General features: G+C 39.2%; 2 protein-coding genes across 3 annotated transcripts; one reads left to right on the top strand and one right to left on the bottom strand.

The window, feature by feature from the left end:
* The first annotated feature begins 105,155 nt into the window (after nucleotides 1-105,155).
* DOK6 (docking protein 6) lies at nucleotides 105,156-477,915 on the top strand. Of its 2 annotated transcripts, XM_044242827.1 has the most exons (8): nucleotides 105,156-105,373; nucleotides 214,048-214,155; nucleotides 238,288-238,402; nucleotides 305,943-306,062; nucleotides 327,293-327,482; nucleotides 393,335-393,473; nucleotides 410,896-411,013; nucleotides 477,461-477,915. In XM_044242827.1, exons 1-8 carry the CDS (start codon nucleotides 105,308-105,310, stop codon nucleotides 477,595-477,597), a joined length of 993 nt encoding a protein of 330 aa, XP_044098762.1. In that variant the 5' UTR covers nucleotides 105,156-105,307; the 3' UTR covers nucleotides 477,598-477,915. The 2 variants fall into 2 exon arrangements, with proteins under 2 accessions (XP_044098762.1, XP_044098763.1); XM_044242828.1 differs by lacking the exons at nucleotides 410,896-411,013; nucleotides 477,461-477,915 and adding an exon at nucleotides 395,953-396,207.
* Nucleotides 477,916-495,120: 17,205 nt separating this feature from the next.
* Nucleotides 495,121-574,226, bottom strand: CD226 (CD226 molecule). The gene is made up of 7 exons (XM_044240966.1): nucleotides 574,220-574,226; nucleotides 560,863-560,934; nucleotides 560,218-560,556; nucleotides 519,255-519,611; nucleotides 502,515-502,617; nucleotides 498,343-498,394; nucleotides 495,121-496,590 (listed from the first exon to the last, which is right to left on the bottom strand). The coding sequence occupies exons 2-7, from the start codon at nucleotides 560,906-560,908 to the stop codon at nucleotides 496,477-496,479; spliced, it is 1,011 nt and encodes a 336-aa protein (XP_044096901.1). The 5' UTR covers nucleotides 560,909-560,934; nucleotides 574,220-574,226; the 3' UTR covers nucleotides 495,121-496,476.
* Between the last annotated feature and the right edge of the window lie 2,490 nt (nucleotides 574,227-576,716).

The raw sequence follows: 576,716 nt of genomic DNA, 5'->3' as shown, positions 1-576,716 counted from the left end.
AAACTTAACAGGGACAAGAAGAGCATTATATAATGCTGAAATGCCTAATTCTCTAAGAAGACATAACAATCCTTAATGTATGCACCTAACAATAGCATCAAACTACATGAGGTAAAACAAAAAATACAATGAAAATAAATATATCCATCGTCATAGTTGAAGACTTCAACACCCCTCTCTTAGACATGAACAATTCTAGCAGGCAGAAAATCAGCATGGAGGTAGATTAACTCAAGCACCATAACTCAATCAAACTGGATACAACTGACACCTTTGGACTACTTCATTCAACAACAGCAGATAATTTAATGGTGAGAAACTCATCACATTCCCAGTAATAGCAGGTAAAAGATAAGGCTATCCCCTCTTACCACTCCTTTTCAACATCATACTAGAAGTTCTAGCTAATGCAATAAGGTAAGAAAAGAAATAAAGTATGCAGATTGTGAAAGAAGATCTAAAATTGTCTTTGTTCACAAATGACATGTAGAAAATCTGAAAGAATTGACAAAAAAAAAAAAAAAACCCTAGAACTAATAAATGATTCCAGCAAGGTTACAGGATACAGTGTTAATATACAAAAGGCAACTACTTTTTATATAAGCAATGAATAAATGGAATTTGAAAATTAAGACACAATACTATATATTAGCATCCCCCAGAATGAAATACTTAGATATACATCTAAAAAATACAAGATTTGAAGAAAATTGTAATACTCTGATGAGTGAAATCAAAGAAGAACTAAATAAATGGGGAGCTATTCCACATTATGCACAGAAAGACTCAATGTTGTCAAGATGCTAGTTCTTCCCAATTTGATCTATAGTCAGTGTAACTACAATAAAAAACCCAGCAAGTTATTTTATGGATATCAAAAAAATGATTCTAAAATTTACAGGGAAAGAAAAAAAATTCAGAATACGCAAAACAATACTGAAGGAGAAGAACAAAGTTGGAAAACTGTCACTTTCTGACTTCAACACTTACTAAAAAGTTATAGTAAACAAGACAAATAAGTCAATGAAACAGAACAGAGAGCCCAGAAATAGACCCAAATAAATACAGCCAATTGAACTTGGGCAAAGAAGCAAAGGCAATCAAATGGAGAAAAGATAGTCTCTTCAACAAATAGTGGTGGGACATCTGAACAACTACATGAAAAAAAAAAAAAGAGTCTAGACACTCCACAAAAATTAACTCAAAATGGATCATAGATTTAAATATAAAAGAGGAACCTTAAGACTCTAGAAAACAGCATAGGAGAAAACATGGATAACCCTGGGTATGGTGATGACTTTTTAGATAGAACACCAAAGAACAATCCATGAAAGAAATAATTGTTAAACTGGATTTCGTTAAAATTAAAAACTGCTCTGTGAAAGACAATGTCAATAGAATGAGAAGGCAAGCTACAGACTGGGAGAAAATATTTGCAAAAGACATATCTGAAAAAAAGACTGTTTCCAAAGCATACAAAAGAAAAATCTTAAAACTCAACCAAGAAAGAATAAAGAACCTGATTAAATATACAGATGGCAAATAAGCATGTGAAAAATGCTCCCAACCTCATCAAACATCTCCAAGCAAATGCAAATCAAAACAGCAATGAGATGCCACTACAAACCTACTAGAATGGCCAAAATCCAGAACACTGACATCATCAAATGCTGACAAGGACCTGAAGCAACAAGAACTGTCATTGATTGCTGGAGGAAATGCAAAGCAGTGTAGCCGCTTTGGAAGACAGTTGCAAATTCTTACAGAAATCAACATAATCTTACTATGGGATCCAGCAATTGCACTTCTTGGTATTTACCCAAACAGCCGAAAATGCATGTCCACACAAAAACCTGACACAGGATGTTTATTTATATTTACCAAAATTTGGGAGCAACCAAGATGTCTTTTCATAGTAAATGAATGAATAAACTGTGATACATCCAGACAACGGAATACGGTTCAGCCCTAAGAAGAAATGAGCTATCAAGCCATGAAAAAACACAGAAGAACCGGAAACGCACATTATTGAGAGAAGCCATACTGAAAATGCTACATATTGTATGCCCTGAAGTATGTGGCATTCTGGAAAAGGCAAAACTATGGAGACTGAATAAATCAGTGGTTTTTTGGGGGGTTAGGGGAGGGATGAATAGGCAGAGCTTAGAGAATTTTTTGAGAGCAGTTAAACTATTCTGTATGATACTGTAATAATGGGTATATGTCATCATACAGTTGCCCAAACCCATAGGATACATGGTACCAAGAGTGAATCTTAATGTAAATTATGGACTTCAAGTGATCATAATGGATTAACACAGGTATATCAACGATAACAAGTGTACCATTCTGATGGGTACGTGATGGTAACAAGGCAGGCTGTTGTGTGTACGTGAGGGCAAGGGGGTCTATGGGAAATCTTTGTACTTTCTCCTTAATTTTGCTGTAAATTTAAAACAGCTCTAAAAGATTATTAAAACTATTAAAAATATGGGAAAAAATTTATATGAAGCAAAAACAAGTATGGCCTAATCAGGGAAATCTTGAGGGAGAAAATACCTAATCTGATACTTGAAGGATAAGTATGCATTACAGTTATTTAAAACCTGGTTCATAAATGTGAGAAAAGCATTCTGCACAGAGTTCATCTGTAGTGATTAAAGCGTTTTTGGTAAATCATCATTTACTTAAACCATAAAAGTCGAAGTTGTGAGTGATAAGACAGTTAAGTAAGGAGGGTAGATTTCAGTACAGAGAATGAATTGCAGAGGAACAAGAGTGGGTGTTGTCATGTAGGAGGCAATAATAATAATGAAGGATTATCCTTCATATAAATCCTATGGAAGGATTTATCAAGACCAAGGTCTGAGAACACAGTTAGGGATCGTTGGAAGTTTCACATGTGTAACTGACAGTTTTAGTTTTGATTATATACTTGGGATCATTCTGAGGACCACCTTATGCCCAAGCACTGACTTATCATTTCAGCAGTTGCAACTAGGATTTTGATTAAAATAACAAAAATCTCCAAGTAGTACTACTTTAATTGCCACAAGCTATGGAGAAAGTAAGATGCACAAAACAGGCAAAATAATGTATTTGTAACAAATGAATGTACCAGTGAAGATTTCAAGGAAATTTCAATTAAATGAGACAAGGGGAATAAGAATTAAATCAGCCCTCCCATATGGGAAAATGGATGTGGTCAGTCCTAGAGAACCAGTTGATCGCAGTAAAACATAAACCTCACAATGGTGAGTTAATTTCATCTAGACATCACTCTTCACGGTATTAAAATACTACCTTGAATTTCAATTGTAATTGACTTTTTGACTTGATTTTTACTTAAATTACAATTACATTTATAAATTTTGGCTTTATATAAGTCACATCCATAAAGTGTTCTTACCTAGATTTATGTTTTCATGTATTTACATAACATAGTAAAATAATTTCATTCAATCCTTGAGTTCTACAAGAATTTATTTTCCTTTAAAAAGGATTTGCAGCTTGTTGCTTTCTAGGTAGGTTAACCCTGTAACTTCCCAGTAGGAGGTCACAGCTCAGAGTGGAAATCTTTGTTCATCAGTGTGACAAAAGAGTAACTTTGTAAATTATTGACTAGGTACCCTGCCCATTTGATCCTTTGGGATGGTCTTTTTCATTCCTCTCTTCAAGCCAGGCTGCAGAGTTGGTTACATTCTGAGTCTATCTCAATTGTAAGTGTTTTGTTGTTATTGCTAATCTATAAATCTACAGATGTGGGCAATTCACACATTTTCCAAAACCCTGCCAACTTTTTACAATACTGGTTTCTGGTCTTTAGTTATCGATACCACTGGGAGATGATGAAAGAAAGCTGCTCTGATACCTACATCCTCCTCTAAAAAAATATTCTTAAGACTATAACTTAACAGGGGTGCCTGGTGGCTTAGTCCGTTAAGCAGCCAACTCTTGATTTCAGCTCAGTTCATGATCTAGGGTTATGAGATCCAACCCCACATAGGGCTCTCTGCTCAGCAGGGAGTCTGCTTCAGGATTCTCTCTTCCACTCCCTCTCTCTCTGCCCCTCCACCCCTGTGCTCCTGCTCTCACTCTCTCTCAAATAAATAAATAAATCTTTAAAAAGAAATTTTTTTAAAGAATATAACTCGACAAGCATCCTCTCTGTTCCATGGTTAGCATCACCGTTCACAAAGGCCACATGGAAATCATCCTCAAAGATAAACTTACTGTCCCAAGAAGTAGACTTAAAGATAGAATTAAAGGCTAAGAGAGCCTCAGTTTCAGTAACTGTTTCTGACAAAACTGTGATCACATGTGCGTTTCTCCCCGACCCAGTTTATAGCATCCAACCAGAGACACCCCAGTACCTGCTTTCTACTGATGTCCCTCTTGAGTCAACAGGAACGGCTTGCTTCTCTGCGCCCAGATGAAATCACCTCCCCACAGACAAAGTTACTCATCCTATAATCTGGTTAAACCTAGAAAGTTGGAGTCTCCAATCCTTTAAAGATCTTTGAAACCTTAGCACTTTGCAAATTTATATACCTAGTGTCAATTAATGTAGCACTTTGAACTTTTTTTTTTTAAAGATTTTATTTATTTATTTGTCAGAGAGAGAGGGAGAGAGAGCGAGCACAGGCAGACAGAGAGGCAGGCAGAGGCAGAGGGAGAAGCAGGCTCCCTGCCGAGCAAGGAGCCCGATGCGGGACTCGATCCCAGGACGCCGGGATCATGACCCGAGCCAAAGGCAGCTGCTTAACCAACTGAGCCGAGCACAGAATCTCTACACCCTTTCCTTCACAATCATGGGAGTTCCCCCCCGCCCCCTGCCTGAATAAGCACAATATAGTCCTTTCTCTGTTGAGTATGGTGGACTTAGGTTGAGCTCAAAGAGCAAAGAAATCCCCTGGGAGTGGATTTTCCTGGGAGTGGGAGTGGAGCCTTATAGACTCTGTAGCCAAAAGTGCCTCCAAGCAAACCTCGAACAAGTTACTTTGTATTTCAATCCTAAATAGGGGATGAAAAAAATAGCACCTGTTTTTTCGACTTATGAATCAAGCTGAACATATTAGAGATCTTGCTAAAATAGAAGACATTCTCTAATACATGGTGTTAGGTCCTCTATCATTGTCCCAAGGTTTCAGCGGAAAGTGAGTCTCACGAAACAAATTTATTTGTTAAATAAAAAAATAAAAACTCTAACTTACAAAAAAAGCAAAAGACCAATCCTTCCCAACTTAGAAGTGCAGGCCCCACCCCCTTACTGCTGACTGCAAGAAATGTTGCTAATTTTAGAAGTTAAAAGAGAAAACACCTAGCTCATGGAATACAGTATGTTGCTTCCAAACATAAACCAGGGCTAACTGTGTACTTTCTTCCCCCAACATTGGGCAAGACTTAGTGATCTTTTAGATCACTGACTTCTGGAGCGCCTGGATGGCTCAGTCATTAAGTGTCTGCCTTCTGCTCAGGTCCTGATCCCTGGGATAGGGAGCTCCCTGCTCAGCGGGAGGCCTGCTTCTCCCTCTCCCGCTCCCCCTGCTTGTGTTCCTTCTCTTGCTGCATCTCTGTCAAATAAAATCTTTAAAAAAAAAAAAAATCACTGACTTCTAACTCCTACTCTGCCCCAAGATCACTTAAAATAAGAAGAAATGCCAACAATTCTCCCACCATTATTTTCTCAATATAAGATCAAGCCCAGGAGGCATGATAGTGAAAATTCTCAAACCAGTAGGAGGGATCCCTGGGGAGGTAGGGAGATAGATGTGCTCTGGGAACACCAGTGAGGTTTGGTGGGTGGAGGCTAGAGCCAACAGTCACGAAAGAATTCTTATGACACCTCAGGTGCAAAATGCTGGTTTTATTAAAGAACAGTGACACAGCACCCATGGGCAGAAAGAGTGGCTAGACCAGGGTCTCGAGAAGCGGTGATTATATACTCAGGAGTTGGGGGAAGTAAGGAAAAAGGAGGTTTCAAAAGAACTTTCATATGCTAAAGAGGACCGACCTAAGGAATACCTAAAAAATACCCAACAACAGCCATGGTCAAGGTCGTTTTCCCCTTCAACAAGGTATTAAGACAGTTGGGAGATTCTGGGAAGAATGTCACGCATGTCCCATCCAGGAATGGGGGTTGGGGGGAGGTTGCAGAGTATCCCCTTCTGTTTTGCCTTCTGCTCCCTCATGGTGGGGGGGACCTTAAATTCTGCAAAACTCACCATATAAAGTAAGTTCTGTAATCCAAAGAAGGGCACTGCACTTTCATTTTAAAAATACAGAACAATCCTGGGCACCTGGGGGTGCAGTCAGTTTCGGCTCAGGTCGGTTGTGATCTCAGTGCAGTGGGACTGAGCTCCTGCTCAGTTGTGCCCTCTGGGTAAGGTTCTAAACTGGAAACTCAAGCTATTTGTATTTATATTAAATCCTTAAGAGAGTGAACATTAAATCTGAGAACTTGGAAACAGCAAAAAATGGAGAAACTTCCCTTTAAAAAAGAAAAGCCCAGATGATTAAAATAAAAGGCTAAAGAAATTGTTTGCATTTGAAACAAGTGTACACCAATCAAGGAGCACTGGCTAGAAACCAAACTAAAAGAATTACAAAGATAAGCAGCTATGTTTTAATATCTGAAGTGCTCATTTATCTTTCGCCTCCAAAAGTAACTTAGAAGATTTGTAATTCATACAAACATAAGTTTATTATATTAAAAAGAGAGAGAGAGAGGAGGAGGAATAAGGAATTCTTTTTAAAGAAGGAATCTCTTGGAGGGGCGCCTGGGTAGCACAGTCGGTTAAGCACCTGCCCTCGGTTCAGGGTCATGAGATCGAGCCCCACATCCGGCTTCCTGCTCAGTGGAGAGCCTGCTTCTCCCTCTCCCTCTGCCTGCCGCTCTGCCTACCTGTGCTCTCTCTCTCTGTCAAATAAATTAATACAATTTTAAAAAGAAAAAGAAAAGAATAGTCAGAGACTTAACAGTGGTGCTGCAATCAAAGTCGTGTAAGAAAAGTGAAATTTACCAAGTTGTGATCAGCGAGCGCAGGGACGTTGCAGGAACCTGGGAGGAGCCGCGTGGGCACCGACCAGCCCTAACAGGAAGAGGAAAAGGGAATGTCACAGAGAGAAGGTCTTGAGGAGGCTTCTAGCCTGAGGTGACTTTGATAGGACGGGGGAGATAACAGCCCTCATCTCAAGCTCCTTCCTTCCTGACCATCTGCTGGAGTTTCCATGGGCCAACAGCAAGGGAGAGAGCCCGGTTGCTGGGGCTCACATCCGAGTCCTGAGGAGAGACAAGGTGGAGAAAGGCAGACTCGACAAGGAATGCCAAACCCAGATAGCACAGCTGCTTCTGCAAACAGTTTTTAACAAATGGAAAACAAGACATTCTGTTGGTAGAAATAGGAAGACTGGTGTTTATGTTCTTTGCTCAAATGTCTGTGTTTCTAGCTAAAAAGAACGGCTGTGAATCGTTTTTATGAGGCTAAAAATGATAGGAATTCAACTTAACTAAAAATGCTCTCTCTTTTTGAAAGAAAAAAAGTAGAATTAATTTTAAAGTAGAATCTAAGGTTTGGAAAGAAATTTAACTAATGGGATGATAGGAGGAGGCCACAAGCCAAGAAAATGATAAAAGGATTAACTAAGGCTAAAAGGTCTTCACTTGTTCAAGAGCCAGTTGTAAATTTTCTAATAGCAAAAGCCCAGATTTTGAAAGGGAGCAACATCTCCAACCTCCATCTTTTGGTAACAAAATTATTTTCTGAATCTCTGGTTTTTCAATAACACATTTTTTTAATTTTGAAGGTAGAGATATCAAATTCTCCTTAAATTTGACAATGTGATTGAAAAGACGTGTTATATAACAAAACCAAAAAGTTTAATGTTTCATCTTACTTGTTTTAGAAGAATATTTTGTGTTTCTTGGTGGAAATGAACACAATTGCTTGGAATATAAAAATTGAACATTTGGGACAAAATATACTTTACTGTCTTTCAAGGATTTTCAATTTCTGGACTAAAACAAAGTACATAAATTTTTATATAAATGTAATGGGAATTTAGGGTTGTCCTTAGAATGTTTTTAAAGTTTGGGGCGCCTGGGTGGCTCAGTGGGTTAAAGCCTCTGCCTCTGGCTCAGATCTTGATCCCAGGGTCCTGGGATCGAGCCCCATATCAGGCTCTCTGCCCAGCGGGGAGCCTGCTTCCCTCCTTCTCTCTCTGTCTGCCTGCCTCTCTGCCTATTTGTGTTCTATCTTCAAATAAATAATTTTTTTTTTAAAAAAAAGAATGTTTTAAAGTTTACCGGACTTAGAATTTTACAGATTGATAATAGTTTAAAAATGTGAATGAACAGGAGTGCCTGGGTGGCTCAGTGGGTTAAAGCCTCTGCCTTCAGCTCAGGTCAAGATCCCAGGGTCCTGGGATCGAGCCCCACATTGGGCTCTCTGCTCAGCAGGGAGCCTGCTTCCTCCTCTCTCTCTGCCTGCCTTTCTGCCCACTTGGCTTGTGATCTCCGTCTGTCAAATAAATAAATAAATAAATAAATAATGAATAAAACGTTTTAAAAAATGTGAATGAAAAGAATCTATAGAATCCAGAAAATAAAAATTAAACCATACTATGTTTATATATATACTTTGATTTTTCCTAACATTACTGACAAATTTGTGGAAGTAAGAACTTATCACAGAAACGTATATGTGTATTTGTCCAATGTCTGTGATGTTGAATTTTATACTAGGGATTCCTGTAGCTAATGTAAGAATGTTTTAAAAAAGGAAAGAAGCATGCAATGATATTCAGTTTTGTCATGTTATTCAAAAGGAGACTTTTGAGGTTTTGTCAAAAATCTCCACAGCATAGGTTTCCATGTACTGTGATCTGTAGTCATGGAGAATTCCAAGAGAAGAGTCATCTCCCTAATTTCTCCAGAATAAATTTAAGGACTTTGTTATTGGATCTAAATAATATCACCTAAGAGAATCATTTGGGGTGATACCTAGCAAGCATTGGAACAACAGATATAGTGTAATAATAAATAGTATAATACATTAAATGTGATAGTAAAGGGATGTTTATATCATAATATAAAGTAAAGCTTGTGGTTCTGACACAATCAATTTAAAAGCTTTAATATAGACCGACTTTAGTGAAGAAAAAAATTAACTGAATATTGAAAAACATGTAAAATCTGGTATTACTAGGAATTAGAGTTTGAGGCCAATTGGTTTGTTTAATCAAACTCTCATACATGAACATTGTAAAACAACTGTATTTAAAAAAATTGTAGATGAAGTTAATCGACAGAATTAAAGTCTTGTTTAGAACTTTCTTTTCTTCCAGTTGTCCCAAAGGTTACTCACAGAGAGATTCACCTCCCTCCTCCAATAGTTTAATAAACTTACAAGAACCTAAAACAAAAGAAAAAATAACACAAAAGAATAAGCATACAAGTGTCATCTTGTAAGAGTTTAGAGCTGGATTCTTTTGGAATATTAACCAAAACTGAAAGAAATTAAAAATGATAGACAAACTGAACAGAACTAGCCATCATAAGATATTGTTGATAGTCAATAGAAAAAAGTCACTGAAATGCTCGGTCTTAAGGACAAAATGAACCTCAGAGAAAATTACAAACTCCCTAAATAATTTTCTCAAATTATCATTTTGAAACTTCTCAAGAATATTTCTAACTGAGAAATGAAGGTCACTTATGGAATCAAACATTTTAAAAGGAATAACTATTGTATTGAAACGGAATTAATTTGAGATCCTGTCGTTGGAAGAATACGATTCTCAGGACGCCTGGGTGGCTCAGTTAGTTATGCATCTAACTCTTGGTTTTGGCCTAGGTCGTGATCTCAGGGTCCTAAGATTGAGCCCTACATTGGGCTTCACACTGGGTGTGGAGCCTGCTTGGGGTTCTCTCTCCCTCTTCTTCTGTCTCTCCGCCACTCACGGTCTCTCTCTCAACAATAAATTAATTAATTAAATAAAAAATAAATAAGAGAATACGGTTCTTATGACTCTTCCATCTACCAAAATGGCCTAGGGACAATGTCATCCTAAGGCTTATACTATTGTACACAAAAAAGAACAAGAGCTCCTTGAAGACAGAGATAATTCCATCTGTCCAAGGTGAACCTGTAACATGTTCTGGTGCTAGAGAGAAAGATACATTTCCAAGGTCAATGGAATCACATCAAAAGTAGCCATAAAGGGTCTCCCAATGAAAAAAGTGTTGACAATTTCAACATCTAAAGATGAATAAAGATGTCAGTTAATTGTGAAAACATTGAATTTATGAGTTCATAATGATACACACAAGAAAGGTACTATAAAGTATTCTACATTGTAGGATGTATAACCTTTGAGACTTTGCTTAATCATCTCATATTGCCAACCCATTTAATGTGTTCCTTAAGATACATTTATAATTTCTAATGTGTTTATATTGGAAGTTGTTTTATATATTTTTAGGCTCATTTCCTACAAAGATACTAGCATATACATTTTGAAATATACTAGTGGCAGGTCTTTTTTACTTTAATCTGTATATTGCTATAATAAAAAACACAAAAGTGAATTTTAATTCTAAGGTTTTTTTGTTTTGTTTTGTTTAAATCTGCCTCATTATTCTAGGTAAATATCAGCAACTCTGGGTCTGCTAAACCTTCTCCCTTACTTGAGTCTACCTTTCAGACTAATCTTGTTTCTATTTCATTTTTTCCATGTATTTAATTACTTTTATTCTTTCTTTTTTGTTACAAATCAAATCCATACCCTTCATCCCACCGTTTGATGATCCATGGTCCCTCCTGTTTAATTGTATACAACTCCAAATCTAATTTCTAATACTGTTTTTAATGGCCTTGCATATACTTTCAGTCTTTGGCTCATATGGTTCCTTTCCTCTCTCCCTTTCTTCAGGTATAACTTATTTCAAATTCTTTCAGTATGAGGACCCTGCTGTGGCCATTTCTCCACATCCAATAAATCCTTCTCTATTATTCCAAAAAGTCCTGGACTCTTTCTTTATGAATATCTCTATTTTGGTTTGTGTCAAACACTAAACACTTACTATTGTATTTCATATTGTTTTGTATGTTTATCATCTCGCCTATAGAGAATAGGGTTGCCAAAGCATCTAACACATTATTGACCACATGCTGGATATTTAATCAATACTTGTTAGTTTCTTTCTTTCACTCATTCATGGCTATTGTTTGTATACATGCCAATACAAGCTTTGTTTTTGTCATCTGGGCTATTATACTTACTTCCTGCTTTGCCTCTAATCCACTTAACGCATACCTGCAGATTCATTCAATCCCATTAAACATCAATCACCTTCATTATTATATTACTAGATGCATAAACAGAATCTACATCAATAATTTTCTCATTTACTGACTATATTTTGGTTTAATATTCATAAATTCACTTTTTCCAGCCATCTACCAATAGTCGACATTTGTCCTATCCCATTGCTCATCTGAAATGCTGCTGATATGATCGCCCTGGCTTTCTAGAGGTAAATAGCACTTCTCTCCTGGTGCTCCATGTTCCAATTATAATGGATTTTTTTCACTGTGTAAGCAAACTTTAAGTAGAAAGTAGACCTCATTTCTCTTGACCAATTCTGCTCTTCCAGTTGCCTAGCAAAATATTAGTGGACACAAAATAAATGTCCACTAAACAATTTAGTTAAAGCTTTGCTTGTATTTGCACTAGGGCTTTTCTATCATTTTGTTTTTGTTTTTTGGCTTGCACTAATTACAGTCTTCATTATCTACCTGAACAGACTTGGATTTTGATTTGATCTTGTTTAGGAACTTATTAACAGCAGTTGCCTACAGCCTGTTCTCTCCCCCAGTAAATACCTTGCACTTGACTTTCTTCAGTGTCCATGACTTTCAAAAAATAGTTCATCCCATTGTTAATTGAGTCTAATGCAGATACTAGCCTCAGTGAGCAAGTGAAGGCAGCTGTAGCATAAATGCAAAATTGAACTAGAGCTATTTTAGCACATTTGCTATCTAAAAATTATATTCCTAGCCTAACCTTTGAGCAAAAGTTAGTTCACATGTGAATTTTGATAATCCATTATTACAGCAAAACTGCTCACATCATAGATCTCCTCGTAGTAAAATTTGTTTGAAATTTACAAATATATCTCAACTGTACCTTGATCCTAGACTACCTAAGAATTTCAGGTTAATATGTTCTCAGATCAAGGTATCTCACATGATTATCAGTGTTTTTACGTAATCCTTTTCCATTTTTTTTTAAGATGAAGATGGTATTTGTACAAATATATTCAATTCTAAAAAGTTCTTCCTGTTTGAGTTTCTTTATGCACAATGGGAAACAATCACATTTTCCAAGAACGAATTCAAAAGGTGAAGAACAGATTTCAGCAATGGCATTTTCTCTTTTACTTCTTGAATCTTCTAAGCCCAAAGCATGCACAACAGTAGAGTCAGGGTTTTAAAGTGCTATTATTTGGGGGGAAATGTTAAATTAATTTACATGCTTTTTATGCTTCATTTTATCTTTGGCTACAAAGATATTTCTAAAAGGTTTATGTTCTAAGAAGTGCATTCCATGCCATTATGACAGGCTTTGCATTATAGATGATTTGGAGAGAAAGAAAGCAGAACAAGCCAAAACAAATAAAAACAAGGGATTTTAAATGCAGGGGGGAGGTGGGGAAGGAAAGTATATGTAATCTGGGTGTTTCTTTTTAAAAGAAATGTAACTTGTTAGTACAAGTAGTACTAACAGAATAGAGAAACTATTCAAAAAACTATTAAAAAAAATAAGGACTTAAAATTATATTATACTATCTTATCCTCGAGACCCTTTTGGCCTCCTTTTTGGTATAAAAGGGAAGATTAACTAAATGTTTAAATCATTCATTTAACATTAAGCAGCTAAGGAGCTAACAGTACCATTTTGGGACGTTAACACAATTTTTAAAATGATGTTTGTGCATATATTGTGATATCTTTAAAAACCTGTCAGAAAACAGGCATTAGTCTATCCCTTACTTTTTAAATACTGAGCCAAGTAGTTTCATACAAAAATTGTCATTCATAATATTTAATAACACACATCTTGTGGGCCAATTCAATGTGTTTATATAGACTGATATCTCTTTAAGATAAAACCTTATGACTATCACTTACCAAATTCTAAATCTCCTGGTACACAAATTTTTAAAGCATGGCAAACATTTTAATTACTAAGGAGTTAACTATGATATGAGGAGAAATATAACGTCTAATTTTTTTCTCTCATTGGAAAAATTTTTTAAATGATGAAAACATACAAAGTCTGTCATTCCCTACTCCCTGATGGCATTACTACTTTCTGAAGTTTCTGCCTCACTTAAGACTTTCGTCTATGATGGCACGTACAAAGAATAATTTGTAGTTTCTCTCATTTAATTGTTCCCTAGAAAAAGGAACTAAAAGAATGCTTTTTGCACCAGTGAAAGTAGTAATTGCAAATATCTTTAGACTCTGTGATTAGTGATTTTTACTCATTTAATCATTTTTATTAACAGAATAATAGAACCCATTCTGCCATGGAAAGAGCTTTAATTATTTGGAGGTCAATTGTTTGAAAGTCAACTTTGTGTGTGTAAAACTGGTTTTGTATTTTGGTCTTTACCAAATTGAAAACTGTGGGTAATCATTAAGGTTTTTATGTGTTTAGTTTGTCTTTTTATACAACTTTGTTAAGATATAACTTATATTCCATGAAGTTCACCCATTATGATACAAAAAATCATTTAACCCCATGCCTACTGTTCAGTAAGACTACTGTGTTCTGTGAAGGAACCAAAGAAGTGTTACAAAAATATCATAATTCAGAAAATGGCATTTGGACCACATTCTACAAATGTGTAGCACTATGACTTTTCACTGAGTAGGCTACCAACTAGGACAATGTTGGTCTATTTTTAAACAAAAGTATTCACCACTACAAACACCATAAAATCCTGACTCTTTACAAAGTTCCCAAACAGTGTCAGACCAAATTTTTATCCAGTTCTTCAGCCTTATCAATATATTTTATATTCCAGTCTTACTCAATTACATTTTATCCTGAATGCACCATATGTTTTCTCTTTTCTATAACTTGGCTTAAGCTATTTCTTCATTCTTAAATGCCTGGCATACATTTTATCTGTCTTCAGTTTTCCAAAGCTTATAGCATTCAAATAAAATTCCTTCTATAATTTCTATATTCCATATCAAAATTCATTTCTTTTTTTTTTCTTAAATTTCCTAGGACTTTGGGTACCTTTGCTGTTTTTTTTTTTAATTTAATATGGCCTATTGATTATAATTGACTACCTTACTATTCTTTAAGTATCTTGATGGCACTAAAGACCTAGTCCCCTGTACCCTAGCTCTGATATCTTGAACATATTATGTGCTTAATTAATGTCAATATGTGGGGAAAAGGGGAAAAAATGAATGAAGATATTTAATAGTCAAATGTAATGTTATATTCACCATTAATGATTGAATAAGTTAAGACATTACAGACCCTGAAAGAGGAGTATCATAAAGCAGCATGTAATTAAATCAATGAGCAGACACTTCAGAAGACCCATCAAACAGCTCTGTGTAGAGTGATGATTTTTACAACGTAAATGAAAAACAATCCTTTAAATACTATGCAAGAGGAAAAAGGTACTAGAAGAATTCTGTGAGATTTTTAATATTGTTTTTCAGGCAGACTTAGGTTGAGTAGAACAAGCATAACTGTCCCATCTCTATAGCTCAATATAGTAATATCACCTCAACTAATTAAAAAGTTGTTATTCATCAGAAAGATGAATGGATACCCATTGAAAAAAGATACATAGAATTCAACAAATAGCTCCTTTTAGATTTTAATTGCCTTTAGTTATTTTATATGTATTTATTTTATATCCTATTAGAACACATTTCATATAAAATATGTGAAAAATTTTATACTTACATTTAAGCATATAATAGAATGTGTATATTATCATTAACCATTGTCAAAACACATATTGGTAAATTTAAAAGTTTTACCTTTTATCAAATCGTAACCTAAATACTTTAAGACATTCATTACAAAAAGGAAAATAATAATCCCAAAGTAATTTTCCTAAAAAAAATTGTGATCCAAGTTTTAACCCAAATACATTCTTCCCAATATTGTTTTCTTCCCTTCTTAAAATGCTACCTCAAAAAAAGAAAAAAAAAAAACTACCTCAATAACCCTATATAGAGAGAATATAGTCAATAATATTATAATATTATTGTATGTTAATAGATGGTGATTACACTTATAGTAAGCATTGAATAATGTTTGAAATTATCAAATCAATATCTTGCACACCTGAAACTATTGAACATTATGTTAGTTATTCTTCAATAAAAACAAAAATAAATAAAATACAAGACCTGGTGCAACTGACTAATAAGAAATTATTTAACTTTTGCTTTTCTTTCATTTAGTTGAATAGTTATTGCCATGGATTCAGTTTTAGTAAGAGGTTAAAGTAGTAATGATATCAATTCCATGCCTGATGAAAAGCTTGATTCCTCCCAGAGTCTACTTTGCCATTGACCTGAACGCTCTGGGCTCTCCTCAAGGCCCCATGTTCCAGAGGTCTCAGCTGTCGAGGGCCAAAACCATTGACATCTTCTAGTCTCTAACATATCTCGTATTGTATATCCATTCAAGACTTCTCTTCATCTGAAACAACGCACTGAAGACACCATATTGACATTTTCATTCTATACTACTTCATCGTCATAGGGATTCTTCTCTGAAACACCAACCATTGTTTGTCTATACCATGGGACACAAAGAACTATTTCTGTTCCTCTCAGATTCCTCAACACTTCAAGATCCATATTACTATGTCTCTTCATTTCCAGACTCAACTCACATGGTAAGGTACAGGGTAAAACTTCACACATACCTCTTCTATGTGTCAGGATAATAATCCTTCTCCCTTTATTTTCCAAGATTTAGCCTAAAATTGGAGGAAAAGGAAACCTGACATCATTCTTAAAATTACTATACATTTAGGGACGCCTGGGTGACTCAGTTGGTTGGGCCACTGCCTTCAGCTCAGGTCATGATCCCAGGGTCCCGGGATCGAGTCCCACATCAGGCTTTTTGCTCAGCAGGGAGCCTACTTCTCTCTCTGCCTCTGCCTCTGCCTGACACTCTGCCTGCATGCGCTCTCTTTCTCTGACAAATAAATAAATAGAATCTTTTTTTAAAAATTACTGTACATTTAGTTGCTAGAAGTGTGTTACAGTAATTGCTGATATGCCTGGCAGCTCCCCTAGGTCTAATGATAGCTCCACCTTTTGCAGATGTAACGTCTATATTAGCAGGGTTGAAGAAAGTGACACAAGTTTCTACTTCAGCTTTTCAAGTTAGATTATTTTGTGTTGAAAAGCAAAGACATAACTCATATTATCTGAACTGCCATAGGATTTCTTATTTATTATAAGGATATGTCAGAAAGTATGAAATCATAAGACACCATCTCATGACCTGTAAAATTCAAAGACGAACCATAAAGAGCTGAGTGGAACAATCAGGCATTGTCACTGGGAAGTTACCTTTTCCCTGAGCATTTAAGTGGAAAAATGCCATTCATAATCAACTCCTTGTTTACAAGTCACCCAGGACTGGGCTATAAAAGAATTCATCATTAACCAAGAGACAGAAGTCTTCGCCGCACTGGAGGCAGGCATCTACCGTGCGCCAAGCACTGTGCCTCTTCCTATTCTTCCCACCTCTCTTCAACCATATTTATGGACCTTCACAGTGGGTGGGTTTCGTTCCTGACTGCATACTAACTCACCTTCCAGACAAATTGGACAATAAACATTCCGCTCAAGTGCATGTCCAAAGGTCATGAACTTTTCTGAGGTCATGCCTGTGGATGACCGGTACTAAAATATTTCTTTGTGAAGATGCCTATGAACAAAAGAAAAGCATTGTTATTTTATTTCAGGTCTTGTAAGAGACCTCTTTTGAAACTCCTGAATGTGTCTATTTGATGAACTCAGATTTTTAGAACAACTGGTTTATTACATGGAGTGTTTGAGGAATTCTCTAATTTAAGAAATGTGTTTTCAGTGACCCTGGGCACCACATGTTTTTATACAGCTTCCATTTAACAAGGAGATTGTTTAAAAAAGATTTTATTTGAGAGAGAGAGAAAACACAGAGGGAGAGAGAAAGAGGGAGAAGCAGACACCCTGCTGAGCAGAGAGCCCTATTTGAGGCTTGATCCCAGGACCCCGGGACCATGACCTGAGCCGAAGGCAGACACTTAACCGACTGAGCTACCCAGGTGCCCCAATAAGAAGTTATTTTGAGGGCACACATCACTCTGGTAGGATAAATCAACTTTGCTGTAAGACATGTAATTATCTGCCAGTTTAATGTGTAATTGGGGTTGAAAAATTACCTAGTAACCCATGGTTTCAACTATTTAGACTCTAGTAGAATTTTACAGTAAGCGAAATTCTCTTTTCCTAAGAGAGAATTATTTATACATATGAAGAAAATGGCTTTGCTCCAAATCCCTGAGGTTTTTCTTACAGTTTCTCTATTAATCTTGGCACAGGTCTCAACATGCATTCCCTCTGTTTTAGACACTTCAAGAACCATCGAACTTGTAAAAGATTTCCCTTTATGGGAGTAAACTGCTTTTCTGGTCATATGATGAATGAGTTGGAGAGGGTCACCTATTTGGCGGGTTATATGTGTTCAAAACCTAAAATGTGACACTGATTCCTCTATTGTCTTCTTAGTGATATGGTGTTCAAGATGCAGCTCCTTGCCCTTCCCTTTCCCGAGGCTTTCCCTCTGCACCCTAAGTCCCTGGATGCACAGAAACTTTAAAAATGTAATGGATCTTCATGAAGTTTAGCTCTCTTCCTTTTCCCTGCATAAAGGACTTGTCACTTCATACTTGATATTATAAATTTAACAGACAAGGACAATGTCCTAGAACAGAGTAAATCCATCAAGTTGTTGGTGGACAACTTTGGAGTACAGGACTACAGGAATTTTACATGACCTTGAGGCAGAATTCTGAAAGTGTGTTGCTGTTATTTCAGATAAAAATAAAACACTTGGTCATTCAAGTGAAAAATCACAGAAAAGGAATGGCTTCACTATATCCATAACCCTGTACGAATACTAGGGGAAATATGTTTCAATAATAAGGTAACATTCAGAGTAGGTCTGAGTGGAGCCGCTCTTGGCCAGCTCTTTGGCCATATGTATATATTTCTCAAAGATCAAGCTAGGAAACTGAATGAGAAATTCAAAGAAATCGCCCTATTTGCATGTTGCATGTCTTTAAACGTGTTGTTTATTGAGGTGATTTAAGAAAGAGATTGAAAGATTCCTCAGGAAGAGTTCAGTGAGTTAAATTCAGCTACTGAATTTTTCTTCCATTAGGAAACATGGAGCCAGAGAAATTTATAAAGAGGTGAGCTTTCAAACCTGTGTAAATAAAAAGAAAATAATAACCACCATCATCCCCATCCCCAACAAATGGATCTATTAGAGTGACTGTCACTATTCTGCTGAGATGGAATTTATGGTGATCGTTGGTAGTGGAACTGAGAGATGATCCGAGAAGTAATTGTTCCTCCATACAGTCACTGGGATATTTCCTTTTCTCAAGTTAATATGGTATAATATGTGTAAAATGAAGCACTGATTAATTGAAAAGTCAAGACTGGTCAAAAACGGAACAGACATGGGGCACCTGGGTGGCTGAGTGGGTTAGACCTCTGCCTTGGGTCATGATCTCAGGGTCCTGAAATCGAGCCCCGCATCGGCCTCCCTGCTCGAAGGAGAACCTGCTTCCCCCTCTCTCTCTGTCTGCCTCTCTGCCTACTTGTGATCCCTCTCTGTCAAATAAATAAATAAAAATCTTATAAAAAAACGGAACAGACACAATTGTGTATCCTCTGGAAGAGTGTATTCAAGTTGGTCTAACTTCACTTGATAGACTAAAATAAATTTCCACATGTATTAAAAAGCAGTGAGTTAAGCATGAAAAATTTTTCACTCATTTGGTATCATTTAAACTTCATGGCATCAAAATTTCAAAATACAATTATATTTTATTTCTTATTTATATCATATAATTCTGATCCATCCATCCAATGTCTACTTTCAGGTTTAATTATAAATAAAAAACAAAAAATATTCCTACCTTCAGATTAGTTTAATGTAAACAGAAGTAGTCACAACCTAATCAACCTTGCCCCACTTAAGATGGCCTTTTCCTTAGTACTTAGATTACCAAAACGAACAGGGGCACCTGGGTGGCTCAGTCGGTGAGCATCTGCTTTCAGCTCAGGTCATCTCAGAGTCCTGGGATCACGTTCTGCATTGGGCTCCCTGCTCAGCATCTCCTTCTGCCTCTGCCCCAGGCTTGTGCTCCCTCTCTCTCTCTCTCTCAAATAAATAAATAAAGTATATATTTTTAAAAAGTCCCAAAAAAGTCATTGTACAGTTTTATCTATTTATTTTTATTGTGGTAAGAATGCTTACCATGAGATCTGCCTTCTTAAGAAAATGTTAAGTGCACAGTACAGTATTGTTCACTTGCACAGTGTCGTATGGTACCTCTTGCAAATTTATTCATCTTGCATAATGGAAACTTTACAGCTGCTGAATGGCAACTCCCACTTTCACCTTCCCCTAGTCTCTGTCAGTGACCATTCTATTCTCTGATTCTATGGATTTGCCTACTTTTAGTACCTTACATAAATGGAATCATGCAGTATTTGCTTTTGTGACTGGCTCATTTCACAATGTCTTTCCAGGCTCATCTATGGTTGTCCTAATATCAGGATTCAACCCCCCCCCCTTTTCTTTTCCTTAAGGATTTAAATGTAAGACCTGAAATTGTAAAACTTCTAGAAGAAATAAATAAAGGGAAAACTTTATGGCATTGGTCTAGACAGTAAAATTTTTGGCTATGACAACAAAAGAACATGCAACAAAAGTTAAGACAGACAAATGGGAGTGCATCCAACTGAAAAGCTCCACACAGTAAAGGAAACAGGCCACACGGTGAAAAGCAGCCCATAGAATGGGAGAAAATATGCAAACCATTTGTAAACCATATATCTGACAAAGGGTCAATATTCAAAAAATACAAGGGCCTCCTACAATTGGATAGCAAAAAACTATACAGCACATTTAGAAAATGCGTACAGGACTATAACAGAAATTTTTCCAAAAAGGACATGCAAATAGCCAACAGGTATATGAAAAGATACTCAATATCACTAATTATCAAGGAAATGCCCATCAAAATAACAACGAAATATCACTTCACACCTATCAGGAAGTATATTATTATTATTTTTTTTTTTAAAGAGAAGTACTGGTAAGGATGTTGAGAGAATGGGACTGTCACACACTATTAGTGGGAATGTCAATTGATGCAACCACTCTGAAAACAGTGTTCAAAGTTCCACCAAAAATGTAAAAATAGAACTACCATTTGTGTCCAGCAATCTCACTACTGGATATATATACTACAAAATAACTGAAAGCAGAGGACCATAGGGGAAGGGAGGGAAAACTGAATGGGAAGAAACCAGAGAGGGAGACAAACCATAGGAGACTCTTGACTCCAGAAAACAAACAGAGTTGTGGAAGGGGAGGCAGGTGGGGGATGGGGTAACTGGGGGATGGGCATTAAGGAGGGCACGTGATGTGAGGAGCACTGGGTGTTATATGCAACTGATGAATCATTAAACATTGAATCAGAAATAATGATTGAATTTAAATTTTTAAAAAAATTTTTAAAAATGTCAATAACCAACAATAAAAAAGAATGTCAATGAAATATCAGTACTTCCATGATCACTGCAGCATTATTCATAATAGTCAAGATATAGAAGCAACCTAATGTCCATGAATGCATGAAAACATGGAGTAAATATGGTATATACAGATAAAAATCATCATTTTTAAAAGGACAATTAACTCAGTACTTAATTCCCAGAGAGTAACATTTCAAAATATTATATGCAACCCTTAAATTAAGCAATTTCTTACCCTCATTCTCAAGAAGTTCCCAAAACACATTGCTACTCATTAACCTTATCACAACTGGCCAACCTTTTCCAAGAAGACTTACATAAAAATAACACACACAAAAATCCAGAGCTATTCTTTTCCCACTAAAAACCTTCAAGTCATTTTCGGAAGAAAAGAACACATTATACCATTTTTGAATTTCTTGTCATTTGGTCAGGAGCTTATTTTTCTACCTATTTCATGTCCATACCTATCCAGTGGCATTTCATCTTTGCAATTAAACTCTCTGATGTGGAACACAGTTGAATTCATTCTAGAAAAATCAAAATACATCTCCATCGTTTGAACTTCCTTTACTGATCACGACAGTACTATGTCCTAAAACTTCCCTCAGACAGTTAGGTTTGACCCCTAAGCAGCCTGGAGTTTCTGAGACTGGTCCTCATCAAAATTTCCTGTAAGTTGTTTTCTCACTCTCTTCTCTTCTATTTCATTGCTGACCGACAGACCTGGTCTCTCTACAGCATGCCCCGTGTCTTTTACACTTTGTAATTTTCTAACAATATAATAACTCTCAACTATCTCTTAAGTCTTCCAAAGCAGTTTGGCTAGAATTTGTGCTTCTTGAAGCACAAAGTCAATTCCTTGATTTTGCACTTCTCATCTCCAGCACGTCATCAGGGCGTGACTGCACGACGGGATTTCCCAACGATGATTCGCAATGACATCAGATGAAGTATCTACGTCAGTTTGGTTGCTATAACAAAATTCCCACAGACTCAGTGCCTTACACAAACCAAGTTCTATTTCTCACAGTTCTGGAGGCTGGAAGTCTGAGATCGGCGTGCCAGGATGCCTGGGGTCTTCGTGAGTCCCTCTCCCTGCTTCACTGACGACTGTCATCTCCTTGCAGTTTCATTTGACACAGAGCAGATCACAACCTGAGCTGAAGCCGAGACGGGGATGCTTAACCAACTGCACCACCCAGGCACCCCGTTCATCTTTATTTTAAACACACATTTTCAATCATAGTGCTTATTCAGTAGCTATGTGGCGGGTTAACCAGACAGCTAAACACATCATTTTGGTCATTTCCAATTCAGATCCATTTTGTTTAAGTGACCAGCTTGAATTTTAAAGAAACCTGGGGTTCCTAGGTGACTTGGTTAAGTGGCTACCTTCGGCTCAGGTCATGATCTTGGGGTCCGGGGACTGAGTCCCACAACAGGCTCCCTGTTCAGCAGGAATCTGCTTCTCCCTCTGCTCCTAGCCCTGCTTGTGTGTGCTCTCTGTCTATCTCTCTCTGTAATAAATAAATAAAATCTTTAAAAAAAAATCTGTATTATGGTCCTTTGATAATGACCACATGGCCTTTGTATGTGAGAGGGAAAGTGAGTCTAAGAGAAAAAAAGCATTGAATTTAAAATATACATATGGAAAGCAAGCAGGATTTGGCAGGAATCCAAAAAACGAATATGAACACTAACAAGTGAACCTAATTCTAGTACAAATTGATAACATAATCATCCTGAAAGTGATGGGCAAGAAAAGTACTGAGCTAAGTAATTTTTTAAAACAGTCCCTCAACTGGATACCGCAAGGCTAAAAACAACAGCTGTACCTAAATGCTGTGGTCTAGTTAGTAAATCTATTTTATGTGTATAAGAGGATTGAAAATACTTTCTCTGCAGGAGGAAGAAGTTACAAGTAAGCAAAGAAGGAAGAACAAATTACCTGTGGCATTGCACTGAAATCAGAGGGATTAGAGGGATCACAGATAGATAGACAGATAGACAGATGGATGTACATAAACTGTCAGACAGTTTTGGCACGCTTGCATGTATCCCCTAGGTTTTTATGTTGAAAATACTAGAAGACTTGACAATGGGGTAATGAATGATTGAGCCCTAGCACTGCCTGTGACAGTGTGACCATAGGGAGAGGGTAGGTAACCATCACTGGTGTTCAAGTTCAACGTGAGTGCAGGATACGGCTCCCCAGTTGAAAATGGAATCCATCATAGAATTTAATGCCACTTAAGTTTCATCTAAGACTTTAAATCATTTATATGTCTCATGTAACTATAACAAGACAAACATATGAAAAACCATTATGGAAATTTTGATTATTACAAGTTTCCTCTAATTATACAACTTGATACTACATAGACTCAAAATCTTTTTTTAAGAAATTAATAAGAACCAGAAGAAACAGACCCTAGTCTGAAGAAATGTCCAGTAGAAGATGCAAAGTAAAAGTTTCAGAAAAACAGGCTATAACTGAGAGGTTAACATAAAGAGCGAAAAGAGTCTAGCGGTAAAGGAAACTGGATTCAGAAAAAGTGCTTATTATTTGCTTTTGCTTATTTCATTTACTTATTCACTCACTCATTCGTTCATTCACTTATTCATCCATTTTTAACTCTGAATGTGCTCTGTTAAGTTTAAAAACAGGGCCACACAAGGTAGAATTTTAATATCAATGCATTTTGTCTCCCCCTCCTGCCATGGTCCTTAGTAACTCATTTTAGAAGGCTAGGTCTTTCCTGCTGTTGGACAATAAATAAAATAGTTGCCCGTGATTCCTCTAGCTCTTTTCAGATGATAAAAAGGCCTTCAGTTACTTCTAGTAACAAAAGCAGTCCCAGGTGAATAATATTTCTGTTTCCAGGTGTAAGTAAATCTTCGGACTGCATTCAGAGAGAACTCCACCCAGCTCTGGTCTGTTAGAAGCCAGTTGTGAAGGGGCTGAGGTCGTTACCTTCTCCATCTCTCTCCTGGTGTTTCCACTCTGCTTCGCAGATTCTATTTCTGGAAAATTCGGATTTTGGTTTACAAGGAGAATAAGAGAGGCACCCTTGCATAGTCTGGTCTTGTACTTGGCAGTTCCTTACAGCTGCCTCTTCCTCCACAGAACCAATTCATTTGGGTTTCTTGGAAATTAGCACACTTGCTCTCTCGGTCACCCCTCTACAGGGAGCATCTGAGCATACAGCGGTATGCTTTTAGCTACTGTTTCTTCTCCTTCTTTTCCTCCTCTTCTTTCTCTTTCTCTTCCTTGTCGTAGTTCTCACTGACCTCCACGACGCCATCCTGGACAAGATCCCATTCTGGCACAGAAACTGCTTTCTCAATCTTTTCCCAGTCTCCAACTCTCTTCTTAGCCTTTCTATCCACTTTTGATTGACTGATGATATTTGTGGAAATCACCTTTGCAAGAGTCACAAAGAGGTCTTGAATCCTCCCTTGAAACGTATAATCTGTATTTCCAGGATTCAGCTAACTGAAGACTTAAGTATCTTCATTGTAAAAAAAAGTCACTTGATAACAAATGTATTTATTTAAGGTACCTATTAAGCAGTTTCTTCTGGTGTATGTGTTCATTGATCATTTGTGTACTCTGAACCTAAGAATGGAAAGAAAGGGACTATGTACTGATTAGCGGAATTTATAAAGGTAATAAGCCAAGCAAAAATTGACCCTACCCTCAAAACTCAGTAAGAACATACAGCAGCTTAGGATGCCTGGCTGGCTCGGTGCGTGGGGCACACAACTCTGAACTTCCAGTGTATGAGTTCAAGCCCTGCACCAGGTGTAGGAGAGATTACTTAAAAACAAAATCTTAAAGGGAAAAGAAAATTTGGTAGCTGATTAAGTTAAGTGTTATAAGATTTTCTATCTGTCTGTGTGTCTTAAAATGATGATGAAGTATTTAACCATTATGACTCATACTTGCCAATTATAATTTGGGAAACATTTGGATATAAGTAGCTTTTATTAATGGCTCTGTTTCCTCTCCCTTTTGAGTCTCAAGATGATGAATGACTAATTTGGCTTTCAGAATCAATCTTAGCATGTTTACTTTAAGTAGCCTATAGATTATTTTTCACATATTGGAAGATGTAATTTATAGTAAATAGGCAGAACTTCTACTTTAACTGTTAAATTTAGAAATGATCCAAAATATGAAGTTTCTGTTAGGGTTTCTAGGCAATATAAAATTACCAAGGAAAGTCTTAAGAAATACGAAGATTTTGTTTATGCTATAACATATTCCAGCACTTTTCCTAGGCAGTGAATCACTGCTGCCAAAGAGCAGTATAGAGATTAAAAATTTGAAAAATGACAAAACATTATAGGAGAGAATCAAGAGGCTAAGTGAACTGGCAAATCTAGAGTGAAATCACTTCAATCTAAGTGACAGACACAAATTTGAGAAAATGTGAACATTAATTCTGAACAAGAACTCTTCATCAAGTATAGTTTTTATGACCTGCATTGTAAAATTGCTTACATTTTTGAATTAATTTCATATAGCTGCATTATTCTATCATAAAGCATTTAGCAAGTCCACTCCCATACACACACACACACACACACACACACACACACATACTTCTTCCTTTCAAATATGTCAAAAGGTATGTCTCTCCATGACAGGTAACAGAAAATATTTTTTAGTGGCTAACTGTCATCCTTAAAAGATCTCAACATGTTTTCAAAATATACTGATTAAATCTAACAATAACACTGAAATTAAAGCCCCATAAGAAGGAATTTCATTATAAAATTCATATTTGCAAAGGTATGATATGTTGGAACTTGTCTTCTTTTCTTACAGTCAAAGATATTTCAAGTCTTAAAACGGACATGCTCAGTAGTAGGAATAAGACAGTCGGTTTCAGAAGGACGCAAAATATGCTGCTGCCTAGGTGATGAGATTTTAGAAAATTAGATCCCTGGTTCCAAAATGTGCTTTTCTAACTTGCTCAATGATGGCTGAAATTCTTTCTAACATGGCCAAATCCTTTCATCCCAGAGTTTATTGAAAACCTAAAACTGCAAGTAACCTGGTAAGCTTAAAGGAGTGACATTTTCTCTGGTCTGGATTTCAGCACTGGAGGAAATCAGTGGGAACAGTAAATTCTAGACACCTTGATGGAAGATGGAATTTTCCCAGTAAAGGAAAAGAATTCAGAAAGATACCCTGGGGTGCTCATAGGAGGTCCACATCTTAAACATTTTGCATATCGGCATCAGAACTTTGCCTTCTGTTGCCATAACCCTGACTGAAGGATGCTTAAGAACTTCACGAAAGCACAATGTAGAAATGGACCATATAGCTTTTCAGCGAACATTGTGGATATGGATAATTCAAGCACAAACCTATTTTCTTACTTAGTTGAATAAATCATGTAATTCTATCATTATGTCATTGTCATCATCTATCACTTACCCATATTTTAGAAAGTATTCAGAATAATATTACAGACACTGAAGATGAGAAAGGAACCAAATTTTTAAAATAATCTCAGAGAAGGCAATGAAAGAAGTGGCATTCTGAATAACAATGAAATTTTTTTTAATTTAAATTCAATTTACCACCAGCATCCCAATGTTCATAGCAGCAATGTCCACAATAGCCAAACTGTGGAAGGAGTAAAGATGCCCTTCAACAGATGAATGGATAAATAAGATGTGGTCCATATATATAATGGAATATTACTCTGCCATCAGAAAGGATGAATACTTCCCATTAACAATAAAACTTCTATTCTCACTTTAAGTCATTGTCCTTTCTTTGCTCTAACCCATTTTCACTGCATTTAGTTAAGCTGTTTTAAATATGTAGCTATTTTTAAACAATAAATAAGAAATCTACTTAATGCATGTTGCAGAAGAGATGCAGAGGAATGAGTTAGAATTGGTCTGTATTTTCACGTATTTACCGGACTAGTTGGGAAAAGCTGTGACAGACAGCTAACAGCAACATAAGCTAGATAACTATAACATTTTAGAGATTTTCCAAAAGCACTATAATATTCAAATTCATAGCCTTAAAGAACACAACTTTTATAAATGAGGAAACTGAAAATCAGAGAAACTAAGAATTTCTTCTGTCTCAAAGCTCAGGGTGTTTGTCTTACCTGCTATAAGCACAGTCTTCACTTGATCAGTAACTATTTACTGAGTGCCAAAATGTTGCCAAAATAACAATGTTGCTAACTTAGAATTACAAATGATAATACTTCCTGGCCTCATAGAATTCACAATCCTTAGGGAAAATGTGAATGAACAAATCAGGGCACTATAATAGGAAGGAATGCTATATTAAATATAGACATGGTTTCACATGTATTTGGGGGCACTGTATTAGTTTTCTACGGCTGCTATACCAAATTGCTACAAACTTAGTGTCTTCAAACAACACTAATTGATCAATTAATTTATTTTATTTTTTTAAAGATTTTATTTATTTATTTGACAGAGAGAGGTCACAAGTAGGCAGAGAGGCAGGCAGAGAGAGAGGAAGGGAAGCAGGGTCCCTGCTGAGCAGAGAGCCCTATGTGGGACTCGATCCCAGGACCCTGAGATCATGACCTGAGCCGAAGGCAGTGGCTTAACCCACTGAGCCACCCAGGTGCCCCAATTAATTAATTTTAAAGGTTTTATTTATTTATTTGTGACACAGAGAGCACTAGCCAGGGAGAGAGGCAGAGGGAGGGAGATACGCAGACTCCCCGCTGAGCACGGAGCCAGAGGGTGCTGGAGATCAGGACACCGAGACCGTAATCTGCGCCACAGTCAGAGGTTTAACCATCTGAGCCACCGTACACCACACAAAGTTATCTAACAATTCTGTAGTTCAGAAGTCCAAAATGGGTCAGCAAAGAGCATTCTTTTCTGTAGGTTCAAGGTGGGAATCCATCTTCTATCCTTTTCCCACTTCTGGAGCTCATTCACATTCCTCGGCTCATGTCCCTTTCCCTCATCCTCAAAGCCAGTGGTGTTGAATCTCTCTGAACTTGCTCCCTGTTTTTTGTTGTTGTTTTTTTTAAAGTACCTGCATTTTTTTGAAAGAGGGAGAGACCACATTGAGATATCACCTTACACCAGTTAGAATGGCCAAAATTAACAAAACAGGAAACAACATGTGTTGGAGAGGATGTGGAGAAAGGGGAACCCTCTTACACTGTTGGTGGGAATGCAAGTTGGTGCAGCCTCTTTGGAGAACAGTGTGGAGATTCCTCAAGAAGTTAAAAATAGAGCTTCCCTGCGACCCTGCAATTGCACTCCTGGGTATTTACCCCAAATATACAGATGTCATGAAAAGAAGGGCCATCTGTACCCCAATGTTTATAGCAGCAATGGCCACAGTCGCCAAACTATGGAAAGAACCAAGATGCCCTTCAACGGATGAATGGATAAGGAAGATGTGGTCCATATACACTATGGAGTATTATGCCTCCATCAGAAAGGACGAATACCCAACTTTTGTAGCAACATGGATGGGACTGGAAGAGATTATGCTGAGTGAAATAAGTCAAGCAGAGAGAGTCAATTATCATATGGTTTCACTTATTTGTGGAGCATAACAAATAGCATGGAGGACAAGGGGCGTTAGAGAGGAGAAGGAAATTTGGGTAAATTGGAAGGGGAGGTGAACCATGAGAGACTATGGACTCTGAAAAACAGTCTGAGGGGTTTGAAGTGGCGGGGGGGTGGGAGGTTGGGGTACCAGGTGGTGGGTATTATAGAGGGCACGGCTTGCATGGAGCACTGGGTGTGGTGAAAAAATAATGAATACTGTTTTTCTGAAAATAAATAAATTGGAAAAAAAAAAAGAAAAGAAGGACACAAAAAAAAAAAAAAAGAAAAGAAAGAAAGAGGGAGAGAGGACGCTTGCGCACTAGCAAGGAAGAGGGGCAGAGGGAGAGAGAGACTCTTAAGCAGGTTCCATGCCCAAAGTGGAGCCAGTGTAGGACTCAGTCTCACACCCTGAGGTCATGACTAAGCCAAAACACGTAACCAGCTTAACCACCCAGGCACTCCTGACCTGGCTTCTCTTACCACATCTCACTCGGACTCTCCTCTTTTGCCTCCCTCTCCTACTTTCAAGGACCTTTGTGATTATGTTGGGCCCACTTGGATAACACCGGATCGTATTCTGTCTTTAGGCTGGAGTTGGCAACTTCATTCCATTTGCAACCTCCGTTGTCTTTTTTCATGTAACCTAACATATTTCTAGTTTGTGGGGATTAAGACATGAATATCTTTGGGCGACCCTTTTTCTGCCTACCACAGGTGCAAAGAAGGAAGTGAGGAAGATAGAATTTCTTTTGAAAAGGTCAGCAATGATTACTCTCGAAATATGATTAGAACCAAAGTGCTGTGGGAGTTTTGAAGTGCGAAAGACTTGTGCTGTTGATGTGATGGAACCATAAGTATATTGTAGCCGACAAGCCTTCCCTGAAGGTGATGCTATATATGTTCCTTCAGTTCTCAAAGGGTAGGCAAAGCAGGGAATGTTCAAGACTCAAGAATGAACACGCTAGAAAATAATTTGGAGGTAAATTCTTTTGCCATTAACAAACATTTAAATTGAGTAAGAAGCCCCTAACACGCAAATTTGAAAATCAGCGGGATGTTTCTTAGCAACTTATCAGCAGATAAAACATAACCCTTTATTTTGTAAGTTATGCATTTTAATTAGTGTTTTATCTCCTCAAATCAAGAGGTTTACAGGAAAACATATGACACTGAAAGTTGGGGTTAGATTATCAGTAATTATTTTTCTGTAGAAATCTTACTGGTTATACTAGGTCACGTGTTCAAATGAATTTTGAAAATTATAAATATATACATATATATTTATTATATACATGTTTTAAATATTACTTTGAATAGCCTTTATTTTTAGAAGTTTTGGATTTATAGAAAAATAGAGTAGATAGTACATATACCTTGTCCTCATGTTTCCCTATTATTAACATCTTGCATTACTGAGTTTTGTTTATTACAACTAACAAGTATTGACACATTACTACTATCCAAGGTCTATATGTTATTCAGACCTCCTTGATGTTTACTTAAATGTTCTTTTTCTATTCTAGGATTTTATCCAGGATACCATATAACATTTAGTCATCATGTCTTCCTGGGTCCCTGCTGGCTGGCAGTTTGTCAAACTTCTCTTGTCTTTGATGATCTTGTCAGTTATAAGAAGTACAGGTCGGGTATTTTATAATATGTCCTTTTATTGGAATTTGTCTGATGTCTTTCATCAAACATTTGGGAGGATGACCACAGAGGGAAAGAACCATTTTCATCACAGTGTATCAAGGATACGTACTATCAACATGACATCACTATTGATGTTGACCTTGATTACCTGGCAGAGGAAACATTTGAAAGTTTCTCCACTATGAAGTTACACCTCCCTCTGTCCAGCCACAAAGTCTTTGAAAGGAATTCACTATGTGTAGCTCATATTTAGGAAGTAAAGAGTTATGCTTACCCTCTTCAAGGGCAGAATATCTACATAAATTATTTGAAACTCTTCTGTATGGGAGATTTGGACCTTCCTCCCCAATTTGTTTAGGTATTCAATCATTTATTGATATCAGAATGTACTCATGGATATGTATTTTTAAACTTTGGGTTATAATCCAATACAAGTTCATTTATTTTGTTGGCTCTAATTGTTCTAATAAATTTTTATTAGAAGATAATACTACTTGCAGTTTTGTGATTACCAGGAATACAAAAGTTATATCTGTTCCAATCAAATGCTGTATAAAACTGTTTTTTTTTTAAGTATATAAATTGAATTAGGCATTCTGGGTGTGCAAATTTTTCCTAATCCAAAATTATGGCATTTATGATTATAAATTTACTATTTTAAAATCACAGAGAAATGCATTTCCCAAATAATAGCATAGATAGGATATTTTATTCAGGCCACCTATTTGAATAATAATAAGCATATTTCTTTCCATGTCCTTTATCATTTGACAGTTGAACTGACTAAGTGGATTTAACTAGAGAAGTGTTCTTCATATTTGAACTAAAATACAAGATATTGAGAACAAATAATAACAGAATAATTGCTTCCAGAACTCAAAATTCTCTGCAGGCATATTTTGCAAGATTCAAATGGTATAAAATAAAATTACTCTTACCAAGGAGATATCCCGGGTTCACATCCCAGTTCAGCAGTACTTTGAATATATTATATATATATGGATTGCTGTGAGCAGAAATGCATTTCTCTTTTTGCCTGATCTCATTGGTCAAATGTCTGATTTAACATTCAGTGCAGCTCTGTAAAGAGGGATTGAACTTTCAGTGTTTAATCACTTTAGCCAGTTTCCATCTGTTAAGTTGACTTCAAGCCTTTTCTCCAACTTTACACTACATAGAAATTGCACAAGTGAGCCCATTTCATCATGGATATTTTGTGCTGACAATTCAACAGGCTCATGTTCACCCAAATTCATGGAACCAGCACACTGGCCTTATGTGACCTTTAAGCATATGAAACAGGCATGATTTCTGGACTTCTTAATGTTGCTTTTTCACAGTTGCAATCCTAGCATTTATTTTTATTTTTTTTTCTTTTAAGATTTTATCTATTTGACAGAGAGGGACAGAGAGAGATCACAAGTTGGCAGAGAAAGAGGGGGAAATAGGCTCGCGGCTAAGCAGAGAGCCCGATGAGGGACTCGATCCTAAGACCCTGAGATCATGACCTGAGCTGAAGGCAGAGGCTCACCCCATAAGACACCCAGGCACCCCTGCAAGCCTAGCATTTAAAAAGTACAATGTTAAATTGCTTTTCATGAATTATATAGTTGTTCAAGTAAAATGGATGTTTTTAGGAATGGTTTATGGAGCAGATAAGCAAACTGAGGTTGGCTAAACTCACTTTGTAAATACCCAGCACCAGTTTGATGAAATGGCCCTTCTGTACCTGCTGTTTCTTCCTTTGCAAATGACGAGCCAAAGTCATGGCAATGAAGTTGAATGAAAAAGCGACTGACAATACAACAGTAGGCACCTCTCTGCCAAAATCTTGACTCCTAATGGCCTGAGTCAAGGCCAAGACCCAGTAGCTGAGAAGACTGCTTAAAAGGAATTATTTATTTCCATGAAATTCAAGATGGATTCGGGATTATACAATTTTACATTAGATAAGGTAAAGAGTAAATTGAAGAGGACATTTAGTCCATTCTCTTACTTTCAAATAAGAATGCCCAGGACCGCATTTAATTTTGTCAAAAGACCAGAGAAAATGAAAATCTCCCCTTCAAAGACATTGCTCAGGGTTTCTTAGTGATCTATTCCAGCGTTTAATAATTCTTAGGCAAGTAAGAGTATTATTGGCTTTGAACAAAGGTCATTGTATGACTTCTAAACTGAAGAGTAGACAAAATAGGATCTTCGAAAAATATTATAAAGATAGAAACTTAAAACAGAAAGAAAGAAAGAGGAAAAAGGAAAAGAAAAGAAAAAAGAAAAAGAATTTTTCCGGGCCAATCAGTTTCTGGTGCATAAGGCCTCCATGACAAGATTGCTGTCCCTGCAGATTTGTACCCCACCCCTGTCCCTGCCCATCCTACCCACCCATTGAAAGATGCACTCAGTCATTATATATTCATGAGAACCCTTAGGGTGGGTCACAAACCCATTCCCTGTTGGGGGCGCTGTCCGTGAACACAGTCTCACAGTTATTTTCATCTCTTTCTACCACTGGTACAATAAAAGTGTCATCTCTCAGGACGGTCCCTCACAGGTGGCTGCAAGGGATCTGCCAGGAAAAGGAGCCAACATCTAACTGTCTCACCTAAGGGTCCTAGTATGGTCCCAGAGTGACTCCAGCTTCTGTAATTTTACTGGGGACTCTGTAGCCCCATAGCTTGATAATACACATACGGCAAGCAAGATAAACATATGTATGATTTTATTGTAAATTTCATAAAAGAAATGAGATCAATTGTTTCTCTCCTTTAGAAAGACTTACCCAGAAATAAATAGGAGATCAATACCTTTCCAGCCCCTTTAGAAATGAGTATTGGAACAGTATTGGGAAAAAAAAATCCAAAGTATGAACTTAATTCTGTAGCCAGATAATAGTGATGAAAGTATATGGTTTTGTGAGAAATGTCCAGTTCCTTTGTGCTCTTTTAAGTATTATTTTCAAGTGGATGTGGGTTTTACTTGAGGAAATAGCAGTTATCTTGTTTTAATGTTACCTACCAGGGTCCTACTAGGCAGAGATTGTGTCTGTATATGCATTTGCTCATATGCATATAAAATGCAAATGAAGGAACTCTTGGGTGGCTCAGTAGGTTAAGCAGCTGCCTTCAGCTCAGGTCATGATCCCGGCGTCCTGGGATCGAATCCCACATTGGGCTCTTTGCTCAGCAGGGAGCCTGCTTCTCCCTCTGCCTCTGCCTGCCATTCTGTCTGCCTGTGCTCGCTCTCTCTCCCTCTCTCTCTCTGACAAATAAATAAATAAAATCTAAAAAAAATTAAAGAATAAATAAAATAAAATAAAATGCAAATGCACATCCAAACAGTGTCTTCCTTTTCTCCATTTCCAACAGTATTTAATGAAGGCTTCCATTATTTATTGACAAAACTATTATACAGGCATCTGTATGTCTCTGTTTTTTTCTTTTAAAAAAAATTTATTTATTTGAGAGAGAGAGAGCATGAGAGGGGAGAAGGTCAGAGGGAGAAGCAGACTCCCCATGGAGCCGGAATCCCAATGCAGGCCTTGATCCCAGGATTCCGGGATCATGACCTGAGCCCAAGGCAGTCGCATAACCCACTGAGCCACGCGGGCGCCTGTATGTGTCTGTTTCTAGTCTCCTTGCACTTTGTGTCATGATGGTTCTATAAAACTCTTGCAGGCTACTCCCTTGCTTTAATAACTAGCCATTTCTTGATGATGACATTCAAATTTCTTACCACAACGTGAAGACCTTTGTAGTGACAGCGCTCACCCCTTACACTGTGCTGGACACACTGGACAGTTTGCAGTTTACAAACTGTGACAAACTTTTCTACATCTTGGCTTCTATCCCTACCTTCTCTTCCAGTTTCCTCTGGCCCTTGTCTGACCCCTATATGTCATTCTAAATTTGAGTGGTCCCCTCTTCTCTGCAAGTATCTCCTGACCCTCTCCTAAAACCACGTGTAATTTTCGTTGCCAGAAGATCCATTTTGTCATTACTACTATTTCAGCATTTATCAAATTGTTATAGAATATCCATTTCCTGTTTTTCTGTGTTTGGGGATCACAATTTCTCCGATGGAAGGTTGTTTCAAAAGTTAGCATATTACCTGGCATGGGAAATCGCTCAGGAAGATGTTATGTGCTTGATCAAACAGTCTGAAACTTGTAATCTGTATTATTCTCTTCCCAACCCCAAACCGCAACTACATTATGAATGTGGGTCAACTACGGGGAAGTATATGAGGGCTGACATTTTCAAATAAGACCTATTACAAGAAAATTTCTACATAGATTCTATTATTTTGTTTTCTTTGCCTTCACCCTATTTGTATAACATAATTATTACAATATTTTCCCTAAATTCTCATCTTAGAACTTAAACTTGTTTCTTTGTGCTTTGACCTCATAAGGAATAAAACTTCACCCGTGTTTGGAATAGAAACCCTCTTCTATTTTTCAAGCTTCGTTGCATTTTTCTTCTCTCAGTTAAAGTAAACTTTACTTTTCTGCCTTACTCATTGAGAATCATTATTTTTCCCATTGAAAATTATAAAGTTCCCCCAAATCACGAAGAATCTTTGATAATACTGATTTTATACTCTTGATAAATGTAGGCAAAGAAACTTAACAGTTAGCAGAATTATGTAACTAAGAAAACCTCTCCGTCAATAATTTGTCAGTTTTCAATGGCAAGGTAGACCATTTTCAATAAAGAAAATTTTCCTTTTTCCTCATTAAAATATTGTCAATGGTGTTTAAAACATTATAAGTTCTTTTTTCATATTGTTTTGGAGGACAAGTGGCAATGCCTTTGTGTATAAATATAAATTGATAGATCTTGAGCTGTATAAGGAAGAAGTGTTTATAATACACACATGTCTGCACATAGCATAACGTATGACAAACAGGCTTAGTAAATGTTCCTCCACCATGGCATGAACCCATTAATCATTTGAATACAATGAAATTCAACTCAGCGTTTGACGTTTCCTGTCACTTAAAACATTTTTAAGGAATCCATTACAAGGAGCGTTCTTTGTTTAGAAACCAATAAAAATGAAAAAAAAAAAAAAAAGGCTGAAGATCTTATATAATACCCTGATTCAAAATGTAGCGGTAGTATGAAAGGGAATGCAAATCACTTGGTCTCATGAAATCCTCATTATTTTGAAGAGATGTGAAATAAAATATTTGCTTTACTTCAAGGGGCTTTTATGTGCATGAGTTTTCATACTTATCAGAGATTACTTCAGAATAATGAAATTCAGCTTCTAAAACTCAACTAGAAAAAAAATAATATTAAGTTAATAAAACTCTTGTTTTGAGTCAGATAGGACAATCAAAGAGCAGGACAGGAGTGTATTATGGTCTTCCTGATCTGGGCTCACAAGAGAATGGGTCATGGATACCTCAGACATGGTGTCCTGGGATCGTCACAACTGTCACTGAGGTTCTCCTTTTGATTTTTAAGCTAAAAATCTTTAAAATTTTTAAGATTTTTAAAATAGACTCCATATAGCTTGTGCCTTAGCTGGCATAGTCATTTACTATGTCTTTTTTTCTTTTATTATGGACATTTGACCCAGAAGATGTCACAGGATCTAAGGGAGTTTTGATGGTCTACTATCACAAGGTCACTTGTATAAAACTGGATCCACTGAAGTTGAATTGAATCTCTCCCCACATCTCTTTCATTTACTGTATCTCAACTTTTGGCTCTCACATTACACTGAAAATATTTCTTAGAGATCCGTGTAGAACTTTTCCTTGAGATTTTTACCTTATGGTGGCCAGACATCATAGATAATCATTTCAATTTAAAAGTTCTATTGTGGGGTGCCTGGGTGGCATAGTCATTAAGCAGCTGCCTTCTGCTCAGGTCATGATCCTAGCGTCCTGGGTTCGAGCCCTGCACTGGGCTCCCTGCTCCGGGGGAAGCCTGTTTCTCCCTCTCCCACTCCCCTTGCTTGTGTTCTCTCTCTCGCTATCTCTCTCTCTGTCAAATAAATAAATAAAAATAAATAAAAATAAACAAATAAAAGTTCTATCGGGCAGCTAGTATTACATGGCAAGGTCACACTACGTTATGGAAATCAAGACAAACAATACACAACACTGGCTCTGAAGAATTTTATCATCTTGGCTTTTTTCATGAGGTACAGATATGTCAAAGCTACTATAAAATATAATGTGTCTGAATAAACAAAAGGAGAAGATTCAGCAGTTAGCTCAGCAGAACCTTAGAAAGGAGAAAATACCTCAGTTGAGTGAGATGTCTGGAATGAATCCTAGTGAAACTACATAAACTGAGCAGGTAGACGAGGGAAAAGAAAAGATGTCACCTGGGGTAAAAACCACACAGAGGTATGCAGCGCGTCACGATCTGGTGGCACAGAGAAGGCAACATCCCCTGGGGTCGCACAGACAATGTGTGTCAGTCGGGGCTTGGGATCTAGACTCTTTAAAATTCCGTTTCTATCATTTGTAAGATGGAGGTGTGAATTGTAACCATTGAAAATAGACCATTGAAATGATAACAGATAAAAACAGAGAAAACACCATGTCTAGCACATAATAGGTTCTCAGAGGCTTTCTCGTACTTTTTCACAGTGTTTGTACATGTTGATGGTGTTGGCAGTTCTTTGGACGGTGCCATCAGAAGTTCAATATGTTCTGAGTATAGGACACTTGTTAAGGATACTTAAGCAGCATCTGAGGGGACTCGCTGTCTGCGAGATTTGTTTCAGGATGATTCCTCTAAATGATAAAGTGGAGATACCTACTCAGAAATGCACATTTCAGCAATTATGTCATGTCCTCATTTCCCTCATTAAATTATTAATTTGGCTTTAATCCTGAGAAGTGAATTGCACTTCTTCTCTGCCAGCTATCCCTAAAATGAAAAACCCTTGAAATATCCCCGAGGCTCAAGAAAAGTCGTATGCTCTGCAGTACTATCCTCACTTCCCTAAACATGCTTTGCAAGTTAACCTAATAACTGCAACAAATCTTTGTTATATTTTTAGAGCCAAGTTTTCAGCAACCGCTAAAGTGAAGATTTTAACATCTTATAACAAACATACACTTAAAATAATAGGATTTATTTCATGGGAGGGAAGAGAATGAGAAGTAATTTCAGTATCGGTTTTTAGGATCAATTATGTTAACCTTTTCAAATTTGAAATGTAATCAGCTGAAATCTCTGAGCTAAGACACTGAGGAAATTAGATGAATTAATAAATATTTGTCCCATAATTTATTGAGAGAAAGTTTGAAAGCTGAACTGAAGTCAAAATCAGTGGGAAACATACACAAACGGGACTTTTACAACATGCAAGGCCATGAGTATTGTGAATACTTACTTTGGCATATAGAAGCCAAAGAGAAAAGAAAAATAAGATTTCGTTGCGTTATAAATTCAGAAGGAATTCATCTGGACCAAGAACCAGCGGCACTATTTATAGTGTATGCATGTGTACGTGTGTGTGTCTGTGTGTGTGTCTGTGTGTGTGTCTGTGTGTGTGTGTAGGTTTCTTCCTAATTGGAAAAACTCTCATTTTCTTTCAGTCAAAATCATGAAATCAGAAATGCAACTCCATCCGTCTACCATATTCTTGCAAACCATGTATCACTGCTACGCTAGTAGGTAAGAACAATTTGGCAAGCTATTTCAGATAAATTACTATAAAATGTGTACTGAGAGTATTCTTACTGCACAAATAGTATTTGTAAGTTAAAGTTGTTGGAATTAAAACAAATAAAGCAGCTACTTAGGTCTTTGCAAGAATAGATAACTATATAACTTCAGCTTTAGCTGGGCTTCATTAAAATTAGAAACCATGGGGCACCTGGGTCGCTCAGTTGGCTGGGCAGCCAGATTTTGATTACGGCTCAGGCCATGATGTTGGGGCCCTAAGTTCGAGCCCTCCATGGGGTTATGCACTGAGAAGTGAGCCTGTTCAAGGATTCTCTCTCTCTCCCTCCACTGCCTCTCCCCCTGTTCATACTTGCTCTCTGTCTCTCTCTCTCTCTGAAATCAATCAATCAATAAATCTTTAAAAAATTAAACTAAATTAAAAACTGTGCTCTGCAAAACACAATATCAAAATAAATAGAAGGTAAGCCACAGACTGGGAGAATAATTTTACCAAAGACATATATGATAAAGGACTGTTATCCAAAATATACAAAGAACACTTAAAACTCAACAATATGAAAACAGACCACCTGATTTAAAAATAGAAGATCTAAACAAATGCTCCTCCACACAAGACAGACAGACGGCAAATAAGCATGAGAAGATGTTCCATACCCTACGTCATCAGGGAAATGCAAATTAAAACCACAATGAGATACCACTATACACCTACTGAAACATCCAAAATCCAAAACACTAACAACAACAAATGTTGACAAGGATACTAAACAATGGATACACTCGGTTGCTGGTAGGAATGTAAAATTCTATAACCACTTTAAAAAAACAGTTGGAGGTTTCTAACAAGACTAAATATATGCTTACCATATGATTCTGCAATTAGAGTGTTTACTCAAATGAGGTAAAACTTACGTCCACCAAAAAAGAAAAAAAAAATCACCTGAAAATGAACATTTATATCAGCTTTATTCATAATTGCCAAAACTTGGAAACAACCAAGGTTTTCTTCAAAATGTCTATAGGTAAATAAACTATAGTACATGTGTATAATGGCAGTTTATTCAGAGCAAAAAGGAAATGAACTATCATGCCATAAGAAGACATTGGCGGGGGCGGGCGCCTGGGTGGCTCAGTCATTAAGTGGCTGCCTTCAGCTCAGGTCATGATCCCAGGGTCCTGGGATTGAGCCTCACATCGGGCTCCTTGTTCAGGGGGAGCCTGCTTCTCCCTCTGCCTGCTTCTCCCCATGCTTGCGTGCCCTCTCTGTCTCTCTGCCAAATAAGTAAAAAAAATCTTAAGAAAAAAAAAATTGGGGAAACTTGCATGTATATTACTAAGTGAAAGAACCCATCCTTAAAGAGAACTATATTTATGATTCCAAGTTTATGACATTTTTAAAGAAGACAACTCTTTAGAGACAGAAAGAAAAACCCAAAAAACTAGTGATTGTCATGGATTGGAGGGAGAGGGAGAGGAAAAGGGCAAAGCTCAGAAGATTTTTAGAACGCTGAAACCTAATTATGATACCATAATGAGGTGGATACATAACATTATACATTTGTCAAAAAAAAAAAAAAAGAATGTATAACACCAAGAGTAAACTGTACTATAATCTGTGGGTTTGGGGTTATAGCAACCTGGCAACGTAGGTTCACCAATTTTAAGAAACACACTACTCTGGAATGAGATGTTAATCTTGGGGAAGCTTGTGTACCGAGTAGGGGGAGTGGTAGCCAGACATTACATGGGATCTCTGGGCTTTCTGCTGAAGTTTGCTATAAACCAAAAACCACTCTGAAAACGAAAACCCTATTTTAAAATTTCTATATTTAAAAAAATACAGTGACATTTGGCTAGGTGTATTAAAAATTATACATTTCAATTATAGAGTTGGAAAGAAATTATATAAAGATCATTCAGATTCTTAAATGTGCATATGTTACATGTCTTCAAGTTGAACTGCATTGCTGTTTCAAAATGTTTTTGGTTGAATTATCCAATTTATCTCCATAAAAATTTTTCACAAAAACTGCTTCCTATAAACAGTACCTTATAGGAGCTTTAATTTCATAGCCACAAGATTGGGAAATACAACATAATGTAACATCATTGTATATGAACAATGTGTATCACCATTTTAAAAACTGTGAATGGTTTGTGGTACATGAACTTTTCCCCTTTTAACCATGCCTTTTCCAAATTTACTTAACATGAAACCATTCTCATGAAACACCTGCTTCTTACAGTCCAGTGTTCCATGAGACATAGTTTGGGACAGAGCTGTTCTAAAGAGCCTAAAAAAAGAAAAGCAAATATAGAAAATAGACTATTTTGTGCTAATTTTAGTGGGGAAATTAAGGAATTTTCCCGGTTCTTCCAGTGGAAAAACTGTCTTTTCTAAAAAAAAAAAAAAAAAAAAAGGAGAGTTTTAGCTACAGGTATTAGTGGCATCTACCTCCCAGGAGCAATGAGTGCAATTCACCCCCCTAGAGATTTATTATATCAGGAACCATCAGGGAAGCCGTCTCAATACATAGAAACCTTAATCTGCTGTGTTATGTGGGTGTCCCTCTTATCCTGTGATACTTTTGTGCTTTTAATGAATCTATTACAAATAATAAAAAGAGAGAGTCTCTCTACTTTCAAACCGTAGCAAGGTAAGAAAAAAAAAAAGGAAATTTGCAGCCGCAATACTTGACAAATACTGACGCAATCAGGTGATCGAGGTGCTCATCAGCAGAGATAAACCAAGGTGATGGTAAGCTCTTGATATAATGTGGGGGTCTTCCACCCCTCAAACACACAATCCCTGTCTGATTATGAGAAAGACATTAGACAAAACCAAACAGAAGGGCATTCTACAAAATATCTGGGAATACTCCTCGAGATTGCCAGGGTCATCAAAAATAAAGAAAATCCAAGACATCTTCATAGACCAGAAAAAACTTTAGAAGATATGACAACTAACTGAAATGTGGTGTCCTGGAACAGAAAAAGGCTTCTGGGACAAACTGAGGAAATCTCAATAGAGTTAATAGTAGGGCACCAAAGTTGGTTTCTTTGTCTCAAAAACTGTGTCATAGTAATAGAATGCATTAACAGTAAAGATAGTCGGTGAGAGATACACAGGGACTTTCTGTAATATCTTTGCAACTTTTCTGGAAATTGAAAGCTATTCTGAAATTAAAAGTGTAATTATTTTTAAAATCACTTAGCCCTTTAGATAGAAGCAGCAATATTTCCTCTAGAGATAAATGTGTCATTAAGAGATATTGTATTCCTTGACATTTAGGAGGGAAATAGGCTCTGAAATATCTCCTTTACTGCCATTTTTTCAACTTGTCTGAAATTGCCTGGATTTCATAATTTTTGAACAGTGGGTGAGAGTAACCTTAGCTATTATTTCTTCCTTTTCCTACTGTTTTTATCAACAGGTGTATTCTCCGAATCGCATCTGCTCTTGTCATGGGAAGTGCATCACTCATTGGTTTCCTTCCTGACAAACACACGGCTTGAGTAATTGCCTCACGTTTTCCAGCAAGTTATGAGACAAACACTGAGTAAGGATATACATCAAAAATGGAAGATAGCAAATGCACTTTAGTAAGGTAACCTGAATAAATGGAGGAGCGTCAGGAGTAGTAAGCAGGAATCCCCTTATCTCTGACACTTCACCAAAGGTTATCTTAGGAGTCTGCCCAGCAACATCAGTGACCGAATCTAGCGCCCCAGTTGTGAGTGTCAGAAGGGCACCAGCGATGACTGCGCCACAAGAACGCAGACGATTTCTTGGAAATGGATGGCTTTGATTTCTCTAACCACATTAAAAATCTTGTTTATTTTTATAAGCACTATCTTCATTATCTGAATTTCACTAAATATAGAAGGTAAGTAAGAGTGATAGACACTTGTGAATTTCCCATGAACGACTTCAGAGTACAGTATTCAGTAGTACTCAGAGAATTTTTTAAAAAATGTATACTTGAACAGCACCAAACGTGAACAAAGTCATGTAATATAATCAGCCGGCAGCGCAAGACCTGGGCTTCAGACCGGTTTCCTTCATGTATTAGCTCTTTGGCACATGTCTGTAACTTTCATTTCTCATCCTTTCTCTTTTCATCTAGAACAGGATGGTCATACTCTGCCCGGAATATACCTTACTGCCTCTGTGCGGGTAAAATATTCCAGAACATCTTCGGAGGGGAGAGATGGAGCCTAGAACGCCTACTTGGCAGTTGTCAGCACCAAAGCTCTAGTCAAAGCCATGGCACTGGATGAAATTATTGAGAAAATATGTGTAAATAGAGAAGAGAAGAGTTACAAGAGTCAGTACTTCTTCAGGTCATTTCTTCAAGTCAGGAAGAAGAGAAGCAGTGAGGAAAACAGAAGGAGCATTTTGTGAGGCAGGAGCAGCAGCTGAGAGAAAAAGATCTATGTTAAGCAAAGGCCCGCCTGGGTGGCTCAGTTGGCGAAACATCTGCCTTCGGCTCAGGTCACGATCTCACTCAGGGTGCTGCGATCGAGCCCCGCATCAGGCTCCCTGCTTAGCAGGGAGCATCTTCTCCCACTGCCTCTGCCCCTCTGCCTGCTTGTGCTTGCTTTCTCTCTCAAAGAAATAAAATCTTAAAAAAAAAAATAGTATTAAGAAAGGTTGTGGTTTTGACGTCATAGAGGTTTTGATGATGGCTTACACGTACCGTTTCAGTGAAAAAAATGAAAAAGAGGGTCGTCTGAGAAATGTGTGAGTTGTGGGATTAATGTACCAAGTTTCCACAACTATTTTTAGTTTTGTTGTAAAAAAGAGAGAAGAGTCAGTGGTAAGTGGAAGGGCATGGGATCTACACGGTTTTGATTTTTATTTTCTTTTTTTTTTTTTATAAAAATATAGTTATATTATAACCTGATATATAACTTGTTATATCTATACTTACATCTTTCTATATGCATATGTTCAGGTGTGCATAGATGTATATACCTATATCTTTCTATACCTGGACCTGCACCTGTAACTTGATAGATACATAGATAAATAGGGTTGATAACAGGAGAAAATAGGGGAAATCTTAAGAGAAAATCCTCTGAAAACCAGGGGAACTGATGGTGTAAACCCCAGACCAAAGGTAGGAGATGAAACAAGATGTCCCATTAAAATAGTGAGACAGGAAAAAAGGGATGAATTCCTGTTTCCTCTGCCTTTTGTCCTAGTTAATCCTCCATCTGACTAAATGCTGTTCATCCACACTAAGGAGAGCGAAGCCACCTATTCAACCGCCACTGTTCTAGATGTTCCTCACTCAGACACACCTAGAACTCCCAGCACATTCAGGTCGACGCATATTATTCTTTGCCATGGATCAGTTCCAGGATAAGTGGTCAGGAAAGCAAAGAAAGAGTCAGATAATGTGGTGATTGAAACAAAAAAAAAGTGGGGGGGATGGGAGTGAATGGTTTAGTTACTATAAAATATCAAGGTTAAGGGAGGGCTTAGGAGTAGATGGTAAAGTTGGGTGGAGAAAATACAGTCATAAGCTTGGAAGTAAAGAAACCAAGAAGACAGGTTTATGTTGCCATTTTGTATGTTTGTGTGTTTTTGTACAAATAGGTGCACATGCATTTTCCCTTCTGTCTTCCCTTTCTCTCTCTCCCTCTCTGCCATTGTTTTTAGAGTTTCTGGAGAGAGAAAATATTGAACACAAAGTTTGGAGTATTCTCAAAACAGAGTTGTGAATATCTATCATACCTGAAAGGTGATCCTTTGTATTTGCTTCCCAGAAATTTCCTCAGTTAGCCCTTGAGGGAGGTATTTCACAATAGGAACAGTTAGAAATTAAGCAATAGAAAACTCCCAGTGAATGTACTAATACAAAAAGCATGTAGTCCTAAGGGTCGCTATATTGATAGGAACTTTAGTCTGACTGACTAATTTGTTAAAGACAGAAAAGATTTTGCTATCAGCAACTCATATGTAAGGACTTTATTCCAAAATGAGGCAGTAAATGAGTATAAAATTAACGAATTGGGTTACTCATGTCAGCGGACGGCAGTTGCTGGGCACTAGTGAAGATGTTTAACCTTGACTGTAAGCTTAGCATCTGCCAAACTGCCTGAGGCCACGCGTGGAACTGGATAAAATAATGGGGCTCCTGAGCAGGGAAGGACAGCCTGGGGACGACGAGTCCCCACATAAGACATGACTCATTTCTCTACTCCCATATCCTTTAATGCCTTAGTAATTAACAGTGAGACCATCATATATCATGATACAACGAGCATCTAGGGACTAGAGCACCATTTCAAAGAGAGATGATCTCTTAATTCATATTGAGGCATTAAATGTACTCCTTTTTCTCAAATAAAGACATTATTGATATCATATAGAATGATGTTTTAAAGTTGTATTCTACTATGAGATTAAGCCTCGGCCCTCAGGGATAAATTCCATGATTCTCTAAAATTAATTTATTTTCAAAACCATAATTAACAGTTCACTAAAATCTCCAGCACCATTATAGCGATAGAACAGCTCCTAAAGTTCCAACTACATGCTCATAAAATTTTGATTACTTCTTATAATCGTGCCATCTGGTAGCTTGGTTATAGCTACATCTTAAAACTTACTGGGTACTGCCTGATTTTTGAAGTTTTTTTTTTCCAGTATTCTGATAATTCAATACCTTAGGAATATAAATACAGTTTTTTCATCTTTAAAAATTGAACTACAAATCAGTTGTTCATATGTAAAAATGATAATTTAACTGGTTTTCTTAATATCAAGTACTATAAGTACCGCATTTAACATTTATTAAATCCCTATTGAATTTAAACTTAAACAAAAATTATGCATCTAAAAAGGAAATAAGGCCATTTAGAATATTACATTTTACCTTTCTGTCAAGTAATATAATTGTAAGTAAACTTAAACCTAGATATCTTATTTTTAATTGTGTTACACTCTCAGAAATCTCATGCAATCTCACATATTTTAAAATAATAAGAGAGAAAAGGCGACCTTAAGAGAATCTGGACTCCATCCACCATTCTCATATCGGGATCTTGGTGGAGCTACTTGGCAAACAGGGTTAGATGAATAAAACCCTGGCTACTTCGGGGGGGGGGGGCTGGGTGGCTCAGGTGGTTAAGCTTCTGACTCTTGGTTTGAGCTCAGGTCATGACGTCAGAGTGCTGAGATCAAGCCCTGCATTAGGCTTCACGCTGAGAGTGCAGCCTGTTTGAGATTCTCTCTGCCTCCCTCTGCTCCTTTCCCTGTCCTTTATGTGATCACACATTTTCTCTCTCTCTTTCTCTCTCTCTCTCTCTTAAAAGAACAAACTCTGGCTACCTCTGTAAGGACAACTACAGATGTTTAGCTTGGGCAGGCATCTAGGAAGCAGCATTTGAGGAAAAGAAATGGAATGAGAAAATTGGTGATTGGCCCCCAGAGACCCCTAATAGATACCCTGACCACCACAACTCCTGGGAGGAATCTGACGTTGCTTGATTTTTCTGGTCTTTGTCTACTGTGAGGGAGTCAGACCCTGACCCTCAAGTGCTCCTGATCAACAGAAAGGTAGCCTTGTGTTGTTCCAATTGGCCCTCTGTGAAACCACTGGCACACAAGGAAACCACATCCTCGCCCCACTCATCAGCCTGACTCCTCATTACGGTCCTGACACATAGACCTCAGCTCCAAGGAGCAAACCAAGGAAAATGACCCATCTATGGGCCCATTGCAAGAGAATACAAGACGAGCTCTTAAACAGGTTACTTGTTAAGATAGATGAAAGAGGGACAAGAAAATTTGCCTTTTGGAATTAAAAAAAAGATGACACAATTTCATCCATTAGCTTTTTTGGAGTACAAGAGGGTAACTGTGAAACCCCAAAAGTAAGCTTAGAATATTGACTGAAAAAATGTCTTAAGCAATAGAAAATATGTAGACAAAAAAGGAGAATAAAAAAAAAAAGATATAAAAGATCTATCTGGGAATTGATAGGCATGGCCTGATTACCATTATTATTAAATATTATCTAAGGGAAGGTAAAGTAACCAAGACATTTTTGAGTACTTTTTTTTTCCTCTTCCTCAGGTCTAGCGCCATAAATAATTAGGTTTTTTTTTTGTTTTTTTTTGTTTTTTTTAAGGAGAAACATTTACTATGTCCAGGGTGTGTTAAGATAATGTTCTATTACTCTTTTAGTATGTCTTTTTTTTTTTAAAGGAAGTTAGGTACTTTGAGATCCACAATTAATAAATAGGCACCAGTATCCCAAGGAGATGTGAAACACTTCCCAATAAGTAGAATTAATATCAGCCAAGGTGTGGGTTCTGAATGCATGCAACTCAAGCTATTTAAGTTTTTTCTATTTTCCTACCAAGAGCATCCAGACAGAACAATGGATATAGTTCATAAGGTTAAAAATTCTCTTATTGCATAATTTACTATTAGAATAAATATAGAATGTCTATTTTGGTTTTCAAAGATACTTTAGACAAAATATTAGGAACAGAACAATAATTTTAAAGTAAAAATTCCTGCATGTATACTTAAAATTAATTATAATCCCTTTCATTTCTTACTGAAATCTCAAGAATATTAAAAGAAAAACAATGGAATTATTCAATGAATGACAACGCTATTTAAGGCAAGCCACTGTAGTTTTTGATAGCTTAAAATGTGTACTTAATTTTAAAAAAGATGCTTTTTTTGTTTGGAAATGATAAAAATGCATACTTTTTGTATAAAAGTTATAAATTTTTTAAAGGTTGACTATATTAGTGGAAAGATGTGATAAATCATGATGATAAAAGACTATCATTACAGAGCACCCTAATCCATCATTTTAAATAGATTCTACATTAATCATCTACTTAAATCTGAATGCTCAAGTAATCATAATTTATTATGATAATTGAGACCAAAAATAAACATCAACAATGAGGGCTGTATTTGCAGGACAATACTAATTAGGTACAGAAAATACCCTTCACCCCAAAATGGTAAACCTGGCTTATCAGCTTAACCATATTCAAGGCAAAGCACATATATTCCAAGAAGTCATATGGCTCAAATGGTTGGGCTAAGTTTTGTTAAAACAGATTGACTAATGTCAAATATAAAGACTCATTGAAATCTCAGTGGTGACATGGACAGAGCCTCAATCACATAACATGTATGTCTGTGTTTCAATTTGATATTGCATAATTAAATTTCACAATTTAATTTGGAATATTCTATAGAAAGAATCTATAAACAAGGCATGCAACCAAGATTTCGAAACCTGACTAAATCCGCTGCCACAAATTTACTGCCTTACAGTTTTCGCCCGTATTTTCTAGAGATCTATTATCAGCTACCATACAGAATGTGCTGAGGGTAAAAACAGTAATAGCTTCCCTTTCCCTTCTGGTAAAAGCAATACTGCTATTTAATTTCTTTAATATACAGAGGTTTCATGTAAAATAGTATTTGACAGTTTTGCTGGAAAGTAAATGAAATGATGTAAATTTGTAAAATAATTCCATCATAAAAAATAATAATAAAAATGAAAGAAATATAGAAATAAACTTATTTGTGTGTGTGTGCGTGTGTGTGTGTGTGTGTGTGTGTTAAAGTCACTGCCTCCAGGCAGAATCCCAAGGCAACAATAAAGTGACCTTATTTTATTTCTCATTTCTCGGTGATTATAATCCTAAAGAATTTGTTATCAGTATCTATAGTGTGGGATAAGAAGTTATTTAACTGATTTTGTCCAGTATTTAGTTGCTTGTCGTGGGATAGTTCGACACGTCTCTCTGATCCTATCATGGCCAGAAGTGGAAGTAAAATTAATTTTTGTAAAACACTACATTGGAGGATATTGAGGGATAAGCTTAGCAAACTTTAAAAAACTTTAATCAAATATTACCAAAATTGGATAGGCTATTTATAAGTATATTTCTTATTTAAGAAAAATATAAAGAATTAAGTTATTTTTGCAAAAAAAATTTATATCTGGCTCTGTGATTAATGCTTAGTGAGACATTACAAAAGCTCTTTATTTGTGTTTTATAATATCACTAAAATATGAATAACATACATTCTCATGGAAAATATTTGTACTATGAAATTGTTAAGAGTGGTATAAATATTCTTTTTTGGCATAAAAATGGCATAAAAAAGAATGACATAAATACTCTATGCACACCAATAGCTGGTGGGGTATTTTTAATATAAAGATAATCCACAAAGACCTAACTCAGAGTTAAAAAATATTTACTGTATACTAGTTATATATGTTTAATAACATATTTGTTAATATAACACCTAATGAAGCACTGCAATATTCTCTTCACTATTAAGAAAAAGTCTCACTCTGCTTCTAGTTAGAACTGAGTCCATACTCAAATTTCACTGGATAGTAGCTCATATTCTTATTTCTCAGAATTGCACAGAAAAATTTCCTCCTGTTTCTCAGGTAACTTGTGGTGTAAGAATGTGTATTTCCCAGAAGATCAGACACACCCAAAGCCTCCCATATAGCAGACGTTGCTCTCACCCAGCCTTCATATATATCCTGACGTTAGCACAAAAAGATGGTATGTGTGATAATCGGCTCTACCATGAGCCAGGGAATGAGATTCAAAGTTAAAGAATAATTTAAAATAATTAGGCGTGTACCTATTGAAGATTGAGGAAACTTGATTTCTAATCTGTGCAGTTCAGTGTAATTCTTCCCAGAAAAAAATTCTTGATTTATAGGCTGGCAAAGGGCATGACTCATGGAGAAATTGGACTCCTAAGTCCAAGGTGCATGACTTACAATGGGGAAGAAATACTGCTTGGTTTTAAAAGATCCTTTTGAAATGGTGCAAATAACAAAGCAGGAATAGCTTAGAATGAGTATCCTGTGAAAAGATGGAGAAATTACTATCATGCATTTGTTTAACTTTATTTAATACAGATTAAAGGTTAAAATGACTTATTTGGGGAGATTATCACTTTTCATACAGCCGTTTAATGAAAATGATGTTGGAGTAAATGATCCTGCACTTGACAAAATCTGATTCATTGTGAGAAGAAAGATGATGAACTTGGGAAGAAAGACTCATCTGGGCCCCTTGGATATATGACTCACAGGTAGCTGTGGTGGTGGTCATTGTGTGCCTTTGTGTTGATGAGAAATTTGCTCCTACCAGTGGGTGAGCGCATCTATTTTACGTTTACTGCAGCTTTATTTGCCTGCTGTGTTCATCTTCGGATAAAGCACGTTATAATGGCCGAGTTTAGATATGAAAAACATGGGGGACATCAAGGCTTATTGATCATCTTGACAGCAAGAGTAGTCTTCTGGCACGCTAGAGCTGGACGAAAGTACTCCAGGTTACTGGAATGGGCTCGAAATGTGTGTGCTATGATTCTGGGGTTCATATTCTCATCGCTTCCCTCTCCTACCGTGATGTGCGAAGGAACTGGTTGCGGCTGTCCCTGCAGAGTTCGGCTGTGTTCAGAGGCTGGAATGGCATGGCCGAGGGCAAATCTTTGGGATCCTCTCTGATGTCTTGCATAGGATTTATTCTCCTACCAGAACAATAAAACAGCTCTATAGGTCTGGATTTCTTTTCCTTAATCAAATATGTAAAGAGGGAAAAAAAACCCAGCAGTTTAGTTATGAACTGCCAACTTCTATTCTAATGGCGTTTGAACCAATTAAGATTTAAAAATGTTAGAAAATGAATGATAACATAAAGTCCACATAGAAAAATGTGATCTCAGTCTACCCAGTCGTCGCCTTTTACAGTGTCCTCTACAATGGTTTCGGTTCCGTTTTCTAAAGCATGGTTCTGAATATAGCACTTCCCAGCTCAAAAGTCAGTTGATCTATCTCCCCCCTCCCTTTTTTTCCCCCACCTTTTCTAAGTATTCCCTACACCCAACATCGGGTTTGAACTCACAGCCCTGAGATCAAGCGTCACAAGCTCTACTGACAGAGCCAGCCAGGCACCCCTGATCTAGCCTTTCTTGAATCAAGTCCAAATCCCTAAGACATATAGAAGATGGAGTTCTTCCACAGTCTGATTCCTACCTAAATTGTCAGGTATGTTCTTTATTCCCCTTAATACGTGTTTTCTCTGGGGGCAGGAGTGGCAGGTCAACGTTCTCTATTGTCTGGTTTACTATTTTCCCCATTTTCACATTGGTCTTGGATCAGGTTTCTGTTATCTTAACATTCTTCCACCTTACTGTTTTGAAGAAGTTCAAACATCTCTACAAAGCCTTTTTTTTTTTTGTCATTTATAATTGTTTTTTTTTCCAATTTATTTATTTTCAGAAAAACATTATTCATTATTTTTTCACCACACCCAGTGCTCCATGCAAGCTGTGCCCTCTATAATACCCACCACCTGGTACCCCAACCTCCCACCCCCCGCCACTTCAGCCTTTTTTATCTACTTATCATCAGACTTCACTTATTTTTTTCTAATTTTCCATACTACTTTGTTAATATACTCTTGTAACCCTTATTACTTCACACCTTACACCATCATATAATCAAAATCCTTAATGGGAACAGAATCCACATCTATTTTCCTGTGTATATTCTCCATCCGCCAGCACTGCAAACAGAATGAGTTAAAGAAATGTTGGGAATTCTGGCTGTTACTCCAGGCACAAATCTTTAAGACAAGCATGCGGGAAATTGTCATCTTTTTATAACATGTCCTGTAGTTAGGTACAGCATTCCCTATTGTTATTATATGATTTAGAATTTCCTAGGTTTGATTAAACTAAGCCATCTGAAATGTTTTTGCTGAGAACAGTCATTAAGATGTTCAACTGCGTACCTCTTATAAAGTTTGCACTGAAAGCCCCCGAAGGGAACTTTCAATACTCATTAGTTGGTTCCCCATTCCCTCTGGAATCATTTAAAGATAAGCATTTCTGGACACCAGAAATGTTAATAAGAAGCTGTCGTGAAAAAAATGCAAATTTCCTATGCATAAGAAAAACGGACCTCCTTTCTAAAAATATAAATGACAAAGCCATAATTCTTATAGAATTTTTAGCAGACAAACAAATCTTACTTATGAAAATATGTCATCTGACTGGGGCTCCCAACTTATAATTGGGTTTCTTCTAATTAAAGTGTGTCTTTACCAGGGCATCTGGGTGGCTCAGTCAGTTAAGTGTCAGACTCTTGAATTAGGCTCAGATCCGAACTCCATGAGGTAGAGCTCCCAGCATGGGTCCTGCTTATTCTCTCTCCCTCTCCCTCTGTCGCTCCCCACCCCCACCCCTCACTCTCTCATGCTCCTTCTCCAAAACAAGTAAATGAATGCATGCATGCATGCATGCATGAATGAATGAATGTCTTTACCACTATCCTATCTGAATAAGAATTTCCTTAAAAATGTTATCCAAGGGCACCTGGGTGGCTCAGTGGGTTAAAGCCTCTGCCTTCGGCTAGGGTCATGATCCCAGGGGCCAGGGATCGAGCCCCGCATTGGACTCTCTGCTCCTCGGGGAGCCTGCTTCCTCCTCTCTCTCTGCCTGCCTCTCTGCCTACTTGTGATCTCTGTCAAATAAATAAATAAAATCTTTGAAAACCAAAAATGTTATCCAAACTTTCCCTTCAGAAGATTCTGTGAAAAAAGGAATAACACATTTGTTTTTCTTTTCTTTTATGCTTCTAGTCCTGATGAAACATGCACACTCAGTAAAATTAACAAACCAAAATGTACAGTAAAATACAGAAAAAAAACGCATTTCACACAGCAAGCTTTCAGGGAAAAAAATGTAAATCAAAGATAATTTGTAATTTAAAGTCACAGCCCCTGACTAACAAAGACATATTTAACATGCAGAGGTGAACAAGTGATTTGATAAGCCATTATTACAACAAAAGATTTATGAATGAAGGGCAGCACTTACCAAAATGACCATGAAGGAGAAAAGAGCTGATTCTGCTTGGAGGGTCATAGAAAAGTTGTTTTCGCTGTAGAAAGATTATTTCATGCATATAAAAATCATCTTAGTCCACACCAAAAACTGTATATCTGGTTTGATGTATTTAAAATTTCTTCTAAATGGTCATATTCTAGAAATAAATAAAAGGAATTGTATTTTCTGCACAGTGACAGAGTAATAAAATTTTTATTACAATCATAAGATTATATTTAGTTAGAAGCCACTAAAAATAAGAATAAACAAACAGAAAGCAGTGCTGACATCACTTCCTGTGGGACATCATCCTTTTTGTCAAAAACGGTTTCTTCATTACATCAGTAAATTGGCTTTTTTAAATTCCTCTAGCTGCATATCTAGAGTCTTTGAAATAACATCAGTGTCAACATCCCCAAATCAGCTCTTTCTTCCATGACTCATTGTATGTTTCATTTGAATTTCACTTGCAACATTCTATCACTTTTCATTTCTTTGCTGCACTTCCATCTTTGTTGGCCAATTTCCTCTTGTGATTACCCATTGTTTTAAAATATCAGATAGGTGTATCGCTGGGAGACACTAGGGACAAAACGCACACATTTGTTTTTTCTGTCTGTGTTTGAAATGAGTAACAAACGCACAGTGTCAGCCACCAGCAGAATTTGAAATCCGTGACGTGATTGAACACCAATCATGATGCTGTTATTTACATAGTTACATGTGTATGAAGAAGGAGAAGCAATATTTATACCTTATGTATTACTCACAGTTAGTATATTGTGGTAACTGAAATTTTAAGTGTGTTGTTGAGAGGCATGTTATCTAACCAAACTGCAGTAACTGAAATTCACGCATATACGCAACATTTTTCAGCTACTAGAAGAAAGCTAGAATTGTTAACTTAGAATTCTTTGCCTGGAGGCAATATCTCTCAAAGACATGGGTGAAATAACTTTTCCAGATATACAAAGTCTCTGCAAATCTGAAAACATGGAGAAACATGCTTTAAGTAACGTGAGGAAACATACATGCGCAGTGGTCAACCCCGAATTCTCCTCTCGAAATACATCTTTCAAAAGTTAATGGCAAAATGATTCTTTTTCAGAAAAAAACAATAGCAGAGAGAATTTATTGCCAGCATACTTAAACTTTAATTTAAGTCTGGAGAAATGATAAAGGAATTTCTTCAGGCTGACAGGAAATATCACAGGCAAACTTGCATCTAGAATAGAAGTGAAGAGCAAAGGGACAATATGTGGGTAAATACACACAATGGGGCTTTTTAATTTTTTAAATCACTTTAAAGACCACTGATTAATTGTTCAAAGATAGTATCAATGTATTACAGGGTTTATAACATATAAAGAAAATGCATAAGAAAAACCCATAAAGGACAAGAAGTGGGAAGTAGAAGTACAACTGACATACTATTGGGGGGTTAACTGAGATAATCCGAAAAAAATGGTACAAAACAGCTTATCCTTAAAATTAAGAATCCAGGGAGTCCTGCAAGTCAGGATACTGTGAGTGATCAGAAATGCCCTCTTCTGGTCTTGACCATATTGCTCTTAACTACATTCTGGAAATATCAGGTCAGTAGCAAGTATACAAAAATCATTTATATCTTTATAAACTACTAACAAACAAGTAAAAAATAATTTTAAAATCCGTGATATTTACAACAATATCAAAGCACATGAAACACTGATTAATAAATTAAAGATGTGTGAGATTTATAATTTGCACAGAAAACTATACTGCATTTAAAATTAAGTTACCAATGAGTGAAATGAAAGAAAATCTAAATAAGTGGAGATATATTCCATGTTGGTGGGTTGGAAGACATTATTTTTAAGATGTTAACTTTCTCCCAAATGATCTATAAATTTATCTAAATGCCAATCTATAACTGAACAGGCTTTTTTTTTTTTTTTTAATCAGCTCCATAAGCTGATTAAAGCAAAAAAAAAAAAAACCTAAATAATTAGAGTGATCTATAAAAACTAGAATAAAGCTGAAGGACTCACACTGTGTGACGAGACCTTGCAGAGAGCAACACTGAAAAAGGTTTGCTGTGTTTGTATATAAATATATTGTTCAATCTATCATAGTAGAAACTTGAAAAAAAGATGCCCATATACAGCCATTAGATTTATGATCATGAAAGCAAGACAATTTAATGTGGGAAAGAACAACCTTTCCACAAATGGGGCTGAAAAACTGGATAAACACATGGGAAAAAATGAAGTCCGGACCCATTCTTCCTAACATATAACAAAGTAATTAGAAAATGTAAACTTAAATACTAAAGGTAAATCTATAAAGCTTCTAGAAGACAACACAGAACAAATATCTTCATCAAACCAGGGAAGGCAAAAGGTTATATTAGAGGACAGGTAACTGAGGTAACTGATGACCACAAAAAATAATAAAGCAACAACTTAGACTTTTTTAGAACTTAACATTTCTGCTCATCAAAAGACAAGGAAATGAAAATGCAATCCAGACTGGGAGAAAATATAAAAAATGCATATATATAACAGTAGACATGGATCTAGAATACGTAAAGTTTTGTTTTCAAAAAATGAAGAAGACAAAACAACAAAGGAGAAAATATGTGAATAATTCAAAAAATAAGATATGAATGGAGAGCAAGCACATAAAATATTTCTCAAAATCATCAAATTTTATAGAAATGCAAATTAAAATCAATATAAGATACTACTTCAAAACCACATGAATGATTAACATTTAAAAACCTGACAAAACCAGGGTGCCTGGGTGGTTCAGTGGATTAAAGCCTCTGCCTTCAGCTCAGGTCATGATTCCAAGGTCCTGGGATGGAGCCCCACATGGTGGGGGGGGTGTCTCTGCTCAGCGGGGAGCCTGCTTCCTCCTCACTCTCTGCCTGCTTCTCTGCCTACTTGTGATCTCTGTCTGTCAAATAAATAAATAAAAATCTTTCAAAACCTGACAAAATCATGGGTTGGTTGCAATATTAAAGCAAATGGAAGTTTTATTCTTTTCTTAGAGGAGTATAAAAAGATTAACCTCTTATAAATTTAAACATTTATCCCCCATGACCTCACTGAAAGCATGTGTACATATAAATGTACAAGTAAATGTAAATGTAATTGACCAAAATGTCCATTAACATGGAAATAAATAAACACTAGTATATTTATAAAATGATGTAAATCGAAACAATGACTACTGATATACATGACATTGATAAGTTTCAAAAAACTATGTTGAAAGAAGGAACAATGATGTTGAGGACAATATTATATGATTCCTTCTCTTTTTCTTCCTTTTTTTAATTTTTAGTTTAAGAACAGCTAAAACAAATTTATTGGGATAGAAGTCAGAACAGTGAATAACTGGAAAGGTGAAATTGACTTCTAAGGAAGCCAAGGGAATTTTCTGAGGAGATTGAAATCTGCATATCTGATGGGGTGTCTGTTATGCAAATGTATGTATTTGTGAAGTAATTGAATTATATGTTTATAATCTGTTCATTTTACCATACGTAAGATTTACCTTAAGAAGAAATATAATGGTAAGAAATTGCCTATCTTTTCTTTTTTCTTTAAGATTTTTTTTTTTTTAATTTACTTGACAGAGATCACAAGCAGGCAGAGAGAGAGAGGGAGGAAGCAAGCTCTCTGCCAAGCAGAGAGCCCAATGTGGGGCTCGATCCCAGGACTCTGAGATCATGACCTGAGCCAAAGGCAGAGGATTTAACCCACTGAGCCACCCAGGCGCCCCTGCCTATCTTTTCTTTGATCTTAACTGTAGACCTACTAACTGAAGACCAGGATTTTAAAAGATTTTTCATAGTCTATAAATTTAATGGATTTTCCAGGCAAGAAAGAATAATAAAACTGTTATATATTTCCTTTTTTGTTTTTTTATTTTTAAGTTTTATTTATCTTATTATTATTTTTTAATATTTTTTAAAATTTATTTTCAGCTTAATAGTATTCATTTTTTTGTATCACACCCAGTGCTCCATGCAATCCATGCCCTCTCAAATACCCACCACCTGGTTCCCCCAACCTCCCACCCCCCACCACTTGAAACCCCTCAGATTGTTTTTCAGAGTCCATAGTCTCTCATGGTTCACCTCCCCTTCCAATTTCCCCCAACTCCCTTCTCCTAATTCCCCATGTCCTCCATGTTATTTGTTATGCTCCACAAATAAGTGAAACCATATGATAATTGACTCTCTCTGCTTGACTTATTTCACTCAGCATAATCTCTTCCAGTCCCGTCCATGTTGCTACAAAAGTTGGGTATTCATCCTTTCTGATGGAGGAATAATACTCCACAGTATATATGGACCACATTTTCCTTATCCATTTGTCTGTTGAAGGGCATCTTGGTTCTTTCCACAGTTTGGCGACTGTGGCCATTGCTGTTATAAACATTGGGGTACAGATGGCCCTTCTTTTCACTCCATCTGTATCTTTGGGGTAAATACCCAGTAGTACAATTGCAGGGTCATAGGGAAGTTCTATTTTTAATTTCTTGAGGAATCTCCACACTCTTCTCCAAAGAGGCTGTACCAACTTGCATTCCCACCAACAGTGTAAGAGGGTTCCCCTTTCTCCACATCCTCTCCAACACATGTTGTTTCCTGTCTTGCTAATTTTGGCCATTCTAACTGGTATAAGGTGATATCTCAATGTGGTTTTAATTTGAATCTCCCTGATGGCTTTTTTGTTTTTTTGTGTGTTTTTTTGAGATTTTATTTATTTGAGAGAGAGAGAGAGAACATACAAGCAGGGTGAGGGGCTGAGGGAGAGAGAGAAACAGAGTCCCCCCAGGCAGGGAGCCTCATTAAGTGCCCAATCCCAGGGCCCTGAGATCATGACCTGAGCTGAAGGCAGCTGCTTAACCAACTGAGCCACCCAGTCACCCCTAAATTGTTATTATAGTTTTTTAGAACTTTAAGAAATTCAAGAGGCTTTACTTAAGTCGACTCAGTCATCCATAATACATATTTATAATACACACTCTCCTTATCTAATAGAGATTCAAAAGTCTTGAAATTGGATATAAAACTTAACGAATTATAAAACATACAACAATGTAATGTGAAACTGTTGAATATGTATAGTAATTCAAAATCACCTTGAAATTACTTTTTAATGTTCAATTTATAGATTAAGCTAAAATTACTTATCATTAAAGAAGTAATTAATAATTTCAATAAACGTAGAAGTATTCAGCTATCACATTTAGTACCATTTTATTAGAATCCAAAAGTGACAGTATGAATTTACATATCACTGATGAAGGCATTTTTAATTAGGAATTAAAAATTCATTAGCATTAGCATTGAAATATAACCTATTTATAAGTTTTAACACTAGTGACTATTCATCTCAATCAAAATAAATTTGTTGGATAGTGTCAATTAAGTAGGTCAGTGATATAGTTCCTTTACTAAGAGTATAGGATAACTTTCAGTTGTGATAAAATATCACATTAAAAGTTTTATTAAGCTTCATGATTTTCAAACAACATGAATTATTTTTCAAGCTTTTATTAGGCTCAACAGACTATGAAAAAATATGGTGTATAATCATTAATAAACCCAAGATTTGATGATAAATAATTCCAAATTAATGCTTCATTTCAATGTCTATTACTTAGTTTTTAACTCCAGCTTCTAAATTTAGTACCATTAACAAGAAATAAGCTAGCAATTATGCATTTATCAAAATAATTTTAAAATGTCTGATGCCTCAATTAATTACAAAGGTAGTAGTCTTTTTTTTTCCCCAAAGGTAGTAATCTTTAGCTTGCAGAAAATTAAGTGTGAAAATTGGGTTTTAAATTTTATATATTTATATTAAGTTAATTTCCACAGTTTTTATAGGAGCTATCAATACACTATAAATAGCTTCTGATTAGTCCAGTTGGCAATTGTGGTTTACATGAACAATCAATAGTATGGATGAAATGACAAGAAGTCCAACTAACCATCTTGAGATGGAAGTCAGGAGAGAACTATTTATATTCTCTTTACCCGACCCCAGTAATGGCAAGTGAGGTGGCAATAACAATTGGATATCATTGGTACTAATGCTTGTCATTCTAAGTCTCATGACTGGGATGCATTGGGTACGTGTGTTTGGGGCAGAGTGGACAAGAACCTTGTCATTGGCTGCCATTTTCTGTGTTGGGAGATGCCTTTTCTATATTTAAATCTTACAGGCACCAGGCTAGCAGTAAACTGATTAGCACGGGTATCTTACCAATTCTGTATGAATAGGAACTTTGTTAAACAATCTTTAGTTCTTGGGGCACCTGGCTGGCTCAATCTGTTAAGCTTCTGCCTTCAGCTCTGATCATGATCCCAGAGTCCTGGGATCAAGCCCCACATAGGGCTCCCTGCTCAACAGGGAGCCTGCTTCCGTCTCTCCCCGACTATTCATGCATTCTTTTCTTATCTCTGTCTCCCTCTCTCAAGTAAATAAATAAAATCTTTAAAAAAAAAAAAAGCAGCCTTTACTTCTTAGTATATCGGAATCAAATGCTTGATTGTGGAAATATTCCCCTTTCCCTGAGATCACTGAAACTAGGGCTGTTGAAGTTATCTTAATAACAAGAATCAGTAATAAGGTATCCATGGAAATGAAAAAAAATTCTATAAGAAGATTTTTGAAATAGTATTTCCTTGTTCTTCTTCTGCCTAGTTGTTCTATCAGTCATTGAAAGGTCGGTATTGAAATCTTTATTATTGTTGAATCATCTATTGATCTGTTCAATACTGTCAGTTTTGCTTAATGTATTTTGATGCTGTGTTCTCAGGTGCATATATGTTTGTAAATTTTATGTCTTCCAGATAGACTGGCACTTTAATCATTATAAAATATTCTCCAGTAGCAATTTTCTGTAGTAACAGTTTTGGTATTATAATTTATTTTCCTTATATTAGTACAGCCACTCTAGTTCTCATCTGGGTTTTGTTTGCATGAAATATTGTTTCCCCTCCTTTTACTCTCAACCTATTTGTGCCTTTGAATCTAAAGGGTGTCTCTTGGGGTGTCGGGGTGGCTCCATCTGCCTTCGGCTCATGTCATGATCCTGGGGTTCTGGGACTGAGCCCTGCGTTGTGCTCCCTGCTCAGCGGAGAGTCTGCTTCTCCCTCTCCTTGCCACTCTCCCTGCTTGTGCTTGGGCACAATCCCTCTGTCCGTCAAATAAATAAAATCTTTAAAAAATAAAAAATAAAGTGTGTCTCTTGTGATAGCATGTAACTGGATCACCTATTTTTTTAATCAGTTCTGCCAATTTCTGCCTTCTGTTGGATTGTTTAGTCCATTTACATTTGAATTTTTTAAAGTTATTTTTTGTTATATATTCTAATTAATCTGATACCCATGCGGCCTTTATAGACTATGTGCCTTTTAGCCTATCTGCTCAAGATTCCATGTACCATGGGTTGGTTTTTTATGTATATTTTATTTAAAAAAAAAAAAAACGGTCTTTTAAAACAGTCTATGATTGTTGGTCTACTCCAATGCTTGTTTCTTTCTTTCTTTTGTCCTGCATTTATTATAGATTATATATTACTGTATCTATAGTTCCCCCTGATTGTCTTTACAGACTACATTTAAATCCAATGTAGCTTTTCCCTTAATACTAAACAAATATAAGACATCCTCTCTTATTATCAAGTTTTTGCAAATCATTCTTAGATCCAGCCTTTCAAAATTCATCTAAAGTAAAATCCATCTGTGCTGGACTAGTATGAGATTTCCTTCATTTGAATTGCAGGATTTTCTAACATGGCTAGAAAAACAGATGTGCCCTATAGCTCTTTCTTTGTAATGCCAGCCTAGTACTTCCTTTACGTATATCCCTATAATTTAGATATGGTTTTCATGCAAGAGAAAGCCTATGCCTGATTTTCTGATCTCTGTTGGCTGGACTGTGGATCCTCAGAGACTATAGTTGGGTAATAAAGTATTCTACATATTCCTACTTATTCTTAATTTACTGTTTCAGAGAGGAAAGAATATGTAGAACACAAATGTGTTGCTTCTCCAAATCCCATCAAGACTGGCATTAGTTGGATTGCACTGTGTGTTTCTAGCAAAATCGCTTTGTCCATTCCTCTGCTGACAGACATTTGCGCTATTCCATGCTCATGTATTAGTTTGAGTACTTAAGTTTTTTTGGGAATATATCTAAAACTGAGATAAAGAGTCCCGTTTACTTTTTTGAGGAGCTGCCAAAGTGTTCTCTACAGTAGCTGAACAATTTTGCCCTCCCACCAGCAATGAAGGAGTGTTCTGATTTCTGCACATCATTTCCAACACTTGATATTTTCCTGATATTATTATTATTAGTTGTAGTAGTACCATAGGGGATAATACCTCTTTGAGGTTTTGATTTACACTTGCATTACCCTAATGACTACTGATGATGAGGAGTATCTTTCATGTATGTGTTGGTCATTTGTATATCTTCTAGAAATGTCTATTCAAATACTTTACCTATCATTTATTTAAGTTGTCTTTTTTTTTTTTTTTTTGCTGAGTTCTAAGAGTTCTTTCTATATTCTGGAAACTTGACTCATATCAAATATAAGATTTGCAAATATTTTCCTCATTCTGTAGATGGTCTTTTCAATTTCTTGACAATGTCCATTCATGTACAAAAGTTTTTAATTTTGAGGAAATCCAATTTTACCTATGTTTTCTCTTGTTACTTTTGATTTTGGTATTATATGTAAGAGTCCTAAGAGCCCTTCAATTTTATTTTGCTATTTGTCTTACAGGACTCTAAATTTTCCTTAATTTTTTTTTTCCATTGCTATCCAATTACCAAAGTGTATATTCTTTTCCTTTTATCCCTTTTCTTCCCTAGAAGTTATACCTTTCAAATATTCCTCATTTCATTATCCTTGTCCTTTAAAATCACGTATGTTTTAAAAGTTGTGGCTGGCCCTTTATCTCCCTCTTCCCCTCCCCACTGTTCCTGTTTACTTTCTCTCTCTCACAAAAATAAAAATAAAAATAAAAATAAAATAAAAGTTGTGCGTGGCCCTTTAAATGAGTAGCCTCTTAAACTGAGCACACTTAGAATTATTTCCCTCTGTTCTATGCCTAGATCTTCCTAAACATTTTCTCAGTTTTTGTTTTTTGGTGTTTTTTTCAGATAGATTTCCTCTTAGAGGTGTTTTATTTTCGAGATCACAACGAAATCCCCTCATTAGCCTCCTTCTTCTGTCCTCCCCAGTTGCTCTTAGGTGGCCTTTGTTTCCCACAAGCCTGAGGAATGGATGGAGGTAGCTTTTCAACGTGAGAGAAAGCATGATGGGATGCGGTGATTTTTCGTTGTTGTTTTACTCAAAGTTATTTTGTAGTTTCAGCGTTCTTTGTCTTCATGCTATGCTGAGGATGTAGTTTTGTATAGAATTTACTTTCCTCTTGGTTTTATTTATGGTTTGGGAAAGATATTTTTGGAGAAGTATAGCTATGCTGACACTATTGTCCTCAGCTACCCAGAAGTCTTTCTTCAGATTTATTTTTGTGATATTTTTGCAAATGAGATGGAGAAAATATTAGTCAGGTGATATTGTTGTCATCTGAATTCTTAGCTTTGTAGTCCCTTTATTGTTAAACCTGAAGTTTAGAACTAAACCCTGAAGTATAGAACTAAAAAATCTGAATTGAAATATAAGCTTGGTTTACTCTACCAGGGATCTCCCAAACTAAGGCAAAGCATATGTGGAAGTGTATGAAGGAAAAAAAAAAAAAAAGTTAAAATATCCGCTAGTGTCTCATCACAAGTGATAGAAATACAGAATATAACAGCATATTTTTCTTCTCAAATGCTATGCATGTGACGATCCACTATTTTCTTCTCTTTTCTTCTTCCTGTTATTATCTTTTATAATCTTGTTGTTGTTAACAGTTTAGATTCTAGGCAGCTGAACTGTAAGCTGAGACTGTTACTCGGTTTTAAGAGTAATTAACATAACCTGGAACCAGTGCATCTCTGTCCCAAAGACGGATGGAATGACTAATTGGGACCTCGCATCTCCTCAGTTCAAGGAGAGAACATTTTGATCTGTACAAAAGATGGTATTATATTGGGATCGTGGGGGGCCCAATCGGTTAAGCCTCCCCCTCTTCATCTCAGGTCAGGTCTCTTGATCTCAGGGTCATGAGACTGAGCCCCACAACAGGCCCCAGCACTCTCCAAGGAGTCTGCTTGAGATTCTGTTTCTCTCCCTCTGCTCCTCCCCCGATAGAGTGCATGCTTTGTCTCAGTAAATACATAAAATATTTTTTAAAAGATGGTATCATATTATTAGATGCAGGCATAGAGATGTTTTTGTTGTTTTATGAAAGTTCAGATGCATGTCGATGGCTGATGATGCTCTATAGCTCTGAGTGTACACGGCCCATTTAGTATTTCTAACAAATCCTCTATTCTATGCCCACTTAGTGAACCTTGTGAGTAAACCAGAGTGAGGACAGGAAAAAGAATAGGAACGAGGCCAGTGGGGCACTATGGGCCCAGACTCTGTGGGACTTTTTAGATCACGATAAGGAATCTGGACTTTACTCAAGCGAAATCAGGAACAATAGGGGAGTTTTGGGCAGAAGAGTGGCCTGATGTTAGTCCTAACTGTGCTTTTTATCGTCCACCTGCAAGCAGAAAATTCTGTCCCTAAACCTCCCAACCCCCACCCCTATATTGACAGCTTCCAAGGCATTCCTCCTTCAGCTTGCTCTTTTCTAATTGGCTTTTCCATCACTTTGGCAATGACTCATAGTTTCTCCATGAACCTGACTCAAATGACTTACTTTTTACATCATTATTAAATAATTTATTTTTATTTTTATTTAAGAGATTTTATTTATTTGAGGAGACAGAGAGAGAGAGAGAGAGAAAAAACGAGCAGAGGGAGGGGCAGACTCCCCACTGAGTAGGGAGCCGGATCCTGGTCTCCCTCCTAGGACCCTGGGACCATGACCTGAGCAGAAGGCAGACGCTCAACTTACTGAGCCACCCAGGTGCCTCCCTAAATAATTAATACTCTAAGAAACAACATTTTCTTCTACACCAGCCATCTTCCTTGATGTTATTGCTCTGTTATTTCCCAGGTTATAAGCGCATGGGCAATAGTCCACTGTAAGATTGCCAATATCCTCCCCAGAATTTGTGGATATTCTGGGAAGAATTCATATCTCAGAACAGACACAGAATCAGTGGCCCAGAAAGGCTGTGTTGGAAATGTGGCTTCCAGCTGCAAAAAGAAAATGAAGGGATCCTACCACGTTCCAATCTCCATTTGACCATCATGGAAACATTCACTGCCTTTCACAAGACCTATGTAACATAGTTTCCTTTTTCTCAAATTTTTATTTCATTTATATTTTATTATGTAAAATTAAAACCACAGTGAATTTTAATGCATTGTACTATTATACCCATCCTCATTTTAGATATATTTGGCATGCTTTTTGTGACAGATTAAGGTAAAAGTTAAAATCTTAGCAATCAAAGTGTTTCTTCCATTTCTCTTCACCTACCAGCCTTAGTGTCTCCTTCTTACCACGGGAATTAAGTAATTCATCATTTACAGTTTCCAATTAGCTTTTCTAAACTAATGAAAGAAAGCCTGTCATAAGTCCTCTAGGTAAAAGAGTTCATAAATTTAATTGAAGCAAGCAGAAAATTTCTGTTATAGTCTTTTCCCCTCTACCTTTCAAAATACCTTTATTGTTTCTTCATGTGAATTATTATTAAAGGCAAATGCTGAATTTCTTTGTTGGCATCTTTCTAGTTTATTCATGAGTACTGGACAAAGTGGCCTTTAAATATGCAGGCACTCAGAATAAGAAAAAATATTTCTGAACTTTTCATGTGCATAATTAAATAAGTCTTGAATTTGGAAACAATATTTAAGTAATAATATAATAATAATATAGGTAAATCCTAGTATAGATAAATTTTTTTAAATCTCATTAATTAATTGATAAAATCTCTAATAAGCCATATTCAATGATTTGCAGAAATTTCACTCAATATTTCCTGTTATCACTAGGACAGTTTTTATATGCTGTTTGTAAATTATAAGCTACTATACAAATGTTAATTATTATTTTGTTTTAAGGATACTAGAAAAGAGAACTTTGTAATTTTGTTATTTTTAGAAACTTTGTAAATTTTCTAAAAGAATCTGTATTTTATTAAAGGTGAATATATTTTAAATATTTATTAGTGGTACAATTTTGTATTATAGTGAAACACAATTTCTAGAATATCTTACTGGAACGAGGAATTTCTGTTATAATGAATATTATAAAATATAGCCTTAGATCTTGATGAACATAGAAAAACGAATATGAATTCTCTTCAGAATCTGGGTAGAACAGTGGTCTTTTACTGTGTTATGTGAAATGATTACTCAGATTAAAACAAAAAAATCATCATAAGAACCAGAGAAACATCTGTGCTGCTGTCTTTGAGAGTAAAGAATCTAATTACATCATTTACTAGCTATAATAACACATGACACACATAAAAATAAAAATATTAGAAATCTTACTCAGTATCAAGCTTTTCTAATGATTTAAGAATACAATCAGGAGATAGAGGGGAAACAGGGAGGGTCTGAGAGGTAAAGGGCACTTACTCCTCAGATCAGAGTAAGAGGTGAGATATTTAGGATAGATATTACCTCTTAAACCAGGATACATGTAGATTATCCAACATCTTTATTTTATACCTAGAAATATGCTTAGCTTACATGGCATTTTTCAGGGTACTATGCCTCATAAAGCCACACATTCTAGTTTTGTTTACCAGAAACAAACTCAAACCAGGGACATCCTGATAGAATCATTACAGAGATAGCAAATTTCCCCTCCAGTGGATATCCTGAGAGTATTTTAAGGAGCTCTTATCAGTGGATTCACAAGGAAATTAGATAGATTTACCTGCCTTCATTCTTTCCCTGATTAATCAACCCCTAGTAATCAGGAGAGAAAAGGATCCCAAGCCAACTGCTTTAACTCTTCTTTTTTTAATCTCACTAGAAATGTTAACTGACACTATAATGGCAATCATATTGCAACATAAATGTATCAAATCAACACCTTGTACCCTGTAAACTTATACTTGTTATATGTTAATTATATCTCTAAAAAAGGGGAGAACCCAAATATTTAGGTTAACGGTGTTGAAAATTTACCAGCTAAGTACATAGAAAGCAAGAGAGTTGAGGTTTTCTGGAATGGTGTGTTAATAATCACGAACCATGAACTCTAAGACTGGTAAGGAACAAAGAGAAGGGATCTGGGAAACACATGGATAGGAATAACCCTATGTAGTTCTTATCAAGGTGACTAGTCTCATAAAATGAGTTAGGAAGCTTTCTATTTTCTCCATGCTCTGCATCTATTTAACTAAGCTACAATGTTCTTGACAATGTGTCAGAATACAACCTGTTAAAATGACTGATCTGATGTCCTTTTGGAGGACAGAACTTTCCCTGTCTTTCCAAATTTTTCTTTACTTTATATTTCTGTTGTTCCAATAAGTTTTCTGCCTATTCTTTAAACTCTTTTCCAATCTTTATCTGTCTTAGTCATCCTTTTCATCTATAATTTCAACTGAATTGGTATGAATCAGCTCAAAGTGATTGTCTAGAATTATTTTTCTCTGTAGTTTGTCTCCTTTTTTATTTCTCGTCTTTGCTTATGTTTTTGTCTCTCAGTCCCTCCTCATCAAACCCCCTAAAATTGGTTTTTTCCTTTTTAAAAAATTATCAATGTATTTATTTGTTTAAAATCGAAGTATAATTAACATACAGTTATATTAGCTTCAGGTGTACAAAGCAATGATTCAACAATTTAATTATACATTATTCAGTGCTAACCACAGTAAGTACAGTCACCATCTGTCACCAAACAACATTATTACAATCTGATTGACAACATACCCTATGTTTTTCATCTCCAATACTTATTTATTTAGTAACCACAACTGTGTACCTCTTAATCCTCTTCATCCATTTCCCCCATCCCCCAACCCCTCCCCTATAATTGATCCTTTCAAAGAACAATTTTGTGGTTGTATTCTGAAGTATACTTATTTTTATTTTTTAATTTCTATTTTATATTAATTCCTTCCTAATATTATAAAATTATCTTACTATTTGTCTTCTAAATCTTTCATTTAAAAGTGTTTTAATTATCAATCTGTTTTTTAATTATCATATCTAAATTTTTAATTAGCATCCATAGCTTTAGGGTTCATAGTTCTGATATTTAATGCTTTCATTTACTTTTATGTATAACAGAACTGATAACTCAAAACTATTTAGATTTTATTTTTACTCACAAGTTTAACAACGGAGGGCAAGTTATGATATTCAATTTTTTAATAAATTTTATCCCTTATTCAGAGACTGGACCTGTAGAATTTCATCTCTTTAGACTTTATTCTGTTTCTTTTTGCCATGTCTAGTAAATGGTCAACTGCTTTATTTTAAATTTTTATGGATTAGAAAAATGTGTATTCTCTGCTAAGCAGTAACTTTTTGAAAGTTTGGGTATAGATATCTTGATGGATGGATGGATAGACAGATGTCCCCTGCCTCTTTAAACAATACAGAGTTTCTGTTTTTCTTGTTTTGCATTTGTAAACAAAGTTGGTAAGATCTTTTGTCCTCTAACCAGAAAAAGTTTGTACATTTCTAATTCCTATTTCCATTGTGAGACAATTGCTTTTGTTTCTTGCTTAACATTTCTATTTTTATTTGCATTAAGAAGCTGCTTTTCAATAGTAATTTAGATTTAATGACACGTTTTCCCAATTTTTTATATATCCCAATTGTTCCTCTTTCTTGGACTTATTTTGCATGTTATAAGTCCCCTGTCACTTTTTTCCAGAAATACTACATGATGATAAATTTCTTGATCTTGTACATATAAATAAGTGAATTTCCCTCACCTTCAGATGCTTATTTAGTTACAGAGTATTAAAGTCTACCTTCTTTGCTTTTGGACAACAACATTTTCCTCTGTTTTCTTTTCATATTCTCTTTCACAATAAGAACAGGAAAGATATGCACCGAATATTGAGAAAATACTGAGTTTGTGAACGTGAGCGAATGTGTAACCCTGCTTGCTACAGCCGATCTCAAGCCGTACCTTCATTCTAATATGTATACACATTCCCACCAACTCATATTTCATCCAGATTTCTTAGGGGATTTCAGCACAGAGTGATTTTGAAAACTAAACCCCCAACAGGGATAATATATCACATGTGTCTTAGCGGCTAACAGCGTGGGCAGTTGCCAGGGAGTCCCAGTGTCCTCATCCAAACAACATAATGCCGCGGAGACACCTGGGACCCAAATACCACCCCAATCGCTGTGGTTTAAAAATAACTATTCTTGTCACATTTGCAATAATTTTTATATATTTATTTGTGTTGTTTAATATTGGTGTTCCCTAGCAGACTCTCACACTTCACAAGACATTGATTATGATTATGAATATTTCCTATTATCTTGTTACCCTGGAACACAGTGGGCTCACAGAAAATATCTATGGGCTTTAACTGAATAAATGGAATTGAACATTTTGTGAATGGCTTATTTGGAGAAAGCAGAGTGACACTCAAAAAGCTGGATTCTCTGAATCAGGCAAAATAAATAAATAAATAAATAAATAAATAAATATCTTCCCAAGACCATGGCTGACCAAGGTAAATTTTATAAATGTATTTTCACTGGACAAATTACTGATTTGTTTGTTTGTTTTTACATAATGAGTGTTATAAATAGGCTCTGATTGAAAAGAAGAAAGGTGATCAAGTTTTGTTTTTTGTTTTGTTTTTAATATTTATTTATTTCGGGGAGTGGTGCAGAGGGGAAGTGCACTCCCAGGGCTCCTGAAGACCAGCCCTGGATCTTGCTCCATTATGTTTTCTTGTTTGTTTTTGGCCACAGTTTCAGAAACTGAACTTTTCACTATGGCAATAAAACACAGTTGTTAAGAGCGCAGTCTCTACAGTTAGGGTGGCATGGATTTGGGTCACTATGTATCTACTTCTCTGTGTGATCAAACATCACCATTTGAACTACTCGGTGCTTCCGCTCCTTCTTTAAAATATGGATAATTGAACTTACTGTCCAGAGTTGCCCCAGGAAGATCATACAATAAAATCACCAGATTCTAAACAGTCTGAGTATAAATCACAACTGTGTATGTCAAAACATCAATTTATTACTAAAGGAAAATTGAAGTGTGCAGCTTGATAAAAGACAGGTGTCAACGAAACCTCAGAATTATGAACACTCGCCACCCATTTGGCAGTAAAACAAACAGGTCCTCATGGTGGGCAGCTGATTCCCGAAGGGAAAAGTGAGGACAGAGCTGAGCTATGTGCACCTAGTTATTTTTCCCAAGGTGACCGAATGGCTAAGTCTGTCCACCTGTCTACGGGGGAAGAGACCAAGGGTGCTGTGGCTTTAATTTGCTACTGAGCATCTCTTTACCCGGAAAAGGTGTCTTCCCTGTTGTACTGACTTTGGCATCCATCAGAGACAGTTTTTGTTCTGAGAATTCTTTGTGCCTTATCATTATCTCTGCTGTAAAGAGGAGTGTGTATCTCCCTGAAGTTAGGGGTGAACTGTTTACCAAGAGAGTCCTGTCTCCTCCCTCGAGAGGCTGGTTCCTCTTACATCAAACGTGGGTCCCCAGGCTATCTTTCTGGGTCTCCTGCTATGCAGATTGGATACAGTCCCTCTATGGAGAGAAAAAAATAACTTCTCAGTCATCGCATTTATATTCCATTCCTTTCCTTACCCAAAGTCATGTCCAGCCACAATGTACTGTGAGATTAGCTGCCAACAGTAATATGAAATGCATAAAACACAATACATAAACTCCAGTTTAATGTGTCAACTGAAATAGGCTCCTGATTTTAATCCACGGAATTAAAAATTCCCAGTAAGAACTTAAAGCTCATTAAACTTTCCCAATAAGAAATTAAAGCTCATTCCATCCCAATCAAAAATTTCACCAGCAATTTTTAAAGGTTTTATTTATTTATCTGACTGACAGAGAACACAAGTAGGCAGAGAGGTAGGCAGAGAGAGAGGAAAGGAAGCAGGCCCCCTGCTGAGCAGAGAGTCTGATGCGGGGCTCAATCCCAGGACCCTGCAATCATGACCTGAGCTGAAGGCAGAGGCTTTAACTCACTGAGCCACCCAGGTGCCCCTCACCAGAATTTTTCAAAGAGTTGGAACAAACAATCCTAAAATTTGTATGGAACCAGAAAAGACCCTGAATTGTTAAGGAAATGTTGAAAAAGAAAAACAAAACTGGGAGCATCACATTGCCTGATTTCAAGCTTTACTACACAGCTGTGACCACCAGGGCAGCATGGTACTGGCACAACAACAGATACACAGACCAGTGGAGCAGAGTAGAGAGCCCAGATGTGGACCCTCAACTCTATGGTCAAATAATCTTCAACAAAGCAGGAAAAAATACACAGTGGAAAAAAGTCTCTTCAATAAATGGTGCTGGGAAAATTGGACAGCTATGTGTAGAAGAATGAAACTTGACCATTTTTTTACACCATACACAAAGATAAATTCAAAATGGTTAAAAGACCTCAATGGGAGACAAAAATCTATCAAAATCCTAGAGGAGAACATAGGCAGAACCTCTTAGACATTGGCCACAGCAACTTCTTTCAAAGCATGTCTCCAAAGGCAAAGGAAACAAAAGCAAAAATGAACTTTTGGGACTTCATCAAGATCAAAAGCTTCTGTGTGCAGAAGGAAAGTATGTGCAAAGGAAACAGTCAACAAAACAAAACAACAAAACAAAGAGGCAACCCACAGAATGGGAAAAGATATTCGCAAATGACACTGCAAAGGGCTGATACCCAAGATCTATAAAGCACTCCTCAAATTCAACATTCAAAAAACTGATAATCATGTCAAAAAAAATGGGCAGGAGACATGAACAGACACTTCTCCAATCAAGACATACAAATGGCTATCAGACACATGAAAAAATGTTCATCATCACTAGCCATCAGGGAGATTCAAATCAAAACCACATCGAGACACCACCTTACACCAGATAAAATGGCCAAAATCAACAAGACAGTAAACAAGTGCTGGAGAGGATGTGGAGAAAGGGGAAGCCTCTTACACTGTCAGTAGGAATGCAAGTTGGTGCAGTCACTTTGGAGAACAGTGTGGAGATTCCTTAAGAAATTAAAAATAGAGCTTCTCTATGACCCTGCAATTGCACTACTGGGTATTTACCCCAAAGATACAGATGTAGTGAAAAGAAGGGCCATCTGTACCCCAATGTTCATAGCAGCAATGGCCACAGTCACCAAACCATGAAAAGAACCAAGATGCCCTTCAACAGATGAATGGATAAAGAAGATGTGGTACATATATACAATGGAGTATTATGCCTCCATCAGAAGGAATGAATACCCAGCTTTTGTATTAACATGGATGGTACTTGGGGAGCTGATGCTGAGTGAAATAAGTCAAGCAGAGAAAGTCAATTATCATATGGTTTCACTTACTGTGGAGCATAAGGAATAACATGGAGGACATAGGGAGATGGAGAGGAAAAGGGAGTTTGGGGAAATCAGAGGGGGAGACAAACCATGAGAGACTGTGGACTCTGAGAAACAAACTAAGGGTTTTGGAGAGGAGTTGGGTAGGGAGTTGAGTGAGCATGGTGGTAGGTATTACGGAAGGCATGTATTGCATGGATCACTGGGTGCAGTGCATAAACAATGAATCTTAGAACACTGAAAAAAATTACGAGAAAATATATAATTAAGATGAAAATGAAATTAAGTTTTGAAAAAAGAAATTAAAGCTCAAATATGTTAATGCTTTTAGGTTAAAATTCAAAGCAATTAAAATCAATTATTTTACTCTTATCAGTTAAAAATGTAAAATCCAAAATTCTTAGGTTAAATTTAAGAAAAAAAATTCTCCTAAGTTTCTTATTTGACTTCATTTCATTCAGACATTCTTGAAGGCTCTCTAGAAATTGCTAACAGCAGCCTGAGACAGTTTATGTTGTGTCTCTAATGTGTGTGGTGACTTCAGGGCCTTAATTATACATGTAACAAATCTCCAAAGAGTTTCACTTTTATTGGTTTAAGGGCATTTGCAAAACACCAAATATTATCAATTTCCTGTCTCCACTCCCATAAAAAACATGGAACAACCATTAGGCTTATAACAGTAATCCCAGGTAAACGTACATTCCCAGAAATCAGTATATAGTTCTACCAAATCCATAGCAAGGGCACGTATTGCATGGAGCACTGGGTGTGGTACATGAACAATGAATTTTGGAACATGGAAAAGAAATAAAATAAAATAAAATGGAAAAAAAATAAATAATTAAAACAAACAAACAAACAAACAAACCAGGGAGGGTGCGCACAGAGAATCTTCATGGAGTTACCCTGACGAGAATGACACTCAGTCCATTTTTGTTATGCAGAATCCACGCCCTATAAACTTGCAGTTTGTGGGGAAGCAATAACTCTGCAAAGTATTTCTTTGCTACTAAGCAATTGTTAAGTCTGGAGGAAAGCTTCACTTATGCATCTATAATCTATCACATACACCAGCGGTGAAATACTGCTAGGGTCTTGGATGTCCAGAAAATTCCAATGAAAAATGCAGTCAATAGGTTATTTGAAGTATCTTCCTTTTAAAACCAAAAATAGTCACTGCTGCTTACCCTGACCCAACTCCCATATCTCTCGCCCAATTGTTAGCATCTATGTGAGTCAGTATCTATTAATTCTGAGCAAACTACCGAATTCCTGGGGCATAGTAGCTAATTCTATTGCTTCCTGTTATGGAACAGTTCACAGGATATCATTCCTTTACCTGTTTTAGTTGGAAAATCACCTTCAGATTCATGATCTAGAATTGCTATTTGATGCTTTTGAAACTTCTGCCAAAGGAATCTAATAAGAACTGATGTTTCTGTATGTTCTCTGTAATATGTGCTCCTTTTACCTACTTTTTGATTGTTCCAAGCATTGAAGCAATAATTACTTTATGTGGCTTTTTTTCCTGCAGTTATGGAATGGCTTCTCATGCTTAATTCCCTCTGCCATTGTCTTATCCTTTTCGGGAGTTTTCAGCTGAATGCCAGAGAATTCAACCTTTTTTTTTTTTTTTTAACTTGTGTTTTTAACCCTTCCCTAATGTTTGTAGGATTTGTTTGTATTGCTAGAATTGAGTACTTTTAATCTCTTGATGTTTTCTTCATTTTAGGCCCCAGAAATTTGTTTTCTCAACATAATTCTTCATATTTTGCCCTTGAAGTGAAATGGATCTGGATCTTCCAAAAGTTTGTGAGCAATGAACCTCTGTTCAAAGAAATTCCGTCTTCTTTTTTCCCCCGGAGATGAGATAATCTCTTCACATCATCTTCTATTCATGCCTGGACTCAATTTGACATTACCTGCCATCTTTCCTTTAAGATGTCTCATCTGGTGTGTATTTTATTGAGTATGAATTCCACAAGTTTATTGCTCAGCTTTCTGAAGACAAAACTTCACGTTTGATTTCAATAACCACACCACCTTGAAATTACCTTTACTTATCAATACTTAGACTTTTTAAAAACACAGCTCTATTTAAGGGGACAAATTGGAGCACGCAACGCTAGGCATATGGGGTGGAGACCAACCTGCCCAAGGCATATGGGGCAGGTCATGCAGAGTAGGCGTCTTTATGATAACCACCCATGACCAACAAAAGAATAACCAGAACCTAAAAGGGAAGTCAGTCATTGAAGGTGTTATCAATAGAGCTGTTAAAAAGATTTAAGTTGCCTGGTTAGCTTTCTATAAAAGACCAGCCCTAAAGGCTCTCACTGGCAACGCCGCTGGGACCCCTCAAACTCTTGAGAGCTTTTTCCTGTATCTTCACTTAATGAATTTCTATCGCTTTACTTACAAAACAAAACAAAGGAAAAACAACAACAACAACAAAACAACAGCTCTACTGAGGTGTAATTGATACACAAAGAAACAGCACAATTTTAGTGTCTTTTTTTTTTAAAGATTTTATTTATTTGACCGAGACAGAGAGATCACAAGGAGGCAGAGAGGCAGGCAGAGAGAGAGGGGAAAGCAGGCTTCCCACTCAGCAGAGATCCCGATGCGTGGCTCGATCCCAGGACCCTGGGATCACGACCTGAGCTGAAAGCAGAGACTTTAACCCACTGAGCCACCCAGGTGCCCCACAATTTTAGTGTCTTGATGCATCCGGACATATGCAAACACACTAGGATACTATCACTACAAACAGGTAATAAGCATCTCTTCCAAATGTGTCCCTGTGTGGTTCTTTTTTTATGGTAAAAACACCTAACATGAGATCTACCCTCTGAAAAAAATTTTAAGTGCACAATGCTGTGCTGTTAACTACTGGCACCATGTTGTACAACAGATCTCTAGAGTTTATTCATCTAGTTGAAACTTTATAACGATTGAAGAACAACTCCCTGTATCACCCTTTCTACAGCCCATGAAAACCACCATTTTATTAACTGTTTCTGTAAGTTTAACTGTTTTATATACCTCATGTGAGTCATACAGCATTTGCCCTTTTGAGACTGGCTTATTTGACTTGGTAAAAGTCCTCCAGGTTCTTCCGTGTCATCACAGATGGCGGTCTTTTTTTAAAGGGTGAATAATATTCAACTGTATGGATATGTCATATTTTCTTGAACCATCATCTATCCCAGAAGTAGAAAGCCAGATCATAGGGTAGTTCTGTTTTCATTTTTGTAAGTTTTTATTTTAATTCTAGTTAGTTAACGTACATTGTTATATTAGTTTCAGGCTTACAATATAGTGATTCGATAATTCTAGACATCACCCGGTGATCATCGCAGTAAGAACATTCCTTCATCCCCGTCACTGATTTCACCCACCCTCCTACTCACTGCTCCTCTGGTAACCATCAGTTTTGTTCTCTACAATTAAGAGAATCGGTCTCTCTCTCTCTCTCTTTTTTTTCCCCTTGGCTCATTTTGTTTGCTTCTTAAATTCCATGTATGAGTGAAATCATATTATATTTGTCTTTCTCTGGCTTACTTCTCTTAGCATAATACTTTCTAGCTCCCTCCGTGTCATCGCAAATGGAAGATTGCATTTTCTTATGGGTAAGTAATATCCTGGGTATATACATACCACATCTTCTTTATCTACTCATCAATCACTGGACACTTGGGCCATTTCCATAATTTGGCTATTGTAAATAATGCTGCTATAAACGTAGGGGTGCATGCATTCCTTTCAATTAGTGTTATTTGTATTCTTTGGGTAAAAACCCAGCACTGTCATTGCTGGATCCTAGGGTAGTTCTAACTTTTTAAGGAACCTCCATACTGTTTTCCTCAGTGGCTGCACCAGCTTGCATTCCCACCAACAAGGCACAATGGTTCTTTTTCCTCTATATCCTCACCAACAACTGTTCTTTCTTGTGTTGTTGATTTTCTCTATTTCAAATTTTTTGAGGAAGCTCCGTTTTCCATAGTGACTACACCAGTTTGCACTCCCACAGTGTAAATTGTTCTCTGTTCTCCACATTTTTGCCAGCACTTGCTGTCCTTTGTTTTTTGATAATAGCATGCTAAGAGCTGGGAGGTAATATCTCATTACCGTTTTGATTTGCATTTCCCTGACACTGAGTGAAACTGACTAACTTTTCATATTCTTTACTGGTCACTTGCATGTATTCTTTGGAGAAACATCTATTTGAGTCCTTTGCCCATGTTTTAGTAAGGTTTTTGGTTTATTTTGCTCTATCTGCCACTAAGTTATATGATCTTCTTATATATTTTGAATATTAACCCCTTAAATAAATGATTTTCAAATATCTTCTGATTGTGTAGTTGTTTTTTAATTCAATTGTTTTCTTCCATTATAAGAAATTCTTTTAGTTTAACAAAACTCCACTTACTTATTTTTGCTTTTGTTGCCCATGTTTTTGGTGTCATATCCAAGAAATCACTACCAACACCCATGTTATGAAGTTTTTCCCCTAGATTTTCTTCTAGGAGTTTGATAGTTTCAAGTCTCATGTTTAGGTCTTTAACCACTTTTGAGTTGGTTTTAGTGTAAGGTGTAAAACAGAGGTTCAATTTCATTCTTTTGCATATAAGTATCCAGTTTTCCCAACACTAACTATTGAAGAAACTGACCCTTCCCCACTGTGTATTTCCGGCACCAGTGTCAAAAATCAGTTAGCCATGTATGTGCGGGTTTACTTCTCGATTCTCCCTTCTGTTTCACCGGTTTGTATGTTGGTCTTTATTCCACTACAACACTGTTTTAATTACTGTAGACTGACAATAGCTTTGTTTTTCTTTCTCTTAATTCCTCTGTTTTGGGTCTTTTGTGGTTTTATGTGAATTTTGGATTTTTTTTTTCTGTTTTTGTAATAAATGCCATTGAGATTTTGATAGGTAATGCACTGAATCTGCACATCACTTTGGGGAATATGAACATTTTAACAGTGTTAAGTATTCTAATGCATGAGCATAGGATATCTTTCTCTTTATTTGTATCTTTTAAAATTTCTTTTATCAGTGTTTTACAGTTTTCAGTATACAAGTCTTTTATCTCCTTGGTGAATTTCATTTGTTTTTCTAATGTTATTGTAAAAAGAACTGCTTTCTTAATATCCTTTTCAGGTAGTCTGTATATAGAAACGCAACTGATTTTTGAATGTTAACTTTGTATCCTGCAACATTACTTAATCCGTTATTAGTTTTAATAGCCTCATTTTTTGTGTTTATTTTTGCTTTGTGGAATCTTTAATATTTTCTACACATAAGATTATGTCATCAGCAACCAGAGATAATTTGTTTAACCCAATTAATGCAATTGTCTTCTACTTTTTTTTTTTTAAAGCGTAGATCCTTATGAGTCAAAAAAAAAGCTGGCTCTATTTTCATAATTAGCTACACAATTATTTTGGGGTTTTTAAAACTATGTACATAGAATTCAGTGCTAAAATCCTACTAATGCATTCAATAACATTTCTAATTAAAAGGAAACTTATCATCCTTCCTCTTGAAATTCTAAAAAACAGCCATGAGTAGAGTCTTGTTTTGTTTTGTTAACTGCGTTGAAACCTTGGTTGTGGAATACAGACAGAGATCAGCAAGCATGGACGAGGCTGACTTCTGAAAAGTCTACAGAGAGTTGGATTTTTCCAGCTTAAAAATGAGCAGAAGCCTTAGAAAATTGTCAGAACAAATACTGTCAGAGGCCTCTGGTAGCCTCCAAACAAGCTGACAGAGATCAGTCTTTCTGAGGTACAATTCTGACAGGACTTTCCAGACACTATGCTGAACTCACAAAAATAAGGCCTTCCATACCCTTGCCCTTTATCTTTGGAATTGCTCTGGTAATTTTCTCAACTCTAATTTTAATCTTAGGATAGTCTATCATTATACACATTATCAAATTTGAAGCTGTATAGCCCTCAGCCAGAATCTTTGGCAGAATGCCCAAATGAAACTTCATAACACATATTCAAATCTATGAAGAAAAGAGCAAGTTTACTGGTAAAACACTCACTATCTGGAGCGAAGGACACACTTGTACGTAATCTACCCTATTTTATCTAAACTATAATCCTGGCTTCTTTTTTTCATCTGTGGGTTACCACATAGAGAATTTTAAGCCATTTTTAAACTTTCTTTTTCCTTTTCAGTTTCTTAATGAGAATTATACCTTTAAGCTACTCTAACACATCTTTTTTACCCAACTAATGTCCCTTTTCTGACTCAGGTTATTATTATTATTATTATTTATGATTTCTCTCTTCCTTTCTTTCCTTTCCATGGCTTTTGATTTCTCAGGACCTTTATTCTTTCTTGCCTCAAGACCTCAGTAGCAACTAGCACAAATTATTGATAAAGAATCCAGAATGTGCTTAAGCTTGAATGAATTTCACCCTCACTAACTCACACTCAGCTTGGCTACCAGGAAAACTCTTAGGAAACACTGGAGGAAAAGCATGTTTCTGGTTGATACGGATCAGCAAGAAAGACCTTTTCTCATTCCCAGTGTGCCAATTCCGGTGTACCCTCCAGAACCAGATCTTTGCCCCGATGAGCGCATTCTCAGAGACCCGTAAAAATGTATTCTAAAGTCAATATTTCATTAATTGGCCACAATGGCTTCCTTAAGACAACACGCCAGGATCTTTCACAAACTGATGAACATTAAGACTGTTTTCAGGATTTCTTTTGGTTGGTTGATTTTTAACTACGATAAAGAATTTTTGCAGTAAACATCCATGTACATGGCATTTATTACCAATTCCATCATTTCTACATTTCCATGAATGAAATGGTGGGTCAAAGTGATTCTGTAATTTTCATTTTAAGATAGGCAGCTAAATTACTTTCTCCAAATGTTAATCACATTTCTGCTAGCAGTGTATGAAAAGAAATGGGATGGGATGGTTGGAGAGAGAGAGACGAAATCATACAAGAGATTCTGTAGCCCACAAGGAGGAATTATTCTAAGTTCACAGTAAAGTGTTCAAGGGCTTAAACAGAGGGTGACAGGATTTTTTAAAAAATTACAAAATATTACAAAAAATGCTGTGATTTGACTTGTGAGGAATGGTTTTGGGAAGGCAAGGATAGAATCCGAGAAAAAGCATACTGAAAAATAATGTAAGATTTTTCTCAATTATTTAGATTGTAAAAATATTTTGAAATGAGTTCATAATATCATAGGAGTCCTCTGAAATTTCTATTTGAAGCAGTTACACTAACCGTTCTGTTTAATCTATGTAGAACATAGTCCATATAGTTGTTTTTAACTATGATTTCCAAAATACATGTCCATGAATAAAAGAATGTTAAGTTAAAGTAAATGGACAATTACCAAAAAAAAAAAAAAAAAGTGTTAAACAGTACTTCCTTGGAGAAGACTGTGCTGGTAATCCAGTCTGAAATAATTATTTCTCTCTGTTATTCTCTTTCAGGTCAAGCAACCTGTTTTTAATTTTTTTATTATACTACTTCACTGATTTTATAATTATATATTCATTTGTGTGTGTTTTTTAAAAAGATTTCACCCATTTATTCAACTGAGAGATCACAAGTAGGCAGAGAGAGAGGAGGAAGCAAGCTCCCTGCCAAGCAGAGAGCCCAACATGGGGCTCAATCCCAGGACCCTGAGATCATGACCTGAGCCGAAGGCAGCAGCTTAACCCACTGAGCCACCCAGGCGCCCCAATATTCATTTGTGTTTTTATCAGTGCAGAGTCTGTCTTTCTTTCAGAACTGCCTTCATGTCTGTCTTCCCTGATGTATTCACAGGACAAAGCACAGTACAGGTACAGGACAAACAGATGTTTGTTAAATTAATAAATCAATATTTATATCTTAAAGACAAAGGAGCAATACCTAGTTATCTTCATTTCCATAGCTCATACAGGAATATATTAGTAGACATTTGGGGAAATTAAATTTAAAAATTATAAAATCTATCAGTTTAGGAACATATTTTATGCAAATTAACATATCATTCTACTATTTCATATAGTTCGATACCAACCTTGGGAAATTATGAATGTATATGTATTTTATTCTATTTTATTATGTTTTTATTTTAATTCTAGGTAGTTGCAGTGGTATATATTAGTTTCCAGTGCACAATACAGTGATTCAGCAATGTCATACATCACCCAGCACTCATCATGAGAAGTGCACTTCCTAATCCCCATTACCTCTTTCACCCAAACCCCCACTTCCCCTCACCTCTAGTTAGTAACCATCCGTTTGTTCTTTGTAGTTAAGAGTCTGTTTCTGGGTTTGCCACTCTCTCCCTCTTTCTGTTTTTCCCTCTGCTTTTTTGTTTTGTTTCTTAAATTCCACATAGCAGTGAAATCAAAGGATGTTTGTCTTTCACTGATTGACTCATTTTGCTTATCATTATACTCTCTAGCTCCATCCATATCTTTGCAAATGGCAAGATTTCTTTTTGGGGTGGGGAGCTGAATGATATATACCACCATTTCTTTATCTATTCATCAACTGGTGGACACTTGGGCTACTTCCATATCTTGGCTATTGCAAATACTGCTGCTATAAACTTACAGGGGTCCTTATATCTTATTGAATTAGTCTTTTGTATTCTTTTTTTTTTTAATTTTATTTATTTATTTGACAGAGAGAGATCACAAGTAGGCAGAGAGGCAGGCAGAGAGAGAGAGGAGGAAGCAGGCTCCCTGCTGAGCAGAGAGCCCGATGCGGGACTCAATCCCAGAACCCTGAGATCATGACCTGAGCTGAAGGCAGGGGCTTAACCCACTGAGCCACCCAGGCACCCAGTCTTTTGTATTCTTTTTGTAAATAACCAATAGTGTGATTGCTGGATTGTAAAGTAGTTCCATTTTTAAGTTTTTAAGGAACCTCCATATTGTTTTCCAGAACGGCTGTACCATGTCCACTAACAGTGCACATGGGTTCCTTTTTCTCCACATCCTTGCCACACCTGTTATTTCTTATCTTGTTGATTTTAGCCATTCTGAGAGTTATGAGGTGATAGCTCATAGTGGTTTTGACTTGCATTTCCCTGATGATCAGTGATGATGAACATCTTCAAGTGTATCTGCTGGCCTTCTGTGTGTCTTTTTCAGAGAAATGTCTGTTCATGTCTTCTACCCATTTTTTAATTGGATTATTTGTTCTTTAGATGTTGAGCTTGAAACATTCTTTATGTATTTTGACTACCAACCCTTTATCAGACAGGTCATTTACAAATATCTTCTCCTATTCCATAGATTGCCTTTTAGTTTTCTTGAGCATTTCTTTCACTGAGCAGAAGCTTTTTATTTTGATGTAGATTTTTGCTTCTGTTTCTCTTGCTTCTGGAGACATACCTCGAAAAAAGTTGCTAAGGTCAATGTCACAGAAGCCACTGCCTGTGCACTCTTCTAAGATTTTTATGGTTACAGGTCTCACATTTAGGTCTTTCATCCATTTTGAACTTATTTTTGTGTAAGGTGTAAGAAAGTTGTCCAGTTTCTTTTTCTTTTGCATGTTGCTGTCCAGTTTTCTTAACACCACCTGTTGATGAGACTGTCCTTTCCCCATTGGACATTCCTTCCTGCTTTGTCAAAGACCAACTGGCCACATAGTTGTGCGTCCCTTTCTGGTTTTCTATTCTTTCTACTGATGCATGTATCTGTTTTTGTGCCAGTGCCATACTGTTGTGAATCTTACAGTTTTGTAATGTAATTTTGAAGTCTGCAACTGTGATGCCTCCAGGTCTGGGGAGGATATGTGATAGGTTAGGAGCACCTAAATCTATTTTGTTGAGGGCTTTTATCATGAATGGGTTAATACTTTGTCAAATGCTTTTATTGCATCTATTTAAATGATCATATTGTTTTTATCTTTTCTCTCATTGATATGATGTATCACGTTAATTGATCTGTAAATACTGAACCACATTTGCAACTGAGGAATAAGTCCCACTTGATCCTGGTGAATTATTTTTTAAATGTATTGCTGGATTCGGTTTGCTAGTATTTTATTGAGGATTTTTGCTTCTATGTTCATCAAGGATCTTAGCTTGTAGTTCTCTTTTTTAGTGGGGTCTTTATCTGGCTTTGGTATCAGGATAATGTTGGCCTACAGAATGAATTTGGAAATTTTCCTTCCTTTCCTATTTTTTGGAATTGTTTGAGAAGAATATGTATTAACTCTTCTTTAAATGTTTGATAAAATTTTCTTGTGAAATCATCTGGTCCTGAACTTTTGTTTGTTTAAAGGTTTTTTTGTTATTGTTGTTGTTTTTTAATTATTGTTCCCTTTTTTTGCTCATTACCATTCCATTCAAATTTTCTATTTGCTCCTCTTTCATTTTTGGTAGTTTCTAGGAATTTATCCATTTCTTCTAGGTTATCCAATTTGTTAGCATATAGTTTTTCATAATATTCTCTTATAATTGTGTATCTGTAATGTTGGTTGTTATTTCTCCTCTCTCATCTATGATTTTATTTGGGTCGTTTCTCTTTTTTTCTTGTTAAGTACGGCTAGAGGTTTATTCATTTTACCGATTTTTTTTTTTTTTTTTTCCAAAGAACAGTTCCTGGTCTCATTGATCTGTTCTATTTGTTTTGGGGGAGGTTTGTTTGGTTGGGTTGGTTGGTTGGTTGGTTGGTTTAGTTTCTATATCATTGATTTCTCCTCTAATATTTATTATTTCCTCCCTTCTGCTGGTTTTAGCTTTTGCTTGTTGTTCTTTCTCCAGCTCCTTTAGGTGTAAGTTTAGATTGTTTGAGATTTTTTCTTCTTTCTTGAGGTAGGCTGTAATGATAGAAACTTCTCTATTAGAACCACTATTGCGCTATCCCAAAGGTTTTGGACCATCGTGTTTTGATTTTCGTTTGTTTTCATGTATTTTTTTATTTCTTCTTTTATTCCCTGGTTGACTACTTAACCGCATGTATTTGTGATTTTTCCAGATTTTTCTAGTGGTTAACTTCTAGTTTCACGGCTTTGAGGTTAGAAAAGATGCATGTTATGAGTTAATCTCCTTGAATCTGTTGAATCTTGAATATCTTGGGTCATTTTATGGGCTAAAATGTGATCTGTTTTGGAGAATGTTCCATGTGTACTTAAAAAGACTGTGTATTCTGTTGTTTCAGGATGCAAATGTTCTGAATATATCTGTTAAATCCACTGGCCCAGTGTGTCATTCAAAGTCATTGTTTCCTTGTTGGTTTTCTGTTTTATGATCTGTCCATTGGTGTAAGCAGATGTTAAAGTCCCCTACTATTACTGTATTATTATAGATTAGTTCCTTTATGTTTGTTATTAATTATTTTATGTATTTGGGTCCTCCTATGATGGGTTCATAAATATTTACAATTGCTACATCTTCTTGTTGGATTGTCCCCTTGACTATTATACTGTCTTTTTCTTTTTTTTTTAAAGATTTTATTTATTTATTTGACATCACAAGTAGGCAGAGAGGCAGGCAGAGAGAGAGAGAGAGGAGGAAGCAGGCTCCCTGCTGAGCAGAGAGCCCAATGTGGGACTCGATCCCAGGACCCTGAGATCATGATCTGAGCCAAAGGCAGCGGCTTAACCCACTGAGCCACCCAGGCGCCCTATACTGTCTTTTTCTTTCTTATAGTCTTTATTTTGAAGTTTATCTTATCTAATGGAAGTATTGCTACTCTGGTTTTCTTTATATGTCCATTTGCATCACAGATGTTTTTCCATCCCCTTATTTTCAACCTGTAAATGTCTTTAGATTTAAAATGAGTCTCCTGTGGGCAGCATATAGACAGGTCTCTTTTCCTTAACCATTCTGTCACTCTGTGTCTTATGTTTGGAGCACTTAGTCCATTTACATTCAAAGTAATTACTGAATGATATGTATTTATTGCCATTTCATTATTTGCCTTACAGTTGTTTCTGAAGATATTTTCTGATCTTTTCTTGTCTTTCTCTTTTTCATCGTTTGCTGATTTTCTTTAGAGATATATTTGGATTTCTTTCTTTTTATTCTTGTCATATTTATTAGTGGTTTTACTGTTAGATTTGTATGTGGCTACTATTAGGTTTGTATATAACCTCTTCTGCATATAGCAGTTTATATTAAGTTGATGGTCATTTAATTTAGAACACATTGTTTTCTCCTTTCCTCCCCACATTTTAGGTATATGTTATAATATTTTATATCCTTTTTTTTTTTTGGTGAGTTTCTTGACTGACTTTTTACAGAAATATTCATTTTGATGGCTTTTATGTTTCCTGCCTTTATACTATCACTTTTGGTTTCTCCTTTTCACTCAAGGTATCTCTTAGTATTTCTTGCAGGCATGGTTTAGTGTTTGTGAACTCCTTTAGTTTTTGTCTTTATCTCTTCCTCTATTCTGAATGGTAGTCTTGCTAGATAGGGTGTTCTTGGCCACAGATTTTTCCCATTCAACACTTTGAATGTATCATGGCACTGCCTTCTTACTTGGAGAGTCTGTTGAAAAATCTCCTGCTAGCCTAATGAGTTTCTTTCTAAATTAGTGACTTCTTTTGTCTTGGTGTTTTTAAAACTTACACTTTATTAGTATATTTTGCCAATTTAATTATAAAATGTCTTGGTGTAGATCTGCTTTGTTGTTTTTGATGGGTGTTCTCCATGCCTCCTGGATCCAAATAGCTATGTTCTTCCCCAGATTAGGGAAGTTTTTTGCTATCATTTCTTCAAATAAAATTTCTGTCCCTTTTCTCTTTTTCTTCTGGGACTCCTATAATACAAATGTTATTACATTTGAGGGAGTCACTGTGTTCCTTAAGTCTATTCTTGTTTTGCACAATTCTTTTTTCTCTTTTGTTCAGCTTGATTAGATTCCTTTGCTCTGTCTTCTAGGTCACTAATTCGTTTCTCTGCTTCTTCCATTCTACTGTTTATTTTATCAAGCACATTTCTCATTTTGTTTATTGAGCCCTTTATCTATACTATGTTATTTCTTATCTCTGTGTTAAGGGACTCATCCATGTGTTCCACTCTTTTCTCAAGTCCACGAGTAACCTTATGATTATTGCTCTAAATTCTCTATCAGGTGTGTTACTTATAACTGTTTCACTTAGACCACTGGCCATGGCCTTGTCCTAGTATTTCATTTGACATACATTTCTCTGTGTCCTCATTTTGTCTGCCTCTCTGTATCTGTTTCTGTGTGTTATGAAAGTCAACGTTGTCTTCTGCTCTTGACTTTATGAAGAAGACTTAATGAAGAAGAGGTCCTGGACTTCTTGACAGTGCTGTGTCCCACATTCACCAGAACCTGGCAGTTCAAGAGTATCCTATGTGTGTTGCTCATGCCCTCGTGCTATGTCTTCCAGTGCGTCATCTGCAATGATTCTTTGCCTGTTATGGGTTGTGTTTGCCCTGTGTGGTGTTAGTGGGACCCAGGCAGGCCAGCTCTGAGGGAGTGTGCTGGACAGAGACCTTGGGAGTGTGTGTGTGGTGTGAGGGAGGGGATTGTTAGCAAAATTTATGCAGAAGACTAGTCCTATGTCAGAAAACTTGAAGTGTTGCAGGCCTTGGGGCTGGGGTCCAGACCACTGGAGGTGCCTGGCTAGACACAGCTCATCGAATGTGTGCAGTGCACAGTGGCAGCTGTGCACCCAGTGACTGGGCACAGTGCACATGAGGCTGTAACAAAATTTGCCCTGAGCCCAGGGCCAAAGGGCTTGGAGAGGGAAAGTCCTCCAGAGAACTCTTGGGCACAGCATACTGCTAGCAGTTTAGGGCACAAGTGTTTGTGCAGTACCACCTCCTGCAGGTGTCCTTGTGCTTACGCTGGAGGTAGGGGAGGAAAATGGTATCTTCCAGTTCCCTCATTTTCGATGTCTCCCAGCACACTCCAAAACCAGTATGAACAGATCTGTCTCATACAATGCTTGCCCCCAGCATTGTGTAAACTGCTTTTATTATGTTGCCTCTCCATGCAGGCTGCTGTTGCTTTAAGGGCATCAACCCAGCTATCACTCGCCCTCCAGCTCACCCAGTGCTGAGTCAGCTGACTTTTAAAACTCCAGTTTTTTAGTCCCACTGGTTTTAAAGACTCACAGAATTCAGTCCCTCTAATTTTTAAAACCAAATGGTATGGGGATTCGTCTTCCTGGTGTGAGCTCCAGGTGCAAGGGCCTGTTTCTCTGCCCTCTCTGCATGCACAGCTTCCCTTTGCCTTCCTGACCTTCCTGAGCTTTCAGAGATAGCTTCTTCTCTATATTTCGTTGTGTAGTTTGTCCTGCCAGTCTTCAGATCACTTTCCAGTTTATTGACTTGATGTGGATGACATCTTCTTGTAACTGCAAGATGGGGAGAACACAGGGTCCCTTGACTTCACCATCTTCCCAAGCTTTCAATAATGCAGATGTATTTTAAACTGACAACATATTTGTAATATAGAGTCATTGCTTATTATTTAAATGTAGTTTGTCTAGCAAAAAATAATTTATTTTCTAAGTGTCTTCTGCCTCCTGTAAGCATTCTTCTAAACAGCTTGTCCAAATGGTAATAGGGAGATGGGAAATTATTATTGCATTTGAGAAGTAATTAAAAATTAAAGTATGCTGGACATGGTACACAAAGGGATATGAGGGTGAGCAAAGAGTTCAAATAAATTTCTGATAAACAAAGTTCCATAGAAAATTTGGGCATGGACACATTGCCTAAAAAATCTGTAGATAATAGTTTGGAAGAGTTCACAATATTGATACAACTTGATTGTTTTTTGATGCTTTCAGATACTGAAAAAATGAAAGAATGGAGTTTTACTAAGGAAGCTATCTCTGCTATGGACTGCCATTTAAATTGACTTTAAGTCTAGCAATTTGCAGCTTTACAGGATTGGAAAAGCCAAATGTACATGTAACCTAAGAAACAAGAGAGACTGTTTTCAAACAGTTAGCCCATTTGTACCAATCTGATCAATGGTGTCTCCTTCTTCTGCAAATCTATTATTCCATATGGCTTCAAGGTAATTGCCATTAAATCAAGGGTGAGAGAGATGTGTAAACACAAGCAATAAACAAAAGAGGAGATCATCAGGTTTGAGAACCACATATATGATTAACTTCATGTGGAGCGTACTGAAAGCAAATAGACATGAAGCCTGTCAAAGCTTGAGGAAGTTGTATTTCCATGGAAATTACAAAACTTTCCAAAGACTAACTGTTTAATTCTTAACGTTACCCTCTGACTCATGCCTGTACCAGCCCCCATGAGGTATCTTTCCATCACTGACTGTGTATTAGACCACTGAAATCACAGGTAAGGGAGAATCTCCCAGAGTCTAAGAAAGATGGTGCACAGTAAGTCATTCACATCAAGAGGACAGGAAGTCAGAAGGACGAACCAAGGAAACAGTTACCATGATTATAGGTTCTTACACATTCTTGCGATTTCTAACACCTGACCCCTTCCTATACCCATTGTTTTCCATTTGTTACTCCTAATATCTTGGTCTTTACAAAACTATAGACATTTGCTACTAGAATCACGTTATAATAACTTTTACTTCTCTTTTCATCATTTGTCCAATCAACTTAAATTATGGGGTTGGTTTATTTTTTTGCATATACTTTCTAATCAAAATGTCTCCATATTTTCTTTATTCTCACTACATTCTTTAGAGAAGCCTAAAAATAGCTTATCTTAAAAAATACATTATTTGCTTGATAATATGTATTTTCTGTTGCTTTCCCCACAAAGCTCTTCTCAAAGGCTGAAAGTTATATTAAACACAAAGTAAGTTCAATTTCCTCTTAAATTTTGGACCCAGGACTTTTATTCAAAAGCAGATACCTACTGCATAAAAAATACTTTTTAATGCATTTATAGCACACAAAGATGAGTAAAATTAATGTTTATGGGAGTAATGTTTGTAATCCAATATAATCAAAGACATAATTTAAAGGCGATTATCAGGGGTGCCTGGGTGGCTCAGTAGGTTAAGCCTCTGCCTTCGGCTGAGGTCGTGATCTCAGGATCCTGGGATCCAGTCCCGCATTGGCCTCTCAGTTCAACGCGGAGCCTGCTTCCCCTCTCACTTTGCCTGCCTCTCTGCCTACTTGTGATCTTTCTCTCTGTCAAATAAATAAATAAAATCATTTAAAAAAAGGTGATTATGAGAAATTTCTTGCACTCCAGTATTTGTTCCATTGTTACATTGCCTTTGGGAAAAGAGGTTTGGCTTTTGTTCTGGTGGTTCCCTGATATAAGAGACTTTATATAGGAAGAGCATGGATTTAGGGACATTTGAAATGGCACATAATTTTAATATTGTTGTGAATATAAACACCTACTTCACAATTTACCATGATCTGAAAGAGTATACCTTTCTTTCACAACCTCTGCTGAGCTCTTCGTTCAATAACCCATCCTCTCTCCCATATTCCAGTGTTTTTTATCTTAACATGCTTCAGTCATTTATTGTAGAGCAAGAGTTTCAAGAGAAAGCATATTGTGGAAACAACTTTCGTTTAAAAAAGCAAGGTGGCATTTAGAATTTATCTTCCACATTGACTCTAACCAAAGGACAAATCCTGATCTTCATCATAAACCAATAGATGAAACGCTTTACTACTTTTTATCATATTTTCATTTGGAAGAACAACAAGGCTAAATGCATTCACAATTTACTGCTCTCTTAAAGAAAGCAGTAATAGGCTTTCAGAAACAACCTTCAGAGCACACTTAAATATTTAGCAACATTAAAGCACTCTGTTTTTTCCATTATAATTTAATGCCTCTAGTGTAAGAATTATCCACACACAAATGCATAAATGTTGAATATCTCTATATTAGTCTTTGAATAAAGGTTCGATTAAATAAATGTTTATAGAATCCCTAATAGGGGACATAATATTCTAGGTGATCATTAAAATGTATTGAATTCATTTGTAAATGCCAAAATTTTCAAAAGAATGAAAAATAGAAGGAGGAAGGTGGGTCAACTCTCCTCCAGCACCACCATCCCCAAACTCTCCACTTCTTCTTGCCTTAGCTCATTATTACTACTCTTCACCAACATCTTGGATTCTCTAATCTTCATATTTTGAGAATCTAGAAAGGCCATTTTCCAGCCTCTGCTCTGATCACACAACCTTGACCTGTGAGTTGGTCCCTGTGCCACAATCAATGTCACATTCATTTCTGGGAAGTTTTCCCAGTTGTGCAAATGTTAATGCAATTTCTTTCTTTTGTCTGGTTTCAAATTTCCACGCTACACTTACATTGCTTTTATAATTAAAAATTAAACTTGTTTGAAACAATTAAGTGTTCTGGGAGGTCATATTCAATAAGAATTATGAAAAAGGCAATGAACTTCATGATTCTCACCAAATATAAAGGATATGATAAGCACAGGAACAAATTCTAGTATGTTGGCTTAGAAAGGCATTGTGACATTAAGAAAACCATATCAGTATGCAGTAAGGTAGACAAGTTGAGATCTCAGCCAAGTTACTTAACCCAAACCTAGCTTTCCTACCAATTAGTTTGGAATAATACCGCTTTTCTTTTAAGATTTCACGGATCGTTGAATAAGAAGGCATATGTACAGTCAGTAGGCAATGACTGATGGTTTCTTTCCCTTTCTCACTTCCTTAAGGAAGTAATGTTAATTCCATCTCTTTCTCTGTGGGAATGGACTGAGTTGGCAGCAACAACAATGAAAGGGAAAAGAGGAAGAAAAACACTGAGACATGAAGGCACAGCTTGAGGCATCAGGAAAGGCTGCTGGTTAGATATTTGAGCCTCCAGTTAATGGTACGTGAGCCAAGATGCTGGGAAGCCGGTAGCACATTCACCACAGAGCAACATACTATGGATTAGAAATGTGTGCCGTCCGCTGAGAATTAGCAGTGTTAGCGATACCCTGAGGCATGGTGTCAGCAGTATGCCAACCTCACATTAATAAAGATATAAAGTGAGTATCAGTGCAGGGAGAACAGAGCTGAAACACACAGACATGAGGAGTAAAACATCATCCGACAACAGTAATAAATGTGATCTGTGGTGCAGTTTCTCCAAAAGACCAGATGTGATGGTGTTTGGGGGGGGGGAGTGGCTCCCAAAACCTCTGGACTTGACAGGAGAGTTTTCAATCTTTAAAATGTCTGATGAAACTAACGAAGAGATTCAAGGTCATTCAAAATCACTTAAAAACCATTTTTTTGTGTCACGTTGCCTTTACTCAGGTGAGATTTTTACTTGGGAAAGATTATAAGTACATTTTTGTTTCAAAACTAGATATTTATGTTTCTTCTGCTCATGATTCATCTCCCTATTGTAAGAACATGTCAGTAATTTGGGGGGATTTTTAAAAACTCCCCTTTGTTATATGCAAATCCAAGTGCTTCTCTTCCTTTTTAGAAAATGAATGGTCAGATCTTCCTTAAAGTATGGGAAGGGAAGGAGTCAGGCTGTGTGCTATTTCCACGTATGGCAAAACATTGGAGCTTGACATTGTGTTGTTAAAACCAAAAGAAAGGCACTAATGTGAGAAGAGTCTGAGAAGCCTGTTCTTACTAGAGCAGTCCTATGCTTGGTACTCCCCATTAACCTTGGTTCCTAACCATTACCGGTTTACCCAGATAATGTTTGAAACAATTAAGTGTTCTGGGAGGTCATATTCCATGAGGACTCAAGATCTTTCCAATAAATTACACTATGCTTGAGTTAGCAAGACAGAGTTCATGCTGTTGCCTTCGGTACACCTTATCTGATGTATCATCCAGAACACACAGTGGTGAGAACCCTTACAGAAGCAGATGAACTAAAGAAGGGAGCTTACATACATTACCAGAAACACCAGTGTTAGGAAAATCACTGTCTTATAAGGCAGCCAGTTCTATGTCTGGGTTTATCTAATTTCTAAGTCTCTTCCCAATATTACACTGAATCTCCTGCCTTGTCACATCTTAATCAGTGAGAAATTATACAACTGAAATGAACAGTTCATTTGTGACTGAAGAGAATAGATTCCATTGAACTTCTGAGACACAAATCAAATCACAGAGTTGCGGTGAGTGAGTGGTGTGGATTGAGCAGCAAGCAAAGGGGGTCAGGGAAGGAATGGCGAAATGCTAGCCTGAGGTAGTGGCCCATCACAGAGAAGACTTTCAAAGGTAGTGGAAGCCAATATATTTTTAGGTGGATTAGTAAGAATTGATCGGGTTAAGCTGAAGAACAGCAAGTAGAGGGAGAGATAAAGAGGGTAAATGAGGATGGAGATGGAGAAGGAAATTCTGATAAGGTGGGACCTTGGTTCAGGGGGGAATAATGATGGAGAAGATGAGTAAAGACATAAGATAATCAAAGAGATTTAAGAAACCTATGTGAAATGTCTTTGGTTTTAGGAAGATGTTTCATAAATTCACAGGCTGTAAGGGTTCTTAGAAACATCTAAAACAACCTCCTGATAAATGTTTGCATTTCTTCCAAATTCAGGAGAAAGAGTCAGACAATTTCTTCTTGAAACTTCTTGTGGTAGGAAAATACTATCTCATGACACATTATAGGCTGTTTCTGAATAGCTCAAACTGTAAATGACTGTAGTAAATTGAGAAGAAAAACCCTTTCCTTCTACCTTTCATCTATCTATGCCAGTTTTATCCTCTAAGACCACAAAAATTCCAATCTCTTTTCAAACACTCACTTCAAATACTTACTTGGGGATAATTATAATTCTTACTTCAGCAGAGGAACTCATCCACACATATCTTTAAAAATATAGCCTTCCCTATCACAATCTGTTATCAGAGACACATCATCTGTTCATATCATTTATTCTTTTCCATTTTTCCATCTGATTGGAATAGCTTTTGCCTCTCCCTCCCTCCCTCCCTGATTCCTTTCTTTCCTCTCCCTCCCTCCTTCCCTGCTTTTTCTCCTCCCAGTCTTTCTCTTTTCCTTTCTGTCCCCGCCTCCTCTCCTTTTCTTTCTCCTCCTCTGCTCCTCTCTTTCTCCTTTTCTCTCTCAGATCTACAATGTCTCTCCCCCTCTCTTTCCAATTTTTTTCTTTTTTTAAAATTTATTTATTCATTTGACAGAGAGAGAGAGAGATCACAAGTAGGCAGAGCAGCAGGCAGAGAGAGAGGGGGGAAGCAGGCTCCCTGTTGAGCAGAGAGCCCGATGCGGGACTCGATCCCAGGACCCTGAGATCATGACCTGAGCTGAAGGCAGCGGCTTTAACCCACTGAGCCACCCAGGTGCCCCTCCAATTCTTTCTTTATGTCTCTTCATTTCTCTTTTCTCCTTTCACATGTACTCTACCAAGATTACATTTTCAAGTAGACGAATGTATGCCTTCTTAGTTGCCTTCCTAGACATGGCTGTTGATAACTGGCACATTTGCTGTCAGACATGTTCCTTTTGAACCATGTACATTTGTTACATGCATAGATTTTAGGTCTCAGGACTTTGCGATACCTTTGCAATTGTGTTTTTCTATGTGGATTTGAATCCCAAGGTCATGTTATCTCTGGTCCATATGTTGTGCCACCCAAAGTCATGAACATGATTTCTGACACACTTTATAATAATTTCTCCTGGGAACTGCTGAGACTTCCTTCTATTGATTTTCTTTATCCCTTGACAGACAAGATTTCCTGCATTCTACATTATAACAGATATATCACACCTTTCTTTCTCCCTTTCTTTTTAAGCTTAAATTTCTTGTCATGAAATCAATGAAACTCAAGGAAAATATATCTTTTTTTATAATCTTCACAGGGCTCATCTGGCCCTGGAGCAGAATCCATGTTTTCTACACTAAACTATGTACCAGAAAGCGAAGTCCTATTGTTCACTTTATTTTGAAAACTTTGTCAAATCTCAGCTTCACATGAAAACAAGAAATTAAAGCTCAGTGTTTATCCTCAGAACTTTTTGGTTCTTATAAGGATTTCACAGTCATATGTGATACTTCTTTTTTATTGTTTAATCTCTTGACTATAAAACTGGTTACTAAATTGATTCATTCTATACATTTTTATTGAGCATTTATCATCTTCAAGTTACTATGATAAATTATATATATGAAAAGGCAAATAGGACTGTCATTATTCTACTGGAATGCTCAGTTTATTACATTGGACATGTAAGCCAATGATTACATTAGAAAATATTCAATCTATGCATTTTTAAGAATATTATTTACTTTTATTCTAAAGGATAAAGAAATTACTGATTTTTGTCCAAAGGCATAGAGACATTAGAATCAGCCTCAAGAAGATATATCATTTTATTTGAGATCCCAGGAGGAGGCTGTAGGTATATATATATATAGATAGATAGATATATCTATAATATTATAGATATATAGATATATCTATATAGATATATAGATTATATAGATATAATATTATAGGTATCTATCTATATAGATAGATACCTATAATATTATAGACATATCTATAATATTATAGATAGGTCATCTGGAAAGAAAGCATATCTTTGAATTGGTTAGGACATGTTGATACAAAACTACTTTCCATACCTTCAATAGTGATTCTCCAACCATCACAATATATGGTATTTCATGATCTTAGAGACAGGGGCACAATGTCTTCATAATTCCTAAGACCTGCTGTTCCTCCTTGTCCTATATGAATCTGTTCCTTGAGAACGTCAAATTCATCCTATATGAGGAAATACCGAGTTTGGTATAATGCAAATACAGCATACTTTGGGCTTTGCTCTCAGATCCTGAGTGTTGAATCCTGCAACACGTCTTACTCCTGACAAGCAGGATGTCCTGTGGGAGCAACTTAACCTCTGGGTCTAACGTCTCATCTCTCACCTAATAACGGTACCTACTGCATGTCTCCAGCAAGGACCACCCAACATACACTATAAGAATATTGAAGAGATGTTTCCAATACTTTCCCTCCTCCTGTTTAAAGTTAAAGTTAGGGTTTTCATAGTGTAAAGCACTACCTATCTGAAGTTCTTGTTTGTTTTGTTTTCTCACTAAAGTCTCAGTTCAATGAGAGTAGAAAATTTTGTCTTGTCTACTCATTACCATTTCCCCAGTGTCTAGAACAGCCTGCCCCATTAAAAACACTCCATAACTATTTGTTGAATGAATAACTGAGTGATTGGAGAAAATAATGAACAAGGAGATGGAGTGGGCCAGCAAGAGACTAAGGGAGTCTCTTTGTACGAACACTATGGGGAATGAGGTATCAAATAGTTCATCATATCAATAGACTGACTCTCCCATAGTATTTTGGATGCAGTTAAAATTAAAAGTGTAGTTGGGAACTGCAACAGTGGTCGTCCTCCCTACAGTCAGTAGTCCTACGTTCAGATTTAGGATCCTTGGGACTTGCACTGTGATGCTTTCATGACCTTCATACACTTAAGGGATTATCCTTTAAGCAGACATTACTGTAAATATTTTCCAACTGTTTATAAAGGTTTAGGTAAATTAATCTTCTGATAATTTTCTATTTGTTTTCTGGATTTTCTACAATAAGTATGGATTGCATTTATTATAAAAATAGGTGAAAATTAAAACAACTCACAAGAAGAGACTTTGTTGTGTAAAAAAAATAATAACCCTCCTTTTATAAAGGATTGTTTATTAAATGCATACACACTGAATTTTTACCAAATAGATTTCATGACCTATTGAAGTACCTATGTACATATTCTATTTTGACGGAATGAGAAGAATATCCTAATAACCTATGCTAAATTTCTTGGATAAAAAGAAGTATGTTCAATATCTGAATTTGTAATTCAATTTTTAATTTGTTAAGAGTTTATTTAGGAATTTTATATTTCATTAGTTGGTATTCTTATTTGCAAGTAACAAAGCCCAACTCTAGATAACTTGAGTTATGGGGAACTTGTCAGACCATTGGGAACATACAGAGTGCTCAGTAGGTTGAAATCAGACCATAAACAGAAACCAAAGGGATTCCAGTGGTGAGATAGCAAGTCATAGCCAACTGCACACAAAGCAGCAATCTTGTCCTTCAGCCAGAGAGCTCTCTTCCTCAAGATTCTCCCTCAAGATGCAAAGTCCCTATAGAGAATATCTCACTAGCCCAGATCTAGCATATGGCTGTCCTTCTGAGGACAAAGTCTAGTAGACTGGAAGGTGGGTCTGGGAACCTTGACTTTTCATTGAGAGGCATCTCCTGGGAATATCAAGTTTATTAAAATGATTTACAATGAAGAATATCCCTAAAGGAACATGGCTGGAGACAGGATATCCATTCTCACTGTGGGTTTCTGTTTAATTACCTTTCTTACTATTTTTTCCCAGATTGGCATATAAGTTATGTTATCTACATAAAATTAATTTGAACACTTCTTATATTTATTTTATCTGGTGTGTTATAGAATATGTAAATAATCTGTTCTTTAACATGAAAGAATTTATCAACAGATTATCTGGTCTTAGAAATCTGTTGGTCTCATCAAGAAATTATTAGTAAGTCATTCCAGGGTAACTTTCTCTTTTCTTTCTTTTCTCTTTCTTTTTCTTTCTTTCTCTTTTTTTTTTTTTTTTTAGCTTTTTTTCTTTTCCTTTTTTAAAAAAAATTTATTTAAATTCAATTAGCTAACATATAGTACATCATTAGTTTTTGATGTAGTGTTCAATGATTCATTAGTTGCCTATAACACCCAGCTGCTCATCAAATCACGTGCACCCCTGAATTCCCATACCCAGTTACCCCATACCATCACACACTTTCTGAAACCCTCAGTTTGTTTCCCAGAGTCAAGAGTTTGTCATGGTTTGTCTCCCTCTCTGATTTCCTCCAAGGGTAACTTTCTCAGTTTTATCCATGATGGTTGGTTTATTCACTCAGATTGTGTGTTAAAAAAATGAGGGTTGGAACCATGTCTGTATTTTTTTACAGCTGTAGTCCTGCCTAAAAGAGTGGCCAGGGTATAATTGCTGTGCTAATTAACAATTTAAGTGAATGAATAACCTTGAGGCAGTTTTAATCACCTATTTTTAAGGATATAGTTCCATTCATTAAATTGTTGAGCATAACTTTTTATTTAATACTATTTTCTTTTCATTAAAAATTATGTATTTTGCTTTTTCTCATTTCCAATTTTATTTATAATTTATCTCTTTCTGATAATTACATCAGTGTTTCAGAAAATGAACTCTTGAACTTAACCAATTTTACTATTTAGTTATTTTCAGTTTACAAGTACTTTCCTTATATCTGGTATAATGATCCTTCTATTTTCCTTAACTTAAAATGGTATTTTCGTTGGACAGTTTATTTCTATTCTTAAAGAAGAAACTTACAATAGTCAAAATTGCGAGTTCCAAAACCAGATGGCTAAGGTATATGACAACTTTGTATTCAAAGCAGGTGGCTTAAACTCTCTTTGTTTTAGTTTCTTCCCGGATAGAATGGTGATAATGGCTTCGCAGGGCTACTGTGAGGATTAAATTAGTTAGTTCAGACACAGCTCTTAGACTAGTTCCTGACACATAAAGTACACTCAACTTGTTACATACGGAAGGCTTAATATGCTATATACCTTTTATTATCTTCTATTTTTTTTAACTATGATGTCATTTACAACCATGGATTTATATCTCAGTAAATCTTTGAGTATATGACTCATAATATTTTTATTCAGTGTCCTTTCATTATCTATTTTAAATAGTGTGTTGAAATCTAATCAGTTCTTTGACCAAAACAGTCTTTCATTATTGTAGTTGTTAAAAAAAAAAAAAGAGAGAGAGAGAGAATGAATTAGTGGAATTTGTTTGGTATTTTTCTATAAATGTAAGTGTGTATTACAGTATTGTTATCATAAAATGTTATTTATTTTTGTTTGCTTTTGCAGGTTTATTGAAATTGGATAGTTTCACATCATGTTATACATTTTTTTGCTTTTAAAAAATTTATTGACACATTTACTATTACCTAGAATATAATTACATTTATTATATTATAGAATATAATTACAAATGTCTCATGGTTTTATTGTGGGTTTGCAAGATTTAAACTATGACTCACTATGAGTTTTCCTTTAATTATAAATAAGTACATTTTATTTAGTGAAACATTTTCACTTTTAAAGTCATCATTTTGGGCTTTAATACTTTCTTTTAGAAATGATTCTTCTTTTTGTGACTCCTTGATATTTATTTTATCTTCTACCTTTGCTGTATAGACTAGGGGTTTTTTTTTTAAAGATTTTATTTATTTTGAGAGAGAGAGCACGAGCATGCATGTGAGCAGGGAGAAGGGCAGAGGGTAAGGGAGAGAGAATCCCAAGCAGACTCCTTGCTGACCTACGAGCTTGATGGTGGGGCCAGACGCAGGGCTGGATGCCAGGGCTCAATCTCACGACCCTGAGATCTTGACCTCAACTTACTGAGGCACCCAGGCACCCCCTGCATAGACTAGTTTTAACCTCTTAACACACTCAGAGAACTGATACGATGAAGACCTAAAATTAATCTCAAGGAAATTTAATATTTAAGTTGCACTGAAGTGAATTCAAGAAAGCAGAAAAATTTGAGTTTTTTCTTTCCCTAATTATCTCTCATGAATCTGATATTACAGCATAAGTGTACAATATTTTTGAATGGTCAGATAGTCTCTTAGACATTTTCCACTTATGCTGTTTTCCTTGATGTTGCCTAAATTAAATATCACAGAATACACCTTATATTTACCTGTGTTCTGACAGAAACCTGCTTGAACTGATATTTAAAATTCAGGGAATAGGAGCAAGATAATCTCTGACACCTTTTCTGACTCTCTCTCAGTGGGCTGAATTGCCGTGGTAATGAGAAGGGACAGAAGAAGGAAGACATTGATGAATCATTGGGGTTTGTGAAACTGGTGAGAAATTGCCTCTCTGAGTCATGACTGACCCAGGCGCTTGTCCGGTCCCCGTGTGGGGTCTATAAAATCTATGACTCAAGAAGCCAGATAGCCTGTCATTCAGCCTTAGGGAACGTTGGGATATCCTCAGAGGAAAAACAAAACAAAACAAAAACAAAAACCTCTGACCATTTTCTTTTTCCTATCCATTCTTCGAATGTTCCACAGGTATAAATTTGTCACTGATTTGAGTCCCTTTTTTGATGATACTAACTACTCTTTCAGAAGAATGGGTTAGGTTCTGATCTTGTTCCTATATTTTCCCTTAATTTATCCAGTTCTCTCTTAAGACAATAGATCTTTTCTTTATTTAGAACCAATTATTCTTTTTATTTTAAAATTCTGTGCAGATATAAGACCCTAAATGAAGCATTGGACTTCAAATCCTATAGTCTTTATTTAGTTTGAATACATTGTCATTTTAAGCATAAGGTAGCTCCATAGTAAACTATGTTATTGGAAGTTTTATTTCTTATACTGCTGGTGGTAAATGTTGTATACATGATATTAAAAGACCCGAGTATAAAATATCTGTGAGTTAGCTAAAACACCATTTGACTGCCCTTAATAAGTCATACACTTTGCCTATCCAATTATACTTAGACTCGTCATTGGATTGAAGTCAATAAAGCCACTTAAATTAACCAGTTTATTTCTCTGAGTTAAATAATTACTATAGCAGAAATATATGTAGATGGCATTGATTGTGATTGAAGATATAATATTCCTAGAAGTATGGACAGGATCAACCCTTATGCCAAATGGTCCTTTAAGACAGAGGAAGACAATGGATACTCATTTTATAAAAACTATGTGACGGGCACTACGTCAGAGATGTCCTATCACCTAATATTAATAGGTATCTCTAAGTTCTTGATATTCACCTTTGTAGACTGGGAAAAACTGAGGCTCATGGAAGTTACATCTGTCTTGCCTGATGCTCGTGCTATTTCTGCAAGAAATAAAATTTCAGAAATAAAACATGAGGGGCAGAGATGAATGATGATTTTGAGACAGAAAAGAAGCTGAACATCATAGGTAAGAGTTAGCATCAGAGATCTTTAAAAGAAGCTACTAGAGACAGAACAAGAGTGCTAAATAGAATGTTTATAGTGGACAAGACAGATCTGTAAATACAGTGTCTCCCCAGTCCTAATGGGAAGTCAGCTCTCAGGGGTTGTGGGACTCCAGGGTAAGAGCTTCCCATCTATCCGTCCTGTCCATGTTTTCTGTTCTAGCCTACTCTCTGAGAAATAATTTTCCCTGATTTAGGTTCCCTTATATCTGCTACACTGGAAGCTATAATTGTCGGGGCGCCTGGGTGGTTCAGTTGGTTAAGCATCTGCCTGCAGCTGAGGTCGCAATCCCAGGGTCCAGGAATCAATCCCTGCATCCAGCTCCCTGCTCAGCCTCTCCCTTTCCTTCTGCCCCTCCCCTGCTCATTTTTTTCTCTCTCTCTCTCAAATAAATAAATAAAATCTTAAAAAAAAAAAAAAAGAAACTATCATTCCATTATAGAAAAATCTCTGGGTTAAAATAAAAGTTTCTGGAGAGTTAAACATAAATGACCGGTTTTATGAAACTGAATAGGTCTCACTAAAATCCAAGGAGCGGTTTCTGCAATTCCAACTGACTGAATAGTTTTATCTCTTGAATTATGTGTCTTGTAAGTATGCCAGTCAGTATTGCATATTAATAAGTATGCCAACTAATTGAGATCTTAAACTTCCAAATTATTTAAATTATAATATATAATAAATATAATATATATAAATATATAAATATAATATTAAATTATAATAAATGTAATAAATTAATTACTCAGTAACTAAATATCACCATTTAATTCCTTGAACCTACTTACTTGTTTTAATGGGAACTAGAAATGAGATTTCCAAATGTTTCTTTCTACCATTTAAGAAAGATGGATTATTTAATTTATGCTTAAATAATATCTCAGATAATAAATTTGAATAAAAAGTTAAATATATATTTGAAATAGAAAAAAATATGTTAGAAATAACTAGTTCCTCACAATGGATATTTAAAGCCCTATTTGGGAGAGGGCAAAAATTAGTAAAAAGTTACTCAAACTCTATGTTAAGTAGGAGAAAATTATAAGGTAGCATTTTAGTTCATCTCCTTTGTTATTAAAATACACACCAACATGCTTTTGAAGCAGTTTTTTTAAATTAAATTATTTGACAGACAGAGACACAGGAAGAGAGGGAACACAACAGGGGGGGTGGGACAGGAAGAAGGGGCTCGATCCCAGGACGCTGGGATCATAACCTGAGCTGAAGGCAGATGCTTAATGACTGAGCCACACAGGCACCCCGCTTTTGAAGTATTTGAAATAAACTGCTTCTGCATATCTAGCTTACAGGGGAGAGGACACTCTGCTTTCTGTTAGAACAAGAGTCTTACCACTTATCAATCTCCAATATCTAGAAAGGAGTCATTTAAAAAACATGAAAGTGTCCAAAAGTCAATGAGATCAGGGGAAGCAATGAAAACAGAAAAATGAAGCACAACTATTAGAGGATACTCATGGATATGAGTAAATTAGCACAAAGAATGCTTGAGAATATCCAAGTGACAACCTTTTGAACTCAGACAAAAGACTTTCAAGAGATATAAACTTGATATCCCAATTTAATATTTAGAAGATGACTTAAAGAGTGCAAAATATTCATTATATATGAATTTATAGTCTGAAAGATCAAGTTCAAGGAATGTCACAGAGAAGAGCGCAAAAACTGAAGAAATACATAAGGGGGAAAAAAAAGAAAAAGAACCAGAGCCTAGGTCCAGGATATAACAGAAATTCCAGAAGAAGAAGTCATATAATATATAAGCAAAGAAGTTAAACAAATAATAGATATATTAATAGAAAATATTTCTGTTATATTAATAACAAAATAACAGTATTCACAAATTCTAGGTCATCTTAATGAGAAAGTACATAAGGCATGATCCTAGTATATTATACTGAAATTTAAGGATGAAGGGAAAGTTCTATAAGCTTCAGGTAGAAAGAAAAACTTACACACCAAGAGAAGTTCAGATTGGCCTTAAATATCTTAACTGCACAAAGTAAACTGAGGACTATGGAATGATGTATACAGACCACGGAGATCCAGGGCTCAGATCCAAGAATCTGTACTATCATCAGTGCAGAATATATCATCCACATACTTACTTCAGGAAAATAAGAAGAGCTTCTATCCAAAAGCAAGAACAGGAGACCAAGAGCAGGAAGTTATCGAAATACTAGGGGAGTTGGTGTCATTGACCACTCTCCAATGTCCAGTTTTAGGAAGTTTTCAACTGTGAGTCTTGTTCTTAAACTGTACACTGTTGAATCTAAAGAGACAATCTGCCTACCACAATTCCAACACGCAATGCTGACACAAGCAGAGTACAAGTAATATACACATTCTGGCTCAAAGATGGACTCAAGAAGACACACAAAATCAGGAGTCCTCAACAATTCTGAAACCCAAATGGGAAATTTGGGGCATTCCTGGATTAGTTCTCAAGGTCAAGGAATGTTTCTCTATGACTCTTGGTTCTTCTCTCTAGACTCTTGGTCCCTCCCTGAGATACAAAATAATCATCTTTACTTTTAAAGGCAACAAGTTTTCTTGCAGCTGGGTTGTTCTCTCGGTCTTCCACTGCTTCCTGCTGGTAGAAGGCTGGGAGTCCAAACACATCTCCTCCTTCTCAGTCTTTGCCTGATAGGGCTTTTCACCTATGCTTCTTTTGAAAACCTTGTGGGTTTCCTATGAATCTTTTTATTAGATCAAATCCAGAGCACTGCCATGAAAATTTGGTCTAAGGATACAGACAAAGATGTGACCATAAAATAATTGATTTCCTGAAATCTTAAAAAAAAAAAAATACATGTCTTAGAGTCACACCTTTGGCTTTTATCTTTAGACCAAATGTCCACAGCAGTGCCCAGGAATTACCTTTGTTCAGAAGTCATTCCTTCATTATGGCATTGTTAGAGTTTGGAGAAGCTGGAGATGTTTAAAGCCATCAAATCTTGGGTCCCCTGGTGGCTCTGTAGTTTAAGCATCTGACTCTTCATTTTGGCTCAGGTCATGATCTCAGGATTGGAAGACTGAACCCTGTGGTGGGTTTCTAGCTCAGTGTGGAGTCTGCTTGAGATTCTTTCCCTCCCTTTGCCCCTCCCCCTGTGCATGTACCCCACAACCCCAAAATAAATAAATAAATAAATAAATAAATAAAATCTTTAAAAAATCTATCAGTTCTTGGCTCCTTTTTGTTTAATGATCCTCTGCTCGGTTTATCCCTCTCTGCTCTCATTTTTCTAAGTATCAAGAAGAAGGCTACAACACCAACACTTTGCTTGGAAATCTTATCTAGATGACACAGTTTAGTGGATAAATATTTTAATTTCCACCGAGGTACAGAAACAGTTCAGCTAAGTTTCCTGCTTCCACATATAATAGGGCTCCTTCCTCCAATTTCCAGTAATATTTTCCTCGCTTTATTGTAAGATCTCACTCAGTGTCCTCAGCGTCCAACGTTTTGCAATTTGTCTGCAAGGTTGCAAGCCTTGAAACCCTCACTAACATCTTTCTCATGGCCACTGGTGGATGTAAAGCCATACACCTTATTTCCACAAACCAAAATAGATTTCAGTTACCCATTTAAACATTTAAAAAATGCCCTCAAAAAAAAAAATAAATAAATAAAAAATGCCCTCAAAGTCAGCATATGGAAAGATGAAAAGAAACTTTTGGTGTCTTACAGCATTCATTATTTAGGAACAACCAGTAGAAGCTTAGATGGCTGGTTCTGGCTCAGGGTTTCTCAGTGTTGGGTAAGGTGTGGTCACCTGAAGGCTTCCCTGGGGAGGGTCCCTCACAGGGCTGTTGGAAAGCCTTGGATGATCTACCCCTAAGCTGACTCACAAAGGTCTCTGCACAGGATTGCTTCATATTGCGACAGCTAGCTTCCTCCAGGGCCAGCAATCCAATAAAGATCACCCAAATTGAAGTTACAGTCTTTTTATAACCTAATTTAGAAAAGGCACTCCATCACTTCTGCCATTCTAGTCACTAGAAGTTAGTCAAGAGGTTCAGCCCACACTCAGAAGGAGAGATTCTATGGGGCATTATATTAAAACCTGGGGATCTTTGGGGGCCTAGTTTAGAGGCTATCTACTATAATGATAAGATTATGAGTAGTATGCCATTTTTTTGTGTGTGAGAAAAACAGAAATAGAAACACATATATCTTTTCTATATCATCAAAATGATACAATGTAAGGATAAAACAAAAACTAATAAAAATGGTTTCCTAAAAAGAGAGCTAGAAAATAGGAAGGGACAAAAATCAGAATTATATCTCTCTACGTGCCTTGTTTGGTAGGTTTGATTGTTGGAAATATGTTAACTATTTCACATAATGAAAATCTCAAAAGAAAAGAAGCAATCCTTAAATATGAGATCTTTGCTTACATACTTCAACAGTAGTATCAACAACAATTGAATTGGAGCCATCCATAAAACAGAATTTTTCTCTTTTGAAATATATTTCTAAAATAAAAGTATTTCATGTTCCTGCAGCTGAAAAGTTTAGAATCAGTAGCAAAAATAACACCCTTGTAACCAGATTATGGGAACTGAATTTTATTTCCCATTAAGACAAACAAAGTTTCCTAGGGAAAAGAATGGATTCCAGGTCTAGAGTTGGAAATGTACAAGATGAATGGGGATATCTTGTGATTGATCACAACAAAGCTATTAAGGTCCATGGGTACCTGATAAGAACACAAAAATGTCAAATGAAGCAGCTCCATCTGGTTAAAGACCAGGCAATTAAAATCCCCCAAAGAATAAGGACTCTGGTGGGTTGAAATGTATTACATATACAAAACTCCATTTTTTCTTTTTTTTTTTTTTTTAAGATTTTATTTATTTATTTGACAGACAGAGATCACAAGTAGGCAGAGAGAGGCAGGCAGAGAGAGAGAGAGGAGGAAGCAAGCTCCCTGCTGAGCAGAGAGCCCGATGTGGGACTCGATCCTGGGACCCTGGGACCCCGAGATCATGACCTGAGCCGAAGGCAGCGGCTCAACCCACTGAGCCACCCAGGCGCCCCACAAAACTCCATTTTTATAGATATTTCTAAGGGAGGAGGGTATTCTTTTGTGTTTGCTAGAACATATTCAATATTTCTGAAAAATGGTTGATAAGGGTTAAGAATCAAGCATATTCTCTATAAGGAATTGATTTCAAGACAATCCTATAGTTTTAAAAGATAATAGTTTATAAATTCAGGAATAAAATTAAATCAGAAAATGACAATTTTACAAACCCTAACGACATAATGTATCAATGCAAAGATCACCCAAGGCTGAAAAGCTATTAGGTAGACATTTGGTGGAGAATTTTCTAATGGATGTATTGGGCTGACAACTCTTGAGCCCTCTAATCAATGGAGCAGTCAAACTTTTTGGTTTTTTTTTCTCGATGTGATTTAGTTGAATACATATAGCACTTCTTATGAATTACTCTGGAAAAAAACCACATTTCTAAGTCACATTACTACATAACAGAAGTTTGAGACTTAGATGACTACAATAAATGAGGCCATGAGGACACAATCAATTGTATATACACACACAATACACACACACACACACACACACTCTATCAGAAATTTAAGAATCTAAAGTAACCGTAGGGGAATATTTAAATCATCTTAGGGTGTTATAAAGACCTATATAGGTATGTGAGCAAAAGTATAATCATTATATAATTATTAAAAGCAAGTTTATAAAAGGTATCTCACCTTTAAGTACACACTGCGATTATTATTGAGAAAATTAATCTTTGACTTAAAGACCTCGCAACTGATTTGTAGAAACAGATTATTCTATAAATGATGGGGAAAGTTAGGAGTCATAGAAATTATTATAGACCCCAAACCAGTCTCAAAACAGTATCTCTACAACTGAATGTCTGTCTCAGAGCCTCTGTATCCTCCTCTATTAAATGGCAAGTTTTCGTTCTGTTTTGCTTTTTGCTTAACACATGGCATTGCAAGAGGACTGAATGAAATAATGTATTTAAAGCATCTGCAAATCAGTCTTCACATAAAGAAATTACAACCAGGTAGTATACATAATAGCAACAAGTGATTGGAACAGACAACATAGCCCCAGGTATTTCAGGGCGGGAATCACACCAAACCAAGAGGGAGTTTATGTAAATTTTCTGGAAGGTCAGAGCTTGAGTTTCTTCCCGAGTTACAGCCTAAGAGATCTTGCCTTTGATTCGAAATAACTGCCTCAGCATCTGGTATTGTTCCTGGTGCATAGTCCAAACCAACGTTTGTTGCATAAATGAAGACGGCGGAATAATAAGCTGTTAAGGCACGTTAGAGTGTCCGCTGAGTTGGATGGGTTCCAGATGAGGCTCTTGCTAACGATGGTGCAAAAATCAACTTTTTTTAGGGGTGCCTATTTGGTTGGGGCAAGGGACATGCTATTGTTCCTTAAGCTTTCAGATTTTTCCTCCCTTCAATTAAGTAGTTTTTTCTCTCTTTAAATGATTATGTTCTCAATAGGGCAGAAAGAAATTTTAACTGAAAACATGGGAAGATACTGCTCGCTATGGTAAATGAGAAAAGAAACATAATCTTCTGAACTTTTATCAAATATAGACTCTATAAATGAATGAGTCATTTATAAAATTTTCAATCTTCACACAGTCTATATTTTTTTCTTAAAGAATACCATCCTGAGCTTCTAGGTACTAAACAGTCTTGCCTATAGCAAAAACCCATACATTGCCTCCAGTTAGAATTCAATACTCTCTATTTTTTCCTTGCATCTTATAAAAATGATATAATTTTTAAATTAAAATTTCTTTACACTCGGGAATAGCCTACTTTTGAATGTTATGAGTTCGTACGTAATGGGGGGTTTGTTCTCCATTGTTTTCATTTAACAAGTTGCACATTTCCATAAATCATTTGCATCCACCAGTAATAGTAACGGTCTCCATTTCCTCCAGAAGATGAAAAGCCACGAGGCACTTTGAGTCATAGTTAACTGAAACGCGTGCATAAATCAGCCCACTCCGGGGCTCCTCGCCGCTGCTGGGCGAGAGGACGTCGGCGAAGGGCTGCCGCGCCTGACTGCTCCGGTCTCCCCAGCAGCAGAGGGATTAGACACATGCGCACGGTTGGTCTCTTTGTGTGCACCAGGAAGGGCTCGGCGTCGGTTTGCACTTCCTAATGGGGCAAAGACCTGGAAGGCGAGCGTGTGCTTGGGAACAAAAATGCACGTACACAAGGCCACCGAAATAAACAATCGTCTCGCTCCCCTTTGCCTTCTCCTCTTTGCGAGCATCCCCGCCGCCCTTTCCCCGGTGTCCAGCTGGGGAGTGGACTCTGAGAGCCCCGGAATGAGGAGCCGTGTCCTCAGGAATCCCGCACCCGGGAGAGCAATGCGGGCAGAGGGAGCCGGGTGGGGGGCGGAGGGTGCGACCCCGGGCGCGGGGAGGGCAGGAGCTCCCCGCCCGAGTTGCGAGGGATGAAGCGAGTCTTGCGAGCATCTCCGAGCGCAGCCACCCCGCGGGCCAGGGGGAGGGAGCCGGGCGGGCGACTCGGCCCGCCTCCCCCGCCCCGCACCCCCCGCGCGCCCCTCCCCCCGCGCCGGGGAGCCGCGCGGGTGCGCTCCGGCCAGCTGTGCGCCGCCGAGTGAGGCGCCAGCCCGTGGGTGCTGCCGGGGGCGGCGGCGCGGTGGGGGCGCCCGCAGCTGGCGGCGGCGCGGGCCCGGCGCTCGGCTCGCGGCGGGGGGCGGAGGTGAGGACCGGAACGAGGAGGGCGGGCGCTGCTCGCGGCGCCGGGCCGCGTTCCCCGTCCGCGGCCGCCCTGCCACCAGCCCGCGTCCCCGCCGGCGGGAGCTCGGGGAAGCCGGCGGCGGCGCGGCTGTGGCGGCGGCTGGCTGGATGCGAGACCTGCGCGGACCCGGCGGCGGACGGCGGCTCTCGACTCCGGGAAGCCGATCGCGGAGGGGACGAGCCCGAACGCGCTGGCCATGGCCTCCAACTTTAACGACATAGTCAAGCAGGGATACGTGAAAATCCGCAGCAGGAAGCTGGGGGTGAGTTGCTCGCGTCGGCGCGGCCGGCTGTGGTGGGGGGCGGGGGCGGCGGGGAGAGGTGACCCGCGCGGGGACGGGGGCACAGAGGGACCCGGCCCGAAGAGCTGACAGCCCGCTTGTTGCTCGGCGGGTGTGGGGACCCGCACCTGCCTCGGGGGGCTCGAGGATTCCGGGAGCGCCCGGGTCCCCATCCTCATGTGCACGGCGCTGGTGGGGACCAGACTGGGAAGTCGTGTAGACGAAAGGGACTGTCCGTTTTAAGATGAATTTGCCTCGGCGGGGCCTTCTGTATATACAGTGCAGCCCACAGCGCTCTGTTCTCAAAGTGTGCGCCTTCGCGGAGGCTTGCGCGGTGTGCAGGACGTGCACGGACGCGCCTGTGTGTGTATCTAGAATCACCATTTTCCAGTCCCCGCTTCCCGAGCCCATTTCGAAAATCTCTTTCGACGCCCTACCCGCGCCGCGCGTCCCCGCCGTAGACGGCCAGCGACTTGACTGCGCCCTGAGCGGCTGCCCAGTGGCCGGCTCCTTGGCCCTTTGCGCGCCCGGACAGGTGTACCTGCGCCCGTGTGCAGGCAGGTGTGTGCTCACGGCCGCTGACACGGCAGCGTTCGCGACGGCAAAGTTTATGGAGACCTTGTAGTTTTTTCGTGAAACATGTTCCGCCTGACTTGGGAGAGGAACAGTGCAGAGCCCCCCGGGGGTTCAGAAGTTCTCTAGTGTCCAGACGGGGAGGTAAGAGGGACGCGCCGACGGTCTCCGAGGACCCGGTGTGGAGCCGCGAGGCGGGAGGGGCGGGGCGGGCGCGGGGAGCGGAGGCGCGACGCTCGCGGGTCGCGGTGGGGGCCGTGGGGCCCGCGCGCGCCACGGGAGGTGGCCGACCCGGAACGACCTTGGCAGGCCGGACCAGGGCAGGAAGGAAAGCTCGGTGTTGGGGGGCGAAAGGGCCCCTTACCCGGATTCCCTGGGCTGTTTCTGTACCTCCCTGTTCTCAAAGTTCCAGTTCTGCGAAGCTCCGGCATGCTGGGGCCGAGCGGCCTTGAACGAGAACATTCCCCGCGTTCTCTGCTGACTGGGTGAATCCTCCAACTTGGAAGGAAAAGGAGCGAGAAGTTCGTTTATTTCCTCACTCAGAAAGAAAGAAAGAAAAATAAGGCTAAATATATCTCTGGAGAATTGAACTAACATAGGGCAGAACCCCCCAAAGAGGACGGATCACTACGCACCCAGGAGTCGCCTCGTCAGGAGTCGGTGGACGCAGGTGTGGGGGAGCGGGCGGGGGGAGGGGGAAAGGCAGACTTGGCTTTGGGGGCTGCCCCTTCCGGGGTTCACCCTGAAGATGCAGACTGTACCCCGAGGAGACGAGAGACCCGCTCTCGAACTTGGGCAGCTCTGCGGGAGCGGGGAGTGCCCCACGCGGGGACCGCGCCGCCGCCCACCCCGCCGCCTGGCGCCTCCGTGCGCAGCTGCGCGCCCCGGCAGGGTCGGGGAGCGGCGCGCGCTGCAGCCCCTGGGCCGGGGTGGCCGGGGCTGCTCCTGCGCAGGCGGTTGCGCCTCGCTCCTCTCCAGCGAGATAAGGAGGAGCCCGCGTGTGAAACTGCGGGTGTCCCGGAGGCTGACGGCTTCTCTCGGCCGGGACGCAGTGCTCCAATCTGTCACCCGCACCGGCCGAGCAAGAAAGAGCTGGAGGGGAGAAGCATTTCAGGAACTTGACCTTTGAAGCCTTTTGCTCTCCCGCAGGGTGCTTGCTCTTCGTTCTCGCTCTTTCCGTCTTCTCGGAATCTCAATTGTGTCTGACACCTCAAACGTTATAAACTGAGGGATGATCAGGGGAGAAGTGTATCTGCTTTCACAGAGTCACTAAGGACGTGAGAATGAATAAGGAGCGGAACCCTGAGAACCCCGCCCCTGGCCCCGGGGTCTGTAGGATTCCTCTCCCACTCCCAGCTTTCCAGGATTTCCTACAACAAAAACCGAATATGCCACCTAATTAAAATATAGGATCCAAGGAAAGAGCTTTGACTGCTTCTTGGGTAACCATGGTGTTAACAGCCTTTGAAATGTCCTCTTAAAATACCATTCCTCCTAAAGCTGTGTGCAAATACATTTGCAATCCCAAGTCCTCTCTTTCCATACTCACTGTTGAGAGAGACACCTTTGTAAAGGACACCCTTCAGAGAAAACAATAAAAAAAAATACGTTTATATATAAATTAATTTTGTCTTCCATTTTTGCTTGAAAAAGGTGAACTTCAGAGTTTGGTGTTGAAATAGTTTTGTTTTAATATTAAATCGAAATATTAAGTTAAATTAACCTCGGTTATTTTGAAGAACATTATGTATTTTAAAAACTTTAGACTTTCTATTCAGAATATTCTAGTATTCAGAAGGGTGACTTCAGATGACACAACTTCATCTACATGTTTCTGTGAACCTTAGTAAGTTAAGTGGGTCTCATAAGCTAGTGAAACTCTAAGCAGATAATGAGTCCCTTACACATGAAAATTCCTATCCCAAATCATAGAAACAGGATTTATCTAAATATTAAAATTTCATTTTCATAGTTAATAGTACATATTACTTCTTTTATGGACTCCGAACTATAGATTTTTCCGAATAAAATAATCTTAACTCAGAAGTTACATAATGATTCTCTTATGATATTTAAATATCAAAATAAAAATTCCAATGAAATATGCATAGCTATTTGATTTATGATGTACAGAACTCATGCTTTCAAAAATCAAATTTTATAATATTCTAAGGGGAAAAAAAAAACCCTTGGCATGAAGGCAGTGGCATCAGAGATTATTATGACATGAAAATATATTTTGAGGTGAAGTGTTCTACTGTAACCTTTACTCCTCATAAGTTAGTGTTCCCTGTTGTGCAGAAGGAGGGCAGAGAAGTGCTACTTGCCCTCTAGGCTGGGGGACAACCCTGATGCAGGTGCTTCCAGTTCCAAGTAGTTGAAAGAGCCCTTACCATGTGTCTTCTTAGAGAATCTAGTGCTACCTGTTGAGGCCACTTCCCTAGCCAGTTATTTGGGTGAAGTAGTAAGTATTAAACAATTTTTTAGAATGTTTGCTTTGAAACTTGTCTTGACTCATTAATCAGCCCATCTTCCATTCAGGAAAATAATTTTGAAAAAAAAATGGTATTATCCTGGATTTTACCCATGTCCTTTAAAAATATGTTTATTTGATAATTAAATTTTTATTTATTTATTTTTTAAAGATTTTATTTATTAATTTCATAGCGAGAGATCACATTTAGGCAGAGAGGCAGGCAGAGTGAGAGGGAGAAACAGGCTCCCTGCTGACCCGAGCTGAAGGCAGAGGCTTAACCCACTGAGCCACCCAGGTGCCCCAATCAAGTTTTTAAAGGCATTAAGTCATTAAACATATAACGACATGACTCTTACAGTCATTTGTTCATAGTGTGTGTTGATTTTTCATTATAACATATCACTGTTTCTAAGGATGTATTGTTTTCCTTTTCATGATTTAAAAGCACTTATAATAGTTCGATTCCTTTTGCTCTCTTAACGTTGCATGGTTAGTTTTAAAATTCACAAGATACCATGCTGGTCAGTATTTTGTATCTAAGAAAAGGTTACTGAAAACACTAAATAAAAGAAAAAAAAAGCAAAAGCATTTTGGTCAAAATTGTTTATCTCTTAGCCTTTATTACCTGTTTCCTTCTGAACACTGATAGGTTAAATTAAGTCAGCAAGGCATATACTATAAAATATCCAACCCATTCTTGGCTTGCAGATAAACTAGGAACTCAACCCAGAAACCATTAATACAACTTTACGCATGACTTATTGACTCTATAATGTAGCAAAGTTAAATGCAGCATTATGGAGGGAAATCATCATCCCTACCATTAAGTTCACTGTACACATTCACGGTACACATAGTTTGACTAATTCTGGACTCAGGCCTCACATCATTGTTTTCAAGGAATTCTGTTCAAATACATCAGTGTGAACCGTCAAGGCACATTGTACACAGACAAATAGCATTTTACAGAAATTGTTTTCTATTGCTTTTTCAAAGTCAGGTTAAGGATTTGTATTGGTGCGTGTGGGTATCAAAGGAACATCTCGAGACACAGTTGGGCGTTGCATATTCAACACATGATCAATAATTATGGAGCGTCTACTGTTTATTAGCTGGTGTGCGTGTATGTGTGTGTGTGAAAGAGAGAGAGATACTGTGAATGTCCCACTGCGAGTGTCATATTGTATTATCAGGGTTAGTAACAGTAAATACCTCCTACATCACTACTACTCATAGTACATTAGGCCAGTAATAGTCACTTTACCCCAACCTGGCTATAAGGGAAGCAGGGAAATGTAGAGGAACACATTTGGAGTGTGTGGTGAGCCCCAGTTTTATGAGCTGAACATCTATGCAGGATTTTCCCTTTTGCCTAGTCTCCATTTGCTTCAACAACTTACTATGGATTCATTTACATCTTGTCCTCTCTCCCTCCTTTGTTTTTGTTTTTGTTTTTTCTCCATCCTTGATTAGAACCTTGAGATACTTCCATCCCTGGCTTGATGATTATTGATCTTCTTTCTATAAATTCTTTGGATTTTCCTGTCCTTCCACAAAAAGTTTTCTTCTGATGATGGAAGAGAGTAGTTTTTCATGAAACATGTTTATGAAAATTTACCCCTTTACAGAAGTTCATTCACTAATATAAATGGGAATTTTCGTGGGTGCATTTGCATTTTTTTGGTTGGTTAGGCAATTAAAAATTCCTCTGGTTTTCCAAATATCTATAAAGTATTTTATGAAGAGAAATTCTATCTTGTATGACACGCATTACCAATTTTCCAGGAAGTAGATGCATTAAATATATTTAAGATAAAATATATAAATAACTTACTGATTTTGACCATTCAAAAGTTCAAAAAAACTCTCATGATCATTACTTCAGATACATATTCTCAGTCTATGGATTTAAGACATGGACATTGTATTGGGTATACTTAACCTTTTCTCTTTCTAGAATATTCTGTATCCTGGACATTGCTTTCTAAAAAGGATCATTATAGCCATGGTTATTATTTATCTCTTTCTCATTCAATATAGAATTTAGAAGGTTTGAAAAGTCTAATTATTTGAGCTATTTTTATTTTTGGTGAGTATAATTAGGAATTTATTTATTTATTTATTTATTTATTAAAAGATTTTATTTGTCAGAGAGAGAGGGGGAGAGAGCGAGCACAGGCAGACAGAGAGGCAGGCAGAGGCAGAAGCAGGCTCCCCGCCGAGCAAGGAGCCCGATGTGGGACTCGATCCCAGGACGCTGGGATCATGACCTGAGCCGAAGGCAGCTGCTTAACCAACTGAGCCACCCAGGCGTCCCTAATTAGGAATTTAATACTGTATACATTCCACTTAATTTCTTTATCTCTGTCTGTACCTATTTATATATATATATATCTGTCTGTCTATATATCTGTCTATATATATCTAATCACACAGTAGTCAAATATTTGCAAGATTTACATTGCCAGTTTCTATATCTATCTATCTATCTATCTATATATCTATATCTATATATCTCTACAAGAGTTACTGGATCTTAGAATTTTAGAGTTGAAAAAAGTGTTGTATATGTTCTGTAGAATCCCTAATATTAATTTGTTTGCAGTTGCGTGTGTGTGCACGTGATGTTTCAGGTATTTTCAGAAATTAGGGAGTTTTTTTGTCTTTTTAAAAAATCCTTATGCGTGCACATGGGCATGCCTGATGTTCTTTGAACTTTCGAGACTTAGAGCCAAAAACAAGGAAAATAAAAGTAAGCCTAACTGTAAAAATACTTTGCTGGATTTTGATATTAAATGATTATGTCTGTGCACTACCTGGGGCAAGCCGTTAAATCAGGAGTGAGATGCAAAAGTTCACATCTCAGTTTTTATCTTATGTATTTACACATGACTGCTGGCAAGGTGAATCTCAAAAGATGGCATTTCTTCAGATAACAAAGATTATACTCAGTACTCAGGGAAATCTTTTAAATGACCAAAATAAATTGTGAGTAATTTATTAGTGGATAATCACACAGTGGTCAAATATTTGCAAGATTTACATTGCCAGTTTCCTTAAATGCCTTTCAGAAGTGCTCAGTAATGGTTGATATTTAGATCAGTTGAAAATAACACACAAAAATAGTTTAATCTGAAGCCCAAGTCTTTGAAATAGGTGTGACCCATTTTTGTTGAAGTATTTTCGTTGTAATATTTTGTTCCGTTTGGATCATAATAACCCATGTGAATAATATTGACTAGGACTAAATAAGTATTCTTGTCTTTGGTCTGTTTCTGTTTACATCCTCTTCATTTTAGAGACTAAGCAAAGATAAAAGGCAAGTAATAGAAACAAAATAAAAATTTACCTGTTTTCCCGCCATCTAATGATCTTTTCTGGATTTCATAACTTTTGAAGTTTTAGCTTTCAGAAAAAAATAAATTCTATCCAATGGGACAAACTAGTTAAAAGAGAAAATAACTCTGATTCCTTTACTTCAGTGTTACTGCTTTTGTCTCATGTGACTCACAGTATTTTCTGTTTTTCTTCAAGCTCTGGTAACTTTGACCAAAGAGCTCAAGAATATAGGTAGAGAGCATTTTCACTAACGTTCTGCATAGATCTCCATTAGTTCTCTTTTACAACACAGAGCAGGATTATCCTTTGAGTACTTCGTTTTCATATTATAACACTATTCCTCAATGAGACTATACACCTGTCAGTCAAATCGAATGGAATAAGAAATGATATATCGTTATTAATGGAGAACGGGAACTCATGTACTAAAGAAATAGTCTCATGTTGTTTGAAATAAATGGTAGTTGTAATATTTGGAACATGCACAAAATATTTCTCCTGTTATTGTACTAAATTCATTGTAAAATCCTGGCTAATATTTTGGCTTACTAGTAAAATGATTGCGAGGACGAACACTTTGAAGTTTGATTTGAGGCTTCATAATAGTAACATCATCATTTTGCATTTTGCTGTATTGTTTTACGGCTTATAAAGAATTTCCACATATATTAGCTTACATAATTTTCCCAGCATGCTTTTGAAAGTATATTTAATTTTACCCTCATTTAATTTAAACTTTTATACATAAATGCAAATCCAAAGGAAGTAAAGTGAATCTGTCTGCGTTAGAGACAGACTGGATTTATCTGTGGATGTGTATACTCAAATCTAGGTATCCTAACTTCAGGTGCAGTGTCGTATCTACAATGCAACAGCTTCCACTTTGTAGTACACGTAGACAGGCAGCGACACAGCTATGTGTACTGTTCAAAGTAAATGTGTTTTCTTCAGTTGGTTGCCTGGTGTAAAGCTAATATTATCACTCACTTGACTCGACTCTGAGTTACTTACATTGCAGATGAAAGTGCTACCGGCAGGTGGGAGGTGGTGGAAATGGCTGAAGGCGATGGAAAGACAGACTTCCCGTTGTAAGCGAAGTAAGTTCTGGAAATGGAGTGCTGAGCATGGTGACTGTAGCTGACAATACAGTATTGTCTTTTTTAAAGTTCCTAGGAGAGTAGATCTTAAAAGTTCTCACGAGAAGAAAAGTTGTAACTAGCTGAGGAGATGGACATGAACTAAACTGACGTGGTGATCATTTCACGACATGTACACAAATCATTGTATTGTACACTGTAAACTTACACGATGTAAGGTATCAATTACATCTCAATAAAACTGGAAAAAATTGCTATTTAGTGAGAGGATTTATGCCACGGTAAGGAGATACTATGCGGATATTTCTCCAGGCCACTTTGAATGGACGTGATTTCATTTTCACTGTACCATTGAAAAACTGGCTAATTCCTGTTTTTGAGTACAGAAAACTGGCTCCAAAATGCAGCTGATAGTGTCTGTGTAGACTTTAAAATGTTTTTAGAAAGATTTAAACCCCTTATTCTAGCATGACCTCTGTTTATGAAAAAGGATCTTTCAAGATGATTATGTAAAAAATTATGTTTAAATTAACTTAATGAAAAATGAGTTCATTTAAAAAAGCATAATTTAAAAATATACATTTTTACTGGGATCTGGCAAATCAAAAGATGTTATGTAGTGATGTAGTCATGCGGCACACAGTGTGACATTGTTACCCAAATCCGGACACACTGGGCAGTGCTGAACCAGACCATGACCTCTGCCTCGGAGACTTGGTTGTTTATTTGTTGTGTTGCTTGCTACTTTTAAGGGGAAAGAATTGAAACAGATATACTTAAATGATATTCTCTTTCTTTTTCAGTTCTCATATTTAAAAAAGAAGTCTATATGCCATTTTGTTACTTATGTGTAGGTATTTATATAAGATATATTACATGAATAAACATGTACAGTTATTTTTCTTCTCATGATTTTTTTCCTTGTAAACATGAAATCAGTTTTCTCTGACCATTCAGTATTCTTTTAAATATGTATGTGTGTCTGTTTATGTGTATGTGTGCATACATACACAGATACATGATACACATACATATGTTATATATTAAATATAATGGTATATATTTCCAAATGACATGTAAGTCCTCATACACACACTGAATTATATACAAATATAATAGGAAGGTTAACAGGAGAAGAAAATGTTCATAAAATGTCTTAATGGCATATAAGCTAAGTTTTTATTATATAAATTCTTACATGTTCACATTATTCTTAGTTTGGATAAAAATTTGATATTAGCTGAAGTTGAAATGTAGCATATCTTTCAAAAACTATGTCTTTTAAAGGTTCTCAACCAGTACGAGAAAATTCTGTATCTCTGTTTACATAACCCTAGTGAAGTTTCTAACACACTATTCAAGAAAAAGAAGGAAAACATACTTCTTACATATTTGAACTTGCTTTGGAAAGTATGACTTCTCATTTAACTTACGAGGAAGTAGGAGTGTATCTCCCTGAATGTGTTAAGGACCTGGGGGCTGTGCTGTAGGAAGCACCTGTGTCATCATTTTCCTGGTGCTTTTATAGACTTCATTACACTTGGGAATCTTTAAGTATGAGCTCTGTTAAGTCTTCTAAACAAAGGCACGTCTAGTGCCAAACCATGCTGTTGAGTTTAACTGGAAGCCACCAAATTATGTATACATGTGAAATGTGTTTTTCCGTACATTTAAAATAACAGCTATTTAAAACTCTGATGGCTGCTTAACACATGTACTGTTGCTTTCTGATATTTTACGTGATTATCTAAATTACTTAGACCTCTGTTTAAAGAGAGTGAGCCTCAGTTATGACCGCATGTTGGAGTTGCTTCGAGAGCTTGTGCCTTTCCTCACTGATTTGGACTGGCTGGGTTGTGAGTAGGGGTACGCTTCTGAAGTCCCCCCAGGGGTTTTGACTGTGGTGCTGTGGCTGATAATCGTTATCACACAGTGAGGATTTGGGGAGAAATAAGGAAAATGTGAGATCTGTTAGAACACTGTAAACTACTAAAAACACCATTATTACTGCTGAGACTAAGGAATTGGCATTCCCAAAATAGAGAGTTATGCAATAAATCAGTCACACAATGCTAATTACTGACAGTCTGTGAGCCTTTATAATGTGAATACAAAAATGATAAAGCAGGAGTATCTTCAAGGGACAGAAATTCACTTCTGAAACAATGTGGTGGACATAACTCAGAATTTTCTAAGGACTCTGGATCATTCTTCCTGTCCGTCGGAGCGATGCCCAGCGTCCGTGGGATGCCATCAATACGGCTACTCACCAAAGACTTCCTTCTTCTCCTTTGTGTATTCTCATCTAAGCAATTACAAAACCATAGCTGTTTAAATTGTACTTCATTTAAAACTCAGTAAGTTCTGAATGATGCTGTAGTGGTTTCCTTATTGGAGAGTCAGTGCTTCAGACTTTATTAAAGGGAAAACCCTGTACCTTGGAGTCCCTTTTGTATTCTTTGTAGGTCTGGGTTTATGGCTCTGCAAGGCAGCCCCGGCTGTGTAGCACTCCTGTTGTCTCCCAGGTTTCTTTTGTTCTGCCTTTTGTTCTTTGTCTCTGAATTGAGGAGATAGAACATGAGTGGATGGGTGTGGAGAGAGAATTGGGACAATATATGGCAAATACCTACTGAGTACACTGAGACAGTGTGTGCTTTGTGGTTTGCATGGAAAGTCACCCCAAGCTGAGAAATCGTGAATAAAGAAGGCTTTGTTGTGAGTTCCGAGCAGAGGAAATAGCATACCTAATTAATAATATGTGTCTAGATGGGTGAGGGGTATTGAGGTAAAGGCCCAGAATAAAGGGTTTACAATGTTCTAAGAACCCAAGAAGTTACTAATGTATTTTATAAGAAGGGTTAATGTTCATTCTCCACCTTGCAACACCCCTGACTGTAGAATTCATTGTAGCGAAGTAGTATTTGGGCAAGAAGACCAATCAAGGGTGAGCTTCAGCGTCCTAGAAAGGCCTGTTTTACTTCTAGAGGCCAGCCAGGATTGAGAATCACTGACATAGAAGGTTGGTTTTCTTTTTTTCCTAGCACTGCAGAGAAGGAAGTCTTCTAACTATCATTGTTTGCATTGAGAAGTTAGCTGTCTTATTGTCACCTTTGGAAAATCATCAGACTTTTCCCCTCTGCCTACATTTAATGCCCTCATTTTCTGGTTTTCAGGAATTTTTCTATGTTATGTGTAAATGTAATTTTTTAAAAAAATATTTTATTTATTTATTTGACAGAGAGAGAGAGATCACAAGTAGGCAGAGAGGCAGGCGGGGGGTGGGGGGAAGCAGGCTCCCCGCTGAGCAGAGAGTCCGATGCGGGGCTCGATCCCAGGACCCTGAGATCATGACCTGAGCCGAAGGCAAAGGCTTAACCCACTGAGCCAGGCGCCCCTAAATGTAATTTTAATTCTGTTTATTATTCTTGGGTTTATAGTGCTTCTGGATTTTATGGCTTGATATGGTTCTTCAGTTCAGAAAAGTTATTTGCTATTCCCCCTCCCGTCATGTCAGTTCTGTCCATTCTTTTCTTTCCTTCCTTATTCATATGCTAAATCATTTATACCATATTTTCTGTACTTCTATGCTTTTTTATTTTTCATTCTTTTGTCACTTGAAGCTTGAGGATATTTTCATCAGATGTATCTCCCATTTCACTAATTTCCTACTCAGCTGAGAATAACCTATTAAATTTATTCATTGTAGTCTGTTTAAGTTATTTTTTCAGGTCTACAGTTTTCAGTTGATTCTGTTTTTTAGACTGTTGTGTAGAAATAAATTCTCAGTTTTGTCTTTGGTAGGCTTCAATACATTCAAGTAGATGATGTTCGTATTTGTGCAGCGTTTCCAATTGTCAACACGCAGGCTTCCCTGAGTTACCTAGCACACTGCTAACCAGAATGGAACATTCTCAGCTGGTTGAATTTTATAGTGATTTCTGTGTAGGGGAACAGAGGCCCTGTGGTCCTTCAGAAATCCACTAAGAGCCAAGAGAGTTGGCTATAGCTCTGCCTTAGTGGTGAACTGCTCTTCCTGTGGTAATTTTGCCTCTGGATGTTTTCAGACAAGTTATCTATCTGTGTAGGAGAACTAGAGTTCTAGTGAAATTGGAAAAAAAAAAAGAAGAAGATACTTGAGTGATAGGACTAAACATGGCTGGTGCAGGTAGTGTGTACGTGTGTGTGTGTGTGTGTGTGTGTGTGTGTGTGTGTAAAAACCTGCCTCTACATAAAAATGAGGGGGCAGTGAGTCAAGAAGCAGTTAGTAGCCTGCTACAGTGTTTGACTTCATGCACAAGGCCAAATATTCCTGTCCCTTTTAGCAGTAGTTTTTAATACTGGATACATATTCCAATCACAGGAGATGGTTTTTGAGGTTTTTGTGTGTTTGTTTGTTTGTTTGTTTTTCCAATGAGGCGTTCTGCTTCCAGAGATTCTTACTGCATTGCCCTCTGGGCAATGGAATTGTTTGCTATTTGTGTTTGTTTCATTTGGTATTAATCTACCCAAGCGATTCTACAATAAATGACATGCTTTTCACCAGAAAAGAATTCAAAACAAGTTGCTTATCACTATGTATTACCACGGAACCTTACTGAACTGGAATAAATTGGCATAGTGCGCCTCTGTAAGTAGTCGAATGAATTGACAACAGGAATTAGATGTTCATCATTTAGTTTTTCAGCCAGCATTTCATTCTTTTTCCATGTATTTGGAGAGCACCCCGCCAACATTGATATTTTGGATGTTGAAGATAAGAAATAATACTTCACATTATAGAAGATGAAATTCCAAAAATATTCTTTCCTCATATCTTTTGCTGCTAGGGCGTGAGAAATGAGCTAGGTATGACCAATTACATGACTGGACATTGAGTTAGTGATGAAAAGGGAAGCCCAGGATAGGAATCCTCACAGGGGACAACAGAGTAATTGTTTCTACTGGATTGATTTATTGATGCAAAAGTATAAGCAATGTAAACTGTTGTACCTACTGTCCAAAGCTAATAGCCTTGTCAAGAAACTTAAAGATTTAAGAGATCACTTATGGTTGTTCAGGCTTGAACCTGGTTGTCCAGCCTTCTACTCCTAATTTGAAGTAATGAAACATTTAATGTATTTCCTTCTATCTAAATCAGCCAGTGTCAACTTCTATTACAACTGATAGCAACTAATACTTCTGACAGATAAAATGGCATTATTGGAAGTCACCCAATTAAATTTTAGAATCACTAAAGTAATTGATTTTTAATGTAGTGCCTATGAAATGCCTTTCCTTACCAAAGTGTAAACACTAGAATTCATTTTCTTTTGTCATCATTGCCAGTTTGGACATTTAGCACACCATTCATGAATTATGCCATTCAGTCATGGAGAAGCATAGCAGCTTTGACAAGGGCAAACATTCAGACCATGTAATTAAGAGAATGTTTGTTTTAAAAGAGGGACCCACACAAACATACCCAGTGAATTTTTGACAGAAGTGCAAAAGCAAATCAGTGAAGGAAGGGTAACCTTTTCAACAAATGTTGCTGAAGCAATTGAACATCCCTGGGCAAAGTAAATGAGCCTCATCATAAACCTTACACCTGTTAACTCAAAATAGTTCAGGAACTTAGGGTAGAAAGTAAAACTATAAACTATGTGACAAAATGCAAAAGAAGATCTTTGGAAACTGGATCTGGATCAAAGAGTTCTTAGACTTGACATCAAAAGCATAAACCATAAAAGGAAAAATTGATCAATTAACCTCATCAAAATAAAAAATGTTTGCTCTGTGTAAAAGTCCATGGGGAGGATGAAAAAAAAGTTACCAAAGACTGGGAGAAAATATTCATAAACTACGTATCTCTAACAAAGAACTAGTATAGAAACTCTTAAAACTCTATGGTAAAAATTAAAAAGCAACAACAATTCAATTCGAAAATGGGCAAAAGACATGAACTGACACTTCACAAAAGTTGCTGTGCAGATGGCAAATAAGCAGAGGAACAGATGTTCAGTGTTATTAGCCATTAGAGAGATGCAAATTAAAACCACCATGAGCTATCAATACACACCTACTGGAAAGGCTAAAATAAAAACCAGTGACAACCCCAAATGCTGGCAAGGAGGCAGAGAAACTGGATCCCTCGTACATCACTGTGGGAATGAGAGGTGAGGGTTCTGATACTCTGGAGAACAATTTGGCAGTTTCTTAAACCACCGTCCTACAGCCCGTCAGCTGCAGTCTTGGACCTCTGTCCCGGAGACGTGACAACTTTCTGTTGACGCACAGATACACAGCTCTGCTGGAAACACCCCCAGACTGAAAACAAACCAGATACCCATCACGGGGTGAGGCCGAGTAAACGGTAGCATATGCGGATCCCGGGATGCTAAGGGATCAAAAGGACGAAACTATTCACTCGCACAACAGTGAGTCTCAGATTATGTTGAGTGTGTGAAGAAAAAAAAAAAAAAAAGAATTCCCAAAGGTTATAAACATGGGATTTCCTTTATGTAGTATTTTTGGGATATGAACTTGCGGAAGTGAAGACGAGGTTGGTAGCAGCCGGAGGGTAGGGACAGGGAGGCCGGAGCGGGCCCCTGTGCGGCTGTGCTGATGACAGGGCCGCGACAGGCTTCCCCGCGCTGCTGGAACCGTCCTGCATCCGACTGTGTTCCTGTGGAGATCCCGCCTGTCTTAGCCGATTAAGAGTTTTATCAGATGTTCCCATCAGGGGGAACGGAGTAACGGCGGTGCGGGGTCACCGTGTGTTACTTCTTACAGCTGCGTGTGCAACTACAAGGATCTCAGAGTGAAAAGGTGTAGTAATTAAAAAACGCAAGAGAGGTCTGGAAATGTAGCCCTATTTTACAAGCAGGATAAGGACCTTTTGGGCCCCGTTATCGTGGGAGTAGTTTAGGAAAATGGCAAGAGCACCGTCTTTACCATCCGTCAGCCTGGCTTTAATGACCGACTCTGCCAGTCAGAGTCCGGTGACCCGTGGGAAATGTCACATACCCTCGAGCCTCACTTTGCTTAATTGTCGAATGGGTGTAAGACCTCATTGTGTTTTGTAACATTACATAGATAATATTTCCCAAGATCTAAAACAGTGCTTGGTTGAGGATGTACAAAACCCTCGAGATGGCTTTTTTTAAACCAATACCGCAGACTTCTTGGGACAGCTCCTTGGAAGGGGACACACATCCCTGCAGCTCTTCTGGACTGGGGTTCCCTGAGCAAAGACAGCTTAACGTGAGTAATGCTGCAGTGAAGGAGCGAGCACAGGTATCTCTATGAGATCCTGATTTTAATTTAATTTAATTTACTGTAATCTATATCCAGAAAGAAGGATTGCTGGAATCATACAGTATATCTATTTTTAATCTCTTGAGGAACCTCCATATTGTTTCCCATCATGACTGCATCTGCATCAACTTGTATTCCAGCCGACCATGCCAAAGGCTTTCTCCCCCCCCCCCACATGTATGTCAGTCCTGGTATCTTGTCTTTTTGATGAGAGCCATTGAACAGGTATGAAGTGTGAGGTGGTATGTCCTCGTAGTTTTGATTTGCATTTCCATGATGATTCAAAGACCTTTTTGTGTACCTTTTGCCGGTTGTATGTCTTTTTTTGAAAACTGTTTAAGTTCTCTGCCCGTTTTTTTTTAAACTGTGTGGTTAGTTTTTTTTTTGCTATTGAGTTGTATGAATCCTTGATGTATTTTGGATATTATCCCCTTATTAGATGTATGCTTCACAAGTATTTTCTCCAGCTCTACAGGTTGCCTTTTGTTTTTTGTTGGTTTCTTATGCTGTGCAGAAGCTTTAGTTTGACGTAGTATTCCTCTCTCTTTGAATCGTGAAGAATATCAATGTTGATCATTTTGCAGCTGCAATTTAGTGTTCTCTGGGAAATGAGGTTTATATAAGCTACATTTGCCCACAGGACACCTTAATTACTAGGAGCCAAGTGGCTTGAACACTCCATTGACTCCAGAAACAAACAGCAGTGCAAAACCTTCTCTGCCTTTGATTCTGAGCTCTAAATGGAGCCACCTTGTCCAAATTTTAAAAAACATCATTACTTAGAAGAAGATAACATTCAGCAATATTTCAGTGAAATTTCATTTTGTGTCTTCTGAAAAGGATCACTTGGCTCCGTTCCCATCCAAAAAGTGTCATTAGGCGTTCTGATGCTCAAGGTGATAACCGGGGTACAGCTCCTTTGGAAATGGCAACAAAACTGTCCAGAGTGTAAAGTAAATAAAGTTCCAAATGAAGCATCTAAGAAGAAGTTTCAGATTTTATGCTTGCTGCTGATAAGTTCATTTCAAAAACTGAATAGAACATGAAGGGAGAGGAGAAAAATGACTTTATAAAAGGTAAGTTAACACCTGAAGTATTTGGACATCCATGAATCATCTAGGATTCAGAATCAGTGATGAAAGAAATAATTCCTTTCCAGGGCAACCGGGTGACTCCGTCGTTAAGCATCTGCCCTCGGTCCAGGTCATAATCCTGGGGTCCTGGGATCGAGCCCTGCAGAGGGCTCCCTGGCCAGTGGGAAATCCGCTTCCTCCTCTTCCATCGCTCCCGCTTCCGTTCCGTCTCTCCCTGTCTCTGTCTCTGGCAAATAAACAAACAAACAAAAAAACTTAAAAAAAAAAAAAGTAAAAGAAATAATTCCTCTGCTTTTCACTTTGAATCTGCAACATACTTGGCAATTTTTTCAATTAAAAATACCAAGAATATATTTATATATAATATGTATTAACTAAGGATAGATTAATAAGAAATTTCTCAAGGAGGAAGTGGTAAAAAGAGCCGAAAGAAAAATTGGTTTGTGCCGTACATCGGGGATACAATGATAAATAAAACCCTGTGCCGGACTAGTTCAGCCTGGCAAGAAAGAGGGAAGTCAATAAGTCTTAGCTAAACTGTTAAATGAGTTCACATTCAGAACTGTGCTGCCGTGGTTCTGATTGGCGTGTACAGGACTATGGGCAGTGCCTTCCTAAGCACTTGTAATTCCCCCCTCTGTAATTAGCTTTAGCAACCAATCAAATTGCAATACGAAGGCTGTAATTGGAAATATACCACCCAAAAGATGTCTTTATGCTATTCAGTGCCTCATTTTTACAAAATATATTTAACTTCCCTGAAAATATTTTCTGAAAATTCTTTGGTAAAGCACTAAAATTTAGTTTCCTCTTAAGGAAGAATCCACATAACAAAACAACAGCAGCAACAAAAAACCCCAAAGTACGTTAGTTTTTTGGAGGAAACAAGTTTTGGTGTAAAGGTTACCAAAATTTAAAAAACAAAAAATAAAGCTCTACAACATTATCTTTAAATGGATTTCTCATGTTGTCATGTTATATTTCATTTGCCATTTTGACTCTCTTTTCTGTATATATTTATTTTTAATATTGGTTGTGAACTTTCAAAGAGTGCAGAATTAGGACCCGTGGTAAGTGTTTTCCAGTTTCCATGATGAATCCTACCAAGAGCTTGTGTTTTATAGTATTTTTCAGTTAAAACTGCGTTTACATGTAATTCTCCATTGAAGGAGCTCACTCCTCAGTGTGCGGGGCACATGCCATCTTCACTCTATATAGGAAGACTGTGATATAACGGACTGTAGGGGGAGGTGCCTGGGTGGCTCAGTGGGTTAAGCCTCTGCCTTAGGCTTCGGTCATGGTCTCAGGGTCCTCGGATCGAGCCCTGAATTGGGCTCTCTGCTCAGCGGGGAGCCTGCTTCCCTCTCTCTCTGCCTACTTGTGATCTCTGTCTAGCAAATAAATTAATAAAATCTTTAAAGGGCTATGGGATAACACAGCCTAAGTCTGCAAGCTCAGTTCTTCCCAACAGTGTCTAGTGCCTTCTCTGACTACCTGTTCGAATATGGCGATGTATTCCTCTGGTATGGCATCCCTGACCAGGACATGGTATACTTTTTCTTAATGACCATAATAATTATGAAGCTCCTATTCTCCCAGTTTAATATCTCTGTTCCTGTGCTTAGTTTCTGCTGAGTGTTGCAATTCCTAATCCCAGAGGTAATGCGTGAATGGTTCTTAGAACTCTTTATCACTTTCCCCGTGATGTGTGCAATCTGCCAGCCTTGAAACCTTAAGATATATGCATGACTTTAAATGCTGTTGAGAATTAAGAGATTTTCTCACCTGCCTTTATTCTTTTAACATAAAGAAACGTTGTGGAAGTCGTCCTAAATGCAAAAGGACACACGCTCTGTAATGGGTTTTCTTCCATCTCATTGATGTTGATTTTTATGACGTGTGATTTTGTGACCTACAGGGAGTTGATGGGTTCCCCACTTTCACCTATAATTACATTGTTTTTGTCTCTGAAACAACTCTGCACAGACCTCTGCCTCAGGAAAACCAAGGACTTCAGATGATTAACGTGATTTAAGCTTCATCTCAAGGGTTCCAAGCTCTGAGCATCTGTACAATATAGTGGAGAGAACCACCTTTGGTTGAGTCCATTGACTTTCCAGCTCTGTACCTCATCTAAAAATTGACTGTTAGGTGCCAAAAGACTATCCCATAGGATTATTGTAAGCTGTAAATAAGATGAAATATGTCACCTGGCTGGCATATGGTAGACCCCACACTCTTTTACCTATTGGCACTGGTATTTCTAAACCACAAGCACCGATTTGACTTGGCAAATTAAGAAGTATCATCATTTTTGAGTATTTTATTTTTAACCTCAGATCCTGGATATACTTCTATCTTCCTTGGGCAAAACACTTCTCTGGATTTTATTTTTGATACAAAGTGAAGAGGCATGGTAGGACTTTAATCCAGAGCAATGAGTTGATTAAAGGTGTTTTAGACATATTCTCCTGTACAGTGACGTGCATGGATTCATGCCAGTGAAGGCACGAGGACCAGTGTGGAGGTTGCTGGGGGGATCATAGTTGGCCACACCTGCACTGGGGCTGCTCTGCTTCCTCACCTCCAGTGCTGGGCCTTCTGGTCTTTTGCCTGACTAGCTCTACTCTGACATTCGAAAAAAAAATTTTTTTTAAGATTGATTTATTTATTTTTAAAGAGTGGGGAGAGGCAGAGAGAGAGAGAGAATTTCAAGCAGACTCCCCGTGGAGCACAGAGCCTGATGTCAATCCTGAGACCATGACTTGAGCCCAAACCAAGAGTCCACCATTCAACTGACTGGGCCACTAGGGCGCCTCATCATTGAAAAAGATTTTAAATGTGACTTCAGTTTGTGTCAGCTACCAGAAGAGCAGATGGGAAGCCTACCTTCTAGACCTTCCATTATATATATTTTAGCAATTCCCAGCCCTATTGCACAGCCTCTGCTCCTAATATCTGCTGTTGTATCTGTGAGGAAGGCAAGGGATCCCTGCACCGGTGCCGCCCTCTACATTTCCTGTGCTGACTCTTTCCTTGGCTTCCCTTCTACCTCAGGCCCTCCCACTGCCTACCATTGCAAGAATTCTCTCAGTGGTCTGTTTTTAAAATCCATCTTCTTTCCCTTAGAATTGTTAGTGCTGAACACTACAGTTTTATCTTCACTTTTCATAAGACTTCTGTAAAGTAGATATTTTAAACTTTAATCCCACTTCCAATCTCCAGATTTATGTGACCAATTAAAAAAAATTTGTTTATTTATTTATTTATTTTAGAGAGAGAGGAGAGAGCACAGGAGCAAGCTTGCATGTGAGCTGGGAGAGGGCAGAGGAGAGGGAGAGAGGCAGACTCCCCCCGCTGAGTGTGGAGCTCAATGAGGGGCTGGATCTCAGGACCCTGAAGTCATGTCCTGAGCAGAGATCAAGAGTTAGGGGTGCCTGGGTGGCTCATTCGGTTAAGCAGCTACCTTTGGCTCAGGTCATGATCCCACAGTCCTGGGATCAAACCCTGCGTCGGGCTCTCTCCTCAGCGGGAAGCCTGCTTCTCCCTCTCCCACTGCCCTGCTTGTATTCCCTCTCTCACTGTCTCTCTTTCTGTTAAATAAATAAAAAATAAAATTAAAAAAAAAAAAAAGAAAGAAAGAAAGGAAGAAGAAAGAAATCAAGAGTTAGGTGCTTAACCAGCTGAGCCACCAAGGTGTCCCTGCATGCCCAAATTTTTACAACTCATTTCCTGCTTGATATCTTTATCATACCCCAAAACAATGAGTCTATGTAGAATATACTATTTTCCTCCCAAAACAGTCACTTTGCCACATATAAACATATTTAAGTAGATATTTCTATTAGCACTGCTGCTTTTTGAAAATAATTCAGTATCAGATCTGAGAATCAATACTGGCTCCTCCCCGTCTCTGATTCACTACAAACAACCAAATGTCTTGTCTTTTTGGTGCTGCCTAGGAATGTCTGCCATCTGTGGTCTCTTTTAGTTGAAATTCTGCTTCTATAACTATTCTAAAGTATTGGTGAGACTTTCCAATGGTTCTTTTTACTGCCTGCTCAATTATCCTAGTAGTCCCGCCACACTGATTTTCTGAATTTCAGTTTGAAACATATAATTCCCCTTCTTAAATTTTCCCAGGGCTTTTCATTAGGTAGAGTAATAATTAATTTTAAACTTGCAATTCAAAGCTATCCACAATACCTACCATTGTTTCATTTCGGTATTTTTTTATTATGTAGTATTTCAAGTGTACTGAAAATTACATAGTATCATGTTACAAATCATATATGGACTACACATATTTTACCAACGTTATCATAGTAGTTTTTCTTTCTGCTTTAAATTTTCTAAGATAGGAAAATGTTGAGAGTTGAAGACCCATTTAAACCTCTTGACATTAAAACACTCAACAGTCCTATTCAGTAATTAACCATGTTGCTACATAGATCTAGCTTGTTCATTTCAATGGTTGTATTGTTTTCTATTGCATAAATAAGCTTCTCTTCCTCTGTTAATGGGCACTTATGAGGTTTTTCTGGTTTTGCTATTATAAACCGTGCTTCAGCAAATACTTAACATACATTCTCCTTGATCACGTGTATCCAGGTTTCCCTAGGATTTGTAAGTAGAAGTAGAGTTGCTGCTTTTTGACATGTACAGCTTCCCTTTACTAGATGTTTTCAGATTGCTCACAATAAATTGTTTAAATCCATATGCCTGGAACAATGAAACAAGAGAACTTTTCTTACATCCTCGGCAGCACTTGATACTGCCGTATTTCCTTAAATTATGAAATATTTCAAGCATGCAGAGAATATATGTGCTTTCTTTAAAAACAACATTTTGCAGTATTTTCTCCAGATTTTTAGAAAAGAAATAAAATGGAGTAGGTTGAAACTTTTGTGTATTCTAAACACTAACTTCAGACATCAACTTATCTCTATTATTCTATGCATTTTCCCCAAGTTTATTACATATTTACATTTAAATAATATTTACTGTTGCTTTGCTGTTTCAACTTTATATAATTAGAATCATGTACTTTGTTGGGAGCCTGGTTGGCTTGGTGGGTTAAGAGTCTGCCCTTGGCTCAGGTTGTGACCCTGGGATCAAACTCCCTGTCCAGCTCCCTGCTCCGCGGGGAGCCTGCCTCTCCCTCTCCCTCTGCTTGCTGCTCCCCCTGCTTGTGTGTTCTCTCTCTCTCTCTCTGTTGTCAAATAAATAAACTCTTACAAAAAAAAATCATAAACTTTGTGACTTCCTGCAACATACTTGTTTTTGCTCAAGATTTTTTTTGAGATTTAAGCATTTTGGTAGAGTTCCAGTTTATGGATTTGACTTCTCTATATGATTATTTTGTAGAAATACTCCACAGTTTGTATTTCCTAATACATATGTTCAAGAGATTTCTTGGTTGGTATGTTTGTTTAGGTTACATGCTTAGAGGTATTTGCTGGGCATAGGTTGCCACATACTTACTAGGTACTGCCAAGTTGTTTCCAGATGGTGTATCCAAATGCACCCTTCACTGAATTCCCGCAGCTTTTTCCTCTGTTTCCTCTCCAACAGCTGATGTTTTCAGGTGAGAATTTTTTCTTCTTTGGGTAAATGGGTGTTTAAGTTATATTTCTCTGCAGTTTGAACATATTTTCATATGTTTATTGACCAGCTGATTTTCCTGGTTTGTGAATTTTCTCTTTAGTTCCAGTGATCACTTTTTAATGTAATATATCTTCTTAATCATTTATAGGAGTTCCATCTATACTTTGATTACTACTCCTTTGTAATTATAAATCATACAACTATCTTCTCTCTTGCTATGGTTCTCCTTTTAATTTGTTTATGGTCTCTGGTGTCTTACTGACATTTTAAATTTTAATGAAATCAAACTTATTTCTTTTATGGCTTACACTTTTTTTGTCTTATTTAAGAAGTCACTCCGTACTGTAACATAAAACTGCTGTTTTCTATTTCATGATATTGTTTTCATGTATTTCTATATATGCTTAGATCTTTAATCAACCTGTAATTAATCCTTATTTTAAGATTTAAGCTTGGAATCTTAGTTTCCACATGGATACCCAAATTTCAGCTCCATTTAGTAAATATTCTTTTTTTTAAAAAATATTTTATTTATTTATTTGACAAAGAGAGATCACAAGTAGATGGAGAGGCAGGCAGAGAGAGAGAGATAGAGGGAAGCAGGCTCCCCGCCGAGCAGAGAGCCCCATGCGGGACTCGATCCTAGGACCCCGGGATCATGACCTGAGCCGAAGGCAGCGGCTTAATCCACTGAGCCACCCAGGTGCCCCCATTTAGTAAATATTCTTATCCATGAGCTTGTTAAAGTCAGCTTTTCAGATTTCATGTACGTGGTTCCAATATTTTGTTATATTTACTCTAATATTTTAACATTTTTGCTGTTGTTTTGAATGCCTTTTTTTTGTTTTAAATTAGATTTTCTCATTGGTTGTTATTTGTTTATAAGAAAGCTGTTCTTTTTTGTATATCTTGTATCTCACACTGATTTACTCATTGAAGATTGAATATATGGAGGGCTTCTTCGGTGCAGGCACTGTGTAGGTGGGCACGATACATCCAGCTGAATGCATGAAACCTGCCTGCAAAGACTGCTTGCAAGGGTCCAAGTAAACGCACAGTTGCAATGTAGAGGCATACGTGCCTTTGGCAAGGGAAGATGATGAGAAAATATGAAGGAATTGTAACACCGAGAACCAAGAAGTGTCCAGAGAAGTGAAGGTGTTTGAATTAGTTCTGATGGAGGAGCAGAGGCTGATTGGGTGGGTACGCGGGAGGGGGTGGGGGGATAAGAGGAGTGACCAGGGCAGGGTAGAGGTAGGGTAGAGGGTAGAGGGTAGAGGTAGAGGGTAGAGGGTCATGGAGTATCTGTGGCCGTGAACAAGAATGCCAGTGAGCCAGCCAGGGGAGGGTCAGAGTTTAGAAGACATTTAAAGTTACAAGAAGTTATGACCTTGATGCATAGTCACAGGGTTTTCAGAAGAGTTTTAAGCAAGGGAGTAAGAAAGACAGTCACAATGATGCATGTGAGGTTGGGACTGGCACCGGCGGGGCTGGCAACAGGGATGTTGGATGGAAGTTATCCAGAAAGCGCAAGAAAGAGTCGGCACAGACAGAAAGAGAAAGATGCTTTACTGTCACATCCAGAGGAGTGTCTTTTGCGTATTGTACCATTATATAAAAATGGATGAATTATTGTCCCTCTTCTGGTCCTTTGAAGATATATACTGACTTTACACAATATTATTTCTTCTGCTCCCAGTATCATGGCTTATCACAGGCTGCACATCATTTAAGACCATTAAAAAAGTCACCTCACTTTCAAAGCTTTTCTAGAATGTCTAAAAGATATGTGACTCTCTTCCTCCCCCCTTTCAATTATTTACAGTCCTTTGCTTGGACTCTCTTTACCTTTATTCCTGCATTGCATGTTATTATTGGTTCATGAAATTAATTTTTTTAATTATCCCACAATCATATTTATTATATAAGAGCTCCCTAAAATATATTAAGGGACTCCTGGGTGGCTTAGTCAGCTAAGTGTCCGACTCTTTGATTTCTGCTCGGGCCATGGTTTCATGGGTCATAGGGTCAAGCCCTGCCCAAGGCACCACACTCAGCCAAGAGTCTGCCTGAAGATTCCTTCCCCACCACTACCCCTAGTCACGTGCACTGGTGCACCTGCTCTCTCTGACTCTCTCTCAAATAAATAAATATTTAAAATTTTTTTTTTTTAATTTATTTGAGAGAAAGAGCATGAGAGGCGGGACGGTCAGAGGGAGAAGCAGACTCCCCATGGAGCTGGGAGCCTGATGCGGGACTCGATCCCGGGACTCCGGGACCGTGACCTGAGCCGAAGGCGGTTGCTTAACCAACTGAGCCCCTCAGGCGCCCCTCAAATAAATAAATCTTTAAAAAAATTCTTTAAAAATAAAAAATTGCATTAATAATGAGGCAATGAATAGTTTGAAAATAAATTCAAATTTTAATTGAATGTATTATTTTTTAAGATTTATTTATTTATTTGAGAGAGAGAGCAAGAGTGGGGAGGGGGGCAGAAGGAGAGGGAGAGAGAGAATCTCAAGCAGACTGTGTGTGCTGACCGGGGAGTTGGCTGAAGCAGGGTCAGTCTCATGGCCTTGAGATCATGACCTGAGCTGACACCAAAAATCGGATGCTTAGCGAGCTGAGCCACCCAGGCGTCCAAAGAAAAATATTTTTATTTAAAAAAAATTTTAAAGATATTTATTTATTTGAGAGAGATAGAGAGAGAGAGCACATGAGCAGAGGGAGGGGCAAAAGGAGAAGCAGGCTCCCCGCTGAACAGGGCGACCAGTTTGGGGCTTGATCACAAGAACCCCGGGATCATAACTTGAGCCTAAGGCAGCTGCTTAATGGACTGAGTGACTCAGGTGCCCCCAAAATATCTTTAAATGCAATATTTCAAGCAATCTCAAATCAGATATTTGTAGTTTTTAGTCAAAATGATTCTGATTTAAAATGTTGAAAACTGTGTATGCATTAAAATTAAGGAAGTCACGTAACTAGTAAACCTATACTTAATTTTCAGATTCTGTGTCCCCCTTGACTTTATTTCTCTATCCCTATATTAAGGAGCTAGGCAAGACTATCTGATTATTTTAACTGTACCATATTATAAATAGATACATTTATTTATGGGTTTTTAAAAAAATCTCTGAAGAAATTCTTCCTGACCTAATACCATGAATTTGCTCTCCATTTTATTCTGATAGTTCAAATTTCAATTTTCCTGCATGGGTTTTCAGTTCACCTGGAATAATTCTTTGTTAGTGTGAGATGTAATGATCAGATTAATTTTCTAATTATCTTTAGCCAATTTTCTCATCACTATTTGCTAAATAGTGTATCCTTTTCTGTTCATGTTCAAAGTTACTTTCTTCATAAACCAAGTTCCTGTGTGTGTATGGATTATATCTGGGTTCTCTAATCTGCCCAATTGTTCCTTTGCATATAATAAGTCTTGGTACCTGCTCCCACCCCCAAGTACTTTATCTTTCTTCTCAAAATTGTCTGGGATCTCTTAATGCTTTATTTGTTATCTGATTTTAAGATTTGTTTTTAAGCTGCATCAAAAACTTTGCTGAAGTTGTAATTCAAATTCAAATTTTAAATTAGAAACACAATTATAAATGAGTTTTAGACATTAGATGATTCAACATCTTGTTACAGATATGGAAATGGAAACCCAATGGAGTGAATTCAGATAACCCATAAAAACCATTTTGAGTCTAAATTTCTTGGGAAAATTAAATGACTAAAATTTGGACTGTGCTGCTAAACACTATAGATCATGATAATACTTTTAAAAAATAATAAGATGGAAAATCTATGAAAATTAAATAGGCAGTGAAAACAGTGAATTATAAAAAATGTCAAAGATTACCATTTTAATAAACGTCTATACCAATGTATCCACTTTGTAAGTACAGTATATTTCACATTTTGACTACTAATGCTCTTTTCTAAAACCAGTTATTCTTAATTCCTTCCAGTCTAATGTATTTACCCTTCTTCTAAACTTGTCTTCACTTTGTTCATAACTCTTTATGGCCTTTAGCTTAGTCTGCTTTGTATTGTACTCGTGATTAGATTATATAAAATATAGAAACCACAATGTACATATAGAAGGGAATATAGATTATAAAATATAGAGCAGACCAGTTGATATTTACACTCCAGGATAATTTTTACTTTCTTACAATAAGATTTGGGCACCCTCCATTTTCAGTGGGCATGACTTATGGTTATTATATAATTTGTCTAATGAATCTCCTACTGTTTGATTCCCCTTACCCTTTAGATAATGTCTTAGAAGGGTAACTGTTGGGTCAAAGTTCTATATTTAGTAATTTTAAAATCTGAGATAATTACATGAAAGACTTATATAGAAGTTATAAAATAATGCAGAGAATTCTGTATACCCTCATCCAGCTCTCTCTTATGTCGATATCTTACATAGCATAGAATAAGTCTCTCTTAATCTTTTTTGTGTCACTACTTGTATTAAAAATAGCAAGCCATGTTTAAACATTCTGTTTCTTTAAAGCCCAAGCCATTTATGATAACAACCAAAGAAAATGAAACAAAGAGAACTTGAAAATATGTTACAGTTAAACACTGAGGTATTCCATAATACAGCTTATAATTAGTGAACACTTCCAATAAAAATTATTAAACTAACCAACTTTATCAATATAACTCTTCTAAAATGGATTGAAAGATACCAAAGCTATAGACAAACTGAATGAAAAGCGAAAATTAGTGTAAGCTGATTGTTCACGCATAATACTATTTTGAGGAAAGAGAAGGGACAGATACGCTTATTTCTGATTTCAACAAGGTTTCAATGTGTAAAATTAACCTTATTCACAGTTCAGCAGATTTAATTAATTAACTACCGAGTACTGGCAACAATCATGCATTTGTTGGTGTTAATGACTATGTATTAATGTTCAAAGTTTACAGGCTTGGATTCTGTCTTCCAAAAGAAAAGAAAGACCAAAAAAAAAAAAAAAAGGTCTCTAATGCTCTAATGGAAGAAATTAAGATTTTATTTGAAACAAATTAATATAATTTTTAAAATATTTCCTTAAGAAACACTTGTTTGCGTTTATGCTTACAGTGTATAAAATGAATTAAGCTAAAGAGTAGTTCTTTAGGATTTCATGATTCAAGATGAAGTGGGTGGGCATTATGTGTTCTGGCCAAAGGAGTGCTATTAAATCAGGCTTTAAGGCTGTGGACATGTCTACTTGACCTCAAAACACAGCGCTTTGCTTGCTTTCATGATTCTGATTATGGCAAAATCTTAGGTATGCCAGTTCGCGGAACTATGGTATTGAGTAAAATCATAGTTGCTGTCCTCACGGAGTTTTATTTAAAGAGCCTGATGCTTGTGCATCCCAGTGGGTTTGGATCCAGTTTGTCAATATGTTGATAAAATTTAAATTCCTTTTTAAATTGAAATAGAATGCATCCAGGGTTTCTAGGAGATTTGCTAGCACTACATTTACTAATGCTAATTGAATACAGCCTCTGCTTGATGGACAGGTAGTGAAACACTCTTAGAAAGCAGGTTTCAGTTTGCCGCCTTGATTTTTTTTCTTTTTTTGGAGACTCACTAAGGTACTTTTAAATATTTTATTGTGTAATTGAACGGCAAGAACATAATAGCTTTGACATCTGAGATTCCACTCAGATTTTTTGCAAGACTGTGATAGAAATGTCAGGGAATGTTAGGGACGTCTTCTAAGTGAGCAACTTTTTTTTTTTTTTTAATGCACCAAATTTTGTAAGTTAATTATAATGTAATAAAAATGTATTTTAACCAAAATAGCGGCCAAAAGTTACCCCAGAGAGAGATAAACCTCATATACATGCAAGTCTCACGCTGTCCTTGCAAATGTAATGCAGTGAGTCACATTTACTGGGACGAGTTCCCTTGCTGGGCTCTTACACTGTGAATAGGACTGAGCAACGCTCCCTATGCTCACAGTTTTTGAGGTTTTGCTCTGTCTGTATACTCTGTATACACGGGAGAGAAGAAAACCAGATACTCTTTCCTTTTTAAAGACCTGGATGTAGCAAGTTTGGAAAGAAATGGGAGTGTTTCTTTTCAGTAACTAGTTAAATATACAGCGCTTATGTGACATTAAAATAACTAAAAAGAACACAGAGATGGAAAGAACTGCAGGAATTTCACATCTGGGATTTTGTCACTTATATTCCTGTAGACTTTCTCATCTCAGGTTTCCTGTACCCTGTGAGGTCGTACCAGAATGTGACGGACATCAGCAGAATGCTCTGTGCCCTGGCTTTATCACCCGCACCAGAGAAACCTTTTCTCTTTGCACATGGTTTTTCCGCTGGGGTTAGTCAGTCTCACTTTTCATTGCGACTTTTAAGTGTTTTGTACGGACTTTCGAACTTCTTTTCTGAGCAGAAGCGTGCGAGGCTGTGTCTGCTTGGTGTGGAAATTTTGAAGGGTCTGAGAGTCTTCCTGGAACCAGAGGAGAAATAAGGTTCACAACCAGGTAAAGCTGTTTGATACAGGTTTTCCAGTTTCATTCATTCCTCTAATACTTGCTGACTTCTGGCCCTCCCAGCATTCTTCTTCAGTAACGTTGCTGTCAAGTACTGCCTGTACGATCTTTGGCAAACTATGAAACACTGCACTTGAAACTCCTCGTGGGAAAAACAGAATTCCCACCCTTGCGACAGTGGTGAGGCTCATGTAAAAGGGAGGGAAATCGCATGAACCTCTCAAGATGAGTGTGCACTGAGGTTCGTGTGCAGCATGTTTCCTGCGGATGCTCTTGGGAGAGACACCTGGAAAGCAGCGAAGAAGGTAGGACTGGGAGAGGGAGAAGCGGACCGCCGTGGGCTCCGACACTGCATCGCTCCAGAGAACTACTGCAGATTCATGCGGAGGAACCAGCCTTCCCAGCCCGCGTCAGCCAGTCACGGGCCTCAGCTTGTCTCTCTCCTTGGTAGCTGGTGATTTTTAAGTCTGCTTAATCGTGCATTTATCAAATATTTGTATCTGCACACTCTGGGAGAGAGACAAACAGGACATGGACCCTTCCATTAAGATCACATTGAACTGGTAGAGGTGGTCTTTTGTGGGCTCTTGTAGCACTCAGAACAATAATAATAATAATAATAGTAATAATAATATGTTCCATGTTTGTGGGACATAGGAAAAAAGTGTAATAGATTGTGGACATGGAGTGAGAAAGGATTCCTTGAAGATTGGATCTTGCACTGTGGAGCTTATATCTGGATTAATGATGAATGGTCAGAAGTTCAAGTTGCAGAAGAGCATTAAGTATTATTTTTTGCACTTCAATGAATGTATTTAAAATAAAATATAAATAAAATATTTTAAATACATTTATTTTAAATACTGAACCTGCGTGGCTCAGTGGGTAAGTGACTGCCTTCAGCTCAGGTTATGACCCCAGGGTGCTGGGATCGAGTCCCTCATGGGACCCAGTCCCACATCCTGCTTCCTGCTCAGCAGGGAGTCTGCTTCTCCCTCCGCCCTTCCCCCATTCTGATCTCTCTCTTTCTCTCTTACTCTCTCGCTCTCTCAAATAAAGAAATAATATCTTTTAAAAAATCAATAAAAATAAAATATTTTATTTGCTTATCTTTCTCCTACAGTATTTCCAATCTATCTTTTTTTTTTAAATTTTCAAAGAACATGCCATTTGCTTACAAGGAAAGCTATATAGATAAATTTTCAAATGAGTATTTTCCTCTCTTTCAGTTTTATCCCCCTGAAGTATACCTACTCTTAACTTTTTTTATGTGTGCTTTTCTTTAGATACATAGAGATACTATTTAAGATCATATTTTTTCCTTTGCTATGAAAGTTGATGAAGTTAGCACACTTATAATTCTTCTAGGAAGAAGACATGCATACATGCATGCTACTGTAACTTCTTCAGGTTTTTAATATTTACGTTCTGTCTTGTACTTACAGTTCTTATACCTTTGGAAACCTTAGTTCCATATTTAAATATGTGTGAGAGTCACCACCGCAGCCGCTTGCTTCCTAAATGCTTTGTTTTGATACCCATCTGGATTAGCTCGCTTTCATCATTAAATAGTTGTTTTCAGGAAGATATTAAGAAGAATCACGACATGGGGAACCTGGGTGGCTCAGTGGGCTTAGCATCCAGCTCTTGATATTGGCTCAGGTCATGATCTGAGGGTTGTGAGATCGAGCCCGGTGATGGGCTCCCTGCTAGCAAGGCATCTGCTTGAGATTCTCTCCCTCTTTCTCTACCCCTCCCCCTGCTGGCTCTCTCTCTCTCTCTCTCAAATAAGTAAATCTTAAAAAATTTTTAAAAAAGTAGTTATGACATGTTTTCTGGCTTATGGCACACCTACAATATCTGCCTGGTCCTCTTACACTTGGAAGATAACTTGACCTTGAATATATTTCTTGGGTTAGTGTTCACTGAGATCCTTGTAGAGACTGGGTCCACTGTATTTCAGTGCTGATGATGTGGAGAATTTTGATCTTTTGATTATCTAACTTTCTACAAATGGCTTTTTCTTCTTGGGTTTCCACTCTTACTAAAAATATATATTTTGGGGTGCCTGGGTGACTGTTGGTTAACTGTGAGACTCTTACTTTTGGCTCAAGGTCATAATCACAGGGTCATGAGACGGAGCCCTGAGTGGGGCTCTGCATTCAGTGGGGAGTCTGCTTGGGATTCTCTCTCTCCCTCTCACCCTCTGCCTCTGTCCTGGCTCATGCTCTGGCTCTCTCAAATAAATAAGTCCTCAAAAAAGAAAGAAAGAAAGAAAGAAAGAAAGAAAGAAAGAAAGAAAGAAAGAAGAAAGAAAGAAAGAAGTGTGTTTGCCTTGATTCTTAAAAACATCAAACATGAAACAAGAAAGATGGACTTTATGTAAGGTTGCAGTCCTAGAGTAGAAAAAAATCTGCATATTGTCTAACTGAAACTTGAATACATGTACTGAGTGAGTGGGTAGTGAAATTCAGCAGTTTCTTGAAGTATTTCATATCTTGCTCTTGAATTCTCAACAGGCTAATTAAAAAAGTAGTTGACTACTTTAAGCTTTGATATAACAATAGAAGACAAAAATACTAAAATAAAACTTTTCAAATTAATTCTGTATACTTCCTTATTCCTGGTATATTTTGTGTGTATTTTTAATTTGTATTAAATCAGTCTTAATAGCCAACAAAAAAGCACCTTTATATCAATAACAGATGAAATTACAGTGATATTTCACTGTAGTTATTATCATACTATGTTACTGTCAAAACGGCATAAAAGGATGACAAAGATTCTATTATGAGTGTTTAACTTTTGAAATTCAATAATTACATTGTTCCTTTTCAGTCCATCTTTCTGTTTCATGGTAAGTACTTCCCTTTCAAGATTTCAATTCTTTTCTGCTTTTTGAAACATTTTTGCAATGGAAGACAAGGAAAAATAAATGTAATAGGACATCTTTGTACATAACGTCTGTGGCTGTATGTAGTTTAATAAGAACTAGTTTGAACTTTGTTTCTTATACAGAAAAATTTTCAAAGCCATACCACACCTACCCCTAGGGACTCATGCAAACATGGCTAGCATAGATAACTTAAATTTACAAGTTATTTCTGAAGTAGAGAAGTATATTTTTTGGCCCAGCAGAACATGTTGGACAATGTAACGATAAATGTACATACAAATCCACTATTCTTTTTTAATAGTAGAACTATCAATAGCCAAGGGATGCACAGAATGATTATTCATTCCACAGCTGTTGTACCTGAAAAGCCCCACAGGTGTTCTGTGATATGAAGTCATGGCCAGGTAGAAGTAAAATACCAACATGCATGATGTAGTATGAAATGTTTTGAGTGCCTTAGAAAGACACAATGAAATATTTTGGATATTAAGAGAAGAGAACAAATTGTCTGGCTCGTAAGGGGGCAGAGTTCAAGAAAAATACTTTAGAAAAAAGATAACATTTAAGCTGCAGATTAAAATATGGTTACCCTGGGATATGCTGAGATGGAGTCAGAGAACAAAATCAGAATCCTAAGGATTTTTATAATCCGAAATAGTGTACAATCCCTGCATAATTAGTCTTTCTTCTGCCTTGTGTTGTATTTTTAAAAATTTCACCTTTAATGTTATTTTTTACTTGTTTTACTCCATTTTTAAAATAGGGTAAATTTGCTCATCTTATGAATATTAAAAAAAGTTATTTGGAATTATCTTTTATGTGCTTTTTCTTTTTAAGTATCTTTAAGAATTCTTAATATGCTTTGAAAGTTATTTTTTAGCAATAGAGGTTTAATATCTGCTTGATACTTTCTATATGCTGATTATCGTCTTGAAGCCACTTGTGTTTTCCCCTCAACAGATATCACAATTTCAAATTAGGTCTCTCTGTCATTACGATATTCGTGTTGTTCTTTCCCACTAACTGTGAGTTGCATAAGGTCAGGGACCGCTTCCATTTTTCCTCACTGCATTCTCATGGCACAAGGCTGACCCCTAGCAAGTACTCAACAAATACCCCTTGAATCAATAACACAAATAAGTGGGGGGAAGGGGATGAATGATGCTTCACACTCATTTTATCTAAAAATAATGAAGTGACTTTCATTTGGTATAAAAAGGATATATATGGGGTAGGAGTCTACCTCACAATAAATGCATCAGTAGATTCAGGGCCTGAATTAATTTTATAAAGTCAAAAACTGTATTCAGAATGGAGCCGTAGTGTTTTGAACATGGATCTCCCTTGTTGATTTTAAAAGATCTCCATATTTATGGTAAGATTTTAGTGCCCGGACATGAAATTTAACTACCTGTTGAAGGCATAGCTACTTTCTCAGCAGACAACTAGAGACCGACGTCCCGAGAGATCCTGGGAAAGCACCACAGCTTGGCGGTTAATTGTATGGATTCTAGAGCATCATAGTCTCAGGAGGAAACCCAGAGTCATCACTTAGCACAGCGCAGCCTGGGGAAATATATCTCTTCCTTGTTCCCCACTTTATCCTCAGCCAACTGGTGTTGGCAGATGATTAAATCAGTTAAATCATTTAGAAAAATGATGCAAGTCCTATGACAGTACAAGTATTATATGATTATAGGTAACAGGGACCCTGCTCTTCGGTTATGTCTGGGGAGGACAGAGGTTAAGCTGGAGAGATCTGAATCCGTATCTGCTTTGTCCATAGTGCAAGAGAGTAACTCACGGAGGGCCATATATGTTCCATTTCTTTTCGAATTCTGTTGTCTGACTTGACTGTGCTGGGCATAGTCTGAACTCCATAGTGTGACTTGAGGACCATTCAGGATCCTTCACTGCTTTATTCTCCAGCATTTTACTGGGCCACTTTCTGTCTCTTGTACTACTTGCTCCCACCACACCCCGGACTCTCTCTTGCTTCAGATACTGCTCGCTAGACAGAGACCGCAGCATTCTTAGTACTGCATTCTGCCAGTTTCCGAATCTCAGATATCGCCTCCTCTAGGTGGTGATCCCAAGTCCATGCGGAGGTCATGTCTGTGCGCTCCCATAGCCTCCTGTGTACATCCCATATTGTGCTTAGTTTATTCTACATGTAATCTTGCTTTACAATGCTATATCCAGATGGTTTAGTTCCTCCCTTTTTGTCTTTCTCTCCACACACACACACACACACACACACACACACGTGTACATATGCATACATGTGCACAGAGACACCAATTTTATAATATTTACATTTATATTAAAATTATATATGTGTATGTATGTATGTTTGTATATATATATAATTTCTGGCTGAATAGTGTTTCATGTATAAATATGCCACATCATGTTTTCCCATTTATCAGCTAATGGACATTTGATCTGTTTTTACCTTTTGGTGATAGTGAATCATGCTTCTTTGAACATTCTTATGTAAGTTTTTAATGATGCCTTTTTAAAAAATATATATTAATTTTAGAGAGAGAGAGAGTGTATGAGTGTCGGCAGGGGCAGAGGGAGAGGACGAGAATCTCAGGCAGACTCCATGCCCAGGGCAGAGCCCAACATGGGGCTCTGTCCCCGACCCTGAGCCGAAACCAAGAGTTAGACGCTCAACTGACTGAGCAACCTAGGCACCCAAATGGTACCTTTCAGAATCCTTTTGAATATGTATGTATGGGTGGAATCATTGTCTCCTATGGTAATTTTCTGTTTCACATCTGGAGGAAACTCAAAACTGTGCTTTGCACAGTGGCTGCTCTGTTTTACATTCCACCAGCAATGCGAAAAGATTCGAATTCATCCATATCCTCACAACACTTGATAGTTTCTGTGTTGTGCTGATGGTGATGATTAATGGGCATAAAGTGGTATCTCACTGTAGTTTTGATTTAATTTCTCTGATGAATAATATGCTGAACATCATTTCATGGGCATGTTGGCCATTTTTACATCTTTGGAGAAACGCTTAAGTCACTTGTCCATTTGAGGGGAGTTAGTTGTTTTGTTGTTGTTGACTTGTGAAGTTTCTTTATATATTCTGAACACTAGACCTTTGTCATTTATATGCTCCAGTATGTTCCTCTCTTGGTAATGTACCACTCTCTTGGTAATATGCTTTGATGCACAAATAATTTAATTCTTATGAAATCTAATTTTACCTATTTTCTTCTTTTGTTGCTTGTGCTTTCAGTCAGATCCAAGAACCCTTTGCCAAATCTAATGTTATTTACCTGTATGTTTTCTTTTAATAGTTTTATAGTTTTAACTCTTACATTTAGGTCTTTGATTCATCTTAAGTTAATTTCTTCATGTGGTATGAACTTCGTTTTTTTTTTTTAATGTGGATTGCCCATTGTCACAGCACTATTTATCGAAGAAATTATTTTTTCTTCATTGAATGGTCTTGGCACCCTAGTTGAACGTGAGGTGGCCATAGATGTATGGTCTTATTTCTAGGCTCTTTGCTCTGTTTTATTGATCCACATGTCTAGCTATTCTTATGACAGCATTGCACTGTTAAGATTATTGTAGCTTTCTATTAAGTTTTAAAATTGGGAAATGAGTCCTTCAGCTTTCTTCTTCTTTGGCTTTTTGAGGTTAATTATAATTCCATATGAATGTTTAAGCATATGAATGTTTTGTCAGAGGCTAATGGGATTTTGATAGGAATTGCACTGGATATGTAGATCACTTGCAGGGGTGGGATATTGCTATTTTAACACTATTATGTCTTCTGAATGATGAGCCTGGGATGTCTTTCCATTTATTTAGGTTCTTTATTTTTGAGATTTATTGTCATTTCAGCATCCAAGTCTTGCAGTTCCTTGGTTACATTTACTCTCAAGTATTCCATTTTTATGCTATCATATAGGGAGCTGTTTTCTTTTTTTAAGATTTACTTATTTATTTAGAGAAAGAGAGAGCGGAGGGGAATGGGAGAGAGGATTTTGAGCAGACTCCGCACTAAATGTGGAACCCCACGGGGACCTCCATCTCACAACCCTGAGATCATAGCCTGAGCCAAAACCAAGAGTCAGACACTTAACCAACTGAGCCACCCAGGTGCCCCTAAGTGGAATTGTTTTTTTAATTTCCTTATTAGGTTATTCATTGCTAGTGTATAGAAATACATGTAAATATACAGACATCCCATGTCCATGGATGGTTAAAATGTCCATACTACCCCAAGCAATCTACAGATTCATTGCAATCTCTATCAAAATCCAGAGGACAATTTTTACAGAAATAGAAAAAAAAAAATCCTGCCATTCATGTGGAACCAGAAGGACCACAAATGGCCAAATCAATCCTGAGAAAGAAGAGCTAAGATGGAGACATAACATGTCTTTATTTCAAAATATATTATGAGGTTGCAGTAATCGAAACAACATGGTACCAGCATAAAGACTGACATACTGACCGGATGGACCAGAATAGAAGGCACAGAAATAAATCCACACATATGTGGTCAGTTCATCTTCAACGGTGATGTAAGGAATACACAACGGAGAGAAGATGGTCCCTGACAGTGATGTTGGGGAAACTAGTACTCATGCTTTTAACAATCATTGTAATGCTTCACAGGATCCCAGCAGATCCTTGAACTCCATGCTTGGTGGGTCAAAATTCACTTGATCTACTTTCTCCCTTAAGTCAGCAGAAAACCTTTGCTACATTGAGGGTCTGTAAAATAATTGTGTGTGTGTGTGTGTTTTAATATATAGAATGAACATATCTTAAACTATTTTAATATAAATATGTATTCATATATATTATATATTTATACGTGTGTGTATTATTTTCATATGTGAAAAAATCATACTGTAAAACATAGTGGGGTTTTTATCCAGGTTCCTTCTCTCTCCCCCTCCCCTTTTTTTGTAGTGTATGTGGAATATGTGTTTAGAACTGTGTGGAATCACAACTATATGTTGGGATACATTTGATTGATATGTCAGGTTTTTTTTTTTTTTACATAGTGTGTGAAATAACATCCATTGAGACTTGAGATTTTAATGATAGCAGATGAGAAGAATAGAACATTTTGGGGGTAAATACTACAGCATAAAATGTAAAATATTGGCAATCCTTCTCTTTCAGTAAAATTACCTGCAGCTGTATTGGCAAATGACTCGTCATTTAAATTCAAAAAGCTACATTATGGGCAATTTGAACTCATTTATCTTTTAAAAATCCATGAAAATAATGACAGCATTAATCTTTTTCCCCCCAAAGAATTTACAACTAGTTTGAAATGCCAATTCTCTGAAGAGATTTCCACTCATTATAGTGTATCCAGATTAAAAACCAGAATTTAAAGGAGGGATTCAGTTTCAAACAAACTCAAGTTTGTTTGAAATAGAGGAGACACAAGATTTCTACCACATAAAAATAAACTTTTGTCACTCAGGCATTGCAGCCATGAATGATATCGACCATATCAAACATGCTTTAAAAAAAATAATACTGAAGCATTGCTTTTATTCAGGAATACATTTCAAAAATAAATTCTTTTATTAAAGTACCATTGAATTTATTAATTTTCAAACTCAATAAATGAAACTTCAGTAAAACTCAAGTTTGCTTTTTATACTCTCTAGAGCTCATCAGTTTTTCTGAATGGTGTGCACTATTTCTAATTTTCTGTCTCCTCTCCAAGTTTCTTCTTGCTCTCTTATTTGGTACTCATGTTATTGGGTTTATAACACCAATAATAATTAATAATCAATTTTTATTGAACAGTGAACATATGTCATTGTTCTTGCCATTTTACCTCATAAATAATTTAATACTCAACATTTGAGGAGAGTCAGGCATCTGGTTAAGGACTAGAAAATTCTAAAACAAAACTAAAGCCCAGTCAGACTTATCTCCAGAACCTATGCTCGGAACCATTCTGTTTAGTGCTTTTGATGAGGATTTTTGCAGAGGTGCTGTCTTCTATTTCTGGATTTATATTCTCCATGATTAAGCTTCTTCCACTGGTGCTAGAACTTTCCTACCATTAAGCACAATGAATGATATTTCATAACTCACATTCAGGAAAAAAATCTTAATGAGAAATATGAAAGCAGTATACTCATGACTCTAATTCTTGCCTGAAATACATATATAATTGATTTGTAGATTTACATTTCAGGTAATTTTTACTAAAAAATTTAACACCATTTTAGTGTATCTTTGGGTAAAAGTTACTGAATAAAGAAGATGGTTTCCTATTAGTATGTTATTTGTGGTTGAAAATGAGTGTTGCTTATTTCTTCAGTATCACTTCTGGACTCATTTTTTAAAAAAATTATAATAAATTTCTCTTATTACCCTATTTTGATATTTAGATTGCCACTAGTGTGGCCAGTGAAAACCTCTTTCCACTATTTTCCATGTGTCCTCCTGACATTTCCCCATCAGCTCTGAAGCACTTGCTTATTTCCTGGCACAAAATATAAGGGTTGTTGGGGAGGGGAGAAGACTCATCTTTACCAAGGAATGACTAATAAAAATGCAAAATGAGTGATAGAAAAAGAAATATTCTTTTACAATCACTAAAGTAAAAATTGAATCCATCAGGCATCATCAATCATTGGGTGAAAACAGAAAAGCAAACATTCACAACTTAAATGGTAAAAATATCACCAACAGTGGGTGAAATGATATAATTATATCCTGATATGATGTAGTAACAAGGATATATAAGTGGTCATAGTAATACATCAATAACATAATATAATATATTAACATGACAAATATCTTGACATAATAGATGTATATATTATATATATATACGCATCATTCAGAAAAATACCAAAAAGTTTATGCATATATAACTAAATATACTTTTATGCTTTATACAAAGTAATGGATGGACATAATCAATATATGTGTACATAAATATATTAGTGTTTCCATATACATATTACATATTTTGAAGCGGCAATTGAATACGAAGTCATTTATACCTTTCCGTGTGAAAAAATCACAGCGAACTCACAGCTATCTGGCAAACTCATTGGTATGAGAAATTTATATTAACTGACTTTTTTGTGAATTTATTATTTTATTTCTTTCTGAAGTCCGTAAAAATTGTTTTCAAAGCCCACTTCTGTCTGTCTTGAAGTCTCATCTCAAGCCAGACCGTGCTCACTTTTGAATTTCCAGAGCCCCAGCATTTTCTGCTTCACATCTGGTTCTTTCCACTTGCCGTGTGTGTGTGTGTGGGGGTGCACACACGCACACACATGCAGAAAAAGAAATAATCCTATGTTTGAGGAAAGCAAGAAAAAGTCGTCAATGGACTGACACTCCCCAAGCGCCTTCCTCCAAGTGTTGCTGTCATTGTTACTGTTACTGTAGTGACGGTGGAGGATTGCAGGGGCTAGACCTGCTGGGCTTCAGTGAATGCGTGTACTTCTCTCTCTCACTCTCTCTTCCTCTCTTTTTCTCTCTCTCCTTCTCTCTTCCTCTCTCTCTCATACACACACTGCCAATTTATAAATATTTTATTGGAAAAATTTTCAAGCTCCTCTAACCCAGAAATGCCTCCCAGAATTACTTTTATATTTTACTGGTTTGTTTTCTCTTATTTTTTAGTCTTTTATGTCCTTCGTCTTCTCCCGTACTATCTTTCTCATCACCCAAAGCAAATAACCTCACCTCCTATTCCACCCTGAGAACATCGAACAGGGATTTCTCAACATCCCGACTAACACTCTTACTGGGATCGAAATACCTCTTCACCGCTTCCATCGATTACAGTGGAACACATATATCCCTACTCCGGTCTGAATTCTTTCCAGCTGTTCTCTGAATAAAGCCCACTCTTGGGGATCCTGTTTAATCCATTGTTATGCTTTCCCACAATTGTTGTCCTCCCCAAGCTTTAAATTATCTCTGTCCTCAGGGTCCCTGAATGGCTCTGTAGATTGAGCTTCTGACTCTTGACTAAGGCTCAGGTCATGATCTCGGGAGGTGATGTGACATTGAGCCCCAGGTCAGGCTCTGCGCTCAGCAGGGAGTTCGCTTAAGATTCTCCCTCACCCTCTCCCTCTGCCCCTCCCCACCTCAAAAAAATACAAATAAATAAATGATCTCTGTCCTCATTTATATCCTCACAGCCATAAACATCTTTTCAAAACGTTTTAAAAACAAAATTAAAAAACATTTTTGATCTCCTATCCCCCTCCAGTTGTGGTCCTGGTAAGCAGATTTTTTCAAAGGATTTCACATCCGTGCACATGTACAGATGTCCTAAGAATCTGAGGTAGAAGTGGCTAGAAGTCCTCTCTAACCATCTTCCATCTGGCAGACTGCGTCATTCTGTTAAACACAGGTCTGCCTTCTCTTCTAAATCCTTTAGGAAAAGTTCAAAAACCTTAATCCTTACTGTGGCCTCTAAGGTCTTTTCTGATTTGCCTCCCACATAGCTCAGCTCCAGTCACAATGAACTGATTGTTTCCCAAAGGCTTGTTGCTTGCCCTGCCTCATGTCCAGACAACGGTACATGCTCTTCAGTCCATCTAGAGAACTTTTCTCTGCACGCTCTCCTCCTCTTGTCTGGTTAGCTGCTCGTGTTTTATCTGCTAATCATTTTTCATGTAGGTAGGATATCTCTTCTTCCAGACTGTCTCCCTTGACATTCTGAGATATGGTCCTGTCTCCCGTTTGCTCCCGTATCACTGGTGTATTGTACTGTGTGTTATGTAGATGGTAGTATATATCCCATTAATTATTAAATTATTTGTGTACTAACCATAAGGTTTGTGAAAGCAAGTATCATGTGCATTTTTTAACCATGTGTCCTAAAGATCTAGCAGAAATCCTGGCAGATAGAGGTCATTCACTAAGTACCTATAAATAAAATGCTAGTTATTGGTCTTTTTTTTTATAGACGGTTGTGTGTATTTGTGTGTGTGTGTGTGTGTGTGTGTGTGTGTATGTGTCCGCAAATCTCCCTTTGGGCTCTGATGGTTAAAAATATTTACAAAATGTATCCTTAGACATCAGCTTTCCATGAATATTTTTATTACGTTATTGCTTCTTTCCATTTTGGTATTAAAAATTCTAAATGTCATGGGTATTTAAAGGTATATTTATTCAACACATAGAAAGACCCTGTCCTATTTGTGCTAAATTTTTTGGTCTTTATTTTTATTAGAAGCTTCAGTGAATTGGTTTGGCTTTAAAAAATGTTTTTATAGAGCATTCATGTAGGGTATTAACTGATTAATCCTTCTAGAAGATTACAAAACCCTCAAATCTGTGCACAATTCAACAAATCCAGATTAATAGCATTTAAGCATTGGAAAGGTGGTTTCTCTTGGGAGCTTGAGCAATTATTTCAACTTTATGCCCAAGTAACTCAAGCCATTAAGAGTTGTCCTGCCTTTTAAATTCTCTGAGCCAGAAGGGATGACTGGCACCTCTGCCTGTTTTTCATTACCTTCATCCTTGATTTCTTTTTAGCCTGACTCTTGGATGTTCGTCTATGGCTAAATATTATGGAATCCTTGCGGTCATGCCCCCTCTGGCTGGCTTTCCCTCCTTGCGAGATTACAGCAGCACTTGGCATTTGGAAATGGGACAGCCGGACTTGGGGTCTGGCTGCTGACTGTGAGCCCCGCCTGTTCCCTCTGCCCTTGAGGGCTGGGCTCTGTTATTGCAACACTGAAGTTTTATCATCAAAATAACTGAAATATTTAACTAACTTATCCCTGAAGAAGAGCGTGGATAAGAAGTCAACACAGCTCTTTGCAGTTCCATGCGCTACCAGTAAATTGCCTTTCATTGCTTGGATATGTGTGTGTGTGTGTGTGTGTGTGTATGATCTTCATTGTGTCCTCTCTCTTATTCAGATTTCATGCTTCTGTGTCTGTATCAGCAGGGTCGTGCTTAGCATCTATTGACGCCAAATAAAGCTTAAACTGTAATCATTGTAATTACATCTTCTTTTGTTTGAAAATAATATTTGCGATAGACTTTTGTCAGTGTTTTGTTACCTAAATTGCTTCCTCCTGTATTTCTAGCATTCTGAACTCTGGACCTAAAAACATAAGGATCCGGGCCATCTTAAGATTTGGCAATTTTTAAAGTGCACAGTGAGCCCTAGGCTTCAGATGTAATTGTAAATTGTGGCACACTTAATGAGTATAATAACCTAACAGCATGAGTGTTGTTTCCATAAACATGTTTGCATAATGATAGACTCACATCTGAAAAGAAATCATCTAATCAATGTGAATTCCAGTAATTTGTCACATACCCTGATGTGGGATTGACATTCTCTAAAAACCTGTTGAATTGAAAGCTTGTCCCAGGAGATTGTAAACAAGGTGTGTGTTACAGTGGAGGGGTATTTATTTTTGCTGATGACGTCCGGTCCACTTTCCTATTCTGCAAGGAGAAACCTATTCCCAGAGCTGTCGACATCTTCAGCTTTAAATGTGCTGCTGTGGGTTTGGGGACAACAGTTGGAAGTTGGATATTTTGTTTTTAAGTGTGGCTTTATTACGTTGAGAGCCTGAAGTTAATAGATGATGCCTTGATCTCATCATGTCCAGTCTCAAAAATGTTTGGTGAGGAGTTTTTCTAGGACAGATTAATGATGGAAAATGATCTGCAGGGTATCGTAGATACATAATCTATAAAATTATGTAACTAAATACTCCAGATGTCTTATATTTGTTAAAATTTTTACAATTTGGGCTTCTTGTGAGTAAAACCACTGAATCAGTAAACAATGTAAACTGTAGAATGCTATCACACATAATTAATAAGTCCCGAGGGACTTGCTTTTAAGAACAAGAGCAAAAAAACAAAAATACCCTCTATTTTTAAATTTCAGATCACACCTGTTAAATACTCTTCAGATAGTTCAAATTAGCTTTTATTTAAAATTATTTGTTTCCTTGTAGCATCTTTGTATAACTTAGTTGACTCTTAAATACTTTTGCTCACTAAAGAAGTTAAACTTGACTGCATTCACTGTGGCCCCATGTTTACTAAAATCTAAAATTTGTTAAACCCGAATATGGGGGAAAAGATTGTAAATACATACACATATATTTATAACAAAATCAATTCACTGGTCTTACTGTTTGGCCTGTTTTATTTCTATTCTGGATTGGAGGACCTTAATTTTCTAATATTAAAATAGCGGAAAGCAGGTATTGATGGACTTATATCTTCATTTAAGGTAGAAGAAAACAAACACTTGCTTTCTGTATTTTTGAGATATAACTATAAAGGAATAAACAAGATTGGGGCATTTGGATGACTCAGTCTGTTAAGCACTTACCTTCAGCTCAGGTCATGATCCCAGGGTTCTGGGATCCTCCCTGAACCCCTTGTCGAGTCCCACTCAGGGAGGAGTCTGCTTATGCCTCTCTCTCTGTTCCTCCCCACTTGTGCTCTGTCTCTCTTTCTCAAATAAATAAATAAAATCTGTTAAAAAAAAAAAAGAATAAAATTCCTAGTACAAATTATTTATTGGTTCTTAAATTTAATATAAAATTGTACACATTTGTCCTGCCTTGAAAGTTTTTTTTAAAAACAAAGGAAAAAGAACGCAGGGTGAAGGAGGAATCCGTAAATTAATCAATGGTTAGTTAAGAACATACGTAATATAATCATAATCTCAAATGAACAAAGATCTCAAAGATCCAAGGTTGGGGGAGGCAACGACAGAGGGAGGGATGAGAGCAGATGGGGAGAGAGAGAGAGCCAGACAGGAGATCAGGAGGAAGAAAGGCAGGCCCTTTCTCTTCTGTCCATAATGAAATATCCTTTTCTAATGAATAAGGAAGGTATTGATCCAAGTTACTTTTATGTTGATACCAGGGAAATATGGATTTCCTTTGCTTCTGTTCTTAAGTAGGAAGAAGGAAATACCGTGAAGGCATTCAGCGGCTCAGATAGCTAACAACGTCAAAGAGATCATGACTAATTTTAACCTTACTGACTTTTTTGGGGAACAAGGACCCAACCTGTTTGTAAGCTGTAATACAGGCAAAATGTTAGCCAGCTGGTATCTTATTTAATAATGTTGTAAATAAAGAGTAGGGTGAGATTCATAAATGTTTGAAATTATTAAAATACACCATACTCTCTTATAGCCTCTAAAAGAGGCCATGAAGCAGTGAGAATAATTCCTATAGTTACTGATAATTCAGACATGAGATCAGAGGACCATTTTCAAAATAGGAATTGGGTGTAATAAATGAAGTATTTACTTTAATGTGAGTAAAAAATTGCAAATAAGCTGAGCAAAAATGCATTCTGAAGTCGTCCTGTTCTATAAGTAAAATACATTAAAACATGAGTGGTTTTTTTAAACAGTATTTTATTGTTTTTCAAAGGAAATGTAGAGTTTTCTTTCCTAGTCTATATTCAACCAATTTGTATCCAACTCCTAATAGTGTATAGATTTATAATTTCGCGTGTGTTTTCTGTAAAGCTAGACATTCACATCAGTTGATTTCTTATAGCTCTTATGTAATGGCAAAATCGGTGCTTTTTACCAAAGAAATTATTTGGTGTGCCATCAGATAATCAGACACTTGCTATACTAGAATACCCCAAAAGTCTGTATAAATATGCAGTTTTCTGTATCATTTGTGTTAATTATTTTATGAGTTACACATTGACTGTTAGTCTTCGTATTTACTACTATTATTTTTGTTGTAGTATCTGTATCAGAATTGATAGGCCACATGAATAGTTACCAAAAAAATTTAAAGACAATATGATAGTTCCTTAATTGTATTGGGAGTAATAGTATGGAAACACAGCTTGTAGTTCTGAAGAGCACTATGCCATGCAATAGACAATGATTTAATTTTGCAGTTATTTTATTACATTTTCAAATGAAATGAAAATCTGCTTTGTTTCTTACTGTGTGTGTCATTATTAATTCATAAATTATCCTCCTTAGGTGATTCATGTATCATTCCCTTGGCTTGTATTATATACACAGTTGCCATTATATAAAGGTGATAATTCCGTATTTCTCATCACAGTGGAATTACTTTCCTTGTATACAGTACAGGAGGCGTCTATATTTCAGGAGGCAAATTATGAATACTTATTTAACAAATAGAAATGTGTCGCTCAGCATATTCTCCCATTAAATTCTGCTCCGCTTAGAATGCGAAACTCGGTTAAGCTCAACACGCTAATAACACATGCAGTAAATTTCATTGCCTCATATGCATCAGGTCATTTCTTTTGAGAGGTTATAGGCACTGTCTATACCCTTAAGGAACGTATGGCTCCACAGATGGGATTTCTACTGTATTTTGTGTGTGGGTCTGTGTGTCTGTGTGTTTAGTGTGTATGTGGTTGAATGCAATAGACACTATATACTGTGTATATGTTCTATATAATTATTCTGTAGGTATACTTATTTTATGTATATATGTTTATATGTATTATAAGTGCAAATATTGTCAAAATATCTTTATATTTTTTTCTGATACTGTGCTGATTTGACATTTAAAAAAAATGACTGGTTCGGAGATGCTGTTCCAGCTAGCAAAGAGATTTTCAGAGTGAGCGAAGGACTAGCCTGGGGCATCTTACCTTCTCTGTCTGACCTGTGCACCCCAGGAGGCAATATCGCTGTGCTTCATTTCTCTCAGGGCCAGGTGCCAGGCAAATAGGGACCACCCCAAAGCCCAGAGCCCACCAACGTTATTCAGTCTAGCCGGTCCTAAACTGCTCACCCTGCCTGGCCTTGCCTTTCCTGCAGAAACGGCAGTGAAGCCTCTGGCCCGGTGCTTCCCCTCACCCCTACCTTCTGCCTCCTTCCCACCCGGGGGCTTTCCCCTGTAGCTGTGTGTGTGCCATGCCTGCCGCCTCCAGGACGGATGACTTTCATGAATTTATTCTGCCGAGCCTCTCCTCCGTCTTCTCTTGTGCCACACCTGACAGTCTCCTAGAGGAGCACGAAATATCCACAGATGTCTGTCACTTTGTCTGTCCTCCATTTTCTGAGACTTGGGAAGCAGAGATGAAGCTGGAGAGAGAATTAGGAGCTGACTATCTCATGTTCACTCGGAAGGTAATACGATCTGGGGCCCTTTCGGTTTCAGACTTAGATAATGGTATTATATTGTCGTAGGTGGAGAAGTGTGTTCTGGAGTAGTTCCGGAATACCGGACAAGAAAGAAGGTGCAGAACAGACACGAGGGGGAATACAATGAGGCCGACACAGCCCTGAATAAAAATGGGAACTTGGTTTTTCAAAAGAAAAGCCAAGGAATAAGCTGGGTCATGGTTCAGAGCAAAGGCATCGGGCTTCAGTAACTACTTAGGTATTTGGGACAAAGCAAGGTGGGTGACCAGGGGTTTTTGAAGGTGACATCTTTTATATCTGATATGTCTGAGGACAGTGAGAAAGCTGCTGAGGGGAACATGGGTTTGTGTAGGAACTTAATGAGTTGGGTATTGTCTATACTGACCTCAACCGAAAAAAGAAAAGCAGTGCAGATCGGCACCCAGAAACTGTGCGACACCAGCCCGCCGAGTCAGAGTTGAAAAGACAGATGTATAAACCTACCGTGTCTCTAAGTAGTGAGACTTTCATAAAGCAAGTGGATTTTACTTTATTTGCTTTTTTATTAGTTTGCTTATTGGATTCTTAGTTTTATACAGGTCTGAATTATAAAACATTTTGTTATTGTCCTTAGTTTAAGCAATACGATATTCTAAAGTCAAATCGTTTTAATGTGTGTGTTTGCTTTGAAGGATGGGAAGGATAATTAAGAAATGTAGTAGAAATATTCATCTAATTTTGGGGCAGGGTATTTTTCTAAAATACACATAATTTATGGGCTACTCCAGAAAGTTGCATGGTAAGATGTTAGCAAACAAGTAGAAAACAAGGGATAAGACATTTTTCATTCGTTTACTTAATAGTTGTTGATTTTTGACTTAGGTGCTGGGGCTGGAATATTTGAGTTCTGTTCTCCTGGAGCTTTTATTTTTGAGGTTGGAGACACAAATAAATACTTAACAAATGAACAAAGAAATAGATGAAGATGAATGCTATCTAAGGTTCTTTTCTTTTTTTAAGCGTGTTGCCTGAAGGACATTCTGAGTTTGGGGAACAGACTTGGTAGATCTGAGAAACGTAAGTGAGGCCAGAATGGTGGGTAATGGGAACGATTGGCAGGAGGTTGATCAAGGTAAGCCACGGCACGCTGTTGGGATTTTATCTCCTGTTCCCAGAAAAGATGCTGGACAGTTTTATGCAGGAATTTGTCCCCCCACGGCTTATATTTTTTAAAGATCACTCTGGTTGTTATGTTAAAGGAGAATGGTAGATTGAGGGAACAGGAGAGAAAGGAATTAGGAGAGACCATTGAAGATGCTTTTGCAATATTTTCATATCTGAAAGAAAATTCTAATCGATAAATATTGGATGAATGAATGGGCTTTTGCTTCTGGAATCTCAAATAGAGAATAGCTCTTGGCTGAGCAGGAAATATAGAGAAACTTTTAATTTCCTTGTGCTCTTACTGATGAATTTTGTTTTACCCCATTTTCTCGTGGTGGGTTTCATGCAGCCTGGTTTCTTATCCACCTAGTGCTTGGCATTTCATCCCAGACCTTACTTTACAGTGTTGATTATGAAATAATAATAGCAGTCATAGCAATAAAGTTACTAGTTTACATTTACCTACTGAGCAGGGGCTGTGACTGTTGTTTTACTATGTATTATACCATTTTCCCAAAGAACCCTATTAGTCAGGCAACACAAATGCCCCCATTTGACTTGTAGGAAAACTGAGGTAGAACCTCATCTAAGAAATGGTCCCTCCAGTTCCTATTTAGGAAAAGCCAGAAGTCGACATCAGAAAACCCAGCCTTCGCCTGTGGCCCGCGGAACAGAGCAGATGACAGGCGGTGTCTACGTGGGTATTGAGGGTCAGATGCTGGTACACCCAACCCAGGAGAGCGACATACCCACAAGAGGCCACAAGATGCTGTTTCCTTATTCCACTTGAGTGCCGTACCAAGAATATTCCCAGAGATCTGGAGTCCTTAGAAGAAAAGGAGATAGATAATATTCCTGCCTTTGGGTGTGAGAAGAAACCCTAGATTACACTGGTTTGGAATTTACATTCGTTCCTTGGCACCTGGTCCTTCCGCTCATCCCCAATACTCACATATGCCCAGGAGGAGAAGGATTTTCCAATTATTTCTAGAACCTCTTTTTCTTCGTCTTCTATCCCAGTTCCTGCTCAGGAGAAATATTTTGGGGAAGAAAAGCACACATGTCTGATCCCATTATTTCTTCAAAGAAAATTTTTTTTTTCCATTTGTCCACTGTCACAAAGTCTGGCCTAGAGGCAGACAAATTATCCAATTTGAGAATTTCTTCTTCCTCAGAAACAAAGAATTTTAAGCACAGGTTTTTCATACTGTGTTGTTTTCAACCTATTCCTAACTGTGTTGAAGAATTCCATAGTACTTGAAACCTCTTCAAAGTGCTGGCATTTACTTCTTTTATTCCACAGCAAGGTTAACATTTAAATCAGAGGGGAAAGCACATTTTATGTTTACCTCATGTAGAAGAATAAAAATTTAACAAGTACCAACTGAGGTGGGGAAAAAATGCATATTCCTTATTTTATGTAACCAGTACAATCATCCTTCCTAAGTTTGAGAAAAAGTTCCAACTTGCCACTTAATTACAACGAGGCTTGTCCGATGGAATACCGAGTACAAGATTAAATTTGAATTTCAGAGAAACAGTGAGCATTTTTTTAGTATGAGTAAGTCCCATGCAGTATTGTGTGTTTTTATTTGCTAAAGCTGGAGACCCGAATCCTAATCTCAATTATAAAACTACTCTTAGTTAAAAGTTAAAAGGCCAAATGACAAAAAGGCTTTAAAGTGTTCCAGATGACTTCACGTAATCACAATAACGGAATGATAGCCCCAGTCGTTAGAACGATTCCCGTCGTGGCCACAGCCTGGTCCGTATTAACACAGACTCCCCTAAGTTCTGGCACCACTGAGGGCCCCTCCATCTCACCCTGTTTTGCATCTGGCCTCTGGCCTCGACCCACTACTGTAAAATCTCTACTCTGGGGTCGAAGAGCCCCCACGGTGGCTCGTGCTGGGTAAGATACAGAGCTTTGGGGTCCCTTCCCCTTGGCCAGCTTGCTGAGGGAAGGCGCCTCAAGATGACCGTTCAGGGCCCTTTCTCCACCTGAATATTCGCTGAAACTATTTGAAGTTGCTCTGCCCCCCCCCCCCCTGCATCTGTGCGGTCCCGGGGGGGTGCTGCCTCCTCCCGTCACAAGCAGACGCAGGATATGTGCCTCTCTGTCTTGCTTTCAGCTCCTCCTCACCCTTTCTGGCTTTTTCTATACTGCCTTGAAGTACACACTTAATGGAGAATCAGGGAAACAAGACAGAGAACTTCTGGACCCGGCCCCTCTTACTTTTCTCTCTCTGAGTTGTTTCTCGTCCCCCAGCGGGCGGGCAGCCGCTGGCGGTCACCGACCCCTTCCATTTCAGCCTCCCTGCTCCCTGACGTTGGCTTCGTGCTTGGCTCGGGAGTGTAAAATGGGCTTCTAAAAATGAGGAATGGTTTTTCTTTTCCAACACACCCAGGCTTTTAAGACTCAGGAAAGATTCGAGAAAAGCCAGCTTTCAGACCCAACGACCCCTTTATCTCACGTAGCATTATTCTTCCTGCCGAAGGGATGAAAACCATGGAAAAAGCTTCATTACAATAGGATTTTCAGGAATTGAAAGCATATTGCAAAATTATTTTTAAAATCCTCCATAATACAGCCGTCATTATGTGAGTGTGGGTGGTACATCTCCTCCTCTGTCTCCCTCTTTCTCCGTTTTTCTTTCTCTCGTGCGTGTACACGTGCCTTCTCTTCTCTCTCTCCTTTTTTTGAAACTGTGTAATTGTGTGTGCGGAATTAGAAAAGCAGCATGGCCCCCTGAATATTGGAGAAGCAGGCCGTCCTCTGAAAGACTGAACAACCCAGATGCTGAATTCTGAGATTCTAGGCAAATTCAGGATGCTTTATTCTGATATGAATGAGAAACATTCATTTTATTTAGACTCATTGGAAAATATGTGCTGAGATCTTAAAAGTAAGATTTTTACCTACAAGGACTTTGAATTTAACTCTCCTGTAGGATTTAACATATTCCAAGGGCCTCTTCATTCGAAAATGTGTTGAAACTCTTTAGTGACATTTTCCACTTTGGAACCAACGTATATGCAACTCCCTGGGGGAACTGTCTCTGCCTTTTTGGCAAGAAAATCTTTTCGTCATAGCATAGCTAAGGTATTTCCAAAGGCTTCCGGATGCGACATTTTATGGTCAGTGTTTTCAGAATGAGGAATAATTTTTGTCAAAAATAAAATAATAGTATTGTAATTCTTGTCAATAACAGAACTAAAATGATCTCTTCAGAAACATCACTGTCAATAATATTAGTTATTTATTAGTAAAAAAACTTAAACCAAATCAAAAGTTGTGACAAAATGTATGCCTTATTGAACACCAATGAATCCATTCCAGATATTTTAAAAAAATGTTTATCTTAAGTAAAATTTAAATATTGTAAAAATTCCCCAATAAAACCTGAACTAGGTAGATATTTCACTTTTGAGTTCCAGGTGGGAACTGTTGCCATGATTTTTATATATTAAGGAAAAGTTTAGTATATCACCACTGAATACATAATGTGGTTATTAATAAGTGTCAATTATATACTGTAATATTTTAATCTACTTTAGCACAACAGGAAACTTGCTTGTGTAACGTATTATACCATTTTAGAAAAAAGAAACTGGTTAAGTAGAAGACAATATTGGATTTTATTTTTACTGGGAAAGGTAGAAAAACAGAAGTATTGATCTTACCAAGAGTGAGCAGTTTTATAAGGCATAAAGTAGAACTAAGCATTAAGATCAGGGCCTGTGGAAATGCACTTATATTGATTACAAACACCTACTTAGTATTTCACAATTTACCCATAATTAAATGGCAAGAAGTATAAAACAAAGGGAAACATTTATCAGAGAATTGGCAACTAGTTTTATATTTTGAAGAGAGAAATTCCGCATTTTCGGTGCTGCTGAGCATTGCCTTTGACACTGCTCTCAGAAAGCCCTTACCTCAATTGTCCCGGGGTTACCTGAAATTGTGTTCCCGAAAATCAGGAAGCTTGATTCTTATTGGCATTGTGCTGAGCTTTCTATCTGCTTGAAAATTCATTGTTTTCCTTTGAACTTACCAGGTCTTCTAGTAAATATGTAACAGCTACGCCTGTCTTCTTTTCACTTAAAAAACTTGATTTTTCTCCATTCTCTTTTATAAATACTGATCTTTTCATCCTACAAACAAGCACTAAATAATAAGAATGATTTATCATAGTACCTCACATTTTAAATGAAGTTCTCCATTGGCCGTTCTTTGAGACTTTAATATTACTGATTTGATCCATTTTGTCAATTAAAAAAGAGCGTTATCATCTTTTGAACTTTTTTTTTTTTTTAGCACCGAGGAAGAGTTTTTCTTCTAGATAGCCAAACATGCATGAATTTTTGAAATATGAATTATGTGTATAACCAAGAAATCTTCTAAATCTTCCCAAACACTTTGTCTCATAATGAATATAAGTACTTGAAAACTCATGATTTTTGTTTTTATTTTCCCAAGAGTGGGACAGCAATCAGAGGAATTCTTGGAAGACACACATGAACTTTCACTTTGTCAGTCAGGGTTTCAGGAGCAAACAGATGGCCCTCTCAGAAGGAATGACTAGGGAGCTCTGACTGCAGATAAGGCACTTAATGGATGGGTTGAGGGAAACCAGCAAGAGACAGGAGAAAGCAAGGGTCTGTCTCTGCCAGCCCTAGGTCTGAAGGACAGGTGGGGTAAGCTGCCAGGAGAGGTCCCTGCAGAGGCCAGGAAGAGGAAGTGTGGAACCAAGCAATGCAATCCACTTCTCACCCCTCCCATAGCTTGCTGGAATCTTCCTTTGTTAGAACCCAACTGGAACCAGCTGGTGGTCCTTCCAGACAAGCCTCTGGGCCATCGCAGTCAGAGAACAGTGAGTGTGAGGGAATCCGGAGGGGCCAATGGAACAGTGTATCATGATTCCCATTTTTAGAAACACAGTAAGAGATTATTAGATTTACCAGCTGAAGGTTCTGATTATGCAAATTCCATTAAAAACCCTATCACTGAACTTATTTGCATAGCACCCTTCATAAGTAGGCTACTTGTAGCATGGGAATAGTGTTATACTTCAAGTTGGGTTCAGTTTAGTGATAACTCTGTGTATTGTGGGTTTCATGGAGTTCATAATACTCCTTTGGTGACAATACTGTTTGAATATATATTGAAAGTTTGAAAATGAAGTTTCGAAGTTTAGAACTTTCATCTTTTGGAAGTTCCTCTTGCTATAGGCTTTACCATTGAGTGAAGAACTTGGAGGCAATGTCTTAAAATGCATTGGGCTTAATGTTCCCTAAGTTTCCTCCAGATCTAAAATTTTATAGTTCAACTTCCTATTTATCAGGACCACTTCCAGTTATAAGTTAAAAATTTGAGAATGAAGTTCAATAAAGAGTTCCAGAAATGACCAGAGAGGATAGGATAATGTAAGTACGTACACAGTTTAGCAATATATAGTATATTAATAGAATGAAATTAATAGAGTAATAGAATGAATAAATGGAATGAAATTAATAGAATGGAATGTGACTTCCACAGCTTACCCTCAATATATAAGGGATGTTGAGCTGAGATGATGGTAGGTGGCAGTAAATATAGAAGCAAGTTGTAAAGGGTTATGGGATTATAGGAGTCCTTTTTTTCCCCCCACTTATATTTTGCTGCAGATATGTTTTCTGTAATATGGCCACTATAATAAATTTTGGGAGATTTAATTGTGAGCTTTTTGGAATAAAAATGTCCATTAACACAAGTTAATATATGTAAGTTAAAATATTCCTCACCAGGTAACTTTTTCATTGACTTCGGCACATTTTTACAAAAAAAAAAAGGAAATACCCTTTGTCACATAAGGTCTCAGTTAGAATGAAATTATGATTTATTTCCATGAGTAGAAAAAAGTATTTAACACTCTTAAGTAGAAATATAAAAATAATTTAAGGAAATACTTATAATTCATAAAGTATTTTGAATGAAGGAGGACACTAACGTGATTAAACATTTCTTTTGCATCTGTTCAGTCTCCTGTGAGTACGTGGTAGTGACCCTATTTTAATTTAATTACCAAAACCACTAATAAATTTAGACATAAATCAAGAGGGAACAGGTCAATTCCAAGAGTTATTAATAAATTGGTACACTCCAAACTCATTTAATTCTTCTGTATCTAAACTAATGAGATGTTACACTCTATTTGTTGACATATTAACATAGCTGAATGTGTTGCTGTTAATCAGATATGCAACACCTGGAATGGTAAAATATATTTTAATAGTACTGATAATTTACCTCAAAATAATTTTAACTAATTTGAAAATAAATTGTACAGTTCAGTTTTTAAATAATAGCTTATGGACCACATTATTATTTAAAAGATGCTTACTGGTGAGAAATTTATGAGGTTACACCTGATAAATAATACCCATGGGAAACTGTGTCTTTTTTTTTACGCAAGTTTTATCTAACTTTTGAGTTGGCAGAATGAGTGTCAAATATATGAATATTAATAGACTACAATAGTGACAAGAACCTAACACATTTTTCTTTGTTAATTATACATTGTTGACTAGATTATTTTATGGAAAGGAGATAGCTCGTCAAAAAATGTTTCTGTAGCCTTTTCTATAATTAATATAATTCTCTGAGTTTATATCATTGGACTAAAGCTAGTAATATATCTAATACTTTTGAGTTAATTAAAATATATCAGTTTTGCTTACACATGCATGATGTTAGGTACACCTATCAAGGTAAAGAGATAAGAGCTTTACCTTCAAAGGCTTTGCTTTAAAATCTGGGGTGTAAAATATCAGTGCTTATATATAGGCAAATGACATCAAGGAAACTACAGAGCTCAGCAAACAACTTCATTGGCAAACAAGGGCTCTTTTTCCTTTAGATGTTGGCCCTCAGACAGGTTGGACTGGACAGGACTGTGTATTGTTCTGTTTGAGAACAGAAGACGTGTCTTTCACACAAAACACACGTAAGAAGGGAGATGTGACTTTGATGTGACCAAGGTTACGGCACAGTGTGCGGATTTTAAAACAGGTGCAGGATTGGAGACCAAGGGACAGTGATGTTCGGGCAGGCATTCGATGTGGGGAGAGACGGTCCCCGGTCAGGGGACTGTGGTGGGGAAGGCTGCGGGACCCTCTAGAGGACACACTTATGGGCCCAAGATAGTGCAGCGGCCAGTCAGCCTCAGCCAGAGAAGCACAACTTGAGTTCCTGTGAAGTGGGAAGTGGAGGCAAGTGGCCTTCATCCGCTGGTCCTACATCCCCTCCTGACGTTTGGCACCAGAGGGGTGAGTCTGTGGGAGACACCGGGGGGGGGGGGTGGCCCTCACCAGAGCCCGCCTTCACCCAGGAGGCAGCCCCTCCTCCTTCACTTCCCTTGAGGCTCCTGCTTGAGAGGGGAGAAGGCCGGTGAAGATTTCCGCTGTGCCCGACTCCACTTGCCGTGACTGAAAACTATCCAAAATTGGGTGGTCCAGGCAAGTGCCCTCAGTGGAATGGGACATGAAAATTTTAATATACCACATTTAGGGGAAGAGATTGAAGAAAAATTAAATTCATTTATGTGTGTACGCCATGAGATTGACAGCATTCGACACACTCGTTACGTACGTGCATACACACGTACATTGCATGTACATATGTACACGCCTTACGTGCTGGGGAGGAGGACCCCGTTCTTGGGCAGAAGAGCACTTCCATTGCCAAAGAGGGACATGCAGGAGACTGACAAGGACAGAACATAGCGGTATGAAAAGAATCCATTGGAAAGGTTTTGGTTTGCTTAGCATATGCCTATCTCTGTTAGCTAGGATCTTTCTGTTTTAAAAATCATTCTAGAGGATAAGAAACATTATGAAAAAGGATGAAATCAAAGAATTGCGTAAGAAATAGGAATAATTTAAGAGAAGCTTTTAACATCTGCTTGCCAAGCGCTGTAATGATACAACACCGTCAAGCAGGGCCGAGGCCTCCTCTGTCGGAGGGGACTCCTGTCGGCGAGGTGGGGTCTCGGGAGGGCCCCCGGCCGCTGGGACGGAGAGGGCCTCGTCCTTCCGCAGAATCGGAGCGGACCCCGGAGCAGTCAGTTCCCTGCTGACTTCTTCTGATCTTTGCTTCTTTGGGCTGCTCTTGTCTTATGAATCTTTGTACCACGAGGGGCCTTACGGCTCCTTTCTCCTCACTGACTGAGGGTGATGTTCAAACCTTGAGCAGCTCTTCCCTCCAGCCTGAGATCCAGCTTGTGGAGGAGAGAATGGCTTAATACAAATCACCGCTCAGCAGGACTGTGGGCTTGACGCATACTTCACTGAACAGAATTTAGGAAACAAAGACATTAGGAAGATACGGGGCTTCGTGATGTATTCGTACTTATTCCAGAACCTCTTTTCCAAAGTTGATAGCTTTCCTATGATTGAAAATGATTTTGGGGCGCCTGTGTGGCTCCGTTGGTCAGGCAACTGCCCTCGGCTCAGGTCATGATCCTGGAGGCCCGGGACTCGAGGGGCTCCCTGGTCAGGGAGGAGTCTGCTTCTCCCTCCGCCCCTCCCCACTCTCTCTGGCGCTCTCCTTCTCTCTCTTTCAAATAAATAAATAAAATCTTTTTTAAAAAATAAAATAATTTTTCTGTTTAATAATCGCCAAATTGGGTTTGCTTACTTTATTAAATATTTAACTATTTTATTTTTCAAATAAACAAGCATATTTAACTACTTAAGAATTGATCTTTATGTTTTCTCTATCTACAATATGAGAAACATATTGGTTTCTGCTGTTTGCTGACATGCTGTGACCTTAGTCACAGGATGGAATTGTTGTTTCCTTAATTTATAAACCTTAAGACCAGACCCTTACCTCAAAAGGTAATTGAATATCCAGTAGATCCCTAAAACTAGGACTGGCTAAAATAGTATTTTTGTAAAACACTGATGAACTGATTTCTATGTTATATGTGTATGCTTTAAAAAAAAAAATTCATGGAGGACATTGGACGATGGAGAGAAGTGAGTTGGGAGAAATCGGAGGAGGAGATGAACCATGAGAGACTGTGGACTCTGAGAAACAAACTGAGGGTTTTGGAGGGGAGGGGAGTAGGGGGTCGGGTGAGCCTGGTGGTGGGTATTAAGGAGGGCACGGATTGCATGGAGCACTGGGTGTGGGGCATAAACAATGAATCTTGAAACACTGAAAAAAAAAAATTTAAAAAGGAAAAGGAAAAAAATCCATCTCCGCTGTAAGCAACTGAAATATTTATCTTATAGAAGGAATCCAAATAAATGTCCCAGCTTCATAAGTATGCATAGAGATACTCAGTTGATTTATTTTTGGTGACGGGAACAAAGCCTAAATTTAGAAGCTATCTTTCTTTTACAGTACAGCCCTAAAATACTTCCAGACATTTTCGGTTTTTGTATTTTGTTTTTGTTCTATGAATCAAAGAATTAATATAGACAAATCTAGAAGAATTTTAAGCTTTGTCTATCATTGGATAATATATTTTAACATATTTGTGTTTCTTAAAGACTAACCACATAAGAAATGCATTTTTTTAAATACACATTTAAAACAGTTTCTAAGAGGGACGCCTGGGTGGCTCAGTTGGTTAAGCAGCTGCCTTCGGCTCAGGTCATGATCCCAGTGTCCTAGGATCGAGTCCCACATCGGGCTCCTTGCTCAGCAGGGAGCCTGCTTCTCCCTCTGCCTCTGCCTGCCATTCTGTCTGCCTGTGCTCACTCTCTTCCCCCATCTCTCTCTGATAAATTAAAAAAAAAAAAAAAAAAAAAATTAAAAAAAAAAAAAACAGTTTCTAAGATTATTCGAAATGATCTTACCACACTCACATGAGGAAAAAGTTGTATCTATAATTAATTCTCATTATTTGTGGTAATTATATTCTGTGAGGTCACCAAGGATGTTGTAGTAGCTAAAGCGGAACCACCACTCCTAGAAATACAGAGTTGGGTCCTTCCAACCTCATGCTTTGCCAACCCATCAATGCATAAACACATTTGCAGTGTATTTCCGTTTAAAGACTCTGGTTTTAGATCTCTATTATCAGTTCATTAACGCTGAGGTCAAGACCAACATCACTGTAACTCACAACCGAGTGCAGCTTACCTAGCGTGGGTACCCCCTTCCTAAGACATGTCACAGCCTTCCTGCACCTAAGAGCGCTGGACGGCCCTTCAGCATACACTCGGGGCTGTTGGAGCACAAGAATGTGGAACATGGGGCTGATAAATAGACCATAAAGAAGAAAGCTGAAACACGACAGAGGAGTGTCGCCTTGCGGGGCCTCCGCTGCAAGTGTGCGCAGTGACTCCCGCTGACCTTGGGGTTTAAAAGAGCTCTTACTGAGTAGATGAATGCACAAACACAGAATCCGTGAGTGCTGAGGCTCGGCCGTGTCACATGTATCCTGTACACATTCTCCTGAGATTTGTGATGGGACCATGGAATCAGCTGTTCAGCACATGACGTCCAGCATCAGCACATGACGTCCAGCATCAGCACATGACGTCCAGCATCAGCACATGACGTCCAGCAGGACTCTCCAGATTCCCAGTCTAGATGAGCGAGGGCCAAAAGCAAGAATTCCGGCTGTGATTTGATGTGATTTTTGATCTGCTGAATTTCATTAGATTTAAAAAATGGGTTCCTATAGTGTATTGAAGAGATTCATTTTTAATGTACTTTATAAAAGTTCTTAATGGATAGGCAATAAAAAAGAAAAAATTAACCCTTTCCCCAGACAGTTGGGGAGGTAGAGCTTCGTGGTTAACGCTGTCCCCCTGGGTCTGGACTGTGGAGCAAACAGGACAGTAGGTGTCTTGGAGTCTAACTCCCTCATTGTCTGGCAGCCCTAGTGATCCCTCCCCCAAGTCGGTGCCTGTGGCATCATTTGCAAACTAAGATCCTTCCAGAGAGTGAAGAAGGCCTAGTTGGCTACTGGCTCATCTGCTTTATTCGTCTTAGGGAGACGGAACTGGTAATGTTGTGGGAGTGAGAGCATTTTTCTGATCTGGTTTAAGGGACAAGACCGCGTAGTCTGATTCTCCTGAAAATTTTAAATCAAAACATTCTTGCCCCCAACATAGAAGATATCATTATAATTGTTTTCATGCTCCACCTTCTCTACCATAAAAGAAAAAATAATTCTAATAATATAATTTTGAGAAGTAGTCCCATGTACAGTCTCAGACCTGTTCTTTTTCTTGACCTTTAGCATGAAATAATTACAAATATTATTTTATATATATGTGTGTATATATATATATGTTTTGTACATGTTCCTAAGCCCAAGATCATCTCACCAGCACTATTACTAATTAATTTATATGCAGTGACCACATTCTATGTTTCAGGAATTCTCCAGTACATACTTGTTGAATGATTTTGTTAGTCAATGATTCTTCAAAGCTGGTTTTTAAATTTTAAAAGATCGATTTCCATTGAGGTCTATAGTCAAAACATATATATATATATATATATATATATATATATATATATATATTTTTTTTTTTTTTTTTTTGCTTTTCCCTATTGAAAAACAGGGAATTTGTGCAGCATCTGGAGGGGGAAATAGAATGATTCCAGAAATGATTAGGTAAGGCGCATTCTTGAAAAGTGCTACGAGATAGATGGCTGATTATCAATCTACGTGACACATTGTCAAAAAGTACTTAAATAATACAAAAGTGTAATTAGGAGAGAAGGTCATTTTCTGTGTGAAGAACTGAAGCACATATGTAACATAAACATCTGGTTGGTTAGGGGTCCCGCTCCCTACGTTTGTCTGGGAGGCAGCTGGTGAAAGTGCCGCCATGTTGTGAACGCATCATCTGAAAGACGTTGGCTTCTTGGTTGTTATCACAGAATGTTAAGAGATTGCAGGATCTTGCATGGGCTTTTCGCTAACTGAGCTCAAGGTGACATGAGTTGCTGTTACTAATTAGTCATGATTTGGCCCCCCTAAGTGCCAGGGGCCAGAAAATATGGAGATCGGCTGTATCTCTCCCATGTCAAAGGAGAGGTGACAGAGATTAGACACCTTGTAACATAAAAATGTTTGGCAGGCAGTACTTAGATCAGTGTGTGTCCCTGGGACTTGCTTGCAAGCGCTGGGCAAGTATGGATGCCTTTTTTTAGATGACTTTTTCCTTAAACCCATCATTCACTCCATGAAATACATTGATTTTCATCAGTGATCCTAACCGATCCAGTAGTTTTCAAACAGCGTGCTTAGAACCCTGAATGTGTAAAGAAGTGCTTCCGGAGTAATCATGGCAGGAAAGGGAGAGATCCAGTGGGCAGGATTATGGTCAATCCATAGTCTCAATCCCCTAGAAAAGAGATGTTACCATCTGTTCTATCCATTATAAGTGTGAAGAAAGTTTTGTTACAAAAAAAATTTTTTTCTTTTTGCTCTTGAGGAACCACTTAAAAACCAATGATATTTTATAGAAAACCACTCCTACTTATCACTACCTGATTTTAAGATCTGCAGCATAAAAAGATGGAATCTGAGCTTCTTGACCAAAAGCCTCTTTGAAATTTCAACAAAATATAAGGATATATATATTTGAAAGGCTATTCTTAGCAATTAAATCCACTTATGATAAACGTCTTCTTGCTTACTTGAGGTTTTAAGATTTTAATCATACAATTTTTGTCTTAAAACAAGTTTGCTAATTTATAATGTATACTTATACATATATATATATGAGTTGGATTTTTCTTGATGAAATCAATGGTGACAAGATTTAATTACTGGAAAAGCATGAGTTATGATAGTTTAACAATTTCATAGTAATTTATTATAGTGACTATGGAAGATGTAAAATTTTATTATCTAAAATATCATAGTTAATACAGGAATTATAAAAATGTGGAAATGCTTTTCAGCAGCATGGATCAAAGAGTGGAAATAATGAAATCTTATTAAAGCATCCACAATAGATCTTGGACAAGCTCTTAACAAGAATTACCCTTTTGAAAATGCCACTTCATTCGTGCCAGATGCATGATTTTTACTTTCACTAAGCTGTGTTTATGTAAATATTTGACAGTGAAGTCCAGATCACTGACACAAATTACTGATTGTTGCAGCTTCTGACATTTATTTCCCTTGTGAAACACATTTGTTTCTATTCTTTAGTATTTAAGATACGCTGCAGATTAAAAGTCTAAAGATGGCTGAAAATCAGTTGATAAATAAATAAAACTGCCTCTGGCCTTTGAGGAAAATTCTTCTACATTCACCATCTATTAGAATTCTTCTATATTTCTCAAGTCTGCACTGAATACGTGGAACCACAAAAATGTTTAGAAATAAACTCAAAATACATTATTATAAATGGAAATCGTGTGTGAGGAGATAGTATAAATACTCAGATTTTTAAATGTTTTTCCTCTGCATATTGGCTAATAAGCAATTGCCCACTGCCTTTGCTTACCCTACCAGGCTCCTCCGAACGTCAGACAACCTTTTGACTAGCAGGGAAGGGTCATATAGCTGCTAGGCCACATGCCTTGGAAACTTAACCCACATGGAGATGTTTGTAAGAGTTTTATGCCCAGGGGGACCTGGGTGGCTCAGTGGGTTAAACCTCTGCCTTCGGCTCAGGTCATGATCTCAGGGTCCTGGGATCGAGCCCTGCATCAGGGGCTTCCTCCTCTCTCTCTACCTGCCTCTCTGCCTACTTGTGATCTCTCTCTGTCAAATAAATAAATAAAATCTTGGAAAAAAAAAAAAGAATTTTATGCCCAGACAAATCAATCAAGCCTCTGAAAATTAAGATAGCCTCAAATAACATAAAATCGTTAGAAACAAAAAATTAACGTTTGCTTTGCTTATTCATGGGGTAACTTAAATTACCCCATAACTTAGAGGCTAGAAACAGCAACTTTAATTTATTCAGATTTTGCCAAGATTGGCTTTGGTTTTGATGGGTGGCCTGTCCCTGCCCAGTGGGGTGTGTGCGGGAGTGGCTGAGGCTGAAGGATCTTCTTCTAAGATTTCGGTATCTTCGCTCACAGTTCAGGGTTTTCAGAGCTCCTTGATTTCTTGGGTTCTCTTGGTTCTGGCTCGATCTCCAGGGTTTCTCCCTGTGACCCGGGCTCCTCACAGCTTCGTTTCCTGGTATTGTCACACCTTCATGTTCCAGCTGGCTTCCAGGTTACAGGAGCAAGAGTGGTTCTCCGGCCAGTTAATGGCTGTGCCTGGGACTGGGTCCACTTCCTTCCATCCTAAGCGGTTCATCACAGCAGTCTGAGGGTCTGCCCAGATTTGAAGTGAAGAAATAAATTTCTCCCCTTGATGGAAGGCAAGGTCACATTGCAGAAGAGCCTATGAATGGGGGCTGTTACTGCCACCAACATTGTAAAGTAAAATCTGCCACAATTCTTCATCAGAAAAAACAAATATTTTAGAAACTAAAATTTTCCAGAGTGACATATCAAGTCATAGCTACTGAGAAACAAAGAAGCAAATAACCATTAGTAACATTTAATGAAACTTGACTAACTACCATAATACATTTTCAATGTAACATTGAAGAAATGTGTGCTCTTGGTTAAAACTACAGGCATTCCAGAAATAGGCTTAAAGTTAAGATTAGAGGGGTGCCTGGGTCGCTCAGTTGGTTAAGCAACTGCCTTCAGCTCAGGTCATGATCCTGGAGTCCCAGAATCGAGTCCCACATAGAGTTCTGCATGGGGCTCCCTGCTTGGTGGGGAGTCTGCTTCTCCCTCTGACCCTCCCCCATCTGATGCTCTCTCTCCCTCTCTCATCCTCTCACTTAATAAACAAACAAACAAACAAATAAATAAAATCTTTTTAAAAATAAATTAAGATTAGAAAATGAGATTAAAACAGTCAAATACATCGCAGTTTGAGGAGTTGTTATTCAGGTCTAATGACTCTAGAATGAAGTGCACATTAGTAGGAAAGTGTGAGAACAGATTTTCTAGGAGGAATTTCACCGTAGACATTTCCTTTAGTAGAGACAGCTCTCCCTAATAAAAAGAGAAGTCAGCAAACTACTCCACTTCTTGTGGAGTGCTGCCAGGACAGACCTTTGACTTTCCCAATAGCTGGCCATGACTTCCTCATTACTGACCTTCTGATTTCCTGTTGTAACCTAACTGCCTACTCTTAATGACTTGACATCTATTGCTTCAAGTCAGCCATGGTGGTAGAAGTATTTACACCATGCAAATTGGCAAATGCTACACATCTGGGCTTTTTTTTTTTTTTTTTTTCCCCAGAAGCCAGAGTACCAATACTTTTGCCATGACCAATTTTGAGCTTTTAGTCTTTTAACTGATAAAGGAATTTGATAAAATTCCTAAGACTTAAAAACCAGCTTTCACGATCCACAGTTACCGGGCTACAGCATCCCAGTTCTGTTCTCCTCGAGAGATAAGCATCAAAAGCCTGATGGATAACACAGTTTTCTTGGGCTTTATTATTTAATAGGCAGATGTTTGACTGTGTCTAAAGCTAGGGAATTTATGTTTAGGCTTGCAGCATAGAAACAGAACCAACAAAAATTAATGTGGCTGAAAATGTAGTCAGCACATTTCATATTATTCTTTAGCTTATAATTAACTGGATTTTCTTAATTGTTGGTAATTAAGTATAAACTTATGCCACAGCCCATCTGTGAAAAAACAGACTAAAATTTACTTCTATAAAATGCAAAATTTAATTTAACTCACTAATGGCCACTAAGAAAAGTCAAGTAGGAGTGATTACTTTCATGTAGTGCCAGTTTTTGAGAGATCCAGTGAAGTATGAGGACCATGGGGTTTGGAAATCATGAGATCAGCCAGACTGGATCATGAGATCATCCATAATCAGGATGGCGGATGGGAAAGGCTAATGAGAGAAGTGAGTGGAAACGGAAGGGGTAGATTCCTTTTTTCCCCTGAAATTTAGCAATATTAAAAATGAGATAGGATGGAAATTTGAAGGTGAAAGAGGATCAGAGGGTAGTTTTGAGGAGGGGTAAGACAACTCATTCGTTACATTCTATAGGCAGATTGGAAACAGCCAATCAAGAGAAAGTGCAGCAGAAGAATCCAAAAAGTTAGATGAAACAAGACTTGGAGTTCTTGGCAAGAAAAACCAAGTATTTCTCCTTCAAGGCAAAAGGGGAGTGAAGGAAGGATGGATAGAGGTCTGGGAGGTGATTCAGAGAGTTTTGAAAGTAAAAATGGGTTTGCTATTAAGTTATTGTCAGCATTTCTAATATGAGTAAAGGCAGTCACAACATTAAGATTTTGAAGAAAATGGAATGGTTTGTTAGAAAAACTCAAGTAGAAAGTGAAACAACATATCCATTCAAAAAGACTGTTTAATTGGTTAACATAAATTATATTCACCAAGTCATGGCATACACTAAGCACTCAGTAAAGGTTAGCTCATAATAGTAACTGTAAATACAGTGAAATGGAAATTATTTAGACTAAAGAAAGTTATCAGTGCAGAACATCTATAGGGCTTATTCAGATCATTAGTAAATATTTCTCTTGACTGATTTCTAGAGAAAATGCATAATTTTTGTACTTTACTTTCTTGATTGGTTCATATGCCCTTTACAACAGCAAGAAAGCCAGTGATGAAAGAACTGTATTTCTCATCATTTCCTAACCTAACAAATCCATTATACAGTAGGGTTTTTTTAGTGTGATATTAAATTCTTCTTGAAAAAATAGCTGTAGGCATAGAAAGTGTTTTCTAAAAATTCAGTAAAACTGCCTAGACTTAAAGTTCAGATTCTGAAACTTATGTCAATGAGCGCATTATTATGTGTCCTTTGTATGATTTAATTATGAATTGTAAAATGTTTTGTTTGTTATCAGTGCACTTTCTAAAGAAAAACTAAGAATTTGTGCTTGAATATTAACTTTAGCCATGATTGAGGATTTTCTAAATTGCACTCATCATTTAGCAGATTATTATTTTACACAAGACTTTGGACTTGGAGGTTATTTATTGTGTCTCTTAAGTTGGTATTTGTATAGAATAGGTTGCTCAAGCATGATTCGGAAATTTAACCAGGCTATCTAAGTATATAAATCATCCTTTTTATTTTATTTTTTTTCCAACTGGCTAGACAGTACCCCTCAGAAAATAGCAATCAGGGCACAGAGAACCAAGGGAATAATAAGCATGGTCATCTCCAAATTGAGAGCTCGGATGGATTGATTATGGCTATATTGTTAGAAAGTGTTCATTCGCAGATCTGTCTTTCTTTTGCGGAGATAAACATATGCCACCAGCAGACAGAAAACTGAAGAGAAGAATGGTGTGCTTCTGATTCTAATTTTCTGATTTGGAGAAAAATAACAGCATGTATAAAGAATAATACATTTCCTTTATTGAAAATATGCAATAGGAGCTATAAAAATCACAATATTCTTCACATGATACTGTGGTGACGTGCAACTATTGATTTTAAGCTTAGGCTATCATACACAATTGGAAATATTGTTAGACGTGTTTCTTGAAGCCAAGAGCAGCAAGAAATGCCCAGAACAGCAGCATTAACATCCCAATGGGAAGTTGTTACAAATGCAAATTTCCAACCCTACCCAGACCTACTGAATCAGAAACTCTTGGAGTGAAGCACCAGATCTGTGATTCAGGAAGCACTCTAGGTGATTTTCATGCATGCTAACATTTGAGAGCCATTGCACTGGACCAAGCATCCAAGGAGAAATTGTTAAAATATGGCAGCAACATGTTGGTAATGATCGGTTTTGTCAAATGCATGATATAGATCCATTTTACTGGCTCTCAGCTTTCTCACCCTGCTTTATGTGTCCTTCTAGCCATAATAACTACCCGATGAATACCTCCTCTAGAATATACTTGAGAAGAGAGCAAGAACTCTGTCTTCTCTGTTTACTGCTTGTTACCCCCACACCCGAGACAGTGCCTGGAACATAGAAGGTAATTTAATACATAGTTTTAGGATGAATAAATTGCTTGAGAGTTCAGTAATTTAAACATTAAAATATGATAATGGATAAAACCAGCACCATTTAATTTTTAAGATAGATATAGTTATACAGATAGATGCGTTCACCTTTATTAACGATATGTAAATATTAACATCATTCTGGAATGCAAGTTCATTTAGCAAATACAGTTTGATAATATACTTTGATATTTAAAGTCTGTGTAATGGGAAACTTTTGGATGAATAAATTGCTTGAGAGTTCAGTAATTTAAACATTAAAATATGATAATGGATAATACCAGCACCATTTAATTTTTAAGATAGATATAGTTATACAGATAGATGTGTTCACCTTTATTAACGATAGGTAAATATTAACATCATTCTGGAATGCAAGTTCATTTAGCAAATACAGTTTGATAATATACTTTGATATTTAAAGTCTGTGTAATGGGAAACCACCTTGTTCATAAATTTACCAATCACCTTGAAGACATATGATGTGATTATTTTAATACATGTGCTTTGGAATTAGTTTGTAAAATTTGGGAAATGTTATCAAACTTTTGGCTTGCAGGGTCTGTGTTAAAATGTGTGAGAGTGTCACATTCCCTGTATTTTTATGATAAAAAATCCTCAAGAGAGAAAAACAGCTTTAAAAAATGAGATGTTCAACAAAGATGGAAAAAAGAAATTGAAATAGTTGTGGTTAATAGCACTTCTATATGATATCCAAAATGTCATATTTAGTAATAACAGAATTGAACAACACTTTGGACTTGTGTCTGTTTTTTAGAACTAATTTCATAGTAGAGTTTAAGAATCTTCAAATCTATCATTATCAAGCGGTCTTGAAAAAAATGTATATTTCATACTAATGTTACTCTGCTGATTTACCTGGTTAGTGTTCTAATCTGTGAAAATTGTTCACTAGTTGATAGTCAAATTTAGAAGAAAAGCTTGCAATTTTTAAAATGTATATTATGGTGGAAACAAGTACAACATACCAGAATGTAATATCTTCAAATTATTTTCCACCTCAAGGTGTAGTCTCACTGTGAGTTGTCTAATTCAGCGCCCTGGTCAAGACCAAATCTATATTGTATCCTCTCAGGGAATGGTACCTACAGGGAATGGGGAATCCTTCCCCACCATATACTCTTGGGCTCCCACGCACCTGTGTGCCAAATGGATGGTAGTATAATAGCACCCCTTTGAATTGGCATGATTAAAATGTAACAATTTGCTACAAAGTACCTAATTACAGTTAGGACACATAGTACCTCTTTAGCTTTTCTAACAAGTTTGTAGACATGCTCATCACCACAGGATGAAAAACAAATTTATGTCAGTTAATGTTATAACAAATTTTTAAAAATTACCCACTGAAACACAGAATGCTTTATAATTATATTAGATTCTTAAAATGTATTTTTATAAATGTTAGAATATTAGAACTGTAATCCAGACTTTAATAAATCCAAAATTATGAAACTATAGGTCCATTGTTAATATAATCAAATCCCCATTATCTTTATTGTGGGGGGAATGAGAAATAGGAGATTTGAAACAATTATCTAAAACAATAGAATAACATTTTTCCCTTGATATCTTCAAAAGAACCAAGAGAGCTACTATTCGGAAGCAGTTGCTTCTGTTTAGTTTTAAAATAATTTGTTTTACTGAAATTAATGTCATTAGATTGACTTTTCTGGTGGGAAGCTGTGCTTAAAATGGGTTGGTAAAGTACTAAAGAAAAAGCTGTGTCACTGGCTAACTTCTCTGAAGTCATAGCATTGTCATTTGTCACAGCTGTTTTGGTGGGAGAAGATTCCTGCATTAGCAAGATGTTGAATTTGGGACACATAGTGGAACATATCCAGCCTCTGAAGTCTCAGTACTCAATCCAAGAAAACTCTGAGAAAGAGGAGATAATCCAAGGAAAGATGATTGAGAGGGTAATCATGGGCCAGAGGCAGAATGAATGAGTCATTCGCGTTGAAAAAGTTGAGAACAGAGAAGTAATTCCAAAAGAGATAAAATAGCAAAGAAATGCAGAGATTCTCAGAGAGGATGTATTCAGGGATTTCCTTGGGATAGAGTTTCAAGGGATAGAGTTTCAGGAAGTAAGTGGCTAGCAGTGTCAGATGCAAAGGAGAGGCTGTTACACATCTTTAATTCCTACAAAATGCTAAAGCACCCACGGGTGGCACTCTGCCAAGGTTGCTTCAGTCTCCAACCTTCCGAGTGGAACAGTGGTCCCAGCACAACCTCAGATTCCACGTTATTTAGTGGGGAAAGAGGAGTCCCACACTCTGACGACAGCAGCTACCTGTGGTTGACCAGGCCACTTACCAGTCTAGACTTTATAAAGTCCTATTAACAATATTATAAATTGGTTTCATCAGGGAATCTGGTGGTTTTCAAGAGATGTTAGATGGGCTAAAATATTTTAAAGGTACTCCTTCTTCATAGAGTGTAAGAATATAGATAGTTTGGCAGTGTGCAGTATTGTGGGTTGAACCCACGAATTGATTTCTAAAATTGCCCAGTGTCTAGCTGTGAATTTCAAGGATTTGGCTTGCTAGTTAGTCTTAACTAAATCTTGACCAGAGCATATTGTCACTTTTTTCTTAAGTGAACCATTCAAGCAAACTGATGTTTCTGGATTGCTGGAATTCCCTTGAATCTGCAAAATGACTTGTATCATTTTTTGTGTGAATCTGCTTACTAAAAATATCTATATAATAAGTAGCTCTGTATGGGAGAGATTTTGATTTTGAGATATTCTTTCATTTAACCTGAAAGCATGGTTATAGGGACCTCAAACATGAAAGCCGAGGTAATTATCTTCTGCAAAGAAACTAAGAGTTGTACATAACCAAAGGATTCTCGATTCTCAGTGGAGACCCAGGGAGCTGAGGACAAAATTGATCACTGGAATTTTCAGTGTAGAGGCTCTTCTTGTTAATCTGTGCCAGGGAAGTTTCAGTGTTTGGGGAAGCATCAATTTCCTTGCAATCAACTGGGGAGAAAATGAGTAGTCAGAAAGGGCTGAGAACACCTGAACTGGAAAAAAAATCCCCTTTCTTGTGGCCCATTCTCCTATTCTGATAAATATAAGTATGTCTGAATTTTCCTTCGTCTTAAGGTTGAAGAGGGCAACACTATTTAGAATCATAGACTTTAAAACAGTAAAATTGTTAGACTGTGTCTTAAAATGGCACAGTTATTTGTTTTTCAGTTCAATATATATGGTACGTTTAAAAATGAGAATTCATTTTCTCTTGGTTAATGTTCTCTCTGTCCAAATAAAAATGTTATTACTTGAACAAAGAATATAACATTTTAATTCCAACTACAAAAAAAATTTAAAATATCATTTGACAAATGTCATTTTATATTGAATAACATTTGTTAAACCAACGTATTTTTTATTCAAAGAAAGAAAAAAGAGTGAATAATAGAGTCATTATTCTTCCAGAACAATGGAAGAAATGCTGTATTCACACATTGAAAACATTGTTTCAAGAGAAAGACCTTTTGAAAACTAAAGAACTACTAAAGGTTCTCAGTGACTCAGATAATTTTTTATAATAGCATCTTTAGTCATATCCTCCACATGCATTCACAATGGAAAATTATAATACAATAGGTTTCCATGTCATGTATTAAGCTAATTACCAGTCTAGGTGATAGTCACCTGCTTACTCTGAGAGTTAATGGGGTAAGTGTAATACAAAGAACTGTCATTTCCTCTAAGGATCTGGATGAGTAGGTGCTCCCCAGAAAAGTCTTTTAGAAATAGGGAGGTCAAGTCTGCAGCCATACCACCCTGAACGCGCCCGATCTCGTCTGATCTTGGAAGCTAAGCAGGGTCGGGCCTGGTTAGTACTTGGATGGGAGAAATAGGGAGGTCAAAAAGATTATTAAGTAGAAGTTTCTAAGTCTTAATGGAAACTGTCCAAACTACCCTATTTTATCTACCATACCATGAGCAAGGGGATGACATCACAGTTGCTTAAAACAAATGCACCAACTCTTTGATCACAAACACAAATTTTATGAAATTAACATAAAGAAATTATATCCGTAGTTAAATATCGAAATTTGTGCCTGGCATTTTATCTGATCTTACTTTCTGTTTGGTGCTTATTTTAGTGTTTGCTATTATACTGCTATACCTTGAGAAAAGTACTTACTAGACACACTAATACACATTTTGCATTCAATGAGTATTATAAATGGAAAGAGGATATAATGAATAAAATTCAAATATAAAAAATGTATTTATATAGTTAAAGTGAATATTCTTTAATGGCCTACGCAAGAAGATATGTATTTTTCCTTTCTTAAATGAAAGTGACTTATCTTTTCTGTAAGTATGCAGGGCTTGAAGAGAAATATTTAAGTCTTTTACCCATTTTTCCACCAATACCTCAATTTTATTACAATAAAAAGTTGAAGACTTTGAATATAAAATTACATAATGGAGACAGAAACAAAATGTTTTCATATTTTCACCTAGAAATGCTTGATTAAAACATATTTTAATTCTCCTTTTCCCCAATAACACATTATGAAACAAATTGTTCACTTAATAGGTAAACTCATATTTAAATAAAATATGACTGCTCGTTTTGAATAAAACAATCCCTCCAGAATTCTATTCATGGGTGAACACATCCAAATTGCAATTATGCCATTGTTGGGATTCTCAGGGTGCTGTGTATTTATGCAATAGCAAATGTATGTGAAACGCTGACTTTATATCCAATCTCCAAAACAGAAATAGCAACAGAGCAGTTTTTTTGCTAACAGTGTTCAGTTTGATCGAACTGCTCTGTCTGGATGGTGTTTTATTAAATCAGTGTTGCAACACAGAAGTCTAATGAAGAATCGGTGGTTCCTCATGATTACTCTCCTAGGAGATTAAGACTTTAATTTGTGTTTCATGAGCTTATTATTATTTTAGAATCATTTTGGCTAAAATTTGAAAATTCTTTGAGACAAATGAATCCCAGACTTCTTACTAAGCACAGAAAGCAATAAAATGAAAATTTATTACACTGAATCGGAGCTGCTGGGTATTGTCTGTTTATTTCTTTATTACTTGTGTATTTCTTTTTGGTGTTCTTGGAATGGTACAATATTGCCTTTAGGTAATATCAACCATTAAATAATGAAAACATCTTCAATCACTTGACAGAATACCTTTTATCTCACTGATCATACCATCAGTTTTGCTTTCGTGAATATGGACTACTTACTGTTTTTATATTCTTCACTAATTGCTTTTAAAACATTCATGTCAATTTTTTTTTTTAAATGAAATGAAATGAGCTGGAGTTTTGTTGTTAGGCTATTACATGTAAAAGCTAAACCTGAGCTCATTATTTCTACATTTTTCTATGATTTTCTGAATGGAAATTACCAAAGTGAAAGTCACTATTTGTATTCTACCCAAAGTGATTTGTGTATCTGTGTATTGGCCACAATGCAGGACATGACCGTGTTGGATATGGTCTTTACTGGAACATCTAAAAAGTGGTAAGATTCTAAGTCGGCCAAAAAAGAGAAAGGAAATCAGATTTATTCAGTCCATTTGCTCAGTCATTTTGGGAAAATGTGCTTAACAGCTAATTCTGACTCAAGGAATTATAATATTTTAGTAATTTCAAAGATTATTTTAATGTGTTTATTTTTACTTTTTCTTCTCTGACATCTCTCTCCTTTTCCTCTGTCTGCATCTTTTCTCCTTCTTCCCTGCTCCCCGCCCCCCCGCCGGCTAAATTATTGTGTATTTTGACAAAATCATAAATGTCACCAAATGAGAAGAAGTTAAGTAGGTAAGTTGAGGAAGAATCCAAATGATTCTGGCCAATACTATCTTATTTATGAAGAGAAAAGGTAAAAAGTACCCTTTAAACTTGTTATCAAAGAAATGTATTTTGAGAAGAGAGATGATTTGAGTAAAGAGATGGCTCCATCTTTGTTACTTACTTTCTTTTTTTTTTCCTTAAAGATTTTATTTATCTGACACAGAGAGAGGCATCAGCAGTAGGCAGAGAGGCAGGCAGAGGGAGAGGGGGGGAAGCAGGCTCCCCGCTGAGCAGAGGGCCCCATGCAGGGCTTGATCCCATGACTCTGAGACCATGACCCAAGCTGAAGACAGAGGCTTTAACCCACTGAGCTACCCAGGTGCCCTTGTTACTTTCTTTATATTACAATTACTTCCCTCATACCTTCCACATTCTGATATTACACTATTACCTGTTTATAGCTATATAACTCTCTGTAACATTAAACCACCTTTCTCCATATCTCCTGTTTATATCTTGGCAAGTTGCTCTCACACGTTGTGATATTTTTTTTTTTTTTCTTTTTGGAGTGCGTTATATCAAATCAAGAAGAAGGTACAGATTTGTAATATTGTGATGGTATATTTCCTTTCTACTTTCTCTCAACCTTACTTTCATTTGGCAGCAAGGAACTAATAATGACTTGCCTCAGAATTAGGGGCAGATACTTGAAGGATGTGGGTATTACACAAGGAGTAAGCAGTGAGAGAGCTTCAAAACCCACAAACACCTCAATTTTACCAGGTTTATGTAGATGCTCATTAAGCGAGATGAGGTCTTAGGCACATAGGTACATTGTCTTTTTTCTAGCTCATTATTATTATTTTATAGCACAGCAAATAGTAGGTGGATAAAGCACCTGGTAATATTATTGAAATATTAAAGGTTTTTAATTTATTGATCCCGTTAATGGTTACCAAAGACTGATCTCATCAACTTTAACATTACAATTAACAATAAACCTTGCAAAATATTAAACAAATCGTCTTGTTAATTGTAACATACAAGAAGGTACTTTAATATCCCCGCTGAAACTATAGCTCTTTAATTCTAAAGCTCTAGTAGAATCTGGTTCATTTAACTTTAATTCTTATTGACTCTGATCCAGTAGACTATGCTACTGGACCTATAATGACACATACCATATGTTAGATAAACCTGAGAAATGAGTGTTGGTACCAAATGAGTGTGCAGTGGAAGAGAGATATGTTTGATAATAGTAGTTGGATTTAGTTTGGGCACACATGTGGGTTGATCCTGGCAATCATGGTAATGCTGCTTTTAATAGACAGGAGTTGTTTGATCTGTCCCCACCTCCACCCTGCAACACACAACTCACTGTCTTCCAGTTTAAAAAACACTCCTTTTTATGAAAACCACATTCCCTATTTTCAGATAGGTCGCCCTGGCCTCAGTGCTCCCCCACCCCCTCTGCAAACAAAGACCTGAACATGGCCTCCTCACCCTCTGCAAACATGAGTGTCAAGCCTTGCCAATCAGCGTATTCCTTCTCTTGGGCAGAGTGTTTTGTTCTACTGTGATCATTTACTCCTAGCCCACCTATTAGTCTCTCCTTGGGCTTTGCTCCTTAAGCCATCAAGGAAGAGTTTCTCTTGGTAGCTGGGGAAAGGGAACACTGTAATGTAATGATCATAAAACTACCCCTTGTGTTAACAATGGATACATTCTATGACAAGTCAACCAATTTCTCTATGGCTCAGCACCCATCTAGGAAATGGAGAATTTGGTCTAAATCAATAGTTACAATGATTATTATTGCTTAACAATGGCTGTATTGGGGATGCCTGGGTGGCTTAGTTGGTTAAGTGTTAAACTTTTGATTTCGGCTCAGGTCATGATCTTGGGATCCTGAGGTTGATCTCCTTGTGGGGCTTCTCTCTCCCTCTCCCCTTGAGCTTCTCCCTCTCCCTCTCCACCTACTCGAACTTGCTCTAAAATAAATAAATGAATCTTTTTATTTTTTTATAGCTCTGTGTGTGTGTGTGTGTATGTGTGTGTGTGTATGTGTGTGTAAAGAACTGGGTTGTGTATCCCAGCTTTCCAAATTATCTTTTTTTTTTTTTTTAAAGATTTTATTTATTTATTTGACAGAGAGAAATCACAAGTAGATGGAGAGGCAGGCAGAGAGAGAGAGAGGGAAGCAGGCTCCCTGCTGGGCAGAGAGCCCGATGCGGGACTCGATCCCAGGACCCTGAGATCATGACCTGAGCCGAAGGCAGCGGCTTAACCCACTGAGCCACCCAGGCGCCCACCAAATTATCTTTTGCTGTGTTTCATATTTTAGGTGTCATATGTCTTCTTATTTTGAGTGTGAATTTGGGTCCCTAGGGGTAATGCTAGGTATATTTTTAAACTTATTTTCACTAAAAATCACAAATACCTGATTTTGTGATATATGTGAAGTAAAATAATACAGTATTGAATTTAATTTTGAAATCTATTTTTTTCATTTTTATAACTAAAAATACAACAAAAGCTCTTCACAGAATTTAATGCATGATTTAGTGTGAATATTTTATATTTGAGCCTCAGATATACTCGTTTCTTTTCATTTGTCTATATTGAAAAACGATGGCAGAAAATATTTTTGGTTTCATCTAAAAGGAAGAACAGGAATAAGTTCTTACGACTGCATGATCCTTGCCTTGTTTTAGGCAGCAACTATATTTCTTTCCCTCTGTCAAATGTTGACCTCGTTATCAGTTCTTAGCCTAATTGCTAATATGTAATTGTGTCAGACATATACATTTGTATACACATGGACACACACACACACACACACACACACACACACACATCCTAACACCCAGGTACAATCTACCCCAGTATGTCTTGCTATACTGTGCTTATGGGAAGTTCCAGACACCCCAGACAATGGGAATTTCCAGCAAAAAGTAGTCTGTGAAGAAAGAGAAAATCCTTTCTTTTCTTTTCTAACTAACCTATCATTCGTGAGGAATAGCTATTTCCTTTTGAGTTCCAAACTACATTTCACTCTTTGATAAGAAACATAGAGACCTTTATATAATTTATATATATAATTTGAAAATCTTGCTGTAACAGGAGAGATTTTTGGCAATTTATATGTTATGATCAAATTCTGGGGCAGCAAAGAAATGTAAAGGAAGTGTAGAGTTCATTATAATGAGATTTTAGTTGAGCTAAATTGTTTAGCAATGAATAAATGTGATGAATAAATAGTTCTTACTTGTCAAAAGATCAACATATTTCTTGGTATTCTAAAACTGCAGTGTTACAGTTTTATTAAAAAAAAACAAAGTGAAAATAAAATGTATAATTGAAATGTTAATGTGTTATTTCCTAAAAACTAAGCTCTCTTTAATAAAACATATTTCTCATTTCACATGATTATTTGGCAAATTTAAATTCCATAAATACTAAGCTCATTTGAAGATTTAAAATACTTAGACCTCTGGTTAGATTTTTTTTTTTTAAGATTTTATTTATTTATTTAACAGAGAGAAAGAGAGAGATCACACTTAAGCAGAGAGAGAGGGGAAGCAGGCTCCCTGCTGAGCAGAGAGCCCTATGCAGGGCTGGATCCCAGAACCGTGAGATCATGACCTGAGCCAAAGGCAGAGGCTTAACCCACTGAGCCACCCAGGCGCCCCCTCTGGTTAGATTTTATTTCAACTCTGTCAGTGCATGTAACTTACTGAATATATATTTAAAGATATATAAAAGTCACTCAAGTCAATACATCCAAAAGGATGAAATGTAAGATCCTTTTTAGTTTAGATTTTTCCTATTGAAATCTTTTGCAATTATCTGATTATTTCCCCGGCATAACTACTTGAAAAAGGTATGTGTGTATTATTTTGGTATTGATTTATCTATATGCCTTCCATCGATCACTTTGAGATCAAAATATTGATTCAGATACACGGTAAGAATACAAAAGAGTAAATGGGGTGCCTGGATGGCTCAGTCCATTAAGCATCTGATGCTTTGTTTCCATTCAGGTCATGGTCACAGGGTTTTGAAAACAAGCCCCAGGTCAAGCTGGTTCAGCAGGGAGTCTGTTTGAAGAGTCTCTCCCTCTGCCCCTCTCTCCATGTGTGTGCATGTGTGCACTCTGTCTCCCTAAAAATAAATAAATATTTATTTTTTTAAAAGATTTTATTTATTTATTTGACAGGGAGAGAGTGGGAACACAAGCAGGGAGAGTGGGAGAGGGAGAAGCAGGCTCCCTGCTGAGCAAGGAGCCTGATGTGGGGCTTTATCCCAGAACCTTAGGATCATAATCTGAGTTGAAGGCAGAGGCTTAATGACTGAGCCTCCCAGGTGCCCCTAAATCTTTAAAAAAGAGAATACAAAAGAATAAAAAGAACAAGTAAGAAAACAAGAGAGAGGGAGGAATGAAAGAAAAAGGGAATATTTTAAAGCAGCTTCTTCCTTTGCTGTTATCCTGAAAAATTAATAATAATAATTGTCTAATGTGCTGCATCTATTTTCACATCTCTACATGCTAAATTTCCAATGTGGGAGAACATAATGTTTCTGAAAAATTTTAATAGGTTATCATATTGTAAAATGGTTTACTAGCCAAATTAGTTGAGTGAATCTAATAAGCCACGTAACATGCAGAAACTTTAAAGATTTATTTATTTATTTATTTGACAGAGAGAGATTACAAGCAGGCAGAGAGGCAGACAGAGAGAGAGAGAGAGGAGGAAGCAGGCTCCCTGCTGAGCAGAGAGCCCGATGTGGGACTCGATCCCAGGACCCTGAGATCATGACCCATGCAGAAACTTTAAAATGAAAACACAGAATCCATGAAACTCGCATAGGTGTCTTTGTTGATAATAAATAGAATTCAGTTTATGTTGTGAACAAAATCATAATTGACATCATTTGACCAGCAAGTTATATTAATTTAACACACATTTTTCATCTCAAAGAAGTAAAGTAGTGTTTTTTGGAGTCCTTCCTATTTCAAAATCAGGTCATAGCCCTTGTTGGCAAGAAAGACGCCCCAGCCCTGTGTAGTTATGTGATGGGTCTCCTCCTCCTCTGTGAACCACTCATGGCCAGAGATCCCATTTTCTTGGAAGACGCAGATTCTTAGTACTTGCCTTTAGGCTTTGTAAGAAAGGCCATCCAACACACAGTTTTGTCTTTTGTCCGTGATCTCCAGCTTTAGAAGTTCTGCTCAGTTAATAAGGTGACATGGTGGAAAATTGCTAAAATGACTTACAGTGAATCGTTAATGCCCTCAAATCAGCTGTCCACATGTGGGATGCTCTGGTTAAGGTTACGCGGATGTCAGTCTCCCTCCTTTTATTTTTTTTTTTTAAGTGCCTACCCTATTTTCATTATAATATTTAAAACACATGAGACAAGACAGATATTTTTAAATCAGAATTATCTCACCCAGTGGACTTAATCGTGCACAATTTACTGTGTCTGTCATTTCTTCCTAGACTTCTTTTAGACCACAGAGGCAAGAATGGAGACATTGTGTAAATATGTGTAACTGAAGAGACATTTCCCATATGTCTGTGGTCAGATAACCTTTCTAATGCATATAAAAGGAATGGTAAACTTTTTTTTCTGATTCTAAGGTGAACTTGATAATAAATTCAGCAGCCTGTCTGCTTTCAATGCTTTCTGATAGCACTAGATAAACTCCGTTTTTGTTCTTGCTTTGGTCATTCATCTTGTTTCCCTTTGTTTTTGACCCATCTTACAGTGTTGGTACCACAAATCCAGGGACACTGAATAAATGAGGGATCCAGGCATGAACTAAAAAACATAAAAGCTATTTTTAATATTCTTTGTTTCTGCTACAGCTCAGATGAGACAAAAATAGAATGGATTTGAAAAAATAAACACACGCCTCAAAGGAGAGTCAGAGAAATTAGAGAAATCTATGGAGAAATTACTTGGAAGTGGGGAATATACAAATGCCACTATTTTCACTCTTACCCTGATGGAGTAACTTGGCTCTTATGGGGAGAAAATCTCTTTGTATAAGACCATTTTCATAGAATAGTAACAGAGTGTCTCTCTCTCCTTCTTTCAATCTATGATCAAGTTAAGGTCAGGAAGGCTTCCAATGGAGGGGATATTTCATTACTCTAAAGCTTCTTAGAGTCTTCAGCCATAGGAATACAAATTATAAAGTTTGCAAACAGATAAATGGTTCCACATTTCTAAGCTTTTTAGACTGCTGATTAATTCTTACCAGTGCTCACTTTAGCGTACACGGTTTTGGTTTCTTAGAAAATTCGGATCAATTCTTACTCTTCTGTAGTTTTGTAATTCCCCACATGATTTAAGTTTCGATCCCAGAGACGTGTACAAGAAATTTGCAAAGGTACTGAGAGCAGAGAGCAGGGGCTATGTCTCGTACATCTTGGTGTGTCCATAATATTGTATAAAGTACACTTCACCAGAGAAAGTGTTATATTCTGGGCATTGTACAACATGCTGGGAATTAAGAAGTTACCTTTTCTGAATTTAAAATAAGACTGGTCTAGTAAACATGACAGAAATACAAACACATAACTGTCACTTAAGAAATTCGTGATATAACACAGGTACAAATAAAATCCCAAGTATCGATGCAATCAAGTTCTGCGTCTTCCACAATGACGCAGGGTAAACGACAGAAGCGGGATATGGAGAGAGCCAACACCTTGATCTAAAAGAACTATTTTATGAAATATGGGTAAGGAATGAGATAAAGTCATAATAATTGAAATATTTGATTGGAATTTTTATATTGATGCATTTCGAAGTTTATGCTCCATGAGTGGTTCTCATTTATTTTTTAGAAAATAAAACAATAAGCAAAACATAGATCTCATTTGAAAAATAATGTATTGCCTTGTTTCTCATCTGAAGAAACAAGTCTAAATTTAAACTCTCTAAAATTGGTGTAGTGTAATACATGTCATAGAAATGATCTATTGGGTTTATCCAAGCTTTTCTATTTTGATTTCAAAACAAATGCTTTATTTGATGGTTACAAATATTTTTACTTTAATGGCTTTTTTTAGACACTGTAGATACTGATCTGCCACCAAAGAAAAATTTCTCCACATAAAAGTTTTTTTTCCCCCCATCTCTTTGGTTTTATTTACTTCATTTATGTGTTTTTGTAACAGAGCCAGGAAAATACTGCTTTGTCAGCACCAATAACATTTGTGCTGCTGATAACTCCATAAAATCCCTTTTTCTTACAGTAATGGTTATAGTCATCTGACCTACAGAAAACATATGAACATAATCTTCAGATGCATTAAATGAACATGATCTAAAAGCAAAATATTGATTTGGCAATTGATCTCAACTTATTCCCACTTCCTGTGTTTACCATCCCAAGTGTTTTCCCAACATCCATCTTGGTTTTTCAGCAGTTGGGATAGTGAAGAGATGATGTCTACGAATGCAGAAGAGTAGACGCCCAGTCCTATTACAAGAAATTTTATACACGTATGTGTGCCTTCAGAGGTGACTTGTGTGTCCTGGAATGTAGGAAGTTACTTGCGTTTCAGAAACACTTCCATTTTAATCAAATTGGAGAAGTCTGCATAAGAATTGAAGTTATGGAGTGAATTAATTATTGAAAATTGAGAACTTGAAAATTCTGTTAGATTAAGCAAACTAAACATAACCAAAAAAAATTAAACAAGCCATGCTTTCCAACTGTTTGGGTTGTCATGGCCTCTTAATGGAAAGTGTATTTTATTAAACCTTCTCCTCTCATGTGATAGCATCCTTCACTTACAATAATATTTTCAAGGTTCATCAATGCTGTAGCAATATATCTAGATCCCATTTCTTTATATTGCTCAATGGTACTCCATTTCTGGATATCCCACATTTTAATTATCCACTCATCAAGTGATGGGCATGGATTGTTTGATGTTTTTGGCCACTATGAGTAAGGCCACTATCAACACCCATGTACAAATTTTTGTGTGAATATAAGTTTTGATTTTTCTTGGGTATATCCCTAAGAGTGGAACTACTTAGTCATACAGAAATTTGGCGAATTTATTTTGTTAGTGATTTCTAATTTCATTCCACTGTAGTCTTAGGAATACTTTTTATGATTTTAAATCTTTTTATTCTTTTAAACTTATTTTATGACTCCTTATTTGGTCTATCCTGGAGAATGTGTGTAAGTTTCTAACAGAGCACGGAAATATATATATATGTATACTAATCCACATAAATGCCTTTCTATTGATATTTCTATATGTAACCATCTATAGCTGTGTTGAGCTAAGATTGAGTTCCTCCTGATATCTCCTATCTCATCCATCATGACATGGACCATTCTAGCCTCCTAGCTTTGCATATCTGTAAACTTCCCCAAGAAGTAGAAACCTGTCTCCTGCTGTCCACCATCTATCACTTCATTGTTTATTTGCAGTGTCCGTGTAGCGTGGTTTCGGAATTAACCTGTGCTCTGGTGGGAAATGTCCTCATCAGTTAGATTCAGTGCATGTGCTGAGTTATTTCTGTTGTTATTTTTAAGGTCTTCACTCATTTCCAAAGTGACTTAATTCAACACCTATTCCCTCACCTGTCTCAGAGGGGTTGTTCTGCGCATTTGTAATTCAATTAGATTATTCAGTCACATTTTAAATCCCATCTTGGATAGACAGACTTTTGACTGAAAGTCATTTGGCTACTGTCGGTTTTTATAAAAAGTGAGTCTACTTGAAGAAGGCAAATGCTGAGATTTTGTTGATTTGACCTCCTATTTATAAAAACGAGTGATTCTGACTGCTTTTTATACCTAAATAACAGTCATCATTAATGAACCTTGTACTTGGTGGTAAGCATAAACGTTCTCTTCAGGACAAGCACTTCTTCTCACAGGTGCGTAAACTGAGATACGTCAGGGAAGTTATTAGTACCACAGACCGGCATTCAGGCTCCTCTAGGAAGGGTCTTCTTTGGACCATTCTTCCCTATTCTTTCAGTTACAATTATCACAAACATAACTCTGATGTTCTCTAGTCATATTCTTTTCAGAATTTTCTAAGATACTGCATGTTAATATAGGGAGGGAAATAACTTTGAGATAAACAAGTGCTTAACTCCCTGATAGGTTCTAATAGCATCTTAGACTTCGGAATTAAGGTGAATTAGTGCAAGGGGAATGTTGGTTCCTATGTTTTTGGCATTTGTTCAGGTGATTCCCTGACTCTCATGGATGGTTAAGAATACTTCTCCCAAGGAAAGTTCTAATCTCGCCTGTTTTCACAATGCGAAGGACCTCTAAGTAGTCCTCTATTCCAGCAGTTATTTCGTTCTGATTTCTGTTTAAGTGTGAAGTGTAATAAAACCAAATCTCTGTAATGGAAGTGCCCACCATTCATGCTGTAGTTCCGCCGGCGTCTCATTTCATTAATCTTCTGCATGATCGTGACGTATGCAGCATTGCTCAACACAGGTCTCCATTGGAAATTCTTACAGCAGCATCACTCCAGAGCCATGGGCAGTGCTTGCGTTATGGGCAGTGCTGGCTACCACCTCTTCCCAGGAAAGAAGAGGACAAAAGTGAAATTTTGTTACAGGTCCAAACAGCAAAATAGTATGAATGTAGCAGTAGAAAAGGGATCAAGAGTTATATATGTTCACCTGACAGGTATCATCTGCATTTCTGGGTGTTTGGCTCTTTTATAGTCAGGTATTTGTCTCTCTCTCCTTGTGTTTCTGTGTGTGTGTGTGTGTGTGTGTGTGTGTGCACTATCCTGCCATCTGCAACAAAAGATAATTACACATTCAATGAGATTACTGAATCGTGGTAACACATCAGGCATTATTGAAACTCCATAGATCCCATACTAGTCTTTATTTAATAACTGTAATTCTTCCTTGGTTTCATTCTCCATCACTTCTCTATCCAAATAAGCAATGATTGTTTTCATTGCTTTATGACTTTTTGGACTGGCTGCTGCTTTTCAACTCCCTTAGTCAGCACCATTTCATACCTTCATCTCTGACCTTGGTTTTCATGTCTCAGTGACCTCCAAACTGTGTTCTCCAGAGAAGGTTTCCTGTCTGGAGCCTCTGCAGTCTTCATTTATTTATGCAACTAACATTAATTTAAATCATTTGACATCAACTTGGGAAGGAGTACAAATATTTGCTGACTCTCGGCTCCTGCTATAATTGCAAGGGGTCATGTGGAGTACTTGGTGAAGTAAGCACACTCGTGGCCCCAACGGCCCCTTATATTTTCTTCCATTAAATCTCTGCTCAAGTGATTCTTACTAAACAGGAAAGACCCCTCTTTTACCCTACTTAGCTTATTAAAATCCAGCATCTCCGTCCATTCAGGTTTAGCATGGATGTCCCTCTATGCCATGGAATCTTCAGGGACAGTCCAAACCAAAACTCTGATTCTTTAACTTCAATATTATTTCGTTTTGGCACTCCTATGTTTCACCTACCACGGTTCTCTAAAATTTAGTACATTAACAATATGCTAGACTCTTCCAATATATTTTCTCATTTTTGCAGCTTCAGTCCACCAAATTTGTGACCCAGAAGGCTTCAGTCTTGTGTCCTGGCTCTGGTATTTTCTGGCTGAGTAGCTTTGGGCAAGCCTGTTAACCAGGACTCGTTTCTCATGTTAGAATTATGATGTTATTCTGAGGATAAAATATGGTTATGCGTGTGATCATATAAAAGGCTCTCAATCTTTGGATTGTTATTATTAATATGATTGCTACTTTGCAGAACACTAAATTGATGCACAAAAGGTACAGGAAGCTGAACAAGATGACCCTGGTAGTAAACAGCTGAGCTCCGGTCTCTGATCCCAGAGCTCTGCTTCTGAGTATTATGGTCTGCTGCCTCTCGCACATACTGTTTTCTTGTGACTTAAGAGTTATCTTTTGGATTCTAAGAGTTGGGCAGACACCAGCTGAGCCTTTCATAGGAATAACACTGTGTGTGACCAGTAGGCTTTGTTTTCAGTAATATTCCACACCCCCCCAAATGACATCGAAATCTATCTGAATTTGAAACTGTTCTTAAGCTTTGAACGGGTCAAGTGTGGTTGTCAGCAGCATAACCTGGAAGCAGATGCTGCTCTGAGTCACCAAAAGTTGGAGAACCAGGAAGGATGAAAAGCATCAAAGAAAAATTGCACTGGGCAGAGTCAAACAGCAAAGAAGGATGTTTTTCCAGATCATTACAATAGGAGAAAGAGAGAGAACTCTCCTTTGGTACAGAAACAGAAGGATTTTTAAGCACTGGCCTGAGCTAGAAAAAAAGTACTCAGGGTTTTAGAGAGGAAGTTGTGGGTGTGATTCGATCTGTGTTTGCTGATTGGTGTTTATGAAGTTAGACTCCTGCCCTCCCATAGAGTCTGGAGATAGAGGCCCTGCCTTTCTTAAAGACCACCTTTCAGATGGGTGGCCCCCATGTTCTTGAGAAAGATTCCTGGTTGTACAACTGTCAAGAGGCTGAGAGAAAATCTATAAAGAGATTGAGAAAGACATTGCACTTGAAAGTTTTCTAAAGTAAATGCTGTATGACAAAGGAGGTCAGGGGTCAATAGTCAGAAAACCGTCTGAAGTTAAGTCATGATGAGGGGAGTGTTAAGGTCATTTTGGTCAGAAGTCAACCCTAGTCCAAAACACTTCCTTAAAACAGCGCATTCAATTTGCTTCAGAATCAACTGGGGGTCTTGTTGAAACACATGTGGCTGGATCTTCATTCCACAAAGATTGTTATTCCTAATTTGTTCTCAGATGATTCTGAACCTGCTGTTCCCTGCACTGCATTTTGAGAACTACAGCTCTGGAAGGTTGTGGTTCATGAGAGTTGGTACAAAGCTCACATTCACTGGGGGGATCTCAGAGAGACTCCATTTAGACTGGTAGGGCTTACACAGTTCAGACACATTTTCACTGGGGAGCCAAGTTTTGTCAGGCAGTACTTTTGTAGGCTAGTGGTGCTCATCAGGATTCATCTGCTGGTAAGTTCTTTATATATTTTGGGTACTAACCCTTTAACAGATATGTCATTTGCAGATATCTTCTCCCATTCTGAAGGTAGTTTTGTTAATTGTTTCTGTCACTGTACAGAAGCTTTTTATCTTGATGAAGGCCCAGTAGTTCATTTGAGCTTCTGTTTTCCTTGCCTCAAGATATCTGTAGACAGGTATCCTCTTACTAGAGTAAGAAGTTACTATGGCCAATGTTGAAAATGTTGCTGGATCATAAAGTAGTTCTATTATTAACTTTTTAAAAAACCTGCATACTGTTTTCCAGAGTGGCTGCACCAGTTTGCATTCCCATCAACAGTGTAAGAGGGCTCCCTGTTCTCTGCATTCTCACCAACATCTGTTATTTCCTCTGCTATTAATTCTATCCATTCTGACATGTATAAGGTGATATCTCATTGTACTTTTGATTTGTATTTCCCTGATGATGACTGATGTCGAACATCTTTTCATGTCTGTTAGCCATCTGTATATCTTCTTAGGAAAAATTCCTGTGTTCTGCTTATTTCTTAACTGGATTATTTGGCTTCTGGGTGTTGAGTTTGATAAGAGGTGAAACATGCATCCTGATATTTATGGCAGTATTATCAACATTAGCCAAATTAGGGAAAGAGTCCAAATGTCCATCTACTGATGAATGGATAAAGAATGGAGAGATATAAATGTAGAGATAGACACAGACAGATATAGTTATAGATATAGATAGAATGGAATGTTACTCATCCATCAAAAAGGAAATCTTGCCAATTGCAATGATGTGGATGGAACTAGAGGGCATTATGGGAAGGAAAATAAGTCAGTCAGAGAAGGACAAATACCATATTATTTCACTTGTGTGGAATTTAAGAAATATAACAGATGAACATGAGGGGAGAAAAGACAGAGACAAACCATAAAACAGATTCTTAACAATAGATAACAGAGGGTTCTAGAGAGGAAGTGGGCAGGAAGATGGGTTAAATAGGTGATGGGTATTAAGGAGGGCATTTGCAATAAGCACTGGGTGTTGTATGTAAGTGATGAATCACTAAATTCTACTCCTGAAGGAATATTATATTATACTATGTATTACAATATTACACTGCATATTACACTATATATTAACTAACGAATTTAAATAAAAACATGAAATGAACAAACAAAAATGGATTAACTTGCTGATGTTATAGTTTAATATTAATTTAAGCTGAGGCCATTGAAATGTATGCTAAATTTTGTTTCTTAGTTGGCCACTAATGAGCTCATACTTTTGTTCCTACAATAATTAGGTAAGGAAGCAAATTTTTTTTTGTTTGAGATGTAAACATGAAAATTTGTTAACTTTTTTTCAAAGATTTATTTATTTCAGAGGGAGGGCAGGAGCAGAAGGGACAGAGGGAGCATGAGAGAAAGAATTTCAAGTAGACTACATGCAGAGCAGAGCCCGATGTGGGGCTTGACCCCAAAACCATGAGATCATGACCTTAGTCAAAACCAAGAGTCAAGCTTAACTGACTGTGCCACACAGGTGTCCCCAAAATTTGTTAATTTTCTTTGTGATTTGTATCCAGGCCATACTATTTGCCCCCAACTTAAATAGGTTAAACTACAGTATCATCTACCAAGTACATTTAGTCTATAGAAATTACATAGAAATTTATCTTAGATGATTTGAGATTAATCATGTAATCATTTCCAGTTCAGAGTTTTGGCTTATGATAAAATAGAAATGGAGAGTACTACAGAATTTAATTTTGCCTCTGCTTATGCTAGTCACTTTTCTCATTGGTAGAAGAAGAGGTAATCTCTCATCAGGATAATGAGTTATGTCTCTAACTCCCTATTTTGCTTCCTGTATTACATATGTTTCCAATAGCAAATAGACCTCATGATGCATGGCATGCGTAGATCAGTTTGGTTCTCCAACTGCCCCCCGCTTTCCAATGTTATTCTTATTCTTTCTGTTCTCATGGGATCTCTTCATTATTTTATAATTTAAACCCCTGGATATCACCCATATGTGTCCTTTCCCCCACTCTTCTTCACTCATATCATATCATAGTATTTTCATTCTCAATCAAATATTGTCATCATGTTGAACACATTTAGTTGTTTATTAAATTTGTAATACTTGAGAGCACACTTTTTATTTGGCTCCTTCTTCCAGCTTTACAGTCCATGCCATGGGGAAGAAGAACATTTATCCAGACATATTGGATAAATATAATTAATATAATTACATTGAATCATATAATTTAAGTTAATATATTTATTAACTTAATAATATAATTTCAGTCTACTTAGCAATACTTTCATGATTCTGCATGAGACAATATCTGTTAACCAAAAAAGACCGTTTTTTCATTTTATAAAAAAAGTAAAAATAAAATTTTTCCCTGCCAATACTGGTCAGAATGTTTTTAACCATATAAAAATCTAATCTATTAAGTTTAGATAATAGGTTTCTTAACAAATTAGGCAGTATTTTATAAATGAGTACTCCTCATTAATAGCTTTAATAGACTTAGGGAAATAAAATTGTTTTAAAAATTAAGTATCAGGGGACGCCTGGGTGGCTCAGTTGGTTAAGCGGCTGCCTTCGGCTCAGGTCATGATCCCAGAGTCCTGGGATCGAATCCCGCATCGGGCTCCTTGCTTGGCAGGGAGCCTGCTTCTCCCTCTGCCTCTGCCTGCCACTCTGTCTGCCTGTGCTCGCTCTCTCTCCTCTCTCTCTGACAAATAAATAAATAAAATCTTTAAAAAAAAATTAAGTATCAGTGGTGGTTAGATATTCATAAATATATGCATTGTTTTCTCATCAAACAGTTTTATGAGAAACTACCAACTTTAATGTCTGTACTTTGGGGACCAAGTGAACACAGTTATTTTGAAAGGTGACATTTGTGACACTGATGGAAATTAGGAGAAATAACAGTGTACATCTGTTCCTTAAAGAAAAGAGATCTCGTTTTTCTACTTACATTAACTCAATTTTATCCTCCTCCAGAAAAAAATGATCAGTTACTGAAAGAAAACACTCAGTCTTCTACATTATGTAGAAACTGCTTCAGATTTATTGGAAATTTTAAATTACGTTTGTTTAAGTGAATTTCATATGATATTGTTCATTACTAACATAATTCTAATGTTAACTCAAAACGTGTTCTGACAGTTCTTTTTCATCCATTTTTGTTTGTGTCCTCATTGTCTAAAAAATTATTTTTAGTGTAATTTATCATGTCTTCTATATAGAGAGTAAAGCGTGACTAACAGATTTTTTTTTAATTGGTCAAACTGAGTAAAACAAAGGGACTAAGTATTATGTCACAGAAAAGTATAAAAATGAGATAGATTCATATTAAGCAAATATAATCCTTAACCTAATAACTATAGGAAAAGAACTTTAGTAATTGTTTTATTTAAATGATGAATATGGGGGCGCCTGGGTAGCTCAGTGGGTTAAGCCTCTGCCTTCAGGTCAGGTCATGATCTCAGGGTCCTGGGATCTAGCCCCACATCAGACTCTCTGCTCGGCGGGGAGCCTGCTTCCCCTCTCTCTCTGCCTACTTGTGATCTCTCTCTCTGTCAAATAAATAAATAAATAAAAAGAATCTTTAAAAAAATAATAAATGATGAAAATGAAAAGTCCATATTAGAATGCATTCCATGTGGACAAGGTAATTATTTTGTTTTTAGTACCCAGTAGACAAATAAAGGACTTAAATTGAAGCCATAGTGAATTCTGCCCTTCTAACCTAAACTTACAGCTTAGATTCTTATAAAATAAACTGCTTCATTTGCATCATTTATTCCTTGGTTTGAAAGTTAAGGAAAGTATCTTCCTCTTATAATTCATCATTGGTTTTTAGGGCTTGATAGAAATGTTTATTACCAGCAGATACTTGGAGACCCGAGGATGAGGGGACCAGTGAGAGGTTGGAATAAAACCTGGTCTTTAGGTTTCATTTTGTTTTGTTTTTCCTATGAATAACCCATTTCCCCAGTACCATGTACTGAGTAGCTGTATTCCTTTGGTCTGCATCCCAGCTCAGTCACGTATCAGTAGTCTGTGTTCCAGCCTGTGCCCTCCATGATCATTTCTGCTGGTCCCTTGATCTATTACGTCATCGATGCCACAATCTCCATTATTAGACGTCGTCATATCAGAAAGGGAAAAACCCTTCCCTCGCTCTTCTTTAGCATCTACCACAATTTTAGATTTGCAGAGTTGCACAAGATACCACGTAGGTTTTAGGTTGAAATTACATTTATAAATGCGAGGAGAATCAATGCTAATCGCTATATTGCTCATGTATATCATTTCCTTGGGACTTTAATGTCTTTCCAAAAAGTTAGATATTTTCTCCATAGTGGTCTTAATTCCTTTTCTTAGATTTATTCCTTTTTTTATATTTTCAGTGCCATTCTGAAACACATCTTTTACTCTCATATTTTCTCCATCTTGTTGCTGGTGAATTGGAAAGCAGTTGATTACCGTGTATTCATTTTATGGTTGGTTGACCTGCTGCAATCTCTATATTATAATAATTTGATATGATTCACTTGGCTTTTTAAATATAGGCAATAAAATTTCCATAAGTAATGACAGTTTGGGTTTCTTTTACATCTTTCTAACCTTTATAGAGTCTTTCTTATCTTCTTGATTAATGAACTTGCTAGGAATTTTATAGATATCGCTTATACAGTAAACACTCTCATCATGTTCTTGATTTTAAGAATATTACTAAGAATATTACTTCTATGTTTTGCTATTAAATGTAATATTCCAACTTTTCTTAAATATTATTTAAAAATAAATATTTGGAGTGCTTCAGATTTCCAAACAGAAAATAAAATGACTTAGAATCTGATTATTCAGATGAGCCTCAAATACTTTAATAAAACTCTGATTCTGGAAAATAATTTATCAATGCCTACATAGTTCTGAGTGATAAGAAATGCTACCCACAAAAATATCCTGCTTGATCAAATCATCATCCAAATATCAGTGCCACAGACACATCTTCAGAAACATGGAAGATCTTAGGAATTATAACACCTAGAAAGAATTCTTGAAAAATAATATTGAAGTACAAAATTCTGCCAAGAAATAAATGGAGATGACAGAGAAAGGACCAGGGCCAAACTCAATATCTGAATAATCAGCACAGTGTCTACAAGATCTCACAGAATCAAGCATTTACCAAGAAATTTAATTCAGCCAAATAGTCAATGAATATAAAGAAGACACGTGGCCTTATTCAGGGATGTAAGAACTCAAGGATAGACTACAGATGCTTCTTACATTGGTGATGAAATCTGGTCCACTGAAACATGTCTGTCTAATAACTTCAGGAACAGAGAATCTGTGCTAAAAGGACTTGGTAAGTAAGCATCGAATCCTTGATCTTTAGATAATTTAGTCCAGAGCAGAATGAAAACGAAATGCCGTAACAGTTGGTATGTACAAATGCGGCTATTGGAGTACAAACTGCTAAATATATATTGTAAAAATTGGGGAGTAAAATGAGTATTTTGCTCTTATAAAATACAGATTTATTAACTATATCTCATTTTTATAAAATTAACTCTGACTATCCATCCATTTATCTATGCACATGAAGAGAGAATCTATGTAGAATGTTGGTTATTTTAATAATTATAGCTATTTCCAGTTGGTGGAAGACTTTCTGTCTTCTTTGCACCTTGATAACATTTGAAGTTTTTATAGTTAATATAGATGTCATTATGTTTATAAAAATTATCATTATTCTTAATTATTCTTAAATTTGAACAACAAAAGGTAGAGGTGTGGCCTCTATATTCAGATGTACCCAGGATACATCACAATGTTTTTTTGTTGTTGTTTTATAAAGATTCTTAAGGGGCACCTGGGTGGCTCAGTCGTTGAGCTTCTGCCTTCAACCCAGGTCTTGGTCCCGGGGTCCTGAGATCAAGACCCACGTCAAGTTCCCTTTCTCATTGTGTCTCTCTCTCTCTAATAAATAAATAAAATCTTCAAAAAAAAATAAATACTCTTAATAGTGATTTAGTTCAATTCCATTTTACATTTTATAGGAGAGAATAAGAAAGTCCAGTGGTTCAGAAAGCTGTCCAGGATCAGTTAGCTGGTTAGTGATTGAAGAAACAAGGGGTTCATTTCATATACCCGCATTTAATCAATCAAAAATACCTTGCAGACAAAAGAATATACGCACTAATATACAAGAAAGAAGCATTTAAATCCTGTTCAAGTAATGACAGGTAGGGGCACCTGGGTGGCTCAGTGGGTTAAGCCTCTGCCTTCGGCTCAGGTCATGGTCTCAGGGTCCTGGGATCGAGCCCTGCATCGGGCTCTCTGCTCAACAGGCAGTCTGCTTACCCCTCTCTCTCTGCCTGCTTCTCTGCCTACTTGGGATCTCTCTTTCAAATAGATAAATAAAATCTGAAAAAAAAAAAGAAGTAATGACGGGTAAAAAGATTCATAAGGAGTATCCCATCCCACTTTGCGTGTATGGAAGTCTTTGGAATGTTGGACTTGCCTCTGCCTTCTGACTCTGATATTGCCTGGTTAAAGCAATCTCCCTTCCTTTGTTCAGCCTTCCCTCCCAGGCTGTCTCAGGTGCCCCTCTTGGCCACAGACCATCCTGAGAGTGTCGCCATTATGGCGCTGTCTTCAGAGAAATGTATTTTTTTGGCATGCTGGTCTGCCCCACTAGGCTGCAAGGTCTTTCAACCCAGAATTTACTCCTTTGTTGTATTTTCCAACATCTAGCGCACTGACAACTGTCAAGTGTTCTGCTGGTTCAACTGCAATTAGGAATCTATGCAGCCAACTAATTATTGAACACTTACTATAGTGACATATTGAGAAGAGCTGCATTATTCTTTTGTGTCTTGAAGAGTGTGAATTTTACACAGATATGGAAACTTCTACTCCTGATTTTATGCTTTTGAACAAGGAATAATTTATGACCTCTACCTTGTAAACACATTTCAAAGATATCATCAATATTACCTGGCCAAGATGCCAATAAAAATCTCTTTTGCAAAGGAGATGCTCTCTGCTTTTATATGATTTTCACAGCAGTATGTCTTAAAAGCATATTGACAGTAGAGTCCAACGTGTCCAAGATGTATCACAGATATGGCTTCTGGTAAAAATAAGCTCCTTAGAAACCTTTCTGTGTTATTATTTTTTCCAAAGGCATGATTGAAGGATTTTAAAGAAGGACTTGTATCTAAGCAGAGATTTAAAAATAGAACTGTCATGTTCAATTTGATGTTTTATGATTGTGACATATGAGAAGTACTGTAAAGTTACAGGGCTATCATTATTTTATTGAAATACTAGGTAAGCAGTCTTTTTTCCCATGTATCTTCTTGGTTAGAAAAATGCATTTTGAGAATAGAAATGTCATTTTGATATATGAGAACCTACATGAAAGATAAATATGGAAAAGAGTGTGGAAGACAGGAGCTTCATAGCAAGTCCTATGACATCTAGGTGGCAACAGTGACTACTGTGGGCCACGTGTCTCATTTTTACTGGTATTTCTTTTAAGGCGGCTACATATTATCTTTAATTTTCTCCCTTAGGGATAGTTAAAGTCTGCATCCTGGACAATTCATTTGTCCCTTTCCTGGCCATTCTTTGTATTCCTACTCGTAATCACTGGAATGCTTCACTCTGTAGTTACCCTGTTGCCTTTCCTCATTGCCCTCCTCAGAATGCCATCTCTCCTTTTCCCTTATCTATTTTCATTTTCTTAACTTTATAAGATTTTATTTATTTATTTGGGAGAGAGAGATATAGAGTGAGCAAGCATGAGAGGGAGAGGTTAGAGGGAGAAGCAGACTCCCTGCCAAGCAGGGACCCCAATGTGGGACTCGATCCAAGAACTCCAGGATTGATTGTGATCTGAGCTGAAGGCAGTTGCTTAACCAACTGAGCCACCCAGACGCCCTCTCTTCTCCTCCTTCCTTCAGCCCCCACACCCACTTCTCTCCCATACAGTTGCTGTCCTTGGTCCTGCGAGGCTGGTAGACAGGTTTTTTTTTGAGCCCCAGTTTTACCATCTGTAAAAGGGAAATCATAAGAGTAGCCATGACACACTGTGGGTTTGAGATTAAGTGAGAGAGTGCATGGCATTCCAAGTTGTGTAACGTGACTCCACTGTTACAAGAAGCAAAGAGAGCTAAGGGATGACTCACAAATGTGACCATGAATCTTTAATCGCTATCCAAATAAATTTTCTTTTTTTAAGGATTTTTTCTTTTATTTACTTGAGAGAGAGAGAGAGAGCGTGGTTGAGTGGAGTGGGAGAGGGGCAGAAAGAGAGAGAGAAACAAACTCCCCACTGAGCAGGGATCCCAATGCAGTGTTCGATCCCAGGACCCCAAGATCATGACCTGAGCTGAAGGCAGACACTTAACCAACTAAGCCACCCAGGTGCCCCTAAATTTTCTTTTAAAAGCAAAATACCTCTCTAAAACATAAAACACTTGGTCACATTTTAATATTCCTTGCCAGATATGTAAGGAATATTACTGGCACATAATTTGTAAGTTGAGAAGCTTCTCTTCTACCCTCATCATGGTAGACCCTACTCCTCGGTCCTCTAGTAGAAAACAATTTTTAAAATTCTTCTTTGTAGTTCAAGTGTTTCTTAGATCCAGGCTATATGCTTTTAATTTTTTCTTCTCACACAAAATGTATACCTAAGATATTTTCAAGTCATTACCTAGAAAGCTTTCTTACTCCATAGCGTAGACATATAGCTGAACAGTCCCCTTGTCAGTGGGTGTTGGTATTATTTCCAGTATTTTGCTCCTATCAGCAGTTCTCCAATATATAACTTACACACATAACAGTGTTATGAATGTAGATGTGTCTGTGGATTGAACTTTAGAATGTGGGAACGACGGGTCATACTTCTGTAATTTGAAGCCAAGGCATTACGATGAGCAGATCAGGTTGAGGTACCCCAAATTTTCTTCCTTGAAGACTAAGTATTACATTGACAGGTAAAAGGTATCCATTGCCCAGATGTCAGAACATCTGGAAAACACAAAGAAGAGTTTTGAATGTCCAGAATTGCAGCTATAGTTAAGGGTACGGTATTGTGTACTTGATATTTGCTAAGACAGTAGATCTTAAGTATTATCACAACAACAGTACAGAGGAAAGAAATGACTCCTGTGAAGTGATAGATACATTAATTATCTGGGTTATGGTGATCATTTCACAATTTATATATATATATATATATCAAAACACAAAGTTGTACACGTTCAATATATACACTTTTTGTTAGTGATACTTTAATAAAGCTATTTTTAAAAAATGGAAAGCTGGCAAGTCATTGTGAGTCCCTACAGGGTTGGCTCTGAAGAAAAAGTGGCAATAGGGAGGGTATTATGCTTAGCGAAATAAGTCAGTCGGAGAAGGACAACTATCATATGATCTCCCTGATAAGAGGAGGTGGAGATGCAACATGGGGGGTTAAGGGGGTAGGAGAAGAATAAATGAAACAAGATGGGATTGGGAGGGAGACAAACCATAAGTGACTCAATCTCCCAAAACAAACTGAGGGTTGCTGGGGGGAGGGGGGGTTGGGAGAGGGGCGTGGGGTTATGGACATTGGGGAGCGTATGTGCTATGGTGAGTGCTGTGAAATGTGTAAACCTGGCGATTCACAGACCTGTACCCCTGGGGATAAAAATACATTATATGTTTATAAAAAATAAATAAAACAATAATTTAAAAAATTTTTGAGTCCAAACCAAAAAAAAAAAAAAAAAAAGTGACACTTTTTAGGGACGGTGTGGAAGGCTTTGGGTGCTAGCCTCACGTAGTTAGAATTTACCTGTATGCCAACAGAATCTGTCAAATGTGTCATGAAATCAAGACATTGTTAATATGATGATTTTGATGGCAATGTACAGAATAGATTAGAGAGACAGCAGAAGTAGGAAGCCGATTTAGCAAACTATAGCCATAATTCAGCACTGTGCCAAACTTTCAGTAAGTTACTTAACTTTTCCACCTGAGTGTCCCATTCTGTAAGGAAGGTTAATTATATTGCCTACCTCATTGGGTTTGGATGTGTTTTAAATTATGTTAATATTTATAAATCCCTCAGAACAGTGGGGACCAGACTAAGAACTCAAGATGCTATTTATTATTATTCAAAGTGAAGATTGCTGCTGCTACCTGACAGAAACAATGCCCGGAATGCTGACCCAAGAGAAAAGGTCCGGTTCAACCATCAAATTAAGATAATACTACAACAGAGCGCCCAAACTGAATTATGTAGCTCTAAATAGAAAGCCAGTACATTCTTTAAACAGTGGCCAAAATTAAATTGAGGGAAACGATAGGAAAAATGTAAAGTGAATAAGAAACACTGTGTACTTTTTACAAGGAAATTAATTTTCTGAATAAAAACTCCTGCTGAAGATAGAGCATTTCAAGAGAGCTTAGACGTTTGAAAGCAGACATCCTCTAAGCTAGTTTTTCTCTGCCTTTGGAACTCCTGGAGCTTTCAAGTCTTTTTCATGCTAGGAGGTAAGATGCTTCTGTTTTGCTACTGAGTGGGGATTAGGGCCTCAGGCTTCAAGGTGCCCATGCTCACAAATACCATTTAGTTTAGATCTTGACATTTTCTTTTACTCCTGATTTTTTTTTTAATCACTTACAACTGAGCAAGATTTGTGTACTTAAATGAAAGGATACAAAGTTTGTTCAAAAGGGTACTTTGGGGACCCTGTTTTGGATCTGTCTGGGGGCAAGAATTTATTTATACCTAAGCACATGATGGGGGCACCTGGGTGGCTCAGTGGGTAGGTGTTTGTCTTCTGCTAAGGTCATGGTCTCAAGCTCTGGTCATGGGATCAAGCCCTGCATCAGGCTCTCTGCTCGGCGGGGAGCCTGCTTCCTCCTCTCTCTCTGCCTGCCCCTCCACCTACTTGTGATCTCTCTCTCTCTCTCTCTGTCAAATAAATAATTAAATAAATAAATAAAATCTTAAAAAAAAAAACAAAAAAACTAAGCACATGATGAAAGATCTGTTTGTGGGTTTAATCACCACCAAACCCAGGATTGGCCTTAAGTTCCTGAGGTTTCAGAATGAGGGAAGTAAAGTTGCAAACCCTCTCTTTCCTATTTTGGTCTCTTCTGTCTGTTGAGTTTTCAGACTTACAGGTTGCAATGGTGTTGAAATTTTCAGTGTATCAGAATAAATGGGTGATTCTGGTTCACTATCTGGTTTCCAGTTCTTGAGAGCCATGACTTTCTTATAGATACTTGGTATATGTTTCTCTGTGATTTAGGTGAACAAAAAACAAATGGAAACGGGTGCTGAGCCAAGACTGAGAAAAAGGCATTTCCCACACATAGGTGACTTTAAAAATAATAATAATGATGATAATACAGAAACAGACAAACATATGGCACCTCTCTTTTAGCCCTTTTCTTTGTTTTTAACAACACCACCATACACTCCCCCCACTCCAGGCCCCAGTTTTCATCCCTGGAGAAATTCAACCTTTCTTCCTATCTTGGAGTAAGTTTTCCTATCTTCAAAATCAATACATTGATACCTTGCTTGTTTAAGACTCAAAAGGCATGATGCATGAGGAGCTAATGAAGTCATTACAAATACAGGCTCTGAAGCTAGATTATCAGGATTTGGTTCTATATCTGTTAGTGTCTTTTCTTTTTTAACATTTCTGTGCTTCCGTCATGGGTAACTCAATGTAATGGTAGAGTCAAAAAGCATTGTTCTGTGGATGAAATGAGTTAATACATTTTAAATATTTAGACCAATGTGTGGTCTAGAGTAGGTGATCATCTTTGAAACTGTTAAGATTACAGTAGTCCCCCTTAACAGTGGGGGATACACTCCAAGGCCCCCCAGTGGATTCTAAAACCATGGATAATATCTACTCTTATGTATATTTAGTTTTTTTCCAACAGTGAAGTTTAATTTATAAAGAGGCACAGTAAGAGATTAATAACAATAACTATTAATAAACTATAATAATTAGTACACTATAATACAGCTTGTATAATTTGGTCTTTCTCAAAATACCTTGTTGTACTATATTCACCCTTCTTCTTGTGATGACCTGAGATGATAAAATGCTTACCTGTTGAGATGAAGTCAGGGGAATGATGTAGGCTTTGTGACGTAGTTTAGGCGCTGTTGACCTCCATGAAGAGATGTCATAAGGGGGATTATCTACATTTGAACTGCAGTTGGGTAACCCAAATCACAAAAAGCAAAACCAGGGATCAGGGGGACTACTGTGTACACATACAAGGTATTGATTTATTAATCCAACAATTTTAAAGTAGTCACTTTGCTATGACTGAGTTTAGGGATGGGAGGGGAATACAGGGATATATAAGGCATGGTTCCTTCTCTGAAGGACATTATAATCCAGTAAGGGAGATTAATTTTCAAAAGACAGCAGAGAACAAATTATAAAGGAAAACAGGGTAAAGAGACCTCCCTTTTCACTGGTTTGATCAAGGAAAGCTCCATGAAAGTAGTAAGACATAGGATTCAAAATGTAGCTAGGACTCTAAAAAGTGTGAATTGAAAAATAAGGGGATTTCAGATAAAGAATATGATCTGAACTAAGAAACAAAAGCAAATATATTTAAGGGGGATAATGAGTAAACCAATGCAACATAAAGAGAGGATTTTTTTTTTTTTTAAGATTTTATTTGTTTATTTGAGGGAGAGACAAAAAGCACGAGCCAGGGGGAAGGAGGCAGAGGGAGAGGGAGAAGCAGACTCTCTACTGAGCAGGGAACCCAAAGTGGGGCTCAATCCAGGACCCCAGGATAATACCTCACACTGAAGGCAGATGCTTAACTGACTGAGCCACCCAGGCACCCTTAAGGAGAGGGTCTAATGGGAGAATTGACAAGTGTTTCAGTAGACTTTGTGATTAGTTCATGAACGTTCTTGTTCGCAAGCCTTAGAATTTAAGATTTCTCTTATAAGCAGTGGGCAATGGTGAAGCATTGAAAGATTCATTGTTGTATATTTGTTTTTTGGTCCAAAGAGATATATGGCCAGAGCTGTGTGTTTTTTTTTTTATTTATTTTAAGATTTTATTTATTTACTTGATAGAGACAGAGAGATCACAAGTAGGCAGAGAGAGAGGAGGAAGCAGGCTCCCTGCTGAGCAGAGAGCCCGATACAGGGCTCGATCCCAGGACCCTGAGATCACGACCTGAGCTGAAGGCAGAGGCTTTAACCCACTGAGCTACTCAGGTGCCCCCAGAGCTGTGCTTTAAGACATTTACTATGCAGTAGTCTGTAAGTTGTAGTGGAATAAAACAATGTGAAGCCGGGAATCAGATGGGAGGCTACTGGAGCGTACTTGTTAAAGTGAGATACCATTAGTTTTTAGTAGAGAAGATGAAGAGTGAGGGAGAGATGTTATGCATGAGTGATTAAATGTATTTGTCAATTAGTTGGGTATTTGTATGGAGTGGGATGAAAAAAGTTTCCAAGGCTGGTAAAGGTAAGAGGGGGAGGCACGCTAAGAATTTTTACTAATCCATTACAAAGTAGGAAAAGAGTAAAATATTAAAATGGGAAATAAAAAAAATGAGATGGTAAAAAATTCAAATGTATCAGTAACCACACAAATGCATGGGGATTATGCATTTCTGTTAATAAACAGAAGTTATAAACATACTGCTGTAAAGGAATTAATAGACAAGTTTTACTGTGTTAAAAACTTTTTCATGAAAAATTAAACTATGAAAAGGTGAAAAGTCAAGCTACAAAATGTGTTTCCAACTCATTGACCTGATAAAGGACTTTAAAAATTAAAATCCATTTTTAAATTCCTACAAATCAATAAGCAAAAAGGAAAAAAAGTACAGCATATCAGCTTGAGTAAATTTCAGTTATATAATTGGAAGTAAAAATTAGGTTTTGTAATGTTATAGTGATGTTTTATACTATTGGTGAAAAATTTAAAATTTGAGAATTAACTAATAGTGCTAATTCAGACATTAAAGTGTATTAAACATGTTTGGATTGGATGGAAGTCTTTGATTGGAAGAATGTACAGTAACTTTAAGACAAGTATGGTATGCAATATATACATTAAAAAACAGAATTTCAATTTAGTAACTACAGACCCTACAAACTCTATAATTTCTTTTAGATCATTATAAAACTTTACTTATAATTGATATTTTTAGTAATTCCTTAAATTAATTATCAAGTCTGTCATCTTTTTATGGCCTATTGAAATAAGACCAGGAACTTTGGTTAAAATCAGGTTTATTACCAGAAAACTCTCATCAGTCAAAACCATAGTATAAGTCCCTTACTTGAGACAAACTTGAATATTATCATTACATTTAAAGAGCAATGGATTATTAGGCACATTAAATAATTCCATTTTAGTTTGATGTACTTCACTGAAGAAAATTCAAAAGGTATGTAGACTTAAGCCAATTTGATACGCCAATTTGAAACAAAAGTGATGGAAACATGTTTGCTGATTTGATATTTTAAATATAGTAAATTTTATAGTTTTAAAGCAAAAAATCACTAAATGTTGAGAAGCAGGCAAGGAACCAACATTGGATGAGTCTGCAAATTTATATCAAGAAACTGAAGTAAGACAATGTTTTCATGAGGAGGATATAGTTGACGTGAGGTAGACTGGAAGGCATCCATTCTACACGGAGACTACAGTTTGTAACCTTACCGAGAACAGTTTTCATAATGCAAACATTTAAATGTCCTATCAAACTCAATAATCCTACAACTAAAGCCATTTCTCAGGTTTTCTGACAATCCAGTAAATACCACCATTTACTGAATGAATGCCATCATTCATGAAGGTATGAACATTTAGATGTAGCTTTAATCCATTACCTCCTCACCCTCATATTGAGTTGATTATGAATCTGTAAATTCCCCTGTAATGTTTTTCGTCTTGGACTCATCTTCTTTGTCCTCACCATCTTCAACCTTGTCTTCAACCTTGGCTGAATTCTAATCTTTTTCTCTGGTGGGAATATCCTAATTACCTGAGGACATTTTTGTGTTGTCATGGTCATTGTTAACCCTGCTGCTGGTCTAGTATTCTTTCAATATTATTTCCGTAATACTGCTCCCTTAACAAACTGATCGTTGGTTCCGGTTTTCTGCTGCAGCCAACGAGAGCTCCATCAGAGGTACGCTGAGCGAAATAAGTCAGTCAGAGAAGACAGATGCCATATGATTTCATTCATGTGTGGAATTTAAGAAACAAAACAGATGAACATAATGGAGATGGGAAGGAAAAATTAAATAAGATGAATAGGGAGGCAAACTATAAGAGATGCTGAACTCCAGGAAACAAACAGGGTAGTTGGATGGGAGGGGAGGGTAACTGGGGGATGGGGTAACTGGGGGATGGGCATTAAGGAGGGCCCGTGATGGAATGGGCACTGGGTTTTGTATGCAACTGATGAATCACTAAATTCTGTTCCTAAAAGTAGTAATACAGTATATGTTAACTAAACTGAATTTAAGCAATTAGAAAAAAGAGAAGAAAAAGAAAGCTCCTTCTGATTTTTAAAGACCTCTGCCATTTTTATTTTTAGTCTTTATTTCTTTCCTAAATGCATTTTCTTTTGTTTTGTTTTGTTTTGTTTTCCTCAATTCAAGTCATTCTCACAGTATCACAGGGGTACTCTCTTCTGGGTTTTGCCCACAGATTTGGGAATGGTTTAGACAAAGGAAGGGAAGTGAATGGCAACACCAGGATTTGAAGCTTGTGTGGCTGAAAATATGCTTAACAAAGGGAGGAAATAAGAAACCCAGGAGAAGTAAAATGAAGAGGAAATATGTTCAACTTTGATTTGGACATTTGACTTTTACTTACCGGTCAAAGTATCAGTTTGAAGCTGTGATCCCAAAACTCTTGGTGTGACTGACCCCTATACTAACTGGGTCCATAAAATAAGAACAAATTGTTGTTCATAGAATACCACTTTCACACTGCTTATTGAGTTCCTCCTGTACAACTGCCTAAGGAAAATAAAACACCATGAATTTCAAATAGCACACATTGAGAGAAAGCCAAAGAATATTCTGATTTTGGAGGAACTAAAACCCAGAACATGTGATTATTTCCTGGCAATGCAGAGCAAAGGGAAAGGGCTTTTGTTCTCTGCCCTGTCTGGATTGGGCTGTGGGAAAGCGGGGAGCTGAAAAAGTATCACTGTGAGAATCCTTCCAGCGCTGATTGGTGCTCAGCAGGTCTGACCTACAACTCACTTTCATTCTCATGATAATGATGACAGTTTCACACGCTCAACCTAAAGCTTGCTACTGCTGTGAAGCATTCCAGTCTGGCTGGACTCTAAACCGTGTGTGTATTCTCTCCTGGTATTTCATCGATGGCCTGGTAGACAAACACAGTCAAGAGAACTCTGTGTATTCAGTGAAAAACAGAAAACACTTGGCCCCCTCACAGACTGCCGCTGGTGAGAACTAGGGAATCGTCATTCGCCTTTGTGAATTTCATGATTGTTTTGGGGGTAATTTCGATAAAGTGGAAATGAGGTAATAGAACAGAAAATACTAACACCTTCATTTTCGTCATTCCAACTACATGAAATGAGAGAAATCAAGATTTTGATATTCTCTTTAAACATCATCTCAGGGTTAATACAGCAGTGTTCATATATTATATTAGATACTGTGAATGATGTAGAGCTCTTCCCTCATGGAATTCATGAGAACTTGCTCATAAAGTTGGGCTTAAATTATACCCCAAAGAAAAAGGAAAGTTTTTAAATTTTTGGTCCTGCGATTTATAAATAAATGTGTTTACACAGGGATAGATGCATATATATTTATGTATATTATTTATATGTTTGCATAAACTGAAATTTTAAAAATCAAATAGTTGTACATATATATGCATGCATGTATAAATATAAATGGACAATCATATACGAAATGACGGTGTGCTTCTGTGTCTTCTCATCTTCAAGGTCTCACTTCTGTCTCTGCTTTTTTCAGTTAGAGTTCAACCTGAAACAGAAATGGACAGTAAAAATATTTTTAGAACACTTGAAACCCTTGAATTAGTGACAGGGATTCTTATACCTTATGAAGGATTCGCTAGTTTTCTGCTAAATTAAGTTACTAGATTAAAAAAAAAAAGTATTTAGGCTTGTGGAATATTTAAGAAAATCCGTATACATTTCACATCCCCAGCAATAATCTGCCTTTCTGCCTTTTTACACTGTGGACTGTTTGGGGTCCCTTATGACACCTTTACAGTCACCTTTGGCTTCTTTGTTTTTTTCCCCCCATCTCTGGTACTCTTGAATATCTATCTTTCTTTCTTTCTTTCAAGATGTTATTTATTTGAGAGAGAGAGAGAGCCCACAAGGGTGGGGTGAGAGGCAGAGGCAGAAGCAGACTCCTCACTGAGCAGGGAGCCTGAGGCAGGGCTCGATCCCTGGACTCTAGGATCATGACCTGAGCCAAAGGCGGACACTTCATGGACGGAGCCTCCCAGACACCCTTGAGTATTTCTAATAAGTACCGAGGAAGAGAAGAACATTTTGGGTTTTACGTTTATCAGAGACCTGTTGCATTTATTGCAGAGAACTCAGCAGACTGAAGTATTCCAGAGTTGTAAGAGTACAGGGAGCAGGACCCACAATGGGCGGATGGAATGGTAGCGGTCTTCGCTCCCAGTTTGGGGAAGCAAAAGCCACAGAACACAGACATTGCAACGACAGCCCCAAGTCTTACCGTTTAGAGAAGACAGGGAGCTTAGAAAATCGAGGCGTTTAATAGAAGTCAGCCCGGAACACCGGTCACCCTACTGGCCTGCATAGTCTTGGCCCTATACAGTGACTTTCGAAATTGATTTCATTTGTAACTTCTTCTTACTCTAAGAATCCTAAAATTGCTTAGGTTTCAGTTTACTTAACCCACTAAAGAGTTGATCCTGCTTCACGTTCTGAATCTGGCTTTAGTCTCACCAGAGACTCTCTCCCATATCTTTCTGAATCTGGCTGTAGTCTCACCAAGAGGCTTACCTGGCCTGGATCTCCCAAATCTTTCAGCTCTGACCCCTACCAGCCTGGCTCTGCTGCGCTGAGCTGCCCGCCGGCCTTCCTGCAGTTCCAGGAGTAGTTCAGGCAAGCTCCCGCACCCGGGATTTGTGTCTCCAGTGCCTCTGACGGATGTGCTATCCCCAAACGTCCCTGTCACGCCTCTGTCTTCCTCTAGGATGGAAGGGGCAGCTCAGCAGCCCTGGGCTGTGATCCCCTCCACGGCACTCAGCCCTACTGGAAAGACGGCTTACGAGTGTGCTGTCGTCTGTCTATCCGTTAGGATGAAAGTTCCGTGAAACAGGAGCTTTGTTTCTGTAAGGACAAACTTGGTGGTGCTTGTTATTTGTTGGTTTGTTGTTTGTTTATTCTAACTATGGTATCTGCAAACCGCCAAGCTCTCCGATAGTTTTTGAATGAATGGTTGGGGGTGATTCCGGTATTGGTGTATATTTAACAAAAATTAAGTCGAAAGATGCCAAAGTTCATTTCTATATTGAAGTGAAAGCCACAGCTGATGTCATCAGTGCATCACAGCATTGGGCTGTGTAGTAACTATTTTTTACAAAAACAAAGTGTCCCTTTCACTGGTACTTACATATTTTGTGGGAGGACAGAGACCCAGGACCACGTCCCTGCAGCTGCTCGTAACATAAGCCTGCAGGGACTAATTCTGCATGCGCTCTGCTTGTTTGTTTTTGCTTATTTGTTCATCTGATACAAGTTAGAAATAAATAATTGAATTCTTTTTTTTTTTTTAAAGATTTTATTTTATTTATTTGAGAGAGAGAGACAGTGAGAGAGAGCACGAGCGAGGAGAAGGTCAGAGAGCGAAGCAGACTCCCCATGGAGCTGGGAGCCCGATGTGGGACTCGATCCCGGGACTCCAGGATCACGCCCTGAGCCGGAGGCAGTCGTCCAACCAACTGCACCACCCAGGCGTCCCAAATAATTGAATTCTATATTCCAAGTTATCGTTCATATGGTATCTTACTTTAAGAAGGGAATTCAAATATAAGCTGCTCTCAGGTATGCCACCTACTTCTATATGCTTTAAAATTTCCAGAGACGAAGCTTTGGGGACTTCCCTTAGTGCAGTCAGGTTTAACAGTGCCTACAATCAGAAACCCTTCCTTTAGGTCAACATGATGGAAAAGGTCCATTATATCAGACCTCTGGTTAAGGTAGAGCTTGGGAATGAGTCCTCGCTAAATAACATAGTTATGGCTATGAACTAAAGCCAAGAAATTGCCATTTACTTCACAGTGAGTCCCAACTGGAGAAAGGACGTCCTTTGTGTAAAATCACCTTGACGAGAGAAAGCAGTGAGGAAAAGAGTTTGCTGTGAGGTGAAAAGGTTTCCATCAGTCGGTTAAGCCACTGCCTTTGCTTCATGTCATGATCCCAGGTTCCTGGGATCTAGCCCCACATCAGGTTCCCTGCTCGATAGGGAGCCTGCTTCTCCCTCTCCCTCCACTGTTCCCCCTGCTTGTGCTCGCTCTCTCTCTCTCTGTGTCAAATAAATAAATAAATGTCTTAAGAAAACAAAAAGAAAGGAATTAAGAGGGTATTTAATTATGGCGAGCTGGCAGGCTAATTCATGCAGTGGAAAACGAGGCTGTAGAACATCTGGGGGTTGTGGGGATTTTTGGAGTCCTGGCAACAGCATGGAATCTTCTAGAATGAAAACTTGAAGAGTACCTTGAAACTTGTTTGGTGAGACAACTGGCATGTTTCAGAGATAACTCTGAAAGAGAAGGTGAAATCAGTCAGTCCCTAAGGAGACGGTGAGACACCTTCCTGAGCCATGATGGGGACAGGCAAGAGTGTCATCAGCAAAGGGACAGGACAGGAGGAAAGTGCCTTTTCTTGCAGGCAGTAAGTTCTGTTGCTAACCAGCCAAATGGTCCCTGCATTTTTCGATGTCCTTGAAGAGCCAGGCAGAAGAGACTGCACCATCCACTCCCACATACTGCTTAATGAAGGGCATTTATTTATTTTGTCTCATGGGACAAAAATAAAAATAAGGTACCTAATTTCATTTATCTGATGTACTAGAAGAATTCGTGTCTTTCATTTATAAGCAAAATAAAATGTACTCCTTTATTTATTTATTTATTTATTTTTCCCTCAGAGGAGTGATTTCCTGGGCTCAAGCAGTCACTTTTGCTGCTTTTCCTGGAATTTCCCCAACAAACTTATTATATAGGGCATCACTTCTAGGGCCTAAAGCAGAGCCTAGTACACTATTAAAATCCTGTTTGATGAACAGTAACAAAGAAGTGATTTCCTCATGCTTCTACTGATGTATGCGGCTAGCATGAAGGTTGTTTGTAGAATGCTGACTCATGCTGAATTTGACTTCACGTTGACACAGAGTGATACGTGCAGAGTCTCAGCACCAGCGCCCTTTTCATTATTTACTCCGATGACAAAGCAAAACATTTTGAACATTTGCATCAAACAAGAATATAAAATGAAAATCTCTGCCTTTATTAGCATTTATTAAATTATCCTTTTACTACTTTAAGTTTAAAAATTCAACTAGCTCTCTAATTACAGTATAACTAGTCCAAATAGCTATGATGCATTTGTATTATTTTTCCCAGTGAACTATTTGTTTTAATCTCTTTACTGTGAGATTTTCATTAGACTGCTGAAATATCAAGACTAACTTACTGAGACAAACATGAATTGAGGAACTTTGTACTGTGGACCTTGAAAATGAAACAGCCAGTTATTTTACCAGCAAAATAAGTTTTTTCGGGAATAGCAGAGGAATTGCAATTTGAGCCAAGCAAGCTGCAGTAAACCACAGGCGAGTCCAGAGAACAAAAGGAACACCGAGTTGGGAGCGAAAAAGGGACTGTTGGGAAGGGCTGTTCTAATGAACAAGTCCTTTGGAGTAAACTAGAGTTCAGAGCATAGTGGCTCTTTATCGGCTGAGTTGTGACCTCTCCCACTGGCTGGGCTGTTGCCAGGCAAGGGGAAAATCTTCCTTTTCTCTGCTGTGGGTACTGAGGTACAGGCATCTTCCTACTGGGCATGCAAGGAGTTGCTTCCTGTTGAATGATCGCGTGTGAGAGCTCCCCTTCTGGCCTTTGACTTCATTTTAAAAGAGGTTTTTGTTTTGTTTTGTTTTGCTTTGTTTTTTGTTGTTTTTAAATTCAGCTTCACCACAGGCGCAAATCTGCAGATATGTCGCTGCCCATGTTAAAAGTAAGACATCCAGTTATTTTACCAGAAGATGAGTTTATATGGGAATAGCAGAAGATTTGCAAGTCAGGATAAGCAAGCTTTAGCGAATGCCACAGGCAAGTCCAACTGCAAAGGGGAGGGACATTGCTTTAGAAAGAAAAAGGGGTTGTTTTGATCAAAAGCCCACCGGAGGAAGGTGAGAACAGTCCAGGTTGATGACAGTTTTTCATGGGTGGAATTGTCAGGCAAGAAGGAAATGTTCCTTCCTCCTGTTGGAGTGGTAAAGCAGTGTTGGTCTTCCCCAGCGGTGCTTCCCTTACTGTGAGGTCTGTTACTGACCAAGAATGGTAGTAGGTGAGAGCTCTCCCTTCTGGCCTCCTGACTCCCATTTTAAGTGAGATTTTTGTGTATTAATTTTCATACCGCAAAATACCTGGTCAGTCATCTTCAGAGCTGTTGAGATCATGAACAGGAAAACAAACAAACAAAAAACAGAAAAGACTAGGAAACTATCAGAGATCAGAGGGGTCCAATGATACAGGACACCTAAATTTAATGTGGTATCCTGGATTGGATCCCTTGGATCCCCAGAGTAAGATAATGGTGGAAACATTAGCAATTTTTAAATAAACTCTTTAAGTAATAGTATTATACCAACGTTAATTTCGTAGTTTTGAAAAATGTACCACGGTTATATAGAATGTGAATATTAGAGATAGCTGGGTAAAGTCTATTTAGGAACTCTGTACCATTTTAGCAACTGTTTTATTAATCTAACATTATTCCAAAATAAGAAACTAGTAATTTAAGGGCCTCTGCTTGGTAAACTTTCTATTAATTCAAGTCTTCAACAATAATTTTTATCTTTATGTGGTTGCCTCTCTTAATGTAATAGCAAATAGATAATATATTAATGAAAATACCCGCTCTTTTTTCTTTATTACCCGTTTTCAGATGTATTCCATCATAACACTGAGTGCCAAAGTGGAAACACTTATGCTTTCCAACTTATATTTAACTCACTTTGACATTTTAATAGAAAATAACTGTAGTCACACAAGATGGGCATTACAGTCAGTGAGTGTGTTTCTGTAATTCCATGAATATCATAAGACTTCGTTTGACATCATCATGATTCCTGAGCTATGGGCAATAAAGTGCAAAGCACATAGGGGAAAGCATTCTTCTGTAGGAACAAACAGAAACCATATTACCAGGGATCTGGTCTCAATTCCATTCAAAGAGAGTCTTCCTACTTCAGCTAGGATTCTAAATCCAGTAACAAAAAAGAGATAAATATTGAAAATCTATATACATCCCACTTTGCAAATGATACTTTTATTTATCTGCTCCAATCCCTCAAATTTCTAGTCTGATTCATGTAATTTGTTTTCACTTCTAAAATATTGCTACCACTGCAACTACATCCATTACCAAACACCATCATTTTGGCTAATAATAACAAAATCTAAAAGGGTCTGTCTTGGTCAGCTTGGGCTGCCATCACAAAATACCACAGACTAAGTGGCTCAAACAACAGACATTTATTTTCTCATAGTTCCGGAGGCTAGAAGTCCAAAATCAAGGTGCCAGCATGGTCAGGTTCTTAAGCGAGCCCTCTTTCCGTCTCGCGGATGGCCACTAGCTCACTGTGTGTGTGGGAGCACAGAGAGAGACAGAACAAGCTCTGTGGGGTTTCTTCTTACAAGATCACTTATCCTGTCCTCAGGGGCTCACCCTCATGGTCTTATCTAAACCTAATTACATTCCAGAAGGCCCCATCTCCAAATACCATCGCACTGGGGGTAAAGAATCCAACATGAGAGGTTAGGAGGGATGCAGTTTAATCCATAGCAGTGTTCAGAACCCAAGAGTTTCAGATAATAGTGTGAGGACTGAGCTTTAAACACATATTGTAGACACTTTCTGTGAGCTGCCTTATTAAATCCTCAAAGAGCAACTTCATGAGGTATATTGATCTGAATTTATAGAAGAAGAAGTTGGGTTTTAGAGAAGTTAAAATAACTTCTTGGAGACAAAGCATTTGAAATATAGCAGAATGTGCACTGAAAATCAAGATATGCTAGCTAAAAAACTGTATTCTGTATTCTTGGGCATTGCAGTAGAATACTCTCAATTCTATTGCATAGGATTTACACTAATGACTGCGTGAAATGATTCATCCTGGGCAAAAATTAAATCACACTGTATTGTGAAAGGAATAATTTTAGAAAGAGAGTGAATTCGTGCACTTTTTTCTGTTTTTCAGCTGTATATTAATCAATGTGGACAGCCATATCCAAAGCATTGTGAAATTAACAGGAACTCGTTTTCATTCAAGAGTATTTAGACAGTTTGTCTGTAAATAGTGTGTATACGTAATCCCCATAATTATTGGAATTATTTGAAACCTTTAAAATATGTTGGTAGATGCAATGATTTTTACAATATATGTAAATATCCACAATGGCTATGGGTGTGCTGAACAAAGTCTGCCTCTAAGAGCACGTTACCTGTTTTGCACTGTACTACCGTCTGTTAGTGCATCACTCCTCTATAGCCTTACAAAGCCGTGAGCTGTGAACATTTATTTCTATTCACTGTCACAACAATCCTATGATAGAGGCATTATTTTCCACCAGCTAAGAGAAGCATACATGCTCAGAGGCTCAGTGACTTGCCCGAAGCCACATGGCTCTCACAAGGGGCAGAGCTGCAATTCCAAGTCCTGGCTCCACAGTCTGAGTTTCAAAGATCATCAATGTATTTATTTTTATTTTTTAAAATTCTTATATGGTGTTCTAATTGTTCTGACCACGGGATATTTGGGTCTGAATATTCTGGATCTGAATTTTGTTAGAATTGTATGTCCTTAGCAAAAAAGTGTCCTTGCATATGACTTTGTCGTATGTGGCAAACTGCACCTACTTTGTAAGGCGAAGGAGCCCAAGAAAGGAGCCACCAATGTAGAGAGACTGCCCTGCTAGTCTGTTGGATTCCGAAATGCCGGGCGAGGTCATTGCGGGGACTTTATTGCCACCAGTTGACCTGAGAGCTGGACCTCACCCGTCCCCATCCTTGGAGGGTACCTTCCGCCCACCCTGCCTGTAGGCAGAGCCCTTTCAAGCCCACGGTCTTGGGAAAGCAATGTGTTGTTGAGATCATCTGCACTGAAAGTGACTGAACCCTGTGAAGCCTTCTCTATGGCATTTTAAGATTTGACAGGAGGAGCAGAGTGAGGGCTGCTGAGCTGTGCTTGTCTTGTGGCCGCCCAAGACAAGTCTTGTATGGGAGTTCCCTTGCTCGTTAAATTTGCCACTCACCAGCCTGGGGTGGCCCGTCTCAGTCTTGGGTTTCTCCTTGCCCTTTGTGTAAAGGGGCCAGTTTCAGACCTCACTTAGAGAACTCCCAAATTTGCAAACTAACACAAAGCTTTATTCATTTTCCACTGTACAAATTGCCTTTTCTTACATGTTTTCTTTTTCTACATTTATTACCTTAAATTTACTTAAAATATAAATACCTTTTTAAAGTTTAAAAGCAGAATCTATAATGCTAAATAAACCCATGTAGAATTGAGTCAAAGCCAAGCAAAGCATAAGCTGATATTATATTATAATCAGTATTCACATGTTTTTTAAATAGTATTTTACTGTGGGGGTGGAGACCAGTAAGGGGCCAAAAAGTAACAGAATGAGCTAAACACAAGTGTGGAGGAAGGGACACCAGCAGACCTGGGGGGGGGGTGTAATTTAACACCCTATTTCCAGGTGTGTGGTTAGGAATCCCATCACGGAGGAGGTGCATCTCTATCCAGGTAGAGAAGGAGAGACACACAGACCTGACGCAGAGCTCAAGGTTATCCTTTAGAGGCTTTTCGAAGGTAATAGGAAAGGAGCTAAGAAAGGCAGCAAGTGTAAAGTGAAAGTGTGTGCGTTGTTACTCTGTTCGTAATGCTTCTGTGAAAGGCCTCCTATGTAACTATTCTAAGAGTTCCTTTTCACATGGGAAACACTGTCTTCTAGTGAGTAACGAACAATGAAATTATATTTTGGAAATTATATTATCAAAATTATAATTTCTGTAAGAAATTATATTATCTGGCTGGTATTAGAAAAGAAGGAAGGGAGGGAGAGAAAGAGAGGAAAGAGGGGGAAGGAAGGAAAGAAGGAAGATAGGAAAGAAGAACTGGCAGGAAGGAAGGAAGGAAGGAAGGAAGGAGGAAAGAAAATAAGAGGAAACGGGAGGAGGGGAGAAAGAAGAAGAGAGGGAAGGAAGAAACACAATATAGCAACTTTGAAGTTTTGTCTTCCCTCAGTGCATTTATTAATGGCTATGGAGAATGTAGACTCTGGCAAAACTGTGCTATATATTAAAAATCTTAATTTGCATTTCTAAACCTCTCCAATGACTGAGATGAGACTCATTTTATTACTTTGCCTTAAATGTACCTGGGGAGGGAAGTTGACAGAGGGGCCAGGTTCAAAGTCCGATATTAATTGGTCCTATAAAACAGGGGCAGAGTCCAGGAATGATGTGTGTGTGTGTTGTGTGTGTGTGTGTGTGTGTGTGTGTGTGTGTATAATTGGTGGTCCTGCTTTTTTACTGAAAAGATATGTGCTCAGACAGAGGTGTGTGCAAATCCTGATACTGTCACACTGTTTTTATCCTAAAATGGAGATAAACTACCCCATGTTGTAGGTAAGAAGATCTAATGTGCATATAAATGTTTAGATGTAGTCCATATAAATAAACATTCAACAAATGCTAGTTACTGTAAAGTATAAAAGGGTAAGGCAGATGTTTCTATTATAAAAGCACCTATATTCCTGCTTTCTAAATTAACATATGAGCTTTGGGTCTTTTAAAGTAAATTAATCCTACAAGATAAGTTCATTTTTAGATGTGGTGACTTTTGAAAGAGAGAAAATAGAGCATTATGAAAGTGCTTAATCTTATAAGTTGTGGCTGCATTGTCATGGAAAGCAGAGGATTACCCTGTCACTGGCATGCTGAGATAAATATTTTATGTGGTATTGATACCAGATGATTTAATTAGATTAAAGACCATTGAAGCCAGCACATTGAAAACCTCATAAGATAAAATCTTTGTACCAAAAAAAGAGTCACTTTTATATTAAATATTATGTTCTTAAAAATTTGCTATAATTTTAATGAATAACCTGGTTAGGACTCAAAAACTGCTCTCTAAATACATTTAAAAAAATTTCTTTCCAGTGGATTAGTTGAATAAATAAATTCCTGGCATTATAAAACTCATGCAAAAAGATAGATAATCAGATCCTTCATTTGCTTTCAGATTTTCAGACGATGCTGGTTGGTTTTCAAGAAGGCTTCTAGTAAAGGACCCAGAAGGCTAGAAAAATTTCCGGATGAAAAGGCAGCATATTTCAGAAACTTCCATAAGGTAAGCCCCGGTGTTCGGAATCACTAGGGAATAAGCAGACCCTTGGCAACAACTCGTGGAGACATTTCTTTTGATCGATGAAATCCGCAGGGGCAAAACTGCATGACCAGTATAAAATGTCCCTGTTTTGATGAAATGCAAAAGTTATTTTTCTCCTTTATTTTAATCATCTGCTGTAAATGCCAGTGGTACCTCCGCAAAATGAAAGACTCGTTTTTATTGCTACTTTGCGAAATGAGATGACTCATAATTCAACCACATCATTTCCCAACGTGCTGAGTAGACGTTTTCCCTCTGTTCAGGTTAATTGTGCATTTGTTACTTTGATTTAAACTGTGGGCAATATTTAGGAGATAAAACTTTGGAGGCTGGTGTTAGCTATGCTAATGACTCTGCTAATGTGCACAGTAGTTGCTGTTTATAGCTTTAACAAGAAAGGATCATCAGATAGGCTGACGTGTAGGAGGTAGCCATACCGTCTATGAATTTTGATTCATTCTCATGAATCAGTTTACTAAGGATGGAAAGTATGTAGGAAATACCCCAGAATGATGTTCAAAATGCTGCCTAAAGTTGTCTTTGGTAATAATACCAAAATACAGTTAAGTATTTTATAATCACGTGGAGAATTCGTGGTCAGAACTCAGAATCGTGAACCGGTAACATGGTTTGTTGACCAAGCCTCAGTAAGCTCAGTAAAGAATCTAATTCCTCACGGTTGGTAATACAGAGTAAGTTACCGTGAATAACATAATGATTTTGTGGGGTTTATTTTATGGGATATGTATTTTATGTGTATTCCTCCTTTTATTAAAAACAGAGTGCTTCCTGGGGTACCTGGGTGGCTCAGTGGGTTAAGCCTCTGCCTTTGGCTCAGGTCATGATCTCAGGGTCCTGGGATCGAGCCCCTCATCGGGCTCTCTGCTCAGCAGGGAGCCTGCTTCCTCTTGTCTTTCTGCCTGCCACTCTGCCTACTTGTGAGCTCTCTCTCTAAAAAATAAATAAAATCTTAAAAAAACAAAACAAAACAGAGTGCTAGCCTGGGGCTGGGGGGTGGGAGTGATAACAGATGCAGCACAGAGGATTTTGAGGTCAGTGAAACGATCCGTTATGACACCATCATGGTGGATGTATGTCATCAGACATGTGTCCAGACTCGTAGAAGGTATGACACCGAAAGTGAACCTTACTGTAAAATACGGACTTTGGGTCATTATGCTGTGTCAAAGTGGGTTCATCAGCTGTAGCAAATGTCCCGCTCTGCTGTGGGCTGTGGGGGATGGGGGAAGCTGTGATGTGTGGAGGCTGACGGTGGAGGGAAAGCTCTGTACCTTCTGCTCAGTAGGGCTGTGGACCGAAAAGTACTCTCCAAAATAAAGTTTATTTTAGAAAGTAGATTTTTCTACAATATTTCCTAACTAATTCTATTACACAAATATCTAGCAATCATTTCTATTATATTCAGAGCTCTATCTGAAGGCTTAGCATTTGAATTCCTTTAACTCTTTATGAGGTATTCTCTATATTAATATAGACTTACTCTCAGAGAATCCAAGTTCAAGTTCCTGACTGGGCACTTACTGGCTCATGGAAGTTTGATTTTCTCATGACTACGAGTTATAGTACCTGTCTCTTCTGACGACTGTTTGAGATAGACTGTCCAAGACCAAGCAGCTCAGTGGCGCCTATTGTCATTATATGAAAAAGTACAGGAAGTTCTAAAGGTTCACTGGTGTTTTGTATTATGGTTATGATCATGGCAATATTTTTAAACCTGATTTGATGAAAAACTGCAAAGTGGTGAAATACGAGTCTGTAACTTTCGTTTTTGGGTAAAATTTTGGAAAGACTGAGCACACGGTTTACTCTGGATTCCTAGGCAGAACCCCCGCCCGCTGGTCAGGGGCGGATGCGGGCTGGAGGCTGGCCGGGCACTCGTGACTCAGGCACAATCCTCAAGAAGGAAAAAGATCCTCCTGACAAATAGAGTGTTGAGAAAGACCAAGAATCTTAATCACTTTAGTGCATATGTGGTGAGAACGTCTGAGATGGACTGTCTCATCAACTTTCAAGTAAATCACAGAACCATGAAACACAGTTACCATCCCATACGTTAGATTTCCAGAATTTACGCATCTTACCCTCTAACCGGTGGTGATGCAGATGCTAACCAACCTTGTTTTAGTAATCATTTCACAATGTACACATGTATCAAAAGATCACTTTGTACACCTTTAACTTACATAATGTTATATGCCAGTTATGTCTCAGTCGTAGAGCTGGAATAAAAAACATCTCAACGTTGCACAGTGGGTAGGATTGTAGGCTCTGGCATCGAGCATCCGTCTTTAAGAGCCATGTGTACTTGCAGAGGCTGTTTAATTTCCATGTACTTAATTTGCCTCCTCTGACAGATTAAGATCATAATAATATAACAGATTATGATGCAACAAAGATTATTGTAGGGGATGAAATAGTACTATAGGAGTATAATGAGATTAAATATAACAAGCTCTTATTAATGAATTAAACTGTGTAGCTAAGTACATAAGTACTTACTTGACATCTAGTAAATGGCAGTAAACATTAGCCGTTTGGAGTCCAGGCTAGGAGTGATGGTGACTTGGGTGAAGATGTTAGTGTTGGAGGGAGAAGGATGCCTTCCGGACATGGTCGGTGAGCGCCGACGGGATGTCCTTTGGGATTAGGTGTGGGCTGTTAGTGAAAGGTAGGTAGGACTCATGGAGGTTCCTGCGTTTGGGTCTGAGCAACAGAGAAGAGGGGGGTGAAATTCATGAAGCAAGGAAGACAAGGAGAGCAAGTTTTGAGTAAAAAAATCACAAGCCTTCACTGATTGGATATAGAAGAAATGGAAAAGGAAGGAGGAGGAGCCGCTGTGTTTTCCAGCCCGGGCGACAGAGGGGTGGTCCTGCCGTTACAGAGACGGGGACCCGCTGTAGAGGGGCCGTTCTCCGTTGGAAAGAAGAAGGCTTTCTTGGCACGTGAGGTTAGGTTTCTTTACGGTATTCAGAGAGATGTTTTCATTCAACAGTTAGAACTGCAGCCAGACTTACAGCAGATGCACAGGAGATCTACTGAATGGTGATGTGAAGGTGGGTGTGTATTAATGCCTCTCTGAGAGCTTGATCAGTGCAAAATAAAACGCTTTCCTCTAAAAGTCGTGGGATTTGGTACCAGCCTTACAGTGACATTCGGGGAGTTTTTGATAAACTAATTTCAATTCTAAGTTTATCGAGAGTTATAAATCAAATAAAAAATGCTGACATTTGACTCAAAATGAGTCAATCCAAAAATGATGGAAAATTATTTAAAATGGCACTTTAAAGGAAATGCAAGTGGAATAAATGCTAAAATACCAAACAGTAAAATTTATAGTAATTATTGAGACTGTTTAACCAGAACTTCCCAACTGAAAGTTTTAACAATTCTAGAGAGAGAATTGTTTATGTTACCAAAAGAGAAAAGTATGAAGAATACTGACGTTTGAAAAGGGAAGAGAAGAGAAGAGAAGACAGAACATTAGACGCTGTGGGACTTCCTCGTCCCTGAGGCTGCCCGTCCCTATAAACATGCCACCCCAGAGGTCAGATGGTGTTTATTTGTCCCAACCTTAAAAACTAGCCATCGAGGCAAAATAGCAGTCACAAATGTTCGTGATATTTTTATCCTGGCGTAGACTTTTGTTTCTGCAAAATCAAAGTGTGAACCATCACTTCCCATGACTTCTTCCATGAATCCTTTTTTTGAGGAAAGCTGTCTCCCTCTGACAGGTGAGTAAAAGGAGATCTCTTTATGAAAAGGCTGACCTATTTAAAATCTCTCTTTTCCTTTGAGCAGTTCATGTTCAGTTCAAATCTTGGAACCCCAGAATTGGAAAAAAAAATCATCTTCATTTTCAAGATAGCTTAAAATAGGCTAGTCTGGATTTCCCCAATTGTTCTATTTATTAATTATTAAGTATTTTAACTTGTGATTATTCAGTTGTCTTGATACACCTTAAAATTTGCTGTAGCGCTCAATAGCAATAAATGAAAATAATCCATCAAATGAGTGAAATGTGTCCAGCCTTAGTGAGAGACTTATGAACAATAGCTAAGGACAGAATTATTTCTTTGCCAGCTTTAACTTTGTGCTGTGCTCTATCTGGAACATACATATTGTAAGGCTTATGAGTATTAATGGTCCCATTTAGACATTTGATATGTTTACTGTGAGAGAGATCTTGCTGCATAAATCAATTTTTATATGAAACGGCTATAAAATGGTATATACTTTTTTTTTTTTTACCTCTTGGTAGAAAGAAATTTGAAATTCAAATCACTAGCTGCTGAAGGAAGTTATTAAAAATGCATTAGGGTTGAAAATGTAGCTGTATATAATTGTCATAACAGATATTCAAAACAAATTTATCCTCAATGAAAACTGAACCAGAGCAATTTACATAGAATCAGCTAATAAATTTTCCTTAATTTTCTAAGCAGATGAAAAAGAAACAGTTCATAGAAATTTTAATAAAATAAATATGAGTGCTGTCTGTAGGGAGGAAAGTATAAATAAAATCCCTGAGAAGGGTGAATGAAGATGGAACGGTGTGAATTTCCTGGGATGAGGACTACATGAGCGAGAAAAGCAATGTCTGTATTGGGACCAATCTTATTTCTAAATCCCCTGCAACCTGACATTGAAAACATCATTTTGTTCTATCCGTTTTACTCATTTTTGGAGTTGTCGGTATTTATCTTTATGTAAAGCAAACATCTGAGAAACTTGGGGAAAAGATGAAGACATCCTTATGGAAAACAGCCACCTGGAAATAGAGCATATCCGTAAAGTTAGGAGCAAAACCATAGATTTGTGTATAAACAGCACACATGAACAGTGTGTAATGTTGAAAGCTTTCATTTTCATTCCAGTGGCTCTCTACTTGGATGAGCACACACTTGGTGTGATGTGAAGAGTGTTCAAAGGTTTGGTGTCTCTTAAAATTTGAATATATAAATTTACTTAATTTATATAATATTTTAAAATATTAAAGTCTTTATATGGCTAATGCTGGAAGGTCCCAGAGTGATAATCGTTCACATTAGGGTATCATCCATTTTTTTGTTCATTCATTCTTCATTCATTCATTTATTCATCTATCTGTAATAATCTCTTATCTTGAAGAGGCCTCAGGGTTGTTTTGTTTTGTTTTGTTTTTTATTTTTAGCATAAGCTCCTGTTAACACACACATTGGTTCCTGGGACTGTCACACATCAACCCACAATCATTTATTTATTGCTTTTTTCATAGTATCTGATCACATCTAATGACTCAGAAAAGATTCAAAGAAATGGAATATGAAAAGTTGTTTTTTGTGTAGAATGAAAAGAAGGGGTAAAATGCTCACAACACACCCCTGTGTGGTGTCTCTGGCAGAGATGCGTGGGACGTGAGGACGGGCAGTTCTAAAGCCGGAGGCGGGCGAGAGAGATCAGGCGACAAGACCCGCAACTGGAGGGCGTCCGCGAAGTTGTGCTTGCGAGACAGTTGGGAACTTCCCGAGTTAGACTTCATCTTTATCGTATTTGAATCAAGGTCCATTACAATTTTACAACATCTACGATATCTCCAATAAGAATCACTCCGTGCAGTTTCAGGATGCCACAGAAAACAGATCACTCGGCAATCAGAATTTTTGTTGATAACCTATTGCTCCGTAACAGGTATCTGTTCAGTAAGAAATAGGCATCACACTCTTAGAAAACATCCGTAAGGCCAATCTGGGCTTGACTTAGAGTATATAGAAGTATAATTTATGTTAGAAAAATTATTGTCTTTATCTGATTTTTGAAACTATCCAATTGTGTGAGAAGCAATCATCCATAATGGTACTACATCAGAAAAAATGGTAATATGAGCTAAACAATATCTTTCTCTCACTCTGCTATCTGTAAAATGCAAGTAATAGCATAGCTCACAAAGTGAGGTGATAAAATCTCATGTGAGCTACTATGTGGCCCGTAAAACAACTGTGGTTGTAAAAGGCATTTCTTCCTCAGATTTTGCATCTATGAAACCGGGGAAATAACTCATACCAACTTTAGAACAATTTTGAGACCAATTTGCATGATAAAGTAACTTGTAATTTCAAGCACGTCATTTTATGTGGTCAATCAGATAGTAATTTGAGAAGGACTCTTCAATAGCACAACCCCATTATGACTATTTCCATCATTTGTGAAGCATTTTCATATTTATTTAATGGATTTAGATCCCACGCTCTTTACTATTTCAGAATACCGTCAGTGCATTTGGGGTTTTAAAAATCTCTTTTCCCCAGCGTCTGGCTAATTGTGCAGTATCTGACCGATGCAACAGGAGACATGCTTATTGCATAATGTTCCTGAGAATAAATTGTTTTTCTGTCATTAATGGAAAATTACATTATTCCACAGATAATGAATGCATATTCATTTATGAATGACAATTTGAAAAATATTTCCATGAGAACTCATTCTCTTAATACTTTTACCTCACCATAGATATCTATCTAGAAACTTTTATTTTATAAAATAGCAATGCTGTTTTATATTTACTTAATTTATATAATATTTTAAAATATTAAAGTCTTTATATGGCTAATACTTCTACATAAAAACGGAGATAGAATTTGAATATGCCATCAACAATCCAAGATTAAAAATCAGTAGCAGCCACTAAATTGATTTTGATTAGAGAACAGTTTCTTAATTTAGGGAACCATGGGTTTTGAGATTCAGTGGAATCATCAGTTTTGATGATAACTGGTGCATTTGTTCTGCTCAGCTGTCATTGTCACACACAACGTGACCTCTGGCAGAAATGGTGGGATTAGGGAAATATAATTTTGTTTGTTTGTTTTGTTTTGTTTTGTTCTGTTTTTGTTTTGAGACAGAGAAAGAGAGAGGTCATGTTTGCTTAAAAATACAACTATTTTCTCCTACTTCTCCTTTTCTCTCATCTCTCTTTTAATCAAGTTAATCGTATTACAGATGCAGTGTACTAGAAAATTAAATTTTAGCCTGATTTGCAGTAGCCTGGAATTTTCCACTAATCCTCTCTATCCTTTCATGAGAGGACTGTCTTGATGTAAGCTTGGAGCTACCATGCTATTCTCCTGGTCTTCGAGCTGGTACAGCCGACTCTGAAAGTGGTCCGAAAAGTCAACTTTTCTTTTATGCCTGTTCCATTTTGCAAATAAACCAATGGGGTTAGACCCATCATTATTACCGAAGGTTGCCGTTGCGTCATGAACAATAATTATAGGACAGTTTTCATTTTCTGTTGTTGCGCAACAAATTACTACAATTTCAGGAGTTCGAAAAACGCCTGTTTCTAAGCTCACTACCGTATGGCTGGTTTCTCTGCTGGGGATTTCAAGGGCCCTGAAGTTAGTTGCACTGAGTTATCTCATGGCTCTAGAGAAAAGTCTGCTTCAAAGTTCCTGATGCAGTTGGTGATTTTAGTTCCCCAGAGCTGCGAGACTTGCTGGCTCCAAGAAGGGGTTGCTCTCAGCCCGGGGAGCTACCTGAAGTCCCTGACATGCTCGGCTCTTTCCCTCTCCAGTACAGCACGGGCATCACACACTTTTTCCAGCTTTGACTCTCTGCCACGTCTTCTGTGACCAGCTGGAGGAAGAAACCCTACTTTTAAAAAGTTCCCATGACTAGGTCAGGTACATCGAGAGCCGCTGTGTTGTAATCTAACTTTAGTGGTGTATCGTTTAAATTTTCAGGGTTGTTTTTGTTTGGTTGGTTGTTTGTTTTTAATTTCTGGGTTATTTTTAATTTGGGAAGGAATTTTTTTAGGCTGGTAAAGTGAGACAGCCATTTTCCTTCATGGTGTGTAGGAGGTCTGTCCATTAAAGACGTTGTATTTGAAGTGAAGCATGATGCGACTTGGACATTTCACGCATGGGGTTTCATTTAATTAAGTGCTAATTCGACACCCATCTGTAATTCACTTCTTCCTTTCCCATCTCCACCCTAGAGATCACTTTTTTACACTTTGATCACTTTTGTACACTTCCTGCAGTTAGACAAGTACATTTCTGGCTAATGAAATGTAGATTTAAGCCTGCTGGAAGGGATAGAAAGGATTTTGGGGTTCTGATATGGCCAGCAATATCCCTTATTCCTTTTCCCTAAATGGAAAGCTTGATAGTTGGAAATGCAATAGCCATTCTGCGCCCAGGAGGAGATGGGCATAAGAGAAATGTGAAGAGAAGGACAAATATTTGGGCTTGAGATGCTTCCTCTAATGTCATCAAACCACTGGACCAACACTAATAACTGCCTACTTCAGAGTTCTTAATGTGAAAAAAAAATAGGTCCTCTTTGTTCAAATCAGTGTCCAGCAAACTTTTATCTGTGAAGGGCCAGATAGTAAAAATTTTAGGCTTTACAGATCTTAAGGTCTCTGTTGCAGTTCTTCAACTCTGCACTTAATAGTACCTTAAATAGCCAGAGACGATGTGTGAACAAATGGTTATGGTTTTATTCTGATAAGACTTTATTTACATAAATGGGCGATAGACCACATTTGGCCCAGAGGCCACAGTTTATATCCCCCAGATTTCAATCACCATTAATTGGGTTCTTCTATTACTTGAAACTATATATTTTTAAAATTTTCTTAAAAAAATAATAATGTTGGATATCATGTCTAGATGCTCTAAGTCTATAGAGAAACCTTAGCTCAACATGATTGGTAGGTAGCTAATGGGTCACACCTAGAATTGGTCACAAGCCTAGGAAAGTAACCCTAATCTCCTTCAGCTTTTTTATATTCTTTGGAATGATGTATATTAATGATCATACCAATACTCTTTTCCACTCTGTGTCCGTTATTAGAGGAACATAATTAGGCCCATTAGTTATGTTAAGTGGTATCATATACCAAGCCGCAGACAGCCAGGCTGAAGACTAATTCAGAGCAGGGGTAAATTGTAATAGGCATGTAATTGTTAATAGTGGTTGACTCACTAGAATTTCACACATCACTCAGTTGACTTTTTTTTGGGGGGGGTTGGGGTAGGGGGGTGTCTCTTCTTCCTTCTCTCCCTCCCTCCCTCCTTTTCCTTTCTGCTTCAGGCATAGTTGGACTCCGCTGCAGATTGAGTTTGTTGTACTACTTGATGGCTGCGATCATCATCCCTTTCTGTAATATTTGATCATTTATCTTCTTCCTATCCTAAACCCTCTTTATTCCCCTTCCTCTATAGATAATCATCATAAGTATGATGGGAAACTGTAGGATTCTTATAAATGTGTACTGTTGATTTCTTGAACATGTACTGCATTGTTAATTCCCTTAAGTACTGTTGTGTTATAACTTTCCGTGTTTCTTATTTTTATTCGTGCTGCATTATGGCTTTTAAGACCCATCTGCATTTCTATGTGTCCATTTGCCGGTTGCTTCTGACTGCTACATGGTACCCTATAGTTTGCATCCATTATATTTTACTTTTCCATTTTCCTAGTGGCAGAAACTAGATCGCTAGAACTTCTCATTATCTCAAACAGTACAGTAATTAAGATTTTTGTACTGTGTTTTTATGACCCAATGTGAGAAATTTTCTGGGATATATAAAAAGAATGAGATCGTTGTGTTAAGGATACATGAATACTTAAATATGTACTGCCAGATGACTTTCCAGAATGCGTCTCCATTCTTCACATGCACAGGATGTGTGAGGGTTCTGTATTCTCACATTCTTATTGATACTTTCCATTATTTACTGACTTCTCCAAATCTCGTGTGTGTAAAGTGATAAGCAGTTGTGTTTTAACATGCATTTTCCTATTCCCAATTAATTGAAAAATTCTCCCTCTGTCTGTTTGCTTTCGGGGTTTATTCTTCCAAGAATTCCCCAGTCCCATCCTTGGTCCACTTTCCTACCAGAGTTCCTGCATTTTTCTTGCTGTTTTGTAATGTTTCTTTGTCTATTCTAAATATTAGATTACTTTACTATTAGACATTGTAAATAATTTCTCACCTCTGTTATCAGTCTGTAACTTTATGGAGCCCTTCATGAAACCAAGATTTGCAAATTTGGATGTTTTCAATTTTTTTCATCGGTTGGGCTTCATTTGGTCCCTTCCTTAAGAAATCCTTTCATCGCAAAGATATGTTATCCTCCATTTTATTCAGTTAGCATTATGGTTTTGCCTTCGGTAATTTTGCCTTTCATCTATCCAGTATCCAGATTTGGATATGGAATTAAGAACTCCATTTGTAGAAATAGTTGGGGGTGAGCTTTCACTAGTCCATCTATTAAACTTCCTATCTTTTCAGTTATGACGGCAGCATACATGACATGCGCATTTTCCTCTGATTTCTCTGTTCTGTGCCGCTTGTTTGTCCTAGCGCTAGCCTGGCTCTTGTTCTAGATGACCATGGTGTCACACCGTGGGACATTTGGTGAGGCATTTGCTCCCCCTACACTCAGTTCTCATTCTCTGATGTTACTCTGGCAAATTGTCTCAGAACATGTAATGTTCTTTTTTTATTCAGCTTCTCATTTCTTTACATTTTTCTCCAACAAAATCCCTTGATAGTTTATAATTTTTCTTGTTCTTGTGAAGGTATTATTTTACTTTAATTTCTAATTAATGATTATTAGTAGAGAAATCCTGTTGGAGTTTTTTTGTGTGTGTGTTTACTATAATTTGACAATATTGTTGAATGCTTTTGTTGCTTCTAATAGTGTATTTTTCTGTTGACTCTGTTAGTGTTTGTATGTCAGTAATGACATTTATTTTTTTGCTTGTTTCTTTTTTTTTTTTTTTTCTTTCCTTTCCGTACTCCCAGGACCTATTTACATTAAGGCAGGGATAGACAGGGTACCTACATGTTTCTGCTAATAAATGAAATGTGTCTAATGCTTACATATGAAGTAAAATATATTTTGGCATTTAACCTTTTAAACAATGAAAATTCCTTTCCTTTCTTGATATGGCAAAAGTTACTTTCTCACAAAAGATGTTGAAACCTAATCAATGATGTAATGTTTTATCTATTGAGGTAACCATGTGATTTTTTTTTCTCATGTAATCTATCAATTTTGAGAAATACATTTGGACACTTTCTGATGTAAACTATACTTTTACTCCTGAAATAAACCTTACTTACATGTTGGGATTTGTTTTTCATTACTGACTTTTTTGGATTTTTGGTATCTTATTTTAGGATCAATATTAGCCCAGACTCAGAAAGCAAAAGCAGGTTTTTGCTTTTTTTTTTTTTTTTTTTTTTTGCTTTTTTTTTTCCTCTTGGAATAGTTTGCAGAGAGTATTAATTAATCATACCTTACAAGTTTGGTAAAGCTCAATTATGAAGGAGTCTAGAAATGGGCTACTTGGAGATGAGTATATTGTTTCGTTCAAGTTTTCTAACTTTTTTTTCTGCCACCATTTTGGCATTTTATATTTTTCTAGATATATATCCTTTCATCAGTGTTTTCAAACTAATTAGTATTTATTTGTTTTCAAGCTTCTTATTAATATTTAGATTTTTTGTTTGTTCAATTTTCACCTTTTCATCTTGTACTTAATCCATCTCCACCTTCTCTCTTTTGCTTTCATCAAACTCGCCACAAGTCCCTTTTACTAATCCTTTCAAATGGATCTTTTGCTTTCATGAAACTTCTCATTTTTTTCTTCTTCATTTCAGTGATTTCTGTCATTGTCTTTATGATGTCTTTCTTTATTGAAATGCTGTTTTTCCACCCTGAACGTGCACGATCTCGTCTGATCTCGGAAGCTAAGCAGGGTCGGGCCTGGTTAGTACTTGGATGAAATGCTGTTTTTTTAACTTTTTCAGTTGAATGTCTGAGTTCATTCTTTTCAACCTTCTGTATTCATGAAAAATATTTTTAAAGACATGTTTTTTATGCACTTCTTTCTCAGTGTCCCTCAAATCTTAATATGTACTGCTTTGTTGTCATTAAAGTGTATCTTGTAATTGAACTGATAATTTCCTTTTTAACTCAGATGTTCTTAGAAATGTGTTATTCCTTATTTATATATGTAGAATATTTAATCATCCATTTACTATAAGTTGTAGTTATATTATATTATGGGTGTATACTGTAATTTATATAGCTTGGGTCTTTTGAGTTTACTAATACTATTTTATCATCGGATACCTGTTCAATTTTTATAAATAATCCATATGTACTAGGAAAGAAGCATATATATGTTTTGTCATCGATAGTAGGTATGAGTGTGTAGGTCTATATAAACAATGTAAAATAACTTGACTCTATTGATTTTATTCGGCAGAACTTCCATATCTTTGCTTATGAGTGATTAACTATTCATCTCCCTGGTGAACTGTCAGATAATTTTGTCACCTGTGGTTATAATTTGTCCTTTTTAAAATTAGTTGTTTTTTTTTTAAATTTTATTTATTTATTCGACAGACAGAGATCACAAGTAGGCAGAGAGTCAGGCAGAGAGAGAGGAGGAAGCTGGCTTCCCGCAGAGCAGGGAGCCCGATGTAGGACTCCATATCAGGACCCTGGGATCATGACCTGAGGCGCAGGCAGGGGCTTAACCCACTGAGCCAACCAGGCGCCCCTAAAATTAGTATATATATTAGTATATATACATAGCATATTGTGGAGCTGTGTGGACTTTTGATTAATGACAAATTTAAAAAAGAAAAAAGAAACACATATTTAATACTTTTTGGTAGGTCATGATGAACAGTGAAGTATCCTTGCTTTTTAGGAAACTAGTATCTTATTAAAGAAATGGGGCTCTACAAATTTTTCTGATTTTTTGGTCATTTTTATCTTCAGTTAAGGCTACTAACTTTGTAACAATTGGAGCAATTTATCTTCAAGTAATTCTGTGTAATTTTATTAGTTTCGTATGGCTGGCCTAACAAACTACCTCAGACTCCATTCTGAAGATGACAGTTATTTTCTCACAGCTGGACACTGGAAGTCAGAAATTCAGGTGTCAGCAGGGCTGCACCCCTACAAAACTGGAAGGGGGGCAGCCTTGCTTACCTTTTCCAGCCTCTGGGGGCTCTGGGTGCTTCTGGGTTGTGGCATCATCATTTCCGTCTTAGCCTCCACCTTCCCATGTCCACCGTGCCCTTGTCTCAACCCTCCCTCCGCTCTTCTCCTGTAAGAACATGTGTCATTGGATTTAGGGCCCACTCTGAATCCAGGATCATCTCCTCCAACGTCCTAATTCAATTACATCTGCAGAGAACTTTGTCCCAAATAAGGCACACTTGAAGATTCTGGGGGTTAGTGAAGACTTCAAGATATCTTTTGGGAGCTATTTTTCAACCCCATACAATAATGAAGGGATTTAATTTTGTACATCTGCTAAGAAACATTATCGTAGCCAGCGAGTTGCTGTTAGGTCTGTGTAGTAAAATTGTAACTCTCAAAATAAGAATAGTATTATAGCTGACTGAGCTGTTTCATGCCTTTCTGTTCTTAGAGTCAGTGAAACATGTTATTAGACACGCTAAATTTATACTGGGGAGAGAGGGGAGAGGTTGAAGGGGAGGGAGTGTAGGAAGGGAACTAGAAGAAGGAAGGAGGGACAAAAGACAGAAAGAAGTACAGAGATTTCCTGTTTTAGTGTTTATTTTCTTATGTATTCGTTTTCTGCATTTCTTAGACCTGAAAATAGTTTATGTTTATGTTTTTAAAATAGGCCACCTGAAAATAATTTAGGGGTAATAAGGTAGTGAGTTTTCCAATTATTTCTTTTGTCATCCTTACAATTTGAGTCTCTACTGTAGTTGAAGACACTTTCCTGTAGTAACTTCTTGATTAGCAGTTATTTGCCATTAATAAATTACATAAATTGGTGAGAAGAGCACTAGTCAGAGAAACAGGAGGCATGGCCCTGATTCTGGTCATTGCTTTAACTTACTGTGTGATGACCACCCAGATAGGGATGGCCACTTCCATTGTTAAATGAAGAAAGCCCAGCAGTAAGTTTGCTTTCTTAATTAGGAAGTTTTTGGCTGCAAGTAACAGAAAAGCCAGATCAAATGACTTACAGTGGAGTACTGTGACAGATGACAGCATGGCTAGAAAAAGAAACTGGCTTTAGGATTGGTTGACTCAGTACCTCTTGTTCAAGAATGAAAATTAAAGACCTGTTCCCCTGCCCCCATCTCTACTCTGCTACCCTAGGATTGCCCTCCTCTTTAACTGGTAGAATGATAGCTGTAACATTCCTGAATTATGAAATCTAGACAACACACTGGAGAAGAGGGATGGGTTTAGCCCGAGGCTATATTAGAAAACATTCATCAGAAACCACCAGAAAACTTCTGTGCACATCTCATTAGTCATATTTCAGTCATATCCTTTTTCCTAAGCCGGTCATGAACAAGGAGACCATCAGCCAAAGAATAACAAGTCCTACCATGGTACTTGGGGTGAGAAATACCCACTGGGGCACTTGAGCTGTGTGAGGCAAGGGCAGATAGCTGAACAAAATAGCGTTCAGGTATGAAGGAAGGAGCTGGAACTGTATGCTGTATACACAACCAATGGTGACTATCATAGTTAATTCTAGTTCTACTAGAATTCTGTCTATAATCACTCTTTTCTAGAGACCTTAAATTTTTCAAAGACGTAAAAACAGAGTTCGTAAGTATTGACAACACAAATGCTACAGTAATCAAATAGTAAATGTTGGAGGACTATATCACAGCACATAATATCAGAGCATGGAGACATGGGGGGCTTAAAGAATGAATTATATTGATTTTCTTAGTATTATACATTCCTATTTTTCAGTGACAGGAGACAAATATAAAGAAGCAGATACTGGAAAACTGATGTAAATTCTACTAGAAAGAAGCAATTATAAAATTTCTTTGGAAATGATGCAGTGTAGTGGATATAATGTATAGGGTAATACCAATATTTAAATTCTTATTATGAAAGCTTAGGACTTAAGCATGGAGAGATTGAGATTTATTAATTGGAATAATTTTAAAATTTAGTAAAATACCCATCTTCTTTTCTTACTAGAAAAATAAGTATTCCTCATTCTAATGAAGTGATAGTGAATAAAGTTAAATGAATAATAAAGTTAATAAAATAAACATTCTGTTAAACCAGTTTCTAAAATGTACCATCTTGTTCTCAAAAATAAAAACTTTGACTTAATTAAAACAGCCAGATTAGTAAAATACCAGGATTAATAGAATTATTAGTAAATTAGTAAGAAGAGAGAGTACAATTTATTGTATAATTCATTTGATTCTACTTTTAAAAAGTCTGAATGTTAACTTGCTTTCACTTTTCATACAGTTAGATTTATAGAAAGAAATCGAGCACTTAAATAGACAAATATCCAATCTCAATTGTCATGATAGCAAATTGATAAAACTTACCTTAAGGGGCCCCTGGGTGGCTCAGTGGGTTAAAGCCTCTGCCTTTGGCTCGGGTCATGATCCCAGGGTCCTGGGATCGAGCCCCACATCGGGCTCTCTACTCAGTGGGGAGCCTGCTTCCTCCTCTCTCTCTGCCTGCCTCTCTGCCTACTTGTGATCTCTGTCTGTCAAAAAATAAATAAATAAAATCTTAAAAAAAAAGGTTACTTTAAAACGCAAAGTAATTTCAGTGTACGTGCCTTTTCACCTTGATCCTTTACTCATGTTTTAATTGGGTTATTTGGGTGTTTGTTTTTGCTATTGAGTTACACCCTTGTACATGTTGGATATTATTCTCTTAATTTGTTTGCAAATATTTTCTCCATCTGTAGATTGCCTTTTCATTTTGCTGATTATTTCCTTTGCTGTGCAAAAGCTTTTTTATGAGTACCATATGATTTCATGGAATCTTAAAAAAAAAAAGAATAAACAATCAAATAAAAAGCAGAATCATACTTATAAATACAGAGAACAAACTGACGGTTGCCATAGGTGACCGGGGTCAGGGGATGGGAAAATGGTTGAAAGGGAGAGGGGGATACATACTTCCTGTTACGGAATGAATTAAAAATCTCAGGAATAAAAGAGCAGCATAGGGAATATAGTCCATGGTATTGTAATAGTGTTGCCTGGTGACCAATGGTAGCTTCCGTTCTGGTGAGCATAGCACAGTGTACAGAGTTGCTGAATCACCACATTGGATATCTAAAACTAAGGTACCATTGTGTGTCAATTCTACTCAAATTAAAAAAATAATAAAAATAAAAATAAAAATATAAGTAAAAAAATACTTCCAAATGCACTTTATAAACCCGACATTATTATGATCCCAAAGCCAGACAGAAACACCACAAGGAAATAAAACTACAAGCTAATATCTCTGATGAATGTAGATGCAAAAATCCTCCATAACCTAACAAAAATCCTCCATAACCTAACAAACCAAATTCAACAACACATCAAAAAGACCACATACCATGTCCAGGTGGGATTTGTTCCTGGGTTTCAAAGTTGGTTTAACATACATAAGTCAATCCGTGTGCTACACCACCATTTTTTTTATGAAAGATAAAAAATACACAGTCATCTCAATAGATGCAGAAAAAGCCTCTGACAAAGTTTAACATCCAATCATGATTTTAAATAAACCTCTCAACTAAATATGTATAGAAGGAAATTTCTTTAACAAAATAAAGATGTTTATGAAAAGCTCACACCTAACATCATAGTCAGTGGGGAGAAACTGAAAACTTTTACTCTAGGATCTATTTCAAAACTGGGATGCCTCCTCTAACCACTTCTATTCTACTATTCTACATATTACAAAGTACTAGAAAGAGCAATTAAACTAAAAAAGGCATTAAAATCAGAAAGAAAGAAGTAAAATTATTTCCGTTTGTTGATGACATGAACTTATATCTAGAAAATCCTATAGAGTCTATTAAAAAAAATCATAAAACTGGGGCGCCTGGGTGGCTCAGTGGGTTAAAGCCTCTGCCTTCAGCCCAGGTAATGATCCCAGGGTCCTGGGATCGAACCCCACATCCAGCTCTCTGCACAGCGGGGAGCCTGCTTCCTCCTCTCTCTCTGCCTGCCTCTCTGCCTGCTTGTGATCTCTGTCTGCCATATAAATAGATAAAATCTTTTTGAAAAATAAATAAATAAATAATTTTAAAAATCTTAAAACTAATAAATGAATTGAGTAAAGTTGGAGAGTACAAAATCAGCATACAAAAATCAGTTGCCTTTCATTATACAAACAGTGATCATTTCAAAAAGGAAATAAAGAAAATAATCCCATTTCTAATAGCAGCAAAAAAATAAATAAATAAATAAATAAATAAAACACTTCGAAGTAAGTTTTAACCTGGGAGGTGAAAGATCTGTCATTGAAACTATAAATCACTGATGAAAGAAAGCAAAGAAGATACAGATGGAAATATCTTGTGTTCATAGATTGGAAGAATTCGTATTGTTAAGATGCATATACCACCCAAAGTGATATATAGACTCAATACAATCTCTATCAAAATTTCAATGACATTTTTCACAGAAGCAGAAAAGAAACAGTTCTAAAATTTATATGGAATCACAAAAATCCTGAATAGCCAAAGCACTTTTGAAAAAGAAGAACAACACTTTAGAAATCACACTTGTTCATTTCCAGTTATTTTGGAAAATATAGTAATTGAAAGCTGTAGTAATTAAATGGCATAGAAACAGACACATAGGCCAATAGAAAAACAAATATATTTTTATGTACACATGCAAAGAGATGAAACTGAACTCTTACACCATATACAAAAATCAACTCAAAATGGATTAAAAACTTAAATGTAAAACCTAAAACCATAAAATCCCTAGAAGAAAACACAGGGGAAAGTTACTTGACATTATTCTGGGAAAAGACTTTTTTGTTTTGTTTTTCTGTTTTGCTTTGTTTTGTTTTAAAATGACACCAAAACCTCAGGCAACAAAAGCAAAAATAAATAAGAAAATAAGAAAAGTAAATACAAAACCATTGTATTCTTAACACCACGGACTTGCCCATATAAATAAATATACAAATATGTATGCTAATTTTATTTTTATTTTACTTAAGAATGGCTTGATGAGAGAGAAAAGTGATTACTTTTATGAAATCTAGATGCTTAAGTACATCTTTTTAATATTCTGTTGGGGAAAAAATGGCAAGAACTCCTAAAAAACACTTCTGCTACATACTGACGTGCAGTGGTTTTCCCCAGTAGGAGGAGTGGCAGGATTGTTGAAGTTACAGCAAAATAGTTCATTTCTTTTCAAAGAACACCTGTTTTAAAGATAGTCATTGAGAAACTGTGGTCATTTAGATTTGGGTGTCAGACATTTTCTCAAAAATGAACCCATCTTTAAGGAAAACAACTGACAATATTTATCAACAACGCTAAAATTTAAGGTTTCAAGTGAAAATTGGGAAACCCTCTGTGCATTTTGGAGCTCGTCAACTTCTCAGAACTTAACTGATTTTTGTGTGGAAATCGAGGTTGCTATTAATGAATATTTTTATATTAATAATGAAATATGGCAATGTAAGATCTTCATAACTCAGCACACCAATATTTTCCCAATGACCAAGGTTGAAAATAGTTCTGTGGATTTTAATGCAACAGAGTGTAAAAGCATATGACGTGACTCTGCATGACATAAGCTTTAAGAAAGCGGTGGTCAAGTTTGGAGATAGAATCAAAGACAAATATCCACAATTGGCTCAAATGCTCTTAAATTATTCTTCCCTTTTACGACCTCACGTCTGGGTGAGGTCTTGTTTCTGTATATGCTTGATCAAAACAATGTATTGCATCAGACTGAATTCAGAAGCAGGTATGAGTTTCAGACTGTCTTCTGTGAGGCCAGACTTTAAGAGTTTTGCAAGAATGTGAAAATACTGGCATTCTTAACCTATTTGGGAAATTTTTTACTCTAAAATAGTATGTGTGTTATCATGCAGTGAGTTTAGAATTTTTTCTAAACACACAAATAAACATTTAATAATTTATATTTTAATTTCCCTCGTGGTGATCATTGATAGATACAACCCACGTGAGTAAAGTAGGACAGGGGAGCAATTCTTGGGAGGTGTCTCTGTGTAGAGAGACAACTTTAAAATCCAGGTGCCCTGTCTACAGACTTGTTGTAGAAATACAGATGTTATTCATCTATGCTCCGTTAGCTCTGTTTTTAATTGTTTCATAGGGTTTGTCACTGTTGTTTGTGATCTTATCACCCCAACTAAATTATGAAGTCCTACAGAAAAAGGTTATGTGTTCCATCTTTGAACTTTCTGACTTTATCACCAGGAATTCCTTAGGGATTCCTCCTTGGAATGAAAATTAAATAGCACCAGTTAGCAAAGTCGTTATTTAGGTATGTTTATATGTGGGTTTTAATTGTATTACTTAATAAGACCTTTACATTACGGACCATGGCATTTATTGACTTAGACCTGGACAGCCTGAATCTTTTGAAAGTAACTTCCCTCAGATTAAATTCTGCTCATTTCGTATTTATTTAAAGTAACTATCTCTTTTATTAAACTTTGATTGTATTTTGTGCTTTTATAGCCATGTGAATAATCAGGATATAGAAATAAACATATTGATACATATTATTGAAATGCTCTAGGAGTTCAGAATTTTAATAAATCTTGATTATTTTTATATCCCATTGACAGGTTTTAGACTAATACAGACATGTTTATTTTGAAAAAATAATGAATACTGATATTCTGAAAATAAATAAATTAATAAAAAAATGTTAAGATATTCATTTTAATGAATGAATTTCTTTCATTCATCTAAGATAATACAGAGTTCCTTCCCTGGTAGTAAATCCACAGAATACTGAAAGGGAAAAGTGAGGGGAAGAGATTCAGATATATTAGATCTTGACCTCAGTTGTTGTGATTCACAATACTTGTTAAAATGTGTTTTGAATTAAAGAGCAGTTCTGGAGATAACCTTCTTAAAACGACTTCTGGTACGATATGACAACATTTTATAATTTAGTGTAACACTTGAACGTCCTAACCAAGACAGCGTGAGAAGCAGAATTTTGTCCTCCTCATGAGTATTTGCTTTCCTGGCATCTCTTTAAGGTCAGAGCATCGACTGGAGTGCATAGCATCACACTACTGATCAGCAACAAAGAGTCTTGCACTGTTCTGGAAACCAGTGTAACAATGTCTGCTTGAAGAGGTTGTCTGCATTTCCAAATGTAAATTTTACAGAAGAGCAAACACGGTGTTCACAATACCTCATCTGACAGATTGCCTAAGGCACAGAAGTTAGAAAATCCCTAGTGTCTGCTGCATTTTCTAAACTATTCATTAATTTGTTTTGTTGATTTTTGCCATGAGAGAACAAAAAAGATGGGACCCACAGTATCTGTTCTAATATTCTTTTATATTTGTAAATAAAATACTTGGGAATGGCCCTTGAGGAGAATAATAAATGTTTTTATGATATTGTTTTGTACAACTGGGTGTTACACATGATGTAGCTTAGAAAGTATATCACTTTCATGCTCACCTGCATAAATTGCATAAATTCTTGGGCAACACATAATCTTCATTGCTTTTAGACTCTGCTAAATTCTGGCAAGATCCTTTGTTTAGCTAAAATTAATAACACTTGAGAATAATATCTCTTCTTCAAATATAACTTCAGTGTGCTATGTTAAAACAAAATTTAGCTTAAATATTGTGTGAGTCACTTGTCAAACCATTTAAAAATTCAAGAGTTTAACTTTATTTGAGAATATGCTTTTAGGTACTTTAAATATAATATGTGAATCAATTTTCCAAAAAAAAAAATTCTCATCTTTCTTTCCAAGGTATTAATCCTCAGAAACTGTAGGATATTGATGTCTAGTTTTTCTTTCCTGGAAAAGGAAATGAGTATTTTCAGATACATAGATATATAACCTAGATACAAAAAGGGGGGGGTGCCTGGGTGGCTCAGTGGGTTGGGGCCTCTGCCTTCAGCTCGGGTCGTGGTCCCAGGATCCTGGGATCGAGCCCCGCAATGGACTCTCTGCCCGGCGGGGAGTGTGCTTCCCCCTCTCTCTCTGCTTGCTGCTCTGCCTACTTGTGATCTCTGTCTGACAAAGAAATAAATAAAATCTTTTTTAAAAAAAGCATATAATATGCATGTGTACATGTATTTGGATATATGCATAAATATGAAACATTTTGTAGATTATTTTGCTTAAAACCACTCATCTTACGATTTTAATTTTGCATGTTAATCTTAATGAGATAATTACAAGTAAGAGAAAAGTAAATATCAAAAGAAGGCTATATTAAAATTAGCTTCTCTCTGGGGTGCCTGGGTGGCTCAGTGGTTAAGCGCCTGCCTTCCACTCAGGTCGTGATCCCAGGGTCCTGGGATCCAGCCCCATGTGAGGATCCCTGCTCAGTGGGAAGCCTGCTTCTCCCTCTCCCGCTTCCCCTGCTAGTGTTCCCTCTCTCACTGTCTCTGTCTCTGTCAAATAAATAAATAAAATCTTAAAAAAATGAAATAAAATAAAATTAGCTTCTCAGTATTGAGACAGAACTGTAAATTCATTGTGACAAAGAATAAAAGGGCTCCTCTGGACAGCTTACACAGCAACCCCCAGTAGTCATTATTTTATGAGGCTGAAAGTCTAGGTTTCCCTAGGTTTCTATAGTCTAAACTAAAACCACAGATTTTAGAAGGGAATGTGACAGAGAACACCAGCCTCTTTAAAAAGTAGCCACATAGTTATAATTCACAGACATTATTTTCCATAACATGGGTATAATTTTTGATCACGAATTGATCCTTTTAACTATTTTGATACTATCATGTCCTCATCAATATTGGGGGTATCATCTTCAAAAATGGAGGACTCAAATTTTAAAAATATATGAAATGTATCTATACCTTTTTTTTCCACATAGAATACTAGTTGGCAACTGATCGTTCTTCTGGGATAGCATTTCAAGTCATGAATGGACTTAAGTCTTTCCCTTGAGCAAAATTCTCCATTTGTAGTTAGAGCATGTGCCCTAAGGTGACAAACACTGATCATGCATTAAGCAAATCAAAACTGGTACTCTTGTCAAGACAAGGGAAATACCCAGTTCCTGCCCGTGCCAGCCGACCTCTCTGACCTCAGGTGGGGAGCACTGAGAAACACTTGTAAAGTCCAAAACCCAGACCTTATCTTAGGACTAAAAAATGCTTCCCCTCCCCGCACACCTCATTGCCACGCCAGTAGGGGCCTCATTATGGCAATTCTTTTGACCCAACACATCATGTCTGGCTATGAAGAAAAAAATTACAAGAAAGGAGAAAAGTTAGAACCGTATAAAATGCACAATTAGAATAAGACAATCCAGAAAAAGAGTAGAAGACAAAATAAGAACAAAGAGTAAGGACAACAAACAGAAAACGGTAACAAATATGGCAGATATTAATACAGCTTTATCAACAATCACTTTGAACATCATCAGTCTAGAAAGAGATTATCAGAGTGGATCCAAAAACAAGATCCAACTATATGTTTTGAAAAAGAAACCCACTCTAAATATAAATACAAAGATTAACAGTAAATGGATATTGAAAAATATACCATGCTATCATTAATCAAAAAATATAATTTGAAAATTCATTAAAAATATAACACACTAACATTAATTTTAAAAGGGGGTAGCTATTTTAATTTAAACAAAGAAGAGTTCAAAGTAAGGAAGATTATTAGGGATAAAGAAAGTCATTACATATTGATACATTGGTCAATCCTACAAGAAGCCATGACAATCTTTAGTGTGTGTGTGCACCGAAAATAGCATCAAACCACTGAGTCAAAAATTGACAGAACAACAAAGAGAAATAGATGCATCCACTTTCATAGGTGGAGTCTTCAGTACCCCTTCCTCACAAATGGACAGGTCCAGCAGGTAGAAAATCAGTAAGGATCCTGTTGAACCGTCAGTCAACCGGAAATAGTGGACATCTATAGACAACATCAACAAACAACAGAACACATTCTTCCAACTCATGTGGAATGTTCAATGAAGATACACCACATTCTGGGCCACGAAACATATCTATACAAATATAAAAGAATAGAAATCGTACAATATCTGCAATGAGACCACAATGGAATTAAACTGGAAATCAATGATGGCAAGGTAGCTGGAAAATTCCCAAATGTGTGGAGATTAAACAGCACAGTTTTAATCAATACGTGAGTCCAAAAAGAAACCTCAAGAGAGATTTTTAAATCTTTAAACTAAGTGAAAATGAGAGCGAACCTGTCAAATCTTTTTGTCAGAAGAAATAACATTCAGCATGTTGACAAGTAGATTTAAGAAAAATTCATTCGTGCAATGGTATTATTGCACTGAGTTTGCAGTCTAGTTGAGAGAGTAGACATTTGCCCATCTCTCTGGACTGTGGAGAAAAAGAAACGGTGCACAAGCTATAGCAGAGGAACTTGTTCCCGTAGACAGTTTGGAGCTAGAATAATTAAGTTTATTAAATACTTATTAATTGCCAAATGATGGAAGAATTGCTAACCTGGGTGCATGAATCATGGATGGGCCTTGGTGAGAGAACGGGGTGAGGTCATAGAGGGTACATAGGCTTATGAACACTATGTGCATTTTTCTGGGAAGCGGGTCCATGGCTTATATTTATGACCCCAAATTTTCTAGTCACTTTTTCTGCCAGTCAACTGGTGTCCATTGCATTGTGACTCTCGTCCCGCCAAAAACGTGCACAATGGATGGGAGTTAGGAGAAGAGAGATACTGAATCCAATGAGAATTTAACGAAAGAGTAACGAGAATCTTCTGGGTGCCACCCTTACTCTTATTGGCAAAAGATACAACTTTCATAAAAACACAGAGTCCTTGCTTTTGTGGAGGTTATTCTACATAATTTTTAGACTATTTTAAAATTCAGCAAACATGGACCAAAACTGAGGGCAGAGGAGAAGACATACTTGTGTTCTCGCTTGTATTTGGCTACAGTTAATGGGAAGAGGGTAGAAATACTCAGTGGGAAGTGGTTTAGGAGAGGAATACCTGATCATTTTGTTTCAGCACTCCGGTACACAGCATCTCCTGTAACACTAAGTGAAAAATATTTTTCTTTCAAGGTAACGGAACTGCACAACATCAAAAATATAACCAGACTGCCTCGAGAGACAAAGAAGCACGCCGTGGCAATTATCTTTCATGATGAAACGTCAAAGACATTTGCCTGTGAGTCAGGTAAGCAATTATAGCCCGGTCTACAGCTTGTGGAAATTGAACTACTTCAGAGACAATGGCCCAGATGGATTAAGTCATACCCCTGAATAGGGAGGCTTCTTGTGATAAGACTATGCTATGGAAGACTGTAGGGAGAAGCTCAACGTATTGATTTCTACAGATGTTTGGGGTGCTTGTTTATTATCTGTCTGTGTCTGGATTTTGCTCCCAGGTAGTCGGAGGACTCTTGAGGTTTCTATTCAAGCTTGAGGAATTAAGTAAACAGTGCCTGAGAGATATTGTTAGGGCGAGACTGTGACTTGTATTCTGGTTCCTGCTGGGTGCAGCTGTAGGCATTTGGTGGGAAAATAATAACACCGCCATGCAGAGGTGTGGGGCAAAGCACAGCTGAAGTCCCCAGACATCCCCAAACCGAACTCTGAGCAATTGGTTGCTTTCATGGGTTCTCAGTACTACAAGTAAATACATTTCAGACTGAATTTTCGCATCCCCGCTCCTAAAGCACTCTGACATCGCTGAGACGTATGGCAGCTTAGAGTTTGAACCTGCAGTGTTTTTCATTTTGAAATCCCTGTGCTATGCAATGTATTAGCTGGCTTATTATAGCTTTTTAAAGATCTTGCTCAAAGAAATGGTGCATTCGTTTTATAATGGATGGAAGCGAAAAGCACTAAGGGTTTGAAAGATGCGGATTTAACATTATAGTGAAGTCTTTGGTAGAAGCCTTACTGGGTTGTTTTTTTGTTTTGTTTTGTTTTGTTTTTAAAGAAAGTAAAGCTTCTGGATTTATAGTTAAAGTTTATAGGTGTAATTAATACCAGGTTCTATTACTCTAAAACTGATAATGTCAGCTTGCCTAAATAAAACTGTTCACAGCTCCTCACCTACACTTTTCTTAGTTTGGCTAAACTGAGTTGGAATTTTTCAATATGTTTTTCCTTGGAAGCCTTTCATCCCTTTTGCCATACTTCTCTTCGCTCTTCATCTGGCTTCATTTCATCATTTAAAATTGACTTTTGGCACTGCACAGAAGTCTGTTAACTGGTGGTATCAATTCCATTTCGTAATAGAACCCGTCCCAACCTTGCTGGTATCATTTGTTAACATCCAAAAGTATTTGTGCCTTCTTGTTCACTGTCTTAAAACTGTCTCGCAACTTCACTTTGCTCTGAGCTCTTAGATCATGTCTCATATGAAAACTAACAACCAGAAAATTGGTTTTCCAAAAAAGATAAAAGATAATTTTCACTCTTGTTTGTGTACTTCAATTTTCACTACTGCCTTACAGTTTTGAAATTATACTGAGCCATGTGGTGGGTACATACGCAACACTGGAGTCTGTTATTTCAGATAAGAATGATACTGAATTATGTTTCTGAAACGCAGATGCAGAGCTGTACCCCACATATCTAACACTGGAAGCTTTTTAAGATTATAAGATTTTATTTATTTATTTATTTACTGTGGTGGTGGTGGTTTCATGGGTCATGTAAGATTTTGGAGAAACAAAGACTCCTACCCTAATACAAAATGGCCTTAATTTCCAAGAGAAGAATTTCAAGACAGTGAAGCTGAAGCTAGATCCAAATGTAAAAACAAACGAATGTGTTTATTTGAATTCCTGGCAGAGTTTTCAATTCATTTGAATTATGACTTATTTGGATTATTTGTTTTTTAAATCACTTTTGTGTATGTAGATGTAGCAGTCTGCTTGAAGCTGGTAGCAAAAATGTTTAAGAAACAATGGCACAATTTTATTAAATTTTCTTAACTTCACGGCACATGACAATGGAAAAAAAGAAAGGACTTGAAACACATAAACAGGGAATTTGAGTACTTCTTCTAGCAAATTATATTTTTTAGATTGATGTTAAGATCAATAGTCCATGTCTGCTGATAAAATGGCAGAATCATTTGGAAAAAAGACTCCCAACTGCAAAGCAGCCACAGATGTGAAAATCAAAACAGCAATACAGTTAAAGCCAAAATTAAAAGGAGCTCTCATATTTATTTCTAATGCGAATGCAGGTCAAAGTGTGTTCTCATGATAGCTAGTGAGTATGTGAATTGCCTCAATTATTTTTTTCAAGAAAACTGGCAGCTACTATTAAATAAGTATGCATCCCCTTGATTCAGTGAGTGTCTTTGGGAAAATATCCTGTAGAAACATACATACCAGCACATGAGGTCATAGGTTTAAGCAAATTGTATGTAATGACAACAAAATTGGAAACAAATGAATGGCTATCTAGAAAATACTTGAACAAATTATGGTGCATTGTTATCACGAAATATTATGCAATCCCTAAAAAGAATTCTAATTAAGCCAATTAACTGGAAGACATTTCTATGAATTTTAGTACTTCAAGCAAAACAAACCAACAGAGAACTGTATACTGAATAATCACATTTGTAAAAGAAACAACGAGAGACATAGCATGTGTTTTACCAAGAGTTACCTGGGGTAAGAGGGAATAATAAGGAGGTGGGTGGAAAAGGAAGCTGGGGAAAAAATGCAATAGTGAAAAGGGAAAAGAAAAGAAAATGAACAGAAGAAAATACCCAGCATATAAACTATCCCACTTACATGAAATTATGTGTATGTGATTGTGTGAATGAATATATCCAGTTTTTTAAAGCCAGTCAGTCATCAGAGAAATGCAAATTAAAACCACAGTATATCACTATGCACCTATCAGAATGGCTAAAATTTTTTAAAAAGTAAGACCACCAAATTCTTGTGAGATCTCAGAGAAACTAGATCCCTCTTGTGCTGTTGACTGAAACTTAAAATGATACAGACACTCTGGAAAGTGGTTAGCAGCCTCTTATAAAATTAAACATGTCATTATTACACAATCTAGCAATTGCATTCTTGGATATTTAGCTCAGAAAAAATGGAAATTTATATTCATACATACGCATACACACATACAAAAAGTACTCATAATAGCTTTTGCTCACAATAAACCCAAACTGGAAAGAACCCAGATGTCTTTTAATAAACTCTGGTATACTCACATACCATGAAATTGTCCTCAGCCATAAAAAGGAACAAATTATTGATAAAAGCAGCAGCCTGGATGAATCTTGACTGAATTATGTCAAGGGGGAAAAATCCAATCCAGTATGGAATTTCCTCAAAAATTAAAAATAGAGCTACCCTATGACCCTACAATTGCACTACTGAGTATTTACCCCAAAGATACGGATATAGGGAAAAGAAGGATCATATATACCCCAGTGTTCATAGCAGCAATGTCCACAATTGCCAAACTGTGAAAAGAGCCAAGATGCCCTCAACAGACGAATGGATAAGAAGATATGGTCCCTATATACAATGGAATATTACGCAGCCACCAGAAAGGATGAATACCCAGGTTTTGTATCAACATGCACAGGACTGGAGGAGATTATGCTGAGTGAAATAAGTCAAGCAGAGAGAGTAAATCATCATATGGTTTCACTTATTTGTGGGCATAAAGAAAAACACGGAGGACATTGGGAGATGGGGAAGAGAAGTGAGTTGGGGGAAATTAGAGGGGGAGACAAACCATGAGACACTGTGGATTCTGAGAAACAAACTGAGGGGTTTGTTTGACGTGGGGGGTTGGGTGAGCCTGGTGGTGGGTGTTAAGGAGGGCACATAATGCATGGAGTACTGGGTGTGGTGCATAAGCAATGAATCTTGGAACCCTGAAAAAATTAAATTAAATTTTTTAAAAAGCCAATCCCAAAAGATGTATTTTGTGATTCCACTTAAGTAACATCCGTGAAATGATAAATTTTAGAGATGAAGGACACTTTAGTTGTCAGAGGTGATGAATGGGATTGGGGGTTTGGAGTCCCAGGGGGATACATGGTCATAAAAGTTATACGAACTTGTATCGGCACTGAACACTTAACTTGATTGTAATGGCGCATAAACAAACTTATGCAGGTGACAAGTTGTATAGAAGTCACACATACAAGTAAGTACAAGTAAAACTGTGGAAATTGGAATAAGATCAGTACCCTATCAATGTCAGTATCTTGGTTATGATATTTTACTATCATTTTGCAAAATATCACCTTTGGGGGGAAGTGGGCAAAGTTTAGATAGAATTTCTCTGTAATATTTCTTATACTACATGTAAATACACAATTATCTTAGAAAACCTTGCAGTAAAAAATACATCTAGACTATCTTGAAAGCCATCTGTAATATGTATTTTTTAAGTTACAAGACAGGGTAGGGAGGGACTTGCAGGAAGAAAAAAGTGTTTGGCTTATTCTAATATGATAAACAGAAACTGACATCAGTTAAGGACGATGAAAATAATCCTAGATGTGTGCCTTTGTAGCTTGTGTATGTTTTATGAGCACAAAGAAACATGGGCAAGGGTACATACATGTGCTTCTTCTAACACAGAGTCCTTGCGTGAGCTCTCTCCAGCCTGCTATGCCACCTGCACACACACATCTCCCAACCACCTCCCCCCCGGCTTCCGTTTGGCACCATATGTCATGCCTCTTCGTACCTCTGCCCTCCACACACAGAACCCTGACCTCAGACCTCACATACCCTGTTCACAATCTCTGTCAGATTTAAGCTCAATGAAGACATGACCATATTTTCTTTCTCACCTCAGAAAGCCAGCAACACAAATTTTGGACTCAAAATTTGTTGAATTAATGAAATAATACATGAGTAAAAATTTGTATTTAAGTTTTGTTATAATGATACATTTATCATTCAGCTTTTTCTAGGAGATCGTTTTTCGAAAAATGAGTTTTAGAGGCTAATTTGGCAGCATGGGGAAAATTGTTTAAATTGCCAAGTAACAGATTGTTGTGTGTTTGTGATGGTGTGTGGGGGAGTAAGTGATCATTATGCTGTGTGTGTGTGTGTGTGTGTGTGCATTTCCATGGCCTGCCAGGTCTGCTGCAATAACTCTATGAGTAGGATATTGTGGAACACAAATAAGAATTTCTGGAGTTTGTCTCTTACTTGAAAAAAGACCCATTGGTCCTCTTTTTGAATATGTTCCAATCTCAAGTCAATGCCTAGAAAATGAAGGAGCAGATGGCTTGGATGTTGGAAACCTAGAATCTGCCTAATAGATTCTGCTTACCTTCATTAAGGAAAAGAGAAAAAAAGAAAAAGAGCTCAACCATGTCAGTCTAGCAATACCTTAGAAATACCTTAGAAATACTCCAGACCACCACAATAAAGTGAACATTGTAATAAAGTGAGTCAAATGAATTTTGTAGGTTCCCAGTGTAAATAAAAGTTATGTTTATACTACCCTGTAGTCTATTAAACGTTCAATGGCATTATGATTTTTTTAAATGTACATATTTTAATTTAAAAATAGTTCATTGGTAAAAAATACCGACCATCATCGAACTTTGAGGGAGTCATAATCTTTCTGCGGATGGAGCATCTAGCCTCGGTGTGGACTGATCAGTGGTAATTGATGAAGGTTGGGGTGCCTGTGGCAGTTTCTTGAAAGAAGATGATGAAGTTGGCCACGTCCATTGACTCTTCATTTCACAAACAATTTCTCTGCATCACGCAATGCTGTTTGATGGCGTTTTACCCACAGTAGAACTTCTTTCAAAACTGGGCTCAATTCCCTCCAAACCTGGCTCTGCTTTATCACTACGTTTATGGGGCGTTTTCTAAATCCTTTGCTGTTATTTCAACCATCTCCACAGCATCTTCAGCAGCAGATTACGTATCCATAAACCACTTTCTTTGCTCATCCAGAAGAAGTCAGTCCTGACCCATTAAGCGTTTACTGAGATTGTAGCAAGCCGTTCACATCTTCAGGCTCCACTTCTGATTCTACTTCTCTGGCTATTTCTGCCACATCTGCAGGTTATCCATGAGGGTTGGAATCAACTTCTTCCAAACTCCTGTTTTTTTGGTACTTGGACCTCTTCCCATGAATTATGCATGTTCTTACTGACATCTAGAATGGTAGATTCTTTCCAGATTTTCAGATGACCTTGCCCAGATCCATCAAAGGAGCCACTACCTATGGCAGCTGTAGCCAAAATGACTCCTTGATCCATGAGCTGCAGAATGGACGTTGTGGTAGAAAGCATGGAAACGACATCAATCTCACTGTACATCTCAGTCACAGCTCTTGAGTGACCGGGTGCATTGTCAATAGCGGTAATACTTTGAAAGAAATCCTATTTTCTGAGCAGTAGGTCTTAACAATGGGCTTAAAAATATTCAGTAAGCCATGTTGTACACAGATGTGCCATCACCCAGGCTTTGTTGTTCCAATTACAGAACTTGGGTGCAATAGATTTAGCATTATTCTTAAGGACCCTAGGACTTTCAGAATGGCCACTGAGCACTGGCTTCAACTTAAAGTCACTGGCTACATTACCTCCTAACAAGTCTGTCCCTTGGATTTTTAAAGCCAAGCATTGACTTCTCCTCTCTAGCTACGGAAGTCCTAGATGACATCTTCTTCCAGTATAAGGCTATTTCTATCTACACTGAAAGTCTGTTGTTTAATTTAGCCTCCTTCATGAAATAGCTTAGGTGGATCTTCTTTTTCTCCTTTCTCCTTTGCAGTCACATATTGGCTGACTGTCACAGGAAGCCTGGCTTCTGCCTGTCAGCTTTCGACATACCTTCCACACTAGGTTTAATCATTTCTAGCTTTTGCTTTAAAACGAGAGATAGGTGACTCTTGCTTTCACTTGAACGTGAGAGGCTGTTAATTAATGGGCCTTAATTCAATATTGTTGTTTCTCAGGGAATAGGGAGGCCAGAGGAGAGGGAGAGAGGGGAACAGCCAGTCAGTGGAGCAGTCAGAACTCGCACACCATGTATCAGTTAAGTTCGCCATCTTGTGGGGGCACGGTTTGTCCCATCCATAAACCCAATAATACTATCAAAGATCATGATCAGGGATCACCATAACAAACATAATAATAACAAAAAAGTTTGAAATACTGCCAGAATTACCAAAATGTGATACTGGACACAAAGTGGGCCAATGCTCTTGGGAAAACGTTGTCAATAGACTTGTTTGATGCAGGGTGGCCAACGAGCCTTCAGTTTGTGAAAAACTCAACATTGGCTCAGCACAATAAATTGAAGCATATTAGAATGTGGTATACCTTTATATGAAACCTCACCTCCAAATAATTTAGACTTACCTCCAAATAATTTAAGGCAACTTAAAGTCTGAACAAGCTGCTTAATTTCCAAAATAATTATTTGAAGCATTGAATTTATTCCATAATACAATGAAGTTATTTTTATTGTTTCTTCCATACAAAATATGTAGTAGAATATTCAGGACTTGAATAAATTCCCCCATATTAAAAATGAAAAATATTTGAGTAAATCCCAAATCCCAATATGTGCATATATTTATAATTAGATTTTTAAATCCCAAATCCCAATATGTGCATATATTTATAATTAAATTTTTTAAAATTTTGTGTATTACTTTGTACCCAAAATACTGGTCATCAATTTGTATACATATTGTATTTCCCAAAATCAATATCCTTATTTCTAAGAGATCATTACTTCCTAAAATAACATCTTTTCCCCATAACCTTTTGTATTAATCAATAAAATATATTAGTGTCTTCATTATTATTGCTGATTGTTTTAAGAAAGCATTTTTAGAGGATTTTCTATATTTTTTTGCTTCTCTTCCTTCAAATGATCTTTCCTCCCAAAAATAAGGTCAAAAGATACACAGTCAAAAATCATTCTTTAATTCAAAATGAAAGGTAATAGCAATGATTGCTATTATTTTGATTAACATTTTTATTAGATAGGTAATTAAAAAACCTGTTTTGGCTCTCACCTCTGGCACACAACCTATAAACATAAATGAACTTATGCTTCTGTGTTACAGATTTAGACACTAGACAAAGAGACTGTTCTTGGAGTTAGGTGAATAGAACCCACTATAAAGTCCAATCATTATTCATGAATATTATAATGAAGAAAAAGTGTGTGTATGATTTCACCAAAAGTGTTTTTTATTTGATTTTTTAAAAACATTTCTATTTTCCAATTAGAAAATCCTTTTGAATCACATGAATTATTTAATGTTTGAAGATTTGAACTTATGTTTAAAAATGAAGGAAAAGTCCCTCATATAAAGGTTCTATTTTTTTTAAAGATTTGTTTATTTATTAGAAAGAGAGAGAGCGTGAGCATGTGCATGCACACAAGCAGGAAAAGGGCGAGGAAAAGGGAGAAGCCAGGGCTTCAAAAAAGGGCTCGATCCCAGGACCCAGGGATCACAACCTGAGACAAAGGCAGACACTTAACCGACTAAGCTACCCAGGTGCCCCTAAAGGGGCACTTCAAATAACAGAGGTACTCACCTCAGTTGTTCAACTTTTCTCACATTTGTGGTAATAAAGCTAATTTAGTAGAAGTAAGCCAGTAAAACAACTGGCAGATTTTGATAATTGTTCAGCCATATAGTCAAATATGACTTTAAATTGTTGGAAGATTGATTTATAGAACCCAAAGTAACAGAAGATGTATATCCATACAAAGGACAAAATCAGATTTATCGCATTTAAGAAGTCAAATTCGTGTGTGATGTTAAAAAAATATTCACTGCTGCTGCTCAGAGTTACATGGTCTGTGGATAAACATAATACTTCAGTTTCAAGTGATGTCAGCATAGCACTTTTTATGAGCAGTCCATTTACTTTGGGGATAATGGGAGACATTTCTGTTTACTGATTGTTCAGTACAAAGGACAACTTGAATGAAGTTGGAACAACTTCTATTTCTAGCTGACTCAGTCACTGTGGAATAGAATGGCTGGCTTATAACCATCTGGTTCTTAGCTCTCCTGCTAAGAGATTTGGAAGAAATCATTTAAAAGAACAGCATCTAGTGGCCTTGTGTGATCTGAAATGTGTTGGGATTTTGAAGCTATTTCTTTAGAGAAAGTGACGTGCTGTGTAGCACGGACAGTGTAATGAAACTAAATTTTTAATGTTCTTTGTAGATTCACATTGCATATAAATACCAAACCTTAAGTTGCACACTGTCATAAAAAGGCTCAATTAATCTGGTAAAATTTGGGCATGGTTTTATAAAATTGGCATGATAAACAAATAGGAGACAGAAATGATTTGAGTGGCATTTTATGACTTCGTCCCCTTGCACTGCCAGATGCTAATGTATAATACAGGTGACTGAAATGGTCTGTGGATTTAATGGAGAACAGTCCCTACCTGGGCACCAGAATTATGGCTGAGCCGTTTACCACTCGCGATGAATGTGGCCAGTGCACCAAACCGGAAAGAGGTTCTCTGATTTGGGGCCTTGGAAACAACGAGGAATTGATTCACTGTAAAAAAAAAAAAAAAAAAATGAGTAAGCTCAAGTGCAATTAATTTGAGGGTTGACCATTAAATGGTCAACACATATATAAATGTAACACATATAATACTCGTGGATCCTGATTTAATCACTCACTAAAGACAGAAAAGCTCTGGAAATTAATGTCTGGAGAATAAAATCTATACAAGTCCTGGGGGATCTCTTTAGGCCCCCGTTCCAGTGGTTTGCTGTTTCAGCTTGACCCTGTCCTCCTTTGGATCCCTGCCTTTGAACTTCGTGAGCAGTGCAAGGAGCTACAGCTTAGCGGCCCCACCCCCCCCTCCCGTCTAACACGCTGCCCGCGGCCTCCGTGTGATTCTCTGCCCATCATTTTATGCAATGAAGCACTTGAAAACTCTCGTGCCCCTTCTATGAGCCAACGAAGGTTTTCCCCAGAAAGTCAATGAAATTCCAGAAAGTACCTTAGAACTGGCTACTCTCTGTGCAAGAATTTACCAAATACTTTTCAAGTTTTATGAACCATTAACAGAGAGTGTCAGGTGGGAAATAGATAGGGAGGTGCCATTGTCATCCCCTATCCTGTACATTAAGAAAATGTACTCTTGCTTGGTTTTCAGGATTTACATAAAGAATATTACCTTTGATGTGTCACTCTAAAATTGTACCATATGGCACTCTGTTATACAGAACTGTTCTTTTCTAAGAAATCAAACCATCTATAATTGGGTGCCAGACTTTTTGAAATCTTTGAAGCAGAAAATCAATTTGAATATTTTTATGTGGAAAAAAAAACACTTCTAATTTGAATTAGGATTTTAAAATTGAGTATGTTTCTTAAAGTGACAAATCACTCAAAAACTAGCAAAAATATGTGAGATTTTTCTATTTAAGCTTTCTAGAATTATTTTAAATGATTAATATTCAATAGTGCCTTAGGTCTCAAGGCTAAATTTTTTCTTTTTAACCAATCTTGTCCCTTATATAGCCATGTATTTGTAAAAGATTCACTACAAACAGATTAGGGAGAGGTATTAATACAAAAACCAGGGTAATCTTTTTATTAAGATATGTTCCGGTTCCAACTCTTTTTACTTTACTTGGAAATAGGGTGTTTGCAGACGTGCTCATGTCAAGATGAGGTCATAGTTTATCAGAGTTGGATTTACATCCAATGATTGGTGTTTTTATTAGAGAAAAGTGGGTGAGATTTGGCTATGGAGATACAGAGGAAACAGAGGGAAGCGCGCCATGTGAAGATGAAGGCAGAGATGGAAAGAAGCAGCCAAAACCAGGGAATGCCCGGGGTTGCCAACAGGACAGGAAACAGGGGGACAGGCATGGTCCCGTTCTCCCTCACAGCCTCCGGAAAAAACCAGCTCGGTTGGCAGCTTGATGCCCGGCCTATCCAGCTGTTGAGAGTAAATTGCTGTTGTTTTAAACCACCAAGTCTGTGATAATTTATGATGCCAGCCCTAGTACTAGCACGTGACTCTTTCAAATCAGGCTTTAAAAAAAAATATGTCACTTGTGGAGGGTTTTGAATGAGTTTCAACAGGTAGGTGGAGAGAAGAAGGCATTATGTATATAAATGCAAACAAGAAATGAAACTCCTCCATGTTTTAAAGTAGTTTTGGGAGCAGAGGAAGACAAGTGGAAATAGCTGAGAAGGATTTCTGAGTTCGGACTTTGTTTTGAACATAAATGGGGCAAATTAAAGTTCTTTCTTTTTAAACTACAAATTATGTTTTTTCTTTCCAATTATCAAAGTGGTATAAGCTCTCTATCTGAAAAACAAGGCTGACTTTGTGTATTGAAAATGCTTAGAAATAAGTACCAAGTAAAATATAACACATTTAAATGCTTAGCTCAGCTGATAAGAAAGAAAAGAGATGCTACAAAAAGCTAAAATGAAGAGAAAACTTCCAAGAGGAGCAAATTGGACTGGAAGCCTTTGTTCATCTTGTAATGAACATGGAACATGCAAGCATCTTCACAGCTGTGAATGCGGGGCAAGAGACAACGCCTTGGCTTCCACAAGTTGGGGAAACACAGTTGAAAGCTTTCTATGAGAAGTGATTAAGAAAACAACATTCAAATGCCAGCAAAGAAAATGACGAGACTCCCACTTCTAAGCGAGGCCCCTATGAACACGTCAGTCCACACCTGACATGGCCGCCATTTTTGTGCCATTACGCTACCTTCATGCTCCTGGACATCACCAGTCCAGGAATTTACCAAAAAGACCCAGAACTGGTAATTTTCCTTCAACACCACGTGTCTCTGAGGATTCCCACGTGCAACCTCTAAGATAGGGATATAGCAACAAAGAAGACTAAAACCATAAGCAAACAAGCACCACGGGTACAAATTGGAAATTAGATAAATTTATGTATAGAAATGATCACTGCAATGCCATTTATAAAATAGGAAAAATCATGAACTAATTGTTCATCAGTTTGTTGTTCATTTAAAAAAAAAATTTGCAGCAATTAAAACTAATGATGTAAATTTGTGTTCAATGACTTAAGATACAGATCACTATTATGTGAAAAAGCCAGTGCACAAAATGTACCATAGAGTGAGCCCAGTATTTTGAACATGTGTGTAAACACACACATACATACACAAATACACATATATGCACATATACATACAAATATATGTGAAAAAGCATGTAGTACTGAAAATCACATCAATGACTTTGACTTGGTAAGGGACTATCAGAGATGTTCCTTTTATATCTCTTTACTCTAGAAGTTGTCTAATTGACAACTTTTATTTTAAAAGCATTGATTTTATTATTTTATGTATTATTAAAATATCATACATAGATAATATAAATAGTAGTATTACAACCACCTGTGAACTTGTCAAGAACTTAGAAATAAATGAATCAAATGCAGTATAAATATGGGATGTGTGCTTTTGTTACAATTATATAATCCCTAAGATTTTATTATGATTTGCCTGTTTTATTTACTAACCATTTGTGATTTATACTTTTGCCATATTTATATTTATTTCTAGAAATCTTAGTTTATTATTTTTACATACAGCTATTAGGATGAGGGGCCCAGGGCGGCTCAGTTGGTTAAGAATTTTCTTGATTTTGGCTCAGGTCATGACCTCAGAATCCCAAGATCTAGGCCTGTGTGGGGCTCCCCAGTCAAGGGAATTCTGCTTGAGATTCACTTCCTCTCCCTCTCCCTCCTTCTCCTCTCTCCACTCGTTCTCTCTCTCTTTAATAAATAAATTTTAAAAAGAAAAACAGTTTCCAGGACAAACTGTATTAATACATTTCCTACAAAGTCTTGATCAAGAGCATACTTGAGCCACACTGAGTTCGAATCTTCCCAGTGCTCTGATTCCTCCTTGGTAAATGGGACCAAAGGCAATTTCTCATCATGGGTTTGAAATAAAGATTTAATACCAAGAGAACAATGCTTGGAACATATTAATCATTGGGCAAATGATAGTTAATATCGTCACTTTTATATTTTAAGAATCAATCCCAAATGGGCATATTGAAGCATTATCTTAAACTCTTAAATTCAGTTTTCTGTAACACATAGGATTTTTCACAATCTGAACCAGGTCTGTGAATTTCTTGTACTTTCCTAGACAGAGTTTGGTATCAGGGTATTGCCAGTGTTCATAAAAAGAATATCTTCTTTTTCAGTGTTTGTGCTTTTAAACTTTAGAGCAATTTAAATAACAAATGAAATATTACATTCCTGTTGGCTTTTTAAACCTTCGTAGCTTAGGACATCTTTGAGGAGTACTTTGTTTACGAATTTCATGGCCACTCAGGCTTTCTGTATCTATCTGAATGCTTTCTGGTAATTTGACTTTCCTGGAGTACAGTCCCTTCTATCCTGATTCTCAGATTCTCTGTGGCTGACCAGGCAAGACCACAGCCTGTGACATCAAGTGCCTGGGTTCACATGCTACCTCCCTACTTTCTAGGGATGTGTTGGGGAGAAGGTGTTTTCCGCCCATAAACTTTGGCTTTGACATTTTTGAAAGCATAATTACAGAAATTACTAAAGTTCTTCTCCTTTTTTTTTTTTTTTTTTTAAGAAAGTACCAAAGTTCTTAATCACCTAGTAGGGTGACGAGAACTCAGTGAGTGCTTGTGAGTATCAACCACTGCTATATAATCTATTATTCTTACTTGCTTTCATTTGTATACACGTCTCTTCTCCTTAGTAACATTGTGGACTTGTGTGTTCTTCACTTTTCATTTTTTTCTTTTTATCTAGAGTGTTTAGGCCTGTTGTAGTTTCCTGTCGTGTTTGGGCGGGTGAATGTGAGGAAGCAAGGGGGAGAGTCAAGGAAGTGGACTTATGTGCCCAGGAGTTGTAGTGGTTGACAGTAGAGATTAAGCTGGATACAGAGGGGACTGAGGGCATCCTAGAGGTGATCGAGTTGGAAAACATGGTGGGCGCAACAGTGGGCTGGCGGTCTTGATAGAGTTCAAACAGTATTGGAACTGAGATACTCAACCGGAGTAAATCGAAAACATAAGGGTGCTGGTCAGAGGTTGAAATGTGTGAAAATGGTTTCAGTGATGGATGTGAACTTCGATTATTTGGAAATTTTCCTTATGGGAAATAGTCAATTCCTCAGTAATAAAAGATGATGCCTTGCACATACTACGTAAGCTATAGGCAGCCATGTATTTTGAAGGAGAGGGTGGCCTTAAAATATATTTAAAATAATATAATTAAAAGTTATTCTTCGTGAGCAGGCTTCTTGGGAGGATTTCATTTTTATAGAGAAATATATAAATCTAATTTTATGACTTAGAAATACTCAAAATACAGTAACAGATTTTGTGCTAATCTCCCTTTTTGAATCTTTCCATTGCAACAGATTTAGATGCCAGAAACATGTTACCCTCACACCTGCCCCTGAAAAGATCACATAGAAAATCTCATTTAATTTTTTAGATGAGTACTGTTTATTATATTTCCCAGGCACACACCTTCTTATTAGCTTATACACCCACGCCTTATTTTTATGACTTTCTCCAGCTCTGTAAGGGGAGAAAACAGAGACTAGAGAATTATATTTAAGTCTACAGTTTGATAACCTTTGTCTCTTGTGAATTCGAGCTTTGTATTATGGAAGCATATCACATTGACATCTGCAGGATTTGTTTTGATAAGTATAATTTCTTGGACACAGTATATCACAAAGCTGCCTCTTAACGTCTGCAGCCAAAAGCATTTTTCTTTAATGTGTCACTAAAACCGTTATGAAATAAGCAATAGGATTTTGTGTTTAAGGACCCTGTTGCCATTTGCTTCGAGCTGTATTTTCCTGTCTTTAAATGTACTACTTCTAACAACAGAGCTGTGGTTCACTAAACTGTACTGAGTTTGTTTATAAATAGTGAGGCAGATGTCAGCCGTAAATTAGATTTAATGCAGGTCACCACGGCCCCCTTAGATAAGGAGCTTGCAAGCACTGAGTGGAAATTGCAGAATGACACAAAGAAAATTGAGATTCAGAGATTCGAACAACTGGTAGGTACAATAATTATTATTGTTTAAGGGATACAAATGTAAAAACTAAAAAATAAAATAAAAAATTATTAACCTTGAGACCCGTTCCCACATAGGAATTTCAGGAAGGTAGGCATTTATAGGAGTCTTTCTGACTGGGAAAAGAAAATGGTAATCACCCTTGTCCACTCCTGCATCAGATGAAAGTGGAATGGACCCATTAGAGCTAGAACTGCCCTTTCCCTATTCCCACAGTTCTTTGTTCGTACACCCAGATCATTTTATGGATTCTCCATGTGCTGTATTCAGGGAAGGGCTTCCATGTACAGAGAAGGTGATAAAATCTACCTAACTCATAACTGGGAAAGTAAAATTCAACTTAGGTCTAAATAATTTATTGAACATCTGTGTTGCCTAGGCAATGTTGACTCATAATGTGTATCATCATATTCCCAAGAAAAGTTCTTCATCTTCTAAGAAAGTAAAGCAGTGTGGGTCAGTGGAAATAAATGGATCCAAAATTCAGCCGATTATTAGCTCTGTGACTGGGCAATATACTGACTCCCTGTAAGTGATGGCTGCTGACAGCTACCAGATACTGGTGTGCTTCTGACACTGTGCTATGAACTCAGATCTCATATTCTCAAAAAACTCTTAGAAGAGTCATTATTCCCATTGTAGGAGTGGATGAAATGAAGGTGCAGAGAGCTGTTGCTCATAACTGGTTAAGAGCTAGAGCTAGAATGGGAACCCAGAAGCTCTCTGCCCAGCTATTGTACTATCTGTATTTTGGGCTCACTGGTCTCACTGTTTTCCTCTGCCAAAGGGAATAATTTACAGCACCACTGACAAGTAGATGCGGTGGGTACTCTGGCCCAGAGTAACCCCCTCTTGAAGGCTAACTACCATGATTTTGGCCTTAGATAGCTACCTCTTCTACCAATTGGGTTTTTAAAAAAGCCTTATTTAAGTTTATTTAAGAGAGAGAGAGAGAGAAAATACATGGGATCATGGTGGAGGGGCAGAGGGAGAAGGCAAAGCAGGCTCCCGGCTGAGCAGGGAGCCCGATGCGGGACTCCATCCCAGGACCTGGGATCATGACCTGAGCCAAAGGCAGACTTAACCGACTGAGCCACCCAGGCACCCCCCGTTTATCAACTCTTGATGTAGGTAAGGAATGATGCCTCTATATGATTTTGGAAGTTCTTATGTTGCATTCGTCGGAAACAGTTCAGAAATGAATTTGTTTTATTTGTTGGAAAATTCTCTCCCCCTTTCCTGAACCTACCCTTCCTGAGAGAAATTAACTTAACGACATTTATCACCACCATCAACCACACTCATTGTCTCATGGTACCCAGAGATTTAGTAAACCATCGTAATTTTAACTTCTGTTTCCTGTTAGTTGAGAAAGGAAACCGTCTCCTACAATTTTTTTTTTAAATATAGCAAGCTTTTGTAGCCACTTTTATATCAAATACTAGCAGCAAAGAAACAAAAACTTTGAAGTTTTGGGCCTTTGTAATCTAAAATCAGATAGAAATCAAGCACTTTTCTGCAATCAGAGAAAATGTCAAAATAATCATAATCCTTTTTGCATAAAGTTGTTTGGGGTCACTTTTCATGAATACGAGATCTGTCCCTTTAATCACTGGACCATCCTGTTAGGTTTCTGAACTGCAGGCAATTAACCAAACAAAAGCTTAGCCGGGGATGACTTTCATGAAAGAAGTACTCTCTGATTCCTTTTAGGGGCTATATTTTCAATTTAATTAACTGATTCCTACCCGTGTATTTTTCCCCTTGATAAATGCCATTTTATTTGCCATTCAGTTGATAAGGATCCTGGCTTCAGAATCACTTTATCATATATGCTAGAAGCCAACTCCTTCCCAATTTGGATATAGAAAATACTGTTTTGTGCATTCTTTTACTCGATCCTGCACAGATTGTACCTAATCTTATTAAATACGGGTTTTTATCCCATCTGCTTTTCTGAACATTGTGAAGATTAACGTTATTTAAATTTCCTATACTTATAAATTTTTATTCATTAAGTGCTGCTTTTAAAGTCATTATTAAAATCTATCGAAGGCTGAGGTAGATTTTAGAACAACTTGACTAGGCATTTCTAGAGAGTATCTGAAAACTAGTGTTCTTCAATTTTTTCTAGCATTTTCTGTGTCCTTATCGTATTGCTAAATGGCCCAAATGCCATTGAAAGGGCTATAAAGCAGTGCACGAGGTGACCTAAGAAGGCAATAAACTCTTTATTAGTGTCAAGACCAAATGAGAATTCACTTTAAGGTCACAAGTTGGAGTTGTTTTATTACATTTTTCATGAGTCAAAATCCTAAGAGGAGCGTATTTTATGGCCAGAGAGTAAGTTTGTTTTATAATTTGTCAGGAAAATAAAATTCGTGGCTTGATCCCGTTCTTAGGTAACGCACCTTGGAAGGGTGACTCACCTTAAATTGCTTTGGTTGATACTTCTGCTTTTAACAGTAAATTTCAAGTAGCACATGTTCATAGTGAGGGCCTATCTGTACCCCACCAACCCTGCAGCCAGATTCGTCATATCCATTATATATAATAATATTTATCCATTAGGTATAAAGCCAAACGGGCTTGTCGCATGTGTAGTTCAAAGCCTGCAGATAGGAAAAAATGTCCAAGAGTTCTAAAGCATTTTTTTTAATCGAGCATCTTCCTTGCTTCGGAAGAGATGCAAATCAGTTAACTACAGCATTCTCAGCATTTACTGTATGCTTTCTTTGGACAGGCCCAGGACTCAGTGTTCACATACAATACTGAAACACTATGAGAAAATGTTCATAGACTCAGCCTCAGTTATTTTGAAACCTGTTTAACTTTTGTCTCAAAACTTTAATTTATAACTGTTTTCTCTCTGAAAAGGAAGTCTCTGAAAGGGCAGTGGTAAAGCCGTGTTTTCATGGGCAGAACAAAGTGAATTCTGAGATGCAGAGCAGGAAAGTGCGGTACCGTGCCTGCATTCCTGGTTAAAGTGAAGACCAGCCCTAGGATTCACCGCCAAGATGCCTCTGACACACTTGACTCGAGATGATGGCGGATTCCATGGCTCACTTCTTCGTGGAAAGACACATTGGTGTTCTGTGTGTCCTTTCCCCTCTCCCCTTAACACTGCCACTCAGCCCATCCACGTTTACTTCTGTTGACAATAATTACCTGAGGAAAGAATATAGTCACTCTTTGCATTTCCTCCTTTCTTTATTCATTCATTTTTCTTAAATTGTTCAATGTTAACCGTGTAAAGGCTTGGTATGAGACAAGGATACAGCTGTGAACAGCAGAGGAAAATCTGCAAAAAATTTAGCCTCTAGTGGGAGGAAACTCAAAATAAGACCACCAAATAAAATGTTTAATAACCTGGTGAAAAGTGCTACCAAGAAATGAACAGGAAGCAGGAAAATTGTCCTTAACCAAAGAAAAAGTAAACTTGCTCGTATTTCACGGCAGGAGGTAGTTTTACAAGTTAGGCTTTATCCTTCCACGGAGACTGGGAGATAGGGCGTTATCTTTTTCGATGGCCACATGTCAACGTGGTGGCCCCCAGGTTATTTTGGGGAGTAGGTATGATGCTTGGTCACCTCACAACTCCTCAGACTGAGGCGGCCAGATGGGCAGGCCCTGGGGGGCGTCATGATCTGGTTCATGTTTCGGCAACAGAGAAAAACAGGGCCCAATGAGACAGGAGACAGAGAAGAAGAGAGACAAACCGACATAAAACCAGGGGAGAGCTGCGGGCAGACGAGGGACAAAGCCTCAGCGGACAGCAGCCCAAGGGCTGCAGATGGATCCAGGTCGATGACCGCCCGGAGCGGCAAAGAGGCGCAGAAAAATGTCTGCAGACACAGCTAAAACAGAAATTGGAGCAGTAGGCAAGGTGCTTACTCCCTAGTGCTCCCTGGCCAAGAAGATACTCTTGAGATGCTGTGTAAATAATTACACTTCCTAAAATCCTCCGTGGTCTTCAAGCACAAATATGGTGGGTGTCCCATTAATCATGTATGAGGATAAAGGGACTTAGCAAAAGCAGCAATCTTGGCAACTTAATGGAATTTATCCTTGGGACAGCACTCTCCGGCGTAATTATCCACAACTTTCATTTGTATGCAAACCATATAAAGCTGTCGCCTCTAAACTGCATAAAATAGAAAAATTTAAGATGACCACTTTTGCCCCTTAAAAGAACCTTATCCATAATGTACCCCTCCAAAAAGCTGTTTCCTGAAATGACTCCTGGAGGTTCAATTTTTAACTCTCATTGCTTTATAAATAATACTTAAAGAAATTTATTTTCATTAGTGTTCCCCCAAAGTGTCTTCTGTAGACCATTAATTTTTTTTGCAAGGTTAATATTAACCTTCGCAAGGTTAATAATTAAATGATGAGAGGACGCTTGAGTGATCCAACGTCTGAGGAATGCTGGACTCCAGAGAGTTGGGCAATTTTATTTACTGTAGAACTCCTCAGTGCATTTAATAGGTTATGGGAAGCTGTGCTTCTCCAAGACAGGGTTATGGAATGAAACTTTCTCAAACATATTTTGGACTCTGGCTCCCTTTTATGTTTAAGACTCTGTCTCTGTCTTGGCGTTCTGTAGAGACATACAGAAACAATTACTGCATTTGTTGGTTTGAGAGCATCTTAGATGTGGGTCTGAGAGTAATTCACACCCGCACGTAGAAAAGTGTCTTCGGCGGACTGGAGTAGGACTTCCGTGCAATGGAGTTCGTTGAAGGCTGAGGTCAGCTGGGGCTGGCGTGGACTAATATGCAAGCCACAGACATCAAGGTCAAGTGCTTATCCAAGCTACCAGAGGGCACCCAGCCCTTGGCTGGAGGGATGATCCTTTGGTAGCAAAACTGCTCTGATTTTTTCACAGAAGGCTAGAATGTTTTAAGGTCTCCTCGACAATCAGAGGGAATGTTGGGGCTCTGCCAGTCTGAGGATCCTGATTCCTGCCATATCAACCCGCAGCTGTTCTGAGAGTTCTCAGGCAGCTCCAAATCTATGCAGTAGCTTCATTTTTATGGTTTTTACAGCCTGGCTCCCCTTGAGCAATACAGAAGACTGTTGTGGTCTTCAGAGACACAGCAAGTGGCAATAGTTCTGTAATTTGCTCAGTGTACAAGAGCTCAGATGGTTTGCTGAGGTTTAGAATAAGATATCAAAAATGACTGTTGCTTTTTTTTTTAATCATACTAGGCTGCCATACATTAAACATGTTCCTGGCACATCTCAGATCCTATGTACTGCACATAATTTAAAGAGTGGCAGCCTGACAGGCCCTTTTCCTACATCTTTCTTGCTTCCTGCATCTGTCATTCTTTTTGAAAAAAGAATTTGCAATATAAATTTAATTTAATATTGACTTATTTAGAAAGGGAATAAAAACATGATCAGGACTTGGCCTGAACAGACTCATTGCTCTCCGTAGGTTTCCGTTTAGGATGGCCCAGTGGGGACAACGTTCTTCCTGTCACTTTGGGGGGACTGGAATTGAGAATTACTATGAAACTAGAGATATCTTGTCAACGTGGCAGTTAGAAGAGAAAGTGGTACATTTAAAAGGAGGTTGTCGGTCTCCTGTCTCTATAGAATTAGGTGTTGGTGTCCATCATTTCCGGCTTCAGGGACTGATCCCAGGTGCTGGGCCAGTCCTCAGGACGCCGCATCCTAGCTCACACCCTCTGCCAGCGCTGGATCTTCAGTGCCCTCCAGCTCTCAAGCACATTTCCAGGAGAAACTGCAATATACATTTTACTCAACACTTCATAAACAATATCTTAGTTCCTAACGGGCACCTACGAGGCAATGTACGTTTCCCCTGCACGCTGTTGACTGGTGTAGATCTACCAGAACTCAGGAAACGCTGGAAAAAGTCAACCAAACCCTGATCATTTTCAAGGAGATTTTTTAAAACAACTGGGAAATGGACCCTGGGTTTCTTGACTCCATTGCTCCTGCTATTGTATCATGATTCTTTGGAATGAAGGAACAACAGCAAAAGAATGGCCTTTCCTTGTCAAATTTCAATTCTTTGGGGCTTTTTTTAAAACATTTAGTAGCATTTATGTTAAAATGTATTTTACCTTAAAACTTTCTGCACGAGTGAGAAGAGCTATATATTTCTTCACATTCAGTCATTTATTATTCATGAAATCAGGACACAAATAGACTGTCAGAATATAGCCCAAGGGCTGAATTTAGACGAAGGGGTTTGCTGTTACCGTGTAAAGTGCTGTAAGAAATCGAAATCATAGTAGTGGGAGGGGGTAGATCTATAGCTCTTCCCAAGGAAATGTTCCCCCGAGTTGCACAAAGCATTAATCATCATGCTCATTTCTGTTTTCAAAGCTCCGGGCATTATTTTGGATTTCTTTGTTCTCTGTTGAGTGGTCAACTTATACTCTGACTGCGTGTATTGTGCTGTGGATTACAAATCTTTACTGAATTCCCATGAGATGCCTCTCTAAGAGGCTTTGGGTATCGCTGAACACTTTTGTGTTATTTGGGAAAAGTATAAATCTATAGGCCTTTTCTTAAGATGGTTTCTTAAGATCGTAAAAAGTGGATATCCCCAAGTACCTTTCAACATTTAGAAATGTTAAGTGAGCATGGGGTAACTTGGCCACCTGAAGGCCTGGAGGAGTTAACTCAACTTGTTAAATATTCAGTATTTAGGATACTATATCCACTGTTGAATTAGGATGCATCTCTTTGCCAGGAAATTATTACTGTTGTAATAAGGTGTTACTAGCTATATCTGCTTTGAAACACAGCTCTTGCCTTTTTGCACATTCCACAGTGCCCCTTTTAGATCAAGCACCCACTAAGGAAAGACCGAAAACAAAGGCTATTTGAGGGAAACAAAAATTGCTGATTGTTTCTTTGGGTGAGGAAGTTCGATCGGTGGGAGTTTGGAGAAGATAGAATGTTAATCATTTAACCCAGTTTCTTATGAGGCTGCTGGATTCATTAGAGAAATGTCAGCCAACAAAATCCTGAGGATAATTTGTAAGTAGAATCTGGGACATGGACAGTGTCCCACTAGCTGAGCCCAGGAGATCTTCAGTGGGTAACATGGTAACTTTCTGCACTTGACGGGAAACACCAGCTTCCATCATTTTCTGCTCAGTCTTAGTGCTAATTCTTATTCCTACAACTCACTAGTATTTACTCAATTTGCAAATCATAATACTGGTTGCATGACTTAATCATTATGTTGGTTGGTTGGTTGGTTGGTTTGATGTCGTCAGCATTCGAGTATTAATATGTTTTCTGATTACTGAGGAAATGCTATTGTTCACAACCTTAAATATTTATTTTTAATATATGTTTATGCATATACTAAGTGATTATGTAATTATGAATTATATATAAATTATATATTGTTTTATATGAATATAAGTAATATATAAATTATATATAACCTTATATATAGTAATATAAACAAATTATATGAATATATTATAGATTTTTAAAAAAGATTTTATTTATTTATTTGATAGAAAGAGATCACAAGGAGGCAGAGAGGTAGGCAGAGAGAGAGAGAGAGAGAGAGGAGGAAGCAGGCTCTCTGCTGTGCAGAGAGACCGACGCAGGGTTCAATCCCAAAATCCTGAGATCGTGACCTGAGCCGAAGGCACAGGCTTTAACTCACTGAGCCACCCAGGTGCCCTTAGATTTATTTTTTTAAAGATTTTATTTACCTGAGAGAGAGTATGAGCAGGTGAAATGGTATGAATATATTATAGATTTATTTTATTTTTTAGAAAGATTTTATTTACTTGAGAGAGCACGTGAGCAAAACATAGAGGTAGAGGCAAAACATAGAGGTAGAGGCAGGGGGAGAAGGAGAGCCCCTGCTGAGTGCAGAGCCCAACACAGGTCTCTATCCCAGCATCCTGAGATCATGACCTGAGCGGAAGGCAGGCATTTAACTGAGACACCCAGGTGCTCCAAATATATTAATTATATGTATTAAATACATAAACTATATCATATATTATACATATATACATAAGATATGTAAATATAGATGAATAATATATATCATGATATAAATATATGTTGTATGATATATGATGTTATGTGGTGTATATGATATATGATATGTGATATATCTGGTAGGTATGTCATCTTATATATATGATATATGTTTACACAATTCTATATTAAATATGAATATATAATATGTATATATCTATTTTTAAATGCATTTAAAATTATTATATATCATTTAATATAGACCTTGAAGTTAAATACATCTTTACCATTCCTTGGTAGTTTAATAAATGAATGTTCACTTACCTTGATGATCTTGCAGTAAAGTACAAAAACTTGTACACACTATGACTAACCACCAGATTTGGTTCATTTGTCTTGAGAACATATTGTCCCAGCTAATAGATGGTGAGCCTATGACAGTGTGAATCTATCTGCAATGTATAATATAATCAACAAGTAGGTGTTTTGGTGTGTGGAGTTCGGGAATAGGTTCATGTATTTTCTAGTCTTTTAATATAAGTATCTTTTTGTGTTCTGAATTCCCTGTCTGAGACCTATAAAAGTGATTATGTTAAAATTTCCAAAGTCCTGAGTTCAGTGATTTTTGCCTTTAAAATATTACTAAAATAACCTTATAAATCCTAGGATGAGGCTATTCTGTTGTCTTGTTGAAAAACCCTTATGTTCAGAATCCTGTATATAGGATGGAAACTCGGGCCACATCCTCTCATAGGTATGTCCCTTTGTGGCTTCTGACAAAGGATTGTGGAGACAAAGGGTCTTACAGTCATCTCTCTAACATCAACTGCCCATTGTGACATGTTTCTACTTAGCATGTTTTGCCAGAAAAAATTATTTTACTAGTGGGATGTACCATTCTCTTACTCAGTAATACAGTATTTAAAAGTAAAATCTCCCTAAACATGTTTCTCAGTATTTAAAAATGTACAGTTTCAGTAAGCCGCCTTTTAGTAATTTATTTAAAAACATACTTGTCAATAAATGTTTAACTACATACATTCTACAAATTTCCATACAACAAATATAAAAAGAAGGAACATTTGGAACAAAAGAAAATAAATATTAGAATCCAGCTAATTCCAGAAACAATAGTAATCTGCTATTTTCTTTCATCTAGTACTACTTAGGAGAAATCATTAGCTGTAGAAAATGTCCTGGTCAGACACCAGCCCTTCTGGCTACTACCATGTTCCCAGTTTGGATGTCCTGGGAGCATCACGGTTTACACTGGTTTCAGCCCTGTCTGCTCTGCCTCCAGCAGCAGCTGCTACGCCTACAGCTTGAAATCAGACATTCTCCATGTGTGGTTCATGTATGAATTTTAGAGAATCTCCTAACCTTTCTTTCAGGTTCTTGTTTCTATGGCTTTCATTGATGTGTTAAGAACTAATGTTTTAATCGATGGTTTTCTTCCCAGTGTAGGTGTAACACTCTCACAAGGAAAAGAATAGTACTGGCTAATGGCTGTTAAGCACGAGCTATTTGTCATTATGCCTTTAAGACTTTGGTTGGAATTAACTTGGTTTTCATCACAGTAGTCATATGCAGCGAACACTCCCATTTGGTCAATGAGAAAATGATGGTAAGAAATTTTAAGAAATTACCCAAGCTCATACATCTGGCAAAGGTTAGAGCTGCAGTTGATTTTATTTTTATATTTTTTTATTTTTATTTTTAGACCTGAGGTTTAAACCCAAAGACTCCTATGCAAAGCCTATACCGTTAACCATGAAGCTAAACTTCCTGAAAATATAGCTTGTTCTGCAGAATCTATTTTTTCCCTGTGGTCTTCCCCGTCATCCCCCAGATTACAAACCCTGCAACTTAGTTGTAGTTGGTGAGTTATTTTGGCCATGATTCAGAATTATATACCAAATTTTTATTGAATGGGCTTTTTAAACAGTAAAATGAATCCCCAAAATCTATTTTTTCCCTTTCAAACCTATTTTATTTTGAGCAGAGTCGGTCTAAGTAGGTTTTAACTAAGAGAACTCGGTCACCCCCTGCTGAACTAGGGGAGGCCACCCACTTAGTCACTCAGCCCCATCTAGGGGACCATTCTCGCTCGGGAATTCCGGCAAAACATGCAAAGTAGAAACATGTCACAATGGGTAGTTGATGTTGGAGAGAAAATTGTGAGACGCTTTCACAAATATTTTAGCTCAAAACAAGTGTCCTGTACTAAGTATGAATAAGGGAATGTGTACTGAAAATGGCTGCCCTTGGCTCACCGGTGGCTTTAGGCTTTCGGAGAAAAAAGAAAGAATAAACATGAGAAAGTAATATTGAATCTTTCAAGAGAAGACAGAAAAAATAGGCTATTAATTTAGCAGTGACTTTAATCATAACTAGAGGAACAGAAGGAAGTTCTCCCCCAGCCAAAAAAGTACAAAATGGCTCCATAGCTTCTCCTCTTGAAAAAGGTTAAACATAAAATCTGAAAATGCGGGTATAGGTCTTGACTTCAAACGTTCAGCACAAAATAATAGTACGGGTTTAGGTAAACTGGTGAGACATTTAAACTTGTCTCCAAATGGAAATAAGCCTCTTTTACCTATATATCTGGTGTTCATGAAGACCAACGGAAATTTCCTCTTGACAACTCTCAGACACGCTAAGATTTGAATGTGCTTTTGTATACTGTTGTAATGTCACACCGTCACCTTCTCCAGGAAAACAGAAAGTCACTGAACTGATCGTGCTTTTTGCCGTGTGCGGGGAGAGTGGTTGTCGGGGTACTTGGACTTCAGTCCCAGTTCGTTACGACCCGAGCTGAACTTAGCATGTTGGTTCGATTTTCCGGTTCTCAATTTCCTCTTCTGTAACGTTAAGTGAGTCAGATAAGGTGACCTCTGATATGTGTTCCTTTCCTATGAATTAGATATTATGTAATGAGGAGGAGAAAATGTTATTCACCAGAACTAGTATATTTGCTGGTATTTAGTTATTTAATAAATATTTATCAGCTGCCTACTCTGTTTAAGGTTAGAAAAATGACAAGACAGACAAAACCCAGACCTGAAAGAACATTCTAGATGGGGAAACAGACAACAGACATGGAAGCAAATGGGCAGGCATGGCATTTCAGATAGTAATATGTGCCATGGACAAAAATAAGGCCAGATAAGAGATTGGAAAGAGAACGAGGATCACACAGACATTTTCCCATGACATGTTCAAGGAAGACTTCCCTACAATGGTGGCGGTTGAGCGACTGAATCAAGCAAGGCAGTGGATGACGAGATTCAGGCAGTTGGAGCTGCAGGTCTGGCTACAGGACAACAAGATGACTGGTGTGGCTCTGGAGGGGTGAGGAAGGAGTCGTTGGAGACATGGCTTGGAGGGGGGCTGTCGTCTGTAGGTGCGGGATCCATTTCAAGTGAACTTTTGTGTATGGAGTGAGAAAGAAGTCAAGGTTCACTTCTTGCCTAAAGATATGCAGCTGTTCTAACACGATATCTTAAGTGGTCTGTCCTACTCTTTGAAATATGTAAGCGCTTAAGAAAAAAATCAGTCATCCGTGTGTGGGTCCCTGTATAGCCCCTCCAGTCTGCCTACTTGATCTCTGTGTCTATGTGAAAACCACTGTGTCTTAATGATTTCGAGTTTGATTTACAGTTAAGTCCTGAAAATTGGATAATGTAAGTCCTCCAACATTCTTCTTTTCAAAATAGCTCTGGCTTTTCTTAATCTTCTCTAACCACCAGGGTTAAAGCCGCCTTCTCTGCTAGCTTTGTTCTCCCGTTGACCTCGCACGGAGCATGCTGTACCAGCCGTAAAACCTAACTTGGCCATGGCTACAACGGTCCGTCTTCTCTTCGGAGGGCATAGTGCTCAGAAGAGTCCATCAGTAGTGCTTGGGGGACTCTAACCACATCCTTATTGCTATTTTGCATTCTTTTGACTCATTTTGTAGTGAGTTCCTAGCAAACTCCCCACAGCACGTGCTCCAAAGCTGAAATGCTCTTCATGCTTCAACTAACCATTCTTACCCAATTCTTCATAGATGACTTTGCCCCGTGCATATCCTTTGTTAATCTTTTATTTCCTTAAAATGTCTTCCCTTCTAAGTAGCCTGCCACCACTAATGTGCTGAATTTTACTCCTCAATTATCCTCTCTTGTTTTCTCTGCATTTGCTGGTGTTTTCCTGTCTCTGACGGCTCAGGGGTACCTGCCTCTTGTTCTAGCTGTGCCCGTAGCTGCTGGTACGGGGTGGGCTCCGGGGGCCATCAGCCTGGGGCAGTCTTACCGCGCACGTGCTGTGTGGCTCTCACGCTGCCCCGTGGCTTCGCTGTTGACATCGAGCCTCTAAATACTGTGGGATCCTGACTGGCACTAGATGTTGTGGCAGGTGCTAAAAGCCACCGGTGTAAACCATTTTCACCCAGTGGGAGGTGGGAGCCAGGGATCAAATGTGTTGCTTTTTTTCTGTCCACATGGATTGGCTGGAGACAGGTCTTACGGCATCTCCGAAGACAGCGCTGCCCGATCGAGAACATCCTTGCCCGTAGCTGTGGTCCGCTCCGTAGCCCGTCTTTGTATTCGCTTTTTTCCCTTCTCCTTCGCTGCCCTCCGTCAGCGTTCTTCCTAATAAAGTGGGACCACATATGCCTTGGCTTCAGGCCTTGGTTTTTTAAACGACACATGCTGTTGTAGAACCAGGAAAGGCTTCAGACTGCACACCCTCAAGGGTAGACTTTGAGAGCTGGGTTACTGCCTGGGCGGACAGCAAGAGGGAGCGGATTTCTGGTTGTAAACACGTAGTAATTCCTCTTGGCATACAGTAGCCCCACAGTTACCCAGACTTTCACTTGTGGTTAAGTAGGATGAGGTGCAGACGGAAGTGGAGACGGTGGGGTCCTCAGGGGCCGCAGAGAGCCCCAGACGGAAGACGTGATGTCACACTTAGCATCCCAGCTGCTCAGAAAGAGGTTTGGTGTTTGGGGGGGGCCTCTTAGGATTTTGCATATAAAATATATCCCATTTCAGCCTACTTTTCCAAGCCCTTTCTTGATTTGTTTGGAAGGTCGCCAGTTTTCAAGGGAGCCCAGAGCACGAAGGACCCTTCAGCGTGTTGTTGCCGTGTAGTAGGCTTTCCTGGCCGTGGAGCTGTGTGGCCCAGGAGGTGGGCTGGCGCTGTCCGCGTCTGTGTGATCCGGGAATGCTGGCTGGCTGGGGTCTGGGAGCGCCCCTGTAGGAATTCTGCCATGCAGAGGCCTAGTGATGTGGAACACATCCATGGCCTTCCTGGAGCACTGCTCTCCAGTTTAAAACTGCCCCTGGCATGATGCTGGTCTTGGTAGGGAATAATCATTGGACCATAGGGCGCCCCGCGCCTACGTGACAGGAACCACCTTCTGTGAGCTGGAAGTGAGTAAATCGACCAGATCTCGGGGTGCGGCAGACACAGCAGCAATGCAGCTTTACCATGGAAACATTCAGAAACGAGTCCTAACAGGTCCCGACAGCACAAGGTACTCCAAGGACAGGTGGCACAGACCCGCACATCCTGTATCTTTCTTGCCCTGATGACTTTCTTTCATCCCATACCTGTGGCTTTATGGAAGATTGTCTAAGAGCAACTAAAGGAGAAGGAAACAATCCAGGCCTGGTTCTCGGATTCAAGAGCAAGATACGTCTGTTCTAGCTAGAAACGCGCTTCTGCCCCATTAAGGCACTTGTGGTCTCCCTGAAGGACAAGGTAAAGAAGAGTCTTCTCCAGGACCAAAGCCATTTGCCTCAGAATTGGCTTTCTGGGCTAACACAGACTGGACACTTCCTCGCCACCTTCCAGGAGCTGCATACCTTCGCCACCCTCCCCCACCTCCCCCGACGGCTCCACACTAAAGGGACTTACCCACTCTGTGCAAGGGGCAGGATCTTCCTAACCCTACGATCGGGGCTGCCAGATGCTATGCTTACAACTCACATTTTGTGCTCCAGTAACGGCAAAACACATACACGTATGCAAATGCCGTCTGGTTAAATGAAGTTCAAAGTCATCTTAAAAGGCAAAAAAAAAAAAAAAAAAGTTGGAAAAGCAAAAACACAGCCTGGGAAGTGAAGGTATGAGTAGGTGATGTGACTTTGGTCTAGTAGTTAGTACTGTTATATTGTAGGATCTGTGTGTGTGTGTGTGTGTGTGTTAATAACTTGGTTTTTTGCGTCCTGAGTAGCAGAGCTCCCTCCTCACCTCCAAACCCTTCACCCACCATCTGGTAGCCAAATCATTACTTGATGCCTTCAGGAGACAGCACCCCCAAATGTGCCCCCCATGTACCCTCCTGATCTGCCTTCAATGAAATTACACTTGCCATTCACTGTGTGCCATCATTAATCTGCCTAGCAGATCATCATTATTTAAGGCAGTATTTTCTATAGAGAAGAGGTCATGAGAGATGTCCAGGAAAATGAATTTTCATGGCCATATGAGTTTGGGAAATACAATGTAATATGTCTCCCCTTTTGAAAATTCATCAGGAACACTTACATATTAAAGGCTTTACAAAGAGAGTTAAAAAGCAATGAAGAGACAGTTAGCCTTACTCAGTTCAGCAGTTACCAAACTTATGGGCTTATGTGACTCTGTTTTATCATTGCATTAACCGCTGCCCCCCCCAGTCCCCTCCCCCGCCCCCGGACGTTTTCTTGCTATCTCATCACTCAGGGAGAAAAAGAGAGATGGGGTCACAGCATCTCTAAAGGAGCTTTGTGGTATGTTTGTGTTCATCGGATTCTGGAACTGAAGGAGACCTTAGAAACTATCTAGTGGTTCCTATTTTGATCATTGAAAAAACCATGTTACTTTTTAACTTCTCCCCCTATCTACAAGTTTGGAAGGAAGGGCTCTACCAGTCATTGGCTCAATGGCAATGACTTCTCCTTTTCTATTTATCAAAGGGAACTGTATCCATCTTTCAAAGACTTCAATAATGTAAGTTACATATTTATTTTGGTGGGTTAATAAAACATTCCGCAAAGTATCAAACGATCTTAATACTTTATTTGGCAAATTTTTAAGTTTCTTTCTTTCTTTTTAAATGACTTTTTCCTTCTTCTTTCCATGATCTTTTGAGGATAGGAGACCTCCATTTTGCTCATGCTCCGTTATGGAATGACAACATGCTTTGGTTTCAAAAGGGTTGATTGTTTTGCCCGAGGCCCACTGCTGTTTGGGAGAACAAGAACTAACTCAGAGTTTCCAATTCCCTGACCAATCATCGTCCTGTAGCCTTTGATGTCTCTCTAGTATAGAGGTAGGCAAAGCCAGGTAGTATATATTTTAGGTTTTGCAGGTCATATAGTCTCTGTTGAAATTACTCAGCTTTGCTGTTATAGTGTGAAAGAAGGAAGGAGAAGAGGGAGGGAGATGGGGGAGGGGGTTAGAGAGAGGGAGGGAAGAAAGAAAGAAAGGTGAATGCCAACAAGGCACAAGAGACCAATCAACGTGGTTAACTGGCCGAGCATTGTCTGTGTATTTCTACCCAAGACATTTTCGTTTTTTCCTGTCCCTACACTTCGAGAGAGCAGAGTTCTCTCTCCCGGTGTCCCTTGACCTCTTCTGATTTTTGTAGCTGGATCACGGCCCTGTTCATTGCTGATGGGGGTCCTTGACTGTTTCCCTGGTGACCACGAGCACCTTGGTCTTTTCTTAGGGATCGTTTTAACAGCCCTCCTGACTCCCCCGCCCCCCTCAGTCTGTTGCACAGGCAAAGGCTAGATGACCCTCTGGCACAGTTCTCACAAACAAATTTACGAAGTCTTCAGTGTCTCTGCATCACCCCATAAAACCCAGATAGTCTTGCTAGACACACTTTCTAGCCTTCCCAGGACTGTTCTCTCGTTGCCAACTGCCCGAGGGGTTGCTGTTCACACACAGGACCAAAATCTTCGTGATCAATACCAACCTACCAGGAACAAATTTTATAATCGTATGCCAGCCACTTGCTTTCAAAGTGGGTTTTCTGCTTGTCTTCATGAAACCTGAGCTCTACCTTAATGACAAAATACGTAGGAAGTAATGTTACCGCTGTTCCCCAGTTTCCATGTGATCGTTGACTGGGTTGATGATGAAAATATTTAATGGGAAGTTTTAATTGGATTTATTTTTATATTTCAACAATAGCAACAATACCTTATGCCAGATGTCCACAAATCTTAGCTGATTAATATTTCTGGAAGAATTAAAAAAAATTTAAAGTCTAGATCATCCCCTAGAGTTTCGGATTCGTTAAATCTGGACCAAGGCCTAGGTACTAACGTTTTCGAAGAAGCAGATGCTAAAACTGATGGTAAGTTCAACCTTTTTATTATTGTGTTATTGCACACCTCACATAATCATTATTTGACTTCTGAGCTACATTTCTGCAGTCTGTGCTAATTACATTGCTTGGGAATCTCTGCAATGCGAAGTCCATCCCCAAATCACTGTTACTTTAAGATGTGGTCCCTTGACTTGAATTTTCAACTAGCTCCTTAAAGATAACAGTGTTGAATGACGTAGGATCCTAAATTCCCAAACAACCAGCTGTCGCGGCAGCCGTCTTGCCGTGTGCAAGCAGCAGCATGGAAAACACGAGGGCCCGTCTGCAGCCAAGTTATCTGAGGTGGCAAACTGCCCGCCCTTCACCTCCGTTCCCAGCACCCTCCCTCGGGCTGTTGAAGGCAAAGATGCCCGCCTATTTTTTATTACTGTGGGGGGACTTAATAACCCTTGAATTTTTTCATTTTGAAGATTACAAACTTCAGAAAAGTTGAATAGAAATATAAGGACACATTTGCAGTTGAACTCAGCGGTTCATATTTTGCAATATTTACTTGATTTTTCTTTCACTCCCCCCGGCTCTAGTCACCCCTCTGCACTTTGAACTCAATTTTTGGAAGTTGCAGACATAATACCTACCCTATATATCATATTTGTCTCTTCATTAAAGGATCTTCTTTTATGTAAATGCAATGCATGGCCACATTCAAAACTTAATACTGAGTTTTTTCTCATCTTTGCCATCATTTACTATTGTCATTGTTTTCAGTTTATTTTAGCCATTCTGATAGGTGTGTAGTGATATCTCATTGTGGTCTTAATTTGTGTTTCTATAAGGGCAAGTGGATGTTGAACCTACCTCCGTGTACTTCTTTGTCATTCATATATTCTCTCTATTCAAATGTCTTTTGCTCACTTTCTAATTGGAATTTTTAAAAATCTTTTTTTCAACTGAGTTCTGAGAGTTCTTTATATAATTGGATATTAGTCCTTTGTCAGATAAGAAGTTTGTGGATATTTTCTCCCAGCCAATGGTTTATATCTTCATCTTCTTTAAAAAAAAAAAAAGATTTTATTTATTCATTTGACAGAGAGATAGAGAGAGCCCAAGTAGGGGGAGTGGCAGGCAGAGGGAGAGGGAGAAGCAGGCTCCCCACTGAGCAAGGAGCCCGATGCAGGGCTGGATCCCAGGATGCAGGCTCATGACCTGAGCCGAAGGCAGACACTTAACCGACTGAGCCACCCAAGCGCCCCTGTCTTCATCCTCTTTACATGGATTTTACAGAGCAAAAGCTTTTAATTTTGATGAGGTTCAATTTATAAATTTTACCTTTTATGAGTCATTCTTTTGGTGTCAAAACTAAGAACTCTTTGCTTAGTTTTCATTCCTGTTGACTTTTCTCCTACTTCTTAGTAAGTTTAACAGTATTTTTTTCTTACACTTTCATCCATGAACAATTTTGGACCCACTTCTGTATGAGGTATGGGGTTTAGGATGAGGTTTTCTTGCCTGTGGATGTTCAGTTGCTCCAGCATCATTTAATGAAAAGGTTATCCATCCTCCACTGAATTACTCGGGCACGTTTATCAACAGTAATTTTGGCATATTTATGTGCTTCTATTTGAGTATTCTCTATTCTCTTCCTTTGATCTATGTGCCTATCTTCTCCAAGACCACACCATCAATTCCTGCAGCTGTATCATAAACCTTAATATTGGGCAATGTGATTCCTCCCATGGTGCAATGCTTTGTCAGGGTTTTCTAGCTGTTCAGAACCTGCTGATACTCATGTCGATTGCCATGTCTTGAGTAAAACTCTTTTTTCTTTGATCTGGGAGTCTCTTGTCATCTGCCAAGATCCATGTAAGAATAACACACAGAATTGCTAGCTTCTAAGTAAAGCAAAAGCTTAGCTCCTTTAATATTTTATTTATTTATTTATTTATTTATTTATTTATTTATTTATTTAACAGAGATCACAAGTAGGCCGAGAGGCAGGCAGAGAGAGAGAGAGAGAAAGGGGAGGAAACAGGCTCCCTGCTGAGCAGAGAGTCTAATGTGGGACTCGATCCCAGGACCCCGGGATCATGACCTGAGCCAAAGGCAGAGGCTTTAACTCACTGAGCCACCCAGGCACCCCTTCACAATTCTTGACAAGTATTTCCTTTATTTAGAAAACTTGAAGTGGATGCTTTGGAAGGACCAATGTTAAAATAGTGTTTTGAACTAGTTATTTATAAATAATTACAAATTTATAAGAATTTATAAGCATCTTACAGAGAGCTTCTGTGTATTGGTCACCCAATTTCCCCCAATGGTTACACTTTACATAAATGTACAGTACATTACAGTACATCAAAACCATAATTTAATGTATGGCTACCACGTGCATATATAATTCCATGTCATTTTATCACATGTGTAGATTTTTTTAGTCACCACTACAATGTAGGTACAGAACTGTATTCATTTTCATTGCTGAGTAGTATTCCATAACACGGATACACCAAAGTTTGTTTGGTTTCATCTTTTTTATCATATACTTATTAAAGATGATGTGGTTGTTTTTAATTCTGGGGTATTAGAAATAAAGCTGTTATATTCAATGATGTATAGTTTTTTGAGGACATAGATTTTTATTTCTGTGGGATAAAGGCTCAGAATTCCACTTCTGAGTCCTATGGTAAGTAGGTGTTTGTTTTTTTTAAAACAAACTCTCAGAGTGCTTTCCAGAGTATCTATAAAGTTTTATATTCCCATCAGCGTGTATTTTGCTCTGTAAATCAATCTGAAAATATTTTTCTTTTAATATATGAAATAAATTCTTTAAAATCATTGCTATGTCTGATACAGACATAGCATACATACAGTTGCTACTTTGTCATATTATTTTATATTTTATATTTTGTTCACTGTGTGTATTGTATTGGCTATGTTTCTTTCTCTATGTGATACCAGTACTTTTCTCTTTCTTTTTTTTTTTGTTGCTTTTTTTTTCTTTTTTGATTGTGTTGGGGGTGTCTTTTTGGGAGTAATTAGAAAGATTTGTACTTGTAACTATAGCTATAATAGTCAACCACATATTCTAAATGCCCAACATCAGTTCTTTGCTAATATTTATCTTTATTGGATAAAGCTTCTCCTCTTGGAGATTCCTGAGGGCAGTATTTCCTGATGATTTTTTTTAATATTAGAATGTATTTCTATGGCCTTGAGAATTTAAAGACCCTTTGACACTTTTTTTTTCTTGATTCTTCTGGGAATGTTCCATTATTGTCTTATTTCCTATTTACAGGCTAATAAATCTGATCCCAAGCTTACTCTTTGCTTTTTAAATAACTTAGAGTTACCTGAGAGCTAAAAGAAATTTCTATTTATTCTTAAAATCCATAGTTTCACAAAAGTATATCTAGGAATCAATCATTTCTTCAAATTTTCCCACTACATAATAGGTTCTTTTAAATATGTAGATTCTGGTTTCCTTAATGTCAAGCAGGTTTTCATAGATTAATATTAAACCTATTCCATGGTTTTGTTTTTCTTCTTCAGGGATTCCAATTATGCATATTTTTTTATTTTTCCTTTTTATTCATGTGCATGTCTATTTTTTCCATACCTATTCCAAGATTTGACATTCTGATATTAGTTGGTTGTTTTTCTTATGTCTTCAATCACCTGTTCGGGGCACTTAATGCAAATATGGGTACTATGCTCCAGTTTCCCTATGCTTCATTTTCTTAAGAAAATTGTTTTCTCTAGCTGACATATTTCATCTCTTTTTCCTCATTTTTTCCTTTAGTAGTTCCATATGGATGTTGTTTTGCTTTATATTTATTTTTTAAATACTACATTTTCCAAAAAATTATGGGTGAAAGGAAGGATCCGGAAATTGACTAGCTTAGCTGGTTTGGTTCTTCAGGGTCTCTTCTGTAGGTGTGCACTTGGTGGAGATAACCTGAGGCTGCGCATCTGCTAATTTTAACATTTTTTACGTCTTTAGGAACAGTGTTCTTTACCATTTGCTTGCTTCTCTTTCTTTACCATCAAACCTCAGAGGGCTGCTTCTCTTTCCCTGGGGCAGGTTTTCCTGGGGCTGGTCCCCGGCAGTCCTGCAGCCTCTCAGCCCCTTTCCTCATGGTTCCCCTGATTTTCTGTTGTTCTTTTTTTTAAGTGCTTGTGAAGTGAAGTTTATAGTTGTTGCTGTTTCCTGGTTATATTACAAACATTTGGCTTTATTTTCTGTCCTGGCTGACGGGTATGATGTTGCAGAATCATGGAGAAATAAGGCAGCCATCTTTTTTCCTACAGGAAACTGGAAGTGCCCAAACACGTCACTTCCAATAGGCGACTCCAGAATTGCCTGGAAATGCGAACAGACAGAGCCATGAGATCTGAAAGTAGATAGATGCCAACAGGCTGAATAAGACTCCTCAGACTTTAAAGAGAGATAATTGTGTGTGCATGAGACATACGGTGCCCTTGTTTCTTTAACAGGGTACCCACACACACACACACACACACACTCGAGCACCTCCCATTGCCTGGACTCCCATAAATTTTTTGGCCGTGAATGTATGGAAAGAAGGAATGAAAAGCATTAGAGAGTCCTTGGTGATATGGTTTCAAATATCTTTAAAAAAACTGTTCTGAAAATTGAAGTCCCGTAGAGCAATGCATGCTGTGAGGGTGAGAAGAGATGACAGTAGAAATGAATGAGTTGGAAATTGGATGAGAAATTTCTTTAGCTGAATACAGGAGGGACAGGTCAAAAGGACCCTGCTGGTGAAGGCTGCACTTTGAATCAGAATGAATTTATCTTTATTCATGTGTTTATCTACTGTCTTATTTGAGAACTGATTCACAGTGACTAAGGTTATCAAATACTTGCTCAGATTTAAAATCATCATGAAGCTTGGCACCTCCTTTTCTTCTCCTTTTCTTGTTGAAAAATATTTTTTAAAGTTTACCTTTTACTTTTTCCTCACCACACCTAGAAAGGGCAACTGTGGTCATACTCATGTCTTTGTAAACATTTTAAAATTTTAGCTCCTATTTACTATAATAGCTGAGGTGACTCTGAAAAAGAAATAAATTCAAAACGTCATTGTGCTGAATTTAGGAATATTTGTAAGTTAGGTGCAAACCAGGGTTACAATGTATTTGCTCTTTACAAAAACAAAGGTACATTTCCTTTCTCTTCCAGCGGAGGAATGAAAAGCTGTATTCTTCATACATCATTGAGAGTTTATATAAATGACCTTCTACCAGATAAATGGCTTGTTAATATCTCTAGAATAAGGATTAGAATTGGAAGAGATGTGGGTATGAAAACGTGTACATTGAGTGTCCCTTGTCAGCTGGTAGGTAGAATATCAATGCCTGTGATTCAGCAGTCCTGAGTACTCAAGTTGTCTTTGGTTAAGTGTGTGCCTGGATGTAGTTTGTCAGAAATTATCAGAACAGCCTATTCCCATGGGTAGAAAAATAGCTGTTCATGAAATTGGGAACAGTAGTAAATTCTTTTTCACTTCTTGGTTCCTATACAGAGGTCAAATCCCTGGCCAATTTCAGATGTACATTATTTTAAAAATCTATAAATTAAGTGAGAGAACATTAGTTGAATTTTACCAAAGAGAGAGAGAGAGAGTGTCATGGTTTGTATATTGAGCACATAATCCCGCTGGATATGATATTATTAGAGCAGAACACCCAGATGGTATATTCTTGAATCCTCATTTCCTTACTTTTCTTTCTAACCACTTAACTTACCATTTGAGAAGACTGACCATGTCCCTCTAAAAACCTTTATACACCCTACGCGTGAGAAGGACACCAATATTTCTTTCAACACCTATCACTCACAAAACTTAAAAGCTCATCTAATCATAGAGAGGAAAATACTAAATCTCTCTTCATTTAAAAAATAGTTACAACAAGGCTTTTCTCAAAGCCTTTTTTCCTACAATAAAAATGTCCCATCAAAGAGGAATAATTCATGATTATATAAACCAAGTCTCCTTGTCAGAGGTCTAAAAAATGATACCCTTCATTATATGGACTGAATTCCCACAAATCCGTGAAAATAATGAGAAAAAGAGTCTGTTAGGTAGGGTAGCATTCTGTGATTGCATACTTTCACTGCCAGGGTTTTGCCCATTTCTCTTAGGACAAGGAAAACTTAAGTTATCATCCTCCCTAAGTATTCTCGAGCTTGGCAATTAATTTGTATTGCTGTGAGGAAATATTTCTGCATAACTGTATCGTTAAATAGTTAAGTCATAGCAAACTCTATGATTCTATAATTAAAAAGTGCAAAATATTATATTATTTATTAATTAATATAAATAATTATATTATAATTTAAAAATGCAAAAACAATCCAATTAAAAGTGGATTTGAATTAATGAGTTCAGTAGGGTGGCCTGATAAAAGATCAATACGTAGGAGTGCCTGGGTGGCTCAGTGGGTTAAGCCTCTGTGTTTGGCTCAGGTCATGATCTCAGGGTCCTGGGATCAAGCCCCACATCAGGCTCTCTGCTTCCCCCTCTCTTTCTGCCTGCCTCTCTACTTGTGATCTCTCTCTCTGTCAAATGAGTAAATAAAATCTTTTTAAAAAATCAATACACAGAAGTTAAGGACTTCCTTACAAAAAAGCAATACATATCTCAAAAAGGAAATGGAAACAAATTACTTTCTTTCCAGTGACAAAAATTGCCATAAAACTGTTAAGAACAGATTATCTGAGAAAGGTGCAGGACCTAAACAACGAATATATAAACATTTATACAATATAAAAGATGTCATATCTTCCCATATACATTTATTTGTGCAGTGCAATTCCAATAATTAAAATTTTAAAAAAAATAATAAAACTTGACAATTAATCCTAAGAGAATTCTCTCATGGGACATACCTTTAGAGAGACCCCTACATGAAGCTTAGTTGCCCAGAAACCACCACCTAGTGAATTTTCTTTCCAAGAATAGGAACAGAGAATTAACATCTTTGTACCTATTTTCTGTTGTTCTTAGATAAGGTAAGCCAATGTGACAAGGAGCACGTTGAAAAAAAATTTCTGAAATTTTCTTTTAAAATTCCCTTCTCCTTAAAATAAATATATAGTTGGGTGATTTCTTTCGTATACAAAAATTGACATGTATGTCAAGAAAATATAAGGAATATTATGTCTGGGTAGGTCAGAGACCTTAATATACTCATAAATGAGAGAGTTCCTGTCTCTGAGCTAGAAGTGTTAAGAGAAATTACAATGCCTCCTGCCTTGAACAAGGGTCCCAGGCTCTGTTTATACAAAATCTGGTACAGAAAGTAGGCAACACACCAGTCATCTCCCCTATAACACGGTGAGCTGTGCCAGACCTGGTGTCCTAAATAGGAAGGAATAATGCAGGAAATGCCCGGATGTTGCTTGATGTGCCCTTGAATAGAAGGAAGCACAGGCAAGTGAGCCTGTCATTTGACTCTGCTTCATAAGGTACTACCCATGGGCAAGTAACCACTAGGAGCTGAGAAGCTGAAAATGGCTGATAGGAGCTTTCAATAGCCTCATGATACTGGGAGTCAAATTTGGATTTCAAGGTCCACCAAGGAAGAGGGGTCCTCCTTAGTGTCCTTGTAAACATCCCAGATTCTTGTGGGATCCTGAAGTGCTTTACCCCATGGATAAGGCAAAATTGAGTGTAAGTCCTGACAGAGACAGAAACCTAGATTTGAATCAGGTGAGTCCCAGACTGAATGAATTTGATATGTTTCCGACCACTTGCAAGAAGCTGAACTAAACCCTGTATGGACAGAGATAACATCATTCAGATCCTCGAATCATCTTTATAATGTTTCAGGTATACTTTTTTTTTTAAGATTTTATTTATTTATTCAGCAAAGAGAAAGAGATCACAAGTAGGCAGAGAGGCAGACAGAGAGAGAAGGGGGAAGCAGGCTCCCTGCTGAGCAGAGAGCCTGATGTGGGGCTCGATCCCAAGACCCTGAGATCATGACCTGAGCTGAAGGCAAAGGCCCAACTCACTGAGCCACCCAGACGCCCTGTTTCAGGTATACTTTTGATCATTCAATCAAATATTATCAATCATACAAAATAAAGAAGCCAAGAGAAGAAAATAATCAATAGAAGCAGGACTGTGCATTATCCAACATTGGAGTTAACCAACAGACCAATATGGGAGTTAAAGTAATGGCAATTATAATGCTCAAAATATGACTGACAAGGTGGAAAACTTCAGCAGAGAACCAGAACCTACAAAAAGGAATCAAATGGAAATTCTAAAATGTTACAAATAAACATAAGAATTTGATAAATGGATTTAATATCTGTTAAAAATAGCTGAAGAGTATACTAGTAAACTGAAACCTGACTACTGGAAATACCTAGAATAAACACAGAGAAAAATAATTTAAAAAAATAGATAAGATTAAAGTATGGATACATACAGAGAAAAACCCTAACATGCATTATCACTGGAATTTCAGAAATTGAAGAGAGAAAAAAATGTGCAGAAGGAATATTTGAAGTCAACATGGCTGAGAATTGTCCAAATCTGACAAGATTCCAGAGTTATGGCCTGAATGAAGGACACACACACACACACACACACACACAGTTGTAAACATGACTCAGGTAGGAAATAGACATTGCCATGGCATCAACATGAGTGGGTTCTGGGGACTTGAATTCCTTTCATAAAGTCTGGCTTCCCCACTGTTCTCCCCTTCTTAAGGGAGGAGAAGCCCGATGCCCTGAGAAAGCAGTGAATGAGAAGGGCTGACATCTGTTTCAGAGCTAGGGTGGAAAAGGGTCAGCTAAGCAGAGGCTCACCCCACACGAATATAGTGCAGAGTTACTTACATACTTTAATCAACACTTATTGAATGAATGTAAACTACTTGCATAAGAAAAGAATTCCAGGCTGATTTTTTTTAAAGATTTTATTTATTTATTTATTTGACAGAGATCACAAGCAGGCAGAGGCAGGCAGAGAGAGGAGGAAACAGGCTCCCCGCGGAGCAAAAAGCCCATGTGGGGCTCGATCCCAGGACCCTGAGATCATGACCTGAGCTGAAGGCAGAGGCTTTAACACACTGAGACACCCAGACACCCCCTACACTGACATTAAACTCAGAATTCATCCAGAATTGCTCACTGCTATAGGGCTTTGAAGGAGGCAAAGTTGAAGTAGTTTTGTTGAGAAGATTGAAGAATTTCAGGCTATGAGATCACAAGAGGAGAGAAAAACTTCCTGAAGCTGAGCTTACAATAAACCAGTACAAAACACGTAAATGAATCCCTCTGAGAGGCAATCAGCTGATTTTAAAAAAGGCAAATTAGTACCTCAAGAACTGCAAACAGGAAAACAGGAGAATATTATATATTTAAAATACATAATATAATTATATTTGAAATAAATAAAAATAAGTAGTTTAGACATTATATTAGAAGGGCATCATTATATAAAAACAACATTTGAAAAAATAAACCACTAGTACATTCAGATTTTTTTAAAACCACCAAAATGCAAGGAATTGAGTAAAATTAGGCTATATGAGGAGATTCCTAGATAATTAGAAGATGAATCTGAAGAAATCAAGAATGCAGGACAAACTGAAGAGAGAAAACTATTAAGATATGATACTAAGGTAAGAAAGGTAGAATGAGAATGTCCAGATATGCCCGACATGTATCCAACAGGATGTCCAAGTGAATAGGACAAGTGAACAGGAGAGATGCAAACTCAAAATAATAATATCTGAAAAGATCCCAGAAATGAAGAAAGACCTGTATCTTCTAGAGTTCCATCAAACCAACAAATAAATTTGCATATGGTGAATTATATTAGATAGAAATGGAATAAATAGATTGCACATGGTGAATATGCAACATTAATGTAAAGTAAAAAAATCATCATAGCAAGTTCAAAGAGGGGTTAAGCATCCAACTCTTGATCTCACCTCAGGTTTTGATCTCGGTTGTGAGTTCAAGCCCCACGTCGGGCTCCACGCAAAAACAGCAAGCCTAAAGAAAACCAGACTCCTTTTAGAAAGAAATGATGGATGAGTAGATGACCCAATATTAACAACAATAAGCAGAAGATCCTAGAAAAATATTTTCAAAACTCTGGAGAAAAATAACTGTCAAGATAAATTATTACTCAAGAGTGAAGACAGAAAGATAATTTCCTTAGTTTTTTATTTCCAAAATCATCTTTCTGTCTTCACTTTACTAACTTCAGTTTTCACAGAAAGTATAAAAATATATGGTTTAGGAAGAAGGAAACTGAAAACAGAAAGAGGGGGAATGAGGCAGGATGGTGGAGTGGTTAAGGACATTGGCTCTGGAGTCAGCCACGCGGCACCTCTCTGTGCTTGTTTCCACATGTAAAGTGAGAATTTTAAAAATAATGGCAGTTACATCCTAGACTTTTTGTGGAGGTAAACAAGTTAATACTTGAAAAGCCCTGGCACATAGCGCAAATTCAATAGATGTTGACTAAAAAATAAATAAGTTGCACTGCGTGTTAGATGAAAATAATGAATCTTTGAACACTGCATCAAACACTAATGATGTACTCTATGTTGCCTAACTGAACATACTAAGACAAACAAATAAATAAATAGATAAATTTGAAGTAACATAGATATAAAATGCTAAGAATAATAACTATTTTGAGACTTGAAAAATAAAATAAGTTGCAAATAGAATGTTGGAAAATAATTTGGTACAAAGATGAGAAGCAATTTTTTTTAAAGATTTTTTATTTATTCATTTGACAGACAAGAGATCACAAGTAGGCAGAGAGGCAGGCAGAGAGAGAGGAAGGGAAGCAGGCTCCCCACTGAGCAGGAAGCCCGACGCGGGGCTCGATCCCAGGACCCCGGGACCATGACCTGAGCCAAAGGCAGAGGCTTAACCCACTGAGCCACCCAGAGGCCCCGAGAAGCAATTTTTTAAGAATTTCAAGATCATTGTGTTTCTTCTGACACCTGGGGAAGGGGAACAATAAAGAGAATCCAGTGGATACCGTAGAAGGGTGTGGTTTCCGAACCAGCCACAACTCTGTGTCTGCGAATAGATGCAAATTCTCAGGTCCCACTCCAGACCTGCTAAATCAGGAACTCTGGGTGTTAATTCAAGGATCCACTTTAAGAGACACTCCGGGTGACTCTAAAGCACAGTAACGTCTGAGAACCTCTAGAAGAGAAGAGAACCAAGAACGAGGTGAGAAGAACCACATGACAAAGTGAAAACACAAAATGGTCACTAAACCTCCAAATAAATATAAACTCCTACCTGTTTTCTTAAAGAGATCTCCAGTTGGATTTTCAAATTTAGTTACATGCATCTCGCAAGATAGAGGCACTCAAAGTAAGGACCCAGAGCGACAGAAAGTGAAGGAAGGAAAAACTGAACCACATGCCATAAATCGTGTTACTGTTTCCAATTCCTGCCTGCCTTTCTCTGTTAGAATATTAAACCTTTTCCATTAACTTTCTTCTATCAATGGAGCATGGGAGCAGTGACATATGCCACATTTGAATTTTAACAGCATTGCATGATCCTGTCTGCACTTTTATCCTCTCTACCTTGAGACTGGGATAATGGCTGCCCCTTCAGCCTGGTCCCAGAAGGAGAAGACCAGAAGCAGAGCTGAAGCTGGCCTGTATCCAACAAGGTCAGAAGCAAGAAGTAAGCATTGCTGTTCTAGAAATCTTCTGAGATGGCAGGCTGTTTCCTACCGCAGCATAATCTAAGCAAAAGTTGGTCGATGGAGAAAAATATAACAGAAAAGTTCAAGCTGATGAAAGCTGGTGGACTAGAATGAGGGTTTTGACATTAAAATATTTATTAGAAATAGAATCGGATAGTCCTTATCCCTTGTGCACCTAACAAAATAGTCTCAGAATAGAGCTGTATGTAGATGACATTAAAAAGGGGAAACTGACTCAATCCGTGCGGGAAATGATAAATCCGCCGGCGTGATGAGAGATTTTCACCTACGTCTCCTAATTCTGGAATGAGGTGTGGAAGTGGATCGGACCTAGAGTAAAAACTAACCAAGCTCTCCTAGTATGGATCAGAGCATCACTTGGGGCTGAATTGCTGGGTGAGCCTCCAGAAACTCCTGGGCTGGATGTGGGACCCGGAAGTTTCTTAAACCCTTTGCCCCAGTTGCCTCATCTGTACATTTGGGAAACTTGTGATGACCACCAGCTTACAGCGTTGGAAGGATGCTTACATGAGTTTAATACCAGTGTTTCTAGGACAGTATCTGTCACACAGTAAATATTTTACAAATAACTATTATTTTCGTGGTTGGAACTCTGACAACTACTCCTAGGGACTATTGCTATTAGGATAACAGCCCACACTCCTTCCACTGCAGAGCAATATGGAAAAGGCGTTGCAGCCAAGAGTTGCCTTTGATTTACCAATTTTCCTGATCAGAATAAAGGAGTCCTTGTGCCTCCTTGGCTCTGCTCCTTAGATGCTCCAGGAGCAACTCTTTGTGAATACAGATGGAAACAAGTATTCTTCTCATGTTTTTTTTTTTTTTCAATATTCCAGAACACAGCACAACCTTATTTCGAGAGACTCAAAATACTTAACTTCTGCACACATAACTTTCTTTTTCCAATAAGAAAAAAAAAGTGTATTGGCAGTTGGGTTTCCAATGCTTCATGCTTCTCAATATTCCCAGTCTGGTGCTTATAGCAGTTCTAAAAATAAGCCTGCATTCTGTCATTAAACACTACCTCTCAACACCTTGCACACGGCAAAGACTGGCCCCTAAAAATGGTCCAAACTCATTTTCTTAAAGAAGATGTTTTTTCTACAATGAACATTTGAAAACACACTGGAACCAGATACACGCAGTTTGAAAACTTTCTCCACGCTGCAATAGAATAGGGGAGCCATATAAGCATTCCGTCCCTGGGTCTGCTTCCACTGCCCCTAAATCCCAGAGGGGCGCCTCAGGTCCTGCCGCTCCCCCTCTGTGGGCCATGGTCCACGCGCATTCTCTGCTCCCTGACCTGCTCCTTAAGAAGAAACAGGCAGTACCCTGTCATTCATGTTACCTAAGGTGATTGACATCACATCTACATGAATGCGATCTTCCAAAGAGGCACAAAGCATTAAATGAAGTGTTCGAAAGAGCTAAAGTGACCAGGAACACAGTGAAAAGAAGGCTACCTGCTGTCATTTTACAAAAGAAGAAAATCACATGATAACTTACTATATGTCTCTGTGCAATGTATGTCTTTGTATTTTTTAAAGATTTGTTTATTTGCGAGAGAGAGAGAGAGAGAGCAGGGCGAGGGGCAGAGGGAGAAAGAGAGAATCTCAAGCAGACTCCCCTGCTCTGTGGGGAACCAACGCAGGGATCGATCTCATGACCCCGAGATCATGACCTGAGCCAAAATCAAGAGTCAGACACTCAACCGACTGAGCCACCCAGGCACCCCTCTTTCTGTTGAGGAACTAATTCCCTGAGAAATTGGGACACTGCTCCCATTTACCAACAGAATTTTGTCGGTTGGGCAGTCTGGAATCCAGTCAAGGGCACTGTGGATGTGAGCTAGCAGGTCATTAGATGCCATGACTGGCTGAGATTCTGATAGCAGCCTCGCACACTGCTCGTGTTTTATAGTCGTGATGCACTGTGGAGTGTCTCAGAGAATGGCTGAAAAGGTCTTGGTAGACCTTTAATCTAAGAGAATGTTTAATAAATGCTAGAAGTTAAATACTGTTAGGTGAGCAGTCAGAACCCTGGTGTAGCCTTGTAAAGCAATGATGAGAGAACATTGATGCTAGTATGGGGGTGAGCGGTGGCTTTGCAGGAAGGGGCACCTCCACCTGGCGGTCACTTTGAACTCTTGCACATGGTTTCTGTGCTTCTGAAGCAAAGGCCATGTGCAAAGTGTTCATATGTGGGGAGATAGACCTTAATCAGTTGTTTGATGTGTTATCTTTTATATGAAGAGGAGTCCAATGCATGTGTCTCTTTGTGTATTTATTCACATAGAAATTAACAAATATAAAATTTCCATGAACTTGTAAACTTTGACTCTAATATGCAAATCTCGAAGGGGCTGACCATTCTCTCTCATTGTTTGTGTTAAGATGGTGTGTGCTCTTGTGGGATATTGACCTTTCTTTGAGATTGGTCTTAATGCAGTTTAATGTCCAGTTTTTCTCTCAAATGATACACATTCATCAGGACTAAAGTTTAATGAAGGATTTTCCTGCCCCAACCTAAATTAAGTGAATTTTGGAGTTTTCACAGTGATCCTGAGAAGCAATATGTTCTTTTTCTTATTTATCATGAAGATACCATATTAATCTATACTTGATATTTCTTATGTTTGAGTTGTAAATTTGACTGAGGACAGAATTAATGCAGAAAGTCTTTGGAGGTAGAGTGGTACTTCAAAATTTACCCAATTATATGGATAAGCACTTCATTAAGGGCAAAAAAAGGAAGAACCATTGGCATCGCTTAAACAAGAAATTGAAGTTCTTAAACCTACGTAATTTGCTCAGGAGCACATATGGAAAATAGTGATGTCCCCTTCCCATTACACTTTTTAATAACAATGTGAGGTTACTGTATGTGCAATTATTGATACATGGCTCTAAAATTTAGCTCACTTTTATCAGAGAATATCAAAATGTAACATGATTAATGACCATCTAGTTAACTTTTACTACCTAAAAAAAGTTTATGAAAATTTAACTTTAGTTTACTGAATTAATTTTTAGAGTGAATGCAAACACAGATACAATATAAAGGCAAAACTGAAAGTTTACATGAGATATGTGACATGGACTGTCAACAGTCACTCCCAACTGTAAATTGGCATCACAGACATTTTTAAAAAAATTCTCTGTCCAAATCAGAAATCTGAACTATATCCACTCTGAGAAGCTATACTTTTGAAGTTGGAACAGAAACAAATAGTAATCAAAAGACGGACAGCAAACCTTCTTCACACCTTAGTTCTTCTAAGTAAACACAACGTCTTGATCTTGCCATCAGTGTTTTGGTTCAGAATGCCAGGAGCTTATTTTCCTCTCTCTGCCCTCTCTTATTTCTACCATGGTTCTGTCTTGAAATGCTCACATTTTAATGAGGATGTACGTTTATCTTAGATACTTTTAGAAAGTTTGCTTCTCATATAATTTACTGCTCTATTTGCCAACATTTCTTTTCAGGAGGGCTCTTAGCTTGAAAATGTTTTTCTCCTACCCTAACTATAATATTCTCCAAATTCTAAGCTCTTTCATTCTTTTTTATTTGGGGATCTTTTCTTAAAGTCTTTGTTGTGAGATGGATATTGTCTTTGAACAAATAGAAAATAGTTGAACAGAGTTTCACATTGATCCATTTTAATCAAGCTAAATTTTGCACAAGTGTGCAGCAGTGGAGTTCCAATGAAACTTTTTATAGTCAGTTTGAAAATCTGTACTTCAGAAAAAAATCCATTGTGATCCATAAATAAACAAAAGTAATGATTTAAAGATTGATCTCTTCTGCCATGCCTATGCAATACTATCCTATGCTCATTCTACACTGATCTAACAGTCAAACTAAACTTATTGGTACAAAACTGGTCTTCAAGTTAAAATAGGTGCTTTCATGGAAATGCTTACTAAAGACAAATGAATTTAGTAGGATGGATCCAACCTTCAAGGTGACATCTTCATCTTAGCGCCAAAGACAATGAAAAAAACTAGAGGGTACTTCTTTAAGAAATTAACCCATTCAGAAATGACTCCATGCTATTTCCTTGGAACAGTGTTTGGTTCTAAAGTTCCTTCTAGATAATACTGCAGTTATTAACAACAACAGAAAAATGGAGGTGGAAACCAACTTCTACCTGTAGATTCAACAAGACAATGCATTACTCTAAAGGGCATAACTAAGAACCTGGATGGATTGGCCAATTCCATTGGTCCCAGGGAAATCCCTAAATCTTGATGTACTCCGAAGTGATTTCACATTCATTCCATCCTGCAAGTTCTGCAAGGTACTTTTAACCTAACCTTTAAATTTTAAATTTAAAATAACCTGACTTCTACTGGTTATTTTAAGATCCTGCAAGAGAAGTTAGAAATTACAGGTCAGTTAAGCACAAGAAGTCTCTAAGGACTAAAATGTAGCCCAAAAGTCATCTGGAACATGAAAATGGGTCCCATTAATAGATAATAATCAAATGGTCTTTGTATAATCCTCAGGTTGTTTAAGATAGCAAAAACACATTGTGGAACGCTGCTAATTGGAAAAAAAAATTTTTTTTGAGAAAATGTGAGAAATTTTGGAGATAGATAATCTGAAAAGAATTGGGCAATTTTGCTACACTTTACCCCAGGAACAGTAATGTGTTTTGTATCAACTTTAGTGGAGCATTTAATAAAATCATACATTAATATTGGACCCTCTTTCCCTAACAGTTTTGTCTGATAAATCCCATCTATTCTTATATGTAATCTCCTAAAACTTCTTAGTAATTTAAAACATCATTTAATTATCTTTGTATGCTATATGTTAAAGAAATACTTTTAAACAAGGCTATACCATTTCTGGTAAGAATGTGGTAAAACAAACAAACAACAACAACAGAAAGAGTAATGGAACCAGAAATAGTAGAGATTCTTTATTTGGGGGTTTGGTATTTTCTCTCCAATTTTTGCCTTCAGTAAAGTGCCTGGTCATGTTGCCCTTTTCTGCTCCTTAACTAAATCATGATTCCCTATTCACTCTTTGGTTTTAAAATCCAAACGTATCGAACTTAGACACAGAACCAATTCTGAAGCCTCAGGAAAGATGGGAACAGAATTGTTTTCCAGCCTTCTCAACCTGCCAAATTCTGGCTTCACTGTTGTGTTGAATCGTGAGGAGAAGGGTAGAGGAAAACTCTCCCAACTCCTCTTTAGTCTGCTAGCATAGCTGTCCTTTTGTTTTGATTGCCCATAATTTCTGCGTGGCAGGTTCTCTTGAAGATGGCCTCCTCACTGCACAGACCCTAGTGTGAGTGCACATGGGCTTCAGCTACCCGACCTACACTCACCTTTACTGACTTCTGCCTGGCATGTTCCACCATAATCGATTCAGAACTTTCTATTGCTGGGGTCTCTTCTCCAAGCCCCATCCAGCAGACAACACTCTTGGGCTTCAGAAGGGACCACTTTGGACACAATAAACTGTTTCATTTCTTCCATCCAGAGTATGAGAATGCAGGCCTCCCACCATGCCAGCTTTGGGTGTCTTTCCAGTTTCCCTCCCCACCCCCATCAAATTGATAATAATGCAAAAGAGCAACTACACTGCATAAGCTGACTTTCAGTTTGCTACTTCTTATGCATCCTAGAGATACTCCTAGTCTCTAGAGAGAAGTGCTCTTACCACCCCACTCCCCCCACCAAAACAAAACAAAACAAAACCAAAAAACCACATACACCCAGAGATACACAAAAACACACTCTTCCTTGGCTTGAGAGATGGGGAGGTAGAAATTGCCATAGTGTTCTCCTGGGCAGCCAAATCTGTCTGGTCATTTTTTGCTTGTTTTTTTTCACTCAGCACTTACATGGGAAGGGATTGCAACAAGTGAAGGAAAGTAGCCTGTTCTCATACCTCTAATTTTAGGCACTCTGTGAATGCGTTCGGTAGCTCTTTTTAGTATGTTTTTAGAATGTGAAATATTTAGCGGTTTTCAGTAGCAGCTTTAGCTGGATCCAAACACAAGAGGACATATCCTACTCAACTATATTAAAAGACCTCAGCGTGAAGCAGAAATCTATCAAAATCCTAAAGGAGAACATAGGCAGTAACCTCTTCAACATCGGCCACAATAACCTCTTTCAAGACATGTCTCCAAAGGCAAAGGAAACAAAAGTGAAAATGAACTTTTGGCACTTCTGCAAGATCAGAAGCTTCTGCACAACAAAGGAAACAGTCAACAAAATAAACAGGCGACCCACAGAATGGGAGAAGATATTTATAAATGACACTATAGACAAAGAGCTGATATCTAAGATCTATAAAGAACTCCTCAAATTCAACACTCAAAAAACAGATAATCATATCAAAAAATGGGCAGAAGACATGAAGAGACACTTCTCCAAAGAAGACATACAAATGGTTAACAAACACATGAAAAATCATACACATGGCTAATCATCATTAGCCATCAGGGAGACGAAAATCAAAACCGCATTGAGATACCACCTTACACTAGTTAGAATGGCCAAAATTAACAAGACAGTAAACAAGTGTTGGAGAGGATGTGGAGAAAGGAGAACCCTCTTACATTGTTGGTGGGAATGCAAGTTGGTGCAGCCACTTTGGAAAACAGTTAGGAGATTCCTTAAGAAATTAGAAATAGAGCTTCCCTATGACCCTGCAATTGCACTATTGGGTATTTACCCCAAAGATACAGATAGAGTGAAAAGAAAGGCCAACTGTACCCCAACGTTCATAGCAACAATGTCCACAATTGCCAAACTGTGGAAAGAGCCAAGATGCCCTTTAACAGATGAATGGATAAAGAAGATATGGTCCATATATACAATGGAATATTATGCAGCCATCAGAAAGGAAGAATACCCAACTTTTGTATCAACATGGACATGACTGGAGGAGATTATGCTGAGTGAAATAGGTCAAGCAGAAGGAGCCAATTATCATATGGTTTCACTTATTTGTGGAGCATAAAGAATAACATGGAGGATATTAGAGAAAACTGAATTGGGTTAAATCGGAGGGGGAGTTGAACCATGAGAGACTGTGGACTCTGAGAAACAAACTGAGGGTTTTGGAGGGGAGGGGGATAGGGGGATGGGTGAGCCTGGTGGTGGGTATTAAGGAGGACACATTGCATGGAGCACTGGATGTGGTGCATAAATAATGAATCTTAATTAATTAAGATTAATTCATGAATGAATGAATGAATTCATTCATTCATTAATCTTAATGAATCTTATTTAATAACATTTTTTCTGCAGTATATGAAAATTTACTTCCAATTTATATCACTTCAGAAGCCATTAATTTAAAGGGTAACTGGTCACCAAATGTGTTTTTCTTTTTTTCCCATTTTTAAAAATTTAAATTCAATTAATTAACACAAATGTATTATTGGTTTCAGAGGTAGATGTCAGGGATTCATCAGTCTTATATATTTCCCAGTGCTCATTACATCATGTGCTCCTTAATGTCCATCACCCCATCCTCCCACTTTCCCTCCCCTCCAGCAACCCTCTGTTTGTTTCCTATGATTGAAAGTCTCTTATGATTTGTCTCCCTCTCTGATTTCATCTTGTTTTATTTTTTCCTCTCTTCCGCTATGATCCTATGTTTTGTTTCTTCCACATATCACATTCCACATATCAGTGAGGTCATATGGTAATTGTCTTTCTCTGACTGACTTATTTTCCTTAACACAATACCCTCTAGTTCCATCCACATCTTTGCAAATGGCAAGATTTTATTGTTTTGATGGCTGAGTAGTATTCAATTCTATAAATATACCACATCTTTTTTATCCATTCATCTGTCAGTAGACATCTGGGATCGTTCCACAGTTTGGCAATTGTGGACATTGCTGCTGTAACCATTGGGGTACTAGTACCATTAGGATCACTACATCTGTATATTTGGAATATATTTGCAGTAGTGCACTTGTTAATCATAGGGTAGTTCCATTTTTCCCTTTTTGAGGAACGTCCAAACTGTTTTCCAGAATGGCTGCACCAGCTTGTGTTCCCACCAACAGTGTAAGAGGGTTCCCCTGTCTCCAGTTCCTCTCCAACATCTGTCATTTCCTGACTTGTTAATTTTAGCCATTATGGCCAGAGTGAGGTGGTATCTCATTGTGGTTTTGTTTTCTATTTCCCTGATGCCAAGTGATGTTGAGTACTTTTTCATGTGTCTGTGGCCATTTGGATGTCTTCTTTGCAGAAATGTCTGTTCATGTCTTCTGCCCATTTCTCGATTGCATTATTTGTTTTTTGGGTGTTGAGTTTGATGAGTTCTTTATAGATTTTGGATACTAGCCCTTTATATGATACGTCATTTGCAAATATCTTCTCTCCTTCTGTCAGTTGTCTTTTGGTTTTGTCAGCTGTTTCCTTTGCTGTGCAAAAGCTTTTGATCTTGATGAAGTCCAAGTAGTTCATTTTTGCCTTTGTTTCCCTTGCCTTTAGAGACATGTCTGGCAATAAGTTGCTACAACTGAGGTCACAGAGGTTGCTGCATGTATTGCCTCTAGATTTTGATGGATTCCTGTCTCACGTTTAAATCTTTCATTCATTTTGAGTCTGTTTTTGTGTATAATGTAAGAAATGGTCCAGTTTTATTCTTCTGCATGTGGCTCTCCAATTTCCCCAACACCATTTGTTGAAGAGACTATCTTTTTGCCACTGGACATTCTTTCCTGCTTTGTTGAATATTAGTTGACCATAGAGTTGAGGGTCCATTTCTGGGTTCTCTATTCTGCTCCATTGATCTGTGTCTTTTTTTGTGCCAATACCATGTTGTCTTGATGATTGCAGCTTTGTAATAGAGCTTTAAGTCTGGATTGTGATTCCACCAATTTTGAACAAATATGTTTTTCAATAAATTATTATGTAATGTTTGGATTGGGTCACAAAGGTGACAGAAAATAAAGATTGAAATTTAAAATCTATGCATCAAAGAGGTATATTAATTTCAGGATCTAATATTTACAATTCTTCTAGTGTTTTTATCAAAGATTTTTATTTATTTGAGGGAGTAAAAGCACATGTAGGAGCTGGGGCTGGAGGTGGAGGGAGTGTGGGCAAAAGGAGATGGAGAAGCAGACTCCTTGCTGAGCAGGGTGCCCAATGCAGAACTCAACCCCAGGACCCTCAGATCATGACTCCAGCCCAAGGCAGCCACTTAACCAACAGAGGCACTCAGGCACCCCTCTTGTAGTGTTGTGTTTTGTTTTGTTTTGTTTTAATTACAACTAATCAGTTGGGTTCTTTTATGATTTCTGTATTTTGTTTTTAAATTTTTACTACTAAATAATTCTTCACTCCTATGTAAGTACTTTTCTCTGAATGATATATGATCTTTATTCCCAATGAATGTGAAATTAATATCCATATAATATTTATTATCTGTTCATTTTGATACTAGCTTTTGAAAAGCTATCTTTAAGCTGTACAACACTTATGATCATATGAATAGAACATATAAATCTTAATGATCATCTTGCTGCAAATTATCAGAATAATTATCACTTTTATGTTCCTCATTAATTACTTGAATTGCAAAATGAGCGGTCCTCATGCTTTCTTCTTTTATGAATGTATGATTAAAATGAAATAAGGATTCCAACTTATGTAATGGTCAAAACCACTAGCATGTTCTTCTTAGAGATAAGTAAAAATACTCACCACATTCATCTCATCTCCTAACTACAGACACTGTTTGTCCTCCATGCTTTCAGAGTGGCTCAAACTGTGTATTTTGAGGCAACATTGTGGAGAATATTTTATTCTTTCTCTTTTTAATGATTTTATTTATTTATTTTAGAGAGAGGGTGTGTAGGAAAGGACAGAGAGAGGGAGGGAGAAAGAGAGGAAGAGAAGCAGACTCCCCACTGAGCACAGAGCCTGACATGGGTCTCCATCTCCAAGCCTGAGATCACAACCTGAGTGGAAATGAAGAGTAAGACATTTCATTGCCCGATCCACCCAGAAGCCCTGGAAATATTTTATTCTTTCTAATTTACTCAACAACTAATTCCGAAGGGAGAAAATGCCATTTTGCCCATGTGCCTAATTCATCCAGTGAATTTTCTTCCTAAACAGAAAATGCATTGACTCCTCCGCTAAAGACACAGCCCTGGTGCTTCCTTCAGTCCCAACCTCCAGTTGGATGCTCAGTTGTCCCTGCAATGGGTCCAGATGGGGGTCTTCATGATGGAAACCTCTGGCCCCCACACCAGTGCCAAGTCATGGCATGAGACAGGATCAACACTGGTGCAGAGGCCCCCTGCTATGTGTGGATGGGGTCTTGATTAGGTGCCACTGTTTCTCCCTGAGGGGTGTCACCAGTGCATTATAACCCGAAACCCTTGGTCTTCTGGGAGTTCCCTGATTTCTGTTACTTGCTTGGACTCCATATCTGAAGTAAACCTGGGAGTACATACCTCTTTAGGAACTGATCACTGTTCTCAGACAGCTTTCCGCCCTGTGAACTCAAGCGTGGTATACAAACTCCAAAGCCGTTCATTCATTGCTTTTAGAGCAGCTTCATATTTTTTTCATAGTGTAACTCTTTTTAAATTTATGTGGTTTTACTTAGTTCTATGTGCCAATACTTATGTCCACATTTCCTTCCTAGAAAGGCTTCTCTTGAACTCTAAGCTTCCTACTGTTTCTTGTTCAGACCTTGAGTGGTCAGGTTTGGTAGGAGAACCAGACCCTTGGTATCTTCTCCCAAAGCCATTTCTCCAAGTGAACGGACACACTGGGCATCACACCCAGTGACCCAGCTTTTTTCAATCTGGAAAGGCTCCAATATTTTACATACATATCTATTTCCTTTTAGCCCTTTTATGTGCATACTGACCAATTCATTTCCTTAATACCTTGCCAAATTCAGCTACAGCCACTAACCCCTGATATCAGTATTGTATTTCCAACCCCTCTCCATACTTTACTGAATTTTCTAATGCCATCACCAAGTTATCACAGGTGATATTTTAGCCAAATAGTTTACCACTGCGTGATGGATCAGCATTTTTCCCATGTTCCTTGATCGTTTCCTTATCCCTTGCTGACTGACCACCAAGAGAATGACACCATTTTTTTATGTGTGATAACATCACTCCACTTCTATTTTTTTTTGTCCTTCTTTTTTTAAAATTAGGAAACATTGGGTATGTAGCCATTAAAATCCCCAAATCTCAGTGCTTTCACCCATCAAAACATTTTTTCATGTAACCTGGGGATGTGTAGAATGGCTCTGTTAATCATGACATCAGAAATCTAGACTTACACAAGGACTACTTTGTTACTCGCTTTTTTTTTTTTTTCCCAATTTATTTATTTTCAGAAAAACAGTATTCATTATTTTTTCACCACACCCAGTGCTCCATGCAAGCTGTGCCCTCTATAATACCCACCACCTGGTACCCCAACCTCCCACCCCCCCCGCCACTTCAAACCCCTCAGACTGTTTTTCAGAGTCCATAGTCTCTCATGGTTCACCTCCCCTTCCAATTTACCCAAATTCCCTACTACTCTCTAACGCCCCTTGTTACTCGCTTTTATATCACTGCATCAATGGGAAGGGAACAGAAAGAATTGTACACACACCTACCTAGCTCTTACAGCTTTCATACAGAAGTGTCATAAGGAATTTCTACTCATAATTCACTGTTCAAACCAGTGACTAAACCAGATGTTAATGGTACAAGGAAGTGCCATCATACTATAAGCCTAAGGGAAAAGAACTAAAAAAATTCGGTGAATAGCATTAATGTTTGTTACAGAGGGAGCAACTGATGGCAAAGGAAAAATGTTAGAATGCTATTTTCTGAAAGATAAGATAATAAAATACAGAAATATTAGGAAGTACGAAGAGGCTTAAAATGGGAACTAGAACAACAGCCTGAGCTCAAGGCACTAAAGTATTTCCTATGGATTATACGTGGGCATGATTGCTCTGAGAAGGTCCCGAAGAAGCTTTTACCTTAGTCCAGCAGTGATAAGGAAACAAAGAACTGTAGCAGTGGAAATGGGGGCGGGGAGTAATTTGTGAGAAATATTTTAATTTTACATTTGACAGTATCAGAGCTGGAGCAAATAATCCTAAAATTTGTATGGAATCAGAAGAGACCCCGAATCGCTAAGGAAATGTTGAAAAACAAAAATAAAGTTGGCGGCATCACCTTACCTGATTTCAAGCTTTATTACAAAGCTGTGATCACCAAGACAGTATCATATCTATAGATAAGATTTCCTTGACCACACTAAAAAAGCTGCCATCAGTGCCTGACTCTACAACCTAAAGGAATACTTTCTGCTATTGCCTTGCCTATTTCCATTAGAATGTGAGCAAGACAAAGAGAAACAGAGACTTTATTTATCCCCAGGACATTAAATGGTGCTGTCCACCTAATGCAAACCAAAAATTACCAGTTGCTTGATTGGATTGAATGATATGAGATGAAAGGCATGGAATGAAGTCGAAGATGACCCCAAGTTTTGCCAAACAGATTGAGTAAGAAATAACTGCCTCTTGTTGAGCCAGTCTCCTTCTGTAAAAATCACGAAGACACCCCCCCACCCCTCCCCGGCAGTCTGCTGTCAGCAGGGATTAGAAGACTATTTGTGAGCTCAGCATGAGACCACCCATGGAGGACTTAATCTGCAGTCATGAGGAAATATCTCACTGATTTGGGAATCCGCCCTTCGGCAGACTCCACCTTCATCAACAGGAGCCAGCAGAAGGCCCAGAACCCTGTGCTCCAAAAAGACCTCCCATCCCTGTCTCCCTTCACCACCCTCTGTGTTACCATACTATCCACCTGGGGGTCTCAGGACTGATGTCAACATGCCATTTATCATTGTCATGGCAGTTACCATGAGAAGCTCATACTCCTGGGTCATCTCCCATCTCCAGAATCTAATCCCCATGGAGCTCTGTATATGGCACTGCTAACTTCTCACTGACCTGCACAAACCCTATTACCCTTTCTTTACATCACTAAATTATTGATCTCACTTCCCCTTCCAGCTACCAAGCCATCTCTCTTCTTCCCTTTATAAAACACAAACGAAAACCTTGTGAATAGTTTTATATTTACCCATGTTCCAAGTCTAATGCATGTCTCCTCTGTCCCATTTTTTCTTGCACATACTTGATTCATCTTTTATTTCTGCCAGCCTAACAAAAACTCATCTTATTAAGGTAATGAATACCCTCCACACTGGTAAATCTTACAGTTGGTTTTTAAACCTCATTTTACTTGAGTTTGCTAGTATTTAAAACAGTTGGTCACGTGATATTGTGGTTTAGATTTGCATTTCCCTGATGAATAGTGATGTTGAGCACCCTTTCATGTATCCGTTGGCCATTTGGATGTCTTCTTTGAAAGAAGGCCCATTCAGGCCCTTTGCCCATTTTTTTAATTGGGTTATCTGTTTTATTGCTCTTGCTTTTTATCAGTTCCTTGAATATTTTGGATATTAACCAATAGGATATATAGTTTGCAAACTTTATTTTCCTTTCTGTAGGTTGCCTTTTCCTCTTGTTGATGATTTTCTTTGTTATGCAGAAGCTTTTTAATTTTATGTAATTCCACGTTTTAATTTTTATTTTGTTGCCTGTGATTTTGGTGTCAAATACAGAAAGTCATTGCCAAAATCAGTATCAAGGAGCTTACTGTCTCCGTTTTCCTCTAGGGGTTTCATGGTGTCAGGTTTACCTTCAAGTCTTTAATTCATTTGGAATTGATTTTTGTGTAAAGTGTAAGACCGTGATGCATTTTCATTGTTTGCCTATGGATAACCAGTTTTCTTAACACCATTAATTGAAGAGACTATCTTTCCCCATTGTATATTTTTGGTGCCTTTGTAGAAAATCAATCAACCATATATGTGGAGCAAGAGATAAAAAATTCTGGCCAGGATGTGGAGAAAGGGGAATATTTGTACACTCTTGGTGGGAATGTAAATTGATGCAGCCACTATGGAAAAGAATCTGGAGATTCCTCAAGAAATTAAAAGTAGAACTACCATATGATCCAACAATTTCAGTTCTGGTTATATATCTAAAAGAAGAGGAATCATTATCTTAAAGAGATACTGTGTTTCCATGACCATTGCAGCATTATTCACAGTAGTCAAAGTATGGAAAAAACTCAAGTGTCCATTAAGGGATGAATGGATAAAGAAAATGTCACACACACACACACACACACACAGACACAGTGGAGTATTATCCAGGCTTAAAAAAAAAGAAGGAAATCCTGCCATTTGTGACAACATGCCCAGACCTTGAGGGTATTATGCTGAATGATACAAGTCAGAGAAAGACAAATATTTCATCGTATTATTCTATGTGGAATTAAAAAATTCTATGTGGGGAGTGGGAGAAATGATGAGAAGTTGCTAAAATGGTAGAAACTTTCAGTTAAAAAATGAATAAGTTCAGGGGATCTAATGTACAACATGGTGACTATAGGTGATAATACCAGATTGTACATTTGAGACACACTAACAGAGTAGAACTTCAGTATTCTCACACACACAAAATAAAACGCATTAATTAAAGATGATGGATACATTAATTAATTTGATTGTAGGGATTCTTTCACAATGTATGCACATATCAAAATATTGCATTGAACACTTTATATATATTACAATTTTGTCAGTTAGATCTCAATAAAGCTGAAAAGAACAATAAAACAATCCTTGGCTTCTTGAAACCCTTTTTGTTCTTGTTTCCAGTGTATGATATACACTTTCTTATTTCTTCCTTCCTCTTCTTATCTCAGATCTCTAATTGTGGGACAGCCCAGGCCATAGTCCTTAGAAGTCTTCTCTTTTTCTGTCTGTGCAAACTAATTGGTGGTCTCACGTGGACACGTGGTTTTAAGTAACATCCACATGCTGTTCTCCCTACATTTATACATCTAATCTGAAGCTTCATCCCGAACACCAAGGTCATATATCCAACTTCCCACTCATCTATCCACTTCTGTTATCTATGAAGCATCTAAAAGTTTTTTCTAAAACTGAGCTCTTGTTTTCTTCCAAATCTGCCTCTCCCAGAGCCTTCACCATATCACTCGAAGACAGCTCCATCCTTCCCATGGCAGAGGCAAAAAAATATTGTGTTCATCTTTACCTTCTCCCTTTCCCTCATATTCTGACTGTTGCAGGCTTGCAAACATCATAGGTTCTCATGAAGAAATCCCAAATCTGCACAGTTCTCAACCCCTCTGTGCCCACTCTCCTAGATTTTTAGTCCAAGCCACCATGATTTGTTTGCCTCTTTATCCATGGCCATTGCTTCTCTCTGCTTCTTTCTACCTCTTTCTTTATGACAGTTATAGTTTCTTACTTTGGTCAACACCTCTTGATAAATTCTAATTTGAGTCTGTTCTGCCTTTGGGACCTTGCAGTTTGTTTTCCACTTCTGAGGTTTTTTCGTCTTTTCCTTCCAATTCTTTTCTAGATGCATTCCACTCTTTATTTCTCCTGTTTTTTATTCATTTCCATTCTTAGTTTTTGAATTTCTTTTTTTTAATTTTTTATTTTTTATAAACATATAATATATTTTTAACCCCCGGGGTACAGGTATGTGAATCGCCAGGTTTACACACTTCACAGCACTCACCATAGCACATATCCTCCCCAATGTCCATAACCCCACCCCTTTTTGAATTTCTAATTCAAGCTGATTGCTTATATCCACAAATGATTGCTTGAATATATTCCATTCTTTTTGGAGTGTGCACTTACGGTTTTCTTCTGCTTCATGTTACCATTTTTGATGAATGGGGTGAGGTGAAAGGTGGTTTTCCTAAAGTTATTTGAACTTGTGTGAATTTTCATTTCTTCAATGCCTGCAGCAGTTCTCCATGGACTTATTTCCTTTGCTGGTTCTTCTGAGTGTTTTTAACAGACCTGGTTTAATTCAACACTTTTCTGTTAGTGTAAGGAGGTCTAGGTAGTGTTTCAAGGATTTTGTTTGCATTGGTGGTACAGGAGGGATTGTGAGTTCTCTGACATTGTGACAACTTTTTGTCTTATAAGATCCTAAATTTTCCACTTTTTTTCTCTTTTTTCCTTTACTACCAAGTTCCTGCAGGGTACGTCTTCCTTCCTTTTGCCTTCATTCTCCCTCAGAGTCATGAAACTAGAAGACTGTCCCTAAATATTACTCTGGCCCCTGTCAACCCAGTGTGGGCCTTTAATCATATGTGCCTGTTATTTGGCATCTGGTTCCTAAATTCACACACCCTTTCACATGCCTTCTTTATAGACTGTGTACCCATCTACCCAGTCCTCTCTTAGTGTCTGTAGATCCACAAGGGATCTCATCTCTCTGATGGTGACTCCAACTCTCCCTCAAACCCTCCTCTATTTGCCCTGTTGGGGTTTTGGCTTAGCTCTAGTAGCATCTGTGTTCTCTGTCTTGAGACTTCATTACCCCAATTTTAATAATTAGGAAATCCTTAATTTCTTCAGCTACAAGCAAATCTAATCACATTGTGCTTATGTATATATCTATTTGTATGTTTGTATGTATATTTCTAATTTTTTATGGATCAAATTCCATTAAATTAATTTATTTGTTTGGAGATTTGCCTAGTAGAGAGGAATAGACTGTTTGGCCTTTGTGTTGGTTTTGGTCTTCAGTGACTAACATATTAAATCACCACACACAGCAGCTTGAAACAATACAAATGTACTATCTCACATTTTTGAAGACCAGAAGTGCAACACGACTCTCACTTGGCAAAAAGCAAGGTGTCAGCAAGGCTGTGTTCCTTTCTAGAAGCTCTGGGGGTGTCTACACTTCTAGGCTTATTGCGATTATTGGCCAAACTCAATTCCATACTCAATATGAGCTCTTGCCAAATGCCTTAGTAATAAATTTGGCTGTATAGTTAGAAAGTTTTAGATCCCTATATGATTTTAGACTCTAGTCTTAAAAAACCATAGCACTGGCAACATTTTCATATGTCAACACATAGCTCTTCTCTTTCTTGTTTTTCTTACCACTCCCAAGCACCTCATGATTGTTACATAGAAAGGAATTGCTTTTAGGCCTTATGAGAACACCACTAAGATGACATCTCTTGACAGCATCTCTTTCTCAAAAAGTTCCCTGCTTTGTAATTGTTCTTGTGAAAAGCTTAAAATGTGTGTATCAAATATTCCGTTGGTATCCATTAAGAATTCTGCAGATGGGAAAGTATTCTGTCCTGATGCTGGCTTTCCATCACAGAAATGCACTTATTCTCAAACTGGGCTTAGGATTCTTTTTAATCCTGTTTTCTTATAATATGTAACATCCTGTTTTCAGCTTTACACCACACGCGCACGCACACACACACACAAACACACACACGAGTATACCATCATTTTCAGACTATTTGTGTTGATTTGTGTTCTTTCTTATTTTCTCTGAGTTGTTTTTAAGCTCTTGTGTCATTAACTAACCTCTACATTAAAGCATTCTGCAACAAATTCCTGCCCGGCTAAAGAGCAACGCATTTGATGATTCTGTCATTTGCTGCTATTTGCCATTTGTTACTTTGAAGGCTAGGCAGGAGCACTTTTCTCTTTAGCCACATCTAAAAGCCTAACCTTATGCCTCCAAATCACAAAAGGAGAGAAATAGCAGAAAAAGGTATTCTATTCTGAATTCTAAATTTTGATGTATCAAACTGCTGTGAAATAAAGGAAAATAAGTTATGATTGTGTGCATGAAAGATGGAATTCGCCAAAATAATAACTCATTTCCTTGGTTCTCAATTGACCTTTACTCAGATTCCATCCCCATATCTCTGAAATTTTGATCGGGGTTTTATCACATAGAGAATCAGAGGGATTTATACCAGACTGCCCTCCTGGTATAAATACCACCAATAAGGTGAAAGAAAAAGACAACTTAATAAAATCAGAAACAAGAAACGTTTTGAATGGGAGATATTTTAGAATTACTGATGTTCCTCCGTAGAGAACTCTATTCACTATTTCTCCCTTCCCCTGTCTAATCAAAGATGTGTTTTATCTAGATAAGTCAGCTGTGAATAGCAAAGTTATAATCTTTCCTTAAGTAGGGATGAATAGAGACTTCAAAACAACGGGCAAATGACCAATGCCCAAATTACCTGCATTTGGTTCTAGAATATGCCTTAAATCTGGGAAATAACTGAAAATCCCATCTGTTTACTTATTCCACATTTATTCATTAGTTTCCACATCGAGGTGCCGTGCCAAGACCTAGAGCCAACTGAATCAATGTATCCCACACTCCCAGTATCTTCAGTATGCTGATGAGAAGGCAGACAGACAACTCGAGATATACAGGGAGTACGCAAAATGTGTGTCCAGAACTCTGTGCAAATAGAGAGGAACGGTGTCCCATCCAAACATGGGTCTGAAGGAGCTAAAGTTGAGGATATCCAGTTCAAGAACAAGTTTTAAGGGATTATTGGGTGTGAGGGAGTGTGGAAGGGGCAAATGAGGGCACTTCAGGGAAAGGGAATAAATGCCCTTGCTACTCAGAAAACTACAAGTTCTTCAATCTTGAAACCGATCAGTTCTACCAATCTGACTCCGACAAATCAAGTTCTTTTCTGTGACCTGAAAACAGAGACACATATTTGTTGAAACACATGGCTTCCTGTCTTCCTACTGCAGAAAAAAGTGAAGAGAAAAAGAAAAGTTCAAAAATATCAACAAGGCCACTTAAGGAGCAAGTAGACGCCAGTTTTCAAGAATGAAAATCATTATCAAAACATCATATATTTTAACAGTTCTATAAATTTCCAATAGTAGTTTGAGGGGTGTTTATATTCTTTAAGCATGAGTCTGGTGAGGAGACATTTTTCCTCACTTTCCAGCAAAGCATGTATTTAAAAAGGATTTAATAAATATAAAAACAACACTTATTACCAAATCATAGCAAGTCTGCACAGAAGATAAGAATTAGATATAATACTTAAGGATTACTGGTTTTTGTGAAGATGTGAGGATTATTTTACTTACATTTTCCTAAGATTATTAAGAAAAGCTAAACCCATTGAGGACTAAATGCAATACTTCATTATTTCCATACAAAACCAGTTGTGAATCTTATAGTAAATTAACATGAACTTGACTTAATGCTATTTTTTAGGTTTTATTTTACTTAGTGCTCTATGACTTTGGCAGATAGCCTGTTTTCTGTATATGTGATGAAAAAAATTTTCACTGTTTTCTGTATATGTGATGACAAATTTTTCCAAAATATAGCCTATTTTGGATCGTTTAACTTTCATATCATTAACCCAAGGCCTAAATTTAGTGAAAGTAATAAAGCTTGACTTTGATCATTTATTCAGTAGGCGTTAATTAAAGGTCTGCTATGTAAAGACCGCTTCTCATACAAAAGGATACTGCTGTTCTCCCCCCAGGATTCTGTGAAGGAAGGATGCTCCTCAAGGAGGGGCCCTCCTCCTTCACTGTATTGCTATTTTGAACTTTCCCTTAATCTTTTTCCCAAAAATCACTAAACCCATTCGTCTCATAATTCACTCATTTAGCTCAGTCTCTTTTCTCCATTTGACTGGTTATCCCCAAACATCTTCCAATTTTTTTCTTTTGGAAGTTACCAAACTTCTTCATTTAACTAATTTCATACATAATGAAAACATTATTTGGGTGTCAGTTCTAGAGAAAAAGTACTTACCAGAATTAAAAATTTGAGCATACCTGCATGCTATATAAAAAAGACATCTTAAAGAAAAAACACTTCCATCATGAAGAGAAAACATCATAGAACACGTTTGTGCCTATATTTCTCTTTAAAGAAATTTAATTATTTTTTTAAATTTGAGAGAGAGAGAGAGAGAGTGCCCGTAGGGGGAGGGCGAGGGATAAGCAGAGTCCCCACTGAGTGGGGAGCCCTATATGGGTTGAATCCCAACCCCCCCATCACAGCATTGATGGAAATCAAAAGTAGGAAACTCAACCAACTGAGTCATCCAGGCGCCCCTAAAGAAATTTAATTATTTAGCCACTACATGTAGGTACAAGTTTGAAAGATAAAATCAAAGACAAAAGGCACAGAGTCTGTGGGAAAATAAACATCTTAAAGTGCAATGGGTTTAGATGATTGCATTTGTATTTAATCTCTTCTGTTCTGCAAAAATAAAATAGAGGAGGTAAAAGATGGAGGATAATTCAGAGATAAACACTAGTTAAGTAATGATGGGACAAAATAAATTAACATACCATAAAAGATTAAAGGACTTCAATACATAGTTTTCCTAAGAAAGAACAAGTAAAAAGCATAGATATAATCATTTGAAAGGTGACTATCAAAAACAGGTTTAAAAAAAAAAACAAATTATTATATAATACCTAAACAAATTCAGGTTATTTGGAACAAAACTATTCATTCAAGTATGCAGATTACAAAGCTTAGTGCTTGTGAGATAAAGGCTTGGGGTTGATCTCATTGAACTCAGTAGTTCCACAGCCCCGCCCTTTTCCCTGGACAGTGCAGCTGAAGACACCCGTGGATGCCTGAAACCAGGGATAGAACCAAACCCTATTAGACTGTGTTTTTCCTATGCACACATACTCATGAGAAGGTTTTATTTACAAATTTGGCACAGTAAGAGATTAACAACAACAATAATAAAATAAACAATTATACTCTAATGAAAGTTACATGAATGTGGTGTCTCTCAAGAGACCTTGTGCAGTGCCCGCCCTTCTTGTGATGAGGGGAGATGAGAAAATGCCCCGTGCTAAGATGCGGGGACGTGGGGACGGAGGCGTTGTGACATAGTGTTCGGCTGCTGTGACCTCCTGATCTGTATCAGAGGAGGATCAGCTGGTTCCAGGCGTGTTTGGGTGATGGAACCCGTGGATTTGGGGGGCGCTCCTGTACTGGAGGAGAAGGGCAGCGCTGACTGGCAGAGTCGGCTGCGTGATCTCCGCGCTGCCCGGGATGCTCATAAGATCCCAGGAGACGCCTTTCCGCCTTGGCCCCGGCCACCTCCTCGGCCCAGCGCCGTTCCTCTAGCACGCTCACACAAACACGTCCCCACACCCGCACATAGCCCCGCACATTCTCACAAGCAGACACCCTCACTCCTACACTGACACTGCCACAAGTACCCGCACACACTAAAACACGCACACGTGTTCACGCTGTCACAGACTCACACTAATACCTCCTCACTAGCAAACGCACGCATGCACACGTATCCTGCCACACACTCACGAACACACACACACTCGCACACTCACACTCTGACGTGTACACATCCCCTCCCCTTCTTTCTGCTTGTCTGGCTCGTCCCTGATCACATTCCTCCCAAGCTGCTGGCCTTTGCCAAGCTCCCGGTTCCTACGAGCCAAGCCCTAGCCCTGCCGGGCACCGCGTCCTGAACGCACCTGCCCACCCCACCAGACGAACGCTGCAGACCACAGTGTGTTTTTCATATAACCTCCTCGCACAAAACAGTGCCTCGTTTATAGCTGTCTCGTGGTTAAGTTTTTCTTAGAAGAGGAATGAACTTCTGCTGGTACTAAATTGCCAGGATCGCTCCCTCTCTCTGTACCTCTCTCTCTTTCTGAAATTGTTTACAGTTTTCTTTCATGTGACTGTATATCCTCTACTTTTATTACTTTTGCTACTTCTGTTCCTACATGCTACTGCATTATTAAAACACCGAAGTATTGCGATTCGTAGGATTTGATGCAAAAGACATTTTTACCTGCCCGTAAAAAGCCCAGGGACACTCCTCATTTCTGCCCCGGGAGACTCCCTAGTTCTTACGCAAATGCCCCATTGAGTTCTCCCTGAGAGCGTGAGCTGTAGCCTCAGAGAATCCCTGTACTGGACGGTTATTTTCTGTGTCTTATTGAATCCTAGGACGAGAGAATTAATAGAAATGAGTACCATGTTTCTGCGACTTCTGGGCAATAGCTGACTTTGTATTTCAAGGGAACGCTGGCCCAAAGGTGTCTGTCATATTTCGCATTTTTATTCTGACCCCAAGCAGCATCCTGGGTAGTCTGAGCTCTATTTATGGAGTATCAGAAATGCTATCAGGTTGAGTGACGCAGACAGATGTTAATTGCATATGATTTTCCTGATGGTTTAAAATTGTGCGGTCCTGAGAAATATGCAAGACATAAAAAATGTGAAAAAGGAAAAATGCCGTCATATTATCTCCCTTCACAGAAACGTCAAGGATGTCTAGAGACACGGCATGGAAATTGGCTTGAGATTTTGATTTGTTGTTGGAAAAGCTTTTCAAACTTTTATAAATCTTTTAAATCAAAACTCTTCTATCTGATGAAAATAATTTTCAATACATTGCTGCCACTGCTCCTGTAAAATTTTCTCGGGAGGGCTGGCATTCCCTCACTAGAGGAGATTTTCCCTGGAAAGCTGTAAGCCCCAGCCAGTGCCCTGTCTGTGTATTAGTGGCCTTGTGATCGGAAAGGATTCTTTTCAGATTCCCAAGGAAAGGCCGAAATAGCCAGACCTAGGCTCTGATTCCACCTGAGCAGGAGGCCAGGCTCAATGAGAACCTACTTCCTCCCAACCCCAGGTGGATGGTGTGTCTAGAACCACTGAGAGGCTGGGGCATGAAATAGGGGAATCGCACATTACGTAAAGAAACACCTTTCATGCCTCGAGCATGGGAACTGCTGTTTTCATTAGACTAGTACCCTGTAGAGGACTAAGTGCTCCTTTTCTTTTTTTTTCTAACAGTATTTTATGGTCTTGATAAAACTAGAAATAAATGACAAATTTGTCTTGACATCTCATTGATCAAACCTAGTTTTGATGCTAAGATAGTGTGACTGAGCCCAGGAAGAAAACATTACCCAGGTTTGATGGTGTCGACCATGGAGCAGAGCAGTTGGTATTCAAACCCCTGGAGTCAAGAAAACCTGTCACAGATGACTTTTTATGGGCAGTTTAAAATGCCAAGGCAAAGGTTGAAATGTCATCCGCGGAGAGTAACAAGAGATTTGAAGGAAATCTATATTAGACTCTCCTAGTACAGATTTATGCTACGTAGAAAAGTCAGAAATTTCTCTGGGCAGGTGTCAATGGAAAGTTCTCATCCAAATTCTGGGCAGCAGTTTTGGGGCTTGGCCCAAAATTGTCAACCTCATACCCTTTTTCAGATTCTTCATATTATAATATCTACAGGATCTGGGCTTTAATTCCCGTATTGGTGCTGACCGGTGATAGGGGACCCACACGTGACACTGCTTACCCACCTCACCCACACGGGGCTTATATAAGAATCAAGTTCGCTTATGTTTGTGGAAGCGTGAGATACTACAAGATTTTGTGTAGGTGTAAGATGTTCTAATGTTTCGAGCAAAGAATAAACTTGCGAAAATAAAGAAGTTGGAAGATAACCAGTATCTTAGGTAACTGGAGTTTTCTAAAAGGGAAAATTACTTTGAATATCCTACTCCAATTTTTTTTTTTAAAGAGGGCCATTTTTTATGTTTACAGAAGAGAGGTTACCACATTCTCATGCTGATCTTTGACTCATTGCAGTTCAGAATGAAGGAGCAGAGCTTCGATGCACACAGATCTAAATCGCATTCAGGAAAGCATTTGCTCGTTTATCTTAGTTTGACATTTCTCAAGGATTCATTTACATATTTTTATTTTATATTTAATTAATTTTTCTGAGTACTTGCCCTCCAAAAATTAAATCAATCTAAAATATAGTAGATAGTAAACAATATTCTCAGACTATTATTTGTAAATAATATAAAATGCATTGGAATATCTTAAGATCACTTTTAAAAATGTTATAATGTCAACCCTTGGGAAATAATTGTGGGGTTTTTTTTTCACTTCTCGAATACAGGCTTTTTTGTGTTCTTTTTTAAAAAATTTATTTGAATTCAAGTAGCCAACTAATAGTACATTACTTGATTCAGATATAGTGTTCAGTAATTTATCAGTTGTGTATAACACCCAGTGCTCATCACATCACGTGCCTCCTTAATGCCCATCACCCAATTACCCCAGCCCCCATGCATCTCCCCTCCAGCAACCCTCTCATGGTTTTTCTCCCTCTCTGATGACTTCCCATTCAGTTTCCCCTCCCTTCCTCTAGGAGCCTCTGCTCTGTTCCTTATATTCCACATGTGAGTGAAACCATATGATAATTTCCTGTCTCTGATTGACTTATTTCACTCAGCATTATACCCTCCAGTTCCACCCACATCGATGTAAATGCTAAGTATTCACCCTTTCTGATGGCTGAGTAGTATTCCGTTGTACATATGGGCCACCTGTTGACGGACATCTCAGCTATCTCCATTATTAGGTATTTACCCCAAAGATACAAATGTAATGATCCAAAGGGGCGCCTGCACCCCAGTGTTCATAGTAGCAATGTCCCTAAGAGCCAAACTATGGGTTTTTTGGTTTGTTTGTTTTCTTCAGGTAGATTTTTAACTCTTACCACCTACCTAGGAAAATGGTTCAGGAAGTTATCTTCCTGTGCCCTTCCCCACAGCACTGCCTGACTTTGGTGGTGTGTGCTCATTTGCAGAGCTGGAGGCTGAGGAGTGGTGCAAACATCTCTGCATGGAGTGTCTGGGGACCCGCCTCAATGACATCAGCCTTGGTGAGCCCGATCTTCTGGCAGCAGGTGTACAGCGAGAACAAAATGGTGAGTGTGAGTTGCCTTCCATTATTTAAAGTGCACTAATAGTAGAACTTTGAGACTGGAAGGGGCCTTGCGAACATTTCAAAACAATCATTTTTAGGAGAAATTAACTAATCCATCTGAGCTATGAAGAGGCTTTCCCAAGGTTGGATAGCCCAAGGTACGACCCAGGTGTCCTGACTTCTTGCTCTGTGACATTGGGATATATCTAAATAAATGACTGATTTCCACTGGATATTTTTTCCTGGTTTGTCGAAGATTATTTGACCATAGAGTTGCGGGTCCATATGTGGGCTCTCTACGCTGCTCCACTGCTTTGTGTGTCTGTTTTTGTGCCAGTACCATGCTGTCTTGGTGATCACAGCTTATTAGAAAAGCTTGAAATCAGGCAACATGATGCCACCAGTTTTGTTTTTCTTTTTCAACATTTCCTTAGCAATTCAGGGTCTCTTCTGGTTCCATACAAACTTTAGGATGGTTTGTTCCAGTTCTTTGAAAAATCCCGGTGGAATTTTGATCAGGATGGCCTTGAAAGTATAGATTGCTTTGGACAGTATAGATATTTTAACAATGTTTGTTCTTCCAGTCCATGAGCATGGAATGGTTTTCCATCTTTTTGTGTCTTCTTCAATTTCTTTCATGAGTGTTCTGTAGTTCCTCGAGTACAGATCCTTTACCTCTTTGGTTAGATTTATTCCCAGGTATCTTATGGTTCTTGGTGCTATAGTAAATGGAATCAATTCTCGAATTTCCCTTTTTATATTTTCATTGTTAATGTATAAGAAAGCAACTGATTTCTGTGGAAATCAAAGGGGGAGATGAACCATGAGAGACTGTAGACTATGAGAAACAAACCGAGGGTTTTGGAGGGGAGGGGGTGGGAGGTTGGGTGAGCCTGGTGGTGGGTACTAAGGAGGGCACGTATTGCATGGAGCATTGGGTGTGGTGCATAAACAATGAATCTTGGAACACTGAAAAAATAAAATAAAATTTTAAAATATTTAGATAAATAAATAACTGATAAGTTAACTCAACAGATAATGAGTTTTTGAATGTATAACATTTCTACATCTTCTTTGAGAGTTGTTGTAGATTTAGAGTCTAAATTAACAAACTGGTTTATCATGTTACTTTTCAAAAAATTTTAGGGAATTTGGCTAATACCATGTCTTAGCTCAGGCTTCCAGAGCAAATTACCATAGATTGGGTGACCTCAACAACAAGAATTAATTTCTTACAACTCTGGAGGCTAGAAATCTAAGATTAAGGGTCGGTTTCCAGTGAGGATCTTCTTTTTTGACTTGAAGACCAACCATCTTCTCACTGCGTCCCCACATGGCTGAGAGAGAGAGGGAGGGAGAGAGGGAAAAAAATCTTCCTTGTGGCTTTTCTTATGTGGGCACTAATCCCACTTTGGGGGGCCCACCTCACATCTAAACTTAATTCTTCCCAAAGATTCCATCTCCAGATCACCTCAGAAATTAGAGCTTCAACATGAATTTCAGGGAGGCACAATTCAGTCCATACCATAATACAAGTATGCAAGGATGAAACGTCAGAGGGTGTAATAAAATTAAGGCTTATGTGATAACACAGTTTACTTACGATACTCTTCTCTAAGAGGCATTTCTGAAATTGTGGGTGTTCTTGACTAGCGCCTCTAAATCATGAAATCAGAATAATGTGATGATCTCCTTTTTCTTCATTTTTTAACATAATTATAATCATCACTAGAAGACCTAAGAGTGTGCTAATAGAAATTTTTTAGTGTTGCTAATTTTTGATGGCCAGTGTTTTTGAAAAGGCTGAGAGACACTGGTGAAGCTTGCCACTATTAAAAAGAAATTATGGACTTACCTGTGACTTATAAATTAGACACCACAGGTAAAAATGTACCAGGATAGCCCTTGGGGATCATTATTTGTTATGACTAAGAATGTGCTAACAGCCATCACTGCCTTTGTAGCCTGTTAAAAAACACTATTTTGGGGGTTGTTCCTAACCTGCAAAAAACAAGTTTTCCCTGTTAATTGGCCACGAACACATGTGGGCACACCACCTTTGCCGACGGCAGCTTCCAGAAGGTCATGGAGGCATTTCTGCAACTCTTCTTGCAGCTTCCATTTCATCTTCCAGTTCTCTCCCACACTCTCCTGGATGTATTTCCTCTCTCTGTGCCATTTCCTGAGAGCTGGGCCTACATACAGAACATCCACGGCCATGATGCTTAGAGCATGTGCTCACCCACCGTTTCAGAAAAGGAGGGAAGAAACTCTTCCTGATAAACATTCATAAAGCATCTCATAAAGGAAATACGAGGAAAAGGAATAAATTAGGCCTATGGATGGGAGCATTATTGTGTGGCTCATTTAGTGTGCATTGTATGCTTTTAAAGATTTGGGGTTGTATGGGGCGCCTGGGTGGCTCAGTCAGTTAAGCATCTGCCTTGGGTTCAGGTCATGATCCCATCGAGCCCCCTGTTGGGCTTCCTGCTCAGCGGAGAGTTTGCTTTTCCTTCCCCCTGCCACACTCATGCTTGCTCTCTCTCTCACTCACTCTCTCTCTCAAATAAATATGTAAAATCTTAAAAAAAAAAAAAAAAGATTTGAGACTGTATATGGTTTCCATCAGGACTAATGGATAATGTACTTCTTTGGTTTATTAGGAGTTTATTTTTAGTTTCATAATAATGTCAGAATAATTTGCTGAGACATATAGTACAGGCACATATGGGCTGCCAAGTGAACTTTCCAGGTCACAGTCTGAATGCATGATACATCCCTTACGTAGCTCAGAAAAGTCACTAAATCTCTACTGATTTTAGTTTCCTAACGAGTGAAAATTAACTCATGATGGTTTAGTAAGGTGATGGAAAATAAAGACTAACTCTCATGCGTAATTTGATTTAAAAAAAAAAAAAACAAGGGCCACCTGGCAGTGGGCTAAAGCCTCTGCCTTCGGCTCAGGTCATGATCCTAGGGTCCTGGGATTGAGCCCCGCATCGGGTTCTCTGCTCAGTGGGGAGCCTGCTTCCCTTCCTCTCTCTCTGCCTGACTCTCTGCGTACTTGTGATCTCTGTCTGTCAAATAAATAAATAAAAATCTTTAAAAAAAAACTATTAAAAAAAAGACACAAGTATTTCTAAGCACAAGTAAAAATGAAGAAATCCAAAATAATTCCTGTGTATACTAGAGAAGATCTAAAATGATCTTAACAGTCAATGCCATAAATAGTTTCTTAGCTTTATTTTGCTTAATAGTCCCAAGTTCATACAAAGAGATATATGTTCTTTTAAAAATACATTTTAGAAATTCATGAGCAATTATTTAATTAGAGAAGGTAACCTTTGGTTCTTTTAAATGAACCCCTAATACCCTGTTAGGAGATCAGCAATCTTACTTCAACACAGACACACACACACACACACACACACACACACACCCCACACACATATGATCACTGAGACTAGCGTTCAACATTAAAAGGAAACTTTTTCAATGAAAGGGTCTCCTTTCCTTAGAAATCACCTTCCACTTGGTGAATTTCTCTCTGAGTCCCAAGGCCATAGACAGACCCATTGCTCCACACTCTTCAAATATGCATACACTTTCTTTAAAGTGCCTTGAGTTCAGGTAATAGCATCTTTCCTCTGTTCTTGTCCCATTGAAGGCTACATAAAACTTTAAAACAGTCATTCATACTGTAGGAGAACATGAGAAGATATATCTTGACATAATACCAAGACTACACTATTACTATTTTTTGAGCTACTATTACTAGCTCAAAAATTCCAATACACACATGCACACACATATACATGCTTCCTGGGAGAGAAACACACACAGACTAACCAAACTGGTTATTGGCATACCCTGATTTTCTCACTTGTTAATCAACACACTTCTTTTATAGATACGATAATTCCATTTTAGGGTCCCCTTGAAATAAATACCAGTAGTTTTCATGATATAGACTAGCAATGGTCTTTGACCAACTTCAGCCCACACCTGTGGGCCCCACGATTGCTTTAGAGACACACCTGTTCCTAAAACAGTACACCTGTTCATTTTACTATGTGTAGGGAAAGTACTTATTTTTTTAGCTAGCTAATTACTCTTTCAAAAATAACGTTATTTTTTAAAACTGTCCTTTCATGTCTTTAATCACTACCCTACACTTTTCAGGTATAACATTTCCTAAAATAAATAAAATTCTTCACTTCCTAGTACATGTTTGAAGTCACTAATATGTACAGATCTGAAAGATTTTTCATTACAGATTCAGGTTTTTTTCCTAAGCTATTTTAGTATTAAATTTTATAATGTATTCTTCATCAGAAACACCATTTTACTATTTTATCAATGGTGTGCTTGGATTTAATTTGAAATTTCTCCCAAGAGACGAGTTCCATATGCCTGCAGAATTGATATGAGAAATGACATGGCTGTGGCTTGGGGTGATCTTGTGGAATCATATCTTCCAGGAAAGACTCACTGCTGACGCTTGACCACAGCACTTTTTTTTTTTTTTTGACATTTGGAATTGCTCCTTCTCCTCTAATATTTTTCTGACTCTTCACAGAGCTCAGTCTTATTTATAGAGACCAGCTAAGAATAAACATTTGTGCAAGTAATTTTTAAAGGTGTAATGTGTGTTGCTGAGATAAAAGTGGTTATCGATTAAATTCTTCACTAGACTCATCTTTATCTAGTGCTGTCAGCTGCTTTCATATCGACTCAGAATCCCACATGATATAGGGAAAAATAAAGACACATACAAACTTACTCTTGGACCTCAGATAACACTGCCACAGGAAAGTGCATATTAAGTCCACATTTGAACTTTAAATTCTTTCAACTTCTAGAATCTTTGCATCTTTCCATAATATTTAAGATACTGAACTACACTGACCTTAGAATGTATGGTGCTCACTAATGGTCGTTGTTAAAGGATTCATTATCCATAACAGCAATTTTAGAAAACAAAGTTTACTCATTAATCATTAATAGCGGAAGTAAGCATCATTACCAAGAAGGAATGCACTTGTAGGAAGTTCCTATATTGTTGGAAGTGGACTCAGAGAATGTGTCCAGATTGCTCTTGATGAAAGAGATTGCCATTGGCATCAAAATAGAAAAGTAACCTCAGACTTTACCCTCTGGTTACTATAAGATCAGATCTGAAGGTTTGGTTTTATCTAGAAACTAGTGTCCCTGCTTATGAATGGACTAGAATTAGTACAAGTTTTTACTTCTAGCCTAAGAATGTATATAACCTTCCTCCAGAACCAAAGCAGTATTCCAGTGTTTTTTTCTAAATTATTTACCTGGGTTTCCATAATAACCATACTTCTTACATTCCACTCAGATTGTCTTGTGTGTCATTCACTCATTCAGTATGCACCCATCAAACATTTTTGAGGCTATGATATGCAAGAAGTAGGCTGAGGAAATGTTGAATTATATAACATATGGTCATTACTTTCAAGAAGCTCAAAAAGTAGTGAGGAAGACAAACCGGTAAACAAGGTGCATAGATCATTGTGGGGTTTTTTTTTTAATTTAATTTTTATTTTTTAAGTGTTCCAAGATTCATTGTTTATGCACCACACCCAGGGATCCATGCAGTATGTGCCCTCCTTAATACCCACCACCAGGTTCACCTAACCCCCCACCTCTCTCCCCTCCAAAACCCTCAGGTTGTTTCTCAGAGTCCACAGTCTCTCATGGTTCATCTCCACCTCTGATTTCCCCCAATTCAGTTTTCCTTTTTGTCTCCTATTGTCCTCCATGCTATTCTTTATGCTCCACAAGTAAGTGAAACCACATGATAATTTACTCTCTCTGCTTGACTTATTTCACTCAGCATAATCTCCTCCAGTCCCATCCATGTTGATACAAAAGTTGGGTTTTCATCCTTTCTGATGGAGGCATAATATTCCATTGTATATATGGACCATATCTTCTTTATCCATCTGAAGGGCATCTTCGCTCTTCATAGCAGCAATGGCCACGATTGCCAAACTATGGGAAGAGCCAAGATTATTGTGTTTTAAAATAATACTGTGTTACTTATCACACAAATCTCAATAACACAGAACTTTATCATTAACATACAGAAGGGTTGGCCAGGATTCTCCTGACTTAGGCTGGGTACTGAGGAGACTGGCCCCAAACTATATAGATATCCATGTCTTTTCCATTTTGTCTCTTACCCTCCTTACACTAATGGCTCCCCAAGGCATGTCCTCAAAACAAAAAAGAGGGAGAAAAGCAAGCAAGCCCAAACTTGCAGCACAAATTAAGCCCCTGTGTGTGTCATGTCCACTGATATTCCATTGGCCAAAACAAATCCTATGGCCAAACCCGAAGTCAGGAGGCTGGCACGACACGCTACGTGGGAGGCCATGACATAAGTTGGAACTTATGATCTAATATGGAGAGGAAATGAAGAATTGAGAAAAAAAATGATCCAGTCTACTATCTGAGGTATAATAAGAGCATGCTAAAATAAAAATAAAAGGAAAATGCTGTGCATACAGATGATCAATTCAAATTAGAACAGCCTTCCTTCTTTTTTAAAATTACTTTTTACTCCCCAAACAAGCTTCTTCAGTAAGGCAAGTCTGAATTCTTAATACCCATCAGTAGTTAAAGCTAATACTTGCAGAACTGTACTCAAACGGAAAATGACCAGTTAATGACAAAAAATGGCAGCAGAAACTATAAACATCTTCCTATTTTAAGGATCTTTTCCCCAACTTTTCAAAAATGACCTGGGGTAAATCATATTCACTCTATATACATTCTTTATAATCAGTAATGAAAAGTTTTCCAAGTTTATTTTTTTGTCCATAGAATAACCCTGAGCAAAACTAACTTTTGCATAGGAAAAGAACTTACATATACCTGTGTTTGAGCTTGAGTAAGAAGTGAGTTTTGTATCTGAAATGCCATTCACATACTCTAGTATTTCCAAAAATGAGTTCCAGGATATTCTACTACTATTACTACTGCTAAATGCTCTCTGAATGAGGTTATCAGTAGATTGAATTTAATACCTTAGAACACTGTTATTGGTTGAATTGTCCCCTCCCCAAAATAAGATATATTAGAGTTCTAGCCCTCACGGCTTCAGAATGTGACCTTATTGGGAATAGGGTCTTTATAAAGATAACCAGGTTTAAATGAGGTCATTAGAATGAATGCTAATTCAATATGACCTATAATATATCCTTATAAAAAGGGGAAATTTGTACACAGAGGAAAGATTATTTGAAGACACAGAGCAGGAAGATGGCATGTGACTCCAGTGATGCATCTACAAGCCAAGGAAGACTGAAGATCGCCAGAAAACACCAGGAGCTAGACGAAGCGAGATGGATTCTCCCCCTAGAGCTTTCTGAGAAGTCATGGCCCTACCAAGACCTCAATTTCCAATTTTTAACCTCTAGAACAATGAGATATTAAATTTGTGTTGTTTAAAGCCACCACTTAGTCATACTTTGTTATAGCAGCTCTAGGAAACTAATACTAACTCTGTATAATGGTCACAATGTACATTAATAGAGTAAGGTTATTGAGGTGTCTTATAGTAAAGACCTTGTTCAAGTTTGTATTATGAAACATTTCCAAACTGAGTTTTCCATGTTGTCTCTTTCTACACATAACACTTATTCATACCCTTTGGAACTTACCTTCCATGAAGCACCTCTGAAAATGCCAGTATAGCCAAAAAGGTGATCATCTATAGGGAAAATTGAAAGGTGAAGTTGATGGGAATAGCCCCCCCATCAAGAATCAGATAACATTCATGAATGCAACACAAAATCTTGAATAGGCTACACTCTTTGCCTAGCTTTGTGTTACATTGCTTTAATTTCACTGTCTGATGGATATTGACACTGCATATAATTAACAAACCTGGTTAAAACTATCACTTTCCCCATACGGTGGTCTTCAAAGTGCACTATAATAGAATAAAGGTCAATACCATATATATTTCTGCCTTTTTTTTTACAATAAGTGCTTCAGGGAAGTCAAAAATGCTTTAAGTACCTACCACATTGCCAATTCAAAATGATCCATTTCTCAGACTTTAACCATGTCATTGCAAAATGAGATGCATCCTGGAAGAACTATCTTGAAACACCAAAGGACCCGCTCTATTTCCTTTGCCCTGGAAGAAGTCCCTGTACAAACACAGTGAGAACAAAGAGGCAGATTTCAAAAGCATTTGGAGTCATGTGAAAGTAAAAGCTTTTGAGGGGAGAATGTTGAATCCAGAATTATGGTTATCTCCCAGCCCCAGACAAAAAGAAAAGAGAGACTTTGCAAGTAAGTTTTTTGGAGAGTCAGAAGTAAATGCCTTGCCCTTCCCCTTTCCATGGGAGTTTGGGTTCACAGAGAGACGACATATTTAAATCTCCTCATATAAACTGGTGATTTCTTCAAAAGCAAATACTAGGATTTGATTCTCCATATTGGGTTGGATGATAAGCATGGGAAGAATAGTGGGGAGATGTCAGGAGTGCCAGAGAGGTGTAAGAAGACAAAGAGAATCAACTGTCTCAAAATAACAATGTGGCCTAGAAGGCGTGCCCGAGTAGCTATATGCCCACCTTGGACTCCAGACATTATCTGGGAGCAGAAGTTGATACATCCAGGAAAGAAGATATATAACTTCACAGAAAAGTAGATACATACAAACCAGATAAGAGAACTCCCATTTCCTCTGGTGGTGACTCATGTGATTATACCAATTCAGCGTAAGATGAAAAGGGGAAGAAGATCCAAGATTGAACTTGATCACAGATTGGGTTAAATATGACTTCCTTTGACAGAAAACAAACACAAACATACAAAAAAGAAAAGAAAACCTTAAATGAATTCAATACATAATAATGAAATTTTACTTTTTGACATAGCCAAGTTTTCATGAACCATTTTTTTTTCCCTGCCACAGTCAAATAAAGTAGCCTAGAGCATAGAAGTCCAGCATAGGCCTGATCAGCAAAAGTTGCCAGACAAAGTGTATCATCAAGTTCTGTTCCACGTCTCAGCTCTGGGGTCATGATCAAGTGACAGACATTCTCTAAATCTCAGCTTCCGACTGTTGAGAATGATCATGATAGTTTGTATCTCATAGGATTGTTATGAGGATTAAGTAAAGCCCAGCATGGGAACCAAGTAGCACGGTGCCTGGCAGGAAAGTCAGTATGTATCTGGGACACAGGTGAACGTCCCTATCACATTCACATCAGGCGTGTGCTAAGCAAGTAAATCCTGGGCCTGCACTCATACCCAGAAACAAAACATCTCTAGGATTCGGGGCCAGATGTCCATATTTTAACAACTTCAGTGAACCTAACATGCACAAACATTTGAAAACTTGGAATAATAAACTCAATTATAATTAGCTTGGTAAAATCTACCAATGATTTTAGGATTTGGTCATTTCAGAATGACCAAATACAACATCCTTGTATGATCTTAATACCTGTTCATATTGTAATGACAGCCCCTTTTTACTGCATATGGGTTATGTGAGGATTTTTTTTTCTTAATCAGCATCATCAGAGATTTACCTATTTGTTAGACTTCTCTTAATTCTGTTTTAAATTCTACTAATTTCTGTTCTCATTCAATGTGGTGACTTGCTTCACAGTTTGGAGTTTAATTATAGGTTCTTTTTCTTTTTTCTTTTTATTTTTAAAGATTTCATTTATTTATTTGACAGACAGAGATCACAAGTAGGCAGAGAGGCAGGCAGAGAGAGGGAGGGAGAAACAGGCTTCCCACTGAGTGGAGACCCCTATGTGGGGCTCGATCCCAGGACCCTGAGACCATGACCTGAGCCAAAGGCAGAAACTTTAACCCACTGAGCCACCCAGGTACCCCAGTAAAATCTTTTAAAAAAAAAAAGAATATTCTAATTTTGTACCATTTACTAAGATTCAAGTTACCCAAAATGATTCAGGAAAAAATAGAAAATCTAAAGAGCCCTGTATCTTAATTTTAAGAAATTGAAATTATTGGGACACCTGGGTGGCTCAGTCAGTAAGCATCCAACTCTCAATTTCGGCTCAGTTCATGATCTCAGGGTTGTGGAATCAAGCACTGTGTCAGGCTCCACATTAGGTGTGGAGCCTACTTAAGATTCTCTCCCTCTCTCTCTCCCACCTACCCTCTTCCTCTCTTAAAAAAAAAAAAAAAGAAAAAGAAATTATAATTCTTATTATACAACTTTCCATAGACAAACCCTACTCCCACATAATTGCAGAGTTGAATTCTATCAAGCAGTTAAAGAAGAAACAATACCAATTGTATGCAAACTCTTTTGGAGGAGGAATTATTCTACAACTCATCTTATGAAGCCACTATAACCCAGATGCTAAAACTGGGCAAAGTCAATATAAGAAAAGAAAATTACAGACAAATATCTTTCATGCATGTAAGCACAAAAATCATTTTAAAAATTAGAAAAGGAATCCCAAACTATAACATGGAAAGATAATATACTGTGATCAAATATTGGTATGTGCCAAAAGGCAAATATTTCCTGAAATCAATCAATGTCTTCATTATATTTTCACTATATTAATAGAGGGAGAAATCATGATTATTATAGCTGATCCATAAAAAGCATTTGATAAGACACAATAATCATTTATGAAAACAACTCTTAAAAGTTTAGGAATAGGAGGAGGCTTTCTCAAAATGATGAAGGACATCAGTGAAAATCATTCAGAATATATAATTTTTGAATGTTAAGATATTGAATGCTTTCCTCATAGGATTGAGGATAGGACAAAGATATTCTTTCTCACCAACTCTATTCAGAATTCTACTTATTCTACTTAAGGTTCTGATTTGTGTAATATGACTAGAAAATAAAACAAAATCATAAAAATTAGTAAAGACAGAAGCTAAGATAAAGTACTTAGAAACTCCTATGAAATCTGTGAGAAAACAATCATAACTAAGTGAACTCAGTGATGTTTCAGGATAAAAGTTTAATATGCAAAAATGTGTTTGAATTGATGTGTATGTGTAAACATTATAGAGATTCTATATGTAATATATATATACACCTATATTATATATATATACACAATATATATACACACACACATCTATATTATATATAAATTATACACACACACCCATCTATATTAGGAATGAGCAATTACAAAATGAAATACAAAAGTATCACCTATAGTACCATCAAAAACAATCACATACTCAGGGATAAAACTGGCAATGTTTTATAACCATACCTCTACACTGAAAATTAAAATATTGCTGAGAGAAATTAAAAGATACTTAAATAAATGGAATGATAAACTACATTTATGATTGCAGTATGCAATTTTGCTAAGATTTAGCTCTCCTTAAATTAACCTGTAGATTTGACACATCCCAATAAAAATCCTAGAAGTCATACTTTTTTAACTTAATGAGACAATTTGAAAATGCATTTGGAATGAAAAGGCCCAAGACTAGCCAAACTATCTTGAAAAGGCAGAAACAAGTTGGAATGGGTACCCTTTCTAATTTCAGAATTTATTATAACTGACAGCAGTCAAGACAGACAACAGTCAATAGTCTATGGAACCGAATAGAAAGAAAATGATCCATACATATGTGGATTAGTAATCTTTGACAAGAACACCAAAGTCCTCTCTCACAAGCTTATTGGTAATTTCAATGAGAAAAGGAAAGTGTGTTAATAAATAGTTTTTTAAAGAGACTGGATATCTATAGGGGAAACAATGAACCCCAACCACTACGTCACACTACTGAAGTATCAATTTAAGGTGGGTGTGACTTTGAAATAGACCAACATTTCTTTTATAAAGCACTGTAAGCAAACTGTAAAAAAAAGTAATTTGTACTTCTTCAAAATTTAAAACTTTGCTCGTCCAGAAAGCACTATCAAAAAATTCAAAAAAGAAAATAAAAAATAAAAATGGAAAGCCACGAACGGGGAAGAAATTAGTGATGTGGTAAAGCTGGATATTCCTAGCTCACAAGAACCTAGAACAGGCAAAAATAAGAGACAATGTTAGAAATCAGATCAGCAGTTGCTTCTGGGGTGTGGGCAGCTGGAGAATGGCATAAGGGAACTTTCTGGGGAGCAGAAAAGTTGTGTATCTTAATGTGCTTTTGTCAAGACTGAAAGAACATTATAATCAACACATGAACATTTTGTTATGTTTCAGTATAGTTCAGTATACCAGTTAAGGTAAAAAATAAAATGCTAAGACTGCTGTGAAAAGTGTAGACTATTAAGTTTCTTTCAATAACATAGGACTTACTAGAAAAATTAAAGAAAACTATTTTCCACTCTCTAGACTTACATAAATATTTTAACAAAATTAATAAAAATCTGAGATGAAGTCTTTCTAATAAACATGGTAGGAGCAATTTCTAGTATATAGAGTTCTCACAGTCAATTCAAGTAACAGTAAACTCAGTTTTAAAAAAATTCTGGCAAAGGACATTTATATAAATGAATATATAAAATAGATATTTTAATTGGAATATATATGGGTAAGGAACTTCTGGAAATCAATTTGGCATTGTCTGATTTGTAAAAGAGTTTATGGCATTTAATCTAATGATTCAGATTTTAGTGTCCAGCATAAATTAATAATTAAGGATATTAAAGTGATCCAAAACTTTATATAACTTTATGCTTTATGTAAGTATATAAGGTTTATATAAGTATACTTATATAAAGTTTACAAGCTTATACTTTATATATAATAATACTTATATATATACCATATATAAGTATACTTATATAAAGTAAATTTATATAAAGTACATACTTTATATAAGAATAAAGTAAACCCTATGACTGAATATTAAATGACTGAATTATTTTGCAAATTGAGCTAAAATTGATTATTTTACTGAAGCTTAATTTATGTTAGACAAAAGTTAGCTTAACCTTAATATTCAAGTAGATAATTATTAAATAAAATATGGCATAGCTATACAGTGGAATATTATGTATTTGTTAAAAATTATAACCCCAAGGAATATTTAACAGCATCTGAAAATTCTTACACAACAATGAGTACAATATAGATGGTTCAATACTTTGTATTTAGTTTAATCACCACTGTATGTGAATATATATGCATTATGAATATAAACTGTTACTTTAATGGAGTTGATCTCTGTAAGGTATAATAGCAGTTGAGTTTATTTTATGTTTCAAAATATTTTATTTACTAGAGTGAACATGATTTATTTGGAAATGCAGATAAAATTCAGTCAATAGTCATTTTTTTGTTGTTAAAAGAAAGAAAAAGAGAAAATTAATAAATGGCTAGGGGTTTTCTGAAAATAAATAAATTGGAAAATAAATAAATAAATAAATAAATGGCTAGGGGATTAAAAAATACGGCTTTAAAAAATCTTTTCTTTAAATTTTTAAGTCCTGCCAATTCATCGAAGAAATGCAGGGATTCCAATTCACAGTGGCCATGAACAGATGGCATCTGGCAACTGAATTTACTATTGCCACATTATAATAATATAAATTTTGACAAATTTCTGTACCATGGTAGAAATGAATTCCTGAAGACTTCCACACATTTTGATGAGTATAAATCATGCTTTGTTTCACTGCTGGTATAACTGCATTAAACAGATATCAGGATGTCTACATGTGCAAATGTCTGCCTCCTCATGTGGCCCCATTTCTAAAGCTGCTGAAATTGAAGGCTGACCCCTGCAATATCCTAATATTAGGGAAATTCAGAGATAAGAATATAAAGTTCAGAATGATCTTGAAACATCTCATTATTTTCTGAGTAATACTGGTTCTGTTTAATTCTTTAGTACTTCATATAACTTAAGAACAAGGCAGTTGTATCAAAAAATGGGGTGAACCTAGAATCCAAACTGAGATAAATACTCAGTAATAAATTCCATACTCCACAGCGTATGGTCAGTTTCTGAAATACCAGATTCCTGTGGATTTATTCATTACTGCTTAATTTTAGACCCATGGCTATGATCCTGTGACTAAGTAATGTTTAGTGAACTATGTAGTAATTCAGTGTTAAAATTAAAATTTTATGTTTTGAATTGATATGCAATAACTTTTAAAAAAGAGCAGAGAATGGGACTTTCTTGCTCTCTCAAAAATGTACGGCAGCTATAAACATTGGGGTACAGATGGCCCTTCTTTTCACAACATCTGTGTCTTTGGGGTAAATACCCAGTAGTGCCATGGCAGGGTCATAGGGAAGCTCTATTTTTAATTTCTTGAGGAATCTCCACACTGTTCTCCAAAGAGGCTGCACCAACTTGCATTCCCACCAACAGTGTAAGAGGGTTCCCCTTTCTCCACATCCTCTCCAACACATGTTGTTTCCTGTTCTGTTAATTTTGGCCATTCTCACTGGTGTAAGGTGATATCTCAATGTGGTTTTAATTTGAATCTCCCTGAGGGCTAATGATGATGAACATTTTTTCATGTGTCTGATAGCCATTTGTATGTCTTGATTGGAGAAGTGTCTGTTCATATTTTCTGCCCATTTTTTGATGTGTTTGCCTGTTTCGTGTGTGTTGAGTTTGAGGAGTTCATTATGTACCCCAATGTTTATAGCAGCAATGGCCACGGTCGCCAAACTATGGAAAGAACCAAGATGCCCTTCAACGGATGAATGGATAAGGAAGATGTGGTCCATATACACTATGGAGTATTATGCCTCCATCAGAAAGGATGAATACCCAACTTTTGTAGCAACATGGACGGGACTGGAAGAGATTATGCTGAGTGAAATAAGTCAAGCAGAGAGAGTCAATTATCATATGGTTTCACTTATTTGTGGAGCATAACAAATAGCATGGAGGACAAGGGGTGTTAGAGAGGAGTAGGGAATTTGGGTAAATTGGAAGGGGAGGTGAACCATGAGAGACTATGGACTCTGAAAAACAGTCTGAGGGGTTTGAAGTGGTGGGGGGGTGGGAGGTTGGGGTACCAGATGGTGGGTATTACAGAGGGCACGGCTTGCATGGAGCATTGGGTGTGGTGAAAAAATAATGAATACTGTTTTTCTGAAAATAAATAAATTGGAAAAAAAAATGTACGGCAGCCCCAGAGCAGGGGATGATGGGTTAAAAGCATCATGAAATTCTAAAGATCAGGCTGGACAATTAATTGAAGAAGAGTCTTTGAAGGTCTTTCATAGGAGAAGGGCAGGAAGGAGGGACACATGCCCTCACAAGCACGATGAGAGAAGAGAGGCAAGAGAACGACTCAAAGAGTTGGGATTGTCTGCCACATTGGGAGAAAGACCCCTCATCCTGCCCCTGCTGATGGAGCCGTGCCCAGGCTGGCAGACCACAGCAGCGCGAGAGAGAGTTCAGGGGCAGCTTGAGTTTGGAGGGGCCGTGGTTTCTGTTTCCACTGTGATAAATCGGAGGGCAGGATGCAAGATACAGGCTACAGCGAACTACTCATGATAGACAGCTAAAAAGATAAAGATCACCAACTGACGAGATACATTTCCACATTTGATGAGACAACCAAGTTTAGAGCTTTTAATGAACAAGCTGCAGTAATAAATTTCAATTTAAACATGTTTTCCATAAATAGTAACTTTCCTGATTACATGACACTTAGGGAAAAAGGGAGTTGAATTCTCTTGCCGTAAGAAAAATCTCACTTAAATGTTTAAAGTTATTTTGTAAATCAATAGATAAATGAAGTTCTTTTGAACAGTAAGTTGTATATACAGTGAGTTTTACTTTATGGAATCACTGGTTGATAGAAACCACTAAGTGAAATGCACATTATAAATAAATTAACCAATTATTGATAGCTATTACTAATCATTACAAAACTAAATTTTATATATGTAATTATTTTATATGTATACTATATGTAATTATTAATTTTCTTTAAGTTATTTAATTTAATAATACCTACAGATTTTCATTAATGAACTTCAACAATGGTTTAGGCTTGTACTTTCTGGAGGACTCTGGAATCGAAATTCAGAACATAAGGGAGGTCGCCAATGAGCTAAAGAATGCCTTTATTTTAATGGGCCTTCTCTTTTTGAGCTACACTTGGATTTTTAAAATTTATTTATTTATTTATATTATTACAATCAGTTAACCACTGTACAGTACATCATTAGGTTTTGATGTAGTGTTCACTGATACAGTGGATTTTAAAAGGGAGAGAAAGAAAACGTGTAGGAGCTCACACCTGCTTACCTGAAGTTAACTATAAAATTAAACCTACTATTTAATTTATAACCTCTCCCCATGGAACACCTGATGGGTTTTAATATTTATGGATCTCTTGGTTTCCAAATATTTAGACATAATACTTAGCTCCATGTTCTTTTTTTTTTTTTTAACCCAGCCTTCAAGTCCATAACTTCTGAACCAGCTGGAGAAGTAGAATGGGTAGAGGGATGTATTCCGCAATGAGCTGATGATTAAAACTTACCAGAAGCCTTCTTTGAAAAAAAGGAATGAATAAGCATCCAGTCCACATTTCCCAAATTTATCCTAAGTAACTAAGATACAAAAGATGCATTTTGTGTTCACGTAGTCACAATGTACTGAATGTTCACTATGTGCTAGATGCACAAAATTATTTAATACGTGAATTCCAAAAGCCTGTATATTTAAAAAGACTCTAATTAATTATAAGGGAGCAAATGCATTTGTCTCTAGTATGACTCTTTCTTTAAAACCAGTTTTCCATCTGCACTGGTAGAAGATGGAAGTTATTAAGAAACTGGCTGAAGAGTTCACCATCCAATGTGTTCTGCTTATTGATTTCTACTCACTCGATAATGTTTTGTTTCATGTTAGAAACCGCATCTCTGATCCTCCCTGCAACCCCTCCGTGTTCCACTTGTCTCCACCTGTCAGGCTCCAGCCAATAGCTATCTTTGGATTGTTCCTACCCCAAACCAGATCTATTTAAAACCTCATTGGCTGAGAAAGGAAGGTTTGGTCCTTCTCAGGGCTGATGACCCATTCAATCTCCACACATCACCGGGGTCTCACTCTGCCTTTTCCAAGACATTTCTTCTGAGGGTAGCCACCTTGTCTTGACAGACCTTGTCCAGCTCAATTTGACCAAACTCTGTTTTGTGGTCGCCTTGAAACTGTTCTTGTGGTTGCCACCTTATCTCTGGCCCCGGGTCTCCTGCATGGTCTATTCCTTTGGACATCCTCATCTAACCGTAGAGTAGAAATGGCCTTACAAACACAGCTGCAGAGTCCGTAATAGTAAGCGTCTTTGCTGGACATGACAATTAGTTTTGCAAATATTTCACCTTGCTGTTGTTTTTAGCCACTTAAAGTTATGCTTTCGTGAGTACTTTATAGTTTTCTGAGTACAGATTCTTTGCCTCTTTGGTTAGGTTTATTCCTAGGTATCTTATGGTTTTGGATGCATATAAAAAATGTTTTTAAGATTTTATTTTTTAAGAGACAGAGAGCACAAGCAAAGGGAAGAGAAGGGACAGAGGGAGACGGACAAGCAGACTCTCACTGAGTGTGGACCCTAACATGGGACTCAATCCCAGGACCCCAAGATCATGACCTAAGCCGAAGTCAGAAGCTTAACTGACTGAACCATCCAGTGCCCCTTGTTATCATTATTTAAACAGCTAGTTTCTGTGCTTGCTTTGGCAGTGTGTGTACAAAATAACATTACTTTATTTGAGTAAAGATTAAGGGACAGTTTTGAATTAAATGTGCTGGTTTGTTCTACTATTTTCTTATTTAAAAGCCTACCTTTGTTTTTTACTGCTGAGAGAGTTAATGTGCATCAAAGTTACCTGGAGTTCTTGTTTAAGCACAGATTCCTGGGTAGTCTTCCACCTTTATTGTTTCTGATCCAGTAGGTCTGGCTGGGGCTGTGAATTCTTGTAGAATGCACATTCTACCTGTTCCCAGAGGTTGTTGATGCTACCTCACTGGGGACCACACTTTGAGAAGTGCTGGTTTGCAAAGCTCATTTTAGAGTATTGCCAAGGAATTAGTGGCATTAGAGGAACTATGAGGGATGCTTTTGAAAGTGATGCAATCTTCTAGTAGAACAAACTAGAACATTTAATTCAATAAGAGATGATTAAACAGTAGTTAAAACACCTGCTTCATACAAGTATTTCACAAAGTTAAACATTTTAAAAAGTCATTTTGGGGCAGCAATTTTTGGCTATTCCATATTGAAATGGTCTTTCCAGTGGAAGCCATAACAAATTTTAAAGAAGCAACATATTATTAAGGACACAAAATACTTTACTCACAGCAAATGCAGAAACATTTTTTTCCATGACAGTGAAATCAAAGAATAATTTACTTGATACCTTGAGCTGCCTTCATCCTCTGCTGGATTAAATTTGTCTACTTTTTAATTGAATCTCAAATCCTTGGAAATTAGCCATTAGGATAAGATGGCTTTTAAAAACTTAAAAATTGAAAATAAAATTTCTTAGAATAATTCCTTTTGTAGGAGGAGAGAAACAGTAGCAAAAGGAAGGTTGGAACATTCCAAACCATAGCAAGAAAGGGATAATGTGAGTTACTAGGTAAGACTAGGAAAGTAGAAGGTAGCAAGAAGGATTGGAAGATCATATTTCACCTGCTTCACAGAGCCTACAGCTGGCCCTTGGAAGGACTCCCTCAGAGCAGGTTATCCAATTTCTTTGTATTTGTAAATGCACTTCACTGATTTTGACATTGAGAACCCTACATCATGTGAATCTTATTAAATCCAATTCATTCTTTTTCGTTTTTTAGTTCTGTTTCCCCAGTGTCCATGGTGATGATTGTACTCTTTCTCTGTTTACTTTTTCTAGAGCACACAGACATTTCAGTGAAAAAGCAATGGTTCTTTTGAGTCCTCTGTAATAGCCCCTAGGCTATGGGTAATATACCATGTGTCATCCATCTGGAGGACAGGGTCTTCGATGTCAGGGTTATTTTTTTTGCATGTTCTTTTTTTTTTCCCCCCAATATGAAACTGTGGATGTGAATATCAAGAGTCAATGTGGCCTTAACCAACACTAAAAGGGCTACTGATGTTTATTTCAATATTTTAGAGGAATTGTTATTTCCTGACATTTTGGCAATGATTTTTGGTTGCTATCTTCAGACTCTAACTGATGGAGAGGAAGGAATTTAGAGGAATGTTTTAGGTTCCATTTGTATAACAAATGTTTTACCTGTGCACAACAGATGCCACTGACATATGTTTGCTTTCAAATATAAAAGCTGCAAAAGGGTCTTGACCAAAAGGGTCTGGACCAAAGAAAAGAAGATTTCTATTCAGGCATTATCTGTAGGCGTGAGTCACTCTGTTGGGTCCAACTTTCATTCACACTCTTACATGAGATCAGGCCCCTTTGATTGGCTACCTGCAATACCCTTAGATTGGGAATTGTGGTGGCAATGTGAGTGAAGTCTTTAATGCAAAATATTGAGATTTTACTTGACTGAATACAAGAATTTTAAGATTTATAGAATATATATATATATATATACTTTCTATTGCAGATAATTAATGGGGCAGTGGGATCTTTCTTCATTTCTTCAGCTATATAACTTATCTTGCTTTCCTTTCTGTAGGAAATGAATGTGCAATCCATATACATATTAGTTTTATGGGTCAATGATCTAAGTAAAAAATTGAATCACTAGATTATTTTGGTCAAAAATATCTAGACACTTGAATATAAATATTGTCTCTATGGTTACTGTATTTCAAGCTATCGTGCTTAGATTCAATTTAACCCATTTAGAGTCTGAATTTTTTTTTGCATCAGCAAAGCATTACTCTGCAAACTACCTGCCACAGAAAAGATTCTTTCTATTAAAAAGACAATTCCAGCTTAATACTAGCAAACATTCAGTGTTTAAGATCGTGGCATTATGATGGATGATGGCACATTCCTAAACATACCAATCCTTTTTCAACTGCAGCTGCACCATTATGCCTCTCAAAATCATTAATTCAACAGCACTGCATTTCAAACATGATTCACAATTAAATTCAAACTCACAAAGATGTATCTGCCAGTAATTCTTAAACTTTTTGTTATTGTGACTTTATTGTTTTTAATAATTGCCCAATTCTTGTAGTGCATATTTTCATGGGGTATATTTATTTCTTTCATATAGTTAACCAATATTTATTAATTATTTACTATAAACCATGAATACAGTGCTAGGAATTAAAAATATTCTATAGGACACTTTATAGGTCGTACCAAGTTCTTTGCTTCCTGGAAATTATGAACTAAACTTATTGTTTATAAAGTACATCTAATCCATTTTAATGGAAATCAAGGGCTGAAAAATTTTGCAGTAGACTTTGAGATACACAAAAAATTATAAAGCAAGGTTTAGAATCATTGTCTAATAATTGGAATTTTAGCTTTAGAATCTCCAAGAATGAAAATGGCTATCTATGTATTTTTATTTTGCTTACTTAAGAGTATCTGAAGTCCCACGGAAAGAAATAATGAATACTAGCAATTATCAAACGCTGAATTTGACTGTCGACACAGTGTATTTTGAGAGCCAGTCTAAGTGTACATTAAATACTTCACAACACAAGGGTAAAATTGAGTAAATTCCTGCTTAAATTAAATAAGACATCTCTTTCAGAAGTTAGGTGTATGATATGCATTTAAGATTGTGTGAAGAAGCAGACTGTAAACATCATTTGGGCAGAGACCTCACTTCGCTTTTTTCCTTATGTTTCCATTGTACAGTTTAACCATTTCCTCCTCCTCATAGAAAATACATGCAACACAAAATGTAGAAGGAGTGAGTGAATGAACTAATGAGTAAGAACATTTTAATTAGCTCGTTTTCTTAGGGTAGTGTTTTGCATTGCATATCAGTATTCCCAAGGGACTGGGTAATGCTTTCTAAAGGCTGTAGGTAGGTATATAGATTAAGACAGTGCTTGGGTAAATTGGAAGGGGAGGTGAACCATGAGAGACTATGGACTCTGAGGGGTTTGAAGTGGCGGGGGGGTGGGAGGTTGGGGTACCAGGTGGTGGGTATTATAGAGAGCACAGCTTGCATGGAGCACTGGGTGTGGTGAAAAAATAATGAATACTGTTTTTCTGAAAATAAATAAATTGGGAAAAAAAAAAAAAGACAGTGCTACCATCAAGAGTCGGATCTCTTTCCACTTAATTTGCTCCATTCCTTTTTTCTTTGCAGAGAGATTCAATGTGTATCTTATGCCTACGCCAAATCTGGATATTTATGGTGAATGCACAATGCAGATCACTCATGAGAATATCTATCTCTGGGATATCCACAATGCCAAGGTCAAACTGGTGATGTGGCCTCTCAGCTCCCTGAGGAGATATGGACGGGACTCAACGTGGTTTACCTTTGAGTCAGGAAGGTAAGCTCCAAGTGCCACAGTCAACCGCAGGAGGTGGGTGACAAATAGACACCTAAAGGACAGCTTCTGTCCACTAGTGCCCAAGGAGGACCACTGTTTTTGGAAAGGGTAGAAATCACCAAATACATAATTTCTTCATATTTTTGTTGATAATGTGAATAAAATGTATCAATTTTATGACAGTTTAATTATCCTATTCAAAACAGTTCAGTCTTTTACACTGGCCTCACACTAAATGCAGAATAATTTTAATCTTGCAATAAATTTTATGATATTATTACAATACTATATTTTTGGTCTATCCTATAATATTTCAGTGCAGTAGGATTCCTGTGAAATTCAACATGTCCTTACTAGCATTACTTTTGTGAGTTTTTAATAAGCAAAATATTTAAAAGGAGTTTTATATTAAATTGTTGATATATTACTTTTCAGGTTGCAGGTATGTGAGTTCAGTATCCATTTATCCAGATTTCTATGTTAATAACATTAATTAAGTGTAAATGTTAACTCAGAGTGACTGAAGCAATGTTGGCAAATCTATAATATATGAAATGCACAACCCAGATTTTAAATAGAGTATGTCCAAGCAAATACATTGGTTTCTTGGTCATAGCATACAGTTGGAATCCATAAATGTCTTAAATGAATGCTTGTTTCATAATCATTATTTACAGACTCGAGTTTAGACATGAGCTTCAGGCAGAAAAATGAATGTCTTTGTGCAGTGACCTTGTGATGTTGTTGTCACTCATCCAAGACAAGACCTACTTAGATTCGGGGATTCTATGTAAGACATGTTTAATACATCAGTCTTCCCACTGGGAACATGATTTATTCATTCTGAAAATGAATCTGTGGCATTATAAGACAAGTATAGTGAAGTTTTGTTGTACTCGATATAGCCATTTTAATTTCATAACTTTGTTCTTACAAAAACATTAAATACTTATTCAAGGTCAGGTTCTAATAATATCCATCTAGGTTAGGCCAAGGCCATATGTCTTTTAAAATTTTAAGTAGAGGGAAAAAACCTGAGCTGAGCTGAAGTAATTTTACCAGTCTAGACCCTTTTGCCTAGGTAATATTAAACAATCTCCCACGCTGATTTCTCTGAGAGCCTTCAATTCTGTGTCTACTTAGTGGCCATGAGTTCACTCAACTGTCTATTTTCAGTCTGCCTAGATCCTGACAATAATAATAGTAATCATAGTCTAGATAACTACTTGGAAATAAAAATTTTCTCAAGAAAATGAATATTTTTAGGCATATATACTATTTTTTAAATTATATGGTTATGAAAAAGGGATTAAAACTTATTTGCTGAAAATAAATAAAAAATAAATTAAAAAAAACTTATTTGCTGATGTAAGGTTTATGATACACTTTTTTTTTTTTTTTTTTTTTACTATCCATAAAAGTTAGTGTATGTTTGAAAAAAGCGATGGTTTATTTTCATTAGGTAATAACATTCCATCCAGAATTCCCTTCTTTGGATTTTTCTCCTAGGTATTCCTATTTGTCTATTTTTTAAATATTCATTATTGACATAGAATTGATATACAATAATTTGATAATTCTGTGCATGACTCACTGCTCCCCATGATAAATGTGTCAGCATTTATCATTATACAGTGGTATTACAATATTATTGACTATATTCCCTGAGCTTGTACTTTTCACTTCCATGACTCACGTACTTTATTTTATAACTGGAAGTTTGTACTTGTTAATTCCCTTCACCTATTTCTCCAATTACCCAACCACCTCCTTTCTGGCAGCCACCAGTTTGTTCTCTGTATTTATGCATCTGCTTAGGTTTTTTGTTTGTTCATTTGTTTGTTTGTTTGTTTTTATATTCCATATATAAGGGAAGTCATATGGTATTTGTCTTTCTCTGTCTGAATTATTTCACTTAGTGTAATGCCCTCTAGGTCCATCCATGTTGCTGCAAATGGTAAGATTTCATTCTTTTTTATGGCTGAGTAATGTTGCAGTCGTGTGTGTGTGTGTGTGTGTGTGTGTGTACATACACACCACGTTTTCTTTTTCCACTCATCTATCATCTGTGAATGGACCTTTGGGTTACTTCTACATCTTGGTTATTATAAGTAGTGGTGTTTTAAATATAAGAGTGCATGTATCTTTTTGACTTAGTGTTTTTATTTTCTTTGGATTAATACCCAGTGGTGGCATTATTGGATCATATGGCATTTCCATTTTTAAATTTTTGAGGAACCTCCAAATGTTACATGTCTATTCCCTCATTTCAGAAGGCACCTACTCAGGATTTTAAATAATGAGTAAAGTTTTTTTCTTTTCCTTTTCTGGTGGTTATGTAGAATTTTCGCTCCATTTGTACCTGTCACCAGTTTTTCCCAATTTCTTGCTTCTCCAAATTCTTTAAGGGGAACATATTAGCTCTCCACAGGTGATTAAATTGATATTCTCGACCAAAATATCAAACCAGCTGATAAGCAGCTTGTCTTATCTGACAGTCAATATTCATTGGTCTTCTATAATCTTTGTAATTTTTAATAATTTTAAGATATATTAAAAATAAAATATCTCAGAGTAGATAAGTCCTGTAATCCTCAAGGTTTTTTCTGTTTTATTTTTGTTTTGGTATTTGTTTAGTTTTATTGGTTTAGGAGAGAGCTCTTTTCTACATTTTTTTGTTTGTCGGGATAACTTCTTAAAAAATAAACAATAATATCTAAAAATCATCTTGACGTACACACACTCCTACCTGCCCTGGGAATGAGAGAATGAGATTTAGGTCATAGCTCTGTCACTTGTTAATAACTTAGCATGGGCCATTTGACCCTTCTGTCTTCCAGTTTTCTTCTTTGTATTAGAAGAATACTTCTTATTAATACTTACTTACTACTTCCTATATAAATTTAGAGAGTTTGAGTTTGTGAATATAAAGCAGCAGACGGCACAGCACTGTCTCTAATGGACATTTAAGAAATCATGATTATGTACTCTTCCTCAGAAATGATGTAATCTGTAATCCACTTGCTGAATGAAGCTTCTACCTACCTGTAAAGAGCTCTATTCTTAGAGAATTCTGTGAAGGTATATTCTTACCAAACACTGGAAATATGAGGAGAGAGAAGCCAGCATTCAAATGCTGGAACGATCATTAGAAACTTGGCATCTAAGACTAAAAATCAGTGTTACCTGTCGTGAGTCAGGAATTTGAGAAGAAAATGGGACTGGTGCAGCAAGACTGAAGTACAAATAAGGGGAAAATACTGAATGGCTGTCTTTATGCCATCTGGTGCTTGGAGCATAATTTTATGGGTTACTAGGTGCCTATTTCCTTGAAGAGTCAGCAGATATACAGGAACTCTCTAATTTACCATGTGTAATACTTTGGAATAAGTTACATTCCAACAGTATTGCCTGTGGGAAAACCATAGTGTAGAGCAATGAAAATTAAACTTCCTTACCCTTAAGTAGATTAAGGGAAAAATCTAAAAGAATCTCGACAAAAAGCTACTAGAACTAAGAAGTGAATTTAGTGAGGTTACAGCATATAAGGTCAGTATAAAAAAAATCAATTTTATTTTATATACAAGTAGTGCATAAATGTTTTGAATAACTCTTATAATGTCTTGAAAATATGAAATATATATAGGTTGCTTTAACAAAATGTGTGTGAGACGTTTACATTGAAAAACCACAAATATGCCAGAGAAATTAAAGAAAACCAAAATAAATGGAGATATATGCCACATTTGTGAATTGGAAGATACTATATTCATAAGATAACAATTCTCTCCAATTCAATGTATAGATTCATTGTAACCTCAATAACAATCCCAAATGACTTGTCTAAATTAAATGACAAGTTGATTCTAAAATAAAATTGCAAAAGACCTAGCATAAGCTAAAACAATTTAGAAAAAATATATCTGATGGATTTCTACTGCCAAATTTTAATACTTGTTATAAAGCTACAGTAATCAAGACAGTGTGATATTGACATAAGGGTAGACCTTATACTGGAAAAGAATGAAAAGTTCAAAATAGACACCACATATATGGCCAATTTATTTATTTTTTAATATGCTGTGGTATTTCAATATGAAAAAAAACAAAAAAACAAATGGTGCTGGAATGACTGGATACCCATTAAGGAGGAAAACCAATAGCTCTTTACATCACCGCCATGGACTGAATTGTGCCCACCTCCTCCCCCTGCAATATTCATATGAAGTCCTAATCCAAGTGTGATGGTATGTGGAGATGGGACCTTGGAGCCTTCAGAAGACGGTTCAGTCTAAACAAGATCATGATCATACAGCCATCATGGTAGGATTAATGTCCTTTTAAGAAGAGATACCAGAAGGCTTGTTTTCTCTCTCCTGCCATGTGAGGACATAGGGAGAAGACAGCCATCGACAAGACAACAAAGAGTCTTCAACAGAAACTGACCATGCTGGCTCCTTCATCTTGGGCTTCCAGCCTCCAGAACTAGGAGAAAATAAATCCCTGTCCTTTAAGCCCCTCTGTCTGCAGTATTTTGCTTTGGCAACTCCAGCTAATACACTCCACCATACTCCCCTTAGAAAAACTCCAAATGCATATAGACTTAAATGTAAAAGCTAAAATTATAAAATTTATAGAGGAAAATATTTCTAACCTTGAAATAGGCAGATAGTTATTAAATACTAAACCAAAAGCACAATACAAAGAAAAAATATTGATAATTTGGGCTTCATCAAAATTTAACATCTGTTCGTCAAAAGACATCCTATAGAAAACGAAGGGAAAAAAATTAAAACGCAAGCAACAGACAGGAGGAGGATTCACAAATCCTGTATCTGACAAAGCATTTTTATTTGTAATCCTTGAAGAATTCTTACAGCCCAAAATAGGAAGACAAATAAACCATTCATAAAATGGGCAAAAAAAAATTGGACAGGTTATAAAAGAAGATATGCTGATTGACAGTACAAACAAGAAAAGATGCTTATTATTATCTTTACTCATGAGGAAATATAGATTAAAACTACAAAAGATACCAGTATATTCTCTCCCCTACCAAAAGACAAAATAAAACAAAACCCTGACCCTGTTGAATGGAGAAGGAAGAACTCTTACTCTGTCTCATTGTTAATGGGAATGGGAAAAAGAACACCCCTTCGAGTAATAGTTTGGCTTTTTTGTGTGTGCGCCATGCAACAGAGCAATCTTACTCCTAGATATTTACCCACCAACTGCCCCAAAGCAACATATAAATACTTGTGTTGAGAGAGGCAAAGCAGTTTTATTCATAAGAGTTAAAAACTGGGAACAATCTAAAAATGGCCACCAATACATGAATGGGAAGACAAATTATAATGTAGTTTTATATAAAGGAGTGCTACCAACCCGTGACTCCTAACACAGATGAATCTCCAAAACGTTATTCTAAAAAAATGCCTGTGATTTCATTTCCAGAAAATCCTACAAGAGGCAAAACTTAATTTATAGTGACAGAAAGCAAATCAGTGGTTGCTTGGAGTTGAAGCTGGGGTTGAGAAAGAATGGATTGCAAAGGGCACTAATCGCAGTGGGGAGTGATGAAAATGTCCTGTATTCTCCTGTTCATCAAAAAACATGGAACTGTTCGCTAAATATTGGTATTATTGTATGCAAATTATACTCCAATGTTTTCGACGTGAAAAAAATTGTGGGGAAAGAATATAGAACACTCCAGATCTTACATTATATTCTTTCATACTGTTTGGATATTTGGCAATGAGCATTGTCACTTTTATAATAAAACACTTCCCCTAGAAGTAATGGGACCAAGGAAGGAAAGAGAGCCTCAAGAATTGTCTGGACTGGGCGTCCTGAAGCTGAGAGATACAACTAGGCTTTTATTCCTAGAGAGGTACTACAAAGTCACAAATCTGCTTTTGTAACCTGGTCGGGTGTTAAACTTTCCACATCCTCTGTGTAAACCTCCATTTTTCACCCTTAGTATTAAAAATTATTTTTTAGATAACTTTATTGTCCAGATAAAAAGTTAATACAAGTTTTTAAAGGAGATGTTGGGGGAAAAATGCTTAAAATCACTCATAATTTCTCCATCTTAAGATAACTGCTTTTAATATTTGATGTACTTCTTTCCAGTGTATTTCAAAGTCAATGCAAATGAAGATATTTATTCTTTATTTTTTCACTTAATATATATTATATTATATGTATAATATAAATATTAGAATATATTTTACTTAATATATTAATATTATATTTTCACTTAAATATTAATATACATTTCAAATCCAATGCAAATAAAGATATTTATCCTTTATTTTTTACTTAATATTATATTGAAGTAGTCTCTGAGTCCTTTAAAATCAAGATCCAAATGGCTATATGGCATCTGAACATATGGCTATGCCATCATTAATTTAACATTAAGAAGTTTCCAAAATAAACTATTATAAATAAAGCCACCCTGACCATCTGTGAAAAGTTGTGCAAATCTCTGATTATTTCCTTAGCAAAGTCTTTTTAAAGGCTTACTGGGTCAAAGAATGTGAATGTTTTCAACGTTCTTCACAATATAGCAACTTGCTTTCAAGAAAATGGTATCAATTCATACATCCTCTAATGGTACAAAGAGAGTGCTGTTTGTGACCCTATAACCACAAGCATTAAAATGATGATTTAGGATATTTCTATTTTGATCAACGACTTTGACAGCTTTCTCTCTCTCTCTCTCTCTCTTTTTTTTCCTTTTGTTTTCTTCTTTTGTTTGTGTCTTTATCTTTATGATTGGAGGTCTGGCATTGTGTATATTGTTCATTTGCATTTTTTCCTTCTCTAAATTTGGATGTCCTTTGCCCTTTAATAATTGGACTATCAGCCGCTATTCTATGCAACTATTTTGTAAATTCCAGACAGTCCCACTCTTGTTAAAGAGAGTCAAAATCAGAAGATTTGCCCATGCTTGATCCAGAGAAATAAAAGCAAGACCTTGTGTTCCCTGGGTCAGGACCGGGGGTTAAGGAGAGAGGGGAGGGCATGGGTGATGAAGACAATTTAAAGGGCAGATTGGCAGATCATCCTAGCAAACCCTGAAGATCTGCGTTTTCTGGATTTTATTTTATTAGCTTTTTGCAGAAAGCATATTATTTATAATACAGCAGTTTTAGCCATTTATTGATACTACTGCATGTACTGGAACGTAATAAATTAGATACGCCAAAATACTTTTTTTCACCGACAGGGTTTTTTCAAATGCATTGTTAAATTCCACTGTACCAACAAAATGTAAAAATAAATAGTAAAAGAAGATCTAGATTATTCTTTCCGGAGAGAAATACCTCACACATCCTCATAATTATAATCGTATGCCATACGCTTCAGGAAGCACATGGCAGATACGAGAGCAGAATGAGAACAAGGACCAGGAAGATTTCAGTGGGGATTGTCCCTGGAGAAGCATGGTGTTTGGGAGAGGAATTCATAGTCTCACACCAGCTTAGAGCAGTGATAATTTAAGTTTGCATTTTAAGACTAAAAAAAAAAAAAAAAAAAAAGGCAATTTGCTATGCAGCTTATTTTTTTGGCAAAAAATCAGAAAAGATATCCAGACCTGCAGAGGAAGTCATAGGATTCATGATTATGTGCAATTTTATCCTGTGAAAGATAAAACGATGCTTTTAACTGCTGATGTGCCATCTTTACTTCATACAACTTCATAACTATCATAACCAAACATCAGAATGGGTTCAAATGGCTGTATAACAAAATTCAAGTGAGCCTCCAATTCTTTTTTTATAAAATTATTATTTTTTTAAAAGATTTTATTTATTTATTTGACAGAGAGAGATTAAAAGTAGGCAGAGAGGCAGGCAGAGAGAGAGGGGGAAGCAGGCTCCCTGCTGAGCAGAGAGCCCGATGCAGGGCTCGATCCAGGACCCTGAGATCATGACCTGAGCTGAAGGCAGAGGCTTAACCCACTGAGCCACCCAGGCACCCGTATAAAATTATTCTTCAAAACATAACATCCCTACTTGGCACAATACTTAATATCACAAAATTGACACTTAAAATATCTATCTTACCAATTTTGACAATATCTTTATTTAAAAGCTTGGGGGAAAATCTGGCTATAGTTTTAAACTATTGGAAATGTAAAACAATACTTATTATAATATAGTTCCTTTGGGAAGATGGTTAATGGAAGCAGTTATGTGTGCTATAATCAAGGATTCTGTGATGTCAAAGGTAGACACAATTTATTCCTAAACCTTTTTGTTTACAGATGCAGAGAGAAATCCTTCCTCCTCCAGTGCATGACAAATTAGTTATACACACACACACACACACACACACACATCACATTCATATATAAATTGAACTATGTCAAAATTTAAACTTCCTTCTGTAAAAGACACTTTTAAGGGAATTAAAAGATAGGGCAGTTCTGGGGAAAAGATTTGGGAGTCACATATTGGACAAAGAATTTGTATCCAGAATATATAAAGAACTTCTAAATGTAACTTCTAAATTTAATAAGAAAACACAACCTGCAGTTTAAAAAAACAAACAAAAGATTTGAGCAGACATTTCATCAAAGAAGATATGTGGCTGACTGGTCATCACATTAAACAATGCCAAACCTAATTTGTCATTAGGGAAATACAAATTAAAACCACATCAAGGTACAACTCTTGACTTTTTATTTTGCCTAAAATTAAAAAGAAAATCTGACAATACCAACTGCTGACAACAATGCACAGCAAATGGAACTCTCATATATGCATTTGTGGAAGTGTAAAATAGTGTAGCCATTTAGGAAAGCAATTTTGGCATATTTTTACGTAAAATTAAGCATATACTTCACATATGGTGAAGTGATGCTGCTCCTAAGTTATTTCCTCAAGAAAAATAAAAATATATATTCATAAAAAAAAACCCTGCACATGAATAGCCATTTTATTCATCATTGCCAAAAAATGGACAAACCAAATGCCCTCCATTGAATGGATATGTTGTGGTAAATTGATAGACGCTCAGCAATAATTCAACTGATACACACCACAACAACATAGGTGTATAACAAATGCGTTATTCTAAGGGAAAAAAGCCAGATCCAAAAGACATCATACTCTGTGGTTACATTTATGTAATATTACATTATATGATGGAAAATAGATGAGTGATTGCCAGTGGGTGGCGTGCAGGGAGAGACTGACTACAAAGCAACAGCATAAGGGAAATTTGGAGAAAGATGAAACTGTTCTTTATCTTGATTGTCATGGTGGGTATGTAAACTCTCTACGTTTGTTAAAACCCATAGAACAAATGTTACTATATATAAGGAACATAAAGAACAAATGTTACTATATATAAGTTTTTAAATTTAAGAAAAAGTTTTTTAAAGGGAAGAGTTTCTCAGGTATGGTCAAATGATTTTTGACAAAGGTACCAAGACCATTCAGTGGGGAAAGGGCAGTCTTTTCATAAATTGTGCTAGAAAAACTAGATATCCAATGCAAAAGCATAAAGTTGACCCCTTACCCATCACCATATACAAAAATTAACTCAGAATGAGTCAAATACATAAGTGTAAATCTAAAACTTTACAACTTTTAGAAGAAATCATAGGGGAAAATCACAACTTTGGATTTGGCATTGATTTCTTGGATATAACACCAAAGGCATAGGCAATGAAAGAAAACAAATAGACAAATTGGATTTAATGAAAATATAAAGAATTTGTGTGTCAAAAGACAATAAAAACAAAATAAAAAGGCAACTCACAGAATGAAAGAAAATAATTACAAATCATACTTCCAATAACTCAAAAACAACAAAACAACTCAATTTTTTATTTTTTTATTTTTTTAAAGATTTTTATTTATTTATTTATTTGTCAGAGAGAGAGAGAGAGAGAGATCGCATATGAGAAGGCAGAGGGGCAGGCAGAGGTGGGGGAGGCTCCCTGCTGAGCAAGGAGCCTGATGCAGGACTCAATGCCAGGAACCTGGGATGATGACCTGAGCTGCAGACAGTGACTTAACCAACTGAGCCACCCAGGCGTCACAACAACTCAATTTTTTAAATGAGCAGAGGGCTCACATAGATATTTCTCCAAAAGATATATGGAAATGACCAACAAGTACATGAAAAAATACTCAATATCCCTAATCTTAGGGAAATCAAATGAAACAAAATAAAGTATCACCTCACAGCCATCAGAAATGCTATTATCAAAAAACCAAATTGGGCCCCTGCAATATTGATGAGAACATAAAATGGTAGAGCAGCTATGGAGGAGAGTATGGAGGTTCCTCAAAATATTAGAAATAAAATTACCATATGATCCAGCAATCATACTTCTGAGTATACACCCAAAAGGAGTGATAGAATAAAAGAGATATTTGTATATCGGGACGCCTGGGTGGCTCAGTTGGTTAAGCAGCTGCCTTCGGCTCAGGTCATGATCCCAGTGTCCTGGGATCAAGTCCCACATGGGGCTCCTTGCTTGGCGGGGAGCCTGCTTCTCCCTCTGCCTCTGCCTGCCTCTCTGTCTGCCTGTGCTCGCTCTCTCTCCCTCTCTCTGACAAATAAATAAAATCTTAAAAAAAAAAAAAAATTTATAAAAAAAAAAAAAAAAGAGAGATATTTGTATATTATGTTCATAGTGGCATTATTCATAACAGCTAAAATCTGGAAGCACCCACTGTTCACTGATGGATAAATGGACTTTAAAAACATTGCATATATATGCAATGGAGGATTGTTCAGCTTTTAAAAGGAAAAAATTCTGCCATCTATTCCAGCATGGGTGAACCTTGAGTAAATTATGCTAAATGGAATAAGCCAATCATTACAAATAAATACTGTATGATTCCACTTATGTAAGGTACTTAGAGTGTCCAGAATCATAGAGACAGAAACAAGAATACTAGTAGTCAGGAGCTGGGGGAGAAAGAAGTTACTGTTTAAAGGATACATAATTTCAAATTACAAGATGAAAAGAGTGATGGGGATAGATGGTGGTGATGGTTATAAATATTATGAATGTTTACCACCACTAACTCTATACCTAAAAGTCATTACAACAGCCAACACAATGTTGAGAAAAAACAACAACAACAACAACAAAAGTTGGAAGACTGACACTACCCAGCTTCAAGACTTACTATAAAAGTAATTAAGACAGTGTGGTTTGGGCACCTGGGTGGCTCAGTGGGTTAAGCCGCTGCCTTCGGCTCAGGTTATGATCTCAGGGTCCTGGGATCGAGTCCCGCATCGGGCTCTCTGCTCAGCAGGGAGCCTGCTTCCTCCTCTCTCTCTCTGCCTACTTGTAATCTCATTCTGTCAAATAAATAAATAAAATCTAAAAAAAAAAAGTAATTAAGACAGTGTGTTTTTTTTTTTTAAAGATTTTATTTATTTATTTGACAGGCAGGGAGAGAGGAGGAAGCAGGCTCCCCACTGAGCAGAAAGCCCGATGTAGGGCTCGATCCCAGGACCCTGGGATCATGACCTGAGCCGAAGGCAGAGGCTTTAACCCACTGAGCCCCAGGCGCCCCAAGACAGTGTGGTTTTAATGAAAGAATACATAAATAAATCAATGGATTAGAATAAACAGCTGAGAAATAGCCCACATAAGTACAATCAACTGATGTATGACAAAGGAGAAAAGGCAAGACAATGGACAAGGAACTTAAACACTTTACAAACATTAACTCAAAAATGGATCGTAGACCTAAATGTAAAATGCAAAACTATAAAACTCCTAGAAGAAAGTGTAGAATACCTCAGTACCCTGGGTATGGCAATGACGTTTTAGGCACAGCACCAAATGCAGGATTCATGAAAGAAGTAGTGATAAGCTGTACCTCATCAAAATTAAAAACTTAATTGCTCTTCAGGAGACAATATCAAGAGAATGAAAAGAAAAGCCACAGACTGGGAGAAGTCATTTGCAAGAGACAGATCTGATATAGGACTGCTATATAAAGAACTCTTAAAAGCCATCAATAAGAAGATAAGGCCCAATTGAAAAACAGACCAAAAGACCTTAACAGACACTTCATTAAAGAACACATGCCAATAAGCATATGAAAAGCTGCTCCACATCATATGTCATCAAGAACATGCAAATTAAAACAATAATTTGATATCACTGTAGAACTATTAAAATGGCCAAAATGCTGAACACTGATAATACCAAATGCTGACAAGGATGCAGAGCAACAGGATGTCTCTTTCATTGCTGGTGGGAATGCAAAAATGGTACAACCACTTTAGAGGAAACTTGGTAGTATCTTTTAAAACTAAATATAGTCTTACCATACGATCCAGCAATCATACTCTTGTATCTTGGTATCTACCCAGAGGAATTAAAAATGCATGTCCATACATAACCCTGCCCATAATACTGATAGCAGCTTTATTCATAATTTCCCAAACTTGGAAGCAACCAGGATGTCCTTCAGGAGGTGAATGGGTTAAAAAAATATGTGATCCATCCAGACATTGGCATATTTTTCAGCACTAAAAAGAAATGAACTATCAAGCCATGAAAAGACAGGGAGAGACCTTAAATTGCATTTTAGTAAATAAAATTAAATTTGAAAAGACTACTCCTTGTATGATTCCAACTATATGTCATTGTGGAAGCAAAGCAATGGCGCAGGAGGAAAGAGCAGTGGTTGCTATGGGTCAGGGGGATGGATAGGCAGAGCACAGAGGATTTTTAGGTTATTAAAAATGCTCTAGATGATGCCATATTGATGGACTCATGTTATTATACATTTGCCTAAATCCACAGAATGCTCAACACCAAGAGTGAACCCTAATATAAACTATTGGCTTTGAGTAATTTTGATGTGTCAGTGGAGGATCATTAATTGTAATAAATGTCCCACTCTGGTGGGGGATATTGCTAATGGGAGAGACTCTTTGGGTGGGTGCAGGAAGTATCATGGGAATTTTCTATATCTTCCACTCATTTTTGTTATGAACCTAAAACTGCTCTATAAAATTGTCTTAATAAAAAAAGTTACATTGTACACATTAAATAGATAAAAGTTTAATTTGTCTATTATACCTTAATAAAGCAGGGGAGGAAAGAAATCTAGTATCTGGCAGAGTTGACATATTTTTTATACTATATATTAATATCTTTTCTGGTAATCCAATTCTTCATTGTGTTGAAAGATATGATAGATTTCCTACATCTATTGGTAATTGCTGCTAGAAAACAAGGAACATTCACTGCCCAAGTATTTCTTTTGACTTGCATCATGAAACCTGAGATGTATTAGTAAAGTTATATTACAGTGGAAGAACCTGTGTTTTTGTAGCACTATTAACACTATTGGGTTAAAATACCAATTCTTCTAGGTTTTAGGCAAGTTGATTTTCATTTTTGGGTTTTATCCCCCTCATTTGTAACAATATGGAAAGGAATATCTTTTCTGTAGCTTTTTGTGATGTCTTTGAGAATTAGCAAGTGTTGGATATATTCATTGCTCAAAATAGTTGGTTTTCCCCCCTTTTTTGAAGTGGTTTTCTTTTTCTTTTTTTTTTTTTTTTTTTTTTTAGAAAGAGTAAGCACAATCCGGGGGTGCTGGGGAGCAGAGGGAGAGGGAGAAGCAGACTCCCTGCTGAGCAGGGAGCCTGACATGGGGCTCTATCCCAGGACCTGGGGTCATAACCCCAGCCAAAGACAGCTGTTTAACCTACTGACCCACCCAGGCACCCTAGCTTTTTTTTTTTTCCTCTTTTAATCTTTAACCTCTGCTGAGGTTATTTAACCTCTGCTGAGGTTATTAACATGATTTAATTTAGTGGATTTAAAATTTTTTTAAAAATCAAATGGTCTGGAAACTCTAAGATGATGAAAATCAAAACAAAAATTCTAAAAGGGAATAGAGAAACAACTATTTTAAAAAAACTGATTTGGGGGGCCCTTGATTGCACGGTTGGTTGGACATCCAACTCTTGGCTCAGGTCGTGATCTCAGAATCATGGGATGGAGCTCAGCCTCGGTCTCTGTGCTCAGGGCAGAGTCAGCTTGGGTTTCTCTCTCCCTCTCTCTCTGTCTTCCCCCACCTCAAAAAAAAAAATCTTTTTTTTTTTTCTTTTTTAAGCAGCTTATTTTGACACAATTTCAGTTTCCTTCACAATGTGAAAATCTTGATTTTTTTTTTCTTCACTATATTGGTGATGCTATAAAACAAACAAAATATAATTCTAAATCTTTTAAGTTTAGTGAAATACATACTAGTGTAAAATGCACATCATGAATTAATTACTCTCATGATCACATGTGTAACTCTAACAGATAATGATACTGATGAGTTCACAATCTTTATCTAGAATTTATTTAACACCAAGAAAACTATTACCTTGTATATATGTATGGAGCTATAATTTTGATTCTCTTCCCAGATTTTGGTAGTGGGAGGTTAACATCTGCCCAATGAAACTAGATGACTTGAGTGCACATGTATCAATCTGTCAGTTTTTTTTTTTTAAAGAACAAACTGTTGCAATTTTAAAAATATGAAAAATTTAATATTCAAGTCAGTGGTATGTTCACTCATTTGTATGAGATTTTGGCAGGACTGTGACTATTTAATAGAAAAATGAACAAAAAATAATAATTTAAAAAGTTAAAAAGGAGAAAAAAGGAAAACAGCCATTTTAGCCCTTTTTTCTTCCCCAGTCCATAAGCCTCCCTGTGTTGTGATGCTTACGAGTGTGGTTATCACTGTCATTAAAATAAATGAACCCTAAATCACAAGACTGATCCTGAGTGACACCTTAATTCACTTTGAAAATTCTTCTTAAAGATTTCAGAAATTGGTCAAAGTACCTTGGATAAAATAGTGATATGTGCATCACCTCCAGAGGTGACCACTTCCCCAGATAGAATCCCTTTGAATGTTTATAGTCAGCACATTTGTTAAAATACAATCTCTGTTTTGTAATTACACTCTGCAGCTGAAACCTCAAAATCATATTCTGGTGTTATAGCTTTCTTCATGGAAGAAGGTTGATTTTTCCAAAGGAAGGGACCCTTTTTGATTCTCCTTATATAGCCTTGGACAGTGCCATGAATGTAAAAATAGGCATTTGCTGAATTTAATCATCCTTATATCTGTGTTTCATCTGATAGCTTTCAAAGCCCTCATTTCAAAGTATATCATTTCATTTATGCCTATATCAGCATGGAAGGTGGACATAACAGAAAAAATTTTTATCAAGTTTTCATGGATGAGAAAATCAAGTCTCAAAAAGGTTAATGATGTAACTGAGGTCACATGGAAAGTAAGCAGCTGGCAGAGGCGGAAGTCTGATTCATGCTCCCATGTTTTATCACACCATGATTGCTCCGAGAACAACCATCTAGTGCTATGATCTCAGTGTTTGTATCCCTCCAAAATTCACATGTTCAAACCTAATCTCTAAGGTGATGGTATTAGGAGGTGGGGCCATTGGGATGTGAGTAGGTCAGAAGCCTACTGGAGCCCTGAGGAATGGGATTTACTGCTCTTATAAGAGAGACCCAACGGGGCTCCTGTCCACCATGTGAAGATACAGTGAGAAGATGGCATCTTTGAACCAGTAAGTCTTACCGGATACCAGTGCTACCTGTGCCATGATCTTGGTCTTATAGTCACCAGAACTGTGAGGGAAAAAAAAAAAAACATTCTTTTGCTTATAAGTCACCCACTCGATGCTCTGCAATTACAGCAGCCCAAATGGATTAAGATCCCCACGCTACTCTATTTATTATTAAGCAAGTTAAAAGGTTCATTATTAAGATATCCCACAATATCACTGGATAGATATAGCTAAAGCTTGAATCTGTCTATAAGATAAAGACCACTTTTTTTTTCCTCATGATCTAAAAAACACCCCTGGTTTTTGAGCTTTATCTGCCTTACCAACAGTCTCTGCCTACTTCATGCTTCTTCCTCTGAGTGCCAGCAACAACAACAAATGCTAATAAAGACCCTCTGTGCTTGGCTCGTGCTGTCCATCCGCCCTGAACACCAGCCACCTGCCACCTCCCACCACATCTTCAGTAATTCCAAGTCATTCCTTCAGTGAACCTTTGCTAAGTTCCTAAAATGGGATCCGCTGCCCTTTTGCCTGGATAGTATTGCTCTCCACATATTCCCTGCTCCCCTACATTTTCCAACATTCAGGGCCGTCTGGAGAACCCTATGACCAGTTCCCACAAAGGGCTATGAACAGAGGGATTTTTGCTTTTTTGTTTGTTTGTTTTTTGACGCAGGCGCTGTCCTGGTTGCCCAGGATAGTTGTTCACAACCAAAGAGGATTAACATGAGTGAGAAGTTTCTGTTGCATTCAACCCCTGAGATTTTGTGTGTTCTTTAAGGATAACTCTGTTTGGTCCTAACAGAAATGGATAACAGGAGGAGTGCAGCAGTAATAAATAGCCCTAAAATATGTCTCCCTGAAACAGTGATTGGACAAAAATGGAAGGAAAATGTTACGGAAACTGGGAGAATGGTATCACGCAAGGCTAGACATTTGGTGAAACTCTTGCCTCTTGGTATAATCTATGGTAACCTGGCAGGCTGATTGCATGTCTAATGAGCTTCTAGATAAGATCAAATTTGCAGGACAAATACAAATTAAAAATAAGAGGTTAATTCTCTCTGTTGAAAATAGGGAGAAGCTTTATCTCCCTGCCCTTTTCGTAGAGCATTTACTTTAGAAAACTTACCATTTGTAAGTACTTCTTTCTCTCTTTGAAACAGATAATAAATTCTTCTGAAAACTAAATAGGTCTTTCATCAGCCTTAAGACCCTGGCGTACCTTTCTTAAGGACTCAGGAACCAAGTCTTTGAGATATGAACATCAAAGGAGAGAGTGACCCTCCCTCCCAGGTTGCATGGGAGGGTGAGCCTGCTGGCCACGTGAGCACGTGGCTCCCTGCAAAACAACTTTGTCATAAAGCTGTGAGAAGTTTGTTTTTCCTCTGGAAAAAGCCAAGTAGCTGACATACATGGTGTCTCCAGTTACCAAGTGAATCCCGCATGAGCACAAATGGTCCTCTCAGGCCTCTCATGTAAAACTAGTTATCGTTTATCTTGAGTTTATCTTGAGTATGTTTATCTTGAATATATCTGCTTGAGTATTAAAAGGATCAGATGTTTTTCCATCTTTGCAGTCTCTCAGCCAATTGCCTGTGATGCGCATCACATTCTGGCCTAATACATATAAAATAAGAGTGTTTTCTTTCTCTCCTTTGTTTGTGGCGAGGATTTCTGGATTGGGAGAAGATTCTGTTTTTTTATGCTATTGCTCAGCATCAAGGGGGAGAAATTAGAAAACAAAATGTTCATAGTGTTTGTTGAAAGGATCTGGGGGGGGGAAATTGAGAACTTGTAAGCAAAATTGAAAATGATTTAGAAAATTCAAAACCTTCAACCTTGGAAAGGATAATTATGTTGAGTCACCAAAGAAGAGGAGATAAAAATTAAGAAAGTCTGTAAGTGACAAAAGCAGGTTAAAACAGCCTCAAGGAAAAGCAGATTAAGTGTGTAGCCTCCCAACTTTTGCTAAAACCTCTCAATTGATTAAGGTGTGTCAGGGTGAAAAACAGCTTAAGGGGACAGTCCCTAGTATAATCTTTTAATTAGAAAAAAGAATGGCCCAGGGTAAAGAACTGATTAAGTAGGCGGTTGGTTTAAAGAATTTGATTTTTGGTCAAGGTAACACCTTTAAATGGAAAGAGTTTTAGGGAAGAAGAAACAAAATATTAGAGCAAATCTGAGAAGTAGGTCTCCAAAAACACTGAAAGAATAGTGGATATTGCCTTTGGGACATGTGATCAACAAGAATTAAATATAAAAGCGATGTAAGAATATTTCGAGAAAGTTTTGCAGGAGAGTGGGGAATAAAGCCCATACTAAGGATATGTATGACTTTTTTTTAAGACTTGATAATAATCCGCTTTCTCACAGGAGTTTGACAGGGCGAGAAAAACATTGACAAACACGCAAAGCCTCAGGGGGACCATTTCTCTACTGTCTAATTCAGATATGGTGAAGCAGGATAATGAAGAAAGAGGGTTGTCCCAAGGCAGAGGGCAGAGCCAAGGAGAGGGAAGGATAAACCAGATCCTGACAAAGAGCAGAATAAGGGTCTAGGATCCCTGCGAGCCCGTAGGGTAAGAATCTGATTCTGGACTTTGGGCTAGAATCAATGGCTGGGTGGGTTGCTTTTTGGTTTGTTGGGTTTTTTGTTTTGGTTTGTTTTAGGAAAGGACGAAAAGTGTAGGAAGAAGGGAGAAAAGGGATCTGTGCTGACCAGAAGAGAGACAGGACTATGGCAGTCAGTCTTGCTCACCAAATAGCCACCTATGCTACTCTCTTTACCTGCCCCTTCACAGTCAAGTGGGGCCATTTGAGACAGTATTTGGGACCATTGGCTGCCAACAAAATGCCTAAGCTGGGTGCCTTAAAGAACAGAACTTTATTTCTCACAATTCTGGAGGCAAGAAGTCCAAGATCAAGGGTAACAGCTGATGTGGGGCCTTATGAGAGCTCTTATCCCGGCTTGCAGACAGCTGTTTTCTCACTGTGTCCTCACACTGTGCAGAAATAGGGAGAGGAAACAAGCTCTCTGGTGTCCTTATGTAAGGACACAAAGCAATTGGATCAGAGCCCCACTATTACGACTTCCTTTAACACTAACTACCTCCAGAAAGGTCCTAGTTCAAATACAGCCACACTGGGGGTTGAGGCGTTCACATATTTATGGGGGAACACATTTCAGTCCAGAGCATGGCTGCAAGAGAATTTTCTTACACTTTTCTAACACCATGCCCTGTGGCAACACATTGGTCTATTGCTGAGATGTCTGAGCCACAGCACATAGCTTGAGTGAGAAATCTGTCGTTTTAAACCACTGAGATCTGAAGTTATCATTATTATCATTTTTTAAATTAAGCAGCATAAATTAACCTGTTTTCCTAACACAAAACCCCTCTATGATTTCAGTACTCACTCACTAAATCTTTTATTACAATTTCTACATTATATTGTGATCATTGGTTGATCTGCTTCTCCAAGTACCCTATGAGCTCATTAAAGGACAGAGATTATGTTTTAGATATCTCTGTTTCTATAGTTCTTATCAAGTATTTGAAAAATGATTGACAGAACCCCAGAGAATAAATGGGGTTTTCAATGTCACGGAAGATGTTAATTTTCAATTGAGTTTCAGTTACATGGTATAGGGAATAGGGAAGGCTTCCTCCTTAAAAATTTGCATCAGGGATATATGTGATTTTTTAAACATCATATATCTGTCTAAAATTTCCCTCTAATTCCAAAGATGTAAAGCTAAGACAAAGCCTTTTAGGAACTTACTGCCTTTTTTTTTTTTTTCTGTGTGTCTAATTTAGTAAATCTCTTGCACTATAATGCTGGGACTCACTTTTTCCCCCTAGGAGAAAGCATTAATTAAATGACTTAGGAAACTGTTCTTATCAAGAAATGGAGGCTCTGATCTTAATTTTTGCTCCATTAACTTTAAAGTTCAATACATTTTTATTGAACCCACACATACTTAGTGTGAATTGCTTTTCATTAATTGGTCTATGGGGATCCCAATGACAGTTTTGGCCTTCCTTTTAGGTTTTTTTTATTCTCCTTCAGAAAGTTCCTAAACTTTAGTAATAGTCATTAAATCAAGGAATTATTGCAGGAATCAAAGGGATCAAAATCAGTGGAGAGAGATGTGAAGTCTGGTTTGATCTCCTCAGATTGGTGGAGGGTCCCCACATCTACTGATGAGACTCATTTCACAGGCTACTTACAGCTGGCTTTATGAGAACAATTGAATGATTCATTTATTAGTTATTGATCCATTCATTGAAAAGATGCACACATTTTCCTATTTCTGAAGTTGAGGTATCTTTTGTCACTATTATGACATCTTATAATGAATGGATGAATGAGTGAGTGAGTAAATGAATGAAGGAGTGAATGAATTCACTCATTGCCACCAAGTGGTGGTCGTGATTTCATTGCCATTGCCTGTGTGCATACAGCCTTGGTCATGGGTGCTCATGCTTTCCACACTCCCACTGAAGTTATATGCATTGTTAGTGTTTCATTCCTTGAGTTTAACTGCAAACCTCCAAGATATCAGTCAAGAAACATTTAAGACCATTTGAAAAAAGAAAATGAGCCCTTGGTGCTGACTACAAACTTACTGTGAATACCTTCTGGTAAATAAGTATGCACCAGTCAGCATAAAACTTGTAGAAGAGGTGTCAGTGGTTTAGAAGAAAATCATCAAGTCAAAGACAGCCTACCCTTCACTGAAGAAATGTATTTCACTAACACTCCTGGTGGCAAATGAAATGATCTTTTATGAAAAAAGAAAAACAAAGGACATTGATAATTCTGGGTTGATTCATAAGAGTTCATCCCTATATGTGCAAAAGTTTCAGCAATCCCTTAGATAGCTTATTTTACTTATATTTTCTTTTTATGCATGTATAAGAGTAATATACAATAATCCATCACAAGTGAGCCTAATTCTTTCAACACATACAAAAAATTTTAAGTGATTAAAAAAAAACTTTGCTTGAGAGTATAATTGGCATATTTTTCCCATACTGATACATAAAATGAGGGAGGGTTTTATATTCTTTAGTGTATTATATTTGACAGAATATGATTATTACCAAGCCTGTATTATATGCCAGGCTTTGTTCAAGGTGCTGGGGATAATTCAGGAAGCTAGGATCCCTGCCTTCATGAGGTTTATAGGCTATTTAGGCAGCACAGTATCAAAATAAACAAATTAGTACAATCTTACCAGGTGTTAAGGAGTTTTATGTAAGAAAAAAATATAGTAAAGGGATAGCAATGTTGTGACTGGGTACTGTTTGATAGAGTAGTCAAGGCCTCTTATTAAGGGTTATTCCAGGAAATAGCCAAAGGAAGTGAGTCAGAAGTTTGTAGGTAGTTCTTTGAGAAATAAGATTCTTTTTTTTTAAAAAACATTTTTTTAAAGATTTTATTTATTTATTTGACAGAGAGAAAGAGATCACAAGTAGGGAGAGAAGTAGGCTGAAGGGGAGAGGGAAGTAGGCCCCCCACTGAGCAGAGAGCCTGATGTGGGACTCCATCCCAGGACCTGAGTGAAGGTCCATCATGACCTGAGTGAAGGTCCATCATGACCTGAGTGAAGACAGAGCCTTAACCCACTAAGCCACCCAGGCACCCCTTAAACATTTCTTATATAAAGATTTTATTTATTTACTTGACAAAGACAGAGAGAGCATAGAGGGAGAATCAGAGGAAGAAGCAGACTGCCCACTAAGCAAAGAGCCTGATGCGGGGCTCAGTCCCAGGACCTTGAGATCATGAACTGAGCTGAAGGCAGACCCAGGCATTCTTGACCAAGGGTCTTTTTTTTTTTTTTTTTTTTAAGATTTATTTATTTATTTATTTGACAGACAGAGATCACAAGTAGGCAGTGAGGCAGTCAGAGAGAGAGGAGGAAGCAGGCTCCCCGCTGAGCAGAGAGCCCAATGCTGGGCTTGATCCCAGTACCCTGGGATCATGACCTGAGCCGAAGGCAGAGGGTTTAACCCACTGAGCCACCCAGGCGCCCCAACCAAGGGTCTTAAATCCTGGCCAAGGATGGTGTTTGACTTGCATGTTTGTTAAGGGACAGAAAGTGTAACCAGAGCAGAGTGAAGGATTTTTAGGAGATAATAGCAGACAAGTACTATGAGCCTGGCCATGTATCACTGTATCTAATTACCTTTTGGATCATATTAAGGACTTTGGTTTCTACTTTGAATGCAGTAGGAAGCACTGGGGTACTTAGGTCAAGCATGATGCAATCCCACTTATATTATAAAAGAAATTACTCCCCATGTTGTATGGAGACCAGACTGAGTAGGTTAGTGTAGAAGCAAGGAGAACTGTTAGGTTTCTATAACAAGAATACATGTAAGAGATGATAGGCCAAAGATTTAGCAAGGGAGAAGAGGGGAAGCTGCCAGATTTAAAGTTAGAGTCTCAGTAGATGTGGAAAGTGAGAAAAATGTATTAATCATATATGACTTCAAGAATTGGTCCAAGCAAGCAGAAGAAATATAGGTGCCATTTACTATAACATGGAAGAAATATGGAAGGGATGAAAGATTGGGTTGAAAATCAGATGTTTGTTTTCTGGCATGGATAGTTTGAGATACCTTAGACATCCAAGTAGAATATCAGAAGGTGGCTTCATATATGTATCTGGCTGTGGGGACAGAGTCCCAGATTGAAAATATAAATTTGGGAGTCACCAACATCATGTACCTGGGTGCTCCACTGAAGGAGCACACACAGAGAAAGAAGATGAGAACATACAAATATCCATGACTTCCTCCTGGAGGAAAAGTGCTTCAAGAAGTAGGTGACATTAACCATGTTCAGTGCTGCAGAGACAATGAGTAAAATGAAGTTTGAGAAGGGACATGTTGTTTTTGCAAGTGAGAGGTCACCGATGGCCTTCAAAATACTGGCAGCTTCAGTGGAGGAGTGGGAACAAAAGATTGGAATGAGTTCAAGAGAGACCAGGAGGAGAGGACTCGGAGTCAGCAAGGACAGGTTCATCAAGATGTTTTGCTGTGAAGATAAAAAAAGAAATTGGAAAGTAGGTAGAAGAGATTATAAGGCTAATCATTTTTAAAGATAGGATATATTAAAAATAATCACATGCTGATGAAAATCATACTATACGAAGAAAAAATGATAAGGCAAAGGAAGAGGGAAACATCTCTAAATCAGTATCTTTGGAGATCATGAGAGGTAATGGTATCTAACGAACAAGTCAGGAGACCACAGGGGGGATAAAAAGGAAAGTATAATGGAGGTATAATTGGAGGTATAAATGGTGGTAGGCATTAAGGCTATGATAGAGGTATGGAAGGCTGTCTTCTGGTAGTTTCTCTTTTCTTGCTGAAATAAGAAGTTTAACTGGCTGTGAGGGTAGAGGAAAGAGATAGGATGCAAGAGAAGGCATGATGTAGTTGTTTAAGAGATTGAGTAAATCCACCAAGGAAATAGAGTGGCAAGGCCAGTTAGCACAAAACAGAGTTCTTGTAACCACCAGGGGACCCTGTGGTCTTTCCGATTTTCCTCTGGTCTTGGGTTCAAACTAGCCCCTGCTTCTGCCCTTCAGATCTTCAGCATGGCGCAGGGACCCTGGTTCCATGGAGCCCATGTCTGGGCCTCCTTTAAACAACTACTTCCTTCGATTTTCCTGTTGCAAACTCAGAGTGGCTATTTGTGCAAATTGCGAGGGTTCTCTTGGCAGGCTGCAGCTTCCCCGCAGTGTGCTCCCATTTATAATGTTCCCAGGGTCCCCAAACATCTGAACATCTCTAAAGTGCCCAAACACACATTGTCATCCCGGTCATGGTATGTTTGCTGTGATCCTCTCACTTTCACACCTGTCTGAGCCCTCTTTTCTCCCTGGAATCCTCCCCTCTCACCCTGGCACTGGGACCACTTGCCTGCCATGCTCCAGGAGGGTGTTCCTTCCGTGCCTACACGTGGGCTCTGTGCTGGGGCAACACACACACTGATCACCAAGCCCTGTCCCCTCCTTGTACTTCCAGCTTCCTGCCAGTCATTGGGAGGAGATGTTTTTGCAGAAAAGCTGTGGTGTCTGCTCTTACCCGTTGTGAACTGGGTGACAGGACAGGTGAAGGAGGGAGGTTGTGAGCAGGGGAACCCTGACTGGGGGATGATGGAAAACATTCCCATTATAAGATCCCCTTCATGCCCAGGCTAGGCAAAAATAGTCTCTTAGTCATGCTCCTTCTACTCTCCTGAGACAGGAGATAATGCCAACAATTATGCCACTTTATGAGGCAGAGAAGTGAGCACAAACACATCAGAGATTATTTTCAACTGTCAGATACTTTCCTCCCTTAGTAGGAACAAAAGGGTTCAGTTCAGGATCATATTACAACAGAATCTGAAAATGAAGCAGCAGAATAAGTTATAGGCAACATGAAAAAGATGAAGCAATAGTATTATTTTCATTTCTTTTTTGTCTGAAGACTTAAAAACAAGTGTATTAATCTCTGGATACACTCAAAACATAATCCTGTTTCCTTAAGTGAGGGTGAATTTGCCAGAAGTGAAACATGTTCCTAGTGTCATTCTTTCATAATAATTGTATTCCAGACCATATGAGATTGTGCCTACACAGAACAGAATGTTACCAGAATCCCTCTTCTCTGCCCCCCTCACAGTCCTCTGCTCTGCTCCCCTCATATCCTTGCTCCCCACTCCTCCTTTCCCCCAGCCCCTCCCCCTCCCCTTCCCCATTCCTCTGCTCTTCTCCTCACTTCTCTCCTCCCCATTCTTCTCCTCCCTTTCCACCCCTTTATTTTCCTTCTTTTTTAGTAGATTATATCTACTTGGGGATCTCTCTTGCATTTCTTGTTTCCTTCCACCTGACAAAGCCTAATCTAATCCTTGCAAAATATCAAACTTTCTGAAGGCTTTCTTTCTAAACCTTCTTAAAATTTCATGTAAAGTGATCTTCCTAAATATCTAGTCTCTTAGAACCCTGAAGCAGAAAAATTTATAACATCTATTTAAGTATGAAGCCACAGGGCCCTACATTTAAATTTAATTCCAGTGTCTTTAAGAAAAAAGACTCTCAAGGGGAAAAAAATCATGTTTTTTCCCTCAATTACTTTATATTGTGGTATAGTACATGTTACATAAAATTTACTATCTTAACCATTTTTATTAAAAATAATGATTTTGGAGCAATTGAGGGTTCCTAGAAAACCTAAAGGGATGGTACAGAGGTTTCCCATAAACCCCCTTCCTCATGTACACAACCCCCCATATTATCAGCAGCCAGCACCAGAGTGGGACATTTGTCACAACTGATACATCTATACTGACACATCATAATCACCCAAAACCCATCGTTCACACCAAGGTTCATGCTTACTATTGTATATTCTGTGGGTCCAGACAAGTATATAATGACATGTATCCATCATCGTGGGGTCTTCCAGAGCATCCTTCCCCATTACCAATCCCTAGTGGCGATTGATCTTTATACTGTCTCCACAGTTGTGCCTTTTCCAGAATCTCAGATAATCAGACATATACAGTATTAGCCTTTTCAGATGGCTTCTTTTACTTAGGAGTAATGCAACTAAGTTTCTTTCATGTTTTTTCATGATTTGATATTTCTTTTTAGTGCTGAATAATAGTCCATTGTCCAGATGTACTACAATTTATCTGTTCACTTACTAAAGGACATCTTGGTTGATTCCATGTTTGGGCAATTATGACTACGACTGCCATAAATATCCACATGCAGGTTTTTTGGGTTTTTTGTGTTTTTGTTTTGTTTTGTTTTGTTTTGTGAACGTAAGTCTCACCTCCTTTGGTTATTAAATACCAAGAAGCATAATCTTATTGTAAAAGTGTATTTAGTTTTGTAAGATACTGCCAAACCATCTTCCAAAGTGCCTGTACCATTCTTTCTTCCCACCAACAAGGAATGAGAGTTTCTGTTGCTCCACATCCTCTTCAGCATTTGCTGATGTCTATGTCTCAGATTTCCTTGATGTGCTGTAGACACTCACCAGTAGTGTCAAATATCAATTAAATTTGTCCAGTTTCAGGAAGGTTATTGTCAAATCAAGTAGAAAAGGAGATACTATATCACTTAATCTCGGAAGTACTAGAAGAAAAAGGCTTTGTTGACTGTTGGTCCTTTGTGGATACTGTAGACTAGCTCCGTTACCTGTTTTCTATGAGTTTTAGGTACTTACTTTTTAAGTTATCCTGAAAAATTCAAAGTAACCAAATGATTATTCATTAATCATTCCTTATGCTGGCAGAGAAAATTCTGAGTTATATTTATTAAAAACAATGTAGTGAAGGAATACTTTGTTAAACAAGGCAGTGAATATTATTGTGTTTATTTTGGAGGTATGCAAGTTACAACTCAGTATAAATAGGAAGTTTCTAATTTTTTACTCTTCATTCAAAACTTTTTTTAAAGAACAATTTTCCAGAGGTACCTGGAAAGGAGTACCCAGACAGCAAATAAATATAAATACATACACAAATGTGTAAGTACATATATCCATTATACAAATACATTATGTAAATTCAGATATATATTCTACCAAAGATATATGTTATGTCTTAGTTCAATGTTAGTAAACTGCATATCTGTTTATTTTTGTAACAGGCTTATTTCACTTAGATTTTCTTATATTAAAAACCATGTGGTGGCCACAGCTGGAGCCCAGGACCTCTGCATGGAGGTTCTGGTGTGGGTCTTACAAGATGGTCAGTGAATTCTTGGGAGGGAGTATTGGTGAACACACCTCTACCCTTATGTGGGAAGGGGAGGGAAATAGCTGTGGCAGGTAGTCTCAAAGATGGCATCAAAGGTGGCCTTGGCAAGTTTCCAGAATGGCATGGTAGTGCTGTGCTGGCCGATGTGTGGCCTCCATGAATCCACAACATGGGACATACAAAGTATAGCACTGTATCTTTGTGATTCAGTTACACACGTTGAAAAGACACTAAGCAATACTGCTTTCAAAAGAGACCAGATTCACCTTGAATTTGAGATTATAATTTAGAAATACAGAAACACTGTGCGTGCATATGTTACATATGTGTCATACGTGATGTGTGTTAGTCAGTCTGGCACGAATGGTTATTGACGCCTTATCTGAGGAATATCTGGTGTGCCCAGCTCACAGTCTGGCAAGAGTCATCCAGTTCGGGGAAAAGCATGACAAAGAAATTTAAAAAAAAAAAAAAAACCGAATTTACTATGACTCTAATATAGTAAGATCTAAAATTGCTGAGTCAGAGAAAAATAGCATGCTGCAACAAATAAGTCGGAAAATGTTCATTTCTGGCAACGAGATAACACATCTTATAAAGGTGTTTATAGACACATAGAAATGTTAGAAAACTAATACTACAGAAGGCACAGGGCATTGGAATGAGAGGGACATGAACTGAACTTTGCTACCATTACGTATTAGGTTTGTAACTCCAGGGCACATAACTGTTTTATGCTTGGATTCCTGAATTTGTGAGACAGAAGCCATGATATTTACTTTTGTGTTATTGTGACAATTATAAAGCTCCAGGCATCTGATGAGGTATTTTCGTAATTAGTAGCCAGCAGTAGACCTTGTACAAATGCTTCGTTTTATTCTCTGCATTTTTTGGGTATATTTTTATTTCTGTTTCACCTCTCACTCAGAAAGTTTGGAGGCACAGTCATGTCTTCTATTTATTTTGTGTTTTCTGGAGCTTCACTATTGAAGGCAATTCTTTTGGCACAAGTATATTCACCTATGGGCAGATTTTGCTGAGACGCTAATGAGCTATGGATGGCTTTAAGACCTCTAAAAAGAGGGGAAGCACAACATATGTTCACAAATGTTATCAAAATTTTTGTCACTTTGCACATGTAAAATATTTTTCTGTCCTTCTTATTAAAGTAAAAGGGGCTTCAAAATTATATAAACTTTGGACCCCATGAAAACGCAGATTTGTCTATATTATCTGTTGACTTATTTCCCCAATAGGGGTGCTGGTTTTGTATAGATTTACCTTTTTCACACTCCATCCCTTCCATGTGGAATCAACAAAATTCACCCCCAAGAGGTGGCCTGCACTGGTGTTGTGGTACCTACCTCCCATGAATTGTTGCTATGTGGATCACCAGGAATCACATCACTGATCTTGGCCTTAAATTTCATCAAGTACTCCAAGCAAAGCAACCAAGACAGTTTATAGACTCGATAATGTATCCCACAATGGGGAAGGGAGTTACAGTGCCTTGTCAGTGATCCTTGTCTTTCCTAAGTAACACAAGGGGACCTCCAGGGGAACAGAAAGAAAACAAATGATTCAGTCTAATCTTGTAAATATGCTGAATGACCTCTTGGTAAATAGACTAATTATATTGCTGGAAAGAGATTCCATGTGTCCCAAATCTCTTAGCTGGATGCGCCTAGTTTAGGACTGACATTGGAATGGAGCACTGGGTGTTACACGCAAACAATGAATCCTGGAACACTACACCAAAAACTAATGATGTACTGTGTGGTGACTAACATAACATTAAAAAAAAAAAAAGACTGACATTGGTAAACAAACCTACAATCTATAGATTTAGAAGAGAGAGCTCCTTAGAGAACGCCCCTTTAGAAACTAAATATTTGGGATATAAAGATATTTCCTAACTCAAATACTCCTTGCTAGGTGTGCTTGTCACATTCTTCACTCAGAAACCTCCTATATCTGGGGCAAAGGGTGCACATCCAGTGCCAGAGGAAGGTTTTGAGGAGCTGCCTTGGATGTCCCAGACCTCTTCCTGCTTTGTATGTGCCCCTAGATTGTGATATAATCCAATCTTTAGTGATGTCTCTTAACAACCTCACCTTTTGGGTTGCCTCACCCCCCATTGGCTTGAAATGTCTCATAGTAACTAAGTAAAATAAATTTGGAATAGAAGCTATGGTCTATTAATGTTTCTCATAAATGCATGATACCTAAAAATATAAATTTTTTTAGCAATATATATGGGTCAGATGAAAAAATAATATATAAAATGGATGTTTCAAATAGATGTTTATTAACACCCATATACCACCTAGTTGGATAAATAGACTGAGAAGGAGAGCTTGCAGGGCCATTCATCCTGATCATTAAATATTTAAGAATATTTTTATATGATAAATATTTTATGTATGCAATGACATTCCCCAAAATGTGATGAGTGTATTTGTCAATATACAAAAAACTTAGGTAAGTTGAATTATGTTTTTGTTGGCTCACAAAATTATTCCAAGAGTACATGAATGAGGAAGGATTTAATATGAATAATATATGCATGCATTCATCAGATCATGCCACAGAAATTCATCTTGTATATTTTTGTTATTTTTGTTGTAATAAATATAATTTGGGGGAAATGAGTTATTTCCTAGGAAAAGGCACTAGAATGAAAAAGCCTTCTTATCTGACCAAATCTGGCATTATGACTTTATACATTTCTCATATTAGGGTCATGTAATGATGTGGTTTAGACTAGATTATGAAATCACAATCAATTCTGGGTTAAAATTCCCCTGTGCAAGATAATTACCTCCTTTGAGTACTCATTTCCTCATTTTATTTTATTTTGTTTTTTCAAAGATTTTATTTATTTGCCAGAGAGAGAGAGAGTACACACAAGCAGGCAGAGAGGCAGGCAGAGGCAGTGAGAGAAGCAGGCTCCCTGCCCAGCAAGGAGCCCGATGCGGGACTCGATCCCAGGACCCTGGGATCATGACTTGAGCCGAAGGCAGCGGCTTAACTAACTGAGTCACCCAGGTATCCCTCATTTCCTCATTTTAAAGCTGGAGATTAGTGTTGCCTAGTCCTCGGGGTTGTTTTTAGAATTAAAGGAGATGATGCAGGTATGAAGAAGGTATCACAGGGCCCAACATGAAGGGAACACGTGGTGAATTGTAGCTACAGGTTTTCATTGGACCCAATGGGGTCTTTTTTTTTTTTTTTTTTTTAATTTAAAGCCATATCTGAACTTGAATTTTCTATTTTAAAGGAAAAATGAGAAGCCAGATCCCAGGGTGCTGCTAAACAAGGCAGCACATGGCCTGACACCTTTTCAAACTGAAGGCACCATTTTCCTACCTCACGCCCTGTTTCCTGTGGCAGAACTTTCCACTGGGCACCTGGTCAACCACAGGCCTGATGAGAAATGGGAAACACCATTTTTGACATTTCGCTTTGCAGATGAATGAATTCTTCCAACCTCACAGTCTTTGAAAACAAGGAGTTGGTCCACAGTTACATTTGAAAAATCCATGCTCCATTGCTCTGTAAAAGGATTGTATTTGAAGCAAGTCAAATAAGGGTTTGAAACGGTCATAGAAGCATTGAAATTCCCCACTGATTTTCTTCTATTTGCTTTCCTATTACGACTTTGAACCCATTCTACTTGTGCAAGGTGATTTCTGAGGCCACTATATTTGCATTCATTATATTACTATTAGGGCACTTGGCAGAAACTAGTTCATTCAGCAGAGAGCTAGAAAACAAGAACGTTAGTAATTCTGCTGGAATTAACTAATTTATTTGTAAATATAAAGTCTAATCAGGAGAAAAAGGGACGCTTCAGCAACATCATTTTCACTGCCGAATCCCAGTTCTATTAAAATGGATTCATTTCTGTTTCCTCCAACCTTGCTGAGCATGCTAAAAACCAGTTTCTCTTCTGGGGAGTCAGAGTGTAACACAGAACCCTCCAACCCCACCCAGATGAAACAGTGCCTCCTGGAGGAAGCATTCTTTGCTACCTTCCACATCATTGAGGGAGTTCATTGTTCATAGCCCACTTGGTCCATATTACTCTGTAAAGCTCCACCCTAAGGAGGTAACTAGAAAATTTTAGCTGCTAATGGTGCGATATAATCAGCACTGTGGGGCCAGTAACTTGCAATTAACATTCATTATAACTATAAATGACAAACTGTAAGTTTGTTTCCATGAGGTCCTCACTCGGATGTCTTATATCCTCTTCACTATGGAAATAGTAAGAACCTTAACCCCAAAGAGCCAGGGTTTATTTGGGTTTGTGTCTTTATTTGTACAAGTTCTGCTGACTCTACTTTTCCACACTGTTCTTTTCCTATACCTGTTTTCCTTAGAATGTCCCTACATTGTCTCAGGACCCTGACCGCCATTTAAAGAAAAATTTCAGATTGTGTCTTCAGTTGCTCAAAGTTGTTTTAGGTAACAGACCTTGAAAATTTAACAAAAATGTCTTTCCCTGGTTACTTATAATTGCTGCCCTAGAATGGTGTTCTGAAGTTTGCTCCTTTTCTAAGAATTTTGTGAATTATTTCTTATTTCCAAGTGCAGACCAAGTGAGCAAAACCATCAACCCCAACTCCAGCCCCTGGGAAACACTGTTCTGATTTCTAGCCCTATAGATTTGCTTTTCTCCAGAATGTCATTTAAATGCACGCCTGGTGACTTTTACTTAGCATAGTGTCTTTTAGGTTTTTCCTGTGGTGTTTCATATCCAGGAGTTCATTGCTTTTTATTGCAATGGGAGTATACTACAACTCCTTTATCCATTCCCAAGCTGAGAGTTTCAAACATACTTTGGTTTCTTGCCTCACATAAACTTATGAGTTCTGGTTTTAAGAAAGAAATCTCTCCTATTCTTTCTGCACCACAGGCATTTTCTTCCAAGAATTTCTGGAATCCAATGTAGATATATTTCTGAATTTTAATACCTATGTAATATTCTGAATTCTAATATTTCTGAATTTTAATTCTTATGTAATATTTCATGACAAAAACCTTTTGCAATACAAAAATTAATTTGTAGGGGTGCCTGAGTGGCTCAGAGGGGTAAGCCTCTCTGCCTTTGGCTCAGGTCATGCTCTCAGAATCCTGGGATCAAGCCCTACATTGAGTTCTCTGCTCAGCAGGGAGCCTGCTTCCCCTCTCCCTCTCTACCTGCTTCTCTGCCTACTTGTGATCTCTGTCTGTCAAATAAATAAATAAAATCTTTAGAAAAAAATTAATTCGTAAAAATATTCATCAGGCCCTTTTTAAAATCTCTTTCTCTGTGAATAAAACATAAGCTTTGAGAAATAAAAAAGTATGCTATCAAAATAGGAAAAAATGGGAAACACATTTCCTATTGCACCTAGTAAGTGCTTCTAAACAACAAAAAAGTTGTTTAGGGTACACAATAACTGTTTTAATAGGTTTAATTATTATTAGGTATGGTAAGGCCAACAGATCAGGAGATGATTGCCTTTGAAAAGTCAGTTTGTCCCTTACAGTTCCCAGGAGGAAGGGGCATATTGTGGCATGGTGGGCCACATGGCGAAGTCCCAGGATTGGTCAGGAGGCAGAGGGAGGTGGGGACAGCAAGCAAAGGTTTTTGTGGAATGGGTAAAGTAGGGTTAGCAGGGTGAGGAGTGGGTAGTTTGCATAATTTTAGTAGGCTCTGAGACATAAGGGCTGTCCCCAGTGTCTAGTATCTGGCCCTGGAGTGATTAGCATAGAAGTCCCAAGTATGAGAGCTCAGTAAAGGAGGTGGCTGGAGATGTGGGTTCGGGTTGGTTGGTTTATATTTGAAAAGCATGCTTGCAGGTGAGTTATTTACCATCTCTAGGAACTGGCTAACTCTGGGAAGGTCAGGCCCTTTGGGGTCAGCAAGGCCCTAGATGTCAAAGCAAAAGAGACAGAAAAGTAAAGAAAAAGTAAAGACATAGTTTATACAATAATATGTTTCCTAAGTATATTTTTTTAAGAAATATAATGTTCAATGCTCTTTAAAATCAGTAGGAAATCGACTTGTCTGACCTAATGTGGCAGAATTCCACGTGATTACAGCTGATGGGAATAAGGGCAGAAGGATCCGTGGTGTTCATACTGAGTCTGAGTCGCTGAAGAGTAGATTTGCCTCTTTGCACATTTAGAATAGTTTGGGGTGGATAAAAGCACCGAGTTGAAATAAGAGGACACAGCAGCTGATTGAAAGCTGAGGGAAATAGGCAATTTCCATACAGCAAGAAGCGTTGAGTGGTTTAATCCTCTATTCAGAAAGCAGAAACTCTTGTGTGAGTTGGAGGTAACAATAGAGCACATTTTATCAAGAAAGGAACTATGAGACAAGGTTTGGAAATAACAACATAGTAAAATTGTCAGAAAAATTGTTTCTCTACTATTGTGATGAAGCCCCTACTTGGTTTAAAAAAGGAGGCAAATTTTATGCCACGCCATCAAGAGTGAGTAATCAGTTTCTATTGTGTTAATACCTTTATGGCTCATAAAAGAGGAGAACCTTCCTTTGTACTGGTCATGAATTCTACCACTCAGATAAGCCCAGTAGTAGTCACTGTGAGCATGTCCTCCGTCTCCCATATGCTGGTCCTCTGTTTGCCCTTCCTTGTTTAGTGTGACCAGAGACAGCACTGATCTGGGTGAATACTGAAGAGAGTCAGGATGACCGTCCAAACTGATAGACTCTGAACAAAAGAACATTGGAGACTGCTCAAAATCTAAATAGTTAAGACACTGGGAGTACACAGTAATGGTTTAATATATTCCAGGTCTTAATAATTCTATAATCTTTGAAGAGGAAAGACTATAATTAAATTGTTGAGAGCAAAATGCAATCAAACCTAAAGACTTAGGCCCCATGCTGCTGATGAGTGGTTGTGTTAGCATTAATTCTCACCAACAAAACATGCTTTAAAGATGAAGCATGGAACCCTGATGCAGGAAGCATGAGATTTGTACTGATGGTGTTTATATTTTAAAACCTGATTTACATTATTAAGAATAATAAATAACTACTGGCTCCCCAAGATGATATACTGTTATAATTATATTTTTGAGTGACCTCTGTAAATGTGTGTGTGTATGCTTTTTAATTTTTTTTTATTTTTTGTTTATAAAGGTGTAGCAAGGACCACACTTTATACATGTAAGCCCTTCAATAGTAAACCCAATCTTGTGGCCCAAGCTTTGCTTAGCAGTTTCCAGCACTTTCCTAGTGCAGCATACTATTTTTATTACAGCACTTACTATCTCAGATTATTTTTTTTCCTGACAGGTTATGTAACTTGTATTTATTTTCTGTAATTTCATAGTTAGTTAGGGAAATAACTTTTTTTTAGTTTTTTATTTTTTATAAACATATAATGTATTATTAGCCCCAGGGGTACAGGTCTGTGAATTGCCAGGTTTACACACTTCACAGCACACACCATAGCACATACCCTCCCCAATGTCCATAACCCCACCCCCCTCTCCCGACCCCCCTCCCCCCAACAACCCTCAGTTTCTTTTGTGAGATTAAGAGTCACTTATGGTTCGTCTCCCTCCCAATCCCATCTTGTTTCTTTTATTCTTCTCCTACTCCCTTAACCCCCCACGTTGCATCACCACTTCCTCATATCAGGGAGATCATATGATAATTGTCTTTCTCCAATTGACTTATTTCACTAAGCATGATACCCTCTAGTTCCATCTACGTTGTTGCAAATGGCAAGATTTCATTTCTTTTGATGGCTGCATAGTATTCCATTGTATATACACACCACGTTTTCTTTATCCATTCATCTATTGATGGACATCTAGGTTCTTTCCATAGTTTGGCTATTGTAGACATTGCTGCTATAAACATTCGGGTGCATGTGCCCCTTCGGATCACTTCAGATTATTTTTATAGTTACTTATTTGTTGCCTCTCCTACTAATGAAACTTTGGAATGCTGGTACGATAACTTACTTGCCTCTGTGTCTTTAGGATATGTACATATAAACTAATTCTAGAATTAATGGTTTTTCAAAGCACTATGATTTTTTAATTGCAAAGAACTAAGCCTTAATGATTATTACATTTATTTCTCAAAAGATTTAAGTGACTGGTTTTATTTTAGGCTAAAGTTCTGATGCTATAATTCACTAAGATATCCTTCATCTACTAGATCATTCTGTCAGAATTCTAATTCAAAGTGCAGAATTTACAAAGGTAGGATCTTGGAAAAGACAAATGTAAATCATCTTCGGAGGAAAACATTTTAGGCCTAAAATTATTTCAATAAAATGTCTAGTGCACAATAAAAAATAAAAAGAACAAGACTGAGATGAGCCAACAACTAGAGATGAAGAAAAACTGGAACAATGGACAATAATAACCAACCCAAAGAGACCTCAATCCTGGAGTTACCCTAGATGGCCTTCAAATGCAGATGCTTATAATACATAAGGAGATAAATGACAAGATTGAGAAGTTAGTCAAAAAAGTGGAAGAAGCTATTTTAAAAGTGAACAAATAAGAATTCCAGACCTAATAAACACCAAGCTCCAGTTACTTTTCTTCTATCCGAAACTGGTGTAAAATAACAAAAATCATTAGTATTAATACAGTCATCATCACCACCTCTCACAATTCTGAGTTGACTAGGTTCAGCTAAGTAGTTCTTGCTCATTGTTCTCTCATGTGTTTGCAGTCAGATGGGGGGGAAAAGGATAGAGTCTTCTCAAAGGCTTCCTCACTCACATGTCTAAAAGTTGATGTCATTTGGATCTCGATCTTCCCTGGAAAGTAAGCTGTTATACTACAAGTAGCCTCCTCAGTGTGGCTTGTGCTTCCTCAAAACATGATGACTGAACCCCAAGAGCAAGCATCTCAAAAAAGAGGGAGTCGGGTGAAAGCTAGCTTTTATGACCTACCATGAGAGGCCATAGAGTGTTACTTTTGATAGAAGCAGTATCCAAAAAAATTGCAGATCCATGCAACACATAAAACAACAAACATTATAAACTAATTAGTTTTATGTAATTGAAGATTAGACTTATTTTTTAGAAATTAGTAATTAAAGATTGGAGAGGCAAGATGGCAGAAGAGTAGCAGACCGAAATGACATCAGGTTGCAGGAGATTAGCTAGATAGTTATCAAATCATTCTGAACACCTACAAATTCAAGAGGAGATCAAAAAGAAGAGCATCAATTCTAGGGGGGAAAAATCAACCACTTTCTGAAAGGTAGGATGGACAGAGAAGTGAATCCAAAGCGAACGGAAGGTAGACTGGGGGGGGGGGGTGCCTGGCTCCTGGCAAGTGGCAGAGCAGTGGAGCACAAAATCAGAACTTTTAGAAGTCTGCTCCATAGAGGGTCATTGCTTCAATGTCTAAGCAGGGGAGGAGTCCTCGCAGGGACAGTGTGGTCTCAGGACCCGCGGGGTCACTGAAAGATTAGGGGTGTCTGAGTGTGGCAGAGCTCCCAGGTATCAGAGTGGGGAAGCTGACTACAGAGACAGAGCCAAGGAGTGAGCTTTCTTAAACCCTGATCCAAGGCACAGTCGGGTCACTGCTCTTTGAGCAAGAACCCCACAAGTGGCAGATCCAGGGAGACTCACCTTCCTCCTCTGGAGGCAGGAATCTGCTAGAGTTGGAGACTCCAAATGGGCCTGTGCATGGAGACAGAAACACTTGGTCACAGGACAGGTGAGCCCAGAGCGTGGCTGGAGACTGTGAGTGATTGACCCCTTTTCTCTTATGGTGCACTAAGGAGTGGAGCCCTGAGCTCTTGGCTCCTCCTGGCTGGAGATTGGGAGGCCACCATTTTCATTCCCATCCTCCAGAGATCTACGGAAAGCATTCAGGGAACAAAAACTCCCAAAAGCAAACTTGAGCAGATTTCTTAGCCTGGCCCCTGGGAAGGGTAGTGCAATTCTACCTCAGGCAAAGACATTTGAGAATCCCTACAACAGGCCCTTCCCCCAGAAGATCAGCAAGAACATGCAGCCAAGACCAAGCTCAGTGATCAAGGAAAACGGCAGAACTCCAGAGCTAGGGGAAAACAATGCATGGAATTCATGCCTTTCCCCCATGATCCTTCATTCTCACAAAGTTAAATTAAATTTATTTAATTTTATTTTTTCTTATTCTATTTTTTTTAACTTTTCCTCTTTTAACGTTTTTAAACTGGTTTATCTTAACAATACCTTTCTGTAAAAAAATCTTTTTAAACCTTCATTATTATAGTCATATTTTATCCTTCATTGTATTTAACCATATTTTTTGCATATATAAGGGTTTTTTTTCCCCTAAAATTTTTGGGATGCAATTTCTTCTAATAGATCAAAATATACCCTAAATCTAGCACAGGGCTTTAGTCTAGTCTCCAGCCTCAGCACTTTCTCTTTCCTTTTTTTCTTCTTCTTTCTTTTTCCAACCAGCTTATCTTATCAATTCCTTTTTTAGAATTTTCTTAAATTTTGATCTTTACAGTCATATTCCATCCCTTCATCATGTTTACCCATATATATGTTTTTTCTTTAAAATTTTGGGAATTAGTTTTTTCTAAGAGACCAAAATATACCCCAAATCAAGTGGGTGTCTCTGTTCTATTCACCAGGCTAATTTATATACATTTATATATTTTTTAAAATTTCTTTTTACCTTCTTTATTCTCCCCCCAGTTTGGGGTCTCCTCTGATTTGGTTAGCATACCTTTTTCTGGGGGGTTTGCAACCACTTCTCTCATTCATGTATTCTTATCTGGATAAAATGACAAGGCGGAAGAACTCACCACAAGAAAAAGAAGAAGAGGCACTACCGACGGCTAAGGATCTAATCAATATGGACATTGGTAATATGTCAGATCTAGAGTTCAAAATGACGATTCTCAAGATGCTAGCTGGGCTCAAAAAAGGGATGGAGGGTATTAGAGAAATCCTGTCTGGAGAAATAAAATCCCTTTCTGGAGAAATAAAAGAACTAAAATCTAACCAAGCTGAAATCAAAAAAGGTATTAATGAGGTGCAATCAAGAATGGAGGCTCTTACTGCTAGGATAAATGAGGCAGAAGAGAGAATTAGTGATGTAAAAGACCAAAGGACAGGCAATAAAGAAGCTGAGCAAAAGAGAGACAAATAACTACTGGACCATGAGGGGAGAATTAGAGAAATAAGTCATACCATATGTTGAAACAGTATTAGAACAATTGGGATTCCAGAAGTAGAAGAAAGAAAGAGAAGGGCAGAAGGTATGTTGGAGCAAATTACTGTAGAGAATTTCTGTAATATAGCAAAGGGAAAAAGCATCAAAATCCAGGAGGTGCAGAGAACCCCCCTCAAAATCAATAAAAATAGGTCCACACCCTATCATCTAATAGACTTACTAGTCAGTGACAAAGAGAAAATCCCAAAAGCAGCTTGGGACAAGAAGTCTGTAACTTGCAATGGTAGAAATATTAGACTGGCAGCAGACTTATCCAAAGAGACCTGTAGGCCAGAAAGAACTGGCATGAGATATTCAGAACACTAAATGAGAAAAATATGCAGCCAAGAATACTATATCTAATAGGCTAGCATTAAAAATAGAAGGAGAGATAAAAAGTTTCCAGGACAAACAAAAATTAAAAGAATTTACAAACAGCAAACTAGCCCTACAGCAAATATTGAAAGGGATCCTCTAAGCAAAGAGAGAGCTAAAAGTAGTAGACCAGAAAGGAACAGAGACAATACACAGTGACAGTCACCTTACAGGCAATACAATGGCACTAAATTCATATCTTTAAAGAGTTACCCTGAATGGAAATGGGCTAAATGCCCCAATCAAAAGACATGAGGTATTGGAATGGATTAAAAAAAAAATCAATATGCTATCTACATATGAGAAACTCTACAAATGAGAAACTCATTTTAGACCCAAAGACACCTCCAGATTTAAAGTGAAGGGATGGAAAACAATTTATCATGCTAATGGACATCACAAGAAAGCTGGGGTGGCAATCCTTATAACAGATCAATTAGATTTTAAGCCAAAGAGTATAATGAGAGATGAGGAAGGACACTATATCATACTCAAAGGGTCTTTCCAACAAGAAGATCTAACAATTTTAAATATCTATGCCCCTAACATGGGAGCAGCTAACTGTATAAACCAGTTAATAACAAAATCAAAGAAACACATCAACAATAATACATTAATAGTAGGGGACTTTAACACTGCCCTCACTGAAATGGACAGATCATCCAAGCAAAAGGTCAACAAGGAAATAAAGGCCTTAAACGATGCACTGGACCAGATGGACATCACAGATCTGTTCAGAACATTCCATCCCAAAGCAAGGGAATACACATTCTTCTCTAGTGCACATGGAACATTCTCCAAAATAGATCACATCCTGGATCACAAATCAGGTCTCAACTGGTATGAAAAGATTGGGATCATTCCCTGCACATTTTCAGACCACAATGCTCTGAAGCTCGAATTCAATCACAAGAGGAAAGTTGGAAAGAACTCAAATACATGGAGGCTAAAGAGCATACTACTAAAGAATGAATGGGTCAACCAAGCAATTAAGGAAGAATTGAAAAAATTCATGGAAACAAATGAAAATGAAAACACAACGGTTCAAAATCTGTGGGACACAGCAAAGGCAGACCTGGGAGGAAAATATATGCTACAAGCCTTTCTCAAGAAACAAGAAAGGTCTCAAATACACAACCTAACCCTACACCTAAAGGAGCTGGAGAAAGAACAGCAAAGAAAACCTAAACTCAGCAGAAGAAGAGAAATAATAAGGATCAGAGCAGAAATCAATGAAATAGAAACCAAAAGAACAATAGAACAAACCAACAAAACTAGGAGCTAGTTCATTGAAAGAATTAATAAGACTGATAAACCCCTGGCCAGACTTACCAAAAAGAAAAGAGAATGGACCCAAATAAATAAAATTATGAATGATAGAGGAGAGATCACAACCAATACCAAAGAAATACAAACAATTATAAGAACATATTATGAGCCACTATATGCCAGCAAATTTGACAATCTAAAAGAAATGGATGCATTCCGAGAGAAATATAAACTACCAAAACTGAACCAGGAAGAAATAGAAAACCTAAACAGACCCATAACCAGTAAGGAGATTGAAGCCAGTCATCAAAAATCTCCCAACAAACAAGAGCCCAGGGCCAGATGGCTTCCTGGGGGAATTCTGCCAAACATTTAAAGAAGAATTAATATTTATTCTCCTGAAACTGTTCCAAAAAATAGAAATGGATGGAAACTGCCAAACTCATTTATGAGGCCACATTACCTTGATCCCAAAACCAGGCAAAGACCCTATCAAAAAAGAAAATTTTAGACCAATACCCTTGATGAACACAGATGCAAAAATTCTCACCAAAATACTAGCCAATAGGATCCAACAGTACATTGACAGGATTATTCACCATGACCAAGTGGGATTTATTCCAGGGCTTCAGGGTTGGTTCAACATCCCCAAATCAATCAACGTGATACAATATGTTAATAAAAGAAAGAACAAGAACCATATGATACTCTCAATAGATGGTGCAAAGGCATTTGACAAAGTACAGCATCCTTTCTTGATCAAAACTCTTCAAAGTGTAGGGACAGAGGGTACATACTTCAATATATTCAAAGCCATCTATGAAAAACCCACAGTGAATATCATTCTCAATGGGGAAAAACTGAGACCTTTTCCCCTAAGGTCAAGAACACAGCAGGGATGTCCACTATCACCACTGATATTCAACATAGTGCTAGAAGTCCTAACCTTAGCAATCAGACAACAAAAAGAAATTAGAGGTATCTGAATCAGCACAGAAGAAAACAAACTCTCAATCTTTGCAGATAATATGATACTTTATGTAGAAAACCCAAAAGACTCCACTCTAAAACTGCTAAAACTTGTACAGGAATTCTCAGTAGAGTGTCAAGATATAAAATCAATGCACAGAAATCAGTTGCATTTCTATACACCACCAAGAGAAATTAAGGAGTTGATCCTATTTACAGTTGCACCTAAAACCATAAGATACTTAGGAATAAACCTAACCAAAGAGGCAAAGAGTCTATACTCAGAAAACTATAAGGTCCTCCGAAAGAAATTGAGGAAGACACAAAGAAATGGAAAAATGTTCCATGCTCATGGATTGGAAGAACAAATATTATGAAAATGTCTATGCACCTAAAGCAATCTACACATTTAATGCAATCCTTGTCAAAATACCATGAATTTTTTTCAAAGAAATGAAACAAATAATCCAAAAATTTAGTATGGAACCAGAAAGACCCTGAATAGCCAGAGGAATGTTGAAAAAGAAAGCCAAAGTTGGTGGCATCACAATTCCAGACTTCAAGCTCTATTACAAAGCTGTCATCATCAAAATAGTATGGTACTGGCACAAAAACAGACACATAGATCAATGGAACAGAATAGAGAGCCGAGAAATAGAACCTCAACTCTATGGTCAACTAATCTTCGACAAAGCAGGAAGGAATATCCAATGGAAAAAAGTCTTTTCAACAAATGGTCTTGGGAAAATTGGACAACCACATGCAGAAAAATAAAACTTTCCTTACACCACACACAAAAATAGACTAAAAATGGATGAAAGACCACAATGTAAGACAAGAATCCATCAAAATCCTTGAAGAGAACACAGGCAGCAATCTCTTCAACCTGAGCCACAGCAACTTCTTCCTAGAAACATCACCAAAGACAAGGGAAGCAAGGGCAAAAATGAACTATTGGGATTTCATCAAGATCAAAACCTTTTGCACAGCAAACGGTCAACAAAACCAAAAGACAACTGACAGAATGGGAGAAGATATTTGCAAATGACATATCAGATAAAGGGCTGGTATCCAAAATCTATAAAGAACTTATCAAACTCAATACCCAAAGAATAAATAATCTAATCAAGAAATGGGCAGAGGGGGGCACCTGGGTGGCTCAGTGGGTTAAAGCCTCTGCCTTCGGCTCAGGTCATGATCTCAGGGTCCTGGGATCGAGCCCCACGTTGGGCTCTCTGCTCAGCAGGGAACCTGCTTCCTCCTCTCTCTCTGCCTGCCTCTCTGCCTACTTGTGATCTCTGTCTGTCAAATAAATAAGTAAATAAAATCTTTAAAAAAAAAAAAAGAAAAAGAAATGGGCAGAGGACATGAACAGACATTTCTGCAAGGAAGATATCCAGATGGCCAACAGACACGTGAAAAAGCACTCAACATCACTCAGCATGAGGGAAATACAAATCAAAACTACACCAGTCAGAATGGCTAAAATTAACAAGTCAGGAAACAACAGATGTTGGAGAGGTTGCAGAGAAAGGGAAACCCTCTTACACTGTTGGTGGGAATGCTAGCCAGTGCAGCCACTCTGGAAAACAGCATGGAGGTTCCTCAAAAAGTTGAAAATAGAGCTACCCAATGACCCAGCAATCACACTACTGGGTATTTACTCTAAAGATACAAATGTAGTGATCCAAAGGGGCACATGCACCCGAAAGTTTATAGCAGCAATGTCCACAATAGCCAAACTATGGGAAGAAACTAGATGTCCATCAACAGATGAATGTATAAAGAAGAGTGGAATACTATGCAGCCATCAAAAGAAATGAAATCTTGCCATTTGCAATGACATGGATGGAACTAGAGGGTATTACGTTGAGTGAAAAAAGTCAATCAGAGAAAGACAATTATCATATGATCTCCCTGATATGAGGAATTTGAGAGGCAGACTGGGGAGTTTGGGTGGGTAGGGAAGGAAAAAATGAAACAGGATGGGATTGAGAGGGAGACAAACCATAAGAGACTCAATCTCAGGAAACAAACTGAGGGTTGCTGTGGGGTGGGGGCTAGGAATATGGCAGTTGGATTGTGGACATTGGAGAGAGTATGTGTTATGGTGAGTGCTATGAAGTGTGTAAGCCTGATGATTCACAGACATGTACCCCTGGGAAAATAATACATTATATGTTAATAAAAATAATTAATTTTTTAAAATTAGTAATTACTGGGGGAAAGGATCAGAAGAAAATATCCAGGGGTGAAAAAAACACAGAAAGACAAAAGGTTGGAAGAGAACATGAGAAACATATAGTAGTCTTATGTTTTATTATAATCCTAAAAGAGAAGAGTGACAAGCGGACAGATTCAAAACTTCAAGATATATTGGCTGAGGAAATATTTCAAAAATAAGAAAGACATCATACCATACAGGAATTTCTACTAAATCTAAGAATGAATAAAAGAAGGATGCTCTTGAATGAAACTGGCTATTTTCAGAAGTTACAGTGTAATTTGTAGCTAATAGTTCAGTAGAAATTGTGAAAGTCAGAAAAAAATGGAATAATTTTTGTGCTAAAAGGAAGTAACTACTTAAAATTCCAGGATTAGTGAATATATTCTTTAAGACTAAACGTGAAATTAAAATATTGTATACAAACTGAAATCTGATACAATTCTTCCCCAGCACATCTTCATCAAAGGGAATACAGACATGCTGAAAACATCTGTCATGAAAAAGGACTGTTCCCAGATCAAATAGAAATGCAGTACTTAATAAAGATAAATCAAAACTGTTAAGACATGAAACTTAGTAAAAAGCTAATTCCAAAAGTTATCTGGAAATGAACATGGAAAACCTCACATGAATTATCCAACTCATTGTTGAAGAGCAGGCTGAAAAGACATACCCTTCCAGATATTTAGGCATATTATAAAGCTAAACTGTTTAAGACAGTGTAACACCAACAAAGAATAGATCTCTGGCCATTGGAAGAAACACGGACTTTTTATACAGATATTTGTTTTATTTCAAAGGTGGTAATAGAGAGCATTTGGGAAAGAGTATTTCTATTTTTTTTAAGATTTTATTTATTTATTTTAGAGAGAGTGCACTTATACATGCAAGTGGATGGAGTGGCAGATGGAGAAAAGGAAGAAAATCTCAAGCAGACTCCCCACTGAGCATGAATTATACTGCAATAGTAAAAAAGAGTAACTGATTCAACCTTACATTTATAAACACCAGTAATATTAATTATAGGTAGATGATAAATTTAAAATATGAGATTAAAATAATACAATTTTTGGATTCAAAGAGAGGAGAATATCTTCATGATTTCCAGGGAGACATTACTTTTAAATAGAACTCTTAAAATATGAATAAAAGAGTCAATACATTGGATCACATTAAGATTAAGAATATTAAGAAATTCTGAGGTGCCTGCGTGGCTCAGTCAGTTATGCATCCAACACTTGATTTTGGCTCATGTTAAGATCTCAGAGTCCTGATCAAACTCTGTGCTCATCAGAAAGTCTGCTTGAAGATTCTATCCCTCTGCCCTCCCCCGCCCCTGCCTCGGGCATGCTCTCTCTCCACTCTCTATGAAATAAATAAATAAATCTTTTTTAAAAAAGAAGAAGAAGAAGAAAAGGAATATTAACAAATTTTATTCATAAAAGACCATGTAGGACATGAAAATTAGGCATAGTATGAAAGAAAATACTTGCAACATATATGACCAATGAAGGGGTCATATCCAGACTATGTAGTGAACTAAAAAGAAGCAATAAGGAAAAGATAACCCAATACAAAAATGAACAAGTAACTTGAATAGGCACTGGACAGAAGATTATATCCAAATAATCAATACAGATAATAAGATCATTCAGTCTTCTTATTACAAATTCAAGTTTTGATGAGATAAGATAATCCACATTCAATTATGGCTAAAAGTTAAAAGATTGACAATAGCAAATGTTAGTGAAGATGTGAAGTAACTGGAACTCTCACTCTTATAGTGGAAGTGAATTTTGTACAATAAGTAGTCTGTCATTACCTAGTAAACTGGAACATATGCATACTCCATAACCAAGCAATCCCAGTTCTAGATACGTGCTCTATGGAAATGCTGTACACCTCTATCAAGAAACAGGGACTCAAGTATCTAATATTTGCTAAGAGCCCTAAATGGAAAGAAACTGAATGTAATTCAGCAGTAGAATGGAAAAATAATTTAAAATAATCATATAATAGAATATTTCAATAACAATGAATGGCCTACACTACACATAGCTACATGGATGAATAAATTTTCAGGGAGGAAAAGAAACCAAACACAAAAGAATAAAACTGAAAAATCAACAAGACTAACTACAGTGTTTATGGATGCATATTTAGGTGAAAAACTAAAAACCAAAAACAAAAACAAAAACCCAGGAAGTTATTGCCATAAAAACCTGGTTAAATCAGAGTGTGGAAATGGAAGGGGGTAGGAATTGAGGAACAGAAAATCCTAGGATGCTTACTATGTTCTAAGTTTTGATTAAATGGTAGTTACACTCTTGTTTACTTTCTGACACATCATTGAGCTCTAAATATTTTATCTCATTTTTTCTATACTTGTTCCTTACAACTAAAAGCCATGTAATAAAAATATGAAAATATTACAATTATATTTCTTAGAAATGTTATTTTTAAACATCAAGATATTCTGAACCTTGTTTCAGAATATTGAAATGTTGAACACATGGTAATTATATAGTGCATATCTGTTAAAATATTGTGTTATCAAGATATCAGACCAGCTTTGAACTCATTATCTTTACCTCTCAATTTTTTAACTGAAAGAACAATATGCTAGGTAATAAGATTATGACAAGTGGTTAAGTCAGGAACAGTTTGGTGTTTACATTTCTCTTTCGATCCTGCATGTTGATTCTGAATTTAAATGTGTCTAAAAAGGGAGCCTAGGTGGCTCAGACCTTAAGTGTCTGCCTTTGGCTAAAGTCATGATCCCAGGGTCCTGGGATCGAGCCCTGCATCAGGCTCCCTGCTCAGTGGGAAGCCTGCTTCTCCCTCTCCCATTTCCCCTGTTGTGTTCCCTCTCTCGCTATCTCTCCCTCTTCCTGTCAAATAAATTAACAAAATCTTAAGAAAAAAAAAGTAATTTAAAAAGTGCCTGAAAGATACAAAATCTTAATGCAAAATGCAGATCATTTAAATCTGTTACCACTGGCACAGAATATCGAAGTTGATTGATTTCTTGAATGATAGACAGACAGGAGTTTGTACTGTTGGAAGTCTTCCATCTTTGACCATAATTTACATGGACATAATGTCCATCAATTCATTTATTTTTTAATAGAATCACAAGATTTCACAGTTGTTAGCTTCTGGTTTGTTTGTTTTTTTAATAAATGAGCATGGTGATTTTATTTTTATGGGCTCTTAAAACATTACTTCTTAAAATCAAAATCAAAGTTTCAAAAGATTTCCTATAAAGCAGTCCATCAGGAGTTACAACTTTGATCTAATGAACACACTTTAAAATCTGAAGAGGTGAAATAAGTGAATTCCTATAGAAAGGATTGAAACAAGCAGAAAGGAGGAATTTTTCTCTTGTGCTCAGAAATGCCCTATATTCAACCTGCCTGCCCAAAAGTGTATTTGTAGATTCAGCCTTGAGTTTCTTATGATTTTTGTCCTTGATATTGCTTGTGTTCACCAGCACAAAGATGGCACATAAATTCCAAAACTTGCCTTTATCAGACCATACATAAGAAAAGCCTATCTTCACATACCCAGGATCTTATACAATGTCTAGATTACAATGTTGCCTCCTGTGGTACTGTCAAATCATTTTAATAAGTGTTGTAAAATATATCTGTGGGGCGCCTGGGTGGCTCAGTTAAGCATCTGACTCTTGATTTCAGCTCAGGTCATGATCTCAAGGTCCTGGGATTAAACCCTCCTCAGTAGGGGGTCTGCTTGTCTCCCTGTCCCTTTGCCCCTCTCCTCTTCCTACTTATGCTCTCTCTCTCTCTCTCTCTCTTTCTCTCTCTCTCTGTGTGTGTCTCTCTAAGATAGATAAATAAATCTTTTTTTTTTTTTTAAGAATATATACCTAAAGTGCTTGTATGGAAGTTTCTCTCTCCAACAACCACGTGTATTTCTGGCACATAGTAGGCACACACACACACACACACAAATGTGCTTATTTATTTGAAGATGTTTTAGCCTAAGTCAATTATTTACTTAAAGAATGAGTTGGGTTTTGTTTTTGTTTGGTTTGTTTCTATCTTAGCTTACCTTCTCTGCAAATGGCAGGGGCTCGATGAAGTACTCACCAGAGATGCAAAGGTAGCTAGCTATAGATCTGGCCCAAACTGAAGACAGAAATAAACAGAATTAAACAGATGAACATATGGGGGAAGGGGGTGAGAAGGGGCAATAAACCACGCGACTCTTAATGAAAGACAATAAAGTGAGGGTTGATGGAGGGCGGTGGCCAGGGGATGGGTTAAATGGTGGAGGCATTTAGAAGGGTACTTGTTAGAGAGATCACTGGGTGCCACGTAAGAGATGAATCAATGAGGTCTGCTTCTGAAACCAATATTGCACTGTATGTTGAGTAACTAGAATTTAAAGGAAAACTTAAATTAGGACAATATAGATTTCAAAACTAGGCGAAATAATGCTTCGGTCATCTAAACCAAAAGCTAGTGTCAGTCACTTTCTCCAGCCACACGGTGACATTGCATGCAGGACACGTGCATTCTCCAACCACAATAAGCATTTTATCTCTCTGTCTTGACACCAGTCATCCATCAGAAAATGCTAATTATATTAGTTCTTTCCTAAGCTGACTCCCTTGGAAGGAAGTGTTTAAAAATGCAGTGGAAGCATTATTATGAATTTACTTAAAGTATGAATTTCATACATTTATTGATGAGAACAAAAAATAGAAAAAAAAATCCACCAAAGAATTATTTTTCTTGTGTGTGGAAAGACAACCTAAAAATAGGTCTTTAAAAATCATGTAGACAGCACTGTCTTTTTAAGTAGTATGAAGTGAAAGGATCAATGAAAGTTTATACTCAGTAGTAAGAATTGTATGTATCCTGGATAAAACCTGTTTGCTCTGTCTTTAAACCTAAAAGCTTAATTAATGAGAGAAATTATAGACTGCAGGGGGTCAGCTCGAGGATACATATGATTTTTGGAATAGTATGGTAACGTGGAGGAAGTTGAAAGCTTCCTTGAGAAAGATAAGGTGTTGTTTCCAACCCCTTTTAAATGGAGATCTTAATTTAATTCCACCTCATAAAATGAGATCATGTTTGGGTCTATGTGTCACTTTGGGTCACTGTTGAAGAGCACTGAGACTCTTAATATGTTCTTCAGGGGAGAAAAATGTTGCTTTTACACCATTCACACTTATACCTTTGAACTTTGGGTCCATATTTATAAAAGAAGGTATTTTCCTAGTAAGTTACTATTCTTATCTTCACATGAGCACCTTCAAACAACCTAGCAACAGGTCACTGACATAGATGTCAGCAGTACTGAATGTTAGCCTGATGTCTCAGCCTATACACATTTTCCTTTGGCTCTAAAGCTAGGAGGACATTAGTGACATCTTCTCTCCAAAATGCCCATCTCCTAGTACTTCTCTCAGAGACTTAACATGGACTGGTCCAGCCCGATATTTCGAATTTACCCAGCATCCAATTAAAAAAGCATGGCTCTTGAGTTTCTCTGCCTAGTCATTATCACAATTTTCTGGAGAATTCTTCAGCCTGCTCCAAAAGCTCATTCTCCTGTGTTTTTCCTGGCCCAGGATAGAAAATATTTGGGTAACATTGTTGTCATATTCTGTTTGACTTAGCAAGAGCCAACCCTCTTGCCCCAAACACAAGATTATGTGGCACCAGTGTTCATCCAAATAAACTCCATGACCTAGCTCGAGATGTCCTCCAAGACAAAGCCTTGGTGTGTTTAAATTTTGTGCTGTCTTTCTCTTAAGATTCTAGTCCACAGAAAATTTTTCTTCTGCTATCTAGTTCCGTCTCTTTGGGTTCTTATTACATAGTATTTTTTAAAATTTCGAATTTTAACGAAATGCCAAACGCAAGATCATCTGTTGACATACCTGGCCAACAAACTTTGATGCTAGGGCTAAAGGGCAAGCTTTGGAGTAGGCAACTCATGCATGCCAAGTACTGTACTTATTATTATTATCACTAGTGTCAGTAGTGTCCCCATCCTTCTTATTATGCATCACAGCAAACTCCTTAGATGTACTGCCATTAGTATCCTCGTCTTATAGATGAGAAAATGGAGTGTGTGAGAGATTAAATAACTTGTTATGAATTATGTTTGGGCCCAGCAATACAGAAATTATCTCCTCTAAGGATTTGGGGAGAATTTGTTGTAGGAATTCTTTAAAGAGAGTGTGGGGGTGATTATGGAACAAACATATGGTGGTGGGCATCCCAAGACTAGCAACAGAGAGAAGCTTTTATCTGCTCCGTGCCTGAGGGAACAAGGAAACCAGAACCAGAGGGAACGTGGATCCCTGGGGGATGGAAGCTTGCCAAAACCACAGTGTGGAGACGGAAAGGAAAGGGTGGGGGGAAAATATCTCCTACTCCCTCCCACTGTCTTCTAGGAGTGCCCCACTTGGGCCAAACCAGAAGGCAAGCAAGGCTGGGTTTATAGAAGTCAGCTTCTCAAGGCACAATGCCAGACAGAGGCATCAGAAAAAGGACAGAGACTGTGTATCGGTACAAATTCAGAGGAATCAGTACCTTCAAGGTCACGCAAGTCATTATGAGGACATCCAGAAAAGACATTCCTGCCTGAATCCAGAACTCTTCTTTTCAACTAGAAGATGTAAATGGTAAATGATTAGACTATTTTCTTTGACATGTCTTTGCATTAACAGCAAAAGACTTCGTGTCTCTAAAGTTAAATTCAGTCATATTTATGTTGATTGAAAATATTCATAACAAATATGCAACCAAAACATCTAAAATGACAGCATGGAACCCTAACAGAATATATGTCGTTGCTCTATTTACTAGTAAAACTGGTTCGAGTGAACCCTGCAATAACATAGAAACTAAAGAAATAAGAAATTCCCGCTAAAAAAATAAAAAGTTGTTTTTTTACTCTGTGCACCAACGTAAATTGCCATGTTTTAAATAGAACCCCAGAGAGGAATCCATAAAGTCACCCAAATCAAAAATTAGAAACTAAGCCTGTCCATTTATTCCAATCCTGATCAACTGTAATTTTTTTTTTTGCATTTTCTACTAAATATTCAGCAAGCTGACTATAGGTATAGTAATGGGCTATTTTGCCTGCCATTCTAACTACATCAGCTACATGGTCTGCTGCTCTAAATATAATGAAACTTGTATGGGGGAAGATAGCACAGCCCCTGAGAACAAAAATGAATTTCAAAAAAGGCAACATTACCCGAGCTATACAATCAAAACCTTCCACTGCCAGAGAATCAGGGTGAAAAATGACCTTTACATGAGCTGGTGAAATAGCAAAGTGGTTTTCGTTCCCTTCTCAAACATGGTCTGTGTTGGTGGAAGCAGAAGGCAGATTTCCCCCGTGGAAAGCTGCCACTTCACCAGGGGAAGCTGTTTTTCACGGGCAAATTCTCTTATGGGGACAATCGCCGGTTTGACGGAGCACACATGGGGGAGTGATTGCTTGTCAGAGGCCGCGTGGGTCACAGTTTGAGACCAGGAAACACCATCTCCAAACACAGACCGCGCAGCAGCATCCGGAGATAGAGACGAGGCCGAGGATATTTCAGCAGCACAGCAAGAGGACATTTGCCAAGGAAGATGTTTCCGTGTTGGTCTCCAGATACCGAATGCTTTTGTGAAGCCATTCCCCATAATCACATTAATAGTATCTTTCATTTCCAAGTACTTGACAGTTTCCAAAATGCTTTCGCATTTTGATCCTCCTAGCAATCCTATAAAGTGCGTAAGGCCAATACTTTTCTAGGGGAGCAGCTGAGACTCGGGGGTCAGGGGACTTCCAGAGCAATCAGAGCTGAGCCCGAGCCCTTGGGCTCCTCATCCCTATTTCCCAGTGTGGCTCCTGCCTCCCGACACGTCCTCTTAGCCTGGCACGTTCTCCTTCCCTCTGTTAGCCAGCCCCCCGCCCCCCGCCCCGTGCCACTCCGTGTCTTAACCCTGGTCTCAAAACCTTTACCACTTCCATTGACATAAATTGGAAAGAAACAGAAGATGTGCTTTTCGATTCTCTTGTTTTCTACCTTGCTTATTTCCCCTCCCCTTCCATTTGTAGGAAAACCTAATTAAAGTAGCAAGAGAAATAACTGTGGGGAACTGAGATGAGTAATCAATCCCTTGGTGGGAAAAAAAAAGAATAGTATGAATTATATAAACAGAAGATAACTTTATAGCTCTAGCATTTAGAATTGTAGATAACAGAGCAATACAAAATGTTATATAATTGAGATTCTATAAACATCCTTATATGCAGTAGGAAAAAAAAAATGAAATCATACAGATACAACTCAGCAACAAACGATCTTTTTGTTCATGGAGAAGATGGCATTTCAGTGAGCCCTTCGTGGAGCTTTCACAACCCGCGAAGCCGAGAGGAATATTTTTCACAAGATTGCTTTGATCCGTGATAGGTATTTACAGGAGGCAGCCGAGGGCTCTGACCATTAAGAAAAATAAAATAAAATGCATACTGCTTGAATCCCCATTAGGACTCAAGGGTAAAAGGGTAAATTTCTCTCCGCTGCTTCCTTCATGGCATTTTTATTCCGTTCTGGACCACAGTTGGTGCCCGGCGGAGAGGGCAGAAAAGATTCGCAGCAAACCCCACCTCGGGGCCTCCCCAGTCTGTCGCCCCGAGCTGCGCAGGAGGCCGGGGAGGGTGCGCCGCGCTCACGCGTCTTCTCCCTTCCTCTGCCTGGCCTCGCAGGGAAGCTGGGGAGCCTGGGGGGGGCCAGTTCCTAAATTAGCTGCTGCAGGCGCCTTGACCGGCTCTGGCCCCAGTCGTCCGGAATGCGAAGTGGGCGCGTCTGTAATGAGGGTCCCTTATCCCCCTGCCTCCTCCTGACGCACCAGGAACCCAGGGTCCCCCGCGGACCCTCTGGCAGGTGACATCCACCTGCTCACGACTCTCACTTCCACAGACTTGCAATGGCCCCTCCCGAAAATCCAAACTGTGGTTCTAGAAATACCTCTCAGGGGCCTAAGTAAGTAATTTCATTCCTACCAGCAGCCTCCGGTCTCTGCAAAGTGCTGAAGTAACAGTTGGAGAAGTTTCTGGAGGGATGAAGGGGATGGCTCGGGCCCAGGCCTGGAGATGCGGTGACCCGGCGCGGTGGGGCGAGTCGGGGCTCCGGGCAAGGAGCCCCCAAGCCCCCTCGTGGGTTTTCCAAGTCGCCGCCTGTCACCGCGCGGCCTGCCCTAGGCCGGGCAGGGTCGCGCTCGGTGCCGAGGGACGGATGTGGAAGGAGCGACCGGGCCGACGAGCTGTGGCCCCGCGGGAGGGTCTGCGTCCTTCGCCGTCCGCGTCCCGGTTGGTGGAGCAGGAACCGGCCCGGGGCGCGCCCCAAGAACACTAGTGTCGGACTCAGGCGTGCAGAAGCCACAACCTGAAGTGTTCGTTTGAAATACAGAATCAGGGGCGCCTGGGTGGCTCAGTGGGTTAAAGTCTCTGCCTTCGGCTCAGGTCGTCATCCCAGGGCCCCGGGATCGAGCCCCGCATCGGGCTCTCTGCTCAGCGGGGCGCCTGCTTTCCTCCCTCTCTCTGCCTGCCTCTCCGCCTACTTGTGATCTGTCAAATAAATAAATAAAATTATTTAAAATAAATAAATAAAATAAAATACAGAATCAGCCCCCATCGCCTGAAGCCCTGTGGAATCATCCCATGAAGTAAACTCGGCCTCACATGAGACGAAATGGAACCGAGCGGAAAATGCAGGAAGAGGCGACAGACCCTGGCCGAGCCCCTGCCCCCCGCTGGCTTAAGGCGCCGAAGGGGCGCCCTTGAGAGTCCCACCTGCCTGTGCCTTATCGAGGAAATGTGGTCAGCCCACTCAGCCAGGGCTGTGGGCAGGATGAGCAAGGACAGATCCTTCTAGAATGTTCTCTGAGGATGGGAGTCTGGAAATAATCTTCGCATCGTGCGGTTGACTCTTCTCTCTGCTTGTTCTGATCTTCTTTCTCTCCCTCCTCGCTCCTGAGGCCTTTTCTGCCCTGAGCCTTCCACCAGCTTGTTCACTGGAAGATGCTCCTGTTTGCAGAATTGTTGTCTCGGCTCAGTCCTTGTTGATTTTTACCACCATCTGACTCACTGACCTTTCCCACGCATCGTGTGTGTGTGTGTGTGTGTGTGTGTGTGTGAATTTGCTGCTTCTCTTCTCTCTCTCACATCCCATACTCTTTCTCCATTTTCTTACCAATATTAATGCCACCTGAAAGGTTGTTTTTGACTCACTAACCCACACTTCTCTAACTCCATGTGTGAACGGTCACGCCAGAAAGGAGTCCAGCACTCACATGTGCCTTCCCTAGGGACCCTCCTCCTCTGGCCTCTCCTGACATCCAGGCCACAATGGCCGTCCTGGCACAGATGGAACTCTAGGCTCAACATCTAAGAATACATTCTTTTGGTTTTTGGCTCTTTCTGTGGTTTTCTGTCAATGGCAAGAGCCTCTTCAGTAATAACATCAGAATAAAATGCATTCATTTTCCTCCATATCCTCAAATGACTGTGGAAGCGAGGAAGGACATGGCGGAGGAACTGGAAAGAGTGTGGCAGAAATTTGAAAGACTTTTCTCTGTAAATGAGCGGAAAGCCTATAGAGCTGACCCGAGGTCTGGGTAATGTGAGATCACAGGAAATAAAAACCTTTGCCAGTGAGTTTCACAGACAAGAGACTGAGGATGTTGCTATTTGAAATTGCAACTATTTGCCCAGGATGACTGGCTCTAAATTTAATACAACTCAGTTGAGCAAAGAGAGTGGAGATTTTCTGATATTTTTCATATAAGCCCCCTCCCAATGAGAAGGAGGTCATTTTAACTTGCCATTTTAAATTTTCTTTGGGGGATGCATCATCTTGGTAATATACTGGTTTCCTCCTCTTCTGTTTTATGTAGTTTGAATAGACAGCTGACTTCCCTGGCCTTAGGTAGTTAAGGAACCTCAGATCAAGACCTGGTCTGGTTTGCCCACATTGATATCTGCTAAAGCTATCCATTTGGCCTTTTGGGGGGATATACTGGCACTTTTCACTGGATCCACTGATCAAAGCATTTTCCTTAATCGTAGAATGCTTATATCCTCTTCTTCAATCCCAGTCCTCTGCCCAGAACTTTCTAGATGCTCTGCCTCTGAACTGAGGCCTATGGGGAGTCACAAGTGTAGGGTCATTGGCTCAATCTAGATACCAACTTATTAATTCCTGTCTTCTCCAGAATGTCCATTCAGATAAGAGACATCAGGGTGTGTAAGGCTCACCCAGTACCTTCTCTTGCTTTTCTTTTTCCTACCATCACCCAGGTCTGGAAGGAACAGAGCCCTCTCTTAAGTCCTATCTCAGTTTCTTTCTAGCCAGGATATATAATAAAACTCAGACTTGGCGGGGGGCAGGAAATAAAAGAGAAAAAAAAAAAAAAAACAACTTCAGACTTAGTCCTCTAGACCTGACTTTTCAAAATTTATAAAAACCTGCCAGAGTGACTCAAATCATACTCTAAATTTCAGAAGCAGAAAATTGACTTCGTATTTCTCTTGCTGTAATAATAGTACTTGAGGCAAATAAAAACCCATGGCAGATTAGGGGGAAAGTGCCCGTGAGTAATGAGGTGCCCTTGAGTGACCGATCTTGAGGAGTCTAGGGCTGTGTTGGGGGAACAGAAAGTGGCACCTCTTGGGTGTGGTGGGCAGTAGTTTCCTTCTCTTTTCACCACACACTGACTCAGAAAGCAAAAGTCTGTGGAGATCCCAGCAGGACGAACTGGAAGGGATATATCCCTAGTGAAGCAAAACTGAAAACAGAAATACATTCCCCTCATAACGTCTAGTTTTCTCCATTCTTTGCTCTCCCAACCACCCACATGATTTTTGTCACGTCAGAAACATGGATCCCACTCACCGCCCACAAACACCCAGAGACAGGATGTGGGATTTCCACGGGCACAGGGGAGCGCTGGCAGAGTTCGAAGACGGAGATATGCTGGCTGGACTAGTCAAGTGGGGATGTCTCACCATCTGCAGTGAGCCAGCTGGCCACCCAGGAGAGCTGGTGGTGTACATTCTAGTCCAAGTACAGGAGAAGACTAATGTCCCAGCTCACAAATAGGCGGAAAGAGTGAATTCTCCATCATCCCCTTTTCTTCTGTTCAGGCTTGCAATGGATTAGAGGAGGCCCACCCACAGTGGGGAGGACAATCTGTTTCACTTGGTCTACAGATCCAAATGTCAATCTCATCTATAAGCACCCCCAACACACACACACACACACACACACACACGCAGAACATTGTGTAATTCAATGTCTTGGCACCCTTTGGCCTAGTCAAGTGGGCACGTAAAATGATCCAACACACCTGCCATGAAGAGTGGGCTCTTGGCTCTCTAAAGGTGATTTCAGGATGCGAGGTAGATAGTTTGAGTGAGAATTTCCAATAGCAGTCATGGGACTATTGAAGCTCAATAAATGACAAATTGCCCCGATCTGAAATGGGCATAACTGAACTTTGATATGACCTGCAGGTTCATGCCGGAGGCCATGCCCCTTCTTCCATGAACGCCTGGGCAGTAGCAGGATGACTCTGTACCTTCCCTCGCTTAACCCTTGCATGGAAGTAATTAAGGAGAAGTAAAAGTACCCAAGTAAGATTGAAGAAACACAGCACAGTAAACCATGTTTTAATGGTATTAACCACCTCTTAAAACACAGCAATTACTAAATGGAGTTTAAAGCAAACTACTTGCTCAAATGGAACTAAGTCACAGCTTAGCGAGGAACTTCTGTCTTTGAAAGAAGACCTTATTCATCATGTAGCCAAACCTTCTAACTTAAAAATAGCAATGCAAAATCCAAACTTAGGTAAGAATAGGATAAGTAATATTTTTTTTTCATGTAGGAAACTTCCATTTCTTTACCTCTTTTTTGGAACGTTCAATACCCCTATCTCTTGTGTCATTTGCTTTGTTCCATGACTTGGTGTATGTAGGAATCTAGAAACTAATTGAGAGAGATTGGAGGAGAAGGTGGATGGGGGAGGTTGGTAGGGATGGAAAACCTGCTCAAACAGGTAAAGCAATTATATTCAGCTTGCCTAAGTCAGAGTGACTAAGAAGTCAGCTTCCCTAAGAAATCCTGAATCATTTCTGCTTTGTCTAGATTTTTAAGATGTTCTTTCCTTTCATGTCTTGTATTAAAAATCTAACTGGGAAGAAGGCATGTAAAATTAGGAGTGCCAAAATACGAATATATACCTGATTCGTCAGGGGAAACACAGAGATGGTTGGTCAGTCCTTAACTAGGATACATCAATATGAACCTTGATGAGCACCAGACTCTTAAACCTAAGAAAGTCAAAGATACCAAGGGAGAACATAAAAGAATTGACACTTTTATTTATGATGGGGAAATACTGGTTCCATTTCTTAGCTTCTACTTTCAAGGTGACTCAAATGATCTGTTCACCATATTTTTAATTCAGATTTTTTTTTAATTTAAGTCTAATTGACACACAAGCTTACACTGGTTTCAGGTGCAAAACTTCGTGATTCAGCTTCACTACACATTATGCTCTGTTCACCTCTGTGACCATACAACACCGTTAGAATAGCATTGATTATATTCCCAGTTCAGATTTTCTTTTAATATTTTATTTATTTATTTGATACAGAGAGACACAGCGAGAGAGGGAACATAAGCAGGGGTAGTGGGAGAGGGAGAAGCGGGCTTCCTGCAAAGCAGAGAGCCTGATGTGGGACTCGATCCCAGGACCCTGGAATCATGACCTGAGCCAAAGGCAGAGGCTTAACTGAGCCACCCAGGCACCCCTCAATTCAGATTTTTAAAGGAATTCAATTTAAAGTTTAAATGGAGTTTAAAAAGTAAGGTTTAAAATCTATTAACCTGGAAAGATGACATTTGACATTCTTCAAAAAAAAAAAATTTGATATGCTTCAATTCTTAAAATTTAAGTCAATTCATGTTTTCACCATGGCACTGAATTTTCATTTCTGCTGCAAAACAAATGAAAAACCTCAAACATATATTCACATCCTTTGTAATGCCCATCAGTATTTACCCTCGGTATATCAGAATGATTGAGTCATTTTACTGGGTGGCTTGTTTTGATAATGGCAATGAAAGACTAAAAGTTATGCTGTGTCAGTGATCTGTCAACTAAAAAACCTATAGAGAAAATTTTAACATAACCAATTCACTAGCTTTCAATCTCCAAAGCATATTATTACGTTAAGTATTTCATATAATCACCTACTCACGTGCTGAGTTTCTAAATGAAGAGGTAAATACATATGAGAGTAAAGGCAACTAATGAGTTAACTTTTTTTTTTTTAAGATTTTATTTATTCATTTGAGTGGAAGAGAGACAAAGAGCACAAGCAGGGGGAGAGGCAGAGGGAGAGAGAGACGCAGACTCCCTGCTAAGCTGGGACCCTGACCCCAGCACCCTGGGATCATGACCTGAGCTGAAGACAGACACTTAACTGCTTGAACCACGCAGGAGCCCCTACTTTTTTTTTTTTTAATACAATTTTTAAAATATTTTCCAGAAGCTAATACAGTGCCTGACATGTGATTGGTGGATGTCCAAAAAAATGTCAGTGAATGCATAAAAATAACCTAAAAAGAAAAGACAAGATTGTAAGGTGAGAAAGTAAACCAATATAAAATCAAGTATCGTCTTGCATTTCTTTTCAGTTTTGGCTACACTTGAAACACTTTCCTCTCTAGTCACTTAAGACACTGAAATTATCTTTAATTTAAAAATTACCTTCATTAACTATGTTTGGCATAAAAAGAGAATAAAAATGCAATTTGTAAACCCTGATTACAGACTCTTTTGCTCTGAAGAAATACAATGATCTCATTTTTAGGTTCCTCTCAAAATGGTGAAGAGAAGCATAACTCTTCTAATTCAGTGAGTAAATATTAGTAACTTGCATGTTAAACTGTAAAAATTTCCCTACATAGCCTGGCAGTCAAATTCACTTTAAAAGGGAAGTATAATTTCTAAATGACAGAATTTAAGTTTTCACTTGACTTGCTTTTGTTATTACCTCTCTCTCAGACAAATCGGCTTGAGTCTATGTCAGTAGCTGTTTCGTGGGTTATACACCCAGCCTCCCCCAAAACAGTTTCAAAAAAGAACAGTATACGTCAGCCAGGAATGTAAGGCCGATCTCTGTTCTCTTTGCGGTGGTCTGGCCCTGCTCCATTCAGAAGAATATACTAACGCCAGGGGATTGTTCTTAAAAAAAAAAAAGAAAATTTTCTCCTTTATGTTTCATTTTGGTTTTTCATTGTCAGGGACCACAAAATCAATACTTGTCAAGTCACCATCATACTGATAATTTTCAGTCAATTCAGTCCACAAGTGAATAGAGCCTTGGGTGCTTTTTGTGATTGGCACTGGGGGTTAAGGATGTCAAACTCCTAATTCTCAAGGCGTATCCAATATTTTTCCAATAAAGCCACCAGGAGATATGTATACAGGATGAATATAAAATTAGCTGTAAGCCTTTAAAAAAATTTTTTTGCCCTAAACCCTCATAAACATCTAATGTAGCAATGTAATAAGGATAATAGTAGAACTTTGTGATCATGCGTTGAGGTAATTAAAGAACAACTAAAGTGTTATGACTTACTCTACATCTTCACCTGCTAGATTTTTCAGTTCTAAATTTTTGAGGCAGAAAGGAAGGTAAGTAGAAAAGCATCTTACAAGTATCTCTTTTTAAGAATTTACAAAATTTGGGGGACACTCGATTGACCTTTGCATTGAGTTGAAAAAGGGCCAAAGGAAAAAATGTAAAAAAAAAGTAAATAAAATAGAATAAAATTAAAACTTTGAAAATATTTGAAAAGATGAAAGTAGTTTAATTAATGTGATGGTGATTTGGCCATCACAAGTGGAAGACTTAGAGAATCTTCACACAAATCTGTACACTCGAGATCATTTAGATCAACTCTTTCATTTAAAAAAATTAGTTTTATAAAGGATCAGAAATGTAAGTCACAAAGCTAATTTTCAGCAGATCCTGACCTAAAATCAGGATCTTCTTAAAGGATCAGGTTTCTCAACTTGTTGGAGGGAAAGCATTGTATCCCTAAGGTCCCAACAGTGAAATCAACCAACAGCCGCCATATGTATTGAATATTTGGAGCCATAGAATAATACCGTCAAGAGGCAGAGAGGAGGGCAAATGTTCCACCTACCTTCCTCCTTACAAAGGACTTGACATGAATTGGGGAGTGCAGGGAGGGTTTCATTGTAATTCACCTGTTTTATTGATTAATTGACTGATTTATGGGCACACTGTGGAGAAATATCCTCAGGAATTTGCTTTGACAGAAAAGGAACAGCCGCAGAGAAGGAGAGCGCACCTTCAAAATGTGTAACCCAAGCCCTGTGCCGAGTGCTAGCTTTCTCTCCTTTACAGAAATGTTCATAATTAAAGAATTATGCATGCCTTTCTGCTTCTCATCTTCTATGAACAAAATCGAGCTTAGCAATAAGGAGCTTTCCTCTAAAATCATGGGTCTGGGTTCAGACACTTAAATTTCAATGACCTTGAGCAGATTCCTTCGCCTGCCCTCTTAGGATGGCATTTTCTGTAGGGGGAAGCAGTGAGGGCCTTGCGGGTGTTTGAGGCTCAGTGAGGTAATGCACAGACTTCAACTGACCAAGCCTGGCCTAAATCCTTGCCCCCTGGGGGTTAGCTCTTGTTGCTTCAATCGTTGCTGTTATTTCAATTCATTAGAAACTGGAACTCTGCAACAAAACACACACCACACCCCACCCCCCACACCCCACCCCCGTTGTCTTGAAAATCAGATCAGATGTCTGTGCTACACTGGAAACAGATTGTGTGTGTGTGTGTGTGTGTGTGTGTGTGTGTGTTTCAGTTGGAGGGGAGGCCCCAAATGATCAATACAGTATTTCATAAATTTAGCAGCAAACTTGTAATTGCTAAGTGACAGACACTCAGCTAGGTACATTTTAAACACTACATCTCCACCAAAGTCCTGTGAAAGTACTCTGACCCTTGCTTTCAAACTTAACATTGATTTTAATTAATTCAATCCAATTAATAAATTAATGGCACTTCTCTTTTTTAACGTAACCATTTACATAAAGAACTCTTAGTGAGGGGTGCCCGGGTGGTTCAGTCAGTCAAGCATCCCACTCTTGGTTTCGACTAAGGTCATGATCTTGGGGTCCTAGGGTTGCCCTTCTCAGTGTGGAGTCTGCTAGACTCAGTCTCTCTGCCCCTCCCCCCAGCCCACTCATGCATGTGCCCTCCCTCTCTCCCTCTTTCTCTAAAGAAGAAATAAATCTTTTTTAGGAAGCACAGTTACTTTCTTGTGCATTTGTCCAGTTTCATGTACACGCAAGCGAAGACATACTTCTCTTTATTAAAATGTTTGTCCAGTATACATATTACTCTCACCCTTTTTTCATTTAGTATTGTGTTTTAGTTATCTATTTTAATAGTAGTAGTGACAACAGTACTACTATTTAATGAGTAATAATCATAACATACACTGTTTTAAGATTTACATATATTGATTCATTTAATATTTAAACCTCTGAAAAAAGTACTGACATAATATACCTATTTTATAGATGAGAAATTATCAGGTGTTGTGAGTTCCAAATATTTTTCCTAGTTTTTATTTGCCTGCTCATGTGTATGATATCTTTTTTATTTAAAAAAAAAGTTCTTTTTTCAGGCAGTCATTCTTTTTTTTTCTTTTGTCACCTTTTGGCTTAGATCATAGCTTGAAACTCCTTCCTCCTGAGTTTATATAGGAATTCTTCCCTATTTTCTTCTACTACTTTTTTTTTTTTACTTGCTTTCTCTGCAATTTATGTCACTGGAGGCAGAGACATGGATCCAGTATTTTTTCTAACGACCAGTGTCCATCACAGCTTCTTGGAGGGTCCAGTTTCCCTCACAGACTGGAGATGACACTTTCCTTCCGTATTTACCTCTCATATGATGCGGATCTGTTTCCAGACTTGCTATCCGATTGCTTCTGTCGTTTGTCCATTTGGCTTGCACTTTCTTACCCCAGATCCAAGTCGGACTCACCAGAGCTCATAGAGAGAAACTTCAGCTTCTTTTCGCAGCTGCTAAAAGGAAAGTGGAATGCCTGCATTGTTAAAGGACAATAAAGATTAAACCATTAATGGAATAAAAGTGTTAATTGGTTTTAACTGCTCGGCGGCGGAAAGGCTGTGCTTTGAAGAATTTCATTACTTTCTATAATTAAACATTAAATTTTAAATACTGAATAGATACACCACGGGGTTTTCAGGAAAGTGCTCCTGCTCGTCTCCATTGCTGAGGGTTTAAAATTTTTGTGTGCATGGTGGGTAAATATTTGGTCATGAAATATATCCACAATATTGCAAAACTTACACTGAGAATGAAGTCATACAGCTTTGAACGTGGACAACGTTGCCAGAGGTAGACAGATTGTCTATAGTAAAATTGCATCCAAGGACCCACAGATAACTATTCTAAAGTATCTATGTTCACTTTTTTTTTTTAAGATTTTATTTATTTATTTGATACACAGAGAGAGAGATCACAAGTAGGCAGAGAGGCAGGCAGAGAGGAGGAAGCAGGCCCCCTGCTGAGCAGAGAGCCCGATGCGGGGCTCGATCCCAGGACCCTGAGCCAAAGCCAGAGGCGTAACCCACTGAGCCACTCAGGCACTCTCTATGTTCACTTTTTAAAAGTAAAATATTTCCATAACTTTTGTTTGGGTGAATTTCTTTTGCTTGTGATCTGGAAAAAGACTGGGACTTAAAGGCAGGAAAAGGAGGGCATCCTTAATAGCTTACGTGGTACGTAGGGCATGTCCTTAAGAGATTTGCTTCCCGGGGACCCTCTTTTAGAGCTGTCTCTCCCCTTTGAGCAGAACTGGGAGAACCCCGCATAGCGGAGCCCCTCATTTGAGGTTTTGTTTCCTGTGAACACAGACATTCATTCACGTCATCTCTGGTTGGTCCTTATTAGAACCCAGCAGAGACTAGTTATTTGGAATGACTGTGGAAGTGAGTGGCGAGATGGGCTAGAGAAGGAGAGGACAAAGGGAATTTGCAAAAGAGCCATCGAGGGGTGTCTGGGTGGCTCAGCTGGTAAAGCGTCTGCCTTCGGCACAGGTCACGATCCTGGAGTCTTGGGATCGAGTCCTGCATGGGGCTCCCTGCTCAGTGGGAGTCTGCCAACCCCACAGCTCATGCCTCTCTTGCTCTCTCTCAAATAAATAAATAAAATCTGGGAGGAAGGAAGAAAGAAAGAAAGAAAAGAAAAAGAGGGAAAGGAAAGGAGCCTGTCAGAAAATACTAGGATTTTCTTGGACTCTTACTCTGTGGAACCCTATTGACAACATAACACACGCCGGCTGCCTAGAGTGGAGGGACCCCAACACCACCCGCAGGCTCGGGGTTTCCCTAGGAAGACACGGGACTCAGAGAAGGCGATGCTGCTCATCGTTAGGTTGCTGTAGTGAAAGTGCAGAGAAGGAAGGAAGGCCAGAAGGGACAGGCTCAGGCTTCCAGGAACTCCCCACCCCCCCACCCCCCCGCCACCCCAGTGCCAGGGCAGTCACACGGGATACACTTGTCCCCCCCATGATGGTGTGTGAAAGACGTAACCGGGGGAGCTACAGCGAGCCTTACCATCAGGGTTTTTCCTAAGGATCGGTCACATGGGCAGGCTGAGTCACTCGACTCCAACCTCCACGAGAGCAAAGCAAGCATCATATTAGGATAAACTCATCCAGTCATACTGGTACAGCATGGCTCAAGGCCTCAGACACACAAAAATTCACTCTTATCAGGCTGCATATTCCCAACCAAGACTCACAGAAACTGGCCAAGGGGACCGCCCCCCCTCCCCATCTCCCTCCCACGTCCACCCCAACCCCCACCCCCCAGCCCAAACACAGGCTTTTCTTCAGAACATGCAGGGTTTGGGTGCCCGTGGCCTGCTGGATTAATCCCTCCGTGACCAAATGGAAACAACCTTGTAACCAAGTCTTTTTGCCCCAGTTTTATAGATAAGGGACTGAATTGGTAAAACAATGAGTCCTGGTCAACACCCCCCCCGCCCCGCCTCCCCCTCCCCGTTACCTCCTGTTGGCCCCGCCCTCCACCTGCTAGCACTTACTACAGGTAAGTGTGTTCTTCTCCCAACAATGCCTGTTTTCCCCACTCCTTGTAGAGCCTCGGAGGCAATGAGTCGTGTATACATTTCTATCCTTTCCATCCTCAGGCTCAGGACAGTGCCTGGCTTACTGTACCTGCCCAATAAATATGGGATAAATGAACATCACCGGCCATGACATGATGGTTGACATCTGTGCCTTTTGACTTTTGGATCCTATACTATTCTAATGTCCCCTAGGTCACAATGTCAAAAGCAAAAAACAAAACAAAACAAAAGAACACCCTGGAATTTAATGTGTCAGTCCTACTTAGAATTTTTATGAGGCTCTGGTTTGTTCCTTAAAGCCGAAGGAAACTTAGAGAGGATATTCTATGACATTCAATTTTTGGTAAGAAAAAATACAAATTTTGTGAAAACACCTTGCTAAGTAGAAAGAGAGCTAATGATTGTAATTGTATATAAATTTCCATCAAATTCAGTTTGGAGCCAAGACCGACATAGAGTATCCACAAGGTCACCTTTTCTGCAAATAAATGCAATCGCGCATGTTAGTAAGGGGGGTTAGGCTACTCAGATGCAGGTAGCACCTCTGTCTCGGCTCTTCCCAAGTTAAGGAAAAGGTTCTTTTAGTTTTTTTGTTCCTTTTGTCATGATCTTTCTTTTCTGACCTTCAGTGTCCTATGTCACTGTCTGAATCTATACAAACACAGCTTCTGATTATCCTCATTTGGGCCCCGAGTGTGATCTCTGTCTCCCCTTCAATGAAATGGTGACGTGTAGAGTTTGATATGCCTGTGCTTCCCAAACTATAACGTGCAGAGGAGTCATCTGGGGTCTAGGATACACAGTTCCATTCCGTTAATCCAGACAGGCCCCAGTGAGGCCGGGGTCGCGAGTCTGTGGACCACACGTGGAGTAGCAAGTCGAAATGACTTCATCTCTCCCCATCTTCTCTAGTACCAGCTTGCTCCCCGAAAACTCTTCAGACATCTCAGAAGGAATAAATATCTGTATCTGCTTCTTATGAGCCCCAAGATAACGTGTTTTAAACACTAAGCAGGGAAACCTAAGCTGTTTGTTCCAACACTGAAGACGAAAGTCACTAAGTAAGAACTAATTTTACCGAAGGCGTGTGAGCAGCTTGGCTGTAGATACCCACGTTGAAGAAAGACCATCTTTGACCGCAAATGTCTCCACTTTTTAAAGCGAGTGTGTTTTAAGGCCTTGTTTGATGATCCAAGAAAGGCTGGAGTGGACAGGAGTCTGTGTTTCAGAGGCTGGAGAAAATCCCCCGTAAGCTTCTACACCCTTACGGGGCAGCTGAGTCCCAGGAAGTGGACAAGGGTGGACCCCCCTGTCGGTGACTGAGTAAGAAATGACAGTCGGTGTCTTCAGCATCTCGTCTCCGAGGAGTCCCACGCGGTGCTTTCACAGGACAAGGAGCAGAGCCCTCGTCGGAACAAGCCGGCCCTCCACGTGTCAGTCCCTGCCCCGCTCCGACTGGTGGACTTCTGGACTCCTCTGAATTAACAAAGAAAGCTCATTTGTTTCACTTTGTGAAAACGCTTCATTTTCCCCCCAGACTTTCCATTTCATGCTGTGTGAATTTTATTAAGATCTTTTTCACAGAAGCTAAGTGCTAGCTCTATGGGGCCCTACGGGATAGCTTCCGTAGCCTCTGTGATGTCTGATGCCTCTTGAGACATTTCTTTTCCACCGAAAACTCCTTGGAGAGCCATAGAGAAGAATGCAAAGTCTTTTTGGTGCTGGAAGACATAGTTTGACCTCATGAACACCTCGTGCAAATCTTTTGATGTTCTAATCTGAAAACCAACGGCACAGCGTTCCAACCAATATCTGAGTAGATAGCATCATACTGAGAGTGCGTGGGTCTTTCTGAGGTCTCCAGTTATTTTTAAAGGCTGGCTTAAAGTATTAAATTAGAAATATTTTTCATCGTAGCATTAGTCTTTGTTAATAAAATTAACCAAGAATCCTATTGCCTTACAAGGTGTCAGTGGTTTTATTCCAATAAAGCGATGTTTTAAAAGGGTAATTATAATTAAATAATTGAAAAAGAATTTTTATTATAATTTTTTTCCCTCTTGAATGTACATAATAGAACTTCTACCGTTATTATATGCTCTCAGAAATGACCTAGTAATCGCTGCTAATAGTCCACCAGATAAAAATACTAAAATTAAATCACTCTTTTCTCTATGGTGGATATTTTAGATTGGTCTTTCAACTGTCGTAAGGATCTTGTGAGATGAGTACGGTTATTTGTCCTATGTTAGAAAGGTGAAAGGAGGGGCGCCTGGGTGGCTCAGTGGGTTAAAGCCTCTGCCTTCGGCTCAGGTCATGATCCCAGGGTACTGGGATCGAGCCCCGCATCGAGCTCTCTGCTCAGCGGGGAGCCTGCTTCCTCCTCTCTCTCTGCTGCCTCTCTGCCTACTTGTGATCTCTCTGTCCAATAAATAAATAAAAATCTTTGGGGAAAAAAAAAAAAAAAAGAAAGGTGAAAGGAGGAATAGGCAAGTTATTTAACTTGTCCCAGATCACACTGCTGGTAAGTGGCAAAGCCAAAATTCAAGCCAAATATCCTCACATCCAAATCGGGTCTTCTTTATGCCGGGGCATTTCTTGGATTCACAAGATCTGCTTAAGGATCGCTCGGTTTAAATCCCAGCTTCAGCCTGTGTGTGCAAACCCATAAACTACAAAATGCGTAGTCTTCTTGGTGCCTCCAAGAGCAAGTATAAAATTGAAGATTTTTCTTAAGTTCTTTACATTTCAAGCGCTCTCGAATCATAGGAAATAGTGTTATGATAACACAAATGTGAAAATCCTTAAAGGAAACAACTACTTGTTTGTATTCATAAGACAGGCGAGTGCTGCAGCAGTGGCTGAACCCACTTGTGTCTGTTTCTGTCCAGGGTTGTGAACACTTCATTTTTAAAATTCCAGACAGACATGGGTTTTTGCCCTTCGTTCCATCTCATGAACCATTTAAAGATGTGCTTGTTGGTTGGTTGGCTCGGTCAAGGCTGAATCCACTTCCCTAGCTCCCGTGGAAGTCAAGGAGGAGGGGGACACAGGGCACGGGCATCTTTTACATGGAGAACTGTTACGCACTTGAACACATGAAGACCCATCTCTTTCCCTATCTCTGTTCTCACAGAATGTGTGACACAGGAGAAGGACTATTCACTTTTCAAACAAGGGAAGGAGAAATGATCTATCAGAAGGTCCATTCCGCGACACTGGCCATAGCTGAGCAACACGAAAGATTAATGCTAGAAATGGAGCAGAAGGCCCGGGTAAGGCTCCTTTCCTCGGTAACCTAACAGCTTGGAAGTGAATGTCGCTGAGGTCTGGTGCACATCATGTGTCTGTGGGCCCATTCACGTCAGCACCCTGGTGTCCACCCCCACCCCCACCCCCGCCCCAAGCGCTCACCCCACGTACCAAATCCCATGTCTCTAATGCCCTATTTAGCATATGCCCAAAGAGGTTCTTTGGGGCCACGGGTAAGGAGCTGTGTGCTCCATATATCTCCCCGTGACCTGTTGGCACAGTTACCTAAAGAGGGCTGGGGTGCATAGAGAGTGAATTACGAAGCAGTGCTCCCTGCATATCTCTGCATAGAGATTCAACTGGGGGGCCAAAATATTTGGGGGGCCAAAATAAGCAGGGAAATTTAGTTACCCCCAGAAAGGATTCTACTTTCTTTTTGTCTTTGTTTGTCCTAGATTCTCTGAAACGTCTAACACTTCCTGCACGTGTTTCAGAGCCAGTCATAAAATATTTGCAGAAGGACCTTATACTGTTTCCCAACAGTATAAGGAACTATACTACAGCTTTGTGGTCAAGCTAAGAAATCATTTAGTAAAGAATCTGAAACCACAACTTTTACACGTAGTTGAGGAAAAATTATAAGTGTTGCTACTAACTTCTTGGAAAGGCAAATAATGGGGTGATTATTGGTCATAATCTTAAAAGATGACCATTCTTCAAGATTTATGGAGAGGCATTCGATTTCATTAGTGAGGGAACAGGTGGAGTTTGGGGACATAAGTGGGTTACTCACTGGAATGACACTCATCCTGTTCCAGTTTAAAGATGACAGAGTTCTATATGTAGTACTACATTTGTTTTGATTTTTTAAATTCTCCATTACATAATGTTTTTGACACATACAAAATTATCATTTAGGTATAACAAAACAAAAAGTAATTTAGCAAATGATCTTGTTATTCTTAATGCATTTCTAATTTTGCCAATATTACATACGCATTTTTATCTATCTAGGAAGGGCTTTAAAGAGTTTTCCTGGAATACCTGGGTGGCTCAGTTGGTTAAGCAACTGCCTTCGGCTCAGGTCATGATCCTGGAATCCTGGGATCAAGTCCCGTGTCAGGCTCCTTACTCAGCAGGGAGCCTGGTTCTCCCTCTCCCTCTGCCTGCTACTCTGTCTGCTTGTGCGCTCTCTCACTCTCTCTTTCTGTCAATTAAATAAATAAAAATTTTAAATAAAATAAAACAAAAAAATAAAGAGCTTTCTTAATACCTCAGTGTGACAAGTGAAAATCAGGCTTTATGCAGGACAAAGGGCCTTTCATAGGGATGAATGAGTGGCCTGAACATTAGTAAGATTATTAATATGATTGTGGGATTAATTGTAGAAACATTAATAAGACACTGGTGTAACTTAGTCTCCTAGAAAGATTTGGGTTAACTGTAAACCATTTTAACAGTTATCTAGTTAATATGACATTTATCTAAGGGCTTAAATCAGTGAGAAAATATAACTATCAAATTCCAAATTATTTCAGAATCTACTGATGTTTGCAACCAAAATTTACAGTGCCATGTCACTTGCTGCTAGTTAACAGTTAACAATTAACTACACTTAACGGTAGCTTTATTTATAGCTGCTCTGAACAGGCAAAAAGCTTATGGTACAGCTATTTAATTGTATTGTTGTGAAGGACATGCCAAGAGCTCTTTGACAAAACCATATTGTCTGCTGTAAAGGAGAGCACTGGGTATGTGTCCTGAGTTCATACCCCATTTCCACCACTTCCTGGCTCTTATCACCTTGGGCACCTTGGAATATTAACTTCTAAATGTTTCAATTTCCTTTATCTGTAAAATGAGGATATAATAGTCCTACTTCTTTGGTTGTTATGAGGTACTTGTGCATTCAAATCTGTAAAGTACAGAGAATAGGCCTGGCACATGGCAAGTACCACGAAAAGGTTCATTATTACGGTAGAGATCCATCTGTAGCAGTGATTTTGAATAATTATAAGACTTGCAATGTTTGTGAAGACTCTTAATTGTTATTCCCAACTGTCGCTACATAATATCTTTCAATCCCTTTCAAGTATGTCTAACAATCTTGTGCCAAAAAATTTGCAAAACAAAATTTAATTCGCATTTGCTATTGATGCTGTCGTGGGTGATAAACACGATAATGTCCTGTGCGGCCGAGAAGCATGTCCCCAGAGCCGAGCCAGGCGGTTGCTGTTTGGGGTTCAAAACCAGCCCTGCACTGACTTAGATCTCGGGCAGTCTACCCCTGGGGGTGTGGGGGTTGCACCATGGGGTGCATCAGGGACCCGGGTGCTCGGAGATGGAAAAGTGGGGCAGGTGTTTAAATAGCAGGTTCACCAAAGAAACCACATATTTCTAAGAATCACAACATCAAAGACCCCATCCGTTTGGTGCACACATGCAAATAGAGCATCTGATTTAATTTCTAATGCAATCGCACAGCTATGCTTTTCTCTGAAGGTTCGGACTCCTACGATTATTTCCTGCATTGTGCATTCTTCAGAGGAAGCCGAGCTGGTGTTTTTCAGACAGCATGCTACCAAGACCTGACAACTCCCCCCATTCCTCACATTCTGGGACCCTAAGTAAACATTTCCAGGGCTCCCAGACATAATTTTTACTTTTTCTTTTAAGAGACTGCCTCGACATGCGCAAACCTCTTTGAAAGAAGAAATTCCAACGACTATGAAATAGTAGTTAAACACCCTCTAACGTTTCGTTTGCTTATTTAAGGAAAACAAAGGCCTGTGCTATCAACTGGGCAGAAGTATAGCTTGAGAGCTAGAAAGATAGCCCCGAACTTCAGATATAAAAACGAGGCATCTTACTTATTACGTGTTTCCTACAAAATCAGAAGGTGACGCTGCTCGTTGGCTTTCCAGTTTTAAAAATGGTCCGTGTCAGATTGTTCAGATAAAGGACTAGTGTCCAAAATCTATAAAGAACTTAACAAACTCAACACCCAAAGAACAAATAATCCAATCAAGAAATGGGCAGAGGACATGAACAGACGTTTCTGCAAAGAAGACATCCAGATGGCCAACAGACACATGAAAAAGTGCTCCATATCACTCGGCATCAGGGAAATACAAATCAAAACCACAATGAGATATCACCTCACACCAGTCAGAATGGCTAAAATCAACAAGTCAGGAAATGACAGATGCTGGCGAGGATGCGGAGAAAGGGGAACCCTCCTACACGGTTGGTGGGAATGCAAGCTGGTGCAACCACTCTGGAAAACAGCATGGAGGTTCCTCAAAATGTTGAAAATAGAACTGCCCTATGACCCAGCAATTGCACTACTGGGAATTTACCCTAAAGATACAAACGTAGTGATCCAAAGGGGCACGTGCACCCGAATGTTTATAGCAGCAATGTCCACAATAGCCAAACTATGGAAAGAACCTAGATGTCCATCAACAGATGAATGGATCAAGAAGATGTGGTATATATACACAATGGAATACTATGCAGCCATCAAAAGAAACGAAATCTTGCCATTTGCGACAACATGGATGGAACTAGAGCGTATCATGCTTAGCGAAATAAGTCAAGCGGAGAAAGACAACTATCATATGATCTCCCTGATATGAGGAAGTGGTGATGCAACATGGGGGCTTAAGTGGGTAGGAGAAGAATCCATGAAACAAGATGGGATAGGGAGGAAGACAAACCATAAGTGACTCTTAATCTCACCAAACAAACTGTGGGTTGCTGGGGGGAGGGGGGTTAGGAGGAGGGGGGTAGGGTTATGGACATTGGGGAGGATGTGCTTTTGGGTAAATTGGAAGGGGAGATGAACCATGAGAGACTATGGACTCTGAAAAACAATCTGAGGGGTTTGAAGTGGCGGGTGGGTGGGAGGTTGGGGTACCAGGTGGTGGGTATTATAGAGGGCACAGCTTGCATGGAGCACTGGGTGTGGTGAAAAAATAATGAATACTGTTTTTCTGAAAATAAATAAATTGGGGAAGAAAAAAAAAAAAGATAAAGTTTTCTTACGTTAAAAAAAAAAAAAAAAGAAAAAGAAAATGCCTACGTAGTTTTACCACATTTACATTTGTTACTAGATTGAATTAGGAATGAGCTATACAAGTAATAAATGGCCCCGAACATTGTGATTCAGTCTACTTACTCAGCTTTGTGGTCAAGCACATTTATTTTCATCCTTTTAAAGAGAGGTGATTTGGGCGCCCGGGTGCCTCAGTTGGTTAAGCGACTGCCTTCGGCTAAGGTCATGATCCCCAATTCCCAGGATCAAGCCCCACATCAGGCTCTCAGCTCCATGGGGAGTCTGCTTCTCCCTCTGACCTTCTCCCCTCTCATGCTCTCTCTCCCTCAAATAAATAAATAAGATCTCTAAAAAAATTTTTAAATAAAAAGAGGTGATTTGGGGTGCCTGGGTGGCTCAGTGGGTTAAGCCGCTGCCTTCGGCTCAGGTCATGATCTCGGGGTCCCGGGATCGAGCCCCGCATCAGGCTCTCTGCTCAGCAGGGAGCCTGCTTCCTCCTCTCTCTCTCTCTGCCTGCCTCTCTCTGCCTACTTGTGATCTCTGTCTGTCAAATAAATAAATAAAATCTTTAAAAAAAAAAAAAAGAGGTGATTTAACAGTGTTACTGTCTTACATATAAACAAATGTATATGAGAAATAATATCTCAACAACCATTTCTTAACTGTAACAGAAAACTCAATATAATCTTTTGACATCCACGTATGGTTAGAACCTAGGTTCGCCCGTGCTTATTACCTTCCTTCCTGGGGGTGGGGGAGACACAAGAACAAACATATTTTGATATAGCTCCATGATCTAAGTTAGGCAATGTTTCTGTCCTTGTTTAAAGAATCTGATGTCTAAAAAAATAAAGAATTAAAAAAATCTATATCTAGATAAAGTTCCCAGCCTTGTGAATAAAACAGTACATTTGCACTATAGAGTACTGGATAACAAGAATCATTAAATCAGTAAGGCTATTAAAAATAACACTGAGGAGGGATGCCTGGGTGGCTCAGCTGGTTAAGCAGCTGCCTTCGGCTCAGGTCATGATCCCAGGGTTCTGGGATCAAGTCCCACATCGGGCTCCTTGCTCAGCAGGGAGCCTGCTTCTCCCTCTGCCTCTGCCTGCCTCTCTGTCTGCCTGTGCTTGCTCGCTCTCTCTCCCTCTGTCTCTGACAAATAAATAAATAAAATCTTTAAAAAAAGAAAAAAGTAACACCGAGGACATGGGGAGATGGAGAGGAGAAGTGACCTGGGGGCAATCAGAGGGGGAGATGAACCACGAGAGACTGCGGACTCTGAGAAACAAAGTGGGGGTTTTGGAGGGGAGGGGGGTGGGAGGTTTGGTGAGCCTAGTGGTGGATATTAAGGAGGACACCAATTGCATGGAGCACTGGGTGTGGTGCATAAACAATGAATCTTGGAACACTAAAAAAAAAAAAAAAAATTAAAAAATTTTTTTTCATTTCCTTCACTGAGAAAGATGATGCAAGAATTAATTACTATTAACCAACACCAGAAGTTTTTAAGTAGAGCTTAGCCATGGATTAACCATTCACAGGATTGTAAAGGGTTTACTCGCTCACTAAGCTGCCTGGTGATACACAGAAGAGCAAGGAAGTTCCTTCTCTCACGTGAGGCAGAAGTTTGTGGGATCGAGCCACTTACACTGCCTGAATACGATGATCTCATTCCTCTTACTCCTTGAAATATCCAACATTTTCCAGGCCTTCCTCATACTGGTGAGATGATGGCATCACGCGATTTTGGTCCGAAGTACTGAAAACACCCCTTGAGTCCTTGGGCTCAATGGACCCTGACCTATTTCTCAGAGCACCAGCTTATCGGAAGGTCCTTAATTAAAGCTCCATAAGGCATGAATTCTGCACTACGAGAAGACACGCTTCCCCTCTGGCTTCCACGTGTAGGGCGTCAGCTTCTCACTCTCCTGTCTGAGCTGGAATCTGAAAATGCTCACAAAAGGGGCTAATGGTCCTCTATATTTTCTTCAGCTGTTAACACCAAAGCATCTTATTTCAGAAGACAGTTTTGGTTTTGGGGTGCACAGAAGGTTGAAGCCACAGTCATAAATTTCAAACTAGAAGTCGTTCTGAGAGATTCACTAAGGCTCAAATCCCTGAGGAAATGATTAAAGCTAGATGGGTAAGCAAATGGCATCGCTAGAATTTGCATTTCACGGAGATCGTTCTTGTTCTTAGAACCAGCAGAGTTCTTTGGGTGCTGCTACGGAAATCATTTATGGTCCTCTGCCATCCACGTGTAGCATGATCGAGGAAATTTTTCTTGTCTTTGTGATAGAAGCTGTTCACTAGAAACCATCACAAAATGTGCCCTTGTGATTCTGCCTGGTGAGGCTAAAATCAGCGGAGGTGACAAGACCTCAGATGCCTTGAAATAATTTAACTTTCATGGATCTGTTACACACACAATATGAAAAGAAGTTCTTTTTTAAATTTGGCTCTTGTGTTCATAAGCTTTACGTGTGTTATAAGATGCCCATAGGTAAGGAGCAACTGAGAAGACATGAATAAATTTTTGCAATGAATTCTCCTGAATTAAATAAAAAAGAAATAAGTAAAGAAACAGAGCAGGATACTGTCATTAGTAACATTACAAGTAATTTAGAAGCCTATTTGCAGAAGGATGGCTTCCCATAATGAGAATTACAGTGTATCCTTCTAAAAACAGGGTTTGGAGTACTCTTATTTCCAGTAGTTTTTGCCACCTGGTCACCAGAACAATTTTGTGTAGTTTAAAGACAAATAACACTAGTGTTATTCAAATATCAGCAAGATAGCCAGATTGCTTTAACGCCCGAACACCACCAGCAGGGCTGGCCTCCTGCACTGCTGTCCAAAGCTATCAATCCTATTGTCATCCTAAGCTCTGGTGGATAGAAAAAAAAAGAATAACAGAGCCTCGCGTAAAATTTCTTGCTTAGAAAATGAAGAGTGCTTTCCTTCTCCATTATTTGTGATTTTACATGCTTCTGTTACTAGAAATACAAGAATAAAAGCAAGTTAAGCTCACACACTTAACGAACTAAAAGACCTCACTGTTCCAAGAACAATAAACCTTTTGAGAAATAACAGTTTAAAAACAAATTCTGTTACTTCCTTTTATAAATGTAAGATGGAAAGAGTTTCTGAAGAGGTGCCATTGCCATACAGGACCCGAAAGAACAAGCCCAAGGGGTGGTTTAAACATCTTTGATGGAAATTTTGTGATGGTGTCACCTTACCAATGACAAAAACATCTCAGGGAAAGGTAAAGGGAGAGAAGCACAGGACAAGAGAGAAAGAAGGAAGACAGCTTCCTGGAAAACTAATTCAAATAGCTATGAGAAGTTAAGGAAATTTGCCCTCCTAGGGTTATGTGTATCACAGAACTTAACCACATAAGCCCTGAAAAGATTTTTTTTTTTTTTTTGGTCTAAATAGTTGTGTGAATAGCAAAACGCTATTTTGACAGTTTACCAATTCCAAGATGCACATGTTTTTCACGTTTTAACATCTCTCAAGTCAAATAAGGGTTACAGATTAATTGATAGCTCTATTCTTTCATAGTGCTACATAAAATAGTGTTTTATCTTTCAACTGATGGCATCTTAGAGTGTTTTGAGATACCATATACTTGTCCAATACCATAATACTTGGTTTTTTTAATTTAATTTTACTTTCTTCAGTGTTCCAAGATTCATTGTTTATGCACCACACCCAGTGCTCCATGCAATACGTGCCCTCCTTAATACCCACCACCAGGCTCATCCACCCCTACCATCTCCATCCCCCCCAAAACCCTCAGTTTGAATGTTGAAAATAGAACTGCCCTATGACCCAGCAATTGCACTACTGGGAATTTACCCTAAAGATACAAACGTAGTGATCCAAAGGGGCACGTGCACCCGAATGTTTATAGCAGCAATGTCTACAATAGCCAAACTATGGAAAGAACCTAGATGTCCATCAACAGATGAATGGATCAAGAAGATGTGGTATATATACACAATGGAATACTATGCAGCCATCAAAAGAAACGAAATCTTGCCATTTGCGACAACATGGATGGAACTAGAGCGTATCATGCTTAGCGAAATAAGTCAAGCGGAGAAAGACAAATATCATATGATCTCCCTGATATGAGGAAGTGGTGATGCAACATGGGGGCTTAAGTGGGTAGGAGAAGAATCCATGAAACAAGATGGGATAGGGAGGGAGACAAACCATAAGTGACTCTTAATCTCACGAAACAAACTGTGGGTTGCTGGGGGGAGGGGGGTTAGGAGGAGGGGGGTAGGGTTATGGACATTGGGGAGGATATGTGCTTTTGGGTAAATTGGAAGGGGAGATGAACCATGAGAGACTATGGACTCTGAAAAACAATCTGAGGGGTTTGAAGTGGCGGGTGGGTGGGAGGTTGGGGTACCAGGTGGTGGGTATTATAGAGGGCACAGCTTGCATGGAGCACTGGGTGTGGTGAAAAAATAATGAATACTGTTTTTCTGAAAATAAATAAATTGGGAAAAAAAAAAAAGAAATGCAAAAAAAAAAACAAAAAAAAACCCTCAGTTTGTTTCTCAGAGTCCATGGTCTCTCATGCTTCATCTCCCCCTCCGATTTCCCCCAGTTCATCTTTCCTTTCCTTCTCCTAATGTCCTCTGTGTTATTCCTTATGCTCCACAAGTAAGTGAAACCATATGATAATTGACTCTCTCTGCTTGACTTATTTTACTCAGCATAATCTCCCCCAGTCCCGTCCATGTTGATACAAAAGTTGGGTATTCATCCTTTCAGATGGAGGCATAATACTCCATTGTATATGTGGACCATATCTTCTTTATCCATTCATCTGTTGAAAGCCATCTTGGCTCTTTCCACAGTTTGATGACTGTGGTCCTTGCTGCTATAAACATTGGGGTACAGATGGCCCTTCTTTTCATTACATCTGTATCTTTGGGGTAAATACCCAGTAGTGCAATTGCAGGGGTCATAGGGTAGCTCTATTTTTAATTTTTTAAGGAATCTCCACACTGCTTTCCAAAGTGGCTGCACCAACTTGCAGTCCCACCAACAGTGCAAGAGGGTTTCCCTTTCTCCACATCCTCTCCAACATTTGTTGTTTTTTGTCTTGTTAAACTTTGCCATTCTAACTGGTGTAAGGTGGTTTTAATTTGAATTTCCCTGATGGCTAGCGATAATGAACATTTTTTCATTTGTCTGCTAGCCATTTGTATGTCTTCTTTGGAGAAGTGTCTGTTCATGTTTTCTGTCCATTTTTTGACTTGATTATCTGTTTTTTGGATGTTGAGTTTGAGGTGTTCTTTATAGATCTTGTTTTAAGTAGTATTGTGAAGACACTCCAATGTTATTTCCAGGGATAGCCGAATAATATCCTTCAATTCTTTTCAAGTACCTAGATCTTTTGAAGTCAGGAATACCATGGGCTCATTTATAATTTGGTGAAGAAATGAGAAAGCCTTCCAGAATGGGCTCTCTCCCAGGTAGTTTAGCTCTCCTTCTAATGAAGGCATTCTTCATATCCACATTTTACAGGAATCTCTACCTACCAGAAAAAAAAAAAAAAAGTCATAATAACTAGTTTTCCTACACTGAAAATGTAAAAAAAAAAAAAAATGGAAGCAAAATACTCTGATGAGTAGAACACAGAAAAATTTTAACACATTTTACAATTTCTTTTCTAGGTATATTTAATGAACTTTAAGAAATTCTAGGAAAAGTTTAAATGTGTGATTTGTGATTCCAAGTGATGTGTCACATCTAATATATAGGATTATCTGCTCATAAATTCATTCTTCAAAGTTCTATTCATGATTCTGTTGCTCAATATTATCAATTATTAATCATAAGACAAGAGCCTTCATTACTACTGACAATGGCTAGTTCCCTGCTGGGAAATGCCATTTGCCTATTTGCGAGATTCTCTTTTACTGATTGATAGACACTGATTGTAATGAAGTGATACAAGCCCAATTAGAACAAATGATTATAGTTGATAACTAAAGTGGGCCTGTGATCCTAATTAATCCATTTACTTACTGTTGTCCCAGTGTCAGAACATTAAAGAAAATGCGGTCTCTAAACAAACACACAGACAGGAAGAAAAATACTCATTTCTGCGTAAAAGCACCAATGAGTTGGAAATGGGGAGAGGTCAATGTGTAATTTTTCTAGCAAGCGGTGTTGTAACACAATATAATAGCACATATTTTATTTATATCATGTTCTTTTTTCTTAAAATTTTCTGTAGGTGCTTCAGAAAATGCATTTTATATATATTTTTTACATTTAATCAACTTGATTAGAGTTAATAATGTATATGGAAAATGACTGCCTGACATAAAAAAGTACAGTTTTTCATGTTAAAAAGTATAAATTTGTTCTTTCATTTGTATTACTGGAATCAAAGAATAATGAGTAAACTCTGTACGAATGATTTTCTCTCTTATCTTTTTAACTATGCTGGTCTTATTTATTCATGGCCATACAATCTGCTCATGGCAATTATGAGAATGATTTTCTTAAAGAGAAACAATAGATTTCAAAGGTCAATTAAGATAATTCAGCATACAAACATACAATTATGGCATATACACATAAAACCCAAAGAATCAGATTGTCTTCGAAGAAAAAATGTAGACCAGTAGTGGGAAAACCAAAATCTACAACAATTGATGTAAGAATTACATGGGGAGTTAATTAAGCTTACTTTCAAATATGAGTGTAGTTGTCAACTGGGGGGTGTATGCAATGAATGCACATGTATTAGTTGAAACAGGGCAGGATATTGGCTAACCAGGTTGACTCTGGAGAAAGAGCTGTGTGACCTTGTGTCAGGTGCTTACCTTTGCTGTGCTTTAGAGCCTGGGTGGCTCAGTGGGTTAAAGCCCCTGCCTTCAGCTCAGGTCATGATCCCAGGGTCCTGGGATCGAGCCCCGCATCAGACTCTCTGCTCAGCAGGGAGCCTGCTTCCTCCCTCTCTCTCTCTCTGCCTGCCTCTACCTACTTGTGATCTCTGTCTGTCAAATAAATAAATAAAATCTTAAAAAAAAAAAAAAAAAGAGGAAAGGAAGGAGCTATAATAGTATCTACTCCGAATGTTAGAATACCAGCTGGTCTTGAGTAAAAGCTCAGTTATTAGCTAAGTCATAAAATGGCTGGAAAGAAAAAAAAGTTAGCTTTATTTTTAAGTGGGTAAAATTTTATAACCACTGTAAAAAGTTCATGCCAGCTTTCATTATGTGCAGACATTGGAAATTAATTATATAAACTTTAATACAGCCTCTAGATACTTGTACATTTTGAAACCAAGAGACAGTGAACATTTTATTGACAACAGGTGTGAAATTTAATGTTCCAATATGTATTCTCATGTTTCCTATATTCAGAGAGTAGCCTATAAATGCATCTACTTCTAAATAGATGGACAGATGAGTAAAGAATATACATATTCTTAAAGGCATTACTGATGACAGATAAGAAAGGTGTTCAAACTCTTTTTGCCTATGTTTGTAATGATTTCTGATATTGTTCTAAAGCTCAGCTTTTTTACACTCCATGAAAGTATTGTGGTCGGGCGCCTGGGTGGCTCAGTGGGTTAAGCCGCTGCCTTCGGCTCAGGTCATGATCTCAGGGTCCTGGGATCGAGTCCCGCATCGGGCTCTCTGCTTGGCGGGGAGCCTGCTTCCTCCTCTTTCTCTGCCTGCCTCTCTGCCTGCTTGTGATCTCTCTCTGTCAAATAAATAGATAAAATCTTTAAAAAAAAAAAAAGAAAGTATTGTGGTCAATACATAGTTTAAAACAGATAATGATAATTTCCACTTTAGTTCAAGTTTAAAGAGAATAATCCTCTCCAAAGTTCAACACTAAATGACATCTAGCAACTTCCATTAAGTGACTCTGTAAACGATGTAGTGTTTGTTAGTGTTGTACCAACTCACCAAGGTATCTTCTAATTCCTTTTCATTTATCTTGAATAAAATGGAAGATTAAGTGTGAGCTGTCCCCTATTGAAAATTAAGTCAAGTCTGTGAAAAACCAATTGCCCGTAAACCTTCAAACTTCAGAGGACTGTTTGAATAAATCCAAACAGTGCCGAGCTTGGCTGCCTAAAGGTCTCTGGGGTTTCTATTTCTATACAGTTTTCAAGTTTCATGAGCTCTTTTCCAAGAACAGATAAACTAATGTTCTCCACCGGCACTGGGCTTGTTTTCACCACTTCCTTATGAGGCAGTGTGACTTGTTTTGTTTTTGTTTGTTTTACCTCTGACACACTTCCCACAGGGTACCTCCGCGTGTCCCCTGACCACTTGGGTATTTGAGGGTTGCTTCTCCACAGCGTTTCCCTACCCAGTCCCTCTTGTCTCGGACATGCCAGCAAATGGGTCGACTTACCCGCTCACGTCTCCAACTCTTCATCATACCGGAAAAGCTGAGACCGGCCTCTCCTGACTTGTGTCATGTGTGTGCCCAGACGCACGCACACCACGGCCTGCTACCATCGCTCACCGTCTCCCACCTGGGTCCTGCCTCTCCCACCTGCCCATCCTGACCCTCCATTCCTCATATTCGTGTTTCTTGGGGTTTGTACTTCTATTACGCTCTTAGGCTGGGATCTAAGAAGCTGACTGCCTCCATCATGATTCCTTCGAGAGCGCGGTTTGGGCCCATTTCCGTGTCTTGACCCCACGTACACACAGATGGCCCTCATGTCGGTGGCCTCTCCTGGGTAGCAGTAGCAACAGGAAACCCGCAGTTTCTACCAAGCACTTCAGATGGGACAAACACTGTGCTCTTCCCTCTGAAAGCATCATCTTGTGAAATATTTATAACAACACTTGAGGTGGATTATATTAAGGCCAATTTAGAGATAAGGAAAAATTGAGTCTTAAAAAAACAAACAAAGAAACAAACATAAGTGTGTTTCCTGAGACGAGGCAGCAATAGAGTTGGGGTTTGCTAAAAGATGTGCAGACACCCAAGCTGGCAGGTGTCCGTGCGTGCGCGCGTGTGCGCGTGCGCGGCAACTCCAGGACTGGGAGCACCCACCGGACCCTCTCCTCGCAGCACAGGGGAGCGTTGTGCGCAGTCCTGCCTTGGTCTGCTGGAATTGACCCAGTTGGTGCAATTCTCCTCATATCTGCTCCCTGGAGAAGAGGGGTCCAGGGCTTGATTTTACAGTGAACTATGGTGAAGAGGAAGTGACACTGTAGGAACTAAAGGCAGTCTGCCCCCAAATGTGCCACTTTGGCTTTTTGGTGGTTTTGAATTAAAGCTACTTTAAAAATAGCATTGCATGTACTTTCAAAATAGACCCTCCTCTGTCCCCCTGAAAGCAGGAAAAAGACCTCCCACGTGAAAAGCACCCTCCCTGTTCCAGGAGACAGGCAGACCTTCTTACACCAGAGATGGGGAATTCAGAGCTGAGAAGCCTGTGTCCGCCCGCCGTGTTACTTCTCACTAATTGATTACCATCGCCCAAATTCTGTTCAGAGTTCCTTATTAATGGAAGCCCCCAAAGTTACGTTTTCTTTGTCTTGTCAGTTCCTCACAGATTTATTGTCTCTTTGTCTAAAAGTACAAGAACTTCCCACCTTGGGTTTCATTTTCATTCTTGGGCCTCTGTTGCACACATAATAAAACTTTGGGGTTTTTTTCCTCTGTGAAACTGTCTCAGGTAAATTTTAATTTTTAGTCCAGCTAGAAGACCTTGGAATGTAGGAGAACGAATTTTTCTTTCTCATCAACATCATGGTCTTGATTGCCGCAGAGGCATCACTCACTGCCTGCGTCACCATGAACAAATTACATTATCCCTCTGAGTCTCATTTTCCTTGTCTACAAAGTTCAAATGGCGTCATTATTGACAATTTATATGGAGATCAGATAGAACAACCTATGAAACCAGTTTGCACATTGCCAGGCACATAGCGAATGGTAAAAATGCTAACTTTTTCCTCTCCCAGTTTTGAGCTCTGTGTCTTTAGTGCAAATATGACTTTAAATTTTCTGGTCAATAAATGGGAAGATACAGAGCAAAGGTAAAGTGAATTGGTTAGCAGGTTTTTTGTTAATACACAGATGAATTTATTTAGGCGAACACAAATTAGCATTAGTGATTATCACAGAAGGAAGCAGAGTCTCAAAACAATGAAGGAAAGTTGGAAAAGGCAATAAGATAACCTGGATAATTATTTAGGTAAAAGCAGGAAAAGGTGTTGGTGGGCAGTACCTTGAAAAAAAATTACACCAGATTTCAGGACCTCCCTGCTTTTTCTTGGCGGGGTAGGTGCTTTCAAAGTACAGAGCTGTATTTTTGCTATTGTAGCGTGGTGGAGTGGAAACTCATTTTTCCCAAGAGAGATCAACATCACAGTCCGAAGGATAGTGCACTCAGAAACCAAGAGGAATGTTTTGTTGGGAATTTACCTTCAGCAAATCCCAGAATTTGGGAGGTTCTGATTTCCCAGCTGTAAAATGAGAACCACTGGACTTTCTAAGCAGGGTTCAAACCTCGAACAGCATGGCCCACGCACACAGTGAACTTGGGCTTCCTCCAACCATGGAGGGCTCCCAAGTAGTCAGACTTGCACAGTAACTCAAGAGAGGCGGAAGGAAAGAAGAGTCCGCCGTAGAGGTTGAAGGCAAAACCAAAACAGACATGATGTCATGTCTACTTGCGTGATTCGTCAAAGCAATCATCAGTCAGCCCAGATTTAAGAGGCAGGAGCCCAGACACCCTGTGTTTGAATGCAAGCATCCTGAATCCTCCACAAAAGTAACGCATATTTTGTGCTCCTGGTGACTCGACTCCATCGGAAGACAAGGAGCCGAAGGGCCTGATGGTCCATGAGCAGACTCGATGCCTGCTTCTGAACAATGACTGAGGAATGGATTCTCCAATGTGCAGAGGAAGACTTACACATCTGAGATATGGTGGAGAAGACTTGTACCTTGAACAGAGATCGGGAGAGTATGAACATTCTCGTTTTCAAATACAGACTTCTCACTTTTCTGAATTAAATATTGATGTAGAATAAAAAGGAACTGAAGAAACAAGGGAAGAAATAGAAGACCCTGAAGACCAAGAAATAGAGACATGAGGCAAAGGAACAATAAAGGGCAATTCAGATGAAATTGTTATGGAAGAAATTTTTACCTTATTTATTTCCAGGAAAAAAAAAATAGGTGTACTGTGTTTCCATGATGCTTAAGACTGACTGATCGGGAAGAAATGTGTGTCCCAGAATGAAAAAAAAAAACAGAAGGAAAAGTAATTTGGGGAAGAAGAATTAACCACTGATGACACTGTATGTTAATAAACAAATTTGCAATGTAGTAGGAAAAAATAAAGGGTACACAGAAATGAGATAAATAGGAGGTTTGTTTTATGGATAAATTTGTGTTTATTAATGGACATTGCTCACAGTAACGAAAAGACATTGCGTGTTGAATTCAGTTAATACCTCAGATGAAAAATTAGCTTTCAAAGTGAAAGGCCTTTTGTCCCGGTGATAATTTTGCAAAATGAGCCTTGCCTCTATCCCTTCCAGTCATGGAAATCCGGTGTGTCTGTGGTTACTTCGTCAATACATAGTCCCACCCACAGAGATTGTCCCAACTATTAGGTCTGGGGTAAAACCAGAAGTGTGTATGGTTAACAAGCACCTCAAATATTCTGGAAAGCGCTGCCCTATTGTAACCCAGAAATTTGACTTCTCCCCCAGACCCCCTGCATACAAACCACGGGATGGACATTGGTATGGTTAGTACATCTATTTTCCCAATAAGAAGGAAAACTTCGAAATACACCAAATTTTGAAAAATATAAAAGTTGGTTACAATGTTTTCTCCTTGGAGCCATCTTTAAAAGAAAATACCTCCAATAGGACCAGACTGTTAAATTCACTGAGTAGGGCACATTTTTGGCAAGACATAGCCGATCTGGAGATGCCTCACTGCTAAAAATGTGAAATCAAGTAAATACGTTCACACCCTTTGGCTTCATCTTCCATTAAAATGTAAAAAAAAATTCTTAGCTTTATATGCCTGTGACAGTTTATCGGGATTTTCTGACAGCGTCTTGGAGGAAGGCTGTCCACACTGGACGCAGAGGACGGCAAGTCTCAAAGGCCGGGCATGCGGTGGGAAAGGGCAGACCACGGGGAGCGTCCGGGTCTCTAAGGTTAGGCTTGACAGACACGATCTTTCCCTCTCCCACTTCTGCTGAGTGTCAGGTATTAAATAAGGAGGGAATGTGAGGTTTTATTGACTAGAGGAGTGCCCGACGCCCGTCAGAGTGAGCATTTGCTCAGACTGCATCAGAGAAACTGTACTTAGACCACAGAAAATTATTTCTGGTTGTTTTTTTAAAACCTGGTGTGAATCGATAAAAATCCATTTCTCTCTTGAAAATGCCATGTAAAGTACTGTTCTCTTTGAACTAATCATAAGCTTGAGCCCCTGAGTGACAGTGTGTTGATCTCGGGGGCTAATGTTGAAATTTCTGTTTCCAGTGAGAACATATGTCACCCTCTCACCACAGAGCTTCTCAGGAAAAAACATGTTTTAATATGTAAAAGTTCCTATGGCAGGAGCACAGGAAAAGATCCATTTGAGAAAAGATCTAGGTAAGGGAGGGAGGTGGTGTCCGGAAAAATTGTAAGACACTGAAATGGGGAAAAAGGATTAATGGTGCCTGCGTTGGAGGCCCCTGGGGAGTATTTCTGGAAGGGCTTGCACCTCCAATCCGAGTTATTTTATAACTCAGTAAACTGCAGAAAGCTGATAGTGAAGCAAATAATTCTTGTACATAGAAATGCAAATGTATTTGTCTGGTGGGTACAACTGCTTATTGTTCTGGCTAATTACCAGCATTCCTGACTGGCTGTATGCCCTTTGAATTCTCCTTGGAATCAATTGTACCATCTTTTTTGTTCCTTCTAAATTAATGAATGAAATTAAATCCTCTACAAGTGTTCATTTCATGTTTCAAGTCATAATTTCACTTTAAAAAAAAAAAAGTTAAGCAGCAAATTAGGCAGGTATCTTTAACAGATTCCGTCATATGTCACCTACATTTAACCCTCAACTTCTTTTTTTTTTTTTTTTTTAAGATTTTATTTATTTACTTGAGAGAGAGAGAGCAGGAGGGGAAGGGAAGGCAGAAGGAGAGGGAGAAGCAGACTCCCCGCTCAGCAGAGAGCTTGTCCCAGGGCTGGATCCCAGGACTCAGGGATCGTGACCTGAGCTGAAGGCAGACCTTGAACCGACAGAGACACGCAGGCGCCCCAACCCTCAGCTTCTAAAAGAGCAGATTTCAGCGTAGTATTTTACATAAAGCCTGACACATCTCCTTTTTCTTTTAGCTTCAGACAAGCTTGACTGAGCCAATGACGTTATCGAAATCGATATCTCTTCCTCGCAGCGCGTACTGGCATCACATCACTCGTCAGAACAGTGTGGGAGAAATCTACAGCTTGCAAGGCAAGTAGCTTGAAAACTGTAAAGCGGCGCCTCCATTAGCCTCCTACAGGTGGGCCAGGAGTCATGCAAATTGCTTGGCTTGCCTTTCCTCCATTTTCATTTATCAGCTGTCACCGGCCACAGTGGGAACTCGGAGGCTTACAGTGGCTTTTCTAAAGCTATCATTTCATAGACTCACGGTAGAAATTTTTCCCAAAGTCACTGAGGGCTGAGGACCCTATTTGGCAGAGAAACTTGACTAGAACGTTATATGAAACCTATTACCAGAAGCTACAAGAAGCTGGTACTGGGGTCTGTTTCATGCCGTTTTATAAAGGATTTCTGTCTTAGCATCCTTTTTTCTGAATAGGATTGGATATCAGTTCAGGAGGCCAATTTCAGGCTCTGTGATAAAATGCTACATAAACCCATTCACTGAAGTCTTAAGGTTTAGCCAAAATCTTGGCATAGAAATAATGCTGGAGGGCACAAGGCAGGAGACAAGTGTGAAAACTTGGCTTCTGTATTTTTCCTAACGATAAATGGTTTAATCAACTAAAACGGGAATGGGTTACCAGATGGATCAAATTAATAGATAGCAAGTATTTCATCAAGAGCAGCACAAACCCCAGCTTTGGCATTTTTTCCCTCTTATCCTTTCCCTATTGTCTTAAAATGAATAATCTTATCCTTCAGATAAAATATTCAGCAGCAAGCAATTGACTAACAGCCGACCAAGACCTAAGGAAGTGGGGCCTTGGAAAAATAAGGCTAAAGAAACACATTCATCCAACAAAAATTTTCTGAGCACAATAGATTTGAGTGTAATGGGCACCGATCATATCTGCTGAAGGGATGACTGGGGTGACCTTCGGCACAGTAGGCATGTGCAATGTCTTTCAGTCATGCTTTAACTCTTGCTCATATTAACATGAAGTGTTTCAACAGAAACAACATAATGTTTTGATGACAAGGAGACCGCAATGGTATATTTTTAAAGCAGTATTTGCCAGGATTTCAAACCTAGACTAATGGAATTTGGTCCCTGGGAATTAATGATTAAAGGACACATTCTGCAGGGAAGAAAAGTCAGAACAGTTTTAGTCATTTGTGGATGACAATTACATTTTATATTTTAAACGAACCCTCTTATGGGTAGTTACTACCTTTTTGTGTTGTTGCTTTGCTTGAGAAAATCCTTCCTAGGCCAGGGAATATAGGATTTGAGAGGACTCCTGACAGTTTTGTGGATCAGAAAGAGGAGACACATACCTCGCTTTTGCTTCCTTCTACAAATGACGGCAACCACCTTCTAAAATGGCCTGAGTCGTCATTTTAGGATTAGAAATAATTAGAAAATATGCTTTTAATGTAAGGTTATTTTATTCAAACATAAATCTATATATGAAATGATTGTTAACAAACCAAATTCAACTGAGTAAATTTTACCTATCATATTGGCTTAATTCAACGATGGTGAGCAGACAGCATGCCCTCCAGCAGATAGGAGATCTTAGGAGCTATGTATAATGAAAGACTTTTGTCGGCAGAGGGGGCAGGGATAAGGAAGTTATACTGGCCAAGAATGGATTGGGTGTAGCAAGGTCACTTCCGTTTAGGAGCTATCAAGAGTCTGTCGGACAGATGACCTCACTAGTACTGACCGGGTAGTTCCCACTGACTGGTCTAAAGTTCTTTCTCTTGGAGAGCTGAAATTGTGTAAGGAAGTTACATGTTAAGTTTCCGGTGGACATTAAGGGGCTTAGCCTAAGTGACTCCATATTGAGCTTACTGTCTTGTTTTTAACAATATTGATGTTTAATCAAGTAAAAATAAAACCATGGAGCATTTTCATGAGGAAATACAAATGAGCAAATTTCTAAGCAAATGACAGTCAGATATTAATAGAAATAAGTTCAAAAAGGTTAGAATCAATGTTGTGATAACTTTGGTTTTGACAAGACTTTGGTCTGTAATTCCAGCAAATGAAAGATGGTTGTTTTCATGGTAACATGTGGAAACCTATTCTCTGAACAGAGAGCTGACATTTAGACTGATGTACAACATCAGAAATAATTTCATACACATCCAACAAAAAATGTCAGAACTTGTTTAAATTCTTCAAAACATTGACGAAGACTTGAAGGGGGACAGTGCTGACTTACAATACAATAGAATCAATAACTGCTTGGACACTCTAGGATCTATCTCACTGATATTAATTTCCAGCAAAGGTAAGGATTTACATGCTCTTTCCATTATGATGAGCAGTTTGCATTTAAGGTCTCAATACACATTCTTCCTGGGTTGTTTATTGTTTTTGTATGTGTGTGTAACAAAGAAATATGCAGCAACTAAATATGTTTTGTGTATGTGTGTAACAAAGAAATATGCAGTGACTACAAGTCCAATAAATGTAGAATGTATTTGATGTAAATTGTATTTCACTCTACCATGGCTTTATTTTTATACTGTATGCTTCTCAGAGCAATACTTTTTGCCATTTTATCTACCCCTCATTTTATGTTTATATCACAGAGAGAGAGAGATAAACATCTAGATGGATAGCTAGATCATCAGTAAGTCGATTATATATGGATAGATAGAGATGTAAACTTGTTAGTGATGCTTTGGCAAAGCTGATACATTTTACTCTCCTTTCGTTCTCTTGAGGCTATCAAGGTAAATAGAGGACAAGAGTCTTTTGTCCGTAGTTGGTTTTGGGGTTTTTTTCGGGGACGGGGGTTGATTATTGGTGTGTAATTGACACAGGCTTTGCCTCCATGGAATCAGGACAGGATAAAACTACCAAAACAGGAAATAAGAATGGAAAAAGTAAAACTTAGGACCTTTTCTTCATACATATCTACACTTTTTTTCCCCAAGAAACTACAATTGATGCCTCCCGTCTGAGTTACTTTATAATGCAAGAAATTGCAGAAAGCTAAAGAAGTACATAGTCTGATTTTCCAGAGTCAAAGGAGAAACCAGGTGATGCTGGGTGTTACATCGTCAAGTAAAGTGTAGGTGGCACTGAGGAATAAAAATGTATCTTCAGAATTTTTCATCATATTTTCTACATTCTAGCTGGAAGGTGAGATCAATATGAATTAAATTCAGCAGGCTTTCGTTCAGAAGATAAAGGGGGAAAAGCTCTCTCTATCTAAAGCTTCATAGATTGGGATTCATTAAGAAGCAGCACATGTACTAGAACTGAGAAAATATTCATGGTGAAAACAAATCTATTCCACATTATGACGTACCTCTACCTTCGATTGCCTGTCGCCCTCAAAACTGTACTTGCTCAGTTTTATTGGATTCATTTTTGTCCTCCATTCTCTAACTATAGGAGCAAGATACTCTCTAAGAGACCAACGTATCCATACTGACATCTAAATAAAATAAAGTAAAATAAAATAAAATTGACATCCTGCATTTACTTTAATGTTTGGAAAAGAAGTGCAATGTAATCTGCTAAATCTCTCCATGCTACTCCAGAATGATGCTCTGAAAGTGTAAGTTTTTCTGGTTTCTGTCTTGTACTCCAGCTCTCTGGAGTCAAAAGACTAACGAAGGGGCGCCTGGGTGGCTCAGTGGGTTAAGCCGCTGCCTTCGGCTCAGGTAATGATCTCAGGGTCCTGGGATCGAGTCCCACATGGGGCTCTCTGCTCAGCAGGGAGCCTGCTTTCTCCTCTCTCTCTCTCTGTCTGCCTCTCTGTCTACTTGTGATCTCTGTCTGTCAAATAAATAAATAAAATCTTTAAAAAAAAAAAAGAATAACGAACAGAATAATTTGCCTTAAAAAAAAAAAAAAAGAATAATTCGCCTTAACAAAAGCAAGTTAGCTAAGGACTAGGCAGCTACCATGGAAAATCCCTACTGTAAGGGGCCTCTGAGAGATTGGAGCAAGCCACCTCTTCTTACAGAAGGTATGAGTAAAGACTTCCTATTCCCAGTTTTTGCCAGATAATAAGGATGATTAGTTTGTATTAGAAAGTAATGTTGTTTCTATTTCTCTGTTTAACACGTTTATGAAAAATGTTTGCATCACAACACGCTGTAGAGATGCTATGTCTAGACATGAGGAAACCATTCACTTCAAGAGAAGGAAACATGATTTTGAACTCTTGACTCAAAAATAAGTGCCACTTCTTTATTATTGCTGAATTGTGATTTTGGTTCTAAGGCCTTCAGCAGATGTGTTGAGAATACAAGGAACATTCAGAACAACAACAACAACAGCAACAAAAAACAGGTGAGAAGGTGTTGGTTAGAGTTTTCCCTCCTTTGGAAGGTGACTTGTAATCACCGTTCTCATAACTGTATGACAGATTGTGTGGCAGAGTCTTTAAATCGGAACTTGTGAAGATGGCAAAGCACCTACTGAAAATGACAATTCAATCTAGTAAAAACCACCAATGGTCCCAGGCTCACCACAGGCACATACCGAGTCTTTGTTGAATGAATGCAAAATGCATTCATGAATTAGAAAGGATGGACTAGCTCGTCTCCTCCCTGAGGAAAATTCTCACCTGTCCTGCCAAAGGAATCCTCATGTCCGGTCCCACCCACAGCCCGTCCAGGGCCCCCGCCTTCCCCTTGCACATGCTTGGGCTTGTCTGCTTCTTGCTCCGGAACTGCCTTGACTCCGCAGATGCTTGCTCCTGCTGGTCTGCATTCGGCAAACACAGGAGGTCCCACGAGAGGCTTGGCCCCATCCACATAACCCAAGAGCTGGGTTTCTGTCTCTGTCTACCGGCTGCTTTCCCTCCAGAGAAGATCATCCACCAGTTCCACTGACGTGAAGGGGGGACGAGAAGGTGGGCAGAAAACGGGCTTTGGGACCACGTGCTGTCCTTACATTTGCCCTGATACATTGCATCACGTGTTTTTACGCAACATTATATGGGATATATGCGACTGGGTTTTGAGCACCTTGAACAACCTCACTGTTTGAATCAAGGAGAATGCGGGGGGCTGGGGGGCCGCTTGTAAAAGTGGTAGCTTTTGGTGAGCACTGATTAATATGCACATGCTAGCTCTGAATCGCCTGCCCCCTCTGCCCTCTCTACCTCTGTAATGAAGCTGCGACCGCCAGTGTCAGCACAGCGTACGCCTGATTCCACGGGAGGCATTTTCACTTGCCGAAAGGGCATCAGCGGCTCCAATTTCTCTGAAGGACAGGATGCAAACAGGGAATTAGAATTAGAGATAACCTTCAGAAAACAGTAAATAGAATTCTGACATAGATTAGGGAGGTAAATCAGAGGATTTACTCACTCTTCGCTCAACTCTGACCCTCTGTCCTTTCCTGCCCGTTCGGTTTCAAGTTCACGCTGTGTGTAAATCGCTTCCATCAAGCCCTTCTGTTTAAATTTTCATCATATGATGTTTTCCGAATTGCAAAGCTAATAAAATCCTTGTATAACAAGTGAAAGAAAAAAGAAAAGAGAAAATTGCACCGATAAAAGGAAAAAGGAGCCTGTGTTGGTTCAGTGTTTGACCGTGTGCCAGAGCCGAGTCAGTCAGCACCAGCGGTAGTGGACAGAGGCCTCGCGCATCCTATGTGAGCCCCAGCCCTCTGGCGGACCTGTGGCCACAACCCCCAACAAGTGAGCCATTTGCCAGGGTCAACGCTTCTAGTAAACCTTCTTTATGAGCAGTTACTGCATGTCCTTCCCTTAGAAGGGTAAGGCGAGGGCAGCAGATGCCTTCCTGGATATCTGTTTTTGAAGGTAAATGAATTGATTGCTCCCCAAAATAGACATCATAGAAATTCTCCAAATGTCCTCACTGTGAAATGTTCGTTACACACCACAGTCCTCCCTAATCATTCCCTTTTCCACGCTCCCCGATGTTTTTGTCTGACTTTAATACCACCACGTATTTGTTCATAAACCCTCTTCTTCCATTCGTTGTGAGGTAGCAACTGGAGATGATCTTTATCTCATGTCTCAGCCAAACGTAGGGCACCATTGTTGTGAAGAAGGGCCATCTGTTAAAATATTGCTTTGGGGAGTTAAATAAACCTGAGTTTGAATATCAACTTACCACTGCTGAGTTGGGTGGCTTTGGGTCATTTACTCATCTTGCTAAACCTCATTTTCTTCATGTCTAAAATGAGGCTAAGAGTTCCTATCATGGCACTTAAAGGAGATCATCCACACTGGGTGTAAAGATTCAGTAATTATTAACCATTGTCAATCTATTGAAGGCAATTCAATTTCCACTAAGATGTTTTTCTCTGACAAAGGGAAGTATGCTCTCCTATTCCAATTTATTCTATTATTTACTTTAAAATTATTACAGAGTTTCTACTACACCTTAAGAATTTTGTTTTGTTCTAAAGACTTTATAAAAGTCTAGCTCTAAGAAACGGATTCTAGCTTTTACAGTTCTAGAAAAACTAAATCTAACTCTAAACCTAACCTTAAGTTAAAAAAAAAAAATTTCAGGCTTAAGTCTTCAGCTATTTGTTTTCTTCCCCTCAGTGAGTTTAAACAAGACATTTATGCCTCAAACCCATGCACCCCTTTCCCCAGGTCTTACAAGGCTCAGTCCAGGTAGCCCAAGGAGAATTAGACCCTGTTTTCAGGCCAAGGAATTGCAAATTCCTGGAAGGACTTTATTCAGCTCAGTGCAGAGGCAGTGCCCCCCACCTCGGCCATCCACCACCTGCCCCCCAAGATCTGTTCTTGCTAATCAGCCTGCCCTGACTGGGGACAAGGCTTTCCGAGAAATTTCTTTCTTCCTGCACTAAGGTAGGCTGATTTTGCTTGAGCCACTCAATTTATTCTGTCTTGGGATGCATTTTCTGGCTGGACTAAAGGTGAAAGGCAAGATTTAGATTGTTAATTAGGTTCTCCTGACATAGCACAACACAAAATCTAGAGACGGTGCACGGTGTAAAATATAACAAGTCAGCCATTTAATCACTGTTTACCAGGTATGTAAAAGGAGTAGATAGAGACAGATAAAGGTAAAAGACTCAAGACTTACCAGATGTTACACAGGATTAGTGTAATCTGTGAGTGGTTTATTAAAATAAATTGCTTCACGCTCTCTAATTCAAACCTGAAATTGAAATTTGAATTAAACCTGAAACCCGGTCTCTATACTTGATTTTTTTTTTTCTCAAGCTTCCCCCCACCCACTTTCTAAAAAAATATAGTAAGTAATATATTAAGTTCAGTATTAATCAAACTATGATGGAAAAAATACATACTCCCTTTTATTCAGTAGGAAATAAACCTAGTACAAAATATTAATTCAGGGAAAGGTTAATACAGCCATGGCTGAAGCTTAGCTGCCTTTGTCATGTGTGTAAATGCATGTGCATAAACGTGTACCCACATACACAGGTGTTTGTGCAGACACACACAGAACCATATGGCTCATTGCTGTTGTGTATACATAATTGTACCTATTAGGGTACACATCACAAATTATAAAATACATAGAAGAACCTTCAGGGAAAATGTTCAATTATATCTTTCTCCCTGACCTGTTTCCTGTTTTGTTTTTCACTTCAGCTATCTCTGGCCCTTCAACAAATACCCTATCCCTGGTTATAGGCTTAATAATTGTATTTTGCCTGGATTTTTTTTATTGTCCTGTGTCTGCCAAACAGAGAATACAGCATCCTAGACTTGATAATGACTGGAGGATAAGAAAAGACAAGCAACATCAGAAATCAGCATCACTGAAATGACACCTGCCAGGGAATAAATCGCAGAGTTCACGTAGATTTAATCCTGTCCATCAATGAAGTTCTAGGACTTACCGTACTGCCCTACAAATAATGGACAGGGATTGAATGTTTGCTGCTACAAACTTGAAACATCTGATATGTAAAATCTAGGAGCTTGGTTATATAAGTTTATATAAGAGAAATTTATGTTAAGAATGGAAGCCATGTGCATATGTGTTCATATGTATTTAACACAGGAAGAAGAGTATAGTTTTGGAGTGTTTTTAGAAATTATTGGTTGCCATTGCTCCATTATATTGGATCGGTAAGGAGTTTAGAACCTTCCCTTTATTTTTGTAACACTATTCTAATACAAGAAGGAGAAGTTCAATGCTAAACTTTAAGTGATATGTCTTTAACATATGCTCAAAGGTAAAAGATACATGACTTCAAAAAAAAACAAAAACAAAATTTCTTACTGATAGCAGAACTCTGTGGCAGAAATTGTTCTTCGAGTCCTTTTGCTCATCAGAAAATGCCATTCTTCCAGATGAATTTGGCAAGTGGCTTCTCTGGTGTACCGTCGAGGGATAGCCATGGTCTGGGGCCCTCTCGTACCCACTGTCGAATTCTCTCTGTGCTCAAAAGCGATGGCTTAGAACGTCCTGTGCTTGTATCTGTGCCTGTAATTAGTACCATCCTGATCAGTGGAAACTTCTCTTGGAGAACAGTTTATCATTCATGAGTTAACTTGTAAAATATTTTGAAATTGTCTGAGTTTTTGGTAGTAAAATATAGTATAGTTTTTAAACACACACACACACACACACACACACACAAACACACACCCCCTCACATTTTTTCCAAACAAACAAATGAAGGAAATCCTAGAGTACGATCCATTTTCTTTTCCAGCACGCCTCTACATTCTTGCTATAGCCTCATTAGGGCACATTATATAAACTGAAGAATGTACAAGTGAAAATCACCATATGCTATTCATTCATAATCTGCTCCCTGTTTCCTGGGCTCAAGCATTGACTCCAACCTTCTGAAGTTAGTGAGACACTAAGAATCCAGAACTCAGAGACATCCTCTTTGCTGGGTAATTCACAGGAACCTGCCAGTGTTTAACCACAAGTAATCTTCCATTCAACAAATGTGCAGGGGGAAACTTCCTCACTGGGGTCAACAGAAAAGTGCATGTTCCGAGACACAAGTGAGGAACATGTCTGAAAATTCTTTATAGGAAGGAGAGGGATATTTTATTGCATAATCTGCTACCAACAAGATATGATGCCACATAATTTCACATATATAACCTCATATAAGCCACACTCTTGAGAAGCTAGATTGTTATGGATTCAGTTTTTATAGATGAAGAAAAGGCAGTATTATTGTCCATTTACTTATCGAGCACTTTATACCCTGTCATAATTGATGATCTTCCCAGGAACTGTTTGAAATAGTATTTCAGACATGATCTTCCCAAGAACTGTCTGAAATACTATTGTTTCATTTTACAAATAAGGAATTTGCCCTCTCCCTCTGCCTTTTCCCCCTCTACCTGTGTGCACATGCTCTCTCTCAACTATGTAAATAAATAAATATGAATACGCAAAAATAACTCGCCTAAGGGCCAAAAGTAGTATTATCAACACACACAGTCTTTTTCTTTTCAGCATAACAGTATTCATTATTTTTGCACCACACCCAGTGCTCCATGCAATCCGTGCCCTCTCTAATACCCACCACCTGGTTCCCCCAACCTCCCACCCGCCTCCCGCCACTTCAAAACCCTCAGATTGTTTTTCAGAGTCCATAGTCTCTCATGGTTCACCTCCCCTTCCAATTTCCCTCAACTCCCTCCTCCTCTCTAACTCCCCATGTCCTCCATGCTATTTGTTATGTTCCATAAATAAGCGAAACCATATAATAATTGACTCTCTCTGCTTGACTTATTTCACTCAGCATAATCTCTTCCAGTCCATCCATGTTGATACAAAAGTTGGGTATTCATCCTTTCTGATGGAGGCATAATACTCCATAGTGTATATGGACCACATCTTCCTTATCCATTCGTCCACTGAAGGGCATCTTGGTTCTTTGCACAGTTTGGCGACCGTGGCCATTGCTGCTATAAACATTGGGGTACAGATGGCCCTTCTTTTCACGACATCTGTAACTTTGAGGTAAATACCCAGGAGTGCAATTGCAGGGTCATAGGGAAGCTCTATTTTTAATTTCTTAAGGAATCTCCACACTGTTCTCCAAAGAGGCTGCACCAATTTGCATTCCCACCAACAGTGTAAGAGGGTTCCCCTTTCTCCACATACCCTCCAACACATGTTGTTTCCTGTCTTGCTAATTTTGGCCATTCTAACTGGTGTAAGGTGATATCTCAATGTGGTTTTAATTTGAATCTCCCTGATGGCTAGTGATGATGAACATTTTTTCATGTGTCTGATAGCCATTTGTATGTCTTCATTGGAGAAGTGTCTGTTCATATCTTCTGCCCATTTTTTGATATGATTATCTGTTTTGTGTGTGTTGAGTTTGAGGAGTTCTTTATAGATCCTGGATATCAACCTTTTGTCTGTACTGTCATTTGCAAATATCTTCTCCCATTCCATGGGTTGCCTCTTTGTTTTCTTGACGGTTTCCTTTGCTGTGCAGAAGCTTTTGATTTTGATGAAGTCCCAAAAGTTTATTTTCGCTTTTGTTTCCTTTGCCTTTGGAGACATATCTTGAAAGAAGTCGCTGTGGCTGATATGCAACAGCAATCAGACAACAAAGACAAATAAAAAGGTATCCAAATTGGCAATGAAGAAGTCAAACTCTCTCTCTTCCTCAGATGACATGATTCTTTATATGGAAAACCCAAAATACTCCACCCCCAAACTACTAGAACTCATACAGCAGTTCAGTAACATGGCAGGATACAAAGTCAATGTACAGAAATCAGTGGCTTTCTTATACACTAACAATGAAAATACAGAAAGGGAAATCAGATAATCTATTCCATTTACTATAGCACCAAGAACCATAAGATACCTGGGAATAAACCTAACCAAAGAGGTAAAGGATCTGTACTCGAGGAACTACAGAACACTCATGAAAGATATTGGAGAAGACACAAAAAGATGGAAGACCATTCCATGCTCTTGGATCGGGAGAATAAATATTGTTAAAATGTCTATACTGCCTAGAGCAATCTATACTTTTAATGCCATTCCAATCAAAATTCCACCAGTATTCTTCAAAGAGCTGGAGCAAATAATCCAAAAATGTGTATGGAATCAGAAGAGATCCTGAATCGCTACGGAAATGTTGAAAAACAAAAATAAAACTGGGGGCATCATGTTACCTGATTTCAAGCTTTACTACAAAGCTGTGATCACCAAGGCAGCATGGTACTGGCATAAAAACAGACACATAGACCAGTGAAACAGAGTAGAGAGCCCAGATATGGACCCTCAACTCTATGGTCAAATAATCTTCGACAAAACAGGAAAATATATACAATGGAAAAAAGTCTCTTCAATAAATGGTGCTGGGAAAACTGGACAGCTATATGAAGAAGAGTGAAACTCAACCATTCTCTTACACTGTACACAAAGATAAACTCAAAATGGATAAAAAACCTCAACTTGAGACAGGAATCCATCAGAATCCTAGAGGAGAATATAGGCAGTAATCTCCTCGACATCAAACACAGAGTCTTTTTTTTCTACTTAGAGGGCCACCAGGATAGGAAACTTCTGTAACTGATCCAGGGGAAAAAAGCTGAAGAAGAAGCAGAATGAAACATTTGAAAATTCTAACCTTCTGCCCAGTTATGTTCTCTATGAACCATAATCAAGGTTTACAAGAACTATTCCTCTGAAAGCAGACAACAGCTATTCTCAAATGTGCTTTAAATGAGACAACCCAGAGGGAAGCCATCAAGCCAATGGTGGAAAATCCACAGTATTCAAAGTCAAGTTCAAAATGGCTTGGGCACTGCTTTTAAAAATTTCACATGACAGCCTTGCTTCTTTTGTGGAAAAATTTAAAGCACATGGTGCATGCAAATTCGTTAGTTTAACTCCTGAGAGTTGCTATTACTTTTCATTATTGCTTTTCAAGCTTTTTAACTGTTTTATAGCAAGTTCAGTTGTGTCTCCCTCAATTCCAATTTCTTCAGAAATGTCTTGTTTTGGAGATTTCAAAATCCCTTTCCCAGTCACAAATCCCTTTTATTTCATGCCCTTTCCTCCCTCCTGAGTATTTCCTTCTCTTTCTTCAGCCATCAATGCAGTCGCCATGTTGTGGTGTCAGTTCATGTGGTTTCCACCACGGAAGTGTAAATGCTTCTTAATCAAGCATCATTTCCCTTAAATAAGCAATTTTTGTGTCTTCCAATGAAACATGATTTTTTGGATTATTTCTGAAAACCTGGCAAAATTCCAAGGAATGAATACTTGACATTTAACTGAAATTAACATTCAAAAATTTTTATTGCAAAATGAATACATCCTCATTTAAAAAACTCAAGACATGAAGAAATACATGGATACAAAGTTAAAAGTCACCACTAATTCTACCATATATTGTTAACCTTTTAGAACAGAAGTACAGAGATATAGATAAAAATAGAAATTGAGATAAAATTCATATAAATGTGCAAAATTAAGATCATACTGCATATGAAGTCATTTGTTACATTTTAAGTTATATCTTAAGAACAAAGTCTAATTAAGTGACATTTAAGGACTATATAATATTCCATTGCAAAACCCTAATTTATTTAACCATTTGCCTCTTGTTCAGTATGTACATTATGTGCTTTTTACTATACTAAACAATGCTACAGTAAACACATTTGTACATAATCTTTGATTACAATAACATTTCCAGAAGTGGAATTTATATACTTTTTTTTTTCCATCAACATTTGCCTTACATAGTCTTAGGGGATGTATCTCACGTACAGAGAACAATACAGATGTGGTTTCCATCCCTAATATACCTCCAGTCCCATGAGAAATACAAACCCCCAGCCCATTCTGCAGAGATATTAATGTGTTCATTTATTCAACAATTACGCATCACGTTTCTTTTACATGCTCTTTCTATGTGGTGGGGGACACAAAGATGAAGAAGAGAAACAAGACATGCATTATGAAAGTACGCTGATAATAGCCAAGTAAAGAAAATAATAAGCAGGTTAAATTCAGACACTGATGAGCATTACAGAGAAGGTTTATCAGAATCATGACAAAGAAAGTGAACTGGCCATTAAATTTCCTTTAAGAAGTGATATTTGGATTCAGGTTCAAATGTCAAAAACAGGTGAGCCTGTAAAACTCTGAGAAGGAAATTGTAGGCGTAGACAGTGTCATCAGGCAGAAGTATATTAGAAGGAAGACTATATCTGGAGTGGGTAGGGCACAGGGAAAATGGCGCCCGTGGGCTATGGTGAGTGAGCAGGACCAGATGATGAAGGGGCCCACAGTGATGGCAGCTGTTGGCTGAAAGCCATCATTCTAGTTTTACATGTGTATAATCTCAACATTTCCCAAAGGAATGTTTCATCAAAGCTTCGGGGTATCACATCTTCCTGCTGGATCATTCTCTTTTATAATTGTCAAATGCAATGCAACTCTCTATCCAAACTCTGTTTTGCCTTATCTTCCATTTACTGTCAGCATTTCTGTGTCATTATAGATGTTTTATGATCAAAACAGGCTGGACTTTTAAAACTTAATGCTTTTGTTCTTTTATAACAGGAAAACTCAGTCATCTTTATTTTGATTCTACATATTATGTTTTTCCACTAATAATACTATTATTTACTATTTATTATAATATTATTTACTTACTATTTATTTAATACTGTTTATTTTCCCTTCTTTATTTTAGCTACTATTAGTTACAGTTATTTTTACTCTTTCCCCACCTACTTATTTGAAATTACATATAGTCTCTTAATAGTTAAATTTTTAGTATGTATACTTTTTAAAAAAAAAATTTATTTATTCATTCGACACAGAAAGAGAGAGAACACAAGCAGGGGGAGTGACAGGGAGAGGGAGAAGCAGGCTCCACTGAGCAGAGAGCCAGATGGGGGGCTCCATCCCAAGACCTTGGGATCATGACCTGAGCTGAAGGCAGATGCTTAACTGATTGAGCCACCCAGGTGGCTCCTTAGTATGTATAGCTGACCAAAAAGTAAAAACAAATATAAAGAATAAATGTAGCTCCCTTCTCCTTTTAATTTCTTTCATATTTCATGCTACTGTTATCTATTGTTTTTTTAAGTAGGCTCCATGCCCAGTATGGAGGCCAACACAGGGCTTGAACTCACAACCCTGACATCAAGACCTGAGCTGAGATCAAGAGTTGGACACTTAACCAACTGACCACCCAGGCGCCCCCATGCTACTGCTGTCTATTATTTTATTTCTCTCTTCTTTTGAAAACACTCCAAATTTAATTTTTAATACTATTATTATTTTGACAGTTAGTGCATATTACACCTACCCATTTGTTTCCCTGTTTCTTTGCTTCTCTACTTCAGTCCTTATTTCTGAGTTCAAATTCTCTCTTTTTTTTTAAAATCAGTCATTATTTGCTTTCTTCAGTGTGCATTTATGTTTGGCGAACTCCATGTTTTACAAAAACGAATTAATTTCATCTTTATTCGTGCATGAGATTTCAGTTGGTTACGGAGTCCTTGGCCATTTGAGGATAGTTTCACTATTTTTTTGCTTCATTTAATGCATCTGGCCTCACTTCTTGAAGGACATTTTAGCTAGTTGTGGAATTCTCAGCCACCTGGAGAGTCTTCTATCCTATCACTTTCTACGCCGTCTTGTTTCTGTCCAGATGCTGTCAATCTAGTTTTTCATCTTTCATAGATTAACTATCTTTTCTCTCTGTTTTCAGAAATTTTCTCTTGCATTTGGAACCAAGCAATCTTACCCTCATGCCTGAAACTATGAATTTCTTTTTAATTTTCTTGTGGGATTGCAATATGTTTCTTCAGCCTGACAAGTCCTGTTATCCGTTTGTTCCAGATAATTATCACTATTTATTTAAATGTTGTGTTATCCCCATTTGCTCTACCATCTCCTTTAGGAATGATTATTAAATTTATGTTTGATATTCATGTTCTGTTCTGTGTGATTAACAGTTATTTTACACTTTTCTTTCCTGTGGTATCTTTGTGATGCATCTGAGTGATTTCCTCCGATCATACAATTCACTCAGGATTCACTCTGCAGCTGTGTGTCTACATTACCCCCTTCACCATCAGTGATGATTTTAATATCTAAATGCTCTGATTGTTTTTGTGAATTTCATCTACTCTTCTTTCACAACGGCTAATTCTTTCCTTGTGATTTATGTTCCTCTTAAATTTTTTTTTTTTCATTTCATCCCCTGAGGAGAGTCTTCTAGAATATATTTCAATCCCTTTGGAATTGCTCTAGCATCCCTGTTCATTCTGTTATCGTGACTGCTGACTCAGAGTCTTGAAGAAACATTCCATTGGGTGTGTTTTAATATATGATTATGAACTCATCTTCAGTAAGAATTGCATTTCTGTGAGACTCTAGTTGCCCCAGGAATGAGAATATTCCCCCAGAGTGGTTTCACATTGTTTTTTAGGTTGAACCAGTTGGAACTGCCACTGTTGTAGGCTATTACTTCTAAAAATAACAATAATTTCAAGTGGCTCAACCTAAAAACAAAAAACAAAACAAAACAAAAAAAAAATAAACTGAAAACTTGACAATCATAATGAGATTTTTTTGAGAAAATACATTTGCTAAAAATTGTTAAATAATGTGAAAAAAGTTTCTGAAAAAATAGAAAAGTGAACAACATAAAATAAGCTTGAGCAAAAACAAAAATCAGAGAAAACAGATTACTCTTAAACATCCATGAAATAGTAATGAGAAATACGTGAGGCTACAACATGTATAAAATAATTATAACCCCAAGTATATATCATGTGCCCATGTTTTCCTATCTTAATGCAATAAAAATAGAAATCAATAATTAAAAGCCAAGAAGGCATATACTTTTCGACTTTAAAAATCCATCTGTATGAAGGAGAAGTGAGTTGGGGAAATCAGAGGGGGAGACAAACCATGAAAGACTGTGGACTCTGAGGGTTTTCGGGGGGTGGGGAGTGAGCCTGGTGGTGAGTATTGTGGAGGACACGTATTGCATGGAGCACTGGGTGTGGTGCATAAACAATGAATTTTGGAACACTGAAAAAAATTAAATTAAAAAGGCACAATAAGGGCATATAGAAAATATTAGAAAGCATGGAAAATATAAGATAACAAAAACACTACATCAAAACTTAGGAGACATCAGTCAGTTGGTAGTTAGAGGAAATGTTATAGCCTTAATTATCTAAAATGGCCTTAAATAGCTTTAAATATTTGGTAGAAAATAGGGATGGAAAATTAAGAAGCTAAACACTCAACAGTATAGGTTTGATGAGGACAGTACCAAATAGAAAAAAAATTTACCCGTCTCATGTATAAACATGGATACAAAATGCATCAGCATGGTCTAATTATATTTATCCCAGAAATTTAAGGATCATTTGACAAGAAAATATTAGTAAATGATTTCATATTAAGAAAGTAAAGCTAAAATCTAGGTGATGTCCTCAATGGGTGTAAAAAATATTTGATAAAATTCAGTACCTTTTCATAAAGGAAAAAAAGAGAGAGAGAAAGAAAGAAAACCTGCACTCTAGGCTAGCAGGTAATCTTTTTCACCCGAAAAATAGCCTTTACCAAAAATCTACAAATACCATTTCCTAAAATTTAAGAACAAGTCAGGAAGGCACTCTATCATAATCAGAACAGGAATAGAGATTTTAAAAACATGAATATTGGCCAGGAAGAAATAAATTATTTCAAGATGATATCTTTTGTCAGAGAAAATCCAAGAAGAACCACAAATCATGGCATCTCCACCAAAAGAAAATGATACACTGTTTTTACTGAAGGAATGAAGGCAAGAGATAAACACAGATGGGTAAACACGACCCAGATAAACAGAGCGCAGAGGAATTTCAAAGGCATTATTCTAAGGAAATGTGGCCGAACATGATTCCATTGATATGAAATTCTAGAAAAGACAAAACTACAGTTACTCTGTTTGTAAGGTGCCAGTATTAAGGAGATGGGATGATCCAGAAAGGTAAGCATACAAACCATTCAGAAGAAATGTACTCTCATAAAATCAATTTGCTTCACTCCTACTGCAATTATCATGGTTCTTTAAAAAGTGGGGATAGTCAAGTGTAATCTTATATATTAATGACTATTCTGTAAATGAATTTTTCTTAACACATTTATGTATCTAAATATTAAGAAAAAATGTCTTACAGAGGATAACTCTAGAATTAGAGACTTTTTAACAAGTGATGCATTCTTAAATTCTCAGATTTATCTCATAAAAGTAAGATTCTTATTAATTATATTAATTTTAAATCTAATATTCTAAGTCCTATGATTTATGCTGAAGTTACCCTCTGATTTCTATGTACATGAAGTACTTAACAAAGCACTTTCTCAGCTATAAAACCTCAGTAAGTTTCTGACATCACCACCCTCTCTTTTAACCAAGCTCGCAACGCATGGGTTGTGTTCAGTTCTTTCTTACCCAACAATCAGTTCTGTTCAATGAGCATTAAATGCCAACCAAATGCCAGACCTGAGCTCGGCTCTGGAGATACAAAGACAGGTCAGATCCCTTTCTTGCCCTGGAAAAGCTCGCACCTGTGTGTGTCTGCCTGGTATCTTACTGACTCTACATTTCTTTTGATTCTAACCTCTGTTGACCATTTGCAGCTGTCTGAATTCAGCCCAATCAATCTCAGCCCTCTTCTGCCTTCTCTGGATCTCTCTCTTCTTTGCTTTATTCCCATATTCTCCCCGAAGCTTTCGCTTCAGAGTCAAAGTGACCTTTGTAAAGGCCAATTCTGACTTATTCCCCTGCTAAAAAAACACTTCAGTTGGAGACTCCCAACAAAGAAAAGAGGGTGTGCTAAAACCTTGCCTATTTCCCCAGCCCCAAACCCTAATAAAATGAAGAGTCAACAGTAAAACAAGGAAAGAACATTTTCTCTTTGATAATAATGGGAAATGGAACCTTTATTCTCAGACTATTAAAAATTTCTGCTAAAAGTAAAATTTATACCAAATTTAGTGCAGGATACTAAAAACTGGAACAAACCTTGCCAGCCTTTCAGCAGGATCTGAGTTCCCTGAAATATACCTCAAGACACTCAGCAATAGGATTTTCTTTTAATGAAGTGTGGGAGCTCACACAGGAGAAGGAAATACTGAACAACAAGACTTCGGGAAAGAGAGGCTAGAGGAAGCTCTGAGATTCGGGCAGCAAAATCCACGCAGTCACTGCTGAGACCTGGGAGCCCCAAGCACCACTGGCCTCTCTTCCCCTCTATTCAAGAAGCGAGAGGGAGAAATGGGTGAAGGGGATTAAGAGTCCACTTACCCCAATGAGCACCGAATGCTTCCAGGAACTGTCAAACCACTATATTGGACACCTGAAAGTCATGTAACACTGTATGGTCGCTATACCAGAATTATTATTATTATTTTTTTTTTTAAAGCTCAGTCACAGGTGCAGCCTCACACGTACATATCTTATGAGGGAGTGTCTCAGGTGATGCCCTCTGGGCCAAAACAAGAGAGGGAAAGTGGGAGGCAGCCCCCCCCCATGGGGTGCCGTCTGATAAACCAGGTGGCACGTGAGATGGGGCTGCTGTGTAAACGCACTGACACACCATCCTCCTTGCCTTGGAGTCTCAGATTACTAGGCAGCCGAAGCCCCTTGGGTGAGTCAGAAAGAGAGACAAAGAGAGTGAGATTTGCAGTGTTCCACCAGAGACGGATGGCTGCTAGTCATCGCTGACACGCAAAGGTTGGGGAGGCTTTACCAATCACCCCAGATTCCATATTTGTCCAGCTGTCCAGTCAAAGACGAGACCTGGACCTGGCACCGGGGATGACCCAGTTTGGTCGGAGATAGTCTGAGATGACAAATCCAAACAAAAGGACCTCCTGCCCCGCATCTGTCGTCCTTCCCCACACTTCAGAAGAAGGATAGCGGCCTCATTCACCAACAAGCCAAAGAAGAAAATCTGCCACAAAGGGTCTGTGAGGAGACAACACAAAGAGTTTGAAAGAGGAAGAAAATCAACAAAGGGACAAAGAAGAAAAATTCTCAAAAATAATTCTCTGTCCATTCAGAAAGTCATGAAAAGATGCAGTCTTGGGAGAACAGTTGAAAAGAGTTGCAAGAAACCCAAGAATAGAGAAGACAATAGGAAGGATATAAAGTGGGTTAGAGCCCTCAGCAAAGTAAATTAAAAATAGTGAAAAATCCTTCCACAAATGGAACTATCTTATAAGCACTCAGGAGTCTAGTATTTGTAGTTGAAAAAGCCTGGAACAACTTCAGGAAATAATAGACGTGGATAAATTAACAAAGAAATGCAAGCGATTAGAAAGGGAAAATAATGGAATACGTGTATGACATCTATATTTGGCATATTTACTAGTATATAAATAATAGTATACACAAGTGTATATGCCAAATACTGAATCAAACAGATCTTCCTAAAATGGCAAATAAAGACAAGACCTATGTAAAAACGTTCGCTGAAATAAAGGAAGACGTGGGTCTTCGCTCAGGTTCTCTGCCAAGATGAGTTGACAAGTGCAAGAGTTAACGACACCCTGGGTGCCTGGGTGGCTCAGTGGGTTAAGCCGCTGCCTTCGGCTCAGGTCATGATCTCGGGGTCCTAGGATCAAGTCCCGCATCGGGCTCCCTGCTCAACAGGGAGCGTGCTTCCTCCTCCTTCTCTCTCTACCTGCCTCTCTGCCTACTTGTGATCTCTCTCTCTCAAATAAATAAATAAAATCTTAAAAAAAAAAAAAAAAAAAAGAGTTAACGACACCCTGATTCCTAAATATTGGTGGAGAGCGTGGAGTAAACAACAGAGGTCATCGCAAAGAAATTGCATGACACGGATCCTGGAAGAACAGAGACGGGGCAGAGAACACGCTACAACCACCCAGAGGAGCAAACTCACAAACAAGGCAATCGGTTCTGAGTTCGATGTCGGGGAAGAGCCGTTGCTGTAGCCCACACAACTGACCTGAGCAGCAAATGGATTAGTGACACCGGCGCACAGAAAAAAATGCCCCAAATGCCAGTAAGGGCTCTGAGACGAGGGTAGCGCGGACGCGTGTGAGGAACAGAGGGAGGAGTTAAGAGAACTCGGTCTTCAGACTCCGGAGTAGGAAGGAAATCTGTAACGTCTGAACTCAAAAAATCAACAAATGTCAGCTTAAACAAATATAATAAAATAAAACTTTTTTTTTAAAGATTTTCTTTATTTATTTGTCAGAGAGAGAGGGAGAGAGAGCGAGCACAGGCAGACAGAGAGGCAGGCAGAGGCAGAGGCAGAGGGAGAAGCAGGCTCCCTGCAGAGCAAGGAGCCGGACGTGGGACTCGATCCCAGGACGCTGGGATCATGACCTGAGCCGAAGGCAGCTGCTTAACCAACGGAGCCACCCAGGCGTCCCAAAATAAAACTTTTATTTAGGGTTATGGCAGCAAATCTCAGAAGAACAACCCTGAAGACTGGGACTCCCTCTGGGGATCCAGATAGTACAGCCTTTATTATGATATCATCTTTCTTTCGACAGAACTTCAAATCCCACCCCCCACCAAGTGACTGGGGTTAAGGGGAGCAGACCGGAGAGAAGAGAATCCTGGCGCATTTCTTCTCCGAGTGTGCCGTCCGAGTCATGGATCATTTGTAGTATTGAAAATTTTTAAATACAAAACTCAAAAGAAAGCAAGCACTAGATGCTTATTGCTTTCAAAATAATCCCTAGGCTTTTCTGGGACGATAGTTAGTACTTCATACTCTGGCCTCACCTGTCAATGCGTCTTTTCTTCCTCAAAAAGCCCTCTGCCAGGGCCACCTGGGTGGCTCAGTGGGTTAAAGCCTCTGCCTTTGGCTGAGGTCATGGTCCCAGGGTGCTGGAATCCAGCCCTGCATCGGGCTCTCTGTTCAGTGGGGAGCCTGCTTCCTCCTCCCTTTATCTCTCTGCTGCCTCTCCGCCCACTTGAGATCTCTGTCTGTCAAATAAATAAATAAAATCTTAAAAAAAAAAAAAAAACCCTCTGCCAGGGATGTAGCTGTCTCACATGGAAACACATTTTCATTTCTACCCTTTTTTTATGCTATTGCTTCTACCACTGTGTTTTCCCCATTTCTACTTGGGATTTTGCTCCAAGTCCTTTGAGGTCTAGACAAAAGTGAACTAATCTTTTTTTTTCTCCATATAGACCTTTACTTGCTCACTAGATTGCCAGTGTAGACGGTATTTTCGCCTTCCACTACCTACTTGGCATCGTGCCTTACAAAGGTTTGCAAAACTGAAGTGATCCCAAAAAAGCAGCATATTTTTGGGAAGAAATTTGGGTTTTGTTACATTGTCATTTTTAAATTCTTACAACAGTGATGCCTTGGGATAATAGATATTATGCACGGAGAGAAGAAGTGTCCCAGGGTAGTTTGTCCCTAATTTGTAAGATGACAACAAAAAAAATAGCATCGGTGCTGAAACGTGGAAGTTGCTTTAACAGTAACAATAGGAGGGTTTTGTGTGTGTGTGTGTTGTTGTACTCCACATGCTTGTTGCACGCACACACGCTTCTGTGCCACTGTATCGGTTCATTTGGCTTCACACTCAGGAGGCTCTTCATTGGTTTTCTTCTGGGTGAATGCTCCTAAGGCCTGCAGTGTTCTTCAAACCTGGACTCAACCTGTTCTGTCCTGTGAATTTAATCTGAATCTGATGATAACATCCTGTTTATTGTACTATTACTAGAAAAAGAAAATACCTTAATGTGAATTTTACCAACTGTTGTATAATTGCATAGATAATAGGACATGAAAATGTGGACATACCTTTACGTTTGAAGAAAACAAAAAATATATAATATATACAATCATTTCAGAATACATGTAATTCTGACATCATGATTAGGATTTAAGATTATGTTTCATAACTAGGAATTAAGAAGTCTGGGTGGGCACAGTCTCCCTTTACACACAGCACAGAACAGTGAACAACCAACATCATGGTCTACAGATGAGAGCTTATTTACTGTGCAGTCGAATCCATGCTAGGGGCAGATAATATAGAAGAATGAGATTTTAAATGAAAACTGCGCAATCATGTTTTGGATTGCCAGAAGTGTACAGGATGGAAAATGTTCTGTGCTTCTGGTTGACTTATTTTTCAACGGTCACAGAGATGTGGATATTTGGGGGCTATCTACTGTAGAGCCACCTGTGGTAACTATGGGATTTCTTAGCCTGGTGAGGTCTCCGCGGACTTCTCTGTTCACTGAGGGGCAGGTGGCCACTTGTTAGGAAGATTATGGCATCAGCTGTGTCTTTGCAATGCCTGCAAACACTTTCAGCTACCAAGAGAAAAGACTTTGAAAATAGTTTTCAAGTTCCAACTGATCATCTGCTTGTCCTCCTGAGACTGTTCAGAGGAAAGTGTCAGAAGGTCATTTTCCTTGACAAATAATTTCTACTCTTATATGAGAGATTTTTTTTTCTTTAGTACTATAAAAATAAGGTTTTTTTTCCAAAGGAAGACTGAAACATATAGAACTTTTAGTTGATAAGTTTGACTGTTTCATGCTTTCTCCTGGGACAGTTTCTTAGATTTCTTGAAAAAAATACATATGTATACCCTTGGTCGTGTATCTAATGATACAGTGCCTGTTTTCCAACTTCTTGGCATAAGACGGCCATATGAGCTGAAGTGAGGATATATGTGTCCCTAAAGAGTCTGAGGAAAACCCAAATCAACCCAAAAAAGGGCAAAAATATCTTTAAAATATTATTTTAGAAAGTTATAATTAATCCCTAGCCTCCACACCCCCAGCTCTGCTTATATGCATTTTAGACTAAATATATCCAATCTCAGTGCTAAACGTGCTTCTTAGGGTATCCATTACCTTTGTTCTAGTTCATTTTTTAAGTTAATGGATGCTTAGCTTCTATAAGACTGTTTCTGAATAAATTCCCGAGTATTAAACACCTCTAAGGTATTTTGAAATCCTCCAATGACACAGCCTTCCTGGAACCACTAACGGAACGTGGGTTAAATTGGAGCCCTCAAGTCTCAAGAAAAATCTGTATTTTTCTCTGGCTCTTCTATTTTTTCCACTCCAAAGTGCTAACAATATTTAAGAATAAATTAAGTTAATCTGGCCTCTCCTGTTGAACTAAGTGCCCTGAAATTCTCTTCACAACACAGGTGAAGCCCCTAACAAGGTAGCAGAACCTCACACTACCAGTGTGTATGCCAATCCAGAAATTTCCTAAATTCTCCCCTCACTCACCCGAACAATGGTACAGCTCAGACACACAATAAGGACTGATTCCCTACCAAGTGTAGTCACAACTTGCCAGCATAAATGGGCTCCTTGTAATGAGAAGGTAGAGGGCTCAGGTCCAGGTACACTGTTTGAGGAATAGAGGGGTAAAATGGAAGTTTCCACTGTTATGCAACAAATAAAAATTAAGGAGAGGTGGAGACTCCAACATTAAAGTGATGTTAAGCATATGATCCATTTAAACTTGGCACTTAGACAGTGAGTAAAGCTATCCAAGGGGTCCTATCTGATCATTTGGAACACTGGCAAAAGTGGTTGGCATAAAACAATATGTGGTAGTGCAGTCAGAATGTGTAAACTGTGATCGTAATGCCTCCCAAACATACCCACGTCAGCAACAGAATCACTACCAGGTAATGAAGGCAGACTGCCTGATCAGAAGTAGCTATCTCATTTTCTTCCTAATATGTCCCAATTTGTAAATTAGGAGCATAAAAAATTGGTTCTGCTTCCCTGTGTTTTCACTTTTAGCAAGGCTACCTCATGAAACAATGGAAATGTTTTCTTATGGATAACTGAAGCACAGAAGTAATGTGACTCGTTATAATACAATACAGTGCATTGCTTCAACTCATTTCAACAAGGGTAAAATGCTTTTAACAAGCATTTCCAATAAACACTTTCTTAAAACATGAGAGTAGTAATATATATTGTAGTTCTTTACAGATAAATGATGTTTTTCTATTTTTTGTAGTATCTATCAAACAAAAATCAAGAACATATATTCGGTTTACAAACATGATCATAAAGGTCCAAGTATATATGACAGTTGTGAACAATGAAGGTGGTATAATTTTTACTTTTCATATTCCAAATGTTTTCATTCACTAGAATGATTCATACTTATCCATAGGCTTTATGTAGCTTTTTAAATATTTGTCAGAAATAATATACATACATATATATATATATATATATATTTGGAATCTAGCTTTACAAGGAAACCATGTATCTTATAGGACACTTCTTTTAATTTTCTTTTGTTCCATTTTGATCTTTCCATCCTAAAAATGCATACGTTACATTGGTACAGCTTCATAAATTTTTACAAATCACATTCTAAAAAGTGGTTAGATAACCATTATATTTGCTCAGGGGTGTGTTTATGTGTGTGTGTGTCTGTGTCTGTCTGTGTGTGTATGTGTGATATAACTAGAATCAAAAACAAAGAAAAACTTAATTATTATCTTTATATCTTTTAATAACCAAACACAAGATAAATTTTAACTTGTTACCAGTTTTAACTGTACACCAGTTTTTATTTTATTTCATTTGCCATTTGTTTTGTGATGACATAAATAAATGGGAAGGTATACCATGTTCATAGAGTCGGAGAACTTAATGTTATTTAAAATATACATACTACTGAAAGCAAATTATAGAGTTGATGTAATCCCTATGAAAATACCAATGGCATTTTTTACAGAACTATACCAGATAATCCTAAAATTTTTGTGGAGCCACAAAAGATCCCAAAGAGCCAGAGAAATCGTGACAAAGAAGAATAAAGCTGATGGTTGCACTCTCCCAGACTTCAAACTCTACTACACAACAGTATGGTACTGACACAGAAACAGAGAAATACTGGCACCAAAACTGGAACAAATGCTAGACAATGGAACAGAATAGAGTGCCCGGAAATAAACCCCTGCTTACACAGTCAATCCACAACAAAGGAGGCAAGAATATACAATGCGGAAGACAGTTTCTTCAATAAATGATGTTGAGAAAATTGAACAGTTAAATGCAAAAGAAAGAAACTGGACAACTTTTTTATACCATATACAAAAATAAACTCAAAATGGATTAAAGAGTTGAATATAAGACCCAAAAGTGTAAAACTCCTAGAAGAAAACATGGGTGGTAAGCTCTTGCATACTAGTCTTCATATTTTCTTGGATGTGTCTCCTCAGGCAAGGAAAACAAAAGCAAAAATAAATAAATGAAACTGCATGAAACTAAAAAGCTTTTGTAAGTGAAAAAAATCATCAACAACAACAAAAAAGCAATCCACAGAATTGGAGAAGATGTTTGCAAATCATAATATCTAATAAGGGCTGACATCTGAAAATATATAAAGAACACATACAACTCAATGTCAAAAAAAATGGATAGATTCAACTCAAAAATGGATAGAGGACCTAAATAGACATTTTTCCACAGAAGATATACAGATAGAAAAAACCATGTGAAATGCTCTATATCACTAACCATCAGAGAAATGCAAATCAAAACTGCAATGAGATATCAGTTCACACCTGTCAAAATGGCTGTTACCAAAAAGACAACAAATAACAAATGTTGCTGAGGATGTGGAGAAATGGGTCCTTCTATTTTTTTTGGGGGGGGGAGAGAAAGAGAGGATGGGGGCAGAGGAAGAAGGAGAGAAAGAATCTTAAGGAGGTGCCACACGCAGCATGGAGTCTAATGCGGGGTTCGATCTCACAACGTTGAGATCATGACCTGAGCCGAAATCAAAAGTCAGACACTTAAACAACTGAGCCATCCAACCACCCTGAAAAGGCAACGTAGAAGAACTGTTGATAGAAATGGTGAATTGGTGCAGCCATGATGCAGAATAGTACGGAGGATCCTCAAATTACTAAAAATAGAAATACAGTATGATCCAACAATTCCACTTCTAAGTATTCATCTGAAGAAAGCAAAATACTAATTTAAAGATACCTTTGTACCCCTATGTTCATTACGGCGTTATCTACAACAGCCAAGATAGAGAAGCAGCTTAAATCTCCATCAAAAGACGACGTGAGATATATATAGATGTAATGGTTTGTTATTCAGTTGTAAAAGAAAAAAAAAAAAAAGACACCTTGAAATTTGTGTCAACCTGGATGGTCCAAGAGGGGTTATACTACGGGAACGAAGCCAGAGAAAGACAAGTACTCTATGACCTCACTTAGATGTGGAATCTAAATGCAAAATAAGTGAACGAACAAAATAGAAATGCTTCATAAATACAGAGAACAAACACGATTGCCAAACAGGAGGTGATGGGAGTATGGACGAAATAGATGAAGGGGCTTAAGAGGTACAGTCCTCCTGTTACAAAATAAATTAAATATGAGGGTATCTCATACAGCATAGGGAATATAGTCAATAGTATTATAACAGCTTTGTTTAGTGACAGATGCTGTGGTGACCATTTCATGATGTATATAAAAATAAACTAATACAATACAATATCTTAAGTATTCTTCAATAAAAAAAATAAATTACTGCCTCTATATTTTGTAACAACCCCACAAAGGAAGAGAAACCACTAGTTTAACTGTACACCTGTCTTCACTTTCTCTTATTTTTAAATATTTTTATTGCAATATAAGATTGTGTGTGTCATAAATATGCCGTACATGCGTGCTGATCTGAAACACACATATTGAGAAATGACGACCACCACAGCATTAGCTAACACCTTCAACAACTCGCTCAATTACCGTGTCGTTTCTGTGGTGAGAACATTTAAGGCTATTCTCTGAGCATCTTTCAGGTAGATAACACAGCTTTCTTAACTACAATCACCATGTTGCATATTAGATCCACCAAATTTATCCTTTTATTTCTTTAAAAGGTTTTATTTATTTATTTGACAGAGGAAGACACAGCAAGAGAGGGAACACAAGGAGGGGCAGCGGGAGGTAGAGAAGCAGACTCCCTGCTGATCAAGGACCCCCCGGGATCATGACCTCTGAGTCAAAGGCAAACACTTAACAACTGAGCCACCCACATACCCCAAACTTATCCTTTTATAACAAACTTAGCTTGGAGACACCTGGGTGGCTCAGTTGGTTAAGCAACTGCCTTTGGCTCAGGTCATGATCCTGGAGTGCCAGGATCAAGTCCCATGTTGGGCTCCCTTCTGGTGGGGAATCTGCTTCTCCTTCTGATCTCTCCCCTCTTGCACTTTCTCTCTCATTCTCTCTCTCTCTTAAATAAATAAATAAAACCTAAAAATTAAATAAACACAGCGTTAACTCTCCATCTGTTTGGTGCAGTAGGAATGGTAATGGACAGTAACAAAACACACCTCATCAGAGTCGCTAAAAGTCACATTTCAAGAAAACTTGATAATAACCCACTTGGCCAATATCTCTGTTAACAAATTTGTATCCACTTACTACTCACGTTTAACCAGATTAAATGCATTAAAACTAGTTTTTTCCACATCTGTCTACGGCTAATCCCAAAGATGTCTGCTGAGGCTGTTTGAGCCTCAAGTGCAGAATAAATTGTTAGATCACTTTTCTTCTTCACTTAAATCCAGTACGTACTCTGCCGCGACGGTCCCTACACAACTGGGAGCCCATCCGGAGAGGCTGTGACGTGAGTCCGAGGAGGTGCTCCCCACGTTTAAGAGGCAAAGACTCTCCTTGTCTCCCTTGACTTCATGTGCTTATGGTGGAAAGAGCGCCGGGACTTTGCTTTTGTTACAAGGGTGGAGTAACGAGATGGGTCCCTCGGAGCCAGGCAGAGTCCAGGCCACACCCCGAGGGTTCTGTTCTCTGTGATGATGGACACTCTCAAAGGAGAGGTGCATCCTAATTCCCTTGAAGAAACACCAGGCACCTCTGCAATTTAAGAATTTACTGTGTTTTTGAGAACCACATTATAAAATCTATAAAGTGCGTATTATTGATTGTGCTACCTAATTAAAGTGCACTCTATTTAAGAATGCTTTAAATTCCTTTAAAAAAACAATATGGAGTTGGGGTGACTCAACCTGGGTGACTCAGTTGATTAAGCGTCTGCCTTCGGCTCAGGTCATGATCGCAGGGTTCTGGGATTGAGCCCCACGTGGGGCTCCCTGCTCAGTGGGTTGTCTGCTTCCCATCTCCCTCTGCCCCTTCCCCTGCTGCTTGTGCTCTCTTTTTCTCTCTCTCAAATAAATAAACCAAATCTTTTTTTTAATTTGATTTATTTGACAAACAGAGATCACAAGTAGGCAGAGCAGCAGTTAGAGAAAGGGGGAAGCAGGCTCCCCGCTGAGAGAGCCCGATGTGGGGCTCGATCCCAAGACCCTGAGATCATGACCTGAGCCGAAGGCAGAGGCTTAAACCACTGAGCCACCCAGGTGCCCCAATAAATAAAATCTTTAAGAAAAAAACAATATGGGTGATATTTGGATCTGGCTTGTCTATATTTAGCAATATGTGCCGCGATGCAGTCTTGCATTGCTTTTGTGAACCAGGTCCTGGTTTGCAAGAGACACCCCTCCCGCCCCACAGAGAATAAGAACACCCAGTTCTGGAAGCCTTATAATCACAGCATGTTACCTGCTCACCCAGGTTTTGTTGTCCTTGATCATTTGGGTAAATAATCCTTCAGGAAATAAGAATATTAGCTCAGTTTCTGCAAAAATGAATATTTTCGGAGGTATTCTGGGTAAGCACTCTGTCCCTAGTACAGGCACGCGTTAGTGTCAAAATGCAGAAAACGGAGGTCTATTTTCAAATCTGGCAAAGTGTGGTGGTTTTCATCATTGTGATTTTTCAGTTCTAAAATCCAGTGTTACCGTTTCTCTAAATGAAGTGCTTCTCAGGCTTTGGATTTTCTGCAGGAGAAGTCATGACGTCATACATCACAGACCGGAACGTCTACTCTGAATTTCAGAACAGATAAGCCAGATAAGGGGAGTAACTTTACTCTCTCACTACATTCATCAGATCGATAGACACAATGTGGAGGCGCCTTATTCTGGGTGTCAAGAAACCTGAGTTTTCATTCCAGTTCTGTCATTAACTGCTTTTGTAACCTTGGGCAAGCAACTTGTTGCTTCCCCTCTCTGGACTGGAGATCTGTCTTGTAAAATACATACCAGAGGACAGCCAAGGTCAGCGAAGCCTCAGAACGGCCGGACCTTCTATCTACCTCCTTCCGATCACGTTTTACAGGGCTCCAGAAATCCTTCAGTCTCCTAAACCACGTGCAGGCTATCGGGATGTTTCTGGAGTGCTAAGAATTTATGTTGACCTATGAAATAGTGTCACAAACATCTTGCAAAATTTAATAGTGACACACTGAAAGACAGCGTGACCCAATTGTCAGAGAAAGCAGAGATAAAGACAAAAAGCTCGGAGCAGCATCGCTTAAGGTGAGAACAAGGGCCACTTCCCGACGGTGCGTACTGGCCGACGGGATGCTCGCAGGGCGCCCACGGTGGGCGAGGCCAAGAGCCAGGCCTCCCGCATCAGAAGATCGTTCATTCCACAGACCGATTCCCTTCTCCACGGCACATCTGGGAATCTGACCCGTTGGCAGGCGGGATAAGTAGACTGTCTTGCTGCCCTCCAAGCAAAGGTCTTTAATGAGAAGCTTTATCTTCTTTTAACCACCTCCTAACAAGTGGGGAAGAAGAGAGAAACCACTCTGTGTGTCTGCTCAGGCTCATTTTTCCTCTGAGGAATCACACTGGAAAGCCGGCCTCGGCCAGGGGAAGAGCTTAGCCAGCGAGCTGTGAACTGCAATCACCCAGCAACCGAGGGCCTGGGGCACTTTCTAGAAGAGTGAGCTTTCTGCCTGAATGTTTCTTTCAGAGAAGAGAAATGAAATGTCAGAGCAATTACCTGGGCCGTGGACAGTGCAGGGAAAGCCGGCTGTGGACGGAGGCCCAGTGACCACGTTAGGCAGAGATGGATGTCAACCAAGGTTCTCGCTTCGAAGGGAGCCTAGAACAGGAGGACAGGACGTGTGGAAGAATTCCCGAGAAAAGTCCTGGAAACACACGGAGGAGCTTGACTTGCTTTCCCCGAGTGCTGCGATCCACGTCCACCATTCCCCTCGTCCAAACTCTGCCACTGCACATAAGGGAGAGCCTTTGCTGTGAAAGTGTCTGTGAGGACCTTCCCCAAATGCCCTCCTTGCCCTGCCCCTCAGTGCTAATTAATCTCTTTGAATATTTGTGCGTCTAACCTGTGGATCTGGCAGAAAAGCCGGCAATCCCCGTGTTAGGCTTTCACGTCTATGCCAGCCTTCTCAGAACAGAAAACGACACCGTCGTTGATGGTAGCTGTCTGTCGGAGACTGACAAACGCTAACACACGTGGCTTTAAAAGTCCAGTGCGACAACATGGGACACAGATCGATTTCAAAAGAGACCAATCTTGCTCCCTAAATAAAGTCTCTAGAAAGATTCGAGTCCCTGGCAGCTTGTTGAAAGTCCCTATCATGCATGAATTTAGAAAGTGCACACGTTGGATTAAGGTCTAAATGCTCTTCCAGAGGAGAAAAGCACAGTCAGAACCCTGGACCATCAAGCCAGTGGCAAGACTCTGGGTCACAATGGCTTGTCCTTCTCATTGCATGTTTCTCGGCAGCCTGGACTATTGAAGCCATTTGATGGTGCATGGCCCCTCCAGAGGGTGATGTCCCGAGCAGAGAACAGTTCAGATGAAAAGCATCTTGAGTCCATGTGGATGTTTTTTTAGTAAAATCTTGGAAATGGCTCTTACCTCATGACCTGACTCAACTGGGCTATGGTGATTACTCTTTCCAGAAATTGCACCTGTTGATTCAGTAATCTCATAGAGATTAATCTTGTATTTCCAATTCTTAATTTATCTCCCAGTAGACATAATTGTCCATGTTTATCAGAAAAGATTCACAGCTGCACAAAACCTACCCCAAGGGACAGGTCCCTAATGCTAACCCATTGAAAGGAGGAAGAAATACAATTTAAATAATAATTACCTGCTAGCATTATCCTGCTATAATTCTTCTAAGATTCTGTGAGAAAAGAGTTATATCCTTTCTGTAAGAATGTAACCCTCCATCCCTATGGTCAGATAACATTACCCACTGAACCCACACTGAGTGTGAGAAAAATAGACCAACAAGCCGGAAAGTGTGTATCATCGCTCGCTTGTTTTATCTTTTTGTCCCACGTACCCGAGAACTACTTACCACATGTAATATAAGCCACGTCTCACTTACTGAGGTGACTCTTAAAGCTTTTTCATTTTCATTGGGGAAACCTAGAAAGTTGTCAGAATGTATCTTCAGGATATTAACATCTTGAAATGCTATTACTCTTTTTAAAAACTACCTTTATACATTAAGGCAGAATGTAAAGAAACAAAAGAGGCAAGAGTCCCCTAGTTAGTGCAAGGGGGAAAAAATCGCTCAAATTTTTTTTTAAGATTTTTATTTATTGATTGACTTGACAGAGAGAGATCATAAGCAGGAGGAGAGGCAGGCAGAGAGAGAGAGAGGAGGAAGCAGGCTCCCCGCTGAACAGAGAGCACAATGGGGGCTCCATCCCAGGACCCTGAGATCATGACCTGAGCTGAAGGCAGAGGCTTTAACCCACTGAGCCACACAGGCGTCCCATCAAATATTTTAATATACTAATTTTCAAAAGATTTTAATGAGCTAACTTTTGTTTATTTATGTACCCATTTATTTATTGAGATATAATTGACATACATTATATTAGTTTCAGGTGTACAATATAATGATTTGGTATTTGTATATATTGTGTAATGATCACCACAATAACTCTAGTTAACATCCGTCACCACACATAGTTACAAATTTGTGTTTCTTGTGATGAGAACTTTTAATATCTACTCTCCCAGCAACTTTCAAATACGCAGTACAGTATTAGTAACTGTCGTCACCATACTGTGCATTACGTCCCATGACTTACTTATTTTATAGCTGGAATTTGGTATGTTTGCCTCTTTCAAGCATTTCACCCAATCTCCAACCACCAACCGGAAGAGTCTCTGAATCCATGAGTTCAGTTTTTAAAATTAGATCCACATATAAGTGAAATCATATGGTAGTTGCCTTCCTCCATCTCACTTATTTCACTTAGCATAACGCCTTCAAGGTCTATCCATGTGGCATCAAATGGCAAGCTTTTCTTCTTTTGATGGCTACATAATGTTTCCCTGTGTAGATACATACCACATTTTCTTTATTCATTGATCAGTGGATGCGTAGGTTGCTTCCGTGTCGTGGCTATTGTAAATAATGCCATGATAAACACGGGGATGCATTTTTTTTTTTTTTGAGTTAGGGTTTTTGTTTCCTTAAGGTAAATAGTCATGTGGAATTGCTGATCATGTGATAGTTTTATTGTTGATTTTTTGAGGAATTGCCATACCAACGTGGCTGCACCAGTTCACACTCCCAACAGTGCTCCCGAGTTCACTGTTAGTACAAGTCTCTGTAAATGGGTTGGTTATCTACTACTCTACTAAGACAAGTGGATCACCAGCCCCCAGCTGGGTGTCCTCTCTTCCTTTTTGAACTACTATAACATCTCTTTTCTTCTATGACACTGTTTTTTATTACTACAAATAGTATTACCTGGAGTGTATTCTCTGTTAGGATGCAATATCTTTTTACAGCTTCACAAGGCCCATCACTGTCTCGTATTCCTTTCTTCTTTTTGTTCACTCCTGCATCAAATATTTATTCCCACAGGCAGTAGTGAACCAGAATAAGACAGCTGTGGCCCCTATGAAATTTCCCTTTTTAAATATGATGATTCTTGATTTAGATTTTCATCAGTTTATACTCTGAAGTTTTATATAGTTTCCCACAATCAACCAACTTGATTGACTTATTATTTTTGTTTTCCCATACAATTTATTTTTTATTGAGTTATAATCTATGTACAATAAAATGCCTAGATAGTAAGTTCAGATCTTTGAGGTTTGAAATTACACTCATATAGCCACTACCTAAAACAAGATACAGAACATCGCCATCACCTCATAAAGCTCACTTGTGTATCTTTCCAGTCAAATTCCACCACCCTCAAGCAATCACTTCTTGATCTCTGTTATCACAAAATCTAAATGTTTAACTTGTTCTTGGAATTCCACAAATGCAGTCAGACACTGTGTGTTATTTTGTATCTAGACAGACTCCAAAAACTGAAACAAGTATTTTGAAATAGGAATAATAATTGTTCTTTCATTTGTTTGAAATTAAATTTGAAATAATAAAGAGAAATCAATTCATGGTGCCATATTCTATTAAAATTACTAAACTTTAAAGAAAAAAAAATCTTTTAGACATGTAGGCAGAAAAAGAAAGCATATGACTTGCATGTAAAAAAATAATTAAATGGGGCGCCTGGGTGGCTCAGTGGGTTAAAATCTCTGCCTTTGGCTCGGGTCATGATCCCAGGGTCCTGGGATCAAGCCCCACATCGGTCTTTCTGCTCAGCGGGGAACCTGCTTCCTCCTCTCTCTCTCTCTCTGCCTGTCTCTCTGCCTGCTTGTGATCTCTGTCTGTCAAGTAAATAAATAAATAAAACTCTTTTTAAAAAAATCATTAAATGTAAAAATTGATTGTTTGAGTTTTAGACAGCAATATATTATTCTGGAAAAAAAAAGAATTAGTGTTGTTGAGATACTTAAAGTAATAAATTATAAGCCAAATATTTTATACCCAGATAAACTGACAATCATTTATAAATGGCACAGACGTGTTAAAATTAGAAATTTCTGCTCAGTGAGAGACAGTGAAGAGAAAAAAATTACAAAAGATACATCTGATAATGTATCGTTATCTAAATTAAAAAAGAGGAGCACCTGGGTGCTCAGTGGGTTAAGCCTCTGCCTTCGGCTCAGGTCATGATCTCAGGGTCCTGGAATCGAGCCCCACGTCAAACTCCTTGCTTAGCAGGGAGCCTGCTTCCCCCTCTTCCTCTGCCTGCCTCTCTGCCTACTTGTAATCTCTGCCTCTCTGTCAAATAAATAAAGTCTTTTAAAAAAAAAAATTCAAAAAGAACTCTTAAAACTCAACAATAAGAAAAAAAGCTAGATTAAGAAATGATCTGAAGATTTTCACAGACTTTCACTAAAGAAGGTATACATGTAGCAAATAAGCCTGTGAAAAGATGCCCCATCTGATGTCATCAGAGAAATGCAAATTAGAAAACAATGAGATGCTCCCACTCGCCTGTTAGGGTGCCAAACTCCAGAATTTCAACAACAGCCAATGCTGGTGTGAACATGAAATGACAAGAACTTTCATTCATTGCTGGTAGGAGTACAAAATGGTACAGCCACTTTGGAAAACAGCTTGGCAGTTTCTTTCAAAACTAAACATACTCCTACCATAGGATCCAGCAGTTGTGCCCCTTGATATTTACCCAAGAGAAGTGAATGCTTATGTCCACACAAATATCTGCACACAGATTTTTGTAGCAGGTTTATTTATAATGGACGAAACTTGAAGCAACCAGGATGCTCCCAGTGAGTGAATGCATGGATAAGTCAATGGTGGTGCATCCAGACAATGGAATGTTACTCAGTGCTAAAGAGAAATGAACTACAAAGCCATGAAATAGACGGGAGAACTTCAAATGCGTATTACTAAGTGAAAGAAGCCAGTCTGAAAAGACTACATCCTTATGGTTCCTACTCTATGACATTCTGTGAAAGACAAAACTCGAGTAAAAGGATCAGTGGTTTCCAGGGTTTGGGAGGAGGAAGAATGAATAGGAAGAGCAAGGAGGATATTGAGGGCATGGAAAATATTCTGTATGATACTATAATGCTGGGTATATCTTTATACATTTGTTCAGACCCATAGAAGGTCCACATCGAGTGAACCATAGAGCAAACAACAGACTCTGGGTGATAATGATGTGTCATTGTAGGTTCACCTGTGGTAATGAATCTAACCCCAGTGGGTGAGGTTGACTATGGGGTAGGCTGTGGCTGTGTAAGGGCAAAGGATATATGGGGAATCTTCCCCCCAGTTTTGCTGTGGAGCTAAAAGTGCTCTAAAATAATTAGGTCTTTATGAAAAATTAGCTGTAGTAATGATATAGTGTTTGCACATTCAAATATGTTTTCAAAGAAAAATTCTGCTTGTTGCCATTTCTAAATGTTGAGGTGAGAGAGACAAGCATTTTACTTTATGTTATTTAGCTTCTACTTCTTCCTGTTGTTACCTTCACAGCAGAGGAGATGAGAGCATGAGTTTTGGGGCCAAACCACCTTTGTTGGAGGGCTTGCTATGCAGTCATGGGCAGAAAACTTAACTACAATTGTCCCTGTTTTCTAATGTGCAAGATAGAACCTTTTAGCAAGTCATTGGCTTGTATAGAGTCAAGTACAATAATAAAAGTCATGAACCCCAGGGGCCCCTGGGTGGCTCAGTCAGCTGAGTGTCCAGCTCTCGGTTTCGACTCAGGTCCTGATCTCAGGGTCCTGAGATGCAGCCCCGTGTCCAGACTCTGCACCCACATAGGGTGAATCTCCTTGAGATTCTCTCTCTTCCCCCCCGCGCCGTTCCTCCCCCAGCTCAGACTCTAAGTAAGCAAATAAATAAATATATAAAATCTTTTTAAAAATACTTGAACCCGGGGCACCTGGGTGGCTCAGTGGGTTAAAGTCTCTGCCTTCAGGTCAGGTCATGATCTCAGGGTCCTAGGATCAAGCATCGCATCGGGCTCTCTGCTCAGCAGGGAGCCTTGCTTCCCCCCTCTCTCTGCCTGCCTCTCTGCCTCCCTGTGATTCTCTCTCTCTCTCTCTCTGTCAAGTAAATAAATAAAAAAATCTTTTTAAAAAAATCATGAAATTCTATTATTACTAATACAGCGACCTGTAGGCAAGACATTGGAGCTGTGAGCTGAAAGGAAACCCTTCTTCACTTGACATTTTACACGCTTCTCTCTTGTTCTTCCAGGATCCATTCAGCTGTCACAAAATTAAAAATTTTTACCTTTTTTTTTTTTTTTTTTAGAAATTCTTACCTTTTTAAGAGCTTTGTTTGTCAACAGCGATATGGTGGACACTAGAGGAGAAAGTTCAGGTCTCTTAAATCAGGGAACACCTAGCCTTGTTTTGTAAATAAATGAGGTCATTCGCTCTGACTTGGCCTGTGGCCTGAAATGCCAACAATGGGCGTGGGGAGTTCTTCGTGAAATCCCTGAAGTTGCCCATTCCAGAAAAGCAAAAAAGGTGGGAAGGGTTTCTCCATCTGCCTCCACAGAAAAGGAAAGGTACACATCCTTCTTTAGCGCTGCTCGAATGCCTCCATCCTCCTCCTTCCTGGCCTCCAAGGTCAGGAAGTGCCCCCCGCACGTAGGTAGGCCTGTCCCTGAGAGGACCTCACCAACAAGCTCTGGCCACGAGACTTCACTGGAATGGTTTCTTCGTGCCGAATCAGTGTCTTGAACAATCAGGCTGCTTCAGTCTTCTCTGGAAGACGGCAGCCTAATAACGTGTGAGGTGTGGTTGCATCCTGAAAGTCAGCCATTTGTGTGGCACCCTAATGACCGCGCCCCCCGACCCAGGTCCCGCACGCCTCCGTGCTTCCAGGCTCAGGGGCCTTCCGCTGGAAAACCCTCCACACCTCACGGCGACTTCATTCTCCAAACCATTCTCCTATAGCATAAAAGCAAATGAAAGTAATTATCATAGCTGTCTTTCAAGGGGCGGGAGTCCACTCCCGCTACATACAATTTTAAGGCAAGAAATTGAAAGCAGCAGGAAAGAAACATTGGCACTTTAGCTTCTCTTTATGGAGTTGTTTGTTTTGTTTTGTTTTGTTAACTATTTTTAGTTTTCCTTTGGTCCTGTATGTGCGGTAAAAACACAAAGATTCGAGCTATTCGGTGTGGCTTTCTCTTCCAATGGCACCGAAACAGTAAATGGAGTCTAGAGCCACTAATCTATGACTTTCCTTAATTTCAAAGTCTTTTAACCTTTTTCTTAGGTCCTTAGTGAGTGGCTTCTCATTAAATGAGATTTCTAAAATGTGTTCTATATTATGTTTAGTTTCTGCTCTTCCCCATTATATTTTCAAATTGCTTATAACAAAGAAACTAAATCATTTCTACATCTATTTCGCCTCTTTTCAGAAATCACTTATGCTTCAGAAATTGCCCGTTGTTTCTGGGGAAGAAATTAAGTGCTATTATTAAACTGACTCAGCCAATGTGCTTTATCTGTACCCATGTCTGATAGGCTTGCCGGAACACAAAAAGCCTTGTTACTTTATTTTGTCAGAATTGATGATTTGGGGGAAAAAGCTTCATGTGATTATTTTCTCTTCTCCAGACTTCCTCTATTTGAGGGCTGCTTCGGGATGCTGGGATTTTAAAATGCATGTGTGCAAACAGCCTCTAAGACACAGGGCTTCCTTTTTACAGCGGCTCATTATCACAAGTCTGTCATTTAACCGGGCCTCTTGGTTTTAACATCCGCGCAGTTCCTTCATTCTGGACAGTGTAGGAAGGTCATTCCTCATGTCTTGAAGTCCGCACTTCCAACGTGCGGCTGTTTCCCACCACAACACTCTTCCCAAGGAATCATGACTTTGGAGGTGTCCGTTTTAATGATGGTGCTGATATAACAGACATGCCTTTGGAATTGTTCTCCTTGGGCAAAATGCTTACATACTTGGGTTGGAAAGATCCCCACGCTTTAGAACGTGAAATAACGGCTGGCATCTCGTTCAACCACACCCTCCCAGCAGCCCATGAAACTGCAGCTCCAAAATGTCGACGTGGCAGGTGGCCCAGATGAAAAGTGGGGGTTTCTGTTTAGGGTGAGAAATCTGCTCTGCACGTACAAGCATTATGATCTGAGGCAAGTTTTTTAACCTCTCCGTGCTTTGTTACCTTCATCTGTCACATGAGAATAATACCTATGGTATTGATCACATAAGGATACAAATATTAAGTGAGTAAATGCGTTGTCACCTAAATGTTCTCTTTCATTCTTCATTTTTGATGTCTGAGGGTAAAGTGTGGAACACAAAAGGACTCATACCAGGATTATTCTCACTGACTTGTCTGAGGCTTCTGCGAGAGGCTGTAGGGTGTCTCCCGCAAGATGTCTACATCGCATGCCAGTCCCCAGAACCTGTGAATGAGTTACCTTGCACGGCAAAAGGGACATTGCAGGAGTGACGAAGTTGAGGCTCTTGAGATGGGGAGACCATCCTGGTTTATCCACGTGAACCCTAAATGCAATCGGAGTGTACTTACAATGAGGTAGAAGAGGGTTTGGCTACCGCCAGGGAAGAAAGCCTCTAGTCTACTGGTCTTGGCGTGTTTCCTTTGCACCCTCATGTTTATAGCGCATGCTCACAATACCTGCTGTAGCTCTAGGCATCATGTTCCCTTTCAAGAAATGTAGCAGGAGGAACACACAAAAAATTTTTCTTTGGGGGCTTATTATTTTTTAATCAGTAAGGAACTCTTTCCAGAATTTCCATAGAGACGTATATACCATGGGCCAGAAGTTTGACCTATGGGCATCCCTGCTGCAAGGGAGGCTGGAAAAAGAAGTCCGTGGCAAAGATAAAGGGAACTGCTATGATTTGCTTATTATCATTATGTCTCTCCTTGGTAAAGGGGAAATCCTAACTTCATTGTGATCAAAAGATTCCCATTATGGATTCTTTTTTTTTTTTTTTAGGAACTGAATGGTTTTTTTTTTTTTTTTTTAAGATTTTATTTATTTATTTGACAGAGAGAGAGACATCACAAGTACGCAGAGAGAGAGAGGAAGGGAAGCAGGCTCCCTGCCTAGCAGAGAGCCCGATGTGGAGCTCGATCCCGGGACCCTGGGATCATGACCTGAGCTGAAGGCAGAGGCTTAACCCACTGAGCCACCCAGGTGCCCCTCCCATTATGGATTCTTATCACAAGGACAAAAGGGCAAATGGGAAGTTGCTTAAGCAATAAACTGAATCTGGCATATTTTAGGACTATACTATTTTTTAAGATTTTATTTATTTATTTATTTGCTGGAGACTGAGAGAGCACAAACAAGGGGAGTGGCAGGCAGAGGGAGAAGCAGGCTCCCTGCTGAGCAAGGAGCCTGACTGGAGCTTGATCCCAGAACCCTGGCATCATGACCTGAGCCAAAGGCAGCCGCTTAACCGGCTGAGTCTCCCAGACGTCCCAAATTTACAAATACTTCTGATTCAAATAATGCATAGATTGAAGGAAATTTGGGGGGGGGGAAGATCACTAAGAATAAAATGAGAATAAAATAAAAATTTTATACTCATCTCCCAGGGAGAATTGTGTTAATATTTAGATAGAAAGATATGTCAAGCATTTTTGTTTAGTTTTGCTTACTTTGATTTTTTTTTTTAACTCAGTGAATCATACCTTTAATTGCCTTTTTAAACCGCCTTTCCTTAGCAGTATGTCGTGGGTATTCTCTCAGGTCATTAATATTTTTGTACAATCATTTATAATGGCTACAGAATGTTCTAGGCATGATGTCAGTAACATAATTGATACAATCAACTCCCATTGTCACACATTTAGATTATGCTTCCTGTTTGTGGAGGTTTTTTAAAATTTGTTTTGTTTTGTTTATCTTGCTATTTAACACAGATATATATATATACACACATATATGTATATATGTGTGTGTGTGTGTGTGTGTGTATATATATATATATATTTTTTTTTTTTTGGTACGATCTACTGTCTTAGCAACTTCCCAGCATACAGTGCAGTACTGGTAGCTGTGGGTGCCCTGCTGTCATAGATAGCCTGAGGACTTACTCATCCTATAACCAGAAGCCAAGCTACTTCTTAAGCCTCCTCAGGAAACCTTAAGCCCAGGTTTTTCATATTCACATATAGGCCTGCTCTACCATCTCAAATATCAACACGGACCACCAGTTGGGATTGGTGTTATGCAGAAGTCACATTTTCTTTAACCTTGACTTCAGGTATCTACTGAGGGGAGTGTCTGCAGGGTTGGATACAAATAAAGACCAGAGAAATTTAACAAAGGAGCAGGGTCACAGTTTCTGCTCTAGAAGTAAGGTAAAACAAGGGCCTCACCGTAGGGCAGACCTCACTCTGTAGACTTTCGCTATCAACACGGAGTCTCTACGCGGAGCGGTTCGAACCCCACTCACTGCACGATTATTGGGATGAGCTTCTCTCAGTAAGCGAGCTCAGACAGCACGGAGGGAGACACAGCCCCTTCCCTTACGGTTTGTTCTCTAACAGAGCTAGACATACTGAGGGCAAGAGTTCAGAGCACGGACACAGGTGACTTTATGTCCGTTTGTCCTGTCATGGAAGATGAAGCTATGAGGACAAGGGTCTGAAGGTGCTCTTCAAAGTCACTGAGAGGTTTCCATGAAAGAAGTAAGGGACGAGAAGTAATGATCCAAGAGATAATATTGATAGAATAATCCATGCAAAATAAAATAGATGTAGCCCTTTGAAAAATAGATATTAAAATGCATATACACATGCGAAGCAGGTGGGGCCGTAATTTTGACCAACCGTGTTTCCACAGCTCAGTAGGCTTCATTCAATACTACATAAAACCGTGACACTGTTAAGGGACCTCTCATACACACGTAGGGAAACAAAAGAAAAATGCCAAGCAGGTCCTGGTATTTCCAAGCAGATTTCCTCCCAAATAAATCCTGATTTACATAAAGCATGTATATGATAATGCCTGCAAATTGTCAGTTAACAAGCAACACACATTTTCTTAAAGCTTTGATTAAAGGATTGGAGCTTAATTGAAATGTCTTAGGGTACAAATATATGAAGAAACTATTAAGAAAAGTAATCTGAATGCTGTCTGCCCTTTCAAACAGGTTTTTCATTTTATTATGAAGGGAATGGATTTTATAATAACTTCCCTTAATTATTAATTATTTGGTTTTTAAAACTATGTTGTGTGTGTGTGTGTACTGAAAAGGAAAATTAGGTCGTGTGCTTTTACTGTTTACTTTTCCTTCAAGGTCTCTTGGGTGTATTTCAAAGTTTTAGATGAAAATCTGTCATCTCACTTAAATGGGTTTCTTACCTGGGCTGTTTTTAATCCTCTAACCAAAGTAGAGCCCAAGTAGAGCACGAACCAAACAGAATTACAATTATTATAATAAAGGAGATGTTTAATGGTATTCATAGTTTTAAAAAATTATTTTATTTGTGTTATCTTAGATGATTTTGCTGCCAATAAATTCTTATTGGAAAGCAGGTGAATAAAATATAAAAACTTTCAGAAGCATGCTAATTCTATTTTTGGATTTTTGCTGCATGTTAAATTTTAGCCCATTTTAAGTTTTAATAATGTAAAAGGTCAAATACTCAATGCAGTGCACTTTTTAGTGTCTGCACTAAATGCCACACTAATCTCAGTGTAATTAATGAGCTTACCCTGTATTTATTAAGCAAGAAAATAGGATTATTTCCCTCAGAACCCATCAACCTAGCAGAATAATAGATAAACATAAATTTTGTGGCCACTTCCCCTGACTAAATATGAGCTACACAGCCCAAATAAATTATTTTTTTGCTTAATTTTCCGAGATCCAGAATTAGAGTATAAGTCCCACAGATCAATCACTGTAGTCCCATTATCATCAGCCGTAAGGATCAATATTTTACAAGGCAGCGTAGGTGATTCACACCACTAGGCAGGTTATTCTGGAACATTAATATGTTAAATGACAAGCTCATTCAGGAATCCAATCGCATGCAAATTGGCTTTCATGTCTCTACAGATTTCTAAAATGTAAACACTAGACATTCAAGTTCGTCATATATTTAAATGGAAACCAGAACCAATGTGGCAGTCATATCAAGTTCGAGGCAGACCTGGTCAGAAGATGCTGGTGGCTGGAACATGAGCATTGGCCATTTTAGTCCTCATCAGAAGTGCGAAATTACCGTTTCATTGGCAATTAATGACAGTGACCACTAATGTTATTCCCAATCACAAATGGTCAGAACCTAAGGACATTCAGAAATGATGGAGACCTATAGTTCTTAAGGCACAGTCCCCAAATGACCAATATCAGCGTCCCCGGCGAGCTTACTAGAAATACAAATTCCGGGGTGTCCTCGCCACCCCCAGACCTACCGACTCCGAAATTCTAGGGGTGGGACCCAAGAGTGAGTGTTTGGCAAACACGTTGGGTGATTCTGATGAGTGACGGAATACCAAGTAACTCAGCCTCGTTTTGTCCAGTTTTGTGAGTGATAAGAAGACACATTTACTAGATGATGAGATCAGAAATAGAGCGGCCGGATACCGGGGGAGAAACGGTAACATGGGGACGGGAGGCAGGGCGTGATGTCTGTCAACTAGGAAACTCCTGCAAACATTACTGTCAAGTGTGACGCGCAAGAATGAAAGGGGGACATGAGCTGGCCTGCCCTGTCACCTTTGCGACCTGGATAAAGCCTAGCTCTGCCGCAAACCACAGGAGTCCTGGCACCCTGCAGAGCAAGGCAGCCAGAAGATAAAAGCAGAAGGAAGGGAGGGAGGCCACGAGGGTCATACGGAAAAACAGAGATGCCTTCGTCCGGACTTGAAGGCAGGCAGGACAAGGAGAGAGGACGAACCTTGCCTTTATTCACTCTCATGCCGTGTTGTCCACTTGCTGCAACAAATAGGCATTCCTTCTAGGATCTGAAACTCATCAAAGATTTAAATTTTTTTAAAAATAATAATACTCCATAGAGGCAAGTGCTAAAATTAGCACTGAAGCATTTAACTGGGTCTAGGAACGAGTCCGACACGTGTGTAGTGGGAACGTGACTAGTGCTGCAACTCTCCGGTTGTTTCGTTTTCTAAGATTTATTTATTTTGGAGCAGGGGGAGGGATGGAGGGAGAGGGGGAGACAGACTCAAGCAGAGCCCTTGGCTGAGCACTGAGCCTGATGCAGGGATTCAGTCCCACAACCCTGAGGTCACAACCTGAGCAAAACCAAGGTCCCGATGCTCAACCCACCTCGCCAACCAGGTGTCCCAGGCAACTCTGCTTTCATACCAAGGTCTTGCTTGGATGCAAGAATATGGCTGCAGGAATAAATCATTTAAATACAAGCAAATCAAGTAAAGGGTGACAGAAAACCTTATAATCACATTTTTCTTTATTCTGTGTATACACACACACACACACACACTTTTTTTAGGGGGAACTCTGAAATTTCTTATATTTCACACTTAGTGACCTAAAAACTGAAATTTTGTAGGGTTCAGTCTTTCTCCCTAGATAGACAGACATCTAGACTCATACATATAGATGTATATGTAATTTGAGATTTTTCAATACTTGGTTAAAATTTGTTTTGGTCTTGTGATCTGTTTCATTGCTTAAATATAATCTTTGCAGCTGAAAACTTATCCAGTTGTATTTTCTAGCTTACCTTTTATATCCTCCAAGATATATGAGAAATACTCGTTTCTGGGGATATGTTATGTTATCCAAAAATAAAACACTGTAACTTAAGAAGAGAAAAAGAATAAAGCCGAATGTATTGATTTTAATACCAGTTTTTGAAACAGATCAAACAGCTTAATTCATCTTCCATTTAGTGATTTTTTAAAAAAATTTTAACAAGGTCCTGAATCCATGAGGAGCTATTCCCCAGTCCCACGGCTCCTGTTTGTGTTTTGCATAAATCAAATTCCCGACGCTGAAGGCACATGTTCCTGCCCGGCCCCTTTCTAAATCTGACATGTGGACATCAGAATTATAGCAGCTGCTCCTAGATGTCTCTCTGGCAATCGAATTTACCCTTTAAATCTATGTGCAATGTGTTCCTCTTCCAAAAACTAGGAACTGTGTCTATGGAAGTCGTGACCATACATATCATTATAAATAAACCCATTTCCCATGAGCAAATGAGTGAATTCACTACACAGCCTTAAAACAGATTCACAAGGGATGGATTAGGGTTTGTGACCAGAAAGTTTGGAGATTTGTTAGGTTGGGGCATCTTTCTCCATGGTAATAAACAGAAGCACCCAGTATGTAAGAATATTTGCAGGAGTGACTGTCGTGCAAAGAACTTCACAGACATCACCCTTTCTAGAATACTTCCTACTTAGCCTAAGCCCGACCCCAAGGCCATTGTTATCATCCCTGTTTGAAAAATGCAAAACCTGGGACTTTCAAATGACCACCAGTTCAAGGCAAATAGGATGTCAAGCCAGATCCATCCAGATGCAGACCCGGGGACTCTAGCTTAGGGTTTGTCAAGTCTGGGGGAGGTGATCTTCGAGCTGTAGGTACGGGAGCTGTCCCCAAGCATTGGAAACATCCTGCATTCAGTGCTTTGTTCCCAGAGAGCAGAATTCTCACACAGTGCTTTTTGGCCAGGATGTGGTAAGTAGACTCACAACTTCAAAAAACACCAAAGGGTGTTCAAATTAAATTTGAAGGTGTTACATGTTAACTACTCTTGTTCAGCTGCTTTGATTTCTGTGATTATAGAGTCCAGGCCCTCTCGTTCTTATTCTTTCATGAAACACGATAAGACATATTCTACAACTGGTGTGGCCATTCCGCAAACGTCTGGGGCTCCAACACACTGTTCATCAGTGATCGGTACTGCTCATCGTTTTGGGTGTGTTCCACTTTACTTAGTGAAAAACTCATTCTTCTTCTTAAACAGGAAAAAGTAACAATAACAATAAATGGTCCTTAAGGGCCATTGGCCCTAAAATCAATGGCTCCCGAATTTACTACAGTCAGTCCTGTCACGGTTCGTTCAGGCTGCCCTAACGAAATACCACAGATGGAATGTCTTCAACAAGAGAAATTTATTTCCCCAGAGTTCTGGAGGCTGGAAGTCCAAGGTCAAAGTGTCAGCATGGTCAGATTTGAGTGAATGTTTTCCTGGCGTGCAAACGTCCCCCCTTCTCGCTGCGTGTGTCATGGCTTTTCCTCAGAGACTTGGGAGAGGGAGTGAGAGACAGACAGAGACTTCTCCTCCTCTTCTAAAGCCACCAGTTCTGAGTAAGACCTCACCCTTATGATTTTATTCAACCTTAATTACATCCTAGAAGCCTTCCCACCAAAGCAGCCACCCTGAGGGGTAAGGTTTCAGCAAGTGACTTGGGAAGCCACGCCCCATTCCCTTGTAACAGCCAAGGTCAGGCCGGGAACAGAGGGGTCAGGCGCTGGATGCAGTACGAGCTGCCGTCACAGGTCCTCTGCCAATGCCAGCATCTCAGGGAAACTCATGAGGTGCCCCTAAGTCAGTCATGAGTTCTAAATCCAGACTAAAACAAAGCTGTATGTTGGCTCAGAAAGCCTGCCAAAATGAGAATTCTGAAGTCTGGAGCATTTTTTCCCAGAACTGAGAACTCGGAGAGTCCTTGGCACCCAAAACCAAATAAGCACCATACACACCCATCCCCCATAGGTACTGCTGGAGACCCCACTTCAAGCTGAGGACAGTGAACGATGGGGACCTTGAAACCTCATGAATCCTGAGATTCCACCACAAGACAAACATTCTGAGCCTGCGAACTGACCATTTTTGCAACCGTGGCTTTCCCAGAATCACCATGGTGGGCAGGACCACTCCCAGTGCAGTGGTCATGTGTCCCAAGACATCTTAAGTGGGAGGCAGGAGTGAGGAGCTAAGCCTGAGATGAGAGAGTTTGATATTAGTGGACAGATTTCTGTATCAGTCAGGACTCAGGCAGAGAAGCAGAGCCAACAGGAGAGATATGTTAAGAGACATTGCAAACAATTGGCTTATGTGATTGTGGGGGTTCGACAGGTCCGAAATCTAAGGCCAGGCCGTGGGGAAGAGCAGCTGTAGCTTCAGGACAGGACTGGAAACCACAGGTCATAAGCACACCTTCCCCACCAGGAAATCCTCAGTACAGCTCTTAAGGACTTTCCACTGATTTAACGAGGCCCACCGAGATTGTCTAGGATAAGCTTCCTATCTGTGGACTTGAATCATACCGCCAAACTACCCCAGAGCAACGCGTTGATTAGGGTTTGATTGAATAACTGGGGCTGTAGCCTCTTCCTGTTTACACCCGGAAAGACCATCCCAGCCCGCAAGCGTTCCCTGGCTTTGAGAGGGCTGCTAGGCACCACAGCAGAAATAGCACCTTGAGGGCAGACTATTAAAAGCTCCATAGTGGGGGCACCTGGGTGGCTCAGTGGGTTAAGCCTCTGCCTTCAGCTCAAGTCATGATCTCAGGGTTCTGGGATGGGGCCCCCCCATCGGGCTCTCTGCTCAGCAGGGAGCCTGCTTCCTCCTCTCTCTCTGCCTGCCTCTCTGCCTATTTGTGATCTCTGTCTGTCAAATGAATAAATAAAATCTTTTTTAAAAAATATACTAGAAGCAAAAGGTTTACGCATATATAAGGGAGTTTCTGCTTTAACCATTGTTAACATCGCTCTCAAAAAATGTCTGCTTGTTTGTTATTGTAGAAGCAAGTAGCATGCTGAGAAATAGGGCATTAGGCAACATCATTTCACCGGGAGTAAACCCTTCAGTCTCTGCTGCTTTTGTTGGGTTCCATGTATTTCTTAATTTTAACCAGTGTTGCTTGATCTAGTCCATATAGTATCTTCGTCTTAGGCTAATGGCCATCTGTTACAGCACGTGTATTTCTCCGTGGGTGAAGAGTGTGCCTGAAATGAAGAAAAAGGTCTAGACAAAATTATTTCATTGATGTAGATTTTCAAAGCGTCTCAAATGTTGCTGCTTCTCATCAAGCAAGCAAGCAGCCCCTTACATTCTGGGATCCTGGCCATGAGAAAGTAGGAATTGCTTCTCCTCAGGAACTCACTGCAACGTGTCCAGGATTCTTTTTTATTCTGGCACCTACCACTGCAGAGACTGAATGGGATTTCGGGCAATGATCGTAAGCACCAGCTAGTACCCTACGCTTGTCTCCACACTGACACCTCAGCTCTCGAGTATCTGAATGAATATGAGTTATTATGCTTTATGCTTTATGCTCATAGAAAAATACATATATTTTATAGTATTTTTTAGCTTTAGATTTATTTTTTCAGTGTTCCATAATTCATTGTTTATCCACCATACCCGGTGCTCCATGCAATCCGTGCCCTCCTTAATACCCACCACCAGGCTCATCCAACCTCCCATCCCCCTCCCCTCCAAAACCCCAAGTTTGTTTCTCAGAGTCCACAGTCTCTCATGCTTCATCCCCCCCTCCAATTTCCCCCCAATCACTTCTCCTCTCCTTCTTGCAATATTCTTCATGCTATTCCGTATGCTCCACAAGTAAGTGAAACCATATGATAATGACTCTCTCTGCTTGACTTACTTCACTCAGCATCATCTCTTCCAGTCCCGTCCATGTTGATACAAAAGTTGGGTATTCATCCTTTCTGATGGAGGCATAATACTCCATTGTATATGGACCATATCTTCTTTACCCATTCGTCCATTGAAGGGCATCTTGGTTCTTTCCACAGTTTGACAACTGTGGCCATTGCTGCTATGAACATTGGGGTACAGATGGCCCTTCTTTTCACTACATCAGTATCTTTGGGGTAAATACCCAGTAGTGCAATTGCAGGGTCATAGGGAAACTCTATTTTTAATTAAGGAATCTCCACTGTTTTTCAAAGTGGCTGCACCAACTTGTATTTGCACCAGCAGTGTAAGAGGGTCCCCCTTTCTCCACATCCTCTCCAACACTTGTTGTTTACTGTCTTGTTGATTTTGGCCATTCTAACTGGTGTAAGGTGGTATCTCAATGTGGTTTTGATTTGAATCTCCCTGATGGCTAATGATGATGAGCATTTCTTCATGTGTCTGTTAGCATGGATGGGAAGAATAAACATTGTTAAGATGTCTATACTGCACAGAGCAATCTATACTTTCAATCCCATCCTGATCAAAATTCCACCAGCATTTTTCAAAGTGCTGGAACAAACAATCCTAAAATTTGTATGGAACCAGAAGAGACCCTGAATCACTAAGGAAATGTTGAAAAAGAGAAACAAAACTGGGGGCATCATGTTGCCTGATTTCAAACTTTACTACAAAGCTGTGATCACCAAGACAGCATGGTACTGGCATAAATACAGGCACATAGACCAGTGGAACAGAGTAGAGAGCCCAGAAATGGACCTGCAACCCTCAACCAATCTTCAATAAAGCAAGAAAAAATACCCAGTGGAAAAAAGACAGTCTCTTCAATAAATGGTGCTGGGGAAATTGGACAGCTATGTATAGAAGAATGAAACCTGACCATTCTCTTACACTATAAACAAAGATAAACTCAAAATGGATAAAAGACCTCAACATGAGGCAGGAATCTATCAAAATCCTAGAGGAGAACATAGGCAGTAACCTCTTCAACACTGGCCACTATAACTTCTTTCAAGACATGTCTCCAAAGGCAAAGGAAAAAAACCAAAAATGAACTTTTGGGATTTCATCAAGATCAAAAGCTTCTGCACAACAAAGGAAACAGTCAACAAAACAAAGAGGCAACCCACGGAATGGGAGAAGATATTCGTAAATGACACTACAAAAGGCTAATATCCAAGATCTATAAAGAACTCCTCAAACTCAACACTCAAAAAACAGATTATCACGTCGAAAAATGGGCAGAAGACATGAACAGACACTTTTCCAAAGAAGACATATAAATGGCTAACAGACAGATGAAAAAATGTTCATCATTGTTAGCCATCAGGGAGATCCAAATCAAAACCACACTGAGATACCCCCTTACACCAGTTAGAATGGCCAAAATTAACAAGATAATAAACAACAAGTGTTGGAGAGGATGTGGAGAAAAGGCAACCTTCTTTATAGTATATTTTTAAATAAAATATATACTTTGTATCTCTGAAGACAATGAATATTTCTAAGGTAGAGATTATTGATAGAAAGCAAATAAGATAGAATGCATAATTGTGCAAGCCGCTGATGAATTTTTCTCAATGATACACACTCGGTGCACACAAAGCAAGAACCGAGCACCTTCTGCATATGGATTAGCTCCATAGGATGCATCGACGGCACAAAGAATGAAGGCTAGGAGGGTTGTTTAACCTTAAATTTACTATTTTTATGTCATGTTTATTTCCATGTAGAGATTTAAAGTTGTGCTAAATTATAAATTTATATTTTTTAAGATTTTATTTATTTTTATTAGAAAGAGAGTGCGGGAGCAGGGAGGAGAGGGAGAAGCAGGTTCCCCATTGAGCAGAGAGCCTGATGCAGAGCTCCATCTCAGGATCCCAGGATCACAATCTGAGGATGAAGGCAGTCGCTTAACCCATTGAGCCACCCGGTGGTCCCCCTCCTTTTGTTTTTAATTTTATTTATTTTCATTTGAGAGAGAGATAGTGAGAGATAGCGCATGAGTTGGGGGAGGGAGTAAATTTAAACATACAGATGTAATATGTAAACATCAACAGAAACTATTGTTATTAAACTAACAAGGGAATCATTCAAAAGTTTATAAATATCAGAATAGCATAATCCTTGGTATTTTTTTTATTATGTTACCACATTTTTGTCAATAGAATCATGTCAACAATCCTGTGAAAATTACACATATTAGTTAAAATGTCCTAGAATCATGAGACATGTCAGTAATTGAAAATTATCAATAGGACAGAGCATATATGATTCTTGCTTGGCTTCTCAAAACCTCCTGAGTCATACTTTCTATGTGGGCCACATTACTGTGTTTTCTTTTTCTTTTTTTTTTTTTTTTAAGATTTTATTTATTTATTTGACAGACCGAGATCACAAGTAGGCAGAGAGGCAGGCAGAGAGAGAGGAAGGGAAGCAGACTCCCTACTGAGCAGAGAGCCCGATGAGGGGCTCTATCCCAGGACCCTGAGATCATGACCTGAGCTGAAGATAGAGGCTTTAACCCACTGAGCCACCCAGGCGCCCCATTACTATGTTTTCCATCACACATTCCAACAGCCAGAAATGGGAGATTCTAAAATACACCATGACTGCATCTTCTTGGTTCAGTTCAACTGCCTTCACAGAGGACAGAAAGAAACTGCCTTAACAAAAGAACTCTGATAAAAGATAGTCACCAGTTAATCGTCTCCTGAATGTTAACCATCACAGCTTGTAGGCTATTTACCCTGTAATCTCTTTATTTTCTATCTTTAAAGTACTCTATTGTGGTATAGCAATAGTCTTTTAGAGCAATTTTAAGGGGCAGCAAGTCTTTGAGAACAATTTTCCATATTCAGAATTAAAACATGCTTCCCTCTTTTTAACAAAGGCTCTAACAGGATAAAAGCTTCATTCTAAAACCACAGGAATCATTCATTTTCTCTGCTTTGTGTTTGCCTTAAAATAAATGTTTCTTTCTTCCTTGTGAGAACCAAATGAGCTCTGATTTTTTTCCCACTTCATCTTTATGTTGACAACATGCTATTGTCAAAAAAAAAAAATCATCAGAAGAAAAGACCCTCCCCATCAAGCAATAACAGCAACAAAAGTTTATATGCCTTATTAAAAAATAATTCACATTTCTTAGGTGACTGGACTGTCTTTACTGAAAATTAATTTTCATTAACAAATATTTTAATCCTAAGAATTTGAGTGGTGAGAAGGGCCATTTATCTAATTTTCTATTCTTGTAGAGAAAACAACATTGTCCATATTCATTCTTTCTCCTATATGGTGAGTTTCAGCTCACTCTATGAAACTGTTCTGTTGGTCACTATCACATAAATTATGTCATTAAGGCAGGTGTATTTCAGACAAGGCAAGATTTCACTGAAACTTAGCAGAGTCCTACTAAATAATGAGTCAATGTAAAATCAAACAAAAAATTCAAAGACACTATCTGTAGCATGGGAATCATTACATATCACTATTATTAACATTGTCAAGAACATGAAGTGTCAGAGGTTTTACCCTACATGCGTGCTAACAAGTCAGCATGCCACAGCATCATGGACGTTGGCAGAAGATGCGAGACTCCTGAATCAGAGAATAAGGGTGTTTTATTACTCCCAGCAATACTATTAGCCAAAGTATCAGCATTTGTGTTGATTTCCTGAGTCCTGATTCTCACCAGGAGATGCAAAGAGGCTAAGATGACACTGACACATGAAGTAGGTTGTGTTATATGAGGAGAACCACAAGTTTAAGGAACCCAAATGTTTTATAATGGGCAACAATACAGCCTGAACTTTGAGCCAGAGACATCTTTATTGCAGATAAATAAATCTCTCCTTTCATCCAGAAGGAGGCAGAATCTCCATCTTCCAAGGCTGTTTGCTCTACAAATAGCCCTTAAAAGATAATCCAGGGTAAAGGCCATCAGGTCTCAGAAACAAACACAGAGAGATGCAAGAGACTCACAAACAACTATCTGCCAACAAACTTCCACTGCATAGGTCTTCTTTCTGCATAAATTAGTCCATTTGTTGTGGTCAGGGCATTACACTGAAGCCAAAAATAATCATATCCTTATTCTCATATTTATACCTAAAGCATATCTTTGACAATCACATTTCACTTTATATTATTATTATTTAAATTTTCATCTCAAAAAGGATTGTCATTTCCCCCCATCAGCCAGGGGGAGGGCATATAATTAAACTATTGTGATTCAACAGATAGTTATTGACCATCGCAGATATATCACAGATAATTATTGACCATCAAAGATGTACAAGGCAATACCTGAGCTATCTATACTGTGCTCTACCCTGCACAAGGGGGGAGCTGCTGCCTGCATTTTTCATGGTTTTATTCATTAATATTTATTGAGTGTCTGCTATGAGGTGGCATTTTCCAAGGCTCCAAAGACACAGAGGTAAATAAGCTTCCTTTCCTCAGATTCAGTGTAAGCTCCTAGAGGAGTCACAAAGATAGAGTAAGAGATGAGACAGAGATGTGCAGGTGCCGCTGAGGAAGCTCAGTGGATTGGCTCCCGACGCGGGCAGGTGAGATGGAGAGCAGGAATGTGTCAGTCTTCCTCCATGAATTCTGACACTAAAAATAGGAGTGAGCCTGATAGGAGTGGAGCACCAATGATTATAAGGGTGGACCTTCCCAGAGAGGAAGAAGCCCATGCTATGGTTTAGAAAGGCTGCTCTCTTTGAGAACTGCTGTTGGTTAGAATGGTAGAGCGGGGGTGTGAGAGAGAGACGAGGGAAACATGAAGCTAGAGCGGGAAGGACAGCTCCCATCACAAATGGTCCTTAGAGGAAGTTCCTATACATTTCACTTATATGTAGAAAGAGTTTAAGGGTAACAATCTGGTTAAAAGGGAATTCTGGAGGATTTGTCTTGAAACCATGTTTGTCGGCAAAAACAATGTTTTCACTAGATTTTTACTGGAGAGGAGTGGAACTGATGGATTTTATACATGGTAGTTAATTAAAGAGCTCCAGCATCATACCCTTGTCATCCTCATTGAGAACCTTAAGTACTATGCTAGGAAGTTTGCATTTATTCTTAAAAAAAAAAAATGTATGTAGGGGAGAGATCACCGCGTGTTCATAATCACTTTGGCAAAGGACACACTACATGACGGCATTGTCAGGGAGACCAGTTGGGTGGCTAGAGCCATAAACCTGGTGACAAATTCAAGATAGAGGTAGGAAGCATGAAGGATTTACTAGAGTTAAGAAGTTTTAAGGAGGTAGAACCAACAAGACGTGCTGAATGATGGTAGGAGGGGAGGTAGTGGACAAGCAAGGAGATGAGAATGGCTCCCAGGCCTTCAACATGGGCTTTCGGGTTGATGGGTGTCATTCACTGAGTACAGAAGGAAAGGGAAATCAGGTGGGGAAGAAGGATGGGTTCAGTTTTGAAATACTGCTTCTTAGTAATAGACAAGTTTTTGCTTCTTGTCATGGATGACAGGCCAAGTTGGAGAGGCACAAAGGTTTTCTTCATTCTAAAAGCCTCTCGTTCTCCGTCTATAGGTGGTAGAGAGGTTGGAGCGCTCAGATTTCCAGCTATTGGGCTCACCCACCCAAAAACCCCAGAGCAGCTAACCATTCCCCCCACCTACATTTTTTGGGGGGAAAAAACTCTTCCATTTATCAGAACTTAGTTGTTTAGTAAATTAAAAAGTACTCAGAAATGCATTTTAAATAAAAGGCAAACAAATCGAAACCTAATACAATGTATTGGGATTTCATCTATCCATCAGTGCAGTGACATTATCTGCACAAGTCTAGAGAAGTCACTGGAATGATCCTCATTTTACAGATAAAGAGGAACTAAGGCTTAAATTACTGAGTCAGGACTCAAAGTCAGATCCCCATGCCCTAGATTGTGTTCTTCAACATTTTCTTGTGTTCCCCATATAATCTGTCTACCAAATTTCTAAAAGGCCCTCTCTGTCGCATTCCTAAACCTGCTGGAAGTGCTTCAGTTTTCTGTGGTAAAGGTCTGCTCAAGTCTTCGGTCGTGTGAAGTCTGTAAGCCTGGCAGATATCAGCAATGCTGTGTCACATCTCTGCCCTGCCAGGCGTTTCTTTCCAGATGGGGATGAATACATTTCCTCTGCATCCAAACTTCTTGCTTCAGTTTCTTTCTGAGAATCACTTTTCTAATCCCTTTCTTATTCAAGGAAATAAAAGGGTCAGTACCAACTTCATAGGGGCAAATTTGTGTAATGCTAATGCCTTAATATCAATTACCTCCTAAAAGTAACATCCTGTGCTAGACACCTTAAATCCATCCTCTTATTAAATGCTTACATGTCAGCTGTCACAAGCTCATCTTAAAGGTGATGAAACTGAAGTTGATTGGGCGTGGCAAAGGACCCTGTCATGGCACCCCCAGCTGGAAGGTGACCAAGCCTGCATTCAAACCAAACGACTCCACAGCCACTCATGAGGGCTACTCATAATGACTTACAACTCAGCATAATCGTCTCAAATATTACACATATACTTCAAGGGAACCTCTTACACTGTTGGTGGGAATGTAAACGGATGCAGCCACTCTGAAAGACGGTATGGAGTTCCCTCAAAAAGTTGAAACTAGAGCTACCTGCACTGCGAGGTATTTAACCAAAGGATGCAAACATAGTGATTCAAAGGGGCACATGCACCCCAAGAGTTTATAGCAGCAATGTCTACAGTGGCCAAAATATAGAAAGAGCCCAGATGTCCATCAACAGATGAATGGATGAAGAAGATGTGGTAGAAATATATATGATGGAATATTACTTGGCCATCAAAAAGAATGAAGTCTTGTCATTTGCAACACTGTGGATAGAACTGGAGGGTATTATGCCAAGCAAAATAAGTTGGTCAGAGAAAAACAAGTATCATATGATTTCACTCATATGTGAAATTTAGGAGCCAAAACAGATGAACATAGGGGAAGGGAAGGAAAAATAAGATAAAAACAGAGAGGGTGACAAGCCATAAGACACTCTTAACTACAGGAGACAAGCTGGAGGTTGCTGGAGGGGAGGGGGATAGGAGGATGGGTAACTGGGGGATGGGCATTAAGGAGGTCACATGATGAAATGAGCAGTGGGTGTTATATGCAACTGATGAATCACAAAATTCTACCTCTGAAACTAATAATACATATATGTTAATTAAGTTGAATTTAAATTTTAAAAAAATCAAAAAAAATATACATATACTTGAAAATGTAATAAAGAAACAGGAGTACTGAGAACATGAAAACATAATAATGGCAAAGCAAACCCTTTTCATCTTTGGTGCCAGCAGTTGGTCTCTTCAATCTGTTTGAGAAGTGCTTTGAAAGAGAGAAAGAAAAAGGAGAAAAGGGAAAGGCAAGAATTCATTGTGAAGCACAAGTGTTCTCCTTTCTCTCCTGTCAGCATGCCCCAGATACCTTCTTTCCAGACTCCGTACAACTCCCGCGAGGCTCCTGCTGTTTGTTTCCAGTGTCACACTCTCCTCCATAAAAAGAGTCTTTCATTATCATTTATTGGATTTATGTTTGGACTAAGTTATCTGAAAGGAAAAAAATGATGTTTTTAAGTCAAGACATAGTTGCCTGAAGATCAAAATTGTCATCTTTGGACAACAGTGCTACCAACTTGAACTACTGATACCTGTATCCAACCAAAGCAAAGCAAATAGGGAATGTTCTCCCATTAGGCAGGTTTGTCTTAAGTAACAATAAAATTTCTGTTAGAATTGTTAGCTGAAAGAGTTTCTGACCCCTTCAAGCCCCCCCCCCACCACCAGTGCCATGATCCCACCGTGATCCAGGCTAATGTGGTAACTAACGTAACTGATGGCTAATAAAAGAGACCAGTACTACCTTCCTTTTTTTGGCAGAATCACATTAAAAGTGAGGCTCCACATGGACTGAATACTGTCATGTTTTGAAGGAGTTAAGTTCAGAATTTTATTCTTTTAGTATTGGTGTCAAAAAATGACAAGTGACCCTTTATTTTAACTTCAACTAGAAAAACCTCCAGATTGAAAACTATTTTCTACATCTTTCTACTATTTTGTATGCTTATTTTTTCCACTTACTTTTCAAGGCTTTATTTTCACATATAGTGTAGATAAGAATATAAAGTAATATGTTTCTCCAGAAAACTAGCTAAATTTCCCAGTAGCAGGTTTTGTGGGTTTTTTTTGTTTATTTTTTAATTTGATAGAATCACAGAGACTGCAGGTAGAGAGGCATAAAAGACTTAGACAAACATAAACCTTTTATGTCTTTGACTTAGCTAGGATTTAGAAAAATTTAATTTTTATATGACTTACTAATTTACATTAAGTCAATGTTATTAGTTATGTAAACATAAATGCTTTGCATCAAAATAGTCTTACATTCTGTGGCAGCAGTGAACATAGGGGAAATTTAGTAACACTAGCCAACGCATTGTTGTGGATGCAATCCAAGAACAATCCAGATGGTTTATTGATCATAACTTTCTAAGAGTTAGTATCCTATCCAATTAAGTGATTGTTAAATATAAAAACAACCAAACAAGAAACACTAAAGTTTCTGATTTTCACAATTATGACACGAAAGTCAAACAGATAAAGAGATAACGACTCTTGGGAAAAAATAGTGAGTATCCAATTCTTACAGTTAAGTAATATGAAATACAAATCAGATTATCCTGTGCTCCACTGAAAACCAAGATAACTGTGGAATTAAAGGGAGAAAAAAGGTATGAGACTTGCTTGCACCCTGGCCTCTGAGATACACGTTTGTTTGCAAAACCATGCCTTTTGCATTGACCATTGTACTAGCTGTAGGTAGAGTTAACCTTCTGGGGTCAATGAAGAGTTTTGCGCCAGGCAGCTTGAGTTCCAGCATCTGTGTCTGTGTCCCTGAAAAAAAGGAAGAGCACTGATCCTACAGGGCTAGCAGGTGGAGTAAACCAACGTAAGTGAAATGTCTGATGCTTCTTGGCACATTGTTAGTGCTCAATAAATTTTAATGACCAGAATCAGCCAGAGTCTGGCACTCAGTTTGGTGTGTCATTTGGTAAGTGAGAGGACTGGCCTTCGAGGCTGGACTCCCCATCACTCCCTGCTCTGCCTGTTCCTAGTGAAATTAGGGTACGCAACATGACACTATAAAATGCCAAGTATTCTAAATGGAAACTTTTTAGCCTTTTGACATTAGAACTTAATACGAAAAACAGCTGATCAAAATATATTTCCATCTCCTGTAAAGTGAGAATAAGATAAGAATATTTCATTCAAAATGGAAAGTAATGGGGTGCCTGGGTGGCTCAGTGGGTTAAGCCTCTGCCTTGGGTTCAGATGATAACCTCAGGGTCCTGGGATCAAGCCCTGCATCGGGCTCTCTGCTAGCAGGGAGCCTGCTTCCCCCTCTCTCTGCCTGCTTCTCTGCCTACTTGTGATCTTTCTCTCTCTCTGTGTCAAATAAATAGATAAAATCATTTTGAAAAAATGGAAACTAACAAGAAGATGATGGTTTTCATTGCTGCCTGTTGGATACAATGATAACACAATGCCTCATAAGGATTGCTCAATCTGCCCTAGAAGAGTAATTTGGACTTTTTGCAGCAGTTTCTCATAAAACAGAAGAGATAGCAACAGAATTCTTCCTTTGTCTTATACTCCTTGACTCCATCTTCATGAACCTCAGATCTCGTGTTCTCTATTTACCTGGATAGTGACAGTACTAATGCACACACATTGCAACAACTACTCTCCAGGAAGTGCCACTGGCCAGGCAACTGTCTAGGCTGCAGGTTTCTAGGCTCTGAAATTACTGCTTAGTTTATTGGTTGTGTAAGGCAGTACTTAGAAGATTGAATTTAATTATGTTAACAAATAGGTAGAACTTTCTCAATGAGACTGAAACTTCTCAACTCCCCCAGCACACCTAACTGTTCTGGTCTCAGTCTTCTCTACATCAGTACCCACAGTTTTCAACTCTCCTATTGGACCTGGAGGAATACTAATTAGTTGAAGAAAATGGGGAAAAATTAGAAGGAAGTCCTAGGAAATGTACGTAAAACCAAAGGCATCTTTTTATGTTTGTAGTAGACTTCCGTGAGAATTTTTTCTATCAGGGCTACATTCTATCCATCAAATGCGTTAGGATGCAAAAAGGGTTGAGAACAGGTACTCCACAGACCCATTGAGTATGATTTTGAACCACACATCTCATCCAGTCACTTACCTTATTAAAATCATTCAAAAGTTTCCTGTCACCGTAGAAAAAAAATCCAATCTGCTTAGTAGGATCTAACTGTCCGTGGCGCGTTCCCTCTCCATCTCCTAGGGTCATCTCCTACCACATGCCTTTTGGATTTTTGTATTCACTATTAGCATCATGAGGTCTGTAATCCATAATGGTGAGATATAAAGAGTTTGAAAGGCATGACAATTTGGGCATTGTGTTCTTAGACTCACAAAGGAAATATTTACAAATATAAGAAGATGAAATTCCATTTGTGGTTATTGGAATGTTTCCCAGATCTCTGAAAAATCAACCCAATCAGTTATTAGAAGGAAGAGCTCTACGCAAACTGCTACAGAGAAGGAGATTAAAAATCAGATCTTTGTCCATGCAGATGGCCAAAAGACACATGAGAGGATGCTCAACGTCACTCCTCATTAAGGAAATGCAAGTCAAAATCACAACGAGCTCTCTCACCTCCCACCTGTCAAAATGGCTAAAATCAACAATACAAGAAACAACAGGTGTTGGTGAAGGTATGGAGAAAAAGGAACCCACTTTCACTGTTGATGGGAAGGCACACTGGTACAGCCACTGTGGAAAACAGTACAGATATTTTTCAAAAAGTTAAAAGTAGAACTACTCTACAATCCAGCAACTGCACTACTAGGTTTTTATTTGAAGAATATAAAAATACTAATTTAAAGGAATACGTGCACCCTGGTGTTTATAACAGCACTATCTACAATAGCCAAATTATAGATGTGATATATATATATATATATATATATATATATGAAGTGTATACAAACACACACAGGCGTGCACACACACACATGCACACACACCAGGGAATATTACTCAGCCATAAAAAATGATGAACTCTCACCATTTGCAATGACAAGGATGGAGCTAGAGAGTATGATACTGAGCAAAAAAAAAAAAAAAATCAGAGAAAAGACAAATAACAAAATATTTCACTCATGTGGAATTTAAGAAACAAATGAGCAAAGAGTTAAAAGAGAGAGAGAGGCAAACCAAGAAACAGACTCTTAAGTATAGAGAGCAAACAGTTACCAGAAGGGAGGTGGAATGGGATTAAGGAAGCACTTGTGATGTTGTGTGGAAGTGCTGAATCACTATAATGTACACCGGAAACCAATATTATATCGTGTACTAACCAGAATTTAAGTAAAAACTTTGAAAAATAAATAAAACTTGGAATCTTTGTCAAGCACTAAGCAAATTTTTGATGCATATCTTCAAACTCATTTCAGAAGGCCTCAGAGCAAATGCAAGTTTAACCTTGTATCTATGGCAGAATAAGACTGCTGCATTATATGAAAACCTGGTCATAAATTTTAAACAGTTTCATTAACATTCCCCAGATCTAGTCTAACCATGTTGCAAACTTTCTCCTAGGTAAACTTATGTGATGTTCAGTAAATTTCTCTGTAACATTTCTATTGTAACTCAAATCTCTAAGTATATGTATAGGGAAGTCTCATTGTCATACAAAAGTTTCTTTGCATTAGTTTAAATTTTTTAGGAAAGAATTATAGCAAATAAAATGTTCCATTTTCTCCCTAAAACATTATCTGAGGGACAGTCAGCTGATGTGTATTCTAGTAATTGATTTGTAGATTAATGTGGATTTTCAGTAAATTTATTAAAATTCCTCAGATTATAGTTCTGGAGATCTCTACATGAACTGGAGTACTCTACTTCATGGTCTTAAATGGCTCCTCGATTGCTTAAACTATCTACAAATACTGTGTTTAAAATGAAAACAAAGATATAGCTATATATAATTTTATTAACATATTTTAAATGTTATAAATGAACCTTTAAAAATAGCAATAAAATGTTGTTGGTCAACATTAATGAATTTTCATTCCAAATAATTTCTACCCTTTGTACTGTCTTTCAGCTTAGATTATATGTTAATATTTACCATTTTATTGGCTGCTACAGATTACTTCTAAATTCCGCAATTACTCAGATGAATTCTGCTAATAGTGAAGAGTTCAGCTAAGTTTTTCCAAGGGATTACAGTTGTAGAAAATTAATATTCCAATAGGTAAGTAGAACACAAGAGAAATTAAATGCAAGCAGTAGGAATAAATGGATGCTACATCAACTGGAATAATAGATCTAAGGCTGTTTTAATTCTAGAAATAGGTAATATAAATGTAATTCTGTATGAATCAAATCAAACTATCTTTAAGGCAAATTAAGGTATTATAAACTACATTATGTCTGATTTTTTTCAGCATTAGAATGTGGTTAATAACCCATTGGTAGGCTGAGTACTACATAACATTAAAAAATAAGCATTTTTCCCATTCAAAAATTTCTGAGTTTTAAAGATTTGCATAAAAAATATTTAGATGTCCACTTATGAAGTAAACAGAAAAGACCCATAGTTTTGGTGCTGAGCGTGCCATCATTAAAAACAATACATGCGCAAGTGCATATTTTTAAAAGGAGAACAAGGGAGAGAAAGGAAAAGGAGTAGAAAAGCTTTTGCAAATTAAAATTAGAGTAGTGGAATTTTTTATTACTTAGGAAACTTGGAAGATGAGGTTAAGCAAATCTCAAATCTCCACAAGGTAAAGCAACAAAAAAGAGTGTGAAAATAGAACACACTGGAGAATTACAAGATCTGTCCAGAACATATAAATAAAGATGATTTGGGAAAGGAACACAGTGTTGGGAGAGAGCGTGCACACAAAGAAGATGGTGAAAAGGTAATAATTAACAAAAAATTATAATAACTCAGAAATATTTCCCAGAAAATTAGAAACCATGGATCCTTGATTTAAAAAACTCATAAAGCCTGAAAAAAAGACTTGAAGCAAGACTCGTCATCATGACGCTGTTAAGACTAGGAATAGAGAAGTTCCTGATAATTCCAGAGGACAAAACAGGTGACAGAGGACCAACACCAGACACTGTTGCAAACACTTTCTCACCACCTCAGCAGCAAGTTGCTGTGATGACCAAATGAGCTAATGACACCTCGTGTGCATGGATGTGCACACGTGTGCATGCGTGTGCACATGTGTATGGTATAATACCATGTTCTTGGGGTAGTAGCCTGACACCAACGCCATACAGTCTTATATAAAGTTATTACTATTAATTAATCTAAAACACGATTCTGATCTATTATGATTGCCATTACACACTTGAGGAATCAACAGGACAAAGAAGTGACATCTCTCCAGTTGTCCCCCAACTAGTAAGGGATGAAGCTGGGACCCAAACCCGAGCAGTATTCCTTCAAGGCTAATGCTATAAACCATCACACAATACAGGCCTCCTTAACCTAGGCCATGCATGAAGAGAGATTCCCAATAAATCAAAGAGCCGAAGACAGCATAAGAAATTATGAAAATATATGTATAAAACAGATTATAAGAAAATATTTTAATAAACTGTGACAAGGGGAGATTTACCAAGACACAAAACTCAGAAAACACAAAGTCGGATTTGGCTTCAAAAAAATTAAACACTTCATTTAGCTAAAGGAAATTAGCTAAATAACAAGATGCAGTTTTTCAACTTGGAAACATCCTTCAACTTGAAAAAAAGTAAAAGGCTAATAATATCCAGATCTTACTAACGTTAAGAAAATACTTTTTTACCCTCTATGTGGGAGTGTAAATGAGTGCAATGCAAATTGACAGTTTATTTCAGAAACTTAATGGCATAAATCAACCATTAAACTTTTAATTTTTTTTTTTGGCAATGTGAAGGGTGAGAGATGACATGTGCTATTTAATCATTTTATGTAATCTTAAACTGAATTACATAACTTTACTAACATGTACAAATACCTCCTCGAGAAAATGTTAAGGATATAATAATTCCCAGCAAAGTACTAAGCGTCACCTCCCTCATCTTAAGTTAATATGTCCTCATCCATTTCACTGATGACGGCTTGCTCTGCACTGACCTGTGTCCCCCCAAAATTTATGGATTGGAGCCCTAACCTCAAATGTGACTGTATTTGGAAATAGGACCGTTAGGGACGTAGTTAAGGTTCAGTGAGGTCATAAGTGTGGGGCCCTGATCCTACAGGATTGGGTTCCTCAGAAGAAGAGGAGAAAGAGACCACAGGAAAGCACAGAGAAGAACCCGGGTCAGGACTCGGGCAGAGAGCAGCCAAGGACAGCGTCCTCCCCAGAAACCAACCCCGCTCACGCCTGGATTTAGGCCTTCCGGCCTCCAGAACTGTGAAAACATCGTTTCTCTGGTTCAGGCCCCCGGTCTGAGGTACTTTGTTAGGCCAGCCTGAGTTGATGAAGGCACAGCTTGAGTTGTTTTCGTTCTTTGTCGACATAGGAACTCCATTCACATCTGTCGGGATTGAGTCGTGACGGTTGGTATTTCTGCTTTGAAGCTTTGCTGTATCCTCCACTAAACAGATGTTGAAAAAGTTCTGTGAGGAAACCAAGAATGGAGTGGTGGTGGCCGTGGGGCTGGGGGGAGGGGGACATGGAGAGATGTCAGCCAAGGAAACGAATGTTCACTTGTGAGAGGAATGCCTTCGAGGCTCCAGGGTAGAGCTTGGGGACAACAGGTAGGAAAACGGTGTGTGTGCTTGACAGCTGCCGAGAGTAGATCTTCAACATTCTCACCGCACACGCGAACACGGAATGAGGCCTCTGAGGTGATGGGTGTGGTAATGATCCTGATGACCGTTCCACAGTGTACCCCGTGTACGTGTATATCAAGTCATCACCTTGTGCCCTCGCCATATATACAAGCACATCTCTCAATTGTACCTCAACTTTTCAAAGTAAAAGGTAAAAAAATAACAAGAGCAGAAAAATCCATGTGTCCAAATAAAAAAAAAAAAAATTAAGAGACAACAAAATACCAAAAAAGAGAGAAAGAGAGAGTTCTGTGAGGAAATGTAGCAAAATGTCAGCCAGGTTTTGGCTTCGGTTTCCAGACCTAGGTCTGCCTCTCTGCCCCTCCGCTTGTCAGCTGTGCCAGTCGGTCAACACCTGTGGGCTTCAATTTGCTTTTCCCCACCGGGAGAATAAGGATATGCAATTTCACATCATAGAACTGATATGAGGATTTTTTAAAATGATATTTCTATGGGATGCCTGGGTGGCTCAGTGGGTTAAGCTTCTGCGTTCGGCTCAGGTCATGATCTCAGGGTCCTGGAATCAAGCCCTGCTCAGCAGGAATTCTGCTTCTCCCTCTCCCTCTGTCCCTCCCTCCTTCCCCTCACTCATGCTCTCTCTCTCTTTCAAATAAATGAATAAAATCTTTCAGGGTGCTCCTGAGTGTCAGCCCTTTGTGGCTAAAGTGACTTCGCCTTCCTTGTCCTGTGGTGTTTAAGTTTCTGGACCTGACAGGAGTCGCATCATTTTGTTAGAATAAGCAAATATTCTCAGGGTCTCAATATCCGATATATTTCCTTCTCTATGGAATGGAACTGTGTTCTTCCATCTGGGGGTCGTGCCCGTAGCATGGGTAGGGGGATGTCATGAAGTGTCATTCCACAGAATACTTCCAAATGCCAGGGAAATATGGGGTTTTTTCCCAGCTTATCAATATTTCCTGAAAATATGGGTGGAAAATATTATTTTAAGACAAATATGAATATACACTGCAATAGAAACAAAAATGTAAAGAGACTTTTAAGATAGACCAGTAGCCATTAGCAAATTTGTTGCTTTTAAGTTTCAGAATTCCCCACATTCCCCATGTACGTATTCAGCTCATTTTTCTTTAGGGGATGATCTGGAGGGAAAGTGTAGGAAGAATTTAAATAGAGTCTCTGTTTAGTGGTGTGAACAGTCTATTCTAGCAAGTGTTTAATTGAAGCCACAAAGTTGATTTCTGTTCTGTTTTCATCAACAGTGCCAACGGGCATAATTTAAATAAATGTGGGGAAAATGCTTAATTATTTCTCTCTCTTCTCCTCTTACTCATTGTTGACATAATCAAAAAGTACTCATTAAGTCTTCATCTGTACAGTTCTGATTGAGGTATGCTATTTTTGTGATAAGCATTAAATAGCATCATCTGTTAATTGTCTGTGAAGAAATGGTTGAAGTAAAAAAATAATTTAATTTCCAGTTAGACTAGAAATTGTTCATAGAGGAGCCGATGAAAGTAATGTTGCCCTTGAAGGAGAATAATGTTCAAAGCCCAGCACAGTGAGGGGCCACCGCTGACCCAGGGGAGAAAGCGTAGACATTGAACAAGAACACATAAAAAAGAATCTGGGCCCACTGGGCAGAGACAGAAAGGAGAAAACTAGCATCTGCTGGGTACCTCCAAGTTCCAGGCTTCTTCCCAGGTGGTGGTTCACCCAATCCTCAAAACACAGGGAGCACAGGGCAGTTGTGGTTGACATGATGTCCACAGCTCTCTTCTCAGCCCCGTTGGTGCCCTGCCGGATCTTGGAAAGCACGGGTTGTGTGCATCCTTCTTTCGTGTTTCTGTTTGTCTCCCCATGATCAACCACCATTCCCGAAGCAGCCTGTGAACCACTTATGAAGGCAGGGACTGGGCTTCCCATTCCCATGTCTCGCCTGTGGGGTGTTGAACTGTATTAGCTCATGTTTGACAAAGAGCAGTTGTATGACTGAATTTTCACACTCAAGATTCTAGGGTCAAACACTCAGTGTGCCAGACTCTTCCCGAATCCACAACTTACAAGCCTTCGTTTTTAGCCCACAAGAAGTGCAAACTAAGGGTGATCCCTGATACTGCTCTCTTTTGGGTATTTCTCATTCGTTTTTTAAATAAGATCAAACTGAGGCCAGGAGCACTGTCTTAATATTAGAATTTCTGGCTGGTTTATGCTGATAAACGCCTGCAGCTCCACTTGTAAGAACGTGAATTATCGTCTGGGAAGTCAATGGTGAGATAAGGAGGCAAAACTATTAAAATGTTTAAGTGATTTTTTTTTCATATCACATTACTCTCTCAGAACTTTGTTGCATAAGTACCATGTGGAAATGCCACCTTCTTCAGGAGGGCCTCTCTGACCGTCCCATCTAGGTGACCTTGCTGGTCACCTCTCTCTTCACTATGGTGTAACATGTCTGAATTCAGTTACAACGCATTGGTTTCAGAATCAAACGAGTCGTACAGCACCACTCATGTCATCCAGAATTTGCAGCTAAGAGACAAAGCGAGGTTTACGAGGTTATTACTCCTACAAGGAGGAGAAGCAGCGTGCGGATCTGGTCTGTTAGCTCTGAGTTCCCACCCCTGACTTCACCCTAGGTCCCCTCACTTCTCTACTTTTCTGACTCTTCCCAGATCCAGTGTTCCTCCTTGCAGCATCAGGGTCCTACAGGATAGAGAAGACACAACCGGATGGGAATTTAAAAGACTTTAAATGACTATTTACCTGGGAGGGAAGGGAAGGGATGGAACCAACAAGGAATTGTGAAGGACGGACAACAGCGGGCAGCCTTCCTACCTGCAGAGGCAAAGAGCAAAGAGAGGAAATGTGGTTAGGGTGCCCTGGGAGAGGCAGGGCGGAGAGCAGAAAGGTCCAGAAGCTCAGAAGGAGGCGGGGGCTGGCCAAACAGGAGCTGCCGGAGGAGGGCAAGGCAAAGAGGAAATGACCACATCTCCCTCCTCCCCTAATCTGCTCTCGGGGAGACTTAATCTACAAGGGAATTAGGCCAACAGTGAATTAAAGTGATTTTTATGTAAAAAGCAAGATTTCACTCTCACAGTTTTTTAACCTTAAGTGGTTCTACCAGTTCAATTAGCCTTTTATTACCCAATTCATTTGCATTTCTCCCTGGACCCCAAGCTCCCGACACTGCACGGATGTTTTCCAAGTCACCACACTCACCTGATGATGAAACTGGCTTTAGGCGTGTGACCTCATGGAGGAGAAGGTCGAGATGTTCGTCATCTCTGTGCGAGTGGACTGTCCGGCCTCCATCCCTCCTGACAGAGACCAGAAACATTGCCAAGCAGGCTCGAAACATCTTCTCGTTTGGCTGAAACAGACATTCTGGAAGGACCGAGCACACCAGATCCAGTGTCCTCTGCTCACTAAGCTCAGTCTCAAGCACGAAGAACAATCAATTCCTGGTTAAGAAAAGGTTGCGGAGGCCCCGGATAAGGGTGACGTTTTGTCCCTCTGTTGTCGGCGCTCTGACGAGCTCCTCGGTGGTCGCTTCTGTTTCCGTTTGCAGTAGACAAATGTTTCGTTTCAGGGATGCATCCGAACTCCCAGAAGCATAGATAGAATTCTCCTTCAATCTATTTTCTAGACGATTCAACTTTCTGGCCACTTTAGTGACCATGAAGGTTTATTGTTTCGGTTAATCATATCACCAAGTGGGTTCAGTTACTCCCAGACCCGACAGGAGAAGTCGGGGCCTTGATGTCTCCAATTGCAAAAGCTCTTCTTGCTAATTGGTGGTTACTGGCTGGGATACAGTGTCATTTCCCTGCTCAAAAAAGGTTTTAAGAAAGTATGTAATTTGCTTTTGTGTGCCGAAAGGGAGTACAGAAGAAAAGAATGCAGCTCACAGGCTCTCCATCAAAAACAGCTTTTATTTTTTCAGAAAAGCTTTTCCGCTTGCGTTCCAATAGCTGGAGGCTACTAGAAGTCTGAGATCTCTAGAAAGCGTACCCAGCTCCCTGGCACCCAAATGTTTGACAAGACACCCTTGCAACTCTTGCGCCCTGAATACATTTTTAACTGCAAGAGGACTAAAGCGCCAGAGCTGTCCGCGTCCCGCCCCGTGTCCTTACCTGGAGCTCTCTTGGGAGGATGTGTGGGCCTCGGCCTCGTTAGCTTGTTGCAGGTTTGGGTTTGGGTTTTTTCAGTCTCTCCCGTCGCTTCCCTGGATGTCTCTGAGCGCACCTCTCCTTCCTTCCCTCCTCGCAGGCCACGGGTTCGGCTCCTCGAAGATGTCGCGCGCCCAGACGTTCCCCAGCTACGCGTCGGAGCAGAGCGACGAGACGCAGGCGCTGTCCCGGGCGGGCAGCTACGGCTTCAGCTCCAGCTCCAGCCTCATTCAGTGACCGTCGGGGACGGCCCGGCGCCGCCGCCCGGAGCCAGCCTGTCCGCACCTGCCGCGGGGGCCGCTGCCCCTCCGCCTCCCGGAACGCCCGTCGCGGCTGAACCGCGAGCGGGGCGCGCCTCGCCCCGCGCCCAGGGGCACGTCCCAGACTGGAGCTCTGCTTCCTCGACTCTGTGGCTAAGTCTTTCTTTATTGAGTTTCTTGGGGGTTGGGGGTGGGGAATCTATGTTTTACAAAAATAAGACTCCAAATCGTAGCTACAGTCATTTACATGAAATTCTTTGGTTCTGGGCACCGTGGAAAGTGGCCCACACCGGGTGGTGCCCGGGGAGGGGGGGGTGGGGGCGGGGGTGGGCGGGACCCCGTCCTCGTCCTGGTGGCTCAGCCGTCCTGTCCCGTGGCGGGGTCTGTCCTGAGACATAACGTCACCCACCGCAAGCTGTGTGGCATGGAAGGTTCGGATGGAGACACATCCAGCAAGGTCGACAAATGGCATCTTGACTCTCCATATAGCTAAGCCCCAGTGACAATCTTGACTCTCCGTATAAATAAGCCCCAGTGACAATGAAGGGAACCCGAGACCTAGAACGCACTGCTGAGCGGGGTCTTGGAGCTCTGCGTGTGTGCGCGTGCGTGTGCGCGTGCGTGTGCGTGCGTGCGTGTGCGTGTGCGCATGCGTGTGCGCGTCGGTAGACAAACAGATACGGAGACCGCCGTATCCGTCTGTGTCTGACAAGTGCACACCAGATGTGCGCTGAGGGGGACAGGCTATGCTCACTCACATTGTTGAAAACTGTAATTCGGTGCATTAAGATTGTTATGTTGAATCGCTATTTTTAAAATAGTGCTGTAAACAAAAAAAAAGGCTTCTTATTAGCAAAGTATTTACGTAGTCAAGTCTGCTCCTCTGACAAGTATGAATGAACATGTGAGAAGGGGGGACGGGCTCGAAAAGGAAAACCAGAGAACCGCTCTAGCTGTCCCACACGTCGTGCCGCCGCGCGTCCTTCTGGTTAGTGTCCCCTTGGTGACAACGTGTGTCTCCTTGGCCATCCCTCTGAGCTATGTGAGGGAGATTGGCTGTGATCGCCCACCTGCCTCCATTTACTCTCAAGTAAAAAAAAAAGATTTTAAATGGGAAACCGTTTTTTTTAAGAAAGAGGTGGATATGATACCCAGAAAGAACTCAGCTGTTTTACCGTCGGGAGAACCATGGGCACAGGATCGTAGATGTTAATTATTTAAGATTTTATAGATGCCATGCTCAAAAGCCACTGGGTACTTGTGATTTAGTGTGTAACCAGAATTTTCTAGGCTTTCCTTTCTTTTTAATGGGCAAGGTTGGCTGGGATTGTAAGAGAAAACGGATCGAGTATAATTTTTTTCATCTCTGACATTCATGACCTACCAAGTTTAGACCTACCAAGTTTAAAGGGAAGCGAGTGATTGGCTTTCACGTGATCTAAAGAATTTGGATCATTTATTTAGGGTCAGCAAAGATATTTTTGTCCTTCATTTTGAAGTTAATTCAAGTAAAAATAAAAATCCTTCTGCCCAACTTACCTGGAGCCACGTGCCTACGACGGGGAGCCCGCAAACACCACAAGTGGAGTATCAAGTGCAGTGAGCCCAGATCACCGAAGAGAAAAGCCTGATTGGTTTTTTCTTAAGAGCAACATTCTTTGAACTGTTGAACTTTGTCTGTTGAAGCGGTACCTGTCTTGCTGATCTATAATAAGACTTTTTCTTTCTTATCTCTATCCATAGCTTGAATGCAGATTGCACATACATTTCAGAGAATTACTACTGAGTAGAAATGGTTCTGGGTCCCTCCTACATGTATTTACGCTTAGAGCACCTACCTAGCCTCTCTGAATCTCCACGATAAGTATGAACACCCCATCAAGATGCTAATCATAAGAGTTCACGTGGCTATGAAAAATAATTATCTTAAGCTTTCAGGGATAAAAAAAAAATGACTCGAACTCTCTGTGCTGTGAAATTTGCTGACACAGCAGAAAAGCGGATGCCGGGTTCCTGATGATGACCCAGCCTTCCCTAAGATCCCAGCTGGCAGGGTCACACGCCTCTGAATCACTGAGCGCCTAGGCATTTGCTTCCAAAATGCCCTTTGTAAACCACAGCAGAGGAGCCCCCCGCTGAGACCATCCGCGCACAGCTCCTGGTGGGGCCACACTCAGAGCAAGCCTCTCGGCGGCTCACTCGGTCGAGCTCTGCTTAGAGACCACAGTTTCTACACGGGACTTGTGGGGAAAGGGCCTCAGGGGTCCTGGTTCATGTCTCAGCTTCATGAATGTGCGAGAAGCACAGACAGCTAGTCCGAGGTGGGGGGGATCCTGCTAATCAGATGAGTCTGCTCTTGTGTCTGGCGGAAGACACGATGCCTGCCTGAAATTGCTTCCAGAACACCATTCGCTTGTGATCATTACCCGTGAGCATAAATGAGGAGATACCAAAGATCAGGCAAATCTTGGGCCAGGTCATTCTGAAAATGAGGTCATTACAAAAGTGTGTGAGAGAAATTTCCTTCCCAAGTCTTTCACCCAATCTCATCCCAACAAGGATGATGCTATAAAGTCTCTCCTGGTACATTTTTGGAGATTTATTCTAGCATATGCCCCCATCTGTACTAATAATTGTAGCTCAGATAAAATTGCTAACCGAACAGATAGGAGAATTGATATTAGCCTAATATACTTGACATGAGGCAGTGTGCATGGTAATAAAAATGATGAGCAAATAAATCTTCTACAAAAACCAAAGATGAAAGAAAAGTTACCATCCCATTCTCCTGGAACTTCATAAAACCAATTTCACTGGAACAATTAGAATGAACATAGACACATAGTCAACGCACTCAAGCTCATAGGTTTTTGACTAAAGATACCTCTACACTTTGCAAGTCATTTTTCGCCCTCAGAAATTGTATCATATCTTTCTTGCTATTGGGAATTCTCTGAACCAAAGACATCCTTCGGCTCCTTCTAAAAGTGACTCACTTGGGGTTCCCAACCATATTTAAGTAGGGGAGTGAAGATGGTTACAGTTTCCGCATTGGGTTGGAAGAGAGCAGTGGTGAGGGACCTTGATCCAAGTAACGAAGGCTCTTCTGAGAGCAGAGAAAGCCTGGACGGTGTACACGGTTTTCACGAAAAGGTGACACGGCGGGAGGGGGAGAGGTTATTTCTTATATCCCCAAATTTTCTTCTGAAAATATTAATCGTTGCACCTGTGACCAATACCTGACCTTATCTTTGAAGTGTTTAAAAGTATAAAATAAGCTTGACCCAGTCGTTTACCATACTGGTGGGGGAAAAAGAAAACACATTCTTTGCTTTTTTGTTGAATGAGTAATAGGCACTCAGAACTAACTTATTTATGCAGGTCACTGATATTTATGAATCAATAGGTTCTGCCACTGCCACAATATGAACTTAATGAAACAAGAAATGTATATTTACTTATGTACTAGGGAAGATACCATTTGATGGAGCATGTGAAATAAACTATTTATTAAAAGTAAACCTCACTTTTTTTTCACCAAGTAGTAACTAGAGTACTAGTCCTAGTATCTTGTACAATTTTTCTCTGTCTTCATTGGGCAATTATGTTTGAATATCATTTATCACCTATAAAATGGTCAACCACTAATCCCTTCTGTCCAATATAGAAACAGTGGACTGGTAAATAACATTACACTGTTAATAGTTTTTACAGATCCAATTTATTTACTGCATGTGGTATATTTAGAGTAGAAATTAAAAACATAAAAATTTATGTCTGCCCCTCGTTCTTCAGCCAATATCTGAGAAAACTTCGTAAAAAAGCATGAGTACCCTAACTCCTAGATTATTTGAGCCACTTACTGAAATCAACCATTAATGCTACGGTGAAAACAAGCTAAGCAAATTATATTCTTATAAAAAAATTTGTAGTCCAGTTTTGATGATTATACCACAGCACAGTAAATAGGCAATATACATATAGTGATGCTAAGCTTTAGGCCTTTAACACATTGTCTTATAACAAATATTGTACTAAAAACTGCTCAAGGTGAAAACGATACACTTTTCTCCAGTTCTATGAACATATCATGTCCATCGGTTATCTGGAAATTTCAAATTGCTCTATCAGTCACATACCATACTTTACAACTCCTCAGCCTTGGCCTTCTTCAAATAGATAAAAATTGGCCTCTCTATTTCCATTAATATAATACTAGGCGATGTGCCACACAGATGAATTTCTGGCCTATGAAATGTATGGAGAACAATAGCCCATGGAGGGTGCAGAGAAGGAGCAAGGGACCTACTCAGGAGGGCAGCAATTTAGATAGAATTATAAAGACTCCAGTGAAATGTCCAAAGTAGCACTAAGACCCTATTTTCTTGACACTCTAACCTCAGTTTCATATCACAGAGTTGGTCTTCTTGACCAGCTTCACCTGGTACCCAGCATGCAACTGAAAGAAGACAACAGTTGCGCCATGTTTTGAAGTGACCACAAGAAGACAACACATAACCAATAAGTATGCTTCCTCGGGTTTAGTGAAAATTTTTGAACATGAAGGAGTATGTAACGAAATCCCCATGGTAAAGTGTCTCTTGGGTAACCCAAGGATTACTTTTGTATGGTCAACTTCATTTGAGTTTCAAAATGAAGGCATGTTATCTGTGACCCTGGGCTGAGGGCTAAGTATATCATTAGAGAGCCACAGCCCCATGTGTGCATTCTCTGTGAATGTATTTGTAAAACTAGCCCGCCTTTTTCTCCCTGAAACTATCACAAGTCCTTACTTTCTTACTCAAGAATGTGAATCTTTGTTGGATCACTTCTCCAATTATTACAACTTGTTGAGGCAGTAGCTAGTTTACAGACTCTCATGGAAGTATCCTGAGATGTTGGGCACATTTTCTAGATGGGCAGGATGCCAGCTAGCTCTGGAAGCAATTGTGTGGAATAAAGGTCCCACTTCACGTTCTCCTCAGGAGGAAACCCAAGCCCATGAATGTTGTCATTAATTCAAGGCAGAGAAACAGTCAGGAGCAGTTGTGACCCGTTCCAGGCTCCTGGGCCAGAGCTAATTTCCTTGGCTCCATCTTGTGTCCTATTTAGATGCAGTGGGGGTTGAGAAATGCCACACGGCCTCTAAGTTAATGGGCCCTTGCATAACATTTGAGTGTCTCCTCAGGTTTTTCCGATGTTCTAACCGTTCCTGGACTCATCACTAACTGTGTCAGTAGAGAGGCTTTATGAGACAACTCATTAAACCTGTAGGTCATGAATGATTGGCATAAATTCTATTCTTCTTACAATTGTCACCAGTTCTTCGCTGGAAATTCAAACTTATTCTAAGGTGATAGTCAAACTAAAAAAAAAAAAGTGGGTATGGTTTGCATTCCTACTGATTCATCATATTGTAATCATGATTATGATTTTATTCTTATTTTATCTCCCTGTAGTAATTTGGCTTAATTCTTTATGGAGTTTGTCACAATGTGTTTAGAGAATAACTTCGGGCTCACATTTTGTTTCTTGTGAACTTCAAAAATCTTCCATTTTCAGTTGGAATTGGGAAATTCCCCTTTTTTAACAATAAAATAGCTTACATATGAAGTTTTTTAATACACTTCAGGAGACAATTATTTAAATTAACTGAAGCCTAGATAAATAAGAAATCAGTTAAAGTTACCAAGTAGTATGAAAACCACATTTTACTCACTATTTTCAAATACTTTTCCCTAGTTTATGATTTTAATATCATGTAAACATTTAAAGGAGAGGAAAAGTACATTTGTCAGAGAAATATTATAATTTCCTTCTAATAATTCTGTTTAAAAAGTTTTTATTTTGCCTCCTCTTCTATGCCTACTACCCTATATTCCGTATTCCAATTTTAAGAAGAATGAATAATTTTAAATTTTTTAATAATTATTTGGGGCTAGTTTTAATTGTTGATACAATTCACTTTCTCTGTCTGTTCTCTACTGTTGGGATGATTTTAGACTGAAAGAGAGCATAAAATCAGCCCTTTTTGTAGACAGAGAATACTGCACTCAGCGGAACAGGGGTCTACCGTGACCAGGCCATGCTGTTCATATTGGGATCTGACTGCTACCTTCATTCACTCAAGAGAGCTATAGTTTCAGAAGACTTGTTTATTTTTTGGAAATCTGAAATTTAAAAGCCTAAGTTCAGGAAGAGAAGATTGAAATCATGACTTAGTTTTTTTTTCTTTTTTTATTTCCAAAAGTAACTACAGATTTTCTCTCAAAAACAATGTAAGAGGGTTTCTATGGTGTTCCAGTATTGTTAACTATTTGACAAATGGGCTGAAAGGCAGGGAAAATGAAGACTAGAATGGCAACAACATCTTGTTCTATATAAATCAAAAATTAGCATGGCATAGGTCAATATGAAATCATGTGACTAATCAAATTCAGACTTATGTATCTACTGCATAATTCAAAGACCAATGCTTATTCTTATATATATATGTGTGTGTGTGTGTGTGTGTGTGTGTGTATCAGTGGGTTCAATGGGGGAAAGGAAGCTTTCAATTTTTGTGAAGACTGAAAATAGAGAATAGAGATTCCTTCCAGTTATGGGGCACTCTATATTACTTTGGTAATAACAGGCAGAATATAAATCACAACAATGAATCCAAATACTCCCTGACAATAAATGAGCATAAAAACCGGTATCATCTTTGTGGCAGATGAGAGAACCAGGACCTGCAGGAGCCCCCTTGTACCTTCTCTGCACTAAACCCTAACACCACACACTCACACACACACACGCACACATGCACACACACATACACTTTTTTTTACTTTTGACCTACTCTGTATGTGTTACATTTGTTACCTTTTTCCTAGGTCCACCCAGAATTATCCCACTTTTCAAAATCCTTATCCTTATGAATCTTCAAAATATATTATGTGCTGTATGTTTGCTTTCTGTAAATTCTTTTAAATTAATTTATATATACTTTGTGAAGTCTTCTACTGTAAAGGGATGTCATTTGTCATTGATTAAATATAATGTTTATGATTATTTTGATAAAAATAACTTTGGATGCTAGGCCCTTGTTAAGAAATAAAATATCCATTACCCAGTTTGCTTCTACTGAAAATCATATGATTTGACTTTATTTTTCATCACAATCTACTCTGGATAAATAACAGTTTGGGGACGTCTGTACTTAAATACTAGTTGAGCCACCTTTTGGAATGGGATGCAAAGAACAGCTGTCCCTAGAACCTAAATGTGAATTTCTGGCGGAACATAAACTATTATAAAAATGAGGCAATAATAAAATTAGGAAATTAAATTATTTTTAAATCTGTCCGTGTGATTTTTCCCCCTTGGTAAAAGCACATGAAATACATAATATAAGAATTATCTTCTTCTGAATTCATAGTTTCTGTATCTCAATCCTTGGTAGATACACCTAATGAATTGTTGTTAATGTCTTCCTCATAATTCTAAGAAATTTGCAGTTGATATGGCTACAAGGAGGGTGACTTATAGTAATTTAAGTAATGCTCCATTACTGAAAAAAAGCAGTCCAGAAATACGGCTTTACACCAAAACTTTGCATGATTGAGATTTTTGAACATCTATATTGATGGTTTCTACCCATGAGTTATTTAATATTGTTCACTATATTATATGATTTCCTTATATTTTTATTATGTGATGAACTGTAACTATGTAATTAAACAGGATTCTGACAGTCATAGTCTGCTAACCTTTAAAATGTCATTTATTCCTTCATTCCTTGGCTTGATATTTTCAAAATAAAGTAGAAGTCCCTTTATTAAATGTAAGATTACTGAGAACTTATGATGCACTCCCAGTGTTCTCCCAATCCTATGTTAAATAATTTGTATTAGAGTGACTGGGCTTGATGGAATCATAGAATATTAATGTTGATACTGGCACTGGCGATCAATACTTTTATCTTCAGTGACGCGACATCCAGAGTTTTTAAGAGGCTTTCAGTGTCACAAACTGGAAAACACCTTTCCCTTCAGCACTGTGCTTGCCCTTTAACAACCAAAGAAAATTACTGAAAATGAACATTTGGTAGACAAAGACTTCACCCCAAAGGTGGAATGTGTACAGTCATGACCGCACCAGATCTTGACCACTTGCTGATTTCCCTCCCGTGGGATTGACCCTCTTGTCGCCTGGATTTAGACCTATTTGCATCTGTTTCTCAAACTTAATCTTTAGATATTAACCAGGCATTTGTTGTGAGTTCACTAGATTAATTTGTGAGGAGTGTTTTTCCTTTTGGAGGGTCATGTCTTTAAAGCGAGTCCAAAGCTTCCGTCTGTCTTTAATGATCAGAGAGATCAGAGTGGGTGAGTTCGCCTGGACGGAGCAGGCATGCGGCTAGAATGTCCAGCTGCAGTAGGTCTGGCCAAAGTCATGCATTTGAAGAAGGCGATGACAACTGTATGAGAGTTTTCAGACCCATCAGCTGGGAGAAGTTGGGAACACAAGGGGCAGTGAGGGGGCCCTTCTTTGTCAATGGGGAACGAAACCCTGCTTCTCCTGGATATGAATTTTCGGTGCCACTTTCATAACAAGCTGGTGATGTGAACTACTTCCTCTTTTTCTTCTTCCTCTTAAAGTCATGAGGACTATGAAAAGTACAAAAGTTTGTATACGTTTGGAGCCAACACCAAAGAAGATATTTAATAAGTGCCTGCCACAGGGCACGGCCCAGGAGCCATGGCTCTGCTATTTTTGTAATATAATGAAGAGAAACAAAACCAAAATATCTCCCCAAGTGGCAAAACTGCTATCCTTATTTCTAAATTAGTCAAGAAAAACATTAGGCAAATTTACCTAATTTTGATATCCATATGGTGAATTAGAAAAATAAATGTTTGAGCAAGACCTAGATAGGATATCTAAGCATTCGTGAAAATATAAATTATCCTAATATCTAGGTGTTTCAGCCTGCTGCTTTATAGGATCTCCAAGGCCAGTCAACCACTAACGAGGGCTTACTGCTTACAAAACATGAGTCAAGGGCACGCGACATCTCCTCGCTGTTGGTTCTTGCCCACTTTTTGATACACATCAGTGTCAGGCAGGAGCTCTGACAGCAAATGGGTACTTGGCTTTACACAGAAGACACGAGATAGAGAGAAATAAGGGGTTAGGGAAGGCGAGAGAGACTAGCCTCCCCAGCTTCCTAAATCCCTTTCTCCAAGCTGTCTCTGGATTTCTCCCTTTTGTGGCTTTTTCTGCCTTTTTTTAATCCTAGGAAATTATTAGACAGGGTTGTCGAGCATAGCTCCCGTTATTTGAATTGCATAAATGTTTTAAACCACGTTCTCTAAAATTCCCAACTCCTTTTTTGACACAAACTTGAGCAGAAGACAAATATGCAGTCACCCACTTTCTCTGCCTGTGTGAATTACAGAGCTCCGTTCTATGTTCTATGTACCTTATAATCTTCCAAATATTTGCAAACTTTGGATATAAGGTAGCCAAAAGAGAAAATGCTATTTCAAAATTTAATTTTAAAGCATCCTTTGAATCTTCTAAGAGCTAGGAATTCAAAATGAGCAGGAGTTGAGCTCTCCTCTAAGGAATTTGCCATTTAGGGACGAAGTATGCATTTCAAGTCATGAAGCAGGTACGATCTGTCTGTGATATCCAGTCAATATCCCTTGACTTAGTAAACCCTTTCTTCTTCCGGTATTTAAATTATTCAAAAAATTATTTTAGTTAGCCTGCTGATTTTGAAGTTTATGGGTTTTTTTTAGTAATTATATTTCAGGGAGCTAAATATAGAGACAAATTTTAATGTCCAAAACAATACATACTAAAGCCACTCACCAGAAGTAACCCTCACTCTCAGCCATAGAATCTAAAGAAAGAATGCTACAGATGTATTTTGTAGATATTCTACTTAGCTCTCCTACCTCCTTCGCCTCCATGTCTGATCTTCTTTCTCAGTACTGAGGGGGAATAGCATTTGAACCACTGAGATGGCATGAAGCATTGACAGTTTTGACAGGGAAACTTAACTGAAATGAATTGCTATAAATTTACAATTTGTAAATGGGACGTCTAGGTATTTGATAAGAGAGAATGCTCACTGCTACTTGTAATACTGTGCACAACCTAGACTGATGCAGGTGCTATTTGGTATCTCAGGTAAAATCAACACAGTTTATAAAAATAGAATTCTATCCTTCATGTGGCATTTCTCCTTCTCAGTTCTTCCACGGCAATGTAAATTGCATGGAGATCCAAGAGGCATTATATCCCCGGAAATGCTATATTATGGCGCTTGACATTTTAAACAATAACATTTGCATGTTATATTTAACTGTGCATTTAAGTTGAATTTATGAATGGGATTTGGAGGATTATGATCTCAGATAGATCAGGTCATTGCTGATGACTCAAAAAAAGAGATCACATTTGTCCTTTTTGGTTCCTTTCTAGATACTGTGTTCTCCCTAAAGCTTATATAAAATATGATTCATACAATGATAATGAGTGGTTATTACTAATGCATTTCCCTAATTTGAAGGAGATGGTAATGGATTTGGGGTTGTTTGCTTGATATTAGTCTACCTCAATAGAAAATTTCAATACTATTCCCATTAACATATGAAGAGAAAGAGGGTTGAGTTTGAGAAGCAATTTTTGAGTGATCTTTTTGAAAAGTTTTGCAGTATTTTAATTTAAGGCCATAGGTAGTGAAAAAATGATAGGGCAGCTCTGCCTTGGGTCTATCTCTCATGGTAAACTGACTCACACCTTCATGAGAGCCCTCCACTGACCACCATCATCTAACAGTCCCACAGGATGTGTGGACCTTCCTTCTCAAGTTGCCTGTTTTTTTTTTAATCTTTCTTTTTATCATGTGTTTTCTTCTGTAGAAGCCAAACAGTAACTAATTAATTACATACATAAAACATAACACATAAAACATATATATGCATACGTATTTCTTGATCCTACTGTTAATGCCTTCCTTAGTTTCTCTGATCTATAGAGTTTGCTAATTTTCATTTACCTTTTATGTGACTAATCCTTAAAATAAATGAATATTGAATACACGTGACCAGGGAAACACTTCGTTATGCCTTGCATTTCAATCCATTTTAGCAGAATCCCAAAAGAGCTCGTTCAGTCCGGTGCTTCAGACTACATTCTGTGGTGCATGGGTGTTGCTGACGGTTCCTCTGATTTAATTTTTGCTGATGGAATAGACTTAACCTGTCAGTGTCTTCTTATAATTTGAAATGGAATTTCTCTTCACTACTTTTTGCTTCTTTTTGGACCAAAAATTTTATGAGGACAGATGTCGATCTGGACATAGTCAAGGAAACTGAGCATAATCTCCTACTAATTTCCAGATTATATTCTACATTTGTGCCAAGTTTTCACACGCCATAGATACTTGGTCAGGTGGATCTGTGGTTTATGAAAATGGGCCAACGCGCAACATGGATCCATGTCCAATGTCAGAACAGCCTAGTGAAGCTTCCTAACATCAGGATGAAGAAACAGGTCAGAAAATAAGGCACCAGAAAACATATTAAAAACACATGGTGGGGCACCTGGGTGACTCAGTGGGTTAAGCTTCTGCCAGGGTTAAGCTTCCCAGGGTCCTGGGATCAAGCCCCACATCGGGCTCTCTGCTCAGTGAGGAGTCTCTCTGCCTACTTGTGATCTCTCTCTGTCAAATAAATAAATACAATTAAAAAAAAATACATGGGGAGGGGCAACTGGGTGGCTCAGTCGGTTAAGCATCTGCCTTCTGCTCAGGTCATGATGCCGGGGTCATGGGATCCAGCCCCACATCAGGCTCCCTGCTCAACAGGGAGCTTTCTTCTACCTGTCCTGCTTCCCCTGTTGTGCGCTCGCTCGCTGTCTCTTGCTCTCTCTCTCTGTGTCAAATAAATAAATCTTAAAAGGTAAAAAAAAAAAAAAAAGTGCCCGAGGAAGGGCTTCCAGGTTTAATGCTCACACATAAAGAGCTTGGAAGATGTCACTGCCTTGATTACAACAAGAGAGAGCTAAACAGACTAAAAATCAGCGACTTCTCAGAGAACTGAGGTTTGAAGGCAAACCCCCAAATCTGCAGAGACAGATGCATCCATACAACTACAACAACCAGTACCTCCTTCCCCGGGGGCTGAAGCACCTGAGCCGCAAACTATGAGAAACACTTAAAAGGTGAGCAAGGTAAACAGTTGGCATATAATTGTGGGTAATAGGATTGTGAGAAACTCACAGGGACCATACCCTGGGAGGGACCCCACACTTTTCATGGGCTTTTCTTCCAGGAAACTCAACAGATTCTCATCATTGAGGACCCAAGAAAGGTCCCTTCATGTCTCTGGCAAAGGGCAAGGTCACCACTGTGAAATAAGCCAAGAACCTTCTCAATAACAAAGATACGATTACCCTCCAGAGGAAAGGACTTCGCCAGAGCCCAGGTCTCAAACTTAGTCTGGGCTCCTGTGGTCTTCCTGTCTCACTAAGCCTGGGTGGCTCAGTGGGTTAAGCCGCTGCCTTCGGCTCAGGTCATGATCTCGGGGTCCTGGGATCGAGTCCCACATCGGGCTCTCTGCTCAGCGGGGAGCCTGCTTCCCTTTCTCTCTCTCTGCCTTCCTCTCCATCTACTTGTGATTTCTGTCTGTCAAATAAATAAATAAAATCTTTAAAAAAAAAAAAGAAATTAAAAAATAATAATAATAACATAATCAACAGGGGCCAGGTCTTCATGGAAATGGATTGAAAGCTTGACAACCAGGGATAGGAGTAGGGAGCAGAAGGGGAAAGCAATTCTACTGGAGAAATCTTTGTGAATGTCACAGACCAAAGACACATCAAAATCTGTAATAAGAAATTTTAGTAACATCGAGAGAAAATCGGAGAGTTCAAAAACTTACCCAATCATCTGATTAAAGAGACATAGTTTTATTCACTAGAGGTGCTCTTGAATACCTAGGATAAGGTTGTAATGAACAAGTGACTGACTAAGGAGATCATCCTAAGACTGAATTTCCAGAAAAAATTAAAAATAAGTTGAGATTCTTTTAAATTTTGAAGAGTGAAGAAACTTACCAGATCTTCTCAAATTTTTGTCTTACAAATGTGGTCTGGCATCGCTCTTCCAGGATTTGGAGAATTTTGCTTGACATTTTAAACTCAGGGGATATTTTAACTCACAATCCAGAAAGGACCTTTGCTTCTTTGGCCACATGTGCAAGATTAGCACTGCCTTCTTGTTGCTTTCTTCCTTTAATTTTGTTTCTACACATCAAGTGGTACTCAGTGTAATTTTATGACATATTATTTTAATTAGCAGTTTTCCACTAAACATGGACAAAGTTCAACTCAACTTACTTGGAATGTTGGAGGTAATATGTTACAAAGAAATTGATATTTTGTGTAAAGACATGCCTGTCTAGACACAAGTTACAGTTTCAAAAATCAGTAAACTGGACTAAAGTTAAAGTCCAAGAATAATATGCTACGGATGTGTTCTTTGGGAAGCAGGTGAATCTTCATATCCAAATCCAATCTCAATAACACTATTAAAAACGAACTGTTGGCCACTATTCCAGTACTCCTGAGAGTACCGGTATAGATTATAACTTGTATTTGTCTATTCACTAACTTACTCAGAAGCAACCTTGGATATATTTGGATATACCAGTAATAGATTCAGGTATTACATAAGGTCCTGAATTTATATTAGTCTATCTAAAATGTGCCATCCTGCTTATGGACTGCTGGAGTTGCCACATTTCCTCCCTGTTTCCCAGACATTGGTGTCCAAATGCTGTTATAATCCACCCCTCTCATCTCATTCAAATCAATTAACTGTTTTTCTAGAACAGTCAACATGAGCTTCCAAAGATTACAAGAAATACCCCCGACTCTTCCAAACAGAATCCCAAATATTATAGGCTTCTTACTGTTCTTTGTTCAGGGCACTGAGTAACATTTGCAATCTGGAACCTCATAGCCTTTTGTACTAGGGCATTTTTGAGAATTGATTCTAGGTTTTATGTTCCTTTGTCTTCATTTTTTCTGAAGGGAGACAGAGGATGACAGCTCTGCAGGAAGCTATTAAGCACCACTGCTTAATGACCCAAGTCTAGGGTAACTTTTTCAGGAAGTTAAAATTGTTGGAAACATCTGCTGCATCACAGAGAATCTGGGGAGATTATCTAGGTCACTGGTGAAGAGTTTGAGATAAACTTACAGTAAATACAGAACTACTGAAAGCTAAAAAGAGACAATTATTAGCTCTAGGTTAAAACCAAAGTTCTGTAGGAGAGAAGCACAATATTTACCATTTGTTCCAGCTGAGAAGAGTGTTGGCAAAGTCATAAAAACATAAACACCAAATACTGAAATAACTCAATTTTAATACAAATCTTTTGGAAGGGTGGGCACATGACGAAGGTGTGGTGAGTTCATGGAGAAGAAAGCAACCACATCAGTAAATAATGTCTAAAATTGAAAAAAAAATCTAGTGATATAACCTGCTCTTCAGAAAAGTAGCAAAAAATAAAGTAATTGGAGGAAGTGAAATCTGTTGTCTCAATGGAGGGAAAATGTGAAGGGTGAGAAACAACATTTTTTTTTTTCCAAAAACCCCTCATACAGAACTTTGATTTTGAACTACATGCACTTAGAAAATGCATTGAACGTTGCATTGATATTGAAGTTATAAAGCCTCAGTGGTTTGAATTTTTTCTACATTTAACTCTTTATGTTAATATTATTCCTCTTAGAGGACTTTTTTCCTAATATTCCTTGATGGCAAATAAAACTAATGATGGTGAGACACTGCACTTTATTCATTCAAACAACAGAATTCAGTATGTCAAGGACACTGAATGCCTTACAAAACCAGAGAATCTGAAATTGCACATAAAACTGGAAAAAAATGTTCTACACATGGTGAGTATATTACTCATCATTCAAACAGGGACAATAGGCAATACATAGGAATTACTGCAGACATTCATCACACAGATCCCCAGATTAGGTCTTTTATGACCACCCCTTCCAACACAGTTAGTGCTTTGAATCTGAAATACTATGCAAACCAACCTTAAAGACTTGTAAAATTCCCTTAGAAAGTATTGCAGCAAATTCTAGAAGCCACAGCTCTAGATATGGGTAATGATCAACAGAAAAGCTTTTAAAAATACTTGTTTTATGTTTCAGATAAATGTGTAAGAGCCCAGAAACATGACTTAAAATAATTCCAGTGAAAAGACCAGTGGAAACATATATTAATTTATGCAAAAGCCTGAACGTGAAGGTCAACACTTTCTAGGCACTACGTTCTAATAGCGGCCAAACTAATGATGATACCTGTGTTATAAGTTTGCATCACTTTATATTTCCCAAAGATGTTTTTTCACTATTGTGGAAAGAAACTAAAGATTGTACTCACAATTAAGTGCCCCCATCTGAACTTTATAAACATTGACTTCTGCAACACCTCCAGTCTTGCTGAAATCTCATACAAGCAGTACAGAATATAGCACATTATTATAAATCAAGGAGAAGCACTTTGATTACAGCAATTTCTAATTACAATGTGGACTCTACCAGTTTGGTGAATTACTGTAACACAGCTGCAGATGTGACTTAAGATAGTTCTATATAAATCAACATAACTTGAATATTTACAATGAAAGTAAACCTACTAAAATTATTTTTATCTTCCTTTGACTTGTAAATTGATAGCCAACGTATTTTAAATGTATACATATAATATTTTAGTAATAAATTGATTTCCTTAAAAATCCTACAAATTTAATATTTACTAACTAAAGAATATAGCCTCATCTGCTGCCTCACATCCATAAGCATAATTATAAGCTAATGAAATTTCAATTCTATTTTCTCAGTGTGCATAAAGGCCTTTAAATAATGTCTCAAGGTCTGTCTGATGATAATAGAATCAATATCTAGTCATCGTAGGTTAATGGCATGTGTTCTTTCCCCAACAAAACTGCATGCTCTGTAATGACATTTAACAAACTTACCTAACTTGTCATCACACAGCAATTCCCTTTAACCGGGTACTTTCATGTAAATATTCAAATTTACATTTACGGCATTCAAAGAAAACATAGATTTTTATGTAATATATTATAATATATTATAGATCATCATAAATTATATATGTAAAAAAGAATCCAAGGAAGCATCTTGTTCCCTAAGTAGCACCTTTCAAAAAAGATTTAAAACATAATTTAATTCAATTCTGACCTTTTATTCTGCAGAACAGTTTTGATCGGTTTCCTTAGTAACAACAGAATAGTAGGTACAACAGATTAAGGGAAAATACACACACACACACTTTGTGTGTGTGTGTGTGTGTAGCACATATACACACGCAATGTACTATACATACCATGTATTATTTCTATAGTAGGTATATATATATGAGAGTTAGAAAACTCTAGTTAATTAGGAATGATGTTAAACAGACAATAATGAAAGTGCTTCATTAGTAAGTAAAGTTGGCCAGGGAAAGAACCTTAGTGAGTAGAATTTCATCAGCATGAACAGCTGAGAGTGTAATAGGACCAATGGTGGGGCCAATGGGGGGTGCAGAGAAATTCCAGCAGGACTAAGAAGGATTCTAAATGCCTGAAAAATCCTGAGCTCTGCAGAGGAGGAATACACGAAGAAGAGGGACAGAGGATATAGTTCTCATAAATATTCTGAGTGACAGATTAAAGAAAAGGCAAAACATGCATGGGAAAAGAGACCGGTTTTAAATGGTCTGCAGGCTCTGGTGTAGAATCTTCCATGAGGGAAACTGCCAAGACAGTAGCATCTGGTTGTACTGTGTACCCAGCACCCCCCCAACCCCATCATCTTCTCTGTTCAAGTGGGATTTTCATTTCCCCATATTGCATTGGTAGAAATGCTTTCCTCCTCACCCATATTAGTCACTGAGAATTTGGAAATACCTCAAGAGAGTGGACATTTTTGCTTTTTCTCTTTTGAAGCCGGCAGGGGCACCCACAATTTCTGCGATTCCTGGAATCATTGCTCTATTGGGTGCACACAGTAGTTAAAGCTATCATCATAAAATATCCATTGACTCACTTAAGACTGTAAATTGCAGCTTCAAATCTGCATAGATACCATGAGAATTTGGTTTTCGTTCACTTAAAATTATCATAAAAACCTACAGCTTTGACACTTACATGCAATTTTTGTGGTGAATGTTTTAGAGATGAGTAATAAATATTTGAGACATAAGTGATCACTCTCTTTGGTAATGACCACTGTGGTTTCAAGGTGATCATGATCCTTATTTAGCTTCAGAACTACTTTTCAGGGCGCCTGGGTGGCTCAGTGGGTTAAGCCACTGCCTTCGGCTCAGGTCATGATCTCGGGGTCCTGGAATCGAGTTCCGCATCGGGCTCTCTGCTCAGCAGGGAGCCTGCTTCCCCTTCCCCCTCTGCCTGCCTCTCTGCCTACTTGTGATCTCTGTCAAATAAATAAATAAAATCTTTAAAAAAAAAAAAAAAGAACTACTTTTCATTGTGTGATCCCATCTAGAATGTGGACAATGGCAGGACAGTCACTAACTACTGTGTATTGACATCACTAGGGTTGTCTTTGGCCAAACTGTAAAGGAAGACAGGGTTCTCTCTGTATCTTCCCATTCTTTGTTCCCTGTTCCTCCTTCCCTATAGCCCTCCAAGGTTCCTCCCCGTCATGTTTCTACCACAACCCAAACCACACTTGCAACTAACATTCTTTTTCTTATATTCAGATTTCCCATAATTATTAAAAAAGAAAAACAACTAATAATGCCTAGATGCCTGACTCTTTTGAGAGACTTCACATATTTAAAATAGTTCTCAAAAGTAGAAAAATTCAATATAAAAAACATGAAGTTATTATTGGACCATGTACTACACTTGCTCATAAAGCTAAGCCAGAGAGAGTGGAAAGAATTCCAGGCAGAATCAGGGATTCCTTCATTTGATAATAGAAAAGGAAGAGATTTCCATGTTCTATTTGTCTTCCTCTTGACCATTCATTTATTTCTGCTGCCAACTACTCTTCTGGCCTATGCTGATAGAGCAGATTTTAAAGTGGGGAGAGACAGCGCTAACCCAGATCTGTCCACATGTTCTCTTCTCAGTTGGTCAACAGGAGATGTTTGGGAATGGCTTGCAGTCCACATTTGTTGGTCACCAGCCAACATCTCCCCATCTCCCTCCTCTAATGATACTCTGAATTCCCTGGTAATATGCTTTTGCCTCAGTCCTTGTTCTAGAGATGAACCCTTAATTGACTTAAGCCATTACATCCTTTCCAGTCTTGATGCCTGTTCAATGATGGTTAAATAACCAAATCCATTTACTTTATCAGAGAAGTAAACTCTCTACCAGGCAGAAACAAGGATTATGAATTTCCAAGAGTTGTTGGAAACACAAGGAAACACGTGAATAAGAGGCCAACACCAATACAGTGGATCCAACACCACGAAAGGAGACCCAGAAACAGGTTTGTGCCCATACTTAATCCAAGATGTGACATTTAAACCTTTGAAAATAACTCTTGTCTGAAGCTGGATCCCCCCTGGATTGTTCCATTACGTGACTCAATGAGTTTCCCTTTACGTATATACTAATGAGAATCAGGGTTTCTGAAACAATTCTGTTAAGAATGTTCTCCAGGTTAGAAGGTATTTTTCCTATCAAACTAAATAAATGAAGCCAACTAGTATTCAGGGTAGGCACTGAGTAGTGGGAAAAAAAATAATATAAAACAGTCATCATAAATCTGCTCAGCTCAAGGAAAACGCTTAGATTCTGGTCTTTGGCCTCTGAGAGAAGGCTGGGTAGTTGACATAAATATCCTCTCTTGCACCATCCGATGACTGATTGGTAGAGTCGGGATTTCTGTAGTTGTTGGCTGCCTAGAAAGAGACAGAATGTCAATGATGCACTGCATTTCAGCAGCCAATAAAGATACTCAAGGCAAATCTCTCCTCAAATCGACCACAGTGTAAGTCAAATTTCTATTATAATTAATCTCATAAAACATGCCCTTCATTGTACTGAACTTTTATGAAAATATCACATTTTTGACTGGCTGGGCTCAGAGTAAGATGCAGCAGGAGGCTATTCCAGATTGTCACTTGCTGTATTAGACTATGAAACACTTAGTCTTGGAACTCTTTCCCAATTTCCCAGGCTGTTTTGATAAGAACTATCAGTCTCATTTTTATATGGGAGTCTATTATAGTATTTCCTATACTGAGTACTTGGTAAATTCTTTTGAATGAATGCTTTAATAAATAATACTTTAAAAGTATACAGTGTCATGTCTTGACAATAAGCAACTAACTGCCATAAAAGAAATGAACAAAACATACTGGCATTACTTTCAAGATGATGTCATATACTCATTAACATTCTCTACACTAACCAAGTCACTGGGACCACCTACACATGTATGTGGCAGAAAATATATAGCCATCGGTGAGACAGAGAGAAACTGAGAGGAAAACAAGAGGAACAGAGAGAGGGGTCTTTTGGTGAGTACTTTGGAAATTGAGAGTGGTTTTGGTGCTTACAAAGAAAAAGCAAAAGGAAAGTTGCAGTTCCACTGGTAATGCCAGAGCCTGCTGAAAACCCCAAAACAATCAATAGGTCAGTTTCTTTCTCTTTCACAGTCCAACTTACTATCTTTCTAATCATCGTTCAAAATATCATTACTCTACCAAAGTCTGAACAAGTTGAACACTTAATGTAGGAAGTTGCAAAGCTCCTTCCCTCCCCTGACATTCACAGCAACAAATGTGGCTTTATATTGGCTCTAGTGGACAATGGTGAAGGACAAAGAAGGGACCCCAACATCGCATAGGACAGCACTGCCGCATCACTTGCTGGAGCGGTAGATGAGACAAGGCGAAGACTTCTTTAGTCTTCCCAGTTACTGTCAAAAAGCCAGATATGAATTATTCAGAAAAAAAATTTTGTTGTGTACAGAGGAATTAACAGAAGAAAAATTTAAACAGAGAAATAAATAGGTAACAGAAATCTGAAGCACACATATTAGATTGTCAGAAAAGTTTTATTACTTGATGTTTTGGTCATAATAGAATTCAATTGCAAATAAGTAAACTGAAGAGAATTTTATGTAATTTTAGATAACACTTGGGGAAATGCTTTGCTCTAAGACTGTGTAAACAGGGGTGACTGGGTGGCTCAGTCGGTTAAGCATCTGACTCTTGGTTTCAGCTCAGGTCGTGATCTAAGGGTCATGAGATAGAAGCGTGCATTGGGCTCCATGCTCAGTAGGGAGTCTACCTGAAGATTCTCTCCCTCTACCTACCCTCTTCCCCCGCTCTGTCTCTCTCTCCTTCTCTCTCTAAAATAAAACAAATAAATCTTTTAAAAAATTTTTCTAAACAGAATCATGTATGTTAAAGAGAGAATCTGGCCAATAGTGGAGACAATGAGCATGAAACTAAGACAAACTGTTTCAAAGGGCATCAATAATAAGAGAGTAAGGCAGAGAACAGGTGTTTCCTCAAACAGCCAATCTACTACATGGCCAGGGAATTGCTAGGAGAACAATAAAATTGTCAACTGCAAGATGGACTGACTTTACAGGATATTACAATGCACAAAAGGGGGGAAAAGACAGCTCTGAGAAAACTTACCTTCTTCTGTGCATCACAGGAGTCTTTAAATAGTTTCTTCTGACTCCTTCTCCTGAGAAGACATATTCAGTAGAGGCATTAAGATCTACACCCCAGCACTAGGATTACTGCATACAGTCATACACCTTACTTGTACCCCAGCCTACATGCCCTCACTAAATATGTTGAAGTTGCTTCATACATACATACTCAAAATTCCCTTAACCTAATTCTTCAATTTCCACAGATGGTAAAGGCATCTAAATGGATATCCAGCCAGTGTATATTAGTAATTAATCTCAGAAGCTTACTAAAGAATGGTTCATAGTAGGTTATTGCATAAATGACTTACTGCCTTTTCCAAATAACCTTGAGCTTAGAGATTTCCCACAACTGAAAATTTCCTTTTCAATGCCAACAGTGTAACTTCTTGAATGACAGTGATAATAGAGTTAAGCTTTAGAGAAACTTTCAGGTGTTTTACTAGACCCCCTCAATGGATTATTTCATGTAGCTTTCATCAAAAACCCTGTCTTTAACTCAGATTGGGAACCAGAGGCAAGAGAGGAAAAGTAACTCGCCCTTCGTCATGTCGTTGGTTAGTGGTAGTATCGGGATTTGAACCTACTGTCTTCCTTCATGACTATCAGGCTCACTGCTTCTGGAGCCATGATGCCACAGTTCCTTGGGCCATCTGGAGCCATGCTACTCTGTAAACTCTCCACCATTCCAGTGAAAACTATAAAACCTGATGTCAGGAGGAATCTTTGAAAATTCAAGAGAAGAAGAAAAGAGGCCACAATAACTGAACATGCACTGGACAAAAGGACTCTACCCCCAAGTGCAGAAAGATATTATTACAGGAGATGATGACTATCTTTTTTTCCACCCCTACAGAAAAGACTTTTACCAGACTACAGAGGTAATGGGTTAGAAGCAAAAACATAAGGTTTTTTCCCTTTATGCAAAAAGATGTTGTAATTCTGAAACGGAAAGTTTCAGAACCAGCCATGCCCGTCACTCTCCAAGGAAAGGTTGTTCAGATGATGGATGCTGTTCTCTCCTCGTTGCTGGGAAATCCTCCTACTGTGTCGACATCGTCACAGATTGATCTTACTCTGTGTGTATTTGTTTACTTTTGAAGAATCTTTTATGCAATCAGTTTATTTAAATTTTTGATGTGTAAGTTTGTTATGTGAAGGTGATATTTCCAGGTCTTCCACATAAATTATTTACTCCTCAAAAGAAATCTGTGATGTAGATGCTATTACTGTCCTCTTTTTACAAATGAAGAAACAAATCTACGACCTTGGAATCTTTTGTTAGATCATCGTTCACAAGGCTTGCTGTATCATAATATAGATTAACTTTCCCAAAGAGGTCTAAATAAGCATATTGTTTGCATAAGCCTAGAATATTCAATATGATGAGGAAAAGAGAACAAGAAACTTAGAGTCAGATCCTCTGTGTTTAACTTGTGCTTAGCAATTTACCAGATATTTGCACCTATAAAACTCCATCTTCTCCTCTGTAAAATAAAGATAGTGAACACTGTGGCTTGTTCTAGGGTGACTGGCCATTCTGGTTTGCTTGATTTTAAGGAGTTTCCCCAGAATGAGGGATTTTCAGTGGGGAAGCTGGGAGAGTTCCAGGCAAAGCAAAAGAACCTATTTGTTGTGAACATCAAAGTTGACAACAAAGGGAAAAAGAAGTGTCTAACGTTTTGCACACTAAACATTACATTTCTTCTTAGAGACACACGTGTCAATGTGTAGACTATCTTTTGGCTTCTGCCACACCTAACCAATGCTGCGCATGTCCACCAACCACTTAACCACCCTTAACAACATGACCTTTCTACTCTCTAACTGGAAGCAACACGAACTGAGAGCAGAGAAGGTGCGGGAAATGCCCCCGGACACACAGGCTCTGGGGTACTAGGTGTGAAGGAAGGACTCAGTTTCTTTCAGGCACACTGTGGTTGCCTTTGGCTTCTCCCCAGGTCAGCACATCTGAAGTGGCAGGATTCTTTTAAATGGTCACAAAGACCGAGTTCTGAAGACCACTGTTTAAGCCTTTGGGTCATTTTTTATAACATTTCCATTCCAAACGGATGCGGGCAACAAGGTAAGAAAGAACAAACACTTCTTCCTTTGCGATGTTCTGCCATGATTACGCATTCAAGTCCACTAATCTTTTTATCACATCTAACCAAGTGGGACAATATAGTCTACAGTTCAATTTAGCTATTCATGTAAAAGTGATGCATTTTCATGAAGCTAAATCCATCATGTCCAACATCTGTGACCCTCCGGAGATCCGTGCTGTCACTCACTCTCCCCTACCATGTCACCGTGTTCCCGCATGCTCCTGCTGTCACAGCTGCCCTCGGTGCATTTTTCATCAACTAGGGTGAAGCAGTAGAAAATTCCTTAGTGTCACTAAATCCTGGATTCCTTCCCTCAGTTTGCTAATTTGCTCAATTTCCGACCAGGGAAAGACTTGAAGACAGCCCGTGATGGAGACAAAGGGAAAACGACAGTTCTCTGTTTCAGTTTAATTAGACAAATGCTGACTGACCATTCATTATTTGGAAGATTAGTGCTAAACGCGATCAAACACTAATAAATGAATCAGGCATAGTCGCTGTCATTTTGAACGAAGGGAGGAGAGCCCAGAAATGATGACGCTATAAAGCAGGCCACAAGGAGCAACAGAGCTTCCAGATGGTGACATCATGTCTCTTTGCAGGGAGGGAGAAGCAGGACAGACCTCCCATAGGAGACATGGGTCCCACGCCTTGGATGAGCCACAGGAGTAAGACCAAACATGGGGGAAACAGCGTTTGGCTAGCTACTCAAATGGGAAGGGAGTCGGGTATGTTCACAGAGTAAGACTTGCAGTTTTAACAAAATTTGTCAGTAATGTAGCAAATATAAGTGAGCATTAGGTTGGGCCCCCACTAATTAGGTGGAAATGGGCACCTTTGATACAGGTTCATGAGTTTTACCATTATTCTGGGGCAACAGGAAGACAAGAGAAGGTGTTAAACAGGAAGGACACGGTCCGTCCAGCTTTCAGAAGAGCAACCAGGAAAAGTCAGATGTGTCTGAAAGAAAGAGAGGAGACAGCGGAGGCCGGGAGCCGTTTGGGAGCAGTGACTGTGCCCCGTGAGCTGTAATACCAGCTCCAAAGAGGTGAGGCCGGGATATGGAGACGAGAGAGAGAAACCTACCTGAGAGCCTCTTACTACGCATGTATGTGCAACGTCAGTGTGGTGCGTGTGTGTGCGCCAGAGTATGTGTTCGGTAATACTGCTGGGATGCAAGAGAAGAGGAGGATGTACTCCTTCCCTCTGCTAACGAAAGAGCACTTTCATTAGAACACAAGACTAAAGAGTAATTCTAATTCAGTATGATTACAGCTACTATGACCACAAACTCCTCGACATGTGAGTTGGTGAACAGGAGACAGCAAGACAGGGCAGAGTCAACCCAGAACCCTCCAGCAAGCTCCCAGGAGTGCCACAGACAGTAAAAGGTCGGAAACTGTAGTAGAGGCCCGTGGCCACCTACTCTCTCTAGCGTAGCCCCTTCCCACACACCCCTCTTCCTCAGTGATGTTTTTAGGACTAGCATCTACGTGGCTTGTCGCAGACACTGACCAACCACATAAAGTCCGTTGTTTGTTTATGAGAATGTGTGATCCACCACGCCTTGTTTGCTACTGTCGCAACAGATGTTTGATGAATGACTACGTGAGGGCATTAGTACTGCTCAGCCCTGGTCTTGCCCCTCAGTATATCCCCCTCCCGCTCCCCTCTCCTCACACACGCGCACACACACGCACACACACACACACATGCACGCACACACCCCACCTCTCCCCCAATACCCTCTTCTCCTTGCAGGAGGAAGAAGATAGAGGGCAGGGCCGACACGGCAGAGGTCCCAGCAGCTGACTGCCCAGAATATGAAAGCTTTGCTAACACAGGAGCGGCTCCGACTATTTCTTAAATGAACTACTCTAGCTTTCTCCTCTGCTATTACCACAACTGCTTGGGTCAGAAAAACACCCAAAATCTGCACGTGAGTGCGGAGGCAGCTTGGCAAACTATGGGGTTAGTAACAGAGAGCCCCCCACATCAGGATGACTCAGGGGAGCCAAGATTCAGCAGGAGCTGCAATACTCACCTCTTATAAGAAATGACGGTGACCGTGGTAATTAGAACAACAAACAGCAACAATGAAACTGCCCCTCCGGCCACAAAGAGAGTGTATTGGTTATCAGTTTTACCTAGGAGGAAAAAAATATAGTAGGAATTAGGAATTCAGCTAAAGCCAGAAAAAATGGTGGAAAATGAGGAAAAGGAACATTAATCAACGTAACAATTCAAAACAATCCAATCAAAAAACACAACGAGATGAAGGGAAAAAGACAATTTTTACTTTAGAGTCTTCTAAATTTTTGTGACCTCTCACAGATTTTTATGAGTTCCTTGATTCAGCTAAATTTAACCCCTTACGAAGAACAAGAGTAAACAGATGAAGGGAGAGGCGCCTGGGTGGCTCAGGGGGTTAAACATCCAGCTGCTGATTTCGGCTCCGGGCCATGAGATCGAGCCCCACGTCACACTCCGCTCTGATCGTGCAGCCTGATTAAGATTCTCTCTCTCCCTCTTCCCCTCCCCCTCTCCCCACCTCTAAAAAAATAAATATGTAGGTGCAGGGGATTAAGAGATACAAACTTCCAGTTATAAAGTAAAGGAGTCACAAGGATGAAAAGGACAGCTTAGGGAATACAGTCAACAGTGTTGTAAGAACCTTCCATGGTGACAGACGGTAACGAGACTTCTCGTGCTGACGTTCCATAATGGATGGAATTGTTGAGTCACTGCGCTGGACACCCGAAACTCATTAAATCTTGTAGGTCAACTAAACTTCAGTTAAAAATCCAAAAAACAACAAGAATAGAAAGAGTGTAGGGGCGCCTGGGTGGCTCAGTGGGTTAAGCCTCTGCCTTCGGCTCGGGTCATGATCTCAGGGTCCTGGGATCGAGGCCCGCATCGGGCTCTCTGCTCAGCAGGGAGCCTGCTTACTCCTCTCTCTCTGCCTGCCTCTCTGCCTACTTGTGATCTTTCTCTGTCAAATAAATAAATAAAATCTCTAAAAAAAAAAAAAAAAAAAAGAAAGAGTGTATGTTTGATATCCCTCGTGTGTATGTGACATCCCTTCACCTTAAGGAGCTCCCAATCACATACATAAAATCTTTTGTAGAAAAAAAAATAACTATCAAGAGTACACAAATGAAGGTTACTTTTAAGTCTGATCCATGAAGCACATTCACACAATGGTATAATTTTAAAAGTAGACTTTAAGAAATATTTCCTACTCAATCCGAGTTAATGATAAAATGTAATCAGAAAAAATAGGTTACTCCGACGGAGCGCTTAAGCAGAAAGAACGGTCCGGAAATCGGCCGTTCTCTCCCGGATTCTGTCGCTCCTTAGCGGTGTGACCTCCAGTCAGTGCCTTCCCCGTCTCCGATGCCTTTCTTCATCTGTCAAGCCGTGACAATGACAAAAGATCTAATGACATCACAGAATTGTGGTTGAGACTCCCATGAGGTAATATTCAAATAAGTGATGAACTCCGACAGCAACAACCGCTCCGAAGCGAGAGGGGCCAGGCTGTGGCCTATGAGCAGCATGACTTCCCTCTAACCTTGAGAGTGAAGCCCGGTGCTTGGCCTGCAATCCTATGGCAACCTGAAAATCACGCTTTTCATTGGGTTCTCCCTGCTCTTTCCCTCAGATTATTTCTTCCTTCTTGACCTATTATTTAGCTGGAATTTTTTTCATGATAAGAACTCCAAGTCTACATCCACTCATCCTTTTGTACAAAGTGAAACTAAGTCAAGTAATAAACATTATTTTCATTTTTCAAACTCATTGAACCTATTAGGTGAAGAAAAGTAGAAAAATGTATGAACTTTAGAGACTTTGTACATACAGTCTAAGAATGGCTTTTGTCCAAATATGATGGAGAAAGGGAAAGCTAAATTTATTCAGAACAAAAATACATTGAACCACTCCTACAAAAGGAACAATGACATTTTCTCCCTGTCAAATAAGAAATTAAGGTTTTTAAGTTCTTAGTACATTATAAAAAAGAACTGAACAAAATACCTGAAATTATTTCGCTTTGTAACACAGGACTATAAAAGGACCACGCTTGCTGTACTGAAATAATTTGAATATCACAGATGCTAAGGTTAAATCAAACGGGCAATCATGGTGAGGAAACGAAAGGTATGATTAAAATACTCATCGACAGTATTCCAGGAAAATTGCTTAACCGCTTTTAAAAATGCTATTTAGACATTTGCTACAGTTAAAAAAAAAAAAAACTGGATAGACTAAAGTTCTAAATTCTGCATGTAAACATTAGAAGAAAATATAAGTAAGTATTATTTAGTCTCCAGAATGGAATGAGAAATGGCATAAAAATACATATATAGGGTTGACCAGGGGAGTTGAAAAACATCTATAGTTATAATGATCACAAGCAACATGTCAAGACAAAAAAAAAAATAGTATATTTAACACATCCTTGCTATTAAAAAAAAAAGCCGTTGGGGCATCTGGGTGGGGCCTGACTCTAGATTTAGCTCAGGTCATGATCTCAGTGTCCTGAGATCCAGCCCCCTGTCCTGCCCCCAGCATGGAGCCTACTTGGGATTCTCTTTCTCCCACTCCCTCCTGCCACTAGCACAGATACTCCCTCCCTCTCTCTCTCTCAGAAAGAGAAGGCTACAGAAGACAATATGAAAGATACAAATAACTTCCTATGGAAAAGCACGGGAAGAACGCGCTTGCGTAAGAGGCAGACTGGGGTCAGACAGAGCATCTCGAGCTCTCTCTGGAGGAGAAGAAACTACCCCAGCTGCGTCTGGAAGGAATTCGGTCTCTGTGTCACACCCTTTTACTAGCTGCTTACACATTCGATTAACTACTTTATTCTCAAGAAGGGCTCAGAAATGTGAACATAGGGTTCTGTAAAACACTTAGAACAGCAAAAAGAAAATCCTCATCTCCCTCCAGTAGACTAAGAGCAAGACGACCGGCTATTGATCTCAAACTCACTTTGCATCCGCATCACCTGCGGGCTTGCGAAGCCGCAGATTTGGGGGCGCCCCCCCCGAACCTCTGATCCAGAAGGTGCCAGTGGGTGTGCATTGGCAGCTCCTGTGCACCATCTGTGTTGCTGACCTGAGGCCCAGTCCTTGAAAACCTTGGCTATAGACACTTGGCTGTTGTGTGTAGGGAATTCCAACAACAGAGAAGACTCCTGAGGACAGACTACAAAGTTAAGTAAAACTTCAGAACCAGCCCTGGCAATTGCACGAGCTGTAATATCTCCATCATGTATAGGGCTTAATGGGAGAAGCGTCTGCACGGGGACCAACGCCAAAATGTTCAAGTGATGATCTCCGGAGAGTGGTACTAAACGCAATTCTTTCTTTTGGCTTTTTGGTACTTTCCAAACTTTCTAAAGGATTTATTGCTCTTTTGTTAATTAGGAAAAAAAAAAAAAAACATAGCATAAAAGCATAAGGGTCTGCATGCTCAAAACAGAATAACGTGACAAATTTTAGTGGTGATATTTAAAGTACAAGACGTAGATAATGTCTTTTGTAGAAGTATATTCAGAATCCTTAAGAATTAAGATGGCATTCCTTATTAAACTTCAGTTAAACAGAATTAAGTAGAAACCACTGAAATGTACCGGCTATCTGTGTCACACTCAATTAAAAATCCAAATGTTAAATGTCAAATTTCAATGTCAAACATGCTACCTCCTTTTAACTTCTTCTAGTAACGTTGACCTGCTGGCGTCCGATCTCCTTCTAGTCATACATCTTTCAACACACAGTATGTGGAGCCATCCTCTAGCATGACAGATGAAATGGTGTGTAAAAATGCACTGGGTTCCTGAAGAAAAACACCGACTAGAGCAAAACTGCTTCTCTACTCACGAGGCTGCGGACACTCACTTCCCCCGAGCTGGCCCAGACCCCCAGGGAAGGGCTCAGTCCCACAACATCGCCTCCCTCCTCCCACTTCAGACCCGATCCCAGATCCCGGCCTCCCTGTCCCTGACGGACCAACCAGCGATACATCCAAGCTTCCCACGATCTCCTCAAGTTCGGGAATTTGCTGCAACAGCTCGCAGGACTCAGCCAAGCCCTTTACTTACAATCACTGGCTTATGGACAAAGACACAACCCGGGAACCACCAATCAGGCAAGCTGATGAGGGCAGGGAGTCGGCACGGATCTCCCATGCTCTCTAGGGACGGGCCACGCTCCCTACACCTCCTGTGCTCGGCATCCCAGAAGCCCTCTGACCCTGTCATTTGGGGGGTTTCTGGAGGCTCCAGTACATAGGCACAACTAGTTAAATCACTGACCACTGGTGATTCATTCCACCCCAGCCCCTCTTCCGTTTCTCGGCCCCCACGGACTTAAAGACCCAGCCCTCCCATCCCACGGCTGGTTCCTCGGGTGCCCGGCCCCCATCCCAAGCCCTGCAGGTGCTTCCTGCCACCAGCTGCCTCTTGAGCTCGCAAAAAGACCCTCATCGCTCTGGAGACTCCAAGGCTTCTAAAAGCTCTTCTGCCAGGAACTGGAGGCTAAGACCAAATATTATAGCAGAAGATGCTTCTAGCAACCCTGTCACTTAGGAAATGACGAGAGTTCAGGAGTTCTGTGAAAGGAACCAGGGGCGGAGATGGCGCGTTTTAGTGTAGCCCAGTGCCCCACAGGCGGAGCTTACGTGGTCTTGGAAGGCCCCGGGCAATTGAGAAACACACGCGGAAGGAGCGTTTTCCCACGGGAAGTAAGGGTAGACGCAGGGGTGTCAGGTGGAGAGTCACTCCCACTCCAGAGACGCTGCAATCTAGAACCTCCGGCCGACAGCCGAACCTGCTCTGTGCTCCCGTCCCCGGCCCCGTCGCCGCCTTCCCAGGAATCGTTCAGTCCCAGGAACCTGGCCGGTGCAGCCGCAGCTCGCGGGGCCCCGCGTGGTTAAAAACAAAAAGGAAAAGCAAAGAGTGGGGCCTGCTTCGGGAGTCGATCAATAGTTCCTAACACTCACTTTTGCCTCAATCCTGCTAATAGATCTGAGGCTGAGTAATGTCAGCCCTCAAGCCCCTCTCTTAAAGAAAGAATTATTGTGTGTTCTCAGCAGCCACTTTTTTGCTGATTTTTTTTTCTCATTTTCATCCCAATGCTGTCTTGATTCATAGGAGGACAAAAGTGTCGTGAACCAGAAAGCCATTATTTTCCCTCCCATCAAAAAAGATAAATATAGTTAAAACAATTTAAAGCATGTCAGTGAGATATATAAATGAATAATTTACTCCCGGACGGCCACCCTCCAGGCTACGTTCCTGCCGGTGACAAGTATTTATGGCTGGGTTATAAACCTTTAGAAAGGCCCACGACAGAAATGATGCCAGGTCCTTCCGCGGGAACCAAGCGGGCAAGAGCAGGCGTTAACATCCCTTGTTTATCCTTTATTACGGCGGGAGGTGGGTTAGGCAGTGAGGAGGCTAAGGGACTCAGAACCCGCACATCGGGACCAAACGACATGCGGGAAAACCACACAGGTCCTGAGCCTCTCGCCAGCCCGGCACGCGGGATACCCGTTACAATTCCTCTTGCTTTCTTACCTCCTTAAAAAGAGAAGCAAAACCATTAGATTTCATTCGGTGTAGACAGAATATACACGGCATGTGGGTTCCCACCGGGTAGACAGAGGCGAGCCGACACACTATTATCAGGTCGATCCTAATTTATGATCACTACGTAACGTATATATCCCACCTTTGTGCCACATTACACACCGAGTTGCTGACAAAACAGAAAGAGGAGGGAAACCTTGGGGCCCGGTCCTACCTTTTAATTCTTTTCCCTGGAAGATCTCACATGAGACACTTGATCTTGCAAACACTTTTTTGGCAACGGCAAAACGATGATAAAATCGGCCCCAAGCATGGCTATGGGGTTTAGATGAAGCATACAGAGTTGCCTAATATTTTAAGCACCATGTCAGCTGTCAATTATTAATAGTATACTTCTACTTTGTATGCATGCATTCAAATCAGGATTTAAAAAAATAACTCATTTGTATTCTTTTCATGTGGAACTAGTCATGTGGAGAAGGAGGCTTGCTCCCGCAGCTAGACAGCCTCCTGGGGACAGGCAGGGGAGCACTGATAAATGTGTATCAGCTCTTGGCCGCTTTGTAGGACTGCCGGATATAATGGTACCCCATTATATAAAGTCTGCTGCACTATCCTGTATGCCTGAAATACACAACAAGTGGGTACTGATACAGTAATCTTCTTCCAAGTTTGCAAAGGTCAGCTTGCTTTGTGCAAATCCATTTTATACTCTTTGTATTTCAGAAAACTTGCCCTGTTTTATAGCAAGAAGAGCCTAGTGAATAAATTATTTTCAGAGAATTAAGGAATCATGACATCAGCCTCTAATCTTTCTTCTGAGTGAGGATTAACTCCTCTCCCTCAAAATAAAAGTATTATTGGATTTTAACTGAGAAACTTACGGCACACAGGAAAACCTAAACCATAAACACGAGAAACAGAAGCATGAGAGGACAGAAACAGAAATGCAAGAGAATCCAAACCATTGTCCTGGAGAAAACCAATTGAGAGAGTCAAGTTTCCAAGCCAGCGTACGGCTTTAGTTATACTGATATTGCCTCTATTGATGGAAAATATTCCCAATGACTTAAACACTTAGAAGTGTTACATCAGTTGAGATGCACATAGTCTAAGATAGACCATATTGCTTACCCACTCGATATACGGTGGCTGCACTGGCTCCATTTTCTGGTGTCTTTATGGACTGTAATTGGCACATGGCCAGGGCATCTAAGTCAGCATAAGGGCCACAGGGATGGTGAACACCTTTGGTTTGGCCCACTTGATGAGAAAACGTCCGCGGCCGACCCCATCCCCTTTAGATGGAATCATCTTTAGATGTCTCACCCGTTCACCCAAGTGTTTCTGGTCTCACGTTACATTTCTTGTGTTTTCATGAACCTCAACTTTCATGAACACATATTATTTAAAGGAGACAGTTTTATGCATCCTAAGTCAGAACGTCAAGAACCACACAACTCTGGCTCACTCTCTTAGTGAACTGAGTGTGCAAAAAAGAGAGAGTTAGTGGGGCGGCCCAGAGACAGCTGTCCTTCGAAAGGCCTGCATGCAAAGTCGGCCACTGGCTGCTGTGCAGGGACCTGGATTTTTGGAGTGTTTCTGCCACTCTCTAACTGCTAGGATGGTTTACTGGGTCTAAGTTATTTATACAAACCGTGTGCCTTATTCTGAACACCTGCTTTCTTTCTGGGAACTCAGTCAGTCCTTCTGACTCTGCCCCATGTGCCTTTTACCTCTGCTGATCTTGCTTTGCGTTCTTCTGCTGTAGAAAATCCAAGCCATCCTTTGGGAATGCAATCATCAGGAAAGAGACCTCCTAGTTCTGCAGGAGGGTAGGATTCTAAGCTCCAAGGTGGGAAAGTACCTCCTGGCGTGGTGGGGTAAGGAGCTCATTTTTCTTTAGATAAAGCCAACTAGCTAACACAGATGGTTATCCCAATTACCAGGTGAATTCAGGTTCAATTCCGTGTGACAAATGGTGCTGTCAAGACCTTTTCTTTGGGGACTAGTTCTTGTTTACCTTGAGAACGTGTTAGGAGTGGGTCCTATCTGCCAGGCCCCAAAAAAGGTGAGATTTCTGTCTTTGCACTCTCTTGGAAGATTGCCTGTGCTACATATCACAATTCTGGTTTAATGCTTATTTAATAATAAAATTGTTTTCTTTCTCTTTTATAGAGCAGTTTTCTGGGGAAGAAGGAGATTGTCCTTCTAATTATAATTCCCCAACACACTGTTGTTATTACTGTTGTTTAACCAAGTATAACTCTACACTATGGTGTCACTATTATGTGTATCCATGAGGACAGAATGGGAAATTTTTCAGACGCTCTACTGAAATCAAAATAAAAACATTTCTGCCATGCAATAAAGCACAGCAGGCATAGCATACCGCTTAAATAGTTTACATATTCAGCCGTTCAATATCAGGATCCATAAATATGAGAGAATATAGCTATTCAGGATATCTTAATATCAAAAATAAACCTTCCTTTTTCTTAGGAGGTTTTGGGAGTGAAGCCCTCCCTGTCCTTGAGGGTGAGGAACTAGAATTCTGCTGGCTTGTAACTCTGGTTCTGGGTTCGCAGGTCTTCACAAGCACAAGAGGGAGGCCAGCTATATCTACAAGAACTGGAGTGAGAGCAGGATTCCAGAGGAAGGAGGAACATAAGACGGAAGAAGGTTGTGCGTGAAAACTTAGAGCAGATTCCCAGCTAGTTGCTCAAGGGAGTGGGCTTCCCCACAAGGAGGGGGTCTAGCGGGCGGATCTGACGGCGGATCTGACACCGACCTGGGTGGGGGGACAGGTGCTTTGCAAAGCCGAGAAGCCGTGTGAGAGCTCAGTGATCAACGGTTCTCCCAGCAAGAGCCTGGACCCTCCTTTGTCCAGAGGTTACTCCTGACCCTGCCCTCATCTGTTCCTGGTGTGGACTTGACCTCATCAGCCACCAGCACGTCCCTCCAGACCCAAACACCTGCTACCTGACTTTGCTTTTCCCTCACATGGCTGTATAGAACCCCTCCAGGACACAATTTCATGATACCCACTGGCCCCAGGAAAGGGGACAAGTCAGGGGAGAACCCCCACAGCACCTGTGATGACCTCGCAAGCCTCACCAAGCACGCAGAGCTGGAAGAAAGTTGTGGGAGATCAAACCCCCATTCCTTTGCCTACACTCACTCTAGACGTTGGGTCAGTTTGAAGTCTATGTACCTAAGGGGGGAAGTGGGGTGGGGGGGACAAGGCTATGGAACTCTCCAGAGCCAGCTTCTCCTGTGATGCATCTGTTGACAACAGCACTGACTTTTTTCTTTCACTTGGAGGAGCGCTAGCCCGCCGCGGTTAAGAACAGGAACTCTGAAGCCTTCCCGACCTGCAGTGAATCCCAGACTCTCTCCTCCCTAGCCATGAAGCCTTGAAAAAGTTACTCAACCTCACCATGCCCCACTCTGCTCATTCATAAAGTATAGATAACAAGAGAGTTATGACAACTAAGTGAATAACTATCAGTAAATTCTTAGAGTGACTGGTGCATATATAAGCACCATAATGAAGGTGTCACAAAGCAGCCAAGACAAAGGCCTGTGACACTTAATTCTTATGATTCCTACTTATAACTTTTCCCTTGGGCCCTCAGAAATCTTCAAAATTCAAACTCTCTGCCATTTATAAAAACCTATATATAAATGTGTTACGAAAGTCTATAGTCTATTCCATTTTAATTCATTTTATTTTAAAAAAAATGTTTACTAAGTGCTCTACAAAGATGTGAAAGCCATCCCCGGCTGTCAGAAACAAAACCTGCCTCTCTGTGCTCTAGTTTAACTACCCATCTGCTCTCTCCTTCTCCAAAAACAGCCAATGACCGGGGCGCCTGGGTGGCTCAGTTGGTTGGGCAACTGCCTTCAGCTCAGGTCATGATTCTGGAGTCCCAGGATCGAGTCCCATCTCGGGGAGAAAGGCCGCTGAGCGGGGAGTCTGCTTCTCCCTCTGGCCCTCACCCCCTCATGCTCTCTCTCTCTCTCTCTTAAATAAATAAAATCTTAAATAAAAAAAGCCAATGATTAAAGTAGGAATTGAAGGACTGGACTTCATCTTTACTGAATCAGGAAGAAAAGACAGTAGTAAACATAAATGCTAAGCCACCTGTGTCGATTGAAGGGAGAAAAGTGCCCACACACCCCAGCCCCTCACTGAAGCTGGGCTTGTGGTAGGTGGCTCATCGCTCCTCCTACCCAGTGTTCACAGGCACCTTCATTTACAAATGCGCACACACACGTGCAAATTAAAGAGTGCAGAATTTATCCAGCACTCTGTATAAGGCATGAAAAACTGAAGACGCATTCTCATCATCATTATTACTGATAATAATAATTCTATTTTGCAAGCCTATATTTTTCTGTATTTGGGAACTTGTCTCCTATGCGGTCCCCATTTGAGGTCATCTGCGCGCGTACTGTGCCCTTGAGCTTCCTGGGCGGGGGGGATGCCCCAGCCTTTTGTTAATACGGTCTCCTCATCTCAGTATCTACTCGGTATTTGCCACGTCCATTGTAGTAATAATAAGGATTTTTCAGTTCACTCACTATTCACCTCAGCTAAAGGCATTCCTCGGTCCCCATCAATCCAATAGATACCATTTGATTTTCCACCTTGTATTTTTGGAAGAAAGAATCGCTTCTTGTGGGTTAGTCAAATAAAACACGACTCTTACCTTTAAAAAATTATGGAATATCATAATAGATATAGATAATAGATATAGAAAGAACTTGTGAGTTCTATTGAAAGTGAATTAATTCAAGAAATAAATTTGAGGGTGGTCAACCAGTACAGCAGTATATTTATTTTTAGAAAGCTATCCAAAAATAACTCTGTTGAATACATGCCTTTGGAAAATCCCTGAATCAGAATAAGATAAATATCATAAGATTTCACTTACATGTGGAATCTAAGAAACACCACAAACAGCCCACCAACAGAAACAGACTTCTAAATACGAAGAACAAACCGGTGGTGGTTTGGGGGGAAGATTGTGTTGGGGGATTAGTGGTGGTGAATGAATTAGGTGAAGAGAATTAAGAGGTACAGACTTCTAATTATAAAAGCAATAAGTCATACCATAAAAATACAGCACAGAGATGACAGTCGATAATATTATAATACCTTTGTGTGGTGACCGACGGTCCCTACATCTACTGTGGTAAGCATTTCATAATGTCTGTAACTGTTGGATCTCTATGTTGTACACCCCAAACTAATATAATATTGTACGTCAACCATACTTCAATTAAAAAAAAAAAAAAAGTCTGAATCATTTCAGCGTAAAGAACTTTAAGGTTCTTTGAGGTTCAAAGATGTGTCTCTACAAATGACAGGTCTATGTTTATTCTGCATTCGCTGTCCTTTTAAATAACATCGTCCTCTGCAAACCGCCTCTGTCACCTAGTACTTGTCCATATTTGTCAAAGAGTTAGGTCAGTGCTTGTCTGAAATGTTTCAGCTGAAGTCTGTAGAAGCTGTCTAATTGAATCTTCACACTTAAAACTAGAATCGCTATTAAGACTGAAAGGCCATTAATCTTAGATGAAGAACTATTTTTTTTTTATTTTAAGTAATTTTCTACTCGTCTTTGGGGAAAACTTCACACACTCACCTATGTTCAGTCCCTAATAAGGCTCTCCGAGACAACCACAAGCTGTTCACAATTCCCAGATGCTTTAAATTTAAAAAAAAATCCCACGCATGACAAAGAGTATAAAAGGCTGTTTTGTAGCTGGAGTCCATTAGGCAGGTCTCTCGACATGGATTTTAAGGGGGAAGAAAATCAGTACATTTATCTGAACTTGAATTCCTAGCTATACTCTTAAGTTTCTAGGGTGAGGAAAACGTCATGAAATGTGTTGGAAATTCAGGTGAGGATAAAAACTCGCTTAGAGAAAAGCCGTCCCTAGGATTCGGTGCTCTCTGATTGACGTCGTTTCTAGGGGCGAGAAGCAAATACAATCCGTGCTCCTTGCGCGCGCACGAGGTAGCAACAACACCCACAACACTCCTGGGTAACCGCGTCGGCTTGCAGCATTTCCTTCTGTCTGATGTTAACTTGTGATGATGACTATCCCATCCCCTACCTTGTTTAGCTACACAAACATGGTGTGTACACAAAAATGACTGCCGGCAAACATCCCAGGATTCTGTGCATTAGGAAAAATGAATAAATCAATAGCTAACTAACTAGTTAGCTGCCTTTTTTTTTTTTTTTTTTTAAACACAGTGTCGCCTGAAAGAACCGATTTGGGCAGAGGCGACTGTAAAGACACAGAGACACAATAGGCCATGATTGAGTAATCAGCTCACTTGTGATGTTGGAAACCGTGTGGTTCATTTGGATATCCAGTTATCACACAGAATTTTAAAAACTTAACAAACTGAGCTGAAAATGATAGTGGGTCCATTTCAGTAGAGGCTATTTTCTCTTGTGAGCAGTGACACCAGTGCTTTTGGATTCCCATGCTGTGGTTCTTACATAAAGAACTGTCAGGAACATCATTTTCTATGTAGGTGAAGATATTAAAAAGCCGAAGTTCATCACACTATATCATGGAAATAAATGTACCTGACGTTCAGGTGCATCCCAGCTTGGACAACCCCCATGCCTATAATAGTCAGACCTATCATAAATTAATAAGGATGGGACAGAAGGTTCTGGATAAGTGGATCCTTAAAAAAAAAAAAAAATCTCTTGTCTACACCTGACACTGTTCAGGAATCCAAATCATCTGGGAGTGAACTGGTTGCATTTTAGTGGAAACTAAAGCCCAAAGAAACAAATGAAGCTCATGTCTCTTCCTCCATGTTCTTCTGGTCCAACTCGGGAGCACAGAGTCCCTAAGTCGATCTCCATCAAGCCATGCAGAGGCAAGCACCCTATTCCTCTGCGCTCCTACCTGCTTGTCAACCCTATACCTCCATAACAAACATATGCGAAGAGTCCCTTGGCTGTGGGCCCATGATTTCCCAGGGAATACTTCTGTAATTTTCATTTATAAACCTCATCCACAAGATCTGGTGATTTGCAATTATGCACCATTTATATAAAACAGGCAAAACAAGAAAGATAAAATTAAGAAAGGAAACAGGCCTTTTTGAAAGATATTAATGTAAACAAAATTCATGAATGTTTTCTCCCTAGACATTGTGACTGATCTCCTCAGAGTTTAGGTTTCTTTGATCAGCAATCACTAAACCTCAAATGTTAAATGTCGATGAAGACAACTTAGAAATAACCTAGCTAGAAAACTTGAAAAGAAAACAAACACACTTTAGAACAAAAGTAAAATATGTAGAAATAGACTAGAATAGATAAAAATGCTCACATACAAAGAATCAGTTGAGAATATTTACTGAGAATATCCTGGAAAGATATTTTGACTCCTCTAGGCAAAGATGCCATAATCCCTAATCTCAAGTAATTTCTTTTTTTTTTTTTTTTTCATGGAATTTCATAGACGTAAGTCTCTGGACTACGGCAAACAAATGCAATTATTAAGTGATTCAAGGGTATATATTTCCAAGTTACAGAAGTTGGTGCCTGGGTGGCCCAGTGGGTTAAGCCGCTGCCTTCGGCTCAGGTCATGATCTCAGGGTCCTGGGATCGAGTCCCGCATCGGGCTCTCTGCTCAGCGGGGAGCCTGCTTCCTCCTCTCTCTCTCTGTCTGCCTCTCTGCCTACTAGTGATCTCTCTCTGTCAAATAAATAAATAAAATCTTTTAAAAAAAAAAGTTTGAGAAATTCAAAATGTTTAATGGTTCAGTGGCAGGTAAGCAGTTTGGGCTAATGTGGAAAAATCGTGAAGATGGGGGAGACCTGACTAAAACGCTACAGGAAAGGAAGTTAATGTGATGAAAGTGGGCAGGGGGGCTCGGAGGGGAGAGAGTAGGGGAGTGTGTGACTGGGAAGGCCCTGGCAAGCACAAGCTGATCAGACTAACGTCTCTGCCCTTGTCCAGGTCACCTCCGGGCCAGCCCAGGTGCGTAAGGAGACTGTGGCGTCCCCACCAAGCCTGCACACCAGCTTTGGGGGCCACAGCAACCCCGAGAATGGGGCACCTTTTTCTAATTGGCCGGCCCAGAGGAGGCACCATCTGCAATTTGTCTGTCTGGAGTGGGCTCTGTTTTGTGCCCAAAGATCTAGCGTGTGATAGAGGCATCGAGGGGCTGACTGTTACCAATGACTCGCCGCTAGTGTCCTCCATCTCAAATTTCCCTTTCTGATTCTGCATCAACTATTTTACCTCTTGGAAAACCATTTTGCCATTTGGTCAAGAATCAATCGTGGCTTCCATTGCTCTTCTCTGAGATCCAGAAATGCACCGAGTCATCACCTCATCGAACCTCCCACCGTTTATATCAACCCAGAACTCCGAATCCCTGTCCCAACCCAGTCATTGGATTGTAGTCACCCACACACAACTTCCTCATCCCTCCACCCCCCTCCACGTGCCTATTTTGTGCTACCTCTCCGACACTTTTTCCTCCACTTTGATCACCACTCAGAACTTGGTGGTTCAGCTGAGTGGCCTCATCGGTGGCAGAAGACCGGACAAGGACATGAGTAATGATACTGCTCGGCAGTGGGGAACAGAAGTTTGTTCACAACTAGTCTCCTCCAGAAACTGAGAGAGCGGATTTCATTTCTTTTTATAACCAGCTGCAACAATGGTGGTCTCACCATTACTTAGCTCCTTTCAAAAGGCTTCCCAAATTCTTCTGGTGGAAACTAAGATGCTTTTCTCATGACTAATGACAGTCTAGAGGACATGAAGGGCCCCAAACCATCTTGGTCACTGTCAGTGTATTCACGTTCCCCCCTGTTCCTTGTCCCCGTTGGCTAGACAAGTTCAAATTCAGAATAGTCGGTCTGGAGCTATTTCAAACTACTTCCCAGGTCTTGAGTGCAAAGGACAGGAGACAAATATTTTTCACTCGGCAAAGATAGTCGATAGGAAACTCTGGTTCAAGCCATGCTTCTGCCACTCTCTCTCTCTGTTCAAAATATGTCAAGAACTAGATAGAGGGGACACTGGCTGGCATTGGGTCATCTCTTGGGTGACCTCTGAGTACCTGGTACTCATCTGAAGATGAACACAAGCACGGGGACGAGCCCTGTGTGTGTGTGTGTACGTGTGTGTGCGTGTGTAGAATACGACAGTCATGAAAATCTCTCCTTTGGATCTTATAAAAGAGGTGGATGGGAGGCAACAAAAAAACGCAGAGCAGTTTATAAAATTTGTGTCACAATCACCTCTCCCTTGACAGTTGAAATAAATTAAATCTGCTCCACATCTTATACCTGTCTCTCTGCTTTAATCCCTACATTGATTTTTGACCAAACAGCCTCAAGACTTGAAATAATCAAATCACATCAGAGCAAACGTGAGTGATCCATTTCTGCTTTCCATCTGATTTTTTTTCAATCTTTACTTACATTTATTTTAAAAAGGAATTAAACCAAAACATGAAATCAACAGTTGGGCATTTTCCATCCATTATAACTTTTTACTAAAAAGCCCTGTTGATATTCTTTTAACCTGACAAATTTAAATATCTAAAAGCCATTTTGCAAGTGGCTAAACCACACAGACACTAACAATACTGACCATTACATTCAGTCACCTTCAGATCGTTTATAGTTTATGTTATCGTTTTGTGCAAGAAATTTAGTCACGTCTGCACAAGTGAAAGACATTTTTATTAATTATATATAGTTAAATAACTATAATATATTTAATATACAGTTATATATATAATATATAGTTAAATACACCTTCTAACAATTTGCTACCTCTATTTTTCTATAACTTGTTTATAATTATTTTTTCAACATATAATGTAAAAGATCTTATTTTCTATTTCAAAAAGGTTCTTTATGATATTTTTCTGAATAGAAATTTTCCTTGCCTTGGTCTCTGAAAGAAAAATTTATTTTTTCCTGGCCATGTTTAGAATATATTTCTGTAATGCAAGGTTTTCGTTTTTGTTTTTAAGGTAAAAAATATTTTGTATATAAGTCTGAAGGAATGGAGTCAACACTTATAATGAAGAAACTCTGTTAATTTGTTTCTCCCCCACAGAGTCCATTACCCTTTTCTTCTACATCAAGTTCTTCGAACAGTTTAGGTCTCACCCACAACCCGCACGGCCGTAAGAGAAACAGAAGGCTGGATGGGGTCCGAGGGGATTATGCATGAGGAAGTGCTGTCCTTTGCCAGTCTTCTCCTTAGCTCACAGCTGCTGCACGTGCAAACCGGTACCTTTCCAAGCAGGAACAGACATCGGTCTACGGTGTGAGCAGAGTCTATAAAGGCACGGCCTAATCCCAAGAAACCTGGGCTCTAGACGTCTACCCACTGGCCATAGCCCGAGACCGCCTTCCTCTCCCCGGGACCCTGTGCAGACCCCGCCCGCCACACACTTCTCTCCGGGCCTCTCTGCACTTGCACTTCGGGAAGTGAAGTTTCTTTTTCTTACTCTCATGCAGGTTCCGTGGGGCCAGCAGCTTACACAATCAGGGCTTCATCACGACACAGGGAACAAATGACTAAAACAAAATCAGTGCTGGGCCCTGGGGGGAGCCTGCTCGGTTGATGGGTCCAGAAGGCCAGTCTGCTTCTGCTCTGAGAGCCGAAAACAACGGGAGGAATCAAAGCCCTGAGCCGGCCGAGGAGGAACATTATCAGATATTTACTAAATTCTACTCCACTCAACACTGACTCAGCAAATACCAGTCCAGCACCATTTTATTGTTGCTGAGGATTCACAAGGGTTCTAGAACTTAGTCACCACCCTCAAGAAGCTGTCACGTAGCTGAAAACAAATAGAAGTTATATAGCTGAAGCTCCCCACTTTTGAGACCATGTATTTTTTAGAAATACCAATTTTTTAAAAAAATTTCAGGAATGTGGCCGATCAAGAAACTGGAAGGATTTATCAGTGTTAAATCTGTGATTGACGGCTTAGCAAGATAAAGAAAAACCAAATCCTAGCCTGCAATGACGGACAACTCACCTAAGCTCCAATGTTACAAAATATGTTGAACACTAGAGTCATGAACAAGACAACAGAAACCAATCCACCGTGGTGGCATCCTTTTCCATGTCTAACACTGGAAGACACCCATGATGTACTCACCATCGGTTACAGTCAACCTCATTGCGATTGTTTCCAAGGTTCCATTGTCCTCTGTGCTGGCCTTGAAGCAGCAGCGGTAGAGCCCTGAGTCAGAGGCCATGACGTGGGGCACGACGATGAAGGAGCTTGTCATGCCCAGACTACAGTTGCTCAGTATCTGCCTTTGGTACTTTGAAGCATAACCTTTCCCTTGGGACAAGTTGCAGCTAGTCAAGAGGTCAATCTGATGGGGCTGGATCTTTTCCCATGTAACTTGCTGTATTGGCCCCTTCTGTGGAAGCTGACAGGTGAGTGTGACATTTTTCCCAGGTTCTGAGACGATGTGGTTCCTTGATGGCACAGCGATCTCAAAGCTATCTGAAAATAAGAAGCAAATGATTGCACACAGGTCCTCAAATTCGGGGGTACAAAGGTGGGAGCTACCCAGAAAGTTCTATCAAAAGTGTCAGTGATGTTATTTAACACAGTTTCATCAGCTGTCAATGACATCTTTACGACATATTTTTGTAGGGAAAACACCCTTGGAAGAGGCGAGCAAATAAACAGAAAAGAGGATATACTTGTTGGCACATATTCTCGTAAGTTTTATGTGGTTAACCATAGAACAAGAAATGTAATCAAAACCCCTGGTGCTTTTCTTGGTAGTGATCTCACCAAGAAGCTGAATTTCACAAGACTGTTCTGTAGTTATGCTGCGCCGGGGGTACTGCGCTGGATACTGATTGTATCCAGATAAAATCACTGATATCACTTTAACGGCCATGAAGAGATAACAAATCATTTTCGTGTGGATAAAGACCCACATAAACTTATCTTTCAGAGACACAGGTTGTTCGAGGCGTACATAGAGTAAGGCTGGCTCCACATGTGATTTAAATGCCTGGGTTCCAAGTCAGTCCTTCCACAGCCTCCCACTTTCCTACCACCACGGCTGAGCTACCCGGCAGAGAGCACTCAGCAAGCACCACACAGTTCTGGGCCACTTTCTTGACTTCCAGTTGAAAAAGAAAAGAATAAAAGAGTAGACAGGGAGGAGAAGAGAGTAGACACCACACTTGAGAGAAGAAGAAATTAAGTCTAAAACACAGGGAGGTTGGCAGTCTATATTAAACTAGAACACTGTGTCTGTAATAGTTTCATCTCCACTAAAAACTAGCTTCTTTTCTTCAACACGTGGTTCTATTCGTCAAAATGTTGCTGAAAAGAGAAAACCACAGCACTCCAGTTTTTCAATTTCTAATCGTACAACTATTTATCAAAGTTAACACTTTACCCACACAACAAGCACACAGGAAGCATCTTATCTCTAAAATAAAGTCAACAGAAGAACAGGAAATAAAAAAGAAGGAAAGGGAGAAAATTCATAAGACATGGAACAAGTAAGAAAATAAAAACCTAAAGAAAACAAAGGAGAAGCTAAAATAAAATTAAGACAAGGAAAAGAAGATTTAAGAGGACAAAGTGAGAGAAGATATAAATAAAAGGCTAAATGAGATACACATACACTGGACTGGGAAACTATAAGGAAATACAAGAAAGGAAAAAAAGACCAAGAAACAAGTGTTAGTGTGAGCCGTGCTCGACCCTCACAAATCAGTGGCAGGCGAGCCGGTCGGTCCCCAGGTTTGTCTCCAGCCCCGCACGCCTGCTGTCCTGTTATCTTCCGGGGTGGGGCTGCCCTCGCACACCCGCACACCTCAGGGGCTTGATGGGCTCCTGTAACCAAAAGCTGCTCTCAGGAAGCAACCCCGAGTGATGCCAGCTTGGGTATAAAGGGGCACCTTGTCTGAGGAGTGTCTGCCCTTGGACCGCTGCACGAGACAGGGGAGGCACTGTCCAGTGCTGAGCAGCCCGGCCTCCGGCTCTCAGGTGGAGCTGTTCTCGACGGAGCCTGGAAGGTTCCGCAGCCCAGGCTCTGCATAAGGACCCAGACCACCTGTCCGTAGACATGTACGGGGCTGAAAGAAGCAGGAGGACCCCGCTCAGAGGCAGGTGGTTCTGAGGCACAGAGTCGCCCCCGATTAACCTTTCCAGATGAACAGAACTGCTGGATGGTGTCAGATAAAAATCGAGACCCAGAGCAGGTGCGCAGAGCCTGCCGTGTCTCTCATGTCGCTTGCTGCCTGCTCGCGTCACCTGATCCTCATGCACAACACGTGCAGGGGACAGGAAATGACCCTGAAACCCCACCACACACACACACACACACACACGAGAACCCCGGCATCCTGATGTGCTTGGAACTGGAAAATGCAGCTACTTCAAATAGGGAAAAATAATGGATAGGGAAGAAAAAGTTTGATTAGAACCCTAAAAATAGAAACAAAAATAATAAACCAGTTGATTTTATATTTCTGTTTCGTGATGGATTAATTCTCAGCATAAAAATAGAATAGACTGTGGTTTTTTTTAATATTTTTTAAGGGCGCCTGGTTGTCTCAGCGGGTTAAGCCACTGCCTTCGGCTCAGGCCATGGTCTCAGGATCCTGGGATCGAGCCCCGCATCGGGCTCTCTACTTGGCAGGGAGCCTGCTTCCCCCTCCCCTCTGCCTGCCTCTCTGCTTACTTGTGATCTCTCCCTCTCTGTCAAATAAATAAATAAAATCTTTTTTCAAAAATTAAAAAAAAATTATAAAAAATTTTTAAAAATATTTTTTAGGAGTAGTCTTAATGTTTACAGCAAAACTGAGAGGAAGGTACAGAGATTTCCCACATACTTTCTCCCTCCCCATTATCGAGATCCCATACTAGATGATTTTATACCAAACTATCTTGTAACATTATAATCACCCAAAGTCCAGAATTTAGAGTTCACGTCTGCTATTGTACATTCTATGAATTTGGACAAATGTACAAGGACACACAGCCACCGCGATGTCCTATGAAGCTTTGTTGCTGCTCTCGACATCCTCCCTGCTCTGCCGGTGCTCTCCCCTCCTCAGCCCTTGGCACCCACTGATCCTCTCACTCCCGCATACTTCTGCCTTTCCCAAAATGTCAGAAGCTGGAATCCTACGGCACGTAGCCCTTTCAGACCGGCTTCTTGCCCTTGGCCATGAGCACTCGAGGTTCCTCCACGTGTTTTCATGATTTAAGAGCTCGTTTCTTTTGCGTGTTCAATAGTCATGGTCTGGATGGACCCACACCTACTGAAGGACGTCTGAGTTGCCTCCAACTTCTGGAAATTACGAGTGATGCTCGTTCACAAGCAGGATTTTGTGTGAACACACGTTTTTCATTCCACTGGGCATATATCAAGAAGCAAGACTGCTGGACTGTGCGGTCAGAGCATATTTAGTTGTGCAAGAAAGTGGCAAACAGCATTCTACAGCAGCGACCCGTCCTCATCGGCACTGGGTGCTCTCGGTGTGCAGGACTGTGTCTGTTCTCATAAATTTGTGTGTTGTTTTTACAGGATCTTATTACAGAATAATATGATGAAATTCTCTGTACTTTGTATATGATTTTCCGGACATGGTAACAGATCATTTTAAAAAATTACCTCAGTGCTTCATCAGCGTTTTCCGAGCACCGCTGAATCCCTGGGGACCCCAAACATTCCCAGGTGCACCTGGGCCTCACGCCACGGCCCCAGACCAGCCGCACGGCCCCAGCCGCAGATCTGTCCCCTTCACTGCTCTCGCCGCCGGTGGCCCCGCGTGCCGTCCGCGCAGCCTTGCGTTACCACTCAAGCTCACAAAAGCCCGAGTCCACTTCCCAAAAGCTTCATAGGCCCCGGCCTCTGTTCAGACCTTTACACACCGCACCGCACTCTACTTAGGACCGGGAGCGGTGCGTGGCGTAGAGCAGAGAAGTCAAGCGATGGTTTGTGAATAAAAACTGTATTTGTCATCTCACTTTGCAATGTGTGGTGTGTCCCCACTGATCTGGGGAAGGGGGATATTTTACATCTACAAAACCTCTCATACTGTGTTTGAAATCACATGCGTAACGCCAACGGGAATTAGTTGTTCCCAACAATGGTCGTCCGTGTCTGTAAATTCACAAAAAAAAAAAACAAAAATAGAAACAGAAACAAACAAACAAAAACAACGAAAACCCATTCACGTCTCCAGGAAGCCACCGTGAGAGGAGCAGCCTGGCCAGAACCACCCAGCCTGACCCGGCTCGAGCCTCCACGTCCACGTACCAACCGGCTGCCCTACAAAGAGCAGAGAAACACGCCCCGTGACACCGGGGCCAACGATCATGGGACACGAAGACACAAAACTCCTCAGCTCCAGATAGGATCTCTCCCCTCCCTGAAAACCAATTTTGGACCCTCTGGTGCTTGTGGGCTAATACCCCTTTCTTCTTCTCTATTCGTCAAAATTCTGGAAGGAATTCACTGCTCCCGACTCTTCCCCACTACTCATGTGTGCCTCAACGCTCCCAGGAACCACCTCTACCGTTCAACACGGCAAGTCATGCGTGTTCTTGAACTTGAGCACTGGATGCTACACCCTTCTGGAAACGCTGGCCTTCTGTGACCCGGCATGTGCCTGCCTGTCCTCTCTCCTTTCTGACTTTCCTCCACAGGGGTCTTACCCAGGGGAGTAAGTCTTCCCCGTGGGGTTCCAATGCCCGTCCCCCTGGGCTCACCATCCCCGGGGAATCCCCCCCACCGCACCTGCAATTTCCAAACCTCTCTTGCGTGCAGATGTCCAAATCCACAGCTCCTGCTCTGTCAGACCTCTCCCCAGGGTTTCCAAAGCACAAGACAATAACTCACTCTTATGATGTTTAAAATAGGCTAAAAATTAAACAGCCAGAATTGCCCTGAGCCAACTGCAGGAGCAGGACTATTACTCCAGCTAATTAGAAGCGATAAGAGTAGTAGCTTCGCATATTCCCAGCTGTGCCTAGACTATGTATGGGCTCAACAGAGAACTTTCCTAAATGGTCTTAAAGTGTCCCATTTAAATGCAAAATAAAATGTCCACCGCATGATGACTAAGGAAGTATTTAAAGTGACCTGAGACAAAGATCTCAAAAATAAGCAGGCCCTTGCTAAAAGAGTACAACTTCAGAGTTTCCATTAAAGAACAAATAAAATTTCATAGCCGTGTATGATGACAGTTACTAACTAGGCTCACGGAGGTCATCATTTCTCAACATACACATCAAGTCATTCGGTTGTACACCTGAAACTAGTATCATGTTATATTTTACCCCAATAATAAATACTTTAAATTTTTAAAATAAAGAAAATCGCAATCACCAGTGGGCAACAGGGTCCAGGAAGCAGAGAACCGGCCGCGGGGAAGCCCACGAGGCCGGGGGGGCAGGAGGAGCACAGACTCCAGAGGCTAAAGCTCCCGAGGGTGACTCGCTCTGCCGGTGACAGACAGGGAGAAAGGGCAGTCATGGTGGGCCCCAAACTGCCGTGTCGGGCAGCTCCAAGCAGACCAGAAACGGGGCAAACAGTAGCCATGAGCCGAGACCAAGGCAGCGCGCGCCCTACGCTGTGCCCCACACACTCCGGACCAGTCTGGATACGCCGGGTCCTGCGATCCTTTCAAAGGCAGAAGGCAAAGAAAGTCGTGGGGACGGCGTTTCTCTAAAAAGCTGGAATGTATCCCGATGACGCGATGCTTGAATTGTGTGCACCCCCCACCGAAATTCATATATTGCAGGCCTAACCCCCCCCCCCGCACCTCAGCATGTGACCTTATTTGGAAGGAGGGTCATTGCAGAGGTCATCAGTTAAGATGAGGTCACAGCAGAGTGGGGCGGGTCCCCATCCAACAGGACCGTGCCTAGGGACGCAGACATGTGCACAGGGAGAGCGTCGTGTGCAGGTGAAGGCAGAGGTCACAGGAAAGTGTGCACAAACCAGGGAACGCCAAAGATTGCCAGAAACCACCAGAAGTGAGAAGGCCTGGAGCAGACTGGAGCAGACTCCCCCTCGCAGCCTCAGAAGGAGCTGACCCTACTGTGTGGACACCACGGTCTGAGACTTCCAGCTCCAGAACAGAGGCAATCCCCCACCCCGAGGGGTGGAGTCTTGTAGAGACGCCCAGCACGTCCCACAGGGGTGGGAGGAGGTGGGAGAAGGTGGGGAAAGTCTTCCTCAGGCTGGCATTTCTCCACAGTCTGGATCTTACGAGAACCTACCAGAAGCAGCAAGGCGGCCCAGTTAGGGCAATCAGCCTCTTCACAGCTCCCTCCCCAGCGCTGTCACTTCCTGTCCTTCATTGAAGTGCAGATAAAAGGTAAAAGAACCAAACAAGATAAAAATAAGCTAAAAGATTGCTTGACTGAACAGCACAGATAAAGTGGGAAGAAGGAGAGCGGGCTCAGAGATAAAAACACAACCTGACAAAACTGTCAGGCGAGGCAAGGCCACTCGTTTCAGCGAAAGAAGTAGCCAGAAGCAGGCAAACAGGTGCAGGACAGCAAATCAGAGACTTGGCACAGAGGATGCACACAAAGGGGGGGTCTGCGCAGGTCCACACGGCGACGTCTGAGCACCAAGAGCACGAGGAACACGACTCGGGCCTGGACGGATTCCTGGGTCAAATCTCCGCCTTGTGATTCAAAGCAACCACCGTGGCCAGAGAGCACCCGTACCCCCAGACCCCCGGCTACCCCCCTAGTGGCTTCCTGGAGCTCTCTGAAGCTTGACAAGGTCTGTGTGAAGGATCACCGTGTTTCCTCACATGTGAGTTTTGCTCACAGGTTTTAATTGTTCAAATGTACATTTCAGTCTCTCTGTCACGGTACAACGAGAATTACGCTTCTTTCTTTTCTTTTTTCTTTTTTTTTTTTTAAGTCGCTAGCGTAGGATTTGTTGAAGTACACGAAAAAGTCTTACTTCTGAGCATCTCTGCAGTTCCTCCCAACCAGAAAAATAAATGACTCGTGGGATGGAAGAATTTTAAATAGTACAGTTCTGAGGTCTTGTAAAACCAGAAGATGACGATACAGCCCAGAAGCCTTCGCTCGTGCTCTGCTAAAGGTGAGCAGGTGGCCGCACTGACTTAGAAAGTTAACGCAGACTTTCTGCATGGCAGAGTTTTACAGAAAAAGAACCAAAAGATTAACACCAACCCTAATCACCTCCTGCTGGAGAATCGACTGTGTTAGCAAACTGTCACTGAAGACGACATTCAGCGTTTTGTTTCCGTTACTTTAAACATTTTTGACATATTTTAAAGGCAAAATGATATACCTCAAATGAGACTTACTACGTGCCAGCATGAAAGGCATTGCATGTGCTGTGTCATTTCGTCCCCAACACTGACAACCTCGAGCCAACTCCCCCAGCTGGCTGGAGGGTGGCGGAGAAGGGAGACTCTCCTGGGGAGGAGGCTCGGGGAGCCCCTGCCAAGCCAAGGCTGCTGTCTCCTCCCAGGCCTACAAGGAACTACACGTCATAGAATTTTCCTTCCTACCTGCAGCTGGGCCGGAGTTCACAGAGGCAAAATAGGCTCCTAGGAAACCCCTGTTCCTAAATATCTTATTTTATGATGCCTTAAATCCTATAATTAGAAATCAATTTCTTTACTTGTCCTTGTTAAAATGCACATAACAACCTCAGCTCCTGGCAGGCACCAACACATTAGTGTGAAATCGCCCATTAGATTGCTTTCCGACTGAAAGGAAAGGAAGCAGCTTCCCCCAGGCCAGTGGCCAGGAACAGACCGGCCGTGGCAGGGGAGACAGAGAAGAGCCAAGAGCCAGCCGTGTCCCTGGCCACCGTGCTCCCAGGGAGCACAGCGGGCAGAAGCAGGGGAAACATCTGCAAGGGCTGGGTGGGTAGGAGACTTGAGCAGGAAGACACACTACAAACACGAGGCAACAAAATGCTACCTCTTCTGCCATTTATTCATTTATTCGTTCACTCACTCATTCACTCGCTCCTCCAACGAAAATTGCACGGATGTAGAGGCAAATGGGCCCCAGGTCAGAGCTGGCGGAGAGACACAGGAGCAGGTCATCCCAGGAGCACAGCAACGAACCCACAGAAAGCCTGGGATGGACAGGTGTGACCGTGACCTTGGTTCCCAGCCAGCTAACAGCTCTGCAAGGTCTGTCAAAGAGTCTCAACCAAATACAGTTATTTGCCCGAAGAAAATCTGCCGAGGACACCAACACAAGATACTCGATTAGATAAACAGGTTTTGTGTACTTAGCACATCTACTCCATGTTCAGTTTCCTTCTATGTCTTCTGTCCTTGTCCCTATTTTTTACAGAATCTCCCTCACTACCTTTCATTTATATTTCCAGCCGGTTTTGTGGAGAACAAGCAAGTAGAATTTCTGATCAATGACATATGAAAAATGACCAGGAAGCAATCAGATGCTAAAAATGCCCCGGATGGGGAAAAACCCCACCACGCATCCCACACCCTCACAGGAACACACACATGAGGACACGCCTCCTTCAACCTCCATAGAGAGATGTAATAAAATTAACTGAGTTGCCAAAACAAGTTTTTAAACTCGCCGCTCAGAAAATTGGGCTTCACATTTTTACCGCTGAGATTCCTATCCAATTAAAATTACTGTAAGAACTGGAAAGCAATTTCCGTCAACTCTGCAGACAGAGACGTGACCTCGGAAACAGAAGGCATCCTATATCGGGAAAGGGGAATGCGGCCTTGAGTCTCGGCCCTGCAGAAATCTCCTGTCCGCGATAGCACCGGGCATTCCAAGAAAGCGAGATCAAAACTCCCCCTTACAGCTCCCCTGAAAATCTGCGTAGGAGTCCTACTGTACTCAGTAAAGTCCTCATGCTGCACTGGCCATGGTTAAGAAAGGCTGAGATTTCTTGGAGGCTGACGACATTTGTGTTTCCGGAAGGGGAGAGGCAACTGATGAGTGGGGAGAACAGAAAGATCGGACCCTCCGCTTGGGTCTCTCGGAGTCATAAGCTCCGACCAGCCCTGCGATGCCGGGAACTCTGTGAAGCTGAAAGAACAGGTACTTGACACGGGCACAGAGCAAATGCTTTCAGGCCCCGTAGCCTCCCCGCCCCCCCACCCCGGAGATCCCTCTGCTTTCTGGGCACACCAGCTCAGTGCTTTCTCCTGAACAGCCGGCACTGCTTAGCTTGGAGAAGCTGGAACCCGCTTTGCCCGAGATCTACACACCCAGAGGGACCCTTGTCCAGTGACTGACAGGGGTCGGGGGTCCTCAGGCGCCTCTGGCAGAGGAGCTCCGGTTAACCTCTCTGCACTTTGCCTGGCCTCCCTCCTGCTCCGTCCAGGGAACACTTCCTAACTCATCCCTTTCACATTCCTCCCCCTCTCCGGACTCCGGAGGAATGCCAGCCTAAAGCAGGCACAGTTCTGGAACTTGCCAATGTTACTTGGAACCTAAAGTTTGAAACTTACACCAGGACACCTGCAGGAGGCCTCCAGAAATTCTGCTTCGGTAACAGGGCTCTCTTTTGTTCGACCTTTCTTTTAAGGCCCAGCAAGCCTGCCTGGTCCCGCAGTATGGGCCGCCACCTGCCCACAGTCGCCCGAGGCTGTGCAGTCCTGAAGCTCCCCGTGTCTAATTGTGCATAACAAATTGCTGCTCTCACAAAATACGCACTGCTGTGCTTTCTACCTTGCTTTTCTCAATTATGCCAAGCTCCTTGGAGGCAGAAATAATTTTTTAAAATACTCATTTGTTGCTTGTTACTCCATTATGTTCCAAAAGTTCTCAAGGTGATCGTACCATGTCGTGAATTGTATTTATTTTCAGCTCTAGAAACACCCTATGTTACATATTGCACGTATTTGATGATCAATAAATACTTGCTAATTCATCTGTAGGGGGTTAAGCATTGTAGCAGAGAAATCCACACAGTAAAGTGACTTTGAAACCAAATAGGATGAAAATACAAGACTTGGTTCCTATATATTCCCCGATGTTTCGTCAACGGGACCATTGAAATACCTGCCCCTGGGTCTTCTCTACTTCAAGCCCCTTTCCCCTCCACTCACGCTGCATCCAAAGCAATGTCGCTGCAACCCAAGTCTGACCCTGCTGCACGTCTGCTTTAAAAGGCTCAGGGGTCTCCCATCACAACTCCTGGACAAAGGGCACGTTCACTAGTCAAACCCTTTACGATTCTCGCCCTGCCTTTGTCTCCAGGCTCATCTCCTACTAGAACCTGCCGCATACCCTAGTGTTCCTCACGCTTCCCGTCAGGCAGCCCCCGTCCCTTCTGGATGGCCTAAGAGACCCTGTCCTGACCCTGGAAAATCACTTCTTCTCCCATAAAACTCAAACATGACAGTACCTCCATGGAGGAAATATTTCCTTACTCATCCGTAGAGCGGCCAGAACCTCCCTCTTCTGCTCTACTTCTGTCCCTTCTGTTGTGTTGCCTTTTCTGAGCTGTCAGGTCTCCCTGCCGTGGGAAACTCAGAGCCTGGAAGACGGCGGGCCTCGTGCCTCCGGCGTGAGGTCTGATCTTGGCGCAACGCCAGTGTCTTCAGTTGCTTAATAAATACTGTGGGATAAATGGATGAGAATCCATCCTTGAAGATGACACCAAGTTGTAAATTCAGTGCATGATCCCAGCAGCCTAAAGTAGTGTTTTCCAGTCCATGTCCTACGCGAAGTGGAGGTCTTCATTCCCACGTTTGCCATATACAAGCGCCCACGGGAGCTGCTCCTCCCGGTGGATCCCCGAGCACCAGCCGGCCCCGTGGTGTTTACGGCTTTAACTCCTTCTCTCCGAAGAGCAGCAGGTGCTTTTCAAACCACAGCAGGATCAACGATATTCCTCACAGCCCTCTGAGGTAGGAGAGGCTGATTATCTAGTTCAAACTATCCTGAAGTTACAGTGAAATATAGACCAGTATCGAAAACCCAGCGAGCACCGGGCTGTGGACAGGCAGAGCTCTCATAATGGGATCTGCCAGAAAAGCGAGTGATGCAAAAAAGAGACTCAAAGAACTGGCAGAATGAGGGAAACAAGCAGTTCCCGTCAGTTCATCAGGATTTAAAAGAAAATTTGGGGGCACCTGGGTGGCTCAGTGGATTAAAGCCTCTGCCTTTGGCTCAGGTTATGATCCCAGGGTCCTGGGATCGAGCCCCGCATTGGGCTCTCTGCTCGGCAGGGATCCTGCTTCCCCCTCTCTCTCTGCCTGCCTCTCTGCCTACTTGTGATCTCTGTCTAATAAATAAATAAAAATAAAAGGAAATCTGACATATACCAATAAAAGAAATAGGTATGGAAGTAGAAGGAGGTAATAATGTATTTATTCAGCATTCAATGGGTGCTGTTTCTAGGTCAGAGAAAATGTCTACAGATCAATCCTAGAAAACCATAATTTTTTTTACCATTAAATTCACTGTTTTTTTATATCGAGAATAAGATACCCCAGACGTAAGTGACACGCACCTTGGGTGGGCAGAGAACCTCAGCACCAGCGACCATAGTGGCTGGTCCAGTGTCCACCAGCAGCATCCTCCCCGGGTCTGCTAGGGCATCCTCCCTGCCTCCACCCAGTGACCTCTCCAGAAGCAACTTGGGGGGGGGGGTGGAGTGTGGGGTTTCCCCGGAAAGCAGCAGGGGGCGCTGGCTGGCTTCCAGGGTGTGCGGAGTACCGGGGTGTCCTGACAGAGGGGCAGGGAGAGCATGAGGTGGGCACCTGAGGCCTGGCTCAGAGAACCAATGGCTGAATCGGGCCCAGGCACGACTGCTGATGCTGCTACTCCCTGGTCTGGGGAATTCTGGGGGAGACGGGGAGCGCTGGGATGAGAAACACAGGCTGCCCGAGCGCTGGAAGCCCCCGTCCCAGACTCATTGGCAAGTCGTCTATTTCAGGCCACAAACCCCCTGTGAATCAAAGCCCAATTCCCAACACACCTCGAACACCCCATCCCTCAGGGTGACAATGTGGTCGCACCTCGTTTCGGGGCCCTGGGGCAGCGATGTGCAGTGCAGGCAAGGAATCGAGGCCCCAGTGAACGTCTGCCCGGGTTCAAGACCACAGCAACCCGGACACCCAGCTCCATCCCTCCTGTGCCATTGTCCCTCCCGGCAGCTGCAACTGTCTAGCGTTCTTCCCAGGAGACTGTCCTGCCTGTGCCTGGAGCCCTTCCCTGGAGAACAGCCCCCAGGGCACTGTTCTCTCGTCAGACCCAGCCCGTTGGCAAGCACCCTATGATGAGGGAACTGCCCCCCCACTCCAGCTCCCCATGATGGAGAAAGGGAAGATCTGGAGAATATCAAGGATATTCTAGAAAGAAAAAGGAACTTGGAATGTGTTAGAGAATAGATTGGCAGAGCTTTAAAAACAAAACAGTCCTTAACTGAGGAGATAAACATGCTTAAAGAGATTTATTACTGTCATAGGTCACGGATTATTTTGCCATTTAAATTTCTCACTTCTCAAAACAGGAAAAGGAGCAGCTTGACCACAACTAGAGAAAGAAAACAAACTTTTTATTTTCTTAAAAGGAGAACTGCCTGAAGCGATTAACAGAATTTCATTAATTTCTGCTTATGCACTAAAGTGTAAACATTAAAAAAAAAAAAGTAGAACACCTTAGAGCAAAATTGGTAAGCCAATATTTAGATCTTAGATTGACAACCTCTGTCATTTACCATCAAATTCCAAGCATGGGTAAGTGCCAACAGCAGTTGAGAAGGACACAGTCCTGGTCCCTTTGCCAGCAAAGATCTCATGGGCATGAGCTGCTTCTCCCAGGGCTCAGATGTCTAGTCAAATGCTCAGCCTGCAAGTCATCAAACAAGGGACCAGCCCAAGGGAAACAGGAGAAATCGGACAGGCTCGGAGAACTGGAGGTTCCACATAAGAAGAGAAGGGGAAGAAGCTGCCTCTTATCAAAGTGTGGGAAGAAGAAACCGCATCCCAAACCTTCTCTATGAATACTTATTGCTCTTCATGACATTTTTGGAAACAAAGTGACTTGGGGGAAATACATCACTGCTATTCGAGACACTTCCAAAATTGGGAAAGCAGTCTCGTTGTGATTATATTTTTCTAGCATTATTCCAGAACAACGATCAAAAGTGTCCGGTAATTATAATACTGTCCAAGAGTTTGGTTTGTAAATATCAGGTCAGAGGTGAAAGTCCTCTGGCTCTGAAATCCTACCTTTCTCCAACAACATTCCACCCAACATGTGCAAAACAGCGCCATGGCTCCGAGTGTGCTGGGTGAGCCCTGCTGATAAGCTTCGAGAGCAACCGCGTCCCCAGCCCACCTGAGGAGAGAGACTCACGAGCTTCCCTTTGCTTCTACCCACCCACCTCTTATTAATGCCTTTGGCAACGAGAGGAAGGACCAGCGGAGTGTAATTCAGGTTCATCATCCTGCCAAGAAATGAAATTCACAGTGCACCCTATATCAATATATTTGTGTTCATGGACCCAGGGCAAAATATTTCTTTTCCAATTTTGATTTGAACCTGTGGTTGGCAATACCTTGCAACAGCTCTTTCAGTCTCCAATTTTCTCTCTGAAGAACGTCAGATCTCAGTATCTGTGCCGGGTCCCGTTTACTCCTCTTTTAGAAAAGCATTTCTACTGTAAGAAATTGGAAAGGGAAGGAAGGGCAAGACAGACCCAACTTTTGGCCCTTTCTCTAATCGAGAACGACAACCAAGACCATTTCAGATGCATTCGACTGTCATTCTGTTACTCCCAATAAAACAGAAAGGTTCTTGCTCTAAAGAAACTAGTACACAAATAACCATCAATTGAGGACCAGCTATACTTAAGACGAAGTTTTGAGTCCTGGACCAAAAGCTACTTACCTTCAAAAGAGTTACAATTAATAATTCAAGAGGTTTTGACTCACCTGGAAGTCAACCGGTACAAGAAAATGTACACAAAATATTTCTGAGCTGTTTAAGCTGACTTTTTTAGGAATTCTATTTCTGTTCAGCTTAAAGCAGGGGAGATTTTCACTTTGAAGGATTAGAACTTTAGTTGCTATTTTGAATACAGCATCATAGGTGACAGTGCCACTCAGGGTGACCGAGTCTTCAAGGGGCATGTCCTTATGCTTCATGGCGACTCTAAAAGGTGGAGGCCGTTAACACTTCGTTTTGTCCTCTCGTAGAATAGCGCTTGAAGGGGTAGACGTGAAAATGCAGACCACCTTACTGTAAACTGCTTACATGTTATTTCTCCTTTAAGTTACCCTTACAGCATTAGATTTATTTTTTGCAATTGTCTGTGGAGGTAGCTTTTCCATATCTATGAGTATGATTTCAAAATAGTCCCACATTTATAAAGTACTTAGGATGAAAGAGAACATCAGATCTGACAGGGTTCAGAATCACTGCTCCTTGCTTCGGTTCCTTAGTAGTAGAATAGGTATAAAAATACAGAAATGCGTAGACATCTTAGTAAATGGCCAGAGAGACCATACGGTGTATTTTAATCTAATAAATGAACCCCATGTTAAAGTCACTAACCAAAGACCCTGGGGTGCTTTCTATTGTGCTGTAGATCTCCGTTTGCTAGAATTCATCTAAGGACAACATTAAACATGTAAACACCAAAAGCAAAGATGAAATAGAAAAAGAAACAAAATTCTTTTTCAGATTACACTGAGTTCTCAAATACACTGTTTGAGGCAAGGTCGGGAAGAGCTTAGATAAATATGGCCCCTTATGAATTTGTATGCCCTATTGCTACATGCCATTTTTTAAATGCAGGAACTAATCGAAATGGTTACTTTTAAAATATTTAAATTCCACATTTGCCATTCTCTCTGGCTTTTTATCTCACTGTAAATTCTTCCCCTAAATTAGGGATGACTTCCATTTCCCCTGCATGGTACACACTTCCCTCCAAAGTCTGCAATTTAATTTCCACCTCCATAATTTTAAATATTTTAAAGTCATCATTTTACACTCTCCATTTTCCTCTAAAATTGCCTTCAGTAATGGCTTCCTAACTCCATTATCTTGGAATTACATTTATCACATTTATGGGTTTGCCTTTTAAAAGCAAAACAAAACAAAAAGCCATAAAATTTGGGGATCAGAGTCTAATCACAGGATGTGGCTGAGCTAGTGGCAACGATTACTAATATGCCCTAATGTGCCTCAATCAAGGTGAGGTTTATCCCACTTAAACTACTTCATTTCAGAGCTAGATTGTATAGAGTAACGGTTAGGAAAATAAAGCATCTTTTCGCCTGTCAATAGATGCGATTGTATTCAACTGCAAAAATAATTTACTCACAGGCTTAAATCCGGCGTCTAAGTGATGCATATAAATAAATCACTGGTGGCTTAAGCAACCATAGATAACCACCAAAATGGTTATTTGTGAGTTGTTTATGACAAACCACAAATAAAACCAAAACCTCACTGCTTATTTCAGGAAAAGATTAATTTAGTACATAGCTACTTCTAAAATCATATGTGATAGGAGCACCTATGTGGCTCAGTTGGTGGAGCGTCAGACTCTTGGTTTTGGTGCAGGTCGTGATCTCAGGGTCATGAGATCAATGTCAACCAATCTCCATATTGGGCCCTGGGCTCAGGGGAGATTTGAGATTCTCTCTCCCTCTTCTCTGCCCTTCCTGCTCACGTGTGCTCACTTTCTCTCTCTTTCTAAAATAAATAAATCTTTTAAAAAAATAAAATCATATAAAATTATTAAAACCAATTTAAATAAATTTTAAGAATACACTAGCCCTAGGAAAAAATTTAAGATGACATTGACCATCCACCCCTCCCCACTATACCTCTCCCCAAATACTATTTCAACTCTGAAAATAAAATGTATCTTCTTTAAAAGTTAAAAATAAAAGGTAAAAAAAAACCAAAATAGGTTGTCAGACTAATCTGTATGAAACAAAATGTTTTCCAGAAAGCTATAATTCAAAACATTTATCATCTTAACTAGGAACAATATGTTTGATTCATAGAGTAATGAAAGAGTATATTTTCCTGATTTTTAGATAAGCATCAAACCACAAAATGATATTTTCTATGAGTCATTCCCAGTGAACTAGAGACCTTCATTTACTATAACGAGTAAACAGTTCATCAACTAAGGTCTAACCCTATCTGAGGGCATGAACCATAATTTTAATGCCATCTGTATATAAAAGAATACCAGAAAAGATTTTCTATTCAATATATGTACCTAATGAGCATTCATCTTATTCCTATCCATTTAGCTTTTAAGAGATGCCAAAATAACAATGTAACTTTGTGCATGTAAATGTTGAACCTTTGCAACATGGGATCCTTCCGACGACCTCCAGCTGGCAAATACATGCCCGCACGCTCAGAGCAACGATGCAGCAGCCTTCGCTTCTCCCTGCCTACCTCTCAGCTAACTGGCCTCCAGTTCCGTCGCCCTTTCTCCCCAAGGGCCTTAGCTCTACCCACTTCCCTGCACTCCACTCTCGAGGGCTCTTTTTGCCACCTCTCCCCTGGGATGAAGCACCAGCCTGGCAAGAGTTCTCCTGCTCTTGCCCAGTCCCTGTCATAAAGCCGGAGCATTCTTTGCAAAAAACACAGATCTGGCTCTGTAAGTCCCTAACTGAAAATTCTTGCATGTACCCCGAATCCTTTATGATAAAATTCAGACTTCTTAGCACATATCATAAGCCCGAGTTTCACCACAGTTCAACGTCGGTGCACTGCTCCCCGTGACCCTGAGCTTCCTCTCAACACACACCCGGACTTGCCCCCCGAGTCCAGACTGGGTCGCTCCCTCTTTCAGCATCACTCTCCTTCCCCAACCCCCCCAACCCCCCAACCCCACCCCCCCCCACCCCCCCACCCCCCGCTGCCCTGGCCTGGGGAGTCAGGCGCGGATTCCTCCGCTAAGATTTTCCGGACAACTTCTCCTCCTCAGACTAACTCAGACCTGGGCCCTGGGCTTATGCCCATATTTTAACCAAATTTTCCTCTTTGTTCATAGCGAGACTCCTAAGATACACCTGTCATATGGTTGTTAGTTTTTAAAAGTAAAACAGAGGATGAACATGTTTCCTCACCTTGGTAGCTTGGGTTCCCTTTCCCAAGCGGTCGCTATCATCTCATCATCCAGAACATCAGGGATGCCCTGGGTTTTGTGAACAAACATGGTTTTAATTCCTCATACCACTTGTTGGGGAAAATAGTATCGAAAAAGATCATAGACTGGCGCTCCACTCTAATAATTAATCCAAGGGTAACTGTGCTTTGAGGTAGCAGGGAGAAAGTCTGGATTCTCTTGGAAAAAAAAAGAAAAAGAGTAGGACAATCGCCAAGGGTCCCTGCATTCAAGCTTTAATAGCACGTTGAACCCTTGCAAAACCTGACTGTTGGAGGAGTATTGGACAGAGTCTACACTGCCCCAGACCCAACACTGCACGGGGAGGGAAGGGCACCCCAAGACAGTCCCATGCATTACCGACTATTTGCAGGTTGTTCTGTTTTGCTTTGTTTTTTCTGGTGTGGAAAAATTAGAAAATTCATGTAAGCCAAAAGAAGAAGATAAAAATCACTTGTGATGCCAATCTCCAAAATAATCACAGTAAATATTTTCCATTTTACCTGCTCAGTCACACCACAATGCTGTTTCTTTTTTCTTACTATGGTGGTACGGGTCTCTTTCCCAAACTACATGTTTCTTTTCGACTTAACGATACGCTGAAACAACTTTCCGAGACAGTTTTTAACACTGAGGTGAGCGAATCCAGCAAATCAGCCCTTAGGAGTCTGTTGTGAAACGACGTGTGAAGCGGTATTCATGGGACAGAATGAGCGAGAACTGTCCCCGCCCGGAGGGTACTTACAAAAAGTCACTGGCTTCAGTCACTGATTCAGCATAAAATAGTCCATCCGAGCCTCCTCTGCGAGAGGGGCTGAAATGATGTCAGGGATACAGCAGCACGTCTGACAGCCTGTCCCTGTCCTTACAGAGCTTAGGAGCTGGCCCGGGCCCAGAGAGGGGCCGAGAATTACAACCCGCGCCGCGCTGTGAGCTCGGAGCCCGGACGCACCCCGGGAGCCCCGTCCCCGCAGAGGAGCAAGGTCTCCTGCGGACCTGGAGCAAAGCCAGGGGGGGCCGGGGGGGGGCAGCCATCTGGAACCCCTGCTGGGTGCAGGGAACTCCGCGGAAATCCGGTGGAAGGTGGAAGGCCCAGGAGGTGGGCACATTCGCTTGGACTCTGCTTCATAGGTTGAATGTTTGAGCAGGACAGTGGGACGTCACGGGCTGCTGAGCTCTGCGTGGTCATGGCCACGGCCACGGCCTTGGAAGCAATGGGGGGGGGGGGTGGCAGGGATGGGGAATCTCCCCAAAGGCTAGAAACTGAAAAACGGAGCATTTGAGAAATCACGTACCTGCTGGAGGATCCAAAACCGGAGAAAAGAGCAAAAGGGTGAGAAATGCCAAACACGGAAAAAGGTTAAGACAGTAAGCGTCTTGGCTGTAGAGGCTTCAGCCACTGATTCGGGTGAGCAGTGGGTATTATCTCGGCTAATGTGCTGCTTCATTTCTCAAGGAAGACTGAAACCTGGCTGCGGCCTCTCTGCTTCCATTACACTCAAGGTGAGGAAGAGGCCTGGAGAAACCTGAGCAGTTCGAACGTTCCAGAAAAGCTGTTGGGGGGCTTTTTTCCAACAAAGGGGACAAAGAAAATCGACCTTTTAGACGGCTACAAAGAATATCTAAAATATTAGGAGAGATGCCTTGAGCCAGGGAATTCTATCACGTAAGACAAAACATTCCATTTTTACCACAATATTTAAGGGATCACCTGGAAGGTAGATGAAACCCTCAAATCGTGTCTGGTAGCAAGAGAAAGCTAATGACGCTACTGTTTGAAAGAAGGGAAGGCAAGAAGCTTATCCAAGTTTTGAGAATAAAGGCTGAAGAGACAAAACGTATTATCTCTGTGTGAAATAAACGGCCCGCCGCAAAGCACATTTTCCTCTTATTTTCCCGAACCATTCAGGGCAGGATTATTAAGTCTAACAAAAAGAACTGTTTATCATGACTGAACTGTAAGTACTCGTGAGAGGACAGGGAGTCGGCTGCGCAGCACCAGCCACTGCACGAGGATTTAAAAAATTAAGTTCTCTCGAAAAAAGGGACAGTTTGTTTCCGTTAAGGAGCACAACCTCCCTCACCTTTGCCTATTTTCTTCATAGACTTTCACATAGACTCAAGCCCATACGGGAACTGGGAAGGGTGGAAGGGGGCATCCTAACTGTTTTGCTTCCCTTCGGAAAGCCTCTGCAAACGAACCTGTTCTCGCCCTCCACTGGTTGCGACCAAAGGTGCCGACCTCCTTGTCTCTCTCTGTTCTTCAAATTTATCGTCCTCCACTTCATGTGTTTGGAAACTCAGGAGTTTTCCTCAGAAAACATACCTCCTGTTCCCATCAACTGTCCATTCAGATACAAGACAAAAGAATGCTGTGGGCAGTTTACCACACGGCATCGCTTCTCTGCCCACTAATGTTTCCTTTTCTTCATTTTCATATCTGAGAAATCTTTACTCTTCTCCTTTTTATTTTCTCGAAAGATAGTTCCTCTGTATTTCTTTCTATAGATTTAGTACTACTCATAATTCCTCAAGAGAAAACAACTTTGGTATATTCTTCTTTATTTTTCTCTGAATATAGTGTTACTCATAAGTCTTCAAAAGAAAATAACTTTGGTTATTTTGGCCAATTAATAATAATATGTAATACATACCAGGTGCTTATAGTTTGACATGACACTGGAGCCACAGTACTTCCCAGGGGATGGGAATTTCAGAACTACCCTCCGTTGCAGGCGCCGTTACTATGCTCATTCTAGACAGGGTAACAAAGTCAGGGTTAGGGGAAGTGGAGTCAGTACTTGAACCCAGAAATTTGACTCAGTGTCTGAACCGAAGAACCAAAGGCCCACTACGCACCAGAAGAGTAGCTGTACATCAGGGAGCCCATCACTGTTGCTATATTGGCAACTCCAGACTACTCATTCTAGAACCCTATAAATAAAAACGTGATCTCACATGTACAGTGTAAGTCAGCCACGTTCCCTTGTGCTTTCTTCATCTACATACAATCTGTCTCCGCTGTGTTAAGATGCATTTGTTTTTCATGCTGAGACCATGAGAATTTACACCCATCTCTCTTCTGGGAGCGCACTCTTTCCTAGTTGGAAATCTGATCTGACCCTCCGTTTCAACGCCTCTCGCTTCGTAGCGCCTCATGCAAACACAAGCTGTTGCAAGCTCTCTCTCTGCCCTCAGCAGCCCTGTCCTCATGTCCGTCCGTGACCCGTAATGCCCAGGCTCACCAGGCCACTCGAGGCCCCGTGTGTTCCCCACTCACGTCCACTCCTCTGCATCTCCGTGCAGGCTGCCCTGTCTGCTGGACTCCCTAAAACTCTCATTCACCCTGAAGACCTCCATGAAGGTGATCTTCCGTGAAGCCTTCTCCAACTTGGTCACAAAGATACAGTTTTTGCCTGTCGTTGTCCACTCTGGACATTGACACCTTGGTGTGTGCCATTAGGTTGTGAGCGTCCCCGGGGCAGGAGTTGCTTCTTATCATCTCATATAGGAAGGATACCAAGGCTTTCACCTTCCCAACCCAATTTCCTTAATAAGCCAGCAATCCCTCCTCCTGGCTGAGCCACCATGCACTTTAAGTAGAATGTGTGGCTGACGGAAAGCCTCAGGAAGCCTTCCTCACTTTCCCTTGTATTTTGAATATGACCTTAAAGGACTTGTCTACTCATTAGTCAATTTAAGTGACTGTTAGTCAAAGTTGAAGACACAAGTGCTGTGTGGCTTACACACTCCAGACTTTGTCCAGTACTATTTGGCATAATTTGCTTCCATGATACTCCTGATTATACTCTTATCGCCCTAAAGACCTCTTTTCTCCAGGTGTTTTGCTTTAATATGGTTTGGGTGGGGGGTGTGTGTGTGTGTGTGTGTGTGTGCAAATTAAAAACAAGATCCCATTTCTGTCTTTGCATAACTACACTTAAGGGAGTACTGAGAATCCTCAGTTTTTATTACCCGTTATTACCAATTATATCAAACATAAGAAAGTCCCCCTAATGAATGACGAGTTATTACTTACTATTTGGAGCACTAAGACATATACAAAGCTGGAAAAATAAATGTCCAGAGGTTTTTATAAGAGCACTGGAGCCACAGCAAATCTATTGTAAGATGTTTAGTCTATTCTAAGTAAGAAGGATACATTTTCATTTTTAACACAGCATACAACTATAATAAGGGCTGAGAAATAATTTCAGTCTCGAGAAGGGCCTTACTAAACCCAGACTAGGATAAAAGGAACAATTCGTATTGAGGTGCCCAAGATCTGACTTAGAAATGCCGGACTTCAACAGAGTCCGAGATTCCTCTCGCCACTAACCCCATAAAGCCAGGAGCAGACCCAGGAGGGGTCTGCAGTGCTGGAGGCCATGCGGTGCTGAAGACGCGTGCCTGGGAACGAGCCCCTCTCGGCCCAGCCAGGGCGTCCCCACACAGTGTCAAGTGGGGAGAGCGAGCATTAGACTCCGCAGCCCTTAATAGGAAATACGGTAACGAGAGAGCAAAATGCAGCGAAATGCTGGAGAGGAGGGTCCCCCCGGGCCGCAGTAAGGGAGGCTGCAGGGAGCAGGGTGGGTGAATCCGGGAGGGCTGCACTCTTGGCCGACCAGAACTCCACCCAACGCCCGGGGCCTCAAACCTCTCAACAGCCCCTGTGAAAGGTGCGTCTCCTCTATGCCCGCTTTGCCCTATCAGCTCTGGCCTTTCTCAACATGTGCTGTTTGCTGATGAAGTCTCTGTCCCACCCCTTATCTGGGGAATGACCAGTTGAAATCTGTAACTGCACCCCTACAAAGCCTGGAGGCCCGAAACGTTAAGTAGATTGATGGAAAACTTGCAAGCAAGTGACAAGCTTAACATAAGTGACACATCTGATTCAGGGTGGAAAGAGATTAATCAATAAAAATCAATGGAGGACTGTGCCTTCAGACTAAAAAAACAATGTTTCTAGAGGATAGACATGCTACCATTTTATAAAGGACGGCATCCGCAGGAATCATGTCTAAATACACAGCTGCTAGAGACACTTCAAATTTCTACAAGGCGGACGCTAGCTTCTCGGGTTGTTCTGTAGCCCTTCTAGCAAGTACTAGAAAGCTAAGAGGGGAACATTACCCCAAATGGAGGAGACTGAAAAATTAAACTGGTGGGCCCCTTAGCTTTGTCTGTACTCAATCTCAAATTTCCCCTCTGAGAAACCTGTGGACCCACTACGTTGGGATTGCACATACACCTTGTTCTTGAATCCGCAAGAAATAAAAATACCTTGATATCACTGCACTGCAGAACGGCACAGACACATATGTTATGCATTTTGAGGCCCCTTTCTTGATCAAAATGACTACAGGCAATTCTAACTAGAAAGGCAAAGTCAAAAAAAAAAAAAAAAGAAGTCATTGGAAATTTTGCAAAATTACAAATGGAAACGATCATAAAATGCAAATATTCTGGTTAAAAAAATGAAAGATACAGTTGAAAAGGGAAAAATCCCAGAAGAAACCCTAAGACTTCTGAAAAACAACTTTTTGAAAGTCCAGGGAAAATATATGCTAGAGATCTAAAGGGCCAGGTGCTTGAAATAAAACCCCTCATGGCTACCCTGGCAAAGGCAAAGGGCCACAGTAGGATGAAGGTATCGCCAGAAAACAAAAGACCATTCAGCTGGGGAGAGGAGGAAGCCCAGAGGTACAAATAAGTAACTAGGCCAAAGGGGTATTTGAAAAACATCTTGCAAAAGACTGAAAAAAAAATACTGAAAAGTTTTTAACTACATCAAAGAGAGAAAGTGAGTGAGAGCAACTTCCAGCATTTGAAAACAGCACACACAACAACAGCGTCGCAGAGACTAAAAAGAAAATGACAAGGACACTGAAGGAATTATGTGGCTCTGCCTTTGTGAAACTGTGAGGGAATTCCCAAAATTTTCTACTGGCACAGATACGCACCACGTGACTTTAAAGAAATGATGAGGACTTAACCCGGAAGCGGACAAGATGACCCCACCAGGGAAAGGAGCCTGCGTTCAAGCTCCTCTGCAGACACGACAAGCCAACTTCTTTGACCAAATGTGCACCTGGCATTCGCAGTCGGCTGCCACGCTCCAGAACAAGCACCATCCCACAGGGCAGCCTAGTGATGCGAAGGCAATGAAAGCCCCTGAGACTTGGTGCTGTCTAGAAAACTGAGAGCATGTGCCGAGACAGCAGCAGGTGCCTAAGCAGGTGCGGACTGGGATGGGCACTACAGCATGATCTCTGCAAAGAAAAGGAACTCCTAACTCACCTCCTGGACTTCCCTGAGTACGTACATCTTGTGGCAAAAGAGAGCACATGGGCAGAACTTATTTAGATGTTCAATGCTTTTAATTTCCTCTTTGCAGGTACCCCAAAGCCATATTCCCTTCTCCCAAGTGGCTCTTTCCCATTCTCTCCACTCTTCAGAAACACGTTATCAATCTTAATTTTTCTTCCCTTCCCCACTCAGCCAGCCAGCTGCTGGATCTTGTCAATTCTACCTTCTCAGTATCTGGAACTTGTACTACCTCTCCCCGGTGCCCTGTCCTCGTCCGGTGCCCTGTCCTCGTCCCCTGACATTTCACTCCCGCCTGTAGTAGCAAAATAGCCTCCAGCCCAGCCTCCTTCTCTCCAGTCCTGCTGCCATTCAAACCACTCCCTTCATCCAGTCAGTCTGATCTCTCTCTCCTACCAAGTCTGCAGTACCTTCTCAGTCCCTGGCAGAAAACCACTGTGTTTGGCCCCTGTTTGCCTCTCCACTTTTACCTGTTGTATCTTACATTTCAGGATAATGGGCTCCCATTCCAGGTGCCCCGTGCATTCTCTTCACTCTGGACCTTTGCACATGCTGTTCCTGTTGCAGAGAACACACTTACCCTGTTCCTGTTCCTCCTTTAGTTATCAGATGCCCCTCTCTCCTCCCCAAGCTGAACGATGAAGAATGACAGTGGTCATCCTATGGCCTCTAATAGCCCCCCTTGGGGCAGTTTTCCCCGTCAGAGCATCTGTCATACAGTGATATAATATCTACTTTTCTCTCCTTCTGTGGGCAGGAGCTCTATCATCTCCCTCGTCAGATCCTAACAGAGTACCGGGGAAGCGGTAACTGCTAATATGTGTCTGCGGAAATATTCTCGAAGGGTCACAGAATGAGAATATCCAATTCCTTAGGGAAGGTGGAAAGGGGACTCAGTGGAACCACCATGTCTTGAGAACTTGCTCCGTGCTAAGTACCCACACCGGCCCTTGCCTGCGTACGTTATCTCACTCATTCTCGAGCCGCCCATAAAGTACATATTACTATGGCCGCTCCATATATGAGTAAACTGAAGCTCAAAAAGATGAAGGGACTTTCCAAACAGCACAGGACTAGTTGGACTGGACAGAACCAGTACCCGTCTTTGTACTTACTGCCATGAAGACAAATCGATAGGCATTTCTCTAAATAGAAAACTGTGAACAGTGAAATCTCCTGTGAATCAATCCTGTAACTAAACTCACGATTTTACATATATTTACACAAATTAATTTTTTTAATTTCGGCAAAATACACATGACATAAAATGTACCATCTTAGCCATTTTGAAGTGTGCACACTGGTAACACGAAGTCGGCGCATATCATTGTGCAACCAAACTCCAAAACTCTTCATCTTGCGAAGCTGAGATTCTGTACCCCTTGAGCAACTCTCCACTCCCCGAGCCCTCACTAGCCGACAACCATCATTCCGCATCCTGTTTCTATGAATTTGATGACTCTCGGCACCTCACATAAAACGAGCCGTGCAGTATTTGTACTCATGTGACTGGCTTATTTCACTTAGAGTAATATCCTCAAGGTTCAACCACGTTGTAATGGGTTAAGAGGGTCCTTCCTTTTTTAGGGCTGGATAATATCCCACTGTGTGTCTATGCATTTTGTTACCCATTCATCCCTCCATGAATGGAAGGATGGTTGCTTCCACCTTTGGGCTATTGAGAATAATGCCTCCATGAACATAGATGTACTAAGCTTAATATATTCACAAATAATGTGCTAATAGATATCCACAGCAAAACCCTGCAAATGACACACCATTCTGGGTGAGGACGTAACAAACTAGTGGGAGCAGTTACCAGGGTATTTCAGTGAGCTATGAATTGTGAGGAAACATGATAGACACAATTCAATGAATACCACATGGAGGAGTATACTTAGGGGGGGGAAAGCCCACTGCACTTGTTTTTGTTTTTTTTTTAATAAAGTACAAGTAATTAAGCTATCTAGAGAAATAAATCTCCACTGAAAACTACTTCAAGCTATGTTTTACATGCGATGGGCTATACATCTGTTACCACTCAGGAAAGTGCTTTATACTTCCTGGAAGCTACTTCAGAAGAGGTTGCTCTGTTCCACTTAACTGTATCTGGAATTAGCAGCTTTCCAAGTGCTGATTAGCTAATGCTAACGGTTTTCAGGGAAAGTACCACTTCCCTCCCTTCACCCCTATTCTTTTGCTGTTTTATGGAGCCAAGTTTCCTAAATGCAGAGCATTTAATGTCCAATACTATTGGGATCAAGGAAAGGGTAATGGGATATGACCTGCCTTCAACTGAAGGATCTGGGGGGTGGGGGGGTCAGTGAAAAAACTGACATGGTAACCACAGGCGGAATACAAGAACAGCAACATCTTAATTAAAAGGTAGCCACAAACAACATCTGGGGGAGTGGAGAGGAGACATTGTTTCCCATTTTGAGAATGGGGCAAGGTTTCTTTAGCTGTCCCTTGAAGGATAAGTAGTATATGGAGTGGAAGAGTATTTAAGGGAAGAAAAGGCACAAGCAAAGACAACAAATCCAGGAATATGGCTGATGCTTCAGGAATTGCAAAGTAACCCAATTTGGCTGAAAGAAGAATACACAAAGGGACCAGTTGGAATGTATGCAAGAACCAATCTTAGAAAACTCCGAAAAGCATTTTTAATAGGACTAAGGAGTAACTGAGTAGATGATGGGTGCAAATCTGCAGGGTCTGGGAAGGTAACAGAGATTCCTGAAGCCAGAGGGTGTAATAATAGGGAAAGGCGGGGACTGTGAGAAACTTAAGAATGTATGAGTCAGAAAAAGGCAGCTGCTACTCAGCCTAGAAAATGCTGCCGAGCAGAAAACTCAGGTCGTATAGACAGCCCTCCAGACGTTTATGAGTATTTTCAATCTCCAAAAGACCGATCACATGGGACGGGGCTCGGGGGCCGCTAACCTGCACACTCTGATGTGGACAGGGAGGCTTCTCTGGGTCTAAAAATGTCCCTATCATCTGCGTATGTACACGTCCCGGTGTTTTAATGGTCACCCTTCTGTGCTAAGCGCTTTGTTTTCTTACGCTCACCATACTTTGTCCTTCGCTCTCTGTTTTAATTCATTTTTCTAATTCTGTCTTAATATCACTATGTACTTGGTAGCGATGTTGTGAGGATGAAATGAAAGACTCCATGCAAAGCCTCTCGAACCTTGCCCAGAGCTGCCAAAGAACAAACCCGTCCACCCCACTGCAGACCTTCTTCTTACCTCATACTCCCCCTTTCAGTGGATGATATCACTATCCACCCAGGACCCCAAGTCATTCCTGGTACCATTCTTGAATTCTCCTTCTACTTGATACCCAACACCCAGTCTATAATGAGATCCTATCATTTCTCAACACTCCTGCTCTATAACCCATTGTCTGAGCTAATTCTCAAAAACCTCCTGTCTGAGAAGACTGCACGCCTCATCTGGAGGTAATCAAGAAGGAAGGAGGTCAGGCATCTCTTATCTACACCCAGAGTCCCAGACAACTGGAAACATAGTCCTACCAGGTCCAGACCAGAGTCCAAAAACTGGGGCATCAGATATTATATTTCTTGGAAGGTGATGGGCTATGTTACTCAGATCAGACTTTCAGGTGAAAGCATCTAGATGATGAATCTTAAAAAAAAAAAATACATGGCGGTGAGAGATAATGGTACTTTATAATATAGGCTGATACATATAGATGAGACATTTATTTTGAAAGTCTAGTTACTTAGATGAGAAGAATGAGAGAAAATAAGGTTTAAAGGATGACTCATATATTTTTGAGAACTGGAATTATTGATTCGAATGAGAGACTGGGAGCAGAGCAGGTTTGGTGATGGGAGGGACTACACTTACGTTTTAGAAAGATGGATACTTTCATTTCTAGTAAAATATGAGACTCTATTATTAGCACTAAAATTCCTATTAAAAACAACTACATATGTAGGGTAAACTATTTTAAAAATATTAAAAACATCAAGTATCTGACAATATAGGAATCAACAGGAAGAGTATAAGTGAGCAACAAGAACATGGAAGCAAGCCCCTTTTGCCCTAGGCACACTTTGCCAAGCTAAGCAAACTTGAACTCTGATTTTTGAGCCTCCCATGATGCATTTAAATGGATGTCAAAACACAGGGTCTACCTGAGGTGGGGAACTGAAGAGAAGACCCTCCTGCAGCTGAAGTGTGTGAGGGGTACACCTTCATGGTACAAGTGAACTGGAAGTAAACCTGACCTGACCTGCATCTCTGGGAAACAAAGAAAAAGGAAAATCCTTGAGTAGAGCTGCATGCGCGAGTCAGTTCTCATGTGGATCTACAGTCCTAATTCCTACAGCATGTGTGTTCCAGAAAGTCTACATTTAAAGTAACACAGTGTTGCCCAGCAAACTGGGGAGACCCTGGGCCTTGGGTCCTTACCCAACCAGACTTGAAGGAATCACCAAATGTTCTTGGTCTTGTCATGAAAAGGAATTCAAGGACAGACACGCAGCACAGCAGATGAGGAACACAAGTGGGGAAGTTTATTAAAGCAGAAAGTATGCTCTTGAGATATGAGAGTGAGTGAGCCCAGGAGAGAGAGTGAGCTGTGTGCCCTGGGAGCTGGGTTAGGGTCATCTTTTATTAACAGTTGTTAACTAGGGGGCAAAATAGTCACAACTTGGGGTGAGAAGCAGGATTTTTTGCTTTTTTTTCTTGCTTAATTTGCTCAGGGGTTCCTATCATGATGCCCACCATTTTGGGCCTGTCTAGTTTGGTCCAGCTTCTGAGGGAATGCAGCTGGGAGAGATCTTTGCCCCTTCCAATAGCTGGCCATAACTTCCTCATTGCTGACTTCCACATACCCTATCAGAACCTAACTTTCTACTCTAACACCAGCATCAACTCCTCTGTGAATGAAGGCCCTTCATTCTAGTCTCGGAGAACTCCCAGAAATGCTCTGTGAAGAGCAATGAGCTTCACACTGGTAAAACGAGCCCAAAGCGTAAGGACATAAAGGAATGAGACAGACGATAGGCAGCAGGAGAGAAAAAGGGATTGTAGACACAGAGCCACTTTGACATTAAGAGAATCAGAGACAGATGATAAAACAACTATGGGCACCAGATCTGGAGGAGTTGAGAAGGGTACGCTGAAAAGGACAGATGAGGGTAGAATGACAGCAAGAACTAGAAGTGGCCAATGGACAAAATCCTAATGAACTGAGTAGGCCAGGGGAACGACACTCCAGCAATTTCTGAGCCAAAGTTCTGGCAACTGTAGTCGTTTTTTAATATAAACTCTGAATCTCTGGGAGGGAAGAAACAAGAATAATGGCAACTACACGAGGAAGAACACCCCCCTCTCTGCTTCACCCCCAGGTACACTGCCTTGGTTTAATTCCACTTCCTGTCTTATCTGGCCCATGACTACAGCCTCGGCATCACGTTGCTCAGGCTGTCATAACCACAGACCACAGACTGGGGGACTTCAGTCTGGAAGTCCAAGACCAGGACGGCAGCATGCTTGATTCTGTGGGGCCCCTCTCCTTGGCCTGTATGTGGCCCTCTTCACCCTGTATCGTCACATGTTCTTGCCTCTGTGTGTCTGGATCCTAATTTCCTCGTCTTCCAAACGACTCCAATGACTTCATTTTATCTCACTGACCTCTTTGAAGACCCTATTTCCAAATATCGTCGCATTCTGAGGCACTGGGGTCTCGACTTCAACATATGAATTTAGGGGGACACAACTCACCCCGTAACAGCCTCCTCACAGTGCTCTTCCTAAATTGCAAACCATTCACCCAATCAACATTCCTAAGGGCTCCCCATTGCCTAAAGAATAAAGTCAAAGCACCTCACCTGAAAATGGTGTCAGCAGGGACACAGAGATGCCGCTGGAACCGGAGCTCCCACCCCCATCCCACTGCAAAGAAAATGCAACCCAAGTACCAGTGTGGTCTTCTCAGGCAAATATAATTCCAAGTCAGGTTCTCAAAACTGCCCCCGCCCCTTCCAAGCAACAATCTGGAGCTCCTGCTGGCTGCAGATCAAATCCTCTGTCTCTGGTTTCGACCCCTCCTAATTCGCCACCTGGCTCCACTACCCACTTCGGCTCATTTACACTCCTGCCTTACGAAGCCTCCCGCGGCTCCCTAGCACGCCGGCCTCGCTTCTGCTTCAGCCATTAGCACGATTTCCCTCAAGCACGGATGCCATCCTGCCAGCAGCACATCAGTCTTCAAACAGGAAGTTTCTGATCTTCCCCTTTGAGTAAGCTCAAGCATCTTTTGTTCTCGGAAGCTCGCGGCATGGTCCTGTTTCCCCTCTCTGCTGCCACTTCTCCAACACACAGCGCCGCCCCGGGCATCCTGTCACCGGCCACCCCCGCTCTATACACCTGCACTCGAGGAAGCACCGAGGGGCATTCCAAAGGAGCCTCGAGCTTGAAATCAGAGACTGGAACATTTCCTCACTGTACCCCCAATCCCATGCAGACCCCAACACACCGTGGATATTCAATAAATATTTGTTGAATGAAAGAGAAAGGAAATGAGAGGAGGAAATCTGAGGTCCCGGGACCGGGGGTTGGGGGGTGCGGGGGGGGATGTGTTTGTAACTTAGGAAGGAGCAGAGTCTTTGTGAAGATTTCATTGGTTGATCCTACACCCCTGGCGGCACCCCTGCTTGGTGTCAAGACTGCGGGGTCCCTTTCTCTTACTCTTGCCTGTTTCTTAGTCTCCAATTTAGTTTCTTTCCTGCCTCTAAACCATCCCATATGCAGTCGCTAGAGTAACGGCTCCAAATCATGGCTGCAATCGTGACTAACACAGGACTTCCACTATTTGAAAACCTTACTAATCACCAAATGAAGTCCAAAATCTAAGCTTCCCACCTGCTGCCCTTCCCCTAAAGCTGTGACCAAACTTGTTGTTTTTTTGTTTTTTGGGGTTATGTTTTATTTTGTATGCTCTAAATGCAAAGAGCATTTCCATTATGTGATGATTTTCGTGACACACTTTCCTTCTAGAATCGTACCTGGATTTCCAGCCTGGTGCAGACACTTTCCATGGTTCCCCGATACTGGCAGTAATCTCTGTCACCTCTCAACTCCCAAAACATTGTTCTATGCCTCTTAACAAGTATATACATACTTCCCCTATTCGATTATAAATGTCCTGAAAACAAAGACTTTCTTTTTTTTTTTTTAATTTATTTCAAAGACAGAGATCTCAAGAAGGCAGAGAGGCAGGCAGAGAGAGAGGAAAGAAAGCAGGCTCCCTGCTGAGCAAAGAGCCCAATGCGAGGCTCGATCCCAGGACCCTGGGATCATGACCTGAGCCGAAAGCAGAGGCTTTAACCCACTGAGCCACCCAGGCGCCCCAACAAAGACTTTCTTATTCATTTCATCATCTCCTCACAGCAAATAGTAAATTTCTTTTTTTTTAAGATTTTATTTATTTATTTGACAATAAGAGAGAGAGAACAAGCAGGGGGAGAGGCAGGCAGAGACAGAGGGAGAAGCAGGCTCCCTGTTGAGCAGAGAGCCTGATGTGCCATGTGCAGCTCAGTCCCAGGACCCTGGGATCATGACCTGAGCTGAAGGCAGATGCTTAACTGACTGAGCCACCCAGGCACCCCAGCAAATAGTAAATTTCTCTTTAATAGATCTAGAAAGGGTTTACACAATTTAAAAAATTACTATTATCAATATTCACCCAATAATAGAGATTTTAATACCGCAAAGGGTCATTTGAGCAACAAATTTTAATATTATGCCCTTTGGTTCAAATCTGCTATTTTCACTGAAAACGTAGTAGTTAATAGTTAAGAATATAATTCGTAATAGTTAAGAATAAAAATTCAAAAACTATGTCAGCTCAAAAAAGCACAATATCAGTAACTAGAAATTTTTCTCTCTTCTTTATGCTTTTAATATTTATGCTTTTAGGAACAATTTCTAGGATTTAAGAAGAAAAGAAGGAAGAAGTGAGATGTTTTAACTGTTAAATAAGTGTTCTTTATTTACATTTACCCACCTATTTATATGAATGCCTGCATTTCTTGTATATAATAAAGAGATATTTAGAGAAATATGATGTCATAAGTCAACGGGACGGATGCTCGTCTCCTCTGGGGACGTAGTTGAACGTTACCAAGCTCTGTCTCAGAGAAAGCAGTTGAATTCCTTGGCTGCTTCTCAGATGAAAAATGGTACCCTTCCAATAGTGATTCCAGTTTATAAAGAGAGAGAAATGTACTCTACCCATTAATGGAATGGATTAGGTGGGTGACCTAAAACTTCCCGAAGGTTTGGCTTCTTTATATGTCAGGAAGGAAACCATCCTATATACAGGGAATACACACACACGCTCCTTCACTAAACTCTTCTGGAAATACCGGTTTGGGTAGCATACGGCATTTCATGTAGCCTGCCAAGAGAGGGGACAAATGTGTTCTGAGAGCTAGTCTGCGAAACGAGAACGTTAGGTTTCTTAAGTATTCTGCTAGTTAAAGGGCGCGTAAGTGTTCGCAGAATCCCGGTGCAGACTGGGTTCTCATTGGCCGCAGTCATCACCCCACTGCAGTCGGCAGGTATGACGCGCGTAAGCTATTTACGGTGCTATTAAATGTGAATATTGCTTATCGTGGCTCCGTCCTTAGAACGCTTTCTGTATGAATCTTCAGGGGGACGGGGGCCTTTCTCTCTGGGCAGATTGTGAGGAAGACTGTTTTATAAAATGTGTGTTGTAGTTAAATAGCTGAAGTCAGGGAAAATTTTCTCACACTGAGATTTATTGGATTGTGAATCATCTCTCAAGGGAAGTGCCAGAAGCCCCATCAGCGGAGTTATTTAATTAAAACTATGGTGGAGCAAGTAGAAGAGATGTTGCCTGGGGGAGTCCTTTCGCGTTGATCCCTGAAGGCTTGACTTGATAGTCTTAAAATTCTTAATGGTTTCAAAATCTTAAACGTCTTCACAAATTTTCTGAGAGGAAAGGAAAAGCCATCTTGCTTGCAACCTCCACTTCCTATAAAACCAAACAAAACCCAAAACCGGCAGCAAAAAGCGTAACTTGGAAACCAAGTCGTCTTCTACCAAGACTACAGAACGGCGCACAGGAGAGCAAGAGCTCAGGGGAAAACCCTCCGACCAGCTCAGAGCTTCACTTTTCCTCCTCTCTCGCCACACTTCATGTCCTTTTTGTTCGTTTTTCAACGTCTAAAAATCCACTTTTATATTACAAAATGCAAAAATGTAATTTTACTCTCCGTCAGTAAATACTCTGATCAGTCAATGGTCTTTTGAAGGTTCGCTGACACCCACCCTTTATTCCTAGAGAAGTTTCGGAGGGAAAGTGCTGGAAGACGAGGTGTGATTTCTACAGCTCTCAACCTTTGATAAGAGGAATTTAAGAAATGAAAAACAGAGACACAGAGAGGGTCCAGGGGAGGAGTCTGGGCCAAGCTGTGTGGGCTGGCCTGTTCCAGTCGCTGGGACAGCTCTGACACATGAAGCCGCAATCCCCACCCTGCCCTGGCACCCACACCCACGCCAGCACCCACTCTCGGGGGAAATGTTCCACATACCGCGGTCAGCACCTCCCTGAGCACTGCGGGGCCGGCAGGGGTGGCAGACAGTGACGGGAGAGGTGTGAGCTGTCCTGCTCACTCAAAGTCAAAGGAAACCCTGAAACTGCACGCCTCTACCTACACGAACAAAATCCTTCAACGGGGCGCCTACGTGGCTCGGCTGGTTAAGCGCTCTTGGTTTGGGCTCAGGTCATGATCTCAGGGTTGTGAGAGCGAGCCCCACATCAGGTGCTGAGCCTGGAGGCTGCTGAACATTCCATCTCTCTCCCCCTCCCTCTGCCTTTCCCTCCTCCCCACCTGCACGCGCGTGAGTGCTCTAGCCCTCGCTGGCTCTCTCTCAAAATAATAATAATGATCTTCAGGAGCCACAGGGCAGTTGTTCGTAAACTTGAGCTTGTAGCTCATTCCCTTCAGGAAATTCAGCCAAATACCTGTCCCTACCCTAGGGTCATCTTAGAAATAGAAATACCTACTCAAGGAAAGGTAGAGTTTGTGCAAGTGAACAGAACAGTTTCAAAGATCACAGCCGATTTCATCCCTGCTCTGGGCTGCCGGAGAACATTTTAATAAATCTAAAGGAAAGTTTTCTTCTGGATGTGGCTACGGCGGACGTGTCCAATACTGAGTGTAGAGGGAAGGAGAGGAAGGGCAGCTCTCTTGCACTGAAATGGACAAAGAGGGACTGAAATGGACCAACTGCTCTCACAAAACCCAAACAGGGACCTGTGCCCGTTTGTTAAACTTGAGTGGCCATTACAGTATGAAATTTAATTATCATTCCAATATTGTCTTCTTTTTGAGGTCTGGTTTGCCCCTGCTGGCCTGGTTTTTGTCTCTTTTTGATTTATTTTATTTTATTTATTTGACACAGAGAGAGAGAGAGATCACAAGCAGGCAGAGAGGCAGGCCGAGAGAGGGGGAAGCAAGCTCCCTGCTGAGCAGAGACAGCCTGATGCGGGGCTCGATCCCAGGACTCTGAGACCATGACCTGAGCCAAAGGCTGAGGCTTAATCCACTGAGCCACCCAGGCATCCTCTTTTTGATTTTTGATTACAGAGCTGTTCCCCAAAAGTCTGATTGTTGAATCTCCTATGTGCTTTCAAGCATGCTCTTTTCTGGGCTTAGGGAATGGAAAGCAGATCAGTAAAAACAACCTTGGCATGGGCTCTGGTAACTACTCCACTTTCAGATTCCCATTGGTTTCACCCTTGAGAAGTTCAGTGACCCTAACCTTGCTTTCACAAGTCTTAAAAACGTTCTTTATCATCTACTTCTTTATATTCTGTTTTATTTTATTAAGGAGAGAGATTTCTAACCCTTTAAAGTGTTTCTGTTTCATCAGTTGACTATTTCTTATAGGGACTATTTTATATATTTTTTTCTTTCTTAAATGAAAAACTGATGAAATGTAACATTTTACAGAAACATTGTTTACTCTTAGGTGTGTATATGTGATGTGTGTATATGTGTGTCTACAAGAAAACTTTCATGAATTATTTCCGAGCTGGTAAGAATGCACCTTAAGAGTTTATGTCTTAATTCTTTAAAGAGTAAATTTGAAACTATTTTTCTATTTCTCTGCCCCACTTAAAAAACAAACAACTTCAGAGTGATAGAGATGTATATGATGGGCAAAGCTGAAAGAACCCACAGTCCACACAAGGACAAAACACGTTGGCATGCAGCGGTGACTCTCGTCACAGGAGGGCAAGAAAGCCTCCCCTCCCGTGGCCTTCTCAGCCCTGTCAGGAATCTCTTCTGACAGGCAGAAGCATCCTTCAGACCAAGCCCTCCGTGCCTCACTCTGCACCTGTCACTAATAGACAAGAGAGTGTCAGTTTCATACATTTTCTTCCTGTCTTCTGAATTTAGGAGCGATAAAAGCTGAAATCAAAGGATTTTTGATAAAAATAGACAATAAAATATAATCATATCATATATCTAGATTCCTCTGCCTTTTGAGGCGCTAAGTCAACATGTGGAGATAAGCCACGAACTGTGACCCAGAAGAAACTGCACTAATTGCTGATCAGCGTCTGTTGTGGTATGTTTGGAAGTTTGTTGTTGGTATGTTGTGCGTGTTTGGAAGGTCTGGCTGTCATTGCTATTGTTATTGGTAGTGGTGTTGAAGTCATTTATACAAAATGAAAATGTCCTCGCAAACTAGTCAAAGCAGAGCCAAAGCTATCTTTTTTTCTAGATGATATTTAAAGCAATTCTGGGGCACCTGCATGGCTCAGTCGGTTGAGTGTCTGACCCTTGGTTTCGGCTCAGGTCATGATCTCAGGTCATGAGATCCAGCCCACACCAGGTTCCAAGCTCAATGGGGAGTCTGCTGGAGGTTCTCCCTCTCCCTCTGCCCCTTCCCCCACTCATGCCCCACCGCCCATCTGTCTGAAATAAAGAAATAAATCTTTTTTAAAATAAACGAATAAATAAAGCAATTCTCCCAAAATGCTACTCCACCCATCCCCACGTCCAAATATTCTGACCTACCTCCTTTAAGGTTAACTTTAAATTCCCCCTTTGCAGGGAATCTATCCTGAATCTCCTGGTTAAAAGTAAATCCTGTTTTAGGACCTGCAACAGCATTCACTCCTTAATTCTACTTTGCAACACACAGCTCTTCTCTCCCCCAGTACTCTACATACCACTTAGAGCTGAGATCCACATCTCTCTAGCTTCCAGCCACAGACATTATCTCGAATATAGTAGGTTCTGAATAAAGACTTGATGAGTGAATAAGGATAAGAGTGCTCAGCTCCCACAAATCAGCATACACATTGCCACAAACCAGATCTGGGACACTGCCCCTTCTCCAGCTTTAAATAAAATTTAAATCCTGACATCATCCCAAAATTAATAAACAAATAAGTAGCCAGAGGAAAGCACATATTGATGATTCTGGGTTGGCTGCCCCAGTTAAGACATAGGACAACATGGTCTTTAGAATCTTTCTCATTAGGGGATTTCTTGGCACTGCCAACAGTTCTGGGTCCTTAGTATTAGAGGAACCTCTTTTCCTCTCTAGTGCCACTCACTGAAACATTTGGATGAGATTAACATTTAAATTGGTGAGTTCTGAGTAAGCAGATTGCCTTCTATACTGTGAGTGGGCCTCATCTAATCAGTTGAAGGCCTGCATAGAACAAAAAGACTTGCTTCCCCAGACAAGAGGGGAGCTGAACCATGAGAGACTATGGACTCTGAAAAACAGTCTGAGGGGTTTGAAGTGGCGGGGGGTGGGAGGTTGGGGTACCAGGTGGTGGGTATTATAGAGGGCACAGCTTGCATGGAGCACTGGGTGTGGTGAAAAAATAATGAATACTGTTTTTCTGAAAATAAATAAATTGGGAAAAAAAAAAAAAAAGAGGGAAGTCTCCAGCAGAAGCCTTCTGACTTCATCTGCACCATTGTCCTTCCTGGGACTCCAGCCTATTGGTCCACATTTGACAGTCTCCATAATTACATAAGCCGATTCCCTATAATAAATCTCTTCCTATATACATATACAACCTATTCCTTCTGTTTCTCAGGAGAACCCTGAATATTACCAATACCAATAATATAATACACATACTAATGTACACTCCTACCAGCAGTGGATAAGTGCACCAATCCATAAAATATTATTTACCCTGACCTTAAACTCTTCCCCTCCTATAAGCTACAACTAATTTCATCTTGTTGGTTGTGAAAAACATAAATTTATTATGTGTCTCCCTCTGGAAAATGTTCAGTAGCTTCCCACGGATTTCCCATAGTGAAATTCAGACTCCATGAGGCAATGAAGATCTCGGCCAGCCTAACTTCTCAGGCTCTTTGTGACATTGCGCTGTTCCAGCTTCTTTTTTTTTTAACCTAGAATCTACTGTATAAAACCTTCCTTGGGACCCCAGCATATCACATGCTGAGCCCCCTGGCTGATGCGGGCACCCCTGTTTTTTCCTCTTGGGCTACCTCTCATGGCAGCGAGGGGCCACAGAGCCCAGAGAGGGAACCACATCCTGCGTGGATGTCAAACTTTCCTTGTGCCCCTAGAACACTTCCCTCTCCACTTTCTCTCCTTCTCTCATCTGTCTCTCTCAGAAGAATACCCTCCACATCTTCAAGATCCAGTGCCACTCGGTCCTCAAGCCTCCCTGCGCACTGTGCGGGAATTCCATTCCCCTTCCTCTTGTTCCTGGCACTTCGCAAACATCGACTGGTCTCCTCTGCGTGCTCAGACTGGGCACATCACAGCCCCCAGATGGTGGATGACCCTGAGCACTTCCACCGGCGGCACGGTGGGAGCACATCACCTCCACCACGGTGTTTCGGAAGCATTAGAGGAGATGACACTCGGTGCAAGCACAGGAGGCAGTTGGGGGAAGGTAGACTGTGGAGTAGGGTGGGTGGGCGCCCTGTGGGGGTCATTTCCTTAAGCTTAACTACATTCCCTTGAACTGACTAGTAAGGCCAGAGACAGGAGTTTTCAGCGGGATCCCTCTTCCAACACAAACTGCCGTGAAGGGGCGGCCTCTGGAAGGTTACCTACGGCCCAAGCCACCCCGGCAGCTTCTCCCTGAAGCAGTAAATGCCTGCAGCCCGGCTCACCATTAACGTCTCCCATCAGTAACGTAAATTTGCATAACAGCACCTTTATCTAGTATAAGCTTGCCCTAGTTGCTGCTCAGTCCTGAGCTGAAAGCCGGGTAGGGGGTGCGGCCCGCAAGGCTGTACCAAGGTTGACCCTCCTCTGAGGGCCCCCGCAGCTCCGTGCCCCACCCCCAAGCTGTCACTTCCCATTCCTCACAGCAGTTTTATCCAACGGGACACACACGAAGTCTGCGAACTCACAAGTCCTTGCCTGGAAAATCAAGCTTCTGTCCACATCCATGTGGGCAGTGAGTTAAATGAGAAGATACTGACCAAGTTCCTCTAACGTAGTCAGCTATCAGCAAAGAAGAGAAATTAGCGTATGTAGGACTTCCTTCTGAAGGCCTCACAACCCATTATACAAACTAGGATTTCTGGATTCCAGCTCCAGTCTTGTGTCGTTAAATAGACCATCAACGGTTCCTCTGAGTTACACACGTGCCGTACTTGCAGGTCCGGATACTACGTTAATAAAGCACAAACCGAAAACTAAAAGTATATATAAGGTTATAGCTTTGAGATATGGCTACTATTTTTTAAATTCACTATCATTTTTAGTTTGTTCTTTTTTTAAAAAAAAAAAGGAATCCCTCCAGGTTTTGAAAATGAGTGGAATACTCTCACCAGCCCATTACCACAATCTGTTACTTAAAAATATAAATGATCAAAAACAATCATGACAAAACATGCTTAAGAATACCATCACAGGGAAAATAAAACTAAACAAACAAAAAAAAAGAAGACCATCATGGGGGCACCTGGTGGCTCAGTCATTAACTATCTGCCTTTGACTTAAGTCATGGTGCCAAGGTCCTGGGATTGAGCCCACATTGGGCTCCCTGCTCAGTGGGGAGCCTGCTCCTCCTGCTCCCACTCCCCCTGCTTGTGTTCCCTCTCTTGCTGCCTCCTTCTCCGTCAAATAAATAAAATCTTTAAAAAAAAAAAAAAAAAGAACACCATCATGAATAATTCATTTATGTGGAGAGGCAGGCTCTCCTTTCTTTGACCAGTGATTGAAAATCCTACCATTGTATTTGAAACAGCCCCAGAAGGTAAAGATCCCCCTTGCCTAACCACAAGAAAATGACAGGAGCAATAAATCTGGATGATAAAAGCAGGGAATATTGCCAAAATTGTTCATACATGATGATAAAAATCCCACCTTGGTATGGCGATCACAACTTAGTTCCCAATAATTTAGCTCTATTTTCTATCCTCAACTTGGTCAAAATGCCATTTTTGTTTTGTTTTGAAATTAACAATGTATATATTAGGGGTGCCTGGGTGACTCAGTTGTTTGTGTCTGTCTTCAGCTCAGGTCATGATCTCAGGGTCCTGGGATGGAGCCCCACGTTGGGTTCCCTGATCAATAGGGAGCCTGCTTCTCTCTCTGCCCCTCCCCTCCTTCTCTTTTTCTCTCTCTTTCAAATAAAGAAATAAAATCTTTTTTAAAAAAAGTATGTATTTAAGGCATGCAATACAATCATTTGATAAATAGAAACATACACATACACACACACAGTGAGACGATTACTACAATCAAGCTAATTCACATTTCTTCTCACATAGTCACATTTTTTTTTTCCCAGGGAGAACGTTCGCCTGAGATCTCCTTTCTCAGGACGTGCAGTCCGCACTGCAACGTTGTTAACTGCAGCCCTCACGCCGCGCCGTAGCTCTCTAGGCGGAGTCATCCCACCCAATTGTGAACCTCCCTGTGCCCGGGACCATTATTCTCCCTATGTTTAATCAGCGCCATTTTGACAGAAATTGGAATTCCTGATCTGGGAATCCAAACTGCAAAAGCTCACCACATGAAGGGGGGTGGGGTTCCCAGCTCGTTGTGGCCTTGGTGGCTCAGGCCAGGTGTGGACTAGCTCTCTCCACCCCAAGGCCCTCTCTTTCATCTGCACGGCTGATCCAAAGTGGTCCATACGTGAAAAACTCGCAGACAGCCCTCAACAGGTGACTACACAAAGCAAATGAGGTGTTCCATGACAAAATGGACTCGATAATAAATATTTCGTTAAAGAGATTTTGCTAATAAACACTTCGTAAGCCTCCGTCATATACACAAAACCTTTTTTGAGCTTAGCTACATCCACAGAGAAAAAGAAAACTAACACATGGGAAGTTTCCTTATCTTCTAACTATTTGCTATCCCCAATGCAATACTATAAGTTGTTCTTTTATTTTTTTAAATATTTTACTTATTTATTTGCCAAAGAGAGAGGACAAGCAGGCAGAGTGGCAGGCAGACGCAGAGAGAAAAGCAGGCTCCCTGCTGGACAAGGAGCCCGATGCAGGACTCGAGCCCAGGACCCTGGGATCATGACCTGAGCCAATGGCAGCGGCTTAACCGACTGAGCCACCCAGGCGTCCCAGCTGTTCTTTTATAATATACATCCCTTGGAAAGCAAGCCCTCCAGCACATGTCACATAATGTGTTCCTCTGAATATCCATTTAGGATATAATTTTAGAGACTTCAGACAAGAAACACACGATTCCAAACTATTTCTGACATCTCAAAATTTCATCATTAGTCATTTTGTATTGAAAGCATAGGGAATGATAATAGTGACAATAATAACACCCATCACTCCTGACTACCCCCCGTCTTTAACCATAGGATCCCTAAGCCATTCGACAAAGAGAATGGTATTATTAACTCCGTTTACTATTCAGAAGCCTGAGATGCAGAGGGGATCGATCAACTAACATAAGGTTTTGAGGAAACTAAAGGCTAGAAAAGCCATGTTTTTCCAATATACTGTACCCAATCCACGTGGCTATTACTCGAAGGACTAACTCACTAAGCAGCTAACCAGTCCCTGATAGACACGGCAGAAAATATCTAGGAGATCATTTGATCCTTCTTGAAAGGACACCTTGCAGTTTCTGAAGGTTCATCTCTTAGGAACTTGGTTGAAGCAAAAAATGGAGCCAGTTCCTGAAGAATTCTGCCCAGATTCACTAATACACCTAGATCTGGTGTTACAGAGAGGACTCTGAACACACAGAGGTTGAAGCCAGCACTGAGTGCCTAGTGGAAGGAAGCAGCACTCCGTCCCGGGGAGGAAGCTCACATGGGGAAGGATCTGGTCCTGGACCCGAACACGGCCAACATCGGCTGAGTCCAGGCTCTAGTCATGGTTGAGACAAGAGAAAACCTGGGCTCTTCTTCCTACGACACCTTAATTTGTGAGATGCCTATTCTACTCAGAAATCACAGCACATTAAGAAAAATGAAACTGATTCACAGAACTAGTTCTTTAAAACAATAACATCATAAGATCTAGGAGTGAAATTGGAAAATACCACAAACACATGATAGGGCATTTTATAGTTTCTGCTGGGGTTTTAAGATTCAATGTCATAGATGGGTAAGAAGGAGAGCAAAATGTCCACTCACCTGAGGCAACCACCTGGATCACCTTCTCCCAATGTCCTTGTGGGAAAGTGTGCAGAAAGCAGGAATAGAAGCCAACATCAGCCTCAGAGACGTTATGAAAGGACAGGGTCATATCATTGGGCGCCATGGTGGAATTCAAAAAGTAAACCCTCTCAGTATAGGGTGGCTTTACACTCAAACCGTAAGTAGGGCTGAAAATGGCCATGAGCTCTCTGTTGGTCGTAGTGATCTTGTGCCATTCCAGCTGAACTAAGGTGTCCAGTGATGAATATATACACTCCAGGCTCATATTCTCAGCAAGTTTAACAGTCGTGTCCCAAACCATCTCTTCACAAAGCGCTGAAACACACAACATCCCATTTACTCAGTTAGGCTTGATGGCTGACATAGCAAAAGACATCTCAATCTTATTCTAAGCTTTCTAAGACCGAGGAAGAGAGCAAATTGAGACCCCGCTAAACACTAGCAGTTTCTACCTTAGTCTAAAAAGGTTTCCACTGCCGATAAGAGGTATTTGTAACTTGTAGATTTCCTGAACAAGTGAGAAATTATCTGAGCCTACTAAAGGGCATTATAAATTCTAAGCATGTCCCACTAGAAGACCAAAAAAGAAGTAAATTTTTTAAATGAAGACATTATCTTTACCTCTGTATACGTGAAGAATAGCGAAGAAGAAAGTAAGATAATCCATCTCTGGAAACCGTTTGGGAGGCTGGTCTATTAAAAAAAAAGACAATTTTTATAATGTTACATGCAGAGGCCCTGCACAATGCACTGCTTCCTTCCTCTCAGATATTATCAGTCGTGCCTTCTTTCTCTGAAGAACGAACACAGGAAAAGGTCTGAGCTTCAAAGTCAGGTTTGCTCTCGCACAAGGATGAGCAGATTTGAATCACTTCTCTCTCTCGGGGAAATTGCTTATTTTCAAGCTTTTATTTTCTACAAAGATTCATTCATTGAACAAATCAGCGAATGGCTGAGGGCGTTCTCTATGCCAAACTCTGCTCTAGGCAATTAGGATACAACAGTCAATTTATTTAAAATAAATAAAGAAATAAAGAAGAAGAAGAAGAAGAAGTCCTTGCCATCATGGAGCTTACATTCTAGTGGGAGGAGACAGAAACGGAAATAAAATAGTAAAAAATATAGTTAGTTATAGGTAATAAGTGCACGAAGAAAACACAAAGCAGGAAAGTGGGGATAGGGTGGTGCTGGTGGTAGTTTCCCTTTTAGACAGAAAGGTCAAGTTCCCTGAGAACTTGACATTGGAGCAGAGACCGAAGGGCAGGGGGAGGGGCCTGGGGTGTCCGGGATTTGGAGGCTTTACCAATGCGGACTGTGGTTGGGCATGGCCTTCCTTTTACCTTTTACCTCTACCTTTTCATTGACCTCAGGCATTTGCTTTGGAAGCCATGAAGGGACCACAGAAGGACCTGAGCTACAAGAGTGTTGTAGGTCAGGACGTACACAAACTTACCATTATGAATGATTTCTTTAAACTTTTTATTTTGAAATAGTTACAGAGTCATGTAATTTGCAAAGATAGTACAGAGAGCACCCCCTCGCCCACGTTCCCCTAATGGTTACATCTTACATGATTATAGTACAATATCAAATGTGATTGATTTTTCTTTTCCTTTTTTTTTTCAGTTCAGTTTCTTAAAAACTTGTTAGGAACATATTACCATGTTAATATAAAAACACATTATTTCCTCTATGGAATTAGATGAACACATTTGGCCCCCGATGACAGGGTCAAAATAAAAAATAGGTCAAAATTGAAAGGAGGAACATGAATCCCTAAAGACAATGTTGCCTACGGCCAACTCTGAACCTGGTTTCAATCCCAAAGTTTACCAGTAGGTGTGTGCTGTTCAACCTCAGTATCTAACCTGGAACTTTTTCAGGAAGCAAGAGATCAGCATTATACAATTAGAATGTATACATATGGTACTGTATAGGCCACCTTATGTGTACACAGCATTCGGTTTTCCAAAAGCTTTCACGTCTGTGGAATTTTACCTGTAACAGCTGTGTGATAGAGTCAGATGAGGTATCTCTGTTTTGCAAGTAATTCAAAAAAATAGTCTGTTCAAAAATTTACTGAGCTGTGCCAGGTACCCTGCCTAGGCCCTGGAGGTGTGAGAAAGTATGAGCAAGTAGGAGAAAGACTTGGTCTCTGTCCTCAAGGCATGCAGTAGTATCTTGGATCAGACAGATCACAGAGGCAATTTATTATAATAAAACCTGATAATTCTATAGAAGTCAAGTTTGAGCAAGTATTGGCACAGCCCAGAGAGGGGAAAATTCATTCTAATTACAAAAGGTTTCATAGAAAAAATGCACCAGATGCTGGGCGTTCTGACCTAACTAAGACTTTCCAAGTAGAGGAGGAAGGGAAGTAGACAACGGCTTGACAACAGGAGATTTTAGGGGACAGGTGTCACTGTGGTCTAGGGGTTGGGAAAGAGACAACCACGATGTTGGGTCCAGATTGCAAGTATCTTGAAGGACAGCAATGGAGAAGTTCAAACCTGGCCTTCAGGAACCACCGCATCCTGCTTACATCTGTAACCACAGCACCAAACACTGTCCCTGGGACACATCTATGGCACATTAAACACAACTCTGACAGCAACACAGAGCCACTAAAAATCTTACGGAGGCAGTGATGAGGACAGCTTTGTGATTTTGAAAGAGAACCTGGATGCCTGTGGAGAATGGACTAAGGTGGTAAGGGCAATGAGGATTTATATCTGAGACAGAAAAATTAACTCCACACATCAAATCTTAACAAAAGGACTTCCTCTTGATAGGTACTGACAAAAAAATAAAACTATAGAACAAGAGTTACACCCAGTACCAAGAATTCCTGAATCCCTCAAGAAAGTGTCCTCCTAACTGGCCCTCCTTGCACCGTGCCCTGCTTTAGACCTGTGTCCCTTCACACACACACACACACACACACACACACACACTCTGTACCTGGAGTGATCTTGTGACAGACACAGTATGACCTATTTCAAAATACTTAATATATTTTGCCATCAATAAAGTTAAAAAAAAAATCTAAGAGCTGGAGAAAATATCTGCAAATCATACATCTAATAAAGGTCTAGAAACCAGAATATATTAAAAAAACTCTTATAACTCAACAATGAAAAAGACAAACAACCCAACTTAAAAATGGACTAAAAAAAATTAAAAAGTAAAAAAAAAAAAAATTTAAAAATGGGCAAAAAACCTGAATAGACATTTCTCTAAAAAAAAAATACTAACAACCAACAAGCACATGAGAAGTTGCTCAACCTCACTAGTCATTAGGAAAAAAATGCAAATTGAAACCACAAAGAGATATCACTTCATGCTCCTTAGGATGGTTATAATGAAAAATAAGGCAAATAATAGTGCTGACAAGGACACAGTGAAGTTGAAATCCTTGTACAGGGCTGGTGGGGATGTAAAATGGTGCAGCTACTGTGGAAAACAGTTTGGTTGTTCCTCAAAAAGTAAAACAGAATAACCATAGACCCAGCAATTCCAGTCGTAGGTTTATACCCCAAAGAACTGAAAACAGATACTCAAACAAATACTTGCATACCAGTGTTCACAGCAACTGTCTTCACAAGAGTCAGGGGGTGGAAACGACCCAAATGTCCATCAACAGAAGGAAGGATAAAGAAATTGTGGTAATCCACACAATGGCATACTATGCAGTTTTAAAAAGGAATGAAATACTGATTCAGGCTACGACATGAATGAGCTTTGAAAACATGCTAAGTGACAAAGGGTCACATATTTTAAGCTTCCATGTATGTGAAACACCCAGAATAGGTAAATCCGTAGATCTGATCAGTTGTCAGGAGCTTAAGGGAGAGGAAACCAGGAGCGACTGCTTAAGTCATAGAGTTTTGCTTTGGGACGATGAAAATGTTTTAGAACTTGATAGAGATGGTACTTGCAGGACGCTGCGAATGTGTGAAATGTCACTCAGTTGCACACTTTAATTTTATGTTGCGTGAGTTTCACCGCTCGTGAATGGCATTAGGCCAGATGCACCTCAGGTCTCTCCAACGGCACAAGCCACCGCATGTCGCTGTTGGCCTTGCATTGACTGACGTCACGTGGTCCCTCAGCCAGTCTGGTCTGCAAACGCACATGGAGCCCCAGCGTGCGGGCGGCGAGCGCAGTCCCGTCACACGCCTGCACCGCAGCTCCTCACCCGCTAGGAACGGATGATGCAGAGCAGAGTCCGGGCTGTCAGGTCAATGATTCACGACGGAAAGAATCTCTAAGTGCTCATGGAACACACGCCGAGACATTGCATGCGTTTATATTAACGTCTGTGTGTTTATTAATGCACATATATATGGTGTGTGCGTGGTCAGGGCTGGGCAGGTTGGCAGAGGTGCAGGTAGAGCGGCAAGAGGAACGGGGGACACAGCAGGTCTCTGCTGCGGCACGTGGTGCCACCCTACGAGAATGAGACGCAACACAGAATCTTCCAGTCAGACGTTCCCACAGCCCTCGGGGAGCTTCCCTCCAGAGTGAAGAATCAGGCGTGCGGGAGGATTATGAGAAAAGGGGAATGGGGCACCTGGGTGGCTCAGTGGGTTAAGCCTCTGCCTTCGGCTCAGGTCATGATCTCAGGGTCCTGGGATCGAGCCCCGCATCTGGGCTCTCTGCTCAGCGGGGAGCCTGCTTCCCCCTCTCTATCTCTCTCTGCGCGCCTCTCTGCCTACTTGTGATCTCTGTCAAATAAATAAATAAAATCTTTTTTTTTTTAAAGATTTTATTTGTTTATTTGAGAGAGACAGTGAGAGAGAGCATGAGCGAGGAGAAGGTCAGAGAGCGAAGCAGACTCCCCATGGAGCTGGGAGCCTGATGTGGGACTCGATCCCGGGACTCCAGGATCACGCCCTGAGCCGAAGGCAGTCGTCCAACCAACTGAGCCATCCAGGCGTCCCTATAAATAAAATCTTAAAAAAAAAAAAAAAGAAAGAAAGAAAAGAAAAGGGGAATGAACTGATAATAGTGGGCAGGGACCCTACATTCCCAAGGCATCCAAAGCCAAGTCCGTGGAAAGACGAAGACAGCACTTGCACTACCGGTGACTCGATTCTGCAGCGACTAAAATGCCGGCCCCGGAGGCTACAGATCCAAATGGAAGATGCAGAAGGATGTGCAGCCGGAGATCAAGTTCAGCTGTCACGACTTTGCTGAGGACAAACCCTATTCATCAGCATTGAACCAAAGACAAATAGAGACGCCCTTGAGCTATTCCTGTTGCGGAGGGAGCCATTTTTTGCATGATTTATGAAGGAATTTTGGCTTGAGGTTTTTTTCTAATAGAGCTGTCTGTATAAAAGAGCTTCATCCTCAAGGAAGTCATTAATCAAAATATTATTGGACTCCTCCCCTATCCAACAGGTCTCAGCGAACCACGCAAGCACGAAATTCATTTGCACGGGTTTGCCTCGCCCCGCATGCTGCGGGGCGTCCTGGGCTGGATGACAGCCTTCGGACATGCTGTCTCCTTCTCTTAGGCCATCCACGCACACAGACGCTTCCCTCTCCTCAGCTTCATTGTTTCTGCTATCTGTAACACGTTCTGCTTTCCCAGATGTCTGCTTTCTCTGGCCGTTGGGCGGATTCTCGTCTCTGCGCAGTCACCCAAGTAGGCAACCGTCCCCGGGTGGTGCTGGACACAGGTGTACACAGAGAAGCCGCTCCTACCTGCTCCCGTCCCACTCCTGCTCAGACAGCGGCTGACCTGCCGAGGGCTGCGAAACAGTCTCGCCTGTGCTAGACTCTGAGAAGAAGGGACCGAGGCGGGGAAGACTGGGGGCTTTCCTCCTCCCCTACCCCGAGACGTGAGAGTTTATATGCCTTTGGCTGGGATGTCCTTGAAGCGAGGCTTCTCCTTCCAGCAAGACTTCAACAGGAGGGTTTTAGTCTAGGTTTCTGCTCCCTGCCTCAAAGTGTCGCCTCAGGAGAATGTTACAAAGGAAGGGCACACGATTTCCCTCAGACCGCCAGGCCCTTAGAACTCGGGCAAGTCACAGAGCTGCCCCAGGGGTTAGATCACCTTGGAGGGACCGCCCATGAAGGCCTAGCTTCCATTCAAAGCAGACACCTCAGCTGGGCTGCAGCAGAGCTCCTCCAGGACAGGGTTCTGGAAACTGTGGCTCAAGGGCCGAATCCAGCCCCTGTTGGACCCTTTACAAATAGTCCGTTCAGACTGGGACGTGCTCACTTGATTCTACATTGTCTGTCCATGGCTATTTTTGTGCTCTGATGAGTGGCTGCAGAGAGACCACATGGCCTACAGAGCCGAAAATAGTAACTGTGTGATGCGTGACAGAGAAAGGTCACCAAGCCCTGCACAGGGTAATAAATACTCAGCTAGCAGGCATTCGTTATTTAAGGTCCTCCTTGCTCCGTCTTGCTCGAAGGAAGGAAGGTTAAGCAGTGCAGACACTAGTAAAATTAGCTCGATTTCCTTATTCTCAAGGAACATACCATCAGACCTACTACAAACACAATTCTTCTAGAAGCACTGTGAGAAAGGACCTAAATGACACCGTCTGGCTGAACTGTTCCCATCCACGAACTTACAGGTTCATAGGACAGACATCAGTCATCCAGCTGTCATTGGCTCTTTTCCTGCTGAATCTACTTGACACTCTTTCATGGACAGTCTCTACTCCCCTGCAGGAGATTTACGTTAAAAGTGTGAGCTCACTTATTTGTGGAGCATAACAAAGAGCATGGAGGACAAGGGGCGTTAGAGAGGAGAAGGGAATTTGGTTAAATTGGAAGAGGAGGTGAACCATGAGAGACTATGGACTCTGAAAAACAATCTGAGCGGTTTGAAGTGGCGGGGGGAGGTTGGGGTACCAGGTGGTGGGTATTATAGAGGGCACAGATTGCATGGAGCACTGGGTGTGGTGAAAAAATAATGAATACTGTTTTTCTGAAAATAAATAAATTAAAAAGAAAAAAAAAAAAGTGTGAGCTCAGGGGCACCTGGGAGGCGCAGTGGGTTGAGCCTCGGCCTTCAGCTCGGTCATGGTCTCAGGGTCCTGGGATGGAGCCCCGCATCCGGCTCTCTGCTCAGCGGGGAGCCTGCTTCCTCCTCTCTCTCTGCCTACTGCTCAGCCCGCTTGCGATCTCTCTGTCCAATGAATAAAAAAAAAATCTTTAAAAAAAAAAAAAAAGGTGTGAGCTCAGCCACATCCACTTTTTTTTCTAGAAGGTTACTAACCTTGAGATGTTGCTTCTGCTCGCTGTAACTCCCCTTCGCCGCCGTGTGTCTGGTTAGGGGCTTCCTGTTTGTCGCGGCCTCCTCACCTCGCCCTCTCCTGTCCCTGGCGACCTCCCTGTTCTCTGCGGGTCGTCGTGGCAGGAACTGCCCAGGGCTTTCGTCCCGGCGGAGCTCCTGGGCTCTTCTCTCCTCCAGGGCTCCTCCCAGTGGGGGCAGAAGCAAAGCACTAACATGTCACTCCTTAGGGCTTTTTGGAGGAGGAAAACCAGTCAAGGAGTGTAACCGCTTCTAGAAGCGTCTTCATCACGTAGCTACTCAGCCTCACTCACACCCACGCGCAGTTCTGTCCCTGCGCCCACCCCCCCCACCCCCTGCTGAAATGCTGCCCTTGGAGACGACGTGCTTCTCTTCCTCTGCCCTAACCGTCGGCTCCCAACGACGCACAGAAACTTTTGGTTTCATCAGTTGGTGATTTTGCCTCTTCTTCCCCATTCGTCTTCCTGCCCAGCAACGTACTTCGTATTCGGAAGTCTCTGCCGTGCAGGCCGCTGCTCATCTCTGCCCAAACCGGAGCTTCCCTCCTGCCTTCCAGATGCGCGGCGGGGTTTTGCGCGCTCAGCCGCGCTCCGCCGCCCACTGCGCCCGGGCGCCGCTTGCTAAGCGCCCTCTGCGAGGTTGGCGGCTTCGACGGCTTCGAAACAACCGTCTCTAAGTCGTTCCCGAGGAGCACAGAGTTCGTCTTATGTGTTCTTCGGATTCCTGAGTCAAAGAGACGCCCCGTGGGTTAGACCACCGCGAGGGACCGTGGCTGAGGCGCCCCTGGGGCAGTTGGCCGAGCTGCCGGCTGGACGGCCTGGCCGGGTCTGCGGAGGAGAAGGCGGCGCTGGAGGCCGGCCCGCCCCGCACAGCTTCGGATGCGGCGCACGTGCAGGGCTGGCCTTGCTGCGGACCACAGGCGTGTCTGAAAGCGTGGAAGGAGAATTGCAGGGGTGCTTGCTGGCTCAGTTGGTTTAATGTTCGACTCTTGATTTCAGCTCAGATTACAATCTCGGGGTCGTGACATCAAGCCCTGCATAGGGCTCTAAGTTGTGTGGAGCCTCCTTAAGATTCTCTCTCTCTCTCTCTGCCCCTCTCCCCCCATTCTTACACTCTCTGGAAGGAAGAAAGGAAGGGTGGAGGAAAGGAAGGAAGGAAGAAGAGAAGAAGGAAGGAGAGAGGGAGGGAGGGAGGAAAGGAGGAGGGAAGGAAGGAAGAAAGGAATGAAAAGTAGAAGCTGTCTTTCATTGCACAAGTAATTCTTGAGCACTTACTGTGGGCAGAGGAAGTCCTCTAAAAGATCTGTCTGACTCATGTCACTATCTTCATTACATCAGCATCCTCAGAAGAATACCCAAACTTCTTACTGACTTACAAGGCTGGACAAGACCGATCTCTAACATTTTTCCCGCCTAATGTCTTACATTTCTCCCCCCTGAGTTCTCTACCCCAGACCCACCTGACGGGGCAGAGGCTTTGCACACAGGGTTCCTTTGCATTGACTTCTCTTATCTCCTCCCATAGGGAGGCCTCAGCTCAGACATCCCTTATTGGGTACCCACACCTGGGACAGATGTTCCTCTGAGCTTCTTCAGGACCCCAGATGAAGATGGCTTCCTTACTGAAGCACTCCTTTGTAACTGCCCATTTACCTGCTGCATCTCCTCTGCGAGCCGAATGAAGCCCTTCAAGCTGAAGATGAGGTCTTGTGAGCTGCTTTTTCCACAGAGCCTTGCAAGGCACCCAGCATGCGGTGGGTGTCTGTTAGGTCATTATTTGTTGAAAGCAGGCAAGGGGATGGCTTCTACCTATGAGGGTTCATCATATGTGGCCTATATGCTCACCAAAACCCAAAGGCCATCCTGTTTCCAATGTGTGGTTTATTTCTTCTGCCTCATTTTTCTATTTCTCCAATAAATAGGGGGGGGGATAGCCTCTATCCAAAAGGTACATAAATTTTGGCAGGACAAACTCGAAGATAAACGTTCCTGATTGGGGCCGACTCTTTCTCAAAATGATTCAATGGGTCCTGAACTGAACATCGAACACTGGCTGAAACAGCCGCTGTCTACCCAAATGATTCACATCACACCAAAAGCAGAGCCTATTTCAACAGTAGATGCCACTCCCATCTATGGGGTCCAGGCTTAAAAACTGATCTTGCTTTCTCCGTGACTTACAAATCCAGGTTTATATAGGCGAGGTCCTTTCCCTAAATTTCTCTTTTATAGTCACTTCCTAATTCACCATCCACATGCAGAATAACACACACACATCATCCCCATCGCCACCCTTACCATCATCCTTGTTATCTCCCATATCCCATTATAAAGTTATTGCTATTATTAAGAAAGTGAGAGGGGAGATAGCTTTTTTGGTAAGGTCTTCGTAAGGTCTTTCACTTTGGGTTTTTTTTTTTTTTTTTTTAATTCTCCCTGGAGTTCTTGAAATCTTGCAAAATAAAGAACCTAAAAATTAGCTTTGTATCTGTTCCTGAGGGATACAGAATCCCACTGTCTTGGCGCCAGGAAAGCAACATAAAGCTAATTTTTTAGGGGAGATGTTCAAAGATCACCTGGTCAATAACGAATTCCCCGAGGAAACAATAAAAACATCCTGAGACAAATGAAACCGTGTTACATGTCCAGAGAACAGCCGTCCTGTGTTCCAACCAGGAGAACAAATGGAGGTAACCATGAGGAAAGTCAGTGGCGCAGAATGAAGATTTTCTACCACTCCCAGAGATGAACAAAATTCCTCCCATGTTATTTATTTATTTTTTTTTTAGTGACCCTTATTAAGGGCCTTTTGAATGGTTTGAAAGTAAAAATACGCTTTAACATTACCATGTGTTGACAGAAATAGGAAACGCAGCTAAAATCACGACATCACTGGACGGAGTGTTACATTCGCTACCTCCTGCCTCTCTGGGGTCACTAGGGAACCAGCTCTGTATTCTAACACATGGAAAAGCAAGCATTTATCCTTCCTTCTCTGTACAAACTGCATTTCAGGGTGACCTAAGTTTCTTTTTATAGAAAAATTCAGCTACTAAGTGAAAAACAACAATAGATACTATTTTTCATTGCCTTCTTGTTACTCCTATTAAAATAATAGAAGGAGACCATTGTTTCTAGATACTAAAGCCATTAAGTGGAAGGTTAATGGGAACTTTATAATGAGATGCACTGCTGATTGACGGTACATGAGCCCTCTAATCAACCCTAACCTCATGCTAAAATGGTACACCCAGATAGCAGGGGACCGAGTGACACAGCAGGAAGAAAACAGCACCACCCAGGAAGATCTCCTAGCAGAGTAATGGGACCTGGATGCAGCCCAGGCTCTAGAAGCAGCTAGTAGTGTCTAGGAGATACAGAGGAGAGAAGGAGTTAAGAGTCCCATGAGGAAGCAAGAAATACTACAGAACAAATGTCTTGGGCTCCCAATAAACAAATGGCAATTATAGTATAATTACACAAGAAAATATAACCAGTCCAGGAAATGCCAAAAGGCACTTGACAACTTTAAATATCCTTTCCTGATAAGAACTCAGAGTAATTTTGGAATTTAACTAGCATAATAAAGAAAATTGGTTGGAAACTAATAGCAGACTTGATGGTAGAACCTTAGAAGAATCTCACTTAAATTCCTAAGACAAGAATGGCCACTATCACTTCCAATATTTAATATTGCCCTGAAAGTTTTAACTGATTCTATAGAGAAAAAAAGAATAAGAACTGTAACTATTGAAGAATTATTTTGACTTTATTATTACTCGTAGATGATCAACCTAGAGAACACTAAAGAATCGAATAAAAAAGAACTGGTAAAACGATAAGGAGTCTAAAAATAGTTTTAGAAGACTCAACAGCTTTATTTTGTCATATCCAAATTAGAAGTAAAAAAGTTCACTTGTGTGTGTGTGTGTGTACACACACAAGTATGAATATATATGAATGTATCTCAAGAATCGGTAGCAAGTATACAAAATCTACATAGTATATCAAAGGGAGTAATATTAAGTCTTAAATGAGAGTTAGGGAAAGAAGTAATTAGATCTGTGGCAGAAGCTCCTCTTGTCCAAGAAGCCAGAGTAAGCCTCATTCAGGAAGAATATTGAGAATGTTGCTGAGCCAAGGAAGGGGCCCGTACAGACTTACAGAAAAAAGGAGCCTAGCTCTCCTGTATACTTCAAATAAGTATGGAACATTAAATACTCTCTTCATTAAAACAGATTTTCTCACGTGAAGGTTTTGCTTTCTTTTCAACACTAACAACTAACTTCTAGTGTTACCCAGTGTTCTAGTTCATGAGCTCTGGGTAGATATTTCACATATGTGTAAAATGTTTTCTCATAATTAAAGTTGCATTAAATAAAGTGTAATTAGGTCACATGGAAAAAGATTTTTCAGTAGTGACTAGAGAGTGAATAGTTGTTCTGTAAGTCAGGCAGTCAACTTTTTATTTTTTCTTTAAGAAACCGAGATTAGCTTGCATGGAGCACTGGGTGTGGTGAAAAAATAATAAATACTGTTTTTCTGAAAATAAATAAATTGGAAAAAAAAAAAAAAGAAACCGAGATTAATTTTGCGCTAAAGAAAAGAATTACAGATTTGCAGCGTATGATAATGGTGCCACTTCAGTTCAACAGGGAAAAAAACGGCTTGTCTTCCACGTGGTCCCAGAGAAGCTGACTGAGCAGCGGAAAAGGCCGGAGTCAGCTCCATGGGGTCACTGGCCATTCCCTGGGCAGCACAAGCTCTACACACCCGCGGTCCGGTCCTGCAGCTGCATCCGGGCGTAGGACCTTAGGCTCTGCCGAGTACATCTACACCCTAAGAATTCACCGCCGTAGCCTAGGAGCACAGCAGGGAAGCAGCAGGGCTACAGGGCCCGTTCTGGCCTGGGGCCGGGGGTATGGATTTGCGGCGCCCGAGCTCTGCCAGCAGCGGTGGACTGGGCGTCCTGGTATGCCCAGTAGCAGACAAGAGTGCCTGGGCTCAAGCAAGGCCGCAGAGACGTGTTCACCAGGCCCAGTGGGCAGCCGGCCTCCGCCACCCATTCATTCTGCGACCTGCGGCAAGTCCTGTGCCCTTCCGATAAGTTGCTTCCTTTCCAACTTAGAAAAAAGCAGTTTGGCAAGTTACAACGAAGAACTCTGATCGGTAACACTCACCTGTTGCAGCACAATGCACTGCAAATGCATTCATAATCTGAATAAGAAAAATACTCAAAACATTGGAGAATATGCTTGATAAGCCTGAAGACAGAGATGCATTTTTTGCTTTGATATCACATACATACATATAAAATATATTGAGACACATATATATTAAGGTATATATATATCTTATACCAAAGTCAGGGAAAATATGATAGTTTTTTCTACACAAAACTTAAAACTGGGGGCACCTGGGTGACGCAGACAGTAAAGTGTCCAGCTCTTGGTTTCAGCTCAGGTCATGGTTTGGGTCTCGTGGTCGTGAGATTGAGCCCTGTGTCACGCTCCACAGTCAGTGGGAATTCTGCTTAAGATTCTCTCTCTCCCTTTCCCTCTGCACACCCCCTCCCCTAAAATAAATGAACGAATCTTAAAGGAAAAACCTTAAAGCTGTGGCATGGCAAACATTGTGCGCTAACAAAGCAAGAAGGCCTGACAATCAGGAGAGGGTTATGTGAAAGGTATGAGACACAGTGTAACATTTTCTAAGCATAAAGGGATTAAATATCAGTGACCAAAAAAATCTCACAAATACCCCAACAGAAAAACAGCCAGTGGATATCAAACATCAGTTCACATAAGAACAAATTCAAACAGAAAAATGTGAAAAGGTATTTAATCTCGCTATGAAAAAATGAAATTTAAAATAATGGCATATTAACTTTTGCACATCGAATATGTAAACATATAAATGAAGAGAATGATAGCGACTGTTTTAACAAGAGTGCGTGGAGGGGGGCGCCTGGGTGGCTCAGTGGGTTAAAGACTCTGCTTTCAGATCGGGTCATGATCCCAAGGTCCTAGGATCGAGCCCTGCATTGGGCTCTCTGCTCAGTGGGGAGCCTGCTTCCCTCTCTCTCTCTCTGCCTGCCTCTCTGCCTACTTGTGATCTCTGTCCGTCAAATAAATAAATAAATAATCTTAAAAAAAAAAAAAAAAAAAGAGCAGGCAGAAACATGGATAGCCAAACCCTGCTGTGGACAGGTCAAGGGGTAAGAATTTTCTATATGCAAGAGTTAAGCAATGCATATGAAAAATGTGACTTGTTATATCCTCTGACCCAGCCAGGCTGCCTTAAGATATGTATCCTAAAAAGAAATAAATTTAGCCAAGTTAGCAAAGATCTGGTTTTTTTGTTTGTTTGTTTGCCTGTTTAAAGTAGGTTCCATGCCCAGCATGGAGCCTGACTCAGGGCTTGAACTCATGACCCTAAGATCAAGACCTGTGCTGAGATCAAGAGTTGGATACTTCGCCAACGGAGCCATGCCGGTGCCCCACAAAGATCTGGTGTTTAAATGTGTAGGGATACTCTGCTGCTCTTCGGTGGTTATGCAGGTCTATGTTCAGACGTATAAAATAACCTGGAACACTCTAACTGAAGAACTTTTTCCAACACACACACGCCCAGGACAAGAAGACAATGAGAGCCGCTCTCAAAGCAGCAGCTGGAGAAGAGCTTACTCCCGGCTTCTCACCTGGTTTCCGCGTGGGCGAGGCTCAGCGGGCTGTACTCACGACTCCTCTGGCCACCCGCCTCCACCTTGCTGCTCCGTTGATACCCCTCCCTCTCCCGATGGTCTCAAGGTTTCGAGGAAATAAATACTGAAACATTGTCAGGACTCCTGACCTCAATCATCAGACCTCGGGAAAAACTAAGTTCCAAGTGACGCAGGAGGCAGCAGACGAACACACTCCGTGGACGGACGGGGGCTCTGTCATGCACTATCTCTTCCCCCAGCCATCCGGGCAGAGCTCATGCCTTTCTCCTCCGCATCCCGTTACTTTGTGCTGATACTTGATAACATTCCCTCTGCCCCATGGATAGTGAGAGGGCATGAGAGCGATGCTCGTAAAGAAAAGAGGATGGGCTTTGCAGAGGACTTGGGGTCAAATCCCCTTCCATCTTGGGCTTGCTGTGGGGCCTCCAGTCACAAGCTCTTTGGTGACGACACAGACAGCCAACCGTGGTGGAGCACTCGGGCTGGTGAACTCCAACCTCGTGTTACACGGCCAAGTGCACCCCACCCTCGGCGGGCCCTAGCCAGGTCCCCTCCTCAAGACACAAAGTGCTGAAAGGCTGATTCAGACTCTCATACTGTCAATACCATTGCATCCCAAGGAACTGGAAAGAAATTTTACTTTCTGAAATGGCACAAAACATAATGTGCTTCAATTAAAATAGACATTTGCAAGATATTATTTATGGCAAATTTCTAAACGTTTCTCATTGTCGTATGGTTGTTCTCCTGCTTTGCTACCGGCCTGAGGAAAGTTTTGTCTGTACCTGAGTAATGAAGTTCGTATTTTAGCTGTCTGGTTAACATTTACAGCACTGTCACTGTCCCCATAGTCTGTCACCATAGCAAGGTGCTGGGTAAGGGAAGGTCTCCTGCCTCGGCTGAACAGTGCACTGTACTTCCTGGAATTTGAAGCAGAAATAAATGTAGTCTAGGGTGAATAGGGCTGCATGTCTCAGGCTCCCTGGGATGGCCCCAACATACACCTGGCTGAACTGTGTATTTATCAATAGCCCCCCCCCCATTTCACTCTGGAGTGTCTTGGTTTGGATGATTAACTCTATGTTCACTCTAAAAGTCACCCTAGTTAGCTGTGGGTTTAAAGTCCCATGTCCCAGGACACCCTTTAGTCCTGGACAAATGAGGACAAGTTGGTCACCATGGATGCAGCAATGACCAAGACCACCCTGGTGTGAGAGCTCCGTAGGTCCTGGGGCTAGGTCAAGCCCCCCTTCACTCCCGGTCAGCTCACTTGGCAGCTTGTGCTGTCTTTTCTACCCATCCCTCAACCAGGATTACCTTTGTCCATCAGAAAGCCACTCACGGCACTGATTCTCAAAGACGCAGGGCTGGAGTCTCCATCCCCCTCTTCCTGGTGCATGTGACCTGTCCCAAAAGCCACTTGTGGAAGGGCAGGCTAAGTAAGCCAGATCAACATCCCTTCCATTCTCTTACCTCAGGGTACTGTACCCACTCTGAAGAGGCAAGTAGTGATCCTTCTGGAAGCAAAAGTATGTCCTGGGGTGGTCCTCTCTTCCATCTACTAGATAAAGAAGGAGCCATCTCCTTCCTCAAAATGAATAGATGAATCAATATATAAATAAAACCTTCATATTCCTTCTAAATTAATGCCACACTATATTAAAACTGTGACTTTTTTGGCTTCGTGTCTGTCTCTGGACCTCCCACCTGGAGTGTGAGCTGCTTGACTGCAAAGACTGCCTTATTCACTAGTGTGTCAAAGCAGTTTCCCAGAACACAAGACTTTTGGTGCTAAAACCAGAACAGCCCCAGGCAAACCTGGACAGCCGGTCACCCTCGCTGTGTCCCCAGCCCAACAGCAGCGCCTCCCCGTAGCAAGCGTCAATAAACAACATCCCTGTAACTATCATCAGATCACCTCTTCGCAAGTTTGTTTTCAGAATTAAAAGAGGGAGAAAAGGTGCTAAAAGGTGCATCAGGACCTTGATGAACACGAGTGTCTGCTCACAGGGAGAGTCGACACCCTTCTCCTGCTGGGCTGTCTTTCTGTCCTGGGAGGGGACAGGATGCTGTGGTTGACCACACTGCCAGCTCATCTCCTGGCTGAGCAGCACCATTTTCTTCCTCCATGGTCTAACCCCCCACCGCCACCTTTCCGGGGCTGGACCACGAGGCACTGCATCTACCAGACCCCTGCCAACAGGATTCCAAGTTAAATTTTGCCATTGAGAGTACCTGGGTGGCTCAGTGGGTTTAAGTCTCTGCTCTCAGCTCAGGTCATGATCTCAGGGTCCTGGGATCGAGCACCGCATCAGGCTCTCTGTTCGGCAGGGAGCCTGCTTCCCCCTCTCTCTGTCTGCCTCTCTGCCTACTTGTGATCTCTCTCTCTCTCTCTCTCTCTGTCAAATAAATAAATAAAATCTTTTTAAAAATTTTTCCCAGTGAAAGGTACTTGCGTGAGATCTGGAAATCA

Source organism: Neovison vison, chromosome 3 (genome assembly GCF_020171115.1).
Source record: "Neovison vison isolate M4711 chromosome 3, ASM_NN_V1, whole genome shotgun sequence".
Lineage (NCBI taxonomy): Eukaryota > Metazoa > Chordata > Mammalia > Carnivora > Mustelidae > Neogale > Neogale vison.
This window is presented reverse-complemented; position numbering and strand designations above follow the sequence as displayed.

Excerpts from the sequence above, each read along its gene's own strand:
- DOK6 (XM_044242827.1), top strand. The coding sequence starts at position 105,308 with ATGGCCTCCAACTTTAACGACATAGTCAAGCAGGGATACGTGAAAATC. Across the intron at positions 105,374-214,047 it reads TCCGCAGCAGGAAGCTGGGG|ATTTTCAGACGATGCTGGTT; the intron begins GTGAGTTGCTCG and ends ATTTGCTTTCAG. Across the intron at positions 306,063-327,292 it reads TGTACAGCGAGAACAAAATG|AGAGATTCAATGTGTATCTT; the intron begins GTGAGTGTGAGT and ends TTTTCTTTGCAG.
- CD226 (XM_044240966.1), bottom strand. The coding sequence starts at position 560,908 with ATGGATTATCTTACTTTCTTCTTCGCTATTCTTCACGTATACAGAG. Across the intron at positions 560,557-560,862 it reads TATTCTTCACGTATACAGAG|CGCTTTGTGAAGAGATGGTT; the intron begins GTAAAGATAATG and ends TGTGTGTTTCAG. Across the intron at positions 496,591-498,342 it reads CCTGTGATGCACAGAAGAAG|GCAGCCAACAACTACAGAAA; the intron begins GTAAGTTTTCTC and ends GTCTCTTTCTAG.